Source organism: Macaca nemestrina, chromosome 1 (assembly GCF_043159975.1).
Source record: "Macaca nemestrina isolate mMacNem1 chromosome 1, mMacNem.hap1, whole genome shotgun sequence".
In the NCBI taxonomy this organism is placed as follows: domain Eukaryota; kingdom Metazoa; phylum Chordata; class Mammalia; order Primates; family Cercopithecidae; genus Macaca; species Macaca nemestrina.
Genome location: NC_092125.1, coordinates 42,048,364 through 42,583,788, shown reverse-complemented (window position 1 = coordinate 42,583,788; position 535,425 = coordinate 42,048,364). Strand labels below are relative to the sequence as shown.

General features: G+C 39.9%; 2 protein-coding genes, 2 long non-coding RNA genes and 3 pseudogenes across 16 annotated transcripts in view; 2 read left to right on the top strand and 5 right to left on the bottom strand.

Moving 5' to 3' along the window:
• The first annotated feature begins 34,096 nt into the window (after positions 1-34,096).
• On the top strand, positions 34,097-116,663 carry LOC105484585 (ER degradation enhancing alpha-mannosidase like protein 3). Of its 10 annotated transcripts, XR_011611965.1 has the most exons (24): positions 34,102-34,938; positions 39,831-39,876; positions 51,932-52,032; positions 52,564-52,603; positions 57,018-57,130; positions 58,663-58,816; positions 65,483-65,617; positions 68,319-68,424; positions 72,467-72,564; positions 74,167-74,292; positions 74,490-74,573; positions 76,102-76,185; positions 76,738-76,862; positions 81,121-81,286; positions 81,839-81,993; positions 83,162-83,318; positions 85,368-85,559; positions 86,899-87,064; positions 90,752-90,937; positions 92,234-92,281; positions 99,621-100,049; positions 103,710-103,838; positions 115,892-116,025; positions 116,469-116,663. XR_011611965.1 is itself a non-coding variant. In XM_071077027.1 (22 exons), the coding sequence occupies exons 1-21, from the start codon at positions 34,781-34,783 to the stop codon at positions 100,028-100,030; spliced, it is 2,850 nt and encodes a 949-aa protein (XP_070933128.1). In that variant the 5' UTR covers positions 34,102-34,780; the 3' UTR covers positions 100,031-100,049; positions 103,710-103,850. The 10 variants fall into 10 exon arrangements, 9 of the variants coding, with proteins under 9 accessions (XP_011744662.2, XP_024649470.2, XP_011744663.1 ...); XM_071077027.1 differs by lacking the exons at positions 115,892-116,025; positions 116,469-116,663 and having other exon boundaries at positions 103,710-103,850; XM_011746360.2 differs by lacking the exons at positions 103,710-103,838; positions 115,892-116,025; positions 116,469-116,663 and having other exon boundaries at positions 34,097-34,938; positions 83,162-83,261; positions 99,621-100,161.
• Positions 68,431-72,458, top strand: LOC105484584 (riboflavin kinase pseudogene; annotated as a pseudogene).
• Positions 116,664-168,293: 51,630 nt separating the features above from the next.
• Positions 168,294-405,346, bottom strand: C1H1orf21 (chromosome 1 C1orf21 homolog). Its single transcript, XM_011746348.3, has 6 exons — positions 405,048-405,346; positions 310,873-311,091; positions 280,723-280,817; positions 197,918-197,994; positions 190,567-190,627; positions 168,294-169,102 (listed from the first exon to the last, which is right to left on the bottom strand). Exons 2-6 carry the CDS (start codon positions 310,964-310,966, stop codon positions 169,064-169,066), a joined length of 366 nt encoding a protein of 121 aa, XP_011744650.1. The 5' UTR covers positions 310,967-311,091; positions 405,048-405,346; the 3' UTR covers positions 168,294-169,063.
• LOC105484580 (tRNA (uracil-5-)-methyltransferase homolog B-like) lies at positions 198,001-230,188 on the bottom strand (annotated as a pseudogene).
• Positions 320,094-394,070, bottom strand: LOC139357919 (uncharacterized). Its single transcript, XR_011611963.1, has 2 exons — positions 366,078-394,070; positions 320,094-365,752 (listed from the first exon to the last, which is right to left on the bottom strand). It is a non-coding gene; the product is annotated as an uncharacterized lncRNA (long non-coding RNA).
• Positions 405,347-456,651: 51,305 nt separating the features above from the next.
• LOC105484579 (large ribosomal subunit protein uL11-like) lies at positions 456,652-457,192 on the bottom strand (annotated as a pseudogene).
• Positions 457,193-504,935: 47,743 nt separating this feature from the next.
• The window catches only part of LOC105484578 (uncharacterized), an 89,647-nt gene continuing 59,157 nt past the window's right edge, over positions 504,936-535,425 (bottom strand). For all 4 annotated transcript variants that reach the window (XR_989058.2, XR_989060.2, XR_989059.2 and 1 more), the window contains 3 exons: positions 525,483-525,585; positions 508,252-508,478; positions 504,936-505,254 (listed from right to left, as the gene is read on the bottom strand). This is a non-coding gene — a long non-coding RNA (uncharacterized lncRNA). The remainder of the gene's footprint in view (positions 505,255-508,251; positions 508,479-525,482; positions 525,586-535,425) is intronic.

Sequence of the window (535,425 nt, the reverse complement as noted above, 5' to 3'; positions counted from 1 at the left end):
CATGATCCCTGACATCAACAAACTCAAATTCTCAGTGTGGACCTGGCCAGGGAGAACCCCAAATGAGTATTCACTTCCTCACCTGGCCTACATCTTGTCTATAATCTCACCTTTAACTCTAGTCACACCAACAGCTTCAGGCGAGAGAGGAAGAAACATTGGAGAAATCAAGTCCACCAGTGAGGGGGGCACTTGGTGTGCCAATCATTCCTTCTCCCTCTTCCATACCAAACTTTCAGGATGCAAGAATTACTTTCATTGTGGCCCCCTCAGACCTTCTTCCACTTAGAGTCAAAATTCAGATTGGAATTAAGGGACAGGGAGTTGATTTGAAACTGTTTGCAGAGTTTTTTCTGAGGTCATATGTTTATTGGGTATGGCTTGGACAGGATCCATGAGTCTTGGGAGGGTCAACTAAAGCTATTCTCTCCTCAGCCACACTTGGAGCCGCCCCTGCTTGAACACTGCTGAATCTTTGCCACATTCTTCCTTTTGCTAAAAACATCTGGCTCTCTCATCTCCATCTGGCCAATTCCCACTTTTCCTGTAAGCATCAGGGTAAGTCGGGCTAAATCCACCCTGCCCCCACAGCCAGTAACACTTTTCTGAACTCTCACCCTAATTTTCTTGCCCACTTCTGGTCATCCTCTCTCACTCTACTGCAGCATTTACCTTGCCTGTGCCTTTGGGACAGGTACCCTGTCTGTAATCTTTGTAATCATAGCGAAGGAATACAAAGCTCAATAGCAAATGTTTAATGCATGTTGAAGGAGTCGGGTGCGGTGGTTCACACCTGTAATCCCAACACTTTGGGAGGCCGAGATGGACAGATCACTTGAGGTCAGGTGTTCGAGACCAACCTGACCAACATGGCAAAACCCCATCTCTACTAAAAATACAAAAATTAGCTGGGTGTGGTGGCAGGCCCCTGTAATCCAGCTACTCAGGAGGCTGAGACAGGAGAATCACTTGAACCTGGGAGGCGGAGGTTGTAGTGAGCCGAGATCATGCCACTGCACTCCAGCCGGGGTGACAGAGTGAGACTCTATATCAAAAAAAAAAAAGTTGAAGGAATAGATAAATAGCATCCACTCCAGATGTAGGAGACAAGTGGAGATATAGCTAATGACCCCTCAGCATGCCATAAGTGGCTGTGAAGTTGGTAACTTTATTTACCCTCAGCCTACTGGGAGAGTTTCATTTCAGTGATGAAAACTGACCATATGCTTATGCACACCCACACCTCTGGGAGGAGCTTCAGAGCCAAGTTACCCCCAAGTCAAGCTAGCTATCAAAACTATGAGCTGCTTCCTAGTTCTCAGGGCAGTGGCTGCCACTGGATTTTCTTAAGGTCTCTATGATGTAATCAATGCAAAAAGTTAAGAAGGTCACCCTTGAATTGCACCCAAGTCTGCAAAACACAAGCAGATGCCCAAGAGTTCATGGACAGCATCTACCTCTGGCAAGCTCTTCTCTTGTGGATGGGCAGGGAACAGAGAAACAGATATGGTCCCCGCTTTTTAGGGAGCTCAGTCCATTGGGGAAGATTGAGAAGCAAATCATGGTTCTGCAAGAAGCGGAGGAAGGGTTCTGGCAGCACAAACGTAGGGCTGCTCCTGAGTCTACTCAAGAAATGTCAAGTTTGGTTGTTGAACTGTTTTTTTTTTTTTAAGTTCTAGGGTACATGTGCACAACGTGCAGGTTTGTTACATATGTATACATGTGCCATGTTGGTTTGCTGCACCCATCAACTCGTCATTTACGTTAGGCATTTCTCCTAATGCTATCCCTCCCCCAGCTCCCCACCACCCAAAAGAACACATGGACACAGGACAGTTGTTGAACTTCTTAAGCCTGCTCTTTATTTCTTGCCTCCTTTATCACTTCTCTATCATAAACCAACATCCAAAATCCAGCTGCCTACCCTGAAGGTGACTTTTACCAAGACCCCTTTATAGCAGCCCCACACACTCTCCAGGAATCAGGGTCCTCTAGGAATGCTGCTCCAGACCTCCTGCAGATTCCGTTGTGTTTTTCCACTCCTAGACTCCACACAAAGCAGTATACATGTATAGTAGCAAGAACTCCCTTTGTGTTAGCAATTCCAAATTGGGATGAGGGAGTAACAAGACACAGTTGGGGTGGGGAAATGAAGGAATTCCTACAAGACGCAGAGGTGATTTTCAAGCTAAGAGGTGGCTTTTCCTGGTGAGACTTCAACTTTCCCCTCCTTGCTCTCTCTTTATTCTGTGCTATTGCCTGGACCACGTGGGGAACAGCTTTTGTGTACACTGGTTTGAGAAAGATCATATGAAGGAAAGAAGGAAGGTGTTTCTATTTCCATCTATTGGAGGCTTCACTTTTTTTTTTTTTTTTTTTTTTTTTTACTTGTGTGACTGGTTTATTGAATAATATTGATTCCATGGGATAACAGTCATGAAAGAGTTTTATCTTTCTGCAATTACTAATCTCACATGTGCCCTGCTGAATCTCTTTGCACTCGTAGCAGACCCCTTTATAATATCTTGGACAGGTATCATAATTTCCTGGTCCCCCTTTCTTTTTAAAAACTTAAAAAATAAACCAAAAGCAACTCAGCATATTCTAGTTGGAAATTTCCATCTCATTTCCATGTCAAGGCCAAGCTTTCATCTAAGAACTTGCGGTTGGGAGGTAGACTTTAGTTCTTTCATCCCCATTTCCTCTGCCCCATTTATCACAGGGAGGGGCTTAAGGGTGTGATCTGTCCATCGCTGCCCTTTCTTAAGTTTTGAATCACTAAATCTTTTATTCAGTTGTTAGAATAGATGGTGTTCTCCATGTACCATTTGTCAGTCAGGATTCATTCATGGATTCATCAGTAGACATCAATAAATTTTTTTTTTTTTTTTTTTTTTTTTTTTTGAGACGGAGTCTCACGCTGTTGCCCAGGCTGGAGTGCAGTGGCGCGATCTCGGCTCACTGCAAGCTCCGCCTCCCGGGTTCCCGCCATTCTCCTGCCTCAGCCTCCGAGTAGCTGGAACTACAGGCGCCCGCCACCGCGCCCGGCTAATTTTTTGTATTTTTAGTAGAGACGGGGTTTCACTGTGGTCTCGATCTCCTGACCTTGTGATCCGCCCGCCTCGGCCTCCCAAAGTGCTGGGATTACAGGCTTGGGCCACCGCGCCCGGCCAATATTTTTAATTAACATCGAATAATATTTATTGATCTCTACTAATGTGCTGCAGACTCTGCTAGGCCCTGGGAATACAGTGGCAAACAAAACAATCAGCTCTTGCCTTCACTACATTCAGACTTCTGAGTAATCTTTTCTGTACTAAAATTTTCAATTATTCAACTTAAGGGAGATACTCTTAATGTAAATGAGCCTCTCTCCCTTCTCAAATTGCATTTTGGAATTCTTCACTAAGTCACCTACAAACTTGGTTTACTTTCCTTGAGATTCTTTATGAGAAAGTTATATGGCTGTCGACTCACTGTGTTACCTCGGGCTAACCACGTAACCTTTACAATAATTCTTTTCTTTGTAGAACGAGAATAATGGCACCCACATCACAGAATTATTATGAGTATTAAAAGAGATAATGTGTAATAGACATTTAAGCACAGATGAATAAAGTGAGCGCCAGAGAAGTCAAGCCACTTCCTGAAGGTGACATAGCTAGTAACTAGTGGAACCAGGCGTGTCATATTGCAATTGATACAAAACGAAACCACTCCAAAACTCAGTACCTCCAAACAGTAAGCTCAAAAGACTACAGGTCAAGCACCAGGTGCCTGGCTTGCTCTCTCAACATGTTTGGGAATTGGCTGGCTGTATGTTGGTCTAGCCTTGCCACAACTGGGACAACTGGGCTCTACTCCATGTGGTCTCCCAGATTTCAGCAGGCTAGTCCAGGCTCCTTTTGGTAGAAGCAAGGTTGAGAGAGAGAGAGAGACAGAGAGAGAGAGAGAGAGAGAGAGAGAGAGAGAGAGAGAGAGAGAGAGAGAGAGATTGACAGAGAAAGAGGAAGTAAAAGAGTTTTTGAGAGCTGGGCTCAGAACTAGGGCACTGTCACTTCCTCCATGTTCTATTGGCCAAAGCAAGTCACAAGGCTGACCGAGGTTCAAGGGATGGGAAGAGGTGCAAAGTCATATTGCATTGGACATGAGTCCAGGGAAGCCATCCACTGGGGCCATCAGTGCAATCTGTCTACCTCTCCAGGATTCAAAGGACTCCCGTTTGCCTCTAAAACCCATACTCTTGTTTCCATTACTGTACTAACTATAAACACTCACGTAAAACCTTGGTCACTCTCACACACTTTCCCAGTGCCTATTCGCTGCTCTAGTCAGACTCACCATGAGGTGAACAAAACATAATTGTTTCTAACTCCAAGCCTTTGACCTATTAAAGAATCTTAATTTTTGTACTAGTTTTGAAATTAAATTTTCTATTGAAAATAACTTTAAAAACTGATAAACATTGTAAGAAGAAAGATCTAAAGAGTTTTTTCCTTCCTAACTTAGCAACAGAATTCACATCACTTATATACTGCTTCAGTTCATTATAACGAGATCAGTGGTCATGGTCAAAATGTTAATTATCTCAGGTCAGTGAGAAAATTTGACCTGTGACAAACATAGTTTATAATTTCAAGTAAAGAAGCACAATTTTCTCCAAGAAACATGCTAATAACAGATGCAGTGTTCTATAGCAAACAATTGTAATGTTCGGAAAAGTTTACAGTCCTTGGGTGATAACTATAAACATAAACCCAATTTTGAAGGAAAACTCTTGTCTCCAAAGTAAAGCAAAACAAAAGAAAACAAAAACTAGCTAGAAACTCAGTCCCTGCCACCAAACAAATAACGATCTTACATACAACCTTTATCCTGTCTGGTTAATAATCTTTATTTTTTTGTAATCCTAATAACTGATTTGTAAATATCCCTCACTCCTCTCCTTCACCTGTTAAAATATAACTCCTAGGATATAATATTCTTAAAAGCACTTTACCAGATTTTTCCCTTCTAGTTTTCTCACTAGAATATTGTTGTCCTAGTGATCTACTACTTTTAAAATTTTACTTAAGGCTGAATACAAGATTTTGAGGCTTAATACCAATTTTATTTTTTATAACAATTTTATTCCCCCTCTTGTAATATGCCATCTTACCAGGAATGCTTTTTCCTTTTCCTGTCTGCCCAACACGTAGACCACATCAGGACTCATATTCTGTTCCGGGCATCATTTCAAGCCTCCTTTCTATGAATTCCATTGGCTATTATATCTGACAACATTGATTTTGGCATTTATGTACCACCAAGAAATTTGTAATAATTTCTCATGTGTTTTTTGACTCCTGACCAGATGGTAAGCTTTTGGAGGAGAGGAAGTTTTCCCTGAATGTCTCGACACTCAATGTATTCACAGAATCATAAACTCTTAGAGTTGAGAGATATTCTAAATTTCATTCAATGCAAATGCATTCATTATTCTTACATTTCTCCTTCAAAATTTTCCTGCTAAGCGGTCATTGCCAAGAATGGGGAATTTACTATCTCCCTAAGGAGGAGCACATCCCATTTTCAGACAAATTTAATAGAGAGCAAAACTATTGCCCTCCCATTCTCTGCTCTTCCTCCACCACCATTTCCGACCATAATTTTTGTTCCTTAGATCCAATTCTGTCCAACAGGGTTGTATACAACATTCTAATGAGAGCTTTCAAACATCTCCAAACAACTGAGACCCCTTCTTCAGGATCAATATTCCAAAGACCTTCCCTTTTTTTATGTGGCATGGCTTTGAGTCCCTATGTTGAGTGTTTTTACAAACAAATTCCATGTTTATTCTTTTCTTCCTTGAAGCAGTTCCCTCAAATTACCCCTCCTCTCCCTCAATAACTTCTATGTCATAGTCTAACACATTTTCTCTTGAGGATCATCTCTCCCCAGACCCAACCCAGAGAAAGGCACATTTTTCATTTCCTTCCTTGCTGTCTTCAAAGGAATGCAAAGAGCAACTTTTTTTTTTTTTTTTTTGGCAAAGCTTTTGCTTCCAAAAACTATAGGAAAATAAATGAGATAAAATAATAAAAACTCTACAAGTTACAGAAAATGAAAAGTTCTTATATTTAAGTTTCCAGGTCTACCATATTTTACTCCTTCTGAGGAGGTAAAAGGAAGACTTGTTTGTCAGTTTGCTACTTATCTGTAAAGGTAGGGCTCACCAACATTCCCCCTACTTCTGACCCCAGCCTGTCAGGCCATATGAACCCATTCCGTCAAGAAAACACCTCCCCTCCAGAATACAGTTCAGGAAAAACAAGTACTTCAATGGTTCAATGGTTAAATGTTATAGATATGGGCTTCCAGGCTGCAATCTCCACTGGATTATCTTACCTAGGAACAAGCTTAACATTTTATTCTTCCTCTTAGAAAGCTTTTTGTTGTCTTCTGGGCATTTATTAATCAAATTTTCACCAAAACCAAAATGGATATATAAAACAAGAGCTCAAAAAACGAAAAGGATAGAGATAAGGATTTGGAAGTCAATGGCATGTATATTGGTAGTTAAAGCGGTGGGGGTGGATACACTATCTCCCTTGGCTGGGCATGGAGCTCACACCTGTAATCCCAGCACATGGGGAGGCTGAGGCAGGGGGACTGCTTGAGCCCAGGAGTTCGAGACCAGCCAGGGCAACATCTCTACAAAAAAAAAAAAAAAAAAAATAGAAAAATTAGCCAAGTGTGATGGTGTGCAACTGTAGTCCCAGCTACTTGGGAGCTTGAGGTGGGAGGATCAACTGAACCAGGGGAGGTCAAAGGTACAGTGAGCCAAGATTGCACCACTGCACTCCAGCTTGGGCAGCAGAGTGAGACCCTGTGTGGAAAAAAGAATATCTCCCTAGGAGAATCTGTAGAAAAGTGAGCTAGCAAACTTAGGGAACATCTATGCTTGTGGAGCAGGAGGAGAAAAAGTCAAGGGTAGAAAAGTAGGTTTTTAAAAAATTAAGAGTATAAATGATGAGAGAGAAACCAAAGAAGACAACTTGAAGAAAGGAATGGCCAATGTGTCAAATGTGGGCAGAGGTCAGGTAAAAGGCATGAAATGGGTCCCTTGGCTTACGAAAAAGTCATCACTACCTTGGTAAGACAAACTACATTGCAATGAGATGTGAAGGTAAACACACTCCAGTTTGTCTGCTGTAGAGTGTGTTACCCCAAACTGAATCTGATGTTCTAAGTGTGGTCTGACTGATGGAGTAAAGTGGGATCCTCTTTACTTTGGTCAATCTACTCTGTGTCTACTAATATAACTTCAGACCAAATTAAGGTTGTGGGGTTTGTTTTATTTTTTGGCAATCCCACTTACCGCACCACTTCAGTGACTCATATGAAATGCAATCTGCCTAAACCTTATGTCATTTCCACATGAAGCAGAGGTAACTCATGACTTCCAACTCTGTGCTTGTACAGTTGAGTTTTAAAACCGATTCAGAATTCCATTCAGCTACAATTTACGTTGTTAGCTTCAGTTCTTTGTTCCAGCCTAAGGAAATCTCTATTCTAATTCTGCCAACATTAGTTGTCCTCCTGGCTTTATGTCATCCATAAATTTTATTTACTCATCATCAGTGTTTCCATCTAAGTTATGAATAATGTCAAGTCCTATGCATTCAGGCAAGAGTTGGGTGAAAATTGGAAGATATGGCTGAGTCTGAAGCCAACAACAATTGTCAAAATGCTGACACTAGTAGGTCTGAAGCCAGGGGAATTAGTGAGTTTGGTATTAAGAGTTGTCCAAGGACGGATGGGCAGTAGATAAGGGATGATGCAGAATCCAGGAACTCAGCCAAATCACAACCCAGAGGAGCAGATTCAATACAATGGGCAAATCTGGAAGCTAAAGAAACTGAAGGAACACTTGAAGTCATAACACTCTCAATGAAGGAAATGAATAGATGAATACTTTTTTTTCCTCCCCTCCATATGCAAGTGTATCTTTCCTTCAAAATTTCAAAGACTTTCATAAATAAAAACATGATAAAGGTAGGTCTTCTAGCTCTTTCCTTAGGACCTTCTTCTATGTGGAACTTTTCTGGATTGGCCAGGTGACCAACTACTAATTCGCCTAACAACTATCTTCTACTTCATTTGTATTTCCTTCCTGTCTCCAAGGAGATGAGATTTTATGAGTATTGGGGGATGTCTTAGTCCATTTTCTGTTTCTATAACAGAATATCAAAGACTGAGTAATTTCAAAAGAAAGGAAATTTATTTAGCTCATGGTTCTGCAGGCTGGGAAGTCCAAGATGGGTAACCGTACCAGGTGAGGGCCTCATGCTGTTTCACAGCCAGATAAAAAAGTGGAAGGGGAAGCCCACATGTATGAGAAAGGAGACCAAACATAAGAGGCAGCCTCACTTTGTAACAACTCGTGGTAACTGATCCAGTCCCGCAAGAGTGAGAACTCACTCACTCTCAGGAGAGGGTGTTCATTCATTCCTGAGGTACGTGCCTCCCTGACCCAAACACTTCCCACTAGGCCTCACTCCCAACACTGCCTCATTGAGGACCAGGCCTCCAACACATAAACTTTTGGAGGATACACTCAAACCACAGCAGGGAGAACAGGAAAAGAGCATGGCTTTCACTGAGATGCCCATGTTTTATTCCACAATTTGATTTTCTGTCCTGGAATTTCATCAAGGATTAGCATCAATATTATCATTATTTTTTTTTTTTGAGACGAAGTCTTGCTGTCTCCCAAGCTGGAGTGCTGTAGCACAATCTTGGCTCACAGCAACCTCTGCCTCCAAGGTTCAAGTGATTCTCATGCCTCAACCTCCTAAGTAGCTGGGATTATGGGTGCCCGCCATTACACCCAGCTAATTTTTATATCTTTAGTAGAGACAAGGTTTCACCAAGTTGGCCAGGCTGGTCTTCAGCTCCTGACCTCAAATGATCCATCTGCCTTGGCCTCCCAAAGTGCTGGGATTACAAGCGTGAGCCACCACACCCAGCCAGCATCAATATTATTTTTAACACATATTAGCATAGCTGAAATGAAAACAAAATTGATTGCTGGTGAAAATGCAACTGGAACTTTCATACAGTGCTGGTGGAGATGCCAAATGGTATGGTCACTTTGGAAAACAATTTGGCAGTTTCTGATAAAGTTAAACACTCCTTTACCATATGACCCAGTAATAATTACTTCTAGGTGTTTACTGAAGAGAAATGAAGACTTCTGTTCACACAAAATACTCTGCAGATGTCTATAGTTGTTGTTTTTATAATTGTCAAAAACTAGAAACAACCCAAATGTCCTTCTGATGAATGGATAACAAACTGTGTTACATCCATATAATGGAATACTATTCAACAATGAAAAGAAATGCTCTGCTGATATGTACAATAACATGCGTGAATCTCAAAACAATTAGGCAGAGTGAAAAAAGCAAGACAAAAAAAGGCGACATAATATATTATTCCTTTTATATGACATTCTGAAAAAGGAAAAAACTATAGGGACAAAAAATAGACCATTGGTTGCTAGTAGCTAGGGATGGGGGAGGGATTGACTATGGAGGAGCATGTTAGAGAATTTTGGGGGATGATGGGCCTGTTCTGTATCTTGACTCTGATGGTTACGCCATGATTGTATATGTCAGTGCTCATATTATGTTGTTGCAAAAGTAATTGTGGTTTTTGCCATTAAAGGTAATGGCCCTTTGTCTTTAATGGCAAAACCGCAATTACTTTTGCAACAACCTAATAAAACCGTATACTGGAGTGACTAAACCATATAAAAGTGAAAGTTTTACTTACTTGTAAATTATACTTGATAACCTGACTAAAAGAATATTTTTTAAATGGCCCAATTTTCAATAATAAAGGAATCATTAAATATATTATGAAACATTTATACAATAAAGCATTACATAGTTGCATTGGACTGTGTTATACTTTCTGTCTGCCTGGCAGCTTACAAATAGCCTTCCTATATGTGGGAAATTTCTCCCCTTACAAGTCTACCTGTTCCTAAATTAGAAGTCATCAGCTTCCTTTTCCACTCTCCCTGCAGGTAGGGCATGGATAGTCAGACTCACTCTTACAAAATTTCAGTTCAACAGTCTGATAAGAAGAAGGAGGTGTCTATGAAAAATTTATTCTGCTGAGGGTGGTAGATCGTGATAAATAGATATCCAGCTATCAATGGGGCAGTAACAAAGGTTCTAGCAGCAGTAGGACCCTCCAGAGTCAGTGGTGCATTCTTCAAGCCTGGTTCTTGGGCCCTCCATGAGATGAGCACATTTGCATTAATTTAAATTTTTAATTAATTATTTAAATTATCAAGAATGTTGTCTGCAACCAAAAACTGGAACTGATAGAACAGTCATTGAAAATTATGCTTATGACCAGAATCTTACCAATGTGGGCTACGACTGCATGATGAATTCAATGGTTTAGACCATCATTGAAAAACGTGACTTGTGCCTGTCCATGATTTCTACAACTCTAGTGCAGGTAGGAGGTGAATGCCATCATCCCCAGCAAGATACAGCCTGTGTCAGTCATCTAATGAAGTAGATTCTGAGTCTCTTAAACTGCAGGAAGAAAGAAATGAAAGATAACTGTTTTCTCCAACTACAGGTCTCCAAACTCACAGCTGCAACTGTGATGAATTTCAAAACACCAACAAGAGTCATTTGAATCTTTCTGCTGTGCAATTTATTTTCAATATATAGCAATATGTAGCAACCTTGAAAATAATTGTTTACAAATTATAATAGGAAAGTCCCGTAGGAAAGTCTTAGCTATGGTTTTTAGTTTTAAAAAATAGTCACAAGAAGATTAAATATATATACATAGGCAAGAAAGCCTGGAAGAAAATTCGCTGGAATGGTAAGAGTTGCTTGGGATGGTGAGATTGTAAACAGTTATGATTGTCATCTGTTTCTCCTCCCTGCCCTCATGTTCCACAATGAAGATGTATTACTATCAAAATCAGAAGAACATGTTCTTGGATCAGGTGCGGTGGCTCACGCCTGTAATCCCAGCACTTTGGGAGTCTAAGGCAGGCGGATCACAAGGTCAAGAGTTCAAGACCAGCCTGGCCAACACGGTGAAACCCCATCTCTACTACAAATACAAAAATTAGCCAGGCATGATGGCGCATGTCTGTAGTCCCAGCTACTTTGGAGGCTGAGGCAGGAAAATTGTTTGAACCCAGGAGGCGGAGGTTGCAGTAAGCTAAGACCATGTTACTGCGCTCCAGCCTGGCTGGTGACAGAGCGAGACTCCGTCTCAAAAAAAAAAAAAAAAGAGAAGAATATGTTCTTAAAAATATTTTTAATTTGCTTTAATTTGCATTTAAACTTGGTAAAAGGGTCCTCTGTGTTCTCAGAATCCCATAGGCTAAGGGATTCTCTGGGTGCACTTACTCTGACCCTTAGGCTCTTAAGCAGTGACGTATACCTGGGAGTGATATATAAATGGAAAGGAAGAAATCACCAGAATTTTTTGCCAAGTTAAAATGGGCTCCCTAAAATAACCATTCGATGAGTACTGTTCTGAAGGACTCTGCTACTCTCTGCTCTTCTGACCTTGACTCAGATCTTCACCAGAATTCCTATGGTGATGCCCTGGCTGTTTTTTTGTTTTGTTTTGTTTTTGGCAGGGCGGGACAGGCGGGGGGGACTTTCTTCCCACCACTGGAGCCTGGGCACCTGGGCATGGTGAGATGTGACGGACTGCCCAGTTGGAAGTTAGCAACACACAGGTTATACTTTCAGCTGTGTATTATTGAGGAATCCCCAAGAGGCCTACCATGAAAGGCAACTTAATTTAAGCCCATTTCTACTTGCTTGATATGCCTGAAGAAATTACAAATACAAAGGAGACCACACTTAATAAAGCCCAACATGACATGCTGTGAAAAACACAACATATGGTTATTTGAAGTCTGAAAAGCCTACTGAGTTTTAAATTTTTCATTAGAATATCCTTTGATGTATAAACATATCCTTTTTGATTTTCTTTCACAATAGTGGTTTCTAGATCAAAACCACATATAGAAACTTTCTCTTGGTAGGGAAAAATTACCTGAGATAAAATTGCAAGACTCTCTTAAAGAGTTGAGATTAAACACATGAGCACAAAGCATTTTAAACACATCATGAACAAGACCACCTCCTGATTACCCTTTAAAGTTTAGTAAACCCATAGAAATTGGAGAGACACTTCTTTAAATATTTTTTCTTTGTAGTTATATATTACAGTTATCATAGAAGTAGCTACTTTGTTCCACTTAATTAAAACTGATGACCCATCTGGGCCTGGTGGCTCGCACCTGTAGTTCCAACATCTTGGGCGGCCAAGGCGGGCAGATTGCTTGAGCCCATGAGTTAGAGACCAGGCTGGGCAGCATGGTGAAACCCCATCTCTACAAAAAGTACAAAAATTAGTCAGGCATGGTGGCGCGCACCTGTAGTCCTCACTACATGAGAGGTTGAGGCAGGAGGATCACCTGGAGGTCGAGGCTGCAGTGAGCTGTGATCTCACCACCGCACTCCGGCCTGGGCGACAAAGCCGAGACTCTGTCACAAACAAACACAACAACCAAAAAAACCTGATGACTTTTTATAAATTATACACAGCTACTATCAAGAACTATCTATTTTAAAAAGGAGAGGCTGGGTGTGGTGGCTCACGCCTGCAATCCCAGCACTTTTGGAGACAGAGGTGGGTGGATCACTCAAGGTCAGAAGTTCAAGACCAGCCTGGCCAAAGTGGTGAAAACTCAACTGTACTAAAAAAAAAAAAAAAAAAAAAAAAAAGCAAAAATTAGCTAGGCATGGTGGCACATGTCTGTAGTCCCAGCTTCTTGGGAGGCTGAGGCAGGAGAATCACCTGACCCAGGAAGCAGAGGTTGCAGTAAGCTGAGATCGCACCACTGCACTCCAGCCTGGGCGACATAGTGAGACTCCAACTCAAAAAATAAAAATTAAAATAAAAAAAATTTGAAAAAAATTTGTTTGTAGTTAAATCCTTGAGAATAGGGATTATGCACTAAATTTTATTTCCCACTATCAAACTAGCGTTAAGATGTGAATGATGAAGGTCTTGTGAAGTATGTAAAGTTTGCTTTCTCCTTTTCTACTACCTGCTTGGTCCTTTAACTCTCATCCCTAGGACTTCAGCTAGAGCTTGTTTCCCAGTTCTTTTCTCTGTTATATTTCAGAGACACCAACAAGATGTTAACTATCAAGGGCTAATCTTCCTGTCTCAATTAATGCTATTTTGGATGCAAGTAACAAAGCTTTACTCAAACTAGCTTAGGCAAAAAGAAGAAAGTTCATTTTATGGTTATACAATTATCTCACGAAGACTGAAGAACCCCAAATCCATCTGGCATAATTCCCCCATCTTTCACTGTGTCTGTGGCTGTCTCGTCTCCTATTTGTTTCTCTCCGCATATCTCTCCATTCTCACCTGACTGCAGTGTAGCTTTTCTGTGCATAGCCCCTGAGTTTATTTATCCTTATTTCTAGGAACTAGGAAAGACTAAGTATAATTTCTGAATCTCAATTCAAAATTCCTGAGAGAGAGACTCTTTGAAATCTAATTTCAGTCAGGTATCTACATCTGGTCCAAATCAGCTGTAGTCAGGGGATGAGGTGACAGTATATATCTGGCCCAGCATTTCCCAAAGTTACCTGAACACAGAACTTTATCCACCCTCATCCCTGGCTCTGGTGGTTGTGGTCAGGGGCATGTTATAGGGCACACCCATTCATATCCTTCAAAACAGAATTTCTCAAGATGTCATTTTGGGATCTTCTAATTTACCACTTTAATATTAAGAATGACCAAACTTAGACCCAAAGAGGCAGAATAGTTTCCTTAAATTACCAGGATTGTGGCAGAGTAGAGATTTTGATTTTGAGCTGAGGAACCTGACATATTATACCTTCAATTGAACCTATATCAAGAAATATAATGGCTACCCGGTCCCAAAAAAAAAGTCCAAAATCAAGGTGTCAGCAGGGCCGCGCACCCTCTGAATGCTTTAGGGGCAAATCCTTCCTTATCTCTTCCAGATCCTGGTGGCTCTAGGCATTCCTTGCAGGTAGCTGCATACATCCAATCTCTGCCTTAGTCTTCCTGTGGCCTACTCTTCTATGCCTGTCTTCTCCTCTTTCACTTCCTTTAAAAAAAAATTTGTCATTATCTTTCAGCCTCACCCAGATAATCCAGGATGATCTTAATTAAGCTTTAACTTAATTACTCTACAAAGAGCTTTCATCAAGGTAAGATCACATTTATAGGCTGCCGGGGTGAGGACATGGGCATAACTTTTGGGGGGCCATTATTCAAACCACTGCAAAGGCCTTACGAGGTATCACAAGGTACTTAAAAGGACTTTTTTTTTTTTTTTTTTTTTTTGAGACGGAGTCTCACTCTGTTGCCCAGGCTGGAGTGCAGTGGTGTGATGTCGGCTCACTGCAAGCTCTGCCTCCCGGGTTCATGCCATTCTCCTGCCTCAGCCTCCCCAGTAGCTGGGACTACAGGTGCCCACCACCACTGGCGAATTTTTTTGTATTTTTTTAGTAGAGACGGAGTTTCACCGTATTAGCCAGGATGATCTCAATCTCCTGACCTCGTGATCCGCCCGCCTTGGCCTCCCAAAGTGCTGGGATTATAGGCATGAGCCACCGCACCCAGCCTTAAAAGGATTAAAGGTGGTAAGAGGGAGGGGATGGAAGAATAATGAGTTGGAATTTTTCTTCTTAAAAATAAAGGATGCAGGATTGATAAAGAAAATGTAGTAGTAACCAAGCAAATGAAGTATCTTGGTTTCCAAGATGTAAAATTTGCACTCCTATCTATTCCTTGTTCATCGATTCCAATGATTCCATTGACTCCTTGATTCATTCATCTAACATTTTCTAACAAATATTTATTGAATTAATTAAAGAAAAGTAATAAGGGGGCCAAACTTGGAAAGATTAATATCGTCAACAAAAAGAGTCAAACTCTAAAATATTTGAAGAGATTTATTCTGAGCCAAATATGAGTGACCATGGCCCATGACACAACCCTCAGGAGGTCTTCAGAACATGTGCCCAAGGTGGCTGGGGTGCAGCTTGGTTTTATACATTTTAGGGAGGCATGAGACATCAACCAAATACATTTAAGAAATACATTGGTTTGGTCTACAAAGGCGGGACAACTCAAAGTAGGGGGTCAGGGGGCTTCCAGACTATAGGTAAATTTAAACATTTTCTGGTTGACAATTGGTTGAGTTTGTCTATAGGACCCGAGATCGAACAGAAAGGAATATCTGAGTTAAGATAAGAGGTTGTGGAGACCAAAGTTTTATCATGCAGATGAAGCTTTTAGCTAGCAGGCTTCAGAGAGAATAGGTTTCAAAATGTTTACTATCAGACTTGACGTCTGTGTTAAGTTAATGACAGAGAGTATAATGAGGCATGTTTGACCCCCCACCTTTCATCATGGCCTGAAACAGACTCTCAGGTTAAATTTTAAGAGTCCTGGCTGCCCATTCAGATGGTTGGGAGGCCTTAGAATTTTATTTTTTGTTTACAATATCAAAGTTTGAGAGATAAACGCATAGGTTAATAATGTCCTAGTGGGGTCAAGTCTCCTGCAGAGGTAATGACTTTGTAGGAGGTGAGGAAATTAGCAAAGTGAATATCCTAGGTAAGAACATTCTAGGCAGAGAGAAAAACTAGAATAAAGTCCCGAAGGCAGGACTGACCTTGACATGTTTAAGGCACAGAAAGGAGGCCATGTGGTTAGAGTGTCTAAGAGGGTGACACAGGACAGAGGTCATAGAGACAACAGCAGAAGGAAGTTGATTATGCAAAAATGAAAATGTTGGCTTTCATTTCACTTGTGCACTAATCTTAGAATGAACAAAGAGCTGAATCCAGTTCTCAAAGTTATCTACTGCTACATACCCAACTATCCCAAAACGTAATGGTGCAAAATAACAACTTTTTCATTTCTCATAATTGGGGGTCAACCATGTGACTGCAACCAACTGGCAGCTTAACAGGTTGGAGAGTCTCAGGTGGCCTCACTCACAGGTCTAGGATGTTGGTGCTATTTTTCAGCTGGACCATTCTTTCCATGTAGTCGCCCACCATCCAATAGAATAGCTTAGGCTTCCTTGAATGCAGGAGCATTCCAAGAGCCCAAAAGGGAAAGCTGCAAGGCATCTTGAGGCCAGAACTCTGGACTTATACATTGTCATTTTCATCACATTCTATCGGCCAAAACGAATCATAAGACCAGACCAGATTCAAAGGGTGACCAAGAGACTCCAATTTTTTTTTTTTTTTTGAGACAGAGTATCTCTCTGTTGCCCAGGCTGGAGTGCAGTGGTGAGATCTCAGCTCATTGCAACCTCTGCCTCCTGGGTTCAAGAGATTCTCCTGCCTCAGCCTCCCGAGCAGCTGGATTACAGGCGTGCACCACCATGCTCAGCTAATTTTTGTATTTTTGGTAGAGATGCTTTTCACCATGTTGCCCAGCCTGGTCTCAAACTCCTGACTTCAAGTGATCCACCTGCCTCAGCCTCCCAAAGTGTTGGGATTACAGGCATGAGCCACTGTGCCTGGCCAAGACTCCAACTTTTGATGGAGGCCATGTTTTTCAGCCTATCACACAAACGTGCTGCCGTTTTGTTTGCCAAAACCTTTCCTGACAAAATTTTTGAAAGTATGATGAGATAATTCACGTCATTTCAATTTTGCTATGCTATCATAAAAATCATTTTTTAAAGGGCTTCATCAATTTTCCCATGGCGCTTCTCAATCCTTTGATATTTAAATCACTCTTGAGAGAATCTATTATGTCCTAGACACTGGTGTTGAATTGAAAGTAATGTTTGAGCGCAGACTAACTTTTTAGAGGTCAGTTCCTTACTGAATATTTTCATCTTATCATGACTCTTGCTTTCTTCCACAAACTTGTATCTGCAGAATTTTGGGAAATGAATATTCTGATTTAAAAAAACAAAAAACAAAAAAACCCTCTAATGACAAGTGAGGATGTCTCAAATAAAAGAGAAGAGGGATTATTTGTTTGCCCTGGGGAGGAGTAGGTTTGAGCTGGTGAAGATGGAAGAGGCTGATAGTCGTTGATAGATCCTTACATATTACCTTGCACTTTTTAAATGGAATTAAACAGAAAGACATATGGCAAGGATTAGATATTTTAATTACGCTAGAGGAAAAAATCTTAGAAGTCGAAATTACAAAGAGCCAAATTTTTTCCCCATATGACAGGAAGGGCTTTCTGAGTTGGAATTATCCAGAAATGAAAGGATCATCATGCAAAGTAGCAAGACATCCATCATTAGAAATTGTTCAGCCCAAGGCTGACGACCCTGGGATACAGTATCAGTGATCCTGCATTGACTTGGTTTGTGTGGGAACTTCAGGTAGAGAGGCTGTTGGTTTAAAACTCACATCTGTAATCCTAGCACTTTGGAAGGCAGAGGTGGGAGGATAGCTTTAGGCCAGTAGTTCAAGACCAACCTAGGCAACAAAGCAAGACTTCATCTCTACAAAAAAAAAAAAAAATGACAAAACAAATTAGTCAGGCATGGTAGCATGCTTCTGTAGTCTCAGCTACTCGGGAGGCTGAAGTGGGAGGATCACTTGAGTCCAGGAGGCTAAGGTTGCAGTGGGCTATGATCTTGCCACTGCACAACAGCCTGGGTGACAGAGTGCAACCCTATCTCAAAAACAACAAAACCCACAATAAACAAAAACAACAAGCAAAAACAAAAAAACCCCTCTATATCCTTTGTTCTTAGAATAGGTCAAAAGATGGGAAAAGAGATCACCTGTTCATTCTCTTACTTAACTTTTAAGTCAGCACTGTCCAAGAGAAATTAATCACAATGTAATATAAAATTTTCCAGTAGCCACATTAAAAGAAGTGAAAAGAAACAGGCAAAATTAGTGTTTGTCATATATTTTATTTAACTCAATACATCTAAAATAGTATCATTTAAACATGTAATCAATGTTAAAACTCATTACATTACATTATTTTTTCATAACAAGTCTTTGAAATCCAGTACCTTGAAGAAAATCTAAAAGTCTATTTACACTTAGGAATTAACTACATTTCAAGCGCTCAACTGCCACATGTGGCTAGTGGGTACTGTATTGGACAGCACATTTCTAGAACATACTGAAGTGGCATCGTTGTCTGGGGTAAATATCCCTGGTTTATTGTCTCACACCAAGATTAAGGACACGGACGCACAAAGAATGTGTTTAGGAGCAGATGCTTAATAGGCAAAAGAAAGAAACAGGAGAGCAGCTCTCTCTCTGGCGAGAGAAAGGGGCATCCAAAAGGGAAAAGCTGTCCTGCCGCAGATTGCAGCAGACTTTATAGGCAGGCTTGAAGATGCGGTGTCTGATTTATGTAGGGCCCACAGATTGGTTCGACCAGGTGTGGTGTTTACACAGGATGGCAGGGAAAGCTGGTCGCCCCACGCTAATCTTATTATGCAAATGAACTTTCCACTTGGCCAGTGCCATCTCATTTGCTCCTTATTGTAGACGTGTCTGGCATAGAGAAGGGAAGATGGAACCGCCATTTTGAACATGCCTAGTCCCAGATAGCCTTTTCCTATTGGCGCAGCTGCCGGCATTCACCTGTGCAAGCGTCCAGCTTGCTTGTCTATGTCTACAACTCCATTTTACAGGCTGCTCTTTGTTAGAAAAGAAAATGATTTGGGGGCTGCTTTTCATTAAAAGGAAACCTTACTGAGGACTTCCTTACCCTCACTATCTGCCTAAATAATTTCTTTTTAAATCCTATATCAATATCATTACTAAAATCACTAATAACAGATCAGGTGCAGTGGCTCATGCCTGTAATCCCAGTACTTTGAGAGGCCGAGGCAGGAGGATCACTTGAGCCCATGAGTTCAAAACCAGCCTGGCCAGCATGGGGAAACTCCATCTCTACTAAAATACACAAATTAGCCAGGCTTGGTGGTGCATGCCTATAATCCCCAGCTACTTAGTTGGCTGAGACACAAGAATCGCTTCAACCCGGGAGGTGGAGGTTGCAGTGAGCCGAGATTGTGCCACTGCATTCCAGCCTGGGCAACAGAGCAAGACTCTGTTTCAAAACAAAACAAAACAAAACACAAAAAAAAAAAAGGAAAAAGAAAGAAAGAAAAAAAAAACCCTTCATAAACACACAAAAAGCAATTCGTTAAATCCAGGTTCCCTAGCATCCTGGAGGAATGGAAGTGATGGAAAAACACTTCTGTTTAACTGTTATTACATTCTTACTTCCTTGGGCGACATCTATCATAATTTCCCTGCTTTCTCACCAAAACCCAATAGTAAGTAAATTACATAATTTTGCAAACCACTAAATTTTCTTATCAACTTCTATACATAATTTTGCAAACCACTAAATTTTCTTATCAACTTCTAACAGGTTCCACCTCTCCAAAAGTGGAACTGTGAAAAACAGCCCACTAGTACTTTTATGCTAACCCTGTTATATTTAATTCTTCTTTTATTCCAGGAGCTACTGCAATTACTGATATTATAGCTTTCATTGTTTACTAGCTGTATCTCTCATCACCACAGGATTTAAGTGCTCTCCAGGGAAGCTGCCTTGCACCATTTCCAGTAACATATTATCTCTACACATCTTCTACAGAGGAGAAAAGATAAGGAAAGTCATAAAGATAAACCGGGCTGCCTTTGCAACTGTAAAATTTCCCCAAGGCTCAGTCAAAATAATGAGGTTTTTAAATACCTCTCCAAAGAGATCTCACTATTTCTTTACTATTAATACTTTGGCATTAAGGGATTCAATAGACAGACTATATATAATAAGCAAAATTAAAATGAGATGGATTTTCCACAGTTAACCCTTTTTAGAAATCTATAAACATATCAAAATTTCATATTTGCACCATTACTGTAATGATGTCTATAAAACACCAAAGCAAGGGTTTGGCACAGACTGCCAAGCGTCTCCCAGTATTTGTTATCTTCTTCTCCTTTCTAGTTATAGAATCCCTGAGTTTAAGCTGGGCAAATGGCTACCCACTTAGAGAATAAAAATCTCAACCTTGCTTGCACTAGATGTGACCAATTTATTGAGTACTTTCCAATAAGATATGAGCAAAGAGGTGGTCAACTTCCAGGTCACATCCTCCTTAAAGGAACTTGCTTGCCTTCCTCTTTCTCTTATCACTTTCAGGCAGGCTGGAAGGTTTATGTGATGCTGGTGAACCAGTGTCTACTATGGAGATGCCTATTGGGGATAGAACAGCAACCTGTGTTCCTAGATAACTGTGGAGGAAAATTGCCTTTCAGGTCTGAATCACGCACCTGCTTCTGAATACTGTCTGGGAGAAAAATACCTTCTATTTTGTATAAACCATTGTTTGTGGGGTCTTTTTCTTCCCGTACTTTCGCTTGTATCATAACTAAGAGCATCATCATCATTATTATTTGTACTATTATCCTCAAAACCTCTGTTTATTAACTATCTCTCCAGCTATCTATCTATCTATCTATCTATCTATCTATCTATCTATCTATCATCTATCTATCTATCTGTCTATCTCAGAGACCATCTCCTTAAAAGACTTAGGTGCTTTTTTTTCTCCCTTAAAAGGTTCCTTTGACTACTTGTTTCTTTGGGGGGCATTGTGAGTATTAAATAATGCAATAAAGTATTTATAAAATCTTCTTTTTAAACTTAAAAGCATCACAAATAAAAAGGCATTATATTATTCTTGAGTTAACAATCCAAGATCATAGTGGGTTAATAATATTTATGCAAACATTAGCCAGTCAATGTGGCCCACTTCCGAGGTAACATAATCCAGGTGACAAGCCCTTCTTCTAGAATGATTGGTCTTTTAGGCACTGTAATATAGCAGTAGGAGGGATAATAAAGTATAAGGAGATAGATATCTTTTCAGTTACTCCATGGAAGTGGCTTCTTATATTACCTGTGAATAAAGTTGGACGTAAGTATTTGAGAGATTCAGTTCACCAATTTACACAACTTCATAAAATGACCTAATAAAGTGAACCTAATGTGTGTTTCATTTGCTAATGTAAAGGCAAACCTAATTAAACCTGCCATGAGCATATCATTTTATTGATTTCAACTTTTTACTTCACTCCTCTCAAATGATTTAAAGGACATACATTTTTAGTCCATTAAACATGAACTGAGTGCCTGTTGCATACAGAACCTACCCTGAGGAATGTGCAAGTAAGATAGAGAACTCTGTCCTTATCTTGTTTGACCTTACTGTAGCATGGGACACTACTAGCCACTGTCTCCTTGAAAATATCTCCTCCTTTGACTTCTGCGACTCTTTTCCCTGTTTTGCTTCCAAACTTTGCGGTCTTCTTTATCACTCTTCTTCTATTTCTTAAATGTTAGAGATCCCCAGTGATTCTCCCTGAAACATGTATTTTCACACTTATTCTGAGCCTTTTTTTCTGGAGACATGAACCTCCTGGAGAATGTGATAAAATTCAGCAGTCTTCTTGTGGGGAGGGCATGTTCCATTTAATTTTAGGGTTACATGGACATCCTGAAGCAACTGGTAGACCTCCTAAGTGTTCTTACCCCTCAGGTTCAGAATCACTTTTCCATAACTTTTAACTACCACCAACGGTGCTTGATGGCTCTCAAATCTTTTATATTTAAAAGCCTACATCTCTCTCATGATCTCCAGACCCACATGTCCAACTGCTTACTTTATTCCTTCACTAGAATGTCAAGCAGGCACCTCAAACTCATCATGTTCCAACTAAAGTTATCTATCCCCCTCTTCCCAATAGTCCCTTATCCTATGGTTTCCATTTTGGTGAGTGGCACCACCATTTAACCAATTGCCAACTTATAGCAGCAGTCCCCAAGATTTGGACACTTTTTGATTTTGTGGAAGACGTTTTTTTTTCCCACGGATGGGGCAGGGGAAGGGTATGATGGTTTCAGAATGAAACTCTTCCAACTCAGATCACCAGGCATTAGAATCTCATAAGGAGTGTGCAACGTAGATCCCTCACATGTGCAGTTTCACAATAGAATTTGTGCTTTTGTGAGAATCTAATTCTGCTGCTGATCTGACAGGAGGTGGAGCTCAGGTGGTAAGAGCTAGCTCACCCTCTGCTCACCTCCTGTTCTGCAGCCCAGTTCCTAACAGGCCACTGATGGGTACCAGTACCAGCCGGGGGTTGGAGACGCCTGTATAGAGAAATAAAGGCAGCAACCCAGACTACTATTTCTGCACAAATGTTTGTTGAATTACTAAATTAATGAAAGAAGGCAAAGGCAGATCTAATATGATGAAGACAATAGAGAACATCTATTGAGAACAATGTAAGAGAGCTTATTTTCGAATGCACACACAGTTGTGTATTTATTAAGTACCTACTGCATAAGGTGCTATGCTAGGCACAGATTTCATTAAGGATTCAAATTTAACAATATTTTCAGAAAATTGAGAAACATTGGGCTGGGCAAGTGTGGCTCACGCCTGTTAATCCCAGCACTTTGGGAAGCCAAAGCAGGCAAATCCCTGAGGCCAGGAGTTCAGGACCAGCCTGGCCACCGTGGTGAAACCCGTCCCTACTAAAAATACAAAAATTAAGCAAGCATGGTGGTGGGGGCCTGTAGTCTCAGCTACTTGGGAGGCTGAGGCAGGAGAATCACTTGAACCCAGGGGTAGAGGTTGCAGTGAGCTGAGGTTGCGCCACTGCACTCCAGCCTGGGTGACAGCGAGGCTCCATCTCAAGAAAAAAAAAGCCTGTTTGCCAGAAAGCAGTAGTAAGAGGATTTCAAGTGGGAGAAATTACTTAAAAAGTTCAATTCATCTTATAGGTCAAATGTTGTTACAAGTGGTATAAAGTCTGTAATGTTTTCCAATGCAAGTGTGGCGTATTGAATATTTAAATACATTACAGATTTTGTTTTAGACAACATGGTGGTAGGGAGCATGCTAATCCATCTTAGAAAGTTATTTGTGAGGCAGGACATTGGCTGGTGGAATGCTGTGTCTGTGGCCAGATGGCAGGGGTTTTAAACTTGGCTGTACAACTTAATGACTGGGAGCCTGAGGGCCTCTAGCTGCCTCAATTTCTTCATCTGGGAAATGCAAATCATACTAGAATTTACCCCAGAGAATTGTTAGAAAATGAGAATAAAGAGTATACATATAAAGCAACCAGAATGCTGTTAGGACTAATTAGACACTAGCCACCATTTTCTTAACACCTTAATAAGAAGAAGGTTATGGGCAAGTGATGCTCATTTATTAGGTTATGAAATAATGGGCTGGGCACGGAGGCTTACGCCTGTAATCCCAGCACTTTGGGAGTCCAAGGTGGGTGGATCACCTGAGGTTAGGAGTTCAAGACCAGCGTGGCCAACATGGCAAAACCCCGTCTCAACTAACAATACAAAAATTAGCCAGGCATGGTGGTGGGGGCCTGTAATCCAGCTACTCGGGAGGCTGAGGCAGGAGAATTGCTTGAACCTGGGAGATGCACGTTGCAGTGAGCTGAGATCGCACCACTGCACTCCAGCCTGGACAACAGAGTGAAACTCCGTCTCAAAAAAAAAAAAAAAAAAAAAAAAGACAGAAGGAATGGAACTTTCTTATTTTGAAAATGCAATAAAGACAACTATCCTATCTTCCCAGCTCAAAACATTCCCATGACCCCCTCCTTATCCATGACACCACAGATGCCCTGTGGGTATTATCAAGACGTAAGTGTTAAATACATTTTATTATAAATTGTGGTATGTCTTCTAACAGGCTACTGATCTACATGCTGAAGCTTTTTTTTTTTTTTTTTTTTGAGATGGAGTCTCACTCTGTTGCCAGGCTGGAGTGCAGTGACGCGATCTCGGCTCACTGTAACCTGTCTCCTGGACTCAGCGATCCTCCTGCCTCAGCCTCCCGAGTAGCTGGGACTACAGGCATGTGCCACCAGGCCCAGCTAAAATATATATATATATTCATTTTTTTTTTTTTTTTTTTTTGAGACGGAGTCTCGCTCTGTCGCCCAGGCTGGAGTGCAGTGGCCGGGTCTCAGCTCACTGCAAGCTCCGCCTCCCGGGTTTACGCCATTCTCCTGCCTCCTCCTGAGCGCCTCCGGACTACAGGTGCCCGCCACCTCGTCCGGCTAGTTTTTGTCTTTTTTAGTAGAGATGGGGTTTCGTCGTGTTGGTCAGGCTGGTCTTGAACTCCTGACCTTAGGTGATCCACTTGCCTTGGCCTCCCAAAGTTTTGGGATTACAGGTGTGAGCCACCATGCCTGGACCGGAATTAACTTTAATCAGAGAATTTCAGGTTGTCTAGCTGGCCGTGCTGACCTCTTCAGATGTTCTTACTCTGCCATTGCTGCCAATCACTGTGACAGCCTATCACTGGCAAGACCTCAGGCAATGTCAGAGGTGGCAAAACATCAGTGGCTGCAGCTTAACCTTGGTGCAGCTTAACCTTATTATTTCAAAGAATAGTAACCATCAGAGAGGAGGGGCATGGAAAACAATGGAGCAGTAGTCTCTGACCGGCATAAATACAGTATAGATAACCAGTCATGGGATGATGCAGACAGAGGGCTGCTTTTGCCCACACAATAGCACTTCTTAGTTCTGAAGGCCTGCTCACGACTGGGTCACAGGGCAGCATGTCTCTGCCATGGTGAACCCTCAGCTGAGAAAAGGCCAGTATTTCCCAACCCATACACAGTCATGGACAGCTGTCTTTATAATTTCAGGAAAAGGTCATGGCAGTGATAAGGGATTTTGGATTTGCCTGAAAAAGGAATGCTCTTTGAGTAAACTGTCAGTGCAAACAAGAGAAGTGCTTTTCAGCTAGTTCCCACAATTGACTAATAAATCTAATTTTATCACACAAGTGTGACTTTTATATTATACCTACACATGGTAAAATTTGGGTGCAAAACTGTTTTCCCCTCTAGTGTTCTAGGGTAAGTATAAATGGAAACAGACACCAAATTTAGTCAATATGAATGTTCTTGGGCAAATATGGTTGGTTGAAAACATAGCTTAATTTCAATATTGCTCTTAATTTTCCTCCTATAATATCCATTAAATTTTAGGATAGTCTGCCCAATTTTTTGGTGATTCATCATTATACCTTCCTAAGTAATAGAAGAGACTTATATTTCCTGTAATCAGGACTTTCTTTGCCTAGATTGTGCCACCTAATTATACTGCTTTTTTCCTTCCTCATATTCAAAATGGTGTGATGGAGCAAGAAGAGGTCAGGACAGGAACACTGCTGTGTCTTGTTCATATGTCTAATAGAGTCTGACATAGTTGGGGGATGAAGGTCCTTGGATTTTGGAGGCAATGTAGTATAGTTTGGGTGATCATATTATTTATTGTTTAAATTGGGACAGTTTTGAAAATGAAAGGGGGCACGAATCAGATAGGATACTGATATGGTTTGGCTGTGTCCCCACCCAAATCTCATCTTGAACTGTAACTCTCACTACTCCCATGTGTCGTGGGAGAGACCCAGTGGGAGGTAATTGAATCATGGGGGTTAGTCTTTCTCATACTGTTCTTGCAATAGTGAATAAGTCTCACGAGATCTGATAGTTTTAAAAAGAGGAGTTCCCCTGCACAAGCCCTCTTTCTCTGTCTGCCACCATCCATGTATGATGTGACTTGCTCCTCCTTTCCTTCTGCCATTACTGTGAGGCCTCCCCAGCCATGTGGAACTGTAAGTCCATTAAACCTCTTTTTCTTCACAGTATTGGGTATGTCTTTATCAGCAGCATGAAAATGGACTAATATAGATACCATGAAAATAATGTAAATCTGGTCACAGGCAAACCAGAATTTATGGTCATCTTAGTATGGTAGAAATAGTCTGGACTTATATCCAAATTTTACTACCATTTCTCTGCTTTCCACCTGTGACATAACCTCTCTGTGAATTTCATTTACTTACTTTTTTTTTTTGAGATAGGGTCTCGCTCTGTCACCCAGGCTGAAGTGCAGTGGTATGATCATAGTTCACTGCAACTTTGAACTCCTGGGCTCAAACAATCCTCCCGCCTCAACCTCTTAACATGCTGGATTATAGATGTAAGCCATTGTGCCTGGCCTGACCTTTATTTTCTACATCTGTAAAACAAGGATATAATTTTCACATGGGAGAGGGGAGAAAGTGCCTTATGTGTTCTTTGTAGATATTATTATCAGTATGATGTCTGCCAGTATACCCCAAAATTCTTCAATATAGACAGTATATTTTGTATGGCTTAGGTTAAATTACACTCAAGGTGCAGTCAGTTGCACTAATCATAAATTCATATTCTAAGATGGCAGGTAGTGATCTCATCAGGCAGACCCCTATAGAGGTGGGTACAAGTACATCTGTCACTCTTATCTCTATTAATAGCAAAAATCATTCTATAACATATGTTAAAAGTGAATTTTCATTGTCAATATTAGTGATTTGTCAGTCATCACAATAGACATGACGAACAGATTCTCATATAATTAATGATTTCCAAGATACAAAGACTGGCTAAAATATTTTAGAGACACTCTCATTCTTGCATGAACGAGTTGTAAAAAGCCAGACGATTAGGGATTGTGTATGAGTTGAAGGACTTACGGTTGCTGGATGCTTATTGTAAGGGTGATGGAATTCTAACTCTGGAATATTATTCATCTGCTTCCAGTGAATCTTTCATGCAAGATCATGATTGCAGAACCTAAAAAGACCGTGAACTGGGACCTTATCAAACTCACAGAATAGGTATATCACCTTGTCTCTGTTTGCTAACAAATGTTTGTTTAATAAATGTCTGTATGTGTGACAGAAATCAGCCTGACACTTGGTTTAATTTTTAACTTGGTTTAATTGTTATGAAGTTGTTAGGAAATAATTTTCACCCCAACTCCTAGAATTTGACTACTACATCTATCTACTAAAAACAAGCCAGTAGTTTTGCATAATTAAACTGTAATAGTTATTTCACTCCTGTAAACCACTAATCTGATTCTATATCTGGAACCTCTGTCCACTTTTCTTGGCCATATGAACTGAGAAAAACCAAACCAAACCTGAGTCTTAGAGAAACAGACTTCCATAAAATGGTAACTAGCAGATCTAAATGTAGAACCCAAGTCAGCTGATTCAAAGTTCAATGTTCAGGAATAAGCACAAAGCAAATGTGTGTGTGTGTTTGTGTGTGTGCACGCGCACACACATGCATGTGCATGCAGAATGAATTGGAGTAGGAAGGAAGAGGAAGTGATGTGAGGTGATGCAGAGAAAAACCAGAAGAAAAACATTAAACATTAGAGTGGGGGCCTTGGGAACCCAGAGACTGTGCTAAAATTGGGTACAAGTCTCCCAAAAAGGGCTAGGAAGGCTCTGAATATTATATTTGCTTAAGAGCTACTTCTGTAAATAATAATAAAGTCTATTAATCTTTAGCAATGGATGAACAATAGTACATTCTGTGCACAATGAAACTACACTTGCCTCATCACCTAGTGCCAAGAAAAATATGGTGATCTTCAAGACAGCCATGGTATCTAACACCACTCTCTCAAAGTTTTAAGTAGAATCATGTGTTTGAAGGTTGTATACTGATTTTAAAGTATCACAAAGAGATTGTTCTGCAAAGAAACCAAGAACTCTTTATTCTACTTCTCATCCATCACAAATCTTCACTATCCCCACTTATTACCTAAAATACTAAAAGCCCTACTTGTAAAGATCAAACAAAAAACAATCCCAACCAAAAAATCTCCAAACTTATCAATACATTTGGAGAAGAAACAGAAATAAGCACTATTTGCATACAACTTTAAGCAGGAGGCCAGGAAATATTTAATTTCAAATATTTAAGGACTGTCAGCATTTACCTCTGAGGTTAAGAAACACAGGGGATTGACAAAGTTGGACCACTCTGAGGACTACAGGATAAGAGGAAGAAAGCGTGAAAAGATAGTATTACGAGTACGTGTATATAAATACCTACATGTGCAATATATGTATATTGTATATGTGTATATAGCTATATATGATATATTCATATACAAAACATATATGTATATGTATGCAAAGGGAGCTCCGAGGAAGAACCCAAGATTTGGATAATAATTCTAGGAAGAATGTTGGATTTGGACAATAAGAAATGATAGGATCATTACAGAAATAGCTTACTTTTAATTCTTAAGTGTCCTAATGTTGGGATTACTCTACCTAATGCTTTTTGACATGATCAACTGGGCACCTTTCACTTTCATCCTTAATTTCATACGTTATTAGATAACCAGTAAAACTATCTTTCTAAATCCCTTGGAGGTTGGAGGTAAGATGAGCTTTTATAAAAACAAAGTAAAACTGAAAAAAGTCACACAAACAAAAAGCTTCAAAGATTTTCTGACAACGTTATTCCAGAATGTTTATAACTTAAAATATCTTACAAATGAAGCCATTATTAATTTTAAGAGGAGAGAAAAGTACCTTGTGTTTTTGTGCATATTTAATACAGGGATGAGGCTCATACAAACTGCGTCTGAATTCCACAGTCTCTGGAGTTGCTGATCTACAGAGGGCTACATTTTTGGATGGGGAGCCTGCAATGGCAGCACGAAGTAAGCAAGCAAAGGAAGTAGACAAGATTCAGGGCTGAGGCCAGGTGTGGTGGCTCATGCCTGTAATCTTAGCACTTTGGGAGGCAGAAGTGGGAGGATCGCTTGAGTCCAGGACTTCGAGACCAACCTGGGCAACATGGTGAGACCCTGTCTCTCTCTCTCTCTCTTTTTAAAAAAATAATAATTGAAAAACAAAAAAAAAAGATTCAGGGCTGAGAATAAAACCAGGGCCATGGGTGCTGTTGGAGCAGCTGCACTCACCCTTGAATCCTACTCTCAACAATGGCGATGTTTCCTCTTTACCTCATAATAGTGATATGGATACCCACTATTTACTGAAATCCTTCACACTCTACTAAATATTTTACACACACCATCTCATTATCTTCACAACGTCCCTAAAAGGAAGGCATAACAATTAAACTCTTTAATCTTTCTAAAAATGCTGTGAGGTAGGTACTATTCTTATTCTCATTTTACAAATAAGGAAACCAAAGCACAAAGAGATTTAGGCATTTGCTTAAGGAAGCCCAGCCAATAATCAGCAGAGCTGTCTGGGAGCCATTGTTTTTGGCCTGAATGGTACCTGTGCAAACTGTTGTTGAATGGTGCTCACCTAAATCTTGTGGCCACACTGTATCAGTAAGTGGGAACTATGCTGATGGTGAAATGGGGATTTAAGAGAGGGACCAGGACACAAAATGTACTCCCTTGAAGAGCCATGTGACTTGGTTTTACTTCTGATACTTGAAGTAAATGGAAAATGGCTACTAAATAAGTGACCCAACCAAATAATCATGACACAGGAGCAAACTTTCTTGCCTGAGAGAGTTGGAGCTGGTGCCAATGAGAGAAATGGGATAGTAATCTGAAGCTGAAGTGATTTTGAAGATCTCAAATCAAGACTGAGAGGTGGAAAAAGCCCTGGGGACATCTTTGGGGGAGGTGAATCATCTGAATTTCTCATTCTCTTTTTTAGAATTTGAAAAAGTCAGTTGACGACATTCACTGAATATCTTTTTCATGAAGTGCTCTTTCTAAGGCCTCAAAGTCACTAATTGTGAATACAGAATAAGCACTGTCTTTATTTAATGTTTGCAAGATTGGGTTCTCTAGAAGAAAATTGTTCTGTCAATTCTGCACACTATCAAAGAATAGGAAAAGCAATTTGAAGAATGACAAAATCACCACTCCCAAATTCCATACTACTAAAGAATTCAAATCATTTAGGGGCAACTGCTGTTGTATGACCAGTTTTGCACAGCTGGTCCCAGCTTCCTGGGACTATTTCTGAGCCATAATATTAAAATGGAGCCCCTCCCTATGTTTTTGAATCCATATGGTTCTACCCGGGGCTCCTGTCCCTCCCTAACCTCTGACTTATCCAAGCAGGAAAGTGAGCATGCATATTTACATAAGCTACAAGGCTGTGCAAATAGACTGTTATCTGGTTAAAGGGCATTTTAGAAATGGCTGTTATTTCTTACCATTTTTAATGGGTTTTATACATCTAAAATCTTTACATATTTAAAAGTCCTTATCCTTATTCTTCTGATGTGCTTTCTACCAGTCTTTTTCCCTCTGTACAACACTAGGCTCTCTCAATTAACTCTTATGTCCTTTTTACCACTAAGTGTGTAGGTTTTAAAATAATGTATGTAAATTTTTCCTACTGTTCATAAAGTGCCAATTAGCTAAGAATTTCTATTATTTTCATTACAGGGTTAAAAATGGTTTCTGTTTCTTTGTTTTTTGTTTTTTTGAGACAGGGTTTTGCTCTTGTCACCCAGACTAGAGTGCAATGACATGATCTCGGCTCACTGAAACCTCCACCTCCTGGATTCAAGCGATTCATCTGCCTCAGCCTCCCAAGTAGCTGGGATTACAGGAGCCTGCCACCACGCCCAGCTAATTTTTGTATTTTTAGTAGAGACAGGGTTTCACTATGTTGGCCAGGCTAGTCTCGAACTCTTGACTTCAGGTGATCTGCCCACCTTGGCCTCCCAAAGTGCTGGGATTACAGGTGTGAGCCACTGAGCCTAGCAAAAAAAAAAAAAAGAATTTCTTTTTTGAAAAATGCATTTTGTGAATATATTTTTCTTTTATTTCCATGGGCTCCACCTTTGATAAGTTTTATAACTTTTTAGGTCACACTAGATTTTCTACTTAAGGTTGCTGAGATCGGTGAAAAACAGGCTCAATCATTGGCTAGAAATTGAATTTCAACAAGGGAAAAAAAGACACTTATTATTTAGCACTTCAAAAAAGAATTATGTTCTGGCTTCCCATTATAATCTTTAAGAATGCAGCATTAACTTGAAAACAAACAAATACACCAGAAAATGTTAAACATTAAATGCCAGTACTTCTTTAGTATGTTCTTAATGATAGTTCATAGTCAATTTTGACTTCTTATAAAGGTTTGGGACATCAGGAAGGTAAAGAAAACTGTGTTATTGCCAATAATCCACTTCAAATTATTGACTTGACTACATTTCCATATAACTGAATGTCACTATTTTTCTGTTTTATTTGTTCTTAGTTTTCAAATACCGTATGATTGGTGTTGACCTTTAGTTTGTAATGTTCTCTACGCAAGAGCCAAGACCAACTCACAGGTATTTATTTAGCTAACTTCATCACCAACGCTGCCAAAGAGGATCCAGGATGGAACCAACGTTGGATTGCAGATCCGTCCAAAGAAAGGATAATATTAAATATTGTACAGAAGTGACCTCATGTGTTTTCATAGCATCTATGTAAGTAGATAAAAGGACTATATATTCCCACTTTTTAGATAAGGAAACTGAAGGAATACAGAAACAAGTATGTTAAACATTTATTGAGCATCTACAGCAGGAGATGCACGGTGCCAGGTGTTTCAGAATATCCTTATGCTATAGTTTGAGTGTGTCCCCCAGAATTTCTGTGTTGGAAATCTGGTCCCTGGTATGGTGATCTGGGGAGATGGGGCCTTTAAGAGGTGATTAGGTGATTAATGCTGCTCTCTCCGGTCGGGGTTACTTCTTGCTAGAGTGGGTTCTTATTCTCTCAGGACTGGATTAGTTACTGCCAGAATGGGTTGTTATGCAGAGAGGCTGCCCCTCGTGTTTCACCTCTTTCACACATGCCTGCTTTTCCACCATGTCATGATGCAGCGTGAGGCACTCATCAGAAACCAACCACATGCCGGTGCCAGGTTTTTGGATTTCCCAGTCCAGAATCGTAAGAAACAAATTACTTTTCTTTATAAATTACCCAGTCTCAAGTATTCCATTATAGCAACAGAAAACAGACGAAGACAACCTACAAATAAGCTAAAATCAATACTTTTCATGTGGCCAAAATGTAGTGGGTATGCAGACTGTGAAAAACACAATAACAAAGACACAGAATACAATGGAGGCATAGAGAGAGGATAACTTTTTGCTAACTAGAAGGTTCTGGAAGGGTTTTGTGGAGACAGAATCTGAGCCCAGCCTTAACAGGTGGTGAGTGTTGTACAAAGATGATGGGGTAGCACAGGAGATGGTATGAGCAAAGGCATGGAAAGGATACAGGATAGGAATTATTTAGTTATCATATAGGATTTGAGGGCAGGGCAGACTAGAAGGAAGAAAGAAGGTGTTCAGAGGGTTTGCAGATGTTCCTGAATACCAATTCTGACAGCCATGTATAGAGGAGAGTAGGGTAGCAGGGAGATCATCGGTAACTTCATCATTAAGGCTGCCAAAGAGGACTAGGATGGAACCAATGTAGGATTGGAGATCCATTAAAAAAAAAAACAAAGGATATTAAATATTGTACAGAAATGACTTCATGTGTTTTCACAGCATCCATGTTAGTAGATAAAAGCAGGGGTCCCCAAGCCTGGGGTAGTGGACTGGTACCAGTCAGTTGCCTCTCAGGAGCAGCAGGTGAGCAAGCATTACCACCTGAGCCCCACCTCCTGTCAGATCAACTGCGTTAGAGCCTCATAGGAGCATGAACCCTATTGTGAACTAGACATGCGAGGGATGTATGTTGCACGCTCCTTATGAGAATCTAATGCCTGATGATCTGAGATGGAATGGTGTCTCTCCCACCCTGTGGAAAAATTGTCTTCCATGAAAGTGGTCCCGGTGCCAAAAAAGTTGGGGACTGCTGGATAAAAGGACTACATTTTCCCCACTTTACAGGTAAGAAAACTGAAGGAATAAGGAGACAAGTATATTCAACATTTATTGAGCCAGTGCAATAGTTTAGGAGAGAGGTAATGGACGCTTGAACGGAGCAGAAGTGGGAATAGAAAGAAAGGTAATAATCTGAAAGATAGAAGAGGTAAAATCTATATAATTTGGTAACTGAATGCACACGGACCACGAAGGATAAAGATGAGTTGACAATGATTCCGATGCATTAATATGAATCACAAAACATCTTACGTTTGAGCTACCCCTGGGCCAGACGTTAGGACATTCCTATCAGGGAGGTGGAAATGTGGGTCTAATGATCAGGACAGATGTTGATTTGGAAATCAACCACAGAGATATGTTGGCTGAATCATTATGAGAAGAAATCACCAAGGAATAATTAGAGTACAGAGAGAAAAAGGACAAAAAGAAAACCTTAAGGGAACACCTGTATTTTAATATAAAGTAGCAAGAGAGTGAAGGAAAATGGGTCAGTCAGAGAAGAGGTAAGAGGTAAGAGGTTAAGAGGTAAGAGGTAAGGTGATAAAAATCAAGGAAGAAACGTTTCCAGAAAGACAGCTGAATGCTGCTGAAGGGACAAGTAAGTAATTTACTGTGGTCATAGAGATCACATCCAAGCCCCTAAACTCCGCACCTACCTATTGAATGATCACGCTAGAAAAACAATGTGGTTTTTCAAGAGGAACCAACATGTCATTTTACCAATAGTTAACCTGGGACTCAGTCATCAAAATTCATTGCAAGTTCCAATCTCCTTCATTAAACCTTCTTTGCAGCCCACACAGTTCTCCTTACATTGAGCTTTTTAGATAACTATTATTAATCATGTACGAGGACCCACGTGCTCCTTCATCCTTGTAGTACTGCGCGGTGGTTAAATGCCAGGGCTTCCGAATCAGAGGCTGGTTGGATTCTAATCCAGCAGTGTGACGAGCTTTTGTTAACCAATCTTTCTAAGCCTGTTTCCTCGTCTGCACAAGGGGTATGGTGGTACTTACTCTATCAGACTTGAGAAGAATGCATGAGATAATTGCGAGTAAAAACCTTAGAGCAATGCCTTCAAAAGCTCAATTCATTTTGCTGTTACTGTGTTTTGGAATTTCCCTGAGGGTAGACGACTACTCCAACACTATTCCCTAAGGCATGCAGCAGCACTGACTTGGGGGCAGTGCGCCTCATTCAGCCAGCTCTCTGGGAAACAGCTTTCTGAGGAAGAGAGATAAACAGTTGACGGGTTTCCCGAGACTCAGCAGCCCACCGAGGCAGGGCTGACTGCAGGGCGCCGAGGAAAGGGGGAGGTGGGACCCCAGCAACCACCGGTGACCTCGGCGGACCACACGTCCCAAAGCGCCGCGCGCCCACTCTAGGTAGAAGTGAGCGACGCGGCTTCGAGTCGGCTTGCGAGAGAGCCGGGGAGGAAGCAGTGCACACTGGGACTGGTAGTCCTCAGGGGGCAACTCCGCGGGTCGGAGGCGGGTCGAAGCGAGAGATCCCTTCCCAGTCCCGCCTTTTGTCCACGTCTCACTTCTCCTGGCCAATGCCCTCTCCAGTCGCTGGAGACAGCCCCTCTCCGATGCGGTCTCCATTGGTCCTGAGGCTCCACGGCTTCGGTCCTACCCGGAAGTAACGTTGGGGAGGCGGTTTCCTAGACTACGACACCGGAAAGCTGGGGGAGGCGCTCCGGGATACTGAGGGCGGAGGGCGGTGGCAGCGCTGGCGCTGGGGACCGGCTCGGTGGCTTCGGGAAACAGTTCGGCGCCGGCGGCCGCCCGTGTTACTCCGCATCCCGCCCCGTCTCGGCACGGCTAGCAGCCTCCTGGCCACCGGCGTCCGGCAATGTGTCTCACCGGCCGGGCGTAGCAGCTGCGCGTGCGCGGGACCGCAGGGCCATGAGCGAAGCCGGCGGCCGGGGCTGTGGGTCCCCGGTCCCCCAGCGAGCGCCATGGAGCCTAGTGGCGGCGACGGCCGCGATCTGCCTGGTGTCGGCCACATCCGTGTGGACGGTGGGGGCCGAGCCCATGAGTAGGGAGGAGAAACAGAAGCTTGGGTAAGGGTGCTGGCAGCCTGGGGTGGGTTTCTCGGTGAGGCTGACCACGGGAGGGGTGCCTGTCATTGCGACCCCGTCGCGTATAGTGGCCTCTCCTGTCGCGATTGGAACGGCTGTTGCCGCGCGAGAACCCTAATGGGGTGGACAGGGTCCGGGGAAGTGGGAGCCGCCGCTCGCGACCTGACCTCGGGGGGAGCTGACGGGTTGTCGCCCTGGCCGCCAGTGACATGTGCAGGCTCCTTGAAGCCAGGCGCCGTGTGTCAACGCGGCTGCCATGTCAGTGGCCCGAGAAGGGGGCTACAGCCCGCATCGCTGCGCGCTGGAGTCCTGCGGTTGGTTGCCTGTCGACCGAGGCATGGTTAGCTTTCTCGCTCAAGGGAGCTTCCAGCTGGGAAAATGTTGCTGATCTCACAGTAGTTAAGGAAATGATGTTTACACCTGTTACGGAAAAGGGGGCGTTCATTGGAACTTGAACTTTACACATTTTACTATTTCCTTGCAGTGTTTTTTTGCACTGTATTTTCATAATAGAATAGAATGGGGGGAAATTATTCAAAAGTCTCAAGTATACCTATTCAGTAGTTTTTATCCGTCTTGGAAGTGTCGTAAAATTATCAATTCTATTTACACCATTTAATTCAGAGTCAGTAATACATACACGAGGTCCTACACATGAATAAGAAAAAAGCGAAGAACCAGTAGGAAATGGGCAAAAGGCATGAACGGTTAAGCCAGAAGAGGAAATGGAAGTGGTAAACATGAAAAGTTACTCAACCTCCATAAATGTAAGAGATGCAGATTAAAACAAGGAGCTAGCTGGGTTTTGCCCATCAGATTAGTAAATATAATACAAAACACAGGAATACAGTTCTGGCTAGTTCAGGAGTGAAAAAGGCTTAGTGAGAGTGTACATTGCTGTTAACTTATTGGTAGTCTCTCCTAAAATTTACATTGTGCACACTCTGATTCATCAGTTCTGTTTCTGAGAATCTACCCTAAGAAAATAAAAGCACTCTTAATGCAGAGATAGATCCAGCCTGGGCAAAAAGAGCGAAACTCCGTCTCGGAAAAAAAAAAAAAAAGAAGTGCAGTTTGAAAGAACAACTGTTCCTTGGAGGAAATGGTTGAACAGGGTACGTTCATATTATGGAATAATATTGAGACATTAAGAAGAAGGAAGTATGTCACTGGAAGCCTATCCAGAATATATTTCCAAGACAAAAAAAAAATGCAAATTGTAGCATAATGTGTATAGTACCATCCCACGTTTTTTTAAAAAAGAAAAAAAAATAGCTCAGAAAAAAGTGGAACGAAGGAGGGTGGTGGAACCATCAGGTCTTCCTTTATGTACGTCATTTAAATCATTGCAAAGGGTCTTGTGTTCGTTTCTAAATAGCAATAAAGATCACTTGATGGAAAAAAGTTGAAGTATCAACCATCAAAATAAAATTACCTGTAAACTCTAATAAGTATCTTACATTTTCTCTCATTATGAATTTAATTATCATTGATAACTTTTACCAAATACCTCACTGTGTGAGCACTTTACATATGTTATCTCTGTACTCCTTCCTAATTCCCAATGAATGTGATCCACATTTTGCAAATGAGGAAGTTGAGACCCAAGGTTGACTTGTTCAGCCGCAGAGCTACTAATTGGTGGTGCCAGTATTCAAACCCAGGCTTCTCTGTTCCCAGAGCCAGGCTCTCTCCAGTGTGTTGCACATTCGTTAGGCTTGGAAGAGAAGTATCAAGTCTGTTAAGAACCACAAGAATCTTATTTGACCATCACCATCCTTTCTCCATTTTTTATTAAAAACTTATTTGTAAAAGAGTCATTGGATAAATCATTTTTGACCAAAATTAGTTTTTAACTGGAAAAGTTCAACCAAATTGACTTGAAATTTCAGCTCAAATTTTGAGATCATTTATGAAAGTGAAATTACAATTATTTAGGCTTGTTAGATTGCTCTACCCTTCAATAAGGGTAGAGTAAGAATCTAGAGCTATACATGACAAATACACAATTATATGACTGCCTTCTCCTCTGGGAATTTTCAGAAAACTGAACTTTGATTCATTAGGTTTACCTGTGCATTTTTTTAAAGCCCAAATAATGATTCATGATAAACAGCAGAAAATGCCCCACCCCTTTCCCTCCACGCCCCCCCCCCCCCCAAACAAACCAAACAGATGGTAAAAGACTGGAATTGTCATGAATAGTAAGCAGTTGCTCAATAACTTATACTTTGTGGAATTACTTAACTGGTTATATGTAGTCTTATCCTTCATGGAATAAGCTTTTTGGTTTTGTTTTTAAAATTTTACAACAGGATATTTTGTTAATGTTGTGTTTTCATTAAAAAGTGAAGTAGAAAACAATCCAGTTTCTATAGCACGTGGGCAGGAGATGCAACTTTAGAAAAAGACAACTTGGCCTGGCGCTGTGGCTCAGGCCTGTAATCCCAGCACTTTGGGAGGCTGAGGTGGGCGAATCACCTGAGGTCAGGAGTTCAAGACCAGCCTGACCAACATGGAGAACCCCCTTCTCTACTAAAAATACAAAATTAGCTAGGCGTGGTGGTGCATGCCTGTAATCCCAGCTACTCGGGAGACTGAGGCAGGAAGAATGGCTTGAACCTGGAGGTGAAGGTTGCAGTGAGCTGAGATCGTGCCATTGCACTCCAGCCCAGGCAACAAGAGCAAAACTCCATCTCAAAAAAAAAAAAAAAAAAAAAAAGCCGACTTACAGAAATTAAGAGTGATGTAATTTTTGAACTGGGTCTGATTTCCAATACATTTTAATCCAGTTTTCGAATGGATAAAACCTTATGGAAACTTTTTTTTCTGTTCAATATAGTAATCATTATACCATTCTGTATTTAACTTCGTTAGGCTTCTATGTGTAAGAGAGAGCAACGATATTAAATAGCTCCACTTTGAAATATGTGTTCTGAAATTGGCTCATCATATGCTGCATAAATGTAAGGATTGGAAAATAGTGTGTTTTGCTTGTATGCAATCGTGATTTACTCATAATCTTGAAAATTGAATGCTTGTAAAGTTGAGTTAGCGAGTTAAAGCTTATGTCATTTGTAATACACATGTCTAGGCACTATCATTGCCAGTTATAGGAATTTCTACTTCTTGGTGGTAATCTTATATTCCATTTCAGGGAAGAAAAAAAAAGAACTTCCATCTTCCATTCATTGATATGAGTTCCTGAAAGGGATATTTTAAGCTCTTTTTTTTTTCCTGCTTAGGACAGGATAAGAGTTCAGAGCTGTAAACCACAAATATAAAAATTATGTGTATATATAAATATATATATATATAAAAACTTATAAAGAATAAGTGCTTTAGCAAAGTGGTGGTAAGGTCTTTTTTTAAATAATGAAGTGTTTTTAAATGGTTATTATTCATAAAAAGTTGTCAGGACTTAATTTGTTTACTTCACAAGTTTGAGTGTACTTGATTTTGCTGGTCGCCATAGTCAGGATCTGAAACTGAGGTCTTTTCTGTTTGCTAGCTCTATTATTACCAGTATTTCATCATCTGTGACTATAGTTTTAAAAATGACAATTGCAGTATAACAGGAGGCAAATAAAAATATAGTCAGCAATTTCTTTAACACTTTTTTCAATTCTTGCCATCAGTGATTGGAACTTTGGTAAAAGAAAAGTTAATAGGCTGGGCATGGTGACTCACACCTGTAATCCCAGCACTTTGGGAGGCTGAGGCGGGTGGATTACCTGAGGTCAAGAGTTCAAGACCAGCCTGGCCAACATGGTAAAACCCTGTCTCTACTGAAAATGCAAAAATTAGCCAGGCATGGTGGTGGATGCCTGTAATCGCAGGTACTCGGGAGACTGAGGCAGGAAATCGCTTGAACCTGGGAGGTGGAGGTTGCAGTGAGCTGAGATCGTGCCACTGCACTCTAGCCTGGGTGACAGAGTGAGGCCCTGTCTCAAAAAAACGAAAAAGGAAAAGTTAATAAAAGATTGTTATTTTTCCTTTGCTAATTATTTGACCTTGTCTAGTCATACCATTAACTTGTACTTTTTCCTATAGTCCTCAAGTCCCTGAACTTGAGAGTGCTTAATTGAAAGGCCACTTCCTCAGTCGCAACCTTACAGGTTTTGATTTAGTAAAATTCTGGTGTAGTGATCAGACATCTCCATTTTAAACAACCGTTTTGGAGATTTTGTGAAACAGAATTCACCAAAACACACAAATCTCTTTTTGAGCATTAGTTTTCTCATTTTTGAAGTGAATACTATTTATTTGATTTTTGACAGTTTTTTAGAGTACAGTACATCATAAAAAGCATCTTTTGAAAATGTGACAAGCATATTAATAAATATGTACTTAAACTAGACATTAGTGGTTTTATTCAATGTAAGTCAAAGGCAGAGGCTTCATAAAGTGTTGTTATTTCATGTCACTACATACCCGCGTACCTCTCTCTTAGTAGAACATATAGGTGAAGCAATAAATGCAATAATAATGGTTCTTTTTAAGGGCTCTCCAGCAAAATTCCCCCCTTCAAAACAGATATGTTAAATAATTGTGTTAAGAGGTCATTGTTTTTCTGTATCAGATTTCCTTCTCTGATCATGGCATCTGTCATTCATTAGTTTTCTTAAGAAAAATTATAAGATGAATTGTACATAAATTACTAGTAATCATTAAAGTTTGGCTCTGTGTGGTGAGTTCATGAAAGCTTGTCTGCTAACTGTTGTAGTTCTGACCCTGTTTATGTCCCTTTCTACCTAAATTTTTCTTTTGTTTTTATTGGTATGTGTTTTTATGAGGAAGAATTAACTTTTTGAAAGATAATAAATAGAATATACTTACCTTTTTTTTTTTTCCATTTCTGCTTTTAAAATTAGGAATCAAGTACTGGAAATGTTTGATCATGCTTATGGTAACTATATGGTAAGTAGGAAGCTTATCTTTACCTACCATTTATGTGAGTTGATTATTATGTGAGCATAGTCAACTGGGAATTTTGAAACCTACAATACAATTACATTTTTTGGAAGGAAATTTTTAAAAAACAGGACAAAAATAGTCTTTCTGGTAGTGGTTTTTAGGGAACCAGTTTATTGAACAGATGAGAATAAATTGAAATTAGATTATGAAACTTTGTTATTTAAACAGCTTCCTTGGGTGCCTTCAACAATGTTCATTGAGTGCTTTATGTAGCTAGATAGTGTGGATATATACATGAAGAAGATGTTATCGCTGGTCTTAAGGGAAATTATTCTCTTAATTAAAAAAAAGTTTACAATATTTATACACTGAAGAAAACCATTGCTTGAAAGAGAAACTATTACTTAGCCTCTGTCCTAATTGTATCCTCATGGACTCTGCATTGAATATATTTTGCTTTCTAGTTTCCTGATTCATATTATTTAAAACTGTTTTAGGGCTCACTAAAGATTAAATAGCAGTTTCAGTTTTACAAGATGAAAAGTTCTGGAGATCTGTTGCACAATAATGTAGATGAAATAGCTAGCAAATTTTGGAATTCAAAAAATTTTTTGCGTATAAATTGTAATTTGGAAAGAGTTTAATCATGTTATCCTGACAAATATCCCTTATAAACTTGTTTTTACATTTTAAAATATGTCAGCAGATTTTCTTCTATGATTATAGCCTATAAAATGTAGTTGGGAAAGTTTGGCAGAGGACTAACTTTAGTTCTGCTTAAAATATTTTTCAATTGATTCTGTGAATCCATTTTTTATCATATATTAACCAAGTATCTTCATACACCAACATCATTGTTATCTATGAACATCTGAATATATATAGTTTATGCATTTTTAGTTTTAAAACATGTTTTATATTTGACAATCCTCGTTCTCTTTTATATTGTAAATTTGGAGAGAGCACATTTTGAGTTCTTAATAAATGTTTTTAGAATATGATTTTTTTGGATATATTTCAACATTAAAAACACAGTTTCAAATTTATTTCTCAAGACCTCAGTCATTCCCTTAATGTTCTTTATTTATTATTATTATTTTTTTGAGATGGAGTCTCGCTCTGTCACCCAGGCTGAGGAGTATGGTGGCACTATCTCAGCTCACTGCAGCCACCACCTCCCAGGTTCAAGCGATTCTCCTGCCTCAGCCTCCTTAGTAGCTGGGATTACAGGTGTGTGCCACCATGTCTGGCTAATTTTTGTATTTTTGGTGGAGATGGGGTTTCACCATGTTGGTCAAGCTGGTCTCGAACTTTTTACTTCAAGTAATCTGCCCACCTCGACCTCCCAAAGTGTTGGGATTACAGGCGTGAGCCATTACACCCATTCTCTTTAATTAATTTTTTTTTGTCACCCACATGTCAACCCTTATTTCTTTCAAAATCATCCCTAGTTAACTCAGTTTGGGCAAAGCATAATTTAACAAATCTAGGCTAATGATTTTGAGATGTCCAAGTGGATCCATGCTATACTCTCAGACCTTAGCCATCTCATAAATGCATACTCATGAATACAGTTCCAAAGCTGAATAAAATAACATATAGCTAGATAAGTTCAATTTCTCACAGTGAATAGGGTCATCTCTTTGTAAAGCATGGTATCTTTAATATCTTGTTCTTTTTAGGTAGAACAGTTATATCAATGGCAGAAAGTTATATCAATACATTTTTTCTAACTATAGAATACACTTAGTAGGTTTGTGACAGTGCAGGTACTGAGGGCAGCTTTCAGAGGACTTTCTGGCCTGTGCCTGTTAGGACCTAACTGAATAACTTTCTGCACAATTAACTACTTGCAAGATCTAAGAGACAGGGATTTCAGCTTCAAAGACTAGGAATTCCTGAAAGTAACATTCTCTTCTATATTTTCAGTGGACCATACCTGTCCACTATAATATGTATTTTAAAATGTTTAATTATTTTACAATTTGAGTGACTCTTGCTGTGTACTTGTTCTATATTCAGTCTGTGTGAGGTCTGTAACCCACTATTTAATCTAGAATTTACACTTCCTCTTTTCAAGTTCTCAACTAACATGACACAGTTCTAAAATATTAAAGAGAATACAGTTGCCTTGTATTTGTTATTTGAAGTCACTTGGAAATTTTTTTCCAGTCCCTATACTCAGAAACACTTTTAGCTTTCTGTAGGGTGAAAGTGTATAGGTTTTGGAGTTAGAAGGGCTTGAGTTCGAATCCTGTCTCAGCTGTTTACAGGTTGGACCCTAAACAGGTTATTTAACCCATCTGATAAACAGGTTATTTAACCCATCTGAGCAGTGTCTGTCTATGTAAAATGAGAATAATTGCAAAGAGTTATTGTAGACTATAGATATTTTTTTAAAGAGCAGGAACCAATTTCTTTAATTTTTGATAAATTCACCTTTTTAATATGTCTTGTGCCTGGTACATAAATGCTTAGTAAATTTTTTTGAAAGAATTGAATTGAATTCTTGTGAAGATGAAGTAAAATAATGTGTTTTTTTTTTTTTTGCATTTGATCATTGTGATATATCTTTGTGTTTTAAATTCAAAGAAATAATAAACTTAATTAAAATACAAGTTTAAGGTGAATTTCAGGGTCTGTAAATCTATTTACTTTTTTATAGTCAGTTGCCTACTATCCTAAAATGTAAAATGCCTGGTACATGGCAGGCTTTTAATAAATGTTGAAAGTTTTTCCTCATTTCTCACTAGTTCTTTCTAATATTACTCTCCAGTCTGGTCTACAGTAGAACAATTCCTTTAACCTTCTTGCTTCCCAGGAAAGCAGTGGTGTTTTCCAAAGACAAGCAATGTATAGTATTATTAAGAGCAAGAACTCTGGACGTGGAACAGGACACCCTGAGATGGCTCTGCCACCTCTCATCTGGGTTACAATGGGAAAGTTACCTAGTCTTCCTGAGCCTGTTTCTTCATCTCTGCAAAATGAAGACAGTGGTTTGCCTGCCTCACAATATTGTTAGAAGGATTAAGCAAGTTAATATAATGAAAGTGCTTAGAACTAGTGTCTGGCAAATAGGAAGCATGATGTAAGAATTTACTACTGCTACTGATAACGACTACTACTATTATTATTATTTATTTCCTGCCTAAATTGAAATTGCCCTGCTAAAATCCACTTAGCCTGTAACTCAGAACTCGTTCTCCAGATAGTACATAGAACTTGCTTAAAGCACATACGTTCTTTCCTGTTCTTGGTATGTACCCTTTGAACTTACTTTTTCTATTAATGCAATAGAAGTTTCTATTAATGCTATTTCTTAATAAAAATGTCCTGCTAGCTTTAGGTAGATTACTACATCTCTGCCATCTCTGGACTGAAATCTAGGGATTTTTGGATTTTTATCACTTATTGGCATAACTATTAGTAGTGTAACGACTACATTTGACAAATCTCTAGCCCCAGTCAGGCTGCAGTTTACCCACAGTGAATTGTACAGATGGCTTTCTCTTTTCCCGAATAACATGAATTTGATGTTTACCTTAGTAGTTCTTGTGTGACCTTATTTAACCTCAGGCCACAGTCACTTGAGGGCTTCTATTAGCATGTTTTGAGTATTTGTGTTCAGTTTAGTTTACAGATTAATTTAGATGACAAAATGACACGTATTTGGGCCATCCAAATGTAGAACCTTTTTGGAGCTCCCAGTGTTTTTCCCGTCTATGTTAGACAACTCAAACTGTTATAAGCAAAAACTATATGCTGGTAAGAGCTCTAAACGTTAAAAATAAGCTTGGAAAGAGTTGGTAAGCACAATTTCCTTTAGTAGAATCATACCTCATAACCACTATTAAACTTGATTTTGTGAAAGCAACAGTAGAATAGTCTTTATTAATCAAACCAAGGAAACTTTTAAAATGAACTTCCTGTGCATTTCTAGATTTATGTACTTTGTTTTGGAGTGCCTCTCCCCTACTCCCCAATGTATTAAAAAAATTTTATTGTCGTAAAATATACATAATATGAAATTTACCATTTTAACCATTTAAGTTTACAGTTTTGTGGCATTAAGTGTATTCACACTGTTGTGCATCCATCTCCAGAAATTTTTTCATCCTCCCCGTCTGAAACTCTGTACTCAGTGTTTCTCTTTAATGGTTCAGTCATCAAAAACAGTAATTCTGTAAACAAAGTATTTTAGGCATGGTACTAATGGTAGTAAGGGAGCTGTAAATTTATATTTACCTCATTTTTTGTAGACTATTATGGGACTATCATCTCATTGTTCCTTGGCCTTTGCTTTCAGAACATCCTAAAACCCTACCAAAATTACACAAGAAATTCTATAGTATCCTCTCAAAACATTTTGTAATCATGCTGATACTCTGCATAGAATTTTCAGTAGAACCAGATTGTTCTGCTAATTCATCTTTTTGAGGTATAATTTACAGACAATAAAATTTCAAATTAAGTGCACAATTCTGTTTTGACAATTGTATACAATCGTTTAACCACCATCACAATCATGATACAGAACATTTTCATCACCCCAAAAATTTAACTCAAAGTTATTTGTAATAAATTCCTTCTCCCCACCTCTGACCCCTAGCAACCTTGATTTGTGTTTTGTTACTATAGCTTTCTCTTTCCTAGGATTTCATATAAATGGCATCATACAGTACATAGTCTTTTGATTTACTTTTTCATTTAGTGTGATGCTTTTGAGATTTATTCATGTTGTTGGAGATATATTGTAATTCCTATTTATTGCTCAGTAGTGTTAGTTGATTTGGTAGAACACAATGTTGGAGATCTATTGTAATTCCTATTTATTGCCCAGTAGTATTAGTTGATTTGATAGAACACAATTTCTTTATTCACCGTTTGATGAGTATTTGACTTATTTTTGGTCTTTGGCTGTTACTGTATTAATAAAGCTGCTGTCAACCTGTGAGTGCAAGTTTTTATTTGGGCATACATTTTCATATATTTCCCACCTAGGAATAGGATTACTAGGTCATATGGCAAGTGTAAGTTTAACTTAATAAGAAATGCCAGTCTTTTCTAAAATGGCTATAATATTTTGCATTTCCCACCAGCAGTGTATGAGCTTTAATTATTCTGTGTCCTTCCACTTGGTATTTCCAGTCTTACTAATTTCAGCCATTCTGTTGGGTGTATAGTGGTAGTTCATTGTGATTTTAATTTGATTTTTCCTGGTGATTAATGATGTTGAAAATTTTCCCATGTGCTTATTTGCTATTCATATATATATATATATATATATATATATATATATATGAAGAATCTGTTTAGATCTTGTGTCCACTTTAAAATCAGGTCATTTGTTCTGTTATTACTGAGTTATAAAAGTTAATATGTTCTGGATATTAGTCACTTAGCAAATATATGCTTTAGATATATTTTCTCCTAGTCTGTGCTTTACATTCTAATTTTCTTAACAGGAACTTTTGAAACAAATATTTTAAATTATGATCAAGTCCAGTTTATTATTTTTCTTTTATGATTCATGCCTTTTATAGCCTACCTAAAAAATATTTGCCTAGCCCAAGGTCACAAATTTTTTTCTTGTTTTTTTTTTTTTTTTTTTCCCCCAGATGTTCTGTAATTTTAGCTTGTTCATTAGATCTATAACCGATTTTGAGTTAATTTTTGTATATGATGTGAGGTAAAGGTGGATTGATATATATATTTTTAATGTGGCTATCTAGTTATTCCAGCACCATTTGTTGAAAAGAATATCCTTTCCCTACTGAATTATTTTGACATATGTGTAAAAAAATTGGTGTATCATATATACATGGGTGTGTTTCTAGACTGTGTATTTTGTTTTGTTGATCTGTCTACCCTTACACAAATATCACATTGTCCTGATTATTGTAGTTTTATAGTGGGTCCTGCACTCAGGCAGTTTAAGTCTTTCAGCTTTGTTGTTCTTTTTTAAAATTGCTGAAGTTACCAGATCTAGGAGCAAAGAGTCAATTTTTGATGCTGCTTTGACTTGAGTGTTTTAGAGCAGAAGTCTGTTACCTCAAAGCCCTAGTAAATTTAGAGTCTGATATGGAGGGTCTATTATGATTTGTTTTATTTTATTTTATTTTTGCTCTTTGCTTTCAGCTAGGCACATGTTCTACTTAATTTATATAGGACTCTTTTATCATCTGAGTTTTATTTCTGAGTAATAATTATTAAATGTTTCTCATGGCTCTGAGTCATACCAATATGAATTACTTGTCCCTCAACAATAAACTGTGAAGAGAGAGGAGGTATTACTGTGCCTCAAAAAGCCAGGACGTTTGAAGCTCGATAAGGCTGTTAATTTGCCACGTATGCATTGCTCTGAATTTGTGCAAACTGTCTGTAGCTTGCTTTGTGGTTAACCCAAAGAAAAAGGTGTGGTTGTATTTTTATTCTTAATCTTGAAACAAAGAGACAAAGTATTTTTACACCTGATTTGAAACTCCCTTATTTGATTATTCTGGGTTGCAGTTGCTATTAATATTTTTATTATCTAGATTAATTTCATTTGAACTTCATATTTAATTTAGAGTTTGAATTTATATTAATTTCAGACAGTGTGTGTGTGTCTGTTACAAAACACTAAAAAACAGCAGTATGAAGTTTTCTACGCAGTGTTTAAAATAGTAAGGAACTATTTACAACCTAATTAACATTTGAATGATGTTTTACAAAGATTCTTTCAAAATGCATTAGGAACTTTTAAACATTTTTGTATTTCTTCTAACTGTTGTTTATATGTGTTAAATATAAAACTATAAAGCAATAAAAATGTACATTCTGGGAAATCAGTTCTGTTGGAATTGACACATAAAAGAGTAGTCAGGAGTCTGACACATGAAAAGACACATGTAAAAGTAATTGGGAGTTGGGCATGGTGACTCACGTCTGTAATCCCAACACTTTGGGAGGCCAAGGCAGGTGGATCACCTGAGGTCAGGAGTTCAAAACCAGCCTGGCCAACATGGTGAAGCCCCATCTCTTCAAAAAGACAAAATTAGCCGGGTGTGGTGCCACACACCTGTAATCCCAGCTACTCTTGAGGCTGAGGCAAGAGAATTGTTGAACCCAGGAGGCAGAGGTTGCAGTGAGCTGAGATTGCACCACCACGCTCCAGCCTGGGTGAAAGAGTGAGACTCTGTTTCCAAAAAAAAAAAGTTATTAGGAATTTATGCTGAGAAATTATATATAATGTTAAAATTATATGGTATTGAACTCAGAATTTAGTAGCTGTATGTGGATTCTGATGATATCAAAACGTGTTGCCTAGAATCCTCTACTCAGGAATGGATTATTACAGAGCACTCAGTTTTCTAAATATCTGAAAGCTTGCCATCTTCAATGCAAAGTATTCTTTAGTCTGCTTTAAAAGTTTGGTTCCCCCCCCGCCCTCCACTTTCTGTGTGTATTTTTTCTTTCCCTTTACTGTGTGTTTAGTGTTCCTGGCCACTAGTCTGTATTTCTGCTGCTAATTTGCTATGAGTTTGGAATCTAAATAAGTTGACTGAGAGGCAGTAGGAGAGAGTTGGACATGGAATCGGGAGTATTTTTGCTGAATTTCACGAATTAAGAATCATATGGGCATTCGCATAATAAAAACAAGTCATATACAAGATACAAAAGATCACTCTAGTCTTAGAAACTTTGCCATAGCAACACCCAGCAAATGAAAGAAGAGTATAGAACTGTATCTTCAAAATTCTGAAGGAAAAAAAAATGGTCCAACCATTTTATAACCATTCAAATTGTTTTTCAAATAAGGCAAAAGACAGCCTAACCCAGGAATATCAGAGAACTGCAATACCCATGATACTCTTATTTTAAAACAAATAAGTAATAAAATACCTGAGTACATCAGGCAATCAAGAGATGAACAAAATAAAAACTAAGAAATTGGAGGAGCCGGCCGGGCGCGGTGGCTCAAGCCTGTAATCCCAGCACTTTGGGAGGCCGAGACGGGTGGATCACAAGGTCAGGAGATCGAGACCATCCTGGCTAACACGGTGAAACCCCATCTCTACTAAAAAATACAAAAAACTAGCCGGGCGAGGTGGCGGGCGCCTGTAGTCCCAGCTCCTCAGGAGGCTGAGGCAGGAGAATGGCGTAAACCCGGGAGGTGGAGCTTGCAGTGAGCTGAGATCCGGCCACTGCACCCCAGCCTGGGCGACAGAGCAAGACTCCATCTCAAAAAAAAAGAAATTGGAGGAGCCTTAGAAAAATGCTGTGCGTCAACTCCACTTGAGTTCTCACACTAGCAACTTGGGTAATTACGGTTTCAGACCAGAATGTAGATGTTATAAACCTTCGAAGTCTTTGTTAAAACATCAAAACTTTTCTTTCTAATGGTTATAAATAGAAGAGAAATGAAAAAATAGCAAAACTATTATTTACCATATGGTAATTAAAAATATTAGAAAAATTGAAATTTAAAGTGCTTTCATTTTGTTTTTTATTATTTATTTATTTATTTATTTTGAGGCGGAGTCTCTTGTTGCCCAGGCTGGAGTGCAATGGCGAGATCTCGGCTCACTACAGCCTCTGCCTTCCGGGTTCAAGTGATTCTCCTGCCTCAGCCTCCCGAGTAGCTGGGATTACAGATGCCTGCCACCATACCCAGCTAATTTTTTGTATTTTTAGTAGAGATGGGGTTTCACCATGTTGGCCAGGTAGTCTCAAACTCTTGACTTAGGTGGCTCACCCACCTTGGCCTCCCAAAGTGTTGGGCTTACGGGCATGAGTCACCGCACCCGGCCTTATTAATTATTTTTTTAAACAAAAAACTCTTAATTAAGAGTAGTTTAAACAGTGCTTACCTTGCTGCCTTCTCATTGTATAACTTCAGATATGGAGCAGGTATCTTTTCTATACTTGGTGAATTGGCATACTCCTTTCTAAATTTGGATCGGCTTTAAATATTTTGTCCTTTGCTCTTTCAGTGTCATGAAATATCTCTGAGGATTTCTTCAATGGGAAGTTTTTTGTGGGCATAACTTTTTCTGTGTCATCTTCAACCTTTATGTCACAACTACTTAATGTGTGTCAATAACCTGGCCTTTATTACGTTTCTGTGGCTGCTTATCTATAGTCTCTTGAATGGAGAAAGTGTCGACATTCCCATGGTCAGCTAAAATTTGTTGATAACTTCATTTATGTTCAATTCAAATTTCACTTCGCATTGTCACTTCTTATTTTTTTGCCTGACTCTTATCTTTGTTGGCTAATTCCCCTTTGATTTTTCAGTTTTGTAAACTGTTACATAGGATTATCACGGGAGTGACAAGGAGGCAACATACACTCATCTCCGTGTGAACTGAGTAAACAGAGTGATCATTCACTTGACAGACTTTGAAAGAAGTAATGTGATTGATTACCGATCATGATGAGCATGTTATTTATGTAGTGATTTGTAGACTAAAGAGCTAGCATCAAAGTTTGTGTTTTATGTAATTACAGTTAATATATCATGATAACTGAAATTTGAACCATGTTGGGTGTGTAACGAAATTGTAACTTGTGCATAGTGAGACCATACAAAGTGAGACTACCTCTAATAATATAACTGACAAAAATCCTATATTGAGGGGGAGAATTATGAGTATGTTAATCCTATTATTCTTGGCGCAGGGAGTTAGTATTACCTAAAGTTGAAACGTGTACTTAACACAGTGATTCTAACTATATTTCTCATAATTATATTTTATTAATTTTAGAGGAATCTTTCAGAAACTGTCCCTTGGTGAAGGAAATATAAAGATCAGCAGGTCTTTATTGTTTTTATTCTTTTCTATTAAGACCCGTGGCAAGTAGATAGAAATATTCTAGTCCAATTTCACAAAAGCAACCCCCCAACTTAAAAGAGCCTAGCTCTGGCTTGTGACCACCAGCATCAACTCCTGTGCTCTTTGGGCATTAACGTAACTCCCACTAAAATCTGTCTTTATCCCTAATACCCATGTTATGGTCAGTGCAGCTTTATCTTCTATACTCCACCATTTAATTTTGGTACTTGAAAATTTCTTAAGCTCAACTATGTATTAAAAAATAATTTATAACATTGATTTAGCATTTCATTGTGTTTGTAGTGGTAGGGAAGGAAGATTCCTCCTTGTACTTCATTACGATCTACACCAGAAATGATCTGTCATGGTCATTCTTAAAATAACAAAAATCCCAGTAATGCAAACTATAAAGTACCTATTAATAATATTAAGAAATATGCGCAACCTATAGGGTGAAACTGAATTCATAAAAGAATACCTGAATTAATACAGTGACCTACTGTATTCTGAGAAAGGAAGACTCAGTTGGTAAAGATACCAATTGTCCCCAAATTCGGCTCTTCCAATTAAAATTTCAGTAGAATTTAAGGAAATTTCAAAGTTCTCCAGAAGGGTAAACTTAATAAAATAATTTTCATATAATAAATTAATGGTTTATTGAGTTTAATGATAATTAAAATTTAATTTTAATTTTTATAATTATTTAAATTATTGATTTTAATTTTAATTATTTTAATGATAAAATAATGGTTTTGGAGTAAGAATAGGCAAATAGGTCTGTAGAATGAATAAATACTACAGAAACATGGGTTGGTTTGTGAAAAGTTTAGAACTAGTGAACCCAGTATTTCAAGCCGTCGGGGAAAGGATGGATGGTTTTAAAAGTAGTATTTAGAACATTATCTATTTTGGGGGAGCAAATACAGTTACATTCCTATTTCAATTATAAATGAAAATAGATTCCAGATGGAGTAAATATCAATACAAAAAAAATTATAAGAGTGCTGTTTTCAGAGGCTCAGGATATCCTTTTAAAGCATGCTTGAAAGCCAGAAACCGTAAGGTAAAAGCAAGATAAAGTCAAAAGCCAAACAAAGGAGAAAAATATTTACTATATGTAACAAACATAATGTATGAGAGTCTCTTTTGGCCAGAAAAAGCAACCAGTAGAAAGATGGGCAAAGGATAGACATTTCAAAAAAGAAATAGCAATGGATAATACAAAAAGATGTTTATCTTTATTAGTAATGAAACTTTAGATACCATCTTTTACCTAGGAGATTGGCAGAATGTGAACTATTGATCATTTCCTATGTTAGTGAGAATGTAATTGAGTGTAGATTGGTGTCCTCAATTTGTAGCGTTTACCAAAAATTAGTTATACATACCTTTGACCCTAATGGGTCTATTTTTAGGTTTCTAATACATAGAAATACTGGCATATGTTCAAAAGATACATGCACATAGGTGTTTATTGCAACACTGTTTATATAGTGAAAAATTGAAATCAACCTCCATGTTCATCAATAGAGGGATACTTTGAGGAGTGGACACTGCTAAGGGGATAGACTGGAGTCAGGGCACCTGGCTTTGAATTCTGGATCATTTACTGGATGTATGCTCTAGGCTTACTTAACTTCTCTGGGCCTCAGTTTTCTCATCCATGAATTGGAGATAATTGAATCTACTTCAGAGCATTGTGACAATTAAATTAACTAAAATATATAGATAGAATGGTGCTTAGAATATAAGTACTCATTAACTATTAGCTAATGTTATCAGTTTGTAGTTGTTAGAATAGAGTACATCTGTAACATTCTAATAACATGGAAAGAAAACTCCATGATTTAAGTAAACAAATTTTAGAGCAATAGGTGCATATGGCATGAACACCTGTTCGTAAATAAAATTTTAGAATAATATATGTGTATGTATTTGGGATAAATCTGGAAGGATAAATGCCAGTCTTATCAGTAGTTACCTCTAGAAAGTGAGATTGGGGAGGGGAGGGGAAGCAGATTATCAGTTTTTTAAAGAAATTTTTTTGGTATTGTTTGACTTTTTTCCAAGCATGTATTACATTTCTAAGTAAAGATTTTTGAAAAGATTCCACAGGGTGTAAATTTAGTACAACTTTTGACTAACTTATTTTATTTTTTAACTGTGAAGAAGTTATGTTCTCAAAATGATGTATGTTTTCTGTTATTTTCCTTAGTGACTTACTAAAGCTTTCCTTGCAGGAACATGCTTACCCTGCTGATGAACTCATGCCTTTAACCTGTAGAGGTCGAGTTAGAGGCCAAGAGCCAAGTCGCGGTGACGTCGATGATGCCTTGGGAAAGTGAGTATTAGTTAACACAGGGCATGGCATGGCATCTCAGAGTTCCCAAGTCTTAGACTTTTAGAGGCAGTTTATGTATAATATTTCTAGGGATTGGCTAAGTTTTAAAGACTGTTTTATGTATTACATTATGCTTCTTTATTCCCTTCTGTTATCATTTGTAAAAGATTAATCAGTTTACATCTTGGATCAGAGAAAAGTTAGTTATTAAGCTGCATATAACTTAAAATATATGTAACTTTTAAAATATTTATAAAGTCATTAGCACATCAGACTGTTGATGTTTTAATATTTTCATTTGTTTTCAGAGCTAGTGAATGTTTCTATGTGTCTTGAAGGTGCATAGATTCATTGAACATAAATATAAAGGCTTTTCAGTTTTTTTCAGAGCTTTATAGGTTACATTGTACTATAGATACATGGAAGTACTAATTTATAGAAACAATCAATAGAACGTAGATAACTCTACTTGTACATTCATAAACTATTTAGAATTCTAACGTTTTATATCTTGTTACACTTGTTTCTTAGATTTTCTCTGACACTGATTGATTCTTTGGACACTCTTGTGGTAGGTTTGACTCTTCTTGGATTTATTTTATTAATTTCATGATGTGCACACTTAAGTATTATGAATGCGATCATAACACAGTAAGTATGAAATAGGAGCCTTCAGAATTAAAGGTGTTCTGATCTTTGTTTCTAAATAAATCTTTTACACTGTTGAGTTGATGATGTCAAATGGAATTATGTAACATAATGGAGATACCCAAATAATTTATGGGAATGTCAACTTATGTAATGGCACCTTAATTAGGAAGGTCTTTTTTCCCCCCTTTGGACAAGGAGGTTGAAGCTATTGGAAAAAAGTAACTTTAGAAAATACCATTGATGTTTTTCCAAAATGACATGCCACAATGATGCCAAAATTGTTAAATTAGAATCTGTATATGCTGTGTTCATAAGCAAAAAATTAATTTTTCTCAGCAGTGATTTTTAGCACCAGCTGATTACTTCTTGGTACTCCTTTTCAACATCGTACAGTACAGAAATTTATTTCTGGTTTAGGACTGTTTGTGATGACAGAGGGGAAAGATTGAGTTACAGGTGTCATGATTTCTAAATACAGTATCTTTTTAGTTTTTAACTCTTAGATCATTATGGTATAAAAGTAGGCTTTTGTGAGAATTTTCCTTAAGGCATAATTCCCAACTTCCAGTTAATGTCCCAAGTCCCAAGTGGTGATTAATCTTTAAAAAACAAAACAAAAAACCTTTGGGTTGTCAGAGATTTTTTGGAACTAGGCTTTTCTTCTCAATGTTGTTTCTGCCTTCTTCTTTCACTGGAGTATTTTTTCTTTTTCTTAGAGCAAAAATTCTCAACTCTAAAAGCAGCTTAGGAGGATCACTTGTGATTTAAAAAAAATAGCCCCTCCTAAGTTATTCTGATTCAGTTGTTTTGGAGTGGGGCTGGGCATCCCTTCAAAAGCTCTTTTGTTCAAAAATGCAGTTATGGTTAAGAAAAATCATGGTGGTTTAGATCTTTTTAGCTAGTCAGGGTTTGAAAGTCACAGCTTCATTTTTCAGAGATTAATGGAATATGCAAACTATATTACAGTAACTATGAGAAAGAGAAAATACTGTGTACCTTGCTTTTGGTTTATTGGTCTACGGTTTTCCACATATAATAGGAGAAGAGAAAATATATACAAAATATCCTGGAAGGCAGATGACCACTTTGGGAAAATCTAAGTGGTGTTACTTATTCGTAACTATAGCTGGCTTATGCACATTAGGTCTATTTTGTTATTGGGGAGGAAATGAAGAGCAGACCTGTGTGCTGGAAAAAATCATAGGTGCATTTAAATTTGTTTCTCATTCTGTAATCTTGGCTTTATCTATAGCAGGTTCCCCCATCATTTCTCTGACAGTGCTTAGTTGATTTTCATGAATATGGACCTTAGATATCCTGTGTGTTTTAAAAAATATTATCAGAAATGAAGGAGAGCCAGGTGTAGGGGTGTGCACCTGTGGTCCCAGCTACTTGGGAGGCTGAAGTGGGAGGACTGCTTGAGCCCAGGAGGTTGAGGCCACAGTGAGCCATGATTGCACCACTGTACTACAGCCTGGGCAACAGAGCAAGACCCTTTCTCAAAAAAAAGGGGGGGGGGCCAGAAAAAGTCGTTCCAGGCTATATAACTTTGCTGTGTTTACAAATCCATCTGGCAGCCATTAGTTCTTATAAATGATATATCCTTCAATTTATACCATTTCTGTATTTTGGCATTGGTTCTCAAAATAGGGTCCCTAGTCCAGCAGCATCAGCATTTCCTGGGAACTTGTTGGAAATACAGATTCTCAAGCCTTATCCCAGAAATACTGAAGCAGAAACATTGAGAGTGAGACCTAGCCATCTGTTTTTAAACAAGCTTCTAGGTGATTCTGACGTATGCTAATTTTTTAAAGCACAGTACAATGATGCAGTGCTTTGTAAACTTCAGTGTACTACAAGTTGCCTAAGAAATCTTGCTAAAATGCAGATTCTGGTCCGGTGGATCCAACATGGAACCCAAGAGTCTGCATTGCTAGTAAACTGCCTGATGGTGTTCCGCAGACCACCTTTGTATTATGCAGCTGTGGTGTGACCTGAGTTCTGTCTTCTTGTGGCAGGAAGTAACAAGAAGTGATCACGTAATATTTTTATTTATGACCTTGGCCAAATTGTTTAACTTCTCTGGGCCCCTGTTTTTATCTCAGAAGGGGCTAGAATGGATATTGTCTCTGTTAACTCTGAGATACTATTTATTTCTGATCTTTGGTTCCGTGTCAGATAAATAGCCCTGTTTGTTGAAACTCTCTTCAAGAGGAGTCAAGAAGAAAGTTTGATAAAGTCTTATAAATATTTAAAAAATGATACTTCATAAAATCTTTAAATTTCAGTCTTTTCAAGTGGGAATAGAAAGAAACTTACTATATGTCATTATCATTTTGAAATGTAAAAGTTCATTTTGAGTTTTTATAGCTATCTTAAACATTTTCTTTTTAGTTTAAACAGAAGAATTAGGGGAAATTAAAGGACTTTGAAAGTTTTTTCTACATTTAGAAGGAATGCTATCTTGTACATTTTGTCAGTACAAGTATTAATATTTCTAATTTACGTTGCTTTTACTTTGTGATTATGTTTTCATTTTGTGATTTAGTAATTTGAAAATATTAATGGGACGTGTCACTTGTAATAGTACACACAACCCTAGTGTTTTCATTTTGGTCATAACCATAATCTGTGAAGTAGAATTACTGTTGTCATAGTTTAATCTTTAAAACTGTTCATAATTCCAGCCATCTAGTTTCTGTTGATTGTAATGGAGTCAAGCACTAACATTTTAAGCTAAGCTTACCTTTAAATTCAACATTACCATGAAATCTGTAGAAAAAAATAAAATTGAAACAAAGATAATGGGGGAAAGGATCAGACCTGAGGTTATCCTTTGTTATCAGCTAGGAGCTTAAGAAACTCATTAAGTAGTAGAGCTGTAAAAATGAATTTTTTAGCTAATTGTGGACAAAGAGAACTCTCTTTCTACTTTATTCTGCCTTAAAACAAATGTCACTGGGACTAATATTCTTGCTTGTTTTGATTTTGGAGAGAAGGGGGAAAAGTTACTTTTTAGTTAGAGAGGTAGTTCAGGCCTTAAAGAATACACACGGAAGAGTCTGATTACAAGCTAGAAGAGTTCAAGAGGGGAGAATTCCCAGGAGATAAACCTGGGGAGAAGAATTAGATTAACAAAGTGATACTAAAATGTATATGTGTGTGGACGGTGGGGATAGTGGAACAGTTATGTCTCATTCCAAAAGTGATAGATGCACTGTATGTGCCTGCATTTATTGCTGTTGACTTGATGTGGACTTTGAGATTGAGAAGGGAGAGCAGTCAGTTTAAAATCAGGTTTCATATTATGTTTTAGTCAGGACTTACCCTAAATTTTACTTTTACTGAATTTAGGGAGATACTCTTATGGAATGTTTTATACATTCGAATTTTTACTGAAAGTATCAAATCAAGTGAAAAAGCACAACAAATTATTATCAAACAAGGAAAGATTAAACAGTTAAGTAAAAGAAAACTACTTTTAATGCACCTAATCTCTAGGTAACATCTCATGTGCAGCGTTAATTTAGACTGAAAAATCATAGCAGCCTATGTGATGACAGGGGCCTCTTTTGTTGCTCATTGCAAGAATCCACAAAGTTCTTAGTTTAGTCAGGATTCTAGATCTGCATGGTTAATAGTTATAATTATTTTAAGCACTTAAGTCAGACACTCTACTAAAATCATTTTACATACATTATCTAATTTAAGAAAACAACCCTATAAGAGTAGGTATTTCCTCTTTTTATAGATGAAGGAACAAGTTCAGAGATGGAAGTAAGTTGCCTGGGATCGCAAAGATAGTGAGTGAAACAACCAGAATTCAAATCAGGGCATGACCACAACATTGTATAGCCTCCTTAGTGAACGGAGCATCCATGGAGTGAAGTTAGCAGGGGATACATAGTTTAGGACCAATTGAACATGCTTTGAAGAAAGTGCTTTCTTCTGAGAATAAAAGCAACTTTTAGAATGTATCTGGTGAATAGGATGGTTTCTAATTTTGTTTTGACTTAGAAGCCAAATTCTACTGGAGCTCACCTCATGTAGCCTGGGTCATTAAGAATCCAGTTAACAGGTCTGATGATGGTAGCTTCAAAGTCCTCATAGTATTTCAGTGTATGCAAAGAAGTGTATAAAGATGCTATATAATTAGATACTTCATTTTTTTCAGTTTTAGATATTATTACATTTTTATAATATACTTAGAAATATTATTTGTGTATGTCACTTCTTAGAGTTTTAAAGTAGACTGACTTTTAATAGCTCATTCTAAGAATATTTCTCCTTGACTTGGTAGAAAAGAACTTTATTTCATAATTTTCTTCTCCTAGGTATTAAATAAAACTAAAGAATTCGAAGATGCAGTGAGAAAAGTTTTAAGAGATGTTAATTTAGATAATGATGTAGTCGTATCAGTCTTTGAAACAAACATCAGAGTTCTTGGGTAAGTATGAAAGACACTAAAGATATAATTTTATTTTATTTTTATTTATTTATATATATTTTTTGAGACAGTCTTGCTCTGTCACCCAGGCTGGAGTGCAATGACAATCTTGGTTCACGGCAGCCTCCGCCTCCTGGGTTCAAGCAATTCTCCTTTCTAAGCCTCCTGAGTAGCTGGGACTACATACAGGTGCACACCACCAAGCCCAGCTAATTTTTGTATTTTTAATAGAGACGGGGTTTCACCGTGATGGCCAGGCTGGTCTCCAACCCCTGACCTTAAGTGATCTGCCCGCCTCGGCCTCCCAAAATGCTGGGATTACAGGCATGGGCCACCATGCCCAGTCTATAATTTTAATATCAGAAAAGTTTAGGATATATTGTTTATTTCTTGATGGTAATCATGCAAGAAGTTTCTTGTGTTTAAAAGATGTAAGTTGAAACATTATGAAACACAGAGGCTTGTATTTAATCACTCACAGACGTCTGTAGACTCAAAGGTAATATCTGTATGTTGTTAAAAAGGGAATATAGGTTGAACATTAGTCAGCTACATCACAGGTTTTTCACCAGCTTATGTAGTTTGTTAAAAATAGCCAAGCACCTCTTCAGGTAAGCCATATGAAACTGAATTTATAAGATTACCTCTCAACAAACAGTTTGAAATGCTCTTGGGACTTTTTTTTTTTTCTTTTTTTTTAGGAGACAGACTCTCGCTGTGTTGCCAGGCTGGGGTGCAGTGGTGCAATCTCGGCTCACTGCAACCTCCGACTCCCTGGTTCAAGTGATTCTCCTGCCTCAGCCTCCCAAGTAGCTGGGATTACAGGCACCTGCCACCACACCCAGCTAATTTTTGTATTTTTAGTAGAGACGGGGTTTCACCATGTTGGCCAGGATGGTCTCGATCTCCTGACCGCGTGATCCACCTGCCTCGGCCTCCCAAAGTACTGGGATTACAGGCGTGAGCCACTGTGCGTGGCCAGGACATTTTTTTAAAAAGATGAAATTATAGGATTTATTAGTTCAAGTTTCAACTTTATTTAATTTTTATAGTTTTGATTAAATGTTTGTTATTGTAACTCCTTTCTTTTTGTCAAAATGAGTCTACTCTTCAATTAAATACAAGAAATTGTACATAGTTTATTAATCTAGAGTGAGAGATTTTTATGTTTTAAATAATATTCTAAGTTAAAGACTTCATGGTGATACAACTAAATTTTTAAATTAAAAAATTGTTAAAATATTTGTTAGATTTGTTAAATGTAATATCTAGGATTTTCTTTAAGAAAATTTAATCTATTTAAGAACACAAAACACTTCACAACAGGATAGAATATCTAATTAAAAAAAAAAATTGATTCTGTAATTGTAATGGTTTGCCATAAAATGAGCAGTGTTAAGTAAATAATGTTTAAATAAGTTTTGTTTTTCTTTAACTATGTTAAATTGTATAACAAAGTACCCACACCTTTTTAGATGGTAACTTTTAATTGTCTATAAGATACGGTTAATGTTTCATTTCTGTGATCCTAGGGGTCTTCTGGGTGGGCACTCCCTGGCAATCATGCTGAAAGAAAAAGGTGAACATATGCAGTGGTACAATGATGAACTTCTCCAAATGGCAAAGCAGTTAGGCTACAAACTTCTACCGGCTTTCAACACTACCAGCGGCCTTCCTTATCCAAGAGTAAGTACTTCTGAAAAATATGAGTCTTTAGGTACTTTCTTTGCTGTTTTACAAAATGAAGTTTTGTGATCAGAGCCGTTGTTGTTCACCTACTTGAGGCTGAAAAAAAATGCTTCAAAGCTATATAACAAATTTATATTTTCATTTCACTTAACTGATTACACTTCTAAGTGATGTGATAATTAGATTAGATTAAGCTTTAAAAGGTTTTATTTCTAATTTCTGTGGGTACATAGTGGGTATATATTAATGGGGTACATGAGATATTTTGATACAATCATATAATGCATAATAATCACATCAGGGTAAATGAGGTGGCCATTACCTCAAGCATTTATCATGTCTTTGTGTTACAAACATTCCAATTGTACTATTTTAGTTGTTTTAAAATGTATGATACACTTCTGTTGACTGTAATTGCTGTGTTGTGCTATTAAATACTATATCTTATTCTGTCTGACCTGTTTCTGTACCCATTAACCATCCCCTATTCCCCATCCCCACCAACTACCCTTCCCAGCCTCTGATAACCATTGTTCTACTCTTTACCTCCATGAGACCAATTGTTTCAATTTTTAGCTCCCACAAATGAGTAAGAACATTCAAAATTTGTCTTTCTGTGCCTAGTTTATTTCTTTCTTTTTTTTTTTTTTGAGATGGAGTCTTGCACTGTCACCTAGGCCGAAGTGCAGTGGTGCAATCTCGGCTCACTGCAACCTCCACCTCCCGGGTTCACGCCATTCTCCTACCTCAGCCTCCTGAGTAGCTGGGACTACAGGTGCCCGCCACCATGCCCAGCTAATTTTTTGTATTTTTAGTAGAGATGGGGTTTCACTGTGTTAGCCAGGATGGTCTCGATCTCCTGACCTCGTGATCCACCTGCCTCAGCCTCCCAAAGTGCTGGGATCACAGGTGTGAGCCACCGCACCCGGGTGCCTGGCTTATTTCATTTAACATAGTGTCCTCCACTTCCATCCATGTTGTTGTAAATGACAGGATCTCATTCTTTTTCATGGCCAAATAGTATTCCATTGTGTGTATGTATAATTTAAGCTTTAATGTGTCATTACATTACAGATTAGATTGTGCTGCAGAAGGAAGAACAGATGCTAGACCAGAACTTGGGCACAGAATTATTTGTGTAGAAGATATAATTGAAGCCGTTAGTATGTAGGTGTTAACTGTCCAAATGAGAGGATAGAGAGAGAACTCACAGGACAGAGGGAGGGCATGAGGAGGAAGGACAGCCAGTAGAAGGTAAAGTACACAGAGATTTAAGAGGAGAACTGTAATGTAGTGTAGTGTAGTGTACAGTATTATAAAATCCAAAGAAGGGAACTTTGAAAGGAGAAAGTGTTCTAGAAAACTTGAGAATTGGGTGCAAACAGAGGCATGAAGTTGTAGTGAATAAAGAGGAACGGATTCAAAGTAGGTGAAAGTAAATAGGAATGAACCACTCATTTTAAAATTTCTTCAGTGTTGGTAGTTAAAGGAGAGTTGGCAATAAAGTCAGTTGAAGGAGTTTTATTGGTTTTCTCCTTTAAAGCACAGGGAAAGAAGCCATTGAAGAGGGAAAGAGCTTTTTCTTCTGATTTATTTCTCATTCTTTATTAACACTATTACTCTCTCCCTCTTGTCCAAGACAGACACCTCAGCCATTACCAAACTCTGTCAGTTTTTTTTCTTTTCTTATACCTGTCTTACTCTTTTCTCTCTTGGTTTATGCTTCAGAGCACTTGAAAAACCAGTATCACTAAAATCTAATTTTTGTCAATTTATCTTCAAAAATTGTATGGCTCTTTGTATTGTATTGAGTGTCCCTTAACTTTCAGAATGTTTTATAATTTGGCAGTAGACTTTCTGACATTCACTCATATTTCCATATCCCGGTGAAATCATTGTTCTATTTCAGCTACAGCAATCTATAGTGTCCCCAGAGTCTCTTAAGTTTTTTTTTTTTTTCACTCTATGTCTTTAGGCTTACCATTTCTGTCACCTGGCATAATTTCTCTACCAATATAAGTCAAATCAAATAAGGCTCATTTCCTCCATCAAGAAGTCATCCTTGACTGGAGATATAGCATGATATAGGGCAATGCTTTATCAATTTAGTGAGTTGTGACTAGCACTTTTTAAAAATTAAACAGACTAGAATGAAATGTCTTCTTATTTAAATTTCTAGTTTGATATTTTAAAAAGCTTTCCAGTGAACATTCATTTTATTTGTTTGTTTTGAGATGGTGTCCCTCTATCACCCAGGCTGGAGTACAGTGGTGTGATAATAGCTCACTGCAGCCTCCAGCTCCTGGGCTCAAGTGATCCTCCCACCTCAGCCTCCTGAGTAGCTGGGACTACAGGCACGTGCCACCATGCTTGGCTGACTTTTAAACAAATTTTTTGTAGAGATGGGGTTCTCATTATGTTGCCCAGGCTAGTCTCAGACTCCTGGGCTTAAGAGATACTCCCACCTTGGCCTCCCGAAGTACTGGACTCCCAGATGTGAGCCATCGTGCCTGGCCTCTGTAGACATTCTTATACACACCTTTTTACACATTTTTTATTTCTTCCTTAGGATAAATTACTCGTAGAGGAAGTAATAAGTCACAGAGTAGGGAATGCTTTTTAAGACATCAGGTACTTATTGCCCAATTGCTTTCCAGAAAGATTCTACTTTTTTACTTCACAGTGTTGTAAAAGTACCTGTGTCATTTTACTGTTACTAATACTGTATATTATTATTTTGCCAACTTGAGAAAAAATTGAATTATATTTTAATATGGATTTTTTTGCTTATTAGTACAGTTAAATTTGTTGATCTTTTTTCTTAGCATATTAAAATTAAAAGCAAAATTTTTTAAACAATATATAAACATTTATTTAATTCAGTTTACTTTTAGTAAGTACTTTTAGTTTTTATTATAAATGGAGGTGTTAGATTTTGAGGAATCTAGCATTTCTTTACTTTTACCATAACATGAGAAGCAGACAAGGAATTAAAACAGAAGATACTATGAGCATTATGGTAAAACAAAGAAACTTACATTATTTTCTTATCCTCTGAAATGTCAAGAAAATTTTTAAAATGATTTTTTATAATAGGACAATAGAAGAAAAATAACTACTGTCCCATCCTTTCTTATACATGCTTAGTATGCTTTGGCCCCTAAAAATTTGTGTAATCAGTCTCTCTTAGATAAGCATATGTAGTTGATAGTATTTGCATTAATGGTTTTAACTCAGATGAATGTACTGTACAGAAATGTTATTGTAAGAGTTAGTGGTCATTTTTTAAACTCATATATAACCTTTAGAGCTAGTACACACTTTGTAATGCCATTTCCTCAAAGTTGATTAAAAGCAACTTGCCAGCTTTTCAGATAAGACCTCATTACAAACGTTGAGTAGATTATTATATCCATAAAATATAAGGTTAGTAAGAATTCTGTTATGATTTACACATATTTTAAGGATTTTCTAGTGTAGCAAAAAGACAGTGTAAACAAGTTTAGTGTAAGTAATTTATGCTTTTTCTTTTAATAAAAAGGTGTCCTTTTAAAAATTGCCTTGTGACTCTCAGGAACACAGAATTAGGAGGAACCAGGTTCTAGATTGCTTCATGCTTTATTTTATTCCTGCTTTCATCTCTTTTTGTCTTAAACCTCTCAAGAAAGCAGGACAATAAGCTCCTTGTTACTAATTTCTGCAGTAATAGATACTACACCAGTGCTATCTCTAAACCCAGTCATTTGAGTCCTAGTCAGGAAGACAGGAACCTATCTACCAGCCCCTAGATTACCAGAGAATCCCATAAGCAAAAAACGCCCTGAACCCTTCTTCCCTGATTTGTGGAAATGGTAGTGCCCCTTGGATACTGAAATGTATCTTGGTTCTGCATTTAAAAGTTCTCTAATACTGGCTGGGTGTGGTGGCTCACTCCTGAAATCCCAGCACTTTGAGAGGCCAAGTCGGGCAGATCACGAGGTCGAGATTGAAACTATCCTGGCTAACATGGTGAAACCCCATCTCTCCTAAAAATACAAAAATTAGCTGGATGTAGTGGTGTGTGCCTGTAATCCCAGCTACTCAGGAGGCTGAGGCAGGATAATCACTTGAACCCGGGAGGTGGAGGTTGCGGTGAGCCGAGATCATGCCACTGCACTCCAGCCTGGCGACGTGAGACTCCATCCCCCACCAAAAAAAAGGTGTTTAATACCACTTATCTTCAGGAAGGATACAAGATTGAAATGAGCAGATACTATAGATAGTTGTGTTAATAAATAGTCCTTTTACAAATTTTATAGCAATCATCTTGCGATACAGTTCAATATACAAACATCTTAAGTATTATTGTACTAAAACGTTAATGATTCAGAGTATTTCCATTTTAAGGGAAAGGGTACTGAAAGTGGGATACACAAATGTTTATTCTTCTCTATTTTGCTTTTGCTTTCTTATGACTACTCTTGGACTTTGTCATTCTTAGCTCTCAACTACTCCCAATTCAGTGTTATTTCCTTTTCTGAAATTCACACTTTAGCACTTGTGACTTCCATTTGTTTGGCACTTAATTTATGACTTTTCATTGTTAGTTATTTTCTCTGTTTACATATCTGTCTTATTTGCTCTGTCTGGATTTTAAGCTCCTTGAGGACAAGGATCTATTCCTTTGTATATTGTCATAATATTCCCCACATGGTAGGTAAATAAGCAATAAATATTGATTAGTTGATTGTAGTAATTAACGCAACTGACCAGAAAATATTTTTCACTGTTGACTCTTATTGCAAATACTTGTAAAATTATACTTTACCTTAGTGTAATTAATGTAATTAAATCTTTACTTTATTATTAAGGACTGCTTCATTGTAAGTCGGTCATTCTTAGTATCAATTTTCAATTTTAGTTCTGTAGATAGGGATACAGGCAGCATAAGGGGGTAGGAGATACTTTTCGTTCTTGTTTATGGTGCAGAACTACCTAAAACTAGCTAATCCTACAAAAGTACAAATGATAGAGATAATTACAAGTTTGGGAGGGGATGGAGGGGTACTGCTAGGCTAATAGCACGTGAAAATGTCTCAAGTGGCACTCTACAAAGTAAGATAAATGGCAGTACTGAGGACAACATTAACAGTGATCAGATCCCCATGTCTCACCTACGTTTCACATTTGTTGTTCGTTTGTTGTTGAGGGGGTGTTTGTTTAGAAATGCCTGGAATCTGTTGATTGGACACTGTTCAGGCACTAGGTATACCTAGCAGTTGATTTATCCAGATAAGTTGAAATATAAATTTTTTTGAGCTTCTCTTTATATAGAGTTTGAATAATAACCAAGAGTATACCCATGATGTTTTATGTTTGATTTTTTTTGTTATTGGCTGAATCCTTGGCATATACCTCCTTTTTTGTTGGTTAGTTGGATTGCTGAAAAATATTCTTTTTTTTTTTTTTTTTTTTGAGACGGAGTCTCGCTCTGTCGCCCAGGCTGGAGTGCAGTGGCCAGATGTCCGCTCATTGCAAGCTCCGCCTCCCGGGTTTACGCCATTCTCCTGCCTCAGCCTCCCGAGTAGCTGGGACTACAGGTGCCCGCCACCTTGCCCGGCTAGTTTTTATTTTTTAGTAGAGACAGGGTTTCACTGTGTTAACCAGGATGGTCTCGATCTCCTGACCTCGTGATCCGCCCGTCTCGGCCTCCCAAAGTGCTGGGATTACAGGCTTGAGCCACCGCGCCCGGCTTGAAAAATATTCTAATTTTAGTCAGTGTCTGCTCAGTTTGGGTCTAGTTAATCCAGGTTCATATCGTGGTATTATTTGGATTTTTTTTTTTTTTTTTTTTTTTTTAAGACAAGGTCTTGTTCTGTCACACAGGCTGGAGTGCAGCGGTGCTATCTTGGCTCACTGCTACCTCCGCCTCCCACATTCAAGAGATTCGTGTCTCAGCCTCCCAGGTAGCTGGGATTACAGGCATACGCCACCATGCCCAGCTAAGTTTTGTATTTTTAGTAGAGATGGGGGTTATGCCATGTTGGCGAGGCGGGTCTCAGACTTCTGGCCTCAAGTGATCCATTCGCCTTGGCCTCACAAAGTGCTGGGATTACAGGCATGAGCTACCGCTCATGTCCTATTTGGTTTTCTTCGACTTAATAAATACCCCTTTGAAAAAATTTCCCTTGTGGTGTTAACCTGCCGGCAAGGACACACTCTATATTTCAAAACCCTTAAAACCCGTAAATGAAATTTTAATTTCCTTTCAAATATACATCATAACAATCCATTTTTTCTTTGTGATGAACTAGTTAATATATAATATAGACTGGTTTTTCACAAATTCTAAACTAACCCTGATTTCTTCTAAGGCTGGTCTACTTCCCTATTCTTGTACTTACTAATTCAAACTGTCCAGGGAACAAAATTGTTATAAAAGATACCTTCTGTGTGTAATTTCCCTTGTAAATATTCCCTTACTTCATGAATATTGTGTGCTTAGAGTATATTTCCCTAGATGTTAATTGGAAGGTCACAGAGATGATCACATTGAATTTCAGTGTTTAGTTATTTTATGAATTATTTTCATGATTTTATGTCAGGACTCGATTGAAAAGTAGTTTGTTATCAGAAAGTCGTTATCTTGATAACTGCTAATGACAATTTTCTAATTGTATTCAGATTAATTTAAAGTTTGGCATCAGAAAACCAGAAGCTCGGACAGGAACTGAGACAGATACCTGTACGGCTTGTGCAGGTACCTTGATCCTTGAATTTGCTGCTTTAAGTCGATTCACAGGAGCAACAATATTTGAGGTTTGCTTTTTACGGTCTTTGATATCCTGGGTATTGGGCATAACTAACTTTATATCTAGTTGGAGAATTACTGTTATTTTAGTGAACTTTTTGTCTAAATTCCTTTACATGGGTTTTAATTGTCAAAAACCTAGAACATTGTGAAGGAGCTATGTTAAATCCAACTTTGCATTTTGTTCACCATCTATAAAGTATATGTTTAGGTTTAATCTTAGAAAGTTTTTTAGCCATATTACTTAAATGAATTTGACGTCTGCTTGATATCATAAATGTCTTATATGAAATACTATGTCCCTGTGTTTTATTTGTTAGACTTCCAGGTGGTCTATTGCACTTCTGAATTCTGGAACCTTCACTAATCTTCTAAAACACAGTGAAATTTTTGTACTTAAGTCTTGATTGAGACTCGAATCTGTAAATTTGTTTACTGCAAGGGAAATGTTATTCATTATCCAAAAGACTTGAATATCCCCACATAGTTGTTGTGGACTAGCTATGTCTCTCATTAAAACAATCTCATTATTTAAGCATGTCATTGGAGTGCAGTGTTAACACAAAGCACCCTCTTTTTCAAGCATATGACTTAGGTTAATGTTTAAAAATCCAGCAAATGGCAAACAGAACAAGCAGAAATAGGGACTGTGTACCAGCATTACAGATATTAGATCTGAATGTAAAGAAAACAAATTGACTTTGTGTGTATGTATGTCTGTAAGTTAAAATGTCTCAAGGACAGATTTATCATGTTTGGTTGGTTAATCTTTTAAACTTAAATTTTTATTCTATATCTTGTTCACTAATATTTTCCCTTCATTAAAAAGTGTGGATACTTTTGCATACTTTAATAATTATAAACTCTCAGATATTGATGCAGTTACAGGTGAGGAAAATAAGGCTCAAAGACTATGAGAGACCTGCACAGCTGGTAGGTGATGCATGGAATTGGAATTAGAATCCATGTCTTTCTGAATTTGAAACCTATACTGTTTCCAAATGAGCTATTTTGTGTTTATGAATAAATCTGTTGAAAATCATGTGATTTTTTGGCCGGGCACGGTGGCTCAAGCCTGTAATCCCAGCACTTTGGGAGGCCGAGACGGGCGGATCACGAGGTCAGGAGATCGAGACCATCCTGGCTAACACGGTGAAACCCCATCTCTACTAAAAAATAGAAAAAAAAAACTAGCCGGGCGAGGTGGCGGGCGCCTGTAGTCCCAGCTACTCGGGAGGCTGAGGCAGGAGAATGGCGTAAACCCGGGAGGCGGAGCTTGCAGTGAGCTGAGATCCGGCCACTGCACCCCAGCCTGGGTGACAGAGGGAGACTCCCTCTCAAAAAAAAAAGAAAAAAGAAAAAAAAAAGAAAATCATGTGATTTTTAAAAAAATTCTTGAATATGCAGTAATTTACCATCAGAGAAGATGCAGTTGACAAAGCATTGATCTAATACAGGGTTGGCAAGCTACAGTCTGTGAGCGAAGTCCAGCCACTGCCTGTTTTTATTAATAAAGTTTTATTGGAACACAGCCATGCTCAATTGTTTATCTGTAGCTACTTTGGTGCTACAGGGACAGAGTTGAGTAATTGTGCCATTTACTGTGTGACCTATAGCACTTAAAATATCTGGTCCTTGCCAGAAAAAGTTTGCTGACCCTTGGTCTAATTATAAAGAGATCTGAATTCTCATATTAGTTTTTTGTCCTGTAATTCAATTTTAAACTCTAGCTAATCTTGAATTTCACTAGGCCTGTTTTCTTAGCTGTAGAGTAAGAGTAGGGAAATACAATGTTTTTGAAGTTTCCTGGCTCTGAAACTCTGCCATTTAATTAAAATTATAACCTTTATAACCTGCTTTGTGTTTGAAAGAAATCATAGTTTGCGTTAGGAATTATAACTATTTTACACTCTCTAATCTACCAAGTGGCAAATTGGTTTAATGACTTTCTTTTATAGAAGTCCTTCTACAGTGCTAAATAGGTTCATGCTCTGAAATTAATTTAGAAACCTACCTGTACTTGCCCTTTGCATTTATATTTTGTGACATCTTTTCATCCAAAGCCAAAAATTTGATTACAGCTCATTTAGTGTCTAGTAGATAAAATAAATGAGAAAAAGAAAAACATATCATAAGGTTACAAGTTTGTTGTTATCAAATATTTAGTAGCCTAGTTGATTTAATAGCTTTTTACTAATGAACTTGCATACCATTTAAAAAGTAGGATCTGAAATGAGTTTCGAAGATAGCATACTACCTTTGAAATTCTCTTCCAGTTTTCTAAATAAGAGTATCTAAGGATATTTTTACTTTGCATTTAAGTGATAGAAATTACTTTAACAAGTATATCTAATTATGTAAGCAATTAATATAATTTAATAATACATGTGTGTGAATATGAACTTGTGCTACAGGAGTAGATGAAATGAAAAAAAAAAAAGAGTAAATGAAATGAATGGTCTCAGAGCGAGCCCTCCTCTGAATAGCATATTGAGAGTCTTTCCTAACTACACTGATTGGTTGAAAAAGAGCCAAGCTTTGAGTTTTAAGGAAATTTGTTTTATAAATAGTTATCTTAGAAATTTAACCTAATTCTTGAAATATCCTATTGGCCTTTGAGTTTTGTTTGTTCGTTTCCTTTTTGCCAAAGATACTTAGTTCTTCAATTATGCATTTCTTTCTTTTTCTTTTTTTTTTTTTTAATTACAGGAATATGCCAGAAAAGCTCTCGATTTTCTCTGGGAAAAAAGACAACGAAGTAGTAATTTAGTGGGCGTGACTATAAATATTCATACTGGAGATTGGGTACGAAAAGGTATGTAAGTTAGGCTTTTTAAATCAAGCCTTTGCATCCTCAAAATGGTTGGGAAATACAGAATTTTCATTTGTTAAAATAATCTTTGGGATACTACAAAGCATAGGTTCTCACAGGATTGCTGGAATTTTAATTAATTTAGCCAGATTTTCTTTTTTGATGCCAAATGTGACACACTTCTTCTAGATGATTTAGTATTCTATTTCTTAATGGATATAGCATTGTAGGTATAGGGTACAGATGAAATGCTATAATTTATTTGAAAACTAGAGAACTAGAGTTCCTCAGCCATCTCATATCAAGGTGTGATTTAGTAGAATCTGTGTTCAATAAATTCTTTTTTTTTTCCTACCTCCAGAAATATAGTAGCTAAGAGCGTAGACTCTGGAGTCATGTTGTTGGATTCAAGCTATGTGATCTTGGGAAACTTATTTAACCTCTGTGTGCCTCTCTATTCCGTTTCTGTAAAGTGGGCATATTAATAGTAATTAGTTGTTCTGTATGAGGATTAAATGAGTTAACCAATGTAAAGTGCTTAGAACAGTGCCGGGCATGTACTACACTTACTATGAAGTAGGTGCCCAGTAACGAGATGTTAGTCCCTTTGATTAATAATTTTACTTCTGGGAATCTAGTCTGAGCAATAATACAAAACATAGAAAACTATTTGGTCCCAAGATATTCCATGCAATTATAAGTAGCAGAAAATTGGAAACAGTCTAAGTAACCGTCAATTAAAAAAAGCTAAGAAAATTATTTTATGTCAGTGTTGGAATATTGTTATTAAAATAAATCAGAAGCATGGGAAGGAACATATAACAATGTTTTATGAACAAACAGGATATTGAATTGTACAAAGAATGTGATTTTATCTTTATAAAACACCCTGATAAAACAAGTATAGATGAATGGAAATAAACTAGAGTATTCTTAATGAAAGCATATTTTTTATACATTTTCTCTATTTCTAAAAAGCTTATCTTGTTTATATGTAAAATAAAAGGTAACTGCCTATATTTAAATAAATAAAAAGTATAAAATTATTAATTCAAACATAATAAAATTATTGCCTTTATTCAGTATTGTATAAAATTTTTCTATGTCATCTAAATGGTTCCTGAAACAGATCTGAATTTTGACTTCAGAATTTTGTAATTTTTTTTTTCTTTTAAGCCCACCTCAGACCTCAGGTGCAAGTTAATCGTAATTAATTTTGAATTAAGCATAATCATTGCGTTATGACACAACAGTCCTATTAGTGGTTCATGCATGGCCCATTTTACTTAGTCATTTCAATAATGTAATAAGCACCACCTTGTGGATACACAGACCCAGACACAGCCCATACTCCAGCAGAATGAAGCACCTGCTGTACTTCTGCCGAAGCCAAGTAGTGCACAGCTTCGGCCGCAGCTCCAAGGATCTTGGCATCCCCACAGTTCACTTTCTTGAACAAGTGAACAAGTAGTAGATAATCTTCCAGGTGATGTATCCACTGGTGTTTATTATGGTTGGGCTAGTGTTGGAAGTGGAGATGTCCATAAGATGGTGGTGAGCATGAGATGGAACCCATACTACAGGAACACAAAGCAGTCCATGGAAACTCTTATCATGTATACCTTCAAAGAGGACTTCTATGGGGAAATCTTCAATGTGGCCATTGTTGGCTACCCCAGACCAGAAGAGAATTTTTGACTCTTTAAGTCAGTTATTTCAGTAATTCAGGGTGGTACTGAGGAAGCTCAGAAATGACTAGATGTACCAGAACATTTGAAACTCAAGACAATTTCTTCCAAGTTCCTAAAAGCAAAATATTGAATGGCCACTGATGAAAAATCATCTTATGTATTCATTCACTGTTTTCTAGTATTTCACTGCTTATGATTGTCTAGTCTCATCTTGGTTATATTTTAAAAATCAAATATTTTCCTACATCTGTGAATTAAATAGTACAGTGTAGTTACTATATTGTACTTCAGCTGTTAAATTAAATCCATTATGTCATAACACTAAAAAGACTCATTTAAAGATGAAGATTTAAAGTGACATAATATGTTGATTTAAATGTACCACTAGAAAAGCATGTCTTACAATAGAAATGACATGTATATAAACACGGATAAAAAGACAACTCACTAGTTTGAGATAAAAACTATTATTTTCATGGTAAAGTACCAACATGTATGTGCTTGTATAGCATATATATAAACAGAGAAGGCTTAATGCATTTATAATGCAAATACAAATGCATTAAATAGAAGTTTTGATAGTGTATTACAGACCTACGAGGAAAAATCCAGACTTTGTATTTTTGATATTTTGTGCATCAATATATTGTTACAAACATGAAAACTGTGAAATTGCTTTCATCATTTCCTTGCAGTCACATCATTGTGCCATCTTCATTTTTGTCTAGAGTTGGTTCAATTCTAAGTGGTCTAGACTCCACCTATCATTTTTTTTTTTTATTGGTTAAGACAGTAAAATAAGTGTTTTTTGAATCTATAGGTTTCATTTTTGTGTTAGATAGCATTTCTTCTTTTTAAGAGTAGATATTATTATTGTTATTTATTTCTTGACTTTGGTTCCTTTTTCCTTTTTAGGAAAAAGCAAAACAAGAGACTTCATCTTTAGATTTCCTCAAGATTTAAGTGAATTTACTATTCATATATACATACCAGTTTCTTAAAGAACACAGGATGCTTATTTTCCCCCAGTGAAACTAAGAGCTAATTAAACTATGAAACAGTTAGAAAATTATTTATTTTAAATGTAATTATCTGGCCGGGCACAGTGGCTCAAGCCTGTAATCCCAGCACTTTGGGAGGCCGAGACGGGCGGATCACGAGGTCAGGAGATCGAGACCATCCTGGCGAACACGGTGAAACCCCGTCTCTACTAAAAAAAATACAAAAAACTAGCCGGGCGAGGTGGCGGGCGCCTGTAGTCCCAGCTACACAGGAGGCTGAGGCAGGAGAATGGCGTAAACCTGGGAGGCGGAGCTTGCAGTGAGCTGAGATCCGGCCACTGCACTCCAGCCCCGGTGACAGAGCGAGACTCCGTCTCAAAAAAAAAAAAAAAAAAAAAAAAAAAAAAAAAGTAATTATCTGTTCCAGGGCAAATCTAAACTGGTGTAGTCATATATATGCACAACGTAATTTAATGCTAATCTAAGTAGTGCTTATAGCTTGAAGGAAAGGCATAAATAAACAGTTAAAAATAATCTATGTAGTATGGATTTTTCCTCCTACTAACTGGATGATTTTGGTCTACTTGCATCTTTTTGTTTATATTGGCAAAATGTTGAAGTCTTTGGAAAATTAGGAAATTAACATTACAGATTGCTTTGGGCCCCCTCACAGAGTATATTGCATCATTGTTCACTTTAGCAACAGATTTGGTGATGATGGAGGGATGAAGTAGAAGTATGTAGAGGTAATTTTGAAGATAATTCTTATAAATCATTTTTTTCTTATCTGCATAAATTAGAATTGATTTTAATAATACAAAATACATAGAAAAATGTCTGAAGCTGTTGGAGAAGAGGGAAGCATATGTAATTCAGTTGGATTGTGTTTTACTTTTTGGTATATGAATTCATGGCAAAAAATACCATTCGTGGCTTTTTCATTTCTTTATCAAAATTTTAAGTTAGAAATTCTATACATGAAAGAAGACTCAATTTTCAGTGGCTTTATGAAGCAAAGTTAAAAACAAATGTGGAAAAAGTAAAAACATTTGTGTCTTATTTGCCACAAATTATATTCTCTTTAAGTGGGTGAAAGTTCTTTGATATTTTATTGTTACCCTTGCATCTTGTTAAATAACCATTGGTTTTGAGAATCAGGTAGTGTGTTGTTTAGGGGTTAATTGTGTACATTTTCCAAAGTTTTATCTTGATTATAAGAAGTTACAGTAGTAAGTTATAGTGGTATCATTGTGATTTGTCTGAATGTTTTCAGGCCTTGAAATTTTTACTAAGTGATTTTTTTTTTTTAATTTAACAGTTGTTTAATGAAAAATCACATTTGTGTTTCCATAGATAGTGGAGTTGGAGCAGGGATTGATTCATATTATGAATATCTATTGAAAGCCTATGTCTTGCTTGGAGATGACAGTTTTCTGGAAAGATTTAACACAGTAAGTTGATACAATTTTATATTAATTTTATAATCAATTTCATTTGAGTCCAGATTTTGATAGAAACTCCATTACCTGAATGACATTGTAAAAATAATTTTTAAAATGTGTAGTGGTTTTATGTCAGTATTTGATGATGTTGGACAGGGACAGCATAAAAAGTGACATACATTCCAAAAAATTAGTTGATAAAGTAGTTTTATTTTCACCTTTTATCAGAAACTTTGCAGATCTGCCAATAAGAGACGTAGTAGATTTGAATTTTACCTAATCTTGTTTTGTACAAGGATAAGAATTGATGAAATATGTTACTAGGTAGCTTTTTCCTTTGGATTCCAATTCTTTTTGAAATCTTGGAAGTTTGGCTTAGTTTGATTACACCAAGGATACAGGACTTTGAAAACTTGGAGAAACTAGTGAGTATTCATTTCAAAAGCAAGTCTTAAGACTGGCTCAGAACCACAGGCATATTTTTTGGGAAAAGTGGGAGGATTATTGAACCCAATTGAATCACCTTTTTAACTGAAGCAAACCGAAATGAATATAGCAAACTCATCAATTATATCACTATATTCTTTTAAAAATAATCTGCCATTTCTTTGTTCACCTATCAGTTCATCCATGTTGTATGTATGGGACAGTATGACATGGTGATTAAAAGTATGGGAGATATACTGGTTTAAATTCTGATTGTACCGCCTACGGGTTTTGTGACTTTGGGCAAGTAACTAATATTATTTGCCTCTGTTTCTTATCTACAGAATGGGAGTACTAGTACTAATTTATAGGGTTATCGGGAGGATTGAGTTTATGCATTCAAAGTGATTAGAGCAGTGCCTTTAACCTATGGCCAGTTCTCAATAATAGTGATTAAATAATAGGTAAATTTGCAAAAAATATTAGTAAAAGTTGTAATAAGTCATTAATCGAATACTTTATAAAATTATCACATAGATTGTATATTAGATTATAACAAGAATTTCTTGAGGTGAATGGGGACAAATAACTGTTTTTGTTGGCTTGTTATCACAACTCAACCTGTTGTCAAAGCTGAGAAATATCTTGGAGAAGAAGACAAAAGAAGGGAAAAAGAGTTTTCTAAGACCATAAAAAGCTGAGATAGCAAACCATAAGAATGGCAGCAGTGATTAGCTGCATTAGTTTAGATAGTAGTGAGCACTAAAATATTATTAGCCGAGAAGGGATCAGACTTCCAAGATACAGGAAAAAACAAATTCTGTAATATAGAAGCTGGTAGCCATATTCCAAGGGGACCTGCGGGCATCAGTGGGCCACAAAGACATACTAACCATGGGCTAATGCCACAGGACATGGAGATGTTCAGTTCCCTTTTTCTCAGAAGGTCCCATATTACATATAGTCTTTAATAGTCTGCATGTGAGTTAGAGGACATAAAGGAGTACATATATATTTTAGAAAGATTTCCATCTAAAATAACTTAAATATTTATATAAATTGGTAATTATTTAGTGAGTTTATATATAAATTCTAGTTTAATTTATTCACAGTGCTATTTAATGTATTTAGAGTAGTACCTCTTTTTTCATCTAACTTTCATGAACACATATTGTGATCTTTTAGCACTACGATGCCATAATGAGGTACATTAGCCAGCCACCTCTTCTACTTGATGTGCATATCCACAAACCAATGCTGAACGCTCGGACTTGGATGGATGCTTTGCTTGCCTTCTTCCCAGGCTTGCAGGTATAAAGAATTCTGCTTTCTTAATATGAACATAAGATGATGATGTTAATTAGGTGCATTTTTGATCTTTAAAACTGAACTACAAAACATAGTTGCAGTTCAGAATTGTATTTGTATACATTTTTCTGTTTATGTAATGATTAGAGATAAAATCAGCTCATATTTTATTAGGTAATTTTCTTGTTGTTGATTTCTAGGTGTTAAAGGGGGATATTAGACCTGCTATTGAAACTCATGAAATGTTGTATCAGGTGATTAAAAAACACAATTTTCTACCAGAGGTAAGCAAATAATTTTTGGAATAATCTTACACACACACACAAACACACACGCACACACGTACACATATACACTATAAGTTGCTAATTTAAAGATAGAAAATGGCATCTTCAAGTCTTGTTGGTTCTTTTTTTTTTCCTATTAAATAGTTTATTTTTGGTTTGTGCAGTATTATATATGTTTTTGCTTTTCTTTGTGTGTTAAGAGAAGTCTGATTTAGGGTAATGCTGACATTTTTAAAATTTCATGTAAAAAAACTCCCGGCTTAGTGCTTCTCAATTCTTCCTAACTTATGCCATTGTAATATTCTCTCATTCTAACTCTTATATGTACCTACCAGCTAGGGAGATTTTGTCACTTTTTATTTTCTAAAGCTTGTCTTATGAAACTGTATACATTAGATACACTTTTGTTGTTCACACATGCGCCCTGGAAATGTAGAGAATGCCATCTCTTCCTCATGCTGATTGAGAATTATTCTTCCTGGTTTTTATACATTATATTAGTAATAAATATTCTTGCTAGCTTGATATGACAAGATTTTAATAGCATACTTTTTGGCTTTCCAGAAATGTACCATTAAAAATTTCCAAATGTGTGTATGGCCTTGTTCTATCCCTGCTTATTGACTACCCTCTGTGAGATATCTAAGCATTCCACCAACTTAGAAGGGTTCCTAAAGTGTTTGTTTTGGAAAGTATAGTTTTATTAGCCTTCAGGTGAGTAGGACTGTGCATTGCAGAAAATTCATATCCATACAGAATAAACTGAGGTTTCAATTAATACATCTATCACAAATGAAGTTTTTATTTAGTTCCCATAAAAGGTTTTGTTTGCTTTTATTTTTATGTTCTTTTAAAAACCGGTTGATTATGTTATTGAATAAATTTCAAATAGATTAATTTTATTTATTTTTAAATAATGCCCTGTCTTATTCCATAAAGGATTTGAGGCAGTTACAAAAGAAAATATAAGCTAAAATATGAAATATGTATGCTTGCACATTGCTAAGACAGATTTTAAGTATTCTTACCACAAAAAAGATAAGTATGTGAGATAATGCATATGTTAATTAGCTTGATTTAGCCATTTCATAGTGTATACATATATCAAAACACCATGTCATGTGTACCATAAATATATGTCACTTTTATTTGTCAATTTAAACAATTTAAAAATAAGTGTGAGAACTAGAGAAGTAATAAGGGGAAAAAGTAGAAGGATAAAAAGAAAACACAATTATGTTGACCACCAGGACCCATGTAGTGTCATTACTGAGTTTCATTACTGAATTTTTCTTAGTTTTCTAATAGCCAGAATGATCATTTAAAAAATAATCCATTTAATTGGTAAAAATAGCAGCCTTTGCAGAATGAATTATTTTAAGCAATGAAAATTGATGTTTTATTGATGAAAATGTCATGATTGCTATTTTAATTGCTTTTACCTATTTATATATATTCTGCATATTCTAGAACTATTTGTTTATTTAATCACTTTTTTATGCCTTTTGTATGTTGTTTTGTTCAGGCGTTTACCACAGATTTCAGAGTACACTGGGCTCAACATCCTTTAAGGCCAGAATTTGCAGAAAGTACCTACTTCTTATATAAAGTAAGAAAAGATACCCCACTTTACTGTTTAGCCCCCATTCTCTGTTGGATCTCTCACTCTTATAATAGTAATTGGGTTTTCAGAGTCCCCTTTTAATATTGTAATGATTGGATATATCGTGGTTCTTATTCATCTAGTCCATAGAATTATTGAATGATGCCAGAATTGACATGTAAGGTTTTTTTCTTTAAAAAATATTATGTGAACATTTCTTTAAAGAGAAATTTTATGTTCTAGAGCTGCTTTCTAAAGCATGTCTCTTGCCTTTCTTCAGTCAGGCAGCCTTTCTGAGCATTAGGAATTTAATCTAAAATCTAAGGTTATATAGTTAAATTTTATAATTGTGTATTTAAGAAATTCTGTAAAGCAGATTCATAGCTTTTTTCAGATATCAGTTCTATATAATGTGCTCCAGTGCCTGATACAGTGCCTGGCACCTAGTAGGTACTCAATAAATATTTGATAAATGAATGGATATGTGGTAATATATAAGCTATATATATATATATATATGTATATATACACACACACATATATTCTCCTTTTTAATAGGCTACAGGAGATCCTTACTACCTTGAAGTAGGGAAGACACTTATTGAAAATTTAAATAAATATGCTAGAGTGCCTTGTGGATTTGCTGCCATGAAGGATGTTCGTACTGGAAGTCATGAGGACAGGTAAAACAATTGCTAACACCCCCTTTCCTCAGGGTCTCTCTGAAACAACACAAAATGCAACTACCATTTAGGATTCAAATAAGTTTAATTCTTTTACAAAGGATGGAAACCTTTGTTCTTTGTGTTTACTTTTTTAAACTCTGTTGAATAGACTAATTTTAGTATGTTTGAAACGTTTGCATTTTTATCATAGTGCCTGGCATATAGTAGGTGCTCAAATGATTTCTGAATAAATGAATCAATGATTGTTAAATATCAGAACCTTGGTATTAGGACTATCTAAAATGTTGCTTTTTTTCTTCTTTGATAATAGTTTCCTTTTATATTACATAAAACATTAGAAATTACCAAGATGAGGAATGATCTGGAATATGATTCACGTTCAGCCAAGAATTCCTCAAAAGCTGTGTGTACTCTTACACAGTTGCTGACTTGCAGGGGTGGGAAAGACCAGTGGTAGTTTCTGTTTTGTTAGACACTGTATAGATGTAGATGGTATGAAGTATTCAAGCTATGAAAAGTGCTCCATGTGAAATTCACAAGCACTCTGCTTATTCTAAGATCACTTATATGGTTATCACATCTCTAAATGAATGCTAAAGCTTGTTTGTTCATTTGGTTAGCAAATGTTCATTCCAGAAATACTTCCTGAGGCCCCTTACGTGCCAGGGCTCTTACTAGTTTTTGAGGATTAAAGATATGAAGATATGTCCTTTCTGTCTTTGAGTCACTGAAGGCAGGTCAATAAGTAGACTTTTAAAACATTGTGTATGTGTTATGAAACATATTAAAGGGGCATGAAGCACAGGTTGGGATGTGATAGTCAGTGAAGGATTCCTAAAGGATCCTATTTCCTGAAGGATAAACAAGAATTAGAAGAAGAAAAATGTAAAAGAAGTTCCAGGCAGTGAGACTGAAGACATGAGAAACACAGCACTCATCATCTACCCACAAAGTAGTTTCTTAGTTCTTCACTTAGTATTCGGATAATGGTTAATTAGGCTTAGAATCTCCATCCCTGCTAATGAGAAATGGTTAGGTTCTGGAAGCAGGCATACAAATAATAGCAAAAAATAAAAGCAGATGCCTGGTGTATTTGCCTATAATATTTATTGACTGTTTCCTGCACTCCAGACAGTCTTCTAAGCATTTTATGTGTTTAACTAACTTGATCCTTACAACAGCTTTCTGAAGTGTACTATTATAGTCTTCATTTTAAAGGTGAAGAAACCAAGGGAAAGAGAAGTTAGGAAACTTGCCTAAGGTCACACAGTTAGTAAGATTAAGTCGGAATTCTAATCTAGGCAGATTGGCTCTTGACAATGATGTTATACTGGCAATTCATTAAAGAACAATAAGCACCTACTATATGCCAGTCCCTGCACTTAAGTGTGGGGTAGAAAGATGAAATAGAACTAGTCCCTGCACTCCCATGACTTGCAGTCAGTGAATAAGATAGGTGTGTAAAAAGAAATTATCACAACCATGTGATATGTTCTAAAATACAAAAGAGGTAACAGATTGAAGAATTACAGAGGAAGACATGATTTACTGTTTAGAGTTCCATTTTTCAAAGTGTAACATCCTTCTTTTTTTTCCCCACCAGATACTCCTTTTATGACATTGTTTCTGGACCTCTTACACAATGACATTGCCCCATTCTGATTGCATTCCAGTATATACAATAACTCTTAAAATATCTTGTCCAGAATTAACCATACTCAAGATGTGTCTGGCACAACAGCCCCGTAGCTGTCTGGATTCAGGCAAAGGGTCACTAATTTTCTATGAGGCTGATGAGTTTCCACCCTCTATCCAGTTGAGGACCACTGCTTCATTGACTCACTGTTCCTCAGGGGATGGTTGTGCCTCAGATGTATTTAGCCAAACGAAAGGTTGAGAACTACCATTCTTCCTCATATTGTGTTATTAGATGTGCTTTAGATTTTTTAGGAGCTTTATTATGTTCAGCTCACAGTGAGCTTGTGATCAACTAGTTTCACATACTTAACTGTATAGTCTGCTGACAAATGAGTGTTCCCCACCCTGCCCTTGAACAGCCAAGTTTTCTTCTTTTCGTGTAAACTTAGAACTTTTATACTTAGCAAAATTTCTTTTTTTGTTTTGTTTCTAGATTTTGGTCTAGAGGTTGAATCTCCTTAGCTAAACTACCATTTTTCAGTGATCTATAGTTTAGATAAGCATGCCTTACATTTTTTTCATCCAAATTGTTGGGAAGAATTTTGGTTGGACCACAACCAGTGCCCCTTGGCATTGCACTTGAGAGCTTTCAGTTACAGGCTCTTTGCATGCGGTGATTTATTACCCTGTAGGTCTGAGCACTATACTGTCCTCCAGGATACCATCATGTACACAGACACAGACACACACACACTTTTCACAATGGAAATATCTGTATTTTCCTAATAATGGATAATTACCAAAAAGAATGTAAATGGCAAAAATAATAGGAAGATATTTGCTAAGACACTCTCCCCTAACTGCGTAAGATTACTACTGTTAGCAATTGTATAAAGGCTTCCAGACATTTTTAATGCCTGTGTGTTTTTATTTATGTATGTGTTTATGATTTTAAAATATAAAATAGATCATATGATCTGATACTTGCTAGCTTTGCCCAATTCATATTGTAGTTATCTTACCATGCCTTGTTCTTTTCTAAATGTTTACAAACTGTCTATTCTAGTATTTGCCAATTATCAATATCCTGCTCATCTGTCTACAGTTCTCAAGATAGCATTTGCTCATGTAATAACTGCCAGTCCATCAGAAAAGGTTAAATTATGATAAGTGTATTGCAGATAAACAGGAAAGTGTTTTTATATTGTCTAAAAAGATTAATATCCAAAATGGCTAAAAATGTTTTGAAACATTACAGGTAAGTTTTTGTTCCAAAATAAAAAATCATATATATGTGGGAAAAATGATAGCTGTAGTTTCAATCTCATATGTATGCCAGGTGCTATGCTAAATAATTGACATTTAATGTCTCAGTCTTCACACCAGTGTCATGAGTGTATTGTTATATTCCTTTTACAGAAGAATAAACTCAAGCTCATAGTCCTTATATCCCCATGGTGACAGAACTCATTAGTGGAAGGTCTTTCTATTTCCAAAGCCCATGTTCTTTGCCTCTTTGTTCTACTGCCTCTTCAGCTCATTCTTTAATCATGCTGTTTAAACTTGCATTTAATTTAGTAAACATTTATTGAGTGCCTACTATGTGCCAGTAATTGTGCTTGGCCAAAAGTATGAAATTGTGCAACTTGTCCAGTAAACTAGAAGTTATTACTGCCAAAACCTATGATGCTTTGGGGAGTAGTAAATTAAATTTGATGTTACTGTGACTCCATCTACCAGCTATGCTCTTTTCCTGACACTTTTAATTTAAACTTTTCTTAAATTGTTGTTAAAACATTGTAACATTAAATCACTTGTAAAAACACATACAGTTTTACTCTCTTTATTTCTCCACATTCCCTTCTTAACAGGTAAATAAATATTTAGAATGTTACAATCGTAGCCCATGTGACTTTGCATTGTACTTTTTTCATGTAACTTTTTTTTTCTTTTTTTGAGTTGGAGTCTTGCTCTGTCACCCAGGCTGGAGTGCAGTGACACAATCTCGGCTCACCGCAAGCTCCATCTCCTGGGTTCAAGCCATTCTCCTGCTACAGCCTCCCGAGTAGCTGGTATTACAGGTGCCTGGCACCACACCTGGCTAATTTTTGTATTTTTGTTAGAGACGGGGTTTCGCCATGTTGGCCAGGAAATTACATGCAAATAATTTCTTTATCTTTAAAGCCTTCTTTTTAAATCACTTAAATAGCTACATAATAAATTCCATCAGATTTGTATGACTTTTTCCAGCTCTTTAATTTAGTTGAAGATTCTTATGTGATTCTCACTAGTAAAATTTATTAGTTCCCTCCCTGCTGTTGATTCTCTATAGAAGAAATGGAGAACTTTCCCTTATTGAAAGGCCTATAGAAAAATCTTGTCTGCATTATTCACAAGATTCAGTGTATCAGTGTGGTAGACAATTCCTCTGGTCTTTTTCATTAACATGGAATATACTTGGAGTCAAGGTTATTCTGCCCCTGGTAGATTGATGCATTCTATAGTTCTTTGAACACATAAGTTGGTATAGACAGGATTATTAACCTTGACTATTATGGCTTTCATATAGTTAAATTATTTTTATCTACTTATATTTATTTGTGACTTTTTATTTTAGAATGGATTCTTTCTTCTTGGCCGAAATGTTTAAATATCTTTACCTGTTATTTGCTGATAAAGAAGACATTATTTTTGACATAGAAGATTACATCTTTACAACAGAAGCTCATCTGTTACCTCTTTGGCTCTCTACTACAAATCAAAGCATCTCTAAGAAGAACACAGTGAGTTTTTAAATTAAATGTCTTATTCTCTTTTTATTTCTATATGTTTTATTTTTCCAAGTGAAAAGTAATCCATGACTAAAATTCAATAAATATATATATGGTAAGAAGAAACTAAATATATACATTTTCTTATTTTGTTTTATTGCATCCTGTATACACTTATATATTTCATTAGCTGTTTGCTTTTAAAAATTATGTTAAGTAGGCCGGGCACGGTGGTTCAGGCCTGTAATCCCAGCACTCTGGGAGGCCAAGGTAGGTGGATCACGAGGTCAGGAGATCAAGACCTCCTGGCTAACACAGTGAAACCCCATCTCTACTAAATATACAAAAAATTAGCCGGGCATGGTGGCAGGCGCCTGTAGTCCCAGCTACTTGGGAGGCTGAGGCAGGAGAGTGGCATGAACCCAGGAGATGGAGCTTGCAGTGAGTGGAGATTGTGTCACTGCACTCCAGCCTGGGCGACAGAGTGAGACTCCGTCTCAAAAAAAAAAAAAAAATTATGTAAAATAATTATTTCTATTTACATAAAATGTTTTTATATTGTAGACCTCGGAATATACAGAACTGGATGACAGTAACTTTGATTGGACTTGTCCAAATACTCAGATCCTCTTCCCTAATGACCCATTGTATGCTCAAAGTATTCGTGAGCCCTTGAAAAATGTGGTGGATAAGAGCTGTCCTAGAGGCATCATCAGAGTGTAAGATGTATTATTTTATATTTTCTGATAATAACGTTGTTTCTTAGTAAATGACAGAAAACTTAGGGAGCGTGTACCAACAGCCAAGAAGACATTCATGTAGGCCAAAAATGTTGAGATACGTAGCTATCACTGGTTAAAATAAAAATTATTAGTAAGATAGTAAAGCTTATTTTGCAGTAATATCTTTTTTATTATTATGGAAACTTTCAGTATATTATTTTATGAACTAAAGTAATAATAGTAGGCAGCATGTAACAGTTTTTAACTTCTGTAACTCATTTTTCATGGAATAGTTTCATCGAATATTTTCTGGCTGGGCATGATAGCTCACGCCTGTAATCTCAGGACTTTGGGAGACCGAGGCGGGCAGATCACCTGAGGTCAGGAGTTCGAGACCAGCCTGGCCAGCATGGTGAAACTGTCTCTACTGAAAATACAAAAAATTAGCCAGGCATAGTGGTAGGCGCTTGTAATCCCAGCTACTCGGGAAGCTGAGGCAGGAGAATCACTTGAACCTGGGAGGTGGAGGTTGCAGTGAGCCAAGATCACACCATTGCACTCCAGCCTAGGTGACAAGAGTGAAACTCCGTCTCAAAAAAAAAAAAAAAAAATTCCTTTTGTCTATAGTTTCTGTGTAGTGAAAGTACAGGTATTTTGTTTTTTTGGATTTGAGTTTTTGAGGGAGTACTTATCTTGTTAAAATTGTTTGGCTTAATGAGTTCATTTTCTGACGAATAGTTATATTAGAAAGGTCATTACAAGGACTTTTTAAAAATTGTTTTTACATAAGTGTTATTATTCACTGATACAAGTATTGATTTGCTTTTAAAATATTGGGAGAAAAATCTGTGTTTTTAAAGGTTAACGTCAATAGTAACAAATCCCCAAGCAAACTTGTTCTGTACCTTTAAATAGTTACAGTTCTGTTGACTAATACTGCCTTATGTAGATAATATACATACTTTTATAACTAGAAAATGTTGTATTTGAAAGCTATACCACTTGTTAACCGAAATTATGTATAAGAAAATACTTGTTTCCAGTTATTCCAGTTTCACTAGTTCTAAAACTAGCAATTTTGCAAGTAATATCATTTTTATTTGACATGTGTTTTTTGCCAGTTCTAATTTGTAGTTTTTAAAGCCTTGCCTGTAATTACTTTTAGCAGAGAGGAGAGTTTCAGGAGTGGAGCTAAACCCCCTCTGAGAGCCAGAGATTTCATGGCCACTAACCCTGAGCATTTAGAAATCCTGAAGAAGATGGGGGTGAGTTTGATTCACCTCAAAGATGGGAGAGTCCAGTTGGTCCAACATGCAATCCAAGTAAGACATTGCTACACTAGATACCGTGTCTGCCCTGCTTTCTGTGGTCGTATTAGCTTTAATAAGATAATGGATTTCAACTTTCTAAACACTTTAAATATATTGTTTACAGTGAGAGAATAAGAATTTTAGGACTTGGAAGTATCTTGGAAAGTCATCTAATTCAACTCCTTGATAGTATAAATCAATTAAATAAATCAGAGATAGGTTGAGTAATTTGCTGAAGTTAATATGATCAAACGCAGGACTCAAATCTAAGTTTTCTCTTTCTCAGTCCGTTGGCTTTCCCCTTTTACTTTTATTTACAACATAACTTCAAAAGCTAATAATTAGTTTTAATATTTGTATCTCCATGTTTTACATCATTTTAGTCTCCAAAGGGCTACTGAATCTTAAGTATTTTGTTCATCATAGGCACTTATTTGTCTGTGCCTAGGAAAAATAACATGTCTTTTTGAGACATTTTTGTTGATTTTTACTTTGAAAGTTTTTATAACACGAAGTCTTTAAATTATTTACCTTATTAGTATATTGATTCTGAGAAAACCACATAGTTTGCTGAATAATTTTTAACCTAGAACCGTATTCAGGTATCCCTTAATCTCAAATTCAGCCCTCCCACAACTTCATCACACCCTCAAGTTTTCATCTCATCCACATTCTTGCCACATCCTTCCTTCTTTTAAGAGTATTCTTCCTTCTTCCTTATGTTTTATTTGACCTCAGTGGGAGTGACATCTCTTGTGACATTGCTTTTACTTAGTTAGGCTGCCAATGGCATAATTACCACCAAGTGACCTCTTAATCCTTTTATGATTTGACTTTTCTGTGACTATTGGCTGAACCCTTCATAAAACATTTTCCCTTCTTGGCTTCCAGGATATTTCAGCAACAAAGTTCTTTCTCTACTTCACTGTTTATTGCTTTGTAGCTCTCTGTGGCACAACCACTCAATGTAAACAGTTTCCAAGAATCTGGATGATATTCTTTTCTCTATATACTCTTCTTCGACAGTCTCACCTATTTCTACAAGCTTAGCTATCATCTTTATACATATGACTTCTTAGCTATGTATATGAATCCTGATTCCTAACTTTACTATTAAATTCAACTTTCATCTACCTCTCATACATCTTGCATCTCAATCTCAATGTGTCCAAACTTGAATTATCTCTCTCTTGTTTACTATCTTTCTACCCTCACCTCAACCTATGTTTCCTTCTTTGGTTCTCCATGTCAGTAAAACCTATCATCGTTCTTTAAGTCATCAAAGCTGGAAATTTCAGGACAGGTTTGAACTCTTCTCTGTCTCCCAGTTCCTCTCTATCTTTTTCCATCCTCTGACTCCTATCATATCTTGTTGGTTTTTCCTGTAAAGTATCAGGAATCATCTTTTTTTTTCTATTATAGTCAGTCATTCTTCAACTTTCCCTCTGTTAAGACTCAATTCAAATGTCATTCTAAATCTTTCCCAGGTACACACAAGCAGAATCAATTGTTCCCTCGTCTGTGCTCCTTTTCCACTTTCTCACTTGAGAAGTTTTATCATAGCTAACTTTACATGTCTTTCTCCTCCAGACACAAACTTCTTAAAGGACTGTCTCTCCAGTGCCTAGGCAAGTGCTGAGATGGAATAAGTGCTTGACACATATGTTTTGAATCAAATTGAATCTGGTTGTTCACTATTTCAAGGAGGGAAAGTGTGGGTCAGGTATGAGGTTTATTTCTTCAGAGGGAAAGCCAGTGGGGAAAATAAGCGAAGTGAGCATTTGAGCATTTGCTAGAAGTCCAGCTCTCAGTCTGAATCAAAAGTGGTTTACAGAATAGCGAAAGTGACATTGATAAAAACTACAGATAAGTTATTTTCAGAAATATTATTTCCGAAGGTATTATTTTTGAGTACAAATAAAGTCATAAATACTTGGCGGTGACCTAAAGTGAAAGAAGAAGTTTTAGAGTAGAATACTATAGTACAGTGTCTTTAGGAAATCAAAAAGTTGGTGGAAGTTTCCAGAAAGGAAGGATAAAATGAATTTGTTTTTTTCATAGGCTGCTAGTTCAATTGACGCTGAAGATGGGTTGAGGTTCATGCAGGAGATGATTGAATTGTCAAGTCAGCAACAAAAAGAACAGCAGCTGCCTCCACGAGCTGTACAAATTGTTTCCCACCCATTTTTTGGCAGGGTAGTATTGACTGCTGGACCAGCTCAGTTTGGGCTGGATCTGTCTAAACATAAAGAGGTATGTATACTTAAAATATAGTTGTTGAAACTGAATTTAAAATATTAAGTATTGCCTCATTTCTTAGTCTCTTCTCTAACTTAGTAGTTTTAATTTATTTAAAAACCCGAAATAGTCAGTCTCCTGGATTTAAGTAAAGTAAAAGCATATCTTGAAAACTTCGAGTCATAATTTATGTATATAACATGCTTATAGAATTCTAACTAAAATATTATTCAGGTTCTATTCAATTTCTTGGTCTCTTCTCTAATTTAGTACCTTTATTTGATCTAAAAATGGTTTTCAGACTTTCTAAGAGCCACTAAAACCTTTCTATAAACAAAAATCTAAACCAGGAGCTTAATGTAGAAAACAGCTAAAAGCACAGAAGCTCTGGCTCAAGTGACTGGAGAAAGCCTGGGACCCTGAGGTTCTACTGGGCAAACTTTGAAGATCATTAAGCTAGTCCATCCCTATAGTTATAACATAGTTACAGTGTAGAAAACAAAGACTTACGTAACTAAACAATTCACAAGTTTGTCTAACTAATTGATTGCAGAGCTGGGACCAGAGCCCAAGTATCGCGACAATCTAAAGCCAATGCTCTTTTCACTCTATTAGTGCTAATTTAGACTTTTTCTCATGTGTATTTTAAACTATGTAGAAGCTATGTAAATTGATTGATTCATTCAGCTGTTGATTAAGTGCCTACTATATTCTGTTCACTGCTTGCTGTATCAGTTTACAAAACCATTGAAGATCTACGCCCTTACGGAATTTACGTTTTAGGAGAGTGAAGGATATTAAAACATCTTTATAGTAACATCTTTAAAAAAATCAGTTCCTTGGTGGATTTAATTTTTCTGGGGAAAAGAACTGCTTGCAGATTCATATAGACTAAATCCATTTTTTCTTCTCTTTGAAAAACTTTTCTTGTTACCAATGATCATTTCAAATTGGTTCCCAGCTATTATAAATGTAGTAAATCTGCCTACAGGTCCCAACTTTACCACTTAATAACATTGTGTTAACATTGTGAGCAAATTACAGAACCTGAGTCTCAATTTCCCCCTGTGTGAAATGGAAATGTTATTTGTGTTGTTTTGCTCAGGGTCGTTGTAAATAACAGATTTTGTAGTTTATGTAAAAATGTTCTATAAACTGCAAAGCACACTCGAAATAATGGTTGAGTATTGTGATATGCACAATGTTTAAAATAAATTTTATGCTGAATATATATTAGATATATTATTAGAAAAGAAATGAGTCTAGTTCTCTCAAAGCTCTAGATATTGAGGTTTAATGACTTGATTGCCATTTGAGAAGATTAAAGTATTTAAGTTGCTTTTATTTCTGACAGACAAGAGGATTTGTTGCAAGCAGTAAACCATACAATGGTTGTTCAGAGCTTACTAACCCAGAGGCAGTGATGGGAAAAATCGCATTGATACAAAGAGGACAGTGCATGTTTGCAGAAAAGGCACGCAACATCCAGAATGCCGGAGCCATTGGTGGCATTGTTATTGGTAAGTAATTCTCCATGTCATTGTGTTGACTGAAGAAGAGATAATTTTTAGGATTTTTTTCCTTTTATTTTCTAAAATTTTACCAAAGAGTTTGTCATATTTTTTTTTACCTCACCTAGACAACATGAAGGATAGGTAATCCAATGACTCTTAATTTCTAGATATCTTAACATCTTTTTCAAAAGTCTAGATTTGAGTTTCTGTATATTAATGTCAGTGAAAATACTTGGGGTTAGGTGTGAGGGTGTGGTAAGACTGAGTGGTAAAAACATTCAGTACCATGGATAAGAAAATGTGCCCATAAGATCCATAACTCCTGAAGGGCAGGAATTACACTGTGCCACCACCAGTGGGGAGCCATTGAAAATTTCCATTACTCCACAAAGATGCAGGCTTTGGAGACAGACACATGAGAGTACAGTTCCTGGCTCTACCACAAAATTGCAGTGTAACCTTGGCCCAGCTGCAGTTTTTTAATCTGTAGATTAAATAGTAGAATATTTTTTGATATGAGTAGAATTTTTTTGAGCTCCAGTGGAAGTGATAATAAGTATATTTTAGGTGATTGTAAGGTTTAAAGATAATATATATAAAATTTCTTGGCATAATAGCAGACATAGGATAAGTACTACTATAGCAGTATTTACAGTATTTGTAGCAGATCTTTATCCCCTTGGATCTTTTTCCGCTGAAATGACAAATTACCACCTTTAAATCATCTTACCCATATGTATCAACTAGTGGGTTTTGCTTTTTTATCTTTCATAGACAATCACTTGTATCATGATAAACAGGCTATGACTATCAGGGGAAATATAAATTTTTCTGTTTTAAAGTAAATAGGAGTTTACATTCAGAAAGAACCTTGAAAGACCTGGGGTCATATGCTGATTGTGAGTTCTTTTGTACAACTTCTCTCACAGGGAAATCCATTTTGGATTTCCGTCCCCACCCCTGCCCCCCCCCCCCCCCCCACCCACACACACACACAACACCCAATAGTTCAGGTAAAAAAAAAAAAAAAAGTTCAGGTAAAACAGAATATTAACACTTATGTTGATGTAATGGATGCATGAATTTTATTAATAAACATTAGGAGAAGTCCTGTTTAATGACTTAAATCAGCAGTTGGCAAACTACAAGACTCTAGGCCAAGTCCAGCTCATGGCCCATTTTTGTAAATAAAGGTTTTATTGGGACACAGTCATGCCAGTTTGTTTGTGTATTGTCTATGACTGCTTTGAACTGCAGTGATGGAGTTAAGTACTTACAGGAGAGAACTGCAAAGCCTGAAATATTTCTTCATCATCTAGCCAGTTACAGAAGAGATTTGCCGACCCCTGACTTAAATCATCCTCTTTATCCTTGGGTATTTCCCACACTTAGATTCGTTTTATTGTAGAATTTAGTATATTAACCATCACTATCATTTTGAACATTTCTTACCAAGACTTCAAAATGAAAATGTAAAGTATAAAGTGTAGAACTTATACATTAATATTTAAAAATATTTCTTTGTGTAGTATTTTTGGTTTTTTTATATTTTTCAGTGAAGTCTAATTCTCACGATCTTCTATAATATGCAAGAATTGTCAATTTTTGTTTTGTTTTGTTTTGTTTGTTTTGAGATGGAGTCTTGCTCTGTTGCCCAGGCTGGAGTGCAGTTGGTGTGATCTCTGCTCACTGCAACCTCCTCCTCCCAGATTCAAGCAGTTCTCCCTGCCTCAGTCTCCTGAGTAGCTGGGATTATAGGCGCCTGCCCCACCACGCCCAGCTAATTTTTGTATTTTTTTTTTTTTTCTTTTTAGTAGAGCCGGGGTTTCTCCATGTTGGCCAGACTGGTCTTGAATTTTCAGCCTGATCTTGGGTTACCCGCCTGCCTCGGCCTCCCACAGTGCTGAGATTACAGATGAGCCCGGCCCGTCAAATGTTTTTTTTTGGTAGCTATTAGTTGGGAAATGCTATACTGGGTTCTGTGGATAAATAAATAAGAGATGATGATCCTTACTCTCAGAAATTTTTTTTTTTTTTTTTGAGACAGAGTCTTGCTTTGTCACCCAGGCTAGAGTGCAGTGGCATGATCTCGGCTCGCTACAACCTCCACCTCTAGGTTCAAGTAGGTCTTGTGCCTCAGCCTCCTGAGTAGCTGGGATTACAGGCGTGCACCACCACGCCCAGCTAATTTTTGTATTTTTAGTAGAGAAGGGATTTTGCCATGTTGGCCAGGTTGGTCTCAAACTCCTGGCCTCAAGTGGTCTGTCTGCCTTGGCCTCCAAAAGTGCTGGGATTACAGCCATGAGCCACTGTGCCCAGCCAAAAATTTAATTTTTAATGAGAAACTTTCTTTCTTTCTCCTAAGTTTTTTGTTTCTGACAAAGCATTTTGTTTTTATTTGTTTTAATTGTATGTAAATGAATAAATTAGGAATTAGCTGTTTTTTGTTGCAAGGGTTAGAAGTACGAATTATCTTAGAAATCATGTGACTGCAGGAGATAATTAAGTTGGTTTAAGAAGGGAAGTTTTTTCACTACATGGAAATGGATTATTTTCAATGAATTCAACCGTACAAATACAACTAGGATTCACCAGGAGGTAGAAGTGGGAACTAAAAATCATCAGGATCCACGATAGTGAATGTTTTTCACTTTTCTCTTTATATCTCTACCTCTGGGTTCTTCTGAACTCTTCTTCCCTGCTCCTCTTTGCAATTCTGCTTCATTTTCCAGCTTCTCACCAGCTTGCTCTCTCTTTGTTCATCAGTTCCAAAATGGCCATTCTAGTTTGCAGCCTCAGCCCCAAGTCTGTGTCATTTAACTGAGCTATTTCCCCCTGCTAACTGAAACAGTCTTTCTGTGTGCCAGTTCTAGGTCCCCCAGAGAGACTCAGGGTCAGGTAGCCATCTTTTGTCTAATCAATTATTACCAAAAGGATGGGTCATGCATTCTGCACTTAGCAGGACCTATGAGAGTGAGCACCCTGAGACAGGACAGACAGTTTCTTCTGGGAGACTGGCATGCGAGTTGGAGGTGGTTGTGATTATCATCTCCAGTAAAACAGCACAGCATATTGCTAGTACTACTACTATTAATAGTTCTAGTACTATTATTTAACCAGTGCAAAATAGCAATACTGTTTAGCTTATAGAGGAAGAAGCACTATAGTCATAACTATTCTTTGTGTGCATTATATAAAAAAGAAATGTCCATTTTTAGTTTGGTAAAACAATGTACTCATGACAGTAGTGGAAATTTTCAACAATAAAATTCATTCATAGTTCTGTCACTGTCATCCAAGTCATTGAATTTTTTCATTTCTAGGCTTTTCCATAAGCATATGAAATTTTTATAGTCATAATCATAGAATTCTGTATTCTACTTTTTTAATGTATTATTATTCTGTGTGTCCTATCAAGTAGGTCATTATAACTTACTTATAATGGTATGCAGTTGTTTACAATTATAAATAGTTTAGTAAAATTATTTGGGCATAGGGCTTTTTGCTTCTTTTGAATTATTTCCTTTGGATACAATTCTATGATAATTAATGGGTCCAAAAGTTATGTTGGTTTTTATGGTTCTCGATGCATAAAATTAATTCTGTCATTGTAAAAAAATCAGTAACAATTGGTAGATAGATCTTTTTAATGGCTGGATGTTTTGATGTTTGCTGTATTTATTTTCTGGCTAGATGACAATGAGGGGAGCAGCAGTGATACTGCCCCTCTGTTCCAGATGGCAGGTGATGGAAAGGATACGGATGACATCAAGATCCCCATGCTGTTCTTATTCAGCAAAGAAGGAAGTATCATCCTGGATGCCATCCGGGAATATGAGGAGGTAGAAGTGCTCCTTTCTGATAAAGCAAAAGATCGAGGTAAAAGTCAAATACTATTTGTTTTTTTATGCAGCTTAGTATTAATTTTGCTAGTTTGATAACAAGAATGAGTCACAAAAAAAATTTTTTTGAGGTTCACTGGGAAAACAAGTAAAATTTTTAGAAGATGATTTCAAAATATATTTTTGTTTTGGAAATAAGAATAATAAAACATTTATTTTGCTTTGTTTTCTGAGTTAGGATGTTTTTAGAAATATGTTTTTATGTGTAATTTGTAATTTTTGCCATGAGTCTGTTCAGGTGATAAAAATACAAGAGACTACTTCAGGAAAGCCATTTTAACATCCGGAAATGTTCACCATGTGATTTCACTGATACTACATCTTACATGTCTTTTATAAGGAATAAGAAGACATGTATAGAATGTTGTATACAATATGATAGTAGTTGGTCTCAACAGGCCACCTGTAATCAAATGACTGCTGTCTTGGTGAAGGCAATAGAAATCTAGCAGCTTCTTCCCAATGAGGTCTAAGTCTATCACATGGATATTTGTAAGAGTTACAAATGGCTCTTTCTGAAAAACAAGATAGCATGTCTTAATTTATGAGAGTAGATAGTCCTCTGCAGGCCAAAATGTTTGTTAGTAATTTGAAATCTCTTTGAAACCCAGATTACTATATAAATGCAAGGCTTTCATAGTATTCTTACATAGTTTCACACCCAAGGATAGAGGAGAAATGAGGGAAGGTGAGCCTTCAGATCTTGCTCGTGGTAGCAGTCTTTCCTGTCTGCTGGAGAGACGTGAAGAGAGAGCTAAAGTTCTCCCATACCCTTAAATAGATGAGGTTGTATAATAGTACAGAGTTGTGACATCCCCTGGGGTATTTGATAGATATGTAGGAGACTGATTCAATTCTGTGTGACTTCCAAGTGGTACATTTAAAAAAAAAAAAAAAGTTTGGTGATAATTATGCTAGCATAATCATGCTAGCCTAGTTTTGTCTTCTTGTATTGCTTTATTCTTCTTTGAGATTCTTTGAAATGTCAATTATTTAAGAGCAATGGAGTGAGCAAGTAGGTTGTTTGTATATAACAATGTATAGATGGAAACAGAACAGAATACAAAGGTTTTCTAATCTTAAATCCTCTGTATACCTGATTTCTTTTTTCCTGGGCCCTTTTCTAAACTCAAATCTTCTTGCCTACATATATGCATTTAGGCACATCTAACATAGGCAAATTATTATTTCATGTAACTTTTTATTATTTCATGTAACTCTTTAATGCATTTGTTTTTTTCCCTCCTATTTTGTGCCACCACTGGAATTTCAGCAGCAATATTAAAAGGTAAAATGATTCCAAGCTACATTATTAATAGTAGTAAGTATCTTGCATTAACAAGCCTTAAATTATATATGTATATATGTATTGTGTGTGTGTACACACACAAGTACATATATAATTTTGTTTCAGTGGATACCATGATAATATCTTGTGTAACATAATTATTTTCATGTCTAGTCAGCTGTCACATAATAATTTTTAATCGATCCTGTCGTAACAAATTCTAATAATTATACATCCCATATAATAGATGAATTCTATGTCTGTGTCCATACAAGAGTCACTCTAACAAAGGCATTGTTGTTTTGGTATTTATTACTTTGATCACTTTTTATTTGAACACAATGTAAAATATTTAAAGTGTTGACTTGTTTTAAAAGCTCGTGTGTGTGTGTGGTACATGGGTTAGGACTATAGGATTATGGTAAAGCATGTGCTTCTTATACCAGAGAAAGGGTATGAGACATGATTAATTCTACCAGAAAATAAAAATTCTTGGTGAACAGTATCCCCTTAAGGACCTTGCATTAAAAGGGCATTATTTAAAAGATATTTTTTGAAAAGTTTAGTCTATAAATTTACTGAACTGTGATTGTTATAGAGTGATCTTTTGATGTAAGTATTGAAAAGCCACTTTTTTGTGTAATAGCTCTTTATAGAACTGTACAGCTATATTGATTAGCAACAAGATACAGTATAATTGTTAATATTTATTGATGTAACAAATCAGTGATAATAGTGTTATGAAATCAACAAATTTATTCACTTAGGATAATATCCTAAGAGACTACACAGTCTGTAGTAGTTATCATTTGTCCTATATCGTTACCACATACATCAGTGTTTCTCCCCTGCATCAGAATCAACAGATAACACTTATTAAAAGTGTTGGCTCCTGAGTCCTGCTCCAAATATTGAATCAGACTTTCTGATTCAGACTTTCTGGTTGGGAATCAGAATCTGAAACTTCAAGCAAACATCCCAGGTGATTGTGTTGTAGCTGCTTCCTCAGCTACACTTTGAGAAATACTGAACAAGATTCAGAAAGCACCCCTCTTCTGTCTCCCAGCTATGTATCAGGCCATATTGTACCATCACGGATACTAGTTAACGGATTATATAAGTGCAGTAAATAACATCCTTAAAATCTGAACAATAAAATGTTCTCCAGATTGCCTTTTCTAGAAATCTCATTCCACAATACATGTTTTTCCTTATGAAGTCACACAGTGCTGATTAAGCAGTCCTTTTCATATATTAATACAGAAAACAGAAGCCCCTAAAAAGCCTTCACTCCTGTCTTCTTACTCTGATAAGTCCATGCCATATAGACATATCTGAAACTGTTCTGCTAGCAGAAATTTTCTGTTTATCTTAACACACATTCTTCTTTAGAAGCTAAAAAGCATCAGCATTTTATCAAGTGATGTTGCTTCCTGAGGTCAAACCTGTGACACTTCTGAAAGTTAAGCTATCCACAGTCTATTGTTGAACAGAATTTTCAGCATCATATCGCTTAGCGTTTCAGTTTTCCAAAATTTCAGTTCGTAAAGGTACTTAATTATTCCAACCCTGTGCCCACAAACAAAGGCAATGTGTTGTTACCTTTAGGTCCAAATTGAAGCAGTTTACAATTAAGAGTAAATTTCCTTTTTTCAGTAGTATTTCTCACGGGGGCAGCATTTTTAAGTTCCAGTATATTGTCATGCTTGCAACTTAGAGGGTAAGCCTATAGCGCCTTAAGGGCTCTAGACAAATGCTTTCGAGCTACTCTATTTGTGTCTGTCTGGTAAAGAGCCAGACAGAGAAAATGGAGGGGGGCGGGGGGGAAGGTTCCATCCTTTGCAATGCTCTGATTTAAGTCAGGCAGGGTCACTTTTCCTGATTATCCCCCACTGAACTTGATTGGGATGAATCTGTTCTACAGCTGAACCACAGACCTTAAGTTGCTGTTGGAAAGGATTTGATTCCTAGGAGAAAAATCTAGTACATATGCCGATGAACTCTACCTGGAGAGAAACATCTGAAACATTCTTCTTAGCAGAATTGATACTTAACCTTCCCTTCTCCAACCAAGGCATGTTTTCTCATGCATTTTCACATTTGCACCATCTCTTCCCTTTTTCTGAAAGTTCCCTATCAATCCCTGTTTCCTCTGTAAGAACATTTAGACATCCTAAATTTCAAATTCCACCTTCTTTATGAAATTTTTCTTAATTCTCCTAGGTAAAATTTAAGGGTGTCCTTTTAATACAGTTCTACTATGATACTTAAATAGTTCTTTACCTGCTTATCTCTATATTCCTTGCTTTCAGTAAATATTTAATGTACAGATGAATGAATGAATGAATGAATGAATGATTGTATAACATCCAATCTCTAAGTCTTTTTTTTTTTTTTTTTTTTTTTTTTGAGACAGAGTCTTGCTCTGTAGCCCAGGCTGGAGTGCAGTGGCCGGATCTCAGCTCACTGCAAGCTCCGCCTCCCGGGTTCACGCCATTCTCCGGCCTCAGCCTCCCGAGTAGCTGGGACTACAGGCGCCCGCCACCTCGCCCGGCTAGTTTTTTTTTTTTTTTTTTGTATTTCTTAGTAGAGACGGGGTTTCACCGTGTTATCCAGGATGGTCTCGATCTCCTGACCTCGTGATCCACCCGTCTCGGCCTCCCAAAGTGCTGGGATTACAGGCTTGAGCCACCGCGCCCGGCCCCAATCTCTTAAGTCTTTACCAAGGTTCTCTTCCCCTTTCATTATTAAAGCATACTGGTTTTTTTCCTTTGTATTTTGAGAGTTTCTCCCTTATTTCTTTCTGTGTTTCTGATGTACCATTCCTGAGTTTAATATTGTGGTTGTTATGCTCTTAGGACTTTGATCTCACATACTGGTGAAAACAGGCACCTTAGGATCAAGATTTGTAGCAATCTGGCAGACTTTAACTCTTCTATGTTTTTGTAGTTCTCTAACTGCCATTTTTACTTTCCTGATTGTTGCTTTTATTTCTAGTTCTATAGCTCCTTCAGCTTGCGAAAACCAAAATCTATTCTTCTATGGGCATCTTCTTCAAAGTTCTTCTCTCTCTCTCTCTGCTTCTCTGTATTTACATTTAGTTGGCCCCGGGTGACTTTCCTATAGCGCTGCATAGAATAGTTATTGGTATCTTTTTAGAAACTTTATAAAATTAAACTTGTAACAAATTAAACAATCCAGAGGTGTATTAAAAGCTTTTAAATAATCTCTCATCTTTCCGAGATAACCAACCAATGTTAACAGTTTGATGTGTAGTCTTTTATATTTTTCTTCGTGCTTTATACATTTCTAAATATATGTATCATTCAGTAACTTGCCTTTTGCAGTTAAAGCTATATTAAAGACATTCCTCCAAGCTAGTAGGATGGCATAACTTATTCTCTTGAAAGCTACATTATGTTTTGTATTATGACAGTACCATGATTTATTTAACCATGTCACTATTAGGCATCCAGATTATTTCCAGGTTTTTGTTTTGCCACTATATACAATGGTGTAGGTAATGTTCTTGTACATATCTTCTTAGATATGCATACTTTTTTCTAGAATTTTGAGATTTACTAAAATGGAATGCTGGCAGAAAGGATATGGGTCTTTTTCATTTTTACAAGATGCATTCCAAAAAAGCTTGTAGCAATTCACATCCCTTCCAGCAAGATATGAAAGTACATGTTTCTTCCTATTTTAGTCAGCATATTTCCCTTTATAGGTATATTTTTTGTTTTTTCTCCTTATGGATTGCCTAGTCATACATTTTGCCTTCTTTAAATAAGATTGTGTGTCTTTTCTAGATATTTTATAGGACCTCTCTGTCTGTCTGTGCATTTCTTTTCCTATATTTACATGCATACTCATAAAGAAATAGAGATTCTGTAAATTATCTAGAAAAGACACACTTATAGAGACAGGTTACACACACACACACACACACACACACAATTTTCCCAACATGTCATCTTTTCACTTTGTTCATGTAACTTTCATAACATTTTTATGTAATCAGAAATAATAATTCCTTTAAGGCTCCTGGGTCTCCTGTCTCACTTCAGAAGATCACTCCATCCTGTTTTTACATAATATTTTCCTAAATTCTTCTGGCATTTTTACAATTTTTTACATTTTGGTCTCTAAATCATATGGAATTTTAAAACATAAGTTAGGAGTCTTACTTTCCAATTGAGTTGTCAGTTTCTAGATACCACTTATGAAGCAAACCACTAATTTCTCCTTCTGTTAAACTACCATCTTTGCTATATATCAAATATTCTTGCATAGTTGGATCTGCTTCTAGACTTACCCTTCTGTTCTACTAATCTGTTTATTCCTGTGACAATAATAAAACAGTTTGCTGTTTTGAGTAAATTTTATTCTCTGATAGGGCAATTCTCCCCTCACTGATTCTTCTTAGAATTTCTTGACTTCTCTTTGACATATGCTGTTCCCTAGAAACTTTAAATTAATTGTATCTGGTTCTAAAAAAACAAGAAGTACAAATGAGATTCATTTTGAAATTATATAATTGCATACTTTACATTTAAGTTAGGAAAATGCTAAATATTAAGACTTTTCATTTAAGAATATACCTATAAATTTAATCAAATCTTGTTTTGTGTTCTCATTATGATTTTATAGTATTAAGCAATATGGGTCTTATACCTTTTACAATAAATTTAATTCTGTATTTTGTAGCTTTTATTTTTATTATGAAAAGGTTTAATGATTATATTTTTAGCTAGTTATTGTTACTACAAAGGAGTTATTGGTATTTGCATAGTCTTACCAAATTCTTTTATCAATTCTAATAGTTTTTTTTTCATTAGAGTTGCTTTGACAGTATACGATCACAATCTGAAAATACAAATAATTTGATCTTTTTCTATATTTACATTGATTATTCTACTTTCTTGTCCGATTGCATTAGCTACAGTCCCAAAATAATATTGTATATGTAACCCTAGGAGAGTTTTTGATCACAAGCACAATCTTCATTACCAGGTAAAACAACCCTACACCTTTTCCTCTCTTTCTGATCTGGAATAATACAATCTAGAAAGAAATTTGGAGGTTTTTCTTTTTGTTCTCTCTTGAATTTAGGGAACCTAGGATAAATAAGCTGTAAGTAGCCAGCTACCTTCTTTCTTTGGTCCGCACCATTGGTTTCCCTAATTGCCTAATTAAATTGTACCTTTTTCACAGCTTAGAAGACAGAGATTGTGTGGAACTCCTCAATCCAACCCTCCAATCCCCCCCTGCCCCGACCAAGAAAAAAACCCTAAGAATGTAAAGTTTCAGAGTCAGGTAATCCCACCTCATCAGGGTGAATATATATTCGATGTAGGGGCAGAAAGGGGTGATCCCTTTCCTCCCCATCATAAAGGGTTATAGCTGACATCCCTGTGAAACAGGTTAACAAGAGAAAAGCGTAATAATTTTATTATGTGTACGTGTGTGCACAGGAGCCATACAGAATATGAAAGGGGACAGGTGGTTGAAGCTTAAATACCCTCTTCTTAGGGAAGAGGAATACTAGGGAATGAAGAGGCCCAATGCGCAGACAATGATTGGTAAAGGATTCTCTTTGCATAGTATCTAGATAAAGTCCCCCAGTTAATCTCTCGGAGCTGTCCCCAGAAGAACAGAAGAAAAGTCTCTCTGGGTGTGGTGAGGACGTGCAGTCTCTGCTCTTCTCTGATGGCTCATTTTTTTCTGGTTATTTGATGAGAGTCCTAGGGAGGGATTCTAGAGACAATTTCATTTTGTTTCAAAAGAAGCTTCCTTAGATAAGAAAATTTCAGAGAGAATCCCCCCAGTTGCTTCAGGAAAGAGGATCAGAGAGACAGGGAGGCAGGGGAAGGTCAGAGACAGACTTCGAATCTGAGGCTTCTTTCTGAGACCTTTCAGTTGTCCAAGCATTCAGCATGCGGAAGCACCATATTCTGGGGAATTGTTTTCTGTGCCCCAGTGGTACCCACCCACCCCTTCCTGCATGTCTGCGTTTCCTTTGGTTTTTCTGTTTTTTAAATAAATCCTCTTCCCTCCCTTCTTTGACATATTACCTTGTACTTAAACCTCAGCTCAAGTGCCACTTTCTGAAGGAACTTCTCAAATCTCCTTACAGTTGTCACTCTGTGTCTGTGGGTTCTGCACCCATGGTTTCAACCAACCGTGGACAGGAATTATTGAAGAAGGAAAAAGCATCTGTGTTGAATATGCATGGACTTTTTTTTCTTGTCATTACTCTCCAAACAATACAGTATACCAGTGATTTGTGTAACATTTATCTTGTATTAGGTATTATAATCTAGAGATGATTTAAGGTACATGGGAGGATGTGTGTCAGTTATATGCAAATGCTGTGTCATTTTACATAAGGGACTTGAGCATCCAACATCCGTATCTCTCTTTTGTAACGTGTCACAGTTGAGTTTTCTATTTATTTTCCGTGATTATTTGTATAATAAACATCTTTTTCCCCTATTGGACTATAAGACCCATAAGGGCAGGTATAGCATTTGGTGTTGCCCCTCATTTTATCCCTAGCACTATGCAGAATGATCACTTGGAAGAGATTTGCTGGCCGACTGCATCACAGAGGCAGAGACTGAACAGGATGTAGCATGTAGGCGTCGATGCTATTTAAGCACTTTCTTGTAGGAACCCTAAATAAAATGCCTCTAGTGGTTTCACTGTATATTCATTATAAGAGGTTTAACCCACTCTTCAGCCTTCCAGTGGATTTTAGAATGACTGTGTCTTATAATTCATAGACCTACAGTAATAGAATTTTGTAAATAATCTCAGTTCTTGTCTTGTGAAAATATTTCTGATCAATCACATTAATACCCTTAGTCATTCAAAAAAATCTATGTTATCTGCATCTTTATGGCTTACTGAGTAGGAATTTCACTTTTCAAAGGAATATTATTTTAAAATATCACAATGATATATGCTGTTTAAAATTGATTCTGTTTAATATGTTCTCATGCGTAAGCTTTAGGTATCTAATAAATTTTAGCCATACATTGCAAATCTCTCTGTATTTTAATATTATTATTGGTTAGTTTACTTCTTGGCTTACTCATGTCCACTCATGTCAGTCTTAGTTATTGTCATTCCTTCCAGTTTGGAAGAACGTTTATTTTCTAATACACATTTTGCACAGTGAATCTATAGGAAAATGTGACTGCATGAAGACAGTCTTCATTTCAGTGCCGATGCTCACTGTTCTGCATTAACATGATTCTCTTTCACTTTTTATTTCATCTTCTTGCAAAAACCAATATGCTTTGGAAAGTGTAATAGTACATTTTTTTTAGAGAAGTAGCGTGAGGTTTGTTTGTTTCTTACACAGATCCTGAAATGGAAAATGAAGAACAGCCATCCTCTGAAAATGATTCTCAGAATCAGAGTGCTGAACAGATTTCATCAAGTTCTCAGGAGGTTGATTTGGTCGATCAAGAGTCTTCTGAGGAAAATTCTCTAAACTCTCACCCAGAATCATTATCTCCAGCAGATATGGACAATGCTGCAAGCATTTCCCCTTCTGAACAGACTTCTAATCCCACAGAAAACCATGAGACTACAAATCTTAATGGTGAATGTACAGATTTAGATAACCAGCTTCAAGAACAATCAGAAACTGAGGAAGATTCCAATCCTAATGTTAGCTGGGGTAAAAAGGTCCAGCCTATAGACTCCATATTAGCAGACTGGAATGAAGATATAGAAGCATTTGAAATGATGGAGAAGGATGAGCTATGACTTGCTAAACAATCTGTTGGTAGGTATTTAAAAAGAAAAGGTAAACTGTGTGTGGTTAATAGACACCCTAATACTAAGCAGGCTTTCTAATGGGAGGCTTTAAGTATGGTGATGAACAACCACGTTCTGACTGGTGTAGTTATGGTAGGAATCTGGAGCATGCTGTGTTAGAATTGACCTTGTTTAAAACTGTCACATCAAAAATGGAAATCCACAGTTCCCCCTTCAAATGCAGCACTGCACCACCCTGCAACACCTCAGGCCAGGGAAAGATTACTGAGCATTCCTGGGAAGCAGATTTCTGTAGTCTCTGGATAGACAAGAAACAGAATTCATTTAGTAGTGGAGTGGGGAATCGAAGTTTGGATAGCCTTCTAATTAAAGGAAGCTTGCCTTTCTTGGTTTGGGGGTTAGAGGCTCTTTTGGGAAGATGCATCCGGGTATTGTGGCATTCTGATTATGCTGCCTTCACAAAACACTCTAAGTGACCTAAATGGTTATGAAGCAAATGCATTTATGGTGAAAACAGTCTTTGCTCATCGCTTTCTCTTGTTTCATTTAGTGACAAATGATCAAGATGACTTGATTTTTTTTTCCTTCTTAACAATGTCCTTTTTATTTAAACCAAAGGTGAAGCCAGTGTATTTTCTCAGTGAGTTCTCTGCATAAAGACTAATCAGTGGGACCAGGTAAAAAGGTCATATAATATATTGTGGAGATTGCTTACTTAATACTTCTGAAAAATGGAGTAAGGGAGAAACGATAATGTTGCAATATGAACCTCCCATTGGGCCTTCCATAGGGAAAGCTATGACTACTCTGAAATGGAACCTAGCATTATATCCTTGTAGGGTAGATTATAAATCTTTTCCAGTTCATTTCTCTTAGAGGTGATTACCTCTAGCCATCAGCCTTACTCCATCCCATGTTTGGTATGCAATTTGAGCCACAAGGCTCATATCGCCAACAGCTATATACATTTTGTTCCATTTTTCTATCTTACAGAGCCATGATAAAACTGTGGTTAGTGATTTAAAATTCCTGGAGTAACTACTGTTTTTCTCCTTTGAAACTTAGGTTTCTAAAGTTGCACCTAAGGAGTCTGTCACATTTTCCGTTGAATCATGGTTTTTGTTTTTGTTTTTAACAGATATTCCTTCTGATATGGACTTGAAAATTAGTCTATGGTGACCTGTGTTTTAAAAAAAAGTACAGTAACAACTAGCCATATAGCCATATAGCTTAATAAGAATCCCCCCGCCCCCTTTTTTTTTGGTTGTTGTTGTTGTAGTCTGGTGCTGGCCACATTTAAGTTTAAAAAATTTTTAAATTTTGTTGTTGATGCCTGTAGACAGCCCTATAGTTGAAATCATGGCTTTATTCATTTTATTTATTTTTAAAACTTGCCTGAATCAGTTCTAAAGGAATATTTAAGAGACGTAATTTTCTTCTCTTTACCATAACATTACACAAAACTTTTTCCTAAAACACGGTTGTGAGGTACTGGTGAGCTGTAAGTGGAGCTGTTAAAAACAGCAGTGCTGTATTGTAGTTATGTATATTCGTGTACAGTATGTTTAGATCCCAGGTAAACATATTCTTTTCTGAGAGGATAAATACCTGCATTCAGATATTCCAGGTAAATATAATTGAGTCAGGGAGTAGTAAATCTAATGGAGAATTCATTTTGGGGAGGGGGAAAAAGAATAGTATGCAAGACCCTTATTGGCTTTTAATTATACCTGAAACCAAAATGGATATTTTTAGTCTCTCTGCATGTGAGATTTGATGTAACAAGATAGAACTATAATATATACAGTATATGGAAGGATAGACATAGTGCTTTGTTCATTTTAATTGCAAGCTGCCAAAATAGCTGAAGCTTAATTACTTGACTTGCCTTGATTTGTAGGACTGGGGCTTGGAGAAAATGAGCAGATGTTCCTCTAAGACATTGATTACAGAAGCCTTATATACATGGATTTGATTTTGTATTTGTAGCTGAAAGCCATTGTTGTCTAAATCTAACTTTTTTAAGTTATCAAAACAACCTAATTTCTTTTCCAACAAGGAGAACTTAATGACATGAAGGATTGTGTGACACATTGGAAAAGTCAGCTTACTGCCACTTTCTTCCTTTGGCCATTAGAGGGAGGTGTTGCCTCATCGAAGCTTAGAAGCAAATCGTTCACTTGTTTAGAAAAGTAAATCCTTAAAAACAAAAAGAAAGAAAGAAAAGGAAAAAATTTAACCAATTTTTCTTAATACCCAGAAGGAATTATACTTAGTATTTCCCGAGTTTAAAAAAGAGGATATAATGTTCATCTGAAAAACTCCAGCATTGTAATTGACTCTACATTCATTTACTTACTTGACATACTGCCACAAAGTAGTTTTTTAGTTCATTAAAAATTCCAAAGGCATTAGTTGTTTTTTTTTTTTAAAGTTTTGTTTTTTAGTTACCTTTTATAGACATTTTAGTAACTTGCTAAAGATTCAGGGGATTCTATGAAACCCCAATTTAGAAACATCTGGTCTACCTCAGTTAAATGTTGACTGCTTAGAAATATAGCTGAAGTGATCACCACAGCCATAAAATTGTTTGAGTAAGAAACATTTATATAATGTTTACAAATCTGGAATCAAGTAAGGATTGTAGCTGCAAGTTAAGAGATATTAGAGCAAGTATTTAATTCAGGTATTTTCAAGTTTTAAAAACCTGTTTACCTACTAAAAATAGCTAGAGTTTTTTTCTGCATATAAAAGTTCATTGAAATGATATGCCCTTATTTGCAATACTTTTCCCATAAAGTTTTAAGTGTGAAAGAATTGTAATTTACTAGATATGTTTGGTATGGGATATTTTGTTGGGCAGCTTTTCTTTTTTCTTCTTAAATTGTAATAGGCTTCCAAAAAGAGTATAATTGTTTCAGAACAAATTAACTCTTGGCATTATATATCTCCCTTTTTCTTTACAGTATTAGTAAAATGAAAAATTGTACACTTTCTGATTTTAACTTCACTAATATAATTACTCTCTCAAGAAGTTTTTAAAATTTAAATTACCATCACACAACCTTTTTATAGTAAAGCCAACATTTGTTCTCTCACCAAACCCCATGCCAAATTCATCATGAAGAAAGCTCAGCATAAGTAATTCAAATACTGCTTATAATTTTAGAGAAGGGGGGGTAGAATTTAGTAAATAGTCCAGCCGGTCGTTTTATGCACAAGGCTTCAGTCAGAACATAGAAAAAAAAAACATTCTGTGAATGAAATATTGTATGTTCAGATTTTATAAAAGACATTTTTAAAAGCCCAATTTACAGCCGTATATTTTCTTATGATGTAATTTATGAAAAAGATGTCTGTACTAACAGGTGCTGTAACGCTACTGTTGTTGGATTTTATTGTTTGATGATAAATGTATACAATATTTCTAAGGGAAACTATGTACTGTGATGTAAAAGTCTGGGCAAAATGTATATAATCCTGTATATAATTGTGTATTTGATTATAATTACTGATTGTAAAGATTTAATAAAATATGTAAATATTCTGGTTTAGTTTTAATTTGAATTTTTAGAATCACTGTGCATATCTTTATACTTTTATGTCTTGATATTTATCACTCTGTTTTCCTTTTTTTTTTTTTTTTAAACTTTCATTTTATCCTCAGGGGAGTGAATTCTGGGGACATTTTAGGCTGTAGAAACCCAAGTTTGTGGGCTAAAGTAAGGATTTTGGACCTTGTTCTAAGAAATCACTGAAGGTTTTCAACAAGTCAGTAACATGCACAAAGGTAATGGTAAGTGAATAAAACTCTAGAATTGTATATAAAGTATAATCCAGTGTTTGCTCACTCTCTCCATACACATACACACACACACACACATATACACACACATATATAATGACATTGACTCATTTATTCAACAAAGACTAAGTGCATGCATGCCTTCTGTATGCCAGGCACCATTATAGGACCTGGGGTGGTTGTAGTGGACAAATGGACAAAATGTAGTAAAGAAGATAGAAAATAAAGTAGTAAATAAAAAGGACAATGAGTTTATGGAGAAAAAATTATGGTGAGGGGATAGAGAGTGATGGAAACATGGAGTGAGGGTCTAGTTAAATAGCCAAAATACTAACAGTGGTTATCTTGGATTATAGGCAATTGCTATTTCCTTATTTGTATATGTCAGTATTTTCATAAGTTTCCAAAATAAACATTATGATTTTAAAAATAAGTAGTTTAGGTCAGTGAAAGAATAGAAGAGAACATGAAAAATACACACCAGGTGGGGCATGGTGGTGCACACCTATAATCCCCTCTCCGCATGAGGCTGAGGTTGAGAGGATTGCTTGTGCCCGGAACTTTGGGACCAGCCTGGGCAACATAGGAGACCCCGTCTCAAAAACAAAATCCCCCCAGAATCCTCCTATCTCGTGTTTCTGCACGATTCAACCAGTCCCATATGTACTGCACACCTACCATGGACATAAGCAGCATTTGGCTGGGACTCAAAACCTTGAGAGGAGATGAGGTTTACCAAGGAAACTGGGTGGAATAGGAAAAAGAGATCTAAAATAGAGCCCTGAGATTCCTAGAATCTGGGGACAGCAGAGGAGGAAGGACATTTGTAGAAGGGAATGAAAAAGAGCAGTTGGAGAGGTGGGAGGAAAACAAGGCTGGAGCAGTGTATAAAAACCAAGACAGCATTTCAAGGATGGAGTGGCAAATAGCCTGAAACCCCTAAAAAGTAGTTTCTTGGTTTTAGCAACCTTTTCTGAAGTCCCCTACCCCACCAAATATCCACAGGAGGCAGTGGGTACTTGGTGCAAGGCAGACAGTTGCTATGGAAGACTGTGGGGCTCCATCTTTTAATATTTGAGAAAAACCAGAAATTCCGGTGAAATCTTACTTTAAAACATTGTTTGAGTTAAACAAAATATACGTGACAGCAAAGGTCTCCAGTTTGCAACCTCCAAGCTGTCAGATGCTTACCTCCACATGTGTACATACAAGGAAGACCCCATTCATTTTTAGAGGATCATTCACCAATTTCCAGTTCCAGATTTATCATATGCACCACAGACCTCTTTCAACTGTTGAGATTTTCTTATGTCTTAATGGCCCTGGTGGTAATTAAGTGGCTTTTTAAATGTAGATTAATCTTTTAATCAAGTAGGTCAATGGAAAGGGGACATCCATTCACCTTCCTACAATTACTCTTTTTAAAAAAAGTTTTTGAGACAGGGTCTCACTATGTTGGCCAGGCTGGAGTGCAGTGGCTATTCACAGGTGAGGACATAGTGCCCGGCAGCTCTGAACTCCTGGCCTTAAGCAGTCCTTCCACATCAGCCTCCCAAGTAACTGGGATTACAGACGCCTGCCACCACGCCTGGCTTCACCTTTCTACGTTTTCTAATGTCAACCTTTGAGACCATCTTTAACCTGAGGTAATGAAAGTTTCTCTCTTGAATCCAGCTCAGGTCTTGCTTCCATCAACTGGTCTGGCCAGACTGCTGACTCAACTTCACCCCACCTTCTTCCTTCTGTGGTTCCTGGTGGCTCGCTGTCTCCAAGCCACTTACTCCCCTAGGGTATATCTGTAAGCTTCTACTCAGCTCAGCAGTGGTTCCTTCAAGTTCCAGAAACACCTCAAAGAGGACTGGTCCAGGCCAGCTGTCTAATAAGCTATATGAACACTAGTATCCTCCTTGCAGTCCTAATAATATCCTAATAATAAAAGCAACCAACACTTTTTTTTTTCTTTTTTTGACAGAGTTTTACTGTGTCATCCAGGCTGGAGTGCAGTGGCGCAAACTCGGGACACTGCATCCTTTGCCTCCCGGGTTCAAGCAGTTCTCCTGCCTTAGCCTTCCTAGTAGTTGGGATTATTGGCGTGCGCCACCATGCCCAGCTAATTTTTGTATTTTTAGTAGAGATGGGATTTCGCTATGTTGACCAGGCTGGTCTTGAACTCCTGACCTCAAGTGATCTGACCGCCTCAGCCTCCCAAAGTGCTGGGATTACAGGTGTGAGCCGTCGCACCCAGTCAGAACCACTCTGTGAACCCTCACTAGGCATTAACATACACTGAGTGCTCTATATGATTCCTTATCCATATGGCAACCTTGCAAGATACCTATAATTTCATTTAAGCGGCTCGCCCAAAGCCACAGAGCAAGGTAGATGGGCCTGGGATTTGAACCTAGATTAGCCTGATTTCTGCGATACAGACTGACTCTCCTAACTATGCACAATTAATCTATTTGAACCAAGGGTGTGTAGTATGGCTGCCATGAAGGCTGACTCAGATACCCTTACAAACAACATTCACCTGCCAAACAGTCAGCTATCAAAGGCATCTGGGAGTTGGAGGTACTTATAGGACCTGGGGTGGTTGTAGTGGACAAATGGACAAAATGTAGTAAAGAAGGTAGAAAAATAAAGTAAATAAAAAGGGCAATGAGTTTATGAAGAAAAAGTTATGGTAAGGGGCTAGAGAGTGACTTCCTAAAGAGGTGGGAAGAGGAAAAAGGACTGCTTACAGCTTCAGGCCTTATGGTCTCTTGAGGATATTTATCAGACTTCAAAATGGTAGATACGAGAGACAAGTCTTGTTTCCAAGGCAACTACCAATTTCTCTGATCCTTGGCTCCAACATTTCATCATCTCCTGTCACAATGGCTCCACGTAGGAAACATCTACAAACCACGCAAGAAACCCATGTATGTGTTTTACCAGCTTATCACTGGCCTGGGAGCGGCTTGAAAAAAGGAAAAGTTGGGCCTCGTCACTTTTGTGTCACCTCTGCCAGTGCCTAGCTCTTGAAAGGCACTCACTAAGCTCTTGTGGGGTGAATTGAATGAAACACCTGGTTCAGAATGAGTGGATGTTTTCTGTCATTTCCCCAAATCACATTTATCCTGAAAGGGCTAGGATTTGCAATCACAGAAATGTCAAAGAGACGATGTGCCAATTTTGAAGACAGTTGTATGAAGGTAGTCCTAAAAATCTTTTTTTTGTTGTTGGAAGTAAACATTGAAGAGAGCACAACTCATGTAAGGGTCTCAGAATTTTAGAGCCAAAAGATTTTTTAAGTTGTCAGGCCGTTGATTCTCCTCATTGGACGAGAAGAAGACAGACTCCGGAGGTGGGAAGTGACTTGACCAAGGTCACACATCTCCACAACTGATTGTACTCAGGCAGCGTGGAGGTTCTGGCACAGCTGCTTCACAGTCGTCCTCAGGCCTTACAGCCTGAGTTCCTCCACTCTGTTTAAGTTAACATTCAGCCAGAGGGATAATTACTAACATCAGAACTTCAGAGCTGCCCCTGAGACGCCTTGGCAAAACTCTAGGGTTCCACTGAATACAGTGTAAAAACTACTTAGACAATGTATTGTTCCTCATTTAAACTTTTAGCACATTCAAGCAAAACTGTCTTTTAATTCTCTGAAAACTGGCTATTCTGATTAGCAGCATTTATTCTCTTCCTTTCCTGATGAATAAACTCATTAATGAAAGAATGCATCCTGTACTTTCTTTTGTGTGTTCATCTGAATTAACCTAAGTGTGGGCAGAGCTCAAAATGCTGAGACTGAGATACAGATCCTTTGCCTGGTGGGCCCTCTTGTGGGTCTTGAAGTCAAGGGTTCCTAAGCTTTGTGGTGATGGCAAAAATGGTGCTCTTTAGACCAAAATCACTAAACGTGACATTTCTAAGTTTGAAATTCTGAGTAAGAGCTACAGGAAAGAATGGTAACCTGTTTATCTCTGTATTGGTAAGGCAATAATGGAAAATTCTAGGCTAACCAAGTAAGAGGCATCTCACTTTAAGCCAGTACTTTCTAAACCTCTGTGAGGCTGAGAATGGTGGCTCACACCTATAATCCCAGCCCTTTGGGAGGCCGAGGCAGGTGGATCACCTGAGGTCAGGAGTTCAAGACCAGCCTGGCCAACATGGTGAAACCCTGTCTCTACAAAAATACAAAATTAGCCGGGCATGGTGGTGGGCACCTGTAATTCCCAGCTACTCAGGAGGCTGAGGCAGGAGAATGGCATGAACCCGGGAGACAGAGGTTGCAGTGAGCCGAGATGGCACCGCTGCCCTCCAACCTGGGCGACGGGTTGCGGGGGTGGGTACAAAAACAAAATCAATCCTCTGTGAAACTCTACTACTTTTGTAATAATAATGCTCATTAATGGATGTTTACATTTATCAGGTACTTAGAACTTATGCTTTTGTAAGACCTTTATGAGACACATACCTTTGTTATTCCCATATTATTGATGAGAAAACAGGCTTAGCAGTGGAGTTTTAACTGAAACCAAAGAAACACACTGGCTAAATTAAACAGGCAAGTGTGTGAGGGTAGATGCAGGAAAAAAGAAGACTCCTGGAAGGTTCCAGTGGTGGCACCAAAGATCTAGGGGAGGGCAGTTGACATGTTCTCAACCTTTATTATGCATAACAGAAGTCACATGTATCTCACAAGTATGAAAATATTGTGTATCAATACAAGAAAAAGAGGACAGACCCTGGAGCCAGACTGCTGAGCTTAAAATCTCAGCCCCAGCCCTTACTCTGTACGACCTTGAAATGAATTTCTCAGTTTCCTCATCTGTGAAGTGGGGATAAAAATAGAACTTGTTTCAAAGGATGGCTGTATTGAAAGCAGGTGGCTCACCGCCAAACTCACTGTGAGAACGCAGCGCAATTGCTACCATTGGCTGTTGTACAAAGTGCCACATGCAAATATGTTTTCAGTCCTCTCCTCTTACCGTCCTTCCCTCCGGATTGCTATGCTTGAGTTTCACGTGTAAGTTCTGTGTTAATCAGTTCTGGATAACTGCTTGAGGCAGTTTGGGCCAGGTGATGTATCCTTTGACTTCTGATAGCTCTGGGTAGAGATTCAGGAAGAGTATCCACCTGCTGAAACCGACCTAATTGTCTCAGTCTCTCAAAAGATGGCAGAAAAATAGCCCTTGAAACAATAATGAGCTTTCAGAAGCGTTTAGGGGGAGAAAGGATCAAGGAGTGGTCTGAATTGCTTACACAGCTTTTCTGTGACAGGAGTAAGAAATTGACTCTCAGCATGAGGCAAAGTGCACATGAGGGAGCGCACGTCCTCAGGACATCAGCCTGTTCTCATGGTCACCGTCCTGAGAATCTCCAGGAGTGGGCCAGCCAAGCAGGGATGCCAGCCAGCTCTCCGGCACAGGGCCTCCAGCTACCTCCCGATAGCGCTGGCAGAGATGGACAAGGCGACAGCCTGGAGAACCGCCACCATGGAAAGTGTGTGTTTCAGAGTGTGTGGCACACCCAGAGCCCGAGGGAGGAGATTGCAAAGTGCCAGTGTCTTTGTACAATCTCCAAAAACCAGAAAAAGCTCAAAATTATGGGAATAGAGGTAAAGAGGACTTTGAATAGAAACAAGACAATTATTCCAATAAAGTGCTGGCTTCACAAGAAAAACAAACAAAGCTGCTTTCCTGGGAATTCTAACCTCACCATCAAAAACGGACATTGCACAACTCATCCCTCTGGACAAGTCAGGAGAGCATCTCGCTGGTGTAGGCTTGGACCACACATAGCCTTGTAGATTGAGAGTAGGGCATCATTTTTCCTTGGTTCTTGAGGCTTGCATCTTCTTGTTGCTTCTTTTTTTATTTTCTCCCAAATTTTCTCTCTCATGTATAAGAACCAGAATTCCTGAGGCTCTAGATACCAGAGCTTGATTAAAAAGTATTTGATCTTGTAAATGCAGAATTAGTTACTCGCTGCGTGACTTTAGCAAGTTACCCAACTTCTCTGAGACTCGGTTTTCTCCTCTATAGAATGCTAGTTTTGTCTGCCCAATATGCTTTCCTCTATGTCCTCTGTTACTGGGCCCCACCCCAACAACCACACGAACACCATTGTAGAAATAAAGGTTTTCATATACAGTTACTTCGACAGCCTCCCTTGCAGTCCTGGGACAGGCTCATTGCTTAATTCTGCCAGTCAGATGCACATACCCTGGACTTTGAGTTGGAGCTTTGAATTCATGGCAGGATCGCACACAATCTGTTAATAAGAGAGTGTAGTGGTAGCCACTACATTCGGTCTCCAGAGACACAGAAACAACACCTGGGCCCTGGGAGGCTGGGGAAGAGGTGATGCTGAGAGGTCTAGGGCATGTGCGTGTGTGTGTGTGTGTGTGTGTGTGTGTTAGAAAGACAGAGACAGAGACACTTGATTCCTACTCCCTGTGTGTCCACAGAGAAGGCCCTCCTTAAGGCAAACCCCTGGCTTGCCTTTCTGTTACCTGATTGGTGAGTTGGGAGCCAGCCTACCTGTCTGTGGAAAACATCCTTCCTGGTACTTTTGACTTTGTAGTGAAAGCAGTCTCAGGCCTGGAGGGGAAGGAGTGTGTGGATGAGGGGAAGCCCAGGTTTTCTTTCTCTGCCAGTGCCGGGGTGGGGGTGAGGGTCTAAATCTGCCTAATGTCCGAATGAGGTGTTAGCACTCCTGTATTAGTCCATAAATCCATCTGCTTTTTTGTCAGAAGGAAACTTTATATGACCATCGTTAATAGAAAAATGGTCTTTGTAACTTTAAGCACAGAATCATTTTTAAACACACAATTATTTAAAAACTAAATGTATTTTTTCATGTACCACTTAAAAGGATCTTCAGACCAGTGGTATGTGAATTTTACTTTGGGAAATACTGTGGTACGCTCTAAGGCCCACAAAAATAAATAAATAAGGTTGTTTTTATTTTTTAACAGAGATAGCCTACTATTGTCCTGAGGTGAGAAATGATTGACTACATTAAAATGAACCTTAAAGAGTATCTATACAGTAACATCAAAGTAGTAGGTTCTCATGGCAATTATGCAACTTTCACTTTCTCTTGATTACTATAGTTTCTAGTAACTGTTGAAATCGGGTAGTGTGAGTCCTCCAATTTTGTTATTTTCAGGTCTGTTATTTCAAGATTTGTTACTTTCAATCTTGATGCCCCTTTTCAGCCTATTTCCAGCCCCTTTTCAGTTCCTTTGCATTTCCACATAAATTTTAGAATAGACTTGTCAATTACTTCAAAAAACCATAGCCAAGCATGGTGGCTTGAGCCTTTAGTTCCAGCTACCAGGGAGACTGGCGGGGGAGGATGGCTTGAGCCCAGAAGTTTGAAGTTGCAGTGTGCCTTTGATCACAGCTCCAACCTCAGTGACAGAGCAAAACCCCATCTCTTAAAAAGAAAAAGAAAATGCCTGATTTAATTTTGATTAGAATTGTACTTAATCTAGAACGGACGCTTTTTAAAACCTAGAGTCAACTGGGCATGGTGGCTCATACCTTTAATCCCAGCGCTTTGAGAAGCCGAGGTGAGCGGATCACTTGAACTCAAGAGTTTGAGACCAGCCTGGGCAATATAGCAAAACTTTGTCTCTACAAAAAGTACAACAATTAGCCAGGTGTGCCTATGTGCAACTGTAGTCCCAGCTACTCAGGAGGTTGAGAATCACTTGAGCCTGGGGAGGTTGAGGGATGGACCTAGGGATGGAAATGCTTGTCATAGTGTAAAATATAGGATTATTTGTATGTCTTCTTTTGAGAAATGCTTATTCAGGTCCTTTGCCCATTCTTTAATCAGATTGTTTGTTTTCTTGCTATTGAGCTATTTCAGTGAGCTACATCCTGCAGTGAGCCATGATTGTGCCACTGCACTCCAGCCTGGGTGAAAGAGCAAGACCCTGTCTTAACAAACAAATAAAAAAATGAGTCATTCATTCTATGAACATGGAATTCATTTAATTAGGTCTTTAACATCTCTCAATAATATTTTGAAGCTTCTAATGTAGAGTTTTTGCATATCTTTTGTCCTGAGTATTTATGATCACCTGGAATTGTTTGTAAATTTTATTTTCAAATCATTTGTTGATAATATACAGAGATATAATTAATTTTTTATATTGACTTATGTCATACAACCTTGTAAAATTCACTTATTAGTTCTAGTAACTTTTTTGTAAATTCTTTGGGATTTTCTTGCTGTCTGTCAAGAAAAGACAGTTTTACTTTTTCGTTTCCAGTCTCTATCAATGACTTTATTTCTCTTTTTGGCTTCATAAAACTGGCTAGAACATCTAGTACAATGTTGAATAGAGGAGGTCAGAGTGAACATTCTTCACCTTATTCATGAAACTAGGGAGAAAGTAATCAGTATTTCATTGTCATATATGATGTTAATTGTATGCTTTTCAGAGATGCCCTTTTTCGGGTTCAGTAACGTCCCTTCTATTTCTAATTTGCTGAGAATTTGATCATAAATGGCTATTAAATTTTGGTATGTTTCCCTCCAGCTGTTTTCTCTAATTCATATTTTTGAACAAAAGTATAATCATGACATTTAAACAGTAGTCTTATTCTTTAAACTTAACATTGCATATGTTTTTCCACATGATAAAGTAATCTTTGAAAATATGTTTCTAATAGCTGAGTTGTATACATTTAACATATGCATGATAATTTATTTGACTAATCCTTTGTATACATTTATTCTGGTTGTTTCAATTTTTTGTTATCATGAACAAACCTGCAATAAGCAGTTTGCACAATAAATATGGGTGCCATCTTTGATGATTTCCTTAGGATAAATTTTTAAGAGTGGAATAAAGGTGTGAAAAAATTTTAAGTTATTGTTTTTTTCACTATATTGCACATAAAAGTACTTAAAATATGTGTAATAGACATTTAATCAATATCCACTGAATATGAATGCATATAATTACAAGGTTACTTTGAATATTTTAGAAGATGATAAAGGACTATCTTCCTCATCTGTCAAGCTGTGAAAATTAAATGACTCAGTACTGTGTCTGAACTTTTAATGGAAATACAAGTGTGTGCCATGGGAGCTATTCTTTTTTGTTGCATTATTGAAAACAAATAAAATTTACATACCATGTTATTCCTTTAAAAGGAATATTTCATTATTTTATTTACTCTCCATGACAACCAATCATCTAAGATATTTGTTATTATGTAACCCCCACTTTACAGACGAGGAGGTTGACACAAATTAGAATACTTAGCCAAACTTATAAACTTATTGTATTTTATTTTTTATTTTTATTTTTTATCTTTTTTTTTTTTTTAAGACAGAGTCTCACGGTGTTGCCCAGGCTGGAGTGCAGTGGTTTGATCTTGGCTCACTGCAACCTCCACCTTCCAGGTTCAAGTGATTCTCCTGCCTCAGCCTTCCAAATAGCTGGGATTACAGGCACCCACCACCATTCCTGGCTTATTTTTGTATTTTTAGTAGAGAGAAGGTTTCACTTTGTTGGTCAGGCTGGTCTTGAACTCCTGTTGGTATGGTTTTCAAAAATCGATTGGCTGTAGATATGTGAATTAATTTCTGGGTTCTCTTTTCTGTTCCATTGGTCTTTGTGTCTGTTTTTATGCCAGTACCATATTGTTTTGGTTACCACGACTTTGTAGTATATTTTGAAGTCTGATAGTATAATGCCTCTAGGTTTGTTCTTTTTGCTCAGGATTGCTTTGACTATTTGGGGGTCTTAAAACATTTTAAGATTTTTTTTGGTCTATTTCTGTGAAGAATGTTATTGGTTTTTGTTTGTTTGTTTGTTTTGACAGAGTCTCACTCTGTCACCCAGGCAGGAGTGCAGTGGCACAATCTCAGCTCACTGCAGCCTCCACCTCCTGGGTTCAAATGATTCTTGTGCATCAGTCTCCTGCATAGCAGGGATTACAGGCATGCACCACACCTGGCTAGTTTTTTTTTTTTAGAGGTGGGGTTTCACCATGTTGGCCAGGCTGGTCTTGAGCTCCTGGCTTCAAGTGATCCATCCACCTCGACCTCCCAAAGTGCTAGGATTATAGGTGTGAGCCACAGCACCCAGCCAGTATTTTGATGGGGACTGCATTGACTTTGGATTGCTTTGGGTAGTAACAAATCTTTTCTTCCAATCCATAGGTTGTCTCTTCACTCTGTTAATTGTTTTCTTGGCTGTGCAGAATCTTTTTGGTTTGATGCAATCCCATTAACAGATATATGCAAATATACTTAACATTACTAACTATTAGAGAAATTACAAATTAAAACCACAATATCAGCTCACACCTGTTATAACGGCTGTTATCAAAAAGGCAAAAGATAAATGTTGGCAAGGATGTAGAGAAAAGGGAACTTTGTGTACTACTGGTAGGAGTGTAAGTTAATACAGCCATTATGGAAAACAGTATAGAGGTTCCTCAAGAAACTAAAAATAGAACAGCCATATGATCTAGCAATTCTACTGTTGGGTGTATATCCAAAAGATTTGAAATCAGCATGTTGAAAAGATGCCTGCACTCCCACGTTCATGGCAGCATTATTCACAATAGCTAAGATATGGATTCAACCACAGTGCCCATCAACAGATGAATGGATTGTAAAATGTGGCATATATACACAAGGAAATGCCATTCAGCTTTGAAAAAGAAAAGCATTCTGTCATTTGTGACAACATGGATGGACCTGGAGGACATTATATTAAGTGAAATAAGCCATGCACAAAAAGACAAACACTGTATGATCTCACTTATATGTGGAATCTAAAACAATCAAACTCAATGAAACAGAGAGTAGAATGGTTGTTACCAGAAGCTGGGGGCTGGGGGAAATGGGGGGATGTTAGTCAAGAGGTACAAAGTTTCAGTTAGGAGGAATATGCTCATTGAGATCAATTGCACCATATGGTGACTACAGTCAACATATTGTGTACTTGAAAATTGCAAAGAGAGTAGATTTTAAGTATTTTGTAACTGCCCAACAGGTTCACCTTGCCCGCTGCCTAGACAGAGCCAATTTATCAAGACAGGGGAATTGCAATAGCGAAAAAGTAATTCACACAGAGCTGGCCATGCAGGAGACCAGAGTTTTATTATTACTCAAATCAGTATCCCCAAGGGGGATCCAAATTTTTAAGGATAATTTGGTGTCTGGGGGCAGTGAGTTGGGAGTGCTGATTGGCTGGGTTGGAGATGAAGTCACAGGGAGTCGAAGCTGTCCTCTTGTGCTGAGTCAGTTCCTGGGTAGGGGCCACAAGATCAGATGAGCCAGATTTTCAATCTGGGTGGCGCCAGCTGATTCATCAGGTGTGAGGTCTGCAAAATATCTCAAGCACTGGTCTTAGGTTTTACAATAGTGATTTTATCCCCAGGAGCAATGTGGGGAGTGCTCGGAATCTTGTAGCCTCCAGCAGCATGACTCCTAAACCATAATTTCTAATCTTTTGACTAATTTGCTAGTCCTACAAAGGCAATCTAGTCCCCACGCAAGAAAGAGGTTTGTTTTGGGAAAGGGCTGTTGCCATTTTTGTTTTAAACTATCAGCTAAGTTCCTCCCAAAGTTAGTTTGGCCTACACTGAGGACTGAACAGGGACAGCTTGGAGGTTAGAGGCAAGATGGAGTTGGTTAGGTCAGATATCTTTCCCTGTCTCAGTTATAATTTTGCAATGGCATGTCATTTTCACCATTAAAAAAGTATTCGAAGTGCTGGATTTATTAATTCACTTGATTTAATCATCTCACATTGTATACATGTATCAGAACATCGTATCATACCCCATAAATACATACAATTATAATTTGTCAATTAATAATAAAAAGATAGTATTTTCCCAAAGTTGTTGCATTAATCAATACATAGTCCCATCAGCAATGTGTAACAGATCCTATGTCTCCATATCCTTACTAGGCATTGTCAGATGTATTACTTTTATATTCAGAAAAAGAAGAATGCTCCTCAAAGCAAACAAACAACAATAACAAAACTGCCTTGTCCTTCCTTCCCCTAGATTCTGGAAAAGATTTGGGGCACAGGAGGCGATATGTAAAAAAACGACTCCTCCACCAACAGCTTCTCAAAACTCTCCAGTTCTAGACAGCCTCTCCTAGCAATGGAGTGGAAACAGTGTGGGGGCGTGAGAAGGTAGAGAAACTGCAGAATTTCGTGTCATGGGGACTCTTTCCAGCAGATGGTGAAATTATACTGCAGGTCTGAATTAGAAACACCTCTCTCTCTCTCTCTCTCTCTCTGTCTCTCTCCCTCCCTCCCTCCCTCCGCCTCCCACCCTCCAGAAATACAAACACTGGACCAGCCAATTTTTATTCTGTGCAATATGTGCTCAAGCTATTCTCTTTGTAACCCTCTTTGCAAGTATCTGAGATCTGACCTGCTTATCTTTCTTTTTTACTTGACTGTGGGATAAGAACCTGCTGTTTACACTAAGTGGGGTGTGGAGCTCTCTACACAAGCCCTGCTGAGAAAAAGAAATTCAGTCTTAACAATTCCAATTGGAAAGCCTGTTTCAACAATGGCGCCTCGCTTGCCTCTCCTTTCAAAACTGAGCCCTAGTTTTTATCACTTTGCAGTAGCCTCGGACACAATACAGAGCACCAGATGGACATGAGGATGTGAGATTTTGCTCATCGATTCTGAAAAGGGTAGGCAGCCCTTTTAAAAATGTACAGAAAAACAACGAGGAACAGTGCTGATAAGTTTGAAGGCCAAATTGACTCTCAGCCCAGCCCCAGATTTATCATTCAGCCCAGAGTGTGGGCCCCCAGAGGCCGAGCTCCAGGTAAGTCAGTTCTCCAGGGGAGAGTGTTTTAAATGAGGCTTGGCGGGGTTCTCTCAGAGCTCTGGACAAACTGGGAAACTCAGGGAGGCAGTGATCATTCCATCCTATTTTAGATAGAAATAGAGTAGTTTCAATAAAATTGGTTTCCAAATCAATTTTCTTTTGAAGAAATAATACTGTTTTAAAGGAAGTTTGGAAACCAGTAATAGTACTTTGAACCTTAATGGGAGAAAAGGTTAGAGGGTAAATCTGAAATATCTTTGGGACAGCAGAGCTGAGTAGAACGAAGTTAGATGTGGATTCTGTGTTGCCGAGAGCCAGGTCCACATGATTTCAAAAGCAACTAAATGAGAAAATAAGGCTTGCATCTTCGGGTAAAAAGTAAGAAGCCAAAACCCAATACTCTTGTTCCAATATGATGTAAGAGTAATGAGGGGAAGAACGGTGCCACTTTTGTTCACCATTCTATTCTCATGCCTAGAAGACTGCCTGGCACACAGTGAGTGTTAAAAAAAGGTTTGATAAACAAAGAAAAAGGGGGATGAAGGGAGACATACCATGTGGGCAGGACTAGGAGTTTCTTTACAAAATACTTTTGAGACTTTTCCCAAAAATAACCACACACACACAGACACACACACACAGACACACACACACAGACACACACACACACACACACACAAAGGAAATTCCTGTTTTTCACCAGAGAGCATAATGAAGAAAAATTCAGAGTAATAGTTAGCAAACATTTATCTCATCTACAGAAAAATTCTAACAACATACTTGTAACATATCACATTTATAAGGCATAGGTTTCTTTGAACCCTTCAGTGAACATTGATGGTGGAATGAATCTATGAAATAGAATGAGCTCACCTGCTGCCTAGAGTTGTAAACAGACTAATTACATTTTTAGGAACATATGCCAAAAAATGATTTCGGTTTAGCAGTAATTCATCCTAAGTCATTGTATCTGAAGGTGGAGAGGGAAAAGCTTTGCTTTTGCTCTCTGACCATGGAGAGGACTAGCTTTTCTGCCTTCAAAAGCAAGAAGGGTTGGGTCGATGGAAATACAGCATTCTTTGCAAAGATCAAAAAGGGACTGTAAATCATTAGCATACATTTTGAACAAAAGGCACAAAACATGCTCTATTTCGCACTCCTCTGTGACTCCCTCCAAAAAATTATGTATATTTTTAAGAAAACGATACTTAACTGACCCCAAATCTGAAGACAGTATAAAATGCTGGTCCATTTATAAAGCAGGGACAGTTATTGATTGAGCTTTTATTTTGAACATTAGCAGCTAAATCCAAAATTGGCTTTAATCCACAGAATGAAAGGTTGAGAAAAGCTCAACACAGGACAACAGGTGATCTTGCTGCTTATTCATGAGAGATGCCTGCACAAGTTGATAAAGAGCTTTCCAGAGCTGGGCATGGTGGCTCACACCTGTAATCCCAGCACTTTGGGAGGATGAGGTGGGTGGATCACTTGAGATCAGGAGTTCGAGACCAGCCTGGCCAACATGGTGAAACCCCATCTCTACTAAAAATATAAAACTTAGCTGGGTGTGGTGGCGTGTGCCTGTAATTCCAGCTACTTGGGAGGCTGAGGCAGGAGAATCACTTGAACCTGGGAGACGGAGGTTGCAGTGAGCCAGCATGGAGCCACTGGACTCCAGCTTGGGCAACAGAGAGAGATTCTGTCTCAAAACAAGAGAAACTATCATTGCACCACGGGCCTGGAACGTAACTGAGGACCACTGAATTCTCAAGCAGAGCAGCTTTGGAAACCTCAGGTTGGCCCTTATCAAGAAGGAAATGAGCATAGCATTTAGTTACATATCCAGCAAACTGATAAGGCAAGAATTTGAAGGAGATAGACTACATTTACCACAATTTCTGATGAGCTCAAAGTGGTGAGCAAATTGCCTGGGACCCCTACCAGTCAGAGTAGACCACAAACAGATCTTCAGGGAAGAGGTCTTCATTAGGTGATTAATTTTTTTTTTTTTTTGAGACGGAGTCTCGCTCTGTCGCCCAGGCTAGAGTGCAGTGGCCGGATCTCAGCTCACTGCAAGCTCCGCCTCCCGGGTTTAGGCCATTCTCCTGCCTCAGCCTCCCCAGTAGCTGGGACTACAGGCACCTGCCACCTCACCCGGCTAGTTTTTTTGTATTTTTTTTAGTAGAGACGGGGTTTCACCGTGTTAGCCAGGATGGTCTCGATCTCCTGACCTCGTGATCCGCCCGTCTCGGCCTCCCAAAGTGCTGGGATTACAGGCTTGAGCCACCGAGGCCGGCTGGTGATTAATTTTTTTGAGGCATTAAATTACACTCAAAGAGAAAACATGATCAGAATCCAAGCAGACAGGAACCTGTGATCTACACACATTTGTTCTGTGAAAGTTGTCAGAAACAAAATGGAGTCACTAATATTTTCTTTTAAATCCCGACTAATAGGGCCAGGAAAGGCAATGAAGAGAGAATTCTCATGCTTGTGTGCTTAGTGACAAAAACTATCACAAAAGACTGCAAAGTGCACAACATTGCACAAAGGCTGTCACAGCCCTACACAAAACGTACTTGTGCCAGGGAATCTGCCCAACAATGGCCTGTCCAAATTCAGATTGGTGTCGCCCTTGTTGTTGATCTTTGTAGCCAAGATCTCAAAACAATTACATTAATCGTCCTTGTTTTTCCCTTTAAAATGTTTGTCTTGCTTTACCTCTCTGAGTATGCACATAGTTTACTAGGGCATACATATTCCCTTTGCAGTGCCTTACTCATGAATAAGCATCTTTTTCTTTTGAAGAGCCTTTCTCTGTTTGTCATTTAGGTTGACATAAATGGTGTCAGAAAACGGGACCTGAAGAAAGCTCGCTCTAAGAAGAATCAGCGGTTCTTGACTTCGGCGTGCGGTCCTCTTTGAGCCCTCTGAGATCCCTGCCTCAGCGGCTGGCCTTTTCGGCCCTGGAGTCTTCTCTGAGGCCGAGCTTTCCTCTTTCCGTCAGGCATTTTTGATATTATTTGGGATCTGGTTTGGTTATAAGGCTGCCTTAAATGAAGGATCTTACATCTCTTCTGGGATGATAAAAGACTATATGTCTTTTCTGTAAGTCCTTTCCGGTATAAAAACAAGTGTCTTTCTGTTTGAGTGCTCTGATTTCTACAGAATTTGCAGTCTGTCTCTGAGACTTTTTTTTTTTTTTTTTCCTGGCGAGTTCTCTTTTGGTCTGCGTGCCTAATATTTTATTTGATTAATATGCCTGATAATTTAAATGGTGGTGGCTACCCTAATGGCTTTCAATTAGTCATCCTGCATCCACCATTGAGGATTTTTTGCTTTTTTGTTTTTTTGTTTTGTTTTGTTTTGCTTTGCTCTCGGAAGATTTTCAGAAACAAGCAAGGGGAAAGAGCCAAATCAGGTGCATGTCGCCAAAATAAAACTAAGATAAAAGCGTTCGCAAACATTTTCATCTAGGCATATTAATCCTAGAGAAGACTCCAGGGCCAAAAAGGCAAGCCGCTGAGGCAGGAATCTCAGAGGGCTTTACAGAAGTATTGTGTGTGTGTGTGTGTGTATAAGATTGTGATGGCCTTTGTGCAAGGTTGTGATTTTTGCAGGGTCTTTTGTGATAGTTTTTGTTATCAGGCACACAAGCATGCAAACCTGCTCTTCAGAGCCTTTTCCAACCCTATTTGCCAAATTTTTTTTTTTTTTTTAATACTACCGATTCCATTTTGATTCTGACAACTTTCACATTTCCCACCTTTGATCAAGATCTTTCTCTGAGAGCATCACTGATTATCCTGTAGTTGGATTTGACGACCCTTGGTCCCAGTTGCTGGTCTCATCCCACCTTGTGGGGAGTGAATGGCGGCTAAGAGTCAGTGCCAGAACCCTTTCAGCCACATTTGAACAATAAGGGAGATTGAACGAAAGTGGTTCTCATGCTAATTCTACCTGGAGTCTATTATTAAGTTCAATTTTGTCTGTTCCATAGTCTTTTGATACCATGTCAAAGTGCTGGGCTAGCATTCTCCTATTAGGGTTGTGTTTCTGCAAAAATTTTAATAAGTAACAGGTACAAAGTTTTGGTTTTGTTTTGAGATGGGGTCTCACTCTGTCACCCAGGTTGGAGTACAGTAGTGTGATCTGGGGTCACTGCAACATCTGCCTCCCAGGCTCAAGCAGTCCTCCCACCTCAGCCCTGGAGGAGCTGGGGCCACAGGACTTGCAGATACAAAGTTTAAAAAGGGAAAATACAAAGTAAAAATATCAAGGCTTCAGTGAGCCATGACCCATGGTGCCACCACACTCCAGCCTGGGTGACAGTGTGAGACCCTGTCTCAGACAAAAACAACAACAGCAACAACAAAGTAAAAATAATAGTAGTATGAAAATCCCAGTTTAAATCATGGTTTTGAGCCATACACTGAGGCTTAAAGATAAACAATTGAAGACATCAAATGATGAGAAAGAATTAAGTGAGAGCTGTTATTACCATGTGGCCTGTTTTCCTACTTAACCAATGGATATTGAAGGATCTCTTAGTCAAGTTTCCAGCAGGAGCTACCGATTATGAAATTTCAATTACATTTTTATCTTGCCAAGTGAAAGAGTAAGCATTAAAAGGGGTAAGAGTCTCATGATATGGAGTCTTTTGATGTCTTCAGAAATGCATGAAAATATCAGCTCTCCTGGTTTGCAGTCTGAACGTCTCTGGTCGTGACATTAGGCAGCATGATGGACTTCTTATTTGGCCAATACATCAGGTATGAGACTTGTTGCTTTCTATCTTATTTCACTAATATTAAAGAAAAAAAAAACACTTGACAAATAGGGTTAGGGAAGGCTGTGAGGAGCGGGTTCGCTTGCTTGTGTACCTGATAAAAAAATATCACAAAAGACTGCAAAAACCACAACCTTGCACAAAGGCCACACAATCTTACACGCACACACACACAAATACTTCTGTAAAGACATCTGCCCAAAATTGCTTGTCCAACATTGTACTGACATCACCCTTTCTATTGATCTTTGCAGCAAGGATAATTATCTCCAAACAATTGTGTAACCCATCTCATTTTTCCTTTAAAAACTTTTGTCTTTCTTTACCTCTCTTAGTATGCATGTAGTTTACTATGGCACACATATTTCCATTGCAATGCCTTACTCCTGAATAAATATCATTTTTATTTTAGAGAGCCCCTCTTCTGTTTGTTATTTAGGTTGTCAAGTGCTGAGATTGAAGAGCTGACAAAAGAAAGATGTTGTTCTGAATTTGAACTTTCGAGTTCATATTCAACCAATTCAGGCCTGGTTACGTATGTCCCAAAACCTTACCTCACTCACTGTTGTAATGGCCAAACCATGAGTCTCCCATAAAGAATGGAGTCTTTTGGATCCAGTAAGTAGTTTATATAAGATTTGAAGCTGATAAATCCAAAAGTGACCTCTTCCAAAATCTATTAATCCATGGCCTCTGAAGCTTAGCCAAAGTCTTTGTTACTATTACTTCCCCTACCAGGAACACATGGGTACAGCCTACATCGACCCAGACATGAAATAGATAGAACTACTCATTCATTCCACACACATTTGTGAGTTATATCCCAGGCACTTTTCGAGGTCCTGGGGAAACAACAATGAACAAAGAAAATAGCCCGTCTTCCAATTGTAATCAACAATTAATTGATAGAGGCTAGAGAGAAGCTGAATGGGATCAGAAATGGTGCTTTAAAATATACTCATTCAGCAAAAAATCACCCAGAAGGTTAGATAGTCTCTTTGGCATCTCATCTCAACCACTCAATCCCAGTTATGGCCACAAATAGGCCTAGCACAACTATAACAAGGCTTAAAGGGAAGGGGCCGTTATTTATCTGAACCTACATCTTTATCTGAGATAAAGATGGATTAATTATAATATAATGCTGACACCAACTGTAGTGACGAAGTTTCCCCCAGAGAGTCCCCCATTTGCAGGTACTGTTTATTAATAGATTTTCTATGGAGGAGGGATTTTAGCTGTAAAATTTGCAAATAAGACATTTCCCAGGAAGTGTTTCAGATTGGAAGTGAGTTACAGATGAATCTTCAAAACATCAGTATTTGTTGATGAGAAGATTGATGAAGGCCCCAACTCAGAGCAGCAGCAGCCAGAGAGGTAGCAGGGAAACCAGCAAGAGCCTGTGTTTTAGAGAAAAGTTTCCAGCAGTTAGTGTCTAACTGTGCGTGTGGAATAGTTCTCTAAACTAAAACTGAGAAAGTATTCTTTGGGCGTTGGCCAGTAGGAGTTCACTGGTGACATAGGAAAGAATAGTTTCAGCCAAGAGCTGGAAGGAATGATGCCAACACTGTCTTTGTAATGGTGGATTTCTAAGTCCCCAAATGGAAGTTGATGATAATCTACAGTTCTCCTTTGTGAAACGTCTCAGCAACTTGAAAGAAAGAATCTCTATATAAATCTAGCACTCTGTTGTTGCTTAGTCACTGTCAACCTGTTTTATTTTGGTGGCTTGAGTTACCTTAATGTTTCCTCATTATAAATAGATAAGTTCAACTGACATCAAGATCTTCGACTGCAGTAGGCTTCTGGGGTGGGGGTGGGGGGGATCTGGAAGCACTCCCATTTAGCACCATACTAAGACGTAGCACATGCCCCATCCCCTGTCAGACCTCTGACTCCCCAGAATCCCCAGAACAATAATAGGCTTTACTTTGTGATTCCTCTGGTGACACATTTATTTTAATTCTTCTGGCAGAGCTGGAGACTCGCAGGATGAATTCACTCTGACATTGTTTTCTAATTAGGTGTCTTGACACAGCAGGCATTCCAGTCTCCAGCATTTCTTTTGTTTCTCTGCTGTGCCAGAAAGCTGTCTGCTTTTTAGCTGCCTGATCTTTCAGAAATGTTACCTGCCCTGTAAAATGAGATAACACATGGAAGGCACCTGGCCCAGTCCGTGGCACCTGAGAGATCCCTGAGAAGTGTTCATTCCATTGCCCTGTTTCCTCTCTCCGCCTTCATACCTTCTGGTGCTTTAGTGAACCTCAAAGATAAAAATATTACCATTGTAAGGTTTACATTTTTCTTCATCCCAAAATAGACCTCAGTAACTCTATAAGCAGATACTATATGGATTCCACATTTCATTTCCTCTTATTCTCACAGGGTACCTTACAAGTTAGAAATTTTTATTCTCTCTGCTTTTTGGAGAAAGAAACCTTAACTTTTCTCAAGTAACCGAGGTGGCAGAGTGGGTCAGTAAGGAACGTGGGACAAGAACCCCCATGCGCCTCTCTCCAAAAATCTTCATTCTCAACCCCTGCACCAGACTGTCTTCCACACACGGGCTCTGAGCGGCCAGCACTGTATCTGGAGAAGCCACCACCCTGTCCGGTCCTCCAGACAGAACGGAAGTGTGCCTGACCCCAGCTGTAAGCACCCGCCCTCTGTGGCCCCGAGAGAATCCAGTCTCAGGGCTTGGCCCTTCCCCATCCCCTCCTCTGGGCAGCCCGCGTTGAGTCCCATCTGGAATGTGGAGGAAGAAGGCCCTGTAGCAAACGCACATCTCGACCCCCTCCCTCCCTGCCAGGCCTCCCTCGCCAACTCCATGCCCAATTTCAGTCCTGAGGGGCGAGAACAGCAGGTGCTGGGGCCGCCCTCGCCCTTGGTGTTCTGGGAGCCCATTGTCTAATTTTGCTCGGGCCTGGCCTGCTTCCTTTTTAGTTCTGGGCATGTGGGCAGAGTACAAGCTAATTGGCAGGGCTGTTCCAAATCCTGAAGAACGCGGGCGCTGCCTGCTCGCCAGCGGGAGGGCCGTATGCCCAGCTTGCGCCCTGACATTTTCCGAGGCCTGGGCGAGGCCACCTGCCTGACGAAGGCTTACCAGGGAAAATCAGGTCCTGACAGCCTGACAGGGACAACCGCCCAGACGAGGGAGATTCATCTGCTCGCGATGCCTGGTCAGCAAGGAGGAGACTCGACCTAGGACGAGGAAGGGGCCTTGAAGGCACAGAGGATCCTCCAGCCCCCGGCCAGGGAGAAGCCACGAGGACCCCCAGGTTGCTGGGCGATGATAAGGGGAAGAGGAGACCCCCCCCCAGCTCCGCAGCGAGCGCCCTCACTTTGGGGAGACAGAGGCGTCGATCCCTCCTGCGGACGGCTGGGGGCGCTGCGCTTCAACCGAAGGCAGAGATCCTGGACCCGGGCGAGACAACCCCTCCCGGAGGAGAGGAACTCTTGAGGGGGGAAAACAGCTCTGCAGAGTGTAGAGGAGCCGGACTTTGCAGCCAGGTACCTCTGTGCAAGTCTCAGCTGTGCCTCTGAAGTAGCTAGCGGTTACCCAGCGCTGTGCTAAGGTCTTGTCATCACTGTGTCATTGAAGGCTCACAGCCACCCTTTAAGGAAAACGATCTTGTGGTCATTATTTTATAAGAAATGGAAGCTCAGTGCCACCCCTACCCCACGGACACATTGCCAGAGAGCGGTGGCGTGTCTGGCCTGGAACTTAATGATTTCTGTCGGACAGAAGTCCATGCTCTTAACCATTAAGCCTCCCATACAAAGATACTTCGTGCGGGGACATGAGATAGAGCCTCATAGCACTGAAACCACAGAGGACGAGTTTCTTAGCTTTGTCATCTCTGAAATGGGAATAATAATATTACTCCCATCTTGCAAGGCTTTGGGGAAGATGAGAGAGAATGTGAAAAGGTCTATGGGAGAGGTCCTTGTGGGTGAAGGTGTGGGGGGAGTCCCCAGCCCCTCCGCGGGCACTCAGAGGGATGTGGGAGGACTGTGGAGCCTATGCTTATTGATGCTGTTTCTTTTCAATCAAACCTCTGTCAGAAACAATGCATGACATCAAAATGGAGGAGATGTCGAGTTTGAACGGTGAGGTCATAGATTTTGTTTTTATTTTTATATTTTTGAAATAAAAATAATATGCATAATGTTTTCTCATCATAATTGTAATATGTGATGATGTATCAATTATGGAAAATACAGAAACTGTAAAAGAGGAAGTGAGGAAAACCTTTGCTTCTCACTGTTCACAGTTAACTACTGTTCAAAATTATAGGTAACAACTCTGGAGGCTGAGGTGGGAGGACTGCTTGAGCCCAAGAGATCGAGGCTTAGGTGAACTATGATTGCACCACTGCACTCCAGCCTGGGTGACCAGCAAGATCCTGTCTCTAAAAAAAATAATAATAATTAAAACTTAAAAATATTTAATTAAAAAATTATAATTAACAATAATTTATTGCATATTTCAAAACAACTACAAGGGAAGAATTATAATGTTCATGACACAAAAAAAGATAAATGTTTGAGGTGGTAGATATCCCAATTACCTTGACTTGATCATTACACATTGTATACATGTATCAAAATATCAAATATATATAACCATGATATATCAATTAAAACATACTAAAAAAAGAGATAACTACTCATTTTTCCTTTACTTACAGTGTTTCATTAATACATTTACTGTTTTACAGAATTGGTATCACATTGTAGGTTACTATACTATACTCCATTTTAAAAATGTAATATTTCACAAACATTTTACCATGACATGAAATAATCTTAACACATATAAGAATTAATGGTTGCTTTTCAATTTTCTTTGCAAAGTGGTTCATTACTTTTGTCATGGGAAAATAAATTTATGCTTGAAAGAACTTTATTGTGTTTAAAAAAAATACTTGTAAGAGGAGTGCACTGCTTTGCCCAACAGTGCAGTGTGTTATGTCTAGTGCAGGTCTGATGAAAGGTGATAAACCTCCAGTAGTAACCATGGTATGTGAAATGGAGATAAAGATGGTTGATTTTGTAGGGATTAAACGAGATCAGATAGGCAATGTGTCTCTAAGACAGTGTGGGCCATGGCGAATGCTGTCATGACAAAATTATGTTAGTCAAGGACAATGCTAGGAGAATAAGATGGGTGCTGTTTGGGAGTGACCTGGAGAATTGGAGGATAGCCACGCCGTGGTTGCTGAAGCCAGCTCCTATAGGATATCAAAAGCCAATGTTAAATACGCAGGAACTTTACAAGCTTGTTGTAAAAGGCTGTGAAATTTCACTGGTAGCTTGAAATCTGTTATGGTGTGAGCGTTTACACCACCGAAATTGGAAATCAGCAAATGCTATATTATTCTCTGTGTGTGTATGTACTTTTCAGAGAGCTGATTTTACCAGCACACCACTAGCAGGGAAAATTCAAGGGCTTTGCTGATTCTCAAAGTGGTGGAGCCTGCAGGAAATGCTTGTGAGGGCTTGTAAAGCATTAGTAGATTTTGTTGAGATGGTGTGTGATCAACATGAGCTGAAATCTTGAGTCTGATTGCTCTTGCGCTAAATGGAGGAAGGAATAGGGAAGCATAAGCTTTGGGGAACCCAAAAGGGCAAACCAGGGGAGTTCTTGTTTATGCTCCAAAAACAGAAATAACTGGATTAGAGGATAAGACTGCAGGAGATGGGAAGCCTTGTCTCTTGGAGTGACAAAGACCTATTAGTAAATGGGAAGCTCAGGGCTGAAGAGACATTCTTGGCCAAGAGAAACTTGTGGGAAGGAGTTTAATTGATGAACAAACACAGCAGTCTCTTTTGCCATAGAAGGCAGGTGGCAAGGATCAGAGTCAGAGTGTCCATGCGCTAGAAGGCTTCACAGATCACTGGTCCATCTTATTCATCTGACCCTGTCACTTACTTCTGAGATCCCCCACCCCCACCTCCAGGTGCTCAGGTGCAGGCTATAGTCTTCCTCTCCCACTTCTCTGTTCTGCCAGCATACCACTGCTTCTGTGTCCTTTGCCCTTGCAGTTTGGGTTTTCCAAAGGCAGAAGCAAGGACAGCATTCTTCAAGAGGACTTCATGGTGTTTTAGAGATCAACACCTTGGAAAGGAAGAAAAGAAAAAGAATAGGGCTTGGGAAGAGAGCTTCAGTGCAGACCCAATAAAGCTTCTGGCAACCAGGTGAACAATCTCTGGAGAGACCATTGCCCTTCCAATGTTCTGTGCCACCTGGGCCAGGATTTTATAAGCTGCTTCGCTCAGTCCCCATATGACAGCTGCCCAGGAAGGGAATGTCAGGGGCAAAGAGACTGCCTGCAGTTGAGGCAGACCCTGGAGGGATAGAGGCAGAGGACTAACTGCACTCCCGCAGTGGTCTGCTTTTGGGGAGGTGGCGTGGCAGAGAACACACAGCTTTCTCCCTCTTTCCCAGCGAGGGAGCAGCCTCCTTCACTACCCTCAGTATTGCTACACTACCCTCAGTATTACCCTCAGAATTTTCTGCAGGGCTGGGAACATCAAAAAGGAAGTAGGACACAGTAGAGGAGAGGTCATAACTAATGTTAGAGGCAGCCACTGTCAGGGCTCACAGGTCCAGGCGGGCCTGTCCTTGGCCTCTGCAAAGGGTTTTGGGGCCAGGCTCCACTGGCTGGGCCTGCTCACCCCTGCATCATGACTTCCTGTCCAGACCCAACTGCCCAAGGTCAGGAGAGAAGAAAATGCTCTCTGCCTCAGCCCAACTCAGGGCCTGGCTTCCCAGGCTCCATTTCTTGTACTAGGATCTACCCTCTCTCAGCAGTCTTCAAAGTGGGAATGACTGTCTCCTTCTTGGGGAATGCCATTTTACACCCACAGGTGGGGAGGGGGCGGGACAGCCACCTCATGCTGTTTTCTCCTCAGCAGATTCTGGGTGGCCTAATCTTACAAAATAGTTTAGACTGAGCTGCCCAGGCCAATCCATTTCTTTCTAACTGTGTCATACATGGGATTTGGTCCTGTAGCACTTCTTTCCAGCTCTCTACATCTTGCAAATTATGCTTTAAAAATCCTCATCAGTTTGTTACCGGGTGCATTCTAAATCATTCAGAAAAGGAAAACATTTCTCCTATTTTTCTCTTTCCCTCCCTCTTCACCATGAAACAAACATGAAATGCTCCAGACAGAAGAAAACATAACCTAGTCTACAGAAATCTGAGCTCTGGCACAAGCAGACACGTGTTAGCATCACCCTGCAGAACACTCAGCTTCTGAGGCAAAAATATTTCTTTTGGGAGAAGGATGATTTTACTATGTTTTTTCTGAATAAACTTTATGAAACCACAAGTTTTCTTCATATGGTTTTCCCAGAATAAAAGGACAGTCTACCAAAAGTGAATTTGAATTTCAGTCTTTTCAGGAAACAGTGGCTTGCATTTTAAAATCACTGTTTTCTTCAGCTTTTAGTCAATTAATTAAAAAACAAATTAGGAAGAAAATTCTAGCTACAGGATTCCATAAGAGATACACATAACTTTGAAAATAAGAAAAAAATTCCCTGTGAATAAATTGAGAATAACTCGAATGGGAAAGCCTTAAAAAGTTTAAAACAGAAGAAAACTATCAACCAAGCATACTAATACATAATATTGCAAAAATGTTTAAGAAAGAATGAGCAAAGAGAACAATGTATCATAATAATAATAATGTTTGACCAAGGAGGGCTTATCCTAAAAATACAAGAATAACAAGAATATAAGAATGGTTCAATATTAATAAATATATTAATGTAATTCATTATATCAATATATTAAAGCACATTATTAGTCAAAAAACTAAGTAAAGATATAAATAGAAAAATATGAAAATATGATAAAGATGAACAAATATCAATAGCAAACATCATTATAAATAATGAAATGAGAATACCATTTTCATTAAAATCAAGAACAGAAAAGACATGCTTATTATCCCCAAAATTCAACATTAGTTAATTCCACTAAATGCAAGAAGGCAAAAAATTGAAATATTTTGTATAAATATTGAAAAAGAAGAGGTGAAATATCATACTTTAGTAATGTAATTTTATACCTAGAAATTTCAAGAAATATCATAATATTAGAACTAACATGAACATTTTACAGGATATAAATATAGATCAGAAAGGCACAGGAGCCATATGAAGGTTAGCTATAATGTTTTATCAAATGATCTAAGGCAAGATCAGAAAAGTAATCAAAAGATATAGTATGGAAGGGAAAACTTCACACCATAAAAATGTCATTTTCCTCAATAGTAATATGTATAATTAATGGAATTTTAATTTAAGTGGAATTTAAGTAAAGTTTTTATTTAATTGGATACAGAATTTTTTAAGATTCATGTGGAAGACTATATATGTCCAAGAATACACATAAAATAATGAAGACAGAGTAGCAAAGGAGGACTTTCCTACCAGTTCAACTCCTGGAAGTCTGTTCTATAGAAATAAAGCCACCAGTACAAGGATATTCACTGCAGCATTGCTTGTGGTGGCAAACATCAAGAAACAAACTGAGAACTCATTGAAAGGGGAATGGTAAAATCATGGCATATTCTCAACCATGTAATGTTGGGGAATATTTAAATAGAGCTTTATCAATTGATTTGGAGAGATTTTCACAAAATGTTTTTAAGTGATAGAAGCAAACTTCAGGGAATGTATGGGGAAAAAACATTTTTGTAAAACAAATATTGACAACCTTTAAATACATGTATACATGTTCTTGTATTGTTACATGAACACGAGAATGTTAGAAAAACTACACACGGGGTTATTAATTAAGCATCTGACCTTATTGCATGTTCTAATTATATATACACACACACACACACACACACACACACACACACACACACACATCTCTTTTTGCATATTCATAATTTTATGTGGACAGAGTGAATGCTGTTTTTTAAATCATGAATTCCTTTACATATAAAGAAAATACAATAAATCCAGTTTCATTTGGGGGAGTAAATTCCAACAAACTCTCACATTGAGTGAGATTCTACTATGTGAGTAAAATTCTGGAGTAAAAGGAGATGCTGAGAAGTAATGGCTCTTGTCAGTTAATTACGTATATTTGAGCAAGTCATTTCAATTCTCTGGGCTCCCATTCCTCCTGTAAAATGAAGGTAAAGTAGATGAGCTCTTAGCTTCCTTTCTGTTCCATCCAATACAGGAATATCTGATGCTCCTATATTGTTAGCTGTGAGAAAATCAGAATGATGGACAGGAGGGAAAACACAGGCTCTAGAATCAGCACTGAGGTGAAATACCAAGTTTGTTATGACTGCACATCCTTGGGCTAGAGAGGTAAATTCTCTAGAGGCTCTTTGCTTGAAAAATGGAGAACTAACAATTGCATTATAGAATTGTTAGGACTGACTGGAAAATATACATACAGGATTAAGCATATATTATATATATACACACACACACGCTTAGTGCTTTATTTATATATGTACATGTATACATGCGTGTATATGTGTAAATATACAGAGAATATAAACATTTATATATATGATTATTGTCTAAATTATATAATATATAATGTACAATGCTTATATATTATATGCATAGCAAGAAATATACATAACATATATGTACATATGTCTATACCTATGTAAATAAACATAGCAGCACTCTTTTGGATCTAATACTAATTAAGAGACAGAATGCTTTTTAATAAACAAATTAAAATAATAGACTTTATATATAATTTCCAAAGGGCTGCTTTGTCACTTAAGGTGAAACATAGTTTAAAAATAGGACATGAAACTCCATGGGGGGAAAATAAGCAAGGATGAAACAGCAGAATAACTTTGCAGCTCTTTCAGCAGGCTCATTTCTGAGCACGTTCTATTTCCTAAACAGTTTACTAATGGAACGTTTCTATTTTGGAGATGCTTGTTGAAGTTCACCCAAACAGGTGCTATTGAATAAAGCCTCCCTGGGTTTAAGCAAAATGAAAAGAGACTGTATTTTCTTGCCTGTGCGAATGCTTCAAATTTTCCATAAAATCAAAAGGAAAAAAAAAACGTTGTGAGTGAAATTTCATTAACCAGGACATTTTAGAAATGCAGACCCTGGACTTTTGACTGCACACCATAAATAAAAATGCAGGAAACCATAGTTTCCAACTCGTGGCACCATCATTTTGTATCTTTGCGGCTACATCTTGCCCTGGGAAGAGCTATGTCATTTCTCAACAACTCTAACACTTCCTCTGAGGAATCCCAGTTACTACTGAGAATGAGTCCAAGAACTTCCTTCAGTGATAAGTCAGTGATCCAGTCAGAATCAGAAATAGTCTTACAGAGTAAAACAATCATTAGAAAGTTTCAGGCCAGGCTTGGTGGCTCATGCCTGTAATCCCAGCACTTGGGTAGGCCAAGGCAGGTGGATCACCTGAGGTCAGCAGTTCGAGACCAGCCTGGCCAACATAGTGAAATCCTGTCTCTACTAAAAGTACAAAAATTAGCCAGGTATGGTGGTGCAGGCTTATAATCCCAGCTACTTGGGAGGCTGAGACACGAGAATCGCTTGAACCTGGGAGGCGGAGGTTGCAGTGAGCCAAGATGGTGCCACTGCACTCCAGCCTGGGCAACAGAGCCAGACTGTCTCAAAAAAAAAAAAAAAAAAAAAAAAAGAAAGAAAGAAAGAAAGTTTTCGTCATGCAGACTCCATATTGAACCTTTAGCTTCATTGTATCATGAAAGATACAATTCTTTCAGAATTAGAAACACTAATTCTTTCAAAATTAGAAAGCTTTCAGATGAAAGGTTTCTTTGAACTGGCTGAGTGGGAGAGTCACGGCTTGGGTAAAGTCCAAAGAGGAAAATAAACAAATGGGGTGGAAGAATTTGGGGAGTGATCTTTTCTCATGACATAAATCTATATTATTTATTACGCGCAGAAGACAGGAAGGTGTTGTCTGGGCTGGAATCGTATTATCTCACCAGCTACCAGACTCAGAAGTGAAAAAGAAGCATTCTATCCAGGAAGAGAGCTGCTCTGGATGGATTGGGATGATTTCTAGTCCCTAAAGAGCTGTGTCCTAGGACTATCTGTACGGGATTTGCTGTACTGGAATTCAGCTTTCTCCAGTGAATTTCTCCTCTCTTAGTAGTCTCCTTTTGTCTTGTGCTCTGTTTTTAATTTGACCACCAGCCTTTGGCACTGAATGAAAAGCTTCAAACTCATTCAACCAGAGGGTTGCTGTGTAGAAGAACAAACCATTTGTTTGGTTTTAATTTATTTCTTTTCCCGACCCAAATACTAAATTGAAATGACATTGAAAGTATCATTCTGAAGGATGGGAAAAAGAATTCAAGGGATTTGTTCCATTTGGAAAATGTGTGTCATTACTACAAAGTCTAAGGGCAAGCAGAGCTATGGCGAGCCCCAAACACATAACCAGGTGATGAAAACCTTTTCAGGTTAGACTCCTGGTTTTGTTGTGTTTTTAATTTACAATAGAAATAGCTGACTTGTATGCCCAGTTATAATTTATACATTGTTTCAGAGTGCATTCATTACCTAATTTGATTCTCAAAGCAACATAATAATAGAGACACCATCATTATCTCCATTTGACAGATAAGAAGACCAAGACTCTGAGAGAGTGTTTTTCTTTTCTTTTTTTTTTTTTTTTTAACTCAGGTTTTCCAGCTAACCAGGGGCAGAGATTGAAATTGAGCTTAGGCATTCTGCCTTTTCATTCCTTGTTCTTACTGTTGCTTTTTTTTTTTTTTTTTTGTAAGAAGAACTAAAACTATGGACTCCTGGACTCCTTGAACTGAAAGAGACCTTAGAGATCTTTTAGGTCAGCCTTTGGTAGTGCTGCAGGATGTGAACACGTGCTTCAACAACACAAAGTTTGGGCAATGCCAGATGAAAGGATGTTAAATAGATTTCTTGACTACAGAATGTTCTAGGGCCTTTATTATGCCAATAGATCTTGGTAGCCTTTCTGATCTTATTTGGCTATGGACTTCTTTTTGGGAAGCATCCATCTAAGAACCACATCCTTGGGTCCCAGGCCACTGAGATGCCTTTGTAGTGCTTTTATGTGAGCCCCAGAGCTAGCAGAACTAGGACAACCCTACGGTTTTAGACAAAACGATGAGAGGTAATGGGAGTCTCCTCTGGCTCTTGAGGCCCTCCTCGTTTCTGCTGCTTGTCATCCTGGGGCTCCTCAATTAACACAGGCCACCGCCCAGTAGGCCCTGCTGGAGAGCCTCATCCCCACCTTCCAGATGTCCCACCCACCTCCACTTGCGTCTCAGTCCCCAGTATTCCAGGCTCACAGTGAGAACTTTCAGAGGATGGACTCTGGATTGCCCAGATTTAGATCTGGACTCTTCTGCTCACAATCTGTGTAATCCAGAGTCTCTGTGTGTCAGTTTCCCTCTCTGAAACTGGGGTTAATTATTGTATTAATCTCACAGGCTATCGTCAAGATTGAATTAGATCGTGCATGGAGAGCATCAAATTTATTGCCTGATCCCTAGCAAGTGTTCAAAAAATGCATACTATTGTTCTTACCATCTTAATTTGGATACTAGGTAAGGATTACCAAAAGACATGTAGGCTGTCTTCCATGCACTCTTCTAGATATGCCAGGCAGACGTGACCCCTGCAGAATTGCCATTATTGAGTGGTAGCTTTGAGATCATGCCCTCTGCGTTCTCATAGGATGCCACAGGCTTTAAAAAAAATAGTGATTATAGCTCCCCTAGGGAGAGTCTTACATCTTTCTGTGTGTTTTATGGTGACTTTCTCGTGAGACATTCCTTTTAGAATCAAGCGCTGGAAAAAGTATTTAGTATCTCCTTGTGACCCTGATCATGGTTCTCTGCTCATTTTGGCTTAGAGCCCAAAATGTTGTCTCAAATTATTTTTATTTTCCTCCTCACTTTAGTCTTTTTTCTCTTTTGATTTGTGCTTTGCATATTCCTGGGCTTCTGTTTGTTTTTCATAGCATACTTTAAAATTTTTCTGTCTTTCTTTCCTTTACTTTTTTTTTTCTTTTTCTTTTTTTCTCTTTTTTAGATAATATCTTGTGCTGTCACCCAGGCTGGAGTGCAGTGGCACAATCATAACTTATGGTAACCTTGAATTCCTGGGTTCAAGTGACCCTCCCACTTCAGCCTTCCACTAGGACTACAGATGCACACCACCATGCTTGACTATTTATTTAATTCTGTAGAGATGGGGTCTTACCATGTTGTCCAGGCTGGTCTCAAATTCCTGGGCTCAAGTGGTCCTCCCACCTTGGCCTCTTGAAGTGCTGGTATTACAGCACGTGGCCATAAAATTTTGTTTCTGATGTCTTTATTCCGCAATTTGTTAAAAAAAAAAAATAGAGATGGTGTCTTGCAATATTGCCCAGGCTGGGCTTGAGTTCCTGGGTTCAAGGGATCCACTTGCTTCAGTCTCCTGAGTAGCTGAGACTACAGGCACACACCACAACACCCAGCTGAGATTGGTATTTTTTTTTTTTTTTTTTGGACACAGGGTCTTTCTCTCTTGTGCAGGATGGAGTGCAGTGATGCAATCATAGCTCACTGTAGCCTCAAACTGGGCTCAGGTGATCCTTCTACCTCAGCCTTCCATGTCGCTGGAACTACAGGTACTTGCACCATGCTCAGCTAATTTTTGTGGAGATGGGAACTCCCTATGTTGTCCAGGCTGGTCTCGAATTCCTGGACTCAAGCAAACCTCCCACCTCAGCCTCTCAAAGTGCTGGGATTATAGGTGTGAGCCACCATGCCTGGCTGCAATTGGTATTTTTGTAAGCCATTTAAATGTTATTGGAGGAGTAGGGGCACAGTGTACACACACACACACACACACGCGCATACACAAAAATATCCCAGATGGATAAGCTGAGTGTCAAACCAAAATTACTATATTAGATAAACATCTACTGCCATTTATGTGGCATATCTTCAGTAATACTCTTTAGTGGTCTATCCATTTTTCTACACTGTACAGTATACCCATTTATAATTCTTCAAAAATTAAGGATTCACAGAGGTGTCATGGCACAATTTAATAAGACCTACCATTTCTTAAGTATTTATTGTGTGCCCAGAGAGATTGACATGGATTTTCTCTATTTCTCATAGTATTTCAGCAAAATGAGTAATATTATCTCTATCTTAAACAAAGGAAAACTGAAGCCCAGGGAAGGTAAACATTGTCTTTGAATTCATGCAGGTGGTAAGTGATGGGCTTGAGATGTGAGTCCTGGAACGTCTAATTCTTCATCCAGGATCTTTTCAGTGCGTCGTGCTTCCTCTTACACAGAACCTCTCTGCCTGGTAATGGCTATTGCACATGTTTCTCCTGCTGGGACCACTTTCTTCACATTAGCTGGTGTGCTGTAGAATATGTCTACAGATTCTTCAATTCTGCTCCCTTTAAGAGGTGGAGCTTAATTTTTCTTCATTTGAATATGGCTTGAAATTAGCAACTCACTTTCGACAAATAGAACGTAGTGGAAGAGACTGTTTGACTTCTGAGACGAGGCCATAAAGGCATTGAGGCTTCCCTTTTGCTCACTCTCTCTTGGATCATTTGCTCTGGGGGAAGCCAGCTGTCATGTCATAAAGGTCCTCAAGCAGCCTTATGGAGAGGCCCTGGTGGTGAGGATAACCAGTGAGAAACCGTCAGCAGGCATGTGAGTGAGCCACCTTGACTCTCCAGTCCCAGTCAAGCCTTTGGATGACAGCAGCCCTGACCAATATCTTGACATCAACCGGGTGGGAGACCCTGAGCCAGAATCATCCAGCTAAGCTGCTCTCAAATTCCTGACCCATGGAGACTATGGGATGATACATGTTTGTCATTTTAAGCTGCTAAACTTTGGGGATAATTTGTTATGCAGCAACAGGTAACTAATACAGATTCTATATCATACAGATATAGAATTTAAGGCATTACAGATTATAGAATTTAAAGCATTACTCCAGGAACTTGTGTGAGCTCCAGACAGCATTCAGAGTTCTCTTACAGGATGCCCTGGTTCTGCCTGTAGCTACTCCAGCTGTCCTTGTTCCTGCTGAAGTTAGTTCTCTTTTTCAGAGGATGAGGGTGTAAATCCAGCTCTTAAGCATCTGCAGGTGAGTGGCACTTTGCCTTGTTGTCCGGTAGCTAAACCAGAAGGTTCACATTTTAAGCAATCTTGAAGAGCTGTACTTGGAGTAATTGCTGGGAAGTCCAATTAAGAGCAGACCCTGAGTGAAAGAAGCTTGCCAAATCTCACTTAGGCTCCTGATGTTTGAGACAGATGACAGACCCAGGAACTTGTTAATGCAACCCATTTATAGATCCTCCACATTCTATCCCCATATGAAATTGTATTATAAGAAATCAAAGTACCTGGGAACATGTTATATCATACTCACAGGTGTCTCCTTTTAAAACAGTGTTTCTGTCACTTCCAAAAATCCTGCTTGAAAATGTCCTTGATTCACAATTCAGCTAATACATATTTCATGCTTGTTAGATACCAAGTGCTAATCTAGGACTTGGGAATACAGCAATGAACCAAACAGACAAAATCCCTGCCCTCATGAGGCTTATAGTTTAGTGAAGGAAACAGAAAACAAGCAGGCAAACACATAAGTAATGGGCTTGGATGAGTGGAGTGTAAATGCAACGGAGAGAAATAAAGGAAGGCAAAGTGTGGTTTGAGTGTGGTGCTAGGAGTGGGTGCTGGGGGGCAGGATGGCTGCTGTGAGGGGACACTTGAGCAGAGAGGTGAATATCAAGAAGCTCTGGGGAACATTCCAGGAGATGGACGAGTCCTGGGCAGAAGTCAGTGTGGCTTATTTGAGGAACAGCTAAATGACACTTTAGCTGTCAAGGGTGTCCAATCTTTTGGCTTCCCTGGGCTACACTGGAAGAAGAAGAATTGTCTTGGGCCACACTTAAAATACACTAACAATAGCCAAAATTACAAAAAAAACTCATAATGTTTTAAGAAAGTTTACAAATTTGTGTTGGGCCGCATTCAAAGCTGTCCTGGGCTGCATGCGGCCCGTGAGCTGTGGGCTGGACAAGCTTGCTTTAGGATTTCTGCTTTTTTTTTTTTTTTTTTTTAAAGACAGAAGCTTGCTGTATCGCCCAGGCTGGATGGAGCGCAGTGGCGCCATCTTGGCTCATTGCAACCTCCACCTCCCAGGTTCAAGCGATTCTCCTGCCTCAGCCTCCTGAGTAGCTGGGACTACAGGTGCCCACGACCATGCCCGGCTAATTGCTTTAGGATTTCAGTGTAAGGATTCACATACCAAATCACTCTTCAGTTAGAGAGTTTTGGGAAAGCTTTGTCTCTGCAGACCGATTTGTGATCTTTTGGGTGAGTAAATGAAAACCATATCGCCTACAATGTCTTCCTTTTGGCCTGGGCTTCCAGGAAGCTCAGAGCCAAAATCTGTGCCCGCTGATGGTGGGTAATCAATTTATGTCGGGGTCTGGGAGCAGCTGCCCACTCTGCTTCTTTACAGAAAGAAATGATGGAATACATGTTTATTGATAAACTTTATACTTTTTCCATGTAAGCTGCTTTCACCCACATGCCACCTCGAGTTGACTTGGAAGGGGCAGGAGGATTAAGCTTTTAAATGTCATTAAACAGGTTTGCCATTTCAAACAAGGAAGTTGTAACAAGTGGCAGATGTCATTGCCTTGCTGTTGGTTCATTGCACAAACATTTATTAAGTGCCCAACAGATTCCAGGGACTGGGCGGAGAGGATGGTTCCTGCCCTCTAGAATGCGTTCCCTCACATTCTAGAATACAGTGCAATACAAAAATCAAATAATTACAAACATCTGATGTAGACTGACACAGGAGGGGAGCCCAAAGAGAGTGACAGCTAGTCCTGGGAGGTTTTGATGGAGGAGGAGGGGACTGGTGCACGGAACTCCCTTCTGTCTTCGTGGTAGGAGAAAGGCCACATCAGCCCCTACACACAGCACCCATCTGAGGACAGTGGTGACCAGCTTCCCAGCCTGTCCTCCCTACCTTCCAGAATCCATCCCAGCCCCAAGGCACCCAGGTCTGAGCTATGCAGCAAGAGTTTTCCAGACAGAAAGAAAAAATAGGTTAAAAATATCTGAGCCCCACATGTCCTATTTTTAATTGATTTGCACGCAGACTCTTCAATCACAGTATTAATATTTAATTGTCCTGTCAGGTCAGATCCTTCCCAGTCAGACAGTTAAAAATGGCCTGGGACAGAGGAGGAAATGAGGGGCTGGGGTGGCATGAAATGAGGAAAGTGAGGCGCTTGCCCTGAGGGGATTAGGCTCTGAGGGACAAGGACGAGCAGACCCTGGCTCTGGGGTCGTGGGAGAAGGAACATCTCACTTGTTTTCTCTCTGTCCCTGTCCCCTCATTACACACATGTGGAAGCACAACAGCATTTCCCCAAAAAGCTATTAAAGAAACCACATAAGAGTTGAGACAACACCAAGGTCTGTGGAGACAATGAGGTGCTTCTTCAAGGAGACGCCAGGAGGCTGGTCTCTGGGGGAGAGTCCGGAGGATGAAGCCTTCATGTCCTCAGTGTTTCAAGTTTGTGAAGGGCCAACTGGTGTTTTGACTGTGGGCCCCGGCTCAGCCTGCCCAGGTGAAACCTGATTTACATGCATGTTTCTTCTTCGAGAAACGGCGCCTGTGTTGGCTGCCCCAGCGTCACAGCAGCATAGAAACATGGCTTGGGAACTATTTTGGGTAAAAGCACTCTGAGAGACAGCCAATAAATGTCTCAATGTGACTCATTCAAAGAGGCTATTAATAGACAGGAGATGTAAGGGACAGGAGAACTGAATTTCATTCAGTTTCAGTCTCTTGCTTTATTTGTTCTTCCTTTTTAAAAACAGAAATCAAGAAGTAAAGTTTGTCTTGTTGGGTTTGAGTGGGGTGGGGAGGAGGGGCTTGTCTGACGAGCAGCCTTCTACCTCGTCCTCTTCTCCCAGGGTCCTGAGAGGGAAAAGCCAACAGGACACTCACCTTGGAGGCTACTACAGTCTTTTCTGTTCATTGCTGATTCCTTTGCTGAAGAAAAAACCTAACAAGTCTGGATAGCAAGAAATCATGTTGAGGTGATGTCTCATTATCTTTGAGATCTGAGGAAAATCTTGGAGTCCTATCCACTATTCCCATTCACCTCTCTGTGTGACTTCTTGATTTGGTGCAGTGATTCTCACTGGGAAAGCATCTGTACAGGTGAATTTGGTTGTCTTAATGGTTGAGTTGGGATGGTCTCGCCATTTAATGGGAAAAGGCAGAAATGCTAGACAGTCTGCAATGCTCTGGGTGATGGCTCCCAATGAAGAACTGTTCCTGTCCTGCGTGATGGCTGGGTGCCCACTGTGCATTCTTTTTTTTTTTTTTTGAGATGGAGTCTCGCCCAGGCTGGAGTGCGGAGGCACGATCTTGGCTCACTGTAACCTCCACCTCCCTGGTTCAAACAATTCCCCCACCTCAGCCTCCCAAGTAGCTGTAGCTGGGATTATAGCTGCACACCACCATGTCTGGCTATTTTTTTTTTTTTTTTTTTTGTATTTTTAGTAGAGATGGGGTTTCACCATGTTGGCCAGACTGGTCTCGAACTCTTGACCTCAGGCGATCTGCCTGCCTCAGCCTCCCAAAGTGCTGAGATTACAGGCGTGAGCCACTGCACCCAGCCCACTGTGCATTCTTGAGTGGAGTACATGTTCAGAATAATCCGAGCCTAAAATCAAACTCCATTTGACTCATGACCATGGAGTATTAGCTGCGTATTTTTAAATGCATGAAGTTTTTCCAGGAATGCAACTGTTGTGAGAATCAGGGATAAACTAGATTTTGTGTTGTTCACCATTTGGAAAAATCACATCCCTAATGCCAATGCCACTTGTGCTATTTGAGTTACCCAAACCACACACACCTGTGCCAATCTGCATTTGCAGCTGTCAGGTTTGCGGTGGTGTTTTTCTGCACGCAAGCATCTGACTGTTTCCTGCTGGCTGCTAAGGTAGTTGCACCAAACTTTAACATATTGAAACACATATGATGTCATCAGAGACGACTTCTATTTCTCTTTTATATTTCAATTAGGACATTATACTGATTTTTTAAATTGTGTGTGTAGGTGGGTAACATTAATTTAATTTCAGGGATGTAAAGAGGACACGCAGAATATTCGTTAGGCACTGGGTCTGATCTAGGTCCTAAACCAGGATTGAAATAACTGTTGTGGGTGTTTTCTGTTGTTTTGTTGTTTTGTTTTTTCTTTTGAGACAGTCTTGCTCTATCGCCCAGGCTGGAGTGCAGTGGTGTGATCTCAGCTCACTGCAACCTCTGCCTCCCAGGTTCAAGCAGTTCTCCTGCCTCAGCCTCCAGAGTAGCTGGGATTACATGCACGCGCCACCACGCCCAGCTAATTTTTGTATTTTTGGTAGAGACGGGGTTTCGCCATGTTGGCCAGGCTGGTCTCGAACTCCTGGCCTCCCAAAGTGCTGGGATTATAGGCGTAAGCCACCGCACTGAGCCTAGGTGTGGGTTTTTAAGTGGCAAAAACTCCTGAGGGAAGAGCCAGGCAGGAGGTTCACCAGCAGTTGGATTCCCTGAGTTATGTTCTACTCAGAGGCTCAAATGCTTCAAATAAGCTTCAGGGCAGTTTTTAAACTACAGTTGTCTGCAAGAATCAGGCAGTTTATAGAAAAGGGTGAAGGGTCAGAAAAGCAATAGTTCAAGGGCTGTGGCAGGGACACCAGACCTCAGATCACCGGGCATGGTGGGATCTGTGGCAAACTGTGACTTGGTGCCTGCTGGCTGTTGCCCTGCAGGACTGTGGACGTAGTGTTGCTAGATCTTCCACCTTTTTGGTGGATGCTGGAAATCTGAAATCTGACACGTTGGCAACTGTATTCATTGAGATAAGCCTGTGCTGCCCTGCCAACAATACAGTGGCTTAAGGGACCAGGATGGTAGTGTCTTCTGCATGTCTTGGTCATAATATGAAAGGCCACGATCAAGGCTGGGTCACCACCTGCCCAAGTGTCAGCCGGGGGAAGAGAGGAAAGGGCGGTGAGTGGGGCACGTGCAGCATTGTGAAAGCCCAGCCTTGGAAGTGGCCCACCTCAGCTTCACACATGTCCTGTGACTGGTGAGGAAATGTCATCCTTAGCGGGGCGGTCACAGCCTGGCTACAGCCCTGATGGTCTCTGCCAGAGCACCTAATTCAAACCTTTAAAATATATCATGTGGGTCCATCCTGTGCTGACTGTGGGGCTGGACTTGGCTAAAGGGCTGCTGGTCCTGCCCTGCTGGAGTTTCAGTCCCACACATGGAGAAAGGATTCAGAACTCAGGACTGGGAGGAAGGCAAGCGGGCAGGGTGTTTAAGTCAGCTAAGGAGTGCCTTACTCAGAGCCAACACTCAGAGTGGGGACAGCTTGGAGGAAAAGGGGCCTAGACCTTGAGTGCAGACCAGGGAGTTTCTGCCCAGATTAGCTGTCCAACCCCAGGAAACCTTTCCCCGCCCAGGTGAGGTGCTGGTGGTCTACACCTCCCTGACACTCCTTCGTACTTCCTAGGACAGCGCTCATCACATCATTGTTTTGCTCGCCTCTGTGGCTCTTCCCATCTACACTGCAATTCGATTCTGCTCACGGCTGGATCCTCAGGGTCTTGTAGAGTAATTGGTATATGGTAGGTTCTCAACAAGTACTTGATGAATGACTGAAAGAATCCTATGAACAGTGGAAAACTAATGGCTGTTTTTGAGTCAGTGTAGGGCACAATCACAGTACTTTGTTGGGAAGATGAATCTGGTTCCCATGTGCAGAAGACCAGAGTAAGCAGCAAAAAGACAGGCAGGGTTGCCTGTGAAATCCTCTGCAGGTGAGGGAGGAGAGATCCTGCAAGAAAGTATGATGGATTGCAGGGTTCTGGGTGGGGAGAGGAGAATCAAAGACCCTGGCTCTGGGACGTTTCAGACCACATCTAGTCAAGTGCTAACAGAGTTAGCTGCAGTACCAGTGGCTGAGGGAAGTCTGGCCATTAGGAGACAACTGTGAGCAGTAAGCCCTCATGGTTCTCTGTGCCACTAATTTAATTAAAATAGAAATTGTAGGAGGGGCTTCCTGAATGAGGGAGCATTTTTCATGGACCTCGAGGCATGGGGAAAGTGAGTGTTCTAGAAAAGCATGTCAGCTTCTTTAATGTTCCAAAAATATAGTGAAATCCAGTAAATTCGTTTTTGTTTTTTTGTTTGTTTGTTTTGTTTTGTTTTGTTTTGAGATGGAGTTGGCTCTGTCGCCCAGGCTAGAGTGCAGCAGCGTGATCTCGGCTCACTGCAACCTCTGCCTCCCGAGTTCAAGTGATTTTTCTGCCTCAGCCTCCTGAGTAGCTGGGACTACAGATGTGCACCACCATGCTTGCCTAATTTTTGTATTTTTAGTATAGACAGGGTTTCACCATGTTGGCCAGGATGGCCTCAATCTCCTGATTCCATGATCCACCCACCTCAGCCTCCCAAAGTGCTGGGATTACAGGCGTGAGCCACTGCTCCCGACCTCCTATATATATGTATATATACACACACACACATATATACACATATATATACACACACACATATATATGTTTTTTTTTTTTTGAGATGGAATCTCGCTCTGTTGCCCAGGCTGGAGTGCAGTGGTGTGATCTTGGCTCACTGCAAGCTCTGCCTCCTGGGTTCACACCACTCTCCTGCCTCAGCCTCCCGAGTAGCTGGGACTACAGGTGCTCACCACCACACCCGGCTAATTTTTTGTATTTTTAGTAGAGACATGGTTTTGCTGTGTTAGCCAGGATGGTCTCGATCTCTTGACCTCATGATCTGCCCGCCTCGGTCTCCCAAAGTGCTGGGATTACAGGCAGGAGCCACTGCGCCTGGCCTCCAATAAATATTTTTATGAGTGAAAAAATATGAGAAGAAATGGCCTGCTGGATATGGTTTGTACTAGACTATTTGGGAAAATGATCAGGAAGACAATTGAGGTTCTTCTCAAGTTAGGTTTTGTTCGCCATGCCAGGCCTTAGCCACTCAAGCCCATCAAAGAAAGCTGTGGTCTCTGAGGAACAGGGTTCCTCTGGAGGGGTGGCAGGGTGTTCGAGGAGAAGCTGAGTCACCTGCTACCTGAGCCAGTGATCTAAGATACACCATGCAGGTGCTGCCTCGGCAGCCCAGGATCCTACCAGCTGCAGAATATGTGAGTCATGCCAGCTGGGCTCTGAAGACTCCCTCAGCCCCTGGGGCCAGTGGACAGTGCCCACATCCTCTGTGGCCCCCTCACAGCTGTAGAAGACAGGCACAGGTCTTCTGTTGTGTGTGGGTGAGTGGGGCTGTGGGCGTGGGCCTCAGACAGCTGAGGGGTATAGGGGAGGCAGGCTCCACCATCAAACAAAGACTTGGTTGTGCTAGAGGGTCTCTCAGGGAGTCAAACATTTTCGATTACTGGGCTTGGATTAAGGAAAGGGAATTCTCTGCTAATAGCATAGGTGCCTGGAAGTCACAGTGCCGACTAAAGATGCTTGTGGGAGGCAAGATTGAAAGGTTCAGTGAGGCCAGTGGCCAGGGTCATGACATTACCAATGAGCCTTGGTAGCTGGGTGAGGGAGGGTTGGGGCTTGGTTCTGGGTCTAGGAGAAGGAGGCTTTGAATGTGGTTGGAGGGGAAGGGGAGATGGGATGATTATATCAAAGGGGAACTGGACTGGAATTCAGAACACTTGGATTTCATATTCTAGCATGACCAAATAGCTGTTAACTATGAATACATCATAGTCCTTCTTTGTGCCCTGTTTTCTGGATCTGTCCTGCCTCTGACCAGGATTTTTGGGGGTGCAAGAGCAGATAGATGTGCTTGGAAAAGGCACAGAGTCCCACAGCACTGTGAATGGCTAATAGATCAGTGTTTCTGATTTCTCTGCACCTTACAAGAACATCATGGTGCTCAGTAAATATAAAACAAAAACAGTAGTTTCAGGCTTACAGACACTAACCTGAAATATTCTCTACTAAAGTCAAGTGAGTTTCAAATAACCTTAAGGAGGAATGATTTCCCTTTCCGTAGCTCCCAGGATCAATTCAAAATGATAAAATTTGGGAGCCCAAGAATTAAAAATTGGGATGGATCTAAAGTATTTCATCTCAAATATCTCATTCTTCCAAAGAGGATGATCCAAATTACCCAATTCTGAATGAGACTAAAAAATTTACTTTGGGAAAGAGATTGGGTTCCTTTGCTGAACTTACATTCAGTGTTTTTGAAATGACTAAGAACAAGAAAGATAAAATATCCAAGCTTACCTCATGAATTAATTAATTAAGGAAACATACATTTCCATTACTCAAGATAAGTTAGCAAGCCTTGAAATGTAAACTTCTGAGAAATACCAGACTGTCCTATTTGGAAGGGACTTTTAAAGATGAATTTAGCCCAGCATACTCACTTTACAGATGAAGAAACTGAGCTCCAGAGAAGAGGCTAGTGTAAGACAAAAAGCTTACCTCCTCCTCCTCTGATGAATGTAAGATACAAAGCTTACCTCCTCTTCTGATGAGTGAGGACAACTGGACATGACTACAATGTATCCCAACATGGCACCTGGCTGTTTGGGATGTGTGCATGGCTGATGTGATGGGATCTGTGGTTTTATTTTTCCCCAGCATCTCTTCCTTTGGGGGAACACTCCTCGCTTTCTCTTGAGTCTGTCAGTCATGGTGCTGTCCATCATGGGAAGGCACATGACACGGGCTGGCCAATAGTTGCAGAGATTGAGCTGGAGTGGGCATGTGATCAACCAGAATCCATCAAAATCCTCTCCTGGGCTTCTTTTCTTTTCTATTTTTTGACAGAATCTCACTCTGTCACCCAGGCTGGAGTGCAGTGGTGTGATCTCTGCTCATTGCAACCTCCGCCTCCCAGGTTCAAGTGATTCTCATGCCTCAGCCTTCCAAATAGCTGGGATTACAGGTGCACACCACCACACCTGGCTAATTTTTGTATTTTTAGTAGAGATGGGATTCCACCATATAGGCCAGGCTGGTCTCAAATTCCTGACCTCAAGTAATCTGGTTGCCTCAGCCTCCCAAGGTGTTGGGATTACAGGCTGAGCCACTACATTCTGCCCTCTCCTAGTATTTTTATTTGGATGTTATATAAGTGCTTCCAACGCTGTGGGGGCCATGCAAACCTGTTCCTGTGGTTGCAAAGAGGAAGCTCTTTAAGTAGGAGAGAATGAGGTTATTTCAGAAGGAAGTAAACCCAAGATTAGAGAGAGAGATATATAAATACAGACATGCACACATGTGTACATAGAAACATAGATAAATAGCAAGAACCATCTCCTACACCTGCTTACTTTTTAGCTTGAGGAGTTTGAAGTTTCTGTTGCTTGCAAACAAAAAGATTGAGGTTAATATGGTGGAAATATGAAGTCCCTGTGATTTTGTTAATGATCTAAAGGAGATGAGTTCATGGTAGAAGGGAAAGAAGTGAGAAAAGCTAGGTTGTCCTCTGCCACTTTCCTGTAAATCTTCGATTAAACTCATTTTTCAGATAGAATGTTGGGCCACTTCCAACAAGTCACTGTTCCCTGGAAGCTCCACACTTTCTTCTGCCTTTGCAAATGCCATCCTCTGTGCGTGCTCTTGGGATTGCTTGCCCCTTTCCTTTTTTGTTTCATTTCTGGTTAACTCCTCTTCATCCTTCAAAGCATTGTGCAAATCATTCATTCATTCATTCATTCATTCATTATTCATTCTTTTTTTAGCAAGAATTTATTGATTCAAAGGCTGTTCTAGGAGCTGGGGATATGACAAGGAAAATGACATTTATTTATTCATTCAACAGATCTCTTGAATGCCTGGTATGTACAAGAGGAGGGAATCCAGTGGTGAGTGAGCAAGACAAGGTCCCTACCCAGTGGGGGTTATTCTATTGGGAGATAAAAGAATAATTTAGGAGTGGGATGTGTATTTTGCAACTTATCTCAATTCTCCTCAATAGCTGTTTCTTGCATTTTTAAAGAAACTATGAGAAATGTGAGGAGAGAGACTGTGTCCTTCATCTCCTGTTTCCACAAGTGGCAGAGATCCAAGGAAAGGTGGCCTGGTTTGAGCCCAGCAGGGCTTCATTATTCATAGGGGATGCAGCCCAGTTTTGGCAGGGAGGAGGGGCTGCTTGTAGGAGGAGGGACTGGGCTTCCCAGAGGCCTGGTGGACTCCCCTCCAGCAGTGGGTGGGAAGAGGAATTTAATGAGCCTCTAAAGAAGACAATAAAGAAGATCCAAAGACCTGGCCATCTGGACTTCTGCTCTTAATGAGAAAGTAATCCTGTCTCCAGAAAACAGCTGGTTAAACTCAGAAGAGAAGCCATGTATGTTTAATTTCCATTGAAAGCTGTTTGATAGGCTCCATGGGCAAGGCTGTGACAGTCAGTGCCACTTAATGAGGCTGCCATGGGCTTCTCCAGCTCAGGGAGAGGGAAGTCAGGGGACCAGGGAGGTAGGATCAGGGCAGGGAAAATGCTGGAGGCCCTGGGAGGTGATTCCCTGGGTGCAGAGATGGGGCCAAGACTCCCGTGGTCAGGAGACCTATGGTGCCCTTAGAATCAGAGCTGAAGGGACTGTGGAGTTCATCTGGCCCAACCCCTTTATTAGATGAGAAAGCCGAGGCCCATAGAGGTTAGACAGCCTGATCAAGGTCAGACAGTAGGTGGTGACAAAGCCAGCAGTTAGCCCTGAATTCTCCTGACTCAGCAGGAAGCCAAGCCCCCTCAAGTAGGATACAGGAAACTTGGCTGCTACCCCACCATATATAGACATGTTTCAAGATTAGCGTCTGGTCCTCATTCTTTCTCTCTCCCTCCCAAGAAGAACTGAATGCCTGTATGTTCCGGGGATTGGGATAGGTGCTGACGACAGAGACTTCCAGGTATGGTTGCAGCCCTGAGGAGGTCACAGGCTTCAGGGGAGGAAGACATAATAACCACTAGGCAATGGCAGTTTGGTGTGGCCACGCAGGACACTTAATGACCTCTAAGTGCACAGAGCCCTCCTGGCTGTGCCTGGGAACTTCAGGGACCACCTTCTGGAAGACAGGATGCCTGTCCTGAGTCTTGAAGAATGAGAGGGAGTCCAGCATGGGGCAGGCTTTGAGCAGGCCAAGGAGATCCTGAGAATTTCATTTCAGACAAGTGACTGGTGATGGTGTGAAGGGTGAATCTAAGAGGAGCAGAGGCTGGCAGGGGAGACCTGTGAGAAGGCAGTCATCTTAAGGAAGAGATTATGAGGACATATGGTTGCAAGCGGTGGGCAGGAAGGAAAAGATGTAAGAATACATAAAAGGTAGCATAAGCAAACCTGCCAATTGGTGAAGAGGGGGAGTGAGGCAGAAGGAGGAGCCAGGCTGAGTCCTCAGGCTCTTCTTCCCCAGCCAGAGTCCTGATGGCTCCCTTCCGCAGCTCCAGGCTGCTGGCTGGCCATCTCCACGGACACAGCCTTCTGGCCTCTCAAACCCAAAGCTCCACTGGATTCTGCACAAAATCGTCTCCACCTCTTCATTTTCTGGTTTCAGTCAACGGTCCGCGACTGTCCTTTCCTTCAAGTCCCATTTCCAGCTTTTTGCTCCCCTTGTCGCCAGGGCTACCCTGTCCTTACCTTGGCTGAGCAGAGGACACCTCTCAGAGCAGCCCAGTGCGCCTGGCTCTCCCAGAGGCTGAGTTTTAAATGTGCATTTAATCACTTCCCCAAGTGGCTGCTTTTTACTCTGAGCAGCTGATTTATCTAAAATTTAGTTCTAAGTCCAAAACACATTTACCAAAAATTTGCTATTTGCTGAGCCCTCAGAATCTAATGATGAACAGGAGGTCAGTTTCTGGCCTCCAGGAAATGCTCAGAATACAAGGAGATCCTTCTCCACTTCTCAACTGCAAGACCCTCAACTCCAGGTCGCTTTCTTCACCTGGCTTTGGTGCATAGAATGGCAAAAAAAAAAAAAAAAAAAAAGAAATCTGATGTAAAAACAAAATAAATGAACAACACAAATCCCCTTTGTTTTTGCTTTTGTTTTTGTTTTTGTTTTGAGACAGAGTCTCACTCTGTTGCCCAGGCTGGAGTGCAGTGGCGCGATCTCGGCTCACTGCAAGCTCCGCCTCCTGGGCGCACGCCATTCTCCTGCCTCAGCCTCCTGAGTAGCTGGGACTACAGGTGCCCACTACCACACGCGGCTAATTTTTTTATTTTTTGGTAGAGACGGGGTTTCACCGTGTTAGCCAGGATGGTCTTGATCTCCTGACTTGGTGATCCGCTCCCCTCAGCCTCCTAAAGTGCTGGGATTACAGGCATGAGCCACTGTGCCCAGCCAAGCCCCTTTGTTATAATGGGCCAGAGGTTAGAACAATTTAGGATCTAGTGATACGTCTGTCTGAGAGAAAAAAAAATTTGGCTTTTAGCTTTATTGTAGGTGCTTGATAAATGTTTGCAGAATAAACGAACATCGGGGCTAACACAGCATTCATTGCATAGGTCCTGTAAGACCTGCCTGAGAACAGGGCCAGGAGCCACCCCTTGGCATACTCTACGCCTGTCACTGGGCCCAGCAATCACAGAACTCAGGACATGGTGAGTGGGTAAGCTCTCAGTTCTTATGATCACATTCACACTTTGTAAAAATCAGTGGTATTTATTTGCCCTGGAAAATAGCTGGATATTTAAAGTAGGTCCCTGCATCCTGAAATCTTTAATTATTCAAATCAATTCAACATTTACTAAGTAAGCACAGTGCAGGTTGTTCAGAGACATGACAGAACCAGTTCTGAGCCCCTGAGAATAGCAGTCTAGGTGGTGGGGGGATGGGGGTACAGCATGTGGCAGAAGTGTGAGCTCTGGGCGTCAGGCCCGTGTTTCACCCCAGGTCGCCCCCCCCCCAGCCACTGCAGTTTGGGCAGGCTACTGACACTGTCAGAGCTTTGGGCTTTTGTCCCTGCCTATCTCACCTTAGTGTGTTGCGTGGACTGTAAGAGACTGTATCAGGGCTGGATTAGGGCTGTCATGACAAAATACCGCAGACCGAGGAATGTAAACAGATACTTATTTCCTCACACTTTTGGAGGGCAGAAGTCCAAGATCAAGGTGTTGGCAGGGTTGATTTCCTCTGAGGCCTCCTTCCTGGGGTTGCAGATGGCCACCTTCTCACTGTGTCTTCATATAGTCCTTCCCCCGTGCACCCCTGGTGTCTCTTTTTGTGCTCTAATTGTGCCTTCTAAGGACATCAGTCAGACTGGATTTTAACAATCTCATTTTATCTTAATCACCTCTTTAAAGGCCCTGATCTCCAAATACTGTTATATTCTAAGGTACTGGAGGTTAGGACTTCAACATATAAATTTTGGGGAACACAATTTTGCCCATAACAAAGACCAAATAAAATCAGTGTGCCACACCACACCATACTGTACCATACCATACTGTGGTACCATATCCTACTATACTAGATTGTACTATAGTACAAAACACCTAGTATGATGTACCAGCCTGGTACATAGTAATTTGAATCTCTCTCCTCCTTCCCCTAGTGGGATAATAAAAGTTCACAGTAGGCCAGGTGTGATGGCTCATGCCTGTAATCCCAGCACTTTGGGAGGCCAAGGTGGGCAGATCACCTGAGGTCAGGAGTTCAAGACCAGCCTGGCCAACATGGTGAAACGCTGTCTCTACTAAAAATACAAAATTAGCCAGGCGTGGTGGTGGGTGCCTGTGATTCAAGCTACTCTGAAGGCTGAGGCATGAGAATCACTTGAACCTGGGAGATGGAGGTTGTAGTGAGCCAAAATCATGCCACTGCACACCATCCTGGGCAACAGAGTGAGACTCTGTCTACAAAAAGAAAAAAAAGTTAACAATGACAATTTTTAGATAGAGGAAATGTGAAATTTGGCCCCTGTGGGTATAAATTGTCACTAAAATATGAATAAAGGTGATCCAAATTAATGAGTTTCCATTATCCAAGCTGTTTTGGAGATTCATATTTTGTGAAAGTTAGGTTTATTGAAGTATAAATATACATACCATATAATTCACCCTTTTAAGTGTTCAATTTGTCCAAGGAGTTTTAACAGATGTGAATAGTCATGTAATGACCACACAATCAAGAGGGGCCTTCATGTTCTTTTGTGATTTCCTTCCCACTCTTGGCCTTTTGCAACATTGATCTGTTTTCTGTCTCTACAGTTTTGACTTTCCCACTGTGTCATATAAATGGAATTATATGGGACACAGTCATTTGTAATTAACTTCTTTCACTGAGCAAAATACTTTTGAGATTCATCCATGTTGCTGCATCTTGAGTTGGTTATCACTTACATGGATTTTTGTTATCAAGTAGTATTCCATTATATGGATATACCACAATTTGTTAAATCATCTGCTGGTTGATGAACATTTGAGTGGTTTCTACTTTTTGATGATTATGAACAGAGCTGTTATGAATATTAAAATACAAGCCTTTTTGGACATATGTTTTCCTTTGTCTTGGATAAATATCTAAGAATTGTGTTGCTGGTTGACTAAGGAAATGCTGAACTTTTTCACAAACTGCCAACTGTGTAGCATTTTTGCACCCGCCATTGGCAAAATATGAACGTTCCAATAGTTCCACACCCTTGCACTTGGTACTTTTAGTCTTTTTTAACGTTAGCCATTGTAGTGAGTGTGGAGTGGTATTTCACTGTGGTTTGGCTTGTATTTCCCCAAGGGCTAATGATGTGGGGTACACTTATCAAATATGTGCAAACATATATACACCTATGTCAGATATATGCTTTTCACATGTCTTATCACAGTCTGTAAAATTTTTCTCAACAGTGTCTTTGAAGAGCAGAAGTTTTAAATTTTGGCAAAGTCTAATTTGTTAATTTTACTTCTGTGATTCATGATTTTTGTCTGCTATCTAAACATCTTTACTTAATCCAAGGTCACAAAGGCTTTGTCTTCTATTTTTTCTTCCAAAAATTTAGACTTTAGTCTTTACACTTAGTAGTATGATCCATTTCAGGTTAATTTTTGTGTGTGGTTTGAGGTTAGCATCAAGGTTAACTTTATACATATGAATGTCCAATTATACCAGTACAATTTTTTTAAAAGGCAATCCTTTCCCTCATTGAATTACTTAGACACTTTTGTCTAAAATCAGTTGGCCATATATGTGTGGACCTATTTCTGGATGCTATTCTGTTCCATTAATTTGTCTATACCGATTGTAACATCATACTTTCTTGATTGTTGTAGCTTTGTAGTAAGTCTTCAAATCAGGTAGTGCCAGTCTTCCAAATTTGTTCTTCTTTTTCAAAATTGTTCTTGCCATTCTAGTTCCTTTTCATTTCTCCATAAAGTCTAGAATCAGTTTGCCAATTCCTACACAAAACCAATCAGGATTTTTATTGGGATTACTTATTATCTACGAGGAAATTCAGTTTTTATAAATTAGATGAATGCCATTCCAAATTGTGGATAATGTTTGAAAACAAGCTTTTGGTATTTCAGTAAACTGGTTATTTTTAATTAGGTTGAATATTTACAAACCTATGATTGACATCTCCCCTTCTGATCCTAGGATGCAATTAAATAAAGAAAACCTCTGTGATTCTCTGGTGCTGACAACACCCTGGAATGCATCTACAGCTCCAGGGCCGCCATTTTGTCCTAAGAGGAAGCCAGCTTCCTCCCTCAGGTGAACTCTGTGTATGTTTGTGATGGTGAGGGAAAACCTAACAACCCAGGCCCAGGAGAATCTGTCTGAGGCCCTCCCAAATACTCACCCTTCTCTCATTTGTCCAGAGCAAAGTTCATCCGGTTTATAAAAAGTGGTCTCCCTCAGCACAAGAACACCGCAGGCCCCCAGAGGAAAGTCTTCTGGGAAGAGGTTAAGGAGAGGCTGAGAAAAAGCCAGGACAGAGGCATGATATTCTGGAATCATTGCCACCACTAGTGCAGGGTCTTCTAGAGTAGGGGCCAGAATTGCCAGACAGCCAGCTCCCCTGGGGCTACTCTCAGAAAGCAGGCATTTCAGCAGCAGAATTGTTGCCTGTTTTCATACTGTGAATTGTTAGCGGGTTCTAAATAGACCATTCATGTTTTCCCTTTAGCACAGAAGGGGCTTACAACTCCAAATACCGCCATGGGTCTGACTGTTTCAAGTCAAAACATGTCCCAAACCACAGCCCTTGGGTGAGAGGAAGGGCTGGCCAAGGGCTTTGGAGGAAAAATAACCACCCACCAGCCTGGAAATTAGGGAGTTCACAGGAGGCCGAGTTGCCTTGCTCACAGACGCTGTAAGACTGAGGAGTTTTACCCATCGGGGTTAATCTGACAGTCACCTTCCCAACCAGTGCCTGCCTCCACCTCCCCTTTGCTCCCGGAAGGAAACCCAGGTCAAGAGGACGGAATGGTTACTCATGTCATGTGTGCTCAGCGGCTGCCCATCTCAGGGTCAGCGGTATGAACAGAGCACTCTGGAGGGGCAGGGTGAGGTTGCTTTGTGGGTAGTGGGATGCCACCTTCACTGTCCTTCAGTCCAATAAGACATGTAGCAAATGTAAATAAATCCAGTGACAACACATGAACAAGTCGTTGGCAACGAAGTTCCTTTGACACAAAGCAGGAGGCTGCTGAGAGCAGTGGGAAGCCCTGGGCTGATGGGCCAGGATTGCATAGTAACTCACAGGAACAGGTCTCTCTGGAGTGGCCTGGGGAGAAGAGGGCAGAACTCATGACCAATAGAGACTATCTCCAGGTCATCTGGGTGATGAGTAGAAAAGCTCCAGAAGATAGCAGGAAGCTTGAGAAGGCAGCATAGGAGAAAGAAGAGGGAGGAAGGATCTCCACGTGGTAGTTGCTGGGAGGAAGGTCTGCCTGGGACCCAGGCTGGCCAGGGGTGGGGACTGGCTGCTTCTGCTCACAGTCTCGGCAGTGCTCATCCACTAGTGAGAGGTTGTTGGTGAGATTTGGTCCAGGAGGGACAAATATAGGACAGCTGTTTTGGTTGAACAAAGGAAGGCTAGGACATACTGGATGGGAGGTGGAGAAGGTGGCAGTGGTGATGCTGGCAAACGGTGTAACCAAAGTGTGATGATGATGGCATGGTAGCCCAAGGCACATGTGTGAGTGGCACTGAATGGCTGTGTGCCTGGGGACCTGAGTTGGTATTATGGCTCCATCACTTCCTGCTGTGTGACCTTGGGGATGATATTCAACTTCTCTGAGGCTCAGTTTCCCCAGCCGTAAATGAGTGATCAGCACCCATTTATAAGGGATTGTCGGGATTATGTCAGAGAACATTTAGTCACTGCTCAATAAGCAGCAGAGACCGTAATGAGAATGGATCAACTGGGGACCCAGCAATGGTCTTGATGCCACATTTCACCTGAAGGATAAGGACTTTGCCACAGTTTGGTAGACTCGGCTTCTGCTAAGAAGACTGTCTCACTGGTAACTTGAGGGCAGGAACTCAGGGCTGAGCATGTTTCAATGTGGGAAGAGGCCTCAGTGTGCCCTGGGGTCTTCTTACGCGTCCTGAGGACTCTACTTATTTCTATGTTGGAGGCTACTCAAGCTTTTCTTTTCCAATTACGTCTAAAGGGGGAAGGGGGAGACAGGTGTTTGAAGCCACCTCTGTGGCTTGTAACAGGAGCCAGAGAGGGCCCAGGGCACCCGAATCCCACTGTATTGGCAGAAACACAAATACACAAATACCAGATGGATAATCTCAAGGATAAAAGAGGATTTAGGGTGACCTGATTTAAAGCTTCCCTTTTTCCTTTTTTGGGCAAAGCCTGGGAGTAGGGGGTGGGAACTCAAGACAGAGCCTTGTTAGAGTCTTGAATTTTTCACTTGTAGAGTGATGGAGCTTTGGAAAGGGGTTTCTCCTTCATGTTTCCCTCCCATCACATGCCATCAAACCTGATCTTTAAATCTAAAACCCCATTTGTATTCCAGTCTGATCATGGGAGACTTGTTTGCCTGTGGGCCCCAGCTTGTTTGTGATTGACAGGAAATGTCCAGAGGAGTCTACAGCAGACACAAAAAGCCTCTGGGAAATCAGCCAGCACTCCTCCCAGCATCCCCACCCACTAGATGGGCCACCGGGGAGCAGGATGGTGGCAGATCAGTCTCTACAATGGCTTTTTATTGGATTTTCTCTGTTGGTTGTATTCCACGCTATCAGTCCCTGATAGGACAGCAATCCACGAGAACCTAGCGTCAAGTTGATGGCCAAGTGCCGAGCATACCAATGACCAGAACTCTGCAAACAATTGGAGCAAGTGCTTGAAATCCCAGCCATGAGCCTGGCCGCTCTACATGAGGTCATGCATATGTCTTAGGTAACATACCAGTTGGCAATTACCAAACTCACCAGGATAATTTTCTTTTACCAGGGCTCCAACCACTGCAGCCCCCATTATAGTAACAACCTCTGATCCTCCTTCCAAAGGCATCAGGTGTGTAAGTCCTGCTTTTCTGTTTATTCAGTGGAGGGGACCCTGCAGAGAGGACAAGCAGCTACTGTCCTCAGCCCCTTTAAGCCAGGGATCCCTCCTTCATACAAAGGCGTTCCTGGGGATTTGCTTTCCTTGCGGTTTGTCGGTCATGTCTTATAGGGAAGGGGCTCATTGCCTGGATGCCTGTTCTAGCCTGAATGTGCCTTCCACAGCCGGCGTGTTCTGAGGGATGGGGGGCAGTTGGTTCGGGAAAGGGTAGGACAGGAGCAGGTCTGGGCTGTTGCCTAAGGTTAGCTCAGAGGGATAAAACTCCTGCACAGTAAAGGAGTTCTCAGCAGAGGTTAGCAGGTCTCCTGTCAGGGTGGCTTCAAGAATTCTTTCTTCAGAATGGCTTGAGCAAAAGCATATCTGGGAGCCAGATGAACTTGAGGCCTTTCCCTAGCCTGAACTCTTGGTCTTGTAGGGGCTGGTTCACTCTCTTATCCCATTTCAACAAGAGGGACGCTCCTTCATGCATCACCGGGGAGTCCCTGCACAGAACCTACCCATTCGTGGCTGCCCATTCTCACCACCTTCTCTTGAAGGATTCTTTCGAGTTCCTTTCCTGGGCTCTTGAAGCCCCTTGGAGTACGTGTTTGCAAACCTGCACCCTACCATCCCCGAGATCTTCAGAGGCGGGCTTTAGTCTGTTCAGATTTGTTTGCCGGTGACCAACTCAGTGGCATGCAGGGTGGACAAGTGGTTCTTAAACCCTCCCTGTGGCTCAGTTGCCTGAGGTGAGATGATATTCACAATGCCAATGCCTGGCCCCATGCCCAGAGATTCTGACTCAACTGACCTGAGGTCTGGACATGGGCAGTCTAAGCTCCCCAGGTGATTCTATGTGCAGCCATGATGGAGGCCCAAAGGAGACCATCAACGAATCAAAACGGTGACTCTGACCAAGTGACACCTCCTTTTTTTAAATTTCTCTTTCTGGTGGTGAGGAAGCAGATTCTCAACCTCTATTCATCCTTAGCATTTATCCATGGTTAATATCATTTGTTTGAGCCATACAACTCTTGGAGAACCAAGTTCTGGAGGGAGAAGCTATTGGCAGGAGTGTCTGGAACTGCACGGAAGAACTCACTAAGTCTTATAAAATCCCTGCCTGCAACAGGTTGCGTGCTCTCATTCTCCTCCAGCTCTACTCCGTGCCTGCCACGGTTTACTACACTATAGATCCTGGCTCCCAAACTTGGTACTTGTCAGAATCCCCCACTCCAGTAGTTACAAATAAGACCTTTTGAGGGGTCAGATGTGAGAGGCGGGGTGTGTGTGTGTGTGTGTGTGTATGTATATGTGTGTATTTAAAGCCCCCTCAGTGATTCCTCTTACACATTTGCAGAGTGGGAACTGCCATCCCATGTCATCTCAGCTGGTCAGTCCATGTTGCTCAAAACTCTGGGGTGTGCTCTCCCCTGAGGGACTCTGAGTCCTTGTGGAAAGAGTTGTGGCAAGTCCAAAAGGGCTGTGTGTGAGGGTCTGGCAGGTGGGGGGCAGGCAGCCCTGGGGGGAACATCCATGTGGACAAGATGTTTTGTGCCAAATTGTGACACACCCAAGAAGACTGAATAGAGCCTCATCCAGGGTGAAGATGAGTGAGATCTGATCCGAAAGCAATTGTTGAGGTCCAGTCCCACATGCCGCACGCTAAAGCTGTGGGACTTCAGAGGAAGAGAGTCTGGGACTTTGGATTAGTAACATGATGTGAATGGATGAAGTTAAAGCTTTGTCTCCTTCTTCCCATGTCATCTACATAGGAAAACTAGAGACAAGGACATAGAAATAGGAGATGAAGCCGATTTGAAAAGCCACCAGAGCTCTGAGAGGAGTAGTACCCATTCTGTGTCACACCGTCACCGTTCTCACCTGTGGCTGACTGCAGCACCTGAAGCTCGACCAGCTGCAGTCTGTCACCAACATGAAGTTGCTCCTAGAGCACTCTTTATTCCTTTAAAAATGATAAAATACTACAAGCACGCAGGACTATAGAGAATATTGTCCCTATGTCTCCATATTTGCTTCAGCTGATGTTTTAAAAGACTAGAACATTGTTAACCCTCACCTGTGCCATTTCCTGCCCTCTCCCTGCTCTTCAGAAATTGGTATTTATGTTTCCCATGAATGTTTTTATACTTTTACTACACATGTAAGTATCCACACATAATAGATGATATGGTTTTGCAAGCTTTCAAACTTTACATAATGTCTTACTGTATCCTTTGCATGTTTTTCATTCACTGTTGTGTTTCTGAGGTTTATCGCTGTTGATACAAGATCAATTTCATTATTATCTATTCATTCTTTTTCTGATGGGTGCTAAGATTGTGTCCCATTTTTTACTGTTAGAAATCACGCTACAACATTATTTACAATGTATGTTCTGTAGCCATGTCCTTAAACACAGGTGTTCGACTCTGCGATCATCGCGGCCCTCAGACCTGCTCCTCGCCTGGACTAGGCTCTGCTCTGGGGTCACCCTTCCCCAGCATGCAACTTGACTCTTGAAGACCAAGTTTCACTTGAAGACCACGTCTTACACCAGAATTCTCCCTGGATCATCCTTGTCAGGGATTCCTACCCTACCTTGCCACCCACACCTGGCCCCTCCTAAAAGGAATGTTCTTTGGCAGGAACGAAGAGCATGTGCTCGGTTGTAGGGTGAGGAGACCTCATGTGAGTGGTCAGTTTTAACTGGACCTCAAAGGAGGCTGTTTCCAGAGGCAAGGAGAAATGGGCGAGTTTTCTTGGCGAAGGGGCAGCAAGAGCCAGCATAGGCAAAGGAACGTGGCAGTGTCAGGAGAGGACCAGGCAAAGAGCTGGCCAGCAGATAGAAGCTGAGTGCTGCTGGAGAGTAGGAGGCTGGATTAGTAACATGATGTGAACTGAGGAAGTTAAACATTTGTCTCCTCCACCAGATCACTGCATTTTAGCTTTGTAGAAGGAAGCGGTCTGGAGACCCTGAGGAGCAGAAACAGTGGCTCACTCCTGTGCTTCTGTGGTCCGTTTCCTCACTTTTCCCCTTCCGTCAAGTGTTGAGGCTCTGTGGAGTTCAGCTTCCTCTTCCCTCCATCACTCACATCCCACTTCCCATCACCGGCTTCCATGCAAGAGAACTCCAGGTTACTGGCCTCGGGCAGCAGTCCAGCTGTTACCAGTAAACCGGAAGCTGACGTCACTAACAAGAGTTCAGGGAGCACCAAGAGGCAGACCAGAGGTCTCCTAAGCTTGACTCCTCTTCGGCACGAGACTAAGGAAGCGCCCCAAGTGCCAGTCAGAGGTGTGGGAGACCAGCTTGTGTGTGTGTGAGAGAGACAGGGGAAGGCAGGTGGAGTTAGGGAGCTCTTTCAGCTTAGCTGGGCTTAGTGATTTCAAGTGAGCCTCTGCTGGGAGAAATGGGTTTGTTGTTACTGAAAGAACAAGTTTGGGTCTCAAGTTTTCTTTTGCCTTATTTGACAGCTCATAAAACTCGGCAGCAAATCTGAACTTCCAGCTCCACGGCTTGGAGGAAGAAGCCTAGGAATAGTTATCGACTCCTTCCCCTGTCCTTGGCTTGACCTCCCTCCCTCCCTCCTTCTCACCACACCATTTAGAAATCATGAAGACAATCTGTTCCCAAGAGCAAGGGTGGAGGGTGGAAGGCTGGCTGGGCTGATGGGACCAACGCTTGTCAGAAATGAACAGGCCCATGCGACAGTGAAGACAATGCAGAGGGAAAGAGCTTTTGGCTTCATGCTTTGACAAAGTGCCCTGAGACTGTATGTGCATGTGTGTATTTCTGTTCGGTAAATCCTGGAAGGCCAGTGCAGTGGGAGAATCCAGATGTTTTCAGCCTCCAAAATGTGCCAGGTAGTTATAGTTGACAGTGGAGTATGTGAGAAACTATACGGTACTGGCCTCATTCTTCATGCTGCCACTCTGGCCTTTGACTTTGGAGTGGGGAATTTCTTAAATTCACATATCCCTGACCCCTTTTGTGGGTGACCCAGGCCCTGGCATACACTGTGCAATTAACAAATGTCAGCTGGATGAGTAGAATGAATAAACAAAAAAGAGTCATTGTGTAACAGAAGGTTGTTTATTAAGCACTTCCTGTGGGAGCTCCTCAAGTCAAACTCATGAGAAAATGACGGTTTTTAGTAGGCTACAGAAGGTTAAGTGACTTGTCCAAGGTCTCATAGACAGGACTGTGTGTGTGCACATGGCGTGTGTGTGTGTGTGTGTGTCTGTGTGTAGTGGGGAGTATGCAGGAGAGAAGGTTCATGGCATTATTTTATGCATTGCCCATTCTTGCACCTTCATCAAGTCTGAATTTGTGAATTTGCTGAGGCTGATAGGACAGTGTGGGTTGTCGCTGGAAGTTGGAGGAGGTGACAACCAGGTTAGGGGCCTTCCATGTGGATGCCTGCTGTACCACATATCCTGTAAAAACAGAACATTTACGAATGGTAAGAGAAGCCCTTATGTACACAAAATAGGGAGGGCAAAAGAGAGGAGGGACAAGGACACCAAAAGGGTCTTTTGCAGATATTTAGTATGGCCTCCTCCATGAGAAAGGAAAGAAGAAAGACATAAAAGAGAACAAAGCCAGGCCAACTCTTAAAAATTATTTAATAGAAAGTCCAATGTCAAAATGTAACAATAAACAAAAATACACATGTATAAATATGTATATATAATTAGACCTATACACTTTCTCAGACCCTTTTCAAAATGGAATAGAATCATCATTACATCTTGGTGGTCAAATCAAAAATAATATTCAAGCGACATGGGCCCACTTCTGCGTGGGGGGTAGTACTACTGGAGCACTTCGAGGGTTCAAAGAATTCCAATCAGGAGAGAGCTGGGGATATTGCCAGTGTCCTTTTCTGGAGACCCAGAGAGGGAAGGTGAACAATTGCATGGCTCTGTCCAGTGTACCTGACCTTTGCTTAGCACCTGTAGCCACTACTGTCTAGGGATAGCTCTCCTTTAGGGTTTTGAATTATTTACATTTATGTTGTTCGTGAGTGAGTTTTCTTGCCTCATCTCCCAGATTTGAAGTTCCTGGGGATTCTGCCTTAGGACTTTCTTATTCTGCAGGCCAAATGTTGCACAGTGGTTTGGGGTGCTATTCTGGTGTGCTGATTTGCATTAAAGCAAAGGTGTTCAAAGTGAGATGTGTACATACCAGGAGGTACCCAAGGTCTCCCTCAGGAGTTCAGAGAGAAAATGCCAGACCTCTGTTTATAATATTTTGTGTCTTATTCATTTAAAGTTTCTATGCTGTGTACTTTTTATAATGTGCCTAATATATTAGTACAAAAGTAAAGGGATATATGCTTTACATAAATTAATAAACATACAGAGAGAGTGCATCTCACAAAGATTTTGCTGACAGGCATGTGTAATTGAAACAGATGGGGGCCCACTGCTTTGCAGAATTCATGTGCAGGCAGAGTGGTTAGGGAGGCCACCTTCCGGGCTCCCACGCTCACCTGAGGAAGCCTCTGCAGGTGTTCAGAAGAGCAGTGCTCCAAGATACCTCCCAGACCTGATTGAGAGGTGATGCTTCGTAATCTTGATGCAAGATTTTCCTTGAATGTAAGGCCACGTTCCTAAATAAAATGCAAATACCCTTGGGAAGAGCAAATATGCAGCCATTAACAACCAGCATGGAGGCATTTTGATCCTTTCCTGGCAATGAGGTGGAGGTGAGTAGGAAGTGGGCCAGGGTAGAAAATGGGGAGAGGTGCCCTAAGGCAAACTTGGCTTATATTCCATGAACACATTGGCCCTAAGGGGACCTGCCAGGGCTCTAGTTTTTAAATGGGTGAATGTGAGGCCAAATGTTTGTTGGTTTCCAGTATGAGGATTACCGCTGGACAAACTCTAATCTAAACACCTGGGCCTGTGGAATATCTGAGTGGGAATTGCTAGCCACAGAATTACAGACTCCTCAGGGAAGAGCCAGAGGAAGATCTGGAAAAAGTGGCTGTTTGAGCTAACATCTTTCCGAGGGGCCAGAAAGCTGGTGTTGCTGTTGAGTATGCCAGGAGGGCAGCGGTGGGGGTTTTGCAAAAAAGGTCAGCCCCAAGGTGCAGCAAGGCCCAGCGTCCCTTAGCTAGGAAAATTGCCTTCAGCCCCAACTCCTCCAGCCTCTCAGGGGAACTGTCTTCTGTTTGAGCTTTTTCTTGAGTTTCTGTAAACAGTGTTGGCTTATAGCTGGTCTTTTGATACGTCTAATTCTTTTCCTTTCTCCTAAACATTTTTCTAATTATTTTTCTGGGGTGGGGAGGGGGAGAAAAAAACAATGCTCTAAACTCTGAGGTTATTTGGAAAACCTAAAAGGCACTGCAAGTTGTCTCCATAGAGAGATTCCGCTTGTCTCTGAGCCTTCCCTGACTCACATCTGCAGAGCTCCCAGCTCTGGCAGCCTCCAGGTGCCTGCGAGGTCTTCCCTCCACAGCTGTCTAGGCCTGTGGGTATTTTCCACTTGCATACAATTTGTCTGTGCTTTTTAAAAGTCTCCTTTCTTTGGCAGGACTCGGGTGTGTATTTGGGACCCAGCAGAGGCTTGGCCACCGGGTGTATGTGACCTAATCCAGGGGAAGGCTGTTCAAGAGAGCTGCCTTTAGTTAGGATCACACACTAGACAGGGAAGCCCTCTGCTGCTTCCCGTATATTTATTTTAGGGTGCATTCTCATCCCTGGGTCTAGGCCAGCCTGGTCCCAAAAGGTATTTTTAGCCTTGGTGGCTCTAAAGAAGGTCATGCTGACCCAGAGCTGTCCCCTTTATGTCTCCAAACCAGATCCAGCCCAGGTTAAAGTCCTTGAATTCGAATAGCTTTTGGCAGAGGAAGAGGAGTTGGGGCTGGGTAAGGGACAGAGGACACCCTGGGATAAATCATCTCAGCAAGCACCCGTGCACTGCCGCGGTGAGGAGGGAAAGCCCGGCCCTGATTGTGACCACACCTTACCTGTCTGGAGGACCTCAGCAGTGGGCTGCAGACGACACAGCACCACCTAAAGCTCTTATTTATGCTCCCTGAATCCCCGGCAAAGCCCCAGGAACCCTCTGTGGCTGGCCCGGCTCACTGTCCTGTCCTTGTCTCTTGCTCTTCTCTCTCCCTCTACAAGTCCAAGCCCCAGCCTCTGTACTGCAGGCTGGCCCTGGACAGTCCACACTGGCCCTCCTTTGGGCTGAGTCCTGTGCTGTCCTCTCAGCCTCAAGTCCTCTAGTAACACTCTCCCTCAGCCCTCTGACACATCTGGGCTTTGATATCACCTCTTTCAGGAAGCCCCTGATTACCAGAACTGGGCTGGCTGCCACCGTGAGATGCTCCCACAGCACTCAGGACTTTTCCCTGTAGGGTACTTCCACACTGCCTCCCTCGCTATGGCTAGGTTCCTCGAGGGTGGGTTTAGTTCAATTGTGCTTTGCTTGCAATTAGCACAGTGCCTGGAGTGTACCAGGGGCTCCAGAAATAAATGAGTTCAGTGAATGAATCCTTAAGACTGGAAAGGCAATGCTAAAAATGCTACACCTGGGTCAACCCAGATGAAGGACCCCAACTCCACACACTGGGGTTAGAGCATCCCAGTGGAGCTGCTGAAATGCCACAGTCAAGTCCACATGGATGAGGGGGATGGTGTGTGAGGCATGCGGTGGTTGTATGTGGCTGGACCAGGCACATGACATTAGGGATGTGTCCATTATGCGTGTAAGGCTGGGAAAGGATGTCAGCCACAATACCCCAGCTGGCGGCCCAGACGAGTCAAGCAGATGTAGTAGGGCATCCGGGCACAGACAGGGCACAAAGTGAGACGAGTAGCAGACCTCGATTCTCCCATGTGAGTTGAACTCAAACTTTCTCAAGAGTGATGGCTGGTTTTTCCTGTTTCGGTATCCCTATAGTTATACTAATACTTTCCTAGACATTATCTTGGAGATTACAGAAAGGCAAAATACAGCTCTTTCTTGAACTATTTCAATGATAAATTTCCTTTCTCCATGTATCTCTCTGTATATGTATGTATGCGTGTGTATGTGTATGTGTGTTAAGAAAATGGATCAGAATCTAAAATCCTAGTAAGGCAGCTGCCTGGATCTATTCCAGGAAAAGAATAATTTTATGAATTTGCATCTTGGTTTGAATGGAAAAACTGGCTTGAAATCTATTGCAAAATTTTCTTTGCTAGCTCGCCTGTCAAGAGAGAACAGTCCTTGAAAGTCTGGACTGAAATGCCAGGACACAGGGCCTATTCTCTCCCTTTGGAGTCCATGCCAAGAGGTCCCCCTAAGGCTCTAGAATTATTTTCAACCCTAGAGACCCTAAGGGATCTCTGCCTGAGTTCATGGTGTTCTTCATACTGCCTCTAAGTCTTAATCAAATTCAAAGCCTTGGGCTAAAGATGGAAGCAAAGAAGGGCGAAATCAGGGTAGAGAGGGCAGACACTATCAGAATGGAGCCTTCAGTTTAGAGGTGAATCTTCCCGAAATAGAGCAATTTCTGTGGTTCCCAAGTTATAAGGGCCATTGCCCACATCATGATGAAGGGACATGACAGCTGCCAGGTTAGAAAGAAGCAGGATCTTGGGGGCCACATTTCAAAGGAAAACTGGACATGACAGCCCCTTTACACAGGGACATTCTTTTGCTTCCTTCGAACAAAGTAAGTAAGGGTGGGAGTAGGTCCCTTCTAGGCAGCACCTTTAACAGTTGCTATGGAGACATGAGTCATCTTTAGAGGATGTGATTTAAGAAGCAAGAAGAGGAACTCTGAGGAGTTCCTGGGCTCTTCCGACCTTGGAACAAGTTATTTAAATGTCTATCCAAGTCATTACATGACTATCTAAAACACGTAAGGTGTCAAAAGAGATTCGCATCTAGTTTCAGTGCTTAAATGGACCTGGAACATACAGATCCCCGGTCCAAAGATCAAAAAGAGACATCAAACCCTAGCCCACAAGAAAGGATTTCAATACAAGTCAGTGGTCCAGCATTGCCTTTCCTTCATGCTTGGAGATCAGATTGTCCCAGACCCCCAGGCAGGTTAAGACTTTTAACCTTAAAAAGATACAGCTTGTGATGAAACAAGCCTTGGGAACCCAGGAAAGGAATCACAGCACTAGAAAGCCTGTTCTGGTTGCATCTGGTTTCTAACTGCAGAAATACCTGGTTCCTTTTCCAGATGCTAGAAGGATTCCAAGGGGAGAGATGTGTGCCTAAATTCCCAAAGCCTTTTCCTCTGGGCACTGAAGTCCTCCTGTTAGCCAGTGGCCTCTCCTGGTGTGTGTGCAGCTCAGACAGGGGAGGCCAAATAAAACACTCCCCATGAGGAAACCAAGCTGGTGAGGAGCCAGAGAGAGATTCTGGAAAGCAGATGCCCCCAGGGGTTGTTTTCACAGTGTTGTGAAGGGCATATAGTCACAATAAAAAGAATTTGGAAAATACTTGAAAGACATCTTTCCTTCTTTCAACATAGGCATTTACGTTGGATAGATGCATTCCACACTTAAGATCTATTATTTAGAACGTGGGGGTAATAGATCCACTTCACAGGATTATCAGGAGGATGACACAAAACAATTATAAAATGCCTAGCACAGTATCTGGCACAGAGTGAGTATAAATGACAAATATTAGTTCCTTTTTCCTCTTCTCCTGAGAGTAGATTCCAGATAAGGTACAAGAGTCTCCTGAAAAACATGGCATAGCTTGTGAGTCCTAAGGTTTGTCCCAGAGGTATTCACTCATAAGCCTCATCTTTACCATAGCTTTTTGACCCTTTTCCAGAGACATACAAAAAGGTGACTGCTGAAGTCAAGGATACCATTCCCCCCTTGGAAAAACACATCCATTCATTGGCAAAAGGCAATTTATAGACCTCATTGATGGAACTCCAAAAGGTTTATTGCAGGCACATGTGTAGTGTGACAGCCAACTGCCTAACCCAGCTCCTACCAGGCACAATGGAGTCCAGGCATCCACTCATGATATCATGAGGCCAAAGTTCCTGCTTCAAGCCACCTTTTCATTATGCCCCTAAATACACATTCCCTCCCCACCAATCATGCCTTATTATTTTTTTGGTTGGGGTTTTAAACAACAAAAAGTCCAATCTCTGAGAGGTATGAAGACATAAAGCTCTGAGAATGCCTTCCAGCAGGGAAGCGTGGAAGGCAGATCTTACGTAAAACTGTAGTGTGCAATCTAATATCCTTTTTCTTTAGGGGAGGCAGGAAGGACAGAACTTTAGATACCAATTATTTTGCCTTTCATAAAGAACATATCAGAGTCCCGAAGTCTAAGATTCCAACTCAGTATTTTCTTGGATTAAGAATTTGAAAATATTTCTTCCTTTAAAACTCAACATGTTTAACCATGCTTCTTTTCTATGACTAGTAGAGATAGAACACTTCTAAATTCTCGCCCAGTGTCAAAGCTGGACTTGTAATCCACATGCCAACCTGCTTCACAGGCAACGAGGTAAAGTTTGTAAGAGGTATCATCTCTGTTTTTTAGCAGGCTTATGGGAGAGTCTTGCCCTAAGAGAAAAACAGGGATGAGGCTGGGAAGAGGATAAAGTTATAGCAGGATAAAGTTATAAGAAGATAACAAAGCAGGATGACATCACATGGGACTAAGAAGGGGACTGCATCATCCCTGGACCTGCTCCTGGGGGCTGTCGGCTTGTGGGCGTGGCCGCTTCAGATGCCCAGGTGAGCCCTGACACAGAGGTGCTTCCTCACCTTACAGTGAGGAGCGGATGGGGCCAGTACAAAGACTGAAGAACCAGCCCTCCTCCTGGGTCCGTCTTTGCTAAATTGAGTCATTCCAGCCTAGGCTCAGATCATGGGCACTGTGGATGGAGAGAGACCCGTCTTCCAGCAGGCTGCTGTGTGCGTGGCTGCTGCCGTTTCTGAGGACTGACCTAGTTTTCTCATCTCTGGACTTTATACCTTCTTTGTCCCTAAATAGACCACAACACCACTCTGTGTTCTCTGCAAGCCTGGGGCTAGGAAGCATCGCTGAGGTAAAGGCCTTTTTTAAGGTTCTCTGCCAATACCAAACACGTCTTCAATTATGAGAGCAGTACTCCATGATCCTGAATCTCCGCCAACCAAAAGAGAGCTGTGCACACACTGCTGAACTTTTACAACTCTACAACTCAGAGGACATAAGGCATGTGCAAGCCAGCTGTAAATCTTGTTGACAGTCTTGCCCCACCCACTGGCCACTAGGCAGCTGGATTTTCAATTTCACCCCGCACACGGCCAGTCTATCAACCCTCTCTGCTTAATGCTCTCAGTTCATTTCTCATCATTTTTCTACCTCCACTCACCAGGCCACGTCCCCTCCCTTCCTCCTTCCAGCTTCCTGAGCCCCATACATATAACAACTAGCAGAGTGCACCAGCACATACATTGGATTATTCTTTTCATTGTGTCTGAGCCAATCTGCTTAATGTTCACATACACATGGGGAAAAAAAGGTAAAATATTTTTGCTTTAGATCCTTTCAGAAGGCATAAAAAAATAAAGTACAAACACGAATCACTTGACAATTTTATGATTAAAACCAACAAATGGAAAACAGACAGTGTTGGGTGTTGCTGACATAATCAAGCATTTCATGCGGATTTCTGGATGTACCAAATGTGTCTGAAGAACTCACTTTCGCACAACAAAGATGTATCCAGTGTTAAACACCGGAGCCAGAACCCGGGTGAAAAGCTGGTGGTTCAGGGCAACATCACTTCCGGCTTTATTAAACACTCAAAAGTCAGGTTCCCAAGAAACGCTTGGATCTATGCACAAGTGTAACATGTCAAAAGTGTTCAATGTGACCAAGAGAAATGACATGAGCATGTTTCATCTTCGGGTAGAGGGTGGTGGTTTTCTGGGAAGACTGTGTGAGACACCGAGTAAAGAAATCAAATGGAAGACGTTTAGCATGTGCTTAATTCTTGCTTGATAAGAACAAGAAATCCCGGAAAAGGTCATCCACAGAACAGTGAACAAAGTCCCCAGTGAACAAGTTTGAGGTGGGGCTTAGCAGTTCGTTTACAGTTGTGGAAAACTATTTTAGTCACTTGGCCAAAAACCGTATGAGGGGAGGCAACCTGAAACCCTAGACTACTTGACTCTCCCTGCATTTTTCTACTTGAAGCAGGATAAAAAAGCCTAACATTTTGGCTGCATCTCTATTTATGTAACAGCCACAGCTGCTCCCCAAAATAGCTGCTGTTGGCCAAAAGAATTACGGGATTTTGTTGCTAATATGTGAATCTATTGTCCTTAGCACTCTGCTAAGTTTCCTTCCCTTCCTTTTTGCCGTCCCAGGTCTAAAAGGAGATAGGGAATCTCACTATTAGCACATCAGTGGTGCCCTCAGTTACGTGGATAGATTTTAAAATCGAGGCTCATCTTTTCGGCAAGAGCAAATTGACACAGAACATCTTAACTCCCCACCTTCTGCGGGTGGCTAACATCGAGGCCCTTCAAAGTCACAACCCCAAAAGAGAGAAACATACAGTGCTCCTGTCTTTTTGTGGGACAAACCCAAACCCGGACTGCTGGCGTGGCATTTAATAGGATGCCCTCCCCTGAAAGTAACAAAGAGAACCCTCGTCAAAGCTATCAAACACATTAAAAAAATACAAAAGTTATTTTCTCCTTTTGATTGCTATTTACTTGTGACAATATTTGTTAAAAATATCACTTCTGTCTTTGAGAAGAGATCATTCTCTTCATATAGTATGGAAAAATAAACTCTGCTGAACACTCACTCAGTCAACATTCCCCACCATTGCCAGAGGCGTTTGGCTTTCACATCTCCAAATATCATCATAAGCATAAAAGTATTATGTTGTTGAGTAGGCAAACACTTTTGCTATGTCTAGTGTGCTGGAAGTAAGAGAAAAAGGAAGTGGCAAGGCTCATGTAGCATTTTGAAGGGGGAGAGTTACGAAATAGGATGGTTTATTTGCTAACAAAATGAAAGGTAACAAGGTGGTTTCAGGCCCTCCTAAAAAGTCATAGGATGTCCCCTCACCTCTTCAGTCCACTTTCAGCCTGCTAATGCTTGGTAAATTATTAATGGAAGGGTAGGCAGCCCTTTAGGCTAATTATCAGTGTCAATGCAAAGGAGGGCTCAACTTCTGCACCCAGGATCATCTTAAAACACTGAGCTGGATGAATGGGAGAAGACAAGGATCCATAAAAACAGTAAAATGTTTATTTTCTTAGAAAAAAAAGTGAGGAAGAGGGATTCAAAATGATTGTGATCACACTTCCATCTGCATCTGAGCAAAGCCAATGTTGCAAGCTTAATTCTTGATTAAGATACCTATTAAATCAAACAACCTGCCACTCACTCCTACGTCACTTCCAGGAGTCACATCACAGCATGCTTTTAATTGATAATAGCTTCTCTACTTCTTCTGAGCAGAGAAACAAGGCTTGGCATAGCAACCATCCCATCTCCAAAGCTCAACACTGCCAGTAAGAAGCAAGGCTCAGTCCATCTCTAGACTGCGTGCGAGAGATGGGGAGGAAGGAGAGAGGGCAGGAGATGCTTGTCTTAGAAGCAGAACCAGTTTAGAAGAGAAGTTTGATATCTGAGTTCACCACTACCTCATCTTATAGAAAATAGGTTGGAGAGCATCTGTAAAACCAACAGTATCTTTAAGGTGAAATTTCAGAATTTTGCTGCATACCTGGACACAAGAGAAGTGAAAAGTTGCAACAAGTTTTAACTAGCAGCAACAAAGAAAGTTCGATAACAGTTTTTTTTGTTTGTTTTTAGCAATATTCCTTTGCAAGTTCATTAAGAAACACTGTAATTTAATGGGGCGTACGATATGGAACGATCTTCTTTTGCTATAGTGCTGTTCGCTGAATAGAACCGACCTTTGCAAAGATTTCAACTGGGGTGTAACCTATTTACACAGTAGTAGCTCCCGGTTTGAGTGGTAAAATTGGTGCTATGTGATATCCTCTTCTTCCGAACAGTAATCCCGACCCTTGGAGGGAAAAAGAAAAAAGAGCATGTGAATGATAAATTCAAAGCAGAGCCTGAAATAGTTACTTGTAATCAATTTTCTCTCAGTGTGTCTCCTTGCAACAGAATCCAGGCTTTGTCAGTGATAGCTGGCACTGGGGTAGCTACGTCATAAATACATGTTAGCTGATTTATAAGCTATACATACCTCAAGGCATGAGAGTTTTACCAAGCCCCAAGTAAGCCCTTACTTTATGTTGGTAAGAATTTATATTATAATAGTCATATTCAAGAGTCAGCCTTTCACTAAGAAATTACGAAATGGCCAATCCATTCAGGAGATCAATTTCTTATCAGGAAGAATGAACAAGCCACATTCTACAGCTACATCCCCGTGCCTGAAACTCAACATTCTACAGAGGGAGAGCATACGATCCAGGGATGTCTGAGTTTAATTCACTCTAAAACGGATTACAAAAAACAACAAACAAGAATCCTTTAGACACGCCTAACAGGTCTATGCTTGGTATGTGTGGGATGCACAAGAGAGGCAAAGATGCTTCTGATTCATTTGCTAACAAAACAGGTTATCTGAAGCTCTAAGGACTATGTACAATGGTTACCTGTGAACATATTTTATCCTTTCTCCTCTAGGTCATAAACTCAATGAAGACATGATTGGGGCTGGGCTTTAAGGATCCACATTTAACCAAGCCAGCTTGTCTTGGTCAAAACACATGACTCTCTTGGTCTGTAACCCATCACAGATAGTAAACAACAAAGGCACCTGTCCTGCCTGTGTTCTGATGTCATAGATAAGGGTTTTCTAAAAAGTCAGGTGTTATTATCATTTGTTTCCTTCAACTTTTTCTTCTAAAATACACACTACATGTTTCATTTCTTTTTTGGCGGGGGTGGAGGATGTTCTTTTAAAAGCAGAATTTTCAAAATAACTGAAACTTATTTCTAAGAGTACCAATACTTAACGATAATAATAATTTTGCATATAACTATTTCTCAGATGTATTACATGTTTTTTGGCCACATTATCTATATAACAGAAATATTTTACATTTTCCTAATATTTAAGCATTATCAAAATGGATTATTTTGTGTCATGTGGCTGGGTGCTAATCTTGGCTCTGTGACTTCCTAGCTCTGGGATCCTGGTAAAATTACCTCTCTGGGCCGGGCGCGGTGGCTCAAGCCTGTAGTCCCAGCACTTTGGGAGGCCGAGACGGGCGGATCACGAGGTCAGGAGATCGAGACCATCCTGGCTAACACGGTGAAACCCCGTCTCTACTAAAAAAATACAAAAAACTAGCCGGGCGCGGTGGCAGGCGCCTGTAGTCCCAACTACTCGGGAGGCTGAGGCAGGAGAATGGCGTGAACCCGGGAGGCGGAGCTTGCAGTGAGCTGAGATCCGGCCACTGCACTCCAGCCTGGGCGGTAGAGCGAGACTCCGTCTCAAAAAAAAAAAAAAAAAAAAAAAAAAAAAAAATTACCTCTCTGTGTCTCAGTTTCTTCATTTGTAAAATGAAGAGAACAATAGTGCCTATTTCACAGAATTGTTGAAAATTAAATGAGTTAATAGTATTAAAGTGATTAAATCATTTCTGGCCTATACTTTTACACATGATGTATATGTGCCCATGCCCGTGTGTGTTTGGCAAATTAAAAAATATTGCTGGCTGGGCACGGTGGCTCACACCTGTAATCCTGCACTTTGGGAGGCCGAGGCGGTTGGATCACCTGAGGTCAGGAATTCGAGGCCAGCCTGGCCAACATGGTGAAACCCCATCTCTACTAAAAATACAAAAACTAGCTGGGTGTGGTGGCGGGCACCTGTAGTCCCAGCTACTTGGGAGGCTAAGGCAGGAGAATCGCTTGAACCTGGGAGGCGGAGATTGCAGTGAGCCAAGATCGCGCCATTGCACTGCAGCCTGGGCAACAGAGTGAGACTGTGTCTCAAAAAAAAAAAAATAAAAAAAAAAAAATAAAAATAAAAATAAAAATACTGCCACACAATGAAGTCTTCAGGCCTGTGGCAGCAGGCAGAGCTGCTCACTCCCATGCCAACTGGCCCCAGATTGCTTGCTCCCTGAGAATGGGATTCACCCCTTAGCATGTTTTGGTTTCCTCCACCATCAGATTGCTAACTCCCACCCCTGCCGCTTGCAGAGTGTCTGAGTCTAGTGTCATCTCTAGGCTTGTTTTACTTGCTGCACAAAACCTCTCCTGAGCAGAGAAGCTGGGTAACCAGTCTTCCTGACAAGAGGAGTGTGTACTTGGCAGTCATCCCATGGGCAGTCTCCCTGGTGTCACTGCCCAAGCAGATGCCATCCCTCGCCTTGGCCCAGACCACTCAGGAGACATGCTCTGAGTCACACACTGGAGAGCTAGAAAGAACTGCAAGGTCCCTGGCCACTGGGGGTTTATTCTTTAATCTGGGGAACAAGACACACACAAATGTATCCACACAATGCCATAAATGTCAAATGATGCTCTCCACAGATCCCCAGCTCACGAGGCTCAGAGAGGAAACATACAAATGGACCCAAGTATTCAGTTGGAGAGGAAAGGCAGGGCTCATGGAGTTTTATTAGGAAAGGAAAGTGGACATCTCCAGTGTATATATGTACATATACACTGTTGTTTGACATCGCATAAATTGCTGGGCTTTGGTTTCCTGGGGATAATCATGGTCTCCATACCATAGAGTTATGGTCAGGATTAAATGGAAAGAAATATAGTGTCTGGCAAGTAGTCAATAAATGTTAGCTAATGCTACTATTACTACTACTGCTATTATTATTGTAATTGTTGTTATTATAAACCCTGTGTTTGTTCAGTCCCCCTGGCAGGGGAATAGGGACCTCCTTCCTTAGTGGCTGTCAGGTGAGGAAGGACTGTGACCACAAGCTGTCATCTGATAGGTGCCAGGGAACTCTTCCTCCCACCTCAGCCTTGCACTCCAGACAGGCCACAAACCCATGTACATGAATAAAACTTCTATGGCAGAAACCGAAGTCCCTCGACTACGTATGACTAAATGAGGCCTCAAAGCACAGTCTCAGCCAGCCAATGTGGAGTTTAGAGGGTGCTTCATCCATGAGGAAGAACTTGGAAGGAATGGCAGACAGATACACACACACACACACACCACACAGAGGCACTCATGCACACACACGAACACACGTGCACACACACAAACACATGTGCACACACGCATACGCACACGTGTGCACACACACGTGCACACATGCACACACACATACATGAAAAGTGGTGTTCTCATTGTCTTCAACTTGGTAAATGAGTTTCTGGGCTACGCAGTAGAAGGACCATTTCAAACCACAGTAAAGGCTCCCCAGCCCCACCTTTTGAGGGACAAATACAATATCAACCCTCTTTGTAAACACAAGACTCTGCAACTTTCATTTCCCAAGCATTGGCTACTCTGAAATTATTATCATTACTATACGAAGGAGGAAGAAAACAGCATTAGCTGCTTTGCAGATATTATTTCACTTACTATTTATATCAGTCCTGCAAGGCAAAGAATGAAGCCCTGATGCTTGTGGGGAAAGCTCAGGGAAGCGCAAGCCCACAGGGCTGCTCCTTGCCTTTGTTACAACTGTAGTGACTGATAAGTAAATTCAAATTCAATTCAGCTTCATTTTTTATTATCACCTGTTTCGGCAGCGCTGAGAAGCAACTGCTTTGGTAACGAACTTTAAAATCAAAACGCATTGAAAGAAAGATACGGTCATAAGTCATACAGCCATCCAGTGCCATTCGAAGAAAGGAGACCTGAGAATGGTGACTACCGGAGGTGATTACCTTGTGCAAAGGACAGTAGGCTTGGCGCGAGGATGGAGAAGGTTCATCCTCTTCCGAAGCTGGTTAAGAAGGAATAAATTCTAGTGTTCGACAGCACAGTAGGGTGACTAGAGTTAATAGTAACATATTGTATATTTCAAAGTACTGAGAAGATTTGAAATGTTTCCAACACAAAGAAATGATAACTGTTTGATATGATGCATATCCTGAGTACCCTGATTTGACCGTTACACACTGCATGCATGTATCAAAATATCACATGTACCCTATAAATATGTACCATTACTATATGCCACTTTAAAAATCAATAAATAAGTAAATAAAAATCAAGGGGATTTGAGAGAATTGTCATTGGAGGGGCCCCATCTCAGTATCACAGGGGACCCCATCTGCACACTGGCCCTACTGGGCAGGACAGGGAGCCTGCTTCCGTAGCACGACTTCATGTCTCATTTAATTTTTAAAGAATTGTGCTAAAAAGAGAACCTGAAGACCTTCAGCCGTCAGAAGGCAGGAAGTGGGAGCTGGGTGTGGGAAATACACAGCAATTCTTCGCTGAAGTATGCCCTTCCCCCTTAAAGGAACCCCAAATGGAAGTCTTTGTCAGGATGTGTTACTCAATTAGAACTGGAGGCTCTTAGTCACAGTCCCCGGCTTGTGCAAAGGACACACTGAAAGCTGCACAGAGCAAGATCCCCAGGAGGCCCTTGAGAGCTGGAAGAACAGAAACTCCTAGTGATGCTGACAAAGAAGGGTTGTTTGAAAGAACCATCAGTGCCTTCGGGTACAGACTCAAAAAACCCCAAGGAACCTTTGCCTACCGAAATTTTTCCGACCGCACCCTACTCTGTGGAGAGGCTTCCACGTCTTCTTCAGCTATCTGTATTATTATCCTCCTGGAAGTGTAAGTTGATGTCAATGCAAGACACACATTTCTAAAGTTCTAGGGTAACGGGTTTTTGTTTGTTGAAGTGTCTATGATAAGAATTAGAGGTATTAAAGAGTAGTAAAGGAAAGGACATCATCCTAATTTTAAATCCTACTGGCTTAAAGAGAAACAGCTCAAAGAATGACTTTAGGAACCTGTTCCTCCAACATGCCTAAAGTACTTTTCCTCCACAGATTTAAAATAGACAAATAGTCTAGGCCAGGGGTCCCCAGTCCTCAAGCCATGGACCGCTGCTGGTCCATGGCCTGTTAGGAACCAGGCCACACAGCAGGAGGTAAGCGGCAGGTGAGTGAGTGAAGCTGAGCTCTGCCTCCTGTCAGATCAGCGGCAGTATCAGATTCTCATAGGCGCACGAACCCTACTGTGAACTGTGCATGTGAGGGATCTGGGTTGCATGTTCCTTATGAGAATCCAATGCCTGATGATCTGTCACTGTCTCCCATCATCCCCAGATGGGACCGTCTTGTTGCAGGAAAACAAGCTCAAGGCTCCCACTGATCCTACATTATAGTGAATACGTAATAACAGAAATAAAGTGCACAATAAATGTAATGTGCTTGAATCATCCCGAAACTACCCCCACCCTGCACCACCCAACTCCCCATCCGTGGAAAAATTGTCTTCCACAAAACCAGTCCCTGATGCCAAAAAGGCTGGGGACTGCTGGTCTAGGCCTTGCCATTCAGTGTCAGGTATGATTTCATCATATATGTTTTCAGTATGTTTCTGTAGACATGTGTGCATTCAGCCCAATACACACACCCCTAAGACATGTAACAATCAGTGTGAACTGAGTATTCTCCCACTGGAGTAGACTAGATGAAAGTGACTGACAGGAAGTGTTGAATCTGTTTCTCCATCTGTAAAATGGGGACAATAAAACCTAACTTGCAGAGTTGTAGGGATTAAACATATACATGTAAAGTATTTAGCAAAGCTAGGCACATGGTGGGTGCTTAATAAATTGTAGCTCTTATGATGATATTGAAAAATAAGACCAACTTGTCCAACAGTAAATAAAACTGTCTAGGTGAGAAATGGGGCCCATATCTCAATCAGTCAGTTCACATTCAGATCCTCAAACAAGCCAAGTACCACAGGGCCTTGGTGCTTCTCACTCTGTCCTGGCTGGCTTCTCCTGCTCCCATCCTATCTCTTTATTTTTATTTTTTCAGAGAGAGTCTCGCTCTGTCACCCAGGCTGGAGTGCAGCGGCATGATCTCAGCTCACTGCAACATCCACCTCTCAGGTTCAAGCAATTTTCCTTCCTCAGCCTCCCAAGTAGCTGGGATTTCCCTGTAGTTGCTCTAGGGAGAAACAGTCTCTTCCCTTCTCAGTGGTCCTTCCATTGCACCACCATGTTGTATAGAATTTTAGGCAAAATGTTTGCCTCCCTTATTGAGGGGGAAAACATGTTTCTTGTCCATCTGTGTATTTTGGGTACCTAAGGGAATCCTTGTGTGGCCCACATTCAAGGGTTATGAACACTCTGGCTTTGGAGGAAAGCAGTGCTGGGCTGTGGGGTAGCAGGGTGGAGGCTGTTAAATGGTATTACACAGAAAGTGTCCTGGTTCTTTAGTAAGGGAAGAAAACCATCAACGTTTTGCACATCATGATGGAAGATGCAGCCTTTTTAAACAATACAACTAGAACTTAAAGTATAATACCCTAGAACAACGTATAATAAAAAAAAAAGTGTAGGAAAAAAAAAACAATACAACTGATAATAAGTTTTGAGCAAAACTATGCACACAGAATAGGGCATAGGCCCTGTTAAAAGAATAGCTTGGAACTTAGGAGAGGGGCAACAGGACTGCAAAGAGAGGAAACCCAGGTTGATACTAGAATCCCACTGTCCATTATTCATTATTTGTATTTATCTAAGTATTATTGCCCCCGCTTATCCATGGGGAATTTGTTCCAAAATCACCAGTGGATAACTGAAACCTCAGAGAGTACTGAACCCTACATATACTATATTTTTCCTATACATACCTACCTATATAAATTAGGCTCACGCCTGTAATCCCAGCACTTGGGGAGGCCGAGGTGGGTGGATCACTTGAGGTCAGGAGTTTGAGACCAGCCTGACCAACATGGTGAAACCCCATCTCTATTAAAAATACAAAAATTAACTGGGTGTGGTGACATGCACCTATAATCTTAGCTACTCAGGAGGCTGAGACAGCAGATCACTTGAACTTAGGAGGCGGAGGCTGCAGTGAGCCGAGATCATGCCACTGCACTCCAGCCTGGGTGACAGAGAGAAACTCTCTCTCTCTCAAAAATAAGAAAAGAATTAGGCACAGCAAGAGAGTAACAACAACAACAACTAATAATAAAATAGAACAATTATAATAATATACTGTAATAAAAGTTATGTGAATGTGTTCCCTCTCAAAATATCTTACTGTACTATACTCACCCTTCTTGTTGACTCTGGATGACTGAAACAGTGGATAAAGGGGACTACTAATACCCACATAAATCACATGTGGAATCAGATCCAGTCCTCTTTCTACAATGTTCAGTCAAATATCTTTTTTTTTTTTTTTTTTTGAGATGGAGTCTGGCTCCGTTGCCCAGGCTGGAGTGCAGAGGCACGATCTTGGCTCACTGCAACCTTTGCCCTCCCAGGTAGCATGCACCACCACGCCTGGCTAATTTTTGTATTTTTAGCAGAGACAAGGTTTCACCATGTTGGCCAGGATGGTCTCTAACTCCTGACCTCAGCTGATCCACCTGCCTTGGCCTCCCAAAGTGCTGGGATTACAGGCGTAGGTCACCACACCCGGCCTCAGCCATACTTTTTTTTTTTTTTTGAGACGAAGTCTGGCTCTGTCGCCCAAGCTGGAGTGCAGTGGCGCAATCTCTGCTCACTGCAACCTCTGCCTCCCGGGTTCACACCATTCTCCTGGCTCAGCCTCTTGGTAGCTGGGAATACAGGCGCCCACGACCACACCCGGCTAATTTTTTGTAAGTTTAGTAGAAACGGGGTTTCACCGTGTTTGCCAGGATGGTCTCGATCTCCTGACCTTGTGATTCGCCCGCCTCGGCCTCCCAAAGTGCTGGTATTACAGGTGTGAGCCACCGAAAGCAAAAGACAGAGTTGTCTTTTGCTTTCATCACAAAAAGTTCTGAGTTAAAGAACCTCACGGTAGGGCAATGGAGTAAGCAAACAAGTCCAGTCAAGACTCTTGGGTCTGTAGAAAGCAAACATGAAGTTTTGTAATAAAGGCTCATGACAGAAGTTCATTTTAATGAGGCTTCTTTCTGTCTGGAAGTGTAAGCTGTTATGCTTGTCATAAAGCAGGCTCTTGTTGCTTGGTGACTAGCTGAATGATCACCTAAAGAATTTTTCCTCCACTCCTTTACCTGTCGGGATGACACTGGGAATCTCTGTTAGCTGCTGGACTGTGCATTATCACTAAACTATATTTCTAATAACACAGTCACTGAGATAATGTCCTTTTGTTGAATAATTTCCTCATTCAGTAAGACTTTTAAAAATTTATAAAATTTATTATTTCAATAGCTTTTGGGGTACACCCCATCCTCCCTGTTCTGAGTCTCCCAAGTCTATTATATCCTGAGTCTCAGTTTCTTGACTTATTGTTATCCTTCCTTGACAGCCTTTATCCTGTACTGTGGGACTTAACTGCTTTCTGGGTGGCAAAGAGCATCTTGATTAATGAAGCACAATTGCCCCATCTGCATTCTGGTGCATAAATTTAATAAGCATCTCCCTCCTCTGTCCACCTAACACGTTTTATCCCCTAAGCCCTTCCTCCATGTTTTACCATCCAGAGGCAACCTCAGATCCAAGTTTCCATAAGAATCTATATGTTTCAGCTCTGTCCTTGAACCAGGACTGCAGGAGCAGATAACCACGTTCTGCAGCTTGAGCATCTGTGCATGACTAGCTAGAACCTGGAACACACAGGAAGAGAAGTCTGGAAAAGTGGAAGGAAGGCTATCCCCAGGGGCTGCTGGGCTTAAACCTCCTCCTGCAGGGCTGCAGGGCCCTCCTCCTGTAGGAAGCAGGTGCCTTCCACCCCTTTCCCAGGGCTGGACGTGTCAGAGCCTCTTTAATCACAGAGCACTTTCAGCAGCATTTTCATTTACAGTCAAACAACAAGTCATAAGAACAGTTTTAAATGCCAAAGACATACTGAAGAAAAGCAAAAAATAATTAGCTGTGCTGTTAAAGTCTCCTCCCCCGGCTTACTTCATTAGAAAAATCAATCGAGGCATTAATGGCTGTCTCCGACTCTAATGAGCTTTATTCTAATTAGACTCACAAGTTATTATTTCAGCTGGAAAAAGGTCTCGTTTGTAATGAGCAGTAGAGTGTGACAGCCTCTGACTGTTTCTTTGACCATATATAGGAATGATCACCATGATAATAACAGTAGTGACAACAATCCTGGGATATTGAGCTTTTCACTTCCAAGAGAGAATAAGTATTCACTAAACAGCTTTGAAACCCCTATGAAGTGTTTATTATACCCGAATCCCCATTTCACCAACAGTAAGGAGGATATTTTGGAAGCTTTAAGCCACATACTTTTTAAGCTTTATATGAGGCTGGCACTTGGATGACTTCAATGATGTTCTTTCCCCACAAGGAGGCGAGCAGGAGTGAGGATAAAGACATGGAGAGAGAACGCAGACAACCATGTTCTCTTGGCCATGTTGAACTGATGTCCGAGAGCAGGCCTTGGCAAACTTCCTCTGGGAAGGGCCACAGTAAATATTTTAGGCCTTGCATTCCATATGGTCTCACTGCGATTCAACTCTGCCATTGTAAGCTTGAAAGTGGCCATAGATAAAAGTAAATGAATGAGTATGGCTGGGTTCCAATAAAACTTTATTTATGGACACTGAAATTTGAATTTCATGCCGTTTTTCACATGTCACAAAATAGTCTTCTTCTTTTATTTTCTCCGAACCATTTAAATGTGTAAAAACCATTCTTGTCTCACAGGCTGGATGTGGCTTATGGGCCACAGTTTGCCTGCCCTGCCGCAGAGAACAGAATTAACCACCAGTAGCATCAGAGGTTAACGCTGTTCAAGGGTTTTGCCCTCTTCAGAGCTCAAACAGCAGGGATAATTTCCACCTTAAGAGACATCTCCCCAGAGCTCTTCTGCGAACACTGTTCTTAGTTTACAAACATGGAAACAATGAAAATCAAAATTAAATGGAAAAGTTCATCTCCAACAGCATCTCTTCCCCATCAGTCTTCAAATTTAATTTCAATCTTTGTCCACATGCATGACATTTTTATACCATTTCAATCCTATTATAGACACAGTGTTTTATTTTGTTTTTCACTTAACATTATCTTATAAAATTCTTCCTTGTTGTGACTGACTTCTTCTAATCAGACATATCATAATTTTTTTGTGGAAGATTTCCATGCTATTCATTGGACTTAAGTAAAAGGGATGTCTTAGTGTCTTCTCAAGTGTAAGAGTTAAGATTCAAATGCTACCACCTTGCCCCCAAGCCAGGAAACTGGGAAAACCCACTTGGTAGACTGGAGCCTCACCTCCCCCAGGATTCACTTCCTTTTGGACAATGGCTTTAGCAAACCTGGCATTTTAATTCATTTGCCTCTTGACAAAGATGTGCCTTCCAGACAAACTCTCTAGAGCTCTTTGTTCTGAAAGAGCTCTCTGTTCCACATACACCCTAGAATTTATATTGAACTTGGATGGAGGTTTGGGGAGACTAATCACACATCTCCTTCCATTACGGTTTTTAACCAGGAAATACCAGAAGGAGTTAGATGAGGATCAGTTTTCTTGCTGGATTACAGAAGCTGGCAGGTCCCCATTAGTCCCTTGCCTCACACTTGTTGAGACCCTCTGGATGGTGACTGACTCAGCCAGTCACATGTGGAGAAAGGAGAAGAGGTTGGGTTTGCCCCTTCACTGTTCCATGGGCTGGGCCCCTGGAGAGGGAGAGTTGAGGGACATACTTTAAGTTGGTTCCTTTCTTTCCTCTCCACAAAGGGGGGTGACACTGTTTGAGGGACCACAGGGCTCACCTTCCCTTCCTTTCTCTTTGCTTTCAGAATAGGAAGCACATGCATTTGGCCAGGAAGAAGACATCAGCTATTGATTGGAGGGCCCTCTCTCTAGAAGGCAGAGAACAATGGACTAGCCAGACAGGAAGGAGAGAGGCCCAGAGGGCAGTAAGGAGTGGGCATCCGGGGCCCAGGGTTGGGGAGAACACTTCTGTTTGGCTTTCTTTCTCTTCCAGGGCATGGCTAAGGTGGCCAACCTGCATGCACCCCAGAAGAGGAAGATGAGTAGGGCCCATGGGACTTTACTATGGAGACCGAGGCTTCCACTGGCCTGATTAACCAATTTTCTGAGAATGAGCACCTTGGGAGGATAACAATCGAAGGAGCCCCAGAGGACACATGACAGGCTGGGGCCATCAGAACTACTGATCTGTGGGGACTATCTGGCTTACTGAATTATGAAACGCAGGTTAAATTAAGGGTTGTCACACATTTGGCTAATTAGTCAATAAGAACAGTAATTAATAGAGGTCAGGCAATTCAACTGCATCTGTGCCCATGACTATCAGAGCCCTTGGAAACAGCAGTGATTTCAAGTGAAATCTAAATCAGCAGTGTTTCCGGCGACCTAGAGCAGGGCCCATGGCCCATACGTTAGCACTTCCTGACGGTTTTCTTCCACCCAAATCCACATGTTGGGACCCAGGGGAAGGTGTAGCAAAGCCAGTGACCACTGTGTAATCTGCTTTTGTTTTTTCCATTTGACACTTGGTCAAAAAACACATTCCTGTTTTCATAGACTTCTTTTGATTTTGAGGAATTTAAAAGATACAGAGAAGCATGAAGAATGTAAAGACACTATATTCCCACCACTAGACATAAGAACTATTTTGGTATCATCTGCTGCTAGCCTCTGCCCTCCTTCTAAGAAATGAAACTACCACCCATTGCTCATCCCCCATCCCCGGGTACAGCAGTGTTCATGGGTTTGGTCGGTTTGTATGTTTAGTATCATTTTAGATACTTTGATATTCATGTTATATGATATAACAAATATACTACACTTTTATGTGTATATGAATATTTAAATATATAACAGATATAAACACATGCCATTTGTAAATATGCCATATAAAAACTGATGGTGCTTAATAAATATTTGTTGAATGTCCATCTATAAACAATGTATTTTTATGTTTTTAATGTACATGGTACCATACAATTTTTATTGTTCTGCATAATCCTCTCTTCACTTAATAATTGTATTTGAAATCTATAATTGTGACTATGTGTGTGTGTGTATATATATATATATACACACCTCTCTTCACTTAATAATTGTATTTGAAATCTATAATTGTGACTATGTGTGTGTGTATATATACACACACATATATATGCGCATATATATACATATATACACACATATATGTGTATATATATACACACACACACACCAGGCATATATATATACACGCACACATATACACATATATATACAGGCATATATATGCCTGGTTTATGTCTCTTAACTGCTGCATAATATTGCACTGTAGGAATATGGAGGATTTTAATTATTTGTTTCTCCATGGGTGGATACTTAGTTTGCTTCTGTTTTTTTGGCTATTGAATAAAGAATGCTGCAGTGAACTTTACTGTAGCTTAATTGATGGTTTTTACCGGTTTGTACTAACATTACTTCTTTATATATTATGCCTACAAATCGTTTGAGGTTTTAAGTGTTATGAATATATTCCAAACTTGCTCTGGATCCACACCTGGGAATCATTCGGCCCATTAATAAGGTAGATACTGACCATGATACTCATCTGGCTCCCTGTGTCTGTTTTCAACTTGTAAGAAACCCAGAAGAGAGGCAGGGTATGATTAAGCATCTCTAAGCAAGCCTCCAACACTCAGTTTTGTAAATATGAGCTTACAATTTTTTGGTACTCCTTTTTGAATCAACTTAGAAAAATGGAATTGAAGTGATGGGAGTCTAGAAGTGTCTACTCCAAGAATGCATTCTCTAGGAACAGAGCAGAATGTGCCTGCACTCGACGGAATTGTGAGAGAGGAACAAAGTGCACCAGAAATAACAAGGTACTTCAGAATAAATTTTTCAAGCAATGTTCAGAACATAATATGCCTCATAATTCCTTCCCAGCTGATACAAACGGGAATGTCTCATTCTTTGCTACGGAGGGTGCCGTTTAGTGGGAGATGAAAAGTTGAGGGTAAATTGGATAAGACATTCTCTAAAGTTCCTTCCAATGCCAAATGTTATTCTTCCAGATTTGAAGCTCCCTAAAGACAAGAACCATATTTTCTAATTTCTCACTATGTGCCTCTCATGGCCCTGGCTCATTTCTAGGTCCAGAGAACATGTTCGTGTCAAGCTTATTAAATGGATTAAAGAAGTCAGTCTTACAATTTCTATGATTTTGTTTGGAGCCCCTTTCCTAATTTCTTTTTGTTGTTGTTACAAGCATATTTAGGTTGATATTAATACTTTCTATTTTTTAAGAGACAAAGTCTTGCTCTGTCACCCAGGTTGGAGTGCAGCAGCACGATCACAGCTCACTGCAGCCTCAAACTCCTGGGCTCAAGTGATCCTCCTGCCTCAGCCTCTCAAGTAACTGGAACTACAGGTACATGCCACCATGCCTGGCTAATTTTTATTTTTATTTTTTGTAGAGACAGGGTCTTACTATGTTGCCCAGGCTGGTCTCAAACTCCTGGCCTCAAGTGATCTTCCCACCTCAGCCTCTCAAAAGTGTTGGGATTACAGGCATGAGCCACTACACCTGGCCAATGAATATCTTTTAAAAGGCTGATAAAAGCCTTTCAAATGAGACACAACAATTAAGAGTAAAACTTCCAAACAGAAAAAATTATATAGGGATTCAGCTGTACCCATGCCACTGACTCACTGACTCATTCTGTAATCACAGCTCGAAAGTTAGCACAGGTTATTTAATGGCTCTGTAAGTGTTCACAAGAATCTAACTCCTGAACATGTTTATTATACCACATAGGAGGGAGGTGGATGAATACACTGGAAAGTGTGTGATTCTAATACTCTTTCTACAAGGAGATATTTGTACCATAGGAAGGCACTTGCTCACGCAGGATCCAAGTTTCTAAGTTCTGCATTTTCAGGTTCAGTCTTAATACCACCCCCCAATCCCATCCCAAATCCTTCCTGTATAAATGGCCTTGATGGTAGAAATACAGGTGACTTCAAACAAAATGAAGGCTACCAATTACAGAGCACATAAACATATCAAACACTACTGGAGACTCTATGTGTATTTTCTTCAATATCCCAGACAAGTTAGTATTATTTCTCAACTTTTTTTGGTGAGGAAAGTGAGAATCACAGAGTTTAAATTAATCTGGGGTTACACAGCCGCTGCCAGAGCCAATCCTTGACTTTGGCCCAGGTTTGAAGCACGGGCTGTTTCTCTTGCACCGTGCTGCCTCATTCCCTAGGCCTCTGTCAATCCAGTGATCTGGCACTGAGCTTGCTCTATACCCGCTATGCTGCTCCAAGTAGAGAGCTCTACTCTAGGAGTCTTCCAGGTCACATTTCCTGCCTTTGTATGCTTCTGTCTCCATTTGAAGCCCAGTGTTCTATCTGCATCATTCACTCATTCAACAAGTTTCTTAAGCATCTTTTTGTCCCAAGTCCTGTGTTGGTTCTGAGGAAACAAAGACAAATGAGACCCAATTCTTATCCTTATGGAGCTGTCAGTCTAAAGTGAGTCTTTTTAGATGTTCGTAAATAATAATGCAGTAGTTACCAAGACTGGTACCCTTTCTCTCCCTGCGTGTTCTCTGTAGGGCTGATGCAACATCCATGGCTGCCAAACCCAATGAATGGAAAGGTGATGGGCAGGAACAGCAAAGGACAGCTAAAGAGAAGGCAGGGAAAGGAGAAGCTGAATGGGAACAAGTCAAGGGAATGAGACACATCAACATCCCTGTCTCTGTTGCTCTCAGTGGTACCTTGGGTTTCTTTCCTTGTCCGAATACTTGAATCCACGGCAAAATGATACCATTCACTGACTATGCCTCACGCTGCTATTGAGTTCAGAGCATTGTTGGCCACACCTGATGCACAGAAATGGCCTGGTTTTTATTTGGACTCATGACTATGTTGTGTTAGAAACTGAACTCTCCTCTTCTTCTTGCTCCCTAAAGAGCCAGGCTGATAGATCCTCAAGAATTTTCTGAAAATCAAGCCCTCCAGAAAAAAGAAAGTGTGTTGCATTTCTTTTCAGCTTGTTGCCTAATTCATTTTCCTTGACGGACTCATCTACTACTGTTAGCTGTATGGGCATGCAGGATCCTAAAGCCCAGAGTATGCACACACTTCACCAGTGGTTCCTACACCAGTGTCATCATCATGACAATTAAGAAGTGATCTGTATAAAACTATGCAGTAGAGATAAAACCAAAACAGACCAAGTCACATCCTTGCCTGTTTTAATTATAACTCTAATTTGGCTGAAGAATGAGGGAAGGTAAACTCAGAAGAGAGAGGTGGCAAGGCAAGGTGATGAAGGGAGAGGAGACAAAAAGAGACTTGGTTATGAACAAAGCAACTTGGTTAAAACATGCTTACCATGCAGCAAAACATTGTTTCATGGAATGAGGATGGCAGCCCTGCCCACTGCTAAACTACATATGCCAGAAAGAGTATCTCTCTGCCAGTGCTGAAGGCTTTGGTTGCCACTGAAAGTGACAACCTGCTGGGTGGGAGGAACACACCATGACTTTCTCTGCACACGTGCGGCAGGCCATGTTACATTGTTCAGGTTTTGATGTTGACAGTCCCAGGTTTTCTCACCATTGTTGGGCACTAAGCAGGCCTTTACACACACGGTTAAAAAATAAAACCCATCATCATATCCGCCACATCTGCCAAATATTATATTTGGTTCTTTAGCAACTCTGAGGCTAAATAGACTACAGAAATCGTTTATATGTAGAACCCAACATCATAGTTCACAACTATGTGCAAGTCACTCTTCACTGGATGAAAAGCAAACGTCTTCTGATCTCTGACACACTGACTCATAACATGGATCAGACTGATCTGATGTACTGTCAAGAGACACTTCTTGAAAAAAATTTTACGAATGCAGATTTACCATGACCTTTCTCACCAATCAGGTTGGTTCTGAGGCCATGGAAATCATGCCACTTCAGGAACTCAAACATTTTGTAAGTGTAAATGACTGTTCAATAGATATAGAGGTCTACAGATAAACAAACATCTTTTATTTATTTTTATTTACTTTTCTGACATGGAGTCTTGCTCTGTCGCCCAGGCTGGAGGGCAGTGGTGCAGTCTCTGCTCAACTGTAACTTCTGCCTCCCAGGTTCAAGCAATTCTCATGCCTCAGCCTCCCGAGTAGCTGGGATTATAGGCGTGCACCACCAGGCCTGGCTAATTTTTGTATTTTTAGTATAGACAGGGTTTCACCATGTTAGCTAGGCTGGCCTTGAACTCCTGACCTCGGTCTCCCAAAGTGTTGGGATTATAGGCGTGAGCCACTGCACCCAGCCAAACAAACATCTTTAAAAATCAGCTGATTTAAGTCCACATACTGCTCTTTCTCAGACATTTCCTGAAATGTCACATTGAATAATATCAATCAACAGAGCCCGAATCTCAAGATCACACAGGAATATGTGAGATGTAGTAGGCAAGCTCATGGCTCTCCCTCAGGAGACTGAACTATTTTTACAGAGAGGAAGGAGGGGATGTAAGAAAGGAAGAAGAATGAGTTTGCATGGTGTCATCTGTACTCAGTTCCCTAATCCTCTTTAAAGTCACAACTATCTATGGATAAGGTCGCCAGCTAGGCTCACGCATGCTCATGATTGCAGCTGGGCCCTGGATCTGACGGAAGCACATCAGCAAACTACATAACAAAGAAATCCACAGTTTCTTTGCCTGGGGCCCATGGCCAGGTTCCATGGAGTCTTAAAACCCAGAAATTATACTTAAAAGTTTTGTGTATATGATTTGTGCATTTTCATAGGGAGAGTCTTTGTAACTTTTATAAGACTCCAAAAAGATGTATAAGGCCCAACAAAGTTTAAGAAGCCTTTCATCAGAAACAGTAACCAGGTGCAAACGGCACTGTACTAAGATACTCTTCATTTAATATTCAGGATCCTCTTTGAGGAAGCCAAGGACTCCCTGGTCATCAGCCAGGGTCTTACATCTTCATAAAGCAAAATATAAATCTGTTTTTGCCTGTAGAAGATACTATTATTGCAGATACCTAAAAATGTGTTTACTTTTTCTGCTTTTTACAAATAAACTGGAATGTATAGTGGACAGCATATCTTAACATCTGATGTCACTTGTATTTGGTACTATATTCAGAAACTCCTCCACAGGCTGCTTTAATCTAGATTCTGTCTTTCCTCTCTAGGTATAGTGAAAAAATGAAGTTTAAAATCACTGTTTGATCCACAGAAAACTGTCACTTTCTTAAAGCTGCAAAGTTAGGCAAATGCTAACACTTCAAGTAAGATTCTAGGAGCCTGTGAATCATGAGGTATAAGAGTAACTATAGATTCCAATGGAATAACGATGGTTAGATAGCAGAGTAAAATAGAATGAGGTGAATAGAAATGAGGCGGTTCCCACTGGTTCACAGTGTTTTTACTCTCCAAAACGAAAAGTAAAAGTAAATCAGATTACAAGCTTCTTTGAACTTTCACTGCTCTCCTGACAATCTGTCTCTCTTGGTCATCTCCAGTCGCAGCAGTGTGTTGTGGTCTCCCACCACCAGCATAGTGAAATGGTGCCAAGTCCTAAATGTCTGGTTAAAGGACCTGAAGTTTCAACCCCTGAACCAGCTTAGAAGGCAAATAGTTGTGTTCCATGGAGGAGAACCTCACTCTCAGTGACAACAGCAGGGTGAGGGTGAGGATGGTGGTGGTGGTGATGGGTGAAGGACTCCTTGAGCAGAAAAATAATTAGATTTTTTAAAAATTCACTTTTAAAATTGAACTTGTCAAAGCAAGGGCCTGTTTATTATTTATATTGTACTCTATAATTCCTATCTAATTTTGTATCCTGAGTAACTAGCATAATGCTTAGTATAGTATTCAGTAGGTGCTGAATCTTTTTTTTTTTTTTTTTTTTTGAGAGGGAGTCTTGCTCTGTCACCCAGGCTGAAGTGCAGTGGTGTGATCTCCGTTCACTGCAAGCTCTGCCTCCCGGGTTCAAGCGATTTTCCTGCCTCAGCCTCCCGAGTAGCTGAGACTACAGGCATGTACCACCATGCCTGGCTAAGTTTTGTACTTTTAGTAGAGATGAGGTTTCACCATGTTGGCCAGGCTGGTCTCAAACTCCTGACCTCGCTATCCGCCCGCCTTGGCCTCCCAAAGTGCTGGGATTACAGGCGTGAGCCACTGCGCCTGGCCAAATCATTTTTTTAAATTGCATTTTTGCTACTTGCTTTTTTTTTGGTCACCATAACTTCTTAGAAAACCACTTGTTCAACTGTGGTGCAAAGGTAAACAGCAGCTCTGCACTGTGACAATCTCTGAATTAGAGTAGTCCAAAATGTGCAAATTAAGTTTTACTATAAATATGAAACCACCTTTCAGTCCTGATTCTATATACTAATGGGGCTTTTACATCTATTTTGAGGAAGACAGAGCAGAAATTTGTTTTTTGGTATCCAACGACAAATTAGTTTAGAAGGCAAATTCAAGCCATGCCCTAAAGCCATCTAATAAATGTGAAGGCGGCAGCAAGGAAGGGCACGTTTACATTTCCATAGGTTTAGTCAATTTTGTTTCTTATTAATTTAAGGGAGAAATAAAGAATTACTGGACATTTCTGGGAGATGAAATCTTAAAACTCAAGATCTCTCAGCATGACTCAATCTCTCAACATGAAGCTGTAGGTGAGTTTAATCTTCTTTCTGTTTTTAAACAACTCTGTAAAATCTAAATAGATTTGACTTGCATTTATGGTTGTCCGCATGCTAGCCTGGATCACATAAATATTTAGCAACGGTAAATGCCCAGGAAAACAATTTGGAAGAAATTTGGAAGAATCCAGCTTTCAATTTTGGTTATATAAACTATGGCAAAGATTACATTAAGCAAACACACATATTAAGGAGGGGTATTTTAATTTTTGGAGGCTTAATGTTTAAATGACATATAAGACAGCATATTCAAAATATTTGGAAGGATGAGCTTTAAGAGAGGAGAGGAAGGAAAGCATGGCTCAGAGAGGATAGAAAATTGCCTGTAAGAATCTACAGCTGGGTACATGTCATGCCTGAGATAGGAGCTCTTCTTCAAATGTAAATGTATTCAATAGTGGAAACTGTGTTTATGCTGAATCTACTAAGGCTCCTTTGTCCAGGGAAGCTTCCATCCAATAAATGATCAAGTTATCAACTTCATTTTCCTTGTAGTACAATCATACTCTACATTATGGATACAAAAGCAAAAGGGGCTCTCAGATTTCAGGTGGGAGCAATGAACTTCAATGTTAAGTAAAAGGAGATAGAATTTCAATTACCAAAACACACTGGGCTGGGCACGGTGGCTCAACGTCCATAATCCCAGCACTTTGGGAGGCTGAGGCGGGTGGATCACCTGACATCAGGAGTTTGAGACCAGCCTGGCTGACACGGTGAAACCCTGTTTCTACTAAAAATATAAAAATTAGCTGGGCATGGTGACACACACCTGTGATCCCAGCTATTCGGGAGGCTGAGGCAGGAGAATCGCTTGAACCTGGGAGGCAGAGGCTGCAGTGAGCCGAGACTGCACCACTGCACTCCAGCCTGGGTGACAAAGTGAGACCTTGTCTCAAAAAAAAAAAAACCCACATTGGATATAGATTATATCATTTTAAGTGTTTGCAAATGTTGTTTAAAAAGATAACTTAAAATTCAGGTTTCAAGTTTTACCATCTACCCCTAACTACTATGCAAATCTTTTTCTTGCCAAAAAGCTAGTTGGGGAAGTCCAAATAAAGAAAGCAAGAAAAGATCTTCATCATTCCAGTGGGAAGAAAATACAGGTTGAATATTCCTTATCTGAAATGCCTGGGGCCAGAAGTGTTTTGAATTTTGAACGTTTCCGAATTTTGGAATATTTGTGCTATATATACTTACCAGTTGAACAACCCTAGTCCAGAAATCCAAAATGCTCTGAGCATCATGTCTGCACTCAAAAAGTTACAGATTTTGGGGCATTTTGGATCTCAGTTTAGGGACACTTAACCTGTATTTCTTTTTATGCTTCTCTTTACTAAAAAAGGTTACTGACAAATTGAACAGCTTTTGAACCAATATGTGAAACTTGGCAACTGTTCCTGGATGAAGTTTCCAACTTAAAAAGTCATTCATAAGCCACAATTTTACTGAAAATAAAAAATTACTATAGTTTAATAAATATTTATTTATGCATATCCAAGGAACATTATAGATTTAACTCTTATTTTAATTCATTATCCATCTCTATTCTTCACATTGATGACCTTTACTGGTCTTTTAATGGTGGCTTAGAAGATTATACAATTATTCTCTCAGCGGGTCCACCTCAAAGTGGGATCTGCTGCTAAATAATACTAATGAATTTAAGATGTCCTTCATTATCTTCCACTGAATGATATACATCATAACTTAGGAATTCATAAATAAACACAAAAATAAAAGGGCGACACAAAGTAAAAAGAAATATAAATTAAAACTGAAAGATTTCAAAGGTAAAATAAGCCTGTCATGCTTTAACCATAGTGTGATATGTTCTGAACTTACGATTTCACTTTTCTTTAGAATAAAAAAAGTATAATACTTGGATTTGTAACTCTAACATTTAAAATTCACCCCTTTGAAGAGATGAATTTAAATTCTACAAGTATGTAAACTCTTAATTATGACCATATCCCATACTTCATTCCATTGATTAGCGCATGACACACTGAGATCAAAATTGTGGGTTCAATTTCCACACAGATCAACTTTGTATCTTATTGTCAATATAAATCCCCACACACTACCAGAGAAGCAACTTAGAGACAATGCTTTGGAATCAGACAGACCTGGGCTGGAATTCCAACTTGTCCACTATTAGTCTTGCAAATCTGAATAAATTACTCAAGCATTCTGAGCCTCAGTTTCCTTCTGTAAAATGTAGATAATACCTGTTGCAATACCATTATCTTGAGATAAGTATAAATTGAATTAGGTATAATATGCTTGCAAAGAATTCAGAGCAGTGCCACACACAGGCCCTTGAGAGGTTTCAGCAGGTACTATGGGCCCCCTTGCTGTAGGAGGTTAGTGCAGGGCACTGGGTGCAAAATGACACGCAGTGGTCAGAATGCTCGGTCTAGGAAAAAAGACTGCTTATTGATTTCCAACTGACTTTACATACTTTAATAAGCAAGGACAGTCCTGGATCCTGGGAATCTCTATTATACATTAAACATTCTTACATGCACTTTATTTTGGAAGGGCAGTGATTTTTATTTAACTCTCCACTCAAACCTTCACAAAAATAGCTTTATGACATAGAAACAAGAATGTTATTGCCCTCACATATGAAGCCATTACTATACTTCCCTTGAAACATGTAGGTTATTTATTTCACTTCTTACCTTTTCAATTTTTTCATCCAGCATTCTGAAGAATTCTTGTTGGCTTTCAGAGATGTGCATGCTGAAAAACAAAGGGTAGTTAAGTGCATATTTCAGTGTTTTGCTAAACCTGGTCTCCTCAAAGGAAAAATGCTGAGTCCCCAAACTTTGGGGAAGACATTTATTTATTGCAGACTTTTCCACTGAAATACTCTGAAGTTACATTAAGGATAAACAGTACAGTATTCCTGAAAATGTGTTTCATAATAGTCTATCAGTGCCTATGACTTAAAGGAAGACAATTTCCTTTCAATGTACAGATGCTATTTATAGTAACGTTACTGGGAGCTGCATGCCAAATTCTTTCTTCAGATACACATTTGTGATTTTAAAAAAAGCATGAGCAAGCAGCACATGGCACATTTCAACACTGTATTGAAAAGAAAAATAAAAAATAAAATGTATCCTAGTTATTGTATTGAAATATAATTTTACAGAGGTGGTCAATATCAGCATGATCTCCAGCTGACTAGGGGTGTGGGCCGGTGGCAAACAAGCTGAGGATATACAGATGACCTGATATTACTCCTGAGCACGTTCTGCACTGGTGGCAGCAGATACACCTCTGAAAACACAATTCCACTGGAACATGTGAGGATGCACGTCTGAGTAGCACTTGCTCTGTGTTTCCTGTCCTATGACATTTAACAGCCTTCTTAGTGACACGGCTGACAAGGCTGGTGGGGACAAAACAAGATGGTAATAAGAGCAGGGATGAATTACAGATGGGAAGGGCATGGGGCAGTATAGGACTTAGTCTTAATGAGCCATGGTCTTAATGACAGTTGTTTCTACCTAGCAGATAGCTGTGGGTGTTCCAAGGAGGTGAAGGATGCTGGATAAGAGAGGTTATCACACAGAGTTTCCTTTAGTTACTATCAGCGCCTACAGGTTATCCTGTCTGAGGAAGCGGGTTAGGGGTGAGCTCTGGAATGGCTTCTTCCCTTCATATCCAAGTGTGGCGAAGAGCCCATCGGACGTACCCTTTAGCATCATGCCTTATCCTTTAGGGGCCACAAGGAGGGGCACAAGTGACCTGAAACGCTCCGGGCCTCCTGTGACAGACAATGGGGCCTGAGGCTCAGAGGAGGTTCTCCCCTCTGTATAAAAGCAACATTAAAATCTGTGAGCAATGACATTAACTCGGCTATCAAAGGAAAACAATGTATATATCTGATTCCCCTAATCGACTTCAATGGTTTACAAAGCACTTTCACATATATCATGTAATCTTACTGCCCTTTATCTGATCATTCAAATAAGGTAAACATTTTGTTTGGGAAACACGCCCTCTCTTATTGCAGGTTTGAAAGGCAGAACAAAATCTGGGATGATGAGAGTACATTAAACTGTCTCCTCTCTGTAGGATCCTGGACAGAAAAGTCAGTTTGCATAGCTGAGTTTTCCCAGGTTCCTCATGTTTTCACTGTCTCAAGCACCAAACATTTTTTATTTGAGCCATGTTGGATACAAATCTTTCTAAATTTCATATTCTTATAATAGAAGATCTCTCTCATAAACATTTCTTTTTTTTTTTGAGATGGAGTCCCACACTTTCGCCCAGGCTGGAGTACAGTGGTGCGATCCCGGCTCACTGCAACTTCCGCCTCCCGGGTTCAAGCGATTCTCCTGCCTCAGCCTCCTGAGTAGCTGGAACTACAGGCATGAGCTACTGCGTCCAGCTAATTTTTTGTATTTTTAGTAGAGATGAGGTTTCACCACGTTGGCCAGGCTAGTCTCGAACACCTGACCTCAGGTGATCCACTCACCTTGGCCTCCCAAAGTGCTGGGATTACAGGCATGAGTAACTGCGCCCAGGCAGATCTCTCTCTCTTAATATAGGTAACTGGATAGATAACCATATGTATATGTTGCCCCAGAAATGTTGCCCTAGAAAGTATTCCAGAGACCTCATAAAAAATGGCATTTTTAGGATTTGACGTTCATTGTGGAAACTCACTGGTTGGAGTTTTTAGCATATATTGCTTTGAATATAGTAGGAGGGCAAAAAACATTTCTTAATTAATTGACAGAGTCCCCCTATTTAAGTTCATGTGATTCATGACCCCTTGCTGAAGCAGCAGAGTTTGTCAGCATGGGCGATGTGCAGGGCCTGAGTCCTCATCTATAAAACCAGGGCTGGTCACTGAGGTCCCTTCTACTGTCTATGATTGTCATTAACTTCCATTAGCTCCTTTATTTAAATACCACAACATGAAAACTGCGACATTTGGTCAGGACTCATACATATGCACATGAGAGGTACAAGAGGGGGCATTTTTAAACAAAAGTAACTCTGCAAATGTATCTGCCACCTCTGTGATCAAGAATGCCCTTATCACAGGGTCGGGATCCCTATCAGGAGCTTGAGACCAAAAGTGGTGGCTAAGGACCTCGGGATGCTTAACCTCGGGAAAGCAACCACAAAACTCTCAGTGATTTCAGTTTTGTGTCGTCCCATGATATAGAAATGCTCCTGCGTTTGCTTTGTCTAAGAACATCAGAACATGCCTGCCTGCCTTTGCCACATTTTATAACTCATGAAGAAGAGTCACACACCAGACTGAGTCACTCTCTTGACATCTTGAAGTACAGTGCATGGGTTGTGTTAGAAAAGATTGAATGGAAGGGAGGCTTTGTTACTGTCAAAGCCTGATGCGCCACACAGGCTCCTCTAGATAACCTGCATTGTCACTGGAAGTGTGTCAGACATTGCCGGGGGAGCAAATGCCCACACGGGTCACCTGTGCATCGTCTCAGATATGGTGTCATCTGAAAGCATGAGGCCTTACTCTGCTGTTCTCCATGGGATTGTTTCAGAGAGAAGAAGAGAAATCTCTTCAATGAGACAGAATTTTTATTCTGATGAAATAAAAATTTCGCCGTATCAACTGATTCCCGTCTAGATAAACATGGGTCCCCTCTCCCCATGTGGAAGAAACTTATCCACACAGTGGCATGAATACGTGTTTACCTTCAAGAGTACAAACTGCACTGTGGAAAACAGTCCCTGCATAACGACTTGATTCTAAAATCCTTTCTGATGTACAATTTGATGATTTTGAGTGGGGGAGATGAGGAGGAAGAGCTCACTGGCTTTTCTACCTTTTTTCAAGATATTAGAAAGGGATCACTGAATTGTTTATGACTTAAGTTTATAAAGGATGAATAATTGATTCTAAGATTCACTTACAAAAGATTCATTGGCATTCACTTACCAAAGCCGGCACATTGGTACCTGACTTAACCAATAAGGCTCAACAATTTTAGTAATCTCTATTTCTCTCCGGTAACTCAAACTCAACCTTGGAAAACTCAATGCACCACTGGGGCACTCCCTGTGGCACTTAGTGCTGGCAAAGCTCTTGTGAGTTAACTCTGCACCCTCAAACACTCTTCTTCCTGAGACTTCTCAGCTTCATGGGACTAGGGATGACAATAGGATGGTATCTTAATGCAAAGTAAACAGATTAATGAATGACGGGCAAAATGGGTTTTAGAGTTAAAAGATTTGGGGCTTCCACTTTCAGTGTCTTAAAAAAGTAAAATCTACAAATGATAAAAAGCTAAGCACAAAAGCATGAGGAGGCAAAGTCCTAATTCCCTAATACCTCGCCCGTGAAGCATGGCAGAGTAAGCCACCCTAAAATACGCCCACTTTGGCATAAGGACTATTTTGAGCTAAAGGTAACTGAAAGCAGCAGGTGCAGGAGGGGAATTCTGACCTCCTCTTTTCTTCCTGAAAGTAGGAGATGAAACTCCCATGTGAACAGGGAGGAGGAAAGAAACACCAGGAGGAAAGAAGCATTCTCATTACCAGAGACAGGGAGTGAAGGCCAAGAGAATTCTGTACTAAGAGACTTTGTTAAAATAATTCTTTTCTTCCTTTAGTCTCCCCACATATTTCAGGTGCTTTTCCACAACTGTCTCTGTTTGTTCAACCTAGTATACAAATATGTGGGTTTTGTCACTTCTTGGGTCTTCATTTTTCTATAGGGGCTCCCATGTATATGTAGAAATTGGTATTTTTTCTCCTGTTACATCTGTCTCATGTCAATTTAACTCTCAGGCCCAGCGAGAAACCCTGAGAGGGTCAGGGTAAAGTTCTGCCTCCCCTGCAAAAATTAAATGCAATTACCAGCTGGGTCCCTGGTAAATCTTAGCCTGAACACAGTTTTTCCTTCATGATCATCATTATTTTTCAACTGGACCTCAGAGAAGCAGATTCATCCTAACCCTCATTCTGTGACAGACCCCTACTAGTAGTTCATGCACAGCTCACTTTTATTTAAGTTGTTATTTTGTTTTTTAATAGTAGTATAATAAACACCTGTGAAACCAAAAAAAAAAAAAAACAAAAGCGAGGACCTTGACAACCACCCATAGCTGACTCCATGTGAGCTCCCATCCGTGTGTGTGTTCCCACAACCCAATGTAACTATCACTCCCTCACTTTGCTTTTACATAGTTTTAATGCATCTCTTTGTGTGCCTTTAAAAGACAGACTATTTCAGTTGTTTTCAGCTTTATAGAGTACATCATGTTCTATGTAATCTTTCAGGACTTACTCTTTTCCTGTAATATTAGACTGCTAGGGCCCATCCAGTATTGTGCATGGCTGCTGTGCATTTGTTTGAACCGCTGACTAATATCCCATTGTGTGACTATAGTGTAGTGGATTCACGCAGACTCCTGTTAAAGGCATTTGGGTTGTTTCTGACATTTAAGGCATTTTTACCAAGTGCCAGACAATGCCACAAGCAGTGGGCATACCCTATTTCATTTGTTCTCCAGCCCCACAAGACAGGATCTTTCACTTCCATTTCTCTCTGAGAAAACTGAAGCTCAAAGACAGTAGATCACTTGACTGATATCAAATGAAAGCATTAAATGAAGGTATGAGGATGACATGCCTTCAATGGTGGTATGAGGATGATCTGCCTTTATGGTATGGGACTGTCCTTCCACTCATGGGGAAAAAGAAGCCTCATCTTATTTTATGCATCAGTATAGTAAATTGATCCCGCATGTCAGCAAGTAGGAAAAGTAAAACTCTTCTCTTGGCCCTCCAGAAAGATTTCTTAATTGAATTACAGGAATCCAATGTTCTGATTCACAGTTTGAAATACATACACATACGTATGTAATGTGTGTGTACACACACACACACACACACACACAAGCATACTGCTGTGGGGAAAACAGAATTTTCTCCTCTGAAAGCTTCAGCACAAGCCAGTCTGTGAAGCATGCTGCTTCAGGGTGTCAATGTTAAGTAAGTATTCTTTCTCCTCCGTTCACTCTCTCTTTATAACTCTGAGATAAGGGAAGCATTTAAAAATAGCATTTTTCAGATATCCTGGATGATAAGGTGGTTTGGCTGTGTTATCAGGTATCTGCTGTCCCCAAAGGCAGATAAAGTAGATGAAAGTAATCAGCAGTGAGGTGGGCTACGAGGTTGTGGCCATAGCACAACATTTACCTGAGGGTGAAAACATCAGCCGCATCATTATACTGACATTGTAAATGGTAAGTGGATTTTAACATGTTCAGTTTTCTTTGAAAGTAAAAATTAAATGACAGAGCCCATTACCTACCCCCTGAGGTCTCCTAACTGCGACACCACAGTGGCCATAGCTGTGGCGATTCCACAGACACTGAGCCAGGGTAAAGTGATCATGTATTAGGTAATTTTTGTCACAATTTTCTGGAACAATCAGAGATAACATACTTTCTTCTGCTTATGATTTTGATTTATGGGGCTATTGATACATATATGTAATAGTCAAATTTATTTTGGGGTAGGGGCGACTGTGTCAAATGTACCAGTGTCATCGGTACTCTCAAGAAATTTGTCTCCATTTAAGTGAAACACCAACAGAGATTTGTAGCCTCTGGGACAACACAGCCTCTTTGAAGGAGAGGATAGCTTCAAAGTCATACAAAGTACATTTTATCATTAAGGTTAGAGTCAGTTCTAGAACAATCTAGAAAACTACTCGTTATTGTTTTTTAACTTTTGAACGTGCAATGACCTTTTAAATGAAACATTTAGGGACAGTCATCTGTTGGTAATCAACAATCATATTTTCAAGTTTCTACTATAAGTGGGAAAATGTATTAGGCGCTCTACAGATCTTCATGTGATATAATCCTTTTCTTCAAGTTAATTTTTTTCTTTTCTTTTAAACTTTCCAATGGTGATACACCTAACACATAGAAGACATATAATGTCATTTGTACATTTTTTTTTTTTTTTGCAAAATAACAATTGAACATTCATGTAATTACCAGCCAGATTAAGAAATAGAGCCTCTGGTTCCATTGTCTTCCATTTGGTCAGAAACAACTAATATTCTGAATTTAATGCCTTTTCATTTCCTTATATATCTTTATTGTTTTACCATATATTAATAGACAATATATGCCTTAGTTCTGCTTTTTTGACTTCATGTGAATGAAACCATATGTAGGCATGTACCACTGCTTACTCTACTGTCTCATACTTACGAGATTCCTCTATCATGATGTGTGTACCTACAGTCACTCATTTTCACTGATTTATAGTATTCCCACAGTTTAGATGCCATAGTTTAGTTACCCATTATATTTTCAATGGACATTTGGGTTTTGCCTTTAAGAGCTTTAAGAGCTTCTTAATTTTAATACTGTCATATTAATTAATGATTTTCCTTAAGAACTACATCCTTTGTGTCTTATTCAAAATTCTTCCCCACCTCATGGTCATAGTGATAGTCTTCTCTGTTTTCTTCTAATTGACCTACAAAGTCAGCTTTGTCATGTATTGTAGGTCTGTTTTCTTTATTCTGTTCTGTTACACCAACCCCCACTTTCTCAATTACTAAAGCTTTATATTAGATCTTGATTATCTGGTAGGCAAAATGGAATTTGCCAGATGAAAACATTTTTAGCTTTAAAAACAATGCAGTTGTCCCTTGGTATCTGTGGGGGATTGGTTCCACAACCTCCCTGCAGATACCAAAATCTGCAGATGCTCAAATCCCTGATATAAAATGGTACAGCATTTGCATAACCCCCACACATCCTCCCATATACTCTAAATCATCTCTAGATTGCTTATAATAACTAATTATTATAATGTGCCTACACATCACTTCATTCACATGAATTCAACATAGTACTTGGTGTGCGGCAAGTTCAAATTTTGTTTTTTGGAACTTTGTAGAATTACTATTTTTTGAATATTTTTGATCTATGGTTAGTTGAATCCACAGATGCAGAATCCATGGATATGGAAGGCCATATAAGGAAAACAGAAACTAGAACTTACTTTGCTCTGGGTTGATGAACTAATCCCGGAACCTCTTTATTAGTTTTAAGTCTTACATTTGAGCTGGCACTTTTTTCCTGAAACACATAAACACACACATGTAAAAGACAGGATTAGAATCCACAATTAAACAAGTGTATGAGTTTTCATCACAGAAACGTTCAATCTGTCTGGGGCCCTATACTATGGCTGGTTATCTCACAAGGGCAAAAAAGTCCTTGCAAAGATGACACACAGAACAGGTAAAACCTGCCAAACAGGGAGCACTGCTATGAAAAGAGAAATTAGCTTTATAACAACTGTCACTCTGTTTAGAAAACAATGTGCAGTTAATATTTAATTAACACTAATAGTAATGAATGAAAGAACAGAAGATCTAGTATCAAGAGAAACAAAACAGCAGCAATACAATCACAGCCTTTGTTCACTTGCTCAGGTTAACTGACTTCCGAGCAATTTATTTGTAAAAGACAACTGCACTTACTGAGATGTAAAGTTTGCTGAAGGTCCTAGCTGTGACAGGAATAGGAACATGACTAAAACCCACAACAAATGCTGAGATTGAGTTCAGTTGAGTTAATACAATTCAATCCTAGCCTGTATTCAAGAAACACTTCTTTGGCTTTTAGCCTGATCTAATATCTTATTCCCAATAACTAGCCACATGGGAAGGAAATACTCTCAAATCTTAAATGCTAGTATATCAGTAAGGACATGATCTCAATGATACTACTGCTCTGTGTTTTTCAACATTATCTTAAAAAGATATTCAAGGTAATTTATAATTTGCTCATGAAACATACCCCTGAAATGAAAGGAAAGACCACTCTGAACCTATGTAACAGGTGACTATATACACTTGAGGAACTTGACGTAAGGCCACAATTAAAGACCAAGTCTAGAGTGAGGAATAAAAACTGCCGTGGGCCGATGCAACATTCTCATTACTTGCAGAGTGATGTGGGATGACACATAAAAAAGATGGTCCCCAAATGAGCTCTTTTTGAGGTCCTATTTCTCCTAGCACAGCAGAAGCCACCTAAGTCAGTGAAACTCCAATGACTTACACATTCTGGTTGTTTGTTATTAACCATCAAACATGAGCTTATGTGCCTATCATCAGTATTCCAAAAAAATATGTGATTTTGTTTGTGTTCTTTTAGGAAAAGAAACAATCATAATTTCTTGCAGTCTATCTTACCTTCTTTACCTTATACTAACTTCAGAATGTTTTCATGAACATCTAAGAAGGATAAAACATATTGTTCTGTCTATTGACGTACGTCAGGGAATAGCAGATGAACATTCCTAATCTTTTACACAGCAGGTGGGAGAAATTAGAAAACCCGAATGCACTCACATCAGAAGGTCAGGGCCCATGTCCTTTCTTTACCACACGGGGTAAGAGGCCTGGCACTTCATGGGAGGCACTCAGCAAATACTGGTGAATGAATGAATGATGTCAGCAAGTCATTCATTTTTTTTTTTAATTTAAAGGTAAAAATAGCTCAAATATAGTCTCTTTGTAGGACTGAAGACATAGGTTCTTTCCAAGTTGGTCCTTTTCTCCTTTAAATCTTAGGTTATCTTAGATTAAACACTGAAAATGTACAAGACCTTACCCTCTTTCTCTTTCACATAATTTCCACAACTCTTTGAGCTTAAAAGAAATGCACATTGCTGAGGCAGGAAAGTGACTTCTAATTCTAAAAATGCAAAGGATATACAGTGGTATACTATTTATATTCCATTTATTTAACTGTACCCTTGAAAATTATGTTGCCTCAGCAAGTCTTTCTTAAAAACCCATTCTGTGGTTGCTAAGTAAGGAACAATCTCCCCAAACAGCAGAGGCTCAATGGACAAGCAGGACTGAGAACAAGCCGGCCCTCAGTAATGCATCACTCCCAGGAGTGTACTTCCAGGGCCAAAAGTGAGACAGAGGCAACAGGAGGAAAAGCAGTTTTGGATTTCCCATATAATTTCAAAAAAACTTTCTTCTACTATGTATTTACAATGTGTTCGCTCAGTTTCACAAATTTTCACTCACCAAGACCAATAATAACCACTCACTGAGCACTTACTGTAAGTCAGGCATTATTCTAAGCACTTACACATATTAATTCATTTTAACATTCACAAATATTTCTACATATTAACTCATTTTTATGCCTATAATACCTCTCACAGATGGGTTCCATTATTATCCCCATTTTACAGATGAGGAAGCTGAGGCATACAGAGGTGAAGCACTTACCTGAGGCCATACAAGCAATAAGCAGTAGCACGGGGATTTGAACCCAAGCAGTGTGGCCCCAAACTCCATGCTATTCGCGACTAGGCCAGCATTTCTCAAACTTTTTACAGGCACATGTCACCATGCCTGGCTAATTTTTATATTTTTGTAGAGATGGGGTTTCACCATGTTGGCCAGGCTGGTCTAGAGCTCCCTTACCTCACATAATCTGCCTGCTTTTTACCTATCAAGACCCTTTTACCTATCTCCAAATTTTGACACATTTCATTGTACAACATAAAAGAATCCCATTTGTTACAATCACCATCAATCTCATCAGAAAACCATTGACAGAAGCTGTCAGGTAGTGAATGTAAGTTTTCCAAACTTCCAGATTTTGCTTAAAGTTTGAATTTTATCAATGGCAAGAGATACTGTCAGTTATTTTTCTTGAAGTGTCAGGCTCTCTTATTCTTTTTTAAGAAAATGATTTACCAAATACCAGGTCTGAATATCCATAATTTATCTGCCAGAGATACATATTTTTAAAATAGAGATGATGTCCCATAAAAAACAATTCCTAGTTCAGCTTTCAACTCAATAGACTACAGAGGTGCTTTTCTCCATGATAACCATCTAACTTGGACATGCAGAAGAAATGCTTTATGCATACTTCCCATTTCATCACACAGGCTATTAAAAAGCTATGCATCCAAAGTCTCAGGATACAAAATCAATGTACAAAATCAATGTAAACTGTGGCCAGGCACAGTGGCTCATGCTTGTAATCCTAGCACTTTGAGAGGCCGAGGCAGGCAGATTACGTGAGGTAAGGGAGCTCTAGACCAGCCTGGCCAACAGGGTGAAACCCCATCTCTACAAAAATATAAAAAATTAGCCAGGCATGGTGACATGTGGCTGTAATCCCAGGTACTCAGGAGGCTAAGGCAGGAGGATCGATCATGACCTGCACTCCAGCCTGGGCAACAGAGCAAGACTCTGTCTAAAAATAAAATAAAATAAAATAAAAAAACCAAAAATCACTAGCACTCCTATACACCAACAACAGTCATGCCAAAAGCTATTAGGAATGCAGTCCCATTCACAACACACACACACACACACACACACACACACACACACACACACAAAAAAAAAAAATACCTAGGAATACAGGTAAGCAGGGAGGCGAAAGATCTCTATGAGAACTACAAAACACTGCTCAAAGAAATGAGAGATAATACAAGTGGAAAAAACATTCCACGCTTATGGATAGGAAGAATCAATATTGTTAAAAAGGCCATACTACCCAAAGCAATTTATAGGTTCAATGCTATTTCTATTGAAATACCAATGTCTTCACAGAACTAGAAAAAAACTATTTTAAAATTCATATGGAACAAAAAAAAGAGTCCAATAGCCAAGGCTATCCTAAGGAAAAAGAACAAAGCTGGAGGCATCACGCTACCCAACTCTATGCTACAGGACTATAGCAACCAAAACAGCATGGTACTGGTACAAAAACAGACACATAGACCAATGGAACAAAATAGAGAACCCAGAAATAAGACTGCACACTACAACTATCTGATCTTTGACAAACCCGACAATAACAAGCAATGAAGAAAGGATTCCCTATTCAATAAATGGTGCTGGAATAACTGGCTAACCATATGCAGAAGCTTGAAACTGGACCCCTTCCTTACACAATATACAAAAGTGAACTCAAGATGGATTAAAGACTTAAATGTCAAACCCAAAACTATAAAAACCCTGGAAGACAACCTAGGCAATAGCATTCTGGACATAGGAATGGACAAAGATTTCATGACAAAGACACCAAAAACAACTGCAACAGGAGAAAAATTGACAAACAGGATCTAATTAAACTAAAGAGCTTCTGCTCAGCAAAACAAAATGTAACAAAAAACAAAAAACTATCATAGGAGTGAACAGACAACCTACAGAATGGGAGAAAAATTTTGCAAACTATGCATTTGACAAGGTCTAATATCCAGCATCAATAAGGAACTTAAACAAATTTACAAGAAAAAAACCCCCAAACAACCCCCATTAAAAAGTGGACAAAAGACATGAACAACACTTCTCAAAAGAAGACAGACATGCAGCCAACAATCATATGAAAAAAAGCTTAACATCACTGATCATTAGAGAAATGTAAATCAAAACTACAATGAGATACCATCTCATATCAGTCAGAATGGCTATTAAAAAGTTGAAAAATAACAGATGCTATTGAGGTTGTGGAGAAAAAGGAACACTTATACACTGTTGGTGGGAGTGTAAATTAATTCAACCATTGTGAAAGACAGTGTGGCGATTCCTCAAAGATCTAAAAACAGAACTACCACTTGACCCAGTCATCCCATTACTGATTATATACCCAAAGGAACATAAATCGTTCTATCATAAAGACACATGCATGCACATGTGCATTGCAGCACTACTCATAATAGCAAAGACATGGAATCAACCCAAATGCCCATCAGTGGTAGACTGAATAAAGAAAATGTACGTATACACCATGGAGTACCATGTAGCCATAAAAAAGAATGAGGTCATGTCCTTTGCAGGAACATGGATGGAACTGGAGGCCATTATCCTTAGCAAACTAACAGAGGAACAAAAACCAAATATCGCATGTTCTCAATTATAAGTGGGAGCTAAATAATGAGAACACATGGACACATAGAGGGGAACATCACACACTGGGACCTATTAGAGGGTGGAAGGTGGGAGGTGGGAGAGGATCAGGAAAAGTAACTAATGGGTATTAGGCTTAATACCTGGGTGACGAAATAATCTGTACAACAAACCTCTATGACATGCATTTACCTATATAACAAACCTGCATGTGTACCCCTGAACTGAAAATAAAAGTTAAATAAAGGTATGCATACAAGCCACAACATTTTATAAAACTAAATAATTTTTATTGCTTATTAAGAATGAGGGCATTCTTAAGTGAAAACAGCGGTGGAGAATACAATGACTATTAATAAGGTTTGATGCCAATGCCTTGGTTTAGGCTAAGGCACCAGCAGTTTACCTTACTGTTGCCGTTGCAGCATCAGTGCATACGTTAACACCATGAAAAAGGCAAATAGCCTCTTAGTATCATTAGGAAAATGGCTTCAAGAACTCGCTGAGAAAGTCTCAGGGACCCCCAGACCACACTTTGACCACAGCGCCTCTCTATTTCTTTTGCACAGAAAAGAACTATTAATTATTTAATTATGCTATGTGCCTTATTTTTAAAAACAAATATTTAACAGCCTTATGGGGGTAAAATTTACATTCTATCAAATTCCCCCACTATAACTACTTAATTAAATGATTTTAGTAAATTTATAGAGCTATGCAGTCATCACCACAATCCAGTTTCAACATAGTGCCATCATCCCAGAAAGCTGCTTTATCACCATTTACAGGTCATCTCTGCTCTCATTCATAATGCTGGGCAACCACAGATCTGCCTTCAGTCTCTAGAAATTTGCCTTTCCTAGATTCATATCATGAAATCACACAATATTTAGCCTTTTTGCCTAGCATTTTTCACTTGGCATAATGTTTTTGAGATTCATCCACATTGTAGCATATAATAGTATTTTACTTATTTTCATTGCTAAATAATATTCCAATGTATGGATACACCACATTTTGTTCATCTCCCCATCCCTTGATGGACACTGATACTGTGTTCAGTTTGTGGTTATTATGAATAGTAATGTTATGAACATTCGGATAGAAGTCTTTTTGTAGACATGTTTTCAAGTCTCTAAGGTAGATTCCTAGGAGTAGAACTGCTAGATTACATAGTTAGTTTATGTTTCATTATTTAAGACATTCCCAACTGTTTTCCAAGGTGGCTGCACCATTTTATATTCCCATCAACAATGCACAATGGCTGTCGTTTCTCCACATCTGCACCACCAACACTTGGCATTGTCTTTTCAACTATTGTCATTCTAGGTAGTGTGTAGTGGGATCTCATTGTGGGCTTTATTTATTTGAAAAACATGACTTTTTTTTTTTTTTTTTTTTTTTTTTTTTTGAGACAGAGTCTCGCTCTGCCGCCCAGGCTGGAGTGCAGTAGCGTGATCTTGGCTCACTGCAAGCTCCGCCTCCCGGGTTCACGCCATTCTCCTGCCTCAGCCTCCCGAGTAGCTGGGAGTACAGGCGCCCGCCACCTCGCCCGGCTAGTTTTTTTGTATTTTTTAGTAGAGATGGCGTTTCACTGTGTCAGCCAGGATGGTCTCGATCTCCTGACCTCGTGATCCGCCCGTCTCGGCCTCCCAAAGTGCTGGGATTACAAAAACATGACTTTTTAAAGCTTGTTATATTGGTGTATCCTCCAGAAAATCCACCTTGGGAGCATGTGTATACTTACTGGTTGGCTGCATTTGCATAAAGAAGTCCGTTTTACATTTGTTTATAAACATTTAACTTCTACTTTGGGATTTGTTTGTTGGGAAAGCGTAGTTTTAAAGAGACCTGCGAAGAAGAAGAGGAAGAAGAGGAAGAGGAAGAAGAAGAAGAAGAGGAAGGAAAAAGAAGAAGAAGAGGAAGGAAGCAGGAAGCAGGAAGGAAGCAGGAAGGAAGAAGAGGAAGAGGAAGAGGAAGAGGAAGAGGAAGAAGAAGAAGAAGAAGAAGAAGAAGAAGAAGAAGAAGAAGAAGAAGAAGAAGAAGACGACGACGACAACAACAAACCAACAGGGCTGGAAGGAGGAGGAAGGAGAAAGTGGTGGGAGCAGTGAGACATGCGGTTCACTATCAGAAGCAGCTCAGATGGAGCAGACCCAGCAGAGGGGGCTGAGAGCCAGGCAATACCTGACGTGCTCCAGAAATAAGAAAAGAGAATTAAATTGCGAGATGACAGATGAAGTAACTAAGACATTGTTTCCCTTAGCAAGAAAAAACTATTTTGATGGTATTTGACACTTGTGAACTAAGTACTCTCCTTAAAATAAACTGAGACCAACTGTGACTAAGATAAAGGCTTTTGACAGGGTCTCCACAGGCAGTTTGTTTTTCATCAGCCATCCACATTTGAATCAGAATCATCTGGGATGTGTGTTAAAATAGAGTTTCCCAGGCCCCACTCAAGACATCTCAAGTGGGAGTCTGTGGAAGTGAAGCCCAGGAATCTGCATTTCAACAGTCTTAGGTTATTCTTCACTGAAAAAAGTTTGAAATTTCTATTTCAGAGGAAAGATCCTTTACACTTAGTATTTCCCCATTTGGCTCTCTATGGCGCCAGCTTTCAACCTAAGCCTTGGGGCTCTGTGAAGCTGCCTCAGGGTCGACAGGGAGACCCACCAGACCGGCAAAGTCTTTTAACTTTTTTATTATTAATATTTAGGGGCTCCATCAGTTGGGAAAAACATCCATTTCTCAAAAATGTTTGCAAACTGCTGTCAGGTAGTGACAGATTTATTTAAACAGCAAATCAAACAAGTTTTTCCTTTGCTTGGAGTAATTTTATTTCTTTATGAATAGAATATACTTGTCAGTGTCTAGAGTAAACTGATCACTCTCTTCTTAGTTTCTCTGATGCTGAAGACAGTCAAACTCACTGTACTTATGCTGTTGTCGCGAGCTTCCCAATCCCTTATTCCCTTTGGTATCTCCCAAAGGGAAAGTGAGAATACCAAGAGGATCTTCTTTAAAACATTACTGGCCGGGCACAGTGGCTCATACCTGTAATCCCAGCACTTTGGGAGGCCGAGGCGGGTGGATCACCTGAGGTCAGGAGTTTGAGACCAGCCTGGCCAACATGGTGAAACCCCATCTCTGCTAAAAATACAAAAATTAGCCAGGTGTGGTGGCGTGTTCCTGTAATCCCAGCTACCTGGGACGCTGAGATAGGAGAATCTCTTGAAACTGGGAGGCAGAGGTCGCAGTGAGCTGAGATTGAACCATTGCACTCCAGTCTGGACGACAGAGCAAGATTCCGTCTCCAAAAAAAAAAAAAAAAAAAAAGAAAAACCCAAAAGAAATTCCCTCAAACCTCACTTTCTTAATTCTGAAGGGAACGACACCCATGTTCAGGATGCTGATTGAAAGCACTGTCTGCAAACGAATGGAACTACTTTTCTCCTATCACTTCTTTACCTTTTTTATCCCACTTAGTCTAAGAAAGCTGTTGTCCTGTAAGGTTCCCTTTGCAAATTGGTTCTGAATTGATAGTGTGGAGAGGAATCTCATTTTCCTTTTCTGGGTCCAGCAATAGGAAGTCTGTCTTACAGAGAAATCTCAGGGGCCAGATGGATGCTGGAGGCCTAGAGAAAAGTAGTGAGGATTAGAGTATCGGCTCCTGGGATGGCTAATGAGTGCCCTACACAGAGAGGAGACACCAAAGAATTAAATTGGGACTCTCAAAGGGTGTGCCCTGCCCACAGACTGTGAGCACGTGTGTGTACATTTGTACAACTGCGTTTCAGAAGCACATGAAAACCAGAAAAAATACTTTGACAACTAGAAGCAAGAGATTTGTGGGGAAGTACACACACATTTTAAAAATTTGGCTATAAAATAAATAATAATTCTAGCTTTGGGGGAGTAACCCATAGGATGTAATCTCTAAGAAAACAATCCCATTTGATGTCTTATACTTGATTTCTCAAGCAGTATTAACATGAGATAGGACACTGTGTCCTTCAAATACAAAGGAATTTTATCTTGTCTTCTGAATGATGGTGATCAGAGAAGCCACCTTGACTCTCAGAATTTTGGGATGTTTACAAATGAAAAGGGCCAAGCTGCCAGATTCAACTATTAACTCGAGCCACCATTATCAATACAACTACCTAAAGTCAACACTTCCATTACAATTACCTGTCCACAGAGATTACTGGAGTTATTAGTATTTTGTTACAATTATTTAGTAGTAATAAAATCGGCATGTAAAGTCTCAGCCTTTTGGAAGTCATTTTTCTATAGATTAAAATATAGTCACGTATCTCATTTTATATCAAACAAACATGAAGTGGGGCAAATCAGTTTTAAAGCACCTAGCATTTTTCACAAAGTTGCTTTTCAAGGTAGACTGCAAACATTTACAATCTTAAGAAAGTAAACAGAGTTGTAAAAAATTGCTCAGAACAGATTTAATTGCATACCAACAAATTTTTTTAAAAGTCATTAAGTCACCATGTCAAAAATTAAAATAAACAAGCTATGATATAAATTCCACTGGGAATTATAACTTAAGGCTGTTTCGAAAAGATAATATATCTCCAAGTTTTTCAAAAAAGTATTATATACACACACAGAAAATCAACGAACTTGGAAGAACCACATTCAATTTTTATCCAGAGTGTTTTTATCAGTCAGGATAGGGTAGGTTATGCTATAGTAAAAAATGACCCCCAGTATTATTCTTCTTATTATTATTGTTTGGATACAGGGTCTCCCTCTGTCACTCGGCTGGAGTGCAGTGGCATGATCTCGGCTCACTGCAACCTCCGCCTCCCAGGTTCAAGTGATTCTCCTGCCTCAGCCTCCTCCTGAGTGGCTGGGATTACAGGCACATGCCACCATGCCTGGCTAATGTTTGTATTTTTAGTAGAGACGGGGTTTCACCATATTGGTCAGGCTGGTCTGGAACTCCCAACCTCAGGTGATCCACCTGCCTGGGCCTCCCAAAGTGCTGGGATTACAGGCATGAGCCACCGTGCCCAGCGCGCCCAGATAAATAAATATTAATTATTTATCTCCTGCACACGCTACATGACCAGCACAGGCTGCAGGATGGCTCTGCTTAATATAACCACTCAGCGACTTGGGTTAATGGAGGCCCCATGTCAACAGGTGCTTTTATAATCACCATGGCTGGAGTTCAGCAAGGGTTACATGTTCCTACTTACTTGGACAAAGCATACCACAGGACCACATCTAAATTCAAGAGAGTGGAAAAAAAAAGGGGGTTTTCAAAAAGTTCATGGAAAATGTGTATTATGAAAAAATTATGCATGGATTTCAAATTTTTTTCCACCAAGATAAATTCGTACTGACTAGTTATAACACGTTTGAACAGAATCTAGTTCAAGGCACTAAAAAGGATAAGATATCAATTTGAAAACAGCCCCCATCAGAGCAATATGAATTTTACTAAAACTGAAGCAAGAACAAACAACAAATTTACGGTGAAGCTTAAGTGGAAGAATGGTGAAATAATTGATGCTTGATGAAAAGTTTATGGGGACAATGCCCCAAAGAAATCAGCAGGTTACAAGTGGATAATTCATATTAAGAAGGGATGAGATGATGTTGAAGATGAAGCCCACAGGGGCAGACCATCCACATTAATTTGCAAGGAAAAAATCAATCTCGTTCATGCCCTATTTGAGGAGGACCAATGATTAACAGCAGAAACAATGGTCAACATCATAGACATCTCAATTGGTTCAGCTTATGTAAGTCTGACTGAAAAATTCAAGTTGAGTAGACTTTCCATTCGATGGGTGCCAAAACTGTTGCACCCAGATTAGCTGCAGACAAGAGCAGAGCTCTCAATGAAAACTTCAAATAAGTGGGATCAAGAACCTGATCCCCATTTCCCCAAAGGATTGTAACAGGAGATGAAACATGGTTTTGCCAGTACAATCCTGAAGACAAAGCACAATCAAAGTGATGGCTACCAAGAGGAGGAAGTGGTCTACATAAAGCAAAAGTGAACCAGTCAAGAGTCAAGGTCATGGCAAAAAGTTTTAGGGATGTTCAAGACATTTTGCTTGTTGACTTTCTGGAAGGCCACAGAATGATAACACCTGATTATTAGGAGAGTGTTTTGAGAAAGTTAGCCAATGCTTTTGGAGAAAAATGCCCCAGAAAGCTTCACTGGAGAGTCCTTCTCCACCATGACAAGGCTCCTGCTCATTCCCCTCATCAAGCAAGGGCAATTTTGCAAGGGTTTTGATAGGAAATCATTAGGCATCCACCATACAGTCCTGATTTGGCTCCTTCTGACTTTTTGTTTCCTAATCTTAAAAAATCTTTCACACAAGGAGTAATCTCTATTTTAAGAAAATCTTGGGTTGGGCACAGTGGCTCATGCCTGTAATCCCAGCACTTTGGCAGGCCGAGGCAGGTGAATAACGAGGTCAGGAGTTCCAGCCCAGCCTGACCAACATGGTGAAACCCTGCCTCTACTAAAAATACAAAAATTAGCCAGATGTGGTGGCACATGCCTGTAATCCCAGCTACTCGGGAGACTGAGGCAGGAGAATCACTTGAATCCTGGAGGTGGAGGCTGCAGTGAGCCAAGATCATGCCACTGCACTCCAGCCTAGGTGACAAGAGCAAAACTCTGTCTTAAAAAAACAAAAATTTAAAAAAAAAGAAAAAAAAAGAGAAAATATTGATGGGATGCTGAGGTGGGAGGATTGCTTGAGCTCAGGAGTTCAAGACCAGACTGGGCAACACGGTGAGACCTTGTCTCTTAAAAACAAACAAACAAACAAACACCCAGCTTATATTAAAAAAAAAAAAAAATCTTTAGCTCAGGTGCAGTAGTTCATGCCTATAATCCCGGCACTTCGGGAGGCTAAGGCAGGCAGATCACTTGAGGCCAGGAGTTTGAGACCAGCCTGGCCAACATGGTGAAACCCCATCTCTAGTAAAAAAAAAAAAAAAAAAGAAAAGAAAAAAATTAGCCAGGCATGGTTGTGCACTCCTGTAGTCCCAGCTACTCAAGAGGCTGAGGCACAAGAATTGTTTGAATCCAGGAGGTAGAGGTTGCAATGAGCCAAGATGGTGCCAATGCACTCCAGCCTGGGCAATGGAGTGACTCTGTCTCAAAAAACAAACAAACAAACAAACAAACAAGCAAAGAATCTTTAAAGGGCACCCATTTTTATTCAGCTAACATGTTAAAAAAACAAAAAAAAATTGTGGCACATATACACCATGGAATACTATGCAGCCATAAAAAAGGATGGGTTCAGGTCCTCTGTAGGGACATGGATGCAGCTGGAAACCATCATTCTCAGCAAACTATCGCAAGAACAGAAAACCAAACACTACATGTTCTCACTCATAGGTGGGAAATGAACAATGAGATCACTTGGATACAGGAAGGGGAGCATCACACACCGGGTCCTATTGTGGGGAGGGGGTAGGGGGAAGGGATAGCATTAGGAGATATACCTAATGTAAATGATGAGTTAACGGGTGCAGCACACCAACATGGCACATGTATATATATGTAACAAACCTGCACGTTGTGCACATGTACCCTAGAACTTAAAGATAATAATAATAAAAAAAAGAATTAAATAGGTAACTTGAATAAGTGTTAAGATTAAATAATATATATACATTTTATAATTTATAAAAAAAACAAAAACAAAAACAAAAAACAAAAAAGCCTGCATTGATATGGTTAAATTCCCAAGACCCTCAGTTCTTTTTTTTTTTTTAACCTTCACAAGAGGATGGATGCCAAGTCCTCAGTTCTTTAGGGATGGACTAAATGACAGATATAATTGCTTAGAAAACTGTCTCAAACGTGACAGAGCTTATGTTGAGAAAGTTTATATTTTTATTTTTTAATTCCATTTTACCATGAATTTTTTGAAGCCCCTTTATACAATCCTACTCTTGTGCTTGGAAGGAGGAGAATTGGAATATTTATGAATAACTTTAATAACTACCATAATGCTAATTAATAAAATATGAATGTACTCTTGAACACAGAACTATCTAACTATCTAAGATTAATCATAGAGGTCTCCTCTTCTTAGTAGACTGATATGCAACTCTGTCAAGTATCTTATTTGTTACGAACATATGTGCATTTCACAGAAATATAGAAAAAGCTATATTGATAATTTAAACTGGGCCAAAATGCCACTTGGAGCTTAAACTTCAAAACAAACTAAAAGTACTTGATTAGCTTACTGTAGTGGAACAGGACTAGTCAATTATGCTAAATGTCACTTGGACACAATAAAATAGAAGAGAGACAAAAATCTGTGGTTTATACCCCAGAAAGTTGCATACATACAACCCTGCCTTGTTTTCTCCATTTCTCATTTCTCCTCTCCGATTATCAAATGAGACAAAACACATATGAATGGGAATCACATTCACCGTGATTCAAAATAAGACCAAAGATCTTAGGACTTCAACTATTAACTATGCCTGTTGCCTGGTGCCCAGGAGACTGCATTTTAGACCTGACTACTGGCCAGGCGTGGTGGCTCACGCTTGTAATCCCAACACTTTGGGAGGCTGAGGTGAGCGGATCACGAGATCAGGAGTTCAAGACCAGTGTGACCAACATAGTGAAACCCTACCTCTACTAAAAATACAAAAAATTAGTCGGGCATGGTGGCAGGCGCCTGTAATCTCAGCTACTCAGAGCTGAGGCAGCAGAAAATGCTTGAACCCAGGAGGTGGAGGTTGCAGTGAGCTGAGATGGCACCACTGCATTCCAGCCTGGGTGACAGTGCGAGACTCTGTCTAAAACAAAAACAAAAACAAACAACCAAACAAAAACCTGACTACCACAAAATAAAATAAACATGCTTTAAAACTAGATTTTTCTGGTGGATAAAAATATGGCCAGAAAAATAAAATTACATTGATAAAAGTTAACAAAATATTGTAACAAAGAAATGTATCATCCATCGTGTCTTTGATATTTTAACAAATAAAACCCACCATTTGCGCAGAATTGCTGAACTTTTTCTGTGACTAACCAAAACCTTGCCAGTTTTTTTTTTCCACTGAATTGAGAAACTGCACGTCAAAGCTAAAAACAAAAAGTTAAATGATCTAGTTTTCCTTAAAGGCAGATCATTTTTCTCACACTCATTGTGCCATAGAAGTCAGCCAAAAATTAAAATCAGACTCCAGACTTCCTGAACAAGCTGGACACACCCACAACTCTCTTTAATTCCAAAACTGTGAGTGCCCAGAAAATCTGCTATATTATTTTCCTATTGCTGCTATAACAAATTAACACACATTCAGTGGCTTAAATGACATAGATTTATGACGTGACACTTCTGGAGGGCCGCCTTCCTTCTGAAGGTGACAGGAGAGAACCTGTTTCATTGCCTTTCTAGCTTCTACACATTACCAACCCGCCTCAGTCCACAGCTCCTTTCTCCATCTTCAACACCAGCAGTGTAATATATCTTCTCTCTCCAATCTCGGCTTGTTATTACATCTTCTTTCTCTAATTCTGATTCTCTTGCTTCCCTCTTGTAAGAATCCTTGGGATTATACTGTGTCCACTCAAAGCATTTGGGATTATACTGTGTCCACTCAAAGCATTCGAGATAAAGCCAAGATCCCTAATTTCATCGCATCTGTAAAGTGTCTTTTACCGTGTAAAATAACATATTTATAGGTTCCGTGGATTTGGATGTGGACATCATACTTCAGCTTACCACAGTGTGCCCTCTGGACTGTAAAGATTCACACCCACCCCACATGCAAAATGCATTCATCCATCCCAAGGTCCCCAAAAGTCTCAACCCATTTACAGCATCGGCTTGGCTCCTGGCTGGAGTACAGAGTGCAGGCCGGTGGGGGATGAAGCCGAGCCGTTCACCTCTGCCAGATCCCCAGGGCCTTGCAAAACAAATTAAGGATTTGTGGTTTTATTCCAAAAGTCATGGGGAGAGCCTCTGAAGGGTTTTAAGCAGGAAAGTCACAGGAGTGGATCTGAGTTCTCGAAAGCCCACTCTGGCAGCAGCACGTGTGAAAACTGGAGGTAGGGAGGCTGCTTAGGAGCCTGCTGCAGTAATCCCGGGGAGGAAAACAGGGCGGTCTGTTTAGTTGAGCATTGCCATAGACAGTGACTGCACAAGGGCGGGCCTGAAGCTGGGTGGTAGTGGAGGCTTGAGAGGACCCTGGACAACAGAGGGAGAAGAAATTTCAGTTGGCCAGCGCAATGCAGAGGGCAGTGCCAATGAGGACAGAGCAGAGGAACTGGCAAGACAGCGAGAGGATAGAAGGTTCTGAGAACTGTCTGTTCTGTAGCAGTTAGGACTCCTTCACTCAAAAGTCACAGAGGCGGGGCACGGTGGCTCCCGCCTGTAATCCCAGCACTTTGGAAGGCCCAGGTGGGTGGATCACCTGAGGTCAGGAGTTTGAGACCAGCCTGCCCAACATTGGGAATCCCCGTCTCTACTAAAAATACAAAAATTAGCCGGATGTGGTGGAGCATGCCTATAATTCCAGGTACTCAGGAGGCTGAGGCAGGAGAACTGCTTGAATCCAGGAGGCGGAGGTTACAGTGGGCTGAGATTGTGCTACTGCACTCCAGCCTGGGTGACAGAGTGAGACTCTATGTCAACAACAACAACAAAAAAAGTGACAGAAACTCAACTTGTTTTACCTCTGCAGAAAAGTGATACATTGGTTTACCTAACAATGAAGCTGATCAGGCTTGGGCCTCACTGAATTCAGGGAGTCAAGCAATGCCCTCTGTCTCCCTGTATCCCATTCTTTTTTTTTTTTTTTTTTGAGACTTTGAGATGGAGTCTTGCTCTGTCGCCCAGGCTGGAGTGCAGTGTCGTGATCACGGCTCACTGCAAGCTCCACTTCCCGGGTTCACGCCATTCTCCCGCCTCAGCCTCCTGAGTAGCTGGGACCACAGGCACCCGCCACCAGGCCTGGCTAATTTTTTGTATTTTTAGTAGAGACGGGGTTTGACTGTGTTAGCCAGGATGGTCTTGATCTCCTGACCTCGTGATCCACCCGTCTCGGCCTCCCAAAGTGCTGGGATTACAGGCTTAAGCCACTGTGTCCGGCCCCTGTCTCCCATTTTTTGTTTGTCACCTTGGTTTCATTTCTTCTCATGACCTCCTGGCAACCCCAGATTCAATCCTTCCACTTTTGTGGCCCGACAGGCAAGAGGGTCTTCCTATTTGTACCAATTACAAGCATCCCAGGGAAACAGTGGTTAGCCTACCTTTAGTCAGGCGCCTACACTGTGTGAAGGGGTTAGGAGGTTTCTTAGCAGGGGTCAGGGGGTTTGCTAGGAGAATAGAAGCCATAGCTAAAACCTCTCTAATTCATCTGGTACGAACTCTTTGTATTAAAATTTTTTTCTATTAGTATATATAAAGTGTATGGATTCTGTTGCATGTATTATGATTTTAAAGTTTTTTTTTTTTTTTTTTTTACCTTTTTGTGTTTTCACATACAGGGGTTTTAAGTTTTTCACTAATGGAAAAAATGGATTGTTTTCATGTATTACTTCTTCCAGCACTTCTATGATTAGTTCTGGTTAATTGTAAATTTAGGTCCTTACTCATACACCCTCTTCCATACCCCTCTGCAATCTCTTCCCATCAGAATTCAGAGTAAATGAAGGGAAGTCAATATTTTAACCGTGTACCCCTTCACTGTCTTGGCTTTTCAGTTAATACAAGTGTCATATCTGTTGTGCTATAATTATTTTACAATGTAGAGCCAGTCACTAGATTTCTACACACAATCTGAACAGTCAATAATCAAATCTGGCATTGTTCTATTTCTGAGGTACTTTTAGTCTAAGGCTGCTAGGAAGAGACTGGTTGTAGCTAGAATTTGGGTTAAAAATGTTCTTCAAAATTGAAATACGGTAGTTCGGCAACAGAGACTAAGCGCCATTCTTTTTTTCTCCCTTCTTTCCTTTTTGAGAAACGTACTGCTAGAAATACCTTCATTCTAAACTCTGCAAACAGAATTGATCCTGTAGTCCTTTAAAGTGGTGTGTTCAGCCCCGAGTTTCTTCATTTGCGTATCTTTTCGGCCTTTTAGAAGCTTTCTTAAAAACTCCCATACTATCTTTCTTCACACTTGCCCTCAAATTTGGTGTATATTCCCCTAAGACACCCGAGCCGAGCTCATCCTGTGGATGCGGGATAGTGACAAGACTGGGCCCTCCGCAGCCCGACAGGGACAGCAGCTTGTCAGGGACAAAGTGAGAACAAATGACCCACGTCCCCTGCTGCTCTCCCGGCTCTTCCCTCTGAGGCGTTTTCACTAGGAAGCTTTCAAATTAAGGGTTCATTAAATATATAATAAGCACATTCTCTCCATTCTTTTCACGCCCTCTAGGTCCTGCTAGGCAAATCAGTCTTAAGAGCCAGTTTCCTTTTGCCCTTATTCCTTGCCTCTCCAACTTCAGTGAAAATCTTTTCCTACTTGAGTAAAAGGCAAAGAAAAAAAAAGTTAAAGAACATGATTAAGAGCTTTAATGAATCATATAGGTCTGAATGTAAAGTGGTTCCTGTCTTTCCAATGAGATCCTCAGAAATGTGTCTTGGCAAACATAAATACATAATCCTTTAGGGATGTGGTTGAAACCTTCAGTTGACTACTTACATGGTTTGTTAATTCAGTGACATACATATATTTAAATTCATATATTATGTAAAAATCATATTTAGAAGTATTACTTTTTCCATATGCACATTTCATGAAACAATTTAAACTTTTCAGATGCATCTGACATCACAGTTTTCACAATCACTTAGAATCACAAAATGTTTGAGTCTTCTGATGTTTCCAAAGCATATATTATCTTCATTTCATTTTTTTTTTTTTTTTTTGAGACGGAGTCTTGCTCCATTACCCAGGCTGGAATGTGGTGGCACGATCTCAGCTTACTGCAACCTCCACCTCCTAGGTTCAAGCAATTCTCCTGTATCAGCCTCCCGAGTAGCTGGGATTACAGGCGTGCACCACCACGCCCAGCTAATTTTTGTATTTTTTTTTTTTTTTTAGTAGAGACGGGGTTTCGTCATGTTGGCTAGGCTGCTCTTGAACTCCTGACCTCAGGTGATCTGCTTGCCTCGGCCTCCCAAAGTGCTGGTATTACAGGCATGAGCCATGGTGCCCGGCCTATCTTCATTTCTACTTTGAAGTAAAATGCGGTTTGAATTTTTTATTTATTTTATTTTTAATTTTTTAAAGATTTCAACTTTTATATTCAGGGGGTACATGTGTAGGTTTGTACCAAGGATATATTGCTTGATGGTGAGGTTTGGGGTATGAATGAACCTGTCATCATTTTTAATTCCAGGCCGTCAATACTCCACATTATTCACCACTTACCATATTATTTTTTCAAAGTAACTGCTAACCCTTTTCCTGTTTAGAAAAAAAAAAGTGAAGCTCGCTGCCAGCACTTACTTAATTTTACGTAAACATGCTCTCTGAGGCTGAAGCAAATCTGACTTTCAATGTGAAAATAAAATATACAAATCGTTTTTGGAGTTATTTCTAAACAGAACTAACATCAGAATCATCTGAATCATCAGAAACGTCTATTTCAGAAAAATTGGATTTATCAAATGAATCTTCGGCCAAGAACTCTTCGAGAATGATGTTAATATCACGCGTAGGAATGTTAACGTCTTCTAGGACTTAACATTTTCAGTGATTGAGAATTACTGTATTTTGTAAATGGAAATACCACTACTAAAAACAGAATGCTATGAATAGAATGATGTCTTTTGTTTCCAAAGTCGATACACTAGCGTGATGTGAAAATAACATTAAAAGAGATATTGCATGGTGAAAGTTATCTTGGGGCGAACGCCGCAGCTGCAAGTGCCATCAGTGAGTATTCTCAGGGCAAATGGAAAAGGGTTAAAAGGCTGTTTACAGTGACACACAGCAATAATGACTACATTAAAATAGTTTTTTCCCCCCATTAGAAACAAAGTTGATTCTGACAGAAGATCTCTGCAATCATCCAAAGTGATCATGGACTGAGAGGGTGCCTGCACCACGAGACTTACACACAAAGGGGCATCTGCTTGACTGAAGCGGTTTTTTTTTTTTTTTTTTTTGAGAAGGAGTCTTGCTCTGTCTCCCAGGCTAGAGTGCACGTGATCTCGTGATCTCAGCTCACCGCAACCTCCACCTCCAGGTTCAAGTGATTCTCCTGCCTCAGCCTCCTGAGTAGCTGAGATTACAGGTGCACACCACCATGCCTGGCTAATTTTTGTATTTTTAGTAGAGATGGGGTTTCACCATGTTGGTCAGGCTGGTCTCAAACTCCTTACCTCATGATCCACCTGCCTCGGCCTCCCAAAGTGCTGGGATTACAGGCATGAGCCACCGTGCCCAGCCTGAAGCATAATTTAAAAAAAATCTTGCTTGGATCCTGGCTTATACCATAATGCAGTAGAAACTTTTACCAATGATCATCTTCAACAATGATTTTTATCAAACTCTACGGTTTTCTGATTGAAAGAACTTACTAGAAATGTTAGAGACTTTATCCCATTTCTCTAAATTTCACTGCAGTAAACTGCGGAAATGAAAACTCACAAATGTTAGTGCTACATCCACTGTCCAACAGTCATCTTCCAGAAAACATGCTTGCAAAACAAAACAAAACAGAACAGAACAGCATGCATACTGGTCCATTTTCCTATATACATGTTCGCACTCCCTCGTTCCCTCTTCCTACGCCTCCTTTCTCAAAGAGTTGTACGTTGTAGATGACAAACTGCTAGAATACAGACACAATCGTGCTTGATTTGTTCCTTACATGAGGTCTTATGTATGTTCTTCACTGATGTTCCCTTGATAATCTGACAATGGAGAAACACAGCTTTTGATTCCTTGTCTCTTATGGTCTCTTGTAATTATAAACACAATAACAACCAAAATAATAGCTCTCATTGACAGCACCCCTCCCAAGAGCCAGACACCTGACTAAGGCCTGTGAGCATTAACTAAGTTAATGCAGATGAAATGCCAGGCACAAGTCCTGCCATGTGCTAAGAGCCCAATAGATGTCAGCCATTACTATTATTGCCTCAGCCTCCCAAAGTGCTGGGATTACAGGCATGAGCCACCGTGCCCGGCCTGAAGCATACTTTAAAAAAATCTTGCAAAACATCTGTATTAACTGTTATCATTCAATCCTCACAACAACTATATGAGGTAAGCATTCCCACAGATGAGAACATGAAGAACAACAAGGAAACAAGGCCATAGAGTTACTGGCCAAGAGGGGATAGAAGCTCTGCATGTCCACCTCTTTCAATAAATATTTTACATTCTTAAAAAGGCCAAATCTATGTAAATTAAAGAGGATGAGGAAAAGAACAGTCCACATACTTTTAAACTCCCCCCTTATGTTCCAATACCTAACGATGAGAGAGGTCTAGAAGGGACACACAATTTTAATGACAGGGCAAGAACCCTGGAAGTCCCCCAGTGGCCATAGCTGAGAAACAGCCGCTGCCCCTTTCCAGCCCAAAGCAAGTCAAGGCCAGGCAAGTCACGGAAAGGGATGAAGTGTCTCCAGCAAACAACAGTGGGTAGAGGGACCAGGTATAACCGGTAAGATAAAGCCCACTCGAAAGGCAATCAAAATTCTTCTAAAAGGTCATTCAAGTTGACCAAGTAATACATATAGCCGGTGTTGATACTAGGGAGAGCCAGTTGTCAGACACAGTCACATGCTGCATAACAGCATCTCGGTCACCGATGAACTGCATATATGACAGGGGTCCCATAAGATTATAATACAGTATTTTTACTATACCTTTTCTATGCTTAGAGATGTTTAGATGGACAAATACTTATCACTGTGTATAAATGCTTGCAAGATTCAGCTCAGTGACATGCTGTACAGGTTTGTAGCCTGGGAGCAACAGGCTAGACCATAGAGCCTAGGTGTGTAGAACCTGTGTAAGTTCAGTCTATGAGGTTCACATGACGACAAATCACCTAAGGATGCATTTCTTAGAACGTTTCCCCGTGGTTAAGCAACCCATGACTGTGAATACGTCACCTTCATTCCATCTGGCAAGATGTTCTGCCTTAGCACTTGGCTGCATTATTTTCCTTTTCTTTCCTGTTCACTATGCTTTAGTTCTGAGGACCATAGGAGGGCAGAATATTACTTTTTAAAAACTTTAAACATGTGTCTAAGCATACCCTTTTCTTAAATTGATGACCTGATGTTAAAATGTTATTTTTCATGTCATTTATAATCTTATCAGAATCCATTTAATGAAGTTTGGTTAGACTTCAGTGGAAATTATCTTCCAGAGTTGTTTTCCCCACCTGGGATATAGGGGTAACTTTACTACAATTAGTATGCATAGTGCAGAATTTCACGCAAGGGGGCCTGTGGCAGCAGTGAGATAATTTAAACAAAATTGTAACTTAAACATATTTAACAAATTAAACATAAACATATTTAACACATTTCAGCATATTTAACATAATTTAAACATAGTAAACATTATTTAAACATTCAAAAGAACAACACAGAAAGGACATGTGCACAAACTTGCTGCTACTTAGATCACGGCAGCTTCTAGGATCCATTGTCTTTTACTGATTTAAAAACAAAGCGAAAAAAAAAATTAAAAAGTTGTGCCAGGTGCTGATGAGTTGATGGGTGCAGCACAGCAACATGGCACAAGTATACATATGTAACAAACCTGCACGTTATGCAATGTACCCTAGAACTTAAAGTATAATAATAATAAAAAATAAATTAAAAAAAAAGTTGTGCCTGAAAAATATATATTTAAATCTTATTTAATATAGTATAAAATTTGTTTGCCACCTCTACCTAATTCCTTGTTCCAGGGTAACCAAGGCAGAATGATATTATGTAACTAAGTGGCAGCTTTTCCCTCAAATAAATATCCTTTATCTATTGTCAAGAGGAAACTGCAGTTCCGAGGATGATTTGGATAGACCAGACTGCAGTGTCCATGCTACTTTTTGAATACTCAATTAAACGGCCCTAAATTCTTGGCTTCTGTAGGCTTTGGCTTAGGACATATGGCTATGCCAACCTTTACCAACCCTAGCTCACTGTTCTGACATCCCTTGCCCCAGTCTTCAAAACAGTACCACCCTGTCGCAACCAGTTTCTATCATCACTCTGTTGTACAAAGTTTTATTATCTATTTTATTTTTTAGAGATGGAAGCCTTGCTATATTGCCCAGGCTGTCCTAGAACTCCAAGGATGGTGATCTCCATCCTTAGCCTCCCAAGTAGGTTGGACCAGAGGCACCTGCCATTGCACCCAGTCTGGAGTTTAATTTTATTTTTTTCCCCCAAATTAAGTAGTTGTCTATTTAGGTAATTTTATTTGAAAGGAGAATACTGTAACCAGAAATGAATGAGCATTTCCTCATTTAACCTTCCAAAGAAAAGTTCAGCCTCTGACAAAGTATAAGGCAAGTAACAGAATTCAACTTATCTGTATACAAAAGGACTTTCAACCGCACTCTAGAAAACGTGCACACTTTCACTTAATGACCACTGATGATGGAAGTGAGAAGCAAGTGGCAATGGGAACTGCTGCTGCCTTGTCCAAATTAGCAAACCACCACCTGCTCTACTGCTCTGTATCACTGGAACAACTCCAGTTCCTCCAGAGACTATGAAAAGGAACTGCAGAAGCTAGTCAAGGTAGCATGGCACACTCCATCATGCTTGTGAAGAAAAGCAAAAGGAAACACCATGCTGACGCCCTCTCGTCCTGGGTAGAACGACTGTCTCCCGCCCTGTTCTTGGCAGAGACTTATCCCAACGCCTTGGCTTATCTGTTTACATATCTGTCTCTTCTTACTACAGGCTACTTTAAATGCTTTGACCTAATAAAATGCAAGCCCCTAAAGATGGTGTTCATGTCTTACCCATCTTTGTATATAGTAGGTAATGTGATAGGCATTCAATACAGGTTTGCTGGAAGAATGAACGAAGGAGCATTTGTCCTCCTTTACTTTTGTGCTACACGGTTCAGCAACGTTACTCCCACTCAGAATGAAGCTGGGCATAGAAAGGGCAGAATGACCTTTGGTGCTGACGCACAACAATGGAGGACCATCAAAGGGAAGGAGTGGTGCTTTCACTGTAACCTTGACTAAAATTGCGATTGTGGCCCTCCATGGGAGAAAAAGAGAGAGCAAGAAACAGCAGTCACCCCAGTGCATGGGCACCATCACTTTTAAGCTGAGTTATAAGAACCTCAGGGTGTTTTTCAAAAAACAGGTTTTAAGTTATTTCAAGGAGGAAAAAGAGCTTAACATGCATCATTTTACTCTAAATATCTTTGATATGTTTTCACCATAAGACTTTTAGGTTGTAATGCTAATAAATATCAAGTATTATTCTCTTATAATACTCTTATAATTCTCTTATAATTCTCTCATATCATGTAAGAATTTCTCTAAAACGCACAGCAGCCTGGAGTAGTCAAATTCATGGAGACAGAAAGTAGAATGGAGGTTGCCTGTGACCGGGGGCAAGGAGGAAGGAGGAGTTAGTGTTTAAATGTTTAAGTTTTGCAAGATGAAAAAAGTCCCGGAGATGGATGGCGGTGATGGTTGCACAACAATGTGAATGTACTTAATGCCACTGAATTATATTCTCAAAAATGATTAAGATGATAAATTTTATGTTATGTATGTTTTACCACATTTTTTTGTGTGTGTATGTGGTAAAAGGAAAGTCACTGTCAAATGCTAACAGATAGGAGAATGCCTGGGCTCTAGCCTCAAGGGAATCGCTTCAAACTTTAGGCTAGAGAGAGGTTTTTAAAATGGTGAACATGGTATGGGAGGTGTGCAGGAGTGTGCTGGGGACAAGGTCTGGGTGTCTTATTCTGGTGGCTGTCTTCAGTCACGGTGCCTGGAGTGCAGCTGAGTGTCATCTCAACAATGGCTGGGTTGTGGATTAACTGCCTTGAGGCCATCTCTGGAATTTCACAGCTCAGTCTTCATGCTTGGTTGTCTCAAGATTAGCCCCTGGAACTTTCAGTGTGGTTCATTCCTTGTGGTTTCATTTTGGGGTTTGCAGGAAACAAAAGCTAGTGTGCGGAGGGCCTTGAAGTTTCAAATGGCTTGAACTTCCTTGTAATGCAGTTCAGCACGGGTTGGGTTCACCATAGCAACAATTAACCATCCATCTTCCTTTGACTTTAGCAGCCCTGGAAAAATCTCTGCTTGACTAGTATGAAACTCAAAGCTGGTGATGCCATTGTAGGCTGCAGTCCGCTTGGCATCCTCCACTGCCTGCCCCACCAACAGAATCCCAAGGACCTGCGACGTGCTGAGCCAGAGGGAGGCTGATCACACCAGTTCCACAGCAGATGGCAAGGAGGATGGTGTTAGAGTTCACTCCACTCAGCTTCCCTACAATCCAGTACAGCATCTCTGCACCAGCAGTGTTAATCTGGAAAAAGGCATCTGGAGAAATGCAGACTTTCAAGCCCAGGAGATCTTTAAAGATATGAGGTTCCCCAAACAAGAGCTAGTAGGCGGACTGATGATGGCTGAAACGGGTCATGGTGCTTTCCTGGAAGTCAGTTGAGGTCAAGTCATGGACGGCTCCAGGACCTTTAATGAAAAATTCCTTTACAGTCTCCTTCTGAACACCGAGCTCCCCTGGACTTAATTCCTGGGGATGGAATGTGATGACAGCCATTGTGTGCCATAGGCTATTGGTGCAGACTGTGAGCTCACACCAGTATCAACCTTCATGAAGCAGAAGGCGGGGCTCTGTTGGAGACTGTGGAAGGAATACTTCATCGTACTGTGCCACCTGATTGTGTTTCTAAGGGATGTTTTTCAGATGGGTAGACTGTACACAGACGATGTTCCCATCTTTTCAGGTTCCCAGGTCATATCCCACAGTCTTTGGATTGCCATCTGGACCTTGATTCACAGAGAAGGTAGACTTATTTCTGTAGCCACTGATGACAGGAGATGGTATAGTAGGATGGAGAAGACAAGCAGCCCCTCAGATTTGGGTGCAGCTGTTGTCACATTGACTCCATCAAGCATTTGAATGTGAGACTCTAGTCTTTGTAAATTTTCACCTTGAGCCGTTCATAGTTCAGCCTCCAGAGCAGCATCACAACACCAGCCAGCCTTTCCTGCCAGGAATTATCTAGTAGTCCCAGATGACTTGGTTTCTTCTGATGTTTTTGTCCTTTTTGACACTTCTTGGCTACCACATGGGTGAAATTTCCCTTACATACTATGCCCTAAAAGAGCTGTGACCAACCTGGTGGTTTTACGGCACACCAGGGAAGCAGTCTTGGTTTGGAGAGGAAACCCACCATGGAGAGGAAGCACGTGAGGCTGTGTGTTAGGACTCTTCTCTTAATGCCTGCCATCTAAAGACACACTGAAATCCACCTCTCAGGGCTGAGGTGAGAACAACAAGCTCATATATATGGCACGCTCTGGACTGTGCTGAACACAGCAGATGCTTGACATGTGTCACTACCCTTCCTTAGGCTCTGATTTGAAGTGTGTCACTTGGTTTCGTCATGCCTTAATGTGTCCAACCTGCAAAATCGAGGCAGCAAACCAAAAGGGCAGGAGATGACCCAGTTTACTGTGGCAGGGAGTCATTTCCTGTTGAGCAGGGCACCTCTACTAGCCCCCTGGCATGTGCAGCCAGCAGGGGGGCAGGCGTGGCAGAACGTGGGGCTCCTCCCAGTGCCAGTGTAGCAGCTGGCCTGGGCACCTCAACTCCTCTCGGGGAGTACCCTTCCCTACTTGGCTGGGGGATCTTCTCTTGAGACCTTCCTCAAAAGCATTTATAATCCTAATCCATAATTTTAAACAATGTACAACAAAAGTTGGAAGGAGTTCTCACCCCCAGCTTCCCCTAAGCTTCCCCTCCCCTTTTAATATATTATGTCTTTCATTCCATCTATTACATGTCCTCTCCTTATTTTTATAGACTCCATAATCAACATTAAATAGAAAATTCACACACACAGATTGGTTAAAATATTTACTTGTAGATTTATAAATAGTCTGCAGTCCCAAGGACAAATGGCCACATAATCTGTTGAACAACAGTGATCTGTGTAGGTTTGGACACAATGGAAAACTACGGATCCTGTAAAGGTTTAATATGCAGGACTTTAATAATGTGTAATTTCACACATGCAGGGCCTTTTACATGCCTGTGGACTTTAAGAATTCAGAGCAAACCAACTTTGTGAGAGAAATATGGTACTTGGCTTGTTTATAACTCCAAAGCCAATCCACTTTACAGGGGGACACCCCACTTAATTTTCCAGTTGGAGGTAATAAAGTCATACTACAAACTGAAAGCAACCATAGGAACTGGAATGAATGTGATGACCTTTCTGGAGAAGCACCAGAGTTCAGAAAAGAGGTGCATGGTGAGGTCTAGAGAACCAGGGCTCTGAAGGTGGCCAGATCTTTAAAAGCTAGCCTCTGCCACTTAATATTTGTAAAGTTTGTAAGTAACTTAAACTCTTAGAGCCTTAGTTTCTTAATCTGCAGACTGAAGATAACAGAATCTCTCCCATAAAACACTATTATTATATCAAATGAGATTAAGTAAGATAGTGCAAGCACCTGGAACATGGTGGATATTCAATAATTCTTAGATACTATTAATTATCCTCACGAATAATATCAGAATATAATATTCTGTTCTGAAAAATAACCAGGTCAACCTCAGAGTCTTGTCCTGAAATACTCTTTTGTTCTAACATCATGAGGTTTGGCAGCAAGGATGGCACTGTTAAGGGTAGTCTAGTCTAGCCCTTCATTTTACATCAGTAGTTAATTAATATCTAGAGAGAATAAAGGACTTGATTAAGGTCATACTGTTAGTGGCATAATAGCCTATTCTTTGATCCAGGTCTCCTTCCTTTTTCTACTGTGGAACTTCTGTAGGCAGCAGAATGAAAACAGGTGAATTTTCAAACCTCACCTTCTAATTCTGGACTGTGTGCCATTTCAGCAGCAGGTGAAACATGGCAGAGGTGACTCGCTGTGTCCTGTGATGGCTGAATTAGAAAAGACTCCAGCTAAGGTTTCCAGAGATCCCTAGTGCTAGCAATTCCTGAGCCGCTGGTTCATTCTACATATAACTGGCTTTCTTGGGTTTGCTAAGAAACCCAACTCTTCACTCTCTCAGCTTTCCAATTTAGAGAATGTTATAGTATTACTGTCTCCTGTTCTCTTGGCTTTAGAGAATTATTATTATTATTAGGCCAGGTGTGGTGGCTCACACCTGTAATCCCAGCACTTTGGGAGGCTAAGGCTGGATCACTTGAGGTCAGATGTTCAAGACCAGCCTGGCCAATATGGTAAAACCTGGTCTCTAATAAAAATACAAAAATTAGCCAGGTGTGGTGGTGTGTTCCTGTAGTCCCAGCTACTTGGGAGGCTGAGGCAGGAGATCACTTGAACCTGCGAGGAGCAGGTTGCAGTGAGCTGAGATCACGCCATTGCTCTCCAACCTGGGTGGCAGAGCAAGACTCTGTCCCAAAAAATAAAGAAAGAAAGAAAGAAAGAAAAAAAAAAGAAAGAAAGAAAGAAAGAAAGAAAGAAAGAATTATTATTATTCTGTAAGACCAACAGCTGTGTTCTATCTCTTCCACCTAGACCAGTCTAGGCACTTTGCATATATATTCTAACTCTGGAGTAGTAAGCAGTAGTTGCTGTTATGACTTCTAGTTAGAAATGAGGAAACCAAGTTTCAGCAATTTGCCCAAGGTCTCTCAGAGGGTTTGAATTCAGGTATCTCTAATGTCAGAGCCCAGGCTGTAGATCCTGACTTCATTCAAGCATCCACAGTGAAATAATGCTAACAATGACTGTTGATCACCTCTGAGAATTTACTTTGTGCACACTAACCACAACAGCCTTATGACACAAGTACTATTACCATTTCTCAATTTTATAGAGGAGGAAACTAAATCACAGAGTGGTTAAACTGCTCAGGATCCCAAACCCCTAAGACTGTGTTCCTAAAATTCACCAAAGACAGTTAAATATTCTCCATCCACCTTGTGGATTTCCACAGTCTTCTTTAAGAACTTCCCCCAACCTTGTATTTTCTTTCCTAGATGGCTTGTTCCAAAAGAAAACAAAACTCTCCTTGAACCAGCCAACCAAAGCAAAGACAATGGATACAGGATAGCTAGAGTTCAAGTAAAATCATTTTGAAAATATTTTCGCAAGAAATCATTTTGCTAGATTACACTATTCTCTGCTCATAATTACCTTCAGACATTCAATTCAGGAATAATGTCAAGAAGGTGCCCATGTAACTAGACATGTAAAAAATGACACAGAGAATTTGCTTTCTAGTCTGACAGCCTGAAATTATGTATGCTAGGGGGTGCTGTTGAACAATTTTAAGGTTTTTGTCCATCTGGCATTTTTAGAGTTGCATGTGGTAGTGCTTTGGGGTAGGGTGAGCTTGTAATTTTTAATTAAAACCTATTTAACCTCAGCTTGATAACTTTTAACCAACACAATATTTTGCTGCAGAAGACATTTTAAAATAAGTTGTATTCATTACATGTGCAGTTAATTTTTATTCAGGCAGAAGCATTTATCACTCATTGTTTTTTTCTCCTGTCACATTTAAGAACGTGATTAAAAGATAACACAATGTAGATGTTAAACCTAAAGAAAGTGGCAGTGTCTCTAGAGCATTATCGATGATGGTAAGACGTGGGTCTCATAGTAGTTAACAGGATCTCTAATATATAGGAAGCAAAGAACCAAAACCTTCGCAATCAGGGAATCTTAGCTCTAACTCTCTTGCTCCACAATTCAGCTAAATGACCTAAGTACTTGTTAATAAATCATGATGCAGAAAATACACAGGACTAGGAAGGTTAGAAAGCAGAGCACCGCTTATGCTGAACTGACACAGTTTTGGTCACGTAGGCTCAGTCAAAAATAGAAAATGTGATGTAGTTAAACATAAAAGGTCATACAATATGCAGAACTACCCCAAAGTCTATATAATTAGGAATTAAGCACATGTACAAATATACATCCTTCTCTGAACTTTCATTAGTGGTCTACAAAATTATTTGTTGTAGAACAGTGCCACATCTACACAAAATAATTTCAGTAGTAAATGCTTAAATTTTTTGAAGGAATAAAGATGATTAAGTCCAGCAGTTACAAGTTTGCAACACTTTTGATACTTGCTTCTTAAAAGAAAATGAAGGAGAATCATTTGTGTGCGCTGAAAGGCGCTGTGTAGACAAATGACAACTCACCAAGATATCACTATGTTGCCTTAATTATTCCCTCGCTGCTTCATACTTCACTTCTCCCATATGGGGCGAATAACTCGAAGTTGGAGGCAATGTCTTTACATGCTGCCCAGATATTTTATGCAGCTGCTAGGGCTATGCTAGGCAAAAGGAACTCAGTGAACACTTGTTGACTGATAAACTGTGCAGATGAAAATGTGAGTTATTCCTATGTAGTTTATCCAAGTTTATGGGAACATTCCGGTGGTACAGGGAGAGCTATTGCTATATAACTACTGTTTAAAAGGTGGAGTAAACAACCTAACACCATTTGTTAATATTTACTCTTTGAAAATTACTAAGTCAAATATAATTTTTTTCTTTCCATTCTCAGGTCCAGGATAATTGTTGCTTAGGATTAGAAGATCTGACAGCTGCTGGGACACTGGGGCAAAGGGGTTTTCCTGCTTTCCATGAAAATATGTGAGTTACTCCATGTACTAGTTTTCTAAAACCATTTAGTTTGTTCTTGAAAATAGCTTACAGCAGCATCCACAACACATAGGTCCTTTAGCAGTTGGCAACATTGAAACTACTATTCTGGTACATGGGCTAAAAAAAGAAAACCTAAAAAAGGCCTTTTGGTGGGTGAAAAATGATCTTAGATTACTTAAAAAAAGAAAGAAAGAAAACTGGGGGTGGGGGGAAGGGCCCAAAGGAACATGTTTTTAAAAACCCCACTTTGGGAGGCCAAGGCGAGCAGATCACAAGGTCAGGAGTTCGAGACCAGCCTGGCAAAAAGACCAGCCTGGCCAACATGGTGAAACCCCGTCTCTACTAAAAATACAAAAATTAGCCAGGCGTGGTGGTAGGTGCTTGTAATCCCAGCTACTTGGGAGGCTGAGGCAGGAGAATTGCTTGAACCCGGGAGGCAGAGTTTGCGGTAAGCTGAGATCACGCCATCGCACTCCAACCTGCGCAACAGAGCAAGACTCTGACTCAAAGCAAACAACCAACCAACCCTAGAAACATATCTGTTCAAGAGACAAAGTCAGACTTTTGGAATCAAAAGTTACTTTTCAGGGAGCAACTTTAAAAGATTTAGGAAAGAAAACACTTTGAGAGGTACTGGGGCTAAGGCACATGATCTGATTATGTCCTTTGATTCAAATCTACTGATCCTAAAATGCCAGATTTTAGCTTCATCTCACCACGGACAGTACCCTGTCATCCAGATAAAGTCTACTTGGATTATACCAGCCCAGGGGCCTATAGCCCTGCTCAAGGTGGTTTGGCAAAGTTCAGCAGGTATCCTTCCCCCGCTCCATCCTGAAGCCTTAAAATTAGGAGGAGGAGCGAACTGTACATCAGAGTGTCTTTGAGGAGTGCAGTGGGTTGGGTGAGAGAACCAGCTCTGCAACACATTAAAATGCCTTCTTGCTGTGGCACTGGCAGGCTTAGGCTGGGCTAGGCAAACCCACTGCCCTGCAATTTATTCTAAATATGGTAAATGCCCTTGTCAAGATGATCTTGCTAAAACTGGATTATTCCACAAAGGCTGGAAATATACCTTTACTTAGCAAAGGATTTCTTATAGAGAACACAACAGCATTGTAAACAAGAATCTTAACAGAATTAAGAAAATAAATCTTTCAAGAGGCCTTAAGCACATCAGAGAGCATCATTTACATATAGATAATTGGTGTACTAATTAAAAATAATTCCTATTGATTCATTAAAACAGGCAATTACAGAGCTGCCATTAGTCACCATCTCATTAATCCATGATCAAAGAATCGTTCAAGGTAAAGTGAAGAATTAATTTCATAGGGGCATCTTTGCCAGGGACAGACACCTTTTAGAGGTGGTAAGCGGGGGATCATGCCTGTCACGTTGGAGGATTCCGGAGAGCCTGCTCTTGGGGCCTCCAGACTTGCTGGTCTGGAGTGTTTGTGGTCAATGGCTGGGAAGAAGCTGATCGTCTCCCCACACTCCACTTGAGGTGTTTCTTTACCTGCAGAAAAGGTACCTAACAATGATTCTTTCAGCTAATCAGGTTTTACAGGAAAGGGGTAGGGGGAGGATATTGTAATATTTGAAATGAAAAGTTTGAATTTTCTTAAAAATATTCTAATTTGCCTTTTCTTCTAGCTCATATGAACCAGTGCAGTTTTGCTGTCACTGAAATTACTAGAAATTTGGAGTTGACACACATCATCTTATTCATTCTAGTGGGTTATTGTAAATGGTTTTTAATCTCTAGATTTGCAAAGATCTTAACGGGGCCTTTTCTTTGGTTTCTAGAAGTTCCAAACTTGAATTACTCTCCAAAGTCATCTAATATCTATTATGTACTAATGTGACAGGCACATTGCTATTATGTCTTAGGCAAACATATCCTTTTTTTTAATCTCCGCAACTAAGAATGTGACTAATCATAATTGTTTAATGCACGTCTACTCTGTACCAGAAATGTTATATGAATTCTTGCTAACCCCTTAAATAACCTGGCATGTTACTGATCAGTTGCTACATGTATTAGGCCATTCTTGCATTGCTATAGAGAAACCCAAGGGCTGGGCACGGTGGCTCACGCCTGTAATCCCAGCACTTTGGGAGGTCAAGGTGGGATGATTGCTTGAGCTCAGGAGTCTGAGACCAACCTGAGGAACATAGTGAGACCCCGTGTCTACAAAAAAATACAAAAATTAGCCAGCAATGGTGGTTCACGCCTGTAATCCTAGCACTTTGGAAGGCTGAGGCGGTGGATAACTTGAGCTCAGGAGTTAGAGACCATCCTGGGCAACATGGTGAAATCTCATCTTTATAAGAATTACAAAAATTTGCTGGGCATGATGGCATGCGCCTATAGTCCCAGCTACTCAGAAGGCTGAGACAGGAGAATCACTTGAGCTCAGGTTGTGGTGAACCATGATTGTGCCACTGCACTTTAGTCTGGGTGACAGAACATGTGAAAGAAAAGAAAGGAAGGGAGGGAAGGAGGGAGGAAGAGAAGGAGGAAAGGAGGGAGGGAGGGAGGGAGGGAGGGAGGGAGGGAGGGAGGGAGGGAGGAATGAAGGAAGGAAGGAAGGAAGGAAAAGAAAGAGAGAGAAACAGAAAGAAAGAAAAGAGAGAGAGAGAAGGAAGGAAGGAAGGAAAGAAAAGAAAGAAAGAAAGAAAGAAAGAAAGAAAGAAAGAAAGAAAGAAAGAAAGAAAGAAAGAAAGAAAGAAAGAAAAGAAAGAAAGAAAGAAAGAGAGAGAAGGGACCTGCCACTAGGTAATTTATTTAAAAAGGGGTTTAATAGGCTCATGGTTCTTCAGGCTGTACAGGAAGCACAGCTGCATCTGCTTCTGGGGAGGCCTCAAGGAGCTTTTACTCATGGCAGAGGGTGAGGCAGGAATAGGCATTTCATATGGTGAAAGCAGGAGCAGGACAGAGAGTAGGGGTGGGAGGAGGTGCCACACACTTTTAAGTGACCAGATATTGCAAGAACTCACTATCGCAAAGATAGCACCAAGCCATGAGGGATCCTCCCCCATGATCCAAACACCTCCTACCAGGCCTGACCTCCAGCACTGGAGATTACAATTCAACATTAGATTTGGGTGGGGACAAATATCCAAACTATATCACAACAGCAAGTACATACTAGGGATGGACTCCCTATCCACATTTTACAGTCAAGGAAACTCAAGCTCAGAAAATATCAAGCAACTTAACTTTCATGTTCACAGGACTAGGTATTGGCAAATTCTTGTCAGTCTGACTCAGGTCTATCCGCTTTCTTCTACTCCACAATTCTGCCTACAGGGCCAGTATTACCAGCTAGCAGGGACTGAGTATGTGGCTCTTGCCAGGCATTGTCCAAATGGTTTTGCATGTATCAACTGATTTATCACTTACAACAATTCTATGAGTAAATACTGTTAGTATTACTAGTGCTATTATTGCTATTGCTATTATTACTATTATTATCACTATTTCAGAGAAAGAAACAGAGAGCTTAAGAAGCTAGCCCAAGTTTACTCGAAGGATCCCAGATGGCCAGCAACCAAGGTGGGCAGCCTGGTGACCCGAGAGTTCCCTCTCTCATCAGGAGTGGCCATGTGCAGCCAAAGGACTCTATGTCTGGGATGCTGGAAAAGGGAGTCTATACTGGGTAGATGGCTGCATTTGACCTCCAAACTTCTTTCTAAAGATTCCTAGATGCTTACAACCTAATGTTTTATGTACATTTTGACTTTGGAATTCCTGGCATATCAGATAGGTGTGCTTTAAAAAATCCTAGCAACTACTCTAGAAATTTTTTTTTTTAAAAAGCACGATTTTTCACCTTGCCAAGATCAAGTGTTCTGAAAGCATTAGCAGTCATTACACAAATCAGGGCCATAGAAATCATGAATAATTTACTGATGAACATTAAGATTTTATATTCTGTGACATACATGGTAGAAGTTTATTGGTGAGTTTTGAAGGAGATGTGAAGAGGCTGCTTGTGGGAAAGGGAAACAGAAAGCTAAGGTGACTTCTACTGTACCGGCTGCTAATGAATTAATAAGAAGTGGTGAGTAAGAAGAGACAGAAAATCAGCTGGAGAAACTCAGCCTGTAGAGAGCCACCCTTACCATGTCGAAAACCAAAACGGTAAAGCAGGATATAAATGAGACTTTGCATACAGACATGTTCCTGAATTCATATGAAAGACAGGGGTTTATTGTAATGAAACCCATTAAGGACAACTGCATATGCCGGTCAAGTTCCACAGGAACTCCCCACTTCACATCTGCAGAGCTATGCCCAAATCACAGTGATTTTTATCTAGAATGAACAGTTCCATTAGCTACATTATCCGGTAGTACGGTCAACCAGCTGGTGGTGGTATTTTATGTTAAAACAAAATACCTGAAAATAATACATAACCAAAGATCACCAAAATCAATCTAAGTACTTCCTAAATGGAAACTGAAACTTAAAGGGGATGAGGTTTTAAACTGAACTTCTCACACAATTCGCAATCGCAAAAGTATGGAACCAGCCCAACTGCCCATCAATCAACAAGTGGATAAAGAACATGTGGTATGTATACACCATGGAATACTACTCAGCCATAAAAAGGAATGAAATAATAGCATTCACATAAACCTGGATGGAACTGGAGACCATTATTCGAAGTGAAGTAACTCAAGAACGGAAAACTAAACATTGTACGTTCTCACTCGTAAGTGGGAGCTAAGCCATGAGGAGGCAAAGGCATGGGAATGATACAATGGACTTTGGGGATTCGGAGGAAAGGGTGGGAGTGGGGCGAGGGATAAAAGACTACACAATGGGTACAGTGTACACTGCTTGGGTGATGGGTACACCAAAATCTCAGAAATCACCACTAAATAACTTATCCATGTAAGTTAACACCAGTTGTTCCCCTCAAACTTATTGAAATTTAAAAAGCATAAATTGAGCTTCTCAGGCTAACTAAACACTACAAGAACAATAATGGCACAGTTCATGATCCCCACATTGACATTCATGAGAGTCAGGAGGCTAAGACATATACGTGGAAAATTCTATCTGATAGTGCAAAGGTGGGAGCAGAGAGCAGCTCACATGCATGCAAACGAATCAGCAATAATTCATGAGTTGACGGAACGTTTGTCAATGAGGAGGAACTACATATTGTTTGGAGCAAGATAAAAATGAATATAAAAAATACCAGCCATTTTGGGAACAGAGTGGGAGGGGAAATGACATAAAGGTTAGTTAAGTCTTGTGATGCTCAGGCCGCTTTTATCAGAGTGATTCAGTTGGACAAAAAATAGAAATGGGTTGTCTAAGCCAAGACAATCTTCCATTCATCTTTTCCTTTCTAAAATTATAGTCACCCTCCTTAACAATAAGGATCAGATTTTCAAAAAGTGAGTGTGGCTCATGTGTTTTTCCCTAGGCTTGGTCATATGATACAGATATCACCTTTCCGCTCTTTAGAAGTCTGATTCTGTTTCCCCTTCCTTCATTCTTCCTCAACATGCAGAACAGTTCCAAAATAAAACATAGTAGCTTTAAGATTTTCCATTTAAAATCATGATTTGACCACACAAATCTGAAAAAAATAATGGGCAGTGGTCACAATGGTGGCCAAGACGGTGGAGGGTTCCTTCCTTCCTGTTTTGTGTTAAATAATCAGGGGACTGTCCTCTGATTCCCGTTCTTTGGCTTGGCCTGGCCTCTGGCAGAGGCTCCTGTTCTTCTCCTCTGCCTGGGTCCATGACAGACACCAGCCTTCTGGAACAGAACTTCCTTCACCAGCAGAGGCTCTCTGATTCTTTTTGCTCTGGAAGCAAGAATGGGTTTTTGGATATGCTTTGATAATATGCAAGGAGCATACCTGGTATCAGGGCATGCCAGCAGGAACTGCAGGTTCCTTTTCTAAAACTGGGAGCCTGACGCACATCCCCTGCTACTGACCCACCCCACAGTGTTATCCAACAGGTACCTGTATCAGCTTATTTGGCCACGAAGCCAAATAAAACCCTGTGAAAATCCATACTGTGGTGAACACTATGGATGCCTCTCAGTGTGTGTATGTGTGTGTGTTTGGGGTCAGAGGGTGAGGGAGAAGAGAGAGCAATTGCCCATTAGGACATTTCTTACAGATCGTTCTCGAGTACAGTTCAGGACAAAGAAGAAGGGAAGTGGTAAAGCTTTATCTCCCTCTAGCAGGAGTCCTAGCCTGTGGCCACAGTGAGATCCCCTCAGGGGTCCCTTGTGTCCAGATGGCCTGGAGGGCCAGTGGGCTGATCCTCGCAGAGGTAATTGGCATGAGGCACCACATTGTGCCAGGGAAATTATTTTTCCTGCCAGAAGCTTGTTTGGCTAAGTCAGAAGAATGCCTCCACGTTGGAGGGGAGCCTTCCTCACTCGGAACTTCTGATTTAGTTAAGCCTCCCACCTCCAGTCCTCCCTCCCCCAACTCCTTGCCCTGCTCCTGAGAGTAAAGCCAGAAAGTGAGTTTCACCAAAAGAAAAAAACTGGGGGCACAAGGCTGCTCTGGCCCAAGAGTCTGGGTAAAGAAGGTAACAGGTGTTAGTGCATGCATGTGACTGTGTGTGTGTGTGTGTGTGTGTATGTGTGAGGGTGTGTGTGGAGTGTGTGCTATTCCCACATCATAGCACAGTTTCACAGAAGAGTGGACTTCAGTGAAGATCCTTCCATGACAGAATCAGCAGCATCTGGCTGTGAACATACATCAGTGCCCTTAGCTTAGGATCTGAGGGGCTGCCTCAGTGCAGACACTGGCAGCAGCTCACAGGGGCCTCTGCCTACCACCAATGGTTTCTTGGGTGTCAGAGGTCCGACAGAAGATGCCAGTCCCTGAGATTTCCCAGGAATAACTTAGGGACCTCAAAATGGAGGGGAGATGTCTGGTTCCAAACGGCTGATAAGAGGCAGAAAACTGATTTGTTTATTCATTCATTCCATATAAAGGAAAATGAGGGCTAGTTATAGGCCAGACATTGTTCTAGGTGCTGAGCAGGAAAAATGGCAAACAACTTATGCCCTGACAAAGCTGCCATTCCAGTGAAGGCAAAGGGAAATGAGAAATGAGCAAAAACATACCTAATATCAAGTCAGCTGGTGACAAGTATGAAGAGGAAATTACAACAGAATAATAGAGACTGGGGGCTGACAGAGACCACTCTAGCCAGCCAGATAAAGGGCTGTCTCTGGAATCAGAGAAATGTGTATATTCTTGTTACACACATGCGCGCACACTTTTGAACTATAGAGTAAACAACAGAAAGCCTAAATTTTTACTTCTATTTTCAAGAATCTTCCAACCATCAAATTAAAAGAACCCTATCATATGCCAGTAAGTTATAAGGAATTTTTAAGAGACTGTCCCTCATTTTTATTTACTTAGATTTTATTCTATAAATTAGAAAACAAATGACAGATCATAAAGTTTACAAACATTTGTTATACAGATTTCCTTGAATTCATGTTTGTTTTATTCATTGAATGAATGAATGAATGAATGAATGAATGAGGCACTATAAGCCAGTTAAGAGATGAGGTTAAAACCATCACTTATTTTTTTAAAGGCACTAAAATACGTCCATTTTATTGTTTGGATATACAAACATTTATTTGCTACTGAAAATTGAAGTAACACATGAAAATTTCCTTTTATTGTAATTCATATTTTTGAAAACCAAAATATCCAATTAATTACTATGCTCTAGCCAAACCGCCCAATGGTTTCTTTACCTTCCTTCTCCATACCTTACTTTGCTTGAAATTCTTGACATTGGGTTTCATCTCACTGATTTAAGGCTTCTAAAACACAGGGAAATGCCTAAAACCTACTGGTGCTTCCTTGGGTCATATCAAAAAGTAGAACTAAAGTATTATTGAAGTCACTCAAATACATTCAAACTATATAGATCCCTTATAAATTACTGGTATCAAGGTAGGAAGGAAAAGATACAAGAAGAAAAAGACGTCACAGAACTCATTATAGGTTATCAAAATTACTGGTATACAGTCTGTCTCAGAATAAAGTAGCTTTCTCAACCTGCTGCATAAAATTACCAGCCAGAAAGGAAGGTATGGGAATAAGGTTTATGACTGAATTGGCTCTGTGTCATAATTCTCCATTGTGGCATTGTCAGAAGGATCCCATTAATGCAGAAACTGCAGGTACATTGGAATGGTTCACGTCTTGATTTATTCTTAATTCCCTTAAGCCTAGTGTCTGTTAATTTTTCAAGCTGAGAAAATCAGTTGAGCAAGATGTAACCGAGTTTTGCCATCTTTTCTTTCTGAACAAATAACAACAATGACCTTGTTCCTCTCCTCCTGTGAGGCACGCCATCTCTGATGTCCTGGAAGATCTTTTCTCTTCTACCCTGCCATTGGGATAGATCTTCTGGCAGAGGGGAAAGGGATCTAGTACCAGGGTTCAGAGTCAAGTTATGCTTTGTGATGAGTCCATTGGTGATCTAGCTACAGTTCTAAGCTGCTCCTGGATCTTTGGGTCTCAGCAGAACAGGATGCTGGACTCACAGATTGCTACAAGGTGGCCTGGAATAAAGTCTATAGCCCAGAAAGAGCCTGAAAACCCGAATTCCAACAAACGGTGCCCAAAGAGCCAACCCATTACTCATTAACTTGACTTCTAAGCCTATTTCTGTAAAACGGGAATAAGAACCTTAACCACCATATTGTAAAGATAAGGTAAGATAGTCCATTCAGCATGTACGGCACAGAGCCAGGAAAAACAGTAAGTAGGCAGTCACTTCTGTAGGTTAAAAAAAAAAAAAAGAATGAAACTTTTGTGAATTCTAAATTAGTTTAAAAAATCATTTAAAAACAACCTATGAAATAACCTCTTTGCCTAGGATTATTAATGGAAATCCAGCAGATATTCTCAAGAAAAAAAATGGAAGTAGTTTTTCTCCCCCTTGGACTTATGAATAAACAGTGTTAGAACTAAATTTTATTTTTTCCTATTCTAAAATAAAAAAAATACACCATCCCTCATCCTCATATCTGTGACAAGTCATACCCAGATTGTATTAAGAATGGAAAAGCCATCCTCATTAGACTTGAGGGCCCTCTAGACATGCACAATGGACATTTATTGAGCACCTATTATGACCACCAGGAGTAGACCAAGAGCTTTAGATGGACTCTCTAACTGAGTCCTTCTTAACCAATATGCTAGGATTCATGGAAATAACTTCATTCTTGAGCAGACATGTCTTTCTCTAGGTCAAATGACAAAAATGTATATTTTGTTTGGTATAAATACCAAATAAGTTGTCGCTGTTGTTTTTCTTATAACCAAAGCAGTATTTCACTGTAGAAAACAAATCACCTGTTATCCTACCAACTGAGTGCCATTAAAATTTGGAATGCTTCCCATGTCAGTTTTTTCTCTCTCTGCTGTTTATCTACAAAATTGGAATTATGTAATCAAACATTTCTTTGAGCAAATGCTTTTTTGGTGGTTTATACTATCTCATTATATGGATAAGCCATTAATTAACCATCTGGGTAATATTGGGAAATTTGGTTATTCCCGTTTTTTCACCATAACGAAGAAAGCTGTAGTAACCATCTTTGTACATCTCTTTGATTTCCTTCTTCCTAGAAAAATAATTATTAATTTGAACATGACCATCTTTTGGGCTTGCAATATCTTCATCCAGAAAGGTTGTGCCTATTTACACTCTCAGCAGCAGTATATGAATATGAGTGCCTGACTCCTACTTTTGTCAGAATTGACAATATGATTTTTAAAACACACAACAAAATTGACAAAAAGTTGCCAATTTCCTAGGAAAAAATTATCTGATTGTTTTGTTAAATCTGCACTTTTAAACTACATACTATAAGGTTATTCTTCTACCTTCCTTCCATACAGGCTATTTTCTTTTTTCTGCAAATTATTCCTATCCTTTGCCCATTCAAAAATCTGCATTGTTAGGTATATCCTTCTTGTCTTACAAAAACACTTTCTATGTTAAAGGTATTAATTTTTTCCTGTAATATTTATTGCAGTTATTACAGTATTATAACAGTATTCCTGGGCAGTATTTATCTTTTAAATGCTTACTGTCCTATTTCATGTAAAAAGTTTCACATTTGTGTATACAAATGGATCATCCATGGCCTGCCCAAAGCCCTCATTTTCTTTCTGTTTAAAAAAACTTTAATTCTATCACCTCGAGGTTCCTTTTTTTTTTTTTTTTTTTTTTGAGACAGGATCTCTCTCTGTCACCCAGGCACAATCACAGTGGTGTAACCATAGCCAGGTCTACAGGCATATGCCACCACACCTGGCTAATTTTATTTTTTGTAGAGATGTGGTCTTACTACATTGTCCAGGCTGGTCTCAAACTCCTAGCCTTGAGTGATGCTCCCACCTCAGCCTGCATAAGTGCTGGGATTATAGGCATGAGCCACCATACCCTGGACCTCGAAAGCCCCTTTCTGTCCAATTCATTTCTGCCTAGAGGAGGCGATGGGTCCACCCTCCTGCCAAACACGGTAGATTGGTACAGGGAGGGGCAGCTAACAAGAAAGATGCAGATGTGGGTGATTAACAAAACTACATTAATGATGAGCCCCGTGAGGGAAGATCCTCAGATCCAGTGCCCAGATCCCGGTCCTTCCAGAATCTAGCCTTGCTTTTCTATCTCAGCCTTGAGAAGGTCCAGCCCAATGACCATCCCTGCCCTGAGGTTAATCCAAGATCACTTTACAGCAAACTCTGCATTTACTTGTGGTAATTTGAGTTGGTTTTGTTACTCACACTCAAATTTATCTTCACTAAAACATGACAAATAATTATTTCCCTTGTGGTTTCTTCCATTGCTTTTATATTTAAAAATACTTCCCCATCCCATTATTAGTTAGTTATGTAGTCATTTTTTTTCTCCTAGATTTTTTAAAAACATGATTTAAATAAATACACACATAGTTCTCTAAGTAATGTGTCTCAAGTTTATTTTGGTGTAGTTTGCTGAATAATCTACTTCTTCCCCATGGGATTCCTGTATTCCTGGGATCATATGTGTCTGTATATTGTTTTTCTGTGCATTTCAGGGCTATTTATTCTGTTCTATGTGATTCCTATGCTGGCACTAAACTGTTTTCAGCTTTATTATATATTTTACATTTGAAATAGCAAGTTTCTCTTCACTGCTCTTTTAAAATGTTTCCTAGTTATCCTCTCTAAAACCATTTTATCAGAAAATTCTTTATTTCATCATGTCACTGACTGAACTATCTCAATCTCCAGACAGCCAGTTATGGCTTAACCAAGTCCAGGAAATCCATCTTTACAAAACCAGAAGAGAGCCTGGTGCGGCAACTCATGCCTGTAATCCCAGCACTTTGGGAGGCTGAGGCTGAAGGATCACTTGAGCCCAGAAGTTTGAGACCAGCCTGGGCAACATGGTGAAGGCCCATCTCCACAAAAAATATGGAAAAGTTAGCCAGGCTAGGTGGCATGCACCTGAAGTCCCAGCTAGTTGGGAGGTTGAGGTTGGAGGATCACTTGAGCCCAGGTGGTCAAGGCTGCACCGAGCCATGATTGCACCACTGCACTCCAGCCTAGGTGACAGAATGAGACCCTGCCTCAAAAAACAAACAAAACAAAACAAAACAAAACAATCCCCACAACTTGAAGAGATGAAATCACTTCACGACAGCCATGTCTACTGCTATAACTCCTGTCTTGCAGCCCTGCCAGATAAAATTAAGAAGGCAGCAAAGAGAAATTTAGCAAGTGTGTTCTAAATAGTATTATAATTTGCCTCGTTTTTTCTTGTACTGGGTGAAGAAACTGAGCAGCTCATGAAATTAAAACAAATTAATTTACTTTCCTGCTAAAAGGTTTTTTAAAATAGACAATAACAACCTTTACAATCTCATCTAGCACTATATGCGTTCCTTGATACTAAATCTTTTTTATTCTTTTTTTTTTTTTTTTTGAGACGGAGTCTTGCTCTGTCGCCCAGGCTGGAGTGCAGTGGCCGGATCTCAGCTCACTGCAAGCCCCGCCTCCCGGGTTCATGCCATTCTCCTGCCTCAGCCTCCCGAGTAGCTGGGACTACAGGCGCCCGCCACCTCGCCCGGCTAGGTTTTTTTTTTGTATTTTTTAGTAGAGACAGGGTTTCACCGTGTTAGCCAGGATGGTCTCGATCTTCTGACCTCGTGATCCACCCGTCTCGGCCTCCCAAAGTGCTGGGATTACAGGCTTGAGCCACCGCGCCCGGCATCTTTTTTATTCTTAAACACTTATACCATTTGTTTTTACAAAACAAGATTCAATAGCCATTGGGACTTTAAGGAAAAATATCTATTACAACCCCAACCAACTACTACATTTTGTCACATCAGGACTTAAACTAGCTTACCTTAAATGTGCTGAGAACACTGACATTAGCCTATAGTTGGGCAAAATCAGCTAACACAAAGCCTATTTTAAAATTAAGTGCTTAATATCTCAGGTAATTTATTGAATACTGTGCTGAAAGTGAAAAACAGAATGATTCCACACCATTGTAAAGTTGAAAAATCATAAATCAAACCATCGTACACCAGAGAGTCTGTGTATGACTGGATATTTTCAGTGAAATATAAAAACATTTATACATTATCTAAATCTAGTATTTTGTATACTATTTGTATACATAAAAATAAATAGGAAAATTCCTCATATTGGGACTGCAGTGATGAATTTTTCATTAAAAGGAAAAGTGATAGACTAGAGAAAAAACATCTGCCAGGAATGTTCCAGAACTGCCTGGTTGGCAGTCTCCTGAATTTTTACACATCGCAAAAACAATCAAACAAAAAGAAAAAAAAAAAAACTCCAAAGATGTTATATCATAGGGAAAAGTATGACTAAGGAATATAATGTTATCTCCTTGCCAGAAAACTAGAGACTACAAAATATTTTAAAATGCAACAACTAAAAAGGTAAAAATGTTAGTGTAGATAATATGTTTTTACTTTATATATTAATACATATATTTAAATATAAATTTAGTATATTTTACAACACTACTGTTGACTGAGAAGACAAATGCAAATAGACAGATTTGAAGATTTCAGGTGATTTCTTAATGATTCTACTTCATTAATTTAAAAGCAAAGTGCTTTAAAGAACGCTTCGCACTTTTTAATGTAACCAGAGGAAGAAGAAGTCGTCCCCTGACTGAGATTCTCACCCACTTCACCAAAATCATCACTCATCTTAAACCATTTTGCAGATGACAAAGCTGAGTCTCAGATGTTGCTGTTCTAAAGTTCCACGGCTAGGAGACTGAGCAGGACTTGAGCCCACCACCCCAGGAGCTCTTTAGCTTTTTGTGCCATGTACTCCTCTGACAGTCTGGTAAAACCTATGTACCTCTTCTCAGAATAGTATTTTTAAATTCCTAAAACAAATACATAGCATTAGAAAGGACAAAAATTATAAAGGAATAATAATCAAAATATTTTTAAGAAAAAAATTGTGATAGAGTAATATACGTTCTTTATTAATATATTAAATAAGAAGATATACTAGTAGGTCTGATAACTATGGTAATTTTAAAGGAGTCATGAGCATTAATATTTCAACAACTTTAACGTGGTATGAAAACAACTGTGACTTTTATTGTTGAAAAGTCACAGGTACTGCTATTACTACTGGCTTGTTGCCTACATTCATAATTAGGGTGTCATTTGCTGAATACCTTAGTTCCTTCTCCAAAGGAAAGTACCCTGCAAATTTGTCCAAATCAAAAGTCTAAAATTTCTGTTAAAGGTTAGTGAAAATAAAGATTTTTTTTTTTTTTTTTTTTTTCTCATGGAAGTTCACAGACTCCCTGAATTCTGTCTACAGACCTCTTGAGAACTGCCCATTCTGGCTAAGTGCTTAGTGTCGATTCCAGGTAGACTTCTCTAAAGAGTCTGCAATGGGTATAAAATGAATGAATAAATGTAAGTTCCCACTAAAACACTGAGGTGGGTCAGGCACCACTGCCAGACGGTTCACTTCCTCTTTCAGGGCCAATTTAAGCAGCCCACGCTCCCTGTGTGTGTGTGTGTGTGTGTGTGTGTGTGTGTGTGTTGGGGATTTGAGATATGGATTACTACATTTCCTAAAGCTACCTTCATTAACCTGCCTAACCAGTATCTTGTATCACCTGATTCTCATTTTCTAAGATCACACAGCCTGAGGTACCAGACGGTATAATCAGGTCTTTGGGAAACAGACCAGGTTGTGAGACCCAGCAGAGAGTAAAAGCCTCAGCTAATCTGCAGCAGCCTCTGCTATGGTCAGGAGGAGCAGGAGATGGTTAAGTGGGTACTGATGGGACAGCAGCCAGTGCCGCCGTGGCCGCAGCAGGTATCCATTTCCAATGGTATAACTTGTCTGCCTTGGAGCAGCACATTTCTGATGCCCTGGGTCAACATTTCAGATTGTTATGAATGTCAAACAGCTGTTACTGAGATTCTTGTCTGATATTCCCCACACCATCTTTCTAGAGAGGAGCATACTCCAGTATTTTGATTATTCTCCTCATAAAGGATGGGATATGCTCATTTCATCTATTCAATTTTTTAGATTAACTTAAGATAGCTAAAAATTTAAATATCTAAAATGCTGCCAAAATAAAAGAGAAAACACATTTGGCTTTATTCTCTCAACTTTGTATGTGAGAGAGAACATTCCTGTGTTTATGTGCATGTGTGTGCACATGTGTACACTGCTTCGTGGGGAAGGAAACAGAGCTTCCTGTGATTTCCTAGATTTCCTCCTTGTGGTTTTCAGAAACCATGTTCCCAGCAGCAAATCCAAAGACTCGCCTTGAGCATGCATGCCATTTTTGCAAAGAGACCAAAAAAAAAAAAAAAAAAAAAAGTCTGGATGTATCTTTAAATGGCAAGGAAGTAGGATCATAAACACAAATTTAAATAAGCAAAGAATGATTAAACTTAAACGCAAAAAAGGAAACAGAATAATTCAGACCCTGATATAAATAAAAGAACGATACTCTAGTTCAAATTCCCTAGCTTGGCATTCAAGACCATGCTCAATCCAGCCCTACTGACTTGTCCTCAGAGGTCCTGCCCTGCATGGTCTGGACTCTTCTGGCTGCTCTGGCTTTGTATCAACCTACTCTTGCCCTCATTCTCCTTCTCCAGACTCAGGTCCTGGAATGTCCCAGGCTCTCTCCTACTTTGGTGACTTTTAACATGCAGTTTTCTCTGCCTGAAAGACTCTTGATGGTCTTGCCCACCACCCTTCTCCCATCCTTTAGTTACTGCTGTTCATTCTTCAGGTTTCATCTCAGGCCTTCCCTGATCCTCCAGATCAGCCAGATTTCCAAGTCCTGTGCATTAGGTTGGGCTGACAGTGCTGTAAATCAAGTTTAGAGTCAAGTACAGGGTTTAGAATTAAGTATGGGGATGGGGAGGCTGCCCTGCTGGTCAAGCCACGCACCTTAGTGCAGGCCTTTGTCCAACTGGACACTTTTTCTAGTACTTTGTGTGAACTAGAAAAGACTCCAGTGGCTTGCCAAACCGTGTGCCTAGAGGTTTTCATATACCTGGGGGTTGCCTTTTGTTTTGTCCTCTGACAGCGGATGGCTTTTTCTAATGTGCACAAAGGCATGCATATCATATCACTGACCCTACAAATCTCCCTGCTTTACATATGCAATTGGCCTTTTCATTCATAGACTTAACAGAGTCTGTGGTCTGTAGTCATTGATGTGTATGTGTAATTGAGTGGTATCAGAGTTTCCCATTAGATGGTAAGATCCATTAGGGCAGGAACCATGGCCTTTTGCTCACAATTATCCCCAGTCCCTAATGCAATGTCTGGCACAGAATAGATGCTAAATGCATTTTTTTGGTTGTTTTTGAGATGGAGTCTTGCTCTTTCACCCAGGCTGGAGTGCAGCAGCGCAATCTCGGCTCACTGCAGACTCTGCCTCCCGGGTTCAAACAATCCTCCCGTCTCAGCCTCCCAAGTAGCTGGGACTACAGGTGTGCACCACCACGCCTAGTTAATTTGTATATTTTTAGTACAGACACAGTTTCACCATGCTGGCCAGGCTTGTCTTGAACTCCTGGCCTCAAGTGAAATGCCCACCTTGGGCTCTCAAAGTGCTAGGATTACAGGCATGAGTCACTGTGCCCAGCCTGCTAAATGCATGTTTATGAAGTGAATTAATTAAGAAGAAAGCCAAGGATATGCTGTAATGAAAGAAATAACCAGACTTAGGGCAAGATGGAGGTGTCTAGCAGATTTACTTATACTTACTGAATAAATGAGGATTTGACAGATAGTAAGAAGCAAAAGTTGGCAGACCAAAGGACAGACTTTGCAACTTCATAATCGAAGTAGAATTTCCACTGAAGCATTTCACCCTAGGGCTAGGAAGAAACATGTTGCTTCTAGAAGAAAGCAGAGTCAGGCCAGCAGTGCCTCAAGAGCCCGCTGGGGAATAAAGGGCGTTTTAGACAGGATAGCAAGCTGGGAGGGAATCTAAGTGAGACAAAAATCTAATGATTCATGAGATTCCAGGCAGACCAAGCACCCTGGAACTTGCAAAACTTGTTGCAACAAGAATTCTTGCTCAGTTGGCTGAAGACACTGAGGCAGAAAGCCTCTGTGTGTCACTTAGTGCACTGCACAACAGGAAAACCAGCTTCAAGTGAAGATCTGAGGCGAGCATAGGAGCAGTTATAGCCCGAGCAGCCCTGAGACTTGGAAAATAAAGATCTGTATAGTTCCTTGAACACGGGCAGGGAACACGAGCATCGGTACAGGCTTAGGTGCCTCAATTCTAAATTTCTAAAAATTTCTCCCTATGGAAAGCGAGGGAGGGAAAATGTAAAACACTTTTTCATTCCAGAAAAAAATATATATGCTACACCAGATTACATGTATATATATTAAATTTATCTAAAATATATCAAGCTATATAGCACTGTCTATTATAAATTCTTTCTTTACTTAAAAGTATAACTTAAAGATCTTTTCATATCTGCACATACAGATTTTTTATTCTTTTTAACAGGTGCGACACATTCCACAGAACGATGGATCATTCTTTAGCATATAGAAGGTCATTCAGCTTGTTGATACAGCTCGGGCTTTTGTGTTTTTAGAGTAGCCCCATGGGGTAGGAAGACTCCAATATGGCCTGCAGGGACCCCAGTCTCTAAGATTCACACCCTTGTGCAATCCCTTCTCACACTGTACCTGTACCAGGGTTGGTCTATGTGATCAACAGTCTACAGCAGAAATAATGGTAGGCCACTTCCAAGATTTGGTTATAAAAGATTGCAGCTTCCCTCTTGGGTGCTCTCTGGCCGGCTCCCTCTGTCTCTCTTGGTTCATATGCTTTGAAGGAAGCCAGCATGTACATCATAAAGACACTCAGGTCACCCACGGAAGGTCCAGGTGGTGAGGAACTGAGGCCTCCCAACAGCAAACATGAGTGTGCTTGGGAAGTGAATTCTCCAGCCCCACCTGAGCTTTGAGATGAATGCAGCTGCTGCCCACAGTTTGGCAGCAATTTCATGAGGGACCCTGAGCCACAAATGCCCAGCTAAAGTGCTCCCAATTCCTGAACTCAGAAACTGTACGAGATAATACATATTTATGGTTTTAAGCTGCTAAATTTTGTGGTAACGTGTTACGTAGTACTAGGTAACTAATACATCACATATGGTGAAGTCCTAGCAGTAGACTATGTAGATCAATGGTAAATGCATTAAACATTTTGAAAGATATTGATAAATTATCTACCAGTGAGGAGCCACTAACACAGCAAGGGTTCTGGTTTCCCCAAATCCTCACGAGCATCAGAAATTATCAAACTCAAAAATGTTTGCTAAACTAAATGGGTGAAAAATGGCCCCTGATTGCTTTGACCTGTGTTTTTTTAATTTCAAAAGTTCTTTGGGGCCCACACCAGGCATCATCAGTAATGCATAGGAAAAGGTGCATGGTAGGGTTCAAGTGATTCATGACACAGTAAGAGACTCTGAGCCACCCTGCCTCAACCTCTAAACCAGTCTTTCATTTAAAATTCCCATTAAGCAATTAATTTTATAAAAGAAATAACCACTGAAGTTGAGTCTAGGAGTGAGAGTAAGCATCTGATTTTGATTACTTTCTCAGAAAGGTATAGAACATTAAATGATTTTATTAAGAGGCATGCCCTTGAACCTCAAGCCATGAGCCTCAAATCAGATCAGATGTAAATTCAAGTGTTAATTCCCTTTAATGTTGCTGAACCAGAAGTTTGATAACAAACTAGAGTAAGTAACTGGGATCAAACGGCAACCAAATGTCTGTGTTTTCCAAAGCTACTTAAATGAAACATGACTATAGTCTCAAATCAAATATGAACTCAACCATGTCTTTATTTGAATTTAGTTCCTGGTGAGAATAAATGGTTCTGAAAAAAATTTATCTTTTATAAAAGCTATAAAGAAGACTGGAACTCGGTGATATTTGACAGAAGCAAAAATAATACTCTTTGCTAGAGAAAAGCATCTGAAATCATCGTAAGTCTCCTACCGCCAGCAGTCCCAAGTTCCACAATAATGAAGACAAATGTACATTTAGTATTTTTAAAAATAAACACTATTCTTGATGACATCTTACTAAATTATCAAATATATCTGTTTCTACTCCCAGAAGTGATAACATTTTTATAAAAATAAACCTACCTCTTAGAAAGATACAGTGGACATACTGCATCAGATAAATTCTAGAAAGAAGTTCCCAGATATCAAGGGCCAAAAACCAAGACAAATAGTTGTAGATGATTTTAAATGATCTTTAATGACAAAAATAGACAACTCAGAAGGCTTTGTATGGTTATTACGCTAACTAGCTGATTTTTCACTTGTACATGACGAATAAGTGACAATATAATTTAATTATTACTGTTACTTTCCCAGGCTACGATAGTCAGATAAAGATTTTTTTCTTCTTCTTCTTGTAAGAGATTGAGTCTTGCTCTGTTGCCCAGGCTGGGTGACCATAGCTCACTGCAGCGTTGACCTCCTGGGCTCAAGTGACCTCCCACCTCAGTCTCCAGAGTAGGTGGGACCATAGGCACACATCAGCACCTAGCCCAGCTAATTTTTTAACTTTTTTGTGAAGAAGGGGTCTCGCTATATTGCCAAGGCTAGAATTCCTGGGTTCAACTGATCCTCCCGCTGCAGCATCCCAAAGTGCCAGGATTACAGGTGTAAGCCAAGGAAAGGAAATTAAAGTGTTGGCTCCCACAGCCAGGTGGATGCCATGCTCAGGGTTCTCTAAGGTTCAAGCCAGAGGACATTTTATTTGCACTAAGCAGTATCATCTCCCAAAGCACTCTTTCCCAATCATAGTCAAAGAAGGCTTTGGATAAGGCCATGGAACGTTAACTCTTTCTTTCCTCCCTTAGGATAATGTGGCCATGGAAGGCAAGCAGTCTCCAAAAAGCCAGGAGAGTGAGGGGCTCTGGGCTAATTGAAGTGAACTCTCCTCCTTCTCCCCAGAGGTCTGCTGGATCCTCACGGAGACACAAAGACGATCATCCTTGTCTTGTGACTGGCACATGCTCCACACACATTTTCCAATACCTCATCTATGTACAAACACTATCTTTTTTTTTTTTTTTGAGACGGAGTCTCGCTCTGTAGCTCAGGCTGGAGTGCAGTGGTGTGATCTCGGCTCACTGCAAGCTCGGCCTCCCGGGTTCACGCCATTCTCCTGCCTCAGCCTCCTGAGTAGCTGGGACTATAGGTGCCCACCACTGCGCCTGGCTAATTTTTTGTATTTTTAGTAGAGATGGCGTTTCACTGTGTTAGCCAGGATGGTCTTGATCTCCTGACCTCGTGATCCACCCGCCTTGGCCTCCCAAAGTGCTGGGATTACAGGCGTGAGCCACCGTGCCCGGCCTGTATAAGCACTATCTCTTATTGTACTCACTAACTCACCACCTCTCCATGTAGGAAGGAGAAAGGATTCTCTAACATGGAAGTTTCCCATCCAGTGGCAGCTCAGAATTCTGACATGCTTGCCAGGTACATCATCTACAACCTTCAGACAACAAAAAACAAACATATGTTTTGCTGAAGTATGCATTCTGTCCTGTGAATCATTATGGATCCTATTGAATCCCTTGAGTGAATACTACTGGGAACTATGATTGGGTCATTCTGGCTACTGCAGCCAGCCTGCCTGGGTTTGAATCTAGTTCCATTCTTAACTGGTTATGTGACCCCAGGCAAGTCACCTAAGTGTTTAAGTTTTCCTCATCTCTAAAATAAGAATACTAAAAGCACCTTTTCCTAAGACATGTAAAGTGCTTAGAACTGTGCCTGGCACCCAGTGTATGCTATTAGTATCATTATACGAATTGCCCTGTCTTTTACCTTGATATCCCCACATCTGGTAGGATGTTCATGTGAGACCCTGCAGAAGGGCTGGGGTTTCTGCTCAAATATTTAGGCAACTCTAAGTGGCTAAGCTGATGATCTTCCCAACAAGTTGTGACAATAACTGACAAGCTAAAGATGACTGCACCCAGTATAGAAGAGGAATTTGCCTGAAAGCAAAAACAAGAGCACAGTTCAATCACCTTCACCCTTCCTTTCCCAGAATATTCAACTTCAGCATATTCAAGAGTTCTGTACTTGTAAAACTGTCATAGGATAGCTGGCTAAGCTCACAAACCACACCAGCCTGAAGCCACACTGAATCCTGTCACCTTCCCACTCAAGTTCAGATGCTTCTAGCTGAGCAACTCTGCATGCCAGTCCGTGATCCCCTGGTTTCCAGATTATTAAATGAAAACACATTCATTGGCACACCTTTCCCAAAAAGTCAACCAAGCAAATGAGCTTTCCCTCTGGACTGCCAGGTCCACTCTGCTCGTCATGCAAAGAAGAAACCCAGGCCACTGCTTTTAAAGTTTTAAAGGGAGAGCACTGTAAACAATTAAGGTTCTTTGGGTTCTTAACATCATCAGAGGACCATGATGAGATCTCTTTGTAAATATTTAAGAATCACATAATTTCTCCCTGGCATTTCTGCCAGGGTCTGAGCACAAGATATATATTCATATCTGTCACCTGAAGATATCCAGACAGGCCACTTATAAACAATCTTAGCTGGAGACCTAAAGAAGAGGTGAGGTCATAATTCCGTGTGCTGGGGTGGAGACAGGCGGTAGATGGTGAGGTCAAAGCTAGTTCTTCTAATGATGACAAGAAAGTATGATCATTGAGGATGGTGTTCAAAGTAATTATTTTAAAGACATTTACTTAAATAAACAAGCAAATAAATAAAAACTAGGGGTTCCTGAGGGAGAAAATAACACACTGACTGTGTGTGAAAAAAGTATAATTTATATTCCATCTGTACTGCTACCTTCACACTTGGGCAAAATCAACAACAGACATTAAGTAGTTCTGGGATCCCACCCTTCTCCAAGAGGCCAGATGTCACAGAAAACATGTCTTTAAATCCCAGTTCCTTCACACCCATTCCCCCAACTAAGTGGGGTTTAGTAAATTTATTGGTTTCTCTATATCTCAATTTCCTCAGGTAAATGATGATTGTTATGAAGATTTTTGAGATAATTCATATGGACCACTTAGATCCACATGGCAAATAGGAGCATATAACAATCGTTAGCTATTATCATTTATTTTTGGAACTGGCTTTCAAATAAATGAAATAATTCTTTTAAATGGTTAAAAAATAATAAACATTTGGAGAAAAAAACTGATATGATGGCATTTACGCTATTTGTGGCAATACCATTTACAGGTAAAGATCAAAAAGTCACCAAATTGCAGGGCATCAAACTACAAAAATAACTTTTTAGCTTCATAAACTTTTTCTAAAACTAGATTAGAAATTCCTGGCTGGGCACAGTGGCTCATGCCTGTAATCCCAGCACTTTGGGAAACCAAGGCGGGCAGATCACCTGAGGTCAGGAGCTCGAGACCAGCCTGACCAACATGGTGAAACCCCGTCTCTACTAAAAATACAAAACCTTAACTGGGCGTGGTGGCATGCACCTGTAGTCCCAGGTACTTGGGAGGCTGAGGTGGGAGAATCGCTTGAACTCAGGAGGTGAAGGTTGCAGTTGAGATCATGCCACTGCACTCCAGCTGAATGAGGAAGCAAGACTCAGTCTCAAAAAAAAAAAAAAAACCTTCCTATAGCCACCAATGCTGCCAGAATCAAAGATGGATCATAAGTCTATCAATCTCTTTTAAAATCTTGGTACATCTTATAACTTAAAAATTATGTTAAGATGCAATTTGTGAATATACATTTACTTAAAATTACTACTAACTACTAGGAAAGAACAATAACAACTAAATTGAACTAATACTTTGAGCACTAGTTTTTAGTATTTGGGTAAAAGATACATGCATTAGGCACTGGATTTTTCTGGCATTTATTAACAATAATGGGTCTTTAATGACTTCACTTTCAACAGCTAAGTAGTAACTGACATGCTATCACTCATTATCCATAGGTGGGGCATTTTAGTTTCTGTTTGTATCAGCCAGTAGGTTATGTTGTAGTAACAAACATCCCCAAAACAGAATGGTTTAAAACAACAAGGGTTTATTTCTCACTCCTGGGTACATGTTCATCACAGGTCAGCAGGGTCACTGCTCTGTGCCATGTCTTTATTCAGGAATGCAGATAGAAACAGACCAGAAATCTGGAACTTTGCAGGTCACCATGGTAGGCAGAATGGAATCTGTAGAATTCTGCATTGGGTCTTAAGACTTCCTCTTAAAGGTGACACATATCCCCTCCACTCACATTTCATCTGGAAAAACAAGTCACGTGGTCACACAGGGTCAAAGAAGTGCTCATGGACCCAGAGGGAGGAGATTTGGAATACTAGTGACCATGTCAAGTGACTACCATACCATATAAAGAAACTTTGCAGGATTTTTTCACTTTAATTTAAAGATTAAAACATGCAGCTATAAAAAGTCCTGCACCTGATTGCTTCACTGGTGAGTTCTACCAAACATTTAAAGAACAAATACCAATCCTTCTCAAATTTTCTAAATAGGTGAAGAAGAGGAAACATTTACTAACTTATTTATATAAGACCATCATTATCCTGATACAGAAGCCAGACAAAGACACTACAGAAAATTATAGACCAGTATCTCTTATGAACATTGATGCAAAAATCCTCAACAAAATACCAGCAAACTGAATTCAGCATATTAAAAAGATTATACACCATGACCAAGTGGGATTTATTCCTAGAATGCCAAGATGGTTCAACATATAAAAATCAAGATGGTTATGCCACATTTACAGAATAAAGGGAAAAAACATAACCATCTTAACTGATGGTGAAAGAGCATTTGACAAAACTCAACACCCTTTCATAATAAACACTCAACAAACTAGTAGTAGAAGGAAATCACCTCAAACTAGTAAAAGCCACATGTGAAAAATCCCAGTGAACATCATACTTAATGTGAAAGACTAAAATCTTCCCCTCTAATATCAAGAACAAGGGAAGGATGCCCACTTTCATCACTTCAATTCAACATGGAACTGGAAGTTCTAGCCAGAGCAATTAGGCAAGGAAAAGAAATTAAAGGTATTCAAATTGTAAAGATAAAAGTAAACATTTCTTTTTGCAAGTAATGTAATCTTATGTTTGGAAAACCCTAAAGATTCCACACACAATAAAAAAGTCAGTTAGAACAAATGACTTAATAACAAAATTACAATAATCAAAACAGTGTGGTACTGACATAAAGATAGACATATAAAATGAAATAGAATGGAGAACTCAGAAATACGCTTTTGTATATGTGGTCAAATGATTTTTGACAAGGCTGCCAAGACCATTCAATGGAGAAAAGAGAGTCTTTCCAACAAATGGTGCTGGAAAAACTGGACATCAATATGCAAAAGAATGACATTAGACTCTTAATACTATATACAAAATGACCTCAAAATGGATCAAAGATCGAAACATAGGACTAAAACTATAAAGCCGTTATTAGAAAGCATAGGGCAAAAGCTTCATGACATTGCATTTGACAGTGATTTCTTGGAAATAACACCAAAGGCACAGGCAACAAAAGAAAAAAAAATTGGATTTCATGAAAATGAAAAATTTTGTTCATGAAAAGATATGAGTGACAGAATAAAAAGGCAACCTACAGAATGAGAAAGAATATTTGAAATCATATATCTATTAAGGGATTAATATAAAAAATATATAGAATTCCTAAAACTTAACAACAAAAGAAGCAAACAACTAAATTAAAAGATTGGAAAAGGACTTGAATAGACATTTCTCCAAAGGAGAGATACAAATGGCTAATGTTCGAGCTCACTAAATCATCAGGAAGATATAATTTGAAACCACAATGCATTACCACCTCACACTGACTAGGATGACTACTCTCATGAAAACCCAGAAAATATCAAGTGTTGGTGAGGATGCAGAGTAGCTAGAATCCTTGTACACTGTTGGTGGGAATGCGAAAAGTTACAGCCACTGTGGAAAAGTTATGGCAGTTCCTCAAAACATTAAAAATCAAACTACCATATGGTCTAGCAATTCCACTCTGGGTATGTGCCCAAAAGAATTGAAATTAGGGGCTGGGTGCAGTGGCTCACGCCTGCAATCCCAAGCACTTTGGGAGGCCGAGGTGGGCGTATCACCTGAGGTCGAGAGTTTGAGACCAACCTGACCAACATGGAGAAACCCCGTCTCTACTAAAAACACAGAATTAGCCAGCATGGTGGTGCATGCCTGTAATCCTAGTTACTTGGGAGGCTGAGGCAGGAAAGTAGCTTGAACCTGGGAAGCAGAGGGTGCGGTGAGCCAAGATCATGCCATTGCACTCCAGCCTGGGCAACAAGAGTGAGACTATGTCTCAAAAAAAAAGAAAAAAAAAAGAATTGAAATTAGGGTCTCGAAGAGACACTTGTACACCCATGTTCAAAGCATCATTATTCACAATAGCTAAAACATGGAGGCAACTCAAATTTCTACTGACAGAGGAACACGTAAGTAAAATGTGTATATACATACCGTGGAATATTATTCAGCCTTAAAAAGGAGAAGCTAAAGAGGAAATATTGATATAGGCTACAACATGGATGGGCCTTCAGGACATTATGCTAAGTGAAATAAGCCATTCTCAAAACGACAAACATTGTATGATTCCACTTATATGAGGCACTTAGAGTGCCTCATATAATTTAACTACTTAGAGTAGTTAAAACTATAGAGACAGAAAACAGAATGGTGGCTGCCAGGGACAGGGGGAAGGAGGAATGGGAAGTTACTGTTTAATGGGTATAGAATTTCAGTTTTACTAGATGAAGAGTTCTAGAGATGGATGATGGTGATGGATAGACAGAATTATGAATGTATTTAATGTCACTGAACTGTACACAACTATTAAGATGGTAAATATTGTTATGCAAATTTTACTACAATTAAAAAAATCCAAACATGCAGCTGTATCTAATTCAAACATAGCCCATATATACCCTGGGCCATGCAAAGGAGGGAATTAGTACTTTGCATTCAACAGAAGCCAACTTGATTCTTTGGATGCAAAACGAAACTTGGGATGAGAAAGTTGCAAAATGCAATTAAGGTCCCAGTTAATTTCTTATCTGTTTTCCCATTTTTAGGGAAAATAATCTTTTTTTTCTTTTCACACAAAGAATGTATTCCATCAGGCTATGCTATAGAAATTTACAGGGTCACCCCTGCTGGGCTTTCTTTCATCTACCTCCTCTGCCACCTTCGAACACAGGCATCTGCACAAGAGGAATAGTGTCTGAATTTTTTTCACAGGTTGATAGGCAATTAGACGTGGAACTTGCACGCATTATTTATTTTTAAAGCTGGAAAGGACCTCACATGCTATGGCAGGTACCTACTAGTTGTCCTCAGATATCTACCCCTCCCCAACACACACATTGCAGTTGTACATGACAACTATATGACATGATGTGACAGCCATTTCTCACCTCTCTCCCAGTGAGGTGTGACCATGTGACTACATTCTGGTCAAAGTGGTATGATTGGAGGCCGCGTGTCACTTTTAGATCATGCCTCTAAAGGAGGGGGTGTGTCTTCCCCTTGGTCCTTTCCCTCCTCTCACTGGCTGGTGTGTGGACATGAGTGCGGGCACTGGAGCAGCAGACTCAACCACAGGGTGAAGCTGTGTGGTGAGCACAGTGGAGCAACAAGACAGCAAGAACCTGGGTCCCTGAAAATGTGAAGTTCCCACACAGTTCTTGGTGTGTGTATGCCAACATTGTATGTGGAAGAAATAAATGTCTGGAATAAAGTTTGACCCAGGTCAGATGGGTCAAATCTCACTTTAAAATGAAGAAACTGAGGCCAAAGAGATTAAAAGGCATGCCCAGGGTCATACAGCCATCCCCTCTGTAAACTGTATATTACAATGATGGAAAATTACTCTTTTTTCCTGTTAATGGCCATGAGAATAAAATCTTTCTGTAATTCCTTCTTGAATGATTTAACGTCATACTCAGCAGGGGTAACAATAGAATGTAATGCTAAGAACCAGATCATTTCAAGTTTCTTAGGATGATAAACATGTCCTATTAACAGAAATTATTTAATTCAGTGTAGATTGTCAGGGTATAAAGTAAACGGAAAATTCTGAAGGTTTTAATGGAGGAAACAGCTCAACTATGAGATAGTCTAGAAGTACATTTCCTAAAGTCCACAGGAAGACAATCAGTGAGTTGTACTGTATTTATACTTCCTTCTGAGTAGGAACAGTAAGCCTTCAAATGTGATGGGAACTTGGCTCTGAGTGGTGAAAGTACCCAGCTTTAATAAGCACACATCCAAGAAACCACAGCCTTACCCTACTAAGATAAAGTCCATTCATGATGCTGCATTTGCTTTTAGTTAACTTTTTCATAGAAATGGAGAAAAAGCGTTCTCAATTCACTATGTCCTTGGTATTCTCATTTGCTGTTTAAAAATGACATTCACAAGGAATGATGCTGTTTGACGTACTTCATGTATCTGATGCTCTAAGGGATTGCAAAATGGCTTGGAATTGTTTCAGAGAGCACAAAAACATCTGACATTATTGGTTTAAGCTTTAGGTACAGTTTGTGGAAAACAAGAACATACTTTGGAAGCACTTCTTTTAGGTTCTACTTAGCGACTTCCTGTTGAGAGAGCTGATACTAAGTCACAACATCACAGGACAACTAAAACCATCAGAATGCAAAGCCTTTTGGTTCAATTTTACGCACCCCTCGTTCCAAGCTCCTACACAGCTGTCCCGAATTATTCTCACTACTAGCAGAAATGACAGCTGGTGTGAAGGGGGATCACTTCCCTACAACAGATCGTAGTTCCCTGTTTCACTGTACTTGTAGCTCTCAAAATCTTCAATGCCAGTTAATGTTTCAAATCTGATGTCACATACCTGTTTTAAATGATTTCTAGAGCTCCTTGTTGCCTCCAGAATACCTTACCTTTAGCACCCAAAGACCTCAAGTCCCCCATCCTGCCTCTCCAGATCCACCCCCTCACTGCTCCCCTTTGCTGCCACTACCTTGGACTACACTCCAGTTCAGGGACTTTCTCACCCCACCCTTCTGTACTCTCTGCCTGAGCTGTCACCCACTCCAATCTCTTCTGTATTTACGACCTCTGCCTGACCTCTCTCCTACTCCCATGTAAAAGTGACCATTTCCTAGACCTTCCTACCTCTACAGAGTTACCTGTTCAACTGTGTTTTACTTATTCATGTACCCATGCCCCATTCTATGTCGTGAGCACCTCAAAGGGAGGGATCGTGTCTTAATTTTCTTCCTAATGTCTGGGATGGTTCTTGGCACACAGATGTTCAATATATGCTTGCCGAATGACTGAGAATAAAAGAAAAAAGAATCAGAAAGTACACAGCTTAAATCAGTAAAACTAAAAAAAAAAAAAAAATCAAAACCAAATGTGTAAAAGAAACCACAATTTGTAATAGTGTCTTTTTGTTAAATCTGTTACGCTGAGATAGAAAGAAGCAAATCATCTATGGTGCAGAAAAGCCCAGTGAGAGGCAATTGATGTCTTTACACCTGGAATGAGAAGACCCAGATTTGAGTCTTAGCTCTACCACCTTCTGCCTCTAACTCTGGGCAATTTACATGTACAAAATGAAAATCTAAATTCCACCTCATTCCAAAGTAAATCTCAGCAATAGCTGGCAAGAAAAAACACCCCTCTGAGCTTTTCTTTTCCCCTTCTAAATTCACTTAAACAGAATTTAGAAATTTAAACAGAGGTGAAAATACCCACAGTACCAACCTCACAGTGTGTGAGGCTCCGATGAGCTAGTGACTGTAAAAGCACTCTATAAACAATGCAATGACACATAAATGAAAGGCATTATTATCATAGATGGGAAAGAAAGAGATTATTCAGAGTGGTTACTGTGGGCCAGGTGTTAGGGATTCAAAAACAACTTAGAAACTCAGGACTGCCCTGGTGAATGCTCTCTCAGACAGATCCCACCCCACTCTCGGGTGGAATCAGAACCACTCACATGACTTTACTCTGCCAACCAACTTCTGTCCCCATAGGTCTGAGTATCGTGGACCAAGTACAAGTCTGGATATGGCAAAGAAACAAAGGTAGCCCAAGGCAGAGACATACACACCAAATACGGAAGAAAATGCTCCGTCACATACCCCATTCACTGCCCACTCCCCAGCCCCGGCCAGGGTCTCCTGTGGAACTGGCTGGCACCCACTCACCCTTTCCTGAAGGACTTTTTATGGGGGATTGTGTGGAGCCAGGTCCCAGAGTTGGGGATATTTGTAATTAGGAAAGGTATACAAAACTGGCCACTTCTCACTTGAAATGAGGACTGCAATATAATTTAATTTTACTTTATTCTTTGTCAAAGAACCAATAGCTAAAAAAAAATGATGCTGGAACATTTATTTTTGAAATTGTTATGAAGCCTTATTTCTTAGCATCCAACCTGCCTAAGTCTTGGACCTACAGGAAGTATTAAAAATAAAAGACCATGCCTTCTTTAGCATTATGTTCAAGATCACATTTATTCATTCATTCATCCTGCAAATATTTATCTAGTATTTATGACCTGCTAGGGCAGTAGACTAGGTACTGGGGAAACAGCTATTAACCACCTAGAAGTAGGGGCCTAGAGCAAACAGGACTTTAATTACGATTACGATGAGTTACAAAGGAGAAGTACAGGGTTCCATGCTCTAATGAAATCTGTCGGGGGAAGAGGATATGGTGAGAGGGGTCAGGGAGCAGTCAAGGGAGGAAGTTGCAGGAGTGCAGGCTCTAGAGGGGAAGGAGCTTGGCCAGAGCTTGAGCCAGAGGGAAGGGAGAGAGAGGACCCCAGAGAGGCAGTGAGAGGTCATCCCTGCTCTGGTTATTACCCAGGAGCAGCAGGAAGCCACTGTAGGAAGGGTTTTATACTGGGGAATGACATGATTAGCTATATATTAAAAAACAAAAACAAAAGATGACTTTAATACCCATGGTATAAAATACCCATGGTGGTAAGAAGCTTGCAGACCTAGATAAAGGTGACAGGAAGAAGTCATCACTGCTGCACCACCTCTTCAATATATGGATGAAGATGCCAAGCCTCAAAAATGAAATGACCTGGCCAAGATCACACAGAGAGATTCTGGCAGAGCCACATTTTTCCGATTTGGTCCAGTGGTTTTAAAATTTTTCTACAATAAAACTGTAACTGTGAAGTTGGAGTCAGAGCTCTCCAAATCTTTTTTTAAAGAAACAAGTTCTGCTGCTCAGGCTGAAGTGCAGTGGCACAGTCATAGCTCACTGTAAACTTGAACTCCCAGGCTCAAGGGATCCTCCTGCCTCAGCCTCCTGAGTAGCTGGGACTATAAGAGTGTGCCATCAGGCTTGGCTAATTTTTTTTTTAATTTTTAGTAGAGGCAGAGTCTTTTTATGCTGCCGAGGCTGATCACAAACTCCTGGCCTCAAGGGATCCTCCAGCCTCAGTCTCTCAAAGTGCTGGTATTACAGACATGAGCCATAAGGCCTGGCCTCTCCTAACCTTCGACTTATATCCACATAATCACAGAACTGACAGTGCTTTCTCACCACTTTGAACTTAATGATACTACTAATAATAGCAGGAATCACTTACTGGAAACCTTCCAACTGACAGGCAACTTGTTAGGTGCTTTCCATATCTCATCTTTATAACAATCTTGTAAGATGGGTATTATTTTTATTGTTTTACAGTTGAAAGAACTGAGGATCAGAATATTTGTTTAATTGCTCAAGGTCACACAAGTGAGTTGAGTGTGATCAGAATCTGCAGTCATTTCCCTCTCACTCCAAACTCCGACACCATGCCATGCCAAATCTAGATTTTAATCATTATCTAATGCTAACTTCTGGCTTTCTAGTGAAAATCAGAATAGAAAGGGAGAGCTTCTTCTCCCTAAATTAAAAGAAAAAATCCTACATGAAATTGTCTGAAAAGTTCAATTAATCTAATGTATACAAACACAAAGAATAGTAAGCATTGAAAAAATTTTTATTTTTAAGCTACATTAGAGGCACAAAATTCTAAGAATTCTCCTCTAACCTGTTTTAAGAGATAAACATTGGGAGTAACCATGTGGTTGGGCCAAGATAAAAAAGTATCATTAAAATTGTCTGATCTACAATCTCAGCTGCAGGAAGTACACTGCTGATTCCTGAAAAGGTGGGCTGTGGGGAAAAAAGAGATCATCTCTGACTGACCTGCTCTTGACCCTCCAAAACTGGTGGAAATGAAATTTAAAGTCAGCTTCCATATGATAAACACTCCAAAAATTGGAGAGGAAATATAAGAAAATGGGAAAAAAATCTGGCCCTAATGAGAAAGTTACGTAGCCCCAAAGAAAAATGGAAAACTAAGAAGATTTTATAAGCAATTATAGCCCCGCTTAAATAAACCTTGGATGTCATGTGAAAAAATTATTCAGGAAACAGCTGTTATTCATTCTTAAGGAGATAGAAATATTCCCATTAAGACACAGGAACAGACCAGGATATACTCATTCTATGACAGATGAAATAAGATCATCACTGCATACAGTAAACATTAAAATCAACACTGCAGGAAAATGGGCTAGTGAATCAGAAATAGATACAAGAAATACATGTGGAGGGTTGAAAGAAGGTGAGAGAAGATGGCAGACATAGAAAATAGAGCGTAGAGACGTAACCTGCAAGCAATAGGAGTCTCTAAGAAGAAAGGAACAAATGAAAGACAGTCGATTTTCCAGAAGTTAATACCAAAGCCAGATACAAAATATCTGTGGCGTAAAGATGGGAAATACTCTGTGTTCTCTTATATTCGTAAAGCAGAAAAACATACAAAGGCCTATCTGCTTTAGGCAAACAAAAAAGCTTTTTAAAGTCTAAAACCAGATCACTTCGAAACAGGTGGAAATTTGTATAGCTTTAGTTTTTCCCACTGTAAAAAACAATTCTAATGAGAAAACAGGAGAGTGGGAGTATAGGGACTGGGGACTTCGGAAGAGGGTAAAACTTACATAATATTTAAATGGCTATAGGTATCCCAAAATGTTTCTGCATGCACCGATATTACCACAATGCCATTTCTACAAATATCAGACTGTTGCCCCAAATACCAGAAGAAAAGGGGCAGGCTCTTAAAGGGAGGATGCTGATGCTCAACAGGGCATGGGTGATCATGAAGTCAGTTTTCCACTTGGAAATAAGTAAGCAAGATCATAAAATCAGGGTAAGATAGTTGTTGAATAAAAATAGCTATAAGAAAAAAAGTCATAAGTGTTGAGCTTGATGAATCTAATAGCTGATGAAATTATTGAAACCAAATAGACAAAAGAGAAATAGAAGCGAACTCCCCTCAAAAAAAAAAAAAAAAAAAAAAAAAAGAAAAAGAAAGAAAAGAGAGACTTTTAAAACTTTCAGGAGAAATTAATGAAGTATGACTAAGGGAAAGCATAAAAAGAACTCAAAAGGTACAGAATTACTTATATTCTTAAAATGGAGTAAAGTTATTTGGTCCAAAGATGTAGCCGTTATCATCATCATCATTGCCTTCATCATCACTGTCATCATCATCATCATCATCATCAAATCATCATCATCATCAAAGCTATCACTGATGCAGCACTTATGCAGCAGGCACCATTCTTAATGCTCAAAATAAATCTATGTGGTGGGTGCCATTATTGTCTCCATCTCACAGATAAGGAAACTGAGGCCCAGAGAGGTAAAGTAACTTGTCCAAGGCCCAGAGCTAAATAACTGAGATTTAGTCCAGCTCTTAACTACTTCATTCTTCTACCTCTTTAAGACTAGTTATGACTAGAAGAATACAGCATGTACGGGATATGTTTTAAAATAATCACTACTATATTTAGAGTACTAATAATTAAAGCATCTACTATTTGCAAAGGACCTATTATGTGCCAGGCATTGCATTAAGCATTTGAGAGACATCAGTTCATTTAATTCTAGCACCCTTGCAAGATATTGTAAAGGTGAAGGTGTAAAAGTAAAGATATGGTAAAGATTGCAAAGGCGTTAAGATTCTTGCCCAAGGTCATGCAGCTAGTAAGTTGCAAAGCCATGATCTGAACCAGGGTCTATTTGACCCTAAAGCCCAGGCTTCTTCTCTACTAAGCTAATACCCATATAGGGACAGGATATTCACATTCCGAATGGCATTCAAAGGTAAAAAGATATTAGACCCAATGACTTCCAAGTAGCCCAATCTGGTAGAGGTTACTGCTTCTCACTTCTTTAAATTCCTTCCTTCCACTGCTGTCTTCTGATTTTCCTCCCACCTGACTGCCTTTTTCTTTCATTCTCCTTTCTTGGACTGCTCTTTGTCCATCTTCCTATCTGTCATTGCTCCTATCTTTGGGCATGGGTTCCTTTTGTCATCTCATGATAATGATGATCCAATATGATACATCTCCAGATTTTTGTCTGATACACATGTGTGCATGTGCACACATATATCTGTATGCAACTTCCTGTTAAGTATACTCATAAATATGTATGTACAGATAGAATCTATATATGTTTCAAAATATCATGGCAGCCAAGAAGTTTGATAGTTCTTCTTCTCCCTCTATGTCTCTCTGTTCTTATCATATGTGGACATCTATCAAAGTCCTCATCACATAAAGCTGAAGTCTATTTGCTCAAATATGTCTCCTACCAGACATAAAATCCTGTATCTTTCACTTTACATTTGTATCCAAAACATGTAGCACCAGGGTCTGGTGCAAAGTAAACACTCAAGAAATGTTATTGATTGAATAATAAAAACTAGAGGAGAAAGAAAGCAGAAAAGAGAGCAGGAATTAAATTAGGTAGCAATCTATTTTAAGGAATAATCAAAATATGCAAAAAATAAAATGGCCTTGAGGTATCATTTTTACTCTTAAGTAAATCAGCAAGAATTTTAAAAAACAAAATTCTCATTGCTAGGAGGGTATCAATTCTGCCTCTTATCTCAGTGTTGAAATTGGCAGTCTCCATATACTGCTGGTGGAAGGCACCAGGCAATATATGTCCAAAACAATAAAACGATTCATAATCATCAATCCAATGATCCCATTCCTGGAAACTTATCTAAGGAAATAAATCAACAGAAGAGAATGGCTGTATTTGGGGATATGCTTACAGAAGTATTATGTAATATATAATAAGGAAAAACAGGAAATAGACTAATACCCAAAAGCAAGATAAAAGCTAAGGAAAATCAATTTGATGTGCTTTTACACATCCATTAAAATTTAACACAATGGCTATAAAGGAAAATAGAAAATGATATAATGCTCACTTTGGGAGGCCGAGGCAGGTGGATCACCTGAGGTCAGGAGTTTGAGACCAGCCTGGCCAACATGCTGAAACCCTGTCTCTACTGAAAATACAAAAATTAGCCAGGCGTAATCTCAGCACCTTGGGAGGCTGAGGAAGGAGAACTGCTGGAACCCAGGAGGGAGAGGCTGCAGTGAGCTGAGACTGCACTATTGCACTTCAGCCTGGGCTGACAACAGTGAGACTCTGTTTCAAGGAAAAAGAAAGAAAGACAATGATATTATGCTAAGAAAAAAGTGGAATGCAAAATTTATGCAGGCTATGCCTACAATGCTGTAAAACTATTACTTGCACCTGCGCAAAGATGGAAAGCATCTCACAAAAATGAAAAATGTGTTGTGATGATAGGACTAGGTATGTCTTTTAAAATCATATTTTAAGGTGCAGCTGCTATAATATGAAATGAGACAAAGATTGAATACTGGTTCCATACTTTATTAGTTGTATTACTTTAGACAGGAAGTTTAACTTATCTGACTTCTGCTTACTCATCTGTAAAGTGGACAATTTTTATTTCTATTGCTTAACTGATTTCATTAACTTAAAACATAGAATAAACACTTATACAGCACTTACTATATACCTGGCACTGTTCTAGGCACTTTACAAATATTAACTTGTTTAATCATCAAAACAATATTTTAACAGGATACACAAAGAGGTTCTGGAATCTAGAGTGATAGCAGCAAGATAGTAACTTTCTATAGCTTTCCAATATCCATGGGATAAAATTGTAAATAAAATTAACTGCTAACATTTATTGAGTGCTTGCTATGTGACAAGCACTGTGCTAGTGCTTTCCTGACCTTATCTCAGATAGCCCTTACAACAATCCTGTTAGGTAGTTACTATAAACTACAGTTTCCTGAGGACTCAGGAAACTCAGGCTCAGAGAGGTTAGGTAACATGCTAGTAAGTGACAGAGCCTGTATCTAAATCTGGGTTTATCTGAGTTCACAGCCAGGTTCTTCACCACAGTAGGACAGCGTGTCCCATTTTGTTAGAGTATACAAAGTCTTTCACAACCTGAACCTTACTCCCGGTCCCATCACTCCAAATCTGGGACAGTTCTGGGTGGACACCCTCATCTTTTAAGTTCCTGGCCTCTGCTCCCGCTGTTCCTCACCTGATCTTCTTTAAATACCTATTCAGCCCTTAAGTCTCCGCTTTCCCATACCTTCTGAGATATAATCACTGTTCCCTCATCTGCTATCATTTAGACACTAATTTGTGCTTATAAGTCAGTGTGTAATACATTATTTTTATGCTTCTTTACCAGCCTATTTCTTCCAGACTATGAGTTTCACAAAAGCAAAGACCATGTTTTACACTACTGCTGTATTCCTTGTTCTAAGCATAGCTGCCACACTTGATAAGGACCCAACAATTACTTGGTGAATGGACAAACACTTCTGGCACAGAGGATATTCCCAAGACTCACCAGTCAACACTGGAGCATCATTTACTAAGAACAAAGGATGAAGCACCAGGACATAGTATTTCTCGATATTGTTTTTCACAGGGCTTTGATGCTAAAGGTAGTTTAGCTAAATGAGAGCATAAAGGGGACCTCTCCATTAAGAAGGCTTCCCTGATGTTCTAAGTTTGGGTTATGTGTGTATAATATTATGTGTCTCCCTGTTAGGTCCATTAGCATACCTCATGGAAACTGCCTACTCACTGGCTTGCCTCCTCCTTCTTAGACAGTGAACCCCTTAAGGACAGGACTATGGGTATTACTTATACTACCCAGAACCAAGGACAGTAGCTGGCAGGTAGCTGGTGATTATAAATACTTGTTGAGGGAGTGAATGAATGAATGAATGAATGAAGGGGATTGAGACATTTTCTTTCCCTCAGTTCTCCCTTCCTTGTCTCTATAAACATTCTATTCAGATTTTGAGCTATTTCTCAATGAATAGGTTACAGTTAAGTGTTATGTTCCAAAGCTAATGCTTTTATTTTTATCCAGAAAACACAGTTGGTTTTTGCAAAATTATTAGATACACTTGGAGTTAGTTGGCCATAAAGTTGTCAAACAATTCTCATTTTTTAAAACAATAGCCAAAACACGACTTAGTCCCTGACCAGTTTTAGAAAGATGACAACCTAATTTATGTTTGTATTACCTGTCAAGTTCTACCCAAGCTAAGAGAGAATTCAGCACTAATGATCCCAAGTAAAAGAATAAAATGCTGGGGATGGGAAGATGCTTCAAAAATACCTATAGGTTTAGTATAAAATAAATTATTGTGAAAATATTTTCTAGGGGATGCCAGAAGGCTAGCAAAGAATTAGTCAAACATCCTCAGCTTCTGATTCTATTGTTCAGGTTTTTGGTGTTTTTAACAATGACCTTAAGACAAGGCAAGATACTGAATCATGAAGAAAAATTCACTAATGTTTAAAATCCTGTATTTGCTAACAAGGAAAAGGCAAATATATTTCAGAAAACTTTCAACAATAAGGCAAGAATGATCAGCACACTCCATTCTTTGGACAATATGGTTAACTCCACATTTTCTGTCATTAACTCTAACAATAAAATTTTAAAATGACTGCTGCTTTCCTAAATAATGGGAATAGCTTCACAACAGTACTTCCACTGTATCTTTTAAAGAACTAAAAAGTCAAAGTAATTTGTCCACATGGTGGATGTATTTACCTTATAAAGTCCTGAAATTATCTATTGCTACAATCATCAATTTACCAGTCCATCTACAGCAGAATGAAGTTCCCACTGATGCTCCACAGAGATGGAAATTAGGTGACTGGACATTCTCCTTCCTCTCACAGAATGTCCGTTACAATAAGAAAAGCAACAGGCTTTTGATGTGGCAGAAAGCCTGCTGTTCTGCTCAGCTGTAAATCCTTATGTTTTAAATGCTTTTTGTATAATTTTATTTTCCTGAGTTGTAAAGTAATACCTTACACTGAGGGGCAAACCTTTTTAAATGTTGAAAAGAATTTTAAAAAATTATCTCCCATAACCCTGCCACCCAGAGATAATCCCTCATATCCTTGCGGTCAGTTAACACCAGCAGTCTTCTCTCATAGGTTATTCTACAGGTGTGTTTCATGATCAGATCACTAAGTTCCTGTGCATATCACAACCTTGATATGGCTTCTGATTACACAATCGGAACCCCAAGCCAATATTTCTTAACGATGATATGGATGATTTATTGGCTTAAAAACAAGCAAATATAAAAGCTAAATGATGGAAAAGAAAAGAGGTCATCAAATAAAGGAATAAAATTAAAACTAGTAGATAAAGTTGGGAAATCATAATTCAGTCATACTGAAATATAGTAGTAAGAGCACACTATATACATTTTATGATAATTCGATGACAAATTAAGATGTTATCACTGAAAGTCAACTTTCCATGGAAACCAATGGTATGAGAATAATCATCCAAGAATAATTACAAGAATAACCAAAATGTATATAAAAATAAAATGAAGGAGGTTTTAATAGTTAACCCTATGTTTAAAACAAAAATTTTTTTTCTGTTTATCCCTGCAAGTATATTTATTTTTGCCTAAACAATGCAAAATATCACCACACTGCAAAAACACAGATGTGTAAGAGACTTTCACTCTTTAGGGGGAAAAAAATTTGCCATTCTTCCAACTCTGAAAATACTGTTATTTTAAGAAGTAATCTCAATGTACTCCTCAGACTAATGGATACTTTAAGAAGCAACCTATGAAAATATTTTCTATAATAAAACCAATAATGCCCACTTAAAGATTTTAGTACCTGCTCAATTCTCTCATCATTTACTAGACTACAAATTACCCTGAGGTTGAAGCAGAAACCTTATAAATTTTGATGTTCCTAGTCCACATCATTGAGGAAGGGTGCTCCTCTTTAGGAGTTTGAAACCTGTTGAATGACCTAAATCATCCAGCAGCCAGTGAAGTTATACTGTCTAGCTGTATTTACGTGTCTAATTCAATACTGTTGGAAAACTAATGAATACTTCAAAGTCATTAAAAGAAAACCCTAGTTCTCTATATATTAAAAAACCCAGTTCTATATTCCAACTATATGGAAGAATGTACAGATAGATGAGTGGATGAGTGATTCTAGAAGAATATTTTAATTTGTGACAATTCCAGCTAACATCATGATTTTTTTCCATCTTATGTAATATTCTTGTGGGGTATACTATTGGCTCAAATTCAAATGCAACATAATAAAGGATGAGTCAACTTATCTAAGTAACGTTCAAGCAGGTCATTACTTAGGAATTCTCCATGAAGGTACCCAGTCTTATAGTTTTATATTCATATGTAAGAATAGAATTAACAAAATCTTTAGTTCTAATTTGTTTTCTAGATTCTAATGAAAGGAAAACTTAACATTCTAGTCAAAGGGAAATGTATGAAATACAGTATATTCATTTGTTCAGCAAATATTTATTAATACCTGCTCTTTGTCAGGTCCTGAATAAAACAGACAAGGACCTCACCCTTGTGGACCTTACGCTCTAGCTTATAAACACATTTTAGAAAGTGCAAACTCATTACTATAGTAATCAAAAAAGTACAAATCGAAACAAAAAGATACAAGTTGTTTATAAACAACAACTGAAACTCATAAAATTACCTGTAGTGGTAAAAAGTCAAAAGAAATCAGCACGCTCATATTTTGGCGGTAGGAAGACAAGTTGACGTAAGAGTTCTTTTTTGGAGGGAGGTTCATTTGGTGTACATATCAAAAAACCTTTTTGTCTCAATAACCCTACATACAGTGGTTTACCCTAATGGAATGCTTGGAGGTACAAAGTATTATAGAACATTGTTCAAATTAAATATTAGTTAAATTACAGCATATTCAAATGGCATTTCACAGTGTGTACAGTACAGGTCCTTTTTCATACTTAAACAAATTTTATACCTTACAGTTTTAGACTTACACAAAAGTGAGGATAGTACAGAAAATTTGCATATATCCCATACCCAGCTTTCTCTTTTATTAGCATCTGACATTAGACAATACACTTGTCACAATTAATCAAGTAACATTGATAGGACACTCCCTTACGCTTTTTATTTAGTGTGCTTTTTCTGTTCTAGGGTCCCATATAGACACCATGGTACATTTAATTGCTGTGTCACCTTAGATGCCTTTTGGCTGTGACAGTTTCTCAGATTTTCCTTATTTCTGATGACCTTGATAGTTTTCAGGAGTACCAGTCAGATATTTTGTAGAATGTCCCTCAACTGAAGTACATTTTTCTCATAATTATACTGAAGCTCAAGGTTTGGGGCGGAAGACCACAGAGATAAAATGCCATTCTCATCACAGCACATCAAGGGTACATGCTATCAACATGACTTATCACTGTTGAGGTTCATTTTGATCACCTGGCTGAGGTATTGTCTGTCAGGTTTCTCCATTGTAAAGTTCTCATTTTTTCCCAATTTCCATACTGTACTCTTGTAAGGAAGTCATTATGCGCAATCCACACTTACTAATTGAGAAGTAATGTTCCACCTCCTCAAGGGTAGACTATCTACATAAATGATACGGAATTACTCTGCACAGATTTATCAATTTGTCTGCATGTATTTATTCAATCATTTACATCTGTATGGACTCATGGACACTTATTTTATATTCTGCATAAAGTATATACTTTGTAAGTCTGGGCATACTGGCTCATGCCTATCATCCCAGCACTTTGGGAGGCCGAGGCAGGTGGACTGCTTGAGCTCAAGAGTTCAAGACCAGCCTGGACAACTAGCAAAACCCTGTCTTTACAAAACATACAAAAACTTAGCCAGGTGTAGTGGTATGTGCCTGTGGTCCCAGCTACTCAGGAGGCTGCAGTGGGGGAATTACCCAAGCCTGGGAGGTCGAGGCTGTAGTGAACCAAAATTGCACCACTGCACTCCAGCATGGGCAAATCGGAGTAAGACTCCATCTCAAAAATAAATAAAATAAAAAATAAAGTATATAGTTTGTATTCTCCACTAGATTAATAGTGTAACCTAACACTACATTGCATATTTTGTTGCTCAAATTATTTCAGCTTTGGTCACTGGAGCTTTTCAGTGGGCTCCCATGTCCCTTTGACATATCCCATCATGTTGTATGTATGTGTGTATGCACACTTCCTAACTTTCTGACACTACAAGATGCACCAGGAGCCTCTTACATGTTCTCCAGCCCTAGACTCAGACATTTCAAGAAGCCCTAGTTCCTTTTATTGGAGAATGGTATTAGAAACAAGATCTGGATGTGGGGTATGCTTATTGCTACTGGGGTATCATTGCTTCTAGGCCCTCTCAACTGACAGAGCAATAAAATAAGTGTATATATACAGGTATCTACACTTTTGCAACTATATATGCATGTATAAATACTTGTATCTATACATATATACACGCCTATAAACATATGTATTTACACATGCATGTACAAATATCTATTAATATTTTTCCATCTGTATCTATATTAAGCTAAGTATCAGTTCATACTAACATCTCCAACTCTAATCTATTGCCACAGGATCATTCTAGCCACCCCCTGTTAAATATCTGTAACCTCCCACTCCAACAGTGAGAAACCTGGCTTCAGCATCCAGTAGCCAATATTTAATTTTTCAGTTCAGTACACATAGTGTTTTCAGAATTGTTAATTCTTACCTCCACAGTAAAAATTAGTACAGTGCTTATGTATGGTTGCTTTTAGTTTTGGTCTCACCGTCTTCGTTGATTTCCAAAGTTGCTTAGGTTGGCATCTTTCCCTCAATCTCCTTCAGTAAGGTTATTTCACATATTTGTAATACTGTTAGAGTCTTTTGTCACAGTCTGCATTCTATACTGAGATCCCCAGGCTTTCATTTTTGTTTGTGTTTTTAATTTATGTACATTAAATTTCACTCTGTTTGCTATAAAGATCTATGAATTTTGACAAATGTATAGTAACATGTACCTACCATTATAGTACCATACAGAATAGTTTCACCATCCTAAAAAAAAAATCCTCTGTGCTTCACCTATACACCCTTCTTTGTTGTACAAATCTCCGGAAATCACTGATCTGTTTACCATCTCTACAGTTTTGCCTATTTCAGAATACCATGCAAGTAGAATCATACGGCGTGTATCTTTCAGACTGGCTTTTCTCACTTAGCGATATGCACTTATCCATGTTTTTTCATGGCTTGTTAGCTCATTCCTTCTTATTACTAAGTAATATTCCATTGTCTGGATGTACTACAGTTTGTCCACTCATCTACTGAAGGACACCTTGGTTGCTTCCAGTTTTTGGTGATTATGAATAAAGCTCTTATCAACATTCACATAAAGGTTTCTGTATGGTTATAGTTTTTCCTATCAGTTGGGAAAATACCCTAGGAGCATGATTTCTAGACATATGGTAAGATTATATTTAGCATTGTAAGAAATTCAGATCCATTATGTTTAGAAAAATAAAATTATATTGGCGGGGCACAGTGGCTGACGCCTGTAATCCCAGCACTTTGGGAGGCCGAGGCAAGTGGAGGTTGGGAGTTCGAGACCAGCCTGACCAACATGGAGAAACACTGTCTCTACTAAAAATACAAAATCAGCCAGGCATGGTGGCACATCCCTGTAATCCCAGCTACTTGGGAGGCTGAGGCAGGAGAATCATTTGAACCTGGGAGGCGGAGGTTGCGGTGAGCTGAGATCATGGCATTGCACTCCAGCCTAGACAACAAGAGCGAGATTCCATCTCAAAAATAAAAGTTGTATTTCTCTATTTCTATTTATATTAGGCATAAAAACATAAATGATTGTTATAGGGTTTATGTCTGCTTTTATGTTTTATTCACTTCTGTATTTCCTAAAGTATGTTTTAAAGCAATTCAAGCAAGTAGTATGTTTACAAACAAAGAAAGGTTAATTTTAAAAGTACAATTAAATAAAGTACAATTATTTAAAGTACAATTAAATAAGAAAATAACAGGAGTAAACTAAATCCATTAGCTATGTGTGGTTTCCTTTCTCACTAGATGGCCATCTCCTGGCCAGCAGAGATTGTTTCATTTGAGCGGAAACATTATGGGCCGTAAAGCATCATTGTGAATCATTAGAATGAGATTCTCCATTCTCTTTGTCTGCAGTTGGCGTTCCCTGCTGTTCCCTTTGGTTTCATTGCGTCTCAGACTCAGGAGAAGCAAAGAAACCCTGACTTGTATTTGGAAGACCCTGATCATGTCAGACCCCAGTGCTAATAATGAATCTTCTGCTTTGTTTCTGAGACCAAGCCCTACCTCATATTCCAGTTCCATTCACCAGATTCCTGTCTCATTTTATGCACTCAACTGTAAAAATCCTAAAAGAAGTATTTGCCTAAAATTAAGCAAGCTCTCAAGTTATCCAGTTATAAGCAGAAGTTTGCCAGTAAATGAGACTCTGTTATGTACCATTACACTTGGACAGAAACCAAAAAACTGAGTCATCTCATTACATTTTGGGAAATATTGTTTTCATTATCAATTGTTTTACTTTTCAAAGAAAGAAGAAATTTGGCATCTGTTATCATACAGAGCATTGAGTAAATAAATTAATCCTGTTATGAACATGAAGCAGGCACTTAAAATGGCACCTTCATATACCTATTATAATGTTGACAAGCTAAACAATATTCCTCCTCCCTCCAAGGAAGATATATGAAATTTTTATGCCTCATTATTTATTTCTATCTTTTCTGGATGACAGGAATAAATTCCATTTTCAGAACTACCAAAAACCTTTTAAAAATAAAAATCATAAGGCTGGTGAATCTGTCTGTTAATACTGGCTATTATTTGCTCACAAATGAAGGAAGAAACACTTACCAGAGCCCAGACTCTTGGAAACATATTGGTTGCTTTTGATACTCTCACCTCCAGGGCATAAATTATTAATTTTGGGTGCAGCTACCTCACTGAGTTTGCCAACAGATGAGTGAAACTTATATGCTCTGGTTTTATTTTTAGCATCACATAGGGAATAAGAGAGAAATCTGAACAATCTGCAGAAAGTAACACCACTGTGTTATTGTTCTGGGTACTTTAGTAACAGTGGCCCAGCCTAAAAGGTGGCCCTCTCAATTGTTACTCATTTCCCTCTACTCAGGTGTCACAATGGGGCCACTTGCATATAAAACATGCTCATGTTTTAGTGAGATAAATAAATCCGGTATCTAAAATGACCATGTAGGTCAAACAGGATCACGCTTTGAAGACAGCTTCTTTCCATTTTCTACTTAAATATCAGGGTCCTGCTCTTGGAGAAGAGGCCAGAAATCTAAAGTATTGTTTATGATTGCTGTATTTCCAAAAGTTAAACAGGAAAGTTTCAGGGGATAAACTAGATGCTATCCTTTACTAGACAGGAGGAGGTCAAGAGTAAATATGTTCAACCACTTTTAGATAGCACCCTGCTTCTAAGGAAAGCATGTTTAAAAGCAATCACATTTTATAACAATGCTGGGAAAAGGGAAGTCATTATCAACACCCCAGTCTTTAAATTAGACCAGCAGAGGTCTGTTCTATTTATTCTGTAGTTACAAATACTGCAAACTGGCCAAACAATGTGATTATTGGTAAACCAAAAATTATTGTGCCGACAGGAAAAAAAACCAAAACCTAACTAGCTAAATAAACACTTCCTAAATTATTCCATCAGCCTCCGAAACCACTTCATTATGCACGCCACGTCTTCATTCCGGGGTGACACTATTCCTTCTGCTCGAAATCCGTTTCCCAACTTCATCTGCCAATGAAAACCTGGTCTCATTCGAGGCCCTGGTCTCATTCAAGAACCTCCATCAGAGACTCACAGTGTGTTTATCTGTTTTCTCTTGAGTTTCCTGAGACTTGCAACTGTGCGTTGTCAATCCTTACACACTTTCAGTGCCTATATTATGCCTAAATGATAGTGAGAGTACACTGAAATAGAAATTGATTCAAGAGATATGTTGTACTGGGACACTAACACTGTGTTCAACTGAATATGGTCAGTTCAGTATTGAGCATGTAAAAGAGAAAAAAAAAATTTAAACAGGATTGCAGTTATGTAGTTGCTTCAAAAACCACAGGAATCATTAATTTCTGTGTATGTTAAGTTGAGATATACTTTAATATCATCCTTTCCTCACAGGAGATTGAAGTGTAATATGAAGATATAACTCTTTCTTCAAGGGAAGTAGGTATTAACTCTTACCTACACCCACAAGCAGGCTGTGCCTTAACTTTGTTTCCAGTATAAAATAGCAATGAACAGAAATGAAGCCAGGTGTCCTTTTAACTAGCAATAACAATAATCATTATAATTTGTTGGGCTTTTTGTTTACAAAGCAATTTTGTGTGCATTATTTTATTCTCTCAGTATTCTATTCCCGAATCAGAAACTTTGCTTCTGTTCAACACTTGAAACTTGGAAGACTGATTTAACAAATATATCATCCTTAGAGAATGAAACTCTACTCCAGCTCTACTCTAAATCAAATCACCACAGTGCCAGAATAATCTCTAAGACCTTGACTGTGCTTGGTTCAAGTAACACAAAAATGCTAGCTGGATATAGGAAGTCTTCCAAGATCGATGAAGGGGTATGATTCTTCTCTCTTATACCTTCTATGCAACAACAAAGAGAAGAGAGAATGACACTGTCAAAACCATTTACTGACTCCTGTGAGTAAGGTTATTCCCTTAAGAAACTAAAATGTTCAGATAGATGGTGTCTGGGATCCTGATGCTATTCCTCTAATTATCTGGAAGAAGTTCAGGCTGATGTCACCATCACATAGGCATGAGAGAATAAGGAGAGAGACTACTGAGTTAGAACCATGAGATCTTTGGGGATGAATCTGATGCTTTAAAATGGTATTTATTAAGCTGTCTAGAAAGGTATATCTTATTTAAATCAGATACCTAGAATCACTATCTTCACTTTAGTTTGGGGAACACCTCAGTCCTCTAGAGGTCCCCCAAACTATGAAGTACCTCCCTCAAGTCTAGAACTCTCTCTCTTATAATCCATCCCAGTCTCAGCCTGTGCTCAAATCCAATCTGTCCCTAGAAGGAGAGAGGTGAGAAGAGAAGTAGTACTTCATATAGCTTGACACTTTGTCTATGAATACCAGTTTCACTCTTGTTGGTTTCCTTTACTTTATTCTCAAAAGTGCTAGGAATGTACAAGTGGCTTGGGAAATTGGGGCTATTCAAAGTCATGGTCTTTTGCATTAGTTGGTCTCTAAAAATAATTACTTGACCTTGCATTTGAGAGTGAGAACTCAAAGGTAAATAGTCATCTCTAAGGTCATCAGGAACAACATTTACACAGAAAAGTCAGTTTGCTGTTATATTAGCTGCTCTACAGAGTCATAGGAAAAGTAAACATAGTACTTATTAAAGAGTTCAAATGGACTTGTAGAGGGTTCCTAAATATGAGAACATCTACAGGGGAATGTATATTACTATAACAAACATTTTGTTAGTGATTGAAAGTTTGTAACATTCATTCACAAGCCTTTTATTCCTCACAAGTTATATTCTAACAAATAGAGTAATATGACGACTGTGATCTTGAGCTCTTGGCTTTCCTACTGACCTACAGTGAATGAGTGAATTACAGAATATCCTCTGGTTTATATTTCAGGCTGCCAATCAATCAAATGCTTTGGAAAACACAAGCCCCCTTACAGGGGACTGCTTCAACCACAGCTTATTCTGTGGATCAGGGCCACTTCCCAGTTTTTACCAACTGGATGCCACTGCTCCAAAGAGCTCACATGAGCTTCTGAAGCATTTCATCTGATCAGGGATGCCTCCTAATTTCCAAGTCTTCATTTCTGCAGCTGGATGTTAATATGGTGTGGCTCTGTGTTCCCACTAAAATCTCACTTTGAATTGTACTCTCATAACTCCCATGTGTTCTGGGAGGGACCTAGTGGGAGATAATTGAATCGTGGGGGCAGTTTCCCACATACTGTTCTTGTGGGAGTGAATAAGTCTCATGAGACCTGATGGTTTTATGAAGGACTTCTGTTTTTGCATCTTCCTCATTCTCTCTTTGCCTGCTGCCATCTACGTAAGATGGGACTTGCTCTTCCTCGCCTTCTGCCATGATTGTGAGCTTCCCCATCCACGTGGAACTGTAAGTCCAATTAAACCTCTGTCTTAAGTAAATTGCCCAGTATTGGGTATGTCTTTGTCAGCGGCGTGAAAATGGACTAATCCAGTAAAGATATCCTGATATGTATTGGAAATTCAATGCACTGGAGATAGGTAAGGAAGCTCTCATAAGCTCCATAGGTAGGGGGGGACGTAGTCATGCCTAAAACTTGATTTCACTCTCCTTTTCTGCTAACGCACATTAAAACATCCTGTTTTGTTTGTTTTAATTTTGTCATGTAATTGTTTTCAGGAATTGATGACTGTGAACGGGTGTTTCAAATTAGTCCTCAACTCTATAGATAAGACCGAAATCAAAAGCTCAACCAACCATGTTATATGTCATCAAAGATAAAAGAATTTTTTCATTTATACAAAGATACCTGGAAACAGTGAATCAAAAACCAATGTAGGCTGGGCGTGGTGGCTCATGTCTGTAATCCCAGCACTCTGGGAAACCAAGGCAGGTTGATCACTTGAGGCCAAGAATTCAAGACCAGCCTGGCCAACACAGTGAAACCCTATCTCTACTAAAATTATAAAAATTAGCCAGATGTGGTGGCAGGCGCCTGTAATCCCAGCTACTCAGGAGGCTAAGGCAGGAGAATTGCTTAAACCTGGGAGGCGGAGGTTGCAGTAAGCTGAGATCATGCCATTGTACTCCGGCCTGGGGGATGAGAGTGAGACTCAAAACAAACAAACGAACAAACAAACCAAAACTAATGTAATATGTGTAAAGCTAGGAAATACAAGCAAACAAACAAACAAACAAAAATCCATCATCAAATGGCTTAATATTCTTAAGGGAATATGGGCTGAGAATGACAAATGTTAGTTAAAGAAATAATTTTCCTTATTTAATGTCCTTAATATTTTCCTTAAATGATGTTTTATTGTATAGTAAGAAGGAACACTTAGAAACTAAAATGGGAATGTCCTTTATCTGTCAAAATACTTACTTTAGAAAGGCCAAGGGATCTGAATACTGCCAAGTCTAGGGTGATAAACTTTTAAATCATGTATATGCAAAACTAACCTACATAAAGCAAAGCCCAATGATTCTCGAGTTTCCTTCTAATTGTGTTCTAACAGTCCTAATCTGTTCATCAGACTTCACAGAGGACTAAAAACTGAGGATATATAAGATGAGAAGAAAATGTCATAATTCTACTTGCAGATTCCCAAGTAGTCAATATTGGATTTTTATTATTGTTATCTCCCTTTTTAAAAATCAATTCTAAATCACACAGATAATATACTCATATTTTCTTGAAAAAATTTAAAACCTTAAGTTTAAGGATAAAAATGCCCTTTAACTACCACATGAAATTCTTCTAATCCATTCCCACCGGACCCAACTCCACTAATAAAAGTAACATGAAAATAGCCAAGAATGGCATTATCTATGCCAGGAAGTGTTCAACGAGGTTACAGGTATATCTTATTTAATTTTCATAACTTCCCACTAAAGTGGCTCCAATTATTCTCCCCATTTTGCAGAGCAGGAAACTGAACCTTTACATTCTTAGGTTCCCCATCAACTCAGGTATCCACTGTTAGTCATTTGGGATACATCCACCCAGTTTTTAATCTATGAATACCTATACATATATGGTTACCCACAGAAAATACAGAGTGTTGCTGTTCTGTTTTATTTTATTTAATAAAACCTTAAATGACATCATGCTATACACATCCATTCCACAATCTGCATGATTTTTCGATGACAGCTCACAGAATTCTAACTCATTCTTCTTAATTGCTGCCTTGTGTAATATAGCTGTATTATTCGTGTATTGACAAACAGGGAGGTTATTTTCAAATTTTCACTAATATAAACAATGCTGTAGTGAACAAGTCTTGTGCAAGCTTCCTCATGCACACGGGCAGCTGCTAGGGTGGACAGCAAGATGTGGCAGTGCTGAGTTATGGGTGTGCATGTTTAAACTTTAACAGATGTTGTTAAACTATCCTCCAAAATGTTTACCATTAGTATTTGGATGCCTATTTTCCTATAATCAGGCCAAAATCTGACATTATCAAACTTCAAAATTTTGCCAATCTAATGGGTGAAAACTGGGATCGTGTCATAATCTGCCTTTCCCTGATTACAGTAAAAGTCCTTTTAGGCAACATCATCCAAACTGGTAATTAAACAATCCAGTGAGTTAAATGTATATATACATTAAACATATGATTTTATTTTAAATTACATGAATGTATATTTCCTCTTTTTAGAGACAGGGTCTTGCTCTGTCACTCAGGCTAGAGAGCACTGGCATGATCAGAGCTCACTGTAGCCTTGAACTCCTGGGCTCAAGCGATCCTCCTGCCTCAGCCTGCCGAGTTGCTGGGACTATTGGCATGCACCACTAGGCAGAGCTAATTCTATTTTTCTTTTATTTTTGTAGAGACAGAGTCTTGCTATGTTGCCCAGGATGACCTCAAAGTCCTGGCCTCAAGTGATCCTCCCACTTTGGCCTCCCAAAGTGCTGGAATTATAGGCATGCGCCACCGCACCCAGCCCACTCCCATTTTTTGATGTAGGAACAAGGTTTCTCCTTTAAGCAAGGAACCACTGACAAGGGCTGCACATTCACCTCCTGCATTGACCATATCCTTAATGCTCATCTAAGATCCCTGTTTTGGTTTCTTATATGAAGTGGGAATGTAAAGACCTTGTGAAATAATCTGAGCACAGAATTTAACACCAAGCTTTTAGTAATTTGCCTTCATCAAGACTTTCCAAAGCATTCGATTTAATTTTCACTGAAACAGTTCTTTCCATACTTGTGTTTCATTGGCTTATATATCATTTAACTAAATTACATAATTACAATAGCATTCAACCAGTATGAACCAGTTTGGGAACCAGTAAACCAGCTCTTGGAAAACACACAATTAACTGTGGAAGCAAATGCATAGAGGTGTTCTAGTGAATAGCCTACCAGCCATCCAGGCAAGCATGCTTTGGCTGCGGCCAGTATCTTTCAGAGAGAGATTGGCAGAGCTGGTTAAGAGGGTATCCATAGTTCTAGTGATACAGAACATATTTTCATATGCTTATCATCCAATATCCCCTCTACTGTAAACCATCTGTTCATTTATCTATTTTTCTAACAGATTATCTTTTTCTCAATTATTTACATGTTCTTTCTAAACCCCAGACATTAATCCTTTGTCTTTTATTTATCATAAAAATTTCCTCCCAGGATTTTACCTATCTATAAACTACTTTTTGTAGCTATTCTGCTTTACAAAAGTATTTAATTTCAATGTAATGAAAGAAAGCTTTTTCTTCATAGCTTTTGCTTTCCCTCCCTTTGCTTGGGTTGTAAACATATTCTCACATAATTTCTTCTAATATTTTAATACAGCGGTCTCCAACCTTTTTGGCACCAGGAACTGGTTTCATGGAAGATAATTTTTTTCACAGACCAGGGTGAAGAGGCAAAGGCGTGGGGCTTCGGAATGAAACTGTTCCACCCAGATCATCAGGCATTAGTTAAGATTCTCATAAGGAGCATGCAACCTAGATCCCTCACTTGTGCAGTTCACGATAGGGTTTGTTCTCCTAGGAGAATCTAATGCCACTGCTGATCTGACAGGAGGCGGAGCTCAGGTGGTAATGTGAGCGATAGGGTGCAGATGCAAATACAGATGAAGCTTCGCTCCCTCACCCGCTTGCCGCTCACCTCCTGCTGTGTGGTCCGGTTTCTAACAGGTCACGGACCAGTACTGGTCCAGGGTCTGAGGCTTGGGGACCCCGTGTCAATAATTAATAATTTTGTGATTCCCCAGGTTCCAGATGAGGAACTTAAAGTCTGAAAGTTTTCAATATCTGGCCAAAATTATAAAGCTAGAAATGGTGAAGTTAGAGCCCATACTGATATTTATCTATGTATACTCTCCAAGACAAATGCTACTACTTCACACCACCATCCTTAAGATGGAATTAAAGTCTGAGAGAAGCAAAGTGGAATATACGACATTAAGCAATGATGAAAATTGGGATAATGAACATCTTCATATTGTGAGTACAGAAATGACTGACATATAAATCATTTATCATCAGCCTCAGAAAACCAGCATGATCTTCTCCATCGCATAGGCCTGATGTCAAGTGGCTCAAGAGACTGGAGGTCTGCAGCAATTATTGAGCAACTACTAGGTGTTAAGAACTGTCAGGTGCTAGACACCTAACTATAGGCCAAAAAGATAAAGTTCTTAGCCTCATGAGCACCTGTAAGAGTTAGGCATCATCATACAAAACAAAAAGAAAGAATAAAGAATGTTAAAAGCAGGTTTCTTTCTTTTTTCCTTTATGTTAATTGGTGAGAGGTTTCTAAATGAATACTTATTCATTTAGTATTCATTTAGTACCTATTATGTACAAAACACTCACTAAGTTTTGAGAGACACAGAGTGCTTAAAGTCACAGTCCTCAAGGAGCTTACAGTATAATTTCATTCAGTTCAACAAATATTTGATTGCCTCTTGCAAAGAGAGTGCCTTTGCACTAGACTCTGCAGAGAAATAGATAAATAAGGAAACCACTGCTAAGCACTGAACTCAGGCTTACGACTATCACCTCATGTAATACTCACAACAGGACTGTGAGGCACTGTTTTTTCCTCATGTGATGGGTGGGAGGTTTACAGAAATAAAGAACTTGATCCCACAGTGAGCAAGTGGCAGAGCTGAGCCTGGAACCCTGAGTCCTCACCATCATGCCATACTTCCTTGGTTGTGTTTGCTGAGCCCCTTCAATGCAATAGTTTGAGTTTAAATAAACTTTTAAAAAATACTTTAACCTACATCTTAATATCATTCTTTGAAACGTAAGAACTTCTTGACACTTATTTTAAAGAGTGCTTTTTATTAAAAAAAAACAAAGAATTGTTAAATCTACTTTATCCATCTTCCAATGTTAAGCTTCAAGTTTAGCAGGCTATTAGTACTTTTTCAAATGATGTGTATGGTCCATACTTGATTATGTACCCCAAAGGATGGAGTAGTTAACAAAGACAACAAATTACCAAATAACTGAATAGTCACTTAATTTTGGAAAACAGTCCAGAAATTTCAGGATCAAAGATAGCTATTTACTCCCCATTCCCCATGCAGACATTTACACACTTCTCTATCGGGAACCTGGACTCTGGCTGGCTGGCAGGGCAAAGGGGCAAGGTTTGTCACAGATAATCCAAAAATAAATCAGAATGACCAAAAAATGTTCTCTTTTCAAATCTCTATTCAGTCTGCTTCTGACCACAATGCTGAAAAAGAATACACCAAGCACCAGTAGTTGAAAGATTGCAAAACCGAGAGAGAAGGAAAAAAGTTATACTGGTCCTAAATACGACGAAAGCATACTGAAAAAACTCGCAAACTATACAAGGTGTTGCTTCTTTGGTTCTAGAGACATAAGCATGTGAAGCAGAGACACACAATAGTAGATTCAAGGAGAAACCACTGCCAGACTACTCAGAAGTACCTCTCTAGCCTCTACAGTAAATATTATTATTAAGGATGAGATTGATAACTCAAGCTGAAACTATATCAAGCAAGGACAAACTCTGTTGTTTAGCAAAATAAAGTAGAAAAATGACTACTAATATTTCAATACTCAGGTCTTCGATTTATCCATTCAAAACAAAATAAACACTACGTAGACAGTCTGGTAATATTAACTTTTAGTATTTTGTCATAGCTACTTTCCTGGATTTAAGTGTTAATGTTAAAATACATTATCACTCTAGATATGATGAATCTCTGTGTCTTAAGTGATATTTAAAATCCAAATCCCATTTATGAAGCAAAACTTCAATATCTAGGTATATTTTCATTCCTTGAAAATGATCTAAAATGTTCACTTGTTGATACTTCAGTATTTCAAGTTATAGATCATATGTTCAGAAAAGAATTAGGGAAAAGAATCAGCCTTCAATATTCACAAATGTGTAATGGAAAATGACAGCCCTAAACACTCCTGTGCACTGCTTAATATTTTGCCAAATTCCTCTGCTGTAGCAGAAGTTATTAAAACAAAAACAAAGCACATCATAAAAAAAATGAGTTTAAGTCAAGTGAAAGTATTATATGACATTGCAAGCTTCTTAAAAATACATTTTAACTCAATCATGAAAAAAGCAAATATAAGTAATCCAAAAATAAAATATAAACAACAAAAACAATTTTGCTCCAATACAACTGAGTAAATACATATTCTTAACAATTTGTAATCACTTGTAAGAAATCATCTATGTTATAATTAGCTAAATGTTTTTACAGATATGGGATGTTAAGATGGAATGTGTATGCTGATTCCTACTCAAAAAAGGGATTCTGAACTTCCTGTTTCAGATCATCACAATTCTCACATAAACTCAAAACCCACAATATCTTTAATATTGTGACTGTGAAGGACTGACTCTCTGAAGAAAGACTTACCTTGAAGTAAGTTGCTTTTACTTTGAAAATGACCTTCGATTCCTTTGAAAAGCAACTTTGTCAACATTACATGTCTAGAATAATGAAACAACCATTCATCCTGATTTGGATATGCGTTAAAAGAAGTAGAAAAAAAACAAAACTAAAACAATCCTCCCATCACAAACCTCAATCCTACTTCATTATTTTTCCCTTAAATTTAGCTATTTTAAAACACTAATAGTTTTGATATATTTTCCCTGGAGCATTCCCCATCAAGATTAAAGAAGGGCTTATTCAGAGACAAACAGGATACAGGAGTAATGGTGCAGCTTCCAGGCAAGCTATAAATAGCTGCAGCATTTTCAAGAAATCTTGTGCCAGTGTGTAAGTGCAGTTAAAACATGCAGTGCAGATTTTATTACAATGGTGTCACTAAAATTCATTGTTAACTGAGAAAGTCAATTCTTACCAAGTTTTCTTGGTTCCTGGCTGCTATTTTCTGCTCTTCTTCTGCCCCATTTTTCATGTATTTGACCTCTTCCACTGGTTTGATCCTATACTCATCTGAGTGTCAAAAAAAGAAAACACATTTTATAATTTTTTCCCCAACAGTAGAAAAGTGTCAGTCAGAAAATACCAATAGCGTAATTTGCTAGACTCTTTCACCTGTGGCCTTCATATGTGGTTCATTTGGAATAATCTGGAAGAAGCTTTACCAGGCACATTAGATCTTTTTATGAGGCCCTCTCCTCTGTCTGCTGGAAAAAGCTCAGCATCACGAATGCAGCTAATCAAAGTGTCACTTCTGGTCCTTCCACAGACAGCAAATGTTGCAGAGGAAACAGGATACTCTATCTCTAAAGACTTTTGGAAATGTATGTTACACTAGGACATATCACAGAATTGTCTGGTAAGATTCAAGCGAATATGCTTATTTTTCTTCAAGAGAGTATTAGTCCAAAATGCCTGTGCCAGCAATTTTCAGTGATATATTCATTCTTTAATTTTTCTTTTGTAAAAACAGAATAAGACTAAAGAGTTATATTGATAAATAGAAGCAACTGAAGAATTGAGACGTTTCTGTGATTCCTATATTAAATTTTAGCAGTCTACAATTATTTCACATTACATATATATATTTCATATATATATAATATATACACTTTAATTCAATCTCTCTGTAAAGTCATATGCATGAAGAGCTATTACACTTAACAGATGAAATGGGTAGGTATATCACTCAAGGCTGGAGAGTATAGTAGGATGTGGATGGGATCGAGCCTCTGCAACAGCCAGAGAGAGAACACAGATCCCAGTGTTAATATACATGATAGAACAAACTCAGGAAAACTTGCAGCCTAAGTTCTCCAGAATAGTGATCAATATGATGACATTTCCATCAGATTCCTGTCAACAGGAAATGACTTGAGCACATTAAAGTCAAAAATAAGTGTGACTCTGAATCACTCTTAACCCAACTTGTGGGAAACATCACAGAAATTGTGAAATTAGAAAATATCATCAACCAACAAACTGACGATTGTCTGGCATATGGCATGGAGTAATGTCTAACTATAGGGGCCACCTGAAAGACAGCTGTCTATCACTAAGAGCGTTTATATTTCAGTTCAGAAAGTTGCAATATATTTTCTTATTAACTATGATTAAATAGGTATAAAGACTATATTCTTCTATATAATTTCTTGTCTTAGTATCTATAACACCACTTTCTAATATAGTTTCAGGTTTCCTCATCATATTACCCCTTAACACACAACTCCCAAAGATGTTCGTTATAGTAATATTTCTACAAGTAATTATGCTATTCAAATGTTTCTCAAAATTATCATTCTTAAGAATGTAATACATTTGCATGAATCTGAATAAAGACTTCATGTTCACTGCTAAGCCAACTGTCTTTTCCATCTGACAATTTAGAGTTATTATTGATTTTATTTTTTTGTAAAGATATTAGAAAGACTAGTGTGAGGTTCAGTAATGAGCTCTTTAGCAATACCAGGTCCTAAATGTATTAACAAGTTAATCAACAGATTCTGATCCACAATTACAACACACAAGAATTTTACATACCAACGTGGTAATTTGAAGAGACAAAAATGAATGTAAATTAATAATACTGACAAATTTGATGAAGGATTATTTACTGAGAATTTGGAAAAACAATCGTTAATTAAAAAAGAGAAGACACTGACAAATTTGCCCCCAATACAATTACACAGAGATAAAAATAAAAGTTAAAAAAAAAAAGGTAAAAATGGTCCTCCCTAACTTCAGTTTGGGATATTAATATTTATAAATCCTGGCAGACTGAGATAATTACTATTAATAACCTGTTTTTTTTTTTTTTTTTTTTTTGACAGAGTTTCATTCTACCGTCTAGGCTGGAGTGCGATGGCACGATCTCAGCTCACTGCAACCTCCGCTTCCCGGGTTCAAGCGATTCTGCTGCCTCAGCCTCTCAACTAGCTGGAATTACAAGCGCCTGCTACCACGCCTGGCTAATTTTTTGTATTTTCAGTAGAGACGGATTTTACCATGTTGGCCAGGGTGGTCTCGAACTCCTGACCTCAGGTGATCCACCCGCCTCAGCCTCCCAAAGTGCTGAGATTATAGGCGTGAGCCATCACGCCCGGCCTACTATTAATAACCTTTAACTGAACTAAATTGTGACTTAATTGCTAATGGTGAGTTTCTAATTATTTAAATACACAGAATACTGATATATATATATATACACACACACACACACATATATACACATACACACACACATATACGTATCACAAGTGGATTCTATGATTTTGTCTGTAGGATGGGGAAGAGGGTAACATTTTCGGACCTAAGGAGAACCTTCGGAAAGACCCAGATGGCCCCTTGTCCATTGCTTGGTGAAGGTTTCTCCTAGGAAGGAGATGCCCTTGCCTTGTCCACAGTCCTCTCTCATCCGCCAAGCCACAGACTAGTGCAGACATACTCTGAGCAGCCTAGCAACATTCAGTCTTCATTTTCTTATCCCTCCAGGGAGCACAACTAAATTGAAGGTAGTGGACAAACTATTACTATTTTTCCAATATGTTTCTCCAATGAAATGGAAAAGCTACTGGCTACATGACTTTCAAAGCAGCATTATTCTAAACACAGGCCATTTTTTAAATCAAGACAGAATCCCCACCAATTTAGACAGAAGATAGGCTTTAACATGTCATTAACAACGCTGGCTGGCTAGCCAACGTAGTGTTAGAGGATACAAAGGAAGAGAAAACAAACAGCCACGACTACAAAGCCAGACCTATCATTATTACTTACACAACACACCGCACAAAATCCATCATGGTATAAAACAAAAATAGCTGGGCAAGACCCTTCAATAGGCCACAATTTGTACAAAGCAAATATTTAAAAATGGTCTGTCACATTCTCAAAGGCTGGTGCCAGGAAGGAAGATGTCCATCTGGAAACAGACGTCTCATCAGCAAATGCACCACACATTCCCAAGGCAAGGCAGCCATCAGGAACGTCCTACCTCACCAATCCGCCTCTCAGCGAATGAAGGAGGCATTTTGGATTATGACAGTAAAACAATCACTACCAAAATTCAGTTTTCCTTTTGTTGAAGACATGGGGGATTAATGTGAGATTTTAGGTTCCCTTTATCAGAGCCCACAATGGAGGAAATGTGGACAGCCACTGTTACAGCCAGAGGGTCCTGGCAGCGAAACAACATGCCGACTCGAGGTAGAGCAGGGAGACACAGGACCTGTCTTCCTCCCGCTCCCCCCAGCTCCCTTGCACCTGTTCACAATTTTTCTTTTCTTCCTGTTGATCTTGTCAGGTGGCTTATTAAAATGCACGTTGGGAACAGTAGGCTGACTCCTGTTCCCTGCATGTAAACAGTTGCAGGCTGTGCTAGTCAAAATAGATGTGGGGTAAAAGCAACGCCTGGGTGATATTTTTAGCATTTTATGCCTCAGATTACATCCAAGAGGGGCTGGGATTGTTTGGTGGCACTGATCAAAAGAAGACTAGGTGAGAAGGTGTCAGAGTAGATTCAAATTTTCATCATTTTAGAAAACTGTAAGATCCCTTCTGATCTCAAACAGTAGTGGGTACAGGCTGCTTCTGCTGTTTTTCCTCCTTCTCCCTTGAACATGTACATCTATGAACATTTTTAACTTTTTAATAATCCTGACGTGCCAAACTCATTCCAGCAACCATTTCTCTAGTTGATTCCTTTAAAAGTCAGTTCTATTAATTATAAAGATCTTCTCTCTGCAAAGCTTAGAAGGAACGGGGTGTGGCCCGCGAGTTCTAGTTTTGTAGCTAGTGATAAATAGGTCAGAATCTAACATCTTTATTGGGTTGAACACAAGTTTGTTGGAGGGTAATTAAAAGCAGAGAAGAGTGAAGGCGTCAATCACTTCAGCATAGCTAACTATGGTTCACTTCTACACTGTCCTCATCTGGAAGGTGTACACTCATTACAGTCTGAGTACCTATGTGCTGGGCTCTGTAGTAACCGATGCAGGGATGTGGACGAGAGGGGTTGGAGGACTGCAGAGAGGGCCCAAGGAAAACCAGCTGTCTTGAGGGGAAGACTAATGCTCTGAGAGCCCATCTTCTACTTGACTGACCACAGATAATGAGGGCTGACTCTAAATTTGGAATAAACTTACACACAAAAATTCAGCTGAAGGACCTCATATACCACTATCAATTAAGGACCTCATATACCACTATCAATTCCCTGAGTCGGGCAGTCCCTGAACAATAACTACTGTCCTTACTAGTAGAAAGTGATTTAGTCAGTTCCAATGTAACAGTCATTATTGAGTAACTTTTAGGGTAGTTATAAACTTCCTAACAAGAAGCTTTGGTACACTTAGTATAAAATATTCTCAGTTCCTTCCAGAACTCACTTCAAATTAACCTAATAAAGGCAAACATTTCAAAATAAGATTGCTTGATACATCTTTTTTTCTTTTCGTTTTTTAGACAGTGTCTTACCCTGTCACCCAGGTTGGAGTGCAATGGCACGATCACGGCTCACTACAACCTCCATATCCCAGGCTCAAGTGATCCTCCCACCTCAGCATCCTGAGTAGCTGGGACCACAGGTGTGCACCATCCTGCCTGCCTAATTTTTTTATTTTTTGTAGAGGCAGGATTTCACCATGTTGGCCAGGCTGGTCTCAAACTCCTGGACTCAAGCAATCCTCCCACCTCAGCCTCCCAAAGTGCTGGAATTACAGGTGTAAGCCATCATGCCCGGCCACATTAAATTCTAGTAATCTACAACTATGATGTGTTAAAAGTAACAAGCAGGAAAATTATGTCTTTAGACTTTAAGTTTGTAGAAACTAAACATGAATGGTGTCTGACCACTGTATCTCTACTAGGGGAAGTATAAAGACTGTACATATGTGTACATATCCCTTATGATACTTCACAATCCAAAAATGTTAATGTCACTAAGACAGCAATTCTCATATGCCTTTTGTATCCTTATTCACTATTGAAACCTAATTCTTATTTACATTTAAACCAGAGATAAACAAACTAACAAACAAATAGAGATGAAAAGCCCTGTGGTGATGCTTATTATTGCCTTGGTAGTTGCTACGGTTTGAATGTTGATGTTCCTTCCAAAATTCATGTTGAATTTAATTCCCATGATGATGGTATTGAGAGGTGGGGCCTTTGGAAGGTGATGAAGTCATGAGGGTTCCACCCTTATGAACGGGATTACAGCCCCTTGTAAAAGGCCTTGCAGGAGTGAATTTAGCCTGCTTGCCTTCCACCTTCTGCATGTGAAAGCACAAGCAGGCTCTCATCCGATACAAAATGCTGGCACTTTGGTCTTGGACATCCCAGCCTCTAAAGCCATGAAAAATAAATTTTCATTGTTTGCAAATTACCCAGTGTGTGGTGTTTTGTTACAGCAGCACAAATGAACTAACATGGTGGTGTAAGACTCATCTCAGTGCAGCCTCACTAATAAAGGGTATTATCATTTTGTAAAATATGTAATAAATTGAAGGATGAAAATGGTATCTAATTTTTATTTTTGTTTAATGTTTTAAAATTTACTAGTGACACTGGATACTTTTCCTATGTGTTGATCATTTATTTGTACTTCTTTATTTGTGAAGTGTCTCTTCATATCCTTTGCCCTTTTTTTCTTATTAGAGGTGTGGCGTTTTTCTTATTGACTCCTGTGAGCTCCCACAAATCACACCATTTTATGGGTACACTTCTGGCCCAAAAAGTTCTGAACAAAAATACCCTTGATTTTACTCCAGACATAAAGATGAAAGAAATATCTGCTTTCTGTCCTTGAGTCAAGTGCTGGGCACTATCACTTGCTGTCCTTTCTGTGTTTCTTCTTTACTTCAACAATATTTATAAAGCACCTACTGTGTGCCAGAGACGACACTCAGCCCTGGGGTTATGTCTAGGAAAGGAAGCAGTCAGTCCCTGTTCTAAAGGAGTTAATGGCCAGTAGGACAGGATGTAACAAAATAAGAAAGCAGTGTGTACAGTTTTTATGGCCATGGAAAGCACATGTGAGGGTGGTGGTTATAAGATTAGAAAGGAGAGACCCCTAACCAAGGTTAGGCAGAGTCTTGGAGGACGTGACATATCTCAGTGGAGTCCTGAGGCACACAGCTCCTATGTGTGGGAAGGAGCTTTTGGGCAAGGGGTCAGTGTGTTCCAAAGCCAAAGGGAACACGGCAAATGAGGGGAATGGCAAGTCGTGCAACACGGCAAACATGTAGAATTCCAGGGGTTAAGACAGGTGTAACGAGAAAAGGCTGAGAGGGCTACGGGAACTGAAGACCTTATACGAGTCTTACTAAGGAGTCAGGCTCCATTCTGAAGGTGATATGGCCTCCCCAGCCAGTGTCCAGGCACTGAAGCTGCCATTAATAGGCTAAGCCTCTTTCCTCTGGCCTGTCCTCAAGCATCTCCTCTGGAGAGACTCCTAACCAGCTTAATCCAGGGTTTTCTGCCTCTCTCTGAAAAACGGCAAAGGTGGAATTGATTAATACATCCTGAGATGGACCAGTCTGTTGAGGCAGGTGAGGAAGAACACATGGGGAATACTAGGAAGGAGCCAGAGAAACACAAGTGTCAAGAGGGAGGAATCCTTATCCCGGGTCAGCTGCCGGGGGGCTGGGGGTATGAGGCTTAAGATGCAACATATCCCAGGGCCTTGTTTCCTGACTCCTCCAACAGACATGCCTTCCCCTGCAGACCGGGAGGCATCACTGTCCTCAGAATGAGGCGCCGTCTTGACTTATCCTAGGGGAAAAAGAGAATGCCACTGAATCATGATACTAGCTCCTTCTCCTTCAACTGCCACTGAAACAGCACACCAGTGAATTACAATGAACACAGCACTGGCTTCAAAAGGGCTTTCTCTTCTGCACCTGGCTCTGTGACTTCCCAGCTGTGTGCTGTGGATATTGAGTATAGACATTTCTGGGTGAACTGAATGAGTAGAGATGTGTATGCACAGGATGATATGGTCTCTTAGCAATCCTAGGGTCTTGCCTGTGTTTTTGAGAGGACAAGATGAAAGGCGCCCTCAGCTGCAAAGAGGAAAGGATGACCTCAGGGTTCAGAGGTTCTATAAGAAGGATCAAAATGATAAAGCTTCTGTCATGACAGCACCTTTAATAATTAAGAGGTCCAGGACCTGCAGGGCCCATTCCTGAATCATTTAATCATTCCCGAGGCCAGACAACACATTTCCTTCATTCATCTGGGGTTCATTATTCAGTGACCAAGGAACTATTATCCAGTTATTAAGGACCCTGGAACATTCATCTTCTGACAAGCTCCGACAAAAGACATACAACCAGATCCAAACCCAGCCTGGACTCTTTTAGGAAGGTGCGCTGCAAACCAAGGCTCTCCATAGGAGGAGGCGGCTTAACACCTGTGCTCTACAGTAATCATTCCCAATCAAGGAACAGAATGAGTGGCCAAGGATTTGAAGCCGCTTCCAGAAAGGGAAGACACACATGGTTGTTCTGAGAGACATTTATCTAATTTCTCAAGAGCCCTTCTGTGACTCTCCTAGCGGTGCTCATTTTCCACCCACTAAAGAACTGCTGGGACTCTTGAAGTCTCAGGTCAGCTAAATCCTCTCAACTATTCCTAGCAGGATTCCTGTTATCCTCGATAACCACTCAGGATAAAAGGCTCTCCTAGCCAGCTGTCCTCTCCCCTGCTTTGACTTAATCATCGTGTCTACCCTACAAGGCTACTATCATGACTCTCTTTTATAGTTGCAGAGAGATTTGTCCCTGGTTGGTTAGTCACAGGGTAGTGCTGGGCTCAAATCCAAGTTAGTCTGAGTCTAGAGACAGGCTCTTAACTACCAAGTCAGTTTTTTTTTTTTCCTACCACAAAGCACAAGAAATAATTTTTTCAGGAAATGATGTAGGAATAAAGTATAAATGGATTCAGAAAGAATGTGGACACATTTCCAAATCACATTCCTTTGTAAATCACAGAGAGATGAGTAAAAGTTAGAGTACATCTAGCCTTCATGGATAACATCAGAAAAACTACCATATCCTCTCTTGTCACGTCTTTGGGCCTTTATCAGTGGGAGAATACCAGCCCTGTGCTACTTAAGTTAGGAATTAATGTGACATCCAAAGTAAATGCTGTGAAATCTTGTGTTGAAATGATGATTTGACCACCACTGCATCAACAAGGAGAAAACTGAAGTTTTTCTTCAATATATGGTAATGAATGCAATGTCTTTACAACTTATCTTAAAGTAACTTCATTTTAAGCCCTGCTGATATTCTACTAGAACTTTGACATATATTTTCAGCATTAAGGCCAAGCAATAAAATCAAGGATCTCTTCCTTCACTAAAGTGAACAGGAGCAGAAAGGGGAAGAGGAGGAGGAGAAAGAAGAGGAGGAGGAGGAGGACGAGAAATGAGAGCTATCATTTATAGAGCCCTTTCAATGTTCCGGATCTAGTTCCGAAAGTTTCACATATGACCCATTTAATGCTGACAACAGCTTTATGAAGTGGAACCATTAATGTCTCCATCATAAAGAAAAGGAAACTAAGGCACAGTTATCTAGCTGTACATCTACAGAGTGGTGGGACTGGGCCAGGCCTTGAACCCAGTGGTCTGATTCAGAGCCCATGCTCTTACTAATGTTCCCCACAAATGGGTAGTGAAGTAAATTTCTGATAAAATGAAAAGTTCTCTTTGTATACTGATATCCATTACAAAACCTGCAGGACTACAGCACTTCACAAAATGTATCATTTCCACAAACAACGATGTTCTTTTTCAGGGTAAACTATATTGCAATAATAGCAAATATGAAAAGATACTAATACAGTATCTCACATGCCCTCCTTTGTATATGAAATCAATAAAACTCCACCATCATCAGGAGGACCTAAAACATGAGTTGTTTTTCCAGGGCTGGGAACAAATTTCTGCTGACTCATCTGTAGTTACTTCTTCACTGCCATCGAGACTGACGGTCATGGATTTGCAGGATGGCTGTTGGGATTAGGAAATTATATCACCATTCCAAAAACTCTTCTTCATTTGTGTGACTGCCTTCTGAACATTTAACAATTTGGCCAAAGATGAGAGAGAGAGAGAGAGAGAGAGAGAGAGAGAGAGAGAGAGAACACGCATAGACATATACACACATAGATGCATGTCTTAAGGAAGAAATATATCTTAATCATCTTTATGTGCATCTGACTTAATTCCTTTAATTGGATTCTGTCTTCAGGGAATTTCGGTGAATGAAAAATTCTTAGAAAATAACCATCACAGAGAAAAGCATTAGCCTTTGAGCATCCCAGGCCCCCACCCCCAAGCCACCTGGCGAGGAGAGCTGCGTCTGGCCAGATGGGCTAGTGCGCTTTTGTGATGCAGATTGGGAAGGGGTGAGGAGGTTAGTGGGAGAATTGTGTCGGTCTGGATTGACACCGGAAAGAGCAAAGCTAATGAGAAGCATAGAACAGATACAGCCAGGCGCAGAAAGCCCAGAGTAGGCTGAGCAGGAGGGAAAGTTTTGCAGAAGATGAGAGAGATGAGAGATTTTTGAGGTAGTTAAAAGAAGACAGACAGACAAAAAGTCATCAGAGTGGCAGAGAGCGATACATTCTTGGAGGAGGAGTAGACTTCAGAATGTTGTGCTGTGGTTTATGAATGAGATTATTCAGTATAAATTTAAATTGGTTTTCAGTGATATTTGGTGCTTCTTTTCATATGTCTCTGGGCTGAGGCTGGCTTCCAGGAGGCCTGACTTTATCTGGGTTATAGAACTTTTAGAAAGAATTCAGTGGCTGCAAAATCATTAATGAAATAGGAAGAAACTGGACAGAGTCATTTTCAGCTCAAGTAATTCTCTCGTATGAGCACTGCCAATGAATTTTTAAAATGGAAAAACTTATCAGAAATATCTTGTGATAAAATTACATAATTTCTCTCCTTATAAAAAGTATTCACGACTTGACTTTCCGCTGCAGATCTCCCAAAGTCAGTGCTCATATTCATGAAGGAAGCCCCCTGAAAGCTGGCAGGAGCACCCACTCACATGCGTGCACGTGGGGAGGCAGCAGGCAATCCCTCTCCTTCTTTCCTTCTCACCGTCTGCACCTTTTCTCACAAGAGCTTCATCCACATAAAACAAAAGATCATTTCCAGCTGATACGAATCACCAACTTTGTTTCCCCTCAGAGACTAAAGTGTGTTCTGACAGCAACAAAGAATAGCTCTTTAGGAGTAATGTCTGGGTGAGTGGGGAAAACGCATGCTCCATGATAGCTTAATGGTGGGCAGCACAGTAAACATGAACGCACTAACTTCCACAACCTGGGAAGCTTAACAAGCCTATTTTAGCAACACATTCTGCTCAGTTTGTTTGTAGAAGATGGTAGCTGTTCTGAATATTTATCTTTTGAGGAGAGGGTATGAGGATTCATTCATAAAGGTTTCAGAGCAGTTCAATTAAATTAAAATCAACCAAAGCAAGGTAGGCTCTGTACTGAGAGCCTGAGGACACAGAGCTGATGCCAAGGTGGTCCTCATGGACCATCACCCTCCACCTATTTGTAACCTATTTAAACATAGATTAAGTTTGAATGTTCTTCGAGGTAATGTTATACTCTGCTTTCTCAAAAAAGATGTGCAATAGAAAAAAAAAGGGCAGTAATTTCTAGAACTTTTAATGATTTTTAAGTTAGACATTTTTAACCTATAGCAAAGTACGAAAGGCCTACATAATTCTGTATAAACAATCCAAAGGTAAACTGGGGAGGACGGCTCCTACAGGGTACAGAACAGCCACAGCACCTTAGCACATCTGCTCTACTGTCTTCTTTCAAGCGGAGAGCTGCCCTTCTGAGATGCTGCTTGTATCTGAAGGCCTGAGTTTTACCAGGTAAAATTCCAGCATTCAATAATTTTCAAGTATAATGCATGACCTGGACATGGTCCGATATTTCTCTTGTTTGGTTTGCAACTGAAGCAGCACATACAAGGTACAAAGAGACCTGATCAAGCCAGTGGGTGAATGTGACTCTCCACCGCTCCCACTGGATCTGAGAGAGGTGTGCCCGAAATCCAGGGGTCTTGGCAGCACATAAACAACGAAATATTTACCAAAGCAGTAGGGCAAGAATTGCAGGTTTACTGTCATTTATACTCTCACTAAACAGCTGATATCACCACTTGAGGCAACTGTTCCCTACAGAGCAAGCCACGTTACCCACTGTTAAAGTCTGGGTTTTAAGCCTTGAACTCCTTCCTGAACTAAGACTTCAGTCTCCTTTTAACTGGGGAGAGCCTAGAAATTATCTGTTTGTGTCTCCTTCAGGATGCTCTATGGGTAGACCTGGCCTTGGCTTACCAAACCCCATGCAAATAACCCCTGTTACCTGCCCTCTTTTCCACCCCTTCCGGTGGGCCACTCCTTTAACATTTCATCTTCCAGGATCCATTTTCTATCAACTTCTCTTCTCCCCACAATCTGCAGAAGCAAAGAAACCCTCCAAAAGCCAACTTTCTACAAAAAAGTGAGTGTACCTAACAGAAAGCTTATACATTCACCATACCTTTTTTTGTTTTTTTGAGATGGAGTCTCACTCTGTCGCCCAGGCTGGAGTGCAGTGGCGCGATCTGGGCTCATTGCAAGTTCCACCTCCCGGGTTCAAGCAATTCTCTGCCTCAGCCTCCCGAGTAGCTGGGATTAAAGGCTCCTGCCACCACGCCTGGCTAATTTTTGTATTTTTAGTAGAGATGGGATTTCACTATCTTGGCCAGGCTGGTCTTGAACTCCTGACCTCATGATCCACCCACCGTGGCCTCCCAAAGTGCTGGAATTACAGGCATGAGCCACCACACCTGGCCCATCATATCTTGTAACAAACAAAAACAGTGTCTTTTACAGAGAATACTGATGCTATTTGACAGTGATGCTGGTAGTGGGGGGAGGGAGGGAAGATGAGTAAGTGTATTGACATTAATTTTTTCTTTAAAAGGTAACAGTGCAAAGTGGAAAGAAGATTCACAATGGGAAATTATCTGGGGGCTTGGTTTGACCTCCACAGAGATCTATGCTTCATTTGTGTATTTGTTCTCTCTTCTCATAGAGCACTGCTCCTATTCCGGGAAAACATAAAAAGAAAGAAACTGAATTGGGATGGTAGATACAAGTGAAGAGGATAGGAACAGGGATCAAAGCTCAGAGCAGCTCATGGAGATCAGAAAGTGGAGCTCAGAGTTCCATGAGGAACAAAAGAGTGTAGGAATAAGAGTCTATATTGCGGGGGGAAGGGAAGAGCCAGGTGAAAGGGGGTGGCTGTTACAGGAAGGGAGGTGAGAGTAGAAACTTGCCTCTTCGGGCACCCTGGCCCTTAAGAAACTTGCTAAAAATGAACAAGCAAGCCATGTCTGAAACTCCTTCACTCTCAGGTTGAATGAAATGAAACGTCACTGTGTAATGAAGACATACTGAGCAGATGTGCTGCAGTCCCAGGAGCTTCTAGAGAGCTGCAGCACTTCTCCTCACCTGGACCATGCCCTGTGCCTGAGTACGGCTGAGCCCTGGAAACTGAAGTAGTAACGTAACTGTTAATGCTGCTCTTTCTATCCCAGCTAGCATCAAACAAATTTGCCTCAAGAAGGTAAAAAAAAAAAAAAAAAAAAAAAAAAAAAAAGAGCAAAAGCAAAAAACATTAATGTAGAATTTTGACCCTATTAATCCTTACAGCCCCATCTTGAAAATCTTTGCTTTCACAATTTTCAAATTTCATTTTTCATTCCATGTTGCTAAGCCTCAGACCATGGTCATTGCTCTAAAACATAAAAACCCTGCCTCCTGCAAGCCACCACTAAAGAGGAGCTTATATTGGTACGAAATTTCACCTCCCACTGCTGCCCTTAACAGAGAAAACCACAGATACAACATGCTCTAATGAATATCCTAAACCTGCCCATATCTCATTATCTCCATTCACACCTCCCTAATCCAGACCACCACCATCTCTTGCTAGGACTACTGAGCAAGACTCTAACTGGTCAACTGCCTCACTCTCACTTCCTAAAGTCTATTCCCTACATAGCAGTCAAAATAATCCTTTAAATTAAAAAATCAAAGTCAGACCTCATCACTCCCCTGCACTCAAAACCCTCTTCTGACTTCTATTACATTTAGAACAGAAGACAGTGTACAGAGCAGTACAGTCCGGCCCTGCACTGCCTCTGTGAGTTTATCACGCATCACCCTGCTGGCACAAGGGCATCAGGCTTCTTCCTGGAATCCACTAGCCAGCTCCCTCTCAGAAATTTGACTCTGTTGTTCCTCTGCCTGAAACATTCTGTTCCCAGGTATCCTCATGGTTTGCTCAAAGGTCAGCTCCTCAGATAGACCTTCTCTGACAGATGACTCTGAAACAGCCATCCTGTCAACTCTCCATCCCCTTTTGCATTCTCATGGCACTTTTCCCTGAGAGTATGCGTTTGTCTCTCTTTTTATTACCTTTATTACCTGCTAGAATGTGAGCCAAATGAGGGCAATCATTATCATATTACATGTTATATCCCTTAGTAAAATCCAGTTTATAGTATTTGCTCAACAAATAGTTCTTGAATGAATAACTTTAATTTTCAGAGTTCCATCAGAGCTAAAAGCACATTGTCTTTCATTTTAACATGCTGGTCGTTTAACAGTTGCATCATGGGAAACAAGGCAAGAAACAAAGGAGGAAAGCCACACTCCAAACTCAAGATCTTATAAACACTTTCAGATAAAAAGACACCTCTTGAGTGACAGAAGTCAATGAAGACTAAAAGATTAATGAAAAAATATTGTGTCATACGGCTGACACAATAAATGCAAAAATACTTGGTGCAACATTAAAAATAAAATCCTATTTCATACATAATTCGACAATTTCTTCTTTGGTTACAGATCAAAATCAACAGTGACATTTATACAGTGAAGCATGCATATCTGTAGCTGGAAGGGAATTTAAATGTAATTTAGCTTGTCTTGAATATGGTTTTCAAAATGAACATCAAACGTAGTCTAAATAGAGATTTGTACTCGTGTGACTGTTTTGCAATTTGAAGGAATTAATTAGCTTCGAAGATGTGCTATTTTAACACCATGCTTTTTCACTTCACCCTTACTCTTTTACCTTCAATGCTTAGAGCCATGCCCATACAATTTTAAAATTATTTTTAGATAAAATGAAAATATCCATTTATATTATAGCTTCCAGCATGGACTATTACTATGAAGAAAGCTGACTATAAACATTGTGTTCCTCATGGCCTGTGTCCTCTCCAGCAGGCATCTTCCCCAGCTATGGCCCTTCCATCTAAGAAACTTTAATTATGTAATCTTTAAAAAACTGTCAAAGACCATTTTTATTCATAGTTTAAACATATGTTGTGAGTTATATTTTAGAGACTATTCATCTATACTTAATATTATAGCCACAGAAATATTATTGCTTTATTATCCTTTAGAATTTGACTTTCTGTATTTTTTACCTCTTCTTGCCCTATTATAGTCTGGTTGGACCAACAGAGTACAGCTATATAAGTTAACAAACAAGATCACACTCTCAGAGTGATCAGATCACAGTACAGTAGCTCTTGAGAAAATCAGCAACCTGGGAAATTAAATGTTCTCCTTTTGGCCTAGATTTTGTTTATAACTGTCTTCTATTAGACATTTCATTATCCCTTTCAAATAACAGGACCAATCTACCCTACCCCGACTTCTACCACAAACCTTTAAACAGAAAGTCAATAAATGGAATCCTTCACTGACTAGCAGCAGCTGCACACCACCAATTCAAGCATCACTGGATGAAAGGTAAATTTACAAACCAACCAGCTAAGGTGGAAGCAGAGATACAACTCCACACACTTCACACTTTCTCACCTTCAGGCTCACGGTAATGTTTTGAAGCTACAGAAGATATTGGTGATACTTCTTTCTAATTTTTAATCGAAAAAATAAATATCACAATGCAATTAACGTTTTGGTCAACTCTGGACCATAAAGCTTTCAATAGCTGAACACTACCACCACCACCATTTTTTCGGAGAGCAGTCAACAAAGCAATAATCATATATAATCTTGCCAATGGCTCCACTGCAGGAAGGAAACTGACACCACACAGTTGAGTGAATTGTCCATAGTGTGGGGAGCAGGTAAACAGAACCTTTGAACGTTAGCACTCAACACTCCCATAGCAATCACACAGTTCCACCCACTCACTCCCAAGACACAGAAACCAAAGCCCACAGAGGTCACCCTATAGCACGGTTACTCTGGGGCAGAATTCACATGTAACCAGGTTCTGCAGTCAAGTCAATGGCTTCTCTATAAACTAGGCTTTACAGCCACTTGTTTTTGTTTGTGTGCTTGTTCTGATAAAACCTTACACAGTACATAGCTCACTGTGATCTCTAAGAGGAGTGATTTCTGTGAAGGTTTGCTTACAGTAGAACATTTGAGAAAAACTGAGAAATTGAGATTAAAGTTACAAAGAATGAAGATGGCTCCATTTCAAATTAGTCATTTGTCAAGCTCTACATCATGCTTCTGATTTCTCCTCTTCTCAAGAGACTTTATGCCTCAGAATGCAGAGCAAGACAAGGCCCGTTAGCTAAAAATAAACTTGAGATACAGAATTATATCATAGTTATTTCCTATCTTTACTTTTGTTCTCATAGCTTAAACAACCTCTTGGGTGCAGGGCTGAAAACAGGCAAAATGAAACCAAACCACTTAACCAGTGTCATGTGACTTAGCAAAGCTCTGAAGATCACTGTCATTGATGATTCACAGCCGTGGAGTCGGCACAAGGAAGCCTGTGGCCCAGAACTTCGCTATCAGTAACCTCAACGGTTACTGCCAAAAACAAAGGAAAAGGGCCGGGCACAGTGGCTCATGCCTGTAATCCCAGCACTTTGGGAGGCCAAGATGGGCAGATTGCTTAAGCTCAGGAGTTCGAGAACAGCCTGGGCAATATGGTGAAAATCTGTTTCTACTGAAAATACAAAAAATTAGCTGGGCATGGTGGTGTGCACCTGTAGTCCCAGCTACTCAGGAAGCTGAGGAGGGAGAATCACCTGAGCTTGGGAGGTTGAGGCTGCAGTAAGCTGGGATCGCACCATTGCACCTCAGCCTGGGCAACCAGAGTGAGAGAGAGAACCTGTCTCAAAAAAAAAAAGAAAAAGAAGAAGGAAAGTACTACACACACTAACGACATCTGCAGGTAAATGAACTTTAAGGAAAGAGTTTTTCTTTTTCTGAATGAAGTTTTTATTCTTCTTCTTAAAAAAAAAGCACTATGCTAAACTTTACTGTCATAAAGATGAAAATGTGCTGTTTATGAGAGAATAATCCACAGAACTTTCTAAATAAAGTTCACTGATTATTCATATATCACTTTTTGTGTGCCAGACACTATTTTAAGTGTTTTATTACTTATTAATTCATTTAATCCTCATAGCATCTTATGAGGTGGGTTCCAATGTTACAAATGAGGAACCTATCAGTTTGGTTCCCAATCAGTATGATTAGCCACTATGCCTTGCTCCACAAGTTCCTTCTCAATATCACCACCTACAGAGTTATAAAACACTTTTTTTTTTTTTTTTTTTTTTTTTACAAAACTTCTTTAGAAAAAGGGATGTAGAATATTTGGAAAATATAAAAGAAGTACAGAACTAACTAGTAATCAGCACCACCCAGAGATAATCATTATTAACCTTTTCTGGTAAACGGTCTCATCTATGCAAGGCCATGTTCTGGCATTATTACTCAGGGTTCATAATAATCTAACCTGAGGTGAGGCTGACCACTTAGACAGCTTAAGGAATTAGCATCAAATTTTCTGTTTTCTAAATCTTCAGCTAACTTCCAGATTCCTAACATGATTCTATGTGAGCTTTTAAGTGTCTTGAAAAAAAAATCCAGAGTAAAATTTTCAAATATTTGAGACTCCTGCCCTTAAATGTGAGATTCTCTAAAGTTATGTCTCCACTGGTTCGTTCAAGCTTCCCAGTCTCCCCTGCTATACTGTATGTGCAGCGTACCTCTGAGCCTTTGTTCTCACTGACTCTCAGCCTAAACCTCCTGCTCTGTCTCACTTAGTTCCTGTGGCTGGTATTCATAGTTTAAGATTCAGCTGAGGCTTTAATCATCTTCTTTACAAGTCTTCCCCTACTCCTCGGAAAAAGAGACCTTCTGCCTTATCACCCTATGGTACTGACATTTTCTGTTGAGACGCCCATCTATTGCATCTTTACCAGTTCCGTAAAGGCAGGGACCAGATTTAACCCGTCTCTACAGCCTCAGTGGCTAGCACAGCACCTAAGTCATGCAAGGTAGTCAACAAGTGCTTCTTAGGCTGAAATGAAATGCTAGGTTTTAAATGAAACCAACAAGTGCCAGTCGTCAGACTCTATCTGTACGCCTGGGCTAACATTTCTATCAGTCGGTTCCCTGTTGCCCTGGGGCTATTTCCAGTGATAGGCAGTGCTTTCTCCTCTGGGATAGATTTCACCATTGCCCTGAAAACACAACTAAAGGTCTTCTGGAGATGGAAACATTTGAATTATATTTATGAAAATAAACGGTTGTAGTGAATGATAAATGTTATTCATAAAAGATTCAAGACACACAGAAAAATACAGAGAAGAAATTAAGAATCTTTATTGTGAAACTTCACAATGAAGAGACTGCCATCGTAAACGTTTTGGTGAATGGCCTTTCAAATACTTTTATGCACTCACACAGAATTTTACACATATTTTAAACAAGTAAAATTTACAAACAAGATATGCTGCATAAAATCCCTTTACTCCTTTCACTTAATAATCTGTCACAAACCTCTTGCTATATCAATAAATATAGAATACCTTGATCATTCTAATGGCTCTATTCCATGCATGTTTCATCAGTGAGAAAGACCCTTGAACACACAGGTTTGCACACTTGTCCAATTATCTCAAGATAAATTCCTAGTAGCGGGTCTCCTGGGGCAAAGGGCATGCTCATTTACATTTTCGATATATATTACTATTTTGTGCCCCAGAAAAATAGTTCTGCGTTGACATTCCCCATTATAGCATGAGACAGATGCCACCTGTTCCTGCCCAATCTGAAGGATAAAAAATGTTTTGTTTTTGCTTGGGTTTTTTTGCTGGTTTGTTTTCATAGTTTATTTTATTACTGAGAAGTAGAGTATCTTTCTGTACTTTTTTTGTCCCTTTACATTTTTTCTCTTTTGAATTGCCTTGCCATGAACTTTGTCCATTTTTCAATTGGTATGTTAGTTCTTTCCTTATAGATTTTGAAGGATCTTTTTCATATTAGTCATATTAACTTTAATTGTATTAAAAATATTATTCTTAGATTGACATTTGTCTTTTGACTTAGTTTATGGTGGTTTATTTTTTGCTATGCAAAATTTTAGATTTTATATAATCACGGTTTATCACAAAGGTTTTCTTTTGGTACTGGGTTTTGTAGCATTATGAGAAAGACATTTTGCAACCTAAGATTATAAAAATACTCACTTGTATTTTTTGTAGTACTTTTACAGTTTCTTTCTTTTTTTTTTTTTTTTTCTTGAGGCAGAGTCTCGCTCTGTCACCCAGGCTGGAGTGCATTGGCACAATCTTGGCTCACTGCAACCTCCGCCTCCTGGATTCAAGTAATTCTCCTGCCTCAGCCTCCCAAGTAGCTGGGACTACATAAGCACACTGCCACACCCGGCTAATGTTTTGTATTTTAGTAGAGACGGGGTTTCACTGTGTTGCCCAGGCTGGTTGCAAATTCCTGAGCTCAGGCAATCTGCTTGCCTCAGCCTCCCAAAGTGTTGGGATTACAGGTGTGAGCCACCGCACCCAGCCTACAGTTTTTTATTTGACAGTTACATTTTTAGATTCGTCTGAAAAATTCTGATATGAAGGGATAAATTGGGGGATTTCATTTTTAGTATTATAATCACAAATAGAATATCTTCAAAGAATAAGATGTGAATTGAAATGGTACCCAATTAATTGGTATATCTTTTTATTTCAGTTGCTTATGGATGCGTTTATCCTGTTACAATCACTGGGGCATCATCTGTGTCTACTGCCTCTAGTCCTCTCATGGTGCTTCACTCCATACTTCTACCAACATCTCCCTCTGCATGATAAACAAGACACACACACTCATGTAGAGATTTATGGTTGATAAGCGAAAAATGTATTTGTTAACCTCTATGGTGGGATTTCTTTTAAACTACACTTTCAAAGAAATGAGGCACAATGTCATATTCATCATTCCTGAATCATGTCCTTTGGTCTTTTGATTTAAGACACATATTCAAGTACACATCTTACACAGTGCAGAAACTGGTCTAGGTCAAAACAGAGAAAGAACAAACCATAGGAACACAAATATCTTAAAATCTAAAAGAAAGAGATAAGTATTTCATGGATAATTGATCACCTTTTAAGTTTAGAGAATTATACATCTACAGATAAACTGATGACGCATTCTCCTTCAGCGTAATCAGAGGAAACCAAGCAACCATTTCCAGAAATGCAAACTGCATAGGTCAGAGGTCTGTGTAACTGCAGGCTGTAATATGATGATGAGCATACTAACTTAGCGCTTATCATGTGCCAAGTACTATGCTAAGATTTACAAATATTAATACATTTTAGTCTCACAACAGCCCTATGAAGGCAGGCAAGTACTAGTTTTATTCCCCACACTACACAGATGGGAAAACCCAGGCAAAAAGAGCCTCAGCAATTTGCCAAGACTACATGTTAGTGAGTAGCTGAGTCGGGATCTGAAACCAATCTGCCAGATTTTTGGTCTGTGTGCTTACCATGACACTGTATTTCAGGTCCAGGGAAAACAGCCCCAATGACCATATTAGAATCTCCAGCCATCCTCATTTAAAAGCTGAGTCTGACCTCAAGTAGCCAGTTAACAATGACTTCTCAAAGGCTTCTGAGCAAAGGTTGGTCTGGACTTAATGTCAGTGTCTTATTCCCAAGGAGGAATCTCCCTTAGTCGAGTCAGCATCTGCCATTCTAGCCACTGTCCCACTTCTTTAGTGAACTGGGGTAGTTCTTAACTTCAGTTTCCCCTTCTATCGAGTAGGGATAATCATGATAATAACTATGTTTGAAAAAGCCTTATACACTGTAAAGCATGAATTCAAGTTGTAACGGTTCAGGGGCAAAATAACCAGTCACATGTAAAGTTCCAGGTACAGAAGGCAGGAGCTGTACTAGTCTCTACAGAGAACAGCCAGGGCCTAACGAGGCCCATGGGCCAGGTAGAGTCTGCCTGGAGAGGTACTCATAGCAAGGCAGGTCCCTTCAGTTACACCAGCCAGGAGTCCAGGAAGAAGGCATTGCTTTGAATGTCTAAATTCTGTAGTATCACTCAGGAGAAAATAACTCCAAGGGGAAGTGCAATGGGTAAAGAAACCTTCGACTTCCTCTCTTGTCACTGAGGCACGTTTTGAGAACTTCCCTCATCCCCAAGCAGGCCCTGCCTGCAGCTCCATTCCTCTCACCTTTCACTGAATGGTGCCAGGGGGCCAGGAAGCACCCAGCAGGTCTCCACTGCTACAGACAATACAAGCACTTGAAGGGCAAGGGAGTAATTGAAGGAAACCAAAGGGACTCGGAAGGCCCTGCCAGTGCGTCCCTGCCAATGGTCTCTGAAGACTCAGGTGCTCCCTCATCTTGCAACGCGGCTGCCTGGCAGCAGGGAGTGACAAATGGTCTTATTTTCCACTTATCTCTCTAACTTTAAAAGAACAGGCTCATGATACCAGCTGGCAAGGGAAGGAAAAGTAGCACTTGGATTTTTTTTAATATAGAAAGTATAGAGCATTTCTTAACTTTCTGTCATAGAAAACGTTTCCAAGTAGAAATTTTTGCTGGCTTTACTTCGGCTAGACCAAACTTGGCATGAAGGCAGCATCCAGCATGGTATCTATTTTGTGCTGGCCGAGGGGAGGAGAGTGAAGAGGTGGGGCCAGTCTACTCAGGCCCATCTACTATTTATAACAAGTGCTTCCATGCTAATTGTGCACTGGCCTTCTTCTGGATGCTCTCTTTATTAACTATGTGCTCCTCCTCAGAACTCCAAGTGGTGGATGCCATTATTTCCTCCATATTATAGACGTGGAAACAAATACAGCTAAGTTACCTATCCAAGACAGCACAGGCAGTGGTGACGCTGGAATCAAACCCCAGCTGGTAAGACAGAATTCACAACCACTCCATTCCAGGCTCACATACACGCATGTTTCATTTTTCCTATCAAAGTGAGCGCCATCAGCATGGCCCAGGAACCGCCTAAAAGAAGGAAATAAAACTAACGTTTTGCGAGCACCTTCTCTGAGTCACACACTGGGCTGAGCACTTTTACTTCAGAAGAAGGCAGTTAAAGCTGTGAGCCAAGGTCGACTGGCTTCTGTGATTCCATGAGCCCCATGTGCACTTTGAGCCATTAAGACCTTTCTCAGGCTCAGCTCAAGACATCAGGGAGCTTTCAAAGCCTAAACCCAAGACCATGTTCCTCACTTATCTTGACTTAAATTTATCAGCTTTTGTGACTACAATATGGCCTATCACAAATCCATCAAACACTTCTCCTGCCCTTAGGGCTCTTTACCGCGTCCTATGATTCACTAAAAACTGAAAAAGGGAAAAATGATTTTCTCTCTTACCTTTGGGAAATAACAGCTTCAGAAGCCAATAGAAGCTGCCCTTGCCAGCAAAAAAGTTACAGTAGAGGCAGCTAAAGTCTACCACTAAGCAGCACAGAAAGGAGCAAGGTGGCGTTGCTCTTGTTCATTGGCCAAGCTGCCTCCCAATTCTGCCTCTCTGGTGATCCCCCACGTACCCCTCTTTCTCCAGATCACCACCCCCACCAACATACAAAAGGCTGAGTGTACACTCCTAGTGCTCACTTAACGCCTATCCCACCTATGGAGATTCCAAGCAGAGAATGAGGGCCACTGCCTCCATCAAACTCCTTTTCTCTTAGATCCAATAAAAACGAAAACTTGAAAGAGAAGGAAATTCTCACACTACCACTGCTACCTCTCGGTCACATAAGCCAGCACGGTGCAATAGAAATACGTGAGGTATGTGTGTACTTTTAATACTTCTAGTAGCCCCATTAGATAAAAAGAAGCAGGTGAAATTCATCTTCATGTATTTTATTTAACCTGATAGATTTAAAATATATCATTTAACACGTAATCAATAACAAAATTATTAATGAGCTATTTTATATTCTTTTTTCATGTTAAATTTTCATTTAACATGAAATTTAAAAGTTCATTTTCCACTTATAGCACATCTCAATTAGGACTAGTCATATTTCTCATGCTCAGTAGCCACATGCGGCTCATGGCTACTGTGCTGGACTGCACTGACAAACATTATTCTCTCTGTTACTGTCTCACAAACACAGGTATCTTTAACCCATCTTCACTGAGTGCGATCAAAAATTATGAGACATAAACAGTGAATTGTGACTTTGCCTCCAAGTGCTTTTAATTTCTGAATAAATCTGATGTATTTTCTCATTTAATTTTCACCATAACCTTGTGAAATAGGTCTCACAGCATTTTAGATGAGTAATAGATCGGCATAACACCATCTCTCTCACTCTCACACACACACACACACACACACACACACACACACACACACACACACACACAGAGCCACATGCACCTGTTATATGCTCTCATTTAGGTATACCCAAGGATCAGAACTTAACTGAAGCCACAGAGCAATACAAAGTCCTAGTGAAAGAAAGCAGCCAAATTCTTGCTTGTTTTACTGCTGCTCAGTCTCACACCATCATTCCAGAAGAATTTACTGCAATAGTCTAAGCGCCTGCAATAATCTAAGCGCCTCCATTTAAAGGGATGTTTATAAACATCAGGCCCTCTTGGGCCTCAAACCAAACTTGGCAGCAGTGCGGGCCACCTGAGTTATACGGGAGGGCTGGTTCAGTCAGTGCCCAACCTGATTCCTGAAAAATCTCTCTGCCTCCAGCTCCCTGGCCAAATGGGAGCCCTCTGTCCTCTCAAGACCATGCAGTTCCTGCCTTCAGGGAGCTAACCAGCTCATAAGAGAGATTAGACATAGAAACAAATAAATCAAATAAATAAAAAGAATTCTGGGATGGCAGGAAAGAGATACCTTCTGAAGGTATTAGAGGAACCTCTATATAAAAGTTTACATTTGGAAAACGAACAGGATTTAAAGACATGAAGTCAGGAAAAGGGGCCCGTGCCAAGCAGAGGTCACTGTGTACTGGAGGGCCTAGATCAGCGAAGGTGCAGGATAAGTTCACAAGGCAGCCTTGCTCAGATGACTGAAGAAGGCGATCATGAAGGAACTGAGTATAAAACAAGGCTGCACCTATAATCCTAGCACTTTGGGAGGCCAAGGTGGGTGGGTTGCCTGAGATTAGGAGTTCAAGACCAACCTGGCCAAAATGGTGAAACTCCGTCTCTGCTAAAAAAAAATACAAAAATTAGCCAGGCGTGGTGGTGGCTGCCTGTAATCCCAGCTACTCAGGAGGCTGAGGCAAGAGAATTGCTTGAACCTGGGAGATGGAGGCTGCAGTGAGCTAAGATCAAGCCACTGCACTCCAGCCTCGGCGACAGAGCAAGACTCTGTCTCAAAATACACACACACAGACACACACACACACACACACACACACACACACACACAGGCAGCAAAGGTGGATATGAGCCATCTTCAGGTGTCTTGGATGTTAACTAAGGACTTGGGATTTATTGGCTAAGAACTAGGCACAAACAGAAAGTTCTAGAGAAGATTTAATACCAACAGAGGAGTACTTTAAAAAGCCAATCTGATAGTGGTGCCAAAAAAATGAAGAAGTAAAAACAGACCAAAAACAAGCAAAGGAACAAATAAGCAATAAAGGAGGTTAACAGGAGATTCCTCCTGAGAACACTGCAGTTCTTGGGGTGATGGGCTGTCACAGCCAAAACTACAGTAGTGGTAGGAAAAGCAATGCTAGGAGAGGGTGAGATTTATAGGATCTGGAAACTAACTGCAAAAGCCAAAAGTGACTCAAGTTTAAAGCCTACATTATTCAAACAATGGAAACAGAAAAAGTGCAAAAAAGAAAGTCAATATAACTGTAAGAGTTTCTCCCCACTTGGGGGCGGGTTGCAGGAGAGATCATGATCTCAAGTCTGACGTACTAATTTCCCTAATAAGGCCTGAATGTGTTCTATGCACCCACTTTAGTTGTCTAAGAGAATGACTGTTGAAAGAAATCCAATAAGCACTTGGCTTTCTAGAACTTGCTTAACCAGTTCATGATAACTTGAACCTGTTGGTCACTTACTTTTTGCAAGCTGGTCTTGGCAATCTGCTCAGCTGTCCTCTGAATGACCTCAGCAGATCTGCTGACCACTATTCACATCTGCCCTGACAACCGAGGGAAGGAAAATTCCAATGTGAAGATGAAACCTTCTGAAGTGAATCTGACTTCTGAAAGGTTCACAGTGTGTCAGGAAGAACTTTAGATCTGAAACTTTTTATGCTTCAACACTTAAAGTGAAAGAAAATGTGTAAGTAAATATCACTGATGGAGCTCCTTGTCAATGATCTCCTAAATTTTCTGAAATCTAGGAGTCAAGATGCCCATTTAGCATTTAATTCTGCATGGTAGAACATGCTACAGAAACTCTGTCACACACATTCGTTGTGGTGGGGCTCCTAAATAACCAAGACATCGTGGAGCCCAAACTGCTTCAAAAAATGGAAAATACCATTTGTATAAACACATTGGGTATCAAAGCTCCTGAACATGTCTTCAGAAGCTCTGAAATTAACACCTTTAGGAAAAGGATCGAATGTGTGTGTACACACACTCAGAGATACATACTTCAGAGCCATCCCCAAAGATGCTATCCTGCACAGACTTTGTCATATCTTCAACAACATGTGGTAATAACATTTTAAAAAATCTTTAAATGTTTAGCTTTTAAAGCATAAATAAGGCCACTTTATTTGGTGAAAAATAGAGGGGTGTTTTAGAAAGCAGAATATAATTGTCCAGGTTGAAATATATCCCAGTCATGGAGTTATAACTTCCTCTCGCAATGGGCGTTGGTCTCCAAAGACGCCTCCCAACAACTCCTCCCTTTTCTATGGGCACATACTCAGGAGGTAGAGTGACTCTACTCCCTCAACTCTAGGCTGGTCTTATGACTTGCTTTGATCAACAGAAGGCAGCAAAAGTGGCTTTCTTGAATTTTCAAGCTCAGGTCCTAAGAGGCCTGGCAGCTTCCACTTCCTCTCTTGGAAGCCAGGCTGAAAAGTTTGGCTACCCAGCTGGAAAGAGTGGCCTTGTGGACAGAAGCCCAGATCCATCTGGGATAGTTGAGTTCAGCTGAGATTCCAGCTGTATGCAGCTGCATGACTGAGACCAGGCGAGAACAGCAGATGAACTCTAGTCATCCCACAGAATCTTGAGAAATAAGCTGGTTATGTTTCAAGGTACCCTGGGGTATTTTACAATAAGAGATCACGGAAACAATGGGTTACAAATGGTTAAAAAGTGGGCCTATTACTATCACTCATCTGCCACCATGTGTGATCATTGTTGGATTTTGAAAACTTCCTCTTGCAAATTAATTTAAGTGAAGAAACACAGACAAGACCTTCCCTCGTCATATTTAAAATGTGGTATTCAGTAATATCTAGAGTACTGGGACTGTCTTGACATTGGATTCTGGTAATTCTTCCCCCAGAGCCCTACAGGGCTAGAAAAAGTATCTCCCTTGATTGGTGACGTTCTCTCCCCATTGTATTCCTGCTTTATTTAACACAATCCCACAAACTTGCTAATATTTATGTTAGAGAGATTAACAAGATGATAGAATGCTGGAGTAAATAAAATTTCAGTGTGGGTGTTGGGAAGATGAAGAAAATTTAGCAGAGGCCTTAACTGACACTTTATGGCATGAACTACATAGAGGCACAGAGACAGCAAGGACCAGGTGGGCTTGGGGTAAACTGATTTTTAGCCCCAATTCTTGACCCTCCCTGCACCTATACCCTTGCTGTAAATGCACTGTGGTCAGAGTATACTTTTTTGCCTAACTTTGGGCTCACTCATGTGACCTGCTTTGGCTAGGGTGTGAGTGACAGTGCGCCAGCTCTGAGTCTAAGGCACCACACGTATCACTTGCACTCTTGCCCTTCTGTGAAAGGAGATCATGCCCCCACTGGCTCGCTGGTCCCTGGGGAAAGATGAGAGATACATAGAGAAGTGCCACCGCAGCTGACCCACCAATTCATAATCAAGAAAGAAACAACTACTTTCGAATGCGACTGAGAGCTTCAGGTGTCTTATAACCAAGTACCCCCATTTTTCTAAGAGAGAGAGTTATTTATTTAATTATTTCTTCTTTTCTCTTTCCTTCTTTTCCTCTGTTCCCATTTCCTATCTAGCTCTTCAGAAATGCAATCATAACCTTTACCTTCCCTTCACCAGACACTCCCTACACTGGAAGCTTATCTAACTATGTGCTTACTTTGAAACTCCAGAGCAGAAACTGTCTCCCACAAGGAGATTGCCTCAAGAGACAACAATCAATTTACAACCTAAAGTATGTCCCTGATGGAAGGCTCTCCCAACTGGAGAGTGTCTTGAGACAAAGACCACTATACAACCTAGCTCTGCTTGCAATGACGCCAGTTCGACCTACAGTAGATTAAGCACCAAAGCGAGTCGCGCAGACCCCCACCTGCTTACTCCCTCCCCTGGATGCCATTCATGCCAAGTCCCCCTTTAAAAGTCCATGCTTTCTGCCCCAAAAGAGAAACAGTACCCTTAAAGGCAGGAGCCTGTACCTCTTCCCCCAAGCTAAGCTGTGGAATAAAGTCACTTGCTTTATGCCAGACCTCGCTCTTGTGAATTAGACTCTGCAAGTCACGAGTGACTGCACCTGAGTTTGTTACAGTCTACAGCAATAGTTGACTAACACAAAGCTCCTTTATCAGATGCTAACATCTGCAAAATACACATGATGCTTTAGAACAATAGAGTCTTCCTGGCTATACAGGTTGTGAACGGATGGTTAAGCAGTCTCATTGCCAAGCAGAATGTAAACACAACATATTGAATATCACCAAATCTTGCTCTGACAATCTAAGGTTATCTTTTTAAAGACTGTCATTTGGTATTCGACGTTCTCCATAATTTAACCCTAACTTAGTTTTCTAGCCAATTCTGTCCCATTTATAGTTTATGTTCCATTCATTAGTTCCATAAATTAGAATATTTATTATTCTTGAATAAGTCTCACATTACCTAGCTGTTCCTTTACCAGTTTAGATTGCGACAGGATTCATTTCTTTCAGTCCTTTAAGGACAGGTTTGGATGTCACCTCTGTGAGAAATCTGCTCTGATTCTGCCGTTTAAAGCAGAGCATCTATCCCCTGACTGTTATCGTGAGGTATGTCATTTCCTCTTAGGGTATTTGGCTTATTCTGCTTCGTAACACTTTCTTATCTTCTTACAAAGTCCTAGATGGCAAGGTTTATGGATTATTTACCTCTGTAATCTCCATGGCATTTAGCAAAAGGCCTTACACATAGGATACAGACCAATCAATACTTTTGTGCCCTCATACTTTAAAGAATGAGGGCTGGCTGCGGTGGTTCACGCCTGTAATCCCCGCCCTTTGGGAGGCCACGGTGGGCAGATTGCTTGAGTCCAGGAGTTTTAGACCAGCCTGGGCAACATGGCAAAACCCCATCTCTATTAAAAATATAAAAAAACATTGCCAGGTGGGAAGGCACATGCCTTTAGTCCCAAAGCTACTCAGGGAGCTGAGGCGAGAGGATCACTTGAGCCCAGGAGGTGAAGGCTGCAGTGAACCCTGATCGCACCACTGTACTCCAGCCTAGGCCACAGAGCGAGACTGTCTCAAAAAAAAAAAAAACAATGGGAGGCTGCTGCAGGGCATCAGGAAACAACATGGAGAAAGAAAGGTAGACTTTGGAGTCTGAGCAATCTGGATTCTAGCACTTCGTAGCTGGGTAATCTTGGACAAGTCCGTCTCTCTGTGCTCAGTTCCCAAGTATGTAAAATTTGCATAGCACATATTTCACAAGATTGTTGTGAAAATTCAACATAAAAATGAATGTAAATGCCTCACAATGTTTGACATGTGGTGGCGGCTCCATAAATGGTAGCTCTATTATAAAAATGATAATGACACAGAACATAAGCTAGAAGTTAAACAAATCCCTGATGTTAAATTATTTTCTCTTAAAAGTTAAGCATTTGAGGGTGATGGTAATGACTCTAGTTCCAATCAACTCTTTCCGTAAAAACTGTGGTTTCAAAGATCTAGACTGTAGTTTTATTAAAATGTTCATATATGTTACTCTTCTTCACAGTTCTCCATGCTATAGGTGGTTACCAGTAGAAGCGAATTTGTTCCAGGCAACTAATGCATCTTCTTGGAACAAAGTGAAACAAAGTCTTCCATCCCAAACACACGAGTCCACTTTCAAGGGAGCATTAGCTCTTTCGTACCATTCCCAATTCTTCACCAGGAGACTAAAACAATCATTACAATGAACCAAAAGCTAGAGATTCTAAAAGTAGTAGAATTATTTGACAGTGACTAAATGATGCAGCTACAGTTATTTACATGTAAACATTATCTCAGTGAGGTTCTACAACATATCTCAATGATGTCCCTTAATGAGTAAGAGTTGAAGTGTTTTTATAAATAAAACTATCATGCAAATGTCAAGTAGTAGGTATTATTGTTAAAATAATTCCACAAAAACTGCTTAATCTGCCTTGTACTAATTGAAATTTTGTTTATATATCCAAATTTCACAATAATCCTCTAAGGGCCAATCTCAAGATCAGGCAAGCATAAAAGCCTCTAAGTGGCCAGGTAATGTCAATGAGCAAACTGAACTTGGTGTGCATGCAGGGAGGAAGCGTTAGCCCGTTCACTGGAGGCCACAGCCTGGCTGCAGGGGCAATTGGTACTCCACCCCCTACTATTGTCTCAAGGAATGAAGACCTATTGTTGCCAGCTCTTTTGAAGAAATTTGGGTTTTATTTGAAATATCCTGATTTTTAAAGGCTGCCTTGCTTTTTATTTTAAAATTCTTTGGGAAGGGGGCAAAAAAATGTATTTGCAGACCAGATGGGGCCATGGTTTGCCAATTTGTGGCCTTTGCACTAGATATCCTAAAGTTATTTTGAGTCAACAGAGAGAGGTTAAAAGATTATTATTGGATTCATTGTATTTTTATTTAAAATCTGAAAATGTATAGTTCACTCTCTATTACGCTTTAAAAAAACACCTCACTCCCTCATTTATAAATCCTCACTCACTCCCCTTTTGGACTTCTGTTTTTAGTCCTATAGTTCTCCTCTACCAGGACACCCCATGGCCACTGTCCCACGTACGAATTTAAATCCGGCTGGTTCTTTGAAGCTTGATTTAAATGCTAGTTCCTGCAAAAAAAAAAAAAAAAAAAAAAAGACCTCCATGTTCCTCCTCAAAGACCACTTTGTATAAATTATGATGTAGATGATCCAAAGTAAAGATTCACACTGATTTCCAGTGGGTCTCATCACCCCTTCACCTCAGATGATATAACCCAATAATCACTGTAATTATTCACTGTCACAAAAGTGAAAGGCTTAGAAGGAATAAGATCTAATGCTCCATAACAGAGTAGGTTGACTAGAGTTAAAAATAATGTACTGTATATTTCCAAATAGCTCAAAGATAGGTTTTGAAATGTTCCCAACACATAGAAACGATAAATGCTCGAGGCGACAGATATCCTACATACCCTGACTTGATCGCTACACATTCTAGGCAGGTAACAAAATATCACAAGCACCCCATAAATATGTACAAATATTATGTATCAATAAAAAAAGTAAAAGGCCTAGAATCAATGGGTCAAGAGTCAAGTTTGATAGGACTCACCGCCAAACACATCTCCATTCTGGTAGTTTTTCCCTTTCTGGGCTTCCTCTTCATTTTGAACAGTGGCAACATGCTTGGCGGAGGCACAGCCCATAGTCTCATTCGGTCAGCTTCAGCCGGGCTGAACTGTAAATCATCTCTACAGACACAGGGACATTTTTTTTTCTTTAAACACAAAGAAAATCCACCTTGCTGCTGAGTTGGTCAAGATGTGTGCACCTGTAAGAAAAGAAAGCTAGATTAGAATGGGCGGTGACTGCAGCAAAACACAAGCCTCAGTATCTTGGTGTGCTGTGGCCTGCAGTGTACTAGAAGTCATACACAGACCCACCCATCGATTGCACTGGTGTTGTGGTGGGCACGGAAGAAACACATGCACCATGGCCCATTCTCACTTGATTTCCCACTCAGAAAGCAAGATGGAAAGGCATGTCCCTATGTAACACATGGCCGAGGAGTGAACTTTTTGAGGAGATACCAAAAATATGTATTTATTCAAATACATATTTGGGCACTACTGCTTGCCACACATACTCTTAAAGTACCTGTAGGTTTACTAATGTTCTGAAATCTCAAACACTGTCGAGGAAGGAGAGCACACTCTTGAGATCCACCTAGTTCAGGAGGCTGGGAAAAGCTCTTCATCTTCCTCATCCTACCCTGCAGGCCAGCCCTCCCAGCTCCTCAAATTTTGCCAGGAAAAGGTAGCCATCCTCCTCAGACTGGAAGATGGCTATTTTATACATTTCTGGTTAAGGCTGTAAATAATTCAGCATTTTACTTTACCTGAGGTGACACTGTTTTGATGACAAAGGAAGGAGATGGAGCAAGGTCTTAAACTTACTTTTGTCCATTTTCTCCTTAGCTAGCCAAATGTTTTAAGGATTGGGCAGAAGATGTCAAATATGAAGAAAAGCAACAAAGCAGTTGTCAAGCTTTTGGAGTAAACTTTGTGCCTCTACTGATCTCTCATAAAGACTTAAAGAGTATTTACAGATACACCGCAAAGGAGATAATCTTCAAGTTGACTTAAGTGACTTTACCTTTCCCTGCCCCACCCAAGGTGGCTGCTCAAATTCTGAGTGTTTGCTATGCTTAACTTGCTCATTTTTGTTTTATTCTTTCATCATCCTAACCCAACCATTCCAGGCCTATGGATGACTTATTCCAGTCTTGTAAATGTTTCCTTTGAAACATCTCTCCTACACATTCCTTTGTTCCCATCCCTCCCATTGTAATACAGGTCCTTACCTCCTCAGAGTCCTGGCAGTACAAAGAAGGCATCAAGCCTCTTTTAATCTTCATCAGCACCCACGTCCCACTGCCCCCCGCCCATGAATAGTGGAAGTGTCTCAAGTTTCACAGATAGTGCTACTATACAGTAGCTATACGCTTTCTCTACCAAGAAGACTAGAGCTCCTAAATCCTCCTTGCTAGAGCACTAAGGACAGCTCTGGATGTAGAAATTTAATCATTTAAACCATAAAATCTCAGCAAAGAGAATTTTTCAAATTAGCATAATCAATCTAATAAACAAACTTAGATATAAAGGCAGTGATCTTAAATTAACCCAAGCAAATACAAATTGCAGTAAATACTGGCAATGACTGTAACATTAGTCATGTCTCATATAATTCTTCAAACTATTCTCTATCACTGGTTGTATTAAATTATTATTAGGAAGTGTAGAGTTTGTTGGTAAAGTTCTACAAACCAGGAAGATTTTTCTCCTAGATGACTAATGCTTATATCCTCCCCATACTTGATGTAACTTCATGTTAACAGGTCTTCATCTCAAAACTATATGAAATCCAGGCCTGCGGACGTGCACACACACACACACACACACACACACACACACATCCTATTCCATTACTTAGCAGTAATGTCTTCAAGGCTACAGTATTTCTATTTGATGATCTAGTCATACTGGTATATACAGCTCAGGGGCCTTATGGAGAAGAGATGCTGATATTTTAAAAATTGTACGCAATACAGTGTAATACGAGCTCTGATTAAAGTTTCACAGGAATCTATGGCGACGCAGAATTCAAAAAAGCAGATTAGATTATGACTGGGCAGAGGAAGGAAGTAGTATTTTTCTAGGGTATCAAAGGTTTGGGAGAAATTTACCAGGCTGAAAGGATGGTAGCATTATTCAGTTGCAAGGAACAGCCTGGGCTAAGACACTAGAATGTGGAAGAGCATGGCACATTTGCGTGTGTTCATTTCAGAGGGGTCAGGTGGGGATGGGGGGCAGGGCAGAGGACTGGACTGCTGATACTTCGTGAAGGGCCTGCAGAAGGACTTGCTACCTTCATCCAACCAAATAAACTATGGGATGTCATAAGACCACAGGCAGTCTTTCTGATCCAACTTAGAGCACACTGTGAGAAAATATTAAATTAGTTGTGTAGAGGTCCATTCTGTCAACCTGTCATAGTTTTTGAAGAAACATCAATGAAATATTAGACAAGAGGGAGAGGACAAGGGGTTCAGCTGTAAAGGTGGGAGAAGACAAGAGTCCCCTCTGTAACCCGGAGGCTGCTGTGAATTGCTGATTTTGTTGCTGCGGCCAATGCTGTTGCTGCTTCTGCTTTTGCTGTTGTTGTTATTGCTGCTGCTACTGCTGCTGTTTTGGATTCCCAGCCAGCACCTTGTCAGGGGCAGCATCCATCCCGCTGTTTCCTCATCCCCAGCATCATCATGCAAGGTAACAGGTGTGGGCTCCCAGACATGATTCCTTACTGTTCAAAAAGGAAGTGTGGTAAAACCACTTCACACTTACACATACGCAGGAGAGATCGAAGTGAGAAGGGGAACCTACGTGGCTTCCCTGCCACCTTTTCAGAATAAATTAAGTAAAAACAGGAGAGAGGGGGCAATCCTAACAGAATCAGAGTACACTGAGAAGTAAGAGACAACTCAACAATAATGCTCTTTGAGAGTCCTCTCGCTTTTCCAATTTCATGTCTACAGCCTCTTATGCTATCCAAGAAGCAATGGGAAGAACTGAAGACATGACTTATCTTTTGCTACTCCTGAAAGCAGTTACTGGTGTTTCTTCTGTGCTTTAAAAGTTGTGTTTGCATTAAAAAATTTTATTTGAATTTTAAAGGTGGAAATTATTTGAAATCAAATACACTGCAGAAGGCTAACAAAAATAAGATACAAAAGAATGGCTCTGTTTTTTTAAAAGAATGTCTCTGTTATTCAAGCATTGGGGTGAGGGGTAGGTTAACAAGTAGATTTGACATGATTTACACCCAATTCAAATGATGACTCAAGAAATTTCAATTTAATTACACATATTTTAAAGCACTATAGCTCAATATGAGTTCTCACCAAATTATAAATAGGTATAGATTTTGTTTCTGAAACATACGTGCTATATCATTTTACAGCAGCAATTCAAATTTAAGAGTGATGTTTTCAAGTTTCAGGACCTCATGAGGAATGTATTTTAGTAATTTACCCATTTGAAGGTGATAATTATGAAGTCATTTGAGGGGCAAAAGATCTCTAATTCACAAAGTTAATCATAGATCACTGAAGAAAGTTTTTTACTATGTCATTTGGATTCTGCACATAAACACTTGTCCAATTATTCATTCATTTAATCAACAGATTTTGGTTTTAAAATAGTAAGTGGCAGATATGTGTTTGGTAGGTATTGTGCATATAGTGGCAAACAAGGCAAGATGTTTTTCTTCTCTATCCCTATAGAACAAGAATGATCAGAGACGGAGATAATTAGAAAGACCAGTTTTGCAGCAATAACATGCAGCTATTGCAGTTTAAATACAGGATGACAAGAGAGTTCACCTCACAGGCATTTGACTCAGCTTTGGAATGGAGCATGTCAAGAAATGTCAGGTTAGAGACCTGACCAGAGCTAAAGAAACAGGATTAAAATATCCCTGATTTGTATCTCTTTTATAGCCTGATGTAATGTCAAGGTTTCATTTCTACTGAAAATTCTTTCACTTAATCTCAATCCAACTGAGACTTCATGTTGAGCAGACCTTCAAAAACATATCCCTAAAGACTGCTAGAATCATCTGCTCAAAAGACGTTCCCTTCAGTTTATACTATCCTTCACATAAACTCCAGTGTTTTTTTTTTAAGCTTCCATTTTTTCATTAGCTTTACTCAGCTTTTCTCTCCCAACGTCACATGCTCTATTGTTTACCTTCCTGAAACCACAGCACTTAGAGAGAGGTAAGTCTGACGGTGCAAACAAGCATGCAGAGACCACGACCTGGAGCAGCTCTGAGACTTTTGTTGTCACATGTTGTTATTACCAGCATGTTACTTCTGAAGCCACAGATCACAGTGTGAGAATTAAATCGAAGCATCCCTTTGATATTTGATGGAATCGTCTAAAACTAAGTCCCATTGAGGATAATTTTTCTTTAATCTAAATGATCTATATCATAGGATTATCAGGTGCCTCTAAAAGCATGAGGTCCAATTAACTGCCCCATGGCTTTGCGTAAACCCCTCCCCAAATGGTTATAGGTCTACGTTATCTTGCCTTATGTAATTAGAAGTGCAATCCATGATACCATGAGCTAGCCTAATTGAATGCCGTCTTTACAGGACACTTTTCCCGCTTTTGATAAAATAATCAACAAATCTGTAAGCCCAATTGAAATTTTTTTAAAAATGTAAAAAATGTATAACCATGCATGTTTATCCTTCCTCTCCTTACACTGTACCTCAAGGCGCTTCAGATATCAGAAGGGAAACTACTGCTCCAGAGCACTTCATGTGACAACATGAGGAAGTTGTCTCCATGCAAGTAGGTTCACTACTTTTGTATGAATACATATCACATATTACACACATGCAATACCTTTGTCCTTTTATAAGGAAAGATTATAATAGTTCTTTTCATTACCTTAGTTTTTTATAACTAGAAACAAGGTTTCATCAAAAAAATCCTACTTTTATAAAATTGGGAAGGAATAAAAAAAGCAAAATCTGTTTTTAAGAAAAATCAGAGATATTTTAACTTTTTTAAAAAAAAGGCTATAGGAAAATATTTCTATTTACATAACATTATGCGTAATTCACTTTCCACTAATTAGTCATGGACTTTTTCATTTTGGATACAAAAGGCAAAAATACTGTAGATAAATTCCCTGTCAAGAAAGACACTTCTAAAATATGCATTAAAAGTGATACATTCCATAAAGAAATTCTAGGCTAAAAAGAACATGAGTCTTGGAGGACTGGAGAGAAATCAAATTCTGATTGCAACGGGCACACAGAGAGCTATGAAGTCAGCAGTTAAGCAAAGAATACAGCCACATTATTAATAGATCAGGAGCAAAGTGCCCCCTTTCTTCTTCTGATTAAAAAGGCAAATCGAGACAAGGCAACATCTAAAAACTCCTTTCTTTTATTGAAGAAACAGCTAACATCTAAGCTCCATAAAGGAAAAAAATCTCTCTCTCTCTCTCTCTCTCTCTCTCTCTCTCTCTATATATATATATATATATATATGTGTGTGTGTGTGTGTGTGTGTGTGTGTATACATACATATATATACACACACACACATATATATATACACACACACACATATACATATATAAAACTAATCAGTCTATTTGCCCATCTGCTCAGCTTCACTATAATGAGTGTTAATACAGCAGCCCACTGAGCGGGAAGAAGAAAGGCAACTTAAAAGTGATTTCTAATCTTGAAGCTTTGGTATCCTTGGGCTACTGTTAACACCATTTCACATTTCATTGTGAATGTTAAAAATAATACATAAAGAGATGTCACATTTGACATGAGAATAATCTAGAAAAGTCATGCCTTTCATTACCCCGCAATCGCTGGCATCACAGAACACACTGATTCCTCGACTCACACTCGTCTGACGGCATGACAATCGACAATACGCTATTAACTCCAAAGATACGAGGATTTTGGCTTCTGCCTTCTTTATGGGAAAACTCTCATGTCCGCATATAGTAATTCTACAGAGGTGTCTCTCAGAAATGTAACCACAATAAGTGCTTATGCAATAGGACACATTTCTGCTGGATTCAGGCAGTAAGGTGTGAGGCCAAGAAGAAGACGTGGCAAGTGGAAAGAGTGTTGAAGAGGGCATGAGAAGCCCGAGCTCTGGTCCCAGCTGCCACACACCTGCCTCAGGACCACGGCTGGGCTTCATGTGTCTCAGTCTCTTTCTTAGACTCTATGATCTACTTCAACATATGTCCAAGTAATGACATGAAGGATGAAATGACCACTTAAAGAAAAGCTATGTCTTACCACATTCAATTTATTCGCGCTCTTTGTTTTTGGTACTAACTCAATTAGGACATACTTGCAAGTCTGAAACCTCAAAATTTTCAGGAGGCCCTATAAGGTCTAAAGATGATCACCAAGGATGTTTTGGCCTAATAGTGTTGATTTCAATTGTGTATTTGCTGGAAAAATAAACACAAGTTAGCTCCCCTATTTCTTCTTCTTTTTTTTTTTTTTTGAGACGGAGTCTCGTTCTATCACCCAAGCTGGAGTGCAGTGGCAGGATCTCAGCTCACTGCAAGCTCCGCCTCCCGGGTTTACGCCATTCTCCTGCCTCAGCCTCCAGAGTAGCTGGGACTACAGGCGCCCGCCACCTCGCCCGGCTAGTTTTTTTTTTTTGTACTTTTTTTTTTTTTTTGAGACGGAGTCTTGCTCTGTCGCCCAGGCTGGGGTGCAGTGGCCGGATCTCAGCTCACTGCAAGCTCCACCTCCCGGGTTTACACCATTCTCCTGCCTCAGCCTCCTGAGTAGCTGGGACTACAGGCGCCCGCCACCTCGCCCGGCTAGTTTTTTGTATTTTTTAGTAGAGATGGGGTTTCACCGTGTTAGCCAGGATGGTCTCGATCTCCTGACCTCGTGATCCACCCGTCTCGGCCTCCCAAAGTGCTGGGATTACAGGCTTGAGCCACCGCGCCCGGCCTTTTTTTTGTACTTTTTAGTAGAGATGGGGTTTCACCGTGTTAGCCAGGATGGTCTCGATCTCCTGACCTCGTGATCCGCCCATCTCGGCCTCCCAAAGTGCTGGGATTATAGGCTTGAGCCACCGCGCCCGGCCTCTATCTTGCCTTTAATGAATGAAATTAATTTTAACAGTGTTTCTTATAGGGAGATGATTAGAAAAAGTTGGTGCAATAATTGTTCTTCAGCTAAGGATTTAATAGTGTTGCACCTTTCTCCTGCACCAGAAAACTCCTCTGTGTTACCTGTGTATGTTCACATGAGCTCATGCATGGCTGACAAGGCAAGAGAAGAAAACACCAGCTCCTGATTAAAGTCACACGTTCACAGCTGTGTGGACCCACGCAGAAGACTTACGCTGCTTCTAGATTTGCTCCTCAGTGGTCAAGGGCAATGGCAGATATTCCTGGACACTGAGTTCTCTTTCTTGTTCCTTTTATTTTGTTTTGTTTTGAGAAAGAGTCTTACTCTGTTGCCCAGGCTGGAGTGCAGTGGCATATCTCGGTTCACTGCAACTCCACCTCCTGGATTCAAGTAAACCTCCATAGTAGCTGGGATTACAAGTGCATACCACCATGCCCGGATCATTTTTGTATTTTTAGCAGAGATGGGATTTCGCCATGTTGGCCAGGCTGCTCTCGAACTCCTAAACTCAAGTGATCTTCCCGTCTTGGCCTCCCAAAGTGCTGGGATTTCAGGCATGAGGCACAACACCTGGCCCTCTTCTTCTACTTCTAAGACCCAGATAATTTGCAGGAGGTCTTTAGTTTGTGTCATGGGGGACCTCTGCACCACTGCTTTTCCAGAAAGACATCTGTGACTAGAATTTCTTGACAGATATGTTGCTGGTTCCCCGTCACTTAGGACAAAGCCATGTGATTTCCTTGTTAGTATCTTAAAATTAATAATAGCAGCACCTGTTTTCCCTCTTTTTTTTTTTTTTTGGACTGTTTTGAAAATCTAAGTAGATAAGAAAATGCTTTGAATAAACACTTATATAGCAAGGTAATATTCTGTGTGTACTCTGTGACGCCAGGTGGACGACACTTGTAGTCAGATGTGGGGCTTTTCATGAGCACTGGGTGAAATCAGCTTGCCCAGAGGGCCCCGATAGCAGGCAACTTTGCTGACCTAACCCAAGCACACTCAGACTACCAATGACAGAGAAAAGGAGAGAAAACAGATGGAAAGGGAGAGATTTTTTTTAAATTAATAAATAAATAAATAAATAAAAACACACAAAAGTGAATGTAGAATAAGTCAAATTACTAAAAGACTATAAGTCGTGATCCTTCAGGAATAGCCACGGAAGAACATCCTAGGCACTCCACATGTTGAAACACAGTGTAAGAAACAGACAGGATTCCTGCCCTTGGAGGACCAGCATCCAGCCAGGGCTAAGAGATCATAAACATAATAAAGTAAAATAAAACCCCAAGGACTAATGTACATTGCAAGGAAACAAAGGATCAGAGATGCTCGTGAGAGTCAGAAGATATTTCAAGCTAATTAAATTAGTGCTTGCCCCAGCTTTATTTTATGCACCAAGGGATGCAGGATCATACAGCAAAATGTGCAACTCTTAGCAGACCCTCCGTAAGTATTTGCTGATGGAGAGGATAGTAAAACAGATGTCCTATCAGTCTGAGCTGCTGATCCTCCCTAACACCATAAACTACAGCAGAGATCTGCAGCTGGATTAATCTCAGAAACCTGCAGTTTACTTTCATGGTGCCAGATGACAAAAAAGAGTTAATGCCACTGATCCCTTGGCCCATACACACATCTGAAAAGCACAATGTGTTTTCATCATTGAATTGCAAAGCCTCAATTTCTACACAAATCCAGTATATTCCACATATTAATCCAGTTCAATCCCTTAGTTTACTGCTAGCATGACTTGTATCTCAGCCTGAAGCTGGTTACTGAGGTAGATGTAAGGAAATACAACAAACACACGAAAGATCATTAATTTTCTAAGCTAATCATTAGAAGCAAATGTGAGAATAGTTTTTGTTTTTTTTTGTTCATTTGTTTTGTTTTGTTTTGTTTTTATCACAGAGTCTCATTCTGTCACCTAGGCTGGAATGCAGTGGCGCGATCTCGGCTCACTGCAACCTCCGCCTACTGGGTTCAAGCGATTCTCGTGCCTCAGCCTCCTGAGTAGCTGGACTACAGGCGCGGGCCACCATGCCTGGCTGATTTTTTTGTGTGTGTGTATTTTTAGTAGAGACAGGGTTTCACCATGTTGGCCACACTAGTTTCAAACTCTTGACCTCAGGTGATCCACCCGTTTCAGCCTGCCAAAGTGCTGGGACTACAGGCATGAGCCACCGAGCCTGTCCTTTTTGTTTGTTTTGTTTTGCTTTGTTTTTGAGATGGGGTCTTGCTGTGTTGCCCAGGCTGGAGTGCAGTGGCACAATCTTGGCTCACTGCACCTCTGCCTCCTGAGTTCAAGCAATTCTCCTGCCTCAGCCTCCTGAGTAGCTGGGATTACATGCGTGTGCCACCACACCAGGCTATTTTTTGTGTTTTTAGTAGAGATGGGGTTTCGCCATGTTGTCCAGGCTAGTCTTGAACTCCTGACCTCAGGTGATCCGCCTGCCTCAGCCTTCCAAAGTGCTGGGATTACAAGCATGAGTCACCATGCCGACCAATAATCATTTTTTTAAAAAAACAAAAAGCCTATTCATATTTTGAGTACTTGATTTGGTACTGATATTTGAGTACAAATATATTTAATATTCTTGGAATTGTCAATCATTTTAATAAAGTAATGTACTACTATAATACTTTGAAAAGATCTGAATCCTACAAATTGAAAAACTGTTTCCCTTAAAATCTAAATACATATGCCTTTTCCCTTCCAAAATAACCTCCTTCCTCCTTTTTTCCCCCTCCTTAATAAAATAAATAAAATTATCCACGAGAGACTGATGTAAACTGTGACCTAAAATTCTTGTCTCCTTGTGCTCTGCCTCAGGCCACATTATTTCAGGTCTGAAGAGAGTCTGAGATGATCCAATGATTCAGAAAATCTGCTTATACACTGCTAGCCAGAGAACTGCTCATGGAAATAAGCATCTCTAGAGGAAAGCCTTGACTATCCGAAAGTCTTCCTTCTGGAACTGTCAAGCTCTGTCTAGAACAGCTCAAGATTGGGAAGTTCCCTGAAAACAAAGAAAGTAAACATAAAACCCTCGTTTTTGGCGGAAGGACTAGTCTCATTCTCTTTCTCTCTCTCAATCTCTCTGTCTGTCTGTCTCTCTCTCTTACACACACACACACACACACACACACACACACACACAACCATAAAAGTTCTAAAGATGAAAACTACAACAGAGAATACCCAGTATTTTGTGATTTTTGTGACTCTGGGCAAATTTTGTATCTCTGGGCAAATTACTTACTTCACAGTGCCTTGGGTACTCGTTTATAAAATGATATATGACCTCATGAATTTTGAGAAGGGCAGATGAGATGATCTATGTAAAGTGTTTAGGACAGCACCTGGCACATAGTAAGCAATCAGTAATAGATAGTATTGTCATTACCATCACTGTCATCATTATTATGTGATGGAATGGTGATGAACTCTTAAGATGAGAGGGGCAGGGGTAAGAGACACTAGAAAGAAGAGATGGGAAAGAAAGATGAGAGGTTAATTTTGGCAGCTTGGTGGTTTTTAGGAATTGTATCAAACGTAAACAGGCAGACTGGATGCAGACAGAAAGCAGGAGACAGCAGTTCTGCAGCAGGAGAAGTACATGCTCCCTTTACAGCAGCCCTGAGCAGTGCCAAAGGTTTCTCCTGTGCTGGGGCAGGAAGGTCAGCCTCTGTGTGCCATATCCAAGGGCTCTAAAGCAAAAGGCTATGTAAAGACAAGTCAAGGTCAGCGAGCTCTCTCCTGCTTCATCACAGCCTCAATGAGCATGTAGCTCACATCTTCAAACTATCATATTTTATGTGTCTGTCTCCTTCCCCAGGCAGGTTTCCAAGGCCACGACCATCTCCTCATCATTCCTTTCTGTATTCCCTCCAGCGCAATGTCAAGCTCACAGTAGGTTTGCAATAAATGAACGAATGAATTTTCTTAGAAACTCCTTTTCACGAAGAGATGTGACAGCTTTTAAGGAAGGGAGTACCCATCTCAGCCCCATGTCCTGGGTCACCTGCATGGACAACGACTTCTTTAGTTCATCACCAACAACTAAATTTAAAAATGTTTATCTGGGCCATCATAGAGAATCTTAAATTATGTTTAGTATATACTCCCTAAAAAGACAGAAAAGGAGTAAAATGTAGTTTCATACCAGTATAATGGAATTTTGAAAGCTGTTTGCACTTGTATGATTGGCCCTAATCCGCCCCCCAAAATTGTGCTATTTATTTGTTTCAACAATCACTTTTGGGGAACCTGCTTAGTCTTCAACATTCCACTAGGGACCAGAGATTCCAAAATGGGTAAGACAACTAGACTCTAACGTCCATTTCCTCACTTTCAAATAGAATCTAGGGATATTTACTGGTACCTCTAATCTTGCCCGTCTGGAAAAAAATCAAGGATTTTGTTTGCTTGTATGTTTTTGCTTAAACTTAAATCTTTGATTAGTTTGCCATAACAAAGAAGTATTTAAGGGTGATGTCCTTAGATGGCCAAACAAATTGAAATTATAAATATTATTCTCAGGTACCACAAATCAATCCCCTTTTAACCTACCACATTTAAGAAAAAGGCACCTCAGTTCTCATATTGCTCTCAAGAAATGCACAAGACTTTTGGGAACTTCATTGATTTTGTAGCACTTGGCCAAAAACACATTCTGTGCAATCATCACTAAAGGAAAACAAAAAACAGGTAACTGAGAGAAGAGACCCAGGAGGGCAATGCAAAGTCAGTTGAGTGACGGCCTCTCCCTTCTCATGTACCAGGATTCTACTGTCCTTGACGAGTTTGCTCGTTACTCTGGACTGAAGAGTCTTTCCACCACACCTACCATCATTTCTGGGATGTTTAATGCGGTTTGAGATAACAAAACATAAAAGTGAGGGCAAGATACTCTTCCTTAACCTTGATGCCCTTCTTCTGCCACTGAAAAACTATTAAAGAACACATAGGGTTACAGGTTATGAGCTATTAAGGACCTCACAAATGACCTTTACCAGAAATGTAGCCTATTCTAAAATAATTATTTTAAATTAGCCAATGTTCTCCATGTGAAATAGCATCATTAGTGAACACAGTGTTCTTTCCTACAGCAAAAGGTACTTAGAGAAACAGACCACAGTGACAAGCTCAGAAGCAGACAACACAGGCATGAAGAACATGCCTGAGGCCAACCACCAGGAGACGGCAGTGCAGCGTCAAGATGCATCAGCCAGCACCTCGTGGTGTTAACTAACACTCTCCAGCACATCACATCTACATCTAGTCTGAGACATAAAATTTGAAGTTTTTACCTGAATAGAGCACTAAAGGTATGACTTGATGACACACTCTTTTATCAGAAAAAAGTATAACAGCATTAGGATAAATTGAGGATCTGACCACATTCTACTCTAAGGAGGCCTTTGCCCCAGCGCTGTGTCTCTGTGAGCCCTCCAGTGGGTGGCCCAGCTGTGGTGGTTGCATTCCTGCATATGACAAAGTTACAGCTGGCAAACTGCTTATTTTTCCTGAATCTGGGATGATATCCCATCACCTCTATTACATCACTGTCATTACCACCCCAGGAACAGGCCAATAGAAACAAAAGACATGCATTTTCTAATTCCAAGATCTCTCTGAAAATTTAAAAGAATTTTTAGAACCTAAATTAAAATCTAAATTGGTAGGTTATTTTCTGGACCAAGCCCCAAAACCTCTTACTTATTATTAATCAGCTTTTTCTATGCCCAGATTTTTATTTGTTTTATGCTTTTTTGAAAGAGAAAAAAACTCACATAGTCATGTCCAATGGAAATCAGGATGATCCTACTGGCAGTTTTCAATGCATCAGAATATGATTAAAAATTTCAGTAAAAAATTTTACTTCTCATAAATTATCACATTAATTTTCTAAGAGAAAGACAAATTAGCATTCTTAAAGCACAAATTCTGTTGGGTCCTTCCTCTGGTCCCAAATCCTCCATGACTCACTAATGCCTTTAGGGTAAAGTCCAAGATATACCTGGATTTTCAAGCTAGACATGATTGAGGTCAAGGTTCCTAATTTTACAAATTAGAAAACTGACTGGGCATGGTGCCTCACTCCTGTAATCCCAACACTTTGGGAGGCTGAAGCGGGAGGGTCACTTGAGGCCAGGAGTTCTTGATCAGCCTGGGCAACATGGCAAGATCCCTTCTCTCTTTAAAAGAGAGAGAGAGAGAGAGAGACAGAGAGACAGACAGAGACAGAGACAGAGAGAGAAAGAGAGAGAAAACTGAGGCAAAGTTTAGGTAACTTACTAGGGGTCCCCCAGGACCCAGCCCTGTTGACCTCCTGTTGCCTCTTCCTACTGCTCCAGGTAGCTAAGCAACCTCTTCAACACATCAGGTGGGTCTCAAAAACCACCGCTCTTCCTCAATACTCTGCTCATAGTGCCACTTCTCCATTTCTGCTTAAGCTATATTTTTCCAGGAGGAAGGCTATACACCATTCCATGCCTTCCTTCAATTTGCTCTCTTTCCTAAACTCTTACTATGAGAGTCAACTATTTCAAATTTCTTAAACATCTCTCTCTAAATAGATACTAAGTGCTTTGAGGGCAGAAACCATCTCCTGTATTTGTCTCTCTTGCTATGCTGGGTGCCCTGTCAGGCAGTGAGCAGAAACTCAACAAATCCTCTTGAAAATGGTGAGCAGGGGGCTGTCTTTTTCTTCTGCATCTGCCACCTGCAGGTGGCATGTGCCAACACCCTGCCTAGAAGCCTCTCCTTTCACCTTTGCCTTAATAACTTAAGGTCTAGGTAAGCTGTTCTTCCCAAAAAGTCCCAGCACACCCCATAATTAACCCATATCATAGTGCAGGATATTTTTACTTCCTAATTACCTGTCTACTGGGTACGTAAGTAAGGAATGCAAACTCCTTGAGAGGCACAGACATATGTTTCTTGTCCCCTGTGGTATATCACCAGCTACTAACAGGGCTTAGCTCAGAACATGTGCTCAATAAATAAAAAATAAATAAATGCCTCCAAAAGAAAGTTTTAACCCCTTCTCATGGAATTCAAGGCTTTCCATCCATATTTCCAATCCCATCTAGCTTTCTATAGGCATCTTGCTCCAGCCAGTCTGGTCTCCAGCTACTAACCCCACTACGTACTTTCCTGTTCTCTGCTTAGTCTTCCCCTTAAATAGAAAGCCCTCCCCATTAATCTCTGTCTGTTATTCAAATTCTACCCAACCTTCAAGGTCCAGAACAAGTCCTATCATCTCTAAGAAATCTTGCTCCAGGCACTCAGATCTTCCCCTCCTCTAACGTCATCTGTGTGTGTCTATGTGGGCCATTCCTCACCTATCCATGTTGCTACATGTCTATAATTGTCTGCAGTTATTTTCCCATCTCAGTCCAACCTGGCCCACAGGGAGTCCTCTTCCCTCTGAAGTTAGCATTTACCTCTAATTTAGGAAATAATTCTATATACAGCCTTGGGACATCTTCACAGTTGTTCTATATTGTTAACTTGTATACATTGTCATTTATAAACTTTTTAAGGCAAGTCATAGGATTGATGTCTTTGATTCTATTCAATTCTTTGCACAAAGTAGGAGATTAATAAACATTTCTCACCTGACATGTTGGTTAGAAAGCAAAAGTATGTAAGATGAGAAACCTACATAAATTAGTAAAAAAAATAAAAAAAATTAAAAAAACTTTTACTAAAAGTGCAGCTGAAAATTTCTAATTATTAGAGGCTGTATAAAAAGGTCAAATGTTGAGAGTATAATTACACAAAGTAGTAATTATTCTCTGAATAAAGGTTATTTTTAAATAGAAACTTCTGTCCATATGATATAAAATTATGAATAGAAGAGGAAATTTAGTAGAAAAGGAGTAAAAAGGCAAAGAAAGAAAAAGATATACCCTAGACTGACATCTCAAGCCCTACCCCGAGATCACGAGGATTGGTCTGCAGCATCCACAACTGCATCAGTTGACTTTTATTTCAAGTCTAAGTCATGGCTGAGCTACTGCCATGGCTCTACAAAGGCTTGACCAACAACTATCTGCACATGAACACTATAATTCTTCTTCTTCTTCTTCTTCTTATTTATTTATTTTTTTTTTTTGAGACAGAGTCTCGCTCCTGTTGCCCAGGCCAGAGTGCAATGGCATGATCTTGGCTCACTGCAACCTCCGCCTCCCAGGTTCAAGTGATTCTCCTGCCTCAGCCTCCCAAGTAAATGGGATTACAGGCGCCTGCCACCACGCCCAGCTAATTTTTGTATTTTTAGTAGAGATGGGGTTTCGTCGTGTTGGCCAGGCTGGTCTCGAACTCCTGACCTCAGGCGATTCGCCCACCTCAGCCTCCCAAAGTGCTGGGATTACAGGCGTGAGCCACCGCACCCGGCTGAACACTATAATTCTTCTGATGTTGGACGAACAGGACTGGGGAATCAATCTCTTTTACCTGGTTTGTAATAAACATTTTCTTACAATTACTTTTTGATGCACTGTATCTAACTATTTAGTTTTATTTATTTTATATTTCCCTGGATTCCCCCCCCCCAAAATATGAATAGCAGCTGCTTTCGACCATAAATAACAATTTGAGAACACAAATACTCTGTTCAAGGTTCAGTAATTCAGGGTTCAGTAACCTAGCAACAGAATGTCAAGAGACCTCCTAATCTGTGCCCTCAATAGCCAAATACCTACATACCTCCAAGACATGGGCCTGTAGATCTGCTACTCAAGCCAGGTTTGGCTCATTACAAATAGAAATTGGCCAATGAGGAAAAAAAAATCACAAAACGCTGGAGCCTTTTTGCCAAGTTTCAAGAACCTGAGTGTCACGGGATATGAAGAGGAAGTATACTTGAAACCAGAGGCCACAAAGTTGCCAGTTAGGCTTTCGTCTTGGGAAAACCCAAATTAGCCAGCATCTTTAACCCTTCTAACAACTAATGCCGAACATATGTTTTGTATGCCCTAGGCTGAATACACATTTTTAATGGAAATGAAAAAATGTATTCATTACTAGGTATGTTCCATCAAATGAGGAAGGCAGGAAGAAAGAAGGTGACACTTCGGTGTTTTGTTAACAAATTAACAAAAGGTGAATCCTCATCTCCAAGGCATATTATAAGGAATAAAAAAAAGACCCATGTCCTCCTCCCTATTATTTAATTTTGTTTGGTTTATCAGCTCATCCATCTCACTATAATGGACTCTGGTTTCTAATGGACATTTATAGCTAAGGGTCCTTCATTTTTTAAAAGAATATAGATATTTTACTGGTTTTCCTTCTCTACCCAATGGTGAAGGGCAGGACATAGCAAAGCAGCATAACAATTTTTTTTTTTTTTAAATCAACCATTCCAGCAGTGGCAAAAAAAATGAAACGTGGGAGGCTGTTTATTTGTACGTCAAAGAGAAAGTGAAATTCTCTATAGGGTGACATGATCATTTGTTTTCCCCAATGAAGCAAACAAATCAAATCGGAATAAAACAGGAGCCTACTCTCCATCATTCATGGTGTAATGAGTTCTTGCTAGATTAACCATTTTTCTTCCTTGTTATACTCATCCCCAAAAAAACAGATACACAATGACATCAACAAAACAGCTAAAGGTCATCAATCTACAAGACAGGAAATGCAGCAGCCAGACTTGGATCCTTTCTAAACATTAGCTGACTCCCGGCCAGTGGCTCTGGTTCTGTAGTACAGGAAATGGGCTCACTGATAAGACACATCTTTTGGAGGCAGCAATGATCAGGAGCAGATTTATCAGTTGCAGTGTCCTAGGACATGGAGATCCCTAACCTGCCAAGGCTCTCAACATCAGGTGGCTGCCTATTTGGTATGCTTAAAACCAAAAATCTTGGACTCGTTGTATTTTGTGGTACTTCCCCCTCCAACTCAAGCACCCATTACTATAAGCTGAAAGCTGAACACCAACAACATTCTGTCAAGAAGACCAAAGACAGAGTGTGTGGAAGCATTGAGGAGCCCTGTTCTACTGGCATGAGACCAGTCCATTGAATGGACTAGGCCAACACACTACACAGAAGGAACGGGCCAGTTCAAAGCCTGGTTGGCTGAGACTCTGAGGTCCTAAGCAAGACTCAAGGGGTGTTCCTGGGTCCCAGGAGTGAGGTAAGGTGCTGATACTGACAATACTGCCTCCAGCAGTGGTGCTTAGAGTTGAAGATGATGGCAGGTATACACGCCACATTTTCTCCATAGCTAGAGGCAAGAAAGGACACTTGTCCTCAACATCAAACAGTGATGGAAAGCTACAGAATTCAGAGCATCTGCAGGTGAAAAACAACTGTACCACAGGTGAAAAACAACTGTCACTTTATCATTTGCCTTTCACACACATTGGCTGTGTCTTATCTAGACTACTTAGAAGATACTAGGGAGGCCAAGGCCGGAGGACTGATTGAACCCAGGAGTTTGAGACCAGCCTGGGCAACATAGTGAGACTCCATTTCTTAAAAAAAAAAAAAAAAAGGAAGAAGAGAAAAAAAAGAAAGAAGAAAGAAAAAGAAAAAGAAGACGACGACGACACCACCACCACCAACAGCCCAACTCCAGATGCTTATCAAATCAATCCATGTACCATGGATACCTAGTAGGCATGTACCATGCCCTAGTGAAGAGAAGCACTACCTTAGAAAAGAGATAGTCACCCCATTTTTATTCCCTCCGCTTGAGAGTAGAAATGTTTTAGTAAACAGAAAAATCTATGTGTATTGATGTATGTTCAATGCTATTTATAACATCTCCAGCCTTAGTACTTCTTGTTACTACATAAACAACTCAACTTCTATTGAATGTCTACTGAAGCTGCATCTTATTTGTGTTGTAAACATTCATACAGGAATGACCTTCTCCTGACAATGGGAGCAGTTGCTCAAATGAGCAGGGCAAACAATGGGATTTGGGGGATTTACTAAATGGCTTTCCTCCTACCTCTTGCTGTTCCCAGCCCCCACTAAACTATTTCAGTCACCACCTACTAACAGGATTTTGAATTAAATCTGTGGCTAAATGTCTACAGAAAAACAGTGATGATTTCCAATCTGCCACGGAGGAAGTGTGTGTTTCTCCCAGGGCGCTTGTTGGCTCAGCTAACCTTGGTGTGGAAGGAGCCCGTGTATGGAGTCCCTGTGGGGAAGACCCTGAAGAACAAGAGCTAGAGAGAAGTGGAGTGAAGGGAAATGGAGTGCTGAGCAGCTGTGGGAGGCTAAGGAAACTGGAAGCGGCCAGAGGAAAAGTGGGAGAAATAAAAACGGAAGCAAAGTGCATGGATGGATGCAAAAGCTTTTTGGGACGCCCTCCCTGCTAGCTCTACTCAACCTCTTGCCTCAGCTCAAAGCACCTGGTTTCTAGGAAGCCTCTGTGGTCCATGTCCCTCCCAGGGCTCGCAGCTCTTTCCTGCACTTCCTACATCCTATCCTTACTGTCCTTTCATGTGTCTTCTTTCCAACTAGACCATGAGTGACAAAAGCAGGGACTCTCTCTTATTCACTTTTTAAATAATCTACTCCCAACTCCTAGCACAGAAGGTGTTCAATGCATGTTTGCCAAAGTACAGATGAATCATAAAACTGTAAAAGATGGTCACAAACAGATACTGGCCATAACAATTCTCAGCCAGCTTTGGGATCCTAAATCCATATACAGCAAAGCAAACAGTAATAAATGTCTGTTATAAGAAAATAAAGCCATTCAGTCAGTGGGAAATAAAGAATGAGAGTTGCATGTAGTTTTTCTGAATATTCTGCGAGGCCAAATTGGGCGCTTTTCTAACTGGCATCAATTCCTCATGGGTACAAATTCAACACCTTGTACGCTTTGTTCTAAAAGTGTTAAGGCAAATCTTAAAAGAGTCTGACTTACCCTTCACCCTCTCCAGGAACAACTTATACACTGGAAAAATACAGATTATTCTGTTTGAGTGATGAATTCCTTTGAATGTCGGGCTATTTACTAAATAAATCACTCTATAGACCACTTTCCTTTTATTCTTCTAGTAAAGATGGTAGAAGCGGACATGAAAAGTTTAGAACACTGGAGAAGTCCCTATAATGTCAGTGTTCCCCAGAAAGGGATCAAGATATGGAAAAAAAAAGTACTTCATAACAAACAGCAGAATGTAATCTAAATAACGTTTAAGTAGATATGATTACTACTGAGATACTGCTTTATGAAAAGACACACACAATTTCACCCAAAGAGTGGAAAAACATTTGAGAGAATTACTTCTACAACACAGAAATTTTAAAATAAAGGTATAAATACTACCCTAATTTCTAGTCATTTAAATGTGCCACAAAATCATTTATTCAAGAGTTAGTTTCTCACTCTTTTTAGAGTTTTACCATTCTATCACCATTTGTTACTGAACACAAAGTTTAATGCCCCTTAACCTCTGAATTAGTCTAAGTTTGATTTTTTAAAGTTTTTTTTATGGCACATGTTTAGGAATGAATTAAAATTAACTTTGCTGTGTGAAAATTTTGAAATCTTTAATGATAAGTGGCAACAAGCCAGATTATTGTAAAAGCCAGAGTTAGTATAAGTGAATGAGGAATGTTAAGTTGAAATACTTTTGGAGCTGTTTCAAATTATAGCTAAGTTGAAACCACATCCATTTACTATTCAGTACACATGTGCCAGGTATAATATATAGTTCTTACGGCTTCAAATGGTCTAGATCTGGAAGTAAAGACATTAACTCCCTTAGATAAAAGTCCTTTTATTTAATTCCCTAAAGGGACCCAGCACAGACGAAAGAATAACTATGAGATTGTGACAAATCTTCTACCCCTACCTAGTATCTTTTGGTTGGACTCAAAAGAAGCAAATACTGCAGAAGATAAACAAAAGGGCAAACACCATTGGAACTATCTGTATCTTACATAATAAAATAGTAAGAACTTCCGCTACCGGGATCAGTTATCCAGCCCCTTAAATACCCGGTCCAAAGCTCTATATGGGGAGGAAGGGAGTCCCCTCAGTCACGTATCCTCCATACTTAGCACAGGACACTTAACATCACCTACAGAGCCAGAACGGGTCACACGAAGGAACCTAGGCTTTGGAGTCAGATTGGGGTAGAATTGGGCTCTGCTATTTACCTAAAGTTAATTACTCTAAACCTCAGTTTCCTCTTAATACCATATACCTTACAGGATCATTTTGAGGATTTGAAACAATATCTACAAAGCAACTGCTATGATGCCAAGCACGTAGTAGGAACTTACTTGAAGATATCTATCCTTATAAATAAGTGAATACTTATCAGGAAGTACACATGCCTTTAAAGATAAAATGGCTATTATTTCCTAAATGCTTTTTATACTTAGCTGTCACTCCCATAAAAATGCCTTAGGATACTCAAAGCTGATGCAATCTCACTTTCTCTTTATTTATGTTACAGCCCATAGCAAACCAGACTGAGGCAAGAGAATAGAGAAGCAAGCACACGGATAGCTGGCAAGATACCCATCGGAGAGGCACCAAAGAGCCAGGAGCAGATGCAAAAGCCCAGAATAGTCTGGAAAATGCAGTAGAGAGACAGCAGCTTTCAATGACTGAGCCCCAAAACCAGTGTTCATATAAATGATCACAAAGAGGTCAGATTGCCTGAGGTAGACTGATTCTGCTTAAGAAGCCGAGAGAAATAGAATCTATGTAAAAATACATATATATATATTTCTATTCAACTAGTTAGTGTGGACTCCCTCCAGCTGAAATCCACGTCTTTTCCCTTTAGGTTCTCATAGCATTTTGCTTGCTTCTCCACGACAGAGCTAAGCACAGTCTGTTTGATGACGCTAGTCTATGCATCAGGAGAACACAAACCCCTTGAAAGCAGGTAACTAGTTTTACTCATCTTTGCTCAGTAAGTATTTGTTGAATATACATACCAATTTACTTTTCAAGATAACAGATGCAATTCTAGTGACTTCTATGTCTTCAACAAGTTCCTTCCTTTAAGAATTAAGTTAGAGGCCGGGCGCGGTGGCTCAAGCTTGTAATCCCAGCACTTTGGGAGGCCAAGACGGGTGGATCACAAGGTCAGGAGATCGAGACCATCCTGGCTAACACGGTGAAAACCCGTCTCTACTAAACAATACAAAAAACTAGCCGGGTGAGGTGGCGGGTGCCTGTAGTCCCAGTTACTCAGGAGGCTGAGGCAGGAGAATAGTGTAAACCCGGGAGGCGGAGCTTGCAGTAAGCTGAGATCCGGCCACTGCACTCCAGCCTGGGTGACACAGCGAGACTCCGTCTCAAAAAAAAAAAAAAAAAAGAGAATTAAGTTAGAATACTCTGTAAGTATCTTCCTGGTTTATTGCTTACACAGAAACAGCATTTATGGATCATTTATTTACAACTTTAAAATACTGGGGGCACTATTATCATAATTATAGGGCAAGAGATAATATCAAACCAAGCGATCACCATCACCTTCTCCAGAAAGCCGCTCCGGACACATTCTTCTGCCTGGTTTGGTTTTATAACTCCCTAAAAGGTCAAACCATTTATTCATTTTTTTCGGTCAACATATACTGCTGCTGTGGGTCCAGCATTATACTGAGCACCCCTGGAGACATCTAAGAACATACATATGAAAGGTTTTGTCTTCAATGAAGTGATTGTCAGAGAGTAAAAGATGAGCAAGTAATAAACTACAATGCAATAAGGGAATTGATATAACTAGCATGAAGCCAAGCATAGGAGATGAAGTTACAAAATGTGCCTGGATGGAGTCAAGAAAAATTATGCAGAGAAGGGAGGATTTTAGTTGAGACTTGGCGAAAGTTAACATGAAAAATATCAAATATGCTACCTGTGCTATTATAACTGCTTCTAGAGGAAGAGTGGAACTGTCTCTACCGTAAAAGAATATAAACATATCATAACCTTTCTGAAGGTCATCGAATTTCTATTTCATATTGCCTTTTTGCTGTTAGCTATGACAGTGAAATTACTTAACTTGGTTAATTAAAGAGGAAGTTAAATTTAAGGAAGAAGCACTGAAAAGAGATCAGATGTCAACCTGACAACCCACAGCAAGGAAGAATCGGGTTTCAGCGTATATACTCTTGTCAACCTTAAAATGAGATTCAGAAAATATAACTAAGCATAGAGTTGATTCAAGCACAAAGCTTGACAGGCACACAGAAAACACAGACTCCAAAGGGATGGGGTCAGTGGTTCAAAATAGAGAAGCTAAAGTTTCACTTATATAGGCAGAAACAGTTTTCAGAGGATGGCAACATTTTCCCTACAAGGCCAATATGTACATTGCAGTGATTTTATTAGTACAGCTTGCTACATTCCAAGGAAGGCTGTTTTAACATTCTGTGAGGAACAGTAATGTCCTGAGAAGGTCTTACCTCTGGTGCCACTCAGTCATTCCTACTCATTTACAGGAAAAACCAGAAGTTGCAACTGTATACTCCCTTGACTCAAGCTACATAGCCACATTCCTCTCAAGGCTCAGAATCATTTAAAGTTCCAAAGGCTTAAAGTTTTAATTATTTAACACTCTACACCTATACACAGAGAATTACACAGTTTCTTGATGTGTTTCTAGGGGTTACTATCAAAAATTTAATACTGAAAACCAAACATGAATAATATTCATAATATCCCAGTCTGAATGTTATATATTCACCCATTCATGATCTCATTCAGCAGATATTTATTCAGGCCCAGTGTGTGCCAGGAGTCACTCTAGATGTTGGAGCTATGATGGGAACAAGGAATGAAGTTGTCAGTAATTATTTGAAAGGTTATTTGAAATATCTTAATATTAGCAATCCCAGAAAGATAATCATTGATGGCAGTATTTTCATGCTGTCCTCAAAGGGAAAAAAACACCTGTAAGGGAGAATGAGAAAAGGAGAATTCCTGATTTGGGGATGGGAGGAGGTTGCATGTCTCTCAGCTACTTTCTAAGACTTTGTTTCTCACAGTGTAACCTGGGGACCAACAGGACTGGGATACACCTGGGATCTTTTTAGGAATGCAGAATCTCAGCCCTACCCCAGACAGCAGAATCTGTAACTCTAACAAGATCCCAAGTGATCCCTAGTGATTTGTATGCACACTGAAGTTTCAGAAATAGAAATGTTGCTCTAAATAGGTTTTATTTACAAGTTTAAACACAGGTCACCTTACATTTGTGGCAGAATCAAACCTGTAAGGCTCTTTCTGACTTTTAAGAGACTCAGGCTTTGAGAACTTGTTTCTGATAGTTGGAACAGCAAAACAGCACTGCAACGTGAGTCCACACATGGGCCTGAGTATGCTTATGCCATTTCTGAATGGCCTAAAGTGTTTATTCACTTTGGACGGAACTGATCCTCCTTAATAGATAAGGAGAACTACACAAAGAGCCAGTTTCTACGTCAGAGAAATAATCTAAAGGAACCTGAAAAACCACCCAGGATCAGCTCTAAGTTCCATCTAGCCCAGTACGACGACAGTGGTGTTGAAAGTCTGGAGAGAGCCCATTTGCCCTTGAAAAATGTTAGGTCATAAGGTTAAGGACAAATCTACAAATACCGTTGGTATCTTTAAAGGTAGAACATTGAGAAATTCAGAATTCAGGTATCAGAATAGTTGTATTATCAGACATACATGACACATCACACATCATTAAACTCAAATTTCTCCTTTCCAAATCTAGACTGTTTTGAAAAAAGGGTATAATTAACTAATTGGAAATGACCTATGTAAAAGAAATATATTTACTGCCCCCTAATCCCACCAAAAAGTGCAATGTCTGAGAGTAGTTTGCATTTGCTTGGAATCAGTCACTTAAAATTTGTAAGTAATTTAGAAAAAACACATTGCAACACTGGATATCTTTCGGAGAACCTCATCTCTTCCACACGCTCTTTACTAGTGGGTTATGTTGGTCACCGCTGTTGGACCTACCATTATATTTACCTCTAAGTATTGTGAAAGGAAAATAAAATCTCAGGACTCCAAACTCACTATGCCAACGGGAAAAGTTAAACTTGCAAGCTGAATTACGCAAAAAAATTGCCTTTCTTTTCACTCCTGAATAGATAGCTACAAAGATACAAAGCAGTATACCTCCCCAAGGGGTCTCTCTCACAATCCGCTCACAAGAAAATTCCTTGTGGGTCCCAAGATCTTTACCCTCAAACAGAGTTCTGTTGAATTTCATCCTGACAATGTAAATTAACAGCTTGTCTTCACAGGTATGAGACAAGGCAAGACTAGAAGTCATCCTCTATGTTGACTTTATCATAAAAATGCAGATTCGCTGAGCCTGAGACAAATACATAATTGATTGTCCCCCTTTCCCCCTTCTTTTCGCATGTAACATGTGGATTCAGTGAACTCTAGTCAAAGCCTCACAAGAATGTGGCTGTGCCCTCCTCTTTCTTTCTCTTTTCTCTTACGGCCTGCTTTTCCTCCTTTAAATACCTGTATTAATCCATTCTCACACTGCTATAAAGAAACACCTAAGACTGGGTAATTTATAAAGAAAACAGGTTGAATTGGCTCACAGTTCCACAGGCTGCACAGGAAGCATGATGCTAGCACATGCCCAGCTTCCAGGGAGGCCTCAGGAAACTTACAACTGTGGTAGAAGGCGAAGGGGGAGCCAGCATGTCCCAGAAGGCAGGAACAGGAGCAAGAGAGAGGGGAGGTGCCACATAGTTTTAAACAACCAGATCTCATGAGAACTCTACCACGAGAAAGGCAACAGGGGATGGTGCTGAAACATTCATGAGAAATCCAACCCCGTGATCCAATCACCTCCCACCAGGCCCCACCTCCAACATTGGGGACCACAATTTGACATGAGATTTGGTGGGGACACAGAGCCAAACCATATCAATATTGAAGACCTCAAAATCTTCTTTGGAAAAAGTAAGGGCCACAGATCCTACTGTGGTTTACATCCCTTTAGCCCAGACACGTCCTCAACCTTGGCAAAATAAACATCTAAATTCATTGCGACTCACCTCAGTCATTTTCTTTGGTTTCACGGTATCTTTAACTATAATTACTGATTCTATTTACATATACCTTGATAAGAGATTATCTACACAAAATAACAAGTTCCTAATCTACTCAACCATATCATATTGAAAAATATGAAATATAGCAAAACTTGAAATATCGCTATCCTTTCCTTTGATTCTCAGTTTCAGTAACTGGATAAGGATTAAGCTTTTTTTTTTTTTTTTTTTTTTTTTGAGACGGAGTCTCGCTCTGTCGCCCAGGCTGGAGTGCAGTGGCATGATCTCAGCTCACTGCAAGCTCTGCCTCCCGGGTTTACGCCATTCTCCTGTCTCAGCCTCCCATGTAGCTGGGACTACAGGTGCCCGCCACCTCACCCGGCTAGTTTTTTGTATTTTTTAGTAGAGACGGGGTTTCACCGTGTTAGCCAGGATGGTCTCGATCTCCTAACCTCATGATCCGCCTGTCTAGGCCTCCCAATGTGCTGGGATTACAGGCTTGAGCCACCGCACCCGGCCAAGGATTAAGTTTTAAACATACAAAGTTGCTTCTCCAAAAGTAAACAAAAGAAATCCATTGACTCTAGGTATTTGTTAGTGTTTTCCTCATGGATCTGATGCCAATGATGTCTTCAGCGCAAGGCACTCAGGGTCCCTACACAATTCCTATTAACCTTCTGTCCATACAATGCTTTGTTTCTTGCTTTCAACTTTAGAAACAAATTTCAATCAATCTCTCCAACAGCTGGAAAGAAAGAGTAAATATAATCTCGCTTCTCTTTCAGAGTTCACTTTTGAAACTATAATTCAAAAGCACATTCTGGGCAAAGTAGGGACAGTAGCTTCATTCAATCTTATACACTAACTCAAGTAGACAAAAGCTGTGAAATATCTGTCCCTTCACCTCTGAGGTTTCACACAGAAAAACTAACAGCTATTTCTTGAAGAACAAGTCAAACACAGCAGCTATAAGCAAATAACCTAATAAAAAAAACAGTTTTGGTCTAGATATCTTCAGAGATTACAAACAAAAATAGGTGGCAGTATCAAGCAAAGTCAAGGCTTCAGAACAGAAGAGAGGATATTAACATCAGTATATTCAGCAAACTAATAAAAAGACAAAACATTAAAACACAGATCAATGTTTACATTGAGTAGCTTCCTTTAAGATAATGAAACTCTCGTTTCCTGAGAAAGGCAGCACTAGTAAAAATGTGTCACTACATTGTATATTGTCAATATTTCAAACTAAAATTTTATGAAAAACACAGAATTGCAAAGCAAAAGCAGAACCGTCAGAACCGTCAGAAGCACTGCTTTCTGTTCAACCTGCACCTGGGGCAATGCTGCATTTACCTGGGACTGCACAGATGCAAATGTCTGAAGGCAAAGTCAGCCAGTTAATATTGCATTCTCCCTTCCGCTCAGAGAATCTCTGTAGAAGGAAATGGGGTTCAGTTCTTTAAAATAAGTTTGGCTGTAATATAACTCTGGCTTCCTCTCCCCAAAGTGATGTGGGCTATAGTATGCATCACTTAGAGGCATTTCATGATGTGCTTCTCAGCTAGAAGGTCTTCCTAGAAAGATCTGGTCAGTCAGTTTACTGTTTAGGAGAGAAATGTCCCTAGCTGAATTCAGACCAGTTGCCTCTGGAAGACATCAATCCTTTCAATAAAAGGTTTTATGCTTCTTTCTGACTCGAAGTTTTATACTCATGATACCAGGGACAACTTTTAAGGCACTAACAATAGACATGAAACAAAGCCACTAAAATTTTTAAAAACCTTAAAAATCTCTCATCAAACAGAGCCATTGACCAAACAGATGCACTGTGAACAAGTACAAATTGTGGCCCTCCTACATGCAAACAATCAACGTGGTGGCTATGCCATCTTCTTGCCACTTTGCCTCATATTACATGGGGCAAATATGACCTTATTTCATAAGCAGAAAAATAAAGAGCTCACTTCTGGCGCAATCTTTAATTCTGCTGTTTCTGACAAATACAACAGCATCCAGTTACCCACCTCCAGTTGTGACCCCACCTATGAGATATGAAGTGCATTCTCCCTTTGGACTAACAAAGAGTTGTTCTCATACTCACACCTGCAATGAAGAGAAACTGTGCTTTGCACCCAGCCTGTGGGGACTCTAGAAACCAAAGTCTTTATAAAAGAAATAAGCCCTTCAAAGGAGACATGGTGGCTATACCATCATCTTTCATTGCTCTCCTGCCAATCAAACCTTCTAGCTTATAAACAATAAATAAGCTCCTCCCCAAAAGCTTCTTGTGACATTCTCATTAGGAACACTTCTACATTGCACATGGACATGTCCAGGAGTTTAGGAAGCATTCCACACTACCAAGAAGGACATTTCATTTAAGGAGGCGGCTTTGGCTTGGACTTGTGATTTCAACGTCACAAAATTTTTCGCCTTCCAGGGAAAGCAAAAGATTAATTGGGGACTGAGGAGTGCTTTTATTCATCTCCAACAACAAACTAACACTAACATTTATTTCTAAAAGCAAAATTATTTATAAAGGATATAATCACTCGATGCAGCATTTGCTCATTAAGTTTATAAACATGGAAAACTTGAGCTTTCAGATGCTTGTAATTTGCTAATGCCCTTCTTGTGAACTTGGAGCACAAGAGGCCTACAATGTGCAATATGCTCATTTGGGAGAAAATTCTGCAGTTAGCTTTTAACTCATTTGTTTTTGAGCATTCCAGGCAACCATGCCTAAGTCTTTAAAGAAATGTGTCTGTGTGTGTAGAATTCTTTAGGACTACAAAACACACTATTACAACTTGAAGGACAGACTGAGATTAGAACAAATGTTCCAGATTGGGCCTGGAAGCTCATGCTTGTAATCCCAACATTCTGAGAGGCCGAGATGGGAGAATCACTTGAAGCCAGAAGTTCAAGACAAGCCTGGGCAACACAGTGAGACCCTGTCTCTAAAAAAAAAAAAAAAAATTTAATTTGCCAGGCATGATGATGTATGCCTGTAGTCCCAGCTACCTGAGAGCCTGAGGGGGAAGGGTTACTGGAGTCCAGGAGGTCGGGGCGTCAGTGAGCTATGATCGTGCCATTGCACTCCAGCCTGGGAGACAGAGTGAGACCCTGTCCCTAAAAAATAAAACAAAAACAAAAAAAGTGTTCCAAAGTTGGGTAAAAATATAAAATGGTTAAAAGAATAGACATGGCAATTATTTTTATGTGGTCCATTAAGAAAAATTACAGGTTTAAAAAGCAAATTTTAGCCCAGGCACAGTAGTTCATGCCTGTAATCCCAGCACTTTGGGAGGTCGAGGCAGACGAATCACCTGAGGTCAGGAGTTCGAGACCAGCCTGGCCAACACGGTAAAACCCCATCTCTACTAAAAAACACAAAAATTAGCTGGGTGTGGTGGCATGTGCCTATAAACTAAGCTACTCAGGAGGCTAAGGTTGGAGAATCGCTTGAACCCAGGAGGCAGAAGTTGCAGTGAGCCGAGATTGCACCACTGCATTCCAGCCTGGGCGACAGAGGAAGATTCTGTCAGGAAAACAAACAAGCTAACAAAAACATGCAATTTTTACACTGTTGGTGAATTCAGGGGTCACACGAAACTTTTTTCTCCATCTTCATTTCGATTTTAAAGAATAAAATAACTCATTAGTAACAAAAATAGGTTAGGTTCTCTCTTGTCCTTCATAAAGCCTTTCAGCCACATACATTTATTTAAGTACAATACTGATGTGGACATGGCAGAGGACAGGAAAGTTAAAGCAAAAGAGGCAATTTGGCTATTTTGATAAACTTTATCTGGCTCTGTGTGTGTATATGTGTGTCTGTGTGTGTGTCGTGTACACTTTTGTGAATGTCACAACCTACAAGGTTGGTATCTCACTAGGAGTATCACCTCTGCTACCTGTCACCATACAGCTCATAGATTTCTCATTTTTCCTATTAAAGCATTGTTGACATTCATTAAAATGCATATAGTTTTGAGTAGATAGCTTATTCTATCATGAGTAGCCCTCCCTGATTTAGTGCTACAGCTGGTCAGGTGACTGTCCAGACTCTGACTGGAGTCCAAAAAAGGACAGTGACTGGAGTCCAGAAAAGGACAGTGACTGGAGCGCTGTCTGGAGGGGCACCAGGTTCACAGGGCTCCTGAGAAGCCTGCACTCAATGTGGTGGCGTGCTCTCCACCTCTCTGACATGGAGAATCCCAAACAAGGTGTTTCTCTGATTGAAGCTTGAGTAACAAGCCCTTCATGCAAGCGCTCTACAAGGCGACCCCACACCTTCCCTCCATGACTGTATCAGGCACCCACCTACAACCTCACTGTCCTGCCTTCTAAGCAACTGACTCATAATGCCTGGAATTGAAGACACCACACACCCCAGTCTTACCATAAAAATACTTCACTTCGTCTTGTGTTCTGTCTGTTACCCATAACCTGCACATCAGGAAGGAGACTTTTCTGTGACTTCCACATCCAATGCGAGCCTTCCTTTACTAATTTCAGAACTAATAGAGCCAAGCACATACTGCCTTCTCCCTGCACCTGGCGTGGTGAGTGTTACCAAACGCTGCAGGAAAGTGATATGGAGATACATGATCACACAACTAGACACAAACTCACAGCTGCTAATCCATAACTTATAAATCTATTACATATAGGGATCTTAATTTTGGCTGGTACTGTATGTATCATGTTGAGATCATAGACAAAGACTTTTCCAACCAAAACTGTTCTTGGAAGACTTAAATTGTATTTCCTGGAAAATGGGTCCACTATCAATAATTTAGTTCAGTGGTTCCTGACTATTAAGAAATCTAGTTAAATTTGATTTTCATTGCTAAAATACTAAAAAATAAATTAAAAATTAAGTTTGGTCACCTTAATTCATTAAAAAATATGTATATTTAGGCAGGAAAATTTGGAAGAAAGTAGTAGTATTTCAAATCTTTTATCACATACTTTGAAGTGGTCACTAAGAAATGGGAGGAAGTAGAGGCACTTAGAACTTAGAAAGGGAGGGACTTAAAAAGTTACCGAAGAAGAACTTCAGCTTGAAAACTCACTGCCCCTGGCTGCAACCATTCACTTCACACCTTTCCTCTCTTCAGGAAATGAGATCCAAGAGAAAAAGCAGCCCCGTGGTCTCCCTGCTACTATTTCTTGGAAAGAGCCTGAGGTAGTGTCTACACCTAGAGAAGGCAAAGAGTCTCTGGAGACCCAGGTCAGCATGCAGTCCACCACCACATGGTAAAAGCTCATGCCTGCAGTGCTAGGCAAAAGCTAGATATTGTCAAAGATGCTCTGATAGTCCTAACTGGTTAGTTCACAGCCCTGCAAACAATTACAGGTCAATTAAAAGCAACAACAACAATCCTGAATGTCAGTACTTACAAATGTAGCACCCTAGGATTTCAGCAAATCCTCCAGCAAGCCTCAGAGAGAAGGGTCATCCTTAAGACTTGAAAGATAAGCCAGAATGTGATGGCCCACACCTGTAATCCCAGCACTTTTGGAGGCTAAGGTGGGAGGATCACTTAAGGTCATGAGTTCGAGACCGGCCTGGCCAACATGGCAAAACCCTATCTCTACTAAAAATACAAAAATTAGCTGGGCATACTGATGTGTGCCTGTAATCCTAGCTACTTGGGAGGCTTAGGCAGGAGAACTGCTTGAACCTAGGAGGCAGAGGCTGCAGTGAGCCAAGATCCTGCCACTGCACTCCAGCCTGGGTGATAGAGCAAGACTCTGTCTCAAAAAAAAGGAAAAGACTTGAAAGATTAAGTGGTATTTCCCATGTTGTCAAGACAGAAGTGGGTAGGGTGGTGGTAAGGGATGGTGAGCTCTAGGTAGAATGAATGTATAAGCAAAGTCTAGGAGATTTGACAAATACGTCATGCTGTAAATAGATCTGAGGAGAGAGAGTCAGGAAATGAGACCACGTAAGTGGACCAGGGTTGGATAATGAAGGACCATACTAAGATATTATCAGCCACTGATGTCAGCAGAAATGTGAAATGACCAAATTTTTTTGTTAGTGACATCATTCCTTCAAACAGAAGAGATGGGGATAGAGGCAAGGAAATCGATAAGAAGCTTTACAGTGGGAGTCCGGTGACCAGGGGAGAGATGTCGAGGGTCTAAACTGAGACATTGTACCAAATAACAAGAGGACAGAAAAGGTATCATTTAAGAGGTAAAATTCCAAGTTTGATGAATATTTAGATGTAGATGTTTAGGTAAGGAAGAAAGTGAAATCTAGGCTAGTTCAGAGATATTTGACATGAAGAGCAATTAGGTAAATAGTAAAACTGATACCCAAACATATTATCTTTGAGATGTTAAGTGGAGATGAAGAGTAGACGAATGAATAGGGCTGAAGCACAAGACAGAGTTGTGGACCAGAGATGTGATATCACACATGCAGAAAGAAGAAAAAGCCATGAAACATGATTATTCAGGACAGTGTGCAGTGAGGCTGTCTGTAACATTTTTGAATCATGGACACTTGGAAGGCTGGTAAAAGGCACTAACCTAACAACTAAAAAATGCACATTTGCATTTGCAGACAAAGCACTATATTTCAGAGGAATGATAGATCCTTTGAAGCTCATCTCTGAACCCACAGGCCAAGAATGCTTAGTATAAAGCAAGACTAGGAGAGGGCTGAGGAAGGAGACAGCTAAGAAGCAGGGCACACAGAAGAAGAAACTGTAAGAACAGCCCAGAAAAATTAAAGCCTCTACAATGATTAGAAGCCACTCTATCTAGAAATGTTTGTGAAGTAATGGGCAGTACAGATAGACAGGACTGAGTCCCAAAGCAGGGAATTAATTTTTTGTTGTTGCTTTTTAATATTTTCTTATGGAAAATTTCAACATACTCAAAGTACAGAAAACAGTATAATGCAGTCTCTTACACCATGACAAAACTTCAATTATCAACTCATCATTTCATCCCGAAAAATCAGTACCTATCTCCAAAAAAAAAAAAAAAAGAAAAAATCATAACCATACCACCACTATCACACCTTAAAAAATTAACAATAAGTCCTTAAAACCATCAAATATCTGATTAGTGTTCAACTTCCCCCAGTGGCCTCATATTTTTTCATATTGTTTTGTTTTTCACTCACCACCCAAGTAAGCACCATACAGTGTAACTGGCTAACAAGTGTCTTTAGTCTCTTCTGATCTACAGGTATCCATTACGCATCTCCCTGTCTTTCTTTTCCCCTTGGTCATTTGTCCTGTAAAGTTCTGTTTGTTGTGGAACTTTGCTGATTGTATCATTGAAGTAACATTTAACATGTTCATTTAATTCTTCTATATCCTGCAGATTGGCACTTGGATATAGTGATTTGATCAAATTCAGGTTCAATATTTTGGCAAGAATAATTTATAGGGAGTGTTGAGTTCAACCAGAAGACACAAAAGTAGGATTTCTTAAAAGATAGAGCTGACAAATCATACCTGCCACTTGGGAAAGAAGCCAGTGAAAAAGGTGAGGCTGAAAAATAGGAAAAGGAATAGAAATAAAATATAGTAGATAGTAAGAAGAGAGACAGAAAAAATATAAAAAGTGACTGTACACTCTACTCTGAAGCACCAAGCTCTGGAATCAATTCAAGCAGCCCTGAGCATCTCTCGATGGCATGTGAGATAGTAACTGACATCCATTGCAATAATCCTAAAGGCATGAAGAAGAAAAGACTAAAGTGCTTTGCATTTACTTTGATCCAAAGTGTGAAGCATTTCCTGAATTCTAAAGTCTATCATTAAAAGTCTATCTGTGCTTAAAGAATTACTCTCCCAAGAATATTCACAGGAGTTTCTACCATATCACCCATATGGGTAACTATTTTGTCCTCTAAACATAGTGTCCATACAATCACATCCTTCTACTTGGCAAGGGAAATATTTAGCCAATAATATTATATTAATGTAATTGTTATGATAAAATGGTAATAAAGAGAGAGATCTAAGGTTATGATTATGCCCTTTTGATTGATCTTCACCATTATCCCTATGTAACATTTTTTTCATGGGAACTAAAACTTTCGTTTTACAAAATGCACCTATGAGAAACATAAGGCTCTGCAAACTAATGCCCTCTTAAGGGCCACACACATTCCATTAACCAGCCCCCTCCAGAAAACCTGTCTCATTGTCTTTGGCTCTTCTCCTGTCCCTGCCTCAAAAGAAAAAAATTTATTTAAATATCTACAGCAAGTATGTTCCAATGCATTGAGTGTTCCTGTGAACTATAATTACCCTTTCGTTAGCAACAAACTCCAGCTCTAAAAACAAAGCATGTTTTAATTTAAAGTGTAGTTGAATCAGGTAAAAAAAAAAAAAAGTCCGGAAAATTAATAGTTTTTTCCTTTTTGGGGGGGTTGGGGGAGGCAAAAAGTGGAAAGTTTAATAGAAGAAAGGAGAGAGGAGAGCAGCTCCTTGCGAGACAGAGACAGAGAGAGACATCCGAAAAAAGGGCGTGGTTTTACATTATAACATTTTATATTCTAAAAACTTTCTCTGAAAACATGCCTGATTTTAATACATTTATAAACACATCTGTGAGGTGACTTTATTAGAATGAATGGACAAGTCATAAGTCAGTGACAGCTTCCCTCATGCCAGTATGGAAACTAATGACAGTCCTCTGCAAAGTGTAAAAAATAAGGGCAACATATTAAGTTTTTCATGAAGCTTTACTCATCCACCAAGGCCCAACTCAAACTTTGTCTCTACTGAGAGGTCTGTGTACACTCCATGAAAGCAGTAATCCACCATCTTGCTATTTTCCCATATTGCATCACATATAATATTATAGCACAAGTCAGACTACACATGACCATTGAACAAATATTATATTCACCCCAGGTGTTAATATACTGAGGATACAACAGGAGAAGAAGGAATCTTCTTTGCTTGGAAGAGTCCTCTTTTGATCTCCCTAGAGGACCATGTACCTCTGTACTTAGTACCTCCTAAGTAGTTAAGTACTTCTGTACTTAGCACAAACTCCTACTTGGTACTTATCACGGGTTCATTGAATGCTTGAAAATAGCACCTTTTTTCACTTTACTCACAACAATCTTGTGAGATGGACAGAAGGATATATATTATATATTCATTTTTACATAAAGGAAGTAGGTCCAAATTAACATAACTTCCCAAAATCTGACAGATAGTAAGTAGGCACCCTGAAACCCAATTGTATTAGTCCATTTTCATGCTGCTGGTAAAGACATACCCAAGACTGGGAAGAAAAAGAGGTTTAATTGGACTTACAGTTCCACATGGCTGGGGAGGCCTCAGAATCATGGTGGGAGGTGAAAGGCACTTCTTACATGGCGACAGCAAGAGAAAATGAGGAAGATGCAAAAGCAGAAACCCCGATAAAATCATCAGATCTCATGAGATGTATTCACTACCACGAGAACAGTATGGGGGAAACTGCCCCCATGATTCAAATTATCTCCTACCAGGTCTGTCCCACAACACATGGGAAGTATGGGAGTACAATTCAAGATGAGATTTGGGTGGGGACACAGCCAATCCATATCACCAGTTCATTTTGAGAATCAGTGGGTGAGAAGATCAATGAACCAAGGTAGTTACTATATAAAGCTAGGGATAAGAGGCAAAGGAAGAAAACATTTAAAATCTTCCTTTGCAGAGGCTGACAATTAGGCCCTGGGATCTCTTTCCAGACTGTCACATTCATTGGGAGGCAAAATCTTCCATGGAGACACAGGTTACACAAATTGAAATGAAAGGCATTTTAGGAGGCTGTATTCCCCCTAAGGCAATAATATTTTAATTGAAAGAATTTTCAATGACCAGCTCATTCTCAAAGGCCATGATTGGCTTCCGGTCGCTATGGAAAACACTGCCCTTACATACCACCTGTCGTGGGATTGCGCCTTCTTACCTCCTCCCCAGCAGGGACAGGAGGCTCTAAACAGTGCGATTCAGTGTACTTCAGGACTGGCTTGGTATCCAGTGCCTGACGACCCCATTTCAGGGACTCCACACCAATGGGATCTTGGCCTGTCACCATTTCTGCAGCTCTATCCTTCCCTTCCCTCTGGTTAAAGGGAAGTTCAGTGCTGTCCCTGCAGGCTTGGGGGAGGAGGGGATGTGGATCCTAGAGAAATAAATCACCAACAGTGTAATGACTGGAGGAAATAACCTGCAATGAAGAACTTTCCCAGTGCCCCTTAAATAACACCAAGTAGACAAACCTATTTTATCTTTTACAGGTAGTATGTTTAAAATGAAATTTTCTTTTCAGGGTTCCAGGAGCCCACAACAGGGCATATGTTCTTGATGAACGCTAGAGGAGATGAAGTCTCCTTCTGAGAGAGAAGGGAGGAAAGTTAACATGGTATTTATAGACTTGTTAGCCGGTGGAATATAAAATCTGGCATCTAGTGGAGAACAAAACTTGGATTTAAAACCAGATAACTATCTACCTCAGAATAGCGATTGTACGCCCAGTTCCAAACAGCGAAAAGCAGGTTGGGTGAGATCTTACATTACATGTTAATAATCTCACCCGGAGCTCTTTATGCAAGGCACAGAGGAAGAGTCCACAGAAATAAAATAAATTTGCATGCAAGGAGTAGAAATGCTAAGTATATGGTTAAAGGATTTTGCACCTAAACCACAGGGAAGAGCCTGGAAGCAGAGGAACTCCCTTTGGGAAAATGCACAGTACAATTCTTTATTTAGCTGCTTTAGTCACCTTTTCTTCACATTCAAAACTCAGCACATTATAATTGTTATTACTGACTTCACAACTATAATGCTTCATAGAAAGTTGGACAAGAAGAATGCAGCAGAGATCAAATAAATTGTCGCACAATGTTAAATTATTTCAAATGCTGATGATCTCAGTACTAAATTCTGAATCACCAGCAACAATCACAGAGAGCACTGAACCATCCAATTCACACATTAATGTATATTAATCACTGCCTGACATGTTCCTTTGATCTAGAATTTTTTATATATATATAAATAGTTTTATTCAGCACAGAATGTATCCAGGAAGATGGAGATAAAGATTATAGAAGAATAAGAACTTTAGTCTTAACAATCAAGTAAGTGAGTTGAGATCCTCAGAGTATTGCTAGATCTAATCAAAATCATGACCCAGAGAGCAAAAATAACTTTCTCAATCACTCAGATCATAAGATTAGAGCCAAACTGATACATGCCATGGGGAAACTAATGTCCAATATTAAGTAAAGCTCTCTAATAATTCTAGGCCCCACATCTACCTATTCTAAAAGACAGGCAACAGGCCAACTGAAGGGAGGGGTTCATCATCATTGTGAAGGTCAATTAGAGCTGGATATTTTACAGACGTCACTTTTCACGTAATCTTTATTATAATCCTGTGTTAAATATTATCCACATTGTGCAGATAAGGAGATGTAAACTCAGAGGGGCAAAGTGACTTAACAAAGGCCATTTTACTAGTAGAATCAGAACTTGCACTAAGTCTGTCTGATCTTGAAGTCTGTCTGATCCTTCCCAACTTGGATTCTATGATCATGATGATTGTTATGAACAACTACAATTTTATTGGATGTTATTATATTATGTGCAAGGTCTAAGCAACGTACATACATTGTCTCATTTAATATAACCATTGCCATATGAGATATTATTTCCATTTTACAGATTAATACACTGGTATTAGAAGGGATTAATGGCCTGCAAAGTCATCCAAGCATAGAGGAAAAGTCAGGATTTGAATCAAGTTTCTTTTGACTTGAAAATCCATGATACACTTTATTACCAGGCTGTTCCATTCACTGACTACAACATAACTAAATGGAATCCAAGGTTTGCTGTGACATTTACTAATATCACTCATAATTTTACCAGTGAATATCAAGCCCTAGAAACATCAATACCTGCTGAACAGGAAACACTTGCAAAATGGGCTCACACATTTCTTTAATTATTGTCAAATGTTCTGACATGTTTCTAAACCAGATTTAAAAATTTAAGATTATCTTAGGTTTATAGCAGCTTTAAATACACAAATAAATTTTCAATCAACTTAGAATTGTAAATTTACTATGCAGTACTAGCTGGCAGTGTAAACACAGTGGTTAGGATTACTAGTTCTGCCTACTCATCTATAATACGGAGATGACACAACTTATCTCATGGGACTGTGGTACGAGCCTTAAATGAAGTCATGTATGTGCTTAGTTGCACATAATAATCACACATTCTAATAATCACTCAACATTGCTACTGCCCTCCTATTTTGGAATTGGATTTAAAAGCAAAAATGTTCCCTTAGGTTGAGTAAGAATACAAGGACTAACAAACTAGTGAATGAATCTGAACTGTGTCATGACTGTGAATCAAGATTTGGGGGCAGATCTGATACCCGATTTCTGGACAAACTAGGTCTTCCCCCCGCCACCCCTTTTTGTAAAGAGGAAGATCAAAAGATTTAAAGTATCTCTCAGTGTAGGAAAAGTTTAAGAAAAGGGCTGTGGGAATTAGTTAATGGAGAAAGAGAAGTAAAAGATACAGCATAGTTAAGTAAGAAATGGGAGAAACAAGGTAACTTGCTAAAAGTAACTCAATCACAAAAACCAAGAGGAAGCTGTAAGGAGGTAAAAATGCCTATGTATGCTGGGAATGGAAATTCCCACTAACCAAAAGAGGATGTTTTCTGCTATCAGAAGACTTAGAATTTTAAGAGGGTACTTCTCCCCTGATGCCTCTCCAAAAGGAGTAGGTAGAATTTCAGTTTACTTCTAGGACATTAGGTCAAACAAAAACCATCAAATAGGATCCTTCAGTTCAAAATACTGAATAAGGAGAACTCCTCTATCTTTGAGCTATCTTTGGTGTCAACATTCAAAAGGAAATGCAACCTTTCTAGGATTTGATTTTCTTGGAAAATGTAGAATCTGGCCAGCCTCTCAGCCAGGTCCCTTTAATTGGAAAAGGTAAGCCAGGTTTTCCTAATCATTTTTTAATATAAGTGCTGAATACATAACACATATTTTTAAGTGACATATATTTCACAGACTTTACAAACTCTTCCCTCTCTCCTCTGTCCTATAAGTATCAAAGATATTCCAAACTTACTATCTTACTTATTAGAATATTTCTGTTCAACTTCTTAGTAAATTTCTTTCAAAGGAGCTTTTAGAATCATTGGATTTCCTCAAGGCAAATATTTAGGTAGCATCCTCTAATACTAAAAAAAAAAAGAAAAAGAAAAAAAAAAAGGCCAGGTGCAGTGGCTCACGCCTGTAATCCCAGCACCTTGGGAGGCCGAGGCAGCTGGATCACCTGAGGTCAGGGGTTTCAGATCAGCCTGACCAATATGGTGAAACCCAGTCTCTACTAAAAATACAAACAACAACAACAACAACAACAACAAAATAGCCAGTGTAGGGCGTGCGCCTGTAGTCCCAGCTATTCTGGAGTCTGAGAGAGGTGAATTGCTTGGACCCGGGAGGCAGAGGTTGCAGTGAGCCGGAATCATGCCACTGCATTACAGCCTGGGTGGCAGAGCAAGACTCCGTCTCCAAAAATAAATAAACAAATAAAAATAAATAATAATAATAATAAAGGAAATCAATATGTTTTCTGATGTTGTTCATCTTAAAGCAAGTCTCAATCACGCTAATTTCTACCAAAGCAATTAATATCTACTGTGGAGAAATCGGAAATCACTTCCTACCACCCTCTCCCAATAATGATTTAAAAATCCATCTCCTCACTCTCAAAGGACAATGCCCCAATCAGAACTCAGGGAATAGAAATAATGTCTAATATATATCTCAGTGTCTTTGGAAAAATTTATTGGCTACCAAGCTGAATTCTTATTTCATTTTATTTCTTTCCAAATTAACAACCACAAAAACCTAAATAAATCATTACTTTCCTTTTTTTTTTTTTTTTTTTTTTTTGAGATGGAGTCTCACTCTGTTGCCCGGGCTGGAGTGCAGTGGCCGGATCTCAACTCACTGCAAGCTCTGCCTCCCGGGTTTACGCCATTCTCCTGCCTCAGCCTCCCGAGTAGCTGGGACTACAGGCGCCTGCCACCTCGCCCGGCTAGATTTTTGTATTTTTTAGTAGAGACGGGGTTTCACCGTGTTAGCCAGGATGGTCTCGATCTCCTGACCTTGTGATCCGCCCGTCTCGGCCTCCCAAAGTACTGGGATTACAGGCTTGAGCCACCGCGCCCGGCCATTAGTTTCCATTTTTATGCCACTTTTCATACCATCTTTCTTTTGACCATCTTTGTAACTCCAAAACACAAGATAATAGCCCATAATGGTTTTGGTTTTTTAATAGAGAGAGTCTCCCTATATTGCCCAGGGTGGTCTTGAACTCCTAAACTTAAGTGATCCTCCTACCTCAGCCTCCCAAATTGCTGGGATTACAGGGGTGAGCCACTACACCCAGCCACAATGTAGGTTGAGTGATTGATCTCAAGTACTTTACAAATTGTTGGATTGATCCCAAGTATTTAATAAATCTAGGCATTGTTAGCCAGTATTTATTTAATGAAATTGCAAAGTCTCTCAAAAAATGTTCTCTCTGACTTTTCTGGTGTTGTATGTGTGGCTGTGTAGATTGTAAAAGGCTCCTATAGAGTGAGTCTGACGGAGTGATGTAGAGCAAGGGCCTTGGAGATAGATAGCCCTTGGGTAGTATCACATACCAGATGATTTCATTATCCTCACTGAACAGATGAGGAAACCAGGGTCTCAAGAGAGGAAGTAACCTGTTCAAGGTGAAACAGCCAATGAGTGGCAGAGCCAGGACCCAAACCCGAGCAGTGTGATTCCAGATCAGTGTGAACACACAAAAATAGGGACAGAAAAAGAACAGCTTTGTTTTGGTTTTTGATTTTTCTGAGACAGAGTCTTACTCTGTCACCCAAGCTGGAGTGCAGTGGTACAATCTTGGCTCACTGCAACCTCTGCCTCCCCGGTTCAAGTGATTCTTCAGCCTCAGCCTCCCGAGTAGCTGAGATTACAGGCATGCACCACCACGCCCAGCCAGTTTTTATATTTTTAGTAGACGGATTTTCGCCATGTTGGTCAGGCTGGTCTCAAACTCCTGACCTCAGGTGATTCGCCTGCCTTGGCCTCCCAAAGTGCTGGGATTACAGGCGTGAGCCACTGTGCCCAGCCAAGAACAGTTTTTAATGACACATCTTTAATGCAACCCAATGACATATCTTTGGTTATCAATGACACTTAAGAAAGTAATCTCTGTGGTCACCTTCCACTGAGGAGATCTTTGTTGCATTTAAGGCAACCATATTTTCATGGGCTCTCTACCAGCTGCAGAACTTCTCAAGGGTCTGAGGTTTTTAATTTAAGAAACACCAAAACATAGCTTCTACCCTCAAGGGGCATGGAACCTAGTGAGGAAGGCGATCTATCAGCAGAGCTACCTGCCGATGGATTTTCAGTGTGCCAACATATTATCCCCTCTGTCCTGAAACAACACACTGGCCCAGCCCCAGACCTCAGTCCATGTCTGGCCTTGAGCAACCTTGTCTATTCACTCCAATGTGTCTTGCCAAGATGATCATTTTCTACATGGAGTGTGAGGTGAAGAGAGTCTGGAAACATCGCACTATGGAACTTGAGGGGGCTGAACAGTGAGAGGAGCCAGTCTGTCCTTCTGGTACCAAGTCATCCAGACAAAGCATTGCCAAAGAAGAAGGTACCAAGGGACTTGCCTGGGTGATGCAGACAAGTTGCAAGATCCCTTCCAACTCTCAAATTCCTGAAAGGGAATACAACTGGAGAATGAAACTTTTTTCTCAAAATAGCACCTCCTCAGGACTTTCAGGGCAATACAGAATTTGGAGTTGAGCTAAGTTCTATATTACCTTCATCAGGAATGAGAAGTCTGTTTTTGAGAGTTCCTAGGAAAGTGAACTCTTTAGCCTCCTCTTTTTTTTCTTTCACTAGGAAAAGTCCATTAAATCAGGGGATCCTGGTATTGGTCCACGGTCTGTTAGGAACCAAGCCATACAGCAGGTGAGCGGTGGGTGAGCAAAGCAAAGCTTCATCTGTATTTACAGCAGCTCCCCATCGCTCCCATTCCTGCCTGAGTTCTGCCTCCTGTCAGATGAGTGATGGCATTAGATTCTCATAGAAGTGCGAACCCTATTGTGAATTTCACATGAGAGGGATCTAAGTTGTGCGCTACTTAGGAAAATCTAATACCTGATGATCTGTCTCTGTCTTTCATCGCCCCCAGATGGGACCATCTAGTTGCAGGAAAACCAGCTCAGGGCTCCCCCTGATTCTACATTATAGTGAGTTATATAATTATTTCATTATCTATTACAATGTAATAATAAGAGAAATAAAGTGCACCATAAACGTAATACATTTGACTCATCCCAAGACCCCCGTTCATGGAAAAATTGTCTTCCATGAAACTGATCTCTGGTGCCAAAAAGGTTGAAGATCACTGCATTAAATGGTGTTACAGCTGGAGACTACACATAAATTCCTTCTGGACCCCACCCAGCAAGCACACAAACAATCTGACACCGCCACGCCTCCTGCCCACCTTGACCTTACTGCTGTGTACTACCTTTGCACTCAGGGTGTGACGCCAGGCAAAGAAAACAGATTCTCAGGTAAGATAGGAGCCAAACACAGAGAACAAGATGGGAGGAAAAACAAAGCGCCAAGGGAAGGTCTGGGTGGAACTTCGTATGAGAGAAGGATTTCCTGATCGATGGCTGTTGGCTTTGCTGAAACAAGAGGCTTGATTTTGTGTTTCAGGTCAATTTTCTGAGTTCATTTTGGAGTAAGCCTGATCTGAATGCCAACCTCTTTTTGTGCTTGCAGGATGATTTTGTTTCCAGAAATGAACAGTTGTTGAAATATAGGGGGGAACGAGGGGGACACAGAGAGAGGGAACTAGATACTGAGAATCCTTCTGTGGTGAGATTCAAACATCTTAACCTTCTGAACAAAAAATGTCAAGAGGATTTCCTCACCCCACCCCACAGGCTCTCTTTCATCTAGTCTCCTTTTCTCTACCATGGACAGAAAAGCCCTTGGGTTGTCAACAATTCCTTTTTTCCTACCCTTCAGGGCTCAGCAAAAAGGTCAGATTCTCAGAGGGACCTTCAAAAGTACCCCCCAACCCACTGCTCAATCTCCCTGCCCATTTATTGACTTTACTGATATGCTTATCAGTATCTGAAATGATCATATGCCATCGTTTCTTTCCCTCATTATAGCTGTCACCTCTCTTAGAACAGATGTTCCATGAGACCAGGGACCTCCTGCCTTGTCTGCAGCCCAGCACAAAGCCCAATACCCGCCACAGGTAGGTGTTCAAAAGATGTTTATTGGAAAAGGGAAAGCTGAAGGGGCAAGAGAAAGGGGGAAGTCCTAGGAAGGGCAGAGGGGAGTGAAAGGTTATTACCTTTATGTGTTCCAACAACTCCTCAGTCAGTTCAGTGAGGAATAAGTGGCATAGTCAGGTCACATTTTTGTTTTCTCCTTTGGGGAAGCATGTTGCTATGTCAAGGGCTCCTGGGGGCTGGGCAGAACTGGGTTCCAACGCCACTCTGCCTCAGAAGTAGATATGGCAACTTTGCATCATGGTGAATGTGTCTTGTGGGCTGCCGACTTTGCACTACACCCTTCTACACACCCTTTGCAGGTACACTGTCCACTCTCCAAGCCAACCACTGCCAAATCTCCAAATCTCAAACACTTTCCCTGTTCTTCTTGACTAGTACCATAATGCACTTCATAAAGAAAACAGATGCCCTAGGCCGGGCGCGGTGGCTCAAGCCTGTAATCCCAGCACTTTGGGAGGCCGAGGCGGGTGGATCACGAAGTCAGGAGATCGAGACCATCCTGGCTAACATGGTGAAACCCCGTCTCTACTAAAAATACAAAAAACTAGCCGGGCATGGTGGCGGGCGCCTGTAGTCCCAGCTACTCGGAGGCTGAGGCAGGAGAATGGCGTGAACCCGGGAGGCGGAGCTTGCAGTGAGCCGAGATCGCGCCACTGCACTCCAGCCTGGGTGACACAGTGAGACTCCGTCTCAAAAAAAAAAAAAAAAGAAAACAGATGCCCTAAAACGAGAACTACTCCATCATCTCAATAATAATGTCGCCAATGTGGCTGCATCTATCCCATATACCCTACCTTCCTCCAACAAGTTGTAACACAAACTTGCCTTCTGCCAAGGCCAAGCTCCCCACTCCTTCTCATCTACCAAGGACTTCTCTTCTGCAGTTTTCCCTTCTCCTGCATCCATCACCAGCATCTCCCTTTCTATTGGATCATTTTCTCCCACATGTCCCATTCTCTTCTCCATGCACTCCTGTTGGGTTTTGCTCTCCACATGCTGCTGTCCTCACTAGTTTCACCATTCTGACCCCACAGCAATGGCAAGGGCTGCTTCTTTGTCACATGTTGCTCCACCTCCACCTCCATGCAACATTAGTTGCAACTGATCATTCCTCCTTCTGCTTAATTTTAGAAAAACATTTGTTCAGATTTCAGATTTTGTCCTTCCCAATGCTGAAAATTAGATTCCAGCCTTCCAATCACTTTCTTAGCTTAGCTACTGTGATACCACACTCTGCTAGATTTCCTTTTGCCTCAGTTGGTTGTTCTTCCAGGCTCCTTTTCTGTGGCCTTCTCTTTTACTGGACTCCTCAAATTTGCAGTGCCTTGGAGCTCAGTCCTAGGCCAGTCTCTTGCTTCAAATACCATCTATACGCCAGGCGCAGTGGCTCACGCCTGGAATCCCAGCACTCTGGGAGGTCAAGGTGGGCAGATCATCTGAGGTCAGGAGTTCAAGATCAGCCCCACCAACATGTCGAAACCCCGTCTCTACTAAAAATACAAAAATTAGCTGGGCGTGGTGCTGCATGTCTGTAATCCCAGATACTTGGGAAGATGAGGCAGGAGAATTGCTTGCACTTGGGAGGCGGAAGTTGCAGTGAGCTGAGACTGCCACTACACTCCAGGCTGGGCAACAGAACGAGACTCTGTCTCAAAATCAACAACAACAACAAAAAACAAATACCATTTATAAGTGAATGACTCTCAAATGTATCCTTTCATCCTGAACCATATCCCTGAGTTCAGTGCTGGAATGTCTAAATTCCAACAGAACTTAATACAGTCAAACCAGAGCTATGGACTGCCCTGCCTCAAAATCACTAAGCTTTCTTCATCCCAGTCAAGGCATCCAATGACAGAAGTGCAAACCCAGAGAACGGTTCTTGACTTTCCTCATACATCTCACCAGTAATGCTCTATACCCTACTTCCAAATATATTTTAATCCAACCAGCTCCCACCTTCTCCATTGCTCCAAACCTGATCCAAGCCATTATCTATCTCTCATGGCTCTATAGCAATAGCCACTACTGTAATAATGTAAGCAGGGAGAGTGATCTTTCTAAAGTTTAAATCAAATTATCCCACTCCCTGGCTCAAAACCCACCAAAAGTTTCCCAGTATCCATAGAATAAAATCCAAAAACTTTCAACAAACTCCTGCAAGGCCTTGCCTCCCTCTCTGACCTGAATTCCCTCCATTCTCCTTGCTCACGACCGCCCAGGAATGAAAGTCTTAGCTCTGTTCCTCAGACATGGCCAGTTCATTTCTAGGAATATCTTATGTGGGTTGCTCATCTCAACTCCTCCTCGGAACCCTTTCATGGGTGCCTTCCATCACCCTTCTCATCATTCAATTCTTAACCCAGTGCTGCCACTCACAGGGGCCCTTGGAGGCCCCAGAGCCACACTCTACGCCAGCACTCTACCATGCTGTCTTCTTCTGGCATTGCTCAGTTAGCTGAAATAATCTCATCCACTTACATGCATAAGCCTCCCCCAACCAAATCTAAGTTCCTAAAGGATAGAGTTTCTGCCTCTTTTGTCCAATGCTATTATTCCTAGTGTCTGAAACAGTGCCTAGCAGGTATTTGGAGGCCAATACACAATTACTGACTGAATGAATGAATGAATGACTTTGAGTCTCATTCCCTGCATCTTCGCATGGAAATAGCACCCACCTGATAGAGTAAAGTCAGGATCAGGTAATATACATCAAGTGGTTGACACCACAGAGACCCTTGGGGAATGCTTAGCAGACGCCTGGTATTAGCCTTAGCCACACTCATACTTTTACTCCAGTGTGTATTCAAGAGTCATTGAATGCCTGCTGTATTCTGACACCATGCTAAGTGCTGGTTAAACAAAAATAAACAGGAAACCGTCCCCGTCATGAAAGTGCTCATGGTCTAGTGAAGGATGGGTACAGAGTCTGGAAAATAATTACAGTACACAGGGAGGAAGCCTGCTGGAGAATCAGGGGTTTTAAGATCCCTGGGAATGGAGCACTTTGTCTGCCCTTGGTGAGAAGTGGACAGCGATGGGCTCTTAGGGAAAGACTCTCAGAAGAAGTGATACTTAAAAATCTAAAGAAAGGACTGGAATTTCTCAGGCATGGGAGAGAAACAGCTCATGTAAATGTTTCCAAGTATGAAATAGGGAAGCATTGTTCCTAGGATTGAAAGAGAGGAGAGGATTGGGGTCTGAGGGGAACTAAAGGTCAAGAGACCAAAACCATTTGGTCCAGTGTGGTAGCTGCTAGCTACGTGTAGCTTCTAAGCACATGAAATATGACTAGTGTCACATGCTGAAATAATATTTTTGATATACCGGATACAATAAAATATGTTGTTAAAACTAACTTCATCTGTTTATTTTTCTATTTTATAATGTGACAACTAAAAAATTTTAAATTACATATGTGGCTTGCTTTACATTCCCGATGGACAGCAATGGTCTAGGAAGATAGGAAGAGACTGGTCATGAAAGGCTTTGCAGATTGTACTAAGAAATTTGAATTTATTCCATAATAATTCTTTCTGTAGGTAAGGGGAACAATTGGAAGCATCTATGTGTGCAAGTAACATGTTCAGATCTGTACTTTACAAAGACAGGCATACAGATGATACTATGAATGCATGACATGTTTTAAACCAGTCCTTTAGAAAGAGAAGATTCGGGAATAAAGACTTCCGCATATCCACTCCTCTCTGCCAGCCCAGCAGAGAGCCCCAGTGCCACTGTTGGCACTCTGAACAGCAGAAAAAAGAATTTTCCATGGCTAGGGTTTAAGAGTAGAGCAGGAAGGACTCTACCATTCTGCATACACACCCCACCCCATCCCTACAATCAGGGGAAAAGCTGCCAGACCTGCCTCACCACTGAGGCCAACAGGGGATGGCCACAGCAGATGAAAAAGTCTATCCACCTATGTCTGGGGACAGCTCAGCGAAGAGAGCAATTTGTGGTTCCTCACTCTACAAACCTGAGAGGACAGTAGCACGTACCTCTTGAGTCTGACTTGGATACCACTGATCTTGAATTTTGGTGTCAAAAATTATGTGACTGAGGTTTCTTTAAAAAAGAAGATTCTAGAACTCATCTCTTGTTGTCAAATACAATAATAAAAGACAGCAAAATTATATTCTATGTTCTCTTTTCCTTCAATAAAGACAGCAAAAACAAAGCAGAGGAATCTTAAGGATTTTGCAAGCCTCTCATTTAGGAATTTAGCAAATATCTAAACTCACAAAACGCCTATAAATTTTGCAAGGACATGGGGCTGTATTTTTCCTTCTTCCTCACAGAGGCACCAGATCTTTTTTCTTTTCCTTTTTATGTTTTTTTAATACCTTAAGTGCTGGGATACATGTGCAGAATGTGCAAGTTTGTTACATAGGTATACATGTGCCATGGTGGTTTGCTGCACCCATCAACCCATCATCTACATTAGGTATTCCTCCTAATGCTATCCCTTCCCTAGCCCCTACCTACCCTGTAACAGGCCCCAGTGTGTGATGCTCCCCTCCCTATGTCCATGTGTTCTCACTGTTCAACTCCTACTTATGAGTGAGAACATGCAGTGTTTGGTTTTCTGTTCCTGTGTTAGTTTGCTGAGAATGATGGTTTCCAGCTTCATCCACGTCCCTACAAAGGACATGAACTCATCCTTTTTTATGGTTGCATAGTATTCCATGCATATGTGCCACATTTTCTTTATCCAGTCTATCATTGATGGGCACTTAGGTTGGTTCCAAGTCTTTGCTATTGTGAATAGTGCTGCAATAAACATACATGTGCATGCGTCTTTAGAGTAGAATGATTTATAATCCTTTGAGTATACACCCAGTAATGGGATTGCTCAGTCAAATGGCTATTTCTGGTTCTAGATCCTTGAGGAATCGCCACACTGTCTTCCACAGTAGTTGAACTAATGTACACTCCCACCAAAAGTGTAAAAGTGTCCCTATTTCTCCACATCCTCTCCAGCATCTGTTGTTTCCTGACTTTTTAATGATCACCATTCTAACTGGCGTGAGATGGTATCTCATTGTGGTTTTGATTTGCATTTCGCTAATGACCAGTGATGATGAGCTTTTTTTCATGTGTTTGTTTGCCACATAAATGTCTTCTTTTGAGAAGTGTCTGTTCATATCCTTTGGCCACTTTTTGATGAGGTTTTTCTTTTTCTCGTAAATTTGTTTAAGTTCCTTGTACATTCTGGATACTGGCCCTTTGTAAGATGGATAGATTGCAAAAATTTTCTCCCATTCTGTAGACTGCCTGTTCACTACGATGGTAGTTTCTTTTGCTGTGCTGTGCAGAAGCTCTTTAGTTTAATTAGATCCCATTTGTCAATTTTGGCTTTTGTTGCCATTGCTTTTGGTGTTTTAGTCATGAAGTCTCTGCCCATGCCTATGTCCTGAATGGTATTGCCTAGGTTTTCTTCTAGGGTTTTTATGGTTTTAGGTCTTATGTTTAAGTCTTTAATCCATCTTGAGTTAATTTGTGTATAAGGCATAAGGAAGGGGTCCAGTTTCAGTTTTCTGCATATGGCTAGCCAGTTTTCCCACTACCATTTATTAAATAGGGAATCTTGTCCTCATTGTTTGTTTTTGTCAGGTTTGTCAAAGATCAGATGGTTGTAGATGTGTGGTGTTATTTCTGAGGCCTCTGTTCTGTTCCATTGGCCTATAGCTCTGTTTTGGTACCAGTACTATGCTGTTTTGGTTACTGTAGCCTTGTAGTATAGTTTGAAATCAGGTAGTGTGATGCCTCCAGCTTTGTTCTTTTTGCTTAGGATTGCCTTGGCTATATGGACTCTTTTTTGGTTCCATATGAAATCAATGTGCAAAAATCACAAGTATTCCTTTATACCAATAATAGACAAACAGAGAGCCAAATCATGAGTGAACACCCATTCACAATTGCTACAAAGAGAATAAAATACCTAGGAATACTACTTACAAGGGATGTGAAGGACTTCTTCAAGGAGAACTACAAACCACTGCTCAAGGAAATAAGAGAGGACACAAGCAAATGGAAAAACATTCCACGCTCATGGATAGGAAGAATCAATGTCATGAAAATGGCCATACTACTCAAAGTAATTTATAGATTCAATGCTATCCTCATCAAGCTACCATTGACTTTCTTCACAGAATTAGAAAAAAGCTACTTTAAATTTAATATGGAACCAGAGGCACCAGATCTTAAAAGAAGGAATGATGAATGGGTATAGTTATAAATATTCAAGGCTAATGAGAACCAAAGATGAAAAATCTGTAGAAGAATCTGGTATTTGGGGGCCAGATGCTGGTGTGTGCTTGAATTAACAGGTCTTGACCTCATATAAATTACAGAGCTATCTTATCGGATAAGAAAAATTAAGCCCCAAAAGCACTCATAAATTCTATAAATTCAAATTTCACCAATTATATTTTAAAAGTCAGTTTTTCAAAATGTAAGTAGCTACTAAAGATACAAATTATGTATCTTTTTATGGACATTTTAAGGATTTTAATAGAATGGTTGTTTGTCATTTTATTAATAGTTGGTGGAGAACAAACATTAATACAAAGTCTTATAAATCGTAAACTGTGCTGTTTGAAATCACAATCCTCATCTGAGGAGGGGCTCAGAGTGGAGGAAAGTCACTGGCACATCAAACATTTAATGGCTGAAAAGTTTCTGACCATCTGATAGACACTTTTGTGCAGTATTATTACCTCTACTGATATATTCTCAATATCACAGATCACAGACAGAGGCTACCTAGAGTTGCCAGGTTTAGCTTAAAAAAAATAGGCTTCCCAGTTAAATGTGAATTTCAGATAAACAATGGGTTTTTTTTGTTTGTGTGTGTGTGTGTGTTTTTTTTTTTTTTTTTTTTTTTTTTGAGACGGAGTCTCTCTGTCGCGCAGACTGGAGTGCAGTGGGGTGCACTCCAAGCATCCCAAGGTGCAAGGGGGCTCACTGCAAGCTCCACCTCCCGGATTCATGCCATTCTCCTGTCTCAGCCTCCCGAGTAGCTGGGACTACAGGCACCTGCCACCTCGCCTGGCTAATTTTGTTTTTGTATTTTTAGTAGAGACGGGGTTTCATCGTGTTAGCCAGGATGGTCTCAATCTTCTGACCTCGTGATCCGCCTACCTCAGCCTCCCAAAGTGCTGGGATTACAGGCGTGAGCCACCGTGTCCAGCCAAACAATGGATTATTATTATTATTATTATTTTTTTTTTTTTTTGAGACGGAGTCTGGCTCTGTCCCCTAGGCTGGGGTGCAGTGGCCGGATCTCAGCTCACTGCAAGCTCCGCCTCCCGGGTTTACTCCATTCTCCTGCCTCAGCCTCCGGAGTAGCTGGGACTACAGGCGCCCACCACCTCGCCCGGCTAGTTTTTTGTATTTTTTAGTAGAGACGGGGTTTCACCGTGTTAGCCAGGATGGTCTCGATCTCCTGACCTAGTGATCCGCCTGTCTCGGCCTCCCAAAGTGCTGGGATTACAGGCTTGAGCCACCGCGCCCGGCCTGGATTATTTTTAGTATAAGTGTGTTCCAAAGTATATCACATGGGATATACTTATCCTAAAAGTTATTTCTTAAACATATTATAAGTAAAATACTATTTGTATTTTTAGTATATTGTATATTACCTGGCAAACCAAACACTGTCTTGTGGTTATGCTATTAAGCTGCTGGAACATTTCAACTGAATCTTAGAACAACAGATCCCTCTAAGTACCTTGAGTTGCCCTCACACCAAAATCCAGTAATTCTTTTATGCCAGATGGTGCCAAATGTGACTAAGCAGACACCTCAACACAACATCCACAGTGTCCATGGAAACACGTTCAAAAACTGTCTGCCTGCTTTCCAAAATTAATTTAGAATCATACAATCACAGAATTTTAGAATTAGAGACTTGCATAGATTCTTTTTTTTTTTTTAAGAAAAAAATTATGTCATTTGCAAACGACATAATTTACAAATGATGCAAAGACCTTTCCTACAACTAGTTACTCAGGTGGGGGTAAGGAGGGTGTCATGAACTCCATGCTGAACTAGAAGATACCCAAGAAGACACCAGGGCCTCTCCATCCCCAGAATCTATTTATTCTTTCAATGCTAATGACGTGCTGAGGGCCATCTCTACAAGTGGTGCTATAAATAGAAAAGAGATGGACTATGCCCTCCTCTAGGACCAAATCGCTGTTGAATTCATCTGAGTAATCAAAGTGTTTAGCCCTCAGTGTGCACTTAATGGATGTTTGGTGAATAAATGAGTGACTGAGTGTGTTGTCTGGAGTCAATGAGACAAAATGTGTGTTGGACTGGGTTGGGGGGTGGGGGCAGGGGTAGGATCAGATGGGGAAAACTGTACAAGGAAGGTAAGTTGGGGGGCAGGGTGACCACAGCCCCTGCCCTGAGTCCATTTTCCTGACCAGATCCTTTTGTTTGGCACATCCTTAATAACAATGCAGAGATGTCATCACTCCCTGCATTTGGGTCCTCAGAAAAGCAATGAGTTCTCAGCCCAGGTTCAGATCAGACCCAGCTTCTTTCCCTGTCTGGGCCCATTTTATCCACCAGGGGCACAAGCACAAGCCAGTGTGCCACAGACTTTTCACAGACCTATGGAAACATCCTAGACCCAAGGAAAACATAATTAGCTCTAAGATACAAAAGTAAATCAGAACTATGAAAATTTACAAATGTTTGCTTAAATGTCCACAAAGTATTACTTTAAGGTCAATAATCAACTGCAACTTGATGTTTGTATCATTAAGTATAAGTCATATTTAATGTAGGATGTAGGTATATTTTGTTAATTCTGATACAACATGAAGTATGACCATTCCTCTTCATTTTCTTTCTCTCTCCCATCTGAAGCTGCTCTAATCACAATGCAAATTACCTGGCAGACCACTTCTTGCAACATTTAGAAAAAGAATTATTTCTTCTGGTCCCTCCCTGCCTCCTATCCTCTTCCTCTTCTCAGCTGTTCATTGAAGTAATGCCCTGATGTTACATGTTTTTTCCATGCAGCACATTTGTTTACCTGCAAAGTTTCATACTGTCCCTTACACAATGATATACCATGTGGGAGAGCTTAAGAATTCAGTGTAGATCTTCTGGAAAATGTTCCAATAGTTGACAAATAGGAAAAGGCACAAATATTTAAAATGGCTCACTTTCAAAGATTATGCACCATACATAAATTACTGGGTTCAGGAAGGTACTGATACCTCACAACACCCACTAAAGTGGGGTCTATTATCATCCTCATTTAATAGACAAGGAAACAAGACTCAGAGGGCTTAAGTATCTTGCCCAAGGTCATACAGCTGAACTAGTATTTAAAATTGAGCAACCTGATCTTATTTTAGATAAGTCATTGAGTGCTCCAGCCCTGGAGTCCAGTGGACATAAGGCCCTTACCTAAGTCCTAAGGTCCTTACAGTAGTTCAGACCTGTAAGAATGTCAGGATGGCCATGCCCAAAATGAGCTAAGACTACAGGAAAGTGGGTGGAGGGTGGAAGGAGAAGAAAGATAACCAAACAGATTTTTCCAAGCAAGGGTGATGGCAAAGATGGAAAAGGTACGATGTAAATGCCTGAAATTGAAGGCAGAGTTACTTCAACCTATATTTTGGAGCTGAGGGTCACTAGATCAGGAAGTGGAGCTTCCTATTGCCCAGAGCTGAAGGGAGACATCAATTTCATTCATTTCAACAGCATCATTTGACAGATGGGTGCTCAAAGCCAAGAAAGGTTCAATAACCTGCCCAAGATCACCCAGCTGAAGAAAACTCCAGGGACCCAGACTCCACTGTAGTGCTCACTTCTTTCCTACCTCTAACTGTCTCACTGGTCCTGAAAGTGAGAAGGGAAAGGCAAAAATCACTGGGAAAAAAAAAAGCAATCCAGGACAGTTCCTGACCTCCAAGCCTCTCTGAGAAATCTTTAGGGCTCCACAGAGTAAGAGAAGCTCATACAAATAAACAGAGACATGTCAGATTTCTTTTTTTTTTTTTAATAAGGGAGTAGATTCAGGAAACTAAACCAGTAAAGAGAGATTTCTGTCGAAGCTAAAAAGTAGCTTTAGCAGATTTTTGTAAGCACTAGGCACTAACAAGGATTCGCTAAGAATATCATCTCAAGTTAACTTTTATATCCTGGTTTCGACAGAGTTCTTGGTGAGCAGGAAGTCTGGTCCACTTAGGGTGTCAAGATTTTGGCAGTGTTGTGCTGCTCTGATACCTGGTGAATAAAATGGTAAAATAAGAGCTGGATTCAGTTCAAACATAACATTCTTACCTTCACCAGCCCTGGGCAGACCTAGAAACTTGGTCCTCTCCATTGGCTGTGCTAGCAAAGGTGACATCTTCCTGTGGTTCCTTTACCTGTCTGAATCTCCTAAGTACCCAGCCCCTGCACACAGGAGGGTCTCAATAAATGTAGGTTAAAGAAATGAATTTAGACTTTATATTTATTCAGCCATCATCAGATGAGCACCTACAATGTGTCAGGCATTGTGCTATCGCACCCAGTATGCCTTGGTTAGACAGACAAGGTACCGGGGAACCTGGAATCTATTGGGAGGGACAGGTATTAGGAATAATTATACAAATAATTATCACTGTTCAGAAGGGAAAGTATCTGATGCTAAGAGAGGGACATTAGGGAAGATTTCTCTGAGGAAATGACATTTAAGCCAAGAATCAAGACAGGAGTTGGCAAATTAAAAGACAGGAGGAAGACCATTTCAAGAAGAAAGAGCCTAAGTGAAATCCCATAAGCAGGGAGATGAAGGCATTCAGAGAACTGAAAGACAACCTGTGGGGCTGAAATAGGGCAGAGCGCAGCCCAGAGAGAGGTGGGTGGGTGTCCCTCAGGGTTCCTGCTCTGACACCAATGAGGTGTGTTACTGAAGGGTTTGAAGCAGGGGAGTGATGTAATCAGACGGGCTTTTTAAAAGATCACTCTGATGGTGCGTGCAGAACAAATTAGAGGGAGAAAGTAGAAGACCACCAGTTAGGAGACTCCTCAGTAATCCTGGACAGACGAATTGATCATGCATTGTTCTGAGGACTCACCATTACATAACAACAATGCCAGAGATAATTTATGATTGGGTAATAATTTGGAGGAAGAGCTTAACACAGGGTCACATTTCTCCACGGCTCCGCCCTTGGCCCTGCCCTTTCCAACATCTTTATCTTGATCGGGATAATGCCAGAAGGGAAACTGGCAGAGCTGCTGGGTGCATAAATCTGGGTGGGATGGCCAATATCAAAGACCCAATTGAATCGCTATTTGACTCTCTTTATAGCCTCCCTGAAGGGGAAGATTCATAAAGACAAAAACTATATGGTCTCCGTTCTCAAGGAACTCTCTTGCTAGTGGGGGAAGTGTGGACATAACAAATATTAATTCAAGGTGGACTGAGATAAGGGCTACACCAGTGCTGTAAACAAAGCCATGTGAATGTGTCCTGGTAAGAAAAATTAATTCTGCCAGTCAAGTGAGGAAAGGTTTTTCAAAATTGGCCTCTGACCTTGCCCTTTCAAGCTAAGTAACATTTTGAGAGGTGACAGAGGGGAAGAAAGGGGGGCATTCCTGGCAGCAGGAAAAACCTGAATAAGGCAACAGCAGAGGGAGGCAAGACTGCTGGAGACCATGGGTAAGGCAGGCTACACTCCATATTTTAAGACACCAGGATCAGGGCCAGGCGTGGTGGCTCATGCCTGTAATCCCAACATTTTGGGAGGCCAGGATGGGAAAATTGCTTGAGCCTAGGAGTTTGGAATCAGCCTGGGTATCATAGGGAGACCTCGTCTCTACAAAAAATTTAAAAATTAGGCATGGTGATGCATGCCTGTAGTCTCAGCTACTCTGGAGGCTGAGGCAGGAGGATTGCTTAAGCCCAGGAGGTAGAGGCTGCAGGGCCAAGATCACACCACTGCACTCCATCCTGGGTGACAGAACGAGACCTTGTCTCAAGGAAGAAAAAAAACATAACCAGGATTATCATGAATTTGCTGGTCTGCAAAGTCCTTCTACATACACCATCTCAGTTAATCTCATACCCACACTGAGGTCAGGATGGCTAATCTTGATTGACATCTAAGAACATTACATCGCCCAGTGACATAGGTTAGAGCCAGAAGTCATACCCAAACATTCAGGCCCCATTCATGAGCCTTATTCCACTGTTAATTAGATGGGGCAAAGCCAATGGTGTAACATTTAACAGAAATTAAATTAAAGACCTCCACTTAAGTTTTTTTTTTTTTTTTTTTTTTTTTTTTTTTTTTTTTTGAGACGGAGTCTCGCTCTGCCACCCAGGTTGGAGTGCAGTGGCCGGATCTCAACTCACTGCAAGCTCCGCCTCCTGGGTTCACGCCATTCTCCTGCCTCAGCCTCCCGAGTAGCTGGGACTACAGGCGCCCGCCACCTCGCCCGGCTAGTTTTTTGTATTTTTTAGTAGAGACGGGGTTTCACAGTGTCAGCCAGGATGGTCTCGATCTTCTGACCTCGTGATCCGCCCGTCTCGGCCTCCCAAAGTGCTGGGATTACAGGCTTGAGCCACCGCGCCCGGCCTTAAGTTTTTTAAGATGTTCATAAATGCAGGATGGAGAACATCTGACTCTGCCCCATTCAAGGAATACAGGGCTAGGTGTTCTAATAACCAGAAACTCAACACGTGCTCACAACTACTATGCTTCTGCTAACGTATCTTCACTGCAGCTGGCGATTATGGTAAATAATGGCCCTTCTGTGGGAGGAAGTCAGTGCACTGACTTTGAAGTTGACAGCCCTGCATTTGATTTCCAGTACTTCCACTTACTGGCTCTGTGCCCGTGAACTGGAAATTACTTCACTCCTCTGAGGCTCAGTTTCCCTATCTTAGTATTAGCATACTAAGCCCACCCAATGAGGGCTGTTGCAAGGCTGAATGAGAAAATGCAGAAAACGAAGCTTATGGAGCCTGGCACATTATGTTAGTGTTGGCCTTTATTAACCCTTCTCACAGTTCTCTACCAAGGTTAGAACACATCTGAGACATACACTTCATTTCTGGTTCCACATTTTTTAGAGATATTGAAAATTTACAGAACGTTTGGGAAGGGTTATCAGGATAGACAGTTTGAAAAAGCACTAGTCTTGCAAGTCTGGACAATGGAAAGCCTGAATTCTTGTCCTAGTTTTGCCACTAACTAGCTCTGTGATCTTAGGCAAGTCACAACTTATTTGTGACTCAGCTCCTATCTGTAAAGTGATGAGGGCTGAGATATGAATTGTAAATGACTTCTAAAGTCTCACTCGGCTCCAAAAGTTCCTTAAGTTTTATGAAATCAGCCTTAGGAAGCCCTTTTAAGGGAACTGGATTTTCCACAGAAAAGACAAGGAAGCTCCACGATATGGTTTGTAAAAATGATAAAAGCAATCACAAAAAAAGAGAATGTTTAGTGTGTTACAAGAGAAAATTAGAAAAGCAGGACCAGTAGAAGAGAGGCTTAAAAGAAAGGAGATTTCACTCAATCCAAGGAAAAAAAAGAACTTTCCAACCATAGTAATTATTCAATAATGGACACCAAGTACGAGCACTAGACTGTAAGATCCTCAAGGGCAGGACTATTGTACTCCAGTTTACACTGCCAGCACCTACCCCAGTAACAGTCATTAAGGAAACTGTTAAATGACGGATGGATGGATGGATGGATGGATGGATGGATGGATGGATGGATGGATGACAGGTGGATGAATGAGAGAGGGATGGATGGGTGGATGGGTGGGTGGATGGATGGGTAGATGGATGGATGGAAGAAGAGATGGATGGAGGGATGAATGGATGGTTGGCTGGAGAGGAGGGAAAAACTGAAACAGGGAGAAAGGAAGAAAGGAAAGAAGGAGCTGCCTACGGAAGAAGTGAACTTCCCCTTCCTGGTGTGTTCAGGCATCAGCTGGATAACCATCTGTAAGGGGTGCTGCAGAATGGATTTCTATTCTATGTAGGAGGTTTCACTAAAGGTCTATGTGATATTTATTTCCTCATTTCTCTCTCCACTAACTCATCCTACATATTTTTGTCAGATTAATCTTCCTAAAGGACAGTTCTGTTGATGTCACCCTCCTACTCAAAAAATCTCAATGGCTCTCCATTGCCTATTCAGTTAAGTCCACAATCCCAGTATTCTTGCTCTGCCTTAAGGACTTTTATTCATTTTTCAAAACCCATCTTGGATATATCCTCCATCATGAAGACTTCTCTTCACCTTTTCCCCTCACAAAGTTACCTGTTTTGTACATTATTGCATAGGATTATAATTTACTTGGTGACCATTCTTCTCTTCTGTGAGACTAGTGGAGTCCCTGAATGAGGGAGGATTCTTTATTTCTGTACCTCCAACAAGTAGCAGAGTACCTGACTTTCAGCAGTTATTCAACAAAAAAAAAAAGTAATTGTTTATTGCTTATCATAGACCAGGCATTCTGTTAAATCCCTGATATACATTTTCTCCTTGGCTCTTTATAACAACTAATTGTCCCCATTAAGTAAACAAGGAAGTGGAGGCTTAAGGGAGGATAAATAGTTTACAGAAGACATAATGCCAATAGATGGTAGGGGCTGGATTCAAACCTAGTAGTACATGCCTTAACGTCTGGCATATGAACCACTCCACAGGACTGCTTTCCCTGCAGCAAGTCAATCAGTGCCAGACAAAACATTTTATTCAGTCAGTCCCTCAATATTTACCCAGCCATTAGGGAACAAGTTCTGCACGTAGTGCCATCAAGAAGCTTTGAGTCTAACATGTGAAACAGACAATTCAACAGTTATGGCAAAGTGCAACAATGCTCTCAGAGAGGTATGTACAGGAAGAAAACCCTATCAATCAAACTGAGGAGACAGGAAATATTAACAATAGCAAAGACTTCCAATTATCCACTGCATGCTGAATAGTGTGCTGAACATTTTATCACAAGGCTTTACAAATAACCTACAGCCTAGCAAGGTTCTAGTGTCATGGTTAAGAGCACAGTTTCTGAAGTCAAAGAACCAGTGTTCTACTCTTTGTACCTCTACTTTTTAGCTGTGTGTCCTGAAGTAACTTACCCTTTCTACACCTCAGTTCCCCTACCTGTAAAATGAGAATAATAATAGCTTCTACCTCATTAGGGATGTTGTTATGATTAAATGACCAGACCTATGCAAGGTACTAAGAATGCTGCCTGGCTTACAGTGTTACACAAATTTTGCTTATTACTTGACCAAGAGGAAGGCAAGTGTTTGATTCCAATATCTGCATGCATTTCAAACAGAGCCTTCCTTGGGAACACACCTAGGAAAAGGTGATATTCGAGCTGAGTTTCGATAGGGAAATGAGCGGGGGAGGATAGGACCGGCAACAGGAACATCCACATGGCCCTGATGCTACACTATTGCTTATTCTTTTTTCTGCCTGATACTCCTTCTCCAGCCATCTTGACCCACTGAAATCTTATCCATCAGCCAAAGCCATCCCATCAGACTTCTTCCAAGAATGCTCCCCAGGTATTCAGTTGATAACTTTCATCAAGGTTAGCCTTGTATATACAGTTGGCATTCATATGCTTTCATCCATGCATATATGCACGCACATGCACACATACGAACAGATACCCACAGGGCTTCCAGAGGACCTTGCACTCATGGGGAAGCGGACTTTATAAAGCACCACAAACAATGGTCATCAGCTCAAGTTCAGAGATATTTGTTATCCTAATTACTGCTTCAAAGCTGAAATTAGAAACCATCCCCAAACTACAGACAGCACCACTGTAAACAATATTTCCCACTCATCCTAACTCATCATCTTGAATTTCTCACTCATGGAGGAGGTAAACTATGATTTATTTTTTAAGACTGTAACTCCATCTGAGTAGTTTAAAAAACAGAAAAGGAGACCTTGAGACACAGAAACCTCTACCTCCCCAAGTACATATTTATCAGAAACTGTCACATTTACTTTCTTGGTTTCCTGTAAAACTGAAGTGGAAAAACATGGGAAGAAATTTTATATTAAAAATTATCTGAGGCCGGGCACGGTGGCTCAAGCCTGTAATCCCAGCACTTTGGGAGGCCGAGACAGACGGATCACGAGGTCAGGAGATCGAGACCATCCTGGCTAACGTGGTGAAACCCCGTCTCTACTAAAAAATACAAAAAAACTACCTGGGCGAGGTGGCGGGCGCCTGTAGTCTCACCTACTCGGGAGGCTGAGACAGGAGAATGGCCTAAACCCGGGAGGTGGAGCTTGCAATGAGCTGAGATCCGACCACTGCACCCCAGCCTGGGCGACAGAGCGAGACTCCATCTCAAAAAAAAAAAATTATCTGAAACATAATAAAAATTTCCTAATGCTGGCATATGTCAAATACTGTTGTTGTTTTGTTTTAAAGCCTAAAGGAATTTTGTTTTTCTCGTGGCCAACTTTTGGTTTGATGAAACACCGCAAGAATACACACTCAAAGCTGAGAACAGTGGCTCATGTCCAGCACTTTGGAAAGTTCAAGTAAGAGGATTGCTTGAGCCCAGGAGTTCAAGGCCAGGCTGGGCAACACAGTGAGACCCCCATATCTACAAGAAGTTTAAAAATTAGCTGGGTATGGTGGCATGCCTTAGGAGGCTGAGGCAGGCCCTTGAGCTCAGGAGTTGGAGGTTACAGTGAGCTATGATCGCACTAGTACACTCCAGCCTGGGTGACAGAGTAAGACCTTGTCTCTAAAACAAAACAAAAGAATGTATTAAAGCAGAAATGTAATCTTGGGTCGGGGAGAAATGAAGAGAGAAATGCACCAAAACAATGGTGAAACTGTGAAGTTAATAGATGAAAATAGACAAATATGAATCCCATCTCTTTGCCCTCTTTCAGCCCAGTCACATAGAAAGGATAGGTGCATTTGTGGTCACGAGGTAGGCAAAGTAACCGAAAGGAAGCAAGAAGATCAAGATGATCCAAAAATTAGACAGTTATACAGTCATCCCTCCCTCAAATAATTAACTTGGTATCTGAGTACTGATTAATCGTTATATATTACAGGTCTTCTTATTTAAAAAAATTCATGGGCTTAAAAATATTTAGAAAATTACAACTGAAAGAGGATTAATGTGTGTGTTGGGGGGTTATTTTAGACATCAACTTATTTTTTTTAACAACTTCAGGTTAAGCAAAAGGCCAGATAAAAGTACATTTTGATGCCAAATAAAACATTTTTTGGATTTCCCCAAAGCAGAGGAAAAGTAGAGAGACTGGGAGTTAAAAATGAAAAGGCTTCATAGTAAGGCAAGCCTACCAAACTATTTATTTTTTCCTCCTAATAATCTAAAATTAGACACCTTAGCAATGATGACTTTCTTTAGGTAACAATGATTTATTACCACAGGCCTAACTTTTAGCACCATTGAAGTATTTTGTATTTTGGTCCCATAACTTCTTGACAGTGAACTTTATAGCTAACCAGACCTAGAAAACGTAAGTCTAATAAAATGTCACAGCCAACGTAATGAAATCCCATGTCTTACATGAAGAATCCATCTAAAACACATGGCCATGTGGACAAACCGCCCCCCCACCTCGCAAAAGTGATTTTAGGCTACAAAAATGTCTCAGTTTTCATACCCCAAAGACACACTGTTAGTTAAAAAACATGAGACCAGCATTTTTTTTCTTCTTGCACAACCTAAATCCTGGCCCTTAGAGAGTAATCAGATATTTCAAGATTTCCCTGAAAACTTCCTTCCATTCTGGATGTCTGACACTCACGGTGGTACAGCAGCAGACCCAGGATTCGAGCTCTGACTCCAGATTCTGTCCTAGCTCGTGAAGGAATTAATGGTGTCTTCTGCCATCTACGTCCTCCATCTGCTTACTCTGAGTCACAGTCAGTGACCCTATAAAAACTAAGGCAGAACATGTCATTTCCCTGTCAGAAACCCTTCACCCTCCCTCTGAGTAAAAACCAAAGCCCTCAATGGCCTCCAGGCCCTCACCCAATCTGGCCCCGTGTCTCGCCTCCTGTTCTTGTCCCCTTTGCTCATCCCTCCAGCCACACTGGCCTCGATGCCCAGTGCCTCTCTGCACTGGCTGTTCCCTGGCCTGGAAGGTTCTTCCCTCAAATACCTGCATGGCTATCTCCAGCACCTTCAAGGTTTTGAATAAATGTTACCTTCCCAGTTAGATTCATTTAAAATTTTATGTCCTTTAAGCTCTGTTTTTTTGTTGTTGTTGTTCTGCTTTTCCCCTAGTACTTAACACTTTCAAACAAATAGCGTAACTGACATGACTGTGTGTATTGTTTATTGTCTGTTTCCTCCAGCTCTAGAGTATACGTTCCTCCAGGGCTGAGATTTGCATTGCTCATTCAGTGAAACCTCAAGCGCCTGGTATGCAGCAGGTGTTCAATAAATATTTGTAGAGTGAATGAATAAGATCTTTTATTGCTCTAACTCCTTAGGAATCCATGAGGAATTAAATACTCCCGGCATGGTAAACTGGTAATGGGTTATCTTCCCCCACAAAAACCAACCCAAGAAACTGAGTTACTACGGTACAAAAACATTGGACCGCCATCATTTAGTGAAAATTGACTATGCACAGGATATCGTTTTACGTGTCTTCTCGTTTTATCTTTATCCAAATGTTACAGAGGAGGAAACGGAGGCTTGGAAAGAGGAAATAAGTAAGCCAAGATCACACCACCGTGAATGCCTGTGCTGGGCTTTCTGCAGATCCAGGGCTGTCTGACATCCCATTCTGCCTCCTTCATTATAAAAGTAATTCACCTCTTCAACAGCACCAAACAATAGAAAGACCCCTTGGACATATTATGGGAAGCCTCTAGAGTACAGTTACTCATGTAAAGAAAACATGGCCCAAGAACACACAGACACATATACACACAATACAGGTTTCTTAGAAGAAGCTGTACTTTTATAACAAAACATATGGCCATTCTTATAAAATCATTCTGACATTGTGATAGCCAAACCAACAGTAATAGAATGTGAAACAGGAACTGACATGAGCTACTAAATTCAACACCAGTCTCCCTGAAGACCTGCTGCATGACCAAGAGAGCCTCAGACCTCCTCGCTGAGCCTCAACAAACTGGTGTTGCCACCAAGCCTTCTGTAGTGCCTGAGGATCTTGACATTAAATGAGAAAAATCTGTGTCAAAATTAATAAATCCACAAAAGAAAGGCATTTCTTGATCACAAACAAGTTCTGAGGAGTAGTGTGAGCCATTGCACAATCCCAACAGAGCAAAACGTAAGTCAAGTCAGACAGCTAAGTCCAGCAGTTCCCAGAGTGCAGAAGAAAAGTTATAACTCGGCCGGGCACAGTGTGATTCACACATGTAATCACAGCACTTTGAGAGGCCGAGGCAGGTAGATTGCTTGAGCCCAGGAGTTCAAGACCAGACTGGGCAACATGGTGACACCCTGTCTCTACAAAAAACACACAAAAAAATTAGCCAGGCATGGTGGCACATGCCCATAGTCCCAGCTATTTGGGAGGCTGAGGTGGGAGGATCACCTGAGCCCAGAAGGCCAAGGCTACAGTGAGCCATGATGGTGCCACTGCACTCCAGTCCTGGGAGACAGAGTGAGATCCTGTCCCCCGCCCCCCCAAAAAAAGAGAAGTTATGATAACTCTATTGGAGGTTCTTTCCTCTGATTCATCACAATGGTGGAGCAAAGTTTTAGTTGAGGACAGGCCACAAAGGAGACAGGATCTATGAGCAAAAGTTTCCAGAAGGGTCAGCTTCTCTTTAGGAAAGGGGAAATACTCCAAACCAGTTACTCACTTATTTGGCTAAGAATAGGGACTGGGTGGTTAGGCAAGGGTGGGAATGCCCACCCAGAGGCTGTTACTTACATAGTATCCAAATTGTTTTCACTAAGTGGAAGGGAGTAAGGTTCCCGATTATATTCCTGAGAAGATGTAGAAAGGGTCACCACCTTAACCAACTCCTGAACCAAAGACATTGAGAGGAGAGGGAGGTCAGCAAAGAGTTCTGCCGGACCCACACATTCATGCAGCGATACTCCGTCCCCTGTCAGACCTGGCCTTATCCCAACACACTGATTATGTCTTCTATACGAACTCCCCTGGTGGTTTCTCCACCAGATACAGTGTAAGAAAACATTTGCTTTCACCATTCCAAGACAGGAGGTGGCAAGATCAGTGACTAGAGAAAGAGGGAAAAGATGAATCTGGCATTTTGATGTTCGAAACTGCCTGATTCAGATGAAATATCTTCTACTGTAAGGTATCATGTGCATAACTGAAGTTTTTACTTGTTCGTTCTATATTTTGAGTTTAAAGATGCAAAGTTAGATTACACACAAACACCAAGAATTCCGTTTGTGATAAGTGTTAAAAACCTCGAATTTTAAATCCTTGCTTAAACTGTGTTAAACAAGATACCAAACCTAAAGTCTAAATTTTTGAGGTCTATAATTTGCAGATATTTTTACTGTATTGTAGTGTAAAATAAACAAGCTGGCTTCAGAAACAAAAATTAAATTAAAAGCCTTCACAAGCATTCCGTAGCTACTCTGAGAGCTATCTTGACACATGGATGTCTTTAGGGGAGGGGTGTATTTCAGATCTAACTGTACTTAAAAAATAGCATTGTCGCTATGGAAGCAGCTCTAAATTTTGACTGTTTTTCCTTATGCTAGCAAAGGCCATTTTCTTTTTATGCAGCTTTTCTTTTCACTGAAAAGGGCTCTGACAGTAATCCTCCAAGTCTGCAGCATGTCCTGCCTTGCCTACAGTCACTCTTCCCTCTTAGTGTCAAGCACTGCTCTTTCGACTGAGCCAAAAACAGAAGAGTATAAATCACCTGGAATTCACACACACACACCCCACAAGAGATTTTCATTCGTTCCATCATTCCTTCCTTGAAGGAATCGTAGACAACACCCATTCAGGTCCTTGTCACTAAACTGGCCTAATTCCAATCTCCCGTTTCTCAGACCCTTCATGGGCAACTTTTCCATCAAAATCATCAAATAAGTGTGACCAATTTCAGGAATTTTATGTCTAAGAGTGGTCATCTTTAGAAACTAGCATTTCTTCCAGTAACACGATGAAAAACATTGCTCAGTGATGTTTGAAACACTTCCGGAGTCTGTGTCCCATTCCAATAGGTCAGGGATGATGCTCATTCTTTGAAGATATATTTCATTCTGGGAAGCAACAACAGGCATTCAGAGACAACCCTGCCAAATAAGGTAGGTGATCATGCTGAGTAATACTGCTTTGCATAAAAATGAGATGTAGCCCTTAAGCAATAAAACCAGTTTTTTCATGAGGATCATTACCTGACTTTGAAGAGAAATTCAAGAGTTCCAAAAGTGATTTTGTGCTGGATATTCTTGCTTTTTTTTTTTTTTATTTTAAGCAATGGCAAATTATTTGGAATTAGTACAAAAATCACCAAAGCTACTTGGAAGACAGCATTTCCCACTTAGACATACATAGGTACATATATAATAAATTAAATTAAATTAATGATTTCTGCCAACTGCCTTCTAATCTAACATTCTGATTAATTTTCATAAAACTTTATTTTCCCATTGTCATTCTTATAGGTTAAAATCATCCACTGCAATGGAAACAAAATCTTAAAATACATGATTCCTTCAAGGAATAAATTATTGAATGAGCAAAAGTCTTATTTAGAATCTTAGAATAAAATAGCTTTAGAAAGCATTCATCCAAAAGAAAAAAACATGTATGGAGCAAATACTAGTGAAGAAAGAGATATTCAGTTTGCCAGGGGTGACCATCTAGATCACCTTTCAGTAAACCATCTCTTTAGGAAGATGATTTTGTTCCTATGAAGATGTGGTCTGGTTCATCTCTGGCAATCCTTTTTGCCTAGGACTGTTACTTACATATTATCCAAATTGTTTTCACTAAGTGGAAGGGAGTAAGGTTCCCGATTATATTCCTGAGAAGATGTAGAAAGGATCTTCCTACTCTATGTCCTGATCCTAAGAAAAAGTTCCTTTTGCAATGATGGGATCAACACTTCTATCCTGTGGCAGTTCAGGGGACATTGTCAATATTAAAACCTGTAAAACAGGTAATCAGTGCTCAAGGAGAAGGATGAATTCAAAATCTTCGATTTGCACATTCAAGTCTATTTGCCGTAAGTAGGCCTAACAGACTTTTGAAGGTACAGACTTGGAAATAAGGTGTTGCTGTAACGAATACCTGAAAATAAATAAACTGGTCATGAGAATATCATCAGTTTTAGCTCCTAAGTCATAAAACTTAATGAATGGTTTTCCAAGATTTTAACAAAGAAAGAGTATCAACAAAAAACAAGTCAATCAGGGCCGGGCGCGGTGGCTCAAGCCTGTAATCGCAGCACTTTGGGAGGCCGAGACGGGTGGATCACGAGGTCAGGAGATCGAGACCATCCTGGCTAACACGGTGAAACCCCGTCTCTACTAAAAAGTACAAAAAAACTAGCCGGGCGAGGTGGCGGCGCCTGTAGTCCCAGCTACTCGGGAGGCTGAGGCAGGAGAATGGCGTGAACCCAGGAGGCGGAGCTTGTAGTGAGCCGAGATCCGGCCACTGCACTTCAGCCTGGGCGACAGAGCGAGACTCCGTCTCAAAAAAAAAAAAAAAAAAAAAAAAAAAAAACAAGTCAATCTAGGATGCTAAATAAAGCTATGTAAGAAAATAAAAATAGAACATGGAATTTGAACATTTATTGACAAATCCATAGTTTGGTTAGGCTGTCTGATTTTGTCTTTCTAATACACTGCCATCTTTTTTTTTTTTTTTTTTTTTTTACCAGAAGGGTTCTTACACTTAGTTCAGGTTTACACAGTCAAGCTTTGATGTACACAAACACAGTAATTCTCACAGTAAGACCAATATCAATGAGGATTCTGCTGAATAATATCTGCCCTCTCTTTGAGAAACAGCCCAAAGATGGATTCCCCAGGGTCTAAAATCAAATCCGGCCGAGCATAGTAGCTCACACCTATCATCTCACACTTTGAAACGCCGAGACAGGAGAAATGCTTGAGCCCAGGAGTTCAAGACCAGCCCAGTCAGCATAGCAAGACCTTGTCTCAACACAAAATTTAAAAATTAGCCAGGCGTGTTGGCATGCCTGTGGTCCCAGCTACTTGGGAGGCTGAAGTGGGAGGATCACTTGAGCCTGGGAGTTGAGGCTGCAGTGAGCCATGGTTGCACCCCTGCACTCCAGCCTGAGCAACAGAGATCCTCTAGAAAAGGAAAAAATGAAATTAATTCAACATGCATTTATTGAGCAACTCTTAACCCTGGTCCAGTGTTAGGCTCACGGAAGAGGCACTCTGCAGTTCTCAAGGCACATCTTCTATTGCAAAAGCTCTCTGTGTATACATAAATATTATGTTATTTTAAATCACACAAGAAGGCACAATAGTCAATAGGTTTACCTGAGATGAAGGAGGAAGTAACTGCAAAAAGAAAAATTATTTTCAGGAAAATTGGCAAATTTAAGGCAGAGTGACCTTTCCTTGCTCCTCCTCTCTAACTTCAAGAATCTCCTTCCTCCTTTTCCCTTTGACTTCCCAGCGAAGTATAAATGGGAAAAGAGGCCTGAAGATAACCCCACCACACATGGACCGTATTGTCATGGTAGAGATACTTCTTCACAAGGCTCTAGGAGTAAGGGCAAAGCTGGCCATCTTGTGACTTCATTTCCTATATCCCACTCCAAGAGTCCCCACCGTGAGACAGCCAGCCGCTCTGTCCACAGACTCAATGCCTCGCGTTCCTGGGCATTTTTCAGAAACATAGTTTTCTGGTGCAGTCAGGTCTGACCAGAGCTATTTCAGAGACTTACTGCCAACCTCTACAGCTGGTCAAAACAAAAAAGAAATATTTTACAGATTTCAAACACATTAATGAACTTAAAAAAATTCAACTCTAGCATCAATATGTTAATACAGGACATCTATGCTTCACTCCCTTATTTTGGTCATCCTTAATACTATGAAATTTTGTTCAAATAAATTCTAGAACTGACTGCAAATATTCTGTATAATTTTTATGGGGATGAGGATGAGCTTCACCTCTAGGTTTGATGACAAATACTAGCATTTTAAGAATTTCTCCCACATATATTTTGTCATACATGTAACATCTCAGCGTGCATGAAGTTCCAGTCACTCCTTCCCTTGAAGAAATTAAGAAACTTCATGGTGGACACTGCAGGATTACCCCAGCAGCAGGTGTCCACCAAAGAGATATCAGGAAGAATAACAGACATTAGATTTCTTTCACTTGCTCTTAGGAATCTTGGGATGAGTATGTCCTGAGAGTTAATTCCTCCAGATGTGTAAAACATGGTGTCTCACAATGCTCCGTGCCTGCAGTTATCAAAACAGAATTATTTCTAGAAAGGCTAAGGAAGATATCTCAGTTTTCCCAAGCAAAGATAAACTGTCAACTCTCAATGTCTCTTCACAAGGAGAAACTTCTCTCTCAGTTGTAGGAACTGCTGCACTTGTCCAAAGCAATGATATACATTTTTCTTTCCTTATAACTGAATGTTCTGTTTTTGTTTTTCAGGCAGGGTCTTGCTCTGTGGCCCAGGCTGGAGTGTGGTGACGAAATCATAGCTCACTGCAACCTTGAACTCCTGGGCTCAAGCAAACCTCTGGCCTCAGTCTCCCCAATAGCTAGGATGACAGGTATGTGCCACCATGCCCAACTATTTTTTTTTCTTTTTTGTAGAGATGCGGTCTCACTATGTTGCCCAGGCTATAACAGAATCTTATAACAGATAGTGTTTCTTCTTTTCGTATGGTTACAGGAAAACTCAGGGCCAGATTTGCAAATTACTTTTAATATAATTAGGCAGAGCCTTAGAGAATACATTTCTGGATATTAACACTCTTCTGGTTTCATCTACTTGATCCATACAATATTTTTGTCTTTACTATTGTGTTTCTTTAAGAAACAAGCAAATAAGTACCTAGGCTTTGCTTATCCTACCTGAGGCTTCCCTTAAGGAATGTCCATCACCTGAGAGGACATTCCCAAGCATGGAAACAGGTTCACATTACCCTGAATCTATAGCTTCAAACACATTCCTTACAAAAGAAAACCCATTCTTGCCTACTGACAATACCTGTACCTTAAGAGTGGGGTGGTAATGCAGTCTTCTCACTAAGTAGAAATTAAACCTGGCTTTATGATTTCCTAAGAAAATCCTTGTTTTATCTGACAGGAATATTTAAAAATGGGGGTAAGGGAACTAAAATAACTAATCTAAAAATGTAGAAATATAAAATCCCCCAATGATGTAATCCTTGCCACAGAATCCATCACATTGAAAAGCTGTCTGGACTTCTGCAATAAAGGGAGACACAGGTAGATTGTAAAGCCTTTTCATCCCAGTTTCTCTTCAAGATTTTATTAGGCAATAAACAGCCATATCAAATAATGTCTAAATATACAATCATCTCTGCATAATTTTAGGTAGTCCAACCATATTAGCACCAGGAGAGCATCAAATAAGTTTTGTATCTCACATTTGGGTCCAGATCCCTCTAAGACAAACTTGGTGGACTGCAGACAAATTCAAATTTATGACAGAACATATAGAAGCTCTTATATATGGCCTCTTAAGAAATATCCATAACCCACTGGGCGTGGTGGCTCACGCCTGTAATCCCAGCACTTTGGGAGGCCGAGATGGGAGGATCACGAGGTCAGGAGATCGAGACCATCCTGGCTAACACAGTGAAACCCTGTCTCTACTAAAAATTTAGCTGGGCATAGTAGCGGGTGCCTGTAGTCCCAGCTACTCGGGAGGCTGAGGCAGGAGAATAGTGTGAGCCCGGAAGGTGGAGCTTGCAGTGAGCCAAGACTGCACCACTGCACTCCAGCCTGGGTGACAGAGTGAGACTCTGTCTCAAAAAAATAAAAAAGGGAATACCCATAACCAACAATTTTTCATTATGTTGGCTTAAGTAAAAGATAACATTGAACTCTCCATGCTCCAACTTGATAGTATGGAAAATTGGCCAGCATGCAACATTCTGCTACAAAGAATAAATAAATATTCTGAATTATTTTGCAATCATTAATAAGGGAATAATGTCCCCCAATGGGTTTGCAGAAAAGCCCTCTAGAACCTAGAGAAGCCAGTAGGTTTTTCAAGCCTGCTGAAAAGCCAAAACCTGAAAACTAGATGGGACCTCACAGACTCTTACGTTTGAACACAAACTTTCCCATAAAGCACATATATTCCTGTTTAAACAAAAAAAAATTGCAGCAAAATACAAAGAATCAGTAAGGTATTTTCTCCAAATAGGAACTATTTCATTTACATTATCTCTGCAGGATTTTAGAATTGCCTGAAAGAAGTAACTCTAGTTGATGCAGAAATTCAGGGGAAAAAAATATTTTTGAGGCCTGGCCCAGTAGCTCACCCCTGTAATCCCAACATTTTGGGAGGCCACGGTGGGTGTATCACCTGACGTCAGGAGTTCGAGACTAGCCTGGCCAACATGGCAAAACCCCAGCTCTACTAAAAATACAAAAATTAACCTGGCATGGTGGCAGGTGCCTATAAGGAGGGAGGCTGAGGCAGGAGAATCACTTGAACCTGGGAAGCAGAGGTTGCAGTGAGCCAAGATCATGCCATTGCATTCCAGCCTGGGCAACAGGAGTGAAACTCCATCTCAAAAACACACACACACACACACACACACACACACACACACACACGGCAAATTAATCTTTCACTATGTTGAACAAAATTAGTCCAAAGAATATATGTATTAGAAGAAAATCTGAAAACTGACTATAACCTCTTATTTAATACCATCAAATGCCATTAGCAACCTTCATCCACATAAAAATTCATTGTAATTTATTTCACTTTACAGAAACAAGTCCACCTGGAAACAAATTGACTCTCGTTTTGCACATTAAATCAAGATTGAATCTAAAATGTTTATTGTGCTATTGCAAATTTGGTGAAAATCATTCAAAGTCTTCAAAAGTTAGGACAAAAGTATAAAATCCAAGATATCCACCTGAAAAATCATCCTTTATCTCAGTATAATCCTGTCAAGATAAATTCAAACTTCTTGAAACATCTTCACCTATCCAGACACAGATATAATTATCAGGACATTGTTTCCAAAGCTATAATTCCTAGATGCACAAGCTATTCACAGAGCTTTTATCTAATATAGTTCTTTTTTTCTTTGACCAGAACAATAAGTTCTTAAATAAGAAGAACCTTGCAGTATATTTACTAGCTATATTTTAAAATTTAAGATCAGACACTTTATTTCAATTCATAATAAAAAAAAATACATTCCTACTGGACTTTCTTCTCCATAGAGCATGTCTACTATATCACTTTTATTTCTCGTAAGTCTGCCAATTTTTCATACATGAATCCCTATTCTGCTGTCTTTGCCTGCCATTATACAAATTTATATAAATGTTTTGATTCTCTTCTGTTGGGAGCTACTCTGCAGTGCTGCTAGAGAAGGGCATAAATAAGAGCAAAGCCAACTGAAGGCACAGCCTAGAACAGTAAAATACTACTCAGTAATTCACAGACAAGGGAAATTAAACAGTCAATACCCAGAACCCCTGGAGTCACAATAACATTTAATTCTATTTGGTGTGTATTTGTCCAGGCCCACCCTGAATCAGGTGGTGTCCTGGGTAGCAGATGAGCTACACGTGAGGCAGGACATGCAGACCAAAGACCTCACTCTGTAAGTTCATCTGTGTTCTATAAGGAGCTAGTAGTCATAACCAAGACAGTTATATTATTTTGGTCAAGATCACCTTCTTTCTTCTTATTCTTTCTGTTTTAACTTTCCAAGATCCATTATGAATACCTGCATTCCAGTAGGACTAGAAAGAGGACCTGTACTAAAAACCCACCTGCGGGTCATTTTCTGCAATCTTCCCCTCCCCCTACCCGCAGCCCACATTCCTCACCTCACAAACACTCCATTAGCACCTCATTTCACTTCCTCCCCAACATTGTAAGCTGATTTCTTTCTACAAAAAGCAAATATTAAAGTCAATGCCAACATAAGAAGGACCTGCTCACTGACAAATACAAACAGCAGATTTTCTGGGCCTCTCAGCTGTGACTGATCTAGACCAAGAAGAAACTACAGTAAGATCCCACCCTAGTCTGGGCAACTGCTGGCCCTGGTCGTCCTAGCACTAGAAAACATGCCAAGGGAAACTTTCTTTGAAAATTGAGAAAGAATGAACAAAAAAGAGCTGAATAGGAAGTGGAAGTGTTGGAAACTACCCATATTTCACCTTCTCAGCTGAAATAACTCAGTAGTTTCTTTTAGAACGAATGCTGACATCCAAACCCATTAGGTCACCGTGAGAACGGCCATGTGTTTAAGGCACAGACTTTGTTCCAAAATGTTCTGGGGGATGCATTGTGAGAATTAAATAAAAGGACCCTAATGTGCCATTTTTATTATGCATGAGACTTTATCAGATTGGGATGCCGGAGAAAGGAGAAAAGGCGGTGAAACCTGACCAGCCTCACAACTGCCTCTTCAAAGGTCAGACTATCCCCAAGAGGTGGTAAAGCCTTCAGGGGAATTGCCTTCACTTTCTATCTAGTTAGCAGCTTATCAGAGATTCCTTACTCCTCACAAAGACTCAACACAGATAAAAATCCCTCCCTGATGGTAAACATTTTTTTTATTATTATACTTTAAGTTCTAGGGTACATGTGCACAACGTGCAGGTTTGTTACATATGTATACACGTGCCATGTTGGTGTGCTGCATCCATTAACTCGTCATTTACATTAGGTATATCTCCTAATGCTATCCCTCCCCCCTCCCGATGGTAAACATTTTAACTTACAGCTCAATTTAGCAAACAAAGCTCCAGGCCCTAACAAATGACCCAAATAATAACCTTTGTTGGCCGGGCACGGTGGCTCAAGCCTGTAATCCCAGCATTTTGGGAGGCCGAGACGGGTGGATCACGAGGTCAGGAAATCAAGACCATCCTGGCTAACACGGTGAAACTCCGTCTCTACTAAAAAATACAAAAAAAAAACTAGCCCGGCGAGGTGGCGGGCGCATGTAGTCCCAGCTACTCGGGAGGCTGAGGCAGGAGAATGGCGTAAACCCGGGAGGCGGAGCTTGCAGTGAGCCGAGACCCGGCCACTGCACTCCAGCCTGGGCGACAGAGCGAGACTCCGTCTCAAAATAAATAAATAAATAAAAATAACCTTTGTTGATTCAGATTCAAAATAATGGGGGAAAAAAGGCAATGAAAAGTCCAGTAGAACAGTGATTTCTCACTGATGGGATGGGATGTGAAAGTCTCTGGGGGCAGAATTTTCCTACAAGCACAAACTCTCCAAGCCCTGGGCTGCTGCAGCAGAATAAATTCACTCACCTTCTCTGTTCATTCAGCTGGCCGTCTATTTAATGAAAAGTAATGTTTCCATTCAGGCTTTATGTTTGATTTGCAAATAAACCACCCTCAACAAAAATAAACCATTCCCCACTGTGATGTAACAATATTAACACACACATTCCAGTTTTAATAGAGCAATTTTAATGTTTTACCAAGTGTATTGAGTCATCTACCTACTCAGCGAGGAAATACTGAATTGCTGCAATTTCTATTTAGCACACTTTTCTCATTCTTAGCTGCCTAATCTCAGTATTATTGAGTTATTAATTCTCCAGCTGCTCTGTCTTATGTCGATCATCTAAGGTAACAAAAATAGAGGCCAGGTTAATAAAAAGTGAAAATGAGAACTCAGACTGTCTGTGGCCCACCTGATGGTTTCTAAAACCCTGATATGGAAGGTTAGAGCTTCCTTTCTCACCTGACATCCAGTAGCCCATCTGCAATGAAGTTTATATGGCGATGCTGTGCAGAAACCAGACCATGGGAGCTTTTCAAACTGTTTCCTGTTGATCATGACTATCAGCGCAACCAAGATATATAACTTTTTATTTTAGGGTTCTTTATGCTTCTTTTTGTAAAAGGATAAATAGTATTCAAATATATTGTTCATCTGGCATCCAAACAGCTATGAATAATTTGCTAGAGACCTAGTACGTTTCCTCAAATGCTCCTGTCCTCTCTTCCCCCACCACTCCCCCACAAAAGTCATGACGCTTCAAAGGCAAGCAGGTAAGAGATTTATTCTAGCCACCAAAATAATCCAAGATGATGTATTTTCTTTGCTTCAGGGGAAAACGGTGTTTGCAGATTTCTGGACTCGTGAGCACTCATTTGTTTAACAGATGCACACGTTGCACTAAGTTGATGCGGCAGAACTCAGGATGTGACCCACGGGGAAAGTTTCACTTAGCTTAAAGAGAAAATCTTACCTGAGAGATTTTCTGAGTTTTTCACATTACATGTTACCAGACAAATGTAGCTGCATATTCATTCAATTATAGTAAATACCATTTAGGTACCTATTTCATTTTTTCCCATTTTAGAGATGGAGAATGTGTTAGCCACAGTTAGTTCCACATTAAAGACTCAATTCCACAGAAAAACCGGGGTTGGGGGGAGGTATCGGGTATGGTGGCTCATGCCTGTAGTCCCAGCAACTCGGAATGCTAAAGTGGGAAGATCGCTTGAGGCCAGGAGTTCAAGACCAGCCTGGGCAACATAGTGAGACCCTGTCTCTAAAAAAATTTTTTTTTAATTAGCCAAGTCTAGTGATGTGCTACTGGAGAAGCTAAAACGAGGTGGGAAGATCACTTGAGCCCAGGAGCCTAAGGCTGCAGTAAGCTACTGTGATCAAGCCACTGTATTCCAGTTTGAGTGACAGAGCAAGACTCGGTCTCTAGAAAAAAAAAAGAGAAAAACATCAGGGTCTAACATGGTGGCTCACACTTGTAATCCCATCATTTTGGGAGGCTGAAGCAAGAGGATCACTTGAGCCCAGAAGTCGAGGCTGCTGTGAGCCATGATCATGCCACTGCACTCCAGCTTGGGTGACAGGGCAAGACCCTGTCTCAAAAAATAAAAAGGAAAATCAGAGTAGGAGGCAGTGTGGAAAGGAGGAAAAAACACACTTACTCTGACAAACCCATCCAAATTTGGACCATGGCTTCCATAAATTTCCCTTACCCTTAGATACACATGCAGCTGGCCCATTAAAGCACAATGTAACAGACATAGTAAGGCTCCAGTCCTTCCTGAATAGCCCTTTAAAGGAGCAATCAGGAAAAGACATTCTGAATGCACTTCTGTAAATTACAAGGTTGTCTCCAGGCTGCATAGAGAAGACCGGCAGTGTTAACCCAGCTTAATTCCTTCCCCTCCCAGTTCTGATCCTCTATGCCACTTAATAAATAGCCTACCACAAACTCTAATACAAATTTTATTTTCCAAAAAACAACACTTGATCATTAATATCATTTTTTTCCTTCTCTTAAAAGAGTATTACCCCCTCACCCTCAGTCTAATCCCACCTTTGTGATTGAGAACATTTAAGATCCAAAGAAGAGCCCCAATATTGTTGTTATATAATTTAACCAAGTAGCGGAAAACCAAGATGAATCTCACATGCATTTCATTTCTAGATATACTCATTTTACTTCCTTGCTAATCGCAGGAGTTTATTTTATTCTATTGAGTTCATTTTTAACTTGGTTAATTTGAGATGTAATTATCCCCAAAAAAGTAAAAAATTAAAACACATGTAAGAGATTTTTTTCTTCACACAGATCATAAAATTCTCATTTGAGATTATACTAAGAGAAAGTATTTTTCTTGACATTTCAACCGAAAGGAAACTTGCTAGACACTCAGATATAATGAAAATAGAAGGAAGATACAAAGAGGGTTTTAGTATCATTATAAAAACTCTGCTGCTGGGGCTTGCAGAGGCACACATATCCCTACAGATCAGAAGATACTACAGGGATTCACTGGCTTCACTCTTACACTGACCTTCTCATTTTGATTAGAATAAATTTTTTGTCACTTCAATCCCTGGAAACAGCAAGTCTAACAGCCCCCAGGGAAAGAGGCTGAATAACTTTAGGAGCTTCAGTCAGCTCCAAAGCTGGAGGTGCACCAATCTAAAGAGGAATAGACAGAGATTCCAAGCAGCTCTGCTGTAATTTCTAGACAACTTTGGGAAGTCACAATTACTGAGTAAACTAGGTTCCCTAGCAACCAAATGCTCATTTGAATGCTCCCTCCCACCCTGTCCCCTTCCTCAGCTGCATTCTCTGCGAAAATATCAGTGGAAAGCAGGGATAGCAAGAATGGGCAAACTGCGAAGATAAACATGATGTAACTTTAAAGCATAATAGGAATTTTTAGGGCCAGGTGTGGTGGCTCACACCTGTAACCCCAGCACTTTGGAGGCCGAGGCAGGTAGATGGCTCGAGACTGGGGTTCAAGACCAGCCTGGGCAACACAGTGAAACCGTCCCTCCAAAAAATAAAACATTTGCAAGGCATGGTGGCACACGCCTGAAGTCCCAGCTACTCGGGAGGCTACAGTGGGAGGATTGATACAGCCAGGGAGATTGAAGCTGCAATGAGCTGTGATCGTGCCACCGTACTCCGGCATGAGCAACAGAGCAAGACCCTGTCTCAAAAAGAAAAAAAAAAAAGATTTATTAGTGCTGGGTCTAATAAAAACGTGCCAAATAATGATTCAGATAAAAGATCAGGGAACGTTTCATTTGCTGATATCACAATTTAGATAACATAAGGTAATCTCTGAAGAATTAAGCAAAAGAATGTTTTAAAATTTTGACAGGCTGGAGAAATAGACACATATCATTTTCATGCAAGAAGGAGAAATGGGCTGCAAGGGTTTTGCACAGGCTTAGCCAAGAAAGGTTTTAATGTCCAGGATAATCTTGAGGATGGAAAACTGTGGAAGGCTTCAGATCAGAAAACAAACAAATAGAAATCCAAGCCGGACTCCCTCTGCCCAATCAATCACATTCTTTAGGGTCAGCAAATCTATGAAAGCACACATCACAGAGGGGTAGAGAGTGACTGTTTAATGGCACTAAAGAAAAGCAAGCTTAAAATTGATGTTAAAATTTACTTAGCTGTTGTGAAGGACTACCACAATCTATTCAAAGATTTCCTTCTCTGGACCTTAAGAGTAGAAATACTTTCTGGGATGGGCCTTGCTATGGTTTGAATGTCTGTCCCTTCTAAAACTTATGTTGAAATCGAATTGCTATTGTAACTGTATTAAGAGGCAAGAGTTTAAAGAGGTGATTACACCATTAAGGCTCTACCCTCGTGGGTAGAATTGGTGCCAGAAAAGAAGCCCTCTTTCTCACTTTCTCTTGGCTCTTCTGCTTTCCTATTCCTCCCCTCTGGAGGATGCAGCATTCAAGGAGCCATCTTGGAAGCCAAGACTGGGCCCTCATGAGACACCAAACCTGCCAGCACTTTGACCTTGGACTTCCCAGCCCCCAGAACCTTGAGAAATAAATTTTTGTTCTTTATAAATTACCCAGTCTCAGTTGTTCTGTTATAGCAGCACGAAATGGACTAAGGACTCCACTGAGAAAAGGGAGAGATTAGCACCTGAAGTTCTTAACAAATACTCTGGAACAGAAAGCTGAAAACACAGGCTTTGGGGACAGATAAACCTGCATTAAAATCTACAAGCTACTTAACCTCTCTGAGTATCAATTTATTCATCTGTAAAATGAAGACCATATCTAATTCTTCATGGGCTATTATCCAGATTAAATGAGTTAATGTAGGTGCTATATCTGGCATATAACATATCCTTGATGAACATTTCCTATTTATTATGTTCCTTCAAAAATCTCCTGCTGAATAAAGTTTAAAATTAGTTACGATGATATTTTGCATAAATGGTACCAAAAAACTGCTTAGTGTTAGAGTACCCATGACTCTACCTTTAATTGTTACCTGGTGATGTAAATGTCATGCATGTGTATAAAACACACAATAACATATTTCTTACTGCTTGACCCAGACACTGAAAGGAAATTTCTACCTTCAGTCTCATACAACCAACCAAAAAGTTATTGCCACTAAATAAAAAATTAAAAGCCAAGTGTTCCACTTGAGAAAGAAGTTTTTCTCAAGCATAAATTTAAATTATTTGAATTTCAGTGAGCCCATTCCTGTGTCTAGATTTTTGTTTTTGTTGTTTTGTTTCTCTTTTGTTTTGAAATAATCACATAATGCATGTACAATTTAATGTATAAAAGCAAATGAACAACTATGTACATACCTACAGAACATCACAAGCAACTTTGAAGTCTCATGTATAACCCTGCCCAAGCACAACATATCCTTCACCCCAGAAGTAATTAATTATCCTTCTGCATTTTGTTAATCTTCCCCTGCTTTTCTTAGCAGTCTTCCCATTTATGAGTCTATCCTTAAACAATATATTACTTTAGCCATTTTTGAACTTTACATAAAAGAATCATACTGTATTAGTCTTCTATCTTGCTTTTCCACGCATCTTTATGCTTTGAATTCATCCCTGTTGGCATACACAGTTGTAGGTTACTCTTACTATTGTTTCATATGAATGTGCCACAATTTCTTTATTCACTACACTGTTGATAGACATATACGCTGTTTGCAGGGTTTCAGTATTATCAACAGCGTTACCTTTTGCATTCTTGTACATGTTAAGAGTTCTTTTAAGGCAGTGTTTCCCAACCTTTTTCACAATCCAACTGGTAAAGAAAACGGTAATATTGGTAGGGCAAACTGAAGTTATTAGACAAAACTGCTCCCACTCCAGCCTTGTTACCTGCCCTACTTCCTTATTCTGCTACCCTGAAGGATAAGGGAAGCAGTGGAACACTTTACCAGGTATAGTCTGTTCAAAATTATTCTAACAACTTATACTCTCATCAGCATGGTATGCATGTATCTTTCCTTTGCCCTATGCCTTTTCCAAACACTTAATATTGACAGGTACTTGCCAATCTGGTAGACGTGAAATGGCATCTTGCTATGGTTTTAATATGAAGACATACTGTACAACCTCTGTGATTAAAACAGTAGGGTATTGGAACATGAAGGGACAGACCAATAGAGGAAAACAGAAAATGCAGAAATACAGCCAACTACGTATAGAAATGAATTATATAAGAGGGGCACATCTCAAAACAGTGGGAAAAAGATGGACTCTTTTTGTTTGTTTGTTTGTTTGCTTGTTTGTTTGTTTTGAGACAGGGTCTTGCTCTGTCACCCAGACTGGAGTGCAGTGGCACAATCATAGCTCACTGTAACCTCAAGTTCCTGGGTTCAAGCCATCCTCCCACCACAGCCTCCCCAGTAGATGAGACTTCAGGCATGTAACACCATACCCAGCTAAGTTTATAAAATTTTTTTGAAGAGATGAGGTCTCGCTATATTGCCCTGGCTGGTCTCAAATACCTGGCCTCAAGTGATCCTCCTACCTGGCCAGAGATGGACTTTTTAATAAGCGGTTTGTGATGGCAGATACCCATGTTGCAAAAATTAGATCCATTCTCCATACCACACAAAAAAATAAATTCATACATGTAAATGTTCATGATAAAATCACACAAGTACTAAAAGAAAATATGGATGACTCTCTCTACAACTGCACTGTCCAAAATGGTAGCCATTATCCATATATGGCTACTGAGACCTTGAAATATACTTAGTGTGACTGAGGGACTAAATTTTCAATTTTATTTAATTTTAATTAATTGAAATTTTAAAATGGATCTTCAATTAGGTATTGGAAAACTTTTTAAGTACAACTGGAACAACCTGGTTATGTGAATTTACTTTTTTCAACTGTAAATTTTATGAAATCTAAATACAGATCAAGTATTTATGATGAAAATTTAGTAACCAAATTGAAATATGTTAAATGTATAAAACACACGTTAGTTATTAAAAACTTAGCATAAAAAAAGAATGAAAAATATCTCAGTAATATTTTTAAATACTGATTACTTATTGAAATGATAATATTTTTGACACTTTGGGTTAAATAAAATATATTATTAAAATTAATTTCACCTGGGGTTTTTTGGCTATAAATGTAGCTACTAAATATTTACATATGTATTATATTTACATATGTACTGCTCTATAACCTGGATCTAAGGAAATTTTTTCCAACAATGACTTAAAACTAAGAGGCAATCAAGAAACACTGATAATACTAACTGCACCAAAGAAAATAATTTGCTTAACACCATAATCAAAGAAAAATGACAAATAATAAACTGGGAAAAATATTTGCCACATATTAGGGATGATGTTACCCCTAATATAAAATAAAAGGGGCTGGGTGCCCTGGCTCACACCCGTAATCACAGTACTTTGGGAGACTGAGGCAGGTGGATCACCTGATCTGCCAAGTCAGGAATTCCAGACCAGGCTGGCCAACGTGGTGAAACCCCGTCTCTATGAAAAATACAAAAATTAGCAGGGCATGGTGGCACATGTCCCTAATCCCAGCTGTCACTTGAACCCAGGAGGTGGAGGTTGCAGTGAGCTGAGATGGCATCACTGCACTCCAGCCTGGGCAACAAGAGCAAAACTCTCAAAAAATAAAAATAAAATAAAATAAATAAAATAAAATAAAATTAAAAAAGACCTACAACTCTATAAAAATGGGCAAAAATATATGAAGAAACAGTTCATAGAAAAAGAAATGCAAACCCCTAGACACAGGAAAAAGAGGTGAATCGAGCTCAGAATCAGAGAGATACAAATTAAAATTACACTAGAATACCATTTCTCACCATTCAGACGGCAAAGACCTTAAGGCTGTACAACATTTTTCTATTGGTGAGGCTCTAGGGTAAGAGGCAGTCTCATATTTTGTTAGTGGGAATGCAAAATAATGTAGCACATAGCACCCACAGAAGGGAATTTGGTAATGTCTAGCAAAACTGCAAATGTATTTATCCTTTGACCCAGTGATCCCACTCCTAGGAATCTATTTTAAAGATAAACCAGCAAGAATATGAATGCAAATATTCACAAAGCTGTTTATTGTATCACTGTTCATTCCACTGTCTATCCAGTTAACAGAATGAAGTTTCACTTCTGGCTTTGTTTGACTTACAAATAAACCCCCAACAACAACAACAACAACAACAACAACAAATCCCCACTAAAATGTAGGAGCAAAAGATTAGAAACAACCACACATCCAAATGAATAATTGTGGTATATTTGTACAGTAGAATTTCTGCAGTTGTAAAATGCAATGAAAAATTTCTATCTATGGTCCAGAGTGATCTCTGAAATATACTGTTAAGTAAAAAATGCAAGGTGCAGAACTACAGTAGGTAACCTTTTTCTAAAAGGGAATAAATAAGGAAACAATATGTAAACATGCATATATACATATATATCACACATACACATACATACAAACACACACACACACATATATCTGAGTAGACACATATGTACACATACGTATTTTTCTGAACTCTGTCCACTGAAAAGGCCTAGAAACAATGACCAGCTCAAAGGCAATGAGAACCCCTAACAACTGTACTGTGGTCTCTAAATACTGTTTACCACTAAAAAGATCTGGGGTAGAAAAAGTACAAAATAAATCTGAAATATCTTTAACCAGAAAGTAAAAATGTTATCAAAAACTACTGTAGTCTCATCAAAAAGATTCAGAAGCCAATTTAAAGACTCACACTGGACACAAAAATAATTTGAGCTTCAAAATAAACTGCAAGGGATTAAAACACATAAACTGTGTTAAAATCTACAAGTTCATAATGATAATTAAAAAAAAAAACTTACTGGTTTCCTCTGGAGGCTACTAGAAAATCAGCTCATTATTCTGATATTGGTTTAAATAGAAGAAAGAAAATCAAGCATCAATTTTCCTACATAAACTATATCTCAGGGTAACAAATAGTTGATGTTGTTAAGGTTTCTTGAGAGAAAAATTCCAGCTAGGAAATACAGGAAGGATGACAGAATATCACCATTTTATAACCCTTACTAAATAATAATCACAATAGCATCAAGGTTTTTAACAGGGTCTGTGATCAGACTAACAACACCTAAATCCACTGATAGTCTTAACTTCACAAAAGAAGAAACGAGAAGGCATGTGTGCCTCCTGATGTGATGTAATAGGAAGTACCTAACATAGCCAGGAGTGGTGGCTCATGCCTGTAATCTTAGCACTTTGGGAGCCAAAGGTGGGCAGACTGTTTGAGCTCACGAGTTCGAGACCAGCCTGGGCAACATGGCAAAACCCCGTCTCTACAAAAAATACAAAAAAATTAGCTGGGTGTGGTGGCACACACCTATAGTCCCAGCTACTCGAGAGGCTAAGGTAGGAGAAGGGCTTGAGCCCAGGAGGCAGAGGCTGCAGTGAGCCGAGATCACACCATTATACTCCAGCCTGGCCAATAGAGTCAGACCTTGTCTCAATAAAAAAAAAAAAAAAAAAAAAGTACATAACACTTCCTATGATGTGCTCTTGCCAAAAATTTCTGATAAGTTTCCAGTCTAGCTCAAACTACTAGTTTACAGGAAATACAGGAGGAAACAGAGAAATATAATAATAAACAGCAACAAAGAAGATGCAGTCAGGATATAGAGAATCCTATAGACAAATCCCTGTTTCCTCAACAAATAAACTTCCGGAGAAGGAAAAGAGAGAAAAATAGGCAAAGGCAGCCTGTAAATAAGACAAATTCATCTCTCATGTGTGGAAATTGTTTGGATCCCAAAATGCAAAAAAAAGTAATAATTTTTAAAAATGATGACGATCAAGGAAATGTGCTTTCTGACTAAATATTTGATATTAGGAAATTATTGTTAGAAATTAGACATGATAATAATATTACGATTATTTTAAAAGGAAAAAGACTCTGTACCTTTGAGAAATACATACAGCCATGTGCCACATAACCATGTTTCGGTCAGCAATGGTCAATGGATATGAAACTGTAGTCTCATAAGGTTATATAATGGAGCTGTCCTACACAGGTGTACCAATTGTTATCTTTTATACCATATTTTACCTTTTCTATATTTAGATGTTTGGATACACAAATACCATTTTGTTACAACTGCCCATAGTATTCAGCACAGTGACATACTGTACAGGTCTATAGCCTAGAAGCAATAGGCTATATCCTACAGCCTAGGTGTGTAGCAGGCTATATCATCTAAGTTTGTGTGAGTATACTCTATGATGTATGCACAATGATGAAATCACCTAATGACACATTTCTTAGAATATATCTGTGTGGTTAAATGACAAAGAACTTTATAATCTATTATGTGCAGAGCAGATAATACAATCTCCGATTTGCTTCATAAGGAACCAGTAAATGAGAAGAAAGGAGTGTATGAGGAAGGGGGCAGAGAAAACAGAACTGGCTGGGAGTTGACAATTAAAAGCCTGACTTTAAAGTAGGAGAGCCTGCATTCCAGTCTTAGCACCGCCACTATTAGCTACAAGACCTATTCAAGATCCTAAACACACTGAGGCTTAGTTATTCAAAAGCAACGGCAGCAAAAGCCAAAATTGACAAATGGGATCTCATTAAACTAAAGAGCTTCTGCACAGCAAAAGAAACTACCATCAGAGTGAACAGGCAACCTACAGAATGGGAGAAAATTTTTGCAATCTACTCATCTGACAAAGGGCTAATATCCAGAACCTACAAAGAACTCAAACAAATTTACAAGAAAAAAACAAACAACCCCATCAAAAAGTGAGCAAAGGATATGAACAGACATTTCTCAAAAGAAGACATTCATACAGCCAACAGACACATGAAAAAATGCTCATCACCACTGGCCATCAGAGAAATGCAAATCAAAACCACAATGAGATACCATCTCACACCAGTTAGAATGGCAATCATTAAAAAGTCAGGAAACAACAGGGGCTGGAGAGGATGTGGAGAAATAGGAACACTTTTACACTGTTGGTGGGATTGTAAACTAGTTCAACCATTATGGAAAACAGTATGGCGATTCCTCAAAGATCTAGAACTAGATGTACCACATGACTCAGCCATCCCATTACTGGGTATATACCCAAAGGATTATAAATCATGCTGCTATAAAGACACATGCACACGTATGTTTATTGCGGCACTATTCACAATAGCAAAGACTTGGAATCAACCCAAATGTCCATCAGTGACAGACTGGATTAAGAAAATGTGGCACATATACACCATGGAATACTATGCAGCCATAAAAAAGGATGAGTTTGTGTCCTTTGTAGGGACATGGATGCAGCTGGAAACCATCATTCTTAGCAAACTATCACAAGAACAGAAAACCAAACACCGCATGTTCTCACTCATAGGTGGGAACTGAACAATGAGATCACTTGGACTCAGGAAGGGGAACATCACACACTGGGGCCTATCATGGGGAGGGGAGAGGGGGGAGGGATTGCATTGGGAGTTATACCTGATGTAAATGACGAGTTGATGGGTGCAGCACACCAACATGGCACAAGTATACATATGTAACAAACCTGCACGTTATGCACATGTACCCTAGAACTTAAAGTATAATAATAATAATAATAATAAATAAATAAATAAATAAAAAGAAGAGGTAACAGTAGTGGGTTCCTCATAGAGTTGCTGCAAGCATTAAAGAAACAGTGCATGTAGTGTACTCAGCATAGTACCTAGGCACAGAGTCATCACTCAGTACATGGTAGCTTTCATTATTACTATTGTCAATTATTGCTATTGTCATTCAAGATCACCAATCTTGAGTTAGGAGGTGGCGAAACTAGAATAGAATCTGCTGAATCCATAGCCCACATTCTTCCTGCTACATTATGATGCCTCACCTACCTCTCCTTGACTCTCTCAGTGGAGTCTGAGAACGAGTAACAAACATACTCTGCAATAAGCTTCCCTATTTATACTATAAACCTTTAATGACACTGCTTCTCAGCCTCCACTTCTGTAATCAAATAGCCATCCTTTGTGGTAACTTAAAGTGTTCTTACAGTTGATGGCTATTCATCTGGTAGGATGTAAATACCCATGTATTTTTAATCCCCTTAAAAATGAATGCACACACTTATAAATTCACAATGATGAAACGTTCTGCACTTTCAACATCCTCCCAAACCATGGCTCCAAATTTTCACTACATTGGGTGCTGGCATAAGTTATACAAGGCTAAACTCAGGTTCCAAACATACAAAACTAACAAAGTGATAAAACATTAAACTTTGCATGCAGCATAAGCTAATACATAATATTACAATGTTAAGTAGCCATACATTATTTTAACAGTAAGAAAACATGTTGGTATCTTCCCATCAAATAAATGTTCCCACGTCTATTTAATAACAAACATTATGAAAATCTCTTTAGATTTGTTTTAATTCTTCATGCAACAATTCTGACCACATGCCACTGATGCTCCCTCTTCTTTGACAGACAACACATTTGCCTGGTTTGAGTCTCCTTAACCATCCATTTCTATCACACCTCTGAAACACTAGGGTTCCCTAGAACTCACTGTTTACTTTTCTTCTACATAGTTTCCCTGTGCAAACTGATGCTGAACCACAACAGCTTCAACTATTTACAAAAACTCTTTCAATCACTGATTTATTCATCCATTCAACAAATATGTGCTGGGCCCCTAGTGTGTGGCAGGTGTTCTTTGGATACAAAAGGATCAAAAACAAATACAGTCTTGCCTTCATGAACCCTACATTTGTGTGTGTGTGTGGGGGGGTAGTATTAGCATTAATCAAATAAACTCAAAAATGAATGAGCAATTACAATATTGGAAAGTGCATACAGACAAGGAGAGGAGGTACATGGTGTGGTAAGAGGGCAGAATAGAGGGATTTGACCTCATCATGGAAATGCAGTGAATGATTCCCTGAGAAAATGATGACTGAGCTGACAGCAAACTCATAATTCTATCCCAAACCTCTCTTCTGAATTATAGACCAGAATTTCAGTTATGTGTTAGATATCTCCATCTAAGAGAGCATACACACCAGATACTCAACCTCTTGCAAACTGAGTTATCTTTCCCTCTAATGGCTACCAGCTTCCACAGCTCAGAGTATAATCCAACCAGAAATTTCACAATTATCCTTTACTATATCCCCTTCGTCACTCTCCTGCCCCGTTCTTCACTGAGTCCTATCAATTCTGTTTCCTAAATCCTTCTTCTATCTGTCCCCTTTCTCCATTTTCAGTTATCAGTGTCTCCCTCCTAGTTAGTACTATGATTCACTTGTTCTGATTCATCTTTGTCCCCTCCAGTCTCTTACCTATACTCAATAGAGAACCAACCATCATACAAAATAGGTCTTTTTTCTCTTTACAATCTTTCAGTGACCCTCACTGCTTATATTTTGGGCAAAAAGTCCAAACTCTTAGCATGACCTAAAAGGCTTTGCATAGTTCATCAGCCTCATCTCCCATCACTCTCTATCATATGCGGAAAGTTCAGTGACATCAATCCATGACCACATGGCTCCACATCATTACATTTCTTCTGTTTGAAGAGGCCTACCTCATCTTCCATCTGCCCCCAAACCCCTTTATCCCCAAATGCCAGTATGAAAATTAGTCTATGAGTGTATAGTAAAATTTAAAAAGTTCAAAGTTAGCAAACCAGTGTTAGTCCCCAGTATTTTTGGCAATGTAAGCAGTGTCCTGGAGGACTCCTGGTAGCTTTCAAGTGTCAGTCCAAATATTTCCCTCTCTGTGATGCCTTTTATTACTTCTCAATGTTGGGGAATCATCATTTATTGTCCAAACTGAGATCCTTTTGAGAGTAAAGGGAATGCTATCATTAACTATGTTGGACAGTGGGAATAATCCAGGACTGCCCCAGGGAAACTGGATGCACAGTCTGCCTCCCACTAAACAGAGCTTGGTGCTTTCTTATCTCAACTCCCAAAGCCCTTTTGTCTATTCACCGCATATAATGTGTTCGCATGTCAAGTCTCCTGCTTGTCGGGGGACTCCACAAAGGCAGGGCCAGGCCTTTTTATCTATCTCCAGCATCTCTCCAGTCCCAGGCACCAGAAATGACACAAAACATCATCAACAAAAGTCAATGTTTGTTCAATAAATTATCTGAGTGAATAACAAAGATTAGGTGCCTTAACCTTGGCCAACAAAGGAATTTAAAAATTTATAATATCTTTTCTCATTCCAGACTATACTTCCTCATTATATTAAAGAAGGCTTTAAATGGGAGCAAGGTCTTCATAGACAGAAACTATAAGCCTCAGGATCAATGACAAGCTGTCAATCAATCAATAACTACTTATTTAGACCAATCTACTCTTAAGGCCCACAGAGCACAATAGAAGGTTTACATTTGGCTAGGGACAAAAATATATATAATAAAAATCAAAACTAACAATAAAATAAACTAAGCCTAAAATAAGTATTACATGGGTATTCATGGAAGGTAAGGGAGAAACCACTCTTATGGCAGAAGAAGGGCTCCTTGGAGGAGTGGGATTTGAACTGAGATTTGAGAAATATCTTGGATCACAAGAGACACAGTAGAGGGGAAGAAGGATATCCCAGGGTGAGGCAGGGGTGGGTGTTGGGGAGGCCATGGAAGGAAGGCATAAGATTTTTTTCGGGAGTCACATCTAGACTGTCATGGATTCCTGGCACAAACCAGAATATCTGAATTTTCAGCAACTACTAAGCAACTCAAGAGATGTTCCTGGATTCTCACTTCTTTCATCAAAATATTATCCACCTGAAACATATAATGAGATATATGTTGCTTATTCCTTATAACCTATTAATTGTAAGAACTGTTAACAAAACTATCTTAGCAAAACTGCTTTTGGCAGAGCTTTCAGATAGAACCGCTGAAGTCACGCCGACTATCTGTGTCTTTGAGAAGTTCCCTGCAAATCACAGCCTGGCAGCCTGTAGCAGCTCCTTACTTTACACCCAGCCTTTCAACTGTCTCATGTAAAAAAACATAGTGCTAACACAGGGGATCTACTAGACTTCCTTGTCAACTGTGGAGTTCAGGAAGAAGGTTTTAGGAATGGCTATGATACGCACGCATGTCACGGTTTGTTGAGAGTACCTCCCTTACCACTTACATCCATGATGAAGGGTATGAAAAAGGTTCCCACACTTCAGAGAAAACAATCAACTTCTCAATCGCCTTTCCCTACCCAGTTCAGGTGGGAAAAACCGTAAGTCACCAGGCAAAGTGAAATATATTCTAACATGTGGTTTCACAATGAACTGAAACTGCTGCAGTATCCATGACACTCAAATAAAATACAGATCCATCCAAGAAAAGGAATTATTACTTAAAAACCATCATCTCCCTGCTCTGCTTTAAAGTACCTTTTTCCAAAAGCCCTCAAGCACTCAGGATATTGCATAACTAATGTTGGATCTACTTTTGAAGTAGTTTTCTTAAAAGACCAATCCAAATTCATATGTAGTGAGTCAATGGCATATATTTTTCCAGTAGTAGTGCTCAGTTTACTTTTTCCCCACTGACCCTACTGATAGGGCTGATATAGGCTACAAACTTATAGGGGAAACCAACAACATTAGGTGTTAGCTAAAGAATCTTTGCTTGGCATAAATGTGTCCCATGAATTTATAAAATTTTCATGGAGAGCAGTAAAATTACAACAAATGAGGAAAAAACATGGTTCAAGTTGCAGGAATACTTATTTAACCAACATTTACTTAACCAAAGGAGAAAATAAAAAGGTAATGAAGATGAAATTAAATAAACCATTCTACTTTTGTGATTAGCAAGTCGAATTTGGTGTGTAATAAGACTTTCTATGGTGCTATTATGAAAATCTCTGGAATGCTTTTCCAGATTTGTTGTCCGAATCTTTTAAAATAACAATAATCATCAAGATATTTCCTTTATCTTATCCAATAGAGAACGTAATAGCTAAGTGAAGTGAAGAAGCAAAGTACTCAACTATTATTAAATGGCTTAAGAGCCTTACAAAGTCAACAATATAACATACTAGAATCAAAAATGAAAACAAAGGCAGAAAGATCCCTAAACTTGGGGGTGCTCTAATTCCACTTTTCTACAAGATATAAAGTATGTGGATGTCAACTCATGAATACTATAAACACATGTGTTGAGATGGCGGGAGCCTGAGAAACAGGCAGAGGCAGGTATGTGCTGGAAGATCTAAAGGCTTGATGGAGAGAAGTGGGTGGGAGGAAGAAGGGAGGTGGTATGGGGCAAAGTAGGACAGGGGCCCTGAGGGAAGAAGGGAGTCACCGGGCTGGAAGCAAGAAGTCTGTCTACCGTCAGGCAGATAGGTGGGAGGAGCCAGATAGACAGTGGATCTGGAGATATGGTTAAAATACTGCACTGGAAAAGCTCATTCAGACACTAAAGTCTTGCAGACAAAAGTAAGGTGTGGGATAGGAAGCAAAAGGGAGCCTGACGCGGTGGCTGATGCTGTGGTGGTCTTGGGGAGACTGAGGTGGGGGGATCACTTGAGCTCAGGAGTTCCAGATCAGCCTGGGTGACATGGCAAGACCGCGTCTCTACAAAAAACACAAAAACTATCCAGGTGTGTGGTATGCACATGTGGCTCCAGCTACTCAAGAATCTGATGTGGGAGAATGACTTGAGCCAGGGAGGCAGAGGTTGCAGTGAGCCAAGATTGTGCCACTGCACTCCAGCCTGGGTGACAGAATGAAACCCTGTCTCAAGGAAAAATAAAAAATAAAAAAAAAAGAGCAGGAGCGTCTATGGATAGAGATCTATGGGCCAGAAGAACATGAAAAAACTTCAGAAAGGAAAGGAGAGGAAGATGAAAGCGATACTTGGCTAAGGTGGACTAACAGGCCAAAGTCAGCCCAAGAGACAGAACAGGTGTAGGGTGAGAGCCACTGGATGCTGGGAGCCTGAGTGGGCTCAGTGCACTAACAGGTCTCAACTTTCCTTTACCTCAGTTATTTTTTAAAAAATTTAGATTTAGATGATAGGAGTGCGGTTCTGTGACACAGATATATTGTGCAGTGGTGAAGTCTGGGCTTTTAGTGTACCCATCACCCAAATAGTGTTGTGCCCAACAGGTAATTTCTCATCCCTCGCCACCCTCCCATCCTCCCACCTTTTGGAGTCTCCAGTGTCTATTATTCCACTCTAAACGTCCACATGTACACACTGTTTGGTTCCCGCTTTATTCAAGTTATCTTAGAGGGAACAGCGGTGAATCTAAAAAAACAAGAGGTGGAGGGCTTCCTGAGCTTTCCCTGGACCTCTCCACCACTCCTTGATCCAGGCTCATTCTGGGAAAGATCCCAGCATGGAAAAAAATAAACCCTGACTGCTATGGCTGCAGCCAAATGTCAAATGAGACAGGATACATGAAAGGACTTTGAAAACCATAAGGAGGCTGGGCGCGGTGGCTCACGCCTGTAATCCCAGCACTTTGGGAGGCCGAGGCGGGCGGATCACAAGGTCAGGAGATCGAGACCACGGTGAAACCCCGTCTCTACTAAAAATACAAAAAATTAGCCGGGCGCGGTTGTGGGCGCCTGTAGTCCCAGCTACTCGGGAGGCTGAGGCAGGAGAATGGCGTGAACCCGGGAGGCGGAGCTTGCAGTGAGCCGAGATCGCGCCACTGCACTCCAGCCTGGGCGACAGAGCAAGACTCCGTCTCAAAAAGAAAAAAAGAAAACCATAAGGCACACTATAAATATTAGGCACTGTTATTCACTGAATCCCTGAGGCAAATAAGATGAAGACCACAGCTACAATCATAAGGGAAGGAATGCCTGTCAAAGACAGAAATTATATCTATTCCAAATCAAGATGCCCCTAACTAGAAATTCCTGTAATTTGGGGGCCAGGCACAGTGGCTCATGCCTGTAATCCCAGCACTTTGTGAGGCCAAGGCGGGCAGATCACTTGAGATCAAAAGATCGAGACCATTCTGGTCAACATGGCAAAACCCCATCTCTACTAAAAATATAAAAATTAGCTGGCGTGGTGGCAAATGCCTGTAATCCCAGCTACTCAGGAGGCTGAGGCATGAGAATTGCTTGGACCCAGGAGGTAGAGATTACAGTGAGATTGTGCCACTGCACTTCAGCCTGGGTGACAGAGCAAAACTCCATCTCGAAAAAAAAAAAAAAAAAGAAATTCCAGTAATTTGAGAGGACATCATGCTTGGTATGTTTCCTGTCAAATATGTCTCAACATTTAAAAATCCTACCTGAGGCATAATATGGGGCTCTTAATAAACTACCATACACATTTATTAAAACTTAAGTCCGCATCTATGTATTTCTCCAAGGAAATTTTGACACACTGCAGATCTTAACTAATTAGGTAAATTCCATTCCATTCAATCACTCATTGAGTGACTTCCAAGTGCAAGGTAGTGTGCTAGCTGCTATGGGGGTTGCTGACATGAGTAAAAGGGCTTAGCCTTCCAGTAGCTTGGCCAAATAATTTCTCAGTTTCCATTTTAGATTGGGGAAGCTGCATCTCCTTTCACAAATGTAAGAGAAAGCAATCATTATTTTAGGTGATTAACCTACAACCTGGGAAATACATTTTCTAGTAACATAGTTAATAAAAAAGCAAAGAAACTTCTTAATACCTGGTGACTGGAGACACTGTTGTGTGCTCATTTCTATGTTTATCCTAGCCCAGTTTACGTCCAACCACTCTTGTCATAATTGCGTAACCACAGCATGTCATGTTGTTTCTTGTTGCAAGTATAACTTGTAAAATTAAACTTCAGAACTGAGACAGTCAAGCTAAATAATTGCCTACTTTAAAAAATATGTATGTATGTAATTTACATGCCACTTCAGATAAGCTCTTGAATTATGATCTCTAGAAGTCAAAACTGTCACCATTTTTTAAAATATAGTTTCACTGTCGCAATTCTTCTTGTACACAAGCCCTATCCCTGTTTTTTCAGTTTTCTAAGCAGTACTTTATACTGGTCTATTGCAATCTGCTTTTTGTGTTTTATGGAGAACCCAATTAAGCAAAATTTTTATTTACTCCATGCTACGGGACTTTTAAAATTGAGGCTCAAAGAAGGATCATGAAGTGGCCAAAGATGCATTTGTTTGCTAAAACCCTATTAACAAAAGTATCTTTACACAGTAAAGCTGGGGAAATAAAGGTCATCTGAATACCCACCATGTACATTGTGTAGGGTCCTCATACCTGTATTATATATCATGTAACCCTTCCCTCACCTTGGGAGGGAGGCTTCACTACATCCATTTCCAAAATAGTATTTTTATGAGATGTGTATTTTCATGAAGACTGATCGACCCAATATCTCTGAGTGAATTCCGATTGACTAGACGTATAAGTAGATTTACATACTCAATAGGTTCCCAAAAAACTGGAGGCAAATCAACTTTCGCATACAAACTATTTTCATGTAAACTTGCATTGTAAGATCAGACCTGCCATACCCTGACTTCTGATTGATAATCAGCACCGTGCTGCTCAGAGCACTTGCTGGAGTCTGAAGCTTCTCCATGTGTACACACCCTTTCCCAACAACTCTCTGATGAGTTTGGATTCCATTCCACCCATGAGGAGGTGCAGAATGAAACAGTCTAAATCACCTAAAATAAGCAGTGACCACACTCTGAGATACCAGCTAAACATCAGGAGAGAAAATACAAACAAAGCAATGTTCCCTCCTCCCTTTATATTTGGTTCTAAGAAGCTGGAGGAAGACAAAGTATCATAAGACAGTGAGGTTTCACCAATTTCTCTGTTAACTGGCAGTCTCCTTCTAAATCTCCCTCCAGAATTATTATGCCATTACCCTTTAGTTAGGGCCACCCTCAAAGTAGAGCTGGAAGGAAACTTCAAAGGATACAGAACCCCAAGACCTCCGTACTTAAACATGTGAGCTCCATAAGATGCCTCATTATATGGCTGTAAGTTGTATTGATAAATTCAAATGAAGACAGTCATATTTATCATCTTAGGACTCTTCTGTAAATATGTCACCTGCCTTCTCCTGCCCTATTGGAAGATGACATGACATTCCCTGTTCAGCCTTTGGTGTCTCCTTTGGACAAAAACAAACAAACAAACAAAAAACAAAAACAAACACAAACCAAAAAAATCTTATAGAAGGGGGCTGCTTAGAGCGTGGAGCAAGCCACTCAGAATGTAAAACTCAAAGCTTGTCTGGCCACAAAGGCAACACAGTGCTGAGGCATGATTCACCTGGAAATTACACTCATAATAGTGCAAACCACCTTCCTCCTTAGTAGGATTTTTTAATCAGTCACAGCAAATAGTACCAAAGCTCTTGAATTATGCCCTGTGATTCTTCAAGAAGCTCAAACCCCTTCAGACAGTGGCCTATTAATTCCCAGAAACCCATGTTGAATATAAAGTGAGATGGGGCGGAGGAGGGTAAATTTCTAGCCAAGAAAACAAAATTATCAGTTTTCTAAACTCAGAGTTAAATTAAGTCAACCCTGGAGGAAAGCTGGAATTTTAAGGTCCTTATAGGATGAACTTTTAACACTGGAGGATGTGAGACCTCTCTACCACCCAAGGCCATTTTTCTTTGGAAACATGCCCCAATCGTGACAAAGCTAGACAACAGAAGCACCCCGCCCCTCCTCAGGCACCCACCCAAGAGCTGAGCGCAGTGGTCTTTGTTGCCCTTTTTAGAAGCCTCCAGGACTGTTCTTTGAAGCAGGTTTGCACAGCAGTAAACATTGAGTGACATTCTATTTCAATGCTGTATTTGTGATCTGTGAAGTACCAGTCGCAGCACTGGTTTAACGCCTATAAATACACTCAGTTGTCCTACCACTGGTACTTCCTACTTTGTAAGTAGCAAAACAAAAATAGGTGATCCAATCCAAATTAATTTCTATGTCTGACAATTGCATTTCCAAACAGCCAACATGGAACATGTTCTATTGATCCTACAGTCCAGTTCTAGGCAATATGAAAAACGGGAGAAAACTCCAAATTCAGCATCTTGAACTTAAAAGACCTTTCAGAAACATCACCTTCTCCCCACAGTGCTGAAGTAGCCCAGGCCCACTCCACCTATGTTTGTTTCTATCCTGGTAGATCCCAATTCTATCAAATTAAAAGGTTATTCCCATTAGGCAGAAGCTGAACCCATCCCCTTGAATAGGGAGGTGCTCATTACATCTGTCTGTGTAATGAACTTGTCATTTCCCCAAACGGTCTGGACAGTGTCCTAAAAAAAAAAAAAAAAAAAAAAGAAAGAAAGAAAAAAGTTCTCCATGGAATCTATGGTGTGTCAGTCCCCTTCCTAACATCTGAGTCAGACTACGTGTGTCTTTACTGAGGTTCTGGGTGCCCAGGGTGTATCATTTTCAGAGTTGCTTCAGCAACTGAACTATGGCTGTTTTCCAGCCACGGACAACACAAGCACTATCTATTTTAAAACAATTTTCCTAATCCACAGGCAATGGAAGAGATCCCATAGGTCAGCGACATCCTATTGGAAACAAATTATTTCTCTCTCAAACTGCTTGCCGTCTCTCAGAATTAATGCGTGTTTATGTGTGCATAATTGTATCTTTGGCCATGAAACTCTTGGGGCAAAGAGGACCACCCCAAATTTTACCGACATGCCTGAGCCATTCAGAGCTTTAGAAGAGAAATGAATGGGTAATGAGAGCCCTTAAGCCCAGGACTTCTCTCACACAAACAGTAAGTGGAAAGGAAAAAACAAAAACAAAAACAAAAACTAACCCTCCGTAGAGGGAGGGGGCAGGGTGGATGATAGGGAAAGGACATTAACCAGCAGACCTAAGGCAGCCGCGGCGGCGGCACTTCGCGAACTGCCTGCAGAGGAGAGTGAAATCTGTTTCGTGTACAATAACCAAGCACCCTCTGGCTGCCTCGCATGGGCACGAATAATAAATACACCGAGGTGGGCAAACAGAGGCACCGAAACAAGCCACCCCAAAAAGGTCAAAACTTCAGAAATCCCGGGGGTCAAACCACCCACACAAACACATCAATCAATCGGAGCGGGAGAAGAGACTTGGATACTTAGCAAAGGATCCTACATTGTGTTTTTCCTTTCCAGCTCTGGCTTGCAAAGTACGGTGGCTACATGCAAAGCTAGAGGAGAGCAGGAAGGCTGAGGGCGGCAGGGTGCGGGTGGGAAGGGAGGGGTGTCTAACACCAGCCACCCAGGCCTCGATGTGACGAAAGTCGTCAGCAGCCCCGACCACATCCCAGACCCTCCGCCCTGGCCGGCAGACGCCCCTCGCGGCTCCCCCACCCCAGCTTCCGTCCCTGGCAGCAGCCCCGCCAGCCCCGCACCAGCAGCAGCCCCAGCCCGGGCCCCGCGCTGGCAGCGCCACGACCGCGGCTCCCATCCCTTCCGCGCGGCAGACACCCCGCAGGCCTCCCTCCCTGCCCACCCGGGGATGCCCGGGTAGCCGAGCCGGGGCGGGCTGCACTGCCAGCTCCCCCCGCCCCAGAGCAGGCGATGGCTCACGCTTACCTTGGGCGTTCGCGGGGGGGCTGAAGGTGGCAAGCCTCCCGCCCCCCGCCCCTGTCCTCCTCGCCTTTTTTCTTCCTCCCTCCTCCTCTTCTTCCTCCTCCTCCCCACAGTGTGTCCTGGGCTCCCCCTCCTCCCCGCCGCTTGGAGTAAGAACCCAAAACCCCGAAGCCGGGCCCGCGTGCAAGCGTGCGGGAGGCGGCGGCGCGCGGCCAGCTCTCCAGTAACTGAGCGCGGCGCGCAGCTCCCAACTCAAGTGTGAAAGAAGCGGCGGCCGCGGCGGCCGCGGCACGGAACGTCCCCCCGGGAGTGGGCAGGGAGCGAGCGGGAGCTGGCGCGGAGGGAGCGAGGGAGGGGAGCTCCTCGCTCAGTCACTCACTCGAGGGGCGGGGGCAGCAGACACTCCCCCACCGCCGGCCCCTCCCCGCGCCCGGCTCCCGCGCGCGCCTGGCTCTCCTCCCCGGGGCGGGGCCTGCGGAGGCAGCCGGAGGGCAGCACGCTGGGGAGCGGGCTGGGGGCTGCTAGGGCTGCGGGGCGGGAAGGAGGAGGGAGTGTGCGTTTGAGTGTGTGTGTGGGCGACTGTGTGTGTGTGTACGTGTGTGCGCGCGAGCCCTGCAGCGGCCGGCCAGCCGGAGGGAAGACCCCGGCGGGAAGACTGCGTCCTGTCCGGCCTTCCCGGGCCTGTCACTCGGGTGGTGGCGTGGGAGCGGCGAGGCTGCTCGTGGGGCAGTCGGGTGGGCCCAGCTCTAGTTGAGATTCGGGCCAGCCCCAGGGCCCAGCCTCGGGGCTGTGCCTGCTGGAAGCAGACAGAGGGAAGGCCGGGCGTCCTTGGCCCACCGCGCGGCGGCTCCCTTCCCGGGCGAGGCTGAACGGGCGGGCTGGCGCAGCCCAGCGGCCCGGGCCCTGCCACTGATCCGCCTCCACACTGACCCGAGCTGCGGCGCCTGCAAGATTAATGAAGCATCCGCGATTCTGTAGAAGCGGCACCGGGAGGAAAGACACAAGATCGTGCTGCGCCCCTCTCCCCACCCTCCTCAGCTTCCTAGGACCTAAAGGCGTAGGTTGCGTCTGCCGGGCGCGTCTGGAGTGGTCCAGAGAGATCGCCATCCACCACTGCGTCTGTCCGGTTCTTTGTGGACCCTCATAGAAGCTCAATCAGTTTCCCACCCTCTGGAAAAGGGTATTTTTCTCCTCTTCCCTGGCATATTGGGTGTTTCTTGTGTGCACCTAATTGATCTTTTTCCATTGATAGCCTTTGGGTGTCTTTTGTGCGGCTTCCCTGCGCTTCACTGCTGCCTCAGTGCCTTAGACACACGAGGAACGTCAGGCCCCCAGAGTGAGAACACCCAAGAAAACAATAGGGGCGAAAGATCCTCCCTGGGCCTCGCGGATTATGCACAAACCAGATCATTTCCCACATTCGGCCAGGATGAAGACGGAAAATGGAAAAGGACGCATCAGACAAGAAAAGCAAATTCATAATTTGAAATGAGTTAGATCAACCACTAATATCTAGTTTCAAAAAACTAACCTTTTTTTGAAACTAGTTTTCCCTTTTTCCACCCTTTTTTTTTTTTTTTCCCAAATTAAAAGGCTAGTATCCCATTGTTGTTTTAATTTTTATTGTTTTCAGGGATGGGGTTTCCTGCCAAGGCTAGACTCGAACTCCTGAACCCAAGAGATTCTCCTCAAGGGATCTTCTCCATCGCAGCCTCCCAAGTAGCTGAGACTACAGGCCAATTCCACTGCACCCCGCCTAGCATCACATTGTTCAGGAACTTCAACTTATATTCCATTTTTACAAAATATCCATATTCTGGTTCATACTTCTCCTTGGAGCCCAAATTTTTTGTAGTCTAGCCTCTTGGAAAGGAGCGGTTAAGAAGGGAGAGTAGACAAACTGAGATTTCAATCAGGGGCAACCAACCCCATCCCTTTCACCATAGGTGACTTGTTTCATTTCTTATTTCTTTCCTCATCTGTAAAGGGGATTGATAATGATCGTTCCTACCTCATAAGCTTGTTGTGAAAGTAAAAAGAAAATAAAATGAGGTGGCAACGCATGTAAAACACTTTGCATAGTGCCTGACACATGGGTGAGAATAAATAGAAGCTATTGTTTCAAACTTGATTATTTTAAACTCAAATTTGGTAGAATTTTATTCTCTTTCCATTCCTTCTGAAAAGTTAGGGAGGAGAGTGGACCCAGCTGATGGATTTATTCAAGTGTAGAAATCCATTCTTCCCTTGGGTTTTTATGCCTTGCCTGAAACTTTTGCCTGTGGTAAAATGAAATAAATACATAACTGAGGGGGGGTGTGTGTGTGTGTGTACATCTATATCCATATAAAAGGATCTTTGAGGACAATAAGTTTTGTTCTTCCCCCTCCTTTTTCCTTCCCTCATCTACATAGACCACCCTGAATAGACAGAGCTCTGTGATGTTGACCTGTGTACCCTTTCAGGGCTCAGACAGTGCTTGGTAGTGTAGATTTCTTGAGGGCAAGGCTATGGGGTTTGTTTGGCTTGATATCCTTAGAACTAAGAGAAGGCCACAGAAGAAGCACTTCATACATGTGTAGATGAAAGAACATCTATACTACAAACTTTTAAAGCTAGGTTTAGATTACTCAAGATAATACAGGTTCATTGTGGAAATTTTCAACATTTGAAAAAAGCTAAGTACAAAGAAAATGAAAATCATAATTCCACCATCCAGAGAGAAGCATTCAATAAGTGCTTCAAGTTTGTCCATTTTCCCCTCATTTATTTCATCATCATTCAATCAACAAACATTTATTAAATACCTAGTTAGAGATCAATTTGCCAACACAAGATTGTATATGTGTTCTAAGTGTTGTTTGTTTCTCATAGAAACTTCCACAAAAGCAACATTTTATACAGTAGTAAGGTTCTCAGGATAGCCTACAAAAGCCCACAATTAAATGACCATGCTGACCAGAGACAATCCAGATTTTGTGGGGCTTGAAGCACTCAAAATTTGGGGAGCCACCTTCAAGATTAAAAAAGACAAAAATACTAAAACACCTTAGGAGAGGCTAATGTAAATGAAGGTCGTGAAACAATTTGGGGAGCTACCTTCAGTGTAAGAAAGACAAAAGTATAAAAACCCCTTGATTGGGCTCATGTAAATGAAGGTCTAAGCCCCGTTTGCTTTTGAGTAAACCTATTCTCTCTGGTGCTGGAATTTCCATAGAAATCAACTGCTTTGATAAACATTGCTTCAATGTGAAATATTCCTCATTTTACCTGGGATCCCTGGGACACTTCTCCTCCCTTCCCCCACAAATTTAGAAAAGGTGAGAGGGAGACTCCCATCGCCACCAACACACACTTCCCTGCACCTGGCGCAGCAGGGGCAGTGGGACTGGAGACCTCTATAGGGGTTGCAGAAGGAAGGGAGGGAGAGAAGGGCAAAATGGGAGGGGAGGGGACAGACAGGTTGGCCACCAAGGTGCTGGAGAGGCACGTCCAGCATTGGTATGCACACCAACCCGCTAACCATGCAACAGGAGTGGCCACAAATTGCAAATATGCTTGGTGTGCACAAGCTAAATCTACTAGACATTTTATCACAGAATAATCTCTCTAGCTATTCATAATTATTAAGATGACTATAAGCATATTTACATTAAAAGAATGAAGAACATCATTTCCGCGCCCCCCCTCCCCGGTTGCATCACCCTTCCACACCACCAGAATCTCTGGATTCCATATCTTCAAACACTCTAAATATGATTTTCCAAAAATTTCACATTCTTTTTGCCCAGAAAAGTTACATTTTAATCTTCAAAGGCACCGCTCTCATTGTCAATTTTCTCTTAGTCCTAAAGCTTTAGCTTATAAAGACTTGCATCTATAGGACTATACATAACATATCGGTTTGAATTCTTTATTTCTTCTTTTTCTTTTAAATATGATATAGATTGAATGTTTGAAGCCCTAACCCTCAATGTGACAGTATTAGAATGTGGGGTCTTTAGGAGGCAATTGGATTTTGATGACTTGAGAGTGGGGTCCTTATGATAGGATTAGTGCATTGATAAGAAAAACCAGACAGCTTGTTCGCTCCCACCCACATATGAGAACACTGCAAGACGGCAGACATCTAAGCCAGGAAGAGGGTTTCTACCAAGAATCTGAGCAGGCTGGCACCATGATCTTGGACTCTAAGCCTCCAGACCTGTGAGAAATGCTTATCTTTTGTTTAAACCATGCAGTCTGTGGTATTTTGTTATAGCAGCCTGAGCCAACCAAGACAATAGGTTCCCTTTGTCATTGATAGTCAAGGAAAATGTATGATTTTTAAAAAGATAGTAAAAGCAGCACACTACTCTCCTATAACTTCTCATATAAATCTAAATGAATTCATTTTATGTGGTTTATTTTTTAAAGGTTTTCCCATAAAGTTAATTTTTATGAATAATCAATTTCAAAAGTGGCTTTGGCAGAGTCATTCAAAAATAAGTGACCCTAAGCTGAAGACTACTCTGAAGTGTGCTTTCTTTCCATTTGCTCCATGAAATCACAGCCAACAGTGATTGTCTGCTGTATGTCAAGCATGGCATCATGTAATTCATAGTACAAACTAACTCACTTCATCTTCCCGACAACACGTTCAGATAGAAGCTATCATCATCATTCCCTTGCAGATGTGGAAACAGAGGCACAAAGGGGTGAAGTCATGAGTACAAAGCAAAGTAATTGATTCTCATTAGTCAGATGCCAGAGCCCATGCTTTTAACTGTTAAGAAATATGTTTTCTCTTCAATCTTCTGTGTTTTTCTGCTTCTGTTTTACTCATCTTTCAAGGCCAGGCTCAAACCATACATAACTCCTAAGTGAGTGATCTCAGTCTCTGAGTTTCTGAACTTTTGAAGTATCCAGGATCTTCCACAGCCTTACGCTGTTGGGGACCTTCCACATCTTTTACATTAGCTCCACCAGGCTTGATATTGTGTGTGTGTGTGTGTGTGTGTGTGTGTGTGTGTGTGTGTGTGTGTGTTTAAAATTTTCCTTCAGGGATACCACAGTGCGCACACAAGTAAAGGACCCAATAAGCAGCTGTGAATAAAGGGCTGTTTATGCATTTTGATTTTATAATGGTGCCACTTATGGTGACACATAGCTCCTTCTGGATGGTTCCAGGCTAAATCAGGCACAGTTTAAAGTTAGTGCTAACAACTTGCTAATGGTTCTAATTGGTCTTTCAATGATGTGTGAATTACTCTGAGTAACCAGCTTTTCCAGACCTTAAATAGCTCGTACTTTCTTGTTTATATCTGTTATCTGTTTATTTTCTTCTTGACTTTCTCCTTAGGGTATTTTTTTTTTTTTTTTTGAGATGGAGTCTCTGTCACTAGGCTAGAGTGCAGTGGCGCGATCTTGGCTCACTGCAACCTCCTCCTCCTGGGTTCAAGTGATTCTCCTGCCTCAGCCTCCCGAGTAACTGGGATTACAGGCATGCGCTACCATGCCCAGCTCATTTTCAGTAGAGATGGGGTTTCACCATGTTGGCCAGGATGGTCTTGATCTCTTGACTTTGTGATCCTCCCGCCTCGGCCTCCCAAAGTGATGGGATTACAGGCGTGAGCCACTGCGCCTGGCCTATGTTTTCTTTTATGTCGTTTTCAAAAGATGAGTAGATAGAAGGTGAGAACATGGAACATTTTCCCTTGAAGCAGAGTGTAAGAGCCCATCACCAGAGTGAGACTCAAAATGAAGCAGAGGGAAAGTAAATACAGATACTATTAAGGGAACAGCAGAGCCTCTCAGGGTTGCCGGCTTCCTCTCCTTTTTGTTTTCTGGCCTTTGCTTCCTTCAGATATTGATGTTAGCATTCTAGTGTAGAGCTCTATTCTCCCAGGACACTTGACAGCCCCGCCACTGTGGGTATAACTGATGAATCCCCAGACACTCAAGTCATCTGGCTCTTACTGATACCTGCTTAGAGATTTGTTCCGCTGCCAGCTTATACATGCTAATAGTATTGTTATTTCACACACTGGCTCTGTCTCTCCAATCAACTATAAGCTCTATGAAAACAGGAGACCTTGTTGTTCCTACAGGGCTCAGGTTCAATATGCCTTTGGAAGTTGATGAATCAATCAATTAAGTTACTATGTGCATTCCTCTTAGTGGAGATAGAAAGCAAATATTGACATCCAGAAATTTCAGCAACTGTGACACAGCAGAAGGATATGGCTAAAAGGAAATAAACAGAGAATGAGAAGAAACAGAAAAACAAAACCACATGATTTTTCATCTCCTTCTCAGCTTTACCTCTTTGAAAATGTCCTCTCCTTCCCCCATCCTTTTCAGAGAGTGAAACAGTATTGAAAAGATAAACACAGGCCGGGTGTGGTGGCTCACGCCTGTAATCCCAGCACTTTGGGAGGCTGAGGTGGACGGATTGCTTGAGCTCAGGAGTTTGAGATCAGCCTGAGCAATATAGGGAGACTTCATCTCTATAAAAATTTTAAACATTGCCGGGCGCGGTGGCTCAAGCCTGTAATCCCAGCACTTTGGGAGGCTGAGACGGGCGGATCACGAGGTCAGGAGATCGAGACCATCCTGGCTAACACGGTGAAACCCCGTCTCTACTAAAAAATACAAAAAAACTAGCCGGGCGAGGTGGCGGGCGCCTGTAGTCCCAGCTACTCGGGAGGCTGAGGCAGGAGAATGGCGTAAACCCGGGAGGCGGAGCTTGCAGTGAGCTGAGATCCAGCCACTGCACTCCAGTCTGGGCGACAGAGCGAGATTCCGTCTCCAAAAAAAAAAAAATTTTTAAATTACCCAGGTGTGGTGGCGTGTACCTGCCTATAGTCCTAGCTACTTGGGAGGCTGAGGTGGGAGGAATGTTTGAGCCTGAGAGGTCGAGGCTACAGTGAGCCATGTTCCAGCCACTATATTTGAGCCTGGGCAATGGAATGAGACTCCATCTCAAATAAATAAACAAACACAGGGAGCAAAGTTGCAGTTTTGTTCGTCGTAATGAAGCAAGAACCCTTAAAGCAGCTAGTAAGTCTTTAGCATGGATTACACTACAGTTTTCAAAAGCTATACTGGTTCCGATACTGTGGTCTGATTTCACATGCAATTGTTGAGAATCGAGTTATCTTAAGAGTGAATGGAAAATATTGCTACCATAGAGATATAAGCAAACTATTATTTCAAGATTGTATTATAAAAAGGATAAAGGAAGGGATTGGAAAATCCCAAAACAAGAATTTCAAATAGTTTTTGGGTATTAGTGTGTATTAGGCAGTTTTCTAATCTTTCCTGCCTGTTTAAACTGATTTAAGCCTCCCAACAATGCTATGAAGATGTCATTATTACTATCTCTGTTTCCTGGATGTGAAATCCAAGGAACAGCAAGGTCAAGTAAGTAGAGCAAAGCCAAGGGTGCCCAGCTGGAAGTGGCAGAGCTGGGATTTGCTCTTAAGCCTGGTACTAAACCACTACCCCAAACTGATGATGGCCTCTAAACCTTTGTGACTCTGGGTATAGAAGTGAACAATTTATCTCCTGGAATCTGCTGAATGATAGATATCTGCAATACACTTTCCACCTTCTCCTGTGTGGGTGTAGTCTTTATGACATGTGAAGGGCCAGGACAAGGAAAAGGGGATTAACACTCTCAGACCATGCCACCTACTGGCTAACAGAAGCTCCCCCTCGCTTCTCCTAGCCAGAAGACCATTGACCTCATGAGGTAGGAGATAACAAAGCAAAAAGGGCTAGAAGGTTTGGGACAAGATAGCATTTCCATGCATCAGCACTCAGTTTAATTAAATCAGTCCTTGGTCCAAAATAATGCTGTTGATGAAGAACATCGTTTCACCTTCTTCGGAGTGCCAAATGTTAATGGAAAGGAATGTAAACACTTAAAATGCTTGCACCAATTTGAAATTATGGTTTTGTCAACTTCTCCTTTCCTGCTTGTTTAGTTCTACAGTCCTAGCCCAGACCTCAGTCTCTCTATCCTGGATTCTTTAGGCTTCAGAATGAAGCCTAAACTTTTCCATCATGCATGCAAAACCTTCCATAAATTGGCTCCTGCCTACTTTTTCAGACAGATCCCTGGTTCCAAACACTAACTGGACAAATAGTCCAATCACCTGGCTGTCTTGCTGGTTCCCATCCTTATTCTGCTGTTTTCTACACCTTCACCCTTGCGCTTATCCTTCCCTCTGCACAGACTACTCAAACCTCTACACATTTCAGGAGCTGCCTCTCAGCCAGTGTCACTCTTTCCTTGACACTCATTAGCTCTGTGGCCATGGGCAAGCCATCTTGACCATCTCTGATGGTCTTCATCTGCAACAAAGAGAACATATTACGTAGATGGAGAATTTGAAATAAAGACCTGGTACTCTGCACATTTACAGAGCAGATACAGGTGTTTTGTAAATGGCTATCATGTTAACCCTTGTTCCTTGTGATCTGGCTTAAATGCTATTTGTTCTGAGAAGCTTTCCAAAATTTCCCTTGTTAGAATGGAGCTCTTCCCCGCTTCATCTCCTGTTAAAGTTTCGAGGTTTTTTGAAAACCTCAGAAATTTGGTTTATTCATTATAATTCTGACTAATACAAGGCAGATATGTATTTTGTAAATTACACAATTCAGTTGTGTTTAATATATTCACATGACTGTGCAACCATCAGCACTATCTAATTTTGGAACATTTCTATCACTCCAAAGAGAAGAGCTCCCACTTCTCCACATCCTCACAGTTTCATTGCCTGACCTTTTTTTTTTTTTTTTTTTTTTTTTTTTTTTTGAGACCAAGTCTCACTCTGTCACACATGCTGGAGTGCAGTGGCGCGATCTTGTCTCACTACAACTTCTGCCTCCCAAGTTCAAGCAATTATCAGCCTCCCGAGTAGCTGGGACTACAGGGCATGCCACCATGACCAGCTAATTTTTGTATTTTTAGTAGAGATGGGGTTTCACCATGTTGGCCAGGCCGGTCCCGAATCACTGACTTCAAGCGATCTGCCCTCCTTGGCCTCCCAAAGTGCTGGGATTACAGGCGTAAGCCTCTGTGCCTGGCCTGACTGTTTTATTCTAGCTATCCTAGTAGATGTGAAATGGTAGCTTTTTACAGTTTTCAAATACATTTCCCTAATGACGAATCATGTTGAAAATTTTTTTTAATGTGCTGTCCTGTGGAAATTTACAGTTTTACAATGGCAGTTGCTACAGCCAGTACTCAGTTACCCTTTGCATGTCTTTGCTCAAAGCTTTACAAATTTTGGGGCTCAAATTGTGTTTGTTGAATGAGTTATTTACTCCTGATATCACCCATTAGGTATCCTGACATGAAATTCCTACAAGGGAGAAGAGAGAGGATAAAGGAGGTACAAAGAAAAACATTGAGCAAAAATCAAAGAATGTGTTGCATACCAATCTGAGATTATCCATTATATGTTTTTATTGTTTGTTTGTTTGATTTTTTTTGAGTCGGGGTCTCACTCTGTTGCCCAGGCTGGGGTGCAGTGGTACAATTATGGCTCACTGCAGCCTCAAACTCCTGGGCTTAAGCAATCCTTCCACTTCGGCCTCCTGAGTAGCTAGAACTAAAGGCACATACCACCACAGCCAACTAAGTTTTTTAAAAAGATTTTTGTAAGTGACCGGGCACGGTGGCTCATGCCTGTAATCCCAGCACTTTGGGAGGCCGAGGCAGGCAGATCACGAGGTCAGGAGATGGAGACCATCTGGCTAACACAGTGAAACCCCATCTCTACTAAAAAATAGAAAAAATTAGCTAGGCGTAGTGGCGGGCACTTGTAGTCCCAGCTACTCAGGAGGCTGAGGCAGGAGAATGGCGTGAACCCAGGAGGTGGACCTTGCAGTGAGCCAAGTTCGTGCCACTGCACTGGAGCCTGGGCGACAGAGCGAGACTCCGTCTCAAAAAATAAAAAAATTAAAAATAAAAAAAAATGTATTTGTAGAGATGGGGGTCTTATTGTGTTGCTCAGGCTGTCATTATATTTAATATGTTTCATTTCAGCTATTAAAAATGTTCTAGTATTTCTACCAACTGATACCTATTCATTGTACTTCTCTTCCCTTAATTACTTGGGCAGATTCAATAAAGAGGTATTATTTTAAAATGAAAACGTTTTCGTTTAAAATGAGAAAAAAGGAATTAAACCAGGAAAAGTAATTTTCTACTCATGATGATAATTGGAGCACAAAGGCTTAACTCCCCCATGTTCCTTCAAAATCCACTCTTAAAGGAATTAAAACAATAGGGGGACATTTGTGACCATCCTAGAAACTCAATTGAGGTGCTACCACATTCCAGAGCAATCTAAAAAATATGTATTAGATACTCTCTTTCAATGAAGTGCAATGCATTTGAAAGAAAAGAAGGAAAACTCTCAATTCACTAAATGCAAAAGAAAGACCCAAAGGAGCCAGAGAAGGTTTGCAGCAGAATCTTCCTGTAACCATGGCTAGAGGGGCTAGAGCTACTGTAACCAGGGAGAGGGAAATAGGTACTTACTAAATCCCTTTGGAAGTGTACCAAACAGCAAAGCTCAGAGTTCAGATCCCAAGGCAGTGCCAGTCCCGGTGGCCTTGGGATGACTCTTGGGGGAGAAGGCCTGGTCCAGCTATGCAACATCTCCATGGAGTCACTACTCCGGAGAGGGCTCCCAGTCTGCTAGGGCTGCTTGCCTCCTTAGAGACCCATGTTTGAATTCCAGGCCCACCTCCTCAGGCTGCTCATCTGATATGAACTGGACCCTCTTTCAGTCCTAAAGAATGCACATGGTGTTTCAATTAGGCTTTTTTTTTTTTAATTGTAAGGAATAGAGGCTTAATCATATTGGCTTGAGTCCGAGGGACCAGAAAGAATTACTGTAATTACTCTCTGCAGCATCATGGGAAGCAGAGTCCTTCTCGAAATTCAAAAACAGAAACCACAATGGCCAGACCTCGTGTACACCAACGCACAGGAACCTTGGCAGCCACCACCCAACACTGCTGTGACTCCATGCTGTGATTCCATACAGCTCCCAAAAGTCTGTCCCACTAGAAAGAACTGTAATGCTGGTGAGTAAGGATTATATTATTATTGGGGAGACATCAAAAATACCCTAATCTGGCTGGGTGCAGTGGCTCACGTCTGTAATCCCAGCACTTCGGGAGGTCGAGGAGAGCAGATCACCTAAGGTCAGGAGTTTGAGACCAGCCTGCCCAACGTGGTGAAACTCCATCTCTACTAAAAATACAAAACTTAGCCAGGCCTCATGGTGCATGCCTATAATCCCAGTTACTTGGGAGGCTGAGGCAGGAGAATCGCTTAAACCCCAGAGGCATAGGTTGAGTGAACCGAGATTGTGCCATGGCACTCCACCCTGGACAACAAGAGTGAAACTCCGTCTCGAAAAAAAGAAAAAAAAAAAAGCCAAAATCCTAATTTATAAAAATGTACACCATTCACAAGTTTGAATATTTTAAAATAGTCAAATTTTACTTTGCAACACACCCATAAAGTAACAGTTCACCGTGACTGAGACTCACTATACTTAGCAAAAGAGTAATGTCCATATATTTCCCAAAGCAGACGAATATCTAGGCCATGTTCTCTGATGGCAATGCAATAAAACTGGAAATGAATAACAAAAGGATTTTTAAAACCCACAGCAATTTTTAAAACATTATCTTTGTGCAAGATGAAAATTCAAATAAATAGGAAAGGATAGATTATGCCACAGTGTTGGGAACAACTGGCAATATTTTGTAAAATAAGAAAATTAGCTTCCTACCTTCATTAATATATAAAAATAAATTCCAGATGGATGACATATTGAATATGAAAACTAAATCCACTTTTGTTTTCCTTTCAGTAGAAGAAAAAACATAGGGAAATTTATATATAATCTTGAAATAGGCAAGGCTTACCTAAGCAGAAACCATAAATGAAAAGATTGCTAGTTTTGCATACACAAAACAATTATATGTCAGAAAAACATCATAAACAAAAATGGTGAAGAAATGACACACTGGACTGACATTTGTGATATATTTGATAGATAAATGATTAGTTCACTTAACACGTAAAGAGTCCTAGGCCGGGTGTAGTGGCTCACGCCTGTAATCCCAGCACTTTGGGAGGCTGAGGTGGGAGGATATCTTGAGGCCAGGAGTTCGAGAGCAGCCTGGGCAACATAGTGAAACCCTGTCTCTACTAAAAATAGAAAAATTAGCTGGGCATGGTGGTGCACACCTGTAGTCCCAGTTACTTGGGTAGCTGAGGCACGAGAATCACTTGAGCCCTAGAGGCAGAGGTTGCAATGAGCTGAGATCACGCCACTGCACCCCAGCCTGGGTGACAGAGCGAGACCCTGTCTCAAAACAAACAAACAAAAAGAGTCTTATGAGTCCAGAAAAAACAACAAATCAATAGAAAACTGGTCAATCAAGGATATGAAGAAATAATTCACAAAAGAGGAAATATAAATAATTAATAAAATAAATGAAAAGGTTCAATGTGACTAGTAATAAAAGGAAATATATTGAAAATATGATGCCATTTTCTATCTATTCAATTGACAAAGATTTTAAAAAGTAGTTCTCTAGAGTTGAGGAAGGTTTAGAAAAAGAGGCACTCTTACCCCACTGATAAAGTAATTTATCACTATATTCAAAATTAGAAGTTGTATATCCCTTGTCCTAGCAATTATTAGCCTTCTAAGAATTTATCATGAGAAAATAATCAGAGATGTATATTAATATTTGTCAAGAAGTTTATTTATTTATTTATTTATTTTTTTGACAGTGTCTTGCTCTGTTGCCCAGGCTGGAGTGCAGTGGTGAGATGACAGTTCACTGCAGCCTAGAACTCAAGAGACTCTCCTGCCTTAGCTTTTTTTTTTTTTTTTTTTGAGACGGAGTTTTGCTCTTGTCACCCATGCTGGAATGCAATGGCACAATCTCGGCTCACTGCAATCTCTGCCTTCTGGGTTCAAGCAATTCTCCCACCTCAGCCCCCTGAGTAGCTGTGATTACAGGCGTCCGCTACCACGCCCGGCTAATTTTTGTATTTTTAGTAGAGACGGGGTTTCACCATGTTGGCCAGGCTGGTCTTGAACTCCTGACCTCAGTTGATCCGCCCACCTCGGCCTCCCAAAATGCTGGGATTATAGGTGTGAGCCACTGCGCCCAGGCTGCCTCAGCTTCTTGAGTAGCTGGGACTACAGGTGTGTGCCACTATGCCCAGCTAATTTTTGTATTTTTAGTAGAGATGAGGTCTCGCTATGTTGGTCAGGCTGGTCTCAAACTCCTGGCCTCAAGCAATCTGCCTCCTGAGGCCTCCCAAAGTGCTGGGATTACAGGCATGAGCCACAGTGCCCAGCCTGTTAAGGAATTTTTAATGATATGGGGGAAATGTTTATGATACATTATACTACAAAAGAATATGTAAAATTATATATAACTATGATCGAATTAAAATAGATACAAGTGTGCTTTGGAAAAATAATAAAATGTTAATGATAAGTTTTATGTGGTAGGATTTGGGGTGATTCCTCTTTAAAATACATTTTCTCTAAATTTCAAAGTTTCTATAAAGAGTATATTTTACTTTATTATAGACAGAAAAAAAACAGTTATTGAAAAAGGAGTTGACTCCTTTAAGAGTCTTTCTCTGAAAATAGTTTAAAAAGTATAGCTGTTGGAATTGGAAGTGGCCTTTAAGATTTGTAGTTCAAATCCCTATTCTGCTCACTGTAAACTCATTTAGCACTTCAACTTACACTATAATTAATATACTTGGGGGTTACTCTTTTTTCTTTAGGTACATATATATTTCTTTATAGTTTTCAGAGGGGAGCCATGCAAATAAATGAAGGATGAACCATAAGACCTAGGTGGGCAGGTAAAGATACTGGTATTCTAAGGATGCGAGAAAGGGGTGGCCACTTTCAGTCTTTGCTCTCTTGCAGGGAATGTTCTCATGCGTTTCCTAGATTGACCACTGGATACCATAGATGGCTTCTGCAGCTGCTGAGAATGCATTCGCTGATCTCCAACCCCAGGCTACTGTGCCCTGAAACCCATTGCTGTGCGTCTGCAGAGGCCACACTTCCCATAGGCTACTCCCAGCCAATGACTGAGTGCAGCAGGGATACTAAGGCACCCCATTTCTGGGAGACACAGGATTCCTCTGACTTTGTCTCCAGGTCTCTCCCATGCTTTGCTGAACCTGCCTTAGGCTGCACAGCAGCCTGGGATAGTTCCACTCAACTTTCTCTCCCTCTCTCCTTCTGAAGGCTTAGACTTACTCTCCCTGCCTTCTCTGGGTCCCTCCCTATTTTCTTTCCCACAAGCATTTCCCCTAATAAAATCCTTGTGCATTTAAGCCCAAATTGGCATTTGCTTCTTGGAGGACCCAAGCAAACACAACTTCCCCGCAGTCTTGAAATCCTAAACCTTGCTGCCTCCTTCTCCCCATTCTCCATCTCGTCATCATCTTCACCAGGCAGTGTCAGTTAAAGCAGAAGGAAAAGCTCAGAATCAGATTAAAGGACAGACATCCTGTTGCAGTTCCAGGTTCTATGCAGTGCTAGACACAGATCTAGTCACATTTCACCTATTTTGATTCATATTCCATTTCCATTAGGGTGCATATATCACCCCAACTACTGGGAGTTTGGGTACATTTTTGCTGAACATACATTCACCAATGAGACCAATGCTATTCAATAGAAATATGCAAACCACACATGTTATTTTAAATTTTCTAGTATCTACATTGGAAACTAAAAAAAAAAAAATTACTTTTAATAACATTAATTGCATTTAACCTAATATATCAAAATATTTTCATTTCAAAATATCTTTAAAATCCAGTGTCACTAAAATGTCATTAAATGTCATTAAAATCCAGTGTGTATTTTACATGTACAGCACAGCTTGATTCAGACTAACTACATTTCCAGTGCTTGGGAGCCCCACGTGGCTAGGGAATATCGTATTGGGTGGCACAGAACTAGGCTGTAAGTGCCTTGAGCATAGGCGTGAGTTTTCTTCTAACTTTTGAATTTTCCCAATTTCTTGAAATTTTCCTATTCAGAGAGCAACCAGGACTGTAATGGACATTTAGTAGGTGCTTCATAATTACTTGTTAGCTGGTTATTTGTACATGACATGATGCAGAAAGTGGGTAAGTGTCCCTTACTCACATGTCTCTAAAGGCTCAGAAGTAACTTGGGCAATAGGGCAGGCTGCAGGGACTGGGGCGCATCAGGGCACGCCCCACTCCACCATCTGCAGAGGGCAGCCACCTCCCAGTTCCAGGTGGTCATTGACATCTGTGGGGGTGAATCTCATATGCTTTATCAAGAGAGGCCAGAAATAGATTTTTACATGCAATTTTTGAATTGTTAATATCAGCAATTAATTCAGATGTAAAAAGTCAGTGCTAGCTTGTGGAACACACATACCTGTGACTAGTACTGTCCACTGTATGTAACTCCTTTGAGGACAGACAAAATACAACGACAAGCTAATTCGTATTAGTAAGAGAAGTAAAAAAAAAATATATAAAACTGCCATACTGCCTTTTTGTGGAGAAGGGGGCAGTTTTAATATGTTTTTGAAAGCTTGAGTTAACCTATTTCAGAAATCTAAATATCTGGTTTCTTAACCTCTCTCTCTCTCTGTCTTTCTCTATATACATATATAGCTAGACCTTTATGTTTCCCTGGAGAAGCCTAGCTAGATGAGGCACAACAGCTTTCAATGCTTGGCGTCACCATTGCTAACAACCAATGAGGCAGAAAGTGCTTACTGTATTTAAATGTGACAATATCAAAGTCCTTTTCATTCTCAGCTACAAAAGAGCTGTGACCTTGTTGGCAGAGAAACTTAGGGAGTCACCTTGTGAAGCACTGTCATGGCAGGACAGCTGTAACCCATGCTCCCCTGGGTTTGCCTGAGGTTCAAAGTGGCCAAGAAGCTCTTATTCGGCACCATGAACATTCTGGATGCAATCCTGAGGATCCTCCACGCTGATACCACATTGCTGTGGGGTGGATTCAATGCTGATTCTGTAGATCTGGGCTCAAAGTGAGTGGAGCTGTTTCTTCCACTGACGGTAACGCCTCTGAAGACAGGCACAATAAAAACTACAGTGCCAAATATTTCCTTCACCACTGGGGCTGGCTTGCTGTCACTTCCTCCCAGGTCTTTAAACCCAGGATTTTCTGATTCCAGGGCCATGATTCTTTCATCATGCTCTCTAGGCAGAGGGTGCTGGCCTGCACACATCACCTTCACTGCTGAGCCACTCTGCCTCCCCACAGCCATTGGATATGGAGGTGAAACAGCACCTCCTACAATAGCGTCTATGTCCTGAGGCTCTCTGCATGTCAGGCACAGCGCTGTTTGACTTGCATCATTTCCATTCGATTCTCACAGCATCTCTGTGAGGAAGGTGCTATTATACCCAGTTAACAGATGAAGATACGGAAGCTCATGGAATTTAGGTCACTTATACGAAGTCCTCCCAAAGCTCGTAAATAGCATTCAGATTTGAGCCTGGGAATTTTTTTTTTTTAACATTTATTTATTATCCCATTCACCTCCTAAAAGGATTGGAGGCTAGCACTGTCAGCAGTGATAAATCCCAGAAGTTACTTTTATAAAACAAATTCTACTGGAAAGTGAAGTAAGGAGGGAGGATTCAGGGCAGGCTCAAGTGAATTTTTTTTACTATAGGAATCTATACTTCTAGACAGGTCTGTGTCAATGAATACTTTTATTTAGGTTGTCAAGGTAATATTTTCCCGTGTTGCCCAAACTTGGAATCATCAATCACTCCTCCCATTCCCACTCTTGTCCAATCAGTTAGCACTTGCTATCCCCACATTTGGCCCTCTTCTCAGCTTCTATCGCTGTTCCCATAGTGCAGGTCCACATCATCTCTTGCTGAGTATTGAAGTAGTTTCCAAACACGTCCTCCCTCTGTTCCTTTTTCCTCTACACTGTCACCAGAATCTTGTTGATTTTACTTCCTAAATAGTCTTCCTTTCCATTCCTTCTCTGTTTCAGCTCAGACCCTACCATTTCTTGCCTGGTGATCTAACCTGTCTCTCTACCTCTTGGCCTTGCCCCATTCAAACCCAACCTCCACGCACCAAATTAAAAATATCAAGTATTGGCTTAAATTATTTACTGACCTTTGGTACATCAAAGGAAACTGTCAACAACGTGAAAAGGCAACCCACAAAATGGGAGAAAATATTTGCAAATCATGCATCTTATAAGCAATTAAGATCCAGAATACATAAAGAAATCCTGTGACTTAACAACAAAAAAGCAAACAACCCAATTTTAAAATGGACAAAGGACTTAAATAAACATTTCTCCAAGCCACAATGAGATCCACTGCATACCTATTAGGATGGCTACTAATTTTTTTTTTTTTTTTTTGAGATGAAGTCTCGCTCTGTTGCCCAGGCTGGGGTGGGAGTGTGGTGGCATGATCTCCACTCACTGCAACTTCTCCCTCCTGGGTTCAAGCAATTCTCCTGTCTCAGCCTCCCGAACAGCTGGGACTACAGGCACACGCCACCACGCCCAGCTAATTTTTGTATTTTTAGTAGAGACGGGGTTTCACCATATTGGTCAGGCTGGTCTCTAACTCCTGACTTCAGGCGATCCGCCCGCCTCAGCTTCCCAAAGTGGTGGGATTACAGGTGTGAGCCACCGTGCCCAGCTCAGGATGGCTACTATTAACCACCCCCAGTCCCAGAAAATAACAAGTGTCGGCAAGGATATGGAGAAATTGGAACTCTTGTGCAATGCTTGCAGGAATGTAAAATGGCTCAGCTGCTGTGTAGAACAGATTGACTGTTCTTCAAAAAGTTGAATTAGATTTACCATTTAATCTATCAATCTACTTGCGGGTATATACCACAAAAACTTGAAAGGTCTTATTGGCCAATCTAAGCAGCTTGGATTTTATCCTGCTGACAGTCAATACTATTTTTTTTTATTGTGGTAAAATATACATAACATACAATTTATCATTTTAACTATTTTTTAAGTATGCAGTTCATTGGCATTAAGTACATTCACCATGTTGTACAACCATAACCACTATCCATTTTCATAACTTTTTCATCATCCCAAACAGAAACTTATTATTAAACATGACATCCCCACTCCTCTCTCTCCTCAGCCTCTGGTAACCACTATTTTACTTCCTGTCTCCATAAATTTGCCTACTCTAGGAACTTCTAGCTGGAATAATATAGTATTTGTCCTTTGGTGTCTGGCTTAGCTCACTTATTGAATGTTTTTGAGGTTTGTTCGTTTGTAGCATGTGTAACAATTTCATTCTTTTTAAGGCTGAATAATATTCCATTATATATACACCAAATTTTGGTAATGCAGTAATCTGTTGGTATACATTTGGGTTGTTTCCACTCTTCAGCTAATGTGAATAGCGTGGCTGTGAACATTGTTTGATTTCATTTTTGTGGGCTAGTTAGCTTTCAGCTTTAAGGATATACCATGAGAACCATAATCAGTTGTCATTACTTCTATTAGTAGCTTTCAGAAGAAGAAAAATCCTAGAAAAAAAAAAACCAGAGAAATAAACTTTTAATAACTTCTGGAAAATTTATGTCTTTAGATAGAAATATTTCACTCAAACCATGGAGCACACCCCTACCTAATGCTATTTCTTCACATTTTTATTGCCTTGTATTACCCAATCTCTACCTTCCCAACGTCAATCGTTATATCATTACTCACTCCTGTTTTCAGTTGTTCCTACCATCATCAAATGTTAACCTTCAGCCAAAGTCATTCTTAAACACAAACTCCCAGGGAAGTCTAATACAGAAAGAGGGAATAATAATTACACATTTTGAATACTTGTTATTCCAGGCTTTGCCCTCAGTGTACTCCTTATGCCCCCTGCATTTGTTTGCTATTATGGCTGTAGCAAAGCACCAGGAACAGAGTGGCTTACACTACAGAAATGTGTGGTCTTAGAGTTCTGGAGGCTGGAAGGCCAAGATCAAGCTGTTGGGTCTGGTTGGCATGGGTCCTTCTGAGGACTGGAAAGAAGAATGTGTACCATGCCTCTCCCCTACCTTCTGGTGGTTGGCTGATCATCTCTGGTGTTCCTTGGCTTGTAGAAATAGCACTCTGACGTCTGCCTTAATCTTCACACGGTGTTCTACTTGCATGCTTGTCTGACTCCAAATTTTCCCTTTTTATAAGGTCATCAGTTGTACTAGAGTAGGGTGGACACACTTTTCCGGGTTGGCCTTATCTTAAGGAGCTACATTGGCGATGGCTGTATTTCCAAATAAGGTCACATTCTGAGGTACTGGGAGTTAGGACTCCAACATATGAATTTTGCAGGGGGCCACTATTCCACCTGTATCACCACCTCATTTCACTTTTCCAACAATCCATTGAGAAATTTGTTGTTATCCCCATTTCACAGAGGATGAAACTGAGACTCAGTGAGGCTAAGTAATTAACTCGAACTAGAAAAATCAGTGAGTGACAAAGCTGGAATTCAAAACATGGTCTATCTGATTCCAAACCCCAGACTCTTCTCATTATATGAGCAGGACACTTTTATTTACAGTCTCTGTCTTATTTCTTCTAGGCTTAGTAAATATCTGTCAACTGATAGAGTCTGGGCCGTTTCACCGTTACAGAATGATTTAGTTCCATTTGAAACTATTTACTTAGTGTCTGCTACTGTAAGTATTTCAGGCACTGGGGTTCAAAGATGACTTGAAACATGGACCAGGCTTCAAGGTACTTAAAATTTAATGGAAGAAACAGACATATAAGCAAGTCACTGTTTCATAAGGAAACATTAAGTAAGTGTTAGGTAGAGATTCAAGCCACTCTGCTGTGAAGGGATTAATACAAATCATTGGGATTCAGCCAATAATTTTTATACTTTCGCATGGATGACCAGGGACCGCAGGGAGCACATTAAATACACGTTTCCCTTGCTGTCACATGCTCTCCTCCTTCATGGGATGATTGCAGAAGTGCTGTCCACTGAGAATTAATTTCCGAAGCAGAATTAGCTTCAGAGAAGCCCGGTCTCAGCGTGACGCTTCTTTTTCTCCGTTGAGGTCATTCAATCTCTCTCAATGAGTAGGATCTGATTCTTGCAACATTTAATCTTAGTGTGATCAGCCTCCCTTCTGTGGGACAGATGATAAAGTTTCCACAAGAAAGCGGGAGGACATTTCCTTCTGTGGCCACGCTCACCCTGACTGTCACAAATCTGCCCTTCTCTGGGCGGGGAGATAGTGGGGGGAAGGCATACAGGAAGGCGAACAAAGCCAATTCTTTTCTTTACCCTAGCTACTAAAGTCAGTCTGCTGGATAAAATATTTCCAAAGACGGTACTTCTTCAAAGCAATGTTATATACAGTCTCAAGCCTTTGAAGTTTTCCAATAAACTAGCTACTATAGAACTGATATAACTACATGACCCTCTCAAAATGCACACACCAATGCACCAGAGTCTTGTAACCAACAGTGATGGAATTCCTTGGGCTTCAAAGAAAAATCTTCTTGCAGGCATGAAACTATGTTTAAAAAATATTCACAGGGGCTGGGTGTGGTGGCTCACCCCTGTAATCCCAGCACTTTGGGGGGCCCAGGTGGGCGGATCACGAGGTCAGGAGATCGAGACCATCCTGGCTAACACAGTGAAACCCGTCTCTACTAAAAATACAAAAAAAAAAAAAAAAAAAAAATTAGCCGGGATTGGTGGCCGGTGCCTGTAGTCCCAGCTACTTGGGAGGCTGAGGCAGGAGAACGGCATGAACCCCAGAGGAGGAGCTCATGGTGAACTGAGATTGCGCCACTGCACTCCAGCCTGGGCAACAGAGCAAGACTCTGTCTCAAAAAAAAAAAAAAAATATATATATATATATATATATATATATATTCACAGATCAGATCATTTACATTCCAAAATCTCCAGAGAGAGCAAGCATGAGAATCAGAGGAAGAGCAAGGAAGGAGGGCACTTCATTCTAAAAAAGGGGGCTATGATACTTTTTACTCTTTGGTTTTAACTGGATGTGGCAGAAAAAGGCTTGTTAGTATTTCGGTTTCTATCTCAAAAATAGAACCACAGGTATCTTCAAGTTCTCCAAATCCTCCTTGACATTCTAATTGTAACTAGAGTTCACTCATGCATTCACACAACAAACATTTGTTAAATGCCTATTATATGTGAAGCACTGGGCATATTATAGAGAAGCTTTTGGGGAGCTCAGACTGCTGGCGATTGGAGATGACAATGTCAATGTCAACAACAACAAATAGATAATTAAAATGCCAGCACCTGCATGATAAAGCCTTCCCTTCATTGTTTGGGTGTCTGATGTGCTAGGACTACCATTCTGTTTTAGGCTGATGCAATAATGTCAGAACTAAAGGCTCAGTCAGGTCTTCGTGAATGAGTGGCAGCTATAAAGGACTCAGTGAGACTAAGCCTTGTGGTGGAGACGAGCTGCTATGTCAGTATGGGAGAAAACTAGGAAAGGAATGAGAAAAAAAAAAAATCTTTCTCCCAACAGAAAAATCCCAGTACTAACATGCATTCTCTTGGAGTAATCAGATACTTACTATAATATGAGATATAAGGTTCTTCTAGATTTGGTTATGGGACTAGCAGATGTATTAGTTAAGATGCTTTTGTTGTTGCCTCTCACTCTGTTGCCCAGGTGGGAGTGTAGGGTTGTGATCACAACGCACTGCAGCCTTGACCTCCCAGACTCAAGTAATCCTCCCACCTCACCCTCACAAGTGGTTGGGACTATGGGCGCATACCACCATGCCTTGCAAATTTTTATATTTTTTGTAGAGAGGGGGTTTCACCATATTGCCCAGGCTGGTCTCGAACTCCTGAGCTCAAGTGATCCATCACCTCAGCCTCCCCAAATGTTGGGACTACAGGTGTGAGCCACCTTGCCTGGCTAGTTAGGATGCTTTTGACTGTAAGAACAGAAAATCCACCAGAAATGGCTTAGACAATAAGGGCATTGATTATCTCACATAACAATAAAGTCTTGAAATCAGGTGATTTGGGGGTTTTAAATTCAGCTCAGAGTTCACTGGGGATCCAGATTCTTCCCATCTGTGAGGGTTAATTTTTTGTGTCAACCTGACTAAGTAAGGAATACCCAGGCAGGTGACTAAATATTATTTTTGGGTGTGTCTGCGAGGGTGTTTCTGGAAGAGATTAGCATTTGACTCAGTGCACTAAGTAAAGAAGATCTGCCCTCACCACTGTGGGCAGGTATCATCCAATCCACTGAATGCCCACTGAATAAAAGAGTGAATTCTCTCCCTGTCTGTTTCTTTTTGAGACAGAGTCTCACTGTCACCCAGGCTGGAGTGCAGTGGCACAATCTTGGCTTACTACAGCCTCCACTTCCCGGGTTCAAGTGATTCTCCTGCCCCAGCCTCCTAAGTAGCTGGGATTACAGGCATGCACCATCACCTCTGGCTAATTTTTTTTTTTTTTTTTTTGGTAGAGACAGGATTTCACCATGTTGGCCAGGCTGGTCTTGATCTCTTGACCTCAAGTGATCCGCCCACCTTGGCCTCCCAAAGTGCTGGGATTACAGGCATGAGCCACCGTGCCCCGCCTCTCCCTGTCTCCTTGATCTGAGACATCCATTTTCTCCCACCCTTGGACATTAGAGGTCTTGGTTCTGGGGCCTTCTGACTCTGGGACATACACTAGCTCCACCTCCCACTGTCCCTCCCTTGACCCCACTCTGGGTTCTCAGGCTTTTGGCCTTGGAGTGGGAATTACATCACCAGGAGTCAATTTCCTGGTTCTTCAGCTTGCCGTTGGCAGATCTTGGAACTTCTAGGCCTCCATAATTGTGTGAGCCAAGTTTTATAACATGTCTCCTCTCACATTTCTCTGTATATGCTACTGGTTCTGTTTCTCTCAAGAACCTAATAAACCATCTTTCTATTATACCATCCTCATTGTGTTGGCTTTTGGCTCCAGGCATATTCCCTCATGGTTGCAAGGTGACTACAGCAGCCCTAGGCATCATATCCACACAAAACTATCCAATGGCCTAAGAAGAAACATCTTTCTTTATGTTTCTTTTGAACAGCAAAGAGAACTTTCCAGAAGCCCCTCCCCTGCAGAGTCCTCTATGCAAACACTAATGAAGCCACTACCTTGCTGAGAAGACTTGCCCTGGATCCCTCTTGCTCACACGATCAATCATGCCTTGCTTATGGAGCCTCAGGGCTGCATGGTGCCAAGCTTGGGCACTCATCTACCTGCCTGTCCCAGGCCTGTGGGCTGTGTGTCACCTGTCCTAAGGCCCTGGGCTCAGAGAGCTTCCATCCTAGCTGGTAGCAACACTGCAGAGACGCTAAATAGCCCACCCCAGCCTCCATCGGGGACCCAGGAGGAAGCAGTAAGGGTGAGGCGTGCAGTCATGGGGGCTGGTGAGGTCAGAGCACCCCCATTTCCAGGTGAGGACAAAGTCATCCATGGGACATGTACCTCTAGATTAAGGCTCTTTCCACCAGGAGTTTTCAAGCCATTTTGCCTCAGAGCTCATTTTGCAGCAGCAAACCCCAGGCCAGAGCCCAGACCTCAGCTGTACTGTGTTCTGTGTGCAGTGAAGCCCATGAACTTGGACAGTTATGGGGACATACATGTCCCTGCTGTGATCCTGAAGTCCTTCCTGTGAGAGCTGTCCCAACTGCTTCCCATCTTTGAGGCCTGCAGACTTCCCCTTGCAGAAGTCTCCCTGCAGACTTCCTATCAAAACAAGAAGTGTTATTGGCCAGAACTGTGGGTCACATGCTTATTCCTAACCAATGACTGGAAAGGAAATTACCGTGATTTGTCCAACCAGTGAGATTCAACCCCTGGTGCTGGGAAGAATGCCAGCCTCCCCTGAAGAATTTGGCTGTCTGATTCCTGAATAAATGGGAATACCTATAACAAGAAAACGGTGCAGTAGTTGGTGGTAGAGGGAATGGATGTAAGGTGGGCAACCAGAGGGTCTGCCACAGCAGAGGTACGAGGCAGAAGCACTTCCATGCAAAGAGCAACTCTAGCTTCGGGATCCTTCTCTGATGACCACTGGGCTTGACCTTGCTTCACAGATGAGCTTCTCTTACAGGAATGAGTTTTGCTGATCTTTAGGATAGCTTCTGAGGACACTCTGTGCTGTATATTCTGCTGGTTCATATTACACCACCTTGACCTGAAGCCAAATTATGCATAAGAGTTCTAAAATGGTTTATGGCTAGGCAGGCAAGCTGATGTCATTTGTCAAACGTGGCACTCTAGAATTATCCTACCAGTATAAAACCATACAAAGGCTTTTCCACAGAATATTTATAGGAAAAATGTGCTTTTGCAACAAGAATGAATCACCCTACAACTTACTCCGTTTGGAATAATGAAATAAGGAACCAGCCTGTTGGGCAACGGTGAGGGGAGTAAGAAAATGGTAACCAGTGAAGATGTCTTTCAGGTTTAACCTCAGTGAACAAGAAAATTTGGGTAGTGCTTCTTGAGTTGGTCCTTCCTTGTAAAACGGAAATTATAAGCTTCTTTGAAATGGATGTTTGATTTCCCATATGCAAACTACTCAGAAGTAGATGGGGTCATGTAAATATGCTTCAAGAAAATATTTCCAGGATACCTAACTTGGTGCTTTATATGTAGTACTGTATAGCCATCTTTTGATTAACTGATTGTCATGAAATTCCTTCAAGGAATTATCAAAACTAGAAAATTCTCAAGTATTGCATACTTTGGCAATATTATTAGCACTAAATCTTTCTTTGCAGGTACAAAAGCTATCTCCTAGATTTACACCAGTGGTTTCAGCTGTGGCTGCACATTGACTCACCTGCAGGGCTTTAAACAACCGATGCCTCATCCTGCCCCCAGAGTTTCTGATTTGATATAGGGTGAAGCCTGGGTATTGAAATGTTTTAAGGGTGATTTTAATATGCAATCACTGTTGAATGCCTGCATCAGAATCACCTGCAAGGCTTATTACTACACAGATTACAGAGCCCAACTTGAGAATTTCTGATTCAGTAGGTTTGGGATGGGGCCCAAGAATTTGCATCTTTGAACAAATTCCCAAAAGATGTTGATGCTGCTGGTTAGGGGACTACACTTTGAGAACCACTGATCTACAGCGGGGTTCAGCAAACTATGGGTTGTGGGTGCAATCTGGCTAGAGGCTTTTGTGTATTCCATGAGCTTAGAATGGTTTTACATTTTAAAAGGTAAAGAAGGCAAAAAAGGTAAAGGTGTAAAGAAACAAAACCAAAACAATAATAGCAAAAACAAAGAAGAATATACAATAGATACCCTGCAGCCCGCAAAGCCTAAAATATCTGGGCTTTTACAAACAATGTTTGCTTGAGCCCTGCTCTAAAGGATCCTCGGTTCTCATGGAAAAAAAGTAAGATTCTTAAGGAGAAGGGAGAAGCTTTGGTGGGAAAATTTGTTTTGGTAGGCATGGGGGAAACTCTAAACCCAGCTGTGAGATTTTTAACCCCCTACTATGTGCCAGGGGAGTGGCATAATTTCATTTAATCTTGACAACAATACAGTTAGTATCGCTCCCCGTTTTACGGATCAGAAAATGGAGGCTCAAGAGATATTAACTTGCTAGTATATAAAGTTGCTAAAGTCATAGAACTATTGAGGTAGGAGATGGGACACGACTCTGGAGATGGGGCTCAGACACCAGACCAAATTGAGGACTAGCTGAAACACGGAAAGGGTAGAAGCAGCTTTCCATAGGACATGCCTACTAGTGTGCCATGTCAGTTTACCATTGCCATACAACACCCCAAAGTTACCTCCCCTTTCCATGGCAACAACCTTGCCACCTGAAAGTCACCATCCTTTTCCTAAAAGTTTCTGTATAATCCGCCCCTTAATTTGCATGTAATTAAAAGTGGTTATAAATATAACTACAAAACGGCCTCTGAGCTGCGGCTCTCCACACACTGCCTATGGGATAGCCTGCTTTGCAGGAGCAGTCTGGGAGCAGTAATACTGTCACCTCCATAAAGCTGTTTTGTTCTACCACTGGCTCACTCTTAAAAGAGGGGAACAGCGGGCCGGGCGCGGTCGCTCAAGCCTGTAATCCCAGCATTTTGGGAGGCCGAGACGGGCGGATCATGAGGTCAGGAGATCGAGACCATCCTGGCTAACACGGTGAAACCCCGTCTCTACTAAAAAACACAAAAAACTAGCCGGGCGAGGTGGCAGGCGCCTGTAGTCCCAGCTACTCAGGAGGCTGAGGCAGGAGAATGGCGTAAACCCAGGAGGCGGAGCTTGCAGTGAGCTGAGATCCGGCCACTGCACTCCAGCCTGGGCGACAGAGCGAGACTCTGTCTCAAAAAAAAAAAAAAAAAAAAAGAGGGGAACAACACCACTGAGGCCTTTCTGACAGTGGAGGGTAGGAGGAGGGAGAGGATCAGGAAAAATAACTAATGACTACTAGGCTTAATACCTGGGTGATGAAATAATCTGTACAACAAACCCCATGACACAAGCTTATCTATGTAACGAACCTGCACTTGTACCCCTGAACTTAAAAGTTAGAAAACAGTTCTTTTCTGAGCAAAGCCAAGAACACTTTGTGGCTAAGCTCCAATTTGGGACTCTCCTGCCCTACGCTACTATGAAAAAGCTTTCTACTAACCATACTATGTCCTACAAGAAGCTTATAATTCTGTATAGAAGTGATTGTAACTCCCAGAGTGAGTCCAAAAATATAATAAGCATCTAAAAACATCCTTTTCCCCAGTGGTTCAATTCAATTAATTATTGACCGTATTTCAGGCACAGTGCTAGGCACTCACGCCACAAAAATAAATGAAATACTGTTCCAACCTTCAAGGAACTTACAGGATAGTGAAAGAAACAGACATGGGAAGAAGCTTATCAAAGTCGGGTGGGGCTCAAAGGAGAATATCAGGTAGGCAAGGCTTCATAGAGCAGAGGGCCCTTGTAGGATGCTGATTCTCCAGTTGGACAAGGCTTGGTCCTACAGAGCAAACAACACTGATGCTCCAATATAGGCAAGTCCCAGATGGAAGGATTTTACTCGTTTCGAGTCTCTCAGGATTCCTATAGGATGTAGAGTTCAACCTCACCTTGGCCTCTGGCTGAACAAATAAGAGACTGGGAGATAGCAGAGAAGAGGCCCCTGCCCCGCCAGCAGTTAGTGTGTGAAGTCAATGTTGGTCCAATTTCAGTGAAACGAGAAACTTTCAATTTGATTTCATGGTTTTACATGATCATTTCCAAGCAGTCATTAAAAGAAAGCTTTATTTAAGTTAATGCTTAGTCTGCTGATGGACACGGAGAGTTGTAAGAGAGCATGTGATAATGATACAAGGGTTGGGTTTCATACCACCACTTTTGGGCAGAACAATCTGAAACCACCAATTTTATAGATGTGTGATTTGCCACGCCAAGTTGAGGAAGCAGGCAGGATTCTGCCTCATTCACTGATGTTAATTCAAGAGACTAATATTTTCACTTCTCATTTGAATTCATTTTTAAGGGTCAAGTTTCAGATGAAATCACTAGACAAGAAATATCATTCAGACTGGCTAGGGCTATGTTCCGAAGCTACAGCGGTGAGTAAAACAGAGGCTTGTGTGGAAGGAATTCACAGCTCTGTTGGGGCCTGGGGGTAGGGGGAAGGAGGAGTGGGAGACAGGTGAACAGATTAGTTCAGTAGAATGCAGAAAATGCTGAGGTCAACTCAGGACAGCACAAGAACCCAAGAGAGGCACCCTTCACCCTCCAAGGGACTTAAGGAAGGCTTCCAGGGGAGACTGCAGAGCAGAAAGTTTGCTTCTGAAATCTGATGGTGACACCTTTAGCTATTTCTTTGGGACAGGCTATTTTTTTTTTTTTCTTACTGTAAACCACACATCCAATCCAACAGCTTTGGCCTGACTTTTAATAATTTAGGTATAGTCCTAAGGAATTCTATCATCTGTCGCTGAAGTACACCTGCCCCTGGGGGAGTAAGTTGAGAACAGTTTAAGGGTACAACATAACACCAGACTACAGAATCTAGAGGATGTTCTGGGAGACAACTCAACTAGAAAAAGCTAAATGTTTACATGGAAACATTCTAGAATCTGCCATTTGGGTCAGGCATTGCATTTTAAAATTTCATATGCTGCTTATTAAAACATGGGAGAAAAAAAAAAAAAAAAAAAAAAAAGGCCGGGCGCGGTGGCTCAAGCCTGTAATCCCAGCACTTTGGGAGGCCGAGACGGGTGGATCACAAAGTCAGGAGATCGAGACCATCCTGGCTAACACGGTGAAACCCTGTCTCTACTAAAAAATACAAAAAAAAAAAAAAAAAAAAACTAGCCAGGCGAGGTGGCAGGTGCCTGTAGTCCCAGCTACACGGGAGGCTGAGGCAGGAGAATGGCGTAAACCCGGGAGGCAGAGCTTGCAGTGAGCTGAGATCCGGCCACTGCACTCCAGCCTGGGCGACAGAGCAAGACTCCGTCTCAAAAAAAAAAAAAAAAGAAATGCGGTTTCACTGTGTTGCGCAGGCTGATCTTGAACTCCTGACCTCAGGTGATCCGCCTGCCTCGGCCTCCCAAAGTGCTGGGATTACAGGCGTGAGCCACTGTGCCCGGCCAAAAGAAAACTTAAAAATTTTTAACAGAGACTAGAGTTTCACTATGTTGCCCAGGCCGGTCTTGAACTCCTGGGCTCAAGTAATCCTCTTGACTCAGCCTCCCAAAGTGCCAGGATTACAGGCGTGAGCCACCGTGCCCAGTGATACATAGGTTTTAAATAAATGAAATTGTAGTGCATATATAGCTATGTGTAGTTTTTTTATTTAGCATTTTTTCATACAAATTTTTTCATGATTTCACAGTTTCATCAACATCTCTTCCACTGAGGCCACGGGCAGTGGCTCATGCCTGTAATCCCACACTTTGGGAGGCCGAGGTGGGCAGATCACTTGAGGCCAGGAGTTCGAGACCAGCCTGGTCAACATGGCAAAACCCTATTTCTGGCCGGGCGCGGTGGCTCAAGCCTGTAATCCCAGCACTTTGGGAGGCCGAGACGGGTGGATCACGAGGTCAGGAGATCGAGACCATCCGGGCTAACACGATGAAAACCTGTCTCTACTAAAAAATACAAAACCTAGCCGGGCGTGGTGGCGGGCGCCTGTAGTCCCAGCTACTTGGGAGGCTGAGGCAGGAGAATGGCGTGAACCTGGGAGGTGGAGCTTGCAGTGAGTTGAGATCCAGCCACTGCACTCCAGCCTGGGTGACAGAGCGAGACTCTGTCTCAAAAAAAAAAAAAAAAAAAAAAAAAAAAAAAACCTATTTCTACAAAAAATACAAAAAATTAGCCAGTTGTGGTGGTGCATGCCCATAATCCCAGATACTCTGGAGTCTGAGGTGGGAGGATCGCTTGAGCCCAGCAGGCAGAAGTTGCAGTGAGCAGAGACTGCACCACTATACTCTAGCCTGGGTGATAAAGCCTGACCTTGTCTCAGAAAAAAAAAAACAAAAAACAAAAAACAAAAAAACAAAACAAAAAAATTCTTCCCCTACACATTTTAATTATTTGAACTTTTAACTTTTTCTTTAGAGATCTATTTTTCTTCCCAGTTTTTGGCCATGGTAAATAACACATCTATTTTTCTCCCCAGTTTTTGGCCATTATAAATAATAATATAAATATGCTGTTTCCCTGTTTGGGAACTTTAAAGTTTTTTAGCACATATTGCCAGAATGCTTTCCAGAAAATCTATTCCCTTTCTTGTGTTAAGTATTATTATTTTTGAAATATGTAGTAAAGTGATAGATCAGACTGAGTGTCTTACTCTAATTTCCATTCCCACACTACTATTAATACTGACCACTTAAACAGGTTTTAAATGGCTATTGTTATTTTTTCTTCTTAAAATTGTCAGTGCCCTTTGCCAATCTTTCTATTGAGAAAATATTTTCTTTTTGATTATGTGAGTGCTTTATAAATGAAGGTTATTAATAAGAATATATTCTTACTTTTCGTTTGCCTTTAGTTTTTTTTTACATGAAGAGGAATTTAACTTTTATGTGCTGAAAACTTTATAATTTTTTTCTTAATATTTTAATGGCTCTATTTCTCAAATGTGAGAAAGATAAATATTCATCTAAATTTTATTTTAGTTTTAAAAATTATTGTTGTGTTTTCTACAATTACTTCTTAAATCCTTCTGGAATTTATTTTGGTTCATGGTGTAAGGATCACACACATATCATCAAGAGAAGCTCCCAAACTAAGGCAACATTCCACGACTAGAAAGTGTGTTTCATTCTCTGTAAGAATGAACAGGGCCAAACATAATCTCAAGAAGCTTTTCATTTACTTGAGATGACTGAGATCAGGCTAAAATGTCATGTTTCTTTGCATTTTACTATAATTATATTGAGTCCAGGAGACAAAAACTAGTTAAACTGATCTGTAGAACCAAATCCATTATTATGCAAATACAAATTGTCTACTAGACAAACTTTCAAAATCTGAAACACGTGGGAGAAAATAATACAAGTGTCCTTGATGCTCATTCCTTTGATGAATATATATTTTTTATTTTTATTTTTTGAGACGGAGTTTCACTCTTGTTGCCCAGGTTGAAGTGCAATGGCGCAATCTCAGCTCACTGCAACCTCTGCCTCCTGGGTTCAAGCGATTCTCCTGCCTCAGCCTCCCGAGTAGCTGGGACTAACAGGCACATGCCACCATACCCGGCCTCGGCCTCCCAAAGTGCTGGGATTAGAGGCCTGAGCCACTGTGCCTGGCCTGTGAGTGATCAAAAATAAAACTTTTAAGAGGCCATGGTTGCTTTCCTTCTCTAGGTGGTTAATAGGATGTTCTTGGAGTGGAATTCTGTCCAGGGCAGGTGTGGAATATCACACAGTTTTGATTTCAGGGATTTCCCAGGGTGATAAGAGCCACAGTTTACCACAGACACCTGAGACAGGAAAAGCGGCTTCTTGTAATCCCTTTCAAAGTGAATGTTCTTTGATTTCTCTCCTTGTATGATCTTTCTTGTCTCTGAATTCAATAGTGTTTGCAGTCTGAAACAAATACTCTCATGTTTGATTGTATCCAGGCAGGTATTATTCACCTGTTGTTTCAAGTACATATCACTCATCTCCCAGCCCAGATATAACCTCTGCAGAGGCAGGAACTGCATCTTCCATTACTTTTGCCTCCTGAGTAGCACTGTACCATACTAGACCCCTGTAAGCACAGAAGAGAGACACTTATTTATTCACAGAATGCAATGAATGAAAGAATGACGGGGGAGTACCTTTTTTCCTAATCTGCCTATTTAAAAAATAAGCTCCTCTCAGAAACATGTCTATTGGATTTAAGAGGAGTTGAGTAACAAATTATTTACCAAAAAATTAGGAATTCTCCATCTGCATATGATGAGGTGCTTTATTTGTGTCATTAATGGTTGCCTGCATGCTCCTTTTGACGCCTTGTTAGAGAAGTGCCATATGCCCCATTATTTATGGCCAAGAATGATGCATGTATAAGTTTACTCATTGCTTAAAGCCCAGACAAGACTGCGAAACAAGCAAAATCTGGCTCTGCCATCTCTCCTTAGGACTGTTCATATCCTCATCCTATCCCCCATCCCTACTCTCCCATCTTCTTTTAACTAGTAGTCAACCAATTAGCCAGTAAGAGCTAAATTATTACCCCTCTAGGACTGTTTCTTTTAGTTAAGGATTCATGAAGAGTGAGCTTCTAAAATCTAAAGAAATGGATCTCTAATTGCAAACTTTCCTATCTTCAATAGATAGTGGGAGATTTCACAACCAGGCTCCTTAAATCTCCCCTTCTAGAGCCTATTTTACCTGCTTCTGAGGCAGGGGCTAGTAAAATTTAGGAAAAAGATCTCATTCGATGTGAGGTGTAAAAACTCAGTTTTTCATTTCACATAGGTATATTCATGCTGTGGGGAATGGATGTGGGTTAATGAAACTCACAAGTTACTGGTTTAGAAGTCAGAAAGTAATTTACTAATTTGTTTATGCTTTTCTTGTTCTTAGAATATGTATGTATTCTATTTAGAAATAGGTGTCGGATATCCGACAAAGGTGCCAATAATTTCTCCTGCCATGGTCAGAGCAGACATTGCTAGTTAAACACAGCACTCTTTTCCTTGTAACACAGTGATTCAGACATCCATTGCCATTGGTCTGCACTGGCATGCAAGATGAAACATTTTCTGCCATTGCTATTCTTCCTGATATCAAGGTACCTAGGAAGTAATAATTTATTAGAGTATTGTTTGGCAAAAATGGAATCAAAGCAAATGACCAATTACAAAAAAAATAAAATTAGGAAATAAAATAACATAAGTGAAAATAAATTAGAACTAAGGAATTATAAAATAAATTAGGACATCAAGATGGGGGAAGGGGCATGGTTCTCTGTAGTTAACGTCATTAGAACTTAATATAGGTTTACTGGCATCAGAAGCTTAAAAAAGAAAGAAAAAGAAGGTAGACAGGAAGGAAAAAAGCAAGGAAGGGAGGGAGGAAGGAAGGAAGGAAAGAAGAAAAGGAGTGAGAAAGGGAGGATGGAAGGGAGGAAGAAAGGAAGAAAGAAAGAAGGAAAAGTTTTTGGATAGACTGTCACAGGAGGGACAGCAAGTGATATGTTAGACAATGTCCTTACTTCTGTGACAAATGAAGCAATGAACTTCATAATTCATAAGGCTATGTAATATCCCTTAGTAAATGCCAAGGGCATAAGCCTCGGGCATAATTCAATAAAGACAGTTCCAGAGTGGGTCAAGATAATGTGTTCTAATTTAGTCTCAGAAAAAGAACCTAGACTACTGAGAAGCATAGGTGGGTAATACCAAACGGAATGTGATTGTTTTGTAGAATTTTCAAAGCCTGGGATATTACTGCCAATGCACTATATAGTATAACTTTCTAATAACTGTAATACCAAAAACTAGTGTCATTCTTGGGAAAGCCACAACAAAACATCATTCTTCTCTCCCTTTTAAGTAGTCCTGAGAGTTCACCAGAAATTTCTGTCATTGCATTCCCTCATAACATTGCTATGTCCCATGTTAAGGCATTTCTGAATCAACTGTCTTTTAAAATAATTGCTTCTTGCAAACGTATGAAACATATTAAATTGACAACGTTTGTCTATACAGTGTAAGACATGGTGGTGCTGTGTCCTCAAACACAGAAATTGTGATTCCAGTAATTTCACAATCTAGTACAGTTCTTTGTAGACATAGGTGCTCAATAAATATGCATCAGGCCGGATGTAGTGGCTTGCGCCTGTAATTCCAGTACTTTAGGAGGCCGAGGTGGGTGGATCACCTGAGGTCAGCAGTTTGAGACCAGCCTGACCAAAATGGAGAAACCCCGTCTTTACTAAAAATACAGAAATTAGCCAAGTGTGGTGGTGCATCCCTGTAATCCCAGCTACCCGGGAGGCTGAGTCAGGAGAATTGCTTGAACCCTGGTGGCAGAAATTGCAGTGAACCGAGATTACACCACTGTACTCCAGCCTAGGTGACAGAGTGAGACTTTGTCAAAAGGAAAGAAAGAAAGAGAGAGAGAGAAAGAAAGAAAGAGAGAGAAAGAAAGAAAGAAAGAGAGAGAAAGAAAGAAAGAAAGGAAAGAGAGAGAGAGAGAAAGAAAGGAAAGAGAGAAAGAAAGAAAAAGAAAAAGAGAAAGAAAGAGAAAGAAAGAAAGAAGAAAGAGAAAGAAAGAAAGAAAAAGGAAGGAAAAATAAGCAATTCCTATTCTTGGTGTGTAAGTTCTCTAAGGTGCTGAACTGTGACCTTCACTATTCTGGTCATTACTATTCTGAAAAAGTGTTAAGTATAAGGATATGGGTATGGGCATAGCAGGTACAGATCTCAGTTCACAAAGCCATGTTCATTTTTGTTCAAATTTAGAAAACTATTGATACAATGCCATAATCTAAGATGCAGGCGACCATTAATGACAAAAATAAAATACCTCATCATATGCAGATGGAGAATTCTTAATTTTTTGGTAAATAATTTGTTTACAGAATATACATTTGTTTACCATATATATTTGAATGCGTAGGCCAGTTGTTTGAAAGAAGGTCCCTCCATTTGAGTTTTACCAATTGTTTCTTCAAAATTAGTCATTTTATGTTTTATGACTCAATTTCTATTTATTTATTTTTATTTATTTTAGAGACAATGTCTTGCTATGTTGCCATGACCTGCTCCATTTCTGACCTGGTCCAGTTCACTCATCCTTAAGCAACCTAGTGGTCCTCTTCTCCTGGAGGTCACCAATATTGATGCTGAACTTAGTGTGGACACCCAGTCGGCATAGCACACTGCAGCCCAGAACTCCTGACCTCAAGCAATCCTCCTGCCTCAGCCTACCGAGTAGCTGGGACCACAGGTGCTCACCACCATTCCTGGCTATGACTCAATTTCTATTTGATGCCCCCATCAGGGCAATTGCTTTGGTAGGGCACCTGAGGTGACCATTTCAGGTCCATGCTTGGAGGGTAACCCTATCATGAGGCACTGTACTTCACTTGTGTTTCCTAAGAATTACTGAAATAAAATTTCAAAATTTTTGTCTTTCACATTATTCCAAAGAGCCTATGAAAGGTGCTAACAACATAGCCTCCTTTCAAATGCACGATCTTGGTTTCTCTACTTTCCCTCAGTTCATGGTTGAGTTCTGGATGCTTCCCCATGCTACATTGTGAGGGGGTTTGGTGTGAGGAGGAGAATCTTTTCTATGAATTTATCTCTTCATTCAGATATCAATGGACATGTCGTCATCATGATTGGGCATTGGTTCATGCAGGCCACTTTGAAGATTATTCACCTGGCCTGTTCTGGACAGCGTACCCCTACTTTCCAACCATTCCCACACCTGGAGAGTAGGAAAGTCAGTGAGTGATTCTAAAACCCTGACTGCCTAAAGCAACAATCTTACTGCTTTGCTGTCTCCCTAGAGCCCGAAGGAAGAAGAACATTTTTCTATATAAATTACTGCCATGTCTATGCAGTTATTACTTCTCCTCCTCCCTTGCCTTCCAGCCCCTTAGACCAGAAAACCCTTTTCTAGTCTGGAGCCAGGGAAGTTTTCTACTTGCCTAAATATTTTATGTAGACTGGTCGTTCTCCAAGTGTGGTTCTGGGGCCAGCAGGATCAGCACCACCTAGGAACTCGTTAGGAATGCAAATTCTGCCCACCCCAGCTCTACTGAATCAGACATTCACAGAGTGGGATCTAGTGATCTTTGTTTCAATAAGCTTTCCAGGGGATTCTGAGGCAACACAAAATTTGAGACGCACTGATCTATGCCTTATTTTCTTCCCCTTGTACACTGGTTCTTAAACTTTAACACAACATCAGAATCACTGGGAGGGCTTGTTAAACACGGTTGTTGAGCCCTCACCCTCAAAATGTTTGGTCCAGTAAGTCTATGGAGAGGCCTGAGAATCTGCAATTCTAACAAGTCCCCCAGTGATGACCATATTTTAGAAAACCATTTCCCCAGAGGTCTCAGGTCCATAACAGTCCATTTTCTTCCTTCCATGGCTCCTAACAGGATCCATCTGATTCTTATTGCTAAATCAATAAAACATATTTTCTAAGAATATGTTCATATATAGTTACTTTCAATCCAGAGCCATCCATCACCAATTTGACTCGGGCATATACTAATGTTTCCGAAAGCCAAAGTCTGATGTTAGACCAGCAGTTATTAAGCTTTTTCATCCCAGGTCCCTTCCCCAACTAAAGAGCTCCATAGCTAGTGCATCTGTAGGACATCCCAGAAGACTCAGAAAGAGGAGAAGAGCCCACTGTTCACTTTGCAAGCTCCGTTTTAGAAATAGCAGGTCAGAGTCACATTGGCCTCTACCTGGAACCCAGAGGGGAGAAGACACTGAATAAAATATGGCCCTTGAGGACACACAGAGGAGTCAGGGGAAAGGGGATGGGCAGCGAGGTCAGCAGCAAATGAGAGAGCACATGCTTTGAGAGTCACATGTTGCTTCCTTGGGGTGAAGACTTTTTCTCATGGTTTGGGGCAGAAGGCAGAAACACTTTAACCCCATAAATTATTGAGGTTTAATTTTTGGTGCCAATATCCCTAGATTTAAGGAAAATAAAAAGTGGCCACTACTTCTCCTTTCTGCTTAGTTGTATTTAAATTTATTTCCCTGCCTATTACATCATTAGGGACCCTAGAGCCCTTAGTTTTATTTATTTTTTGTTCTCTGCCTGGCCTCCTGAAGAGACACAATGTCCCCTTCCCTTCCCTTCCCTTCTGTTTCTTTCTCTCTCTCTCTTTCTTTCTCTTTTTTCTTTCTTTTTCTTTCTTTCTTCTTTCTTTTCTTCTTTCTTTCTCTCTCCTTCCTTCCTTCCTTCCTTCCTCCCTCCTTCCCTCCCTCCCTCCCTCCCTCTCTCTCTTTCTTTCCCTCCCTCCCTCCCTCCCTCCCTCCCTTCCTTCCCTTTGCTTAATTGCCACAGTACAATTACTTTAAGTCTGCGGGGCACAGCTACCCTCTCAGCTAGGCAAGGAGTTACTCCAGATAACTGCTTATTCTAAATTTGGTCTTTAAAAAAAAAAAAGGAAATTCTATTTTTTTAAGTGACCCACATGGGTCTGCATGAAAGTACCTACCAAAAAACATGCTGAATATTAGTTACCATAATTATTTGTATAGTTCAGCATCATTTATTAATACTTCCAAGCATTGCTATTATTAGGATGGTCCTGAGGGTTCCCAGAACATAAATAGGACTATTTCACTTAAGGCAAAGTTGCAAAGACTTTTCTGCTGAAACAACAGAACACTCCTATTGCCACTATAGAGATAGGTGAAGATTTCTTTCCTTCTGTTTGTGTTCCAGTACAACGGAATTCCTTGTGTTCTTTAAATATTTGCCATAAGATTTTTACTCTCATCTTTTCCCTCTCCCCAGCACTAATTACGGAACCTTATTTTTCATGCGCACTCAATAAATATTTTTGAGTTTAATTAAATTAAAACAGAGACTTCCAATTAAAGATAGGAAAGAAGCCTTTTTTGTTCCACTCTTCTCTGTCAAACCAGTAATAACAAAACAATAACGAACCACAGAAAAGAAAATGAAATAAGGAAGGCACGATGCCAGGGAATGATAGTTTATGAAGAATGCTATCAAATGTAGTAATATGTGGACTAAACATAGGGAGCAGAGCAAGAGTGGACACATATCTTAACATATACCTTAACAGTTCCTGGAGGGGCACACAGATTTCCTTAGAGTGGTTGCCTATCCTGAGGGCCAACCATTATTTGCTGACTTGTATTGGTAGGTCTGCGGGGTGTGGAGATTGGTGTGGGAGTATACCAAGCCTGGTTTAACACCCTAGAGCAGCAGGAGAGGAGGGGCTGGATGATCATCCAATTAGACCTGCCATTTCTGGAAGAACGGGGTGTCAGTTTGACAGGGTAGATGAGAGAACGCAAGTGACAATTAGTTTAGTGCTGATGATAATTGAGAAAGAAAAATAATCAGTAGTAGTCATCATTAAATTAAAGAAAACCATGGCATACAGGAGACAAGTGGACTTTCTCCTTATCCCAAAGGGGGCTCCAGAATATAGAATTTGAGACATGCATTTGGTAAGAAGATTTGAGAAAGTCCTAAACCCAGGCTGCTTTCTGTCTCTACTCACTTCATGGAGCCTTCCCATACAACCTTTTATAAATAACTGCTGCAGAAAAGCCCTGGCCCCATTCAGAGTTGAGTAGTAATCAAAAGCAGGCATAAAGAAAAAGGTATATAGTGAGCAAAAATCAGATAAAAAAATATTCACAAAACAGAAACATGCTGCAGTAGCTGTGTTTCCCTTCTGATATCAAATAAGTTAAGGAGGACATGGTCCCTAGAAATAAGAAATTAAAGACGAAATAATGGTGTTCAAATATAAGGTGAAAAACTATTAAAGGAGATGACAAGTGAGTAGACATGGCTTTGGAAAGAATGGGCGAGGAAAACGAAACCATTGTAGATACAGAAGCCACAAAAGAAGCCACAAAAGGAATCCATAATAAGGGAAAGGAAGACAGGATACAGACAAATAGAAAAAAATGTGAAAGAATATAGTTAAGGAGGATTTGAGACAAAAAGGAACCTACAGAAGACAACAGAGGGCTGTCCTTGCTACACTAGAAGGAAGGAAGAGACTGAATAGAAAGGAGAAATGTGCTAAAGGTGCCATAGAAACAACTTTGGAGAATGAGGAAGACCTGAATATCTTCACTTCACCTTTTTCAGGCTTTTGCTCAAGTTTTATCCTATCAGTACTGAACTCTTTTCTTAATGGCCCGATTTAAAATGTCCGTCCCATTCACCTGGGTTCTATTTCCCTTCCCTACCTTCTTTTTCTCAATGCAATATCTGAAAGAAAGTTATACTGACTGGGATGAATAGCAGTTTAGACACCACAGAAAAAATATCAGTGATCTTTGAAGACATAACAGTAGAAACTAAGTAAAATAAAATACAAAAGGGGGGAAACCTGGGGAAATAAGGAACAGGATATCAGTGTTGTGAGATGATATCAAGAAGTCTAACATATGTGTAATGTGAGCCCTGGCAGGTGGAAGGAGAGAGAAAAAAAAATTCAAGAAATAATGGCTGGAAAATGTCTAAATGATGAATACTCTAAACTTGCAATACTACAATCCTAACAAACCACAAACAAAAGAAGTAAAGAATACCACACCAAGACACATCATAATCAAATTGCTGGAAACCAGTGATAAGTAGAAAATCTTAAAAGCAAGTGTACATTGCAAAAATTTTCTGCCATTCTGTAGGTTGCCTGTTCACTCTGATGGTAGTTTCTTTTGCTGTGCAGAAGCTCTTTAGTTTAATTAGATCCCATTTGTCAATTTTGACTTTTGTTGCCTTTGCTTTTGGTGTTTTTGCCCATACTTATGTCCTGAATGGTATTGCCTAGGTTTTGCTCTAGGGTTTTTGTGGTTTTAGGTCTAACATTTAAGTCTTTAATGCATCTTGAATTAATTTTTGTATAAGGTGTAAGGAAGGGATCCAGTTTCAGTTTTCTACATATGGCTAGCCAGTTTTCCCAGCAGTGTCTTCCTCACTTTTAAAGTCCCATTTATTAAATGGGAATCCTTTCCCCATTGCTTGTTTTTGTCAGGTTTGAATCTACCCATCTGACAAAAGGCTAATATCCAGAATCTACAAAGAACTTAAACAAATTTATGAGAAAAAAATCAAACAACTCCACCAAAAAGTGGGCAAAGGATGTGAACAGACACTTCTCAAAAGAAGACATTTATGCAGCCAAAAGACACATGAAAAAATGCTCATCATCACTGGCCATCAGAGAAATGCAAATCAAAACCACAATGAGATACCATCTCACACCAGTTAGAATGATGACCATTAAGAAGTCAGGAAACAACAGATGCTGGAGAGGATGGGGAGAAATAGGAACACTTTTACACTGTTGGGGGTACTGTAAACTAGTTCAACCATTGTGGAAGACAGTGTGGCAATTCCTCAAGGATCGAGAACTAGAAATACCATTTGACCCAGCCATCCCATTACTGGTTATATACCCAAAGGATTATAAATCATGCTGCTATAAAGACACATGCACACATGTGTTTATTGTGGCACTATTCACAATAGCAAAGACTTGGAACCAACCCAAATGTCCATCAATGATAGACTGGATTAAGAAAATGTGGTACATATACACCATGGAATACTATGCAGCCATAAAAAAGGATGAGTTCATGTCCTTTGTAGGGATGTGGATGAAGCTGGAAACCATCATTCTGAGCAAACTATCGCAAGGACAGAAAACCAAACATTGCATGTTCTCACTCATAGGTGGGAATTGAACAATGAGAACACTTGGACACAGGATGGGGAACATCACACACCAGGGCCTGTCATGGGGTGTGGAGAGGGAGGAGGGATAGCATTAGGAGATATACCTAATGTAAATGACGAGTTAATGGATGCAGCACACCAGTATGGCACATATATACATATGAAACAAACCTGCACATTGTGCACATGTACCCCAGAACTTAAAGTATAATAAAAATAATAATAATTTTTTAAAAAGATAAAGAAAGCAAGTGCAGAGTATGGGGCCACAACATATAGAGAAGAACAACAGAAAAGGCAGGCAGCAGACTTCCTGTCGAAGTCAGAAGGTAATGAAGTGAAGTCTTTAAAATATGAAAGAAAAAAAGCATCATCCTGGAAGTCTACAACCTACAAAAGTATCTTTCAAAATGTAGGCTAAAGAGAGACTTTTTAAAAAGGGAAACAAAACTGAGAGAATTTATTGCCAGCAGTCCTATGCTACAAAAAAAAAAAAAAAAAAAATGGTAAAAGAAGTTCCTCAGGCAGAAGGAATGTGATACTAAAAGAAATTTGGATCTACACTAAAGAATAGAGATTGCTGAAAATAGTAAATATGTAGGTAAGCAGATAGATTTTCCTCACTTTTAAAGTGTCTTCAAAAGATAATTGTTTAAGGAAAAGTATAATAATCTTGTATTGTTAGGTTTATAACATGTAGAACTAAAACAGGTGACAACAATAGCACAAAGAATGGGAGGATAGAAATGGGAGTACACCACTGTAAGGTTCTTAATGGGAAATGTTATAAAACTGTTCAAAGGTAGACTGTGATAAAATGGATATACAGTTGGCCCTCCCTATCAGTGCGTCCTGCATCCATGGATTCAACCAACTGTGAATTGAAAGTATTTGAAAAAAAATGGATGGTTGCATCTGTACTGAGCATGTACAGATCTTTTTTTCTTGTTATAATTCCCTGAACAATACAGTATAACATCTGTTTACATAGCATTTACCTTGTAGTAGCTATTACACGCAATCTAGACATAATTTAAAGTATATGGGAGGATGTGTGCCAATATTATATGCCAATAATATACTCTTTTATATAAGGAACTTGAGCATCCATGAATTTTGGTATCTGTAGCGGGTTCTGGAAGCAATCCCCCATAGACACCAAGGAACAATTCAATTGTATGTTATAAATCACAGAGCAATAACTACAAAAGAAAAAGAGAAATATTTAGTAAGCCAATAGTGAATAAATGGAATTATAAAAAAAATTTTTTAAGAAAAGTAAGAAGAAGAAAAGAACAAAGGAGAGATGAAATGAAATAGAAAACAAATAGCAAAAAGATATATTTAAACCTAACCATATTATAATTGCACTACATGTAAATGGCAGAAAATGTTTATATAATAAACCCACCTTACATATAAAGATATGAATAGGTTAAAAGTAAAAAGATAAAAAATAGTAATCTAAAGGATGCTGAACTGGCTACGTTAATATCAGGCAAGAGGGATTTCACAGCAAGAGATAAAACCAGGAGTAAATAATGCCCTTCTATTTGTTACATGCTTTGCTTAATTTTTAGAGTTTGAAATGGTTGTTGGACAATTTTCTCTAGTTTTATCATTGCTTTTTGAGGAGAATATTTGCTAAGCTTCTCATGCAGTTCTTCAGGAAGTTTCACCCCCTACCTGGAGTGTCATAAGAATGATTATTGAGTTTTTTATATAGCCTTTCAATACTTTTGATATATCACATATTTTTCTTTCGTTGTCCTAATGAATTATCTGGATAGACTTCCTAATGTAAACTCACCTCTGCATCCTTTGAATAAATCCTAATTATTCATGCTGTTTTTAAAGACAAATGTTTATTCTTTCATTGATTCATTCAATACGTATTTGAGTGGCTACCAAAAATTATTTAATGAATTAATTTCTTTTGTTACCATGCCAGTTTCCATTTGCTAATTTTAAAAAACAATTGTTGCATCCAAACACATAAATGAAAATACAGTTATCTGTTTCTGTACTTTCTTTAAAAAGTTTAATACAACTGTTTTTGTATTAAAGTTGTACAGGTTTTGTAAAATGAATCAAGAGCTTCTATATTTTTTTCTGACTTAGAATTATTTGAATAACATAGGAACTAGCTGTTCTTCAAAGGTTAGATTTCAGCGATGAAGCAAGTAGGTAACATTTTTAGTGAAAGGTCTTTTTAACCTTTCTAGTGTCTTCTGTGGTAATTGGCTTATTCAAAGTTTTTCAAAGTTTTTCATGTCTTTTTCTTGGGTTGATTTTGGTCAATCACATTTTACTGAGAAATTATTCATTTCTTCTAGATTTGCAAATTTGTTGCCATGGAGTTGCATATAATTCCATCTTGTAATTAAAAAAAAATTCTACTGTATTGTAGTTTGTCTCTTTTCTCACTCCTGATCCTCTACATTTTTACTTTTTCTTTTATCTCCTTAAGTAAGTTTGTGATAGGTTATGCATTTTATTGGGTCCTTTGAAATACCAGCATTTGGATTAATTTATCATCTACTAATTTTTGTTGCTCATTTAGTTAAATTCAAACTTTATTTCTATAAATTCTCTCTTCCTAAAGCAGCTTTCCATTTTTCATTAATTTACTGGATAGTTACCAAGTTTCTTCACCTTTTATTTATTTATTTATTTAAATTAAATTAATTAATTAGGTTTTTGTTTGTTTTGTTTTGTTTTTTGGCTTTTTTTTGGGGGGGAGGGTTGGGGGCAGGGTACCGTGTTGTCTCCCAGGCTGGAGTGCAGTGGTGCAATCACAGCTCACTGCAGTCACAACATCTTGGGCTCAAGTGATCCTCTCACCTCAGCCTCCTGACGAGCTGGGATTACAGGCATAGGCCACCATACCCGGCTACTTTTCGTATTTTTTGTAGAGACTGGGTTTTACCACGGTGTCCAGGCTTTTAATTTTTTAGATTTAAAATCCTAATGGCATTATGACTATTTTTTCAGATCTCTGAGGATATCTTTGGCTGTCTCTTACAAGTTCATCTATGAAATGTTCTTTTTACTTGCTTCTATAGAGTTTATAATTTTAGCTTTGAAATTTTCTTGATCTAATGGCTATTTGGAAATGTCTTTCTTAATTTCTAAATAGTTAATGCTTTTTATTTTTGGTCAACATTTTATTATTTATTCTTAATATAATCGGGTTATTTTATAGCTTCAATTTATAAAGTCTACTATATGTATATACACATATATGTGTTTATGTGCATGTGTGTGTATATATATATATATACGATTGATTTTGATACATATTTTGTGGTCATATGAAAATTGTATATTTTATACAAGGCAAACACCAAAACAAACAAAAAGGGAAAAGGGAGTGGTAATATTAACATTAGGCAAAGTTGGAAAGTAGTAAAAGTACTAAAGTTATTTTAAATATTTTATCACTTTGTATTTTTTTATATATTATTTAATCTCTTTTTCTCCTTATTTTTATTTAAGTACCATATTCTTTGATTCTGAAAGAAATATACAGACATCTCACACTTTAGTTGAATTTAAAATAGCTTCCTAATGGGTTTGCTTTGTGTATATTTAGCTCCTGTGCTGTTTGGTTTAAGCAAGTTCATGACTGTTACAACTTCTTCACAATATTGTGCTTTTTTTTAATCATCATATTATGCTCACTTGTGTCCTTTGAGTACTTTTAATCTTACTTTCCACCTTGCCTAATTTTAATATGACCACTCCTTTTTTTGTTTGTTGTTTAGTATTTGTCCTATATCTCTTTGCTAATGCCTTTATTTTCAACCTCTTGAAATCACTTTGTTTGAAATGTTCTTACCATGTGTGGGATACTCCTAGGGCTTTTAGTTATTTCGTTGTGACAATCACGGTCTCTTTTATAAATGTTTAATTGCAGCATATTATACACATAGAAAAGGGCACAAATCGTAAGTGTACACATAGTTCACTGAATTTTTACAAAGTTAACACATCTTTGTAACCACTACCCAGATCAAACCATAGAACCACAGAACCCTTCCTCCTGCCCTTCCCAGCCCCTGACCCCCTCCTCACAATTTAACCGTTACTCTAACTTCTGTAACCATAAGTTAGTTTTGCCTCTGTTAAAGGTTACATGAATGAAATCATATAGTACATTCTCCTTTGAGTTTGGTTTCTTTGGCTTAACATTGTGTTTGTGTGTTCTATCCATATATTTGTGTGTGGTAGTAATTTATTATTTTTATTGCTGTATAATATTCTGTAATATAAATATGCTAACATTTCTTTATCCATCCTGTTATTGATTGTTGATAAATGTTGAGATTATTTTCACTTTTCTCAATTGCAAATTATGTTGCTGTGATAATTTTTATACATGCCTTTTTGTGCACATATGTAGGCTTGATCCATAATTTTTATTTGTAGATATGTATGTCACAGAGATACATAAAAATTCATAGAGCTATATACCTATGATACATATTTTTCTGTGCGTATATTATATTTCAATAAAATGTTTACTTAATAAAAGATATGAGAGATAATGAAAATAAAACACAAAATTAAAAAGTAGATATAACATCACTCAACAAAGATTTTTAAAAATAATAAAAGAGAATTATAATATTTGAAAACTTATATGTAATAGACAAATGCCTAGAAAATTGAAGGTGTCAAAATTGGCATAAGAAGAAATGGAGAATTTAAATAGGCCAGGAAATACCAATAATTACTAACCGAAATGGTATCTGAAAGACAAGCCATCACATGAAATCCCAGGCACAGATGGTTTTACACATTAGTATTACCAATATTTCAAGGAACAATCAATTTCTGTCTTATAGAAGTACTTATAGAACACAGGAAATGAATTGCCCAGATCATTCTGTGAAGAAACTGTAATTTTGACATATAAGTAGATAGAAAAAACACAAAAAACATACATGAAAGAAAATAATAGGTGTATTTTACTTACGGTCATAGAGAAAAAATCCTAAATAAAAGATTAGTTATCCTTTATATCCCTGGAATGAAAGAACAGTTTAACAAAAAAAATCTAGCCACATAATTCACCACATCACTAGCCTAATGTAAAAATAAATGATCTCAGTTGAGGAAAAAGCATTTGATAAACATAAATAAGTCAATACCTATTTAGGATAAGCCTACCAATATAGAAGGAACTGAAGAGACTCTAACATAGTAGAGTTCTATACTGGAAACCCTCAAGAAAAACTATACTTATGGAAAAACTCAATGTGCAGTCCCTTTAAGATTGGGAATAAAAAAAAAAAAGATGCTCACTATCACTGCTACTGTTAAAATAATACTGGCAGTTTCCCAAGCAATACGAAAAGGGAAAAAAAGAGGTCAACTATAGAAAGGGAAAAATACAAAACCCTCATCATTTGCATTTTGGTAGTGAGAAAGGACTTCATAAAAAAATTCAGGAGCACAAACCATAAGAACAAATAAAATAAAAATAAGTGGGTGAATCCAATTTTATCAAATGGTTGCTATTCAATACAGAATAACATGGAAAAAGTTAGCAGACAGATGATAGTTTGGCAGAAAATATTTTCACTGTCTAACATCAATAAGAGACCTATCCCTAGCATTTACAAGAAGTTATTGTAAAATCAGCAAGAAAAAGTAACACTAGTTGAAAAAATAGGCAAAAGCCATGAACAGGCAATTTACAGAAGACGAAACCTAAGTTATGGCACATAAAAGGTGCTCAAATTCATTACTTATCAAAACATCCCACCTCTTTAAGTGACAAAACTCAGAAAGTTGGAAAATGCCTAATGTTCACTTGGATCAAATTGCCTAGATATTTGTATTGAGGGGTGCAGATATTGGCTCCCTTATGCACTACTGGTAAGAACATATGCTGTCGGCCTTCTGGAGAGCCATTTGACAGTACATTTTCAGATTAAATACACAAGATTACCCAGCATTCCCACTGATATATGTTGCAAAACAATTCTCACACAAGACTACAATAATGGGATGTTTGCTGTTTGTGAGTGGGAGCCAATATAACCTGGTGTCCATCCCAGAGAAGGAATTGTCAAAAGGCAGTGGATGCAGGCCGGGCGCGGTGGCTCAAGCCTGTAATCCCAGTACTTTGGGAGGCCGAGGCGGGTGGATCACGAAGTCAGGAGATCGAGACCATCCTGGCTAACATGGTGAAACCCCGTCTCTACTAAAAATACAAAAAACTAGCCGGGCGTGGTGGCGGGCGCCTGTAGTCCCAGCTACTCGGAGGCTGAGGCAGGAGAATGGCGTAAACCCGGGAGGCGGAGCTTGCAGTGAGCCGAGATCGCGCCACTGCACTCCAGCCTGGGTGACACAGCGAGACTCCGTCTCAAACAAAAAAAAAAAAAAAAAAAAAAGGCAGTGGATGCACCAGACAGTACTATGCGGCAGTGAGAAGACATGGACTAGATGAAAAATGCTACAAAGATGGATCTTCGTGACACCATGTGTAAACAGTAAGAAGCAAAATGTGATTTATTACACAATATCATTTATATAAATTAAAAATATAGAAAACATCAATGCACAATTTATAATAACACCTACAAACAAAATGGTAGGCTGCTTACAGTAGGTGAGGAAATGCAGGTGGGGAGTTTGGGTAAAAGGAAATAAACAAGGTAACCAACCAACATACAAGAGAAGGATCTTATGTGAATCAAAGATGCTAATGCTCCATGAACTAAGGAATATAACTGACACGATTCTACCTCTGGGTTCCCCTTCCCATACAACAGCAGCAATAATAACAAACAATGAGAGGCTGAAAACTGGCAGGGATGCCAGATCAAGTATGATTGCGAAGGCTGTGGTCAGGAGTTTGGCTGTCATTCTCCATGTTGTGGGAAGAAATCACTGGAGGGTTTTAAGGAGTGAGTGACAACTCTTTCTAAAGACCACTAGGCCACATGTGATGAAGGGGGAGAAGTAGGGAGGCTGATTAGGAGACTTGCAAAAGCTCACGTGGGAGATGAAGATGGCCCAGATTAGGGTAGCAACAACAGAGATGGAGAGCAGTAGGCAGATACTGGTTATATTTTCGAGATAAACATGACAAGAGTTGCTGAGAAATTAAATGTGGGCAGGAGAGCAATGAAAGATGATACTGAAACTTTTGTCTTTGGCAAGTGGGTGGTGCCAATGACCTAGATTGGAAAGATGAGGATTAAAGGGGAAACCAAAACTTCTAATTTGGATTTATTTAGCGGGTTATGTTTGATATGTCTGTTACACATTCAAGTGGAGATATCAGAGGGACAGTTGGATATATGGTCTGAATTCAGGGAAGTAACACATTTGGAAGTTGAATCAGTATATAGAGGTTAAATAACTGGCTCCAAATCTCAGTATTTATGTCACCTTGGCCAAGTTACATGATTTCTGGGTCTCTATTTATCTACAAAATGGCAATGATGTTATCTCTTTCCCAGGGCTGTTATGAATATTAAATCAGATAATGCATCTAAAGAACTTGGCGCAGGGCCTGGCACGAAATAAGTGCCTAATAAAGGCTTCTGTGGCTGGAGAATAGTGAAGGGGAAGACAATATCAGACAAAGGAGGTCGACAGTCGGGAGATTATGCCAGAATTTTGAGGCCATGGTAAATAGCTTGCAATAAGTGGCCATTAGTGGGTTTTATGCAGGGAGTGACATAATCTGGCATTACTAATAGTATTAGCAGATCATTTAAGTATTAGCATTTGACACTGTTTTATCAGACTATAGATAAGTGGGTTGTCATAAACAACCAATAAACAAATACATTTTTTAAAACTTTGATTCTATGAGAATACACTTTGTAAATTATAGCAAATGGAAGCATTTTTATCTGAAAGGCATTAGTATAGTCTCAACAATTCTTGAATCTACAGTACTATCAAGGGCTTCTCTGCCAGTTTGCGCAAGTTCTATTTTGTACACTGACTCCATTCTTGAGTAGTTAGCAATTGGAGCCTCAGGGACAGCTGGCATTTTGTGACTAAGCAGAGTTCCAGCCCCATAAAGTGAAGCATCAGTACTTTATATTTACCAAAGAACATTAACGCAGATGCTAAAGTCAGACATTGCCCAACGTTTCAGAAAATATCTTCTTTCTGATATATCCAATTTCTTACCTATATCCATTAGGTGATTTGGTATATCAGAAAAGGTTGCCTTTCATATAAGAAGAATTATATAAATATCTGACTGCTACACAAAAACTTAAGGTTGTTTAATTTTTGGACTAGGTGTGCTGAGAATTGCCTATACCTTACCTTAAATGTGGTGAATAAATATCAGTAGCCCAGATACAGTAGCCTGAGCAGAGGATGCTGGTGGTTCTGAATTGGCATTTCTGTTTATTTACAGACTTGATGTAACTAGTGAGAATGGGCTCCATAATTCTTTCAGCTGTTCATCCTTTATTAAGCCCCTAAGTGGGACAATTATGGTATCACATCTGGAATACTAGAAAGAAAGTTTACCGTGAAGAATTGAAATATCTCAGTGGCAACAGAAATGGGAATGCCCTTTGCTCAGTTTTCTAGTTAACTACTGCTGCCTAACAAAGTATCCTGAGAATGAAATGTTTTAAAACAACTACCTTCTTGTTATATCTCATGATTCTGTGGGTCAGGATTTGAGTCAGGGCTCAGCTGGCTAATTCTACTGCCCCCTGTGGTGTTGCCTGGGGTGATTCAGTAATACTCATTCAGTGAGTGGTCTGGTCTCTAGGGTCTAAGACATTTTCACTCACATATTTGTTGTCTTTTGGAGGGTGCCAGGAAGCTGGGCTCAGCTGGCCCCCTCTCCAACTCTATGATAAAGTTTCAGAGCCTCTCCATGTGGGCGCTCAAGCAAGGTAGTGGACGTTCTTATAAGGCATCCCAGGGCTTTGAGAGACCAGTGTCCAGCTGCTAGTCTCTTAAAGGTGAGGCCTAGAAATGGAATAGTTCCATTTCCACTTCACTCTAGTGGTCAAAGTGGTCACAGACCAGCAAGATGCACAGGAAGGAGAACTAGACCCGAATATCTTGATGGGAGGAGTGTCAAAGAATTTTGACCCTTACAATTAGGGACAATTATTGAGGTTGCTACAGTGCCCAGATAGCATGGATAGATAGCTATCTACTGGTGACAGCACAGACACTAGAGTTGGACTGCCTGGTTTCAAATCCCAGACCTATAACTTTAGCTGTGTGACTTGGTACATTTTTTGAAAATAAATTTTATTGAGAGATAACTTATGTGTAGTAAGAAGTACTCGTTTTTAGAGTTTATTTCTGTGACTTTTGACAAATTTGTATACCTGTTTAACATTTCTGTCACACTAAATGTTTCTTTGTACCCCTTTCCAGTTAATTTCCCTCAAACCAGGCAAACATTTATCTGCTATTGTTATTGATTAGGTTAGTCTCTTCTAGAGTTTTATATAAATGGAATTAAACAGCATATCTTTTGTGTCTGACTTCTTTCACTTAGCTTTTTTTTAAGATTTTTTTTATTTTTTATTTTTTAGACAGGGTCTTACTCTGTCACCTAAGCTAGAGTGCAGCAGTGGCACAATCTCAGCTCACTATAGCCTCGATCTCCTGGGCTCAAGCAATCCTCAGCCTCAGCCTCTGAAGTAACTGGGATGACAGCTGCATGCTACCATGCCTGGATAATTTTTGTATTCTTTTAGAGACAGGGTCTCTCTATGTTGTCAAGGCTGGTCTCGAACTCCTGGGCTCAAGTGATTCTCCTGCCTTGGCCTCCCAAAGTGCTGGGATGACAGGTGTGAGCCACCGTGCCCAGCTTCACTGAACCCATGTTTTTGAGATTCATCCACTTGTTTTTTTCCTATTTCAATATTTCTTTTTCATTGTTAAGAATCATTTAATTTAATGAATATACCAACATTTGTTTGTATGTTCACATGTTGACGGACTTTTGGGTTATTTCCAGTTTGGACTATTGTGAATAAAGTTGCTCAGAACTTTTGTATACAGGTCTTTGTGCGAACATATGTTTTTATTTCTCTTTGAAAAATACCTAGGAGTAAGAATGCCGGATGTTTTTCTTTTTTCTTTTTTAAAGACGAAGTCTCACTATGTTGCCCAGGCTGGAGTGCCTTGGCTATTCATAGGTGCAGTCCCACTACTGATCAGCACAAGCCTTTTGACCTGCTCCGTTTCTGACCTGGGCAGGTTCACCCCTCCTTAGGCAACCTAGTAAGTGGTCCGTCCACTCCCAGGAGGTCACCATATTAATGCTGAACTTAATATGGAAAGTCAATCAGCATAGCACACTACAGCCCAGAACTTCTGGCCTCAGGTGATCCTTCTGCTTCGGCCTCCTTAGTAGCTGGGACTACAGGTGCATGCTGAGTGTTACAATGAGTATATGTTTACCTTTTCAAAAAATTGTGAAAATGTTTTCATAATGATTTTTATATTACCCCCACACCAATAATATGTGAGAGCACCATTTCTTCAACAGCCTTGCCAATATTTGATATTGTCTTTTTAATTTCAAAATCTCTAATGCATATGTAGAGTATCTCATTATTTTAAGTAGCATTTCCCTGGTGACCATTAATATTGAGCATTTTTTCATATGCCTATTGACACTGTCTTCTGTAAAGTGTCTGTTCAAATATTTTCTGTGCCTCAGTTTCCTCATCAGAAAAATGGGATAATAACATACATACCTCATAGAGTTTTTATAAAGATCAAATAAGTTAATATGTATAAGCACTTAGAACAATTCCTCATGTACAGTGTATTAGTTTTCTATTGTTGCTGTAGCAAATTATGTGAAACTTAGAGGCATAAACAACATAAATTTACTGTTTCACAGTTCTGTAGGTCAGATGTTCCTCACAGGTCTCACAGTGTTAAAACTGAACAGCAGGCAGGGCTGCTCGTTTCTGGAGGCTCTAGGGAGAAATCCATTTCCTTTTTTTCCCAGCTTCTTGAGGGTACTCATATTTCTTGGCTCATGGCCCCCTTCCTCCATCTTCAAAGCCAACAACACTGCATCTCTCTGTGCCTTTTTTCTGTTGTCATGTCTCCCTCTGATTCTCTTCTTCCTTCTTATTCCCTCTTCCACTTCTTTCCCCTCTTCCACTGGGTGATTGTATTGGGCCACCCAGAAAATCCATGATAACCTCTTTGTTTTAAGGTCAGTTGTTTAGCAAACTTAATTCCATCTGCAATGTTAATTGTTCTTAGCCAACCAATATAATATATTCACTGATTTTAGGGACTAGGACATGGATATCTCCGAAAGCAATTATTCACCTACCATACATAGTAACTGCTATATTAGGGTTAGCTTTTCTTGGTATTATTATTATTATTATTATTATTAAAGGTCCTTAGATTTAGAGTTAAGGACTTGGACTCAAATCACAGCTTCAAAACTTACCATCTGTGTGGTCTTGGGAACGTTAATTGCTGTCTTTGAGACATGCAATTTAGTATGTTATTTGGAAATATGCAGCAAATAGATAAATCATTAGTTATCAAAAAAATCACTTTTATTTATTAATTAATTTATTTATTTTTCACCAGTTGTCAAATGATCCTTTATTGAAATACTTTCCTTTGTGCTTAACTGGCTGGGCATTCCACAGCACCACTGTTGATGTCATCTATGATGTCATGGGGGTGGCGGCCATCAACATTACAGCCCACAGACTGGGCAGTCCCCAGGATCTCTTTAATGGTTCCAGAGAGTTCTCTGGCTAAGGATCGGTGCCGCATCTGTCGAGCAATGTTGATAATCTCATCAAAAGTGATATTCCCACTGTGTTTAATGTTTTTCTGTTTCTTTCTGTCTCTTGGTGGTTCCTTGAGGGCTTTGATGATCAGGGCAGAGGCAGAAGGCACCACCTCAATCTGGGCCTGTCTGTTCTGAATGGTCAGTTTCACTGTAATCCTCAGGCCCTTCCAGTCACCTGTTGCCTTGGCAATGTCATCACCAACCTTTTTCGGAGACAGACCCAGGGGGCCGATCTTGGGGGCCAGCGCAGAAGTGGCACCGACTTCACCTCCGGTGCACCTCAGGTATACGACTTTGATCTCGTTGGGTCGAATTTCGGCGGCATGGTGGAGGTGGCTGGTGTTGGATGAACCTGGATTCGGGATGACCGAAGAAAGTTGCACCTTTACCCCGCTCCGAGCGGAAAGCCGAGAGCAAAAAAATCACTTTAAAATTGAAGTCCTTGGATTGTAGAACTGGGTGTTAGTTAGAAATTGGTGGTGGGGGAGGGGGGGATAGAGGGGCAGAAGTGTGATGTTTTGTTGACTTTACAAACATTTAGCTCTATTTGTCTTAATTTTTTTGTGGTAAAATACACATAACATAAAATGTATCATTAGTGACATTCACAGTGTTGTGTAAACATTACTACTGTCTTGTTCTAGAACATTTTCATTAACCCCAAAGGAAATCTTGTACTATTAAGCAGTCACTTGCCATTCCCCACTCCTCCTGGCCACTGGCAATCACTAATCTGCCTCCTGTCTAAGGATTTTCTGACTCTGGATGTTTCCTATAAATAAAATCATACAATATGTGGCTTTTGCAACTGGCTTCTTTCACTTAGCATAATATTTTGAAAATATATCTACCCTGTAGAATGTATCAGCACTTCATTCCTTTTTTAAGGCTAATATTCTGTTGTATGGATATACCACATTTTGTTTATTCATGTATCTGTTGATGGACATTTGGGTTGTTTCCACCTTTTGGCTATCGAGTGTAGTGCTGCTGTGAATATGTGTGCACAAGTTGTTGTTTGAACACCTGCTTTACTTCTTTTGGGTATATAACCAGGAGTGGAATTCCTGGATCATATAGTAATTCTATATTGAATCCGATGTGGACCCACCAAACCCTTCCACAGCAGTTATGCCATTTTAAATTCCCACCAGCAAGGGACATGGGCTCCAATTTCTCCACATTCTCAGCCACTGGTCCATTTGTCATTTAATGAAACTAAAAATGTATGGGACTTTTAATGGAACTAAAAATTCTGTATATAGTACTATGATAAATTAAAATCACTAAAATAAAACCATAAAGTGATACTAATAACAGGCATAAGGATGAAAAAAAACAGAATGTGGGGATCGGCATAGCCTTACCGGGTATATTATTTCTTATTGCTGCTGTAACAAATTACCACAAATTTAGTGAGTTAAACCCACAGAAATGTATTCTTTTATAGTTCCAGAGGTTAAACGTCCAAAATGGGTCACACTGGGCTAAAATCAAGGCTGTGTTCCTTTCTAGAGGCTTTAGGGAGAATCCACTTCTTTGCCTTTTCTGGCTTCCAGAGGTTGCCAACAAGTCTTGGCTTGTAGCCCCTTCCTCTGTATTCAAAGCCAACAGCATAGCATCTCTTCTCTCCTCTCTGACTGCTGTTTCTATCCTTAGATGTAAGGACTCTCTGACTCTGATCTTCCCTCTTACGAAGACCTGGTAGTTACATGGGCTCACCTAGATTATTGAGAACAATCTCCCCATCTCAAAATCCTTACCTTCATCACATCTGCAAAATCTCTTTTGCTGTGTAAAGTAACATATTCGTATGTTCTGGGATTCAGATATGGATGTCTTTGGAAGGCTATTATTGAGCCTACCACCCCAGGGCAACTTTACTCATGAAGAACTCACTCATGGAGAGGTGGGCAGAAAGGGCTCTGTCACTTAGAAAGTGGCAAAGTTACCCAGTGAAGTCAAACCACCTAAGCCTTAGTTTTCTGTTCCATAAAGGGGAGGTAATAATAGTAAACATGTTATCTGTCATGTATTTTTTTTTTTTTTGGTGGAAGTAAAATAAGAAAAAAATGTTTACCTATGCTAACTCAAATTTCTACCAAGCAACTTTAGTGCTCTTAGAAGACTGTAGGTAAAGCTGGTAGCTGCAAATTTCAGGCATGACTTTCTTTGAAGTCTTATGTTTTATCTGAGAAATTCATGTGAATTATACATTGTAGTTAATAATAGATGTGTGTTTGTTTTACTACATAAATAATGTTTTAAGTGTCTCGCCAGCAGGAACAATACATTGATGTTCTCTATTCTTTCATGTTGCATACCCCCATCACATCTCTGATTATCTCTGTTTGAGAAATATTGTTAAATAAAAGAAAGCACATTGTAAACTATAATGAGGAATGAAAACTCATATCATCAGATTCAAACATCAAATATTAAAAGCATAGCAGTGGTCTTAGCTCCATGTAGTGAACCAAAGGAAGAATAAAGGCCTTTTCTAAGAAGTGCAGCAAAACAGAACTCTGAAAACACATATGATTCCTGGAATTTGCCTTTTGTTAATACAGTATGATCTGTTCTTCAGACTGTGGTGAAGTAAGTTTTTCAGTCTGACTGACTGTCAGAGAGGTGGAAAGTTTATTATCAAGGAGAAATAGGTAAAGAAGAATGAAGCCAGTGGGAGATACTGGGGTCTCTGTGTCCCCTCCCCATAATATCCATAAGCTTCTCAAACATCATTCTTTGAGGTGGCCCAGTAATGCTTTCTCAGTCTTCTTTGACAATATATGCAGCCTCAAAAAACATCACTCTGCAACACATTGCTCTCTTTAGAAATTCCAGAACCATCTTTTTTTTGAGATGGAGTCTCACTCTGTCACCCAGGCTGGAGTGTAGTGGCCTGATCTTGGCTCACTGCAGCCTCTGCCTTCAGGGTTCAAGTGATTCTCCCATTTCAGCTTCCCAGGTAGCTAAGATTACAGGTGTTTGCCACCACGCTGGGCTGATTTTTGTATTTTTTGGTAGAGATGTAGAGACAGGGTTTCACCATCTTGGCCAGGGTGGTCTTGAACTCCTGACCTCAAGTGATCTGCCCACCTCGGCCTCCCAAAGTGTTGGGATTACAGGTGTAAGCCGCTGCGTCCGGCCACAGCACCATCATTTTTAAATCAGTAAGACCAATATTCCCAAGGGCACCTCTAAAGAGGATCTGGGTTCCCTGAAACCTCCTGGGTAATGCAACAGGACTAGATGATTATGAATGTTTGGGGCCCTTCTGGAGATTTCTGGAAGACCTGTGCTATGTTTCTTTCACTCAGCTCATAAAGTAGCCTTAGATCTAGCCACCTTGTTAGCCAGGAAAGCGGAAAGCAAGTGAAAAGATTTCATAAGAGTCCCCAGAAATAACTTCCATAATTAACATCACTGGAGGAATATCTCATCTGCTCACAATTTCTTTTTATCTCACCTATTTCTGTTGGAGAGTGTAATAAGGACTCGGAATATGGCTCCTTCTCAAGAAATTCTTAAAGAAAAATAGCACTCCTCCCCTTCCCCAACAACTGTATAGATGCCTGTTAATATTTTCCTTAGAAGAATATCACTTTAACACATATACATGCTGGAAGTATGTCGAATTGTATCTTTTATTGAGAAATTTACCATGTAATTCTGGCAGGTAGATGACTTAGATAATATTCTAAAATGTGTAGTTTTCAGGGTTTAAGTGACTGAAAAGCTGAAGTCTAATGAAGATTTGTTAGTGGACGAAAGGAGCTAGGGAAGTGCATGCAGAATTGCTAAAGGGAAAGTGTCAAAACAAGCATTCATGAAGGCTGATTGAGAATCTGCAGAGTAAAACAAGTAGAAACAGGTCTTTGTGGGTTCATGTGATTCCACAGCTACAGAGGAATCGGGTAGGCTTAGAAGGTTAAAATGATGTAGTTTAAAGCAGAAATTTAAAACGTAGATTCCTGCTAAATAACCCTTTGATAATTTTTCAAAACAGGAAAAATCTTGCACATTTTTATTCCCATGCCATGTGAGAAATCAAATCCCAATTCTTTTACCTTCTACTCTCTAATAAATTTTTGTTTGCTTTTACTTCTTTTTGGTAAAATGAACAAGTCCTAAAATTAGATGAACTCCATTCTAATTCAAATTCTGTTCTCAAACAAAATAAACTTTTCGTTCTTTGTCCTCTAATAACCTGACCAGTATTCTATTTTTACCTCTCAGCCCTGAAATGACTTTGACTCTTAATTTGAATTTTCCTCATCTTGTAAATGTTCTGAGTGAGCTTTGGAGAGGTCTGCATTTGGTTCACTAGGCACAGTACAATTCTTACAAACTGTTGAGCTTCAGTTCAAGCTTCTATTATTCATACATCAAATTGCTTCTAGGGGTATGACACTTTGGACGTGATTGGAAGGCCAAGTGAAAGATATTTAGCGGTCTCACATGACAAGACCACTTGGACAAAAGGACTTTGTACATGTGATTCACACAATGGGAAATCATGAACTTTTTCTCACCCTGTAAGTGGCATTGTGCCAGAGTAAACTCAGGAGCTACCCTTTGGCATGATTCTGGAAATCTTTTTGGCTCTGATATTTGGAGTTTTAGTGCTAAAATAAAAATTAGCATTGGGAAGCACTTAATTATTTGTCATGGATTAAAACTATATAATCTCCTACATTTTATCCAAGAATACTACCGTCTTATAGGGTAGAAGTCTCATTCGCTACTAACATTTTATTTGTTTACACAATATTTTGTCACATAAGGGAATGTATATGAAAGCTAAGTGTATAATAGAGCAATAAAAATGGAAAAAACAAGATAATAGACTTAAATTCATTGTTCATTGAAGTCAAAGTTGTTCTTTGAGAGAACATTCATTTAAGTGAATGTTGTCCTTCCAGAAAACAAGCTTTTTCATTTAAAAAAGTGTTTTTGGGCCGGGCATGGAGGCTCATGCCTGTAATCAGAGCACTTTGGGAGGCCGAGGCAGGAGGATTGCTTGAGCCCAGGACTTTGAGACCAGCCTGGGCAACATGGCGAAACTCCATCTCTACAAAAAATACAAAAATTATCTGGGTATAGTAGCATGTGCCTGCAGACCCAGCTACTCGGGAGGGTGAAGTGGGAGGATTGCTTTAGCCCCGAAAGGTGAGGCTGCAGTGAACTGTGGTCATGCCACTGCACTCCAGCCTGGGCGACAGAGCAAGACCCTGTCTCAAAAATGAAAAAGAAAAAGGAAAAAAACAGTATTTCCGAAGCTCCCACTTTATGCTGTGCACCGTGTTGGCTGTTATGGAGAACGTAGGGGACTATAGAATATAGGATCAACATAGATCCTGTTTTCAAGGAGATTACAGTCTTGTAGAGAAGCAGGGCAGTAAAATTAAGAAAGAAGTGGGCTCCCACACTTACATTTAGTATGAGTCAGACATTTTATCTCTTTATCTCTTATCTTCACAACAATATTGCAAATAAGATATTATCCTTGTCAATTTATAGTATGGGAACAGTGATTGAGGAAGGTGAGTAACTTCTTTGAATTTACTCTGCTAGTAAGTTGTCAAAGCAGGATTCACATTCAGATGTTTCTCCCTTTAGAGAACGAAATGTTTCCCACTATGCCCACCGACTTCCTATTTCTAGCACACTAACCACTTTGTTTCTTAGAACGAGTCACTCAATCATTCTGTAACTTAGTTTCTTGGTCTATAAAATGAAGAGGTTTCTTACGTGGGGCAGACATTCATTCTGTTGTCTTTCAGCTAACCAAGACCAGACAGGATGTCTAGCTAGGGTCACAGCTACACACTTGGGACCAGGGCTGTTCGAGTGCCCTACATTCGGTGGGGGGCACACCATTCAGAGTGCCTGAGCCTTGAAGAAAAGTAGCATTTGGGTGGACACAGAGGAAGTGGAGGGTCTTCTAGATTGAGGGAGAAGCCAGAACAAAAGCTGGCCTCCAGAGCCAGGAGTGAGGCTGGACTGTTTGCCAGAGAGTGAGAGTTGGTAGTGGTAGAGTGAAAGGGGCCTGATGTGTAACATTGGGAGGAAAGTTGTTGGGTCTCAAGATGAAGGAGAACCTTGAATACCATGCGTTTGCACTCAACTGAAAGGTTCATAGAGCCATTTTAAGACTTACCAAATCACGTGCCACTATTTACTGCTTCGATTTTGAACTTGATACATCAGCTGGTTGAGATGCTCAGACTTTGTATGATATTAGCAAATATAACTGGTGGATTCCGCAATATTAATGATGTGGTAGTGCCTGACAAGTGATAGCAACCCACAAATTCCTGGTCATAACGAATACTTAATGAAGCATAAATGAATGCTTTTTGAGAGACTTGGGGATTGGCTCAGTTTTCCAGGTGGGTTCGTAAATTTGCCCTGAACTATCCAGTGTCACCTGGTTCTCTCAGACAAACTGTCTTAGACCAATAGGTGTGATAGAGGGGACTGTTGGAGGGTGCCATGTGTTATAAATATCCTTATCAGTTGGCTAAGTGCTGTTGTCTTTGGATGATCCATAAGGAAGCACAGCCAGGAGTAATTTGATATTTTAAAGGACACCAAAAATTAGAATCATGTTGTTGGAACTGTCTGAAAGAAGATTTAATACTTGTTTTATTAAAATTCTGATAAGAGATACAGGTGAACTACCTTACTTGGCAAAACAGATATATTCCTATGGCTTTATGGATTGAACCATATTTTAATATAAATATTTAAAGGGAAACTGTGATATCTGCAGCATACAAAAATCTTTGAAATAAACAACAATTTCCTTACTTTGTTTTATAATTTTGAATATTGGAATATAGAGCTTTATTAAAGGGGCAAACAAATTTAGAATTTACTATTAAATAATTGCATCTGGTGTTCAGCTACCATTTTGCTATATCTAGCTTTCAGTGACTTCCTTGGGCTCTTGGGAAAGAAATACACACACACACACACACACACACACACACAGAGAGAGAGAGAGAGAGAGAGAGAAACACTTTTTCCAAACCTTCAAAGAAACTGTAAATATTTTGTTATATAATAATAGGAAAAGCAATGAAAACTAATAAAATGGATTTTTCATTTAGCAGTTCAAAAGTATCTACTGAATAACTACTGAATGCCTGAGTTATTCTAGACATTGGAGATGCCGCTGTGAAGAAAACATACTAAATCTCTGCCCTCATGGAGCTTACCTTCCAGTGGGACAAAGATAGTAAATAAAAAGAATGTTTCAAAACATAAAGTCAGTTATCTCAGCACGTTATATTTTTTGCCCACTGTTTTAAAAGCCTCCTCTGTCTTATATCAAGTTTTCGTGTATGTATATAACTATATATTAAATATTTATTCTATTTCCTGATTCTACTTGTCTATCTCTGTCTACATTCTTGATTACTATGGCTTTAGAATAAAATTTAATATCTGATATAGCAAGGCTTCCAAATTATTCTTCTACAAAAATGGCTTAACTATCTTTATTCTGTATTCTCAATATAAGTTTTAGAATCAGTTAAGTCCCACGAAAACTCTTAGGTTTTTATTGAATTGCAATTATAGGCCAATTTGGGAAGAAACAACACTTCATTGATAATGAATCTTCTCATAGACAATCATGGTAAATTTCTCTGTGCTAGGTCTTCTTTAATGTTTCTCATTACATTTTAATAAATTTCTTCATAAGTCTTGCCCATACTTTATTGGATTTATTCTTTATAATTTTTATTGCTATTGTTGACATTATTTATTTTAAAACTACATTTTCTAAATGTTTATTACTGCTATATATGAATGCTATCTTTGTATGTTAATTTTATACCCATCAACTAACTTTGCTGAATTCAAATATTAATTTTAATTTTTTTTAGGAGATTCTTTTGGATTTTCTGTGAATAATCACATCATTTTAGAGCAGTGGTTCACAGTTGGGAATGATTTTGTCTGCAAGGGGACAGCGGGCTATGTCTAGAGACATTTTTGATTGTTGCAACTGGGATTGTTGAAATTTTGCAGCCATTTACTCAACAGTTATTTAATGCAGTACTACTAGGTATCAGGTCCTGTATTAGGGGCTAGATATTTAATGGTAAGTCAAACAGATACATTCTTACCCACTGCAGAATTTACTGTCTAGTTTATACCCTGCAAACAGAAAACATAACTTCTTTAAAGTACTCATGGGATATTTACAGAAAGTAATTGTATAATAAGTAAAAAAAAAAAAAAAAAAAAAAAAAAAAAAAGAAAAGAACCTGACAAAGTTCCAAATGCAGAAGTTATATAAGGTATATACTTTTACCACTATATTATAAACATGGAAACTAGTAACAAGTGTTTAAACAAACTAGGCCAGTCAGGATGACTCAGGGCTGTAATCCCAGCATTTTGGGAGGCTGAGGCGGGCAGATCACTTGAGCCCAGGACTTCGAGACCAACTTGGGCAATATGCAAAACCCCATCTCTACTAAAAGTACAAAAAAATTAACCAAGTGTGATGATGTGCACCTATAGTCCCAGCTATTCAGGAGGCTGAGATGGGAGGATGGCTTGAGACCGGGAAGTAGAGGTTGCAGTGAGCCAAGATTGTGCCATTGCACTCCAGCCTGAGTGACATAGTGAGACCCTGTCTCTACAAACAAAAGACAAAACAAAACAAATAAACAAACTAATAACTCCTTGCTAAATGGAGATCACATGTCCTTAAATGCTTTATGTATTAAAAATAACAATAAGTAAACCTGGGATTTAACTCAGGAAGTTAGAAAAAGAACAACAAAGGAACCACAAGGATGACAGAAGGAATTAATCAACATAAAGCCAGAAATTAATTAATTGTATAGCAGAAAAAGAATGGAACTGACAAGTTTTAAAAAGCTCTTTTTTTTTTTTGTAAAACAATAGACAAAGGAAGGGAAAAGAGTAACTTTACAGTGGAGAAGCTGACAAACACCACTTGAGTCAGGTGATCAAGGTCAATGTCAACAATGAGCCAAATTGACAGTATGTACCCTTGCTACAATGTGATGACAACACACTTTGTCTCTGTGATCATCATTCCCCCAATCCATATTTCAGCCTAATCATAAGAAAAACATCAGACAAATCCCAGTTGAGAGACATTTTAAATAATGCCTGACCAGTATTCCTCAAACTATCAAGCTCATCAAAAATGAGGAAAGTCTGAGAAAGTGTTACAGCTAAAAAAACCCAAGGACACATGACAATTAAACACAGGTAGTTTCCCAGATGGACTCCTGGAACAGACAAAGGACATCGGGTAAAAACTAAAGAAACCTAAATAAAATATGGACTTTAGTTAGTGATATTGGATCAATATTGTTTCATGCGTTGTGACAAATGCACCATTCTAATGTAAAATGTTGACAGTAGGGGAAACTGGGTATGGGGGATATGGAAATTCTGTACCATCTTTGTAATTTTTCTCTTAATCTAAAACTATTGCTTTTAATTTCCTAGTGTGGCAGTAACAAGTTAGCACACATTTAGTGATTTAAAACACAAATTCATTTTCCTACAGTTCTACAGGTCAGAAGTCCAAAATGAGTCTTGGGGACTAAAATAAAGGTGATGGAAGGGCTGGTTCCTTTGGGAGGCTCCATGGAGATTCCATTCTTTATCCTTTCTAGCTTCTAGAGGGTGACAGCATTCGTTGACTTGTAGCTGCATCACTCCAATTTTTCCGTCTACTGTCATAGTGCTTTCTCCTCTGTCTGAACTTCCTGTGTTCACCGTGTAAGGATCCTGTGATTACATGGGGCCCACCTGGATAGTCTGGATAATCTCCCCATCACATGATTCTTAATCTAATCATATCTTCAAAGTATCTTTGCCTTATAAGACAACATTCACATGTTCTGGATTTTAAGACGTGAACATTTTTTGGAGAGCCAATACTCAGCCAACTACATTATTCTAAAATTAAAAGAAAATGTTTTAAGAAAAAATAGAAAAATCTTTAGAAAATCTGGTTACGACAAAAAGAGAACACACAATTAAATACCAAAGACCAAGGGGATAGGACAGCAGCCACAGAGATTTTAAGACTATCAGAGAAAAATACATACGAATATGAAATAATACTTTTCATTATCTAGATGAAATACATTACTTCCCAGGGCAACAGGATGTTATGGGAAAAAATTTAGAAAAAGACCCAGGCACAAATGGAAAATGTTGTCAAAGATGGCGCTTGGATAAGATGCTTTTATAATGATTAGTTTCTATTTATTGAGTGCTACGAAGTAACAGACAGAGCTAGATTTCGAACCAGCATTTGCCTAGTTTCAAAGCCAATGTTCTTGATGTTGTCATAATTTTGCCTCCTGTGCATGTAGAAATCAGTCCTTTCATACCTTCAAGAAGCAGATTTTTCCTACTCTATGGACTATTCCATGGCAGAGCAGGAAAGCTACCCAACTCACTTTTAATTCCCCAATGCTATGTAGCAAGGGCTGTAGAGACAGCCTCCACTCACAAGTTACATCATCTTAATGGAGTTAAGAACCCCTACGGAGCTTGGTTCCTTATCTACAAAATGTACATAATGGTACATCTAATTGTAAAATTATTGTAAGAATTACATGAGAAAATTTGTGTAAGAATTTAAGTGCAGCAGAACATGGTATGAGATTGTAAAATTATCCCAACTGCCATTATTATTGTTAATAATAATAAAACTTAATAAAGAGACAATAAAAAGAAAAAATGAATATATTTAAAAATTCTAAAAAATGTATTAGCCAATTGAATTAAAAATATTTGAAAAGAATAATCTACCACAACCAAGTAGAAAATATCACTTTGGTTATATCAATAGATCAAATAAGAAAAACCATATGATCATTAAATTTTGAAAGGCACTGATAAAAATATTACAATCATTCTTAAAGGGAAAAGTCTCTCTCTCTCTCTGCTTGTCTCTCTCACTGTGTCTGTCTTCTGTCTGATTCTCTTTCTCTACCTTTCTCTCTCTCTGTCTCTGTCTGTTTCTCACTGTCTCTCTCTGTCCGTCTCAAAAAAAAAAAAAGATAGAAACTACCCATGAATAGAAGAATAGTTCCTTAATACATTAAAGAATATTTTACACTGATAGCCCATACTATTATTTATTGGGAAAATGCCACTAGAGACATTTCTATTAATATTAGGAACAAAACAGGATTTCTGCTATCCTTCCTATTGTTTAATATTATTTTTATAAGTTTTGATCACAGAGAAAAATAGAATATGTGATCACTGGAAAGGAAGGAACAAAGTTATTATTCGCAGACAGCATGATAATATACATACCCAGAAAAACTCTAGACAATCAACTGGAAAATAATTAAAATAGAGTCCAGCAAGATGAAGGAACCTAAGTACAAATGGGCTTCAAACATACTGGCAATGATCAGAAAACCTAATGAGGAAAAAATCTCTTTCACAACAGAAATAGAAATATAAAACACCTAGAAATACAAGCTTAATAAGAAATGTGTCAGACCTTGTGAAAAATACTGCAAGACTATATCAAGAAACATAAAATAAGGCTTAAAAAAGACATACAATGTGTCTGTGTAGACTATTATAAAGATTTCAATTTTACTCACATTAATTTTTAGGTTTAATGCAATCTGGTAAATCTCAATGAGATTTCTTTTTCTTGGGAGTTTTGCTGGAAGAATGAACACATTAGAACAGCAAAAGAAAATTTGGAAATGCAAGCTAATAAGAGGAGTGAACTTGTTTCACCATACAGAAGATACATTGCAAAGCTACAGTAAAGGGTAGCATTGCTACAGTATGGATGGGTAAAAGAGAATAGCCCTGAATGAGGAAATACTTTATTATATATAATGGCTTGAATACTAAAAAGGCAACATCACAAAACAAAGGAAGGGACAGATTACTCAATAAATGGAATATGGAAAATACCAGGCTAGATTCTTACCTTATCCCATAAGTCACACACAATCATCAATTCCAGCAATGTCTAAATAACACAACGTATGTAGAAAATGAAACAACACAAATATACAGAGAAAATAAGGATGATTCTTAGGAGAAGGATCCTTTGGGCAAGGAAAATATCAATAGATTTGATGACAGGAAGTTTCAAAGTCTGTATATCAACACTATCATTTTTTAAACTAAAAAGGAAGTATCACTAACACATAAAAATGACAAGTTTGAAAAACTGTTTCCCACTGATTATAGACAAGGAGTTAATACCACTTGTTTTCAGAGTTCTTTTTTTTTTTTTTTTTTTTTTTTTTAATTAAACCTGTAAGAAAACTACTAACACTTCCATTGAAAAAAATGGGTTAAAAGGCATGGGCGATTATAGAGGAATTACAGATGGTGAATAAAGATGGGGGAAAGTGCAATTTTCTCCCAAATCTCACAAGTCTAAACATCACATTTGACATATTGAATTGTCAACTCAGGGCTACAGAGGATCAGGGGGATGCTGTCATGTAACCTGGGGATGGGGGAAGGTGGCGGGCGGGACATGCAGTGCTGCTGTCGTGCTGGGGAGTATTTGGCATCAGGCTTCAGGAGCCTCTTCTAGAATTCCGTCATTAGGAATGAGAAAGAGATGAAAACAACCCTTTTTGCACAAGAATATTCTTTATATTTTATTATATTAAAAGCTGGAAAGAAATGAAATGACAGCTTGTATTGGAGCAATTAGGCCATAGTATGTTGATGGTTCTGAAGAATTCTGATTTTGATGAACATTAATAATTGTATGATAAATGTTTACAATATAATTTTTAGGAAAAGTGTAGAACTCAAAACTGCATCCTAGAGAGATTATCTCTGATATTTAGGATAGAATATTTTAGCTGGAGTCTTTATATGCATTTTCAATACTTTCATGTTTTCTATCATAACATTTAGTATTTCCATAATCTAAAAAATAATATAGTGGGTCTATATATATTTAAGATGCAATATTTGTAGTTGATCAGTGTGCTCCTCAAGAAATTAGTCAAACTTTGAAAATTAGAAGTGGATTTAATTGGTATTTCAGGAATGTTTTGGTTTTATTTTGAAATGTGCACCCCTCTTTCTTTCTTGAAACTTGTTCTACATTCTCCAAGAAATATGGTTCTATATGCTGCCCATTGTACTTATTACCCCCATGTTTCTTTTCTTTAAGGCAAGGAGTATATTTAAGTCTGGTTTTTATTTTTACAAGTTTATTAAAAGATTTTTAAGATTTCATTGTGCTAAAAATGAAAAGATGTTAGCAGCAGAACCATATTTTGTTGCCTAGGTAGCAGAAATGCTAACAACTCTATCAAATATAAGATTTCTAAATAAACCCAGATCTAAATTAAAGTGGTATATCCAAATGGTTAAAAAGTGAAAAAAACATGTAGAAAGCTGACGAGGAGAATCAGGAACTTGGAATGAAGAGGAAGTGCTGAATAGATATTCACATGAGCAGTTCACAGTACCCAGCACACACACATAATCCTCACTGCAGCATCTTGAAAACATATTTTGTAAATTTTTATATTTTCGTAAATTTTTACAATAATATAAAAATTTGAAATATACAGGAAAATATGGAGATTAAAAATAATCACCAATGGCCGGGCGCAGTGGCTCAGGCCTGTAATCCCAGCACTTTGGGAGGCCGAGATGGGCAGATCACGAGGTCAGGAGATCGAGACCATCCTGGCTAACAAGGTGAAACCCCGTCTCCACTAAAAATACACACAAAAAATATTAGCCAGGCGTGGTGGTGGGCGCCTGTAGTCCCAGCTACTTGGGAAGCTGAGGCAGCAGAATGGCTGAACCCAGGAGGAAGAGCCTGCAGTGAGCCAAGATAGCACCACTGCACTCCAGCCCGGGCGACAGAGCGAGACTGTCTCAAAAACAAATAATAATAATAATCACCAATAATACTACTGTTTACTTCAGTGGAGTCACTTCTGATTTCTATTCTTTCTCTCATTCTCTACCCTTCATCCCCCATCTCTCTCTCTCTCTCCACACACCCCCCTACTATACACATATACTATTTTTAAAGATATTTACTGATAACCCTAAATAAAATGTTGTATCTTAACTGCTTTTCAGAATGAATGATCTCTGAGCATGAGGGAACTTGGATGTTTGCACCCCAGTGTAAATGATTCTCCAATCTCTCATCTGGGGGTCCCCCAGGGCAGTAGCCAGCTCTCCTCATGGACAGCTGCCTGTACACTCAATCTGAGAGTTAATGAGCCTTACACATGCAGATGAAGCTTTTATTGCTTCTTTCTTAAATATGAAGTAAAAACTTTTTTTCTACTACATAATTTGACTTTATTTCAAAAATTAGAGTATTATCTCAGTATTTCTCCTAGTGTTCCTTTTTTACATTTCTTCTAAAAATGAAAGCAGGATACATGTGCAGAATGTACAAGTTTGTCACATAGGTATACGTTCGCCATGGTGGCTTGCTGCACCTATTGACCCGTCCTCTAAGTTCCCTCCACGCAAATATTTGTTAAAACATTTTTTAACAAATATTTATTAAATACCTACGAGGTGCTGAAGAGAGTTCTTGGCATTCAAGTGAACAAAATAGACCAAAATCCCTGCTGAAGTGAAGGAAGAGGGAAAAAACATAAGTAAATTATTCAGAAATTAAGACTTTGATATGTGCCATGGACAGATATTAGGTAGGGAAGGAAGAGACACTGAATGCTGGGGCAGGTGTGCAAATTTAGCAGAGTGGTCAGGAAAGGCCTTACTCAGATGGTGACACCTGTGCAAAGACACTAGACCGTCACAACATTCCTACTAAAGGAGCCTACTGGGCACCAGGAAGGGTTAGTGAAGGGTTATGCACATCTAAGTGTACCTTAGTGAAGTATAGGTTGTGAGATCACAGTCTGCAGCAGTGGGGCAGGACTGGAGGGGTGCGGGAAAGGTCACATACAAATGGATGAGATCCAGCTTAGCAGCAAATTTTTCAACAGTAACAGTGAATGCTAAAAGAACATGGATCTATGTCTTTAAATTATGAGGTTGAAGATGCCTTCGATCTAAAATATAATCCTCAGCCAAGTGATTAACTCAATAATAAAATCTACTCAGATATACCAGTACGTTAAAAACCTATCTTTCATACATCCTTCATAGGAAGTTACTTGAGGATGTGCTCCTCAACAAATTGAGGGTATAAATTAAGAAAGCATACTGATGGGAAAATAAGTTAGGTGGATTCAACAGAGAAAATATAAATAATAAGTGTACAGAGAGGAGGAGGGACAAGAGATGAATCACAGCCCAACTTCAGCAGAGATCCAATAACTAATGTCTAATGCAGATCAATCAAGAAATAATGATATAACCTGAGAGATGATGGTAATCATTTCCATCTCCAATGTTTATGATCTTGTCAATAGAAACTGTAGAGCAATGTTTCACCATCCAACTGGCTGTCAATAGTGAAGGAATAAGTGAAGGAGAACACAGAATAGAGATGAAGCAGAAATGCTAGAAATCGTATCAGGGTTGCTGGTTTGAAGTTAAATAGAACTGAGAGGATTTCCCAAACTAAAAGGGACAGTGCTTGCAAATATCTCATAGAGTGTGGGACCTAGGAAAGGAAAGAATTCTTAAGGGCATTTTCCCTGCCAGCTTACCATGCTGACAGGGATGTAGAAAATATAAAATACACTCATATTATTTTTGCTTGTAGTTTAAATTTATATAATACTGTGAAAGTAAATTTATCAACATTTCATTCATGCATTTAAGGTTTTTTTGTTTTTTGGTTTTTTTTACATACCTACTATATATCAAGTCCCATTGAACTAATGGAACTATAAAGATTAAAAAAATATCTCCCACAGTATAGAAAACAGTAATCATCTTAGGGATTCACAGATAGAATCCAATAAGGGGGGATAGGCAGATAATGATTACATTCCATAAAGTATAGCAGGTGCTGTGCCAGAAATACAGGCAGGGTCCAAAAAAGACAGTAGAAAGGAGTGGCTCATTCTGTTCATGGGAAGATACATTCAGGAACTGTGTGATAGACGGAGTGAGAATTGTGCTGCCTTGGAAAAGAGTTCATCCTCCTATCCTTGAAAATATAATTATTATCTAGTGAATTTAGCCTTAGGAAATCTCTCTTAATAAAGAAAAAGAATTAAGCAAAAAATATATAAGTATTGAAAACTTTTTTGGTGAATCAGCTTTGAAAATGTCATATAGGCCTCATCTTCAAATTAACCTTCAATATTAAATGACTCTTAAACTAGTGCAATTTCTTTATCAGTCGACTGGAGAAAATAATGCTTACTTTAAGGATTATAAAGTATTAGAAATACTTTAAGGATTATAAAGAATTAGAAATACTATACATACAGTTATTAGCATGTAACAGATATGGTTGCTGGAATGATGATGATGATGATGATGCTGATGATGAAAATTCACATATAATTCTTTGCACTGGTGCAGAAGAATCAAGAACGAACCTAGCACTCCATACACTAACCTTTCAGTGAACACAAAGGGCTGGAGCTGGCATGTGCCTTAGAGACCAGTCCATCTTTCTCATTTTATAATGGAAAAAAACTGAGGCACGAAGAAGTTAAATGATTTGTCTATCATTCTTCAGAAAAGTCTGCATGAAGCCTCAGAACATTATCTTAGAGACCCTGAGAAGGGAACTGTGTGTCTTGAGGCAAGAGATGCTGGTGAATTTGAGAGCCTTTCACTTTTTCTGAATTATTTAAAGAATGTGTCAGCAGAGTCCTGCTTACAAACTGCAGACAAAATGCACTTAGGAGATTTTGTCTTCTAAAATCAGTTATTAGCCCAATCAGTCATAGTACCGATTGTTCTAGAAGCTAAAATAAGAACAATAAAAACTTACATCTTGGGGTATGACACTGCCCGAATCAAGGTGATGTTTTCCTGCTTTTTAGCATTAACAGTATTAGGCCATTTTCTATTGTAATTCTATAATCTGTTACATCCCACAATTGGTGAGAAGGTTCAAGGAGACATTAGTGTAGTAATTAGAACTTATAGAGGGAAAACACTCTATTTCCCGCTATCACTTTTTCCTTTGCCACTTCTGACAGATAGGAAAGAAATTACTTCGGTCAACACTAATCCAGAGCCATGAACAGGCTCTATGTATGATCTCTTCATTACAGTCCTGTAGTCAAAGGTAGGAAGCATTTACTAAGTGTGCATCTGTCACTCACAGGCTTTCTCTTGTCCCATGTCCTGTTAAAAACAAATTCTGTCTCTCCTATCAATGCCTCTTTTCTCCAGTGTGCTAAAAATATATGAGCTTATATTCTCTGAACTTCAATTTTCTCAACTCTAAGTATGGAATATTAGTATCTTTATAAGTGGTTGGCTGAGATAATTTAATTAGCTACTCTAAATAGTAAAGGCTATTGACAAAATATATATATTAAATAATACCAATACTCACCTTCTTGTTCTTTCTTGCCTACTTCCCTCCTCTTTCCTTTATCCCTTTTACTTTTCCCTTCTCCTTTCTCCCTTTCTCTCTGTCTTTCCTCTCACTTCCAAACCACAGAAACACGGTGATACTACAATGATCATGTGTATTCTACAATGATCATGTGTCACGTAAGACACAGTCCCTACTCTTTTTGTGATATAACTTCTGTTTTGTTAACTAGAGGAGAAGCATCCAATTAGAGGTTTGGACCAAGATACTTCCATCTCTAAAATTTTACAGTTCTTTGTTATGGAACCAGACTATCTAGTTCATGGTAGATGTATTCCTAGGGACAGTTTGGTTATAAAAAATTTTGCTTTGGGTTGTGGGCTTGACTGTTTCTGATCAAAATCACTAATTTCCTTTTCTTAAGAGAGAATTAGAAGGCTGCCTAGGTTGGGGAGAACATACATTTCCAATGTAATCTTCCACATTGTTCTGAAGGCAAGAAACTCAAGTTGATTTATGTTTCTTCATTTTCTGAAGAGAAGGATGGATATGTCATGTGCTCTTTTCACCTACAGCAAATTTTGGGTTGAAACGATTCTTCAAAAAGATACATGTCTTGACAACCTACCAGGAAGTTTAATGTAAGTAGTGGTGTTTGTCTCCAGATTTTTTATTTCAAATTCCTATTGAACTATACAATATTGTGCTGTGGTATTTGGTGTTTCACTATTATTTTTTCCCCCCTAGGATTTGGAGACCTGAAGATACAAAGTCAAATGAAGAAAAAAAGGAGAAATTCTCAGAAATATTTTTACAGTAGATTATTTGGTGAATAGTATGCTTCTTTGCATTAGCCACTGACTTCATGGAAAGAATATAGACTAACATATATCACAGCAAAATAAGTATCATGAGTATAGGAAATAAAAGAGGGAAAGAAAGAGGGAGAGAAGGAGCAGAAAAGAGAGAAAGAGGGAACAGATGAATAAAAATGCATTATTTTCTGATCTCATGGGAGTAAAAATCCTGAACCATCAAAATCTAAGCTTTGCTTTGGCTACAGTAGATATTATTTACCTTCTCATCACACCGAGATGTCAGAATGAAAGCTTAGGGATGGGGTGGGGGTTAGGGCATTGCTATTAAAATGATATATCCGATACAGAAGAAGAAAGAGCAATATGCAGAAAGTGCTGAATCACCAAGAGGTACAAGGAGGGGAGACGGCTGAGAAGGCTTTGTCCACCCAATGTTAAGTTTTTCTGGTTGTTCTTCTGCTCCCCAACCTCCCCAGCTCCTAATGGAGCTACCAAAGTCCTTTCTGAAGGAAGATGATCCTGGTCACGTTTTTGCCCAAACACTCATAAAATCAAAATGGCCTGTCCAGATAAATGGATAAACAAAATGGGATTTATACATATAATGGAATATTTTTCAGTCTTAGAAAGGAAAGAAATTCTGACACATGCCTACAGCATGGAGGAACATTGAGGACATTATACTGAGTGAAATAAGGCAGTCACAAAAGGACAAATAGGGTATGATTCTCTGAGGCACCTAGAACAGTCACATTCCTGGAGACAGAAAGTAGGATGGTGATTTCCAGAGGTAGGGGTGAGGCGAAGGGGGTAGGAATTAGTGTTTAATAAGTACAGAGTTTCAGTTTGTGAGATGAAAAGGTCTGTGGATAGATAGTGGCAATGGTGGCACAACAATGTGAATTTACTTAACGACACTGAACTGTACACTTAAAAATGGTTAAGATGGTAAATTTTGGCCAGGCGCGGTGGCTCAAGCCTGTAATCCCAGCACTTTGGGAGGCTGAGACGGGCGGATCACAAGGTCGGGAGATCGAGACCATCCTGGCTAACACGGTGAAACCCCGTCTCTACTAAAAAATACAAAAAACTAGCCGGGCGAGGTGGCGGGCGCCTGTAGTCCCAGCTACTCAGGAGGCTGAGGCAGGAGAATGGCGTGAACCTGAAAGGCGGAGCTTGCAGTGAGCTGAGATCCGGCCACTGCACGCCAGTTTGGGCGACAAAGCGAGACTCCGTCTCAAAAAAAAAAAAAAAAAAAAAAGATGGTAAATTTTATGTTATGTGTATTTCACCACAATAATAATAATAACAAATTACCTATTTAAGTCAGAAATAGCTACAATGAAGAAAATTTCTTTATAAAAATAAGTTGTCTCTAGATGAACCAACACAAGGAAAGGGAGAGGAATATTTATTGCAAAAGGTTCCTGCTGTCTTGTATATATGTTAATGTTCAGCAAAAAGACAGAAAAAAATATATATATGATGTCTCACATGTATATGTAAGTAGGGCAAATATCATCAGGAAACTGAGGCTCAAAGGGATTGGGGGTTATTATTCCCATTTTATGTATTAGGAAGCTGAGACTCCCAGAGGCTAAGAGTACAGTGTAAAGTGACACAATGGAAAAGCAGCCAAGGACAGATAAAACCTCATTCTTATGATCCCAGAGACAATGCTGTATTACAGAACAATTGATTCAATTCATTTAGACAATCAGAAGACAGCTTGCCTATTCTTACAATGCGGGGAAGGCGGGGCGGGGGTTTTAGGTCACATGAGGAATTTGATGCCAAGTCTGTGTCAAAGCCCATACTCTCTTCCTCTGCACTTGCTTTAAGGGCTAGTTTTCACTCAGTTGGAAGTACTAAAGACCATAGCTCCATATGTAGGAATATTCGAGGAAACACAAACATTGTTCAGTTGTGGGAAGAGAAAGCGGGAAGAAATGATTTCTAATAAGATGAGAGAGATAGATAATCTACAATGAAATAAGACAGTTCCACTTAACTCCTGAAGATCATTTTGGTTTTTTTACCCATGTTGACTTCTGAATTTGAAAGCTCAATAGTATGTGATATGCCTACTTTATTCCCATACTTCCAAAGCTGGCAGAAGATCAAACGAGGCCTAAGCCAGCCTTTTCTAGATGTTCTGATGATAATGGAGGGATGTGACGTTCATTTTAATAAAAGACAGCATAGCTCTAATTGAATTGAAAGTGTAGGGATAAGAGTTTCACCTTCTCCTTAACAATATCAACCATCTTCTGATTGCCTAAATGAAATGAGTCAATTGTTCTGTGATAGGAAGAGTGTCGCCTCTGGGATCGTAGGAATGAGGTTTGATCTGCCATTAGCTGCTTTCTAACTGTGGCACTTTGAACTGCGCTCTTAGCCTCTATGAACCTCAGCTTCCTAATAAATGAAATGGGACTAATAAACCCCAATTTATAAGATTGTTGAAGGACTGCATTACATTTAATAAGATAGTATATGTAAAAGTGCTCGGCACATTTTAATTTAAAATGAAGTGGTTGATAATTCTGTGTGAAAAAACAATTTATTTTTCAAGTAATTGCTCTTCTGTGTGTCAGAACAAGGGTAGGCAAGTTCAGACCTATCTATCATAGATCTCTGATAAAGTTGCTGGTAAGGAAGGAAAATGTTTAATAAAAAACTAAACCTTCGGATGCTTTGAAGCAAAAGGGTAACTGGAAGCATAAAGGAGACCTAATGAATATATTAACATGGTGCCCTACCATTGTCTCACACCTTAGGAAAATTCTTTTAAAAAGCTTTGCATCTAAAATCTTTAGAAAAATTTGTGGGTATTAGCTAATCATATTTATTTTAAAATGCTTTACAACACAAATATCTTATTTCCTAGCATCCTGCTTGCATAGCAAGGCAAATAGTTCACTTGACTTGAGCCAACAAGTAGCTGGGCACATTCAGAACACATTTGTTAAAAGTGAGATTCACGATGAAAATATAAAGCCACCACTTCTTCTAAAGCTACGATTATTAGCTTCAGTGGAGCTAGAACCTGCCTTTATAGTTCCTCATCAAATTATTTTTTTTAGTAAATGAGGGTGGCTTACAAACTAGTTTTGAATTCCTGGTCAGAACTGTCAGTCAATATTATACCTGGTGAGGGGGAGCTGGGAAATGGAAAAGTGGATGCTTTTTTTCTTCTTATGAAAATGTTGTATATCTGTATCCCTAATTTCTACATGAGTTTTGAGATAGGAAGTCTAGGCTATTGCTAAACTACCCATCCTACTTCATGGAGTGGAAATCAGAGCTGGGTAGGAAAATCATACCTGTAGAGAAAACAAACACCTAGTTCCAAAATGCATAGGTGTTGGCATGCTTACAGTCATGGAACTCATTAGCTGTTTACTGGCTATATATTTTGTTTTTGGCCCACCTAAATGAAAACAGTAATGCTACAGAGTACTGTGTGAGGCAGAGCCAGCATTTGATAGTTTTAACAGAGAGGAAGCAGTGCTGTGCCTTTCTGGTCAATATAAAAGTTTAAACACACTGGACCTCTGGGTAAGAATTCCTAAAAGGCAAAATAGTGGAAGAATTTAATTTTTCTCTTTCGTTAACAAATGTTTAGCATTAGTACCAATTATAGGAGATGAAGACTGATGTGGCAAATGAACTTCTCTATGAATTATGGTAAAATTATGTACTTACTTATTAATAACAGCATTTAAGATCAACTGGAAATTTGGTAACATCAGTGGTTATTTTTAATAACAGTATCTTACTTTTAGTTTTGACATTTATATTTTCTGGGAGTCTTAGGGAGTAAAAAAACAAGCAAAAAAATAATACCGTGGGCATTTTCCTTTCTCTCTCTGTCTCTTTCTCTGTCTCTCTCTCTTAAAGACTAGTCAAGTATAGTAGTGGGAAGGGAGAAAGAGTAGAACAAGGACTTTGATCTGTAACTGATTGTGAACAATCAACTGAGATAACTCACTACCATTGGATCAACCTGATACTAATTTTTCTAGACCAACATGTTCCTGATAAAATTAGACTCTTCTCTTTCCTCTTACTCCCTGCTTGCTTCAAACCCAGAGGTTAATGGTGAAACACTGCAGGACATGAGTTGAACGTGACATCTTAATTTGATCATCTTAGTTATCTGGAATCTGCTGACTGACAAAATTCCAGTGATAATTTGGTATGTGTTTAAAAAGTCAATAACAAGGAAAAAAATTATATTCTTCTTATCCTCCCCTCTTGCCTAACTGGCCACTCAACTAACGGTTTGCCTGTCTATTCTATTCTAAGACCCAGAGCCACACCTTAAGCCCTCTCTGGCAGCTGTAGCTTCCTTCGTCAGTTTATTTTACATTTAAACAGACAGATTTCTCTTCTACACCCCTGAAAGAATTTGTTTTTAACTAGATGCCAAATGATGAAACTTAATGTCACTAGCATTTTTTTTTTAACGTTAACTGCTCATTCCTTATTGTAGTTTGATATTGTTATTCAACTATTGTAAATAAGTGCTAATTAACAAAATGTCAGTTGACTTTCAAAGCAGCTGCAGATGTGTTTTACTTTTCAAAAGACAGTTTCATCTTTATCAGCAACAGATGAAGAACTGCCATATCTGACAACACAGCAATCCTTTATGGCTCCAATATATGCATTTTAAATTAGGCTCAATGCACTGCCTACTGAATTATATATTTTAATTGACTTAATAATGCCTAATGCAGTTGTAATAAATGGGCATCATTGGTTGAATTCCAAATATAGTTAAAAGATACTTTTTAAAGGAATCACAAAAGAAAGTGAAAATAGCAATGATATATGAACAGATTTACATAGAATTGTCTCATATTTTCCTCATTTTGAGGAATTTTATAACAAACATGTAGGCTCAAAAGGAAATAACCAAGAAATTGTTGGGGTCAAATAAATGGTTGCAGAATAAATAAGGAAACCCTACTTATGAACAACAGGAAGAACTTCACTACATCTGCAAAACTTGGAAGTTAGCAGAGGTTAACCTGAAGCTTGAAAACTCAGATTAAGGAAATATGCTTCCCGGACATTAGATTAGAAGTTCATAACTCAGGAAATACGTGACAGCTACATTCTCTTATTTGAAACTCTGGATATAATCAGAAGTATGAACTAGGGAGGCTCAGCCCTAAGGTGTCAAAGTCATTAAACGTTTAAGTAGTATTGGAAGATAATTCTCATGTATTAGAACCAAAAGCCAATTTTGGAAAGATGGAAGCAGAAAGAGAAAAATTATATATTTCTGTTATAGGAAACATTCTAATTTGGCCATGATAGAGTATCTTGAGGCAGAACAAGTCTGTTATTGAAAACACCTGGAAAAATCCATATAAAATACAAAATACATGTCTTTTTTTTTTTTTTTTTTTTTTTTTTGAGATGGAGTCTTGCTCTGTCGCCCAGGCTGAAGCCGGATCTCTGCTCACTGCAAGCTCCGCCTCCCGGGTTTACGCCATTCTCCTGCCTTAGCCTGCCAAGTAGCTGGGACTACAGGCGCCCGCCACCTCGCCCAGCTAGTTTTTTGTATTTTTTAGTAGAGACGGGGTTTCACCGTGTTAGCCAGGATGGCGACCTCGTGATCCGCCCGTCTCGGCCTCCCAAAGTGCTGGGATTACAGGCTTGAGCCACCGCACCCGGCTACATATGTCTTATCAAAGAGCAGCCAGGACATCCAGGATGTGAGATGCCAATATCCAAGAGAAGAAAGAAACTAATTGAGAGGACCCCAATGTCCTCTGTGCCATATTCAGGGATTTTACTAATTTTTGGCATGAAAAAAGGTTGAGAATTGAGCAGAAGGTGGATATTAAGAGGCAGAGCCAGCAGAGCTTCCAGCAATCTCATAGAGAGAAAAAAATTAGAGTTTAGGACTGCCAAGGGAGACAGGACCTGAGAAGCCAAGATCTCTGAGAGAGGAGAGGCATGACAATACTCTGGCTTTCACCTAGAGGTGTTAAATCTATTGTTTCACCTAGAAGTGTTAAATTCGCTTTCACCTAGGTTGTTAAATTTGTAAGATGCATAGATAAGCGGTTAAAAGGTAAAGCAGAAAGCAGGTGAAAAACAAAAAAGAATTTGGGGCAGTCTCATGGGGATATCTCCTTAGGAGATAGAAAATGGAGCTCTGCAGGATCTGCCAAGGAGGCAGAGCTTTAGTCAAAACCCTAGGCTCTCAGTTGGTGTGCCAGGGATATACAAAGCCTTACTAAGGTTACAACAGACTTGCATCAGCTCACTCCTTGGTTTTATCAATGTGATCTCCTTTCCTATAGCTGTCTGTAGAGGATAGGATAAATTTCTCTGGGGAAAGACAACATAATTCTAAATGTCTACAGTTTCTCATTAAAAATTCTGTACATTCAATAAACTATTATTATACATATCAAGAAACAGAATTTAAAAACAAGACAAGAGAAACAGATTCATAGTTAACTCAGATATGAGAATTATGAGATATGAACTTTTAGAAAACTGATTAATATGCTCAAGAAAAATAGATGTCACAGCAAAAATAAAAATAGACAAATAGAACTATATCAAACTGAAAAGCTTTTGCACAGCAGAGGAAACAAAGTGAAGCGAGAATCTACAGAATAGAAGAAGATATTTGCAAACTACACATTTGACAAGGGTGTCAGGCTTCTGAGCCCAAGCCAAGCCATCGCATCCCCTGTGACTTGCACATATACGCCCAGATGGCCTGAAGTAACTCAAGAATCACAAAAGAAGTGCAAATGCCCTGTCCTTGCTTAACTGATGACATTCCACCACAAAAGAAGTGAAAATGGCCGGTCCTTGCCTTAAGTGATGACATTACCTTGTGAAATTCCTTTTCCTGGCTCAAAAAGCTCCCCCACTGAGCATCTTGTGACCCCCCCCAACTCCTGCCCGCCAGAGAACAACCATCCTTGGACTGTAATTTTCCTTTATCTACCCAAATCCTATAAAATGGCCCCACCCTTATCTCCCTTCGCTGACTCTCTTTTTGGACTCAGCCTGCCGGCACTCAGGTGATTAAAAAGCTGTATGTTCACACAAAGCCTGTTCAGTGGTCTCTTCACACGGACGCGCAAGACAACATAATTCTAAATGTCTACAGTTTCGCATTAAAAATTCTGTACATTCAATAAACTATTACTATACATATTAAGAAACAGAATTTAAAAACAAGACAAGAGAAACAGATTCATAGTTAACTCAGATATTAGAATTATGAGATACGGACTTTTAGGAAACTGATTAATATGCTCAAGAAAAATAGATGCCACAACAAAAATAAAAATAGACAAATAGAACTATATCAAACTGAAAAGCTTTTGCACAGCAGAGGAAACAAAGTGAAGCAAGAACCTACAGAATAGAAAATATTTGCAAACCACACATTTGACAAGGGGTTAATATCCAGAATATATGAATAACTTAACGGCAACAAAAAACAAAAAAAACTCAACTTAAAAATGAACAAAATACCTTAATAGACATTTCTCAAAAGAAGACAGACAGTTGGCCAACATGTACATGAAAAAATGCTCAACAACGCTAATCATCAGGAAAACACAAATCAAAACCACAATGAGATACCATTTCACTCCAGTTAGAATGAATTTCATTAAAAAGACATAAGAAAACAAGTGTCGGCAAGGAACACTTGTGACAAGGGAAAAGGGAACCCTTACACATTATTAGTGGGATTGTAAATTAGTACAGCCACTAGGGAAATAGTATCAAGATTCCTTTAAAAGTTAAAAATAGAACTTCCATGTAATCTAGCAATCCCATTACTGAGTGTATATTCAAAGGAAATCAAATTTGTAGACAAAGAGGTATCTATGTTACCTGTTTATTGCAGCACTGTTTACAATCACTAAGATATGGAATCAACCCAAGTGTTCAATAATTGATAAATGGATAAAGAAAATGTAGTATACATACACAGTGGGACATTGTTCAGCTATTAAAAAAAACATAAAATTTTGCCACTTGTGACTATATTGATGGTATTGAAGGACCTCATGTTAAGTGAAATAAGCCAGGCACAGAAAGACAAATACTGTATGATTTCACTCATGTGTAGAATCTTAAAGAAAAGAAAAGAATTGATTTCATTGATGCAAAGAGTAGAATAGTGGTTACCAAAGACTAGGGAGGAAACAGGGGAGCAGACAATGGGGAGAGGTTGGTCAAGGGGTACAAAGTTACAATTAGATAGAAGAAATAAGTTCTGGTGTTCTATTGCATAGCAGGATGAAAATGGTTAACAGCAAGGCATTGTATATTACAAAATAGCTAGAAGAGAGCCTTTTGAATGTTCTCATCACAAAGAAATGATAAATGCATGAGGTGAAGGATACACTAAATACCCTGATTGGATCATTATACAACACACGTCTCAAACCGTCAAACTGTACCTCATAAATACGTACAATCACGTGTCAAATTTTTTAAAAAAGAAAACCAGACATCAAGAGGGAAAATTTTCACCAGAGAACCAAAGTTCATAACAGCATCAAATGAGAGACAGAGAAAGAGGGTGGAATAGAAGGCCCCACAGACCTTCTTCCCACCCTTGCAAGGATGCCAAGTTAGAAACTACGTACACAGGAAAAACGCCTTCATAAGAACCAAAAAATCAGGTGAGCACTCAGAGTACCTGGTTTTAACTTCATATTGCTGAAAGAGGCACTGAAGAGACAGAAAAAAACAGTCCTGAATTGCTGACACCACCCCTCCCCAACCCCCAGCAGCAACAGAGTTGTGGAGAGAGCACGGGGGGCGCGGGGGAGAACACAGCAGCTGTGAGACATTGAACTCAGTACCGTCTTGTTACAGCAGAAAGGAAAACCAGACCAAACTCAGCTGACACCCATCCACAGAGGGCACATTTAAACCAGCCCTAGCCAGAGGGGAATCAGTCCCAGCTGTTAGAACTTGAGTGCCTGCAAACCTCACCATAGAGGGCTACAGTGCTTCGTGTCTTCAAGTAAACTTGAAAGGCAGTCTAAGCCATAAGGACTGCAACTCTTAGGTGAGTGCTAGTGCTGAACTATGCCCAGAGACAGTGGACTGGGGGGCATGCAACATACTGAGACAACAGCTGGGACAGCCAAGGGAGTGCTGGCATCATCCCTTCCCTAAGCCCAGGCTGCACAACTTGTGACTCCAAAAGAGACCCCTTCCTTCCGCTTGAGGAGAGGAAAGAGTGGGGAGGATTTTGTCTTCCGTCTTGGATACCCGCTCAGCCACAGCTGGCTGAATAGGGCATTGGACAGAGTCATGACTCTCCTCCTCGTTCCAGGCCCCAGATCCCAGATCACATTTGTAGACACACCCTGGGTCAGAAGGGAACCTACTGCCTTGAAGGAAAGGATCCAGTCCCGGAAGCATTCATCACCTGCTAACTGAAGAGCCCTTGTGCCCTGAATAACCAGCAGCGATACCTAGGTACTACACTGAGGGCCTTGGTGAGCCTCTGAAATTTTCTGACTTCATGTATCAGCATGGCTGCGGCGGCGCAGAGCATCAGGTGTGCTCTTGGGGTCCCCAGTTTTAGGACTTACCTCTCAGATAGCATTTCTGGACCTGCCATGGGCCAGAGGGTAGGCCACTGCCCTGATTGGTGAGTCCCAGGCCAGGCAGACTTAAGAGCCCTTGGGCCTTAAAGGAACACTATCTGGTAGTCTGGCAATACTCCTGGTGGTCTAGGGTGGATGGATATGGGGTGAGGCTCCTCTGCTTTTGGAAAGGGGAGGGAAAAGTGGAAAGGACTGCATCTGGGGGTTTGAATGCCAGCTCAGCCACAATGCAATAGAACACAAAGGAAGACTTCTAAGGCTTTTGACTCTTATCCCTGATTCCTAGACAGCACTTCTGGACCTATCCAGGGCCTGGAGGACCTCACCATCCTGAAGGGAAAAACACAGGCCTAGCCGGCTTTGCCACCTGCTGATTAGAGTCCCAGAGCCTTAAGCAAACATTAGCAGTAACCAGGGAGTGATTACAGCACAGTTTGGGCAAAACTTAGCGCTGTACTGGCTTCAGGTCAGACCCAGTACAGTCATAGTGGTGGTGGCCACAGGGGTGCTTGTGTCACTCCACTCCCAGCTTTAGGTGGCTCAGAGCAGAGAGAGAGAGAGAGAGAGAGAGAGAGAGAGACTGTTTTGGAGAAAGGGAAGAGAACAAGAGTCTCTGCCTGGGAATCCAGAGAATTCTCCTAGATCTTGTCTAAGGCCATCAAGGTGTACCTCTGTGAGTCTGCAAGAACCACAGCATTACTGGGCTTGGGGTGCCCCCTAAGGTAGATACAGCTTAGTTAACAACATGCAAGTTCTTTCAAATATCTAGAAAGCCTTCCCAAGAAGGACAGCCACAAATAAGCCCAGACAGTGGAGACTACAATAAATAATTAACTCTTCAACGCCCAGACACTGAAGAACATCTATTAGCATCAACACCATCCAGGAAAACATGACCCCACCAAATGAAGTAAATAAGGCACCAAGGACCAATCCTGGAGAAACAGAGATATGTGACCTTTCAGATACAGAATTCAAAATAGCTACATTGAGGAAACTCAAAGAAATTCAAGATAACACAGAGAAGGGATTTAGAATTCTATCAGATAAATTTAACAAACAGATTGAAATAAAAAGAACCAAGCAGAAATTCTGGAGCTAAAAAATATAATTAGAATACTGAAGAATGCATCAGAGTCTTTTAATAGCAGAATTGATCAAGCAGAAGAAAGATTTAGTGAGCTTGGGCCAGGTGCTGTGGCTCACACCTGTAATCCCAGCACTTTGGGAGGCTGAGGAGAGTGAATCACCCAAGGTCAGGAGTTTGAGACTAGCCTGACCAACATGGTGAAAACCTCTCTCTACTAAAAATACAAAAATTAGCCAGGCGTGGTGGTGGGTGCCTGTAATCTCAGCTACTCAGGAGGCTGAGACAGGAGTATCACTTGAACCCAGGAGGCAGAAATTGCAGTTAGCTGAGATCGCACTATTGCACTCTAGCCTGGGCAATGAGGGTGAAACTCCATCTAAAAAAAAAAAAAGAAAAAAGGAAAAGATTTACTGAGCTTGGAGACAGGCTATTGTAAAATACACAATCAGAGGAGACAAAAGAAAAAATAATAAAAGGCTGGGTGCATTGGCTCATGCCTGTAATCCCAGCACTTTGGGAGGCCGAGGTGGGTGGATCACCTGAACTCAAGAGTTCGATACCAGCCTGGCCAACATGATGAAACCCCATCTCTACTAAAAATAAAAAAATTAGCTGGACATGGTGGCAAGTGCCTATAATCCCAGCTACTCAGAAGGGAGACTAAGGCAGGAGAATCACTTGAACCTGCGAGGCAGAGGTTGCAGTGAGCTGAGATCATGTCACTGCACTCCAGCCTGGATGACAGAGCAAGACTCTGTCTCAAAAAAAAAGGAAAATAAGAAAAAAGAAAAAAATAATAAAAAACAATGAAGCATGCCTATAGGATCTAGAAAATAACCTCAAAAGGGCAAACCCAAGAATTATTGGCCTTAAAGACGAGGTAGAGAAAGAGATAAGGGTAAAAAGTTTATTCAAGGAGATGATAACAAAGAACGTCCCAAACCTAGAGTAAGATATCAATATCCAAGTACAAGAAGATTATAGAACACCAAGCAGATTTAACCCAAAGACTTCCTGAAGGCATTTAATATTCAAACTCCCAAAGGTCAAAGATAAGAAAGGATCCCAAAAGCAGCAAGAAAAAACAAATTACATACAATGGAGCTCCAATATGTCTGGCAGCAGACTTTTCAGTGGAAACCTTACAGGCCATGAAATACTGGCATGACATTTTTAAAGTGCTGAAGGAAAAAAAAGTCTACCCTAGAATAGTATATCTGATGAAAATATCCTTCAAATGTGAAGGAGAAATAAAGGCTTTCTTGGACAAAAACGTTGAGAGATGATTTTATCAATACTAGACCTGTTCTACAAGAAATGTTAATGAGAGTACTTCAATCAGAAAAGAAAGGACATTAAGAAGCAATAATCACCAGAAGAAACAAAACTCACTGGTAATAGTAAATACACAGAAAAACACAGAATATTATAACGCTGTAACTGTGATGTGTAAACTACTCTTATCCTAAGTAGAAAGATTAAACAATGAACAAATAAAATATGATAACTACAACAACTTTTGAAGATACATTCCATACAAAAAGATATAAATAGAAACAACAAAAAGTTAAAAGCAGTTGGATGAAATTAAGGCATAGAGTTTTTATTAGTTTTCTTTTTGCTTGTTTGTTTGTTTATATAAATAGTGTTCAGTTGTTATCAGGTTAAAATAATGGCTTATAAGATAGTACTTGCAAATCTCATGATAACCTCAAACCAAAAAACATACAGTGGATACACAAAAAATAAAAAGTAAGAAATTAAAACATATGCCCAGAGAAAATTACCTTCACTAGAGGAAGAGAAGAAGGAAAGATGAAAGAGAAGACCGTAAAACCACCAGAAAACAAATAATAAAATGGTAGGAGTAAGTCCTTAATTATGAATAATAACATTGAATGTAAATGGACTAAACTCTCCAATCGAAAGACAGAGACTGGCTGAATGGATGAAAAAACAATATCCATTGAGCTGTTGCCTACAAGAAACACACTTCACCTATAAATACACACATAGACTAAAAATAAAAGGATGAAAAAAGATATTCCATGAAAATGAAAGCAAAAAAAGAGCAAGAGTTGCTATACTTATATCAGATAAAATAGATTTTAAGACAAAAATCTTGTAAGAAGAGACAAAGAAGGTCACTGTATAATGATAAAGAGTTCAATTCAGCAAGATGATATAACAATTATAAATATATACACACCTAGCATTGGAGCACCCAAATATATAAAGAAAATTTTATTAGTGCTAATGAGAGAGATAGGCACCAATACAATAATAGCTGGAGACATCAGCACCACACTTGCAGCATTGGATAGATCTTCCAGACAGAAAATTAACAAAGAAACATCATTCTTAATCTGTACTATAGACCAAATGGATCTAATAGATATTTTCAGAACATTTCATGTAAGAGCTACAGAATACACATTCCTTTCCTCAGTATATGGATCATTCTCAAGGATAGACCATATATTAAATCACAAAACAAGTCTTAAAACATTGGAACAAATCAAAATAATATCAAGCATTTTCTCTGACCACAATGGAATGAAATGAGAAATTAATAACAAGAGGAATTTTGGAAACTACACAAATACATAAAAATTAAACAATATTCTCCTGAATGACCAGTAGGTCAATAAAGATATTAAGAAGGAAATTGAAAAATTTCTTGAAACAAATAATAATGGAAACATAACATAAAAAAACCTATGGGATACAGCAAAAGCAGTGCTAAGATGGAAGTTTATAGCTATAAATTCCTACATCAAAAAAGAGGAAAAACTTCAAATGAATAATCTAATGATGCATCTTTAAAAGCCAGAAAAGCAAGAGCAAACCAAACCCAAAACTAGTAGAAGAAAATAAATAATAAAATCAGAGCAAAGATAAATGAAATTGAAATTTAAAAAACACAAAAGATCAATGAAACAAAAAGTTGGTTTTTTGAAAAGTTAAACTTTAAGATTGACAAACCTTTAGCCAGAATAACTAAGAACGAAAGAGAGAAAATTCAAATAAATAAAACCAGAAATGAAAACAGAGACATTACAACTGATACTGCAGAAATTCAAAGGATCATTAGTGGCTACTACGAGCAACTATATGTCAATAAATTGGAAAATAGAAAAGAAATGAACAAATTCCTACATACATGCAACCTACCAAGATTGAACCAGGAAGAAATTCAAAACCTAAATAGACTAATAAAAGTAACAAGATAGAAGCTCTAATATAATGCCTACCAGTAAATAAAAACCTGGGACCTGATGACTTCACCGTTGAATTCTAGCAAACATTTAAAGAAGAACTAATACCAATCTTGCTCAAACTATTCCAAAAAATAAAGGGAAAAGGAATACTTCCAAACCCATTCTATGATGCCAGTATTATCCTGATACCAAAAGCAGATAAAGACACATCAAAGAAGAAAACTAAATGCTAATATCCCTGGTGAACATTGATGTGAAAATCCTCAGCAAAATACTAGCAAATCAAATGCAGTAATACATTAAAAGATCATTCATCCCGACTGAGTGAGATTTATCCTTGGGATGCAAGGATGGTTCAACATATGCAAATCAATCAATGTGATACATCATATCAACTGAATAAAGGATAAAAACCATATGGTCATTTCAATTGATGCTAAAAAAAATTTGATAAAATTCAACATCCCTTCATAATAAAAACACTAAAACTGGGTATTGAGGTAAAATACCTCAACATAATAAAAGCAATATAAAACAGACCCACAACTAGTATCATACTGAATGGAGAAAACTGAAATTCTTTCTTCTAAGATCTGAAACACAACAAGGATGCCCACTTTCACCACTGTTATTCACCATAGTACTGGAGGTCCTATTTAGAGCAAGCAGACAGGAGAAAAAAATGAAAGGCATCTAAATTGGAACGGAAGAAGTCAAATTATCCTTGTTTGCAAATAATATGATCTTATATCTGGAAAAATCCAAAGACTCTACCAAAAAAAAAAAAAACCTATTAGAACCAATAAACAAATTCAGTAACATTGCAGGGCACAAAATCAATATGCAAAGATCAGTAGCATTTCTATATGCTACTGATATAGCATATAGAAAATATGCATATATTCTGAAAATATAGCACATATTCTGAAAAGAAATCAAGAAAGTAATCCCACTTATAACAGATGCTAATAAAATTAAATCCTGGAAATTAAATTAACCAAAAAAGTGAAAGATTTCTATAATAAAAACTAAAACATTGATGAAAGAAATTGAAGATGACACACACAAAAAGGAGAGATATCCTATGTTCACGGACTGGAAGAATCAATATTGTTAAAATGTCTATACCATCCAAAGCAATCCCACAGATTCAATGAAATTCCTATCAAAATACCAATGACATTCTTCACAAAAATAGAAAAAAATATTCTAATATTTATATGAAACCACAAAAGACCCAGAATAGCCAAAGGTATCCTAAGTAAAAAGACCAAATCTGGGGGAGTCACATAACTTCAAATCACATCACAGAGCATTAGTAACCACAATAGCATGGTACTGGCATAAGAACAGTCACAAAGACCAATGGAAAATGATAGAATACCCAGAAATAAATTCACATACCTACAGTAAACTCATTTTCAACATAGGTGTCAAGAACATGCACTGGGAAAAAGACAGTCTCTTCAATAAATGGTGTTGGGAAAACTGGATCTCCATATACAGATGAATAAAACTAGACCCCTATCTCTAACCATATACAAAAATGAAACCAAATGGATTAAAGTCCTAAATCTAAGACCCAAAACTATGCAACAACTGAAAGAAAACATGAGGGAAACTCTCTAGGATGTTGGACTGGGCAAAGATTTCTTAAGTAATACCCACAGGCACAGGTGACCAAAGCAAAAATGGATAAATAGGATCACATCAAGTTAAAAACCTTCTGCACAGCAAAGCAAATAATCAACAAAGTGAAGAGACAATGCTCAGAATGGGAGAAAATATTTGCAAACTCTCTGACAAGGGATTAATAACCAGAATATAAAAGGAGCTCAAGCAACTCTATAAAAAATCTAATAATTCAATCAAAAATGGTCAAAAGATTTGAAAAGACATTTCTCAAAAGAAGACATACAAATGACAAACAGGCATATCAAAAGTTGCTCAACATCACCGATTATCAGAGAAATACAAATGAAAAACTACAATGAGATTTATCTCAACCCAGTTAAAATGGCTTATATTTCAAAAGACAGGCAATAACAAAGGCTGGCGAGGATGTGGAGAAAAGAGAACCCTCAAACACTGTTAGTAGAAATGTAAATTAGTACAACCCCTATGGAGAACAGTTTAGAGTTTCCTTAAAAAACTAAAAATTGAGCTACCAGTGGAATCCAGCAATCCCGCTGCTGGGTATATACTCAAAAGAAAGGAAATCAGTATATTGAAAAGATATCTACACTCCTATGTTTGTTGCAACACTATTTACAATAGCTAAGATTTGGAAGCAACCTAAGTGTCCATCAACAGATCAATGGATAAAGAAAATGTGGTACATATACACAATGGAGTATTATTCAGCTATAAAAAGAATGAGATCCTGTCATTTGCAACAACATGGATGGAACTGAAGATCATTATGTTAAGTGAAATAAACCAGGTACAGAAAGACAGACATCACATGTTCTGACTAATTTGTGGAATCTAAAAATGAAAACAATTGAAGAGTAGAAGGATGGTTACCAGAGGCTGGGAAGGATGGTGGGAGGGGCGGGAAGAGATGGGGATGGTTAATGGGTACAACAAATACAGTTAGAAAGAATGAATAAGACCTACTATTTGATAGCATGATAGAGTGACTATAGTCAATAATAACTTAACTATATAATTAAAAAAAACTTAAAGAGTGTAACTGGATTGTTTGTAACTCAAAGGATAAATGCTTAAGGGGATGGCTACCCCGTTCTCTATGATGTGCTTATTTCACATTGCATGCCTGTTTCAAAACATCTCATGTACCCCATAAATATATACACCTACTATGTAGCTACAAAAATAAATAATAATAATAATAAAAGGTATGAAATGAAACTTCTAGAACCAAAGAATGAGACAACTGAAATTAGGACCAAACTACTTATTAGACATAGCAAAAAAGGGGGTTTGTGAACTAGAAAATACTTCAGTTAAAATATTAAAATTGAACTTCATTGAGCAAAAAGACCAAAAAATGCAGAAATAGCATCATGAGGGCTATACAGAACACAGAGAAAAAGTCTAACATACTTCTAATTGGAGGTACAGAAGATAAGGAGAGAGATAATGCAGAAGCAATATTTGAAGATACAATGGCTGCAATTTTTTCAAAACTGATAGAAGATATCAGGGAAGTACCACCAACCCCAAGTGGGACAAATACAAAGGAAATCACAATTAGGTTCATGATTGTAAAATTTCTGCAAACTACAGTCTTAAAAGCATCAAAGGAAAAAGACACATTACCCTTAAAGGAACATCAGTAAGACTGACAGCTACTTTTTCCGAAGAGAAATAGAAGCCAGAAGGCAATGCAATGACATCTTTAAAGTGGCGAAAGAAAACATGGAAGACAAAAATTCCAACCTAGAGTTGTTTATTCAGTGAAAACATCACTGATGTGAAAATGAAATATGCATCTTTAGGGATAAGCCAAAACAGAATTCATCACCAGGGGACCCACAGTAAAATAAATGCCTAAAGGAATTCTTTGGACAGAAGGAAAGTTATCCTAGCAATCCAAGAGGGAATGAAGAGCAATAGAGAAAGCAAATAGTAAATCTAATGCATAGTTACTGTCTTATGGGGCTTAAAATATAGAGAGAATTTAGATTCATGAAAATCATAACACAAAATTAAGAGGGGAAGTGTAATCGGAATTAGTGTTACATTTTCTATTATAGGAAACAACAAAAATCCTATTGAATTTGTCAAGCCAACCCTCGGGGTTCTTGTGAAGGCATCTGGGCAGAACTCAGACAAAGTGAAGTTAGTTAAAAAGAGGTTAGAACAAACTGAAACTGAAGGTGAAAACTTGAATTCAGCCATGGAACATCAAGTGAATTTGACCATAAGACCAAAATCCTAAACAGGACAAAGGTATCAAAGTCCTGGTTATTTGAGGAGCTGTTAGTTAAGATGCAGAATGTAGCACCAAAACTGGATTGAAAATTGAAAAAAGAAGATACATTTTCCTCTTATCCTTAGCAATATGAACACATATTAACCACAAAGTTAGCCATGCCTTGAGAAGTCTGTGGAATTTTAGGTCCAAAGAAGTTAACTTATCATTTATCAAGTACTTGCTAATTGTGAAATATTGAACACCTCTTCTCCAAAAATTGGGCTACTGATATCTAATTCTCTCTTTTGGTGTGTCTAATCTGCTACTAAAAATATTTATTAAATTTTAAATTTTTTGATTGTTCTATTTTCCCTTTGTAGATGTTCTACTGGTTCTTCAAAGAAAAATCTACTCTGTGATTATGTTATGCTTTTCTGCTACTAAGTTGATCTTTATTTTTTTCCTTAAGAATCATAAACATTCTTGCTCTATAACTCGTATAATTCTAGTAGCTGAAGTATTTGGAAGTCTGTTTGAGCCTAATTGTGATTTCCTTTGTATTTATCCCACTTGGTGCTTGTAGTACTTCCCTGATATCTTTTATCAGTTTTGAAAAAATGGCAGCCATTATATCTTCAAATTTAGTTGATATCATGGTGTTTTGTTTACTTATGTACCTCTTTTATTTAAAAAAATCTATTAATATATGATTGGTCCTTGTGTTTACAAAATCATCTGTAGGGGTACTTAAGGCCCAGGATGAACAGAAGGTGCCTTCCTTCAGAAAGAATTTATATTTGCTTCTGAAAGATGTCTGGAGGAACTACCACTTAAGACAAATTCAAGGCTTGAGAGTCCTTGACCCACCAGAGAATGTGAAAGCCACCTGCTTATATGCAGGAAGGCTGTGTCACTTCTGATTCTTTTTTACTCCTGGGGTTGGTCCTTTGAGGTTCAAGTTTATTGTATGGACAATTTCTTAGTAGACTTTCTTATGTAGTCTTTGGCTTTAAATACTGAACATCCCATGAAAACGTCAAAAGGAAGTTCAGTTTTGCAGGATCAGCAAATACATCAGGGCAGAAGTTGTTTATGTAATTGCTTAATATTTTCCTCCCATTTAGGTCAGGTAATTCCTTTCTATCTTGTTAGCTCCTAGATACTTTAAGGCAGATGCTTTTTGTATTATATTCAGCATTTCAGTAGGATAATGTACCTGCTATTCCCAGAAACTGGAAGTCTAGTATAAGGAATAATCTGCCTTATGCTGATATCATCTCATGGAATTGAAAGTTTAAGTGGTTAATATGTTCCTTGTAAGCTGAAAATAGCTGCAAAATTGTCACTTATTGTTAAAAAGTAGGAGAAATAAACCCAATTATTCCCTGCTGGCTCGCATGTGGGGATGTGCCTTCTCCCCGAAATGACTCTGATGTGGCAAGCTCCCACTCACTACTTAACCCAAGAAGAAAATTTATCAGGGCTTTACTACAAAGCAGAGATCAACAAATTGTGAGTCAAATCTTATCTGCAACTTGTTTTTATAAAGTTTTGCTGGAACACAGACACACCATTTCTTTATGCGTTGTCTATGACTGCTTTTGTGTTACAAGGACAGAATTGATTATCAGCAACAGAGGCTCACAAAACCTACAATATTTACACTCTGGCCTTTTACAGAAAAAGTTTGCCAACCCCTGGTATAAAATATTATTCCTCAGAGGTCCTACTTGATCAGTTTAAGTTCTAGGAGCAAGTCAATGCTAGCAAATTATTTTCTGCATTATTTTCATGCAGTTTTAAATACTGGGAGCATGAACTCAGTATGATAGACTCTTGAGTCACACTGAGAAATTTAAACAGAAAACAGCACTAAAAAGCAAAATAAGGCCGGGCGCGGTGGCTCACATCTGTAATCCCAGCACTCGGGGAGGCCGAGGCAGGCGGATCACCTGAGGTCAGGAGTTCAAGACCAGCTGGGCCAACAAGGTGAAACCCTGTCTCTACTAAAAATACAAAAATTAGCTGGGCGTGGTGGTGCATGCCTGTAATCCCAGTTACTTGGGAAGCCGAGGCAGGAGAATTGCTTGAACCCGGGAGGCCAAGATAGTGCCACTGCACTCCAGCCTGGGCAACTGAACAACACTCTGCCAAAAAAAAAAAAGAAAAAGAAAAGGCAAAATACGAATATCTTCAGACAGTGACATGGCAACGTGATGTAATTATTACTCTGAAACAGCTCAAAACAATTTTTTTTTTCCTTGCACACATTAGTTCACTTAGCCTCAACTTTTTTTTTTTTTTTTTTTTTTTTTGAGACGGAGTCTCGCTTTGTCCCCCAGGCTGGAGCGCAGTGGCGCCTTCTCGGCTCACTGCAAGCTCCGCCTCCTGGGTTCACACCATTCGAGTAGCTGGGACTACAGGCGCCCGCCACCACGCTCGGCTAATTTTTTGTATTTTTAGTAGAGACGGCGTTTCACCGTGTTAGCCAGGATGGTCTCGATCTCCTGACCTCGTGATCCGCCCGCCTCGGCCTCCCAAAGTGCTGGGATTACAGGCGTGAGCCACTGCACCCGGCTTTTTTTTTTTTTTTTTAAAGAGTGCATTTTCTTCTTCATTTGTAAAGTCAAGCTTTTCATTTTTTCATTAACCAGTACTTCTCTGGGCTATGTAATATAGAGAAGGCTTAGAGGAAATAAAATTTCCTCTAAGTAGCAAGGAAAGACAAATTCAGGCACAGATCACTGGTGATGGAGGGACTTTAGCAGATGCTCAGCTCTCTTCCTCTACGCTGGGCTGGCAGATTTTGTGGGGCACGGTGAGACAGCACGGCAGTTATGCCAAAGAGCAGGATAACTTTCTCAGGCAATTCCTGCTTCTCAGGAGTAATCATAGAAACCTTAGCAGAAAAATCAAAGAAGAAACTGGAAAAGCAAGTGATGTGCAGGGTCCAGTACTGTGCTGCTTTTCTCCTCAGCACCATTGCTATTGAACAGATCCTGTTCCTATGATATCAATGAGGCTATGGCTCCAGCTCCCAGCTGTGCACCTGTTTTACGTATGTAGACAGGTGGTGATGCCATTTACTCTACCATTGTTAAGACTGCATCAGTGTTTCTATGTGGAACATTGGCTTAGTGAATGCCGCTGAGTCAACAGGATGGCCAGGTTGATGTGCATTTTTCTGAGATGAACCAGGAACCATGAAAAATGCATTAACCCCATGGTGAAAGTGTCTGTGCTACTAGATAAAAACAAGGAAGAAAATACTTTCCCCTGACTCAGAGCCCTATTGGACAAATGCCTTCCAAGATGTGAGAGAGACTAGAAAGTAGTCCTGGGTCCGGGAATGAAGAGTAAAGAAATAATACTATCATTTCCTTGTGGAGAATCAGCTGCTTTACAAATACGCCATTTTGTTTATTAATCAATCTGAAAATTCCCTGGGGATTTTGAGCTGGCTCTTTGCCTGCAGATGAGTCTGTAACTCTGTGACAATTAACTGTAATGACTTCGAGACAGACTCTTCTCAATCACCGCCCAGTACTGGACTGCCAAAAGCCATCTGCACCTGGGTGGCTGGGTAACAGCACCCCCATTTAATCTGGCTTTTCATGTGGAATCGACTGTCCTCTGTCTTAGCTGGAGAGCCAAGACGACTCTAAATTACCTTCTGTGATGTGGCGTGGTAGGAAAGGAAGGGGGAGTATGTGGGAAAATCTGAGGGGCTCCCTTCTCTAAGACCAAGACACAAAAAGCCCCTCTATTCCTGACCACCTGGGCTCACCAGGCTCATTATGTGAAAGCTCAAGGGTTGACCAGGCAGTCAGAGGAACACAGAGCATCAGAGAAGAGAGTTCCTATGTGGCCAGTTCCTGGTGCCCCCAGAGAGAGAGGCGGGAGACCTCTGGTAATTTTCCGGGCACTCAGCATGCACTGCAGTGCCCTTCACACAAGCACAGTGGCCAGGGAGGCACATGGGTTCTATTCCAGGCAAAGGCAGAAAAGTGACCAGAGTCTGGACTCACTCAGCTCCTTAGTCTTGCTGCTGGCCCTCTGTCTTTTGACACTGGATTTACCTTTCATTAGTCCCCAAAGGGAGGGCGCATCCCAGCTGGGGCCTCTGGAAGCTGTGGATTTGCTGATTTGCACCCTTCTTGTGCATATTTTTATGTGCGCTGGGAAAACAGATGGCTCCATCCAAGTTGCTGAAAACCCAGCTGGTTATTGCTGCACTAGAACGACCTGAGTTTGGGGATCTGAGTTTTCCCTGCCAGAGCCTTGGGCAAGTTGGGAAACATATTTGTCTTTGAATTAGAGCACAGGCGGATGAGGTCCAAGATGCTGCATCCCCACTGTGTCCTGTGTGCTGTGGGAAATACAAGAAAAGCAACATTAAGCACAGCACATTACACACAGCACCCCTGCTTCCTGACATCCTTTTTTTTGAATTAGGCAGGTTAAAAATTGATTATGAAACAATATTATCATCCTCCTTTTTCTCTCCCACTTTTAAAACCAAACTCACTCTATCCAATTCTAAGTAATGCTGAAATAGACTTTCATAAAATAAATTCACAAATCATATCAATCCACCATTTATTGGGCACCTACTTTATCCCAGGAATTATGCTAGGTACTGGAAATTTAAAAAATGAGTAACACATTGTCTCTATGATCTCATAGTCTAGGAGAGATACGTGTAAAAGAAGATACGTGTGAAAAAAATATGTAAATATTGTAATAAAAGTAGCTACAAGAGTGATTGGGAATATGAGGAGGGATATTTCTTTTGGGGGAACTGCAAGACCCAGACCCAGAGTGGCAATACTTGAGGGAAAATAAGACTTCATCTGGGGCATGAGGTAGGAGGGAGGGAAACTACGTTTGTGGAATACGGAGGCCTGTATAGGACACTGATGGCTGCTCTACAGTGTGTGGTCTTATCAGCCGTTCCTTCTTAACTCTGATTTATTCAGGGATCTACCTCTACTCACTTGATTCTGGGGAAGTTGACCCTATCCCCAGCTTAGAGGCAGATCCCAATTAGTCCAAGATAAGCGTGGCAGTCACATTCCTGTGATTGGTGGATTTAGAAATGGGTACATGATCAAATGCTGGCCAATGAGACATGGAGTCTCTTGTGGGGTATCCAGGAAAGCTGTCCCCATAGGAAAACAACATGTGAAGAGATAACTAGTTCCCTTTCTTCCCACAGATGTTACCCTGTTTACTGCAATTAAGGGGGGTTTTCAGCAGCAGAGAGACATAGTTTGACTGTAGGTTTAGGGTAGCCAGGGCAGGAAGCATCACTGGGAAGTAGCTGGAAGTATCTGGGGAAGGACCTTGGGTTCGTCAAGTTCCCACCTCCCAAGGTAAGCAGATGGGGTTATTCCCACAGTGACAATGGCATGTGACAACTAAACTAAACATCTTGACTCAAGGTGACCTTGTGCTAGAAAACAGGGTAGCCAGGTGAGGTGACATAGCTCTAAGGACAGGGGTGGCTCATTTTAGTAAATATTCTGCTAAAATGACACCCTCTATGGAAACTCTGAAGCTGTGTACCAGTCTTTTCCATCATGAGTTGTAATCACTCATGATTGAAGTAAAGTGTGTAAAGTGCTTAGCACAGTATCACAGATGTGGTAAGTGTTCGGTACATGTCAGTACCAGCATTATCACACACAGCAAAAAATCATTTCTGGAAGCCAAGGATAGCAGAATAATCTGTAAAAATAATCCCAGGGAGATTTCCCTCTCCTTCTCTGCCAGTTGGGAAGTTGGTTTGCCTAGTTGTATTTTGATTTCATTCCTAACAATTACTTTAGCCTTCTCGTAAGTTTTTCCTTGCACTCTTGGGACCTTTGGGCCCATGACTCCAGCATGGCTCTGGCTGCAGGCTGCAGTTGATCTTACTGATCCAAATTCTCAAATTTAGGTTGCTGATTCCACAGGCGTGAACTTCTTGGCTCTGTGTCTGGGCTCTCTGCTTTCAGTTAGACAGGAAACCAGGGCTGGGCAAGCCTCCAAGGTTTTAGATTGGCCTTCTGTTCAGATAAGCTGCTAAGGATGTTTCTACTTGGGAACAGTAACAGCTCAAGTTCTTTCCTGGGTTTTAACTTGTGCCTTTGTGACATACCAACAGATTTAGAACTGACGTTATGATTGGAGTGAAAATACCCACATGTGACTGAATTAAACAGAACTCCACTGATCAGAGCCACAAGGCCAACTAATCTCAGGGTGTTAAGCAGAAATTCTCTGAGAGGCACCAAGCAATCTATGCTATGGGAGATAAGTCAGGGAAAAGAGGTCTTTAGCCTGTGTGCTTAATTTTAACTGAGTTCAGTTTCACGTTGGGATGCAAAGCAGTTTCTTTAGGATCTTAGAGAACTAGCCCAGTAGGGTGGGAGTTCAAATCCCCGCTCCATGCTTATTAGGCATGGCCAAGTTATTTCTCTGCTCCTCAGTTTCTTGACTGAAACAGATGATAATAACTTTCTCATAGGATTAGTGTGAGGATCAAATTAGACATGTGCCAGAGGACTAGAACATAATAAATGCTCAATAAATAGTGGGTACTATTTCTAAATCCCCAAGGAGAGGTGACTGCTATTGTGTAAATGTATTTTACAAGTTCAGAAAAAATGAGGTTAAGAAAAATAATGAAAACTAGCATTAATCAAAAATTTGCTATGTTCCAGGCGCTTTTCCAAGTATTTACATGTGTAACTCATTGAATCCTCACAACACTCTTTATTATTCCTTTTTTGTGTGTGTCTGTCTCACTCTGTCACCCAGGCTGGAGTGCAGTGGTGTGATCTCAGCTCACTGCAACCTCCGCCTTCCAGGTTCAAGCTATTCTGCCTCAGTTTCCCTCCTGAGTAGCTGGGATTACAGACATGTGCCATCCTGCCTGGCTAATTTTTGTATTTTTAGTAGAGACGGGGTTTCACCATGTTGGCCAGGCTGGTCTAGAACTCCTGGCCTCAAGTGATCCACCCCCTCAGCCTCTCAAAGTGCTGGGATTACAGGCGTGAGCCACCGCAGCTGGCCTATTATTCCTATTTTACAGACAAGGAAACTCAGGCACTAGGAAATTAAGTAGCCCATCTAAAATGGTGAGCAAAATAGGCCTAAGCTATTAGTCCTTCTGATAGACCAGTTAGCTTGAGAGAAAAAAATTCTTTCAGACATTGTCATTATACTTGATTCTTTCAGGATCTTTCATATTGGCTACCCAGGCTTAAGAATTTCCCTGTGCTCCCTAGAAGCAATATATTAAGGAGAAGATGGTTCTAGCACTGCTAAAACTAATACTGGTATTTTCCACCTCAGTTGGGAAGAATGAATATAGCCCTGGGGAAGGAAATTCTTATTTTACCTTTGCAGTCAATTCAACTTTATAAAAAACATAGTACAACAAGCAAACCAACCTTCAAAAACTAGATAACCATGAGCAAATCAAAAAAAGATGTCTGGCTGCATCCAACTTTTGCCACTTTTGGAAACAGAGCATGGATCTTATCTGGACATGGAGATCTCTTCATTCAGGTTCAGCTTTATTTAAATATGTGAGTTGAAGTATCTATGAAGATTTGTTCGGCAAACCATTGAGCATTTAATATGTGTACAACACTAACAGACTCAGTGGTTGTAGAGAAATAACATGTGTCTTGGGTCAGGTCTGAACTTGAGGGACTGACTCTAAGATAAGGTGTTTCCAGCCAAGAATCTGAAATAGAAGATTCAAGATTGTTCATCTCTATGAAGAACCACAAGTCCAGCCTTTGGGGGCTGGCACTCTTCAAAACATGCTCTTGACTGTCTCTTACCCATTCCGTCAGCTCTCTTTCTTGCCTCATTTCAGTCCTTTGATTTTGTTTTCATTTATCGATTATCTGAGAAATGGCTCTCAAAATATAATTTATGGGACTCAGGTAAGACCAATTCCTTAAAGTTTAAAGCATTTGTGCTTAAAATTGGATGGTAATAATACATTTTCTAGACATATAAATAACTGCTTATTTCATCCCATGCTTTCAAATCCCAAGCAACTTGCTTCTCTTACCATTATTACTCTACCTTTTCCCTTATTCCTCAATACCCTGCAATGTTTTCTCTCTACCTGTCAAAATCCTGCATCTTTTCTCAAGGCCCTGATGCCATGAGTCAATTCCATGAACCATAAGGCAAAATCAATTTCTAACCATTTTACCACTATTATATTACTGTATTCTCACCAGCTTAGGCAAGGTGTTGAAATGCTTTTGAGGGAGAGCAGTTGCAGAGCAGCATCCTTTTCCCCTCAATTCTGTCTAAGGGTAGAAACCCAAGAACCACTTGTCTAATAAATACCCTCCACTTGCCAGGATTGCCATTAGTAACTGTAATCAAATGAACCTTTGCTAGATGCTACAGGGGAGCTGTGATGAAATTATCACTAACTGAATTGTTCCAGTTGATTCCTGGGTGTTACTGGCTTTGTTTATGGCTCACATGAGCACATTTTAATGATCCAGAGAAAATGAGCACAAGCCGCCACTTCCAGTAAATATTAATTCTGAATAAATAAATGCAAATGGAATTGTTGGTGACAATGAATTCCTTTTGATTTTAGCCTCCCTGATTTACTTTTACATTAGTGGGCACTCTTGCTAAAAGAGGAAAAAACTGTTGCTGTTAGAGATGGTGGCCAGCTTTCACCTAAAATCATTTCAACCCTGCAAGGTGCAAGTGAACCCAAGTTAGGGCTTCAGACAGCAAACCTTCCAAATGAAAGTATATCCTGTATTAGCCAGGAAACATCTGAGGAGATGTCCATTCTTAAAAGCATGCCATTTGCTTGCATAACAACACTGAGAACATACAAATATTATACATTTCAACAAAGTTCTACACATTAGAGAACAGACTCCTAGATATCTGAGATGTTCAACACGATTCAGTTTTATTTGACATGTTTCAAGTCTAGCGTTTCAAACAAAAAGGAAATTCATTGCCTTAGGCCAAGTCTTTACTTCTCCAGTTTCCTAAAGAGAATTATCCTGCAAAATTTTGAAGAATTTGCAATCAGGACTTTCTCAAGAACTTTCAAGAGTTTCTTTTTTTCTTATGTAAAATGTTCAAACCCTCAGGCCTACACAATCTGGTGCCAATGAACCTTTCTAACCCTCCATATTTTCTGATACTCTTTCCCTTTTCCCAGTACCTTATGCTCCAACTAAATAGCATATAACTGACTATTGTCTGAAATAATCCCATACTTTCCAATTCTATGCAATTTGTTCCACTGAGCACTATCACTCTATTCTACCCTTCCTCTCATCCCCCAGTACCCTACAAGGTCCTACCTCTCCCTTCCAAAAATCCTGCATCCCCTATCAAGGCCCAGATTTCATGAGTCGTTCCATAAACCATAAGCCAAAGTAAATTTTTAAAAATGCTACCACTATAATAATATTACCCATGTATAACTACCTATTATAGTTATTTTCTGCTTATAGTTTATTCCCTTTTGAGGTCCTCTGCCATGTCCCAAGGCTGTCACATGGTACATTCTCATTGAATGCTCTCATGTATGTTGAATTACATTGAAATGATGGTTATAGTTTACTGTTCTTATTATTTATAGCATTATCAAAATAATTGATCTAACAAGTGTCTTAATTATATCAAAGTTATCATATACATGATTCTTCCTTTACATGGCCTAATTCTATTTTCCCTACATGAATTCAGAGCTTGTTTCTCAGTGTTTTATACCCTTTCAAACTGGCCTTTTATAACAACCCGATCTATTATATTGATTAAGGTATGTTTTCTTTCTTAACAGATGATGAGCATCAACATGTTTGCTGGATACAATGTGATAGGCAAAGCGAAGAATACGAACAAAATAGTATATGTTGTCCCAGGAGTTTACAATCAAGTCAGGCAAAAGATATTAAGACATATAGAATTTTTAGGGAACTATAAGTAGTCATGGTACCAGATTATAGTGCAGAAGAAAACTGAGGAAAGAAGAGACAAGTGGGGATTGGAGTGGTGGGGTAGAGGTCCTGGAAAAGATGGAGTTGGGATAAGCCTTGAGGACAGGCAGAAAGTCTGGTATAGCATAGAGAGGAGGGCATTGTCTGCTGAGTGAGGAGCTGGACAAGGCCACATGCTGGCATGTGCATGAGGAAAGTGGGAGGGATATGGGCAGGCTGATGGGACAGGAAGGGAAATAGCCAGCTAAACTGCAGTGAACAATCTGTGTTGGGTAGATGGGGCAAGAAGGAAAGTAGCAGGTAGATTTAAGTTAAATAGTTTGGATGTGGTCAACCAATGAGGCATTTTAGGAAAGGCATTTTAAGAAAAACAAACACAGAACACAGAACAAAACAAAAAGCCATTTGAGGAAAGAAGCAAAACAAAACATTGACAGGGAACCATTATAGATTCTTGAGTAAGTGCAAGGTGAGAGCAAGCCTTTCCCTTTATGAAGATTAGTGTGAACACTGATTGCAAAATTGGTTGGAGAAGGAGACTAAAAACAGGGGAGGGAAGTGACAGGCCAGCACTGTGTTGCAACGGGGAGGTGAGGAGGTGAAGCCCTAGAATGTCAGGGAAGGCCTGGAGAGTTGAAGATGACCACAAGGCATTCCAAAGGAAGAGGGAGTCACTATAAGCTTACTCATTTCTGAATTCACAGCCCTTAGCAGTTTATAGACACTTAATACATTTTCAATCAATATATAAACTCAATATATAATTGTCTAGCCACCATCCAAACATGTTCTGAGAAAAAACGTTTTCTGTCTCCCCCTAATGAACAGAAAAGTCTATCTTCCTTGCTACAGAAGTCACCAGGCTGGAACCCTGGGTCTTTCTTTGATTCCCCTGTCTCCCTACAGTGAGCCTCTCTTCCTCAATAAGTTCAAATTCAGTGATGGGTGTGGTCATAGAGAGAAACTGTGGATACCATCAGGACTCCACGGTCCCAAGGAAGACTTTCTGAAGGAGGTAACTTAAGATGGCCAGAAGTGAGTGAAAAGGGTGGTTGTGAGTGAAGCCTTTCAGGTGGAGGCAGAAGCTTGAACAAAGATGAATAGGAGTGAGAAACAGGTTTGTAAGTGGGTACTGATGAGTGGCATTATGTGTCTTGCAATATGTTTGCCAGCACAATGCTTTGATAAATTGCACTCCTGCCCTGTCCATCACCCAGCACCTACACCGGAACTGCAAAGGAATGCTAAACAGCAAAAACAACACAGGTATAACTGGAATCAAAGAACCCAGCTCTGAAATTTGCCATAAACTCTGAAAGAGATTTTCACTGTTTCACTATTTAACTACTCTGTAATTGATCTTGAACTATTTAATGATGCATATGCAGACAAGGTGAAAACATCGTGCAGAGAGAATACAAATGTGAGCCCTTCATCTGACAGATGAGATAGGGCAGGAAAACTGTAGACAGAAATGAAATTCTGTAAACCCATCCTACTGCCAGTAGCCCCTATGAATGTGAAACATTGATTTACTGCTACCACCATTCTAAATTCTGAATAAATTTCCTCGATACCATCTAAGCGTCTGGTGGGCTGAAATTTTCAGGGACAAGATCAAAGATGTCCATCAGTTATCAAAAACATACTGAGCTTCTACTAAGTACCAAGCACTATGACAGAATCACAATGGTTGGGAGAAACAGCAACAGTAGGTGGGTATCAACATTAATCTGCCACCAGCTTTTTTTTACAGACAACTCATTGAGGATAGGTATTCTTCAGATAGATCAGGTAATCAAAGGATACTGCACAAAAGCATGCTTAACATAGGAGTGAAGAAACAGTATCTCCACAAGAAGAGAATTTCTTAAGGAGTTCTTAGGTTCTAACTGAGGTCCATTGGGAGTCAGTGGACGAGTGGCAGGTAGCTGGAAGAACACTTGAGGAATCATAGACAGTTTCAACATAGCTTTTATTCTCTCTCTGGGTGCAAGCGAGCTGTGGGTGCAAACAAGCCGTGGGTGCAAACAAGCCATGGGTGCAAGCCATATGTACAACATCATCAGGGTAGTTATACCTTTTACAGACAATAGTGACTCTGAGCCAAGCACAAGCTCATGTAGGTGATCATCTTATGTGCCTCACATGGCATAGTTACTTAACTTGTGGAGTTGTATGCCTGTGCTCCAAACTCGCTGAGTCATGCTGGACTGGATATCTCCCTTGGCCTATTCTTGACTGCAGCACATCCATTTTTCTTACACTCCATCCCCTAGACCAAGGGAGATGTAGGCATTAGACACACAGGTCTGACACATAGGCCTTATACATAGGCTCTGGGCACACAGGCCCTGGACACACAGGTTCAACACACAGCCTTTAAATTCCACCCCCAGGCTGAGGGAGTTTTCTAGTGGGGAGATGCACCCATGGGGTGGAACTCTGTACCCGGAGGCCACAGCAGTAACACAGGGAGCAACAACTCCAGGTTATAGCAGGCAACCACCCCATGGTGATGTTACCCCAGTGTTGCTTTATACACTAAGTCAGGTTTTTATTTCCCTACTGTATTAGTCAGAGTTCTCTAGAGGGACAGAATTAATAGGAGACATATATATAGGTGATATATATATATATCTCTCTCTCTTCTATTAATAAGATATATATCTTATTAGCATATCTTATTAATATATTATTTATTGTATATTATATAAGATATATTATATATAATATAATATATATCTTATATTATATTTATATTATATAAAGATATATTATATATAATATAAGATATATAATATATATTATATAAGACATATATAAATATAGAATATAATATATAATATATTATATATTTATATATTATATATTAATATCTTATATAATATATTATATATAATTATATAATATATAATTATTATATATTTTATATATAATTTATATAAAATTTATATATAATATATTATATATAATTATATATAATATATTATATATTTTATATATAATATATTAATATATATTAAGATGTATAATATATAATATATAATAATATATAATAAATATTAATAAGATATATATCTTATTAATAGGAGATATATATATATATATATCTCCATGAGTTTACTAAGTATTAACTTACATGATAACGAGATCACACAATAGGCTGTCTGCAAGCTTGAGGAGCAAGAAGAGCCAGTCTGAGTTTCAAAACTGAAGAACTTAAGAGTCCAATATTCAAGGGCAAGAAGCATCCAGCATGGGAGAAAGATGTAGGCTGGAAGGCTAGGTCAGTCTAGACTTTTCACGTTTTTCTGCCTGCTTTACATTCGCTGGCAGCTGATTAGATGGTGCCCACCAGATTAAGGGTGGGTGTGCCTTCCCCAGTCCACTGATTCAAATGTTAATCTCAAGGTTAATCACAAGGCTAAGCCTCAATAAACTGCCCAGCTATTGGTGCAGATTGTCATAGGTGTCACCTCCTTGGTGATCACCATTCATATTGCTCTAAGTTCAGCCCATTGGCTACTTTGCCCACACCCAGTTTCAAACCATATGGTGTCAGTACTAGGTTGGACTGTAACAGTGGTCCAGTCCAGGCAGCAGCAGCACCTCAACTAGACCCATCTGTGTTCCACGTACCATTGGGAATAGGGGCATGCCCTTCCTTAGATGGTGAAGGCTCAGGGTCTGGGGGTGTCTCAGGCCCCATGGCTTTAGGCCCAATGGCCTTATCTTGCATTAGGACCACAGGTCCCAAGACCTCTTTCAACTCTGCTGCAAAGGGACTTGCACTCAGTGTACACTGCTGCTCCAAGTAGGCATCCCACTTTACTGAAGTGGATGTCTGTGCCATCCCAGTCCAGGGGATAACGTTAACTGTTATCCCTGAATGCACCCATCTACTATCAGGTAAGTCATTTGCACGATGACTGTAGCTTGTCCTGCCACAGTCTCATGACCCTGAAGGGCAACATATGCAGTTTCTAACTGCTTTCCCTTTCCAGGGGGTTATTATCCATGAATGCACCCATCCCGCTATCAGGTAAGTTGATGACTGTAGCCTGTCCTGCCACGCTCTCATGAGCCTGAAGGGCAGCATATGCAATTACTAACTGCTTCTCTACCAGTGAATACTGGGGCTCAGTTCCTTTCCTTATTTGGGACGAAAAGCCTACTGGTGTTCTCAAGCGCTTCAAGTGCTGCTATAGCCCCAGCCAATACTATCTGTGGTCACATGCTCATTGAGTTTAAATGAGTGCCTCTGGTTAATTACCCATAGGGCTTGTGACTGTTAAATAGCCTGCTTAACTGCTAGAAAGGCTGTCTCAGCCTCATCATCTTAATTCTAGACAAGGGGAGCACTGCTGCTTCTAAATCTGCAAGAGAATCAGAGGTTAGCATAATATCATTAACAAGACCATGACATGTGGTAGGGCTGTGCACATAGCCCTGCAGCAACACTGTGAAAGTCCATTGTCGCCCTCCCATGAAGGCAAACTTCTTGGCTCTCTGGAAAAGAATGCATTAGCCAAGTCCACAACATAGTGGTACTGTCCCAGTTCTGTCAAGTGGTCCATCAAGTCCGTGATAGATGGCACAGCTGCCAAGCCATGTAAAATATCCCCCCAGAATGTATCTGCACTGGTGTCTACCAGCCCAGCACTTGCTGTACATTGGTGGGGGACCAGTAGATTGGCAATTCCACATGTGGCCTCTGGTTGTCCGGTGTCCCCCCAAACCAGGCACCTCGGTCAGTTCCCTAATCAAACAGAAAAGGCTCTACATTTCTACCTGGCTGCAGTAAGTAGTCTTTGAGCTGAAGCATCCGGTGGGACTGGGTCACACAGCAATGGCCTTCCCCTTGGGCATTTCCTGGAATTGCTGCTCCAGAGACAACTGTCTCTACATAGTTAAGAGTACTTCATTGGGCTGCTTGTCAATTTTCTCTCGGTCAACCCTGGCCAAAATCAAGTATCCCTCCACATCTGTGAACATGTCGCTCATTGGGCCCCCTTTTCTCCCATGTGGGGGGCCCCTGTCAGCAGGGCATCTTCCCCTTCTTTATGGTGCAGACTTAGACCAAGTGGGGGTCTCCAGCTGAGACGACGGACCCAGTCCTGCATTCACAGCAGAGTCTAATTCCTTTTCCAAGCTCTGTAGCCAGGCCTTCAGGCTCCCTGCCTACCCCATTCACGGCAGCGTCTAATTCTTTTTCTGAGCTGTGTAGCTGGGCCTCCAGGTACCCCACCTGTGCCCGGAGGGCCCTTACCTGTGCTGCATCCCTCAGGGACTGGTTGTGTGGCATAGTCAAAAACACCCATCCAACTCTACCAGCAAAGGCTCGCTCCTTCTTGGTATTCTGTGCTTCCAGCTGCTTCAGCACTTTTCCATGCTTGGGGGGACCCATCTACTGCCGCCTAGGTCTCCATTGGAGCCCATCCTCACAGCACAGCTGCCACCCGGTACCACAACCCATGTTGTGGCCACATGGCTGACCTGAAAGCAGCGGGGACAAAAGGCTCACTCACTCCGGGATCGTGTTCATGACACCAATTGTCATAGCAAGTGTCAGGTTTTAGCCCAAGCTGAGGTTGGAGGGGAGTGGGTGAACCAGTGGCAGATAGCTGGAAAAACACTCAAGGAATCATAGACAGTTTTGACATGGCTTTTACTCTCTCTCTGGGCATGATCGAGCCATGGGCACAAACAAACTGTGAGCACAAGCCATATGTACAATGTCAGCAGGGTAGTTATACCTTTTACAGTCAATAGTGGCTCTGAACCAAGCAAGTGCTCACGTGGGTGATCACCTAATGTGCCTCAGGTAGGGTGGTTACATAATGAGCCTCACGTGGCATGGTTACATAACATATGGAGTTGTGCACCTGCACTCCAAACTTTCCGAGTCATGCTGGACCAGATGTCTGCCTTGGCCTATTCTTGACTGCAGCACATCCATTTTACTTACAGGAGTGTATTATGTGTTAAGGACATGGTATTATAAGCCAGGGTTTTTTCTTCCGTTGTGATTCTCCTGATGTTTTGTGTGTTTTAAGTTAATTTGCCACTGGAAGAATACAGTGGTTCATGGCACAGTCAATATACAAGGCAATTCCTTCTGGAGCCCACTTGCTCAAGAGATTTAATTCCCCACAGATGGGGCTGGGGCATTGGTATTTTAAAAATGCTCCTCAGGTGATTGCAATGCGCAGCCAAGGTTGAATACCATCAGTTCAGAGTAAGAGCACTACTAGAAGGTGGACATTTGGATGTTGGGTGTTAGCCTTGCAGGTGAAATCAACATGGTTATGATCCTAGGCTTTCATACTCCATGCAACATGACCCTGTGCCTTTGAATCTGGCAGTGAGGAATGGGAGTCTTAGGCCCTAGGGTTCTGTTTTCCAACTATTGCCTCAGATTGTTCTGCTTTTCATCTATTCTTGCTCCCAATCTTTGGCTTCTCCAAATAGGAGTGGAGCATCGAGGGATTAGGGCAAGGACCATGAGAGGCAGATCACCTTATTGGGCTTCTTGGATACAAGCTGACTGCAGCTGGCGGGCAGCCTCTGCTGAATGGCTCAACAGGATTGAAAGGGTGGGGCTTTTTTGTAGGTGTTCCTCTTCTGCTTTTAAATGGATTTAGTGTCCTGGGATGACATGTAATCCATGCATGCACATACAAATTACTGGCATCTCTTTTGAGAGCCGATAAATTATTCCCATCCCACCCGGCCCAAGAAGAGGAAACAAGAAGGTCTCATGCCAGCATGGACGGGACAAGGGGAAGGGGCTGCAGGTGGGAGGGTTGGCTTCTAATTTCTGAAGACATGAGAACCAAAATATAATTTTAACAAAAACTTTGAAGGTTAACCACATTTATTTTTCTGAATTCTGCTCTGTTTGATAGCCTTCTATGGCATTGCTTTGTCTTCAGCAAAGTAGCTGTACCTACAGTCCCAGCCTTTTCACTCTTATTGTATCTCCTGTAAGGAAGACAGAGATTTGTAACAGGCATATAATTGAAATGAATGACAAATTACTGCCTGGCTTCCTCTCCTCCTGGACTGTAAAAATACTGTGAGACCTGGGAGGACCTGAGTACTTTGCCAGGTCACTGTCCTCATTTTACAGATGAGTGGACAGAGCTCCTCAGAGCCTAAGTGACTTGTCTAAAGTCACACTGTTCATTGGTGCTAGACCCATCTCCTTTAACCTTCTCTCATAGGTATGATTTTCTAGCCCTTCAATCAACTCGACAGCTTTCCTCTGAAGCTTGTCCAAATTTGACTGCCCTTCTCAGCTATAGCTCCTGGAATTAGACACATGAGCCTAAAGGGGTCTAAAGAGAAGATTGCCTGAGTATTCCTCCATTCTAGGTATGCATTCCAATGCCACACTTGCTCCAGGGGTTTATTTTCTGACAATGACCCTCTAGTCTATTTCTGACATGCTTGAACACATTCTCCCATCTCACGTGTCTCAACTCTGGTTTTCTTCTCCAAGTTTAATGATGCCTTTATTGAGTCACACCAGGCAAATGATAAGACCTCAGACGTTCAAACAACTTTCTTTCTGGAAACACAAAGCACCTTTCTAACACTATCAGCTCCTTGATGCTTCTGTAAGGGAGGATAGGCTGCCAAATTCCAACTTTGTGGACAGACTGAAGCCCAACATTTAACTGATTTAGCCCAAATCACCTAATCAAGATGGGTGAAGATTATTCTGGAGAATGGAGAGATGACTTTATCCTAGTCAGCACTCAACCAATTAGTCCATAATTAACACTCTGTCCCAGTCGTCACCCAAAACGGCCTGCAAATGTCCCTTTCTTTACTATTGTAGGAGTTCCACCATATTCAATGTTCACATGCATTCAACTCCATGACAGTTATGATATAGAAAAAGTCAAATTGGCTTAATCATTGCCCTTGCAGAGTTTTGCAATTTTTTAAAAAGCATCAGGGGACTACTTATTTTCTAGGTCCCACCAAGCTACATTCCTATAAATAGGAATTTGGGGCCCCTTTGGGATCAAGATAAACTGCCACCTGGGCTCTCTGAGTGTTTTGTACATATTATTTTCTGTTACTGCACATATCCCATTGCCTTGTATTTACTCACTTACCTGTCTCTCTTGCTCTCCTTTTCCCTACTCCAGGCTCTAGACCAGGAGCTCCAGGCCCCATAGGGATAGCCTATGCATGTTTATGTTTACAGAAGACCCCCTCTGCAGGTCCCCCCACCTGTGTGGGCCATGACTCTGCTTTTCCAGGTGTGTCCCAGGAAATCACACAAACACTCTTTGTAGGGGAGCTTATGAGTTCTGCTGAGCAGTCTGGGTTTTGCTTCATCCTCAAGGCCATGAATTTGGTGGCTGACTATATCAGGGAGCAGTTATCTCCAACATTGACTGCTGATGCCTGTCCTCACTGTCTCATGTCAAAGGGTCATGAAATGGTATATTAAGTAGTGTGACCAGAGTGGAGCGGAAGTAAGTGACACTAGGCTGACCCCAAGAATGGAATCATTTTTGCATCCAGCAAACTGCCCTGGAGATAGGACATGTTAAGCCAATACTTATTGATGATGGTGATGGTGATAGCCTCATTATCTCCCTAGAAACACTCAAAAGAAGGCGCCTATCTGCTGCAGTTTCTCCTAACTAATAAAGTCTGAAGCCAGACTGCTGAGGACACAGCATTCTAAACACTGAGCTCTCTTGGGACAGTGCCCAGAGCAAGGTTCTGGGAACACAAAATACTTATGTAATCCCTGGGGTGAGGCTACTGATGGAACCAGCTGAGATGAAATCCCAGCAAGGGGCTTGCGATTCCCTAGCCTTCTGTCCTCCTCCCTTCCAGCAGGAATAATAAATAAAGCCAGCAGTCGGCCTTCTGGAGTTCCTCCTCCAAGGGAGGGATAGCTATAAATGTTGACCAAAGCAATGACCAGCTCAGCACTGCCACAGATTCTGATGTGGGAAGATAATGTCGCTAAAATAATCCTACAAAGAGCTCACACTCATCTGGCAATTGTTATGAGTCAGGCTCATCTTGCCTTGACTGTCTTATTTAATATAATGCTATGAAGTGGTATTTTTATGCCTGAGTTGCAGATGAGGAGGGTACAAGGATTTCCAAGTGTTACACAGTTTAGTAAATTGTAGAATTAGGAATTGTGACCTAGGTAGGCTCGGTGCCCACAGACCATCATGCCTTTATTTCCCGATGCTGACGCTCCCTCCCTGATGATCGGCAGGGGATTTTGGAAGGATTGCACCAGAGGACTCACCAACGCAGCAAGATGGCAAAGTGATAAGACCCAGAGAGGATGCTTCAAGTGAGAAAGTCTTACATGTTTTCCTGGAGAGCACCTCAAGAGAAAAATAAAATCTTCTAAGCCACTTGAACTAAACTGAGATTGTGAACTAGGCAATACAAGACATCAGATGAGAGAAAAAGTTTTGCCAACTTCAGAGAGTCACATAGCACAGTTCATCCCCTCCATCTTAGAACAGATCACTTTTATTTTGGCTCTCACTGGAGCTTATAGATTATTTTAAAGTTGTTTCAATAATACTTTATCATACATATTTGTTAATATCTATTTTTCACTTCTTAAACTATAAGCTATCTAAGGGGTGAGTTTGCACCTCCAATACTTAACATGGTGTCTACAAACATAGGAGGAACTCATTACTGATTTGCTAAGTTAGTCCGTTAATTTGTTATTTTTGTTGCCCTCCATCTATTAAGCCAGATAGAACATGCTTCTTGCTATGTCTGAAACATGTATTTCAGTTGTCATGAACTAATGGGAATCTAGAAGTTGTTCTTTCAAGGCACTTATAAAATGAGCCCAGGCGTAGAATTCAGACGATGCTTGGTTTGGGTTTGATTCCTGGCTCTACCACTCACTCAAAGATTACTTGATTTTTCTACCCTTTGGCCTCTTGCCTGCAAAATTACAGGAATTTCAGAAAATGATTACACTAAATGATACATGTAAGGTAGAATATTATTTCAATACAGGAGCCATAGTGATATTTTTATTTAAAAAAAATAATTTCAACTTTCATTTTAGATTCGGGGGTACGTGTACAGGTTTGTTACATTGGGTATATTGTGTGATACTGAGGTTTGGGGGATGAATAACCCCACCACCCAGGCAGTAGGCATAGTACCCAATAGGTGGTTTTTCAGCCCACGCCCCCTCCAGTAGTCCACAGCATCTATTGGCCCCATCTTCATGTCTATGTGTATGCAATGCTTACTTAGCCCCCACTTAAAAGTGAGAACATGTGGTACTTGGTTTTCTGTTCCTGCATGAATTTGTTTGTGTTAATGGCTTCCAGCTGTACTCATGTTGCTGCAAAGGACATGATTTCACTCTTTTTATGGCTGCATGGTATTCTATGGTGTATATATACCATATAGTGATGTTTTAAAAATGTATATCAGACCATATACTTGCCTGCTCACATCTCTCCAATGCCTTAGCATTTCACTCAGAATAGAAGACAGACTCCTTTCATTGCCCTGAAAGGCCCCGCAGGATCTGGCCCCAGTTACTTCTCTCCCCTGTCCAGCCATGCTGGCCTCCTTGTTGTTCAATGAATACTCCAGCCATCTTTCTGCTGTAGGGCCTTTGCGCTGGCTGCTCCCATTGCCTGGATGCAAAAATGATTCCATTCTTGGGGTCAGCCTAGTGTCACTTACTTCCGCTCCACTCTGGTCACACTATTTAATATACCATTTCATGACCCTTTGGCTCCCAGTGCCAAGACACTCATGTGGCCAAACTCTTTGGCTTTTTTTGAAATGGAGTCTCACTCTGTTGTCCAGGTTGGAGTGCAGTGGCATGATCTTGGCTCACCGTAAACTCCACCTCCTGGGTTCAACGATTCTCCTGCCTCAGCCTCCCGAGTAGCTGGGGCTATAGGTGCGTGCCACCATGCTCGGCTAATTTTTGTATTTTTAGTAGAGACAGGGTTTTACTATGTTGGCCAGGCTGGTCTCGAACTCCTGACCTCATGATCCACCCGCCTCGGCCTCCCAAAGTGCCGGGATTACAGGCGTGAGCCACCTGCTGGCTGGCCAAACTCTTTAGCTGCTTGACCTTCTCAGTAAGGGCTACTACCACCACTTGATTAAAAATTGCATCCTGAACCCCATTCCACAATCCTGACCTGCTGTGGTCTGATCTATTATTTTTCTGTAGCACATATCCCCTTCTAACATATTCTCTGAGTTCCCTATTTATATGTGTGTTATCTGGGAGTCTCCAGTGTCGCTTTTACTCCCAAACGTAGCTTCATAGGAGCAAGGATTTTGGTGTGTTTTGTACAATGATGTATCTCAAGTGCCTAGAATCGTGCCTAGCACACAGTATGGGCACTGAACAAACAATTGTTGATACAAGTTGAATGAAGAGAGCATAGTGCCTAGCTCACAGACAGCCTCAGAAATGGTAATCATTACCACCACCACCATCATCTTCTTCCTCACCATCACTGGGACACTAGCAGCCATTCATAGGGCCTTGAGGAGAACAGATGAATTCAGGTATATAACATATCTGGCACAGGGTTTTTATACACTAAGTACGTGGTAAATGACATTTCCTTTCTTCTTCTCTTTTGTGTCTTTCTTTGTTGCTTCTTTTTTTTTTTTTTTTTTTTTGAGACGGAGTCTCGCTCTGTCACCCAGGATGGAGTGCAGTGGCTGGATCTCAGCTCACTGCAAGCTCCGCCTCCTGGGTTCACGCCATTCTCCTGCCTCAGCCTCCCGAGTAGCTGGGACTACAGGCGCCTGCCACCTCACCCGGCTAGTTTTTGTATTTTTTAGTAGAGACGGGGTTTCACCGGGTTAGCCAGGATGGTCTCGATCTCCTGACCTCGTGATCCGCCCGTCTCGGCCTCCCAAAGTGCTGAGATTACAGGCTTGAGCCACCGCGCCTGGCCTGTTGCTTCTTTTTTATGGAGGTCCCTCAAGACATAGCTGTAAAGCAAAACCAATTGCTCAATCCACGTGTAAGTGTCATGTGGGGACATTTACAGAGCATTTTAAAGCTGTTGATTTATTATTATTGCTATTATTATTAGCCAAGTGTCACCACAGAATTTTTGTGACTTCGCATTCTACAGATTATGATTCTCTATTTAAGCATACTTTCTGCTACTTTTACTATAACTCACTAAAAAAAAAAGAATAAGGAGGAGGGGCAGAAAGAGGAGGAAGAGAAAACACACAAATAAAAACATACATATTTGTTTTTATAATGTTTGGGTTTGCATTTATATTGTGGGAAAATATATAGAAAAAGAAAATCCTATTCCCAATTTATTCATTTATTTATGTATTTATGTATGTATGTATTTATTTATTTATTTATTTTTGGACAGGGTCTCACTCCATTGCTCAGACTGGAATGCAGTAGTGCAATCACAGATCATGCAGCCTTGATCTCCTGGGCTCAGGTGATCCTCCCACCTCAACCTCCCGAATAGCTGGGACTACAGGTGGGCACCACCATGCCTGGCTAATTTTTTGTATTTTTTTGTAAAGACAGGGTTTTGCCATGTTGCCCAGGCTGCTCTCCAACTCCTGGGCTCAAGCAATCCATCCATCTCGGCCTCCCAAAGTGCTAGGTTTACAGGTGTGAGCCACCATGCTCAGCCCCATTCCCAATTTAAAGTTAAGCTTTCTGTAGAAAATTTGGAAAGTACTATAAACATAAAAATGATACTGAGAAATAAGTAAATATTTCTATGCTGGTGGCTAGAAAATCAGGCTATAAATGTTTTCAAACCAGCAAAAATGTTCACTTTTTGTTTTATCTTTTCTCTTTCCTATATCAGCCTAAAGGGAATCATTTTGGATGCTAAACATGTGATGATTCACAAATTCCGCCTATTGACAGTTAACATAAAACACATTAGTGACAGCTCATTTTCTTTGCCTCTTGGAAATGCAGAGAATGTGGCTGAGATCTTGGGGAGGACCAGTAATTAAGATGAGTTCTCTCTGGTTGTCGAATCCAATGTTCACCTTAGGCTAGAAATGCACTCTACTGCCCTCCTTTCCTTAAAACCCCAAGCAATCAGCATATGGCTCTGTTGTCCTTACACTTCCATATAGCTGGTTTCTTATTTGTTTTTTCCAAATCAAGGAATTCTTGAATGCTGCATGGAACAGCTCCAGCAGTTGTTGACAGAATTGTCTGTGCTGCCAGCCAGTCATGCTATTATATTTTTCTGTAAAATGTTTTTACAAGAAGCCATGCTTATCATGTCACATTAGAAATTCAAATGACTCTCTTATAAATTTAATACTTCTTTGGTTGGAACTCATGCCCAGATGCCAACTCTTTTATCATGCCAAAAATTATATATTCTGCATAAAATGTAAATTATCTTAACTTCCTATGCGCCACCCATTCCCAAACTTAGGGGATAGCCAGCATTGGCATAGCCGTGTTGACAGCCAAGAACTTGTCATCAGGGGTGGTTTCCTGGGGACAAAACTAGATGTAATTCATACCTATGTTTAAGTATAATCAAGGCTCAAGTAAACAAATATAAACATTAGTCCCAAAGAGGTAGGGTTGAAGTTAGAATTCTAAAGCCAGGCATAGGACTTATACAGAGCAACAGTGAACCAAGGAAAAAGGGTGTGGCCAGAAGGGCAATTTTTGGAAAAGCTGGAGAATGCACATGGGTGAGTGTGTCGGGCTGTCTTAATGGGCAGGAGGCAAGGCACAGGTAAAGGCAAGACCCAGTGGGCAGAGTTTAAGACTAAAGATGGACAATTTGTAGTTTTTGTATTTAAATAAACTTACTGAATGCCGTACACAAAAATAAACTCAAAATGGATTAAAGATTTAAATTTAAGGCCTGAAACTATAAAACTCCTAGAAGGAAACATGGAGGAAAAGTTTCATGACACTGGTCTGAGAAATGATTTCTTGGATGCATCGCCAAAAGCACAGGTAACAAAATAAAAAATAGATAAGTGGGACTATATCAAACTAAAAGATTCTGCACAACAAAGGAGATAATCAACAAAATGAAAAGGCAGCCTATAGATTGGGAGAAAATAATTGCAAATCATGTATCTGATGAGGAGTTAATATCCAAAATGTGTAAGGAACTCACACAATTCAATTGCAAAAACAAAAAAATGGGCAAAGAACTTGAGTAAACATTTATCCAAAGATATACAAATGGCCAACATGTATATTAAAAGATGCTAAATGTCACTGATCATTAGGGAAATGCAAATCAAACCCACAATCCTGTATCAGCTCACACCCATCAGGATGGCTATTACTGGGGAAAAAAAAAGATATTAAGTGTTGGCGAGGATGTGGAGAAATTGGAATTGGAATCCTTGTATACTGTTGGTGGGAATGTAAATTGGTACATCATTACTAAAAACAGTAGGAAAGTACCTCATAAAAGTAAAAATAGAACCACCATATGAGCCAGCAATCCCACTTCTGGGTATTCCTCTACAATAATTACACTGAGAATTTCGAAGAGATATTTGCACTTCAATTTCATTGTAGCATTATTCACAATAGCAAAGATATGGAAGTAACCTAAATGTTGGTCAATGAATGAATAGATAAGAAAAATGTGATATATACACAAAATTGAACATTATTCAGCTTTACACAAGGAGGAAATATTGCCATACAAGACCACATGGATGAACCTGGAGGACATTATGCTAAGTGAAACAAGGTAGGCATAGAAAGAAAAATACTGTGTGATTCCACCTATATGAGGTATCTAAAATAGTCAACTACATACAAACAGAGTAAAATGGTGGTTTTCAGGGGCTGGGGGTAGATAGAAAAGGGAAATTGATATTTACCAAATATAAAGTTTCAGTTGTGCAAGATGATTAAGTTCTAGAGATTGGCTATACAACATTATACCTCTGGTTAACAATACTGCATTTTTCACTTAAACTTTTGTTAAAAGGGTAGATCTTGTGTTAAATGTTCTTACTACAATGAAAAAAACATGGATTTTTCTCATCACACGTGCATGATCTTTATAAATATTTGGAAAATACTTTAAGTATAACAAAGAAAATAAAATCTTATAAGTCTGCCAAGAATTGCAATCATCAGAGAAAGTCACAGATATCATTAGAAAAATTACATGCCTTTAGAGAGACTACCTCATGATTATTAAGCAGTTATTATATGATGAACACTGATTTAGTGGCTTTATATGTAGTTAGCTCATTTAATCCTCAAAACATTCCTTTGAGGCAGAAACTATTATCAGCCCTGTTTTGCTTATGAGGAAAGTCAGGCACTGAAGAGTTAGGTGATGTCACAATGCTACGCAGCTAATAAATGACGGTGTCAGGAATCAAGATGATGTGTTTAACTCTAGTGTCCACTTCATATAATTTAATTTTAGAATAAATGACACATTCATATGTCTCATAAACCCCAAGACTATTTAAAAAAGGTATCAAATAAAAGGTTGTCCTCCTACCTCCATCCCCATCTGCCCCATACCTCCAATATCATAGGTAACCGCTTCTATGAGTTTTCTGAGTACCTTTCAAGGGTTTCCTATATAAATGCAACCAAATGCAAATATGTTCTCTAGTTTGTTTTGTTTTAAACAATCAACTTTATTTTTTAGAGCAGTTTTGGGTTCGCAGGAAAATTGAATGGAAAGTAAAAAGGGACTCCTATGTGTCTCCTGTCCCCATCCACACATGGCACCTTCCCCACTATCAGCATCCCTGCCAGAATGATGCATTTGTCACATTTGACACATCATTATCTCCCAAAGTCCATAGGTCATACTTGAGTTTGCTCTCAGTGTTGAATATTCTGTGAGTTTTGACAAATGTATAATGACATGTATCTATCGTTACAGTATCATATTGAACAGTTTCACTGCCCTAAAATTTCTCTGTGCTCTGTCTACTCAGCCCTCCATCTCCCAACCCCTGGAAACCATTGGTCTTAGTTACTGTCTCTACAGTTTTGCCTTTTCCAGAGTATTATAGAGCTGTAATTATACAGCATGTAAGCATTTCAGATTGGCTTCTTTCACTTAGTAATTTGAACTTGAGTTTGCTCCATGTCGTACATGGTGTCTTAGTCCATTTATGTTGCTATAAATGAATGCCTGAAGCTGCATAATTTATAAAGAAAAGAGGTTTATTTGGCTTATGGTTCCGCAGGCCATACAAAGATGGCCCAAGCATCTGCTTCTGGTGAGGACTTCAGGATGCTTCCACTCATAGAGGAAGGTAAGGGGACATGCAGAGATCACATGGCAAGAGAAAAAGCAAGAGAGAGAGGTGAACAGGAGATGCCAGGCTCTTTATAACAACCAGCTCTTAAGGGAACTAATGGAGTAAGAACTCACTCACTCTACCCTATACCCAGGTAGGTCATTCATCTATTCAAGAGGGATCTGCCCCATGACACAAACTCCTCCCATTAGGCTCCACCTCCAACACTGGGGATCAAATTTCAATATGACATTGGGGCAGGGGGCAAATATCCAAATCATAGCACATAGCTTGATAGCTCATGTCTTTTTAGTGCTGAATAATATTCTGTTCTCTGAATGTACTAGAGTTTCTTTATCCATTAATCTACAAAACTACATTTTGGTTGCTTCCAAGCTTTGGTAATTGTTAATAAAGCTGCTATAAACATCTGTGTGCCAGGTTTTATGTAAACATAAATTTTTAACTCATGAAAGTAAATACCAAAGAATGTGATTGCTGGATCATATGGTAAGTACATGTTTAGTTTTGTAAAAAACTGCCAAACTGCCTTCTAAGGTGTTGTGTCACTTTACATTCCCACCAGAAATGAATGAGTTCCTGTTGCTCCACATTCAAATTCAGCATTTAGTGTCATCAGTGTTTCGGATTTGACCATTCTCATAGGTGTGTAGTGGTATATCATTATTGTTTAAATTTGCATTCCCTAATGACATATGACATTGAACATCTTTTCATATGCATATCTGCCACTTGTATATTTTCTTTGGTGAAATGTCTGTTCTGATCTTTTGCCCATTTTAAAATCAGGTTTCATTTTCTTTTTGCTGGGTTTCAAGGGTTCTTGGTATATTTTATTTTATTTTATTTTTTAATTTTTGTGGGTACATAGTAGGTGTATATGTTTATGGGGTACATGACATATTTTGATGCAGGCATACAATATGTAATAATCAAGGTAAATGGGGTATCCATAATTTCAAGCATTTATCTTTTCTTTATGTTACAAACAATACAATTATACTTTTAGTGATTTTAAAATGTACAATAAATTGAGTGTAGTCACTCTGTTGTGCTATCAAATACTAGATCTTATTCATTCTATCTACCTTTTTGTACTCATTAACCATCCCCATTTTCCCCCACCCTCACCCCACTACCCTCCTAAGGCTTTGGTAACCATTATTGTGTTCTATCTCCATGAGTTCAATTGTTTTGATTTTTAGCTCCCACAAACAAGTGAGAACATGTGAAGTTTGTCTGCTGTGCCTGTCACTTAACACAATAACCTCCAGTTTTATTCATGTTGTTGCAAATGAGAGTATCTCATTCTTTTTATGACTGAATAGTACTCCATTCTGTATATGTACCACATTTTCTTTATTTATTTGTCTGTTGATGAACACTTAAGTTGCTTCCAAATCTTGGCTATTGCAAATAGTACTGTAATAAACATGGGAATGTAGATATCTCTTTGATATACTAATTTCTTTTGAATGTATACCCAGTAGTGGGATTGCTGGATCATATGATAGCTCTGTTTTTAGTTTTTTTTAGGAACTTACAAAGTGTTCTCCATAGTTGTTGTACTAACTTACGTTCCCACCACTAGGGTACAATGGTTCCCTTTTCTTTACATTCTTGCCAGCATTTGTTTTTGCCTCTCATTTTGGATATAAGCCATTTTAACTGGGATGAAATGCTATCCCATTGTAGTTTTGATTTGCATTTCTCTGATAATCAGTGATGTTGAGCACCTTTAAATATGCCTGTTTGTCATTTGCATGTTTTCTTTTGAGAAATGTCTATTCAAATCTTTTGCCCATTTTTAGATCAGAGTATTAGATTTTTTCCTATAGAGTTGTTTGAGCTCCTTATTTATTCTGGTTATTAATCCCTTGTCAGGTGGATAGTTTGCCAATATTGTCTTCCATTCTGTGGGCCGTCTCTTCACTTTGTTGACTGTTTCCTTTGCTGTGCAGAAGGTTTATAACTTGTGATTCCATTTGTCCATTTTTTTGATCTAGTTGCCTGTGCTTATTGGGTATTACTCAAGACATTTTCGCCCAGACTGATGTACTGGAGATTTCCCCCAATGTTTTCTTATAGTAGTTTCATAGTTTTAGGTCTTAGATTTAAGCCTTTAATCCATTTTGATTTGATTCATATATATGGTGAGATATGGGGTCTGGTTAAATTCTTCTGCATATGTATATCCAGTTTTCCCAGCATTTATTGAGAATGTCTTTTCCCCAGTGCATGTTCTTGGCACCTTTGTAAAAAATGAGTTCACTGTAGGTATGTGGATTTGTTTCTGGGTTCTCTGTTCTGTTCCATTGGTCTATTTGTCTGTTTTTATGCCAGTACCTCGCTGTTTGGGTTGCTATAGTTTTGAAGTATAATTTGAAGTCCAATAATGTGACTCCTCCAGCTTTGCTTTTTTGCTTGGGATAGCTTTGGCTATTCTGGGTCTTTTATGGTTCCATCTAAATTTTAGGATTTTTTTTCTACATCTGTAAAGAATGTCATTAGTATTTTTATAGGGGTTGCATTGAATCTCTAGATTGCTTTAGGTAGTATGGACATTTCAATAATATTGATTCTTCCAATCCATGAACATGGAATATCTTTCTACTCTGTATTTTTTAGATAATAGCCCTTCATCTTATATGTCTTTTGCACATATTATTGTACCCTGTGGATTGTCTTCTTATGCTCTTGAATATTCTTTACTTTTACTTTTTTATATATAAGTGGTAGCATTTGTTATACATTTTTCTGGATCTTATTTTTTCACTTAATGTTATATGTTGGAGATCCTTTCATCTAAGTCTGTAAATAATTTATCATTATTTTTCAGCTACATACTACTCCATTGTGTGGCTATATCTTGATTTATTTAACCAGTTCCTTACAGAGAGACACTGAGTTGTTTCCCGTCTTTTGCTAGAACAGTCAATGCTCCAATGAATAACCATGTATGCACAACATTTGGTATGACTGCAGGTGTGTCTGGAGGAGAGAACTACATTTCACCACTATGCTGTGCTATGGCACATTGGGAAATGGCTGCTTATTTGCTGCATGCCTAATAGCAAGTGGATTGCAAATGCTCTTTAACCAAGTTTCACTCTGTTGTCAGAGAATTATTTGATGTGCAAAGACTTCCTGGGGATCCCAAGAGAAGAACTTCAGGCTCTGCTTTGAAGACACACTAGCTTGCTGGTTCCTTCTCACTTCTGGGCTTTCTCACAGGCCATACTACTTACCTCTCACTCTTCCCCTGGATAACTCCTGCTTATCTCAGCCTAAGTTACCGGCATTGCATCCCTCTGTTACTCAGTCTCATAGCTCCCAAACCTTGCCTTTATAGGACCTACATCAATCATAATTCATGTTTACTTATATAGTGATTGTCTTCCATTGCCCCATGACGGCAGTGACCATGTCTGTCTTATTCTACTTATTCCACTGTATCCCTGGCATCCAACCCAGTGGCTTACAGGTGGCAAGTAATTGATAAACATTTGTAGAAATTCAGATTAACTGGGCAACTGTCTCTTTGTCCTTCAGATCAATTCAACCTTTCAGAATTATTTATTTATTTATTTATTTATTTATTTATTTATTTATTTATTTTTTGAGAAGGAATCTCACTCTCTTGCCCAGGCTGGAGTGCAATGGCGCGATCTCGGCTAACTGCAAGCTCCGCCTCCCGGATTCACACCATTCTCCTGCCTCAGCATCCCGAGTAACTGGGACTGTAGGCACCCGCCACCACGCTCAGCTATTTTTTGTATTTTTAGTAGAGACGGGGTTTCACTGTGTTAGCCAGGATGGTCTCGATCTCCTGACCTTGTGATCCGCCAGCCTCAGCCTCCCAAAGTGCTGGGATTACAGGCTTGAGCCACCGTGCCCAGCCAAAATGTTTTAAACTTTTGAAGTCTTGCTTGTATTAAGTCAGGTTTGAGAAAAATCGAACACTTTGATTGGCTCTGGATTAGGTGATGTAACACTTTCAAAGAGATAAACTAAACATTAGCATCTGGCATCGAGAGTATCAGCTTATATGTTTCCCATACATAGTCCCTTAGATGGGCTACTAACTGAAATGGTACTTAGGCACTAGTCAGCCTTGGTTTCCAAAGATGATTTGCATGCCAGACTCTTGTCCCTGTCAGCCTGATTCTAAAGACTGGGATCCCCACTTTATATTCTGGGGCTATAACTGCTAATCCCAAGAATCTTCTGAAGAGAAGTAAGGGAGGTAAATGTGCGTGCTACGGCTTCATGGTGGTAGAAATGATTAGGAGAAAAACAAATGGAATTTTGCCTTTAAATAACCATGCTATTGCTGAGGGAGGGAGGAGAGTCTCACATTCACCTCCTGAGCAAATCCTGATCCTCTGATAAACAACAGCTGAGTGAAAAATTGTAACCACTCATGAGAAGCAGCCCCTGGTGAGCTATGTATAATCACAAAGGAATTCTAAGAACAAAAGGGATAACCTTTGTAGTTATAAAAGTTCATGTTTCTGAACATGGGAAAAAAGACATCACAAAAGATGCTGTCAAATCTCCTGTATTTTCCATGTAAATGGATTTATGCTGATTTCGGCCCAGTGACATTTTCGTTTTCCCAAATCCTTTACTTTCACATAAATAAAACTGACTCCTGGACTACTCCAGAAGGGGTCAATGATTTGGTTTAATTACTTTTCCAAGGGAATGGGGAGAAGCTTAGATAAATAGAGTTGGTTTTCTCTATGAGAGCAAGCTCACACATATTGACACATTACCTCCTCTCCCACAGAGGCCCTAAATGGCATGCTAGAAGCGGGAAAATAAGAGACTTGATATGTTCTGCCTCTTCACAAGAAGGTGTATTTTAAAGACAAAAAAGGACTTACTATTAGAGCTTCACAGTGTCAGGGAACTTCATGTAAAATAAAGGATTTGGTATTGGTAAACGATGTGCTTTCTCCTAGCAAGATAATTTTTGAGAACGCATGAGGCTTCCTTAGCCCTGCATATTCATTCATTCCCCATCACAAATCTATATAACACATATTACAGGACAGTAAATGAGATTCGTATTACCTATTTGTCTATAGTTAATAACAGTTGTAGCTCAATCAATGGATCGACAGCTATTGAGTGTCCTCTATGTGTCAGGGTACAGGTGGAGGCAGTATTGGATGTGATAGAGAGCATAGGTTCTGGAGGAAGGCAGATGTGTGCCTCATCCTAACTGTGGGACCTTGGGCTATTTACATGACCTCTCGGAGATTTTGTGTTCTCACATGAAACAATAGATACAAAGTATTTACCACCTTACCTGGCTAGGCATATAATTAGCACACAATAAAGAATGGCTGAGCTCTTATTATCGTTATTATTATGAGGCACTGAAGAGAAAACACAGTCCCTGTCCTCAAAAGTACTAAAATCTAGTGGCAAAACAAGACTTGGGCAAGTGCTGGGATAACTAAAAGTGCAAGGCACTGCATGATTCTCGGTGCCGTGGCATATCTTGCCACAAAATCAGAAAATTGTATGCAGTAGCAGATGGAAGAAAAATCATACTTTCATGTAATATTGCCATTTTTTTCATTTTTTAGAATTATTAAAAATGTGGCCCCCTCTGGAAAGTTGGGGGAAAGGTGCACCTAGTCTCCTCCCTTATCTTTGTGATGTACAGATGACATCTTTTTGTCTAGTTAATTTCAGCTTCCTACAGTGCAATTTGAGCCCACTAGGTCACTACACCAGGTTAAATGTCCCTTGTTAGATGTATGGGGTGTTATAAAATAAGTGAAATAGAGAGATGTAGCAAGCGAGTATGTTCGTAAAGCAAGACAGGATGCCCTACCAGTTCTAGTCCCCTAGGAAGCAAAAGCCAAGACAATAAGTGTAAGAGATGTACTGGGGGCAATGACTTTGGAAGATAAAGGCAAGAGGGAACAGGAGTGGGCAGAGAAATATACCTTCAGACTGTGATGCAGGTCTAATAGGCTATGAAAGGAGAGGGGAAGGAAAGAGGACTGGAAAGGAAGAGCTCCAGACTGTAGTGTAGCTCTAAGAAAATCTCAGCCAGCATTTTGGGGTATCCAAATGGACAGAAGCCACCAGGCTCTGGAGTCTCCACCATGCTCAGTCATTGGCTGGGGCTTCCCAGGGAGCAATGGCATGGATTCAATGCAGCAGGGATCCCAAACATACCACACTTGGAAGCTGTCAGTTAACTGAATCCTTCCCAGCAGATTCTGCTTGAAGGGAGATCTGAGGGTGCACCTCCATAGTTGCCACAGATGTTCTACAAAATCTGACAGAGAAGAGGAAAGAGCTCTTAGAGAATAGAAGGGTGATTACTGAAGTTAGACATTCAATTGAAGGATTTACAATTAAAGTGGAGAAATTTCTCAGAGTATATAAGTCAAAGAGATAGAAATATGAAATATACAAAATAAAAAAGAGACATTAGAAGAGCAATCCAGTAACATCATTATCCTATTAATAAAAATTTCAGAAGAAAAGACAAAAGAAAAATTTCTAGAACTGAAAACCAGGTAGAGTGTTCAGTGCAATGTATAAAAAAGGGCTAACACCTCAATACAGCCTCATAAAATTACAAAACACTAAAAAGAAGCTTTCAGAGAGTCAAGACAGTTCACTTACAAATGAATAAGAATCAGACTGTCATCAGACTTCTTAAGAGTAACAGTGGATGCTAGTAAACAAAGTATGTCTCTATTAAAAATAAAAATGTATTAGCTGGGCATGGTGGTGCACGCCTGTAGTCCCAGCTACTGGGGAGGCTGAGGGAGGAGGATCCCTCAAACCCAAGAGGTTGAGGCTGTGGTGAACCATGATCACGTCACTGCACAGAGCTTTATCAACAGAGTGAGACCCCATCTATTAAAAACAAAACAAAAACAAAAAGAGAGTGCTTTAAAGACTCCTAAGAAAATTATTTTCCTACTGAAAATTCTTTCTGGCCAATAATGAGAGATTAAAGCATGTAAGCACTCAGAAAATGTGATTTGAAAGCAACTTGTCTTAGGTACTAGAGGACATTACTCCAGTGTCATTAAAAGCAAAAAGAAAAAGGAAGACCTGAAATTCAAGAATCCGTGAATTCAAACCAGTAAAACAATGATGAGAATCTCCAGGATGACATTTGCAGCAGATTTAGAGAACTTCAGTCCAGACTAAAGCTAGAAGCAAAACGGACCAGGAGGAAAGTCTGAATGCAGTAAAATGTATGATCAAAACTGGTAATCATTGAGGAGATAATAAAAGCCTGGGATGGGTGCAGTGACTCACGCCTGTAATCCCAGCACTTTGGGAGTCAGAGTCAGAAGGATTGCTTGAGGTCAGGAGTTCGAGATTAGCCTGCGCAACACAGCAAGACTACATCTCAAAAAAAAAAGAAAAAAAAAAAAAGAAAGAAAAAAAAGTCTGAAATGATCCTCTTCTCTCAAATAAGAAGGGCAAAAAGGACTTCAGAAAAAATAAAAACCCTATTATAAAAGTATGGTACATTAAAAAGTAAACAAAAATGTCATGTCTATTTAGGCAAATGAAATAGTAGGGAAAAGGAAAATCTATTTGGTTTTAATGCTAGGAATAGTTATTTTTTAAATGTGACTCAGGAATCCTGGCATTGAAACAATAGAAAATCAAAAGTAATCCTAATACACTACTCGACCAAGCAGTAAACTACATTTACGTCATGATAGTAATGTAAAGATCATTCATGTTCAGATTTAGAGTCAATCCATGGATAAAGTAGGAATTTTGGTGAAATTTTCAGACCTAATCTAATTGTTAATAAATATTTGACAATGTAAAATAACACAGAGCTGACAGAAGATGCAATGTGAGGGAAAAGAGGAATGTGGAGGACGACTGAGGCCACTTTCCAACTTGGAAAGATATAGAGAAAGTTGATGGAAACAAATAATTTTAACCATATTATTTAATATTATGAAATTAACTAATGGAAAAGTTAAAAATAATATGAAATATTGGGAAGAGGATGAGACGAGATTACTGCGAGATAAATTTTCATTTCTCATGTGTTAATTGATAATGACTATAAATGAAAAATCAGGATACAGAATTATAATTATATTAACCACATTTACGAAAATAACTAACCAAAGAATTAAATATGGAAACAATCAGAAGAAATGACCATATGTCAAAGACTGAATGGGAAAATATCAATTTCCTTGAGTTCTTCTACATTATTTTATTTTCACCAAGTATGAGTATTGTTTTGATAAAAATTATACTTAAAAACAAAAGAAGGCCAGGTGCGGTGGCTCATGGCTGTAATTCCAGCACTTTGGGAGGCTGAGGCGGGTGGATCATTTGAGGTCAAGAGTTTGAGACCAGCCTGGCCAACATGGTGAAACCCCATCTCTACTAAAAATACAAAGATTAGCTGGGTATGGTGGCATGCACCTGTAGTCCCAGCTACTTGGGAGGCTGAGGCAGGAGAATCACTTGAACCCAGGAGGTGGCAGTTGCAGTGAGCTGAGATCACGCCACTGCACTCCAGCCTGGGTGACAGAGCAAGACTCTGTCTCAAAAAACAAAACCAAAGAAGAAACCCTTTTAATCTTATATTGTTTAAGGTAATAGTGGTTGCCATAACAATTTTATACCATGTCAATTGCCTAAGACGGTGCATGGCACGTAGACACTCAATAAACTTTTGCCCATCCCTTGACATCAGACTATTTTAAACTATATCCTAGAGGAGGTGACTTTAAACTTTTAGATTTTCTGTCCCTTTTTTTTTTTTTTTTTTTTTTTTTGACAAGGAGTCTCGCGCTGTCGCGCAGGCTGGAGTGCAGTGGCCGGATCTCAGCTCACTGTGACCTCCGCCTCCCGGGTTCACGCCATTCTCCTGCCTCCGCCTCCCAAGTAGCTGGAACTACAGGCGCCCGCCACCTCGCCCGGCTAGTTTTTTGTATTTTTTAGTAGAGACGGGGTTTCACCATGTTAGCCAGGATGGTCTCGATCTCCTGACCTCGTGATCCGCCCGTCTCGGCCTCCCAAAGTGCTGGGATTACAGGCTTGAGCCACCGCGCCCGGCCAGATTTTCTGTCCCTTTAGTGAGGGCAGAATGTTGTGCGAATCATCTGTCTGATTCTTCTCTTCTTGCACCCCTCCTCTCTTTCTTCCTCTCTCTCTCTCTCACACACACACACGCACACACACACTATGCCATATGCCAGAACAGATGAGAAAATTGGTCCATTTCTCAAGGAAACACAAAAATAGTGGTCATCATTTTAAATTGTCTGTCATTATTATTATTTCATGCTCGAAATAAAAATGTGCAGACACTAGGACATTGTGGGCATTAAATCTGCAGTGACATAAGAATGAGGAGAGTATTCCATAGCTACTGATCTGAACATTGCCCAGCTTCTTGAGCTCGTTCCTTTTCCTAGCCTTCTCTTCAGGCTTTATGTGGCTCCGAAAAAAATATATATATATATTATAATATATATATGTATGTGTGTGTATATATATATATAGTTTTTATCTCACTTTCGGCTCAATAATCAATTTGGTTAGGGAAATGACTTCCTTTGTTAACATTATCATCATAGCACACAAGGACAGTTTTTCTGTTATTCATAAGCAGCTTACTTTGCTCCCATCCTCTTCCTACAGCATAAATGGTTGCATCCTGGAAAATCTAGACTATAAGCTCCCCTCTGGGGCATTCGTGTACTTGAGGCAATAACTAGCCCAATGCCGGACATCCTTTCTGTAAGCTTTGACTTACACAAGTTTCCAGAAGCCAGAACAAAAATCCTCTGCCACACCTTCTACCAAGATTAGAATAATTACCCTTTTCTTTTATTCTGATGTCGAGGGATCAGTAAATGTTCACTGGGTGTCTATGTGCCATGTACCATGTTAGGCAATTTGCATCTTATTTTATTTCTACAAGAATCCTAGGAGGCAAGGACTATTAGAGCCATTTTTCAAGCATGAAAACCAAGATTTATAGAATTCATATAGGTAGTAAGCAACGAAACCAGGATTTAAAGCCTGTCTGCTGGTTACAAATCCTGCCCTGAGAAAGGCCCTCCAGTCTACTGTTAAGTCTTATGGTTTGGATTTAATCACCGTTCTTCTTCTGCTCTGTATTACTCAATATAAAATATTAGCAGATACTTTATCAAATGTACTATTCTGCTCCGCTTATATCATCTTGTTTTATCCCTATAGGCTCATACTTAAAAAAAAATTTTTTTAGTAGAACTGACTAAAATTAACCTCACAGGTTTAGCGTCTCCACTGTTTGTACACTGAGGCTCATCTCCTCTGTCTTTTTCTAGCATTTTCCTATCATTATAACATCACAAAACCTCAGCCAGAGTCTGCTTTCATCCACAGCGAAAGCATTTCTTGGGAAAGGAAGAACTAATTCCAAACAATCATAGCTGTTAAGTAATTTAAGCTATTTTGATGCCACATGGATTATCTTAAATTTGTCTATATTGGATAAAATTCTCAGCACACTTTTTATAAATAAGATGAAATTTTACATCACATCCAAAATATCGGTTTTAATTTTTAAAATAATTAGGCAGGAAACAAAATGGCAAATTATAAACACAACATGTTGTTTTTATAGCACTTTCATATTCACTTATAATATATGAATATTTTAAGGGTAGAATCTTATTTGCAATTTTAAATAATATGTATTTCAACATATAGTGTAGTAACAGTGGTATATAATGTCCAATGAATAGATGCAGTAACTGAGGCATTCTATTAAGGGATTCAAGATTCAGTGGCAGCAGAAAATGTGTAGTTGGGTGGATTTCATGTGAGTGAATTTGACTAGGCTGAAGTCTGCTATTTAATAAGGAGAAAATAGCAAGCAACATATGTTACAGGCATATCTCGGAGATACTGCAGTTTTGGTTCCAGATCATCACAATATAGTGAATATTGCAATAAAGCAAGCCACACATTTTTTTCTTTTTTTTTTGGTTTCCCAGTGTATATGAAAGTTTGGCTGGGCACAGTGGCTCACGCCTGTAATCCCAGCACTTTGGGAGGCCGAGGCAGGCTAATCATGTGAAGTCAGGAGTTCAAGAGCAGCCTGACCAAGACGGGGTTTAGTAGAAACCCCGTCTCTACTAAAAATACAAAAGTTAGCTGGGCGTGGTGGTGCATGCCTGTAATCCCAGCTACTTGGGAGGCTGAGGCAAGAGAATCACTTGAACCTGGGAGGCGGAGGTTGCAGTGCGCTGAGACGGTGCCACTGCACTCCAGCCTGGGCAACAGACTCCATCTCAAAAAAAAAAAAAGCTACATTTATACTCTACTGTAATCTGAGCCTTCAGGGAGTTGTAATCTTTTTTGCTGGTGAAGGGTTTTGCCTTGATGCTGATCGCTGCTGACTAGTCAGGGTAGTGGCTGATTGCTAAAGGTTGGGGTGGCTATAGCAATGTCTTTTTTTTTTTTTTTTTTTTTTTTTTTTGAGACAGGATCTCACTCTGCTGCTCAGGCTAGTGTGCAGTGGCATGATCACAACTCCCTGTGGCCTCGAACTGCTGGGCTAAAGCAATCCTCCTGCCTCAGCTTCCCAAGTAGCTGGACTGCTTGGCATGTGCCACCATGCGTGGGTAATTTTTATTTTTTGTAGAGATGAGGTTTTGCTATGTTGTTCAGGCTGGAGCAGTGTCTTAAGGCAAGGCAACAATGAAGTTTGCTGCATTGATTGACTCTTCCTTTCATGAAACATTTCACTGTAGTATTCGATGTTATTTGATAGCTTTTTTATCCACGGTAGAACTTCTTCCAAAATTGCAGTCAATCCTCTCAAACCCTGTCATTGCTTTATCAGTTAAGTGTATGTAATACTCTAAACTCCTTGTTGTCATTTCAACAATGTTCACAGCATCTTCACCAGGATTAGATTCCATCTCAAGAAACCACTCTTTGCTCATCCGTAAGAAGCAATTCCTCATCCATTCAAGTTTTATCATGAAGTTGCAGCAATTAAGTCACATCTTCAGGCTCTACTTATAATTATCATTATTTTGCTTTTTCCACCGCATCTGTAGTGATCTCCACTGAAGTCTCGAACCCTTAAACTCATCCATGAGGGTTGGAATCAACTTCTTCCAAACTTCTGTTAATGTTGATATTTTGACTTCCTCCCATGAATCACAAATGCCCTTGATGGCATCTAGAATGGTAAATTTTTTTTCAGAAGATTTTCTATCTAGTTTTCCCAGATCCATCAGAGGAACTACTATCTATGGCAGCTATAGCCTTATGAAATTTATTTCTTAAATAATAAAATTTGAAAGTCAAATTTACTCCTTGATTTATGGGCTATGGAATGGAAGTTGTGTTAGCGATTAAAATAACATTAATCTCCTTGTATATCTCCACGAGAGCTCTTGGGCAACCAGGTGCATTGTCAATGAGCAGTCATAGTTTGAAAGAAATCTTTTTTTTCTGAGCAGTAGTTCTCAATGGTGAGCTTAAAATATTCAGTAAACCATGTTGTAAACAGATGTGCTGTCGTACAGGCTTTCTTGTTCCATTTATAGAGCACAGGCAGAGTATATTTAGCATAAATCTTAAGGGCCCTAGAATTTTCAGAATGATATATGAGCATTTACTTAAATTCAAAGTTACTAGTGGCATTATCCCCTAACAAGAGAGTCAGCCTGCCTTTTGAAGATTTGAAGCCAGGCATTGGCTTCTTTTTAGCTATGAAAGTCCTAGATGTCATTTTCTTCCAACTTAAAGTTATTTTGTCTACATTGAAAATCTGTTGTTTAGTGTTGCCACCTTCATCAATTATTTTAGCCACATCTTCTGGGTAACTTGCTGTAGCTTCTACATCAGCACTTGCTGCCTCATTTTGCACTTTTATGTTATAGAGGCGGCTTCTTTCCTTAAACCTCATCAACCAACCTCTGCTAGCTTCCAATTGTTCTTCTGTAGCTTTCTCACCTCTTTCAGCCATCACAGAATTGAAGACAGTTAGGGACTTTGGTTTAAGAGAATGCTGTGGCTGGTTTGATCTTCTATGCAGACCACTCGAACTTGCGCCACATCAGCAATAGGGCTGTTTTGCTTTCTTATCATTCATGTACTCACTGGAGTAGACTTTAAATTTCCTTCAAGACCTTCCCCTTTGCATTCACAACTTGGCCAACTGTGTGGCACAAGAGGCTTAGCTTTCAGCCTGTCTTGGCTTTTGACATACCTTCTTCACTAAGCTTAATCATTTATAGCTTTTGATTTAAAGTGAGAGACTTAAAGTGAGAGTGCAACTCCTCCTTTCACTTAAACACTTAGAGGCCATTGTAGGGTTTACTAATTGGCCTAATTTCAATAGGGTTTTGAGGAATAGGGAGGCCTGAGTTGAGGAAGAGAGGTAGGGGAATGGCTAATAGGTGTAGCAGTCAGAACACACACAATATTGATTACATTTGTCATCTTATTGGGGTGCAGCTCATGACACCCCAAAACAACTACAGTAGTAACATCGAAGATCAGTGATCACAGATCACCATAACACATATAAAAATAACAGGAAACGTCTCTGAACCTATTCTGGTTTGGGGGCTGCCTGATAAAAATAATAATATTAATTATGAAGAAGTTTAAAAGTGTAATAATATTAATTATGAAGAAGTTTAAAAGTGTAATAATATTAATTATGCAAAAATTACCAAAATGTGACACAGAAACACAAAATGAACACATGCTGTTGGAAAAATGGCATCGACAGACTTGCTTACGCAGGGTTGCAACAAACCTTTAATTTGTTTTAAAAAAATCTGCAAAGCAAATAAAACAAGATATGTCAGTATTTGTAGGTATACAACTCTCAATTTGGAGTCTAGTTCATCCTTTTACAGAAAGCAATAAAAACCAGAGTTATAGGAACTAAAATGTAAAGAAAGACTAAAGACATAAAAATAAGGCAAAATAATTAAGTTAGAATGTTTGAAGTATTAGATTGACTAAGTATCACTTCTGGTTTTGTAAGTCAACATTATTTAGAAACAATTTACATATAACAAAATGTACAAATTTTAAGTGAAGTGTGATGAGTTTTGACAAATGCATACACTCACTTAACCATCCTCACAATCAATGCATATAATATTTCCACCATTCCAAAACTTTTCTGTCCCTTTCTCCAATCTCCTCCCACCACTCTCACCCTAGGGAAACACTGGACTGCTTAACACTATTAATGAGCTTTGACTTTTCACATGCCATACCAAGTAGTTTGAGTGTGGCACATCACTTGACTCTACTTGAAATTTATTATGCTTCTTGGCCCTGTAAGTCAATGTTAATCATCAAACCTGGGAAAATTGGGGCCATTGTTTTTATGGATTTTTTTTCTCCATTTTTCTCACTTTCCTTTCTTTTTTGGGATTTCAATTACGCATGTTCTTAATATTTTATAATTTCTCTAAATCTGTCTTCAAGTTCCCTGGTAATTTATTCTGTAATCTTCACTCTGCTATGAATCCTTTTCCGTGAACTTTTCATTTCAGTTATTTTATATTTTAGTTCCAGAATTTTTATCTCATTCTTTTTTAAAAAAAAAAAAAATAAAGTTTTCATTTCTCCATTGAGATTCCCTGTATGATCTCTCATTAAGACCATATTTTATTCTAAACCTTTGAAAATATGTATAATTGCTACTTTAAATCTTTTGGGCCATCTTTTTTCTCAATTATGGCTTACATTTTTGTATTTCTTTTTATTTTTAGTAATTTTTTACAACATATTGGACATTTTTGGTGACATATTTTAGATTATTTTGATTCTATGACCTTCCTCTGAAGAGTGTTGACTTTTGTTCTAGCAGGTAGTTTAATTACTGGCTTAGCACACCAAACCTATATGTTAGTTTTATGGTTTGTTATGGCAGACATGTGCAAAGTGCAAAGTGTTTTCTAAGACTCTCTAACCTGGGTTGAGTCAACTTCCAAACTCTGATGCCCCACAGATCTCATTAAGTCTCATTTTTAGGGTTTGTTGGGGTGGGTCTATTGTAGGTCTTGCTTTAGAGTGGTCTTTCCTCCTAAAGCATGGCCTTTCTGGTATCTCACCTAGGTACCCAAGGTATTAACAAGGGCTCTGCACTCTAGTTAAGCCAGCATTCTAGTATCGTCCAACACTACTCCATCTCTGATGCCCCTTTCTTCTCTCAATTCCATGGTGGCCACTACCATAAACCTAGTATGGACTCATCCTAAACATGCACAGTCTAGACCTTAGCCAAGGATTCACGAAGAACCCCTACCCAGATTTTTTAGTCTCCTTTCTGTTTAGCTCTTTCCTCTGTGGTGCCCTGCCTTGCTCTAAAGATCCCAACCAGTTCAGCATCTCTAAAGTCTGAAGTTGTGCCCTGGTCAACAAATACAGAGATTGTGGAGCTCATCTCTTGAGTTTTCCTTCTCTCAAGTATTATTGCAGTTTTGTGCAGTCTGTTGTCAAATGCCTAAAAAGATGTTGCTTCATATATTTTGCAGTTTTAGTGTTGTTTATGGCCAGAGGGTTAATCCCATAGTTAGTCTCTCATGGGCGAAGCCTTACCACAGCTTTAAAGAGCTACCTGATGAAACCAAAGTTTCATTAGTAATGCAATCTGAGGGTTTATGGTGATATTCAGGTAACTGAGAAAGGAAGGTATTGTAAGTTTTTTAAAAATGGTAGCCAAGAGATAAACCAGATGATTATGAAAACTCTAAAATGAACTTTGTAGGTTTTGTCTTCCAGTACATCTTCCTTGGGACAACCTCCTTCTCCCCACTTCATGGATTATGAATGGCTTTCAATTTCAGCGCTTTACTAAGCACTCCTAGTCACAAATGTGTGTATGTTTGCATAGAAGGAGTCAATCAAAATATACCACTCTTAGACTTCACTGATGAGTACAGAAATAGCACCCAAACAGTGTCCATCGGCATGTTCTCTAAGCTTAACACATGGGTAATGGTAGAGAGATATTCTCTTTCTGTTGAGGTCACTGGCTGGGAAGCTATGAGCTGGATCTCTTGACACATATCTTGCTCACTAAAAAGACAGAGTCTATAAGATAGGGGTTTGTCTTTCTTGGGCTACTCAACAT

Bases quoted from the DNA above. Each gene is read 5' to 3' on its own strand.
- LOC105484585 (XM_071077027.1), top strand. From the start codon at position 34,781: ATGAGCGAAGCCGGCGGCCGGGGCTGTGGGTCCCCGGTCCCCCAGCGA. The intron at 52,033-52,563 runs GTGAGTATTAGT...CTTGTTTCTTAG, and splicing joins GTCGATGATGCCTTGGGAAA to ATTTTCTCTGACACTGATTG. The intron at 74,574-76,101 runs GTAAGCAAATAA...TGTTTTGTTCAG, and splicing joins AACACAATTTTCTACCAGAG to GCGTTTACCACAGATTTCAG.
- C1H1orf21 (XM_011746348.3), bottom strand. From the start codon at position 310,966: ATGGGCTGTGCCTCCGCCAAGCATGTTGCCACTGTTCAAAATGAAGAG. The intron at 190,628-197,917 runs GTAAGTTCTAGT...TTTGTTTTTCAG, and splicing joins GTTCATCAACCCAGAGCAAA to CATGCACATCTCTGAAAGCC. The intron at 169,103-190,566 runs GTAAGAAGTGAA...TTTCCCTCCAAG, and splicing joins TGGATGAAAAAATTGAAAAG to GGTCGGGATTACTGTTCGGA.